We start from the raw sequence: 576716 nt of genomic DNA on the forward strand, positions 1-576716 counted from the left end.
CCGTTTAAGTTGAAGCAGTCACTGGAACATAAAGAAGACATACGCAAGCCAATAATAAAAAAAAGGCAGCTACCTTGACCGCATCACGGCAAACACAGGCAAGGTGTTAGTTATTAGTGCTCACAAGACTCCCTACCACCAGCTGTGTTTACTGAAATATTTGCATTACGATTTTTAATCAAAAGATTTTACTCCTTCATCTTAGTGGTCATTCGCAAATACGTACCTGATTCATTAGGCAAATTGGTACTAGCTTGTGGTTATCTGCAAATGAATATCCGCTATTCTTATTTTTTTATTGCTTAGGTGGGTGGACGAGCTCACAGCCCACCTGGTGCTAAGTGGCTACCGGAGCCCATAGACATCTACGACGTAAATGCGCCACCCATCTTGAGATATAAGTTCTAAGGTCTCAAGTATAGTTACAACGGCTACCCCACCCTTCAAACCGAAACGCATTACTGCTTCACGGCAGAAATAGGCAGGGTGGTGGTACCTACCACCCTAGGTCCTACCACCAGTAATGACGCAAATTATAATTGGTTTGATTTTTATTACACGATGTGGTATAACACGGTGATTTTACTACACAGTGATGTATGTATATTCCAAGTGCGGTATCCTCTTTAACTACCACTGGTGGTCCAGAGAAGGTTCCGTCTTCGTCACCAAAGCTCCCGGCCTGATTACTCTCTCGAGAGACCTCCTCGTCCCGAAATTAGGAGTGCATCGATCATTACCGACGACTGTGTCGGCGCCGCGGCGTACTGCCGTCTTTAGTTCGCAAAAAAACACCAAACGACACTACAATTATTGTGAATTGCGAGGTCATGAAAATTCGTTTAATGCGTTTCAAAGAATAAATATTTGAGACGAGACGGGAGACGCAGAACTCGTATCGAGGGCCCGAGGAGGGAGAGGGAGAAAGAACAAAAACACTAATTATAAATACATTCGTCGGCTGCGTTTGACTGGCGAGCAATACGGAAAATTGTTTATGAGAATGCCTAGTGACAATGTATGTATTGTGAAGGGTAGCCATCATACAAACGCAAGAAAATTAGGAAGTAAGTTTATTTATATTATATACCGAGCGGGTAACATTGCTCGGTAGACTGACGGTCCGAATGATGTTGTTTGGAACTTGTATATATGTACGCTTATCTTGAAAATGTCGTAAGCGAGATTCAGGCATCTGTCAAATATCTTGAGTTCTACGATGGCTGTCAGACAAGTCTTACACGAAATAAGAGAGCTATTATCGCCACTCCACCACGACCGACGGCTGCGTCGAAAAAACGACTGCGAGTCAAATGAACTCCTCTCAAATAACTAGTATAACTATACTGAGACCTTAGAATTAATATCTTAAAGTGTTTGTCGGTATCTACGTTGTAGATGTCATAGGCTCCGGTAACCACTTGACACCAGGTGGGCCGTGAGCTCGTCCATCCATCAATAAAAAATAAAAAAATAAATCACCATAAAAATGGATAGCCACATGTGACGTCATCATTGTCATTGGTGTTTGTCTAGTAAGGATTTAAACGTGATTGAAATTGAATATGAACGATTGCATCTTCTTATTTCTTACTTCCTAATATAATTACTGGTGGTAGGTTCATTCCCGATCCTGCGGACAGAATGGAAAGCAGTCGACGTCGCCCAAAACACGTCATCTCGGATCCTCCCGATCCACTAACGGTGCTTCTAGGTACTTCAAGCACCGGTCACCGTTCTCGTCGAACCCGTCGCTTGCGACGAAGGGCTCGACGAGTAAATTAACTCTCAGACACAGCCCACTGAGTTTGTCGCCGGATTTTCTCAGTGGGTCGCGATTCCGATCCGGTGGTAGATTCTGCGAAGCACGACTCTTGCTAGGGTTCGTGTTAGCATCGTCGTCAGTTTTGAGCCCCGTGAGCTCGCCTACTAGTACCGGTTACGCTGGAATAGCCGCTCCAGGCTACAAGCTTAGGTAGGGAAAAAAAAAAGGTGGTAGGACCTGTTGTTTACTGGTGGTAGGACCTCTGGTCTAGTGGTGATAGGACCTCTTGTGAGTCCGCACGAGTAGGTACCACCACTCCGCCTATTTCTGCCGTGAAGCAGTAATGCATTTTGGTTTGAAGTGTGGAGCAGCCGTTGTAAGTAAACTTGAGACCTTAGAACTCATATCTCAAGGTGGGTGGCGCATTTACGTTGTAGATGTCTATGGCCTCCAGTACCCACTTAACACCAGGTGGGCTGTGAGCTCGTCTACTCATCTAAGCAATTAATAAAATATATTCTAAAATCAGATATGCGAAACTCGATGAACCATAAATAATTTGCTTTTAACACTTCTGATATATTAAAAAACGAATTATAAGCTCCTATAAGTTAATGTGCTAAAATAAACGCAAAAGTCCGCGAAGCTCGCCCGCTCAAGCTTATTATTATGTGAAGCACAATTCCGAAGTTTTTGTCAGCGCAATTTGCGAAGAGCAAAGATATTATTAACTAAACGATATTGACAGCTTTTAAGCTCGCTCGTATGTTCACGCTGCGAACTTTTTTCGGCAGACAGAGCGGGTAATTGTTGTCAGTTAATTTTGAACATTGTGTAGCTGGTGGCTTGTATGATTCTAAGGGGCTCAACCGCAATACCAATACTGCTATCCGCTTTGAGGCGCGGGGTCAAGTCTCAAACAGGTTATACAGTGACGGTCCTGACCTTCGAACCACCACCACCACCCGTCACCACGGGTTCCAGGTGGCAAACAAACGCAGTCCTCCATCACTCCACTGCAATTTGACACAAAAAATAAGAAGTATAAAATAAAAACGATTTAAGCCTATTAAAATGTTCCCAGAATTCAGTCTACGACACATGACCCGTTTCGTATTGAGAAAAACTATAAACTTGTATTAGTGATGTGCGAAGCGAGTGGCCTTCTTGTCGATAAATGATTTAGTGTCGGGACAAGGAAGAAGTAGCGTATTCATTAGCAATGCGAGGGGAACAAAGAGGCGTGATGCGTTTTGTAAGTCAGTATCGCACCAACCTTCAACGGTAGACAGCAGCCTGACTGGCATTGCTGATGTCCATGGGCGACGGTAACCACTCTACATCAGGTGGGCCGTATGCTCGTCTGCCTACAAGGGCAAAAAACTTTGGTTTCTCTCACGTTACATTATTAAATTACCATTTATTCCCCTATCTATTGGCTGGTAGCCCATTTTTTTCTGGCATGGGGCCGAACCTCGTATGAGGCTTCCACGCCTAGGAGGCGCGCGGAGTATGTAGGACTTGACTGTCTACAGACGTTCAGAACAGACTGCCGGTTCAAGGATGTTTAAGGGCCCTAGCCACCAAACGACTCCCCTTGCATTCTCTTACCCGACGTCCGATCTCCACCTGGGGTCAGAACCCAGTTAGAGAAAGGGGTTCCCGTGGTCAACACTACAACCAGAATCGCGGCGCCACTCTATGGCAGACAACTCTATGTCGGCCGTCTCGGGATGACGGGCCGCCCCGGGCGATGCCGCTGGTGTCTCGGAATACCCCACTGGTAGACTAAGTGGTGTTTCAGCTACGCGCAGACGGCTCAACTTAAGAGAATTTGCTAATACTAGCTATAGCAAGAGTAGTGCTTCGCAGAATCTACCACCGGATCGGAATCGCGACCCACTGAGCAGATCCGAAACTCCGTAGGTTAAATTACAATTAAAATTACACGTCACACCACAAAACACAAACTAAATTATCGATGTTTTCACATAAAATCTTTCCAATCACTAATTGAGCTCCGTAACTAAGCCGCTTGCAAAACATTTATAACGTTCGCCCGGAGTTCAACTCATTATATTACCAAACGAAAGTTCTTTAAAATCCGACACAGAGGCTTGGCACCTCGAAATACCACCTCAGCTTTTAAAAGCTGCTACAGGTTTCGTGCGAAGCTCCAAGATGAAGGGCAGAGAATCGGGACTCACATGAGATCACATTTGTCGAAGTGTCGACTGAGAAATGCAATCCCTTGAAATTTTTTGTTAGCAGAGTACGATGCATGGAGGTTTTTTTATTGCTTCTATGTGTGGACGAGATCCCAGCCCACCTGGTGTTAAGTGGTTACTGTAGCCCAAAAGCATCTACAACGTAAATGCGCCACCCACTTTGAGATATAAGTTCTAAGGTCTCAGTATAGTTACAGCGACTACCCCACCCTACGAACCGAAACGCATAACTGCTTCACAGCAGAAATAGGCAGGGTGGTGGTACCTACCCGTGCGGACTCACATGAGGTCCTACCTTCAGTAATTACGCAAATTATAATTTTGCGGGTTTGATTTTTATTATACGATGTTATTCCTTCACTGTGGAAGTCAATCGTGAACATTTGTTAAGTATGTCCAAAGTGTGGATTGCGGACTCACAGGAGGTCCTAGCACCAGTCGACTACACCATTAAACTTAATTGAAGATCAATTAAAAACATCGAACTGTTAATGCTAATACCAAATAAAACGCGCCTTTAATTACAAAGATAAATGTTGCGTAATAAGCGAAATGTCGCTTAAGCCAAATAACTTTTCACCCCTCGATATATACAAAAGCACAACTGTACAAACAAACAATCTAACAAAACTGACTGATCCCTAATAGTACGGCTCCCATTCTTCCCCGCCCTGACGTGACACGTGTCAACTGACATTGCTATTGTCCGTTTGTGTTCCGGCGGAATTTACCTGTTGTATTTAAATAATGAGTTCTGTAGATTTTTAATGGCTTGACTTAATAAGGCATATAATGGCACACGGAAGGGTATCGTTTGACCTATCCCCTCCAAGCATTGCGGTTCTATTTCGAAAGATGGATGAGAAGATTCCTATTAATTTATTTATTTTTTATTACTTAAGTGGGTGGATGAGCTCACGGCCCACCTGGTGTTAAGTTTTGATCGGATTCCATAGACATCTACGTAATGCTCTCGTACGCAGTACCTTAGAATATTGCTGCATTGTGTGGAATCCTTACTATGAAATATACAAGAAACGATTGGAAAGTGTCCAGAAACGGTTTCTATGGTATTTGTCTTACAACTACAATCTGGGTAGGAAGTTACCCAGCTATGAAGATAGACTTTGCCACTTTAATTTAGACTCTCTTCTAAACCGGAGAAAACTAATGGGGGGTATATTTCTGTACAAATTAATTCATGGAATAACCGACACACCTAATTTATTAACCCAGATAAAAATATCAGCCCCTAAGTACCTACCAAGAACGAAGAAATATAAACCGTTTATAAGAAAGCCCGCTCGTTCGAATTTAGGTGCTTACTCTCCCTTAAACAGAATCCTTTGGGACTACAATAATGTCCACGGTAGCGCTGTCTCCGTCAATGTTCCTTCGGAGTTGTCCGATTGCGCTGAACTTATTTTAAGTGAAATAGATGTTTTTTCAAATTGTCTCACTACTTACAGGAAAAATCTGTCGCGGATCATCTCCCAATTAAATTAATCTTAAGCAATGAATGAAATGTATCCAAATCTTAGCTGTATATTTTATTTTTATTTGTGATGTTAATGAACTGTCGATTGCACCTATAATTGAGCTGACATCTGCCATGAACTTTTGTCAATTTGTCAATGTTTTGTATTGATGATCACTTTGTTGGTGCAACTTATTAAATAAATAAATAAATCTACAACGTATAAGCCATCTACCTTCCGATATGAGTTCTAAGGTCTCAGTATAGTTACAACGGCTGCCGAACTAAACCTCGAGACAGTTTGGATCTTCTCTTCCATTCCACTACGTCAACAAAGATAATGACGTTAGTATCGATGACGTCACCGTATATTAAAAACGGAACCCTACGAGTTCCCTCTGAGAAATAATACACGGTACGCTGTTTCGACTTACGTTCTCTGACAAAAGCTTCTGCCGTTTCCTGTGCTTTGAATACGGCTTTTTGGCTATTCGCGCTACGTCCTTGTTCGTGGAAAAATGTTGATATTTATTGCTTTCTGATGAAACTTGGTCGCAATTCTCGGCAGCTATCTCTAGTTGCCTCTCAAAAACCGATCTCTCCATTATTAAACAGAGTACATAAATATATTGCAGAAGGCCAATCGTTTCACCGCATTCTTGATTCTATACCGAAAGTCTGAAGATGCATTTCGTGATACACATTTGAGACACGACTGAGCCAAGACAGGGGATATGTGTTTGAAATCGCATTATTTGTTGGATAGCGCACGACATCCTTGCAGCAGGAGGCTTTTTTTTCCTACCGTAATTGCGTAATTACTGGTGGCAGGACCTCTTGTGAGTCCGCACGGGTAGGTACCACCGCCTATTTCTCCCGTGAAGCAGTAATGCGTTTCGGTTTGAAGGGTGAAGCAGCCGTTGTAACTATACTGAGACCTCAGAACTCATATGTCAAGGTAGATGGCGGCATTTACGTTGTAGATGTCTATGGGCTCCAGTAACCACTTAACACCAAGTGGACTGTGAGCTCGTCTACACATCTAAGCAATAAATAAATAAAAATACCTAATCTGATGGTCTTGACAGACCATTTCAGCGTAACCGGGCTAGTAGGTGAGCTCACGGGGTTCAAGCCTGACGTTGTTGCTAACACGAACCCTAGCAAGAGCTGTGCTTCGCAGAATCTACCACCGGTTCGGAAACGCGACCCACTGAGAAAATCCGGCGAGAAACTCAGTGGGCTGTGTCTGTGGGTTAATTTACTCGCCGAGCCCTTCGTGCAAGCGACGGGTTCGACGAGAACGATGACCGGCAGCAGGAAGCGACAGAATGGCTGCAGACTCCCGCGTGTACCTATAATACACCCTATGATCTAGGTACTATCTAGGATCTAGGTAGGATCTATTTAGGTACACAGAACAATCAGAATCTTTGAAAGTCATTGTCACCAACTTCAAGATGTCTGATTAACTTGGAAATTCGCACGTGCATCAGGGATCAATAACAATACATTTATTTCTACCACTACGCTCTATATGCGGACCAGGGTCAATGTAATAAAATAAATAATAGTTTAAAAAAACTAACAAAATATTCTATAAAAGCGCATTGTGTTAGTTTTTTTAAACTATTATTTATTTTTCATTTTTTAATTGAATTTCAATTTTTTCAATTTTTTTTAAATATTGATTTTTCATCGGTCCTTAATAAGTATACTAAATTTCCAGTTAATACGTCTGAAGTTAATAATAAAAGCGTATTAAAAAGGAATGAAATCAATTGCTATTTAAGCGTGGTTTTTTTAAACTAGATAATATTGTCTAGAATGGAAATATCGCGACTGGTGGTAGGTACCTTATAGCGTTAGGTAAAGCGTTGTGGTTAGGTAAAGCGTAGTTCAGAGAGGCGGGGAAGCTTTGCCAACAAAATAGAGCGTCGCTTCTCACTAGCCTGTTATAAAACTTTGAGATAAGTCGGCACCAGACCAAGCTTAGCGCTGTTTGCCAACAAAACAAGCTAAGGCCATCGGTATTTTGTCTATATGGTAATAAAGAGAGCTAAAAAAAACATTATCCCTTGTTTATGATCGTGGTAAAATAGTCCAGGACCACCCGTCACATACGTGAGACCTTGTATAGGCTGGTTGGTGTTCATTAAAATTTTACGTTGACTTCAAATGATAATAATGATTTAGTTAGTACGCTGTATCATCTGCTAAATTAGCGGAATTAGCAGTTCGGTGTGAATTCAGCCCGTCACTTTTCCCGGGATAAAAAGTTGCATAAGTCGCTCTACATTCCATAATTTAACAGTCGAGATGTAGATACTTTGAGTAGTACATATATTTATTTATTACACCCCATGTAAAAATTATATTGGCAGACTTAATGCCTAAGGCATTCTCTACCAGTCGACCAAAGGTAGAACAGAGAAAATAATGGTAGGCGCAACGAAATTTATATTAGATTACAAATACTTAAAAGCGTAATATTATACATATTGTTACGCTGGTATGAGTAACGTCATCTATCGCCGAATAGCCGAAACGGATATCAAAGGATCTAGTAACATCTAGAACGCTCGAGAAGTACAACACCATCTATTGTCAGATAGCGGAAACACACATCGAAAATACGCGACTTGTGAGGAATGTTCTCGATAAATCTAGAGATCTATCGAGATTATAAAAGCGTTGCAGAGATGGCACGAAAGCAGTTAGTAATCGGAACTACTCGAAGCGAAACAGCGAACGGATTACCTGAAACGAAGCGGAAGAAGTGAATTAATAATTTTAAAGTGTTCTAAGTGCTAATATAGTTTTAACTTGTACTTTGGTGGAACTTTTATTTATCCCGAACCTCGAAAGCAGTATCGCCTTTTGAGCGTAGGCTTTCGTCAATAATTCTGACGGCGAGTCATGAGGTACTGCTATTGTCAATCCCAGCGACGGATACCTTCAAGGCTGGGGACGTGGGCAGAATCCAAAAAAAAGTAACATGACCAGTTCTGAAGTTGTGACCCTTGGTCGCGGATCACAAAACAACACTCTGTACGTCGTAAGGCAGTGTTTACACGAGCGAAGGCGGGACGTGTGACATTTGTCGACAAATAATCAATGTGTGCTCGCCGTAGTCTCGCGCTAACGCTTCGTTCAAATAAAACTTGACAAAACTTAGGTGCTCATGATACGATTGCAACTAGGTGAACAGAATATTTAAGGACAGAGTGTGTAATGTTGAAATCCGTATCTATAAATTCTTTTTTTTTTATTGCTTAGATGTGTGGACGAGCTCACAGCCCACCTGGTGTTAAGTGGTTACTGGAGCCCATAGACATCTACAGCGTAAATGCGCCACACACTTTGAGATATAAGTTCTAAGATCTCAGTATAGTTCCAACGGCTGCCCTACCCTTCAAACCGAAACGCATTATTGCTTCACGGCAGAAATAGGTGGGGCGGTGGTACCTACCCGTGCGGACTCACAAGAGATCCTACCACCAGTAAAGAGATCCTACCACCAGTAAAGAGGTCCTACCACCAGTACAGAGGTCCTACCACCAGTAAAGAGGTCCTACCACCAGTAAAGAGGTCCTACCACCAGTAAAGAGGTCCTACCACCAGTAATTCGATGTGTGTTTGTTTCCTTTATTTCCCCTACCTATTCGCTGGTAGCCTAAGAGGCTATTCTCGCGGACGGGTAGGTAAGCTCACGGGCTCAATCTGTGAGATTTGTTAAATATTGACCCCGAAATAGCTTGGAGTGATTTCGATAAATTTTCAGGAGTTCTCCAGACTGGCCTAACGGGTGATCCGTTTAAGCCAAATCAAGGATCATACAGTAGGCGGGCAGGGTTTGATCAGCATTAAATAATGACCAAACCCTGCTGACGAAGAGAACGGGTCTTATAAAATTACTAGCTGTACCCGTCCGCTTTGCTGAGCATTTAAAATTAACATTATTATTTCTCACCCCCACAAAGATTCTCAGCATAAACGCCTCCGCAACTGGTGTAGGGAGTTCAACAGTCATATAAATATTAGCTTATTCGTTAAGTACATGTATTTTCTACATGGATACCAAGTTTCAAGTCAATCGGATGCATGGTTCAGTAGTTATAACGGAACATCCGTAAAAACCCATCGATATATTACCACTAAAAACCACTGTAGATTTATATATTAGTATAGATTTACTGGTGGTAGGACCTCTTGCGAGTTCGCGCAGGTAGGTACTACCGCACTGCCTATTTCTGCCGTGAAGCAGTAATGCGTTTCGGTTTGAAGGGTGGGACAGCCGTTGTAACTATACTGAGATCTTAGAACTTATATCTCAAGGTGGGTAGCGCATTTACGTTGTAGATGTCCATGGGCTCCAGTAACCACTTAACACCAGGTGGGCTGTAATGTCGTCCACCTATCTAAGCAAAAAAAAAAGATAATCTGGTCCAGTCACAAATCTACCTGAATAGAGCAGAAAGGGAACTACCACCATGCTACCTGTAACTGCTGTACAATCCACCCCTTTAAAGAGAGACATGCGGTCGACGATTAGCACATTTTCGTTAAGTTTACAAGCTTCATTATTCGCTTAACACGAGTTACACTGTCAACCCTAATTGGGTGGAAGAAACCCAATAACCCGTGTGTAAATAAAAGACTGGCTTGTAAAATGAGTATTCGCCTTTATTCTAATTTTAATATAATTTATTTACAATTTGCTATGCACGGGGCTAAAAGGCTAGAAGGGAACCTTCCCTATGGCAACCCTGCCATGAACAAATCTTAAAATAAAAGCACCCCACGCTTTTTTTACAATAAAATAATTTTTTCTTAGACTATTTTAATTCAAATTTATTAAAATTTATATTATATAATTACAGGTTTATTTTCATCTTTTTAAAAAAAGAAAATATACAACTTATTTGTATATCGAACTACATTGTTTCATTAAATTGAAAGTTCATTGGTAGATCGCAGTGTTTCGTCAGTAGACAGTAGATCTTTGTTCTAATCAAGCTAGCCACCTCTGAGAACTATCTGCAACACCTTCGAAGGTTGTCAAGATACCTTCAAACACATGAAAGCGATTACCTTTTGGGAATCACAAAGCTTCATTCACGGTTTTATCTATAGAAATTCGAGTCTCCTTTGTTCGAGATTCCAAAACTGTCCCATGCCGGGTAAGGATCTTATTGTTATCATTCGCTTTATTGAATTTCCGTAAGTCGTATTGTTTGGGACACAATCCGGTCCACGCCGAGTATTCAGTATTAATATCCAAATAATATAAATTTATCATGTGTGAAAACGAATTATATACGTGCTCAACAAATGTTCACGATTGACTTCCACGGAGAAGGAATAACATCGTGTAATAAAAATCAAACCCGCAAAATTATAATTTGCATAATTACGGGTAGTGAGGCCCCTTGTGAGTCCGTACGGGTAGGTACCACCACCCTGCCTATTTCTGCCGTGAAGCAGTAATGCGTTTCGGTTTGAAGGGTGAGCCAACCGTTGTAACTATACTGAGACCTTAGAACTTATATCTCAGGGTGGGTGGCGCATTTACGTTGTGGATGTCTATGGGCTCCAGAAACCACTCAACACCAGGTGGGCTGTGAACTCGTTCCCCATCTATGCAATAAAAAATTACTCACAACACCCAAGAGTGACTCGATTGAGAAGAAGAAGATACTATTATTACTTATACTAGTGGTCCCGCAGTAGTCGAAATTCGACTATAATTAATTGATATTATAAGTTTCAACATTATTATGGTCCTATTGTTACAGATTTCGCCAAGACTACACTATAGACAAATACTCGTAATATTAAAGATTAACAATACTAACCTGTTCTCAATTTGACTACAGACTTTAAGCAATAACATTTGACAATAAACAAAGAGTATACGTGTGTGTGTCAAATACATGGTAGTGTGTGTAATGTTTTCTTTATTGATTTAATGTATCTTTTATGCATTATTTAAAAAATATATTAGCATTGTGCACTTCTTCTCTATATCCTCTATAAGAGTGGAAAATTTCATAACTCCTCCGTCCGCGCAATTTTCGTAAAAAGGGATACAAAGTTTTTGCTTCACGTATATATAGATCAGATACTTCGGCGTACAAACAGCCGAACTGGCGAGGAGTTACGCACCGCATAAAACATTGTTATTGCAATGCCTTAGTTCTTTTAATATCCGCTATAAGTCTTACAAAAACTGCACCATAATATGACCCACATAATGTGCTGTAAGCTCGTTTTATCTAAACGTCCCTTTGGCTACAAAAAAAGAAACTATGATATTAGCTTTGTTTTCGCACAAAAGACTGGTTTTTGCTAAATTTAAGCCGTCAAAATCCTTGAAAAGGTACATTGTATTCACACACCTTTGATGGCTACATCCTTTGCCTATAAACTTTTGTTGGTAATCCGCTTCGCTGTCTGTATGTCCGACATGCGAAGAACATTTATCTGTATTGTACGGAATTAATATTATATTATTTGATTGCTCAGATTGGTGGACGGTGGTGGACGAGCTCACAGCCCACCTGGTGTTAGGTGGCAACCGGAGCATATAGACATCTACAACGGAAATGCCACCGCCTACCTTGAGATATGAGTTCTGAGGTCTCAGTATAGTTACAACGGCTGCCCCACCTTTCAAGCCGAAACGCATTACTGCTTCACGGCTGAAATAGGCAGGGTGGTGGTACCTACCCGTGCGGAGTTACAAGAGGTCCTACCACCAGTAATTACCCAAATTATAATTTGGCGGGTTTGATTTTTATTACACGGTGTTATTCTTTCACAGTAGAAGTCAATCGTGAACATTTGTTAAGTACGTATTTCATTAGGAATATTGGTACCCGCCTGCGGGACTCGAACACCGTTGCATCGCTAGATACGAATACACCGGACGTCTTATCCTTTAGGCCACGACGACTTTTAACTATTTGTTCAAGTTTATCAGCGTACTGAGAAAGTTCCAGCCCATTTCTTCTCTTGGATGCTTTCAAAGATTAAGAGGTTCACTGGTGAATGGACAGCAGCGATCTCTGAGCATTATACCACCATACCATCCGACTGACTAGTGGTAGGACGTATTGTAGGCCTGCTAAGTAACATACCACCACACTCTCTATTTTTACCACGGAACAGTCTTGCAATTTACACATTCCTCAATTTAGATGTCCATGGTCCTCGCTCGATTAAAATCCGTTAACCAATCTAGTGCATTAAAAGAAGGATAATACGTATAATTATCTCTAACAAGCTCCGATCAGGAGTAGCAAACCAAAGCTCTACCTAAACAAATTATACGCATGCTTTGTCACACGTGAATGTGTATCAGACATGTCGCTTCATCTCGCTTCCTCTCATATAAAGCACAACAGGTCCGATAGTGATAGCAAAGGCAGGATCTGGACTTTTGTGAAGAAGTTTCCTAATTTTTAAAGACGTGCGTAAACTAGCCGACGTTGATGATAACTTAAAGGTAGCCGCATACTTTCAGTTCATTATATTCAATGAACTTCGAGTCGAACTGAAACTTTATTGAGTCAATGATTTGAGCTTTTTTTTCTCCTATCCTATCATCGGTTGCCTAAGCAACTGTATCGACTACAACTGGTTTGGTATGTGAGCTTAATCGATCTTACACATCGTCGTAGTTACACGTATTATTTAATGTATCTACGTCATCATCATTCTCCTGCAATCCTCCCAGTCACCAGGGGGCCGGCGCAATATGTTTTCTCCTTCCATATCATACACCATGTCTTCGCTCACTCCCCTCTTACACATATCATCTATCACGCAATCCATCCATTTCTTCTTAGGTCTACCTCTTCCTCTAAAGCCTTTCACATTCATAGTTAAAAGACTCTCTTACCAACCTCATTGTCATTTCGTCCCAAACCTTCAGTCCTTCAGTCTGAATCAAGTTTTTATTGAAGTCAGCACAGAAATACCGTCCGCGTCCTATTAATGCATTTACAAACATTAACGTATTTTTTTTTATCAATGAAACCGAAACTTCACGCGCTACAACCAATTTAATATAACTCAGTCGATAATTGTGTAAGACGTCATAATTTTAAAAGGCATATTTTAGCTCAACACAACCACCAATAAAAGCTGACATGAGAACTGAACGTGTAATTAGCAATAAAATCCGATTACGACCGATAACATGACATTAAAACTGTCAAACAGCGCTGACCGTGTGCGGAATTCGTTAAAACGTTCGTATTTAAAACGAACGGAAACCGTATTTCGGGTTTGTGTCATTCTTGAATCGGAGATGTTGGGACGCGCTCTATCGAAAGCCGGGATTTTGTATTGAAATTCCGGGGTTGCCATTTTTCTTATCTCTGTCTAATTGAACTTGTTACGAATTGTGAGAGTGTCGGCTTTTAAATTAAATATCAATATTCGTTAGATGAAGTGGTTGGTTCACAGGGGAAATTCTATCCCAACCTCAGTCCACTACCACGACAAGTCTAGGAGTGTGGGACGGACATATCAGGGATGCGAGTTAAGGATGTGTGGCACCGTAATTATGATTACCATTTTGCTTAGATGGGTGGACAAGCTCACAGCCCACCTGATGTTAAGTGGTTACTGGAGCCCATAGACATCTACAACGTAAATGCCGCCACCCACCTCGAGATATGTGTTCGAAGGTCTCAGTATAGTTACAACGGCTGCCCCACCCTTCAAACCGAAACGCATTACTGCTTCACGGCAGAAATAGGCGGGGCGGTGGTACCTACCAACGGCGGACTCACAAGAGGTCCTACCACCAGTAATTACGCAAATTATAATTTTGTGGGTTTTTGGTTTTTACTACATGATGTTATTAATTCACCGTGGAAGTCAATCAATTGTGAACATTTGTTAAGTACGTTTTTCATTAGAAAAGTAGGTACACATGAGCTTCTCGGCTTGTGTTGGCCTGTAGAATATGATAAACGCGCAGGATTCCGACCCCAATCGTGCGAGCTTGAAGCACCACCCGTACTTCAAATGGGCAGGGGAAGTTAACACAGTCCGTGTTTCTGAGTAGAAATTGCTGATGCATCCAATTACGTTTCAACGACAGTCGGTATTTTAGGGGTTGCCTATGCGCACAGTGCTACCAACAAAACAACATGCGGTCGAGCAGCATTACCTGCCACCGCACATACCTCAATCGTTACAACCTTACGCATACACAGTGCACCTTTGCATCGTCACAGCCGTTATCTATAAGTATAAAAATGGATTGCTGTTCGTTAGTCTCGCTAAAACTCGAGAACGGCTGGACCGATTTGGCTAATTTTGGTCTTGAGTTATTTGTGGAAGTCCAGAGAAGGCTTAAAAGGTAGTGAGGTATGAAAATGCTCGGAATTAAAAAAAATAACAATTTTGTTTTTCCTTTGATGTGTCCCCCGTCGAACGGATTCCTTTTGTTTATTTTAAGTTTATTTTATACATAAGCTTAGGTCTTTTATTTCTCGATTGAGGCACTACGAAGTCTGCCGGGTCAACTAGTTTTAAAATATAAATGGGAAGGAAACAATAAAACAATCATTTCTTTCGTACACCACTGCTTGCCTCCTCTTCCTAGCCAACACGGTTTTAGGTAAATTAAGAATGTTGTAACATAAATAAATATAAGTACATACATAACTAACTGTTTTCAAAGCTCACTCATACATACATTAAGCATACTCTGTCTATAACGTTTCCAAAAACATCACGTGGACGTGCAATACGCGATTACTTTTTATAATACAGTGAAGGATTTCTTTATTTTTACTTATCCGTTATTTAGTAAGCGAAAAGTGGTTTTTTGTTTGTAATAACACTAATAACGGAATCTTTGAAGGTATGTATTTAAAAAAATTATAACTTCGTTTTAATATCCCGACCGAAATCAATAGACTAAAAAAAAGGTTTACTATATTTTTTTTTGTTTTCCTACTACATATTTTGTTTTGTGTTGTCCCGGGATCTTATAAGATCCCGGAGTACGTTCAATCACTATAACAAACGTCGGTTGTTTTTTTTTTGGTTCGCAACACAATAGTTTGAATTCGGTTAGTTAAGGCTAGTCATAGACAATTTTTTTTTATTTATTTTTTATTTACACAAAACGTTAGAATATGTGCAGTCACATTTGGAGCGTTTTTTTTTAACTTTAATTTTTCGAATAACACCATCAGTTTGAGCTTTTAATATGATTACTGTTTATTTTTTACTGTTAAGTGAGTCGAGCTCACGGTCCGTCAGGTGTGTTGAGCAGTTATCGGAATCCATAGACATCTACGACGTAAATGCCGCCACCCTACCTTGAGATATAAGTTCTAAGTTCTCAGTATAGTTACAGCATTTATTTATTCCGTGGTTACAGCGGCTGCCCCGTTCTTCAAACCGAAACGCATTACTGCTTCATGGCAGAAATAGGCAGGTACCTACCCGTGCGGACTCACAAGACGTCCTACCACCAGTAATTACGCAAATTATAATTTTGCGAGTTTGATTTTTACTACACGATGTTATTCCTTCACCGTGGAAGTCAATCGTGAACATTTGTTAAGTACGTGTATTTCATTAGAAAAATTGGTACCCGCCTGCGGGATTCGAACACCGGTGCATCGCTACATACGAATGTACCGGAACCTTTAGGCCACGACGATTTTTTTAATTATTTAATTAAATCTTGTTAAAAACAATAGCTCGTGCACATTTTTTAAGCTGATGTGGTGTATAGAATGAATGGGAAAGATAGAGAAGCAGTAACTTGAAGACAAATATCTCGATCAGTTGTCACATAGTTTTTTTTTTATAGGTGCACAAAACAAATCACAATCATAATCGTAGGTACATTATATAATTAACTAAATCGTACAAATATTATTTAAATCTGATTTGGATTGCTCGGGTATTTAACAAAAAAGTCAAAATTAAAAATTATAATACAAACACATGAACCCTTCTATTTGCGTCAGGTTACTAAAAAAAAAAGTTATTTTGATGTTCTTTAATTTTTTATTTTAATGATTTTTTATTTCTTTTTTTTTTTTTTTTAATTATTTTTTTCTAATTTTCGTTAAAAGATCATACATACAAAACAAAAGTTTAAAGGTTTATTGAGTCAGAGCTTCCCTGTAAACTATAAATATTTGAAGTTTTATTTTTTTAAATAAAAGAACACTTATTGCGGCATAACTACAATAGTTAGGCATATGCTGTCCTGATACATTTTGTAAATAATAATGTGTTCTGCAAAGTCATAGTACATTATTTTGTTCTATCATCAACTTAGAATAAGATCATCAATAGTTTTCACAGCGCACGTGATGTATAGAATATTTCGGGGTATTTTTTTCATAAATTGGCTTAAATTATTGGAGTTTAATTATTTATTTTTCCTTCGTTCACTCTCTACTTACAGATCATTTTGATGATGGAAACATGATTGGTTATTGTTTTAGCTATTTTTTTTTCAATAATATATGTTTGTATTTTACTGTGGGTTTCCCAAACAAATAAATAAAAAATATTATATAGCCTATGTCACCCGGTGACAACTTAGCTATTCAACTCAGTTAAGTGGTTTCGGGGCCTATTCAACACAAACAAACAAACAATCATATTTTACCTCTACATAATATTAGTATAAATAGTATAAATGAACACGTACATTAATAAATTTACAAATAAACATAACGTGTAAGCAATCCCATTAATTCTAAATGATTATGTGTAAGCGACAATAATGTTAGTCGGACGCGTGTGAATAATCATTATGGAAACATCACAATGATCATGAATTTCTCATATTTTTTGGACAGCCCACGTTATATGCAGATTCAATTTTGGTTATGTTGCAGATGTGTTACAATAATGTACTTTTTCTTCTTCGGGCGAGAGAAGAAGAGGAGTGTGCTTAGTGACGTGCAATTATAGAGGTCAGTCAAGCCCGGGTTTGCCCAGCAGATTGCTATATCGTCGTTGTCAAACCAAAATCTGCTGTGTGCAAAAACTCTATTTTGTATTAACGAGTAAAAATATTTTCGAATAAAATTTTGTATCAAGGTGAATTTTTAAGAACTATAACAAAATATGAAAACTATAGATAAATATTAAAGCTATAGACACATAACAGTTTTTTTTATACGATAGATAGGGCTGTGAACTATACGAAAAGGTCGAAAAGTAAAAATCTCTAAAAGTGCACATAGCAGATTTTGGTTTGACAACGACGATATGCTGATGCTTCCGTTTTGGTTCGGAAGTAAGGGCGCGTCATGCTGGCATACCCGATCCTGTAGACATAATGGTAAACAGTCGACGTCGCCCTAAGCAGTAACCGATCCAGTAACGGTGCTTTTAGGCACCACAAGCATCGGTCACCGTCCTCGTCGAACCCGTGGCTTGCGAAGGGCTCGACGACTAAATTAACCCATAGACACAGCCCGCTGAGTGTCTCGCCGGATCTTCTCAGTGGGTCGCGTTTCCGATCCGGTGGTAGATTCTGTGAAGCACTGCTCTTGCTAGGGCCAGTGTTAGCCACAACGTCAGGTTTGAGCCCCATGAGCTCACCTACTCGCCCGGTTACGCTGAAATGGTCTCTCAAGACCATCAGATTAGGTATTTTTATTTATTTATTGCTTAGATGTGTAGATGAGCTCACAGTCCACCTGGTGTTGAGTGGTTACTGGAGCCCATAGACATCTACAACGTAAATGCCACCACCCACCTTCAGATATGAGCCCCGTGAGCTCACCTACACGTCAAGCTGATATAGCCTCTTAAGGCTATCAGCATAGGTAGGAGAAAAAAATATCCAATTATTCCCTTTTAGATCAAAAGATGTTATCAATGCATTGCATTGCATTGTCATTTGGCCCTATGGTTGAAGTGGCGAATTCACTTACCTTCTTAACAATTTGTGTTTTGAATTTATGTTATCAGTTATGGACCGATCAAATTAAAACGATATTCGACTCCAGCATCAATGTCGCCAAACATAGAGAACAGAAAAGAATGGAGGAACTTTTACTGGTGGTAGGACGTCTTGTGAGTCCGCACGGGTAGGTACCACCACCCTGTCTGCTTCTGCCGAGAAGCACTTATGCGTTTTGGTCTGAAGGGTTGGGCAGACGTTATACTGTAAAAATTGAGACCTTAGAACTTATATGTCAAGGTGGGTAGCAGCATTAACGTTGTAGCTGTCTATGGGCTCCGGTTCAAACAATGTGGGCCGTGAGCTTGTCCACCCACCTAAGGAATAAAAAATAAAAAAACACAGTCCGAAAAAAATGCTTCGTAAAGGTCACGACCCTCAGCACTGAGGAAGACAATGCGAGGAGGAGAAAAATAGTGATCCGGTAACTTAACACCAGGTGGGCCGTGAGCTCGCCGCACACTTTAAATATTAATTTTCTTATGAAGTTTTGTCTCCGACATTTCTCACCGTACATAGACGAATATTAAGAGATTGAATTGTAATATTGACTCTTTCGAAAAAGAAAGGAAACAGTAAAACCTTTATAGCAGTGAGCTATACGCATTCAAAATATTGACCCTATAGGATTTAGTCTAAATTGGAAACTGGACGGCGACGCAGACCCACCGTATCGATTTAGTCAATAAAATTATCAGCCAAATGTTATAGCGAAAAATACGTAATTTATTGAAATCGTGGATGGTTTAATGTAATATCTGTCAATCGAAATGAAAAATACAAAAACTTGCTTAATCGTGCTGATGACGAGTCGTATTTATATATTAATACGTGAAGCAAAAACTTTGGACCCCCTTTTTACGAAAATGGCGCGGACGGAGGAGCATGAAATTTCCCTCACTTATACAGAATATAAAGGAGTGCAGAATATATTTTTTTAAATTATGCGTAAAAGATACATAAAATCAATAAAAAAAACATTACACATTCTACCATATATTTGACACTCACACGCATGCATACTATTCGTTTATTGTCAAACTTTTCTTATTGCTTAAAGTCTGTCGTCAAATTGAGAATAGATTAAATATTGTGTGACTTTATTAATATTTGTCTAAAGTGTAGCCTTAGCGAAATCTGTGAATATAGAAGTATAATAATCTTTGACAATAGAATCATAATAGTGTACAAACTTATAATTTCAATTAATTATAGTCGAATTTCGACTACCGGGGGACTACTGGTATATATAGGCTCAGACCGTAAATGGTTCCGGTTCGAGGGGCAAAACAAATTGAGACTTTCGACCTCACGACTCAAGACAGGGGATGGTTTTCACGTTGTGAAATGTCTATGAGCTTCGATAACCGTAGACGTTAATTTGCCAATCTGTTCATTCTATTCAGTTTTTTTTTTCCGATAAGAGATCACATAGGTCCTTGGAACATTCTCTGGTTAATTTGGCTTTATCTTGCGCGACCACAGATCTGTTTACGAACTGTAACTTTGAAATGGCGAAAGATACGTAGTCATTTAAAAAAACAAAAACAAACTTATTGCATATTGAAACTAAATGTATAACAATAATAACTGGGAACAAATCACGCACGGTTATCTGACCCGAAATTAGGATTCCCTGTGTTATGGCTACCAATGACCGACAAAAATACTTATATAGTTTAAATATACACATAATATATAGAAAACAAATACCCAGACAAAGATCATACAAACCTGTTCATCAAACAATGTTTGCCCGATGTGGGAAGCTGGGCCATACCGGGCCACACACTGGTCCTAGTAAGAGCAGTGCTTCGCAGAATCTACCATCAGAGTCGTGACCCACTGAGTAATTCAGTATATATCGTCTCCTATACGATAATCACCTAACATTAAACTGAATCAAATCGCATCCAATAAACAAAATTAAACCATCTCACATGAGACCGTCCCTATAAAACAAACAAATCGACAGGTTTATAGAATTAAATTATAGTTATGGTATATTTATTACATATATATTAAAATGTAGGTATTTTTTTTTTATAAAAACATTCGCATAATTTTTACATTACTTCAACCAGATGCTAATGTATCAACGAATTTAAGTTTTATTTAATGTTCCCGGGCCATGTTAAGTGTATTGCCGTCACAAGTCAAATGGGTTTGATGATATACAGTCTCCGAGGTGAGCCTGTGAAGCATCCAGCCTGCAAGGGTTACGTCCGTTAAGTAGACAACACAACGTGAACACCAGCAGTCGCCTTGGCGTATGAGGTCGATATCTCAATATTAATTATCTAATTATCTATCTCAGCTTTTTTATGTTTGAAGGATTTCTGGTGGCCTTGAGGCCTTTCCAGTTTCACCAGGACAGGTGGGCGAGCAAGTGCTCAGCCAGGAGGGGTGGGATTTTCGAACAGCTACTCGAGCGCCTCCGAGACCTAACAACTCAAGAGTAGCTGCTTCGCGAATGAATCTGCTGCCGGATCGGAATCGCGATCCGCTGAGAAGATTTGGCGAGAAACTCAGTGGGCTGATGTTTAGGTTAGGTTGCACGTCGAACTCTTTGCCGAGTTTGACGAGTACGGCTACTGGGGTCCTTACTCCTAGTGTTAGAGCTAAAGGCGTCTAATGCAAGGGTTAGTCGCAAACTATCAAACGCAACACAAGACAAGACGATGAATGTTGCTTAGATACGTGCTCACATATAAATACTGCCATATTTGTAGTGAAACTCTGCATCAATTAAACATCCACGGAAGCCGGAGTCTTCTATCCCCATTCTAAATCTTCTGAAAGCAAAATTTTCATTCAAGTCTTCTCTATGAGATCACGTACGATTTAGCGCTTAAAAAAATTTCCATTTGTTTTTATTCGGGCATGCCTTTAAAGGTTATGTCGAAAAATCATGATATCACCACCGATTTTGAATGTAATTTCTTCATTGAGAAGACACGTGAAGGAGCTGACACTTTTCTATTCATTATCTGCTTGTACGTAGCCTGACAAGTTTGCTCAGTGCGAGTTGTTTAACGTTCTCGATAGCGTAAAAGTTAGCTCATATTTTTGTATGGAATGGGATCGTTTGCCTACGTTTGCCGTTAGGGGCGCTGTTCCAACTGCATACAAAATTGAGTTAACTTTTACGCTATCGAGAACGTTAAAAAACTCGCACTAAGCACAAAGCATAACCTATCTTCTTCACGTTTAACACAATGAAACTTTAAACTTTAATACAATTGTCAGAAATAATGTTATAATATAAAAATCAAAATATGATAAGCAACAAGCGTTTTTATGTAATGTTCTTTTATATGTATTTATACAGTGAATAAATATTAGCCGTACATTTGTCAAGATGGCGACTGGCGGCCATTTTGAGTGAATTATAGGCAAGTCGCCAGTTTTGACATACGAATTGATTATAATAAATGATTGAGAGAGGTTTAATCGTGGTTCCAATGCAAGCGGGAAATAAAATAATTAATGCAGTGTCTATCGTTTTGTTAAACAAAAAGGCATGTTACACCTGGTGTTAAATGGTTACTGGAGCCCGTAGACATCTATAACGTAAATGTGGCACCCACCTTGAGATATAAGTGCTAAGGTCTCAAGTATAGTTACAAGGGCTGCCCCACCCTTCAAACCTTAACGCATTACTGCTTCACGGCAGAAATAGACAAGGCGGTGGTACCTACCCTGTGCGGACTCACATGTAGAATTGTAATATTGCGGGTCTGATTTTTATTACGCGATGTTATTCCATCACCGTGGAAGTAAATTACAAACATTTGTCGAGTACGTATTTCATTAGAAAAATTGGTACCTGCCTGTAGAATTCGAACACCGGTACATCGCTAGATACGAATGCATCAGACGTCTTATCCTTTAGGCCACGACGACCTGAAATTCGTCATTGTGATTAGCTTTCAACGATTTCAATTCTTATTCTGAGATAGAGGAGCCATTACTGAAGATACTCCTACTTCAGCTGCAAGGCAATCATTAATAAGAAGATTGGGTATGGCCAGCCTTTTCCAGTAATTGAAATTTTTATCACCAAATGAACGGTAGCCTTGTAGAGCCCATGGTCTCCTATAGCCACTTAACTTATTCCGTTATAATTGATTCCCTTATGATGATTCCCTTCCTTATGATTTTATTGCAATAAAATCAAAACCCACAAGCGTAACATAATATTTTGAATCGCTCACAGCAGAACCGCTTCTCGAAATCAAATAACAATCAATTACAAACTTTATCTCTCGAAGCTTAGAACTTAGAGTCGATATGTCAATCCTATACGGACGTCTCCGGCCGACGTGGCGATCAAATTAACATATTTTTAACTTTTTCAAAATTCTTCGACGCTTACGTACAGAATTTATTAATGTAATAACATGAAATACCTAGTGTGTACTTAAGACGGGTGTTCATGAAAATGATAAAGTAATGTTCATAGCGTAGTGTAGGTCGGATCTGTTTTGGATACAGAGCTGGAGAGAGCTGTGTCTGTAGTAGTGTAATATAGGACTAAAGGCTAGATGTAGGTCGGATCTGTGTCTGTTTGTGTACAAGAAGAGCTCGGGATCAGTACAGAGCTGCAGAGGACTGTGTCTGTAGTAGTGTAGTATAGGACTAGAGGCTAGATGTAGGTCGGATCTGTGTCTGTTTGTGCACGAGAAAAGCTCGAAATCAGTACAGAGCTGCAAAGGACTGTGTCTGTAGTAGTGTAGTATAGGACTAGAGCCTAGATGTAGGTAGGATCTGTGTCTGTTTGTGCACGAGAAAAGCTCGGGATCAGTACAGAGCTGCAAAGGACTGTGTCTGTAGTAGTGTAGTATAGGACTAGAGCCTAGATGTAGGTCGGATCTGTGTCTGTTTGTGCACGAGAAAAGCTCGAGATCAGTACAGAGCTGCAGAGGACTGTGTCTGTAGTAGTGTAGTATAGGACTAGAGCCTAGATGTAGGTAGGATCTGTGTCTGTTTGTGCACGAGAAAAGCTCGGGATCAGTACAGAGCTGCAAAGGACTGTGTCTTTAGTAGTGTAGTATAGGACTAGAGCCTAGATGTAGGTCGGATCTGTGTCTGTTTGTGCACGAGAAAAAATCGAGATCAGTACAGAGCTGCAAAGGACTGTGTCTGTAGTAGTGTAGTATAGGACTAGAGCCTAGATGTAGGTAGGATCTGTGTCTGTTTGTGCACGAGAAAAGCTCGGGATCAGTACAGAGCTGCAAAGGACTGTGTCTGTAGTAGTGTAGTATAGGACTAGAGCCTAGATGTAGGTCGGATCTGTGTCTTTTTGTGTACGAGAAGAGCTCGGGATCAGTACAGAGCTGCAGAGGACTGTGTCTGTAGTAGTGCAGTATAGGACTAGAGGCTGTGTCTGTTTGTGTACGAGAAGAATATTAAATTGCTAACAACTAATAAAACAATGCGAAGTATTTCAAAAAAGCAAAAAGCAATTTCAACATACATTATTTTAATGTTATAATTTATTGTGTGCACGAGCGTAGCTTACGTGAAAAGCTCACTTAAAGCTTTGAGGGTCGGTGGCCGATTAAATGTAAAATGCGGTCAGATTTGTCGCCGCAAATGAAGTGGGGTTCCGTGTGTGGTTAATTCATCGTATAATTTCTACAAAAGCTTAATTACTTAGCCGAAGTTTCCAACGTAATAAAACGCAAGCTGTACTCGGATCAAACATCTCTGTTATAACGACGTGACGCTATATACCTTCCCCATAGACACAGCGCGCTGAGTTTCTCGCCGGATCTTCTCAGCGGGTCGCGATTCCGACCCAGTAGTAGATTCAGCGAAGCACTGCTCTTGTTAGGGTCAATGTTAGCAAATTCTCTCAGGTTGAGCCCGTGAGCTCTCCTACCGTAACTGGAATAGCCTTTCATGCTATTCACTTTGACCCGTGAAGTCTCAATCGTATAAGCGCCGTCTCATTCTGAAACCACAGGACATTTAACACAAATCTAACTCTCTATCGATAGTCTTGCTTATGAAGTCGTAGGGTGGCCGTGATGTACCGTGTTGATAAATCTATACTAATATTATAAAGAGGAAAGATTTGTTTGTTTGTTTGTATTGAATAGGCTCCGAAACTACTGAACTGATTTTAAAAAATCTTTCACTGTTTGAAAGCTACACTATTTCCGGGTAACATAGGCTATAATATTTTTTGAAAAAAATTAGGGATCCTTAATAAAACTCCAATAATGTAGCCCGAGGTGTAAAAAAATTTCCTAAAATATTCTTTACATCGCGTGCCCTGCGAAAACTATTGATGATAGAATAAAATAATGTACCTACTACGACTTTGTAGAACACGTTATTATTTACAAAAAGTGTGGTTATATTTATGCCGTAATAAGTTTTATTTTATTTAAAAAATAAAACAACGTCAAATATCGTTGAATTTTTTATTACAGACCCGAGCGGAGCCGGAGCGGGCTGCTTGTTTAAGAGTAAAAAGATATCTCAGTGTGACTTATTTAATGGCGGATACACAGACCAGCAGTGTTGCCAATATAAATACATTTTTTACCTAACATTGCTATCCGTGAGCTCTGTTAGTTACCTTTGTCGTCTTATCTGCAAGAAGATAGCTCCCAAATATACCCTGTAGCGTTGTGGTGGTAGTTGAGCGTGGACTGCATTTATTGTCTTGAGATTTTTATTTTATCCTTATATGACATTTATTTTATCCTATTATAGATATTTATTTTATCAATTCAATATCAACAAATTTAAAGGCTGAATATAAGAGAAATATAAAACTGATGCGTTGCTCTTGGTGACTGGATTTGAAGGAGAGTTAGCGTCGTGACTGATGTCGCTCGCTGACACTTCGACGTTCAGAAATTGACGTTTTTATTTATTTATTGCATAGATATGTGGACGAGCTCACAGCCCACCTGGTGTTAAGTGGTTACCATAGCCCATAGACATCTACAACGTGAATGCGCCACCCACCTTGAGATATAAGTTCTAAGGTCTCAAGTATAGTTACAACGGTTGCCGCCCTTCAAACCGGAACGCATTACTGCTTCACGGCTAAAATAGGCAGGGTTGTGGTACCTACCCGCGCAGACTCACAAGACGTCCTACCACCAGTACGTTTCGGATACTTTACATTAATATTACATATTTACATTGGAATACTGTGCGAAATGTTAATGTTCTTTTTTTTTTAAAGACAATAAATATATTCGTAATATCAACGTACGGACCCCCAAAAGTTCGTGTCTCCATGATCCCTAGGACGCTTTTAATGGTTGTTCCATTAACAAAAAAAAAGCTTTATGAGTCATGCGCACTATCGCGAGCTTAGCCTTCCGATAAATGGGCTCGGCGGGACAAAGATTAAAAACCAGATAGAACTGTGGGCTTTGAGATGGAACCTTAGGTTATTGGCAAAATTTGAAGTGAAACTTCTTCAGGCGCGTTGAGAGTAAAATTTGTCGCGAGTTAAATTATTATCGCCACTCCACCACGAGTGACGATTGCTTCGAATAGGCGATTGCGAGTCAAATGAACTCCTCTCAAATAGCTAGTATAATTATACTGAGACCTTAGAACTCATATCTTAAGGTGAGTCGCGGCATTTACGTTGTAGATGTCTATGGGCTCCGGTAACCACGTGACACCAGGTGGGCCGTGAGCTCGTCCACCAAGCGTTTTTTTTTAAATCTCCATAAAAAATGATTAGCCACATGTGACGTCATCTATTGTGATTGGTGTTTGTCTAGTAAGGATTTAAACGTGATTGAATTTAAAAATGTACCATTGCATCTTCTTAGTTCTTACTTCTTAGTCCTGTTAGCAAATCCCACCCCTCCTGGCTGAGCCTTTGCTCGCCCACCTGTCCTGATGAAACTGAAAAGGCTAACTGAAAGGAATCCTTTAATCATAAAAAAATAAAAACTTCCTAGTCGGATACTCTTTGCGGAGTAGTCGTGGCTGTCAATGGACAGCTTTGCGTCTCTTCGTCACCGCTCGCTTCCAAGGCAGCCGCACGTCCAGCGACCTTCCTCCTTTGGAGACGGCTTTTGTCATTGCAAGCATATTATACTGCTCGGCTTTCGTAATACAAGAGCTTACTCTTAGTCACGCGTATTGGAGGTATCTATTAAGACTGCCTCTACTGCCAGGCCTTTTCGTAGGCATCTTCTCATCCAATCCACTCCGCTCTGTATTTGCTTATTCTATGTCCCGATCCCACATTACAGGGAGGTCTGAAGTTTGACAAGTTGCGATATAAAACAAACGTTTGTCAATGAGCTTAACTGCGAGCGAGGTTTGCGATTATGACAAGAATGTAGCACGTAAACTTCGGAAGACTATTTTATTTCGATTAGACCGTGTACTGCCTATGCCGTGTACTATGTTTAAAATTACGCACGAATGATTTCGACGGTTTTTTTCAAATTGTTTAGATGGGTAGACGAACTCACAGCCCACCTGTGTTAAGTAGTTACTGAAGCCCATAGACATCTACGACCTAAATGCGCCACCAACCTTGAGATATCAGTTCTAAGGTCTCAAGTATAATTACAGTGGCTACCCTACCCTTCAAACCGAAACGCATTACTGTGGTACCTACCCACGCGGACTCACAAGAGGTCCTACCACCAGTAAATCACAAGAGGTCTTACCACCAGTAAACGGTAAAGGAATAACGTCGTTTAACAAAAATCAGAGCCGCAAAAAATAATGTGCGCATTTACTAGGGGTAATTATTTGGAGTCATGAGACATGAAATCGGAATATCGGAGTGCTCTGAGGAATTGTTGGACATGATTCCACACATGAGTAGACTCATCACCGGAGTAGAGTTCATCCATACTACCTAGAGCCACTGCGTTCATCAACAGTGCGCTTCCAAAGATATTTTGTGCCACGTAACATCCGACTTAGGAATGAGCTCCCCTCTACGATGTTTCCCCAACGCTATGACATGCCCTTCTTCAAACGAGGCTTGTGGAGAGTATTAAACGGTAGGCAACGGCTTGGCTCTGCCCCTGACATTGCTGATATCTACGAGTGACGTTAACCACTCACCATCAGATGGGCCATATGCTCGTCCACCTATAAGGGCAATAAAAAATCTATATAGCGTGAAACAAAACCCAATATGATATTTGACGCTTACGAACTATTTTTACATTTTATCTGTGCATTTCTTCACTCGACCAATCAATATGGGGCCTTTTATGATTTTCTAGAATTTCTACGAAGTTATTACCAAGTATCGGACTAAAAATTAAATATTTTTTTATATTGTTTTTGTAGGCAGACGAGCATATGGCTCACCTAATGGTGAGTGGTTACCGTCGTCCATGGACTTCAGTAATGCCAGCGGTAGAACACGCAAGCCTCGTTTGAAGAAGGACATATCATAGTGCTCGGGAAACACCGTGGAGGGGAATTCATTCCATAGCCGGATGGTACGTGGCAAGAAAGATCTCTGGAAGCGCACTGTGGATGACCGCAGTGGCTCCAGGTAGTATGGATGAACTCTACTCCGGTGACGTATATATGAGCGAGGACATCTGTATTTTATAGCAAGACTGTTACATCCTTTAAATGCAAGAGTATTTTGAGACAGAAATAGGCAGTCCGATAACTCCTTATCAACAAATCATTTTCTCATAGAGACATGAAGAATAAATAAATAAATGAGAACAATTCACACGTGATCATCCGGTCCAAATTCCCTGTGTTATGGGTACCAGAAACCGACATAAATACTTATATACTTTTAATTATATATAAAGAGATAATAAACACCCAGACAAAGAGCAGACAAACCTATTCATCGCACGAATGTTTGCCCGATGCGGAAATCAAACCCACGACCATCGTCGCAACAGCTAGGAGCGCTAACAACTGCACCATGGAGTCAGCCGAATGATAGTGTATTTAAGCCTACTGAGTTTCTCGGCGGATCTTCTTAGTGGGTCGCGTTTCCGATTTGGTGGTAAATTCTGCGAAGCACTGCTCTTGCTAGGGCCAGTATTAGTCTGTGTTAGCAACACCTCCGGTTTGAGCGCCGTGAGCTCACCTACATGTTATGAAGCTGAAACAGCATCTCAAGGCTATCAGCATATGTAGGGAAAAAAGAAAAAGAAAAAAAGTATATTTAGGGATAAGCGATTTATTTTGAACTTTGACAGCTGCTGTCTTGTCGCAAATCGCACTTTGACTCTTGTCTTTTAAATAAGATTCGCTAAAATTAAAAGGCTACATCTCCCAAATTCATTTATTTCGTCTTAATTGCATTTTAACATTAGTCTATTTTACTATTGCAGTCGAAAATTTTAACTCTTTAAATTTTATGTAGGTAAAATTAAAAAATACTGTTTTTATGACGAATGATGATATTAAAGTGACAATATTGTTTTTTTATTTAACAGAACAACGTAAAATGAATTTTATTTCCAGAGAAATACTTATATAAGGATTAAGATATAGTGTTTTCTTGTTTTAAATTAGTTTACAGTATGGTTTGTAAGTCAATTAATTAAAGAAATAATATCGAGGAGTGATAGGCATTTCGCTTAAAACGTGACATTTATCTTTGTAACTAAATATCCGTTTTATTTGGTATTAGCATCAACAATTTGATGTTTTTAATTGAACTTAATTCAAGTTTACCCCATTCAAATGGCTGAAAAAGTGTTTTTGTTATGATATTTTACTGGTGGTAGGACCTCTTGTGAGTCCGCACGGGTAGGTACCACCGCCCCGCCTATTTCTGCCGTGAAGCAGTAATGCGTTTCAGTTTGAAGGGTGGGGCAGCCGTTGTAACTATACTGAGACCTTAGAACTTATATCTCAAGGTGTGTGGCGCATATACGTTGTGGATGTCTATGGGTTCCAGTAACCACTTAACACCAGGTGGGCTGTGAGCTCGTCCACACATCGAGGCCATAAAAAAAAAATAGTTTCCTAATTTTAAACTTTTTAATGGCTCTTCGTTAAAGTTGCGAAAATGTCGCTTAAACAAAATAACCTTTCACACCTCGATAATATCATAAAATTATACATGATTTGATATGATTTATAGAATCTATATGATTCTCTATGATTTATGTCATAAATCTTAAAAGAGCTTATAATATGATATACAGGTGACAAAAATGGTAATTTGAATATTGAAACATTAGAAGAAGAAACATTAGAAATATTAAAACATTTTTGAATATTGAAATATAAAAAACATAAAAACTGGTGAAGCAATAGCTTTTTAAGTTGTTTTTCTTTATAGAGCAACTCAGTTCGTGCTATAGTTTTACTGGGCTAAACTTTATTTTAATGTGAATAAAATAATACATTATATACAGTTTAAAATGTACAACATACTACAGCTATGATTATTGCATTCAATATTTATGTACAAAAGCTATAATTGTCGACATTACAAACTCATAATTCGAGAATACACAATGTCAGATAAACAAAGATGGCGTGATTTTTATTAATTAAATAAAATTACTTATTTTGTTCTCAAGCTTTATTGAAGAGCTGATAAAACTGAAAATCTTTTGGCGATTGGCTTCGATAATATACACACATGTTATCTACAGTTTTAAACTTCATGTCGAGATCGCCAATGCAACTTAACCTTTAAGAAACAACCCGCTGAGATTCTCGCCGGATCTACACAGTGGGTCGCTATTCCGATCCGGTGGTAGATTCAGCGAAGCACTGCTCTTACTAGGTCTAGTGTTAGCAAATACCCTCAGGTTGAGTCCGTTAGGTCACTTACCCGTCAGGGTGAAGCCAGAATAGTCCCTTAACCCAGAAGTTTTAAAGAGGTAATTTTTGGTTTAAATACTTTTTGAGCGATGTAATAAAAAAAACTCAAGCAATAGCTTTGTTCCCCAAATTTTATCTTCCATTAATAAGTTCTGATAGATCTGTGTGGACTTATAACAATAATCAATTACGCGAAAACTGCTTTGGCGGGTTATATTCGTAGCTTTTGACAATTGTTGCCCTGACAAAAGCTCGCGCCACTTTTGATATATATTAATACATTATTTACAGTACTATATTAAAAAAACTAAAACTATTGGTCACTTGTTATTGCGGAGTACGGAAATATAATATTTAAAAACACAAACACACACAGACACTCACAGCCACTGTCAACATTGTTAATTATTGTGTTTTTATTAATATATTAACTAATTAGTATCTGTGAAAATATACAAGTGTGGGAAAACCTCGGGCTCTTCCAAAAGGAATGCACGGAATTCTCAACTTCCTAACTTTTTAAAGAACGGCCATTTCTTTTTATTCTCTTTTAATCAACTTTTCGTCTAACAAACGATCTCACAATAACAAAAGACTTGGCTGTATTAAAAATTTCCTTGTGCCTCTTCGATTTGACAAAAGGTTTTTTTTTATCTTAACAATTGACATTAATTAACAGAAAAGGCGGGAACTGAGATATTTGAGAATATGTGTCTTAATTGAGATTCTATTGAGGTGGTGGCTTTTCTGCTAGAATTTTACCGGCGCCCATAGACGCATGTTAGATGGTTTCATCCACCGAAATAATATCAAGATCTTGATTTATTTCTGTGGTTTCATCCATTTCATCATATTATTATATTTATTTAAGTTACTATAATAATATCTCTATTAGATAATTTTTCCAATGTTCTTCGGTACATTAATTGTAAATGCCCCTTTTTTATTCAAATTTCTATTTCATAGATAACAATTAGTTTATATTTGTATTTTTTGTTTGAATATTTCTCGTATAAAATTGCTTCTCAGAGATATTTCGTAAGACTTTCAATTGTCATACACATAGTTCTTAACTTATTGTCATAACGCACCTGTAGGATTGAAGTGTCTTAACTTTTTTTTAAGAAAACGAATTTTATACCTTTAACGATATTTAAAACATTATAAATTTTCAAAGCAAAACCGGCCTATCCCTATTTTGACCCCTAAATAACAGATGGCTTTATGAACATTATTTTGCGGGTATTGTTTTTGCCTACGAAACAGTGTAAAAGTAAATTCGGTCCTCATTATCTCCATACTATGGTAAGATGACGTCACTTTGGCGCTGACGGCCTCAATTCTTCAATTATATTTTTGGCGCTTACTCAATTCTCATCATCCTCCTGTCCTTCTCCCAGTCACCCGTTGTTGGCGCAGCTTTCTCCTTCCATACTCCTCTATCATATACCATTACTTCGCTCACTCCCCTCTTACACATATCGTCTTTCACGCAATCCATCCATTTCTTTTAGGTCTACCTCTTCTTCTAAAGTCTTTATACATAAAGCTCTGTTAATAACTAACCACACATTTCATTCCACTTCACATGTCATAAGCCACTGCAACTAAAAAATTATTCTATTTTGAATATAGTATTCAGTGATGTAGTAAATATTTTGTTTTTTTTTAAGCAATATTATCGTTTAGCGCATAACACACACATGATAATCTTAGATTGTGGCTACTGTTACATAAAATCCTCAAATTAACCTCACGCAATATATTAACTAAACTGGCACTTAAATTACACACTTAAATTATATACAATTGTATTCGTTAAAGAAAATAAATAAACAAACTATTTGGTATCAAAAAAAATTATACGATATCACTTTTAAAATTAATTATTTAACTTATTATATACGGACACGATATGTAATGATAATCGAATATTACATTAAATACATTTTGTTACATCAAATATATAATATTGTAGTTTGTCGCCATTAAGCAGTAGTATTGCTTTCCAGATTGTAGGGTAGGGCGACCGCTGCATTATATATTAAATTTTATTATAGTAAAAAATTGAAAGAAGTGAAACTTATTTTGCGGTGTGTAGTATTGTGGTCTTCTTCATTTTTCATCCTTGAATCTCTTGTTATAGGGAATGCTGTGTATAAGAGAAACGACCTAGCTCGCTTTGTCCTTTCCCTCTCCACGGTCGAGTGTTTCGCGAGACGCTCTGTCTATTTTCTCACTCTCGCTCGTCCTAAATTGTATCTTTTCTCTCTAGCCGTAACGAATCTGTCACGAGTTAAATTTTACTCTCAACCAGCCTAAAGAAGTTCCACTTCAAAAACAACATTTAAAAAAAACGTGAAGTAACTTCAGCAAGAACTTCTCGAGCTAACAGTTCCAGCATCGAACATTCTTGTCAAAGATTAAATCCATTTATTTCTCATACGTGGCCTTCGTCATAATCATACAATATTAACCCTTTTAGTGCTAAGCTTATTTTCACATAATTTGTAGAGGATTTTTGAAAAAAAAAAACGTACCTTAAAAACAATAAATATGAAAATCAATACTAAATTCACAGAAACACAATTTTAAATGGTTATTTATAATTGTTCTTAATACCTACAATCGAACTGCGCAACAGTCGCTATATCGACGCTCGGCACTTTATACGCATCATCTATCGACGGCGCGCGCTATAAGGGTTAATATGCAACAAATTAGAACCGCATTACGCTATTACCAGCTTCGAATAATTTTGCATTTAATGTGAATGACATCTGTTGATTCTGAGATCTCCCCACCCTTCAGGCTGGAACAGACGGTGGCACAAACCGATGAGGAATCACAGGCGTTACCACTACCATATGATGGATCCCTTCCTTCTTCTTCCCATACAACGTATCAAATACCTCCTTGCTTCACGTCATTACGAATTCTCCCGATCCGTTAACGGTGCTTTTAGGCACCACAAGCACCGGTCACCGTCCTCGCCGAACCCGTCGCTTGAGATGAAGGGCTTGACGCATAAATTAACCCAAAGACACAGCCCACTGAGTTTCTCGCCGGATCTTCTCAGTGGGTCGCGTTTCTGGTCCGGTGGTAGTTTCTGCGAAGCACTGCTCTTGCTAGGGCCAGTGTTAGGAACACTCCGGTTTGAGCCCCGTGAGCTCACCTATACGTTAGGGTGAAGCTGAAATAGGCTCTCAAGGCTATCAGCATAGGTAGGAAATAATAATAAAAAATCCTTCTTTACACGGGAATGATTACGCACAAAAGGCATTGTCTAAATCTTTCGGCGCTAGCCCACATACACATCCGCACCGAGAATTACGCTATCTTAATGCCTCCTCACATTTCTGCACTTGACTTAATACCCTGCCTATTCTCTCGTGTAGAACCTTCGAGTTCTTCTCCGGCAACGCGGGCAGTACATCCCTGACTACAGCGCTATTTCGCAAATGGAACATATCACTCAATTTCGCGCCAACATCCTGTTTATAATGTAGTCGCTTTAAAGCGTCTATGGTACTTTTGCGGAACACACACAAACTGTCCAACAGCAGGCTGTGGTATACGTTGTATTTCTTCAGGAGCCTATAACCGTGCAGAAGACCAGACTCGTTGTCGAGGAACACCAAAAGACCGCTGTCCATCTTCTTGGCCAAATTATGGGCCGGCCCGTTCATAATGTTCTCGTTCCATTGATAATTAAACAAGTTATTGACTATCCTGTCCAAATTGGCGGTTAAATAATCAAACACAATCAAGTCCGACCACTGAGCTAGCTCCAAGAACGACTTAACTGTTTTGTCGTTCAGTCTCATATCGATTCTGCTAAACTTTTCGATGTTTTTCGCTTTACTTCTCACGTCTTTAATCCTCATTTTCTCTATTAATAGCTCTTTCGTGATGTCGCTAGTTTCGTTCTCTTCGTTCGACATATTGTAAACGTCGATTTTGTTCAAGTGGCGCGTCGAGGACTTGAAAACGTCCGGTATGTGAGCTGGTTCCAAGCTAGGCACGTACTGTGTCAGTACTATCGCGCGGTTCCTGCTCCATTTAGCGGCCGCTATGTCGTTGACCACGTTCCTCCACAGTTTGTCTTTCAGATCGACGATCTTGACCACCGAAGGGGCGAGATTAGTCAGGTTCAGCAACCTGCCGACGTAGAAGCTGAATATTTCGCCTTGAATTTGATCGGTGTTTTGTCTGTAGCGAACGCAGGCTCTGGTGCCGTCCCGGAATGTTACCAGTCGATTTTGCATCCTGCCGCAGCCGATTTCCATCTTAACTACCTCGCTGCTGCCGACGTATCTCTCCCAGAGCTCCGCGCTGTTCTCTCCATAGCCCTGCGGCATGGAGTTCTCGATTTCGGGACCCCAATAAACGTTATCATACAAAACGGTGTTCTCGTTTGGCGTCCGTGGAAAATTCACATTTGTTCCTTTGTTATCTTTCAATATGTCCCGCAGATCGTCGTTCAAATGTTTCGGGTATATTTGTCTATTGAAATCAGAGCGTTGGTTGTTTACGAATGCGACTCCTGTATACGAGACGTTTGCTGTATCCAAACGCCTTCCTTGTCTAGCTTTAGTAATCCTGTCCGTCTGTCTTTTAGGGTCCGGCCTCGTGATGAGGACTCCAATGGAGAGACCAAGCACAAAACTGATCAGCACGCTCAATAAACAGTAAGAGTATATGGAGTAAGCCCTGTACTTTTCTTTGATGTCCGAATCATCGAGGACCTTCACCGCTAATTCTTCTACTGCGGCCAATCTCGCATGCTTTCGGTCATTCGTTTGTAGATTCTCCATTACGATAGCAGGTTGCAGGATTTTCTATTTCGGTATCTGTAACAAAGATATATAATAATCAGTTTTGAAAGCCAAATTAATGGATAGTCAATATTTTAAGGTGGTAGGACCTCTTGTGAGTCCACATGGGTAGGTACCACCACCACCACCACCCTGCCCATTTTTGCCGCGAAGCAGTAATGCGTATCGGTTTGAAGGGTGGGGCAGCTGTTGTAACTATACTGAGACCTTAGAACTTATATCTCAAGGTGTGTGGCGGCATTTACGTTGTAGATGTCAATAAGCTCCAGTGTAGTTACTGGTGTGGCTAACAACAGGTGGACTCTGAGCTCGTCCATCCATCTGAGCAATAAATAAAAATAAAAATTTACACGGCGTTATGCATGTAATAATATCGTTCATACACCAATATTGAGTAGGTACCAAGCGATTTATATTAAAACTAATGCGAGAATAATTTGATAATATTGGTGCGATGTGTTTGAAAAGAAAGACGGCTATCACTCAAGGATCATTGTCTATTGAGAGCGATGTCTTAGGATTCATATTGTAATCAGATACGAAATAAAACCTCGTTCAAAAACAATTTTGTTCGACCTTTTGTCGGGAGAAAGTCGTCGAGTCCCACTGGTAACATCAAAAATTGGACTAAAACGAAGGCAGATTGATCTGCTCCTGACATCCTACCAGCAGTCTTCAGTCTGCGGTGACCAGTACGGAAGGCAGCGGCTTGGCTCTGCCCCTGGCACTGCTGAAGTCCATGGGCGACGGTAACCACTCACTATCAGATGGGCCGTATGCTCGTCTGCCTACAAGGGCAATAAAAAAAAACCATAACACTTGAGACACGCCAAAACATAATTACATTGTAAAAGCCGTGTGGTAATTGTGTTTACAATGCGACAGTCGATTTTTGTCAAAAATCCTATACAAAAAGGAAATTCGTATTAATGTTACACAGAGAAATGATGATCATATTTAAACGAACGCATAACCAAAGAATGTTTTAGTGTTTATTAACGCGTCACTCACACTGGACTCCTGAACAGCTTCTTTTAATTAGGCAGTCTTTTCCCCTTTTTTTTTCACAGGAGAAAATCGCCGGATCCCCACCCGCACGGCAGGTGGGGTATGTGGGAGTCGAACCTCACCAAAAACTCCTGCCGCTCACAGCTGGCGCCCTACCCCGGACCGGGCGGGAACCCAGTCGGAGCTATTGAGACGGCGGGACAGGGTTTACGCAGAGCATATTACATCCATCCAGTCTTTTCCCCTACCTAATTATTGGTAGTCTAAAGGACTATTTCAACTTCGCGCGGAACGATAGGTTAGCTCACGGAGGTCAACCAGAGAAAATTGCTAACACTAGCCCTAGCAATGCTTCGCTGAATCTACAACCGAAACGGAATCGCGACCCATTGAGAAGATCCGGCTTGAAACTAAATGGATTACACACAGGCAGATTAGACGCACCCATTTACATGATCTGTGTTGAAACGTAAAGATTATTGGGTTTATATATAAATATTACGTTATACTAACGCGATATTACTGGTGGTAGGACCTCTTGGAGTCAGCACGGGTAGAAACCACCACCCCGCCTATTTCTGCCGTGAAGCAGTAATCGGTTTGAATGGTGGGGCAGCCGTTGTAACTATACTTGAGATCTTAGAACTTATATCTCAAGGTGGGTGGCGCATTTACGTTGTAGATGTCTACTACTTCACACCAGATGGGCTGTGAGCTCGTCCGCTCATCTAGCCAATAAAAAAAAAGGAAGTACCATTGTAAAGTTAAAAAGTGTTTGATAAAACGGTTTTTGCCTAATAATTAAAAGTGTATTTTTACTAATTATGGTAGGGCATCTTGTGAGCTTGCGCGGATTGGTAGCATTACCCTAATTTTTTTCTGCCGCGAAATTGTAGTGACTCGTGATATTTACGCCGTTAACAACACTTAACACCAAGTGAGTCATAAACTCGTTCACGTAATAGTTACTATAATAAAACTTATAGCATTTACTAGTGGTAGGACGTCTTGTGAGTCCGCACGGGTAGATACCACCGCCCTGCCTATTTCTGCCGTGAAGAAGAGATGCGTTTCGGTTTGAAGGGTGGGGAAGCTGTTGTAACTATACTGAGGCCTTATAAGTCAAACCTCAAAGTGAGTGGCGAAATTTACGTTGTAGATGTCTATGGGCTCCTGTAACCACTAAAAATCAGGTGGGTCGTGAGATCGTCCACCGCCCTATGCAATAAAAAAAAAACAGAAATTACGTGTCATTTTAGTTGTATTGTCATTGGCATTTGTACACAGATGTTTGTTTTTAGTTTTGTTGATAGTCGAAATATGAATAAATACGATATCTTTCTCTTTCTTTCTGACAACCAAATACCCCACTCTGCTTACGTTAATATCTTCTAAGGATTCGTATAAGTGATACTGAAATACTTCCTGGTGTTGTAGAGAAACAGTTTCCGTGTATATAGGTGCCCATTTAAATTTGAACAAAAAAAGCTATATTAAAATGCAGCGTCTTCGAACGCCAGTGCGTAACGCTAACAAGGTCGAACTCAACTAGAAAGAGAAAAAAGATAACGCAGTACGACAAAAAAAGCACACTCAAATTCTTCAATAATAAAAATAAGTATTTCTAAAGAGCTGCTACAAGCAAACACTTTTATTTTTATTCGGTTATACAAGTTTTCGTTTAAAATATATTTTTGCCAGAGTGGATAAGCAATTTTACTCTACACTAACTAGAGATTTCTTGCCGTTGCCCACGGACATCGTTCGCAGCTAAGAACTATTTGAAGGGACGCGAACTGTTGGAGTACTAGCACGAGAGAAAATTGATCTCTGAGAATGCGTCATAAAGCACAATGGATATTCGAATCATGGATATACTTCGATAGCGACACAATGTATCATAGTTTTGGTAGTCGTGGCTTACTAATGCAAACTCAAAAGTAATCGAAGCTTAGGGAACTATGTAATGAAACTAAAACAAAGGCGAATATAAAACTGGTTTCATTTATATAAAGAGGCTAATGATGATGCACCTTGATAAAAAAACGCGTATATTTTCTCTCTCGCTCTTCCTAAATTTTATCTTTTCGTTCTAGCCGTAACGGATCTGTCGCGAGTTAAATTTTACCCTCAACGCTGTTAAAGAAGTTTCAGTGAAGGCTTCAGAGAAGACCCGACAGAAGTGATAACTTAAACTAATCTATGTTTAACTATTGATTATTGAAATTGTTTAAATTGAGAAAACTTAGATTATTACTTAAATTTTATGTACATTAATATGATAATGTAAAGAAAATCGTAACAAAATTCAAAAATATATGTAGGTATATAAGTAGAAGTCACATACGTTCTCAGTGCTGCTGTCGCATGCGTGACAGAGAAAAAGAAGCCAGACAGACTGGCACCGGAACGCAAAACGTAACGAAGCGTGTTACCCTTGGTAGAGGGCCGAACCTCCTACGAGGTCCCCGCGCAAAAAGGGCGCGCGGGGTATGTGAGACTCAACGATCTGCATGGTGTTGTGAGCAGACCGCGGGCCCAAGGATTTTAGGACCCATCCACTAAACGACTCCCCTGCACTCTTACACTCGACGTCCGATCCCCTCCGAGGTCAGAACCCGGATGAGGTAGGGGGGCTACCGCGGTCAACACTACAACCAGACGGCGCGGCTCACCCCAAGGACGCCCAGCCGACGGAGCCTTCGAGGCGAATCGAAGGCTCTGAAACGTCGGCCGTCTCGGTACGGCAGCCCGTCGGGCCGCCCAGACGGTGCCGCTGGTGTCCCGGAATACCCCGCTGGACCAGAACCAGCCTGCCGGGTCGGGACGCGATACACCGTCGACCGGTCGCTCTATTCACTCCACGGCAGCGCGCTAGAGTGCTGGTAGCGCGCCGCGCGGCCTCTCCCCCTCAGGTCGCCCCTTGACCTTCACCGGGGAAGCGTGTTACCCTGCCATAAGAAGTTATCATTTCAAAATTAATGAAATGAAACGACCGTGCGTGATTTATTTCCATCTATTTTGATATACTAGATTAAGTAAACATTACATGTTAGATTAACAATATAATTATTACTACCAAAAAAAAAATCATGCAACTTTTTAAGTATTATTTATAAACAAAAAACTTGGTTGTATCACCTCTGTGGATACCGCAAGATCGTGTGGGCGGAGCGGAGCAACGTTAACATCTAAACTGAGGTATCCCTAATTGATATATTAGTTAAACTAACCACATAATTGTTGGTTTGTTTAACAAATTGATGTACCATAAAAGCCCCGTACTGAAGTGCGCCGAGGAGTTACAGGTGTAGCTCAATTATTGATTGCCACAAGACGAGTTTGAGTTCCAGTTGATGGTATGCGGGCATTTTTGAGTGCCAATTAATAAGCGGGAAACAAGCCAGCCACGGAAACGGATTTGGCAGCTGTTTTTTTTTATTTTTTATTGCTTAGATGGCTGGACGAGCTTACAGCCCACCTGGTGTTAAATGGTTACTGGAGCCCATAGACATTTACAACGTAAATGCGCCACCCACCTTGAGGTATAAGTTCTAAGGTCTCAGTATAGTTACAACGGCTGCCCCACCCTTCAAACTGAAACGCATTACTGCTTCACGGCAGAAATAGACAGGGCGGTGGTACCTACCAGCGCGGACTCACAAGAGGTCCTACCACCAGTGATTACGCAAATTATAATTTTGCGGGTTTGATATTTATTACACGATGTTATTCCTTCACCGTGGAAATCAATCGTGAACATTTGTTAAGTACGTATTTCATCAGAAAAATTGGTACCCGCCTGCGGGATTCGAACACCGGTGCATCGCTACATACGAATGCACCGGACGTCTTATCCTTTAGGCCACGACGACTTTAAACTATTGTTATATTGTGTGTATATTGTCGGAACATAGTGCTTATTTGGATTCGTTGAGCTTCGCAGTGCGTTCCCAACGATCGTTCAAACCAAGCACGACTTGGCTCCATGACTAAACACCTTCTAGTTCTAAGCATACTTCCATAAACGAGGCCTGAATATCCCTTAGCTATGAGCAGAAGATTGGCTGTCCTGGGATTGCTGTTGTCCATGAGCAATCCTTTGTGATATGCAAAGAAGGTCCTGAACGTAGCTAATGTGGAATTGGGTGCGGAATGTTAGGCATTCAGCTCCAAGCTGCAGGCCTATCTCATGAAACCGGAAGAACCAGCCATAGTGGCCACAGGCCGAGTCTCAATTCTACAACTTTTGTGGCTACAGACGCGGAACATAAACTTATTTTTCTTCCACTTGCTCTTATCCCACATTATGTGGGGTTGGAGCAGCGTATCTGCTTATCAAGCTGTTAGGGATTTTCCGGGAAGAACGACAACTCACCTTGGGCTATGACTCCAGTAGAATACCCATTGTAAACTGTCAAAGGGACTTTATCTCTTTCTTCTTCTGATATTTCTTTTGGTATTTCCATTGGTATTTCCCATTTCGCGCATCATATATTTTGCGATTTCGATTTTTAGATTCGTCTGCTATGTATGTACCTAGGTTCAGCAGGGTATAACTCGTACATCTTTACGACTGCTCCGTGGGCGGACAGAGACATTGCTTAAGGACACCCACATTTATTTATCGGCATTGCTCTTAGTCCCCAGCCCACCTGAAGCTGATATGAAACACCGGAGGATGAATAAGTTTTCCAAGATCCTATTACTAAAATAACTATGTAGACTTTTGTGTGGTCACCTCAATCGAGAGCAGGCGAGATTTTGTTAACCCGAGCCCTGAATGATCAAGGGTAGCAGCTCCAATTTGGCCATGTTTATGCCTTTCTCATTTGATTTTGCTTATAAAATATGTTTTATATATGTACATCCTGTAACATAACTAAGCTCTTAGCATCTTTTTTGTATTGCTTAGATGAGCGGATGAGCTCACAGCCCACCTGGTGTTAAATGGTTACTGGAGCCCATAGACATCTACAACGTAAATGCGCCACCCACCTTGAGATATGAGTTTTTTTTATGATTGAAGGATTACTGGTGGCCCGGAGGCAAGATATAAGTTCTAAAGTCTCAGTATAGTTACAACGGCTGCCCCACCCTCCAAACCGAAAGACACTACTGCTTCACGGCAAAAATACGCAGGGCGGTGGTACCTACCCGTGCGGACTCACAGGAGGTCCTACCAACGGAAAAGATATAACAAGCAACGTCTTGTTTAGGGGGACAAGATGAAGAAGTGTCCGTCCGAATTGGAAATGATATGATTAAAGCAGCTTTAAACAGAGTAAAGTGTGCCGGGTTGAAGTGAAGTGTAGCAGTTTATGGCGCTAATTTTAAAATCCTTCCACTTGCTACTGTGGCGCCATCCTAATTGGCTAATTTTCAGCGGACACTTTTTAATACCCTTAGCTGGAGCTCCTTACTTCTACTCTCCATACTCTAAGAGCTACATATATTCCCTTTGAAGCAAAGATATCTCAAGAATTCCACGGCACTCTTCGCGACATTCATAAACAGCCTCGTCAAGCGAAAACCTTCAAAATGACAGCTGACATAATGACACATCGTTTTTGAAACTGTCAAAACTGACGTAAGTCCGCCGAGATCCTTTGCCGATTAAAAAACGTAAACTGATCCATCAATATCGAGGTAAACCGCTGGAGACGGATGGCTGTAAAAAAAAAACCTTCTTAACTTTAAAGCAACAAGAACTAATATCAGGTAATTTAGGTTTCAGATCATAGCCTAAACGCTTTAAGGATGACAATCGTATAATCTACATATTAATACGTGAAGCAAAAACTTTGTACCCTTTTTTACGATCGCGCGCTCGGAGGAGTATGAAATTTCCCACACTTATAGAGAATATAGAGAAGGAGTGCATAATGCTAATATTTTTTTTATAATTATGCATAAAAAATTCATGATATCAATAAAAAAAACATTCACACACTACCATGTATTTGACACTCACACGCATTATTTTGTTTATTGTTTAATATCTGTGATCAAATTGAAAATTGATTTTGATGTCGTTTAAATGTCGCGTGTTAAGCGAAATGTCCCTTAAACCAAATAAAACCTTTCAACCCTCAATCCTAAGCACATTATTATATCGATGCAATTCCTTAACAAATTCATTTTTTCGCCCAAAATTAATTTCGTTTATAAAAAAAAACCTTTTTTGCTTCATGATTACGTACGAAAAATGTAATTAAAAATAAACTAAAAACATCGGTAGCGATAATTCGATAAATGTACATAATTTTTTTGTTGTTTCTTTCCGGCGACTGACTTGCGACGAACGAAGCGTGATTGTAAAACGCGCTATATTATTATTATTATTATTTATCCTACCTATGCTGATAGCCTTGAGAGGATATATCAGCGTTACCCTAGCGTGTAGGTGTACTCACGGGGTTCAAACCGGAGGTGTTGCTAACACTGGCCCTAGCAAGACCAGTGCTTTGCTGAATCTATCATCGGAAACGCGACCCCCTAAAAAGATCCGACGAGAAACTCAGTGGGGTGCCATATTGTTGTTATTTGAGTGGAGTTACACCGGACACCGTCTTCGTCGAACCCGTCGCTTGCGATGAAGGACTCGACAAGCGACTTAACCCACAGACACAGCCCACTGAGTTTCTCGCCGGATCTTCTCAGTGAGTCACGTTTCCGATCCGGTGGGACATTCTGCGAAGCACTGCTCTTGCTAGGGCCAGTGTTAGTAACACTCCGGTTTGAGCCCCGTGAGCTCACCTACATCATGTTAGGGCGAAGCTAAAATAGCCTCTCAAGGCTATCAGTATAGGTAGGAAATCCAATCACTGAATTTATACGACGCTCGTAATCATCTAAAGATAGATTTTAGTTGGATGTTTAAGCCGGATTTGTAAATTTTAGATGCGGATAGATTGTCACCGGCTATAAAAGACAGCGAGAGCATGCTTTTGCTTTTTGTCACCGTACTTACTGATCGTGACGAGTGGCTCATATCATCTGCTCGAAGTCTCTCGGTGGGTCGCGATTGGCAAAATAAGGGCTCTTAGGTAAGGGGGTATTTTTGCCCCAGAATGGGCTGATATCTTCATGTGAGAGGATGTGAGAGCTATTCGTCAAACATCGGCTCACTAGTGGTAGGACCTCTTGTGAATCCGCGCTGGTAGGTACCACCACCCCGCTTATTTCTGCCGTGAAGCAGTAATGCGTTTCGGTTTTAAGGGTGGGGCAGCCGTTGTAACTATACTTGAGACCTTAGAACTCAAATCTCAAGGTGGGTAGGGCATTTTACGCTGTAGATGTCTATGGACTCCAGTAACCACTTAACACCAGGTGGGCTGTGGGCTCGACCACCCATCTACGCAATAAAAAATAAATAAAAAATATATATAAATCGAGATTGTTCTAGATGTTCGTCGCAAGTCAGTCGTTTTAAACAAAATACATACACGCATTAGCGCACGGCGTTGCTCGCGGCATAAAAAGCGCAGGTATACCGGAGCGACCGATACGATATAGACTTTTAGTACGGTTCGCAGAATAAATACTTTTTATTTTATTTTAATTGCACAAATATGAGCTGTATTACCAATGCCAAATTATAAAATGCGTAATTACTGGTGGTAGGACATCTTCTGAGTCCGCACGGGTAGGTACCACCACCCTGCCTATTTCAGCCGTGAAGCAGTTATTGTTTGAAGGGCGGGGCAAGGCATTTACGTTGTCTATGTCTATGGGCTCCACCAGGTAGGCCATGAGCTCGTCCACCCAACTAAGCAATAAATAAATAAAAGGACATCATTTTGTCCCACGCTCGTCTTGAATCATGAGTTCGAAGACTCAATTTTATTCCTAACACAAACACGTGACTGCTTCTTGGCAGAAATAGGCGGGGCGGTGGTACCGACCCGTGCGAATTCAGAAGACGTCCTACCACCAGTGAAAATGTGATTTTAAATGGTTAAGTACGGCCTATGAATCGACCATATGAATGTGGATTTGAATGCATAGTATTTCCGATAGTCAGCGGCTTGGATGGGTACTGGACGTCTATGGATCATGGACATCATGGGTCTATCATATACACTATTAGAAAAAAAAATATTTTTATTGTTTCTCCTGCTGACCGTACCCGATATCTGAGTAAAGAATTTTTCGAATGCCCAACTCGGTCCGATGTTATCAGTCTCCGGGTTCGATTCCCGGCAACCGGTTCTGTGTAGGACGTCTCTATTTCCTCGGAAAGAGACGAGAACTAGAATCAGGCGGGACAATCGCCCGGGCGACTCAATTATATATCCGTGTCTTAACGCTATGATTTGAATATATAAGGTCACCCAAACGGAATATGAGACACGAAGAGAAAGCTCTTAGGCCGCTTTCAGACTACATTATAATATAATACCACATAGTATACCCGATCCATTAACGGTGATATTAGGTACAAAAGGCACCGGTCACCGTCCTCGCCGAACCCGTCACCTGCGACGAAGGGCTCGGCGAGTAAATTAACCCACAGACACTGCCCACTGAGTTTCTCGCCGGATTTTCTCAGTGGGTCACGTTTCCGATCCGTTGGTAGATTCTGCGAAGCACTGCTCTTGCTAGGGCCAGTATTAGCAACACATGCGGTTTGAGCCCCGTGAGCTTACCTACACGTCAAGGAGAAGCTGAAATAGCCTCTCAAGGCTATCAGCATAGGAAGGAAAAAAACAACGTCGAAGTTGTTACACTAGAGTTTGTATGACAAAATTCGCCCAGTCTCTCCGAGTAAAAGCAGTATAAAATATTAATCCTAAACGAATGAGCTGCGTAATCCGAAACTGCCGGCGTCTTGTTATTCTTGACATTACGGCTCGAACGTACTCGTATTGTGTGTCGTGTCGTGAACTATTAACTAGGGGCACGTTGGCCCTTGCAAGGACTCTTTGGATCGTTTTCAATTTTGTGACCGTAAAAAGTAACGATTTCATGAATTTAAACTCTCCCTAATTTTCCATTCTTTTGTATTGTCGTAAGCGAGATTCAGGCATTTGTCAAATATCTTGTGTTGTACTACCGTGGCTACCACCACAGAGATATCAGCGTCACTCATAAGCCACAGCAAGGGCAGTCCTCAAAATTTCCATTGATTGATTGTGCCTATCAGGAAACGCCGTAGAGGTTTTTATGTGGTCAAAACCCCGATGGCACGCGACCGGATCTCCGGGTCCAAAATTATTATCAAATAATTACGGTAAGCAGTGGCTTGACTCTGGCCCTGGCATTGCTGAAGTCCATGGGCGATGGTAACCACTCACCATCAGGTGGCTCGTATGCTCGTCTGCCCACAAGGGCAATAAAAAAAAATAAGGCATATAACTGTCAGCTGCCTTCCGATGCTATAATATGTTGCTATGGATTGAGGCCCTAAACAACTCATTACGGATCCTCCCGATCCATTAATGGTGCTTTAAGAACCTCAAACACCGGTCACCGTCCTCGCCAAGCCCGCCGCTTGCGCCGAAGGGCTTGACAAGTACTTAAATTAACCCACTGAGTTTCTCGCCGGATCTTCTCAGTGGGTCGCGTTCCCATCCGGTGGTAGATTCTGCGAAGCATTGCTCTTACTAGGGCCAGTGCTAGCAACACCTGCGATTTGAGCCCCGTGAGCTCACCTACACGCTAGGGCAACGCTGAAATAGCCTCTCAAGGCTATCAGCATAGTTAGGGAAAAAAATGGATTGAGTTGAGTAATCTGTTATTATGGATTAAGACTGACGGAGTGCTGGCTAAGATTAGATCGTAGAGGAGTCGTAAGACCTATGGCCCAGTGGACTGGATAGTCAAGACGGCTGGACGTGGATGAGAATAGCAGGCGAACTAACGTTATAGTATAAAAATAGGAGACCAATGCCCAGCAGTGGGTATCAACGGACAAAAGATATATATGGATTAAGAAGGGTGGACGAGCTCACGGCCCACCGGGTGTTAAATAGTTACCGGAGCCCATAGACATCTACAATGTAAATGCCGCCACCCAGCTTGAGATATAAGTTGTAAGGTCTCAGTATAGCTGCCCCACCCTTCAAACCGAAACTGCTTCACGGCAGAAATAGGCACGGCGGTGGTACCTACCCGCGCGGACTCACAAGACGTCCTACCATCAGTAATAACGCAAATTATAATTATGCAATTTTAATTTTTACTACACGATGTTATTCCTTCACCGTAGAAGTCAATCGTGAGCATTTGTTAAGTACGTATTTCATTAGAAAAATTGGTACCCGCCTGCAGGATTCGAACACCGTTGCATCGACAGATACGAATGCACCAGACGTCTTATCCTTTAGGCCACTGTAATTATCAAAGTATACTGGTGTTTTCAGGACACAAAGCTCGCGTCGGCCGTGCTCGGAGGCTCCGAAGAATCTTTGCGATGTCGGAAAGACGAAAAATCACATAAGACGTGCTTAATGAAATTGTCGGATGTACAAAAACATATGAACAATTAAGTTCGGAGCAAAACGGAGTAATTGTAGAACGTCGCCAGTTCTAAGAACGAATACCTGCGGAACAAAAGCATTCCTCAGTCATTAGTTGAGCCATGGGTTTTTGTGAGGCTCCTCGAGGAATTAGGGGCGAAATTTTGAATCTCACAGAGCTGCCATCTTAGGTATTCTTCATCAAACGACAGCGGCTCGCTCCAGTTGTCAAACTTCTTGATGCAAACAGCCTCTTTTTATAGTTGCAGACCGGAGAACGGGTCATAGGACGCAGAGCCATAACTTATGTCTCGAGTTTATCTTATCTTTATAATCAATATCAATATATCAATACGTGAAGCAAAAATTTTGGTATCTCTTTTTAAGAAAATTGCGTGCATGAAATTTCCCACACTTATAGAGTATACCTAGTCAGGTCATAAGTATTGTCACACAGTAAAAACTTTTCTTTTAGAATGCTGGCCACAAAAAAGTTTATTGAACCCGAATTTCGAATTGTTCATGAAAATAAAAATAGTATACGTTTAGAATTTTACTCATTTTTAAATATGGAGTGGACGCTTAAAGAAGACCGTGTTGCAGTTATTGCGTTGCATCGTTGCGGTTACGCGCCAATTCAAATTTTTAACATACTGAAAAATTTGAATATAACCAAAAGATTCGTTTATCGTACCATCAAACGATACAATGAAGACTCTAGTGTAGATGACAGGTCAAGAAGTGGTCGCCCTCGGTCTGTTAGGACTCCAGCAGTGATAAAAGCTGTGAAGGCGCGAATTCAAAGAAATCCCAAACGTAAGCAGAAACTGTTGGCCCTTCAGATGGGGTTAAGCAGAATCACGGTGAAAAGGGTGTTAAATGAAGACTTAGAGCTTCGGGCATATCGAAGAAAAACAGGACATCGTTTAAATGCTCGTCTAATGGACCTGAGACTGAAGAGATGCCGCGCTTTGTTGAAGCGGTACGCGGGAAAAAAATATCGGGAAATTCTTTTTTCGGATGAAAAAATTTTTACCGTAGAAGAGAGCTACAACAAACAAAATGATAAGGTGTACGTACACAGTAGTGAAGAAGCGAGCAACCGTATTCCGCGTGTCCAACGAGGTCATTTTCCATCCTCGCTCATGGTATGGTTGGGAGTTTCTTATTGGGGCTTAACAGAGGTATATTTTTGTGAGAAAGGTGTAAAAACGAATGCAGTTGTGTATCAAAATACAGTCCTGACGAACCTTGTAGTACCTGTTTCTCATACCATGTTCAATAACAGGCACTGGGTATTCCAACAAGATTCGTCGCCAGTTCATAGAGCGAAGAGCACACAAGACTGGCTGGCGGCGCGTGAAATCGACTTCATCCGGCACGAAGACTGGCCCTCCTCCAGTCCAGATTTGAATCCGTTAGATTACAAGATATGGCAACACTTGGAGGAAAAGGCGTGCTCAAAGCCTCATCCCAATTTGGAGTCACTCAAGACATCCTTGATTAAGGCAGCCGCCGATATTGACATGGACCTCGTTCGTGCTGCGATAGACGACTGGCCGCGCAGATTGAAGGCCTGTATTCAAAATCACGGAGGTCATTTTGAATAAACTTTAGTGTCATAAGAATCTATGTTTTATTAAGTTCATTTTGGTATGAATGGTTACATAATGAATAAACTTGTTTCAATTATTTTACATTAAACATGTGACAGAATTTATGACCTGACTATGTATAGAGATGGAAGATGGAGTGCAGAATGTTAATATTATTTTTAATTATGCATAAAAAAGATGTACATTAAATCAATAAAGACAACATTACACACACTACCATATATTTGACACACACACATATTTATATACTCTTTGTTTATTGTCAAACTTTTGTTATTGTTTAAAGTCTGTGGTCAAATAGAGAATAGATTAATATTATTTGTCTATAGTGTAGTCTTGGTCAAACAGAATAGATTAATATTGTTTGTCTATACTTCTATATAGGCGAAATCTGTGATTAAAGAAGTATTTGACTATAGAAACTTAATAATGTTTAAACTTATAATTTCAAAGAATTTTAGTCGAATTTCGACTAATGGGGCTTTATAAACTGGTAATCTTAACTTATCTCAGCGGGGCGAGCCGATATTCATTTTATGATGACCATGGGCTCCCGAAATCACCGCTACATGGGCCGTCACAAATCAAGTACTCATAACAATAAAGGTACAAGCTTAGATAATAAAAAAACAACCGTGAGAAGCTGTCAATTGGATGAAGCTTCGCTTGGTTGTCTCTACAAAAGCTCTTTTTTCGTATCGTCGTGACTCCTGACCCGTTTAGGCGGTGTCACGCTTCCAATTCAGCGGGGCAGGCCGCGATTTGTTCCCGAAAACCATACCCATTGTTTAGTGGTCCGATCACACGACTTCATATACCCATTGTTTATATTATGTGCGTGCACGAGGGATCTGAAGGCGGCTGAGTCTGCGCTGGTACCTTAAGACTAACTCACTTCCTAACCCTTGCATCAGCCCGCTGAGTTTCTCGCCGGATCTTCTCAGCGGGTCGCGATTCCGATCCGGTAGTAGATTCATTCGCAAAGCAATTGCTCTTGAGAGTTTAGGTCTCCTTCGCAAGCGCTCGGGCAGCTGTTAGCAAATCCCACCCCTCCTGGTTGAGCCTTTGCTCGCCCACCTGTCCTGGTGAAACTGGAAAGGCCTCCGGGCCACCAGTAATCTTTCAATGATATACTTAAAAAAAACACCACTTCTGAAGCGAAGCAACATCTGGAATCGTCTCTAAGTTGTCATCACGAGAATCGAAAGTGTAGTATCCGTAAATAGCCATAATTCATCCTACTTATATTAAAAACGCGAAAGTTTGTAAGAATGTATGTTTGTTACTATTTCACGCAAAATCTACTGAATGAATTCTGATGAAACATTACAATAATATAGCTTACACATCAGAATAACTCATAGGCTATAAAGTGTGAATTACCCAAAATATAACGATATGTGTCAAGTAAGTAGGTAAAACATCTGTCATCGTATTTTCATGATCAATAATAAATTACAGTTCTCGAAGCGAAGCGAGGGAGGGTTGCTAGCTTCTAATTTTATTTTTTATTTTAATACCAAACGAAAAAGTGTAAACTTCGCTTTTTTTATTGCTTACCTGGGTGGACGAGCTCACAGCCCACCTGGTTACCGGGGCCCATAGACATCTACAACGTAAATGCGCCACCCTCCTTGAGATATAAGTTTTAAGGTCTCAGTATAGTTACAACGGCTGCTCCACCCTTCAAATCGAAACGCATTACTGCTTCACGGCAGAAATAGGCGAGCTGGTGGTGCCTACTGATCACTAATTTTATGGTCTACCCTAAATTCTTGAATATATCGTGTAAATATCGAAGCGATTTATTTAAAATTCACATCCGTACGTAATAAATACAAGAGACAAATTTGTTTCTCGACAATAAATACATATTTATTGGTTTCTAATGATATGAAACTGGTTTTTGGCGACAAATTTATACGTTAATATTATCAATAATGCCTTGTAAGAATGTGTGATCCGTGTTCGCTGTGAATATAGTTTTTTTTGGAACCTAGATAGATTGAGATATACACGACTTGTGTGGCTGGTTCGGGGGAGGAAAATCTCACAGAATCTACACCTACGCGACTTAATACGGACTTTTTTCAAAAACTTTCAGACCAAACTACAGTTGTGTCATGCTCTAGTAATATTTGAAGACTGAATATATTACGGGTTAAAGTATGAAATTGCCGATTTGTACTGATAAATTGAAATTCGTTTTTTTTTTCATTTATTTTTATTTTATTTTTATATCCTTTGCAAATAGACTACCTTACTACTTACCGCCCACCTGATGGTAAGTGGTCACCGTCACTCATGGACGTCAGCAATGTCAGGGGCAGAGCCAAACCGCTGCCTACCATTTAACATATTTCGTCTTCTCGCATTAAAACTGTATAATCTCAAAACTTACTAATTTTACAGGAGTGTTTTAAAGGTTTAACATGTGATATTTTTAATATTAATCATCTTTGCAACATTTATTTTTTATTTTTTACCAGTTATATTATCTGTCTTTTAAAGTAAGACAAAATTATGTATTAATTTTGTTAATAGTAGTCAAAACATAGGTAAACAAAAAATAAAATAAAACTATACTACGCTCTTTTGACAGTATTTATGAGAAAAATACTGGTAATAGCAAATGATTCCGCATATTAACTCAATTTCGAATATTTTAGGAAATTGTACACTTTTAATGCAAAAAGACCATTTATTTAATCAAAATATCTACCATTACTATCTATACATTGCTGCCATCTAATAGGAAAGTCATTTATGCCTTTTCGATAGAACTCTGGTGATCTAGATTCTACAAATTGTATGAAAGCATTTTGTACTGTCTCCTGGGAAGAAAAGTTTTTATCACGTAGAAAATTGTCCAAATCACGAAAAAAATTGTAGTCCGTTGCAGCAAGGTCTGGCGAATATGGCGGGAGGGTGACGAATGGTTTTGAATTGCACTTCCTGTACAGTTAAAATTATTTCTCGTGCTGCATGAGGTCTCGCGTTATCATAGAGCAATAATGGTGAAGATCGATTTATGAGTCGGGGCTGTTTCACTGCAAATTTTGCTATCATTCGGAGTTCGGCACAGTAGACATCTGACGTTATTGTTTGATCAGATCAGAGAAAGTTATAGTGAATAACACCATGCTGAGACCACCAAACAGCTACTATTACCTTTTTATTGGTAGGCTTTGCTTTAAGACACTGTTGCGGCATTTGACCTGGGGTCAGCCATTGCATTTTTCGCTTACGGTTATCGTAAAGAATCCACTTTTCATCACATGTCACAATTCGATCCAATATTTCTTCATTTCTGTATCGATTCAAAAAGGCAACACAAGTTTCAACACGCATTTCTTTCTGTGGATCAGTCAAATCATGAGGCACCAATTTTTCATACTTTTTTTTATTCTTTGACTGGTAGGACGTCTTGTGAGTCCACGCGGGTAAGTACCACCACCCGCCTATTTCTGCCGTGAAGCAGTAATGCGTTTCGGTTTGAAGGGTGGGGCAGCCGTTGTAACTATACTGAGACCTTAGAACTTATATCTCAAGGTGTGTGGCGCATTTACGTTGTAGATGTCTATGGGCTCCAGTAACCACTTAACACCAGGTGGGCTGTGAGCTCGTCCACCAATCTAAGCAATAAAAAAAATATTAAAAAAATTTAGCTTCCATGAATTAATTACACACCGGTTACGCGGAAGTTGGCAAATACCAGTGTATAGTAGAAACACAATTCGCTGTTTGACTCTTTGAGGCAGTGATAGATTCACGCCTGGACCCTTGAGGCCCGGACCTAGGCAGCATGATTTGAGGCAGCCAATTTTTTGAATGCCAAAATTAAAAAAGTAACACAGTCGCCTTTAAAAATGGTTTCAGATAATTTTGTATAAAAAAATATATACTGATATATAAATCTACAGTGGTTTTTACAGATGTTCCCTTATTACTACTTAACTACTGAATTATGCATCCGATTGACTTGAAACTTGGTATCCATGTAGAGAATACATGTACTTAATGGATAGGCCAATATTTATTTGAGTGTTTGACTCCCTAATTATAATGACAATAAATAATAATGTTAATTTTAAATGCCTAGCGAAGCAGGCGAGTACGGCTAGTCTACTTAATATTATAATTATAAAGAGGAAAGGTTTGTTTGTTTGTATTGAATAGGCTCCGAAACTACTGAACCGATTTGAAAAATTATTTCACTGTTTATATACAGTCGAATTGAGAACCTCCTCCTTTTTGAAGTGGGTTAAAAAGAGAAGGACTTGTACAAATATGAGTTACAACCATAAAAATCGTGTAATATTTACGTAGCACACAAGTTTCATTCAAAATGCCTTTACCCTTTGACTTTGCCTGTGTAATATTTTACGTTTATCGATTCATCAGATAACTTGGCTGGCCCAATAAGGAAAACCGATATAACACGAGATTGTTGTAGCCGAAATATGATTCTAATCATATCCAAGAGCGATGATGATCTACCGAAATAAAACGTTCAAGTTCTATTTACAAATCGAATTACGCAAAAATCTTAAATCAATTTAAAATTTCTAACCTCAATAAAAAATATTGGCAAAAATCGATTTATGATATCGGAATTAAAAGTACTTGAAAAACATTAAAAAGAATAAAATACACAAATAAAATACTAACCTTATAATGGATACATTCCAATGTTCAAACGAAAATGAAGTAAAAATATAAATATTTTCAAACACTTCACAAAACACGTTGCTTTACGAATAAAATAAATCACAAATCAAACATTTACTATTGATTCAACGAAAATTACACTTGAGAATTGAAACTTCGTACGCATCCGCACCCCTAAAAGCTTCGAACGATACTGAAGCAAGAGCTTTACTTGCGGGTCACAATATGATTTGTCGTCTGTCCTTTTCTCGCGCGACTAATTACGTGAGAACGAAGGAGACAAACATAATGGTATGCGTCATGAGAAGGTGACTTTTTGTGATTCCTTTGAAAGACCCCAAAGATGTTTATGATCTATAGACGTTTGAGGCTACGTGAATTATGACCGGCCGAGTCGAATCAATGGGAACGACTATGTTTGTTAAAAATATTCAACGAAATAATACTAGCTAGTGTCTCGAATATGTTTGCGTGTTCATCTAAGCGCTCCCAGAGATGATGAAAATTGATGATGTAGGTAGCTTGGTAAAACTGCCGGCACTCTTAGGAAATTTTCCGTCATAGCGGCATCGAAATACCAATAAGTTTGATAAATACATAACAATAAACAGCTAAAATGTAAGTTTAAGACTATCCCGAGATATCATTAAAAGTATTTTTACCGAATTTCAATGCTCTGTCTTCCGTGACCACAACGAACACTGCGTAATCGAATTAGTGTAAAACAAAATTTAAAAAATGTAAGACGAAATTGTAAAATTGTTTTTAATTGTAAATTACTCAATATTCGCCGGACCTTCTCAGTGGGTCGCTTTCCGATTCGGTGGTAGATTCTACGAAGCACGGCTCTTGCTAGCAAGTGAGCTCACCTAAGCACCCGTGAGCTCACCTGCTAGTTAAGGTTACGCTGAAATAGCCTCTCAAGGCTCTCAAGCAAGATTAGGTAGGAAAAAAAAACTTTATATGAAAATCGACTTGATTGTTTACTGGCTTACATTGGTCTGTGGCAAGATTCCTACACTCAAACGATTAGACCATGTACCCTAGAAACAGAACGATGAGTGACCAGTTCGACTGACCAGTTGTATTACTGATATCTATGAACACCTTTGAATTAAAGGTTCAAATGTTCACGATTGACTTCCACGGTGAAGGAATAACGTCGATAACTGATGGTCTAGAGAAACCATATCAGCGTCACCGGGCTAGTAGGTGAGCTCACGGGGCTCAAACCTGACGATGTGGCTAACACAAACCCTAGCAGGAGCCGCGCTTCGTAGAATCTACCACCGCATCGGAAACGCGACTCACTGAGAAGATCCGGCAAGAAACTCAGTGAGCTGTGTCTGTGGGTTAATTTAGCCACTTGCATACCAGATGCTCAACGATAACCACTCACTAAAAACATAATTAACCAACCAAGAATAGGCGAATGAAGAAAAACAAAACTAACGCTAAAATAACAGTTACGAATGGCACACATGACATTTAAATAAAAACCCGACTGTACAGCAGTCGCAGCCTTATTTAGTAAAAACTGCACAAATTAGCTATCGGTAGTCAAGTCTACAAAGTACCTAAGGCTGTTTAAAAGCTCGGGAAAGCGGTGAAGATCGTAGCCGTAAGAATTAGCGCACAACATTCTCATTGGAGCTCATCGACAGACGATCTCACAGTCCAAATGGTATTCGATGGCTAACGAAACTCGTGGAAATCACGTCTTAATTGTTTAGCGACTGTCACGCCTACAACTTCACCGTAAGAATTGAGAGGATGATATTAGCTGCTCACGCGGACTCACCGGAAGATTTAAAAAAAAAAACCACACCAATTTTCGCAAGACATGACGCGTTTAATACTAGTTTTACGTTCGGTTTCGTTTATTGTTTTTTATTATTTTTATTGTATTTTTTTTTTCGAAATTTCATATACTTTACGGTTTCCGTGGTAACGGATGACTAAGTCTTCGTCGTCGAAAATAATAAAAACGCTAAATGAAACCGTAAAACAAGTTTTAATTGTTAAAATCATTTTTACAGTTTAAATATGCTTAATAATATTTAATAGGGTCTTTTTTTATTTTACAGTTCGTGGCGCTTCTAAAACTTTACTTTTTTCGCGGTCACTGGATGACTTTTCATGTGTATATCTGAATGTAGATTGTGAATTACAAAAAAGTGAAGCGTTAGACAAATTTATGCATTGTCAAACGCATCCAGTAACAAGAACCAGGTAAATAGCACGCGCTGGTTATAATACGTAATCTTCATGGTATGGTCTCCTGAGACCACCTCGCCCCCCCCGCGCAGGCTCACACCGTGACAGCTCATCCAATAATAAGTGTTGTTTGAATAAGAAATATTTTTTCAATATAACGAGATGATGCCCTCTATGCCTACGCGTTTATTTGTGCGTGAGACTATGGTACAGACACGAGCAAAAGTCATAAAAAGATTTTTTTTTACTGCTTTTCGACTACCGAATTTTAATAAAGTAACAATGACAATCGACTGTGATCCGTCTTCATTGTGTCCGGGAATATTTCGGTCGTGTAGTTCGCAGACACCCTGATAACCTGACAAGGTTCATAGTTACAATTTTTCTAATGAAATACGTACATAAAAAATGTTCACGATTGACTTCCACGGTAAAGGAATAACATCGTGTAATAAAAATCAAACCCGCTAAATTATAATTTGTGTAATTACTGGTGGTAGGACCTCTTGTGAGTCCGCACGGGTAGGTACCACCACCCCGCCTATTTCTGACGTGAATCAGTAATGCGTTTCGGCTTGAAGAGTGAGGCAGCCGTTGTAACTATACAGAGACCTTAGAACTTATGTCTCAAGATGGGTGGCGCATTGCCGTTGTAGATGTCTATGAGCTCCAGTAATCACTTAACACCAGGTGGGCTGTGAGCTCGTCCACACATCTAGGCAACAAAAAAAAATACCGGCATGATAGAAAGCAAAAGGGCTAAGCGGCTGGCCAAAGCAACGGTCCGAGCATGTGAGGTGGCTGATGGAAACACCGGCAACGTGTGGCAACTCTCCATCAGGCAAAAAATTGGTGTAGAGAATCAGTGAGAAAACTACAGATAAGTCACGATAAGGGAATCTTTTGACATAGTGACATAACTGTAACGTTTTTATTATCTGGTTTGCTATAACCAACGCGTCATCAAAAAAGATGGGTACTCAAATTTCGCCATTATGCTATTAGAATGCCATGACGGAATGTTAGCGCTGTAAAAAAATTAAATTGATAACGTTAAAGATTGCAAGATGTCAACATTCCTCCTCGCGTCGTTTCCTCACTGCTGAGGGTCGTGACCATTATATGTCGACAGGATTTTGCTCCTTGTGATGTCCCGCCAGCGCCTCCGATCATTGGCCGCATGAAGAGCGTCGTGGAATGGGATCTCCGTGGAATGGGATGTCAACATTAAAGTTTATTAAATTCATCATTCTTCATTCATCAACAGCCCACAGTCGTCCACTGCTGGACATAGGCCTCTCCCAATCCACACCACTGAGCCCGGTCTACGGCTCTCTTCATCCACTTCTTGCCGACCACCGTTCGGAAGTCATCGCACCACCTAGCCAGGGGGCGTTCCGCGTTACGTCTTCCGCTGCACGGTCTCCACTCGAGAACCCGTCTGCTACAGCGATCGTCAGTTTATTCATCAAAGTTCAGTCATCATCGATCAAAGTTTATTAGCCCACTCCGGCTCCGCTCGGGTCTTTAACAAAAATTTCAACGATTTAAGACATTGTTTTTTTTTTTTTTTAAAAAAGAACACTTATTGCGGCATAACTATAGTAGTTTTTGTAAATAATAGTGTGTTCTACGAAAACGTAGTACATTATTTTATTCTATCATCAATAGTTTTCGCAGGGCACGCGATGTAAATAATATTTTAGGTAATTTTTTTACACCTTGGGTTCCATTATTGGAGTTTTCAGGAGAGTTCAAAAAAGATTCTAGCCTATGTCAATCGGGTATAGTGTAGCTTCCAAACAGTGAAACAATTTCGGTTTCAAATCGATTCAGTAGTTTCGGAGCCTATTCAATACAAACAAACAAACAAATCTTTCCTCTTTATAATATTAATATAGATTAATACAAAACACTTTTGTGCGTTATTGTACTTTTCATACAAGTAGTTACTCGACTGGCAGTACAGTGTCAATAACATTTAGAGTGCCCAACTCATAACTGTTATAAGCTAGTGTGAGATCGCGGCCGTTCTTGTTTATTTTTACATTAACCATAAACATTCAATCGTGTTTGAGCTGACAGATCAGAAGAAAATACCAGATTCGTGAAGACACATAGCGTCACAAGCGTTTCTCAGAGCCTATACGGATTTTGGTAGCAATCGAAGACTGTTCTTAATGTATCAATAAACAAAAACAAATTTCATTACCGTTACTAAACATGGATGCTATTAAACAAATAATAAAAATAATTTAATTAGAAGAGCGTCGAACGATTTATTATTATTTATTATTTATATTTATTGCCCTTCGAGGCAGACGAGTATACAGCCCACCTGATGGTGAGTGGTTACCGTCGCCCATAGACTACAGCTGTGCCAGGGGCAGAGCCAGGCCGCTGCCTACCGCTTAATACTCTCCATAAGCCTCGTTTGAAGAAGTACATGTCATATCGCTCGAGAACACCGTGGAGGGGAGCTCATTCCAAAGCCGGATGATGAACATGATACAGTGGAGGAGTTACAATCCTCAATAATGACGAGAGCGACGCAAAAAGGAGGATCAGGACTGATATACTTTGCCTGCAGAGCAGAAGATATACCTATCGAAGATCATGTTTTCTTGCTCAGGACTCAGTGGCCATTTCTCGTGTCTGTCGCTAACTTGCCTGTCGTGTAGTATGCTTGCTTCACCACAACAATCGTCTCAGCCCTAGATGAAGCTAAAACTTGGATCCCTATGAAAATGTTAAACGCTAAAATGTATTTCTGAAGTCATTAATAAAGGTATCTCCGAACGCATAGAACGCATTCCAAACAATGGAATGTCTTAACATTGTTTGTTTAAGGCGAAGATTTTTTTAATTTTATTTTGATAAAATCGTCTGAGTGCTCTGATGAAGTGCTTGAGATGATCCCATCATCTCGTTTTTACCATCGCACCGCCCGCCACCGGAGTAGAGTTCATCCATACTACCTGGAGCCAATGCGTTCATCCACAGTTCGTTTCCAGAGATCTTTTTTGCCACGTACCATCCGGCTTTGGAATGAGCTCCCCTCCACAGTGTTTCCCGCGCGCTATGACATGTCCTTCTTCCAACGAGGCTTGTAAAGAGTACTTACAGTCTGCCTACAAGGACAATAAAAAAATTCCGTAAGCAAATACCTTGGTGTCCCGAAGTCGCTCCCAAAGCTGGGAACAACAATGGGAAACTTCTTGGAAAAGCATGACAACAGGACTAAAATGTCCATTTATACGCAAAAAAGACGCACGGTCTGAAGCATTCAGCCGAGAATGAGCAATTCCCTTCAAGTACTATAGTAGCATACAGTAGTTGCATTTAGTGGTGTAACATATTGCAAACCCACAGGGATAAGTACCTCCATCTTGCCTGTTTCTATCGCGAAATAGTAATGTGTATAGTATAGCATCCCAACGCTACGTAGCTTTGAAATATTGCCTCTAGATTGGTGATAACTTCAAATTGCGACATTTTCAAGCTCCGAAAACCATGCGTTGGACTTGGAGCTGCAACCATCTCCTTTATGTTTTCAGCATCCACTGCTGGACATACGTCTCCCCCAAGTCACAATTTTCTTTGAAAGGATTTCTTGGCATTTAAATTTCTTTTACTATCTAAGAAATCCGTGTACTATTCTATACGTATACACTATCATCCAAAACGTATTCGTAGGCAGCGGCTTGACACTGCCCCTGGCATTGCTGGAGTCCATGGGCGACGGTAACCACTCACCATCAGGTGGGCCGTATACTCGTCTGCCTACAAGGGTAATAAAAAACTATCACTTGACATTTAAATTTATTTTAATATAAGAAATCCCTGTATACGTATTATACTATCATCCAAATACTTCGTCCTCATCGGATACTCTTAGCAGAGTAGTCGTGGCTGTCGATGCACAGGGTTACGTCTCGTCGTCGCCGCTCGCTTCCAAGGAAGCCACACGTCGAGTGATGTTCCTCCATTGGAGGCGACTGTTAACATTGCGAGCACATTCCAAATACTACCATGACTCATTTTTCCTAAACCTCTTTAGTTGAAACTATTTTCTGTCGCCTCTGACTGCGCCTTAACTGCCAAAGTTTGAAGCCTAACTTTTGTTCGGTCGCCCTTTGAGTCGCTATCTTGCTGATTTATAGTCCGTCTCTGAACACGAAGCGGTTTCAGTGATGAGCGCTAGCGGGTTATGTAGCGATTCAGGAATTCGCTGATAAAAACTGTTGTAAGAAGGACTAATTTTCTGGTGGTAGAACGTCTTGTGAGCATGCACGGATACGTATCACTATCCTGTTAGTTTTAGCCGCGACTCAATGATACTTTCCTGTGGTACGTGGTAAAAAAAAAAAATGTGGGCACTCGGGGACTGCCGCGGTAACGCTATTGCATAGCATTTTTTATCAACTTATGCAATTGTAATTAGACAATAATAATTTAATATTAAAACAATAATTAAATAAGACCACGCTATATTTATAAACATTATTAAAAGCAAAACATTAACTGTCCCTTTCACACTCATAAGCTAGACCGCACGAGAGAGAGATGGGCAGACTTTACATGATGCGCATGCAGTGCGACGTCACGCTGCGTGCTTATTCACAAACACTACACAAGCGCAACGTGTGAATGTGCTGAACGCGAGCTACAATAACATCGTGTAATAAAAATTAATCCCGCAAAATTATAATTTGCGTAATTACTGTGGTAGGACCTCTTGTGAGTCCGCGCGGGTAGGTACCACCGCCCCGCCTATTTCCGCCGTAAAGCAGTAATGCGTTTCGGTTTGAAGGGTGGGGCAGCCGTTGTAACTATACTGAGACCTTAGAACTCACATCTCAAGGTGAGTGGCGCATTTACGTTGTAGATGCTATGGGCTCCAGTACCCCGTTAACACCAGGTGGGCTGTGAGATCGTCCACCCATCTAGGCAATAAATAAATAAAAATAAAAAACGTGGTAGGCAGAGTGGGGGGTGTTAGGTTATATTTTCGTTACAGAATTTGTTCATTCGTTCGATGGGCTCAAATCCGGCGATAAAAGCTATGCAATATCTTAACACTAATGCGTCCTTAAAAACTTTCTTTATTTAGAATCAAAGTCCTCTCAAATTCGTAAAGTTCCGAAGGTACCTTAGACTGTAGAAAGCGCGGGCTTCGTTCAAGCAAAGCCCTAATTCTTAAATCGTGGAATACTAAGCTCATCTAAAGTGGATCTGCTCCTGTAGCAGACGGTAGTAAAAATACAATACAAGTAGAAACGGTGCTCTCAAGCGATTGCTCGGAGAACCCATTGAACATACAGTCCAAAACACTGAGATAGTCTCCATCTAAAATCCGCCCATATACCCAAACCCTGATTTAGATTGATACGTATGCGTTAGACCGTCAAATCCCACATATCCCTCGTGCCCCCTTTTTTTTACCCACGTCCGAACCTCGCACGAGACTGGACGCTGGACCGGCGGTCGTCTAGCGTGCCCCCTAGGTGCAGACACCTAGGTGTTCCTGCCCAAAAAAAAATAAAAAAAAATACTCTATATCATTAATATGTCACATCGTACGAATATCGCGTGCTGTTTCTTCAGACATGAATAGCTACGATTCTGGCTTCATTGATACAAAGAAACGCTAATCTTAACTCAATGCGTCATAACCCTAACGTTTCCTCCAGTGACATTGTTTTTTTGTACCCGTTTGTCATAATAGGTGGTTATCTATTTAGGGACCAAGGTTCGATGCTGATTCACAGCGCTTAGGGTACAGCGCCAACCTATATTATGTTATTGGGGAACTTTTAAAACGATTAATTTTTTCTTTCAACAAAATGATTTGTTGTAACAAAATCACTATTACTGGTGGTAGGACCTCTTGTGAGTCCGCATGGGTAGGTACCACCACCCCGCCTATTTCTGCCGTGAAGTAGTAATGCGTTTCGGTTTGAAGGGTGGGGCAGCCGTTGTACCTATACTTGAGACCTTAGAATTTATATCTCAAGGTGGGTGGCACATTTACGTTGTAGATGTCTATGGACTCCAGTAACCACTTAACACCAGGTGGGCTGTCAGCTCGTCCACCCATCTAAGCAATAAAAATAAAAAATTGATGATAATCCCATTTCATTTTGTTGAAGTCTCAGCTAAATTTTTTGTACAGAGCAAGCAACAGTGTTATTGATAATCTTCTTTTTTTTTTACATTGTCCTCCAAAAATATATGGAGTACAGAACCACTTTGATATGAATCATTTTATTTTTGCTTCAATAGTTGAACTAGCAGCGATAGTTCGTGTGTACTTTCGTTTTTTTTCTTTTAATATTAAGTTCAAACTTCACAATTGAGGTGTAGGCAGGGATACAGTAATTCCAAACGTAAACATTCCTACTATTTATCGACTCATCACGGAAATTTTCTCGTATGTTAGTATGAGATTTAGTGGAAGGACCTCTTGAGAGTCCGTGCGCGTTGGTACCACCACCCTGCTTATTTCTGCCATGAAGCAGTAATGCGTTTCGGTTTGAAGGGTGGGGCAGCCGTTGTAACTATACCTGAGACCTTAGAACTTATGTCTCAAGGTGGGTGGCGCATGTTGTAGATGTCTATGGGCTCCAGTAACCACTTAACACCAGGTGAGCTGTGAGCTCGTCCACCCATCTAAGCAATAAAAAAAAAGATCAGACAACAAGATAGATGAGTTCTCTTTTTACCACCACCACAGGAGCAGAGCGCATCCTACCACCACATACCTACCGGCTCTGGAGTGAGCTTCTCGGCACGATGTCTCCGAGCGTTATGACATGATCCCCTTCAAACGAGGTTTGAGGAAATTTACCAAGCCAAGCTGTTGGCCCTGGCATTTCTAATACCTATGAGCGATTTTGCCATTCAACATCAGATGGACCACATCCGCATCTATCTGGCATTAAAGATTTCAATAAATTTTTTTTTTTTTTTTTTTTTTTTTTTCTATCCTGCAACTTAGCAATCTGTTTCTTAAAAAACAATAATCTAATCTGTTGTTAGATTTTCATCGGGAAAAGTTGAGTCAGCTGAGTTGTGTCCCCAGTGGTACCATTCTCATCTTATATCTGCAAATCTTTTTGCTAGGTCTGGTATACTACTCCTTTTCAGGCGAGAGTATCTTAGGCTGCCCTCCCCCTGCAGCTCTGCAGCTAGCTGATTAATGTGTTGGTCAAGTCGTGTTTGGTAATTCTTGCTGTATGTTTCGATTTCTTCCTTCACTGTTCTCAGATTCAAATCAAGATTTACATATTTGTTGCTTATGTATGGTGGAATGTTGAACATGGTTCTCATTGTTTTGCTCTGAAAACGCTCTAATATTTCTATATTACTGTGACTGGCAGTGCCCCATACTTGTATGCCATATGTCCATACAGGCTTCAGTATTGTTTTGTAAATTGTCATTTTACTGGCGTCTGAAAGCTGCGACTTGCGTCCAATAAGCCAGTACATGCCTCTGAGTCTGCAGTCCAGCTGTTTCCTTTTTGTCCATATATGTTTGCACCACGTGAGCCGTCGGTCGAGGTGCATACCTAGATATTTAGCATCATCTGATTGTGTGATTTCTACGTCACAGAGTTTTACAGGAGGACATGTTTTCCTTCTGAGAGTGAAGGTTACTTGAACCGACTTGTCTGTGTTGACCTTTATGCGCCACTGTCTGAGCCATTTCTCGATCAGATTTAAGTGATGTTGAAGCCTATCGGATGCTGAATCTTGATTTTCATGTGTTGAAAGAATCGCAGTGTCATCAGCATATGTCGCAGTAGTAGTGGAAGCGTGAGTGGGTAAATCCGCTGTGAATATCAAATAAAGAACCGGTCCCAGTATGCTACCCTGAGGCACTCCAGAATTAATTTCGTACATGTTAGATGTATCGGAATTGATCTTCACTTCAAAACACCTCTTTACAAGGTATGATTGAAGTAGTGGGAAAAATGAATGTGGCAACATTTTTTTAATTTTGTAAAGCAGCCCATTATGCCATACCTTGTCAAAAGCCTGGGAAATGTCTAGGAAGGCTGCGCAACAATATAATTTGTTTTCCAGCGCCCTCCCAATGACATCAACTAAACGATGTACTTGCTCGATAGTGCCGTGACCTTCTCTAAAGCCGAACTGGTGGGTTGGTATTATTTCTGCTAGGTGTTCTCGCATTCTGTTTAGCACAGTCCCTTCAAGTATTTTTCCAACCACAGGAAGAAGACTTATGGGTCTATATGATGTCACATCTTGAGCTGGTTTTCCTGGCTTCTGTATCATAATGACTTGGGCTATTTTCCACTGGCTTGGATAGAAGGATAATCTTAGACATGCGTTTAAGATAGCAAGTATGAGCAGAAGTCCCTTTTTTGGAAGATGTTTTAAGAGAGTAGCGTCAATGAGATCATAGCCGGGGCATTTACCTTGTTTAAGTTTTCGGATGTCCCGTCTTAGTTCATTAAGCGTGACATGTTTCAACGGTAGGCACATCTGATTTGGAGAACTTAAGTATTCGTCTATTTCATTGTCTAGGCTTTGGTCGTTGCTGGGAGGTGGCTCAAATACTTTTTGTAAATGCTCTGCAAATGTAGTAGCTTTCTCACCGTCGGAGCGGGCCCAGGTCCCTAGTTGTGTTTTTATAGGTGTAGCCTGTTGTTTTGGACGCTTCATGTTTTTTGTAGCTTTGTACAGAGAGTAATTTGTGTCACTAGTAGGTGTCAGCTTTGTGAGGTAACTTTGTAAGTTCTCATTTGCCCATTGTTTCGTTAGCGCCTTTAGTTGCTGCGATGCTTTATTAAAAGCAGTTTTGTCTCTTTTATAGTGGTTGTTTTGCCATTCTCTGCGGAGTCGACGTCTTTCAGTTACTCTGTCCCTAATGAACGCAGGGTATACATGCTCTTTAGCACTACTAGCTTTACCTTGGGGTGTGGACCTATTAGCTGCGCTATGGATCAATCCATTTAGGTTTTCAATGGCTTGTTCAACTTCTTCTACTGTTTTCAGTGGCACCATGAGCTGTGCTTCTGCTGTGATAATATTTTTGTATTCTTCCCAGTTTGTTTTTTTATTGTAGATTCTGGGTGGTGCATCATTTAATATTATCTTATTATTCAGGTTTAGAATAACTGCAGAATGGTCTGATGTGAGATCTAAGTCAGATTCCACACTGGTGTTATTGATTATAATATTTTTTGTTATGAAGAAGTCCAGTAGATCAGGAGTTTTTCGTGGATCAGTCGGCCAGTAGGTAGGTTCACCTGTTGATAAGCAGTCAAGGTTGAGATCTTTAACAGCTTGGTAGAGTTGTCTGCCTCTAGTTGTTACAAGCCTGGAACCCCAGAACGTATGTTTAGCGTTCCAGTCGCCTCCGCTTATATAACGGTGTCCGAGTTTAGAGAAGAAATTATTATAGTCTTCCCGTGATATCTGAGGTTTGGGCGGGCAGTAGACTGCAGCAATTGTAATGTCCGAACTTTTGTCACTGACTTTGATGAGTGTAGCTTGTATCTTGTCTGTCGCGAATGGTTCGAGCGGGTGATGTTTTATGTTAGATTTTATAAGTACTGCCGTTCCTCCATGTGCACTTCCTGATGGATGATTAGTGTTGTAGATAGTATAGCCCCTTATTGAGAAAAAACTTTTACTTGTAAATCTGGCTTCGGAAATTAATGCAATGTCAATTTTGTTCATGTTCAGGAACATTTCTAGCTCTAATCTGCGTGCGACTAGTCCGTTAGCGTTCCAAGTTATTATTCTGAGATTGGAACTAAATTTTTTTTAGGCTGCTCATTAGCTGGACAAACCTGTCCATCATGTTGTCTACCATGTTGATCATCATGGTTTGAATTCTGTTGAACATCTTATCCAGGATGTCACCCAGTTGTTGCACTTGAAGCGGTTCGTTTGAGTTAATTATGTTGTCTGTTTTAGATTTTATTGCTTCAGCATAAGTTAGTCTATTTTTATTACTGGTACTAAATTTCTTAGGTTGTGGAATATCTACATCTGGGAGTCTGGTTTGTCTGTTTATTATATTTGTGTGCGTGTTTTTCGGTTGTATTTTCAGTATATGCTCCTTGTATTGTTTATATTTAACACATCCTCTATAACTAGCAGGGTGCTTTTGTTGACAGTTCGCACATGTAGCTTCTGTGTCTTTAGTTTTTTTACAGGTGCTGGTGGGGTGGTCTTCTCCGCACTTGACGCATCTGAAAGGTCGGTAGCACTGATTTTTAGAGTGACCAAATCTTTGACACCTCTTACACTGGATAATTTCTTTTTTCTTGTAGGGCGGTTCGAACGATACCTTCATGTGATTTAGGAATTTTAAATTAAATATATCTTTATTGCTTGGCTTGGGTTCCAGGTCTACATAGAACAAAGGTAGAGGTTCTTTTGAGGTTCGGTGGCGTACATTTACAATTTGCCTTACTTCGTGCCCGTGTTCTTTGAGTTTTTCCTTTATTTCAGTAGTATCCTCTGAGCTGTGGAGGCCTCTCAGTACAACTCTGTATGGTCTTTCGCTCTTTAACATGTATGTGTAATGGCTAATATTGTCTGAGATAAAATTTTCTCGTATTGATTTATATATTTCTATACTTGCTGGCATTATTTTCACAATGTGTCCTGACTTGAGTGTTGTCATAGTGTAGTCGTCTGCTGATGCAATTTCTTTCAATTTATTTCGGAGGGCGCTGATATCCAGGACACCAGTAACAAATATTGGTTCTGGTTTTGGTGGTTTATCTATTTCTATATTGTCTGTTGTAGATTCCTCACTGTCTAAAATATCGAATTGATTCTTTGTAGTAATAGCATAAGTAGTTGTGTTAGGCTTTTTCTTTACCTTTTCAGTCTGTGGGGAGTCGGTTTCCACTCTCTTTCTTTTGGCTGGCGGAATTCTGTCCTGCTGCCAGTCGTGCTTGATTTGATCTTTCGTACTAAATATTATTTCAGGGACGTTGATATCTTGCGGTATAGTACCGAGTGAGTTGCTGCGTGCTTTTGTAAACATGCTCTTGTGCAAGGTTGATTGAATCATAGTAGGGTTTGTTTTATTTTTCTGTTTTTCATTCATTTTGTTCCCACGAGTATTGGACGAAGTACAAGGTCACTTAGGGGTGACGCCATTCCCTAAGAAGGCAGAGTACAACTACGTTTGCCATGTCCGTAGAGGTCGATCGCTATCGACTGATCTCCCATCAGCCATGCAGTCCCTTGGCGCGAGGTCTCACCGTGAACTTGGGGTGATTTTTATAGAAGTTTTCTTCTTCCTGGCCCAGACAATGAAGCCAAGGCCGCCGATCCTGTCGTTACAGGGTTGCGGCTAGTGGGGGTCATTTCCTACTCCCACAGATAGGCCAAGCTTGCGCTGGTTTGGTCGAGTTAGTTTACCGCCGCTCGAGACCCGGCGTTGTTATTCATTTAGCACCACCCAGGGGACACGTGTAGGGTTATGGTTAGGTAATTCCTACGGACGCGAATAACACTATCCCCCATTTTTTCATTTCAATAAATAAATATTAAAACGTCTTTTAGATAATTAAAAAACAGTATTTAGTTAATTATAACTTCTGCGTTTTAATATCGGGTTCATTATATCCATTGTACTATATCGTATGATCACGAAAACTGTAATACAGTAATCAAAATATTAGGAAATAATAAAGTGAAGGTTATGTATAAATGTTAAGGGAAGATAATGTATATCAATGTTAAGAGTAGACCAGAAGGTACCGTGATTAGAAGATATCATTTATCATGTCTTTCTAATCTATCTGTCTTACTAAGTTACTGTCCAACTAAGTTTCTCTTCCCCTGCTTCCTAGCATGATAATCAGTGGTCGGGTCCAAAAAGAAGTCGCTTGTTTCTATCTGAACGGCGGGACTGTCAATCTGATATATTCACAAGAGGCGATAACTGTTTAACATCAGGTGTGCCATGAACTCGCCTGCTTAGCGACATTAATAATCAAAGTATGTATCAACCGCAAACCACAATAGGAGGGAAATACATTAAAAACTTAGTTATGAGGGACCCGCATGTCTTTTTATAGGTATAATAAATAAGGCTTCCCGCGTTTTCTCAGGAGCTCGGGATCAGTACAGAGCTGCAGAGGACCGTGTCTGTAGTAATGTAGTTATAGGACTAGAGGCTAGATGTAGGTCGGATTTGTGTCTGTTTGTGTACGAGAAGAGCTCGGGATCAGTACAGAGCTGCAGAGGACTGTGTCTGTAGTAGTGTAGTATAGGACTAGAGGCTAGATGTAGGTCGTGTCTCTAAATGGCTTCGCAAGTCGAACAACATTTAAAAACCTTTTTATTATTACTAAATTCTTGGAACTTTGTTTCGTTATCATCTTTTAAAACATTAAGCGCTTGTTATAAATCTGTCCTTTTTATCTGGGACCTTAAATAATTGATAATGCGAACGAAATACAGTGATTGCGTCGAATATTTGTTATGACACGCGTGCTCAATGTAAATTGGGGTTTGGACAAAACCAATTTTGTGGACGTCTCATCGTGTTTATTAAGGTTAATGGCAGATGCTTATAGGTTGATAGTAGCATGTTCTTGAATATAGAAACTGGCCGGTTTCTGGTACCTCACAATACGTCACTGGTAGCTTAATGGCCCTACGATGGGTAAATACGAAAATTTGAAATGACAGAAATGTATCAGTTCACCGTGAAGTCATTTGTGAACGCGAATTGCCTTTGAATATCCCTGTGTGATTTTTTTTTATTGCTTAGATGGGTGAACGAGCTCACAGCCCACCTGATGTTAAGTGGTTACTGGAGCCCATAGATATTTACAGCGTAAATGCGCCACCCACCTTGAGATATAAGTTCTAAGGTCTCAAGTATAGTTAAAACGACTGCCCCACCCTTTAAACTGAAGCGCATTACTGCTTCAAGGCAGAAACCGGCGGGGTGGTGGTACCTACCCGCGCGGACTCCCGAGAGGTCCTACCACTAGTTTGCTTGCTGCAGCGCTTGTTATAATTATACCGTCTTTATCCTTAAGGCCACGACGGTCATAGAATCCCTTTCTCTGGTACGGGTAGTGGAACAATTAGAAGCATTTTTTTAGCATTGTAGTATTACTGGTGGCCCGGAGGCCTTTCCAGTTTCACCAGGACAGGTGGGCGAGCAAAGGCTCAGCCAGGAGGGGTGGTATTTGCTAACAGCTGCCCGAGCGCCTCCGAAAGAGACCTAACAACTCAGGAGCAGCTGCTTCGCGAATGAATCTACCACCGGAGCGGAATCGCGACCCGCTGAGAAAATCCGGCAAAAAAACTCAGCGAGCTGATGCATGGGTTAGTTAATTAGAAGCTCTCGAGTGATCTAATTTAATCCAGAATATAAGATCTCAAGGTAACATTCATATTCTTATATTCGACTGTTTCAAGATTTCCAACGAAACTTGGAAACACATGATTCGTAATAAAAACCGCCAATAAAAATAGCAATACGCGAAGTATCCCACGTGAAAACCCTGAATAATTTAACCACCCGCTAATTTAAAACAGTTCAATACAAACCTCGATTTAATTCAATGAATATTAATTCGTTAAATAAATAACTTATTATTGACATGACAACGTAAATTAACTGTCGTTTTGTGTGCTTATCTTTTTTTAAATACCTTCGGAAGCTGCCTCGATTGAGTTGAGGACGAGGAAGCGTGGAGGTATCTCTGTGAATGGCCGAATTTGATTTTATGACGTGCCGAAGTGTAGTCGTGTGAATTATTCGATTTTACTAACGGGCGGATTTTGTCTGTAAGCTGTCATGAATAGGAGAAAGTGAAACAAAATCGCTGAAGGGTTCCGGGTATAAGTTTTTTTTTAATGCTCTTCCAGGATGATGAGCATACTGATTGTGATCACATCGCATCGCCACTCACGGACCTCACTGACGTACTCTCCGCCGCGCCAACTCGATACAATCTCGAAAAATTCAACTCCGAATTACTATTACTGGTGGTAGGACCTCTTGTGAGTCCGCACGGATAGGTACCACCATAACGCCTATTTCTGTCGTGAAGCAGTAATGCGTTTCGGTTTGAAGGGTGGGGCAGCCGTTGTAACTGTACTGAGACCTTAGAACTTATATCTCAAGGTGAGTGGCGCGTTTACGTTGTAGATGCCTGTGGACTCCAGTAACCAATTAACAGCAGGTGAGCTGTGAGCTCGTCCACCCATCTAAGCAATAAAAAGTAGTTAGTATTCCAGTAGAGAATATCCGACGAGAAACTCAGCGGGCTGATGCGTGATAAATACCGATATATACCCTGGATCTTGTCGTGTACTAAAATTTAATACGTGCCTAAAAACTTTGAGAACCAACTGCCGATACTTCGTATAAAGCATTTTGCATTCGGAAAGCTCTTAAAGAAATTTTAAAACAACTGGCGTTCCGATAATAATTTAACTAAATCTTTAGTAGACATTAAAACGATCACCCGAATCGGTGAAGTCGACGTTATAACATACAACCAGTTCTTAAATGAATACTTTTTATTTACGTTCACCAACATAAAGATATACCCCCTGCTCGCCCGACACGGAATCCCAATAAAATAATAATCAAAAATAATCCTTACCGTGCTTCGTCCTTTTGTGTTTATTTTGATAAAATTTTATTGTTATTTGTCAAAATAATTTGTCTTGTTACTTATTTACATATCACGAACGATTCCGAGATGTTCCTTCGTTAAATAAAAAAGAAACATTTGTGAACGCCATTTTCTTTGTTTACGAGACGCCATTTTGAAATAACATTTTTATTGATTGTTATTGTTCGATGTTTTCCAAAGCGATTCCCGATATAAGTTTATGAATATGCCAAATGGCTTATGTTTTTATGCTTGTGATAAGCTTGCAGCCTTCGAGTCGAGGTCAGGGTTGTGGATTAATATAATGGCGCACTAAATCCGTCGCATTACGCGCAACTAGAGTCTAATTATCCGTGGCTTCTTTAATTAAATATTTTATGAGAATAGATATGAAACGAAATGAGATGAAGTTGATTAATTTGAGACTTTAATCAATTGGTATGATTAGATACAGTCTTATTAATATAGTGATTGTTTATTTGAATTTTTTATCGTTTATTTATTTTAGAAGAGCCATGCTTGGCGACTTTTTTTGCATTTCCCCACAATCTTGCACTTGCACGGACGCTAAATTGTTAATAAACTACTGTTATCATACGTTTAAAACTGAAATAGCACTGAAATGTACAAATAAAACCAGTACATACAAATTCGCGTTCCCGCTAAAAAACGCTAAGAATTCATAGGAAACTTTTTTTTTATTGCTTTTGTAGGCAGACGAACATACGGCCCACCTGATGGTAAGTGGTTACCGTCGCCCATGGACTTCACCAATGCCAGGGGCAGAGCCAAGCTGCTGCCTACCGCTTAATACTCATAGGAAACTTGGAAAACTCTGAGTGGCGTGAGAGATTGGAAGACAAGTATCTAATATGTGTGTGTTATAATCTTATCTATCAAACTGATGACTTCGATTGAGTAGCACAGCATTGTGTTCTGCGTCGACCTATCTAGAGTATTCATATAATAATATTATAATTTAACATTTTTGTGATATACTCTTCTGAGACCTTAGAACTTATATCTCAAGGTGGGTGGCGCATTTACGTTGTGGATGTCCATGGGCTCCAGTAACCACTTAACACCAGGTGGGCTGTGAGCTCGTCCACTCATCTAAGCAATAAAAAAATAAAAACTTTTAATTGTAAGTTACTAATTTATTTTTTCAGAACTAAGGATACAAATTATGTTCACTGAATTAAACTTAAAACACAACTTATTTTATCAAAGTTTTTTTTTTTTTTTTTAAATCAATTCATGCAGTAAAACAAATCTTCCAATGCGCTTGAAGTTTCTCGCCGGATCTTCTCAGTGGGTCGCGTTTCCAATCCTGTAGTAGATTCTGCGAAGCAAGGCTCTTGCTAGGGTTCGTGCTAGCAACGTCGTCAGGTTTGAGCCCCGTGAGCTCACCTACTAATTAAGGTTATGCTGAAATAGCTTCTCAAGGCTATCAGCTTAGATAGGAAGAAAAAGCGCTTGAAGGAGGCACAGTCCCCAAGATACTAGTTGCGTAACCTCGTTGGACAGTCAGACTCACTCTCTGTGCAAAATACCAGCCAGCCTTAGCATCACGTGTAGCTTCCTTCAAGCGTTTGGAGATTTCTGATAAAACTGATTTCTGATGTATTATTATAATTATTTTAAGCTAAAATAGCAAGCTGAAGTAACAATTAATTTCACGTTTTTTTTTTTCTGTCAGTACTGCAGATTTTGGGAGCAGAGCCCAAGAATATTCTTAAAGTCCTACCCACCAAACAACTGTTCTTGCACTCTCTCACCCGAGGACCGACCTCCGCCCGGTATCGCTAATACTGTCAACGTTATTACAGCGCAGCTATAAAATTATTATATCGTCATAGATGATCGATGCGCGTGCAAATTTTCAAGTTAATCAGACTTCTAGAAGTCGGTGAAAATTAAGTTCGAAAATTCCGTTACGCACAAACAAACATACTAAGCTGCCAATGAATGCGTGTTAAGACCGGCTGTTCGTCGTCATGTGCACAGCATAATAAAAAAAATTAAAAATAAAAAAAGAACGAAGATAATCTGTATCAGAATGTTTTCCTGTCAAAAATATGACGCGTATTATTTAAATATAGAAGAATGTCTTTAATTTTTTTGTTTTTATTTTCGTTTTTTTTTAGTTGTTTAACAAAAATGATTTTATCAGAACACCCGCGTTTTTTGAAAGAACATTCTATATCTTTGAGGGATTAACTCTCGTACTAATACTGAGTTGTACATTTAGATTGGGTTCCGTACTATATATATTTTATTTATTTGGGAAACCAACAGTACAAAAACAACATATAATATTTTAAAAAATAACTAAAACAATAACCAAACAAGTTTCCACCATCAAAATCACATATACTTAATATAAGTAGAAAGTGAACAAAGGAAAAAAAGAGAAATTTAGAAATTTAAGTTTACCTACACAAAGGAACAGACACAAAATCAACACAATAAGCACATACGCGCATCAACTTACACTTTAAAACTTAATAATAATCATCGGACTAAGTCACCTCATAAAAAATCCACAATAGCATTTCTATATGCTACAAGTGACAAACAAAATATGTCAGCTCATTCGCGAATCAGCTACTCTTGAGTTGTTAGGTTAGTTAGCTCGGGTAGCTGTTAGCAAATCCCGCCCCTTCTGGCTGAGCCCTTGCTCCCCTGTCCTGATGAAACTGGAAAGGCCTCCGGGCCACCAGTAAGCCCTCAATCATAAAAAAAAATGTCAGCATTAGAGAACTTTTGAAAACCACTAAGTTAGTGTTTTGTATAAGTGACGCGCTATATAAAACTCCTTAGAACACAAGTTAATTACGTCAAAACTCTTTCAAAGTCGAAGTGTCTTGCAGTTCGTTCGCCTCATGTCCCAAACCAATACACTAACTAAGTCTGGCCACAAATTACGTCATACCTCAATATGGCAAGCATTAATTCAAGTCCACGAACGAAACCCGCGTTCTTTACTTGTGTATTATGGTACCCGGTGGTATTGTGACCCGCACGGATAGGTATCACCATTCTACCTACTGCTACCGGACATCCCTCTATGTCTCAAGGGCGGGTGAGAGTGATGCTTACGGCGCATCCAGCTAGCGAAGTCAATAAAAAATAAGCACGTAACTTGAAACTAACCTTTTTCCCTACTTATGCTGATAGCCTAGCGTTAGCCTAAAGCGACTCACTGAGGAGATCCAATAAGAAACCCAGTGGGCTGTGTCTGTGGGTTAATTTACTCGTCGAGCCCTTCATCACAAGCGACGGATTCGGCGAGGACGGTGAGCGGTGCTTGAGGTACCTAAAAGCACCGTTAATGAACCGGAAGGATCCGTAATGACGTGTTTAGGGCGACGTCGACTGCTTACCATTCAGTCTACAGGATCTGAAATGAATACTCAGCAATCAGCGATCGATTAGAGAGATGACTGAAACTTCATAGGTTAGTTTTCCATGATGACCTGTACTTACTATTCTGTACCTGTGTACCTTACTATTCTGACCAAAATACTGGAGCACCTTATATAGGCATATGGTGGACAGCCTCTGGTCAACTTAGAACGTTGAAGATGGAAGCATTCGTCATCTCACATCACAACTCAATCATCTCAATCTGAAGTTTCGTATGCCACAAAACCTTAGAATGCGGAACCCTAAATATTCAGAACGTGGAATCGTTTTTGAAAACGTACATTTTTATGATCGAATGTGGATTGACAAAAAAAAATCAGATCTGCTTCACTCTCGCGCTTATATGTGTTGCCGCGTGCGAGAAAAAGACGAAAGACGCGTGGCCGTGCGAGTGAAACAGAAACAAAACGATTAAGGCGGCCATAATTTTGTTTGTTTTTTGAATTTTAAGGGCTAGACACATGTTATTTAAATTTTATTTTTATGTAAAGATAAACCTTTATCATTTAACCTTTAAGTCTTTAGTTTATAAAAAAGATTTTCTTAGACAGAATCTTTCACCTCTCTGTCGTTGAGTAAAAAGAGAGTTCAGTTTTCTATAGTTTATTAATACTGCTTATAATATTAATTTTAAAAAAGATTAAGGGCTTTAAATGTGTTCTTATCACGGAAAGCGCAATTAAGCCTTTTTTTATTGCTTGAATGGATGGATGAGCTCTCAGCCCACCTGGTATTAAGTGGTTACTGGAGCCCATAGATATCTATGACGTAAATGCGCCACCCACCTTGAGATATAAATTTTACGGTCTCAGTATAGTTACAACGGCTGCCCCACCCTTCAAACCGAAACACAGTACTGCTTCACGCAGAAATAGGCAGGGTGATGGTACCTAGCCGTGCGGACTCACAAGACGTCCTACCAGCAGTAATTACGCAAATTATAATTTTGCGGGTTTGATTTTTATTACACGGTGTTATTGCTTCACCGTGGAAATCAATCGTGAACATTTGTTAAGTATACGTATTTCATTACAAAAATTGGTACCCGCCAGTGGGATTCAAACATTGGTGCATCCCAAGATACGAATGCACCGCACGGTAATTAACAGCTATTATATACCTAATAGACATATAAAATAAGCAATAAAATATCGATTATTACAATATGTCGTGTTCATAGTGCATAATGTAATTTTCTAAAAAATTTCAAACAAAAATCTCGTAATCTTGTTGTAGAAGTACCGTGTTATAAGTCTGCTTTAGGGATATTTTCTTTCCGTGTTATAGTGGAACCGTATTGTAAGATACCGTGTTATAGAAAAGATAACTGAGCTGCATATGGTCAGTCCTTAACAGAGTCGCACGCGGCGAGACAAATGTGTCCTTTAAGTTTGTGTACTCGTATTTAGATGTTCGAAATATTGAGGATTACTACTTTGTTTTTTTTTATCAATAAAAGACAATGCGCTCCGAAAAATACAGCCATCGTTTTTATAATAAATAAGTAAATGTTACGATATTAAAGGAGTTTGTTAAGCAAAATTGAAAATGCGTTTTTTTTTTTTCAATAAACCCTTCGCCCATGATATCACAAGGCGTTGAATTCTCGGATGACGCCCGCCGCACCCTTCACAACAGAGCCTAAACGAAAAGAAAGAAGAGAAGAAAAAAAGAAGAATTCATTACAAAATGTTGGTTATTTCTTCACCGTGGAAGTCATTCGTGAAAACATTTGAAATATGTTCACCTAAATCCCTTTTTAAAGGTTTAGAAAAATTCACGAATTTGAAGTATTTATAAAAAAATATATATTATTCTACTATATTTCTTACTATAGCTCACGGGGCTCAAACCTGACGTCGTTGCCAACACTGGCCCTAGAAGGAACAGTGCTTCGCAAAATCTACCACCGGATCGGAAACGCGACCCACTGAGAAGATCCGGCGAGAAACTCAGTGGGCTGTGTCTGTGGATTCATTTACTCGTCGAGCCCTTCGTCGGAAGCGACGGGTTCGACGAGAACGATGACCTGGGCCGCTGATGGCGGGGTCTACAACACAAGCCACCAGTGGTTACGACTCCAGTGCGCTTAGTGCGAGTTTGTAAGGAATTAGAACAGCTTCTCATCGCTAAGGAGGTTCGACCACAAGCACGAAAAAAAAAGAAGCCTCTTCTCGTTTGCCGCTGGGGCGCTGTTCCAACTCCATACAAGTTTGAGTTAACTTTTACGCTATCGAGAACGTTAAAAAACTCGCTCTAAAGCACACGAGAAACCTCCTCAGAATACGCGCCGTATTAAGTTTTCCTTATGGTGTTGATCGAAACTTTTCGCCTTCAAGCCGTGTACACACCATTCTTATTTTTTATTCAATTAGCCAGGACTGATTAAGTAAGCAGATCTCTTAAAACTATAGCAAAACTGATAGTAATAACGCAGGACTCTCTCTCCCGTATTTGTCAAATAAAATACGCATTTAAGGACATCAATCGAGGGGCTAAAGGCTATTTGTTTTAAGCGACATTTTTGCAACTTTACAGGACATTTAAAGAGGACATTAAAATTTGGAAAAAATATATAATTTTTTTGAAAAACATTGAGAAAAAATTTAAACGAAGTTATGATAATATGTTTGGAAAGAAAAATTGAAATATTGGATCATTTACAAAATGAAGAAAGATTAATTAATGTTGCTAAGTTGTTTTCAATGAACAAAACCATATTATTACAAAGCAAGAGAGGGAGAGAGAGAGAGAGAAAATATACATTATTGCACAACAAAACACAATTAACATTATGAAAAACAGTCAAAAATCAGATTTGTACAATAGGCGGTCTTATCGCTAAAAGCGATCTCTTCCAGACAACCGTTTTATTTACGGAAATTCTGTAAATTATAAAGACACAGCCGGTATATTTCGGTGTACTATTAACAATACATTATTAAACAACAATACATACTAAAAATATATTATTATATAAGCATGCTGTCAAATACTACACGCGGCGAGGAACACCTGTTTATGCCTGCTTTCTTGATCTGTCCAAGGCGTTTGATTTGGTTTCCTATGACCTCTTGTGGAAAAAGTTGGAAAATATTAAACTACCCACGGAAATAAATAACATTCTAAAGTTTTGGTATGGGAACCAGATCAACAATGTGCGATGGGCTGGGGCTTTGTCTCTTCCGTATAGGTTGGAGTGCGGGGTGAGACAAGGCGGGTTGAGTTCGCCTACGCTCTTCAACCTGTATATGAACGAGCTGATCGGCGAGCTCAGTAGGACCAGAATTGGTTGTTTCATAGACGGGGTGTGCGTAAACAACATCAGCTACGCAGACGATATGGTGCTGCTGAGCGCGTCTACTGTGGCCTAAGGCAACTTGTTTCTTTGTGTGAGGGATACGCCAAATCACACGGTTTGGTGTACAACTGTAAAAAGTCGGAGATCATGGTCTTTGAGACCAGGGGTGGGACGCATGATAAAATACCTCCCGTAGTACTCAACGGAACGCCATTGACAAGAGTTTATAAATTTAAATATCTCGGCCATGTGTTGACCCCTGATCTCAAAGATGATGAAGATATTGAACGAGAGCGGAGAGCGTTGTCGGTTAGAGCAAACATGATAGCTCGCAGGTTTGCACGGTGTTCACTTAAAGTCAAGGTCACCCTCTTTAGGGCCTACTGTACTAACTTTTACACGTGCAGCTTGTGGGCTGGATATACTCAAAGATCGTACAATGCTCTCCGTGTTCAATACAATAACGCGTTTAGGGTGCTGGTGGTGCTGCCCCGCTTTTGTAGCGCATCAGGGATGTTTGCAGACGCGCACATAGATTGTTTTTACGCTACCATGCGTAAGAGGTGTGCATCTCTGGTAAACAGAGTGAGGGCCAGCTCCAACAGTATCCTGAGCATGATCGCAAGCAGGCTGGACTGTATATACATGGGTCGCTGTGGTGCCATCTCCCATGGGATGTTACCACAGTAATTCATTGTGATGTAAATATAACTACTAACATAAGTCTAAGTCTTATTAACAATTTATATGAGTCATGGATACTTGAAATAAAAACATTATTATTATTATTATTATTATTATAGCGTTTACATCTTTATAATAGGTTGGGCAAAAAGTTTCTTCGATTTTTTAAGAAAATTCACAACATTTTTTAATATACTTTATTCGCATTTAACTAAAGTATGTAGGTACGATTTTGTTTGATAACTTTTGCCATCTTGTAGGAAAGGACATGATCCCATTGCTATAGAAATTTTGGGGCTTCTGATCAAAATACCGCGACAATTGGTTTTGGTAGTCCTCTCATGATGTTAACATGACACTGCCTAAAGAATACGGAAGAGACCGAAACAGGCGGAAATCTAAAGGTGCAAAGTCAGAACTACACGGCGGATGCATTAACACCTCCCAGCCAAGCTCTTTTAATTTTTGCTGAAAGGCTAAAGATGTGTGAGGTCTAGAGTTACCATGATGAAAACCACACCCCTTCTGTTGAATAATTTCGGCCGCTTTCTCTCAACTTCTTTAATCTCATCAGTTGTTCGCAGTAGAATTCAGAATCGATGGTCCTGCCTGGTGGTAACAGCTCATAATGAGTAATGCCCTTCGAATCCCACCACACACACAGCATAACTTTGTTGCGAGTTAATCCAGGTTTCGCCACAGTCTGTGAATCCTGACCGGTCTTTAACCAAGACCTTTTTCGTACGTTCTGGTCGTACGTGATCCACTTTTCATCACCAGTTATCAGCTTCTTCAAATATGGTTCGGTTTCATTACGTCGTAATAAAGAATCACAAATGAGTAGACGGTTCATTAGTTTCTTTCAGTGAGCTCGTGAGGTACCCAAATATCGAGCTTTTTGTGTAGGTGTCCAGTTTTTTTCAAATGCGCCACAACTGTTTTGTGGTCAATTCCCAGTTCTTCAGCTACGTCGTAACTACTGATATGCCGACCTTGCTCCACTTTTTCCTAAGTGGCATCCATTTTATCCGTAATCGGGCGAGTAGAGCGACGTGCATCCTTAACATCAAAATTTCCGGATTGAAAAAGCTTAAACCAAATTTGTGCTACTCTCACAGACACTGCATTAGGTCCATAAACATCGCAAATTGTTTCCGGGGCTTGCGTTGCATTTTTACCTTTTTTGTAGTAAAATTTTAAAATTTATCGAATTTCTTCATTAGATTCACTCACCTTGACAGTACGAAAAATAAATAAAAAAATTCCTAATTTGAATTTGGTATTATCTTCTTTAAAATTTAAACTTTTAATGATACCAAAACCAGCCAGATACAAATAGTGTAGCCAAAGAGAATTTATTACAAGTTCATACCTACATACCTACTATAATGCGTAAAGACTTTTTCCCCAACCTATTATTATGATTACACGTTTGAACTTAAAGTTGAAGTTACCACAGGCCGCGTCAGTTTTGACGTTCCCGCCAAAATTCCCGCTCTCATTAAACTGTCAATTGTCCTATTTAATTTTATCAACACAGATGATTTTGTATACAAATTTCTGCGTAGACGCCTGTTTGTTTTTTCTATAAACATGTACCTACTTGAACGTTGCCGGGGCGTGGCCCCAGATCCGCCCGCCCCGCTCGGCACTCGCCAAGGTATTCTTTCTCAGAACTGAACACCAGTTATTACGCAGTTGGATTTTGCGAACAAAAAAAAACATTCGGGCGAGTAATTTTTTAATTGCACCGAAATTAAACGAAACTACGTCGCTTTAAGGCAACGAATTCTGTTCACGACAATGTAGTATCGGCTGCTTTTTTTTTTAATCCTACCTATGCTGATAGCCTTGAGAGGCTATTTCAGCTTCACTCTAACGCGTAGGTGAGCTCACGGGGCTCAAACCGGAGTGTTGCTAGCACTGGCCCTAGCAAGAGCAGTAACAAAATAACAAAATACGCTTTAATAGAAAATTCAACTAAAAAATAAAAATAAAAAATTAATAAATTTGTATTAAAAATAGTATAAACAAAATGATTTTATTGTAAAAAAAAGCGTAGGGTGCATGGTATCAGTAGTTATAAATATTTTATGAACAGATATGAGTAGAAGGGTTTTTTTGACAATATCCTGAAAAGCACCCCACGCTTTTTTTACAATAAAATCAGTTTTATAAAAGCGTATTTTGTTAGTTTTTTTAAACTATTATTTGTTTTAAATACTCAATCCTTAGCCCTCATAACAGCACGTAGATAGCATTTATTCCCTACCTATCCGCTGTTAGCTTAGGTACTATTCCTGTCACGCGTGGGCGGGTAGGTGAGTTTATGGGCTCGAACTGAGAGAATTTACTAACACCAGCCTTAGCAAGAGCAGTGCTCCTCTGAATCTGCCATCGGATCGGAATCGTGACCCGCTGATGAGATCCAATATTACAGGAGAACCATTTATAGTTTATAATTCGGAAAAAATATCATAACAAAAAAACTTCTTCAGCTATTTGAAGAGAGAGAAATCGTTTATTCGCTAAGCATAGTGAAAATGAGTTATTCCATAAATTAAAAGCAGCGTGTATTCTTTGTCATTATGTGACAGGCGAATTTTAGTGCAGTGCGAGATATTATGATATTACTAGCTTTTGCCCGCGACTTCTTCCGCGTGGAATAGTTCACAAATAATGCTTTATTTTAGAACAAATTTGGTTAGCATAAAAACGTTGTAGTGAGCCAACCTTAACATATAGACATAATATGCTGTCGCGGACTTTTTTTTAGATTATTTAAAGAGGGAACAATTCTGTCATATACCTATTATTATTTTAGCGAAACTTTAACCGTTTCCGCAGCGCACGCAACGGAAGCTCTCAAAAGGGAAAAAACCCCGATTTTGAAACATTCTTTATTGGTTCTCCGCTTGTATTGGTCTTACCGTGATGCCATATAGCCTATAGCCTTCCTCAATAAATGAGCTAGCTAACACTGAAAGAATTTTTCAAATGGGACCAGTAGTTCCTGAGATTAGCGCGTTCAAACAAACAAACTCTTCAGCTTTATAATATTAGTATAGATGCAATTTACCATTCATTAATCCATAATTCAACTAATAATTAAAAAATCCATTTATTTTCTATGTCGTCCCTAAGAAAATGATTTATGTAATGAAGTAAACTTAATTGAAGTTCAATTAAAAACATCGAACCGTTGATGCTGATACCAAATAAGACGGACCCTGCAATTACAAAGATAAATGTCGCGTGTTAAGCGAAATGTCGCTTAAACCAAGCTTTTCACCCGTCGATTTTATTGTTCCTACGGGCAGAGCTCACGCTCCAGCTCTAAATGGCCATTGGAGCTCATGGACATCACCTGACACCGTCCACTCTATCACACGAGTTTTAGCTTCATTGTATAAGGATAGTGAATAATAAAACTGCTTATATGAATGATTCTTTTTATTAAATTTTACAAAATAAACTTAGAACATTATGTATATATATATATTGTATTTTACTGTGTAATTTCCATCGCAAGGATACACGCATTTCTTTGTGTGTTTGAAAATTACATAGTTTTAGATTGAAAAGAAGTCATTTCTAGTACGCAGTAGACAAAGTTAGCGTCTAGACAAAGTTTTGTATACGACCCGACCTTGCTAAGGCAGTTCCAACCGTCGCCCCATAATCATACGATGCAGTATCGATCGACTTGCGTCGTTACCAATATTCTAATGATTCTACTTTCAGTTTTTGAGGAATTATCAACATAAATGCGAGATGCAATTAATTTTTTTCGAACGCTCATCCCAAGCCATCGGCGAAAATAAGAAATACCAATATCATCACATTTTTTTTTTGTTACAATTTTTATTTTTCTAATTTAGAAAACGTACATATATTTACAATTTACTCCCAAAAACAAACGACTAGACCTTAATAATGCATTAAAATAAAACTCTAAAACAAATAATAATAATTATTATTATTATTAAAATAATATAAAATAAAAAAAAACACGGTAACTTAAATATGAACGAACATATTAAAGACAACTTAAAAACGTTTGACGAATAGCGAAAATCTAAACCGTATGTAACTTATAAGCACCAAAATAAAAATTACATTAATAATGTAAAAAAAAAACATTACATTAGTTGTCATTTACATCGACTCGAACATCGACCGTGAACTTAAGACGAATCATACTTGAAGCGCGAACCGTCGATTCAATATTCAATAGTTCAACTTAGATTAGTTTAAGTTATCACTTCTGTCGGGCGTCCAGAGATGCACAATCTTTATTTTTCATTCTTGTATTGCATCCGCCTTTCCGAATACATTTCTCGTCGTGGTCACGGATGACAACAGTAAAGTGTAAAGTTTCATTTAATCACAACAGGGGACGCGATATTAAACCGTAAAAATCTTTTTATCACGTATGCCGAAGAAAGGAGCTTTAGTTAATTAGTTACCAATTTAAAAAAATACGAATGCAAAAAGTGAGTTATTGAAAATGAAAGCAAATCTCGAATTGTCTGTGATTATGATTGGATTAAAAACATCGAATTGTCGATGCTAATACCAAATAAAACGCACCTTTAATTACAATGATAAGTGTCGTGTATTAGATGAAATATCCTTCGCACCTCGATATGGTATTTGTGGGGTGTGTTTTTAAAATCGCATTGCCGGATGTGTGGCCCTACACGCATTCCCACCACCACTCCTCCGAATACCATTTCACAAACATAAGATTCTACGCTTAATTAGTTCGCATCTTGCTCATGCTAATCGAATAATTAATCGATGTAATTATATTGTCATTTTCCCTCCTACACGAATCGATATTATATCGATAATACGAGAAGTATTAATTTAAAAACATCGAGCCGTTAATGCTAATATCAAATAAAACGGACCTGTAATTACAAACACAGAATCTGGACTCACCCAATGGTCAGAGTCAAATAACATTTTAATCTATAAAAAAGTTAATCGATTTTATTGTATTGTCATTTTCATTCTTACACGAATCAATATTATATCGATAATACGAATGCATTAGTTTAGTGTATCATTATATCGATTTTGTTTCCCGAATGAATATATATTTTTTTTAAATCAATACAGCCTTGAATAGTGTTCTAAGATAGAGCGGGGATGACAGAATCGCCTTAAATCGAACTAAGCAAATGCCGTAATATCACAATAAAAGAGAATCTCGCAAATCCCCAGCATCAATTGTTTAGGTACGCGCGCCCAGAATCCAGTGTAAGCTCTTTCTAACGTACACGTATTACATTTTCAGTACGTAAATTAAAATTTATCGAAGGAATAATTCGAAAAAAAAAACCTTTTTTTAGACATAGATTCCATAAGTTTATGGTATATGGGACTAGTCATTGAGTGATTGCATGCGACCTTGTCAAGCCCGCCCCGTACGATAAAGCTTTGGCAAGAATATCCGATCTTGTTTTAGTAGTGATAACATCTTATAAATCGATGAACGCTGGCTGCACGCACGAAAAAGTGTCACGTTCCGCCCGAGGCTGAGCGTGCGAGCGAGAGCGCGGAACAAGCGATAGAGAGACACGATCGGCCCAAGCGTTGGCTTGTGACACGTTTGTCTCTTCTCGCGTGACGTCACAGCCAGCGAATTCGAATAGTTCCGCTACTGACGTTATCACGTAAAATTATCGTCCGTAAACCGACATTACAGACAACCAATAATTATTTTTTAAACATATATTTAGCCTTGTGACCAAAACTTTAATTTCTCACCTAAACTATTAATTTTAAATATAATACATACGCACTACTTTATACCGTAATCGCCAAATAAATTCGATTCGTTTATCACTTCGCGGTTTATGTGTCATGAAAATCTTTCTTAACCATCCAGCTCCCTGGATACCTTCAACCGAGCAACATACAGAAATTGGCAATATGAAAAAGAAAGTGGCAACACTAAAAACGATATCGAAGGATGAAAGATTATTTGGTTTAAACAACATTTTTGCAATTTTACAGGAGATCCATTTGAAAGCTAAAATTTAGAAAAAATACCGTAACAACAAAAAAAAACTGCAGCTATTTGAACGAAGTAAACTTAATTGAAGTTCAATTAAAAACCGAACTGTTGATGCTGATACCAAATAAAAGGCGCCTTTAATTACAAAGATAAATGTCGCGTGTTAAACGAAATGTCGCTTAAACGTCTTTCACTCTTCGATATTGTCTTTTCACGGTAAATGCTTGCAGTTTTCCCTGAACGATTAATGTGCATATGGCGAGGAATTTCCATCAGCCAACATTAAAAGTAGAACGACTAGTCGATCTGATATTACCCCATCAAGAAGTCATGATTTGCTTGAGGCAGTTTGTTTGTGCACAAATGTGGGAAAATCAAATAAAGCCGCTGGTCGTAACTTTTCGGGATCCTCTAAAAAGTCCACTGAAAGTCTCGGTAAATGACCACCATTTTACTGAGATTGTATTTCATCACATACCATCTCATTTTTAAATTTAATTCGTTTTTAATCATTTATGTTATATCGCGATTAGTTTCCTTCGTTTTTTACTGTGTTATTATTTGACGCTGGCTAATGCACAAACCCTGCCGGAGCCAAAACATAAAAATGAATAAGAAGAAATCGTAAATCACGTATAAAACATTATTGATTAATTTCAAATGGACGCTGCGTAATTTTTTAACTGCGTTATCAAACATCGCTAGCTCCTCGTCTATATTTCGCTAAATCGAGCAATCACGTAGCTAATTTTTGTATCTAAATCGTTATAATACATGAACACGACTGATGAACTTTGAAAAGATAAACAAAAGTTAAAATGTAAAATCGCGTTGAATCGATTAAAAATATTTTTACATAATTTATGTCACGCGTGACCACGAGAATCGTAAAGTACTCGAAGTTTCATTAACGGTTATATTAAGTCGAAAGCGTACTAAGTAATATATATAGAGATGGGAAAGGCTATTTCAATTAAGCGACATTTTTGCAAATTTACAAGAGAGCCCTTTAAAGTTTAAAGTTTGGAAAAAATATCATAACAAAAATACTTCTTCAGCTATTCGAATGGAGTAAACATAATTGAAGTTCAATTAAAAACATTAAACTGTTCATGCTAATACCAAATAAAATGGAAATTTAATTACAAAGATAAATGTCGCGTGTTAAGCGAAATGTCGCTTAAGACAAAATTTAATAGCCTTTCACCCCTCGACACACATATATATGTACTGTGGTGATTTGTGTATATTCTGTATACTATTAAGCGCTGCTCGGGGGTAGATGTAAAATATTTCAAGCACTTCACTCCGCGGTCACGAATGACTATTGTTTCGTCATTAAAGCCGTAAAATTATTTTTACGATTTTTAAAATTGATTTTATAAAATGCTTTTTAAGATTTCGGTCAAAATTTTACAAGTTTCATCGTAAAAAGAATTTCGGATTTGATTTGAGTTCTTCCATTTAAAAAATTACATTGCACACTTATCCTATAACTTGTCAAGTACGTAGCTGAACCAAATCGAATCGCCGAAATACGAACCGAACACTTCGTTTACCATTTATTTTATATACATAAATGTTTTCTATAAACAACAATTGACTCGCAGCCCAATCCCTGAGAAGATAAATAAAAGTAACAAAGTAAATAAATAAAAATATAACAAAAAAGGAAAACCTTTTTTCTTTTCTTCCAAATAATATAAAATATAATGATATATTATTTTCCGAGGGCGCATTTGTACTTCTTATTTCATATATCCATATTTTTTCTTTTCACTTTCTTTACAAAATATAACCATAAAAAGAGATTTTTCGTCATCATAGAGAACTTCTTTTAAACACATTTCTTTTTCTTTTCATTTTTTTTTTCAAATTTTTTATTTATTTAATAATAAACTTTGGAATGTCTTTCATCACTGTAAAATCCTCGTGAGATCCTGAAAAATAATGAAAAAAGGCAATTAATTTTTTTTGTTTTTTTTTTTCCATTTCAGCATTCACCGCTTGAGCGGAGTACAGTAGGGTTTTATTTAATTATATATTTATGGTGTAGACAAGTGAAGAGGTTAATGGCACACTAGTTGAGGTTAACTGTTGAGGTTAAGTCTGAAAGTGACAGAGAAGTTGAGAAGTGCGCGTTCGGAATGCATGGATTGCGTGAAAGACGATATGTGTAAGAGGAGAGTGAGCGAAGAAATAGTTTATGATAGAGGAGTATGGAAGGAGAAAACATGTTGCGCCGACCCCAGGTGACTGGAAGAAGGGCAGGAGAATGATGAGTTGAGGTTAAGTGTTTACCGGAGAGCCCGTAAACAATAAGAATGCCACCATCTATCTTGAGATACGGGGTCTCAATCGACCAGTACCGCAGCTGCTCCATTCTTCAAACCAGGCTGGAGCCATTCACCATATAAACCAAATAAACCAGACCACCAAATAAATACGCAAATAAGAATTTTCAGGAGATTCCTTTTTAGTTATTATACTTTTTTTATTGCCCTTGTAGTTAGACGAGCATATTATGGCCCACCTGACGGTGACTGGTTACCGTCGCCCGTGGACGTCAGCAATGACAGCGGCAGAGCCAAGCCATTGTCTACCTATTACTATTCATAAGGGTCATTTGTGATCGTGTCTCAGATACGTATTGGTTCCAATAGTGGCACTAGTAGCGTAGATACGAGCGCACGGGGCGACTTATAGGCCGCGACAACTTCCAATCGTCGGAGACGTTATCGCAAGAACGATTTTAAAAAACACGAAGTCTTGATTTCTTTTATATTCCAGAGCTAATATTGACAGGATGTTAATAACAATACGAGTTATTACGCACCTCGTATCTATGTAGCAGCTGGGATCCGGTGTAATGCGAATTTTCACTGTAAAAAAAAGGTCTTTTCACCGTGTTCTGCCCTGAAATAAAATAATCCACATATAAACACATTTACTGATGGTAGGACCTCTTGTGAGTCCGCACGGGTAGGTACCACAACCCTGCCTATTTCTGTCGTTAATGAAGTAATTCATTTCGGTTTGAAGAGCGGGGCAGCCGTTGTAACTATACTGAGACCTTAGGACTTATATCTCAAGGTGGGTGGTGCATTTACGTTGTAGATGTCTATGGGCTCCAGTAATCACTTAACACCCGGTGAGCTGTGAGCTCGTCTTCACATCAAAGCAATAAATAAATAAAATAATAATAGCTTGATCTGTATCTATATATCTATATCTATCTTTTGGAAATCAAACTTCGAATACTTTACACATTTACCGTTCACGGATGACTATGTAAAAACGCATTTAATCGACTCAAATATTAAATTGCTCAACATTATCGGATGATTTAAAATATTTCAACTGATATATTAAGTTCTAAAAGCGGAATTTACTTGTTGTTTACGTCTGCCGAGTCCGCACGGGTCGACGCCACCACTTTTTTTGCGTCCCTTACTTATCGAAATTTCGATCTCACGTCTCAGTCGTGCCATCCTTGGGCCCGCGGTCTGCTCCCAACATCTACAAACCGTCAAGTCTCACATACACCGCGTGACCATTAGGCGCGGACACCTAAGAGGTTCGGCTTCCGGCCCAAAAGCATCAGACGAGCTCTTCTACTCGTCTAAATAACTAGAAACATGTTTGAATAAACTTACAGAGTTGCGTGTGCGCCGCCAGGGCGTTCTGTTTCGCTATCAGGAGCTCGGGTCCGGGACGTGACACCTGATCGTAGTACACGACTGTCGAACGATCACAAAACGTATTTTAAAACGTGTCCTAGTAGTAGTAGTAGTAGTAGTATTAGTAGTAGTAGTAGTAGGAGGAGGAGGAGTAGTAGTAGTAGTAGAAGTAGTAGTAGTAGCAGTAGTATTAGTAGGAGGAGGAGGAGGAGGAGTAGTAGCAGTAGTAGTAGTAGGAGTAGTAGTAGGAGCAGTAGTAATAGTAGTAGAAGTGGTAGACGTCGTAGTAGAAGTAGTAGTGGTAGTAGAACTAGTAGTAGTAGTAGTTAGTTATCCGGTCGATATAATGATTAGCTTAAAACAATAGCTTCAGAATATATTTGCCCCCTTTTAGTAACCTAGCTCCTATAGTCCTATAGAGATAGAGGGAGCATAATTCATCGTACACCAAAATAAACAAAAATGCCAAACATTAATTACGACAAAATTATACTGTCTTATCGCTAAGAGCGATCCTTTCAACCTCAAGCCGAGACTCTACTGGGTTGATCGTGGTCAGGTCCGACGGTGACCAATATTCAAGATCTTCTCGATTATTCTTCATTTTTACTAGACGACCTTAGGATTCACCTGGTGTTGTCACCGGTAGCCATGGCCGTGGCAATCCAGGGAGAGGTTACTAACTACTGCCTCTTCAAACCGGAGTACGTGACAGTGGCGCTGCCGAAATACGATGATGGTAGCTATGGACCTACAATATCTTCTACTACCAGTCATGAAATCGAATAGCCGTCATCGAAACTTACTGTTGACATCGTTATGACCGTTCTGATAGTATGGACTGCTCTGAGGCTGAAGACACACGTTTTCACAGCCTAAAAGATAACAATGGACGTATTATTGTCATAGACGATTATAGTTATTTTTAATTGTTCAAGGATGGACTAGCTCAGGGTAGAACTAGTTTTATGTGGTTACCGGAGCCCATAGCCAGATACAACGTAAATGCCCACATTGAGACAGGAGTTCTTAGTCAGTTTCCCACACTTCAAACTAAAACTCATAACTGCTTCGTGATAGAAACAGGCGGTACCTACCAGTAGGGACTCCCAATGCCCCCACCACCAGCCTTGAGTGTCCATCACCTTATACGTGGAGATAATGAAGGATCAACATCTTCTGGTTAATTCAAAAAGAAATTTGGTGATAGAACGTGGTTATTTATTATAGTTTCAAATGGCTTATCTTGTTTCTATACATCTATGTAAGACTTTAAGACATCTCATTGACATGACAATTAGCACGAGCATCAAGGACCGATAATGATATAATAAGTTTACGTTGATTTAAAAAAGCGATAAGGATCGCTTGATCAAAATAAAACACAGTTCTTCTATTTTAAGTTCTTCAACTACAAAGACCCGTCCCGGGTGCAATTACCCAAAGCCAGGATGAAGCGTGAGACAAGTGTAGGCTCAGTCGGCCTGTACAACGGTCACTGATCACACAAAGGCGACTATTGCTCCGTGTCTATTGCTTTAGTCGGCGGCCGAGCTTACGACTCACCATGTACCTAAACCCGGGAACATCAATTAGAAGATATGGTTGTTTTGCATTAGATATAGAAATAGTATCAGTGAGTGCTAGCAGGGACCGCTGCTGTCCATTCTCCAAGGCCGCCGTCACCGACAAGAGACAGACACCCGTGAGCGTTCGTCAGCTGGAATTATCAATCCAATGAGCATGCTCACCGTTGCTCAAGTCCGGCTCCTGTTTCACTTGGTTCTGTATGTGTTCGATTATTATTTGTCTCTGGCTGTCGCTGTAGACCGCTTCCGCTTCTGTGTGGAACAAAATTAAACCGTGCAAGCGAACCGCCATTATCGAGATTTAAAACGATTTTACATTTTTTTTAAAGCGATTTTACCATATTTTTTTAAATTGCATTTTACATGTTTTGCGGTCACGGTCTGACAAGAGCGTAAATTTTAAAAATTATTTTAATCGTGCAAGCTTCGAAAATAAATATTTGACTTCATAAGATCTAACCACTTCGAATACTGAGAACACAGGAGAGCTACCCCATTTCTTCCGTGAGTAGGGTGAGGCGTCTAAGGAAGGCACCGGAGAATGAGGAGCAACCTTTTCCAAGTGTTATACTAGCGTACTGCGTTCGGATTGACTGGTGACACTGCATATGGTGAGTCCAGTCAGGAAGTTATCGCTGCCCTGACTTTTCTGCCGCGAAGTGATCGTGTGTGCCAGTTTTAATGGTAGGGCAATCGTTATAGAATACAAATTAATACTAATAGCTTCCACCTGGTGACTGAAGGTGGCGTCACAGACCCAGTGAATAAATTATCAGGTAAATCCCTTAATCGACTCATCCCCCCAACGGGGAGACATGGGGTAGTGCTAGTCAATACACGCGCGCTGTTGGCTCCGGTAACTCACCCATGTCTTTCCGCTCGTACAAATACTTTTCATCGTCGACCGGTATGTCTATTTCCTGTTTGATCTCGGCCTCGTTGAAGAAACCCTGGTTCCCGTTCATCCTGCGCTCGTCCTGCAGCAGCTGCAGGTTCTGCTGCTGATTCTTGAGCATCTCGACCGAGTCCGGGTAGTACAGGTCGCTCCGGTACTTCTCGAGGAACTCTGTCTTCTCATAGTGACTCTTCCTCTCCAGCGCGTACTTCTCCGCCTCTGTGTTGTACTCTTCGTTCGTCTGCGGTATGTAATCGTCTTTGTACGGCAGGCAGTCCGCGTAGCTGTCCCTGGGCTCCTCGTCCGACGGCACGGGGTCGGTCTGCATGATCGCGTCCTGCTTCTTGGGGCGCGCGGGGGGCGGCTGCGTCCGTAGCTGGGGGGGCGAAGGTTCGCTCGCTAGGGACGTTACGTACTGCATTTTGCACGAAAGCTGCAAGTTAATTTACTGTACAAATTAGTTTAACGTAACAAACGTAGCTTCTATCAATCTCGATTTGTTTGAAGACGTCATGGCGTAAAATGCATTTGTATCGACTGTGCCGGTGTTAAAATCCCGCAAGCGGGTACCGATTTTGCTAATGAAATACACGTACTTAACAAATGACTGCACGATGAATGAACAACATTGTGTAATAACAATCAAACCCTCAATAAGATACGTAATCCCGCACGGCTACGCGGGTACCACCACCACGTCTTCCGGGAAGCAGTAAGGCGTTCCAGTTTTAAGGGTGGGGCGATCGTCGTGTTATAGTCATTACTACCACCATAGTTATACTAGACACATGAGTGGTTGCACGATTTTTTGTTGTTTGACTGTCGTGTAGATCACCGGTGTCCTACGCGGCGCACTGAAGTTATTATGTCGATTTCTGTTACTAAGCGCCTGGATTGCCTAACTTTGCCTTCTTTTGTACGCTTTAGTCTTTTAGGTCTCTTAGAAATAGATTCCTTTTTTTTGTTGCTTTTAGATGGGTGGACGAGCTCACGGTCCACCTGGCGTTAAGTAATTACTGGAGCCCATAGACATCTACAACGTAAATGCGACACGCACCTTGAGATATAAGTTCTAAGGTCTCCGTATAGTTACAACGGCTGTCCCGCCCTTCAAGCCGAAACGCATTACTGCTTCATGGCAGAAATAGGCAGGGTGGTGGTACCCAGCCGTGCGGACTCACAAGACGACCTACCACCAGTCCTTCTCAGTATCTTCAGATTCGTCTTTCCTAGAGTCTACTCGTTCCGGCACCTCAGTAACAGAAATCGACATAATTGCTTCAGTGCGCTGCGTAGGGCACCGGTGAGCTACACGGCAGTGGAAAGTTTCAATAATAATTAATTAAAACTTACATTAATATCTTGTTCCGTGCACGGCAGCGGCAAATCTGGATTCATATTCGTCTGGCCGTGATTCTGTGGTGTGATCCCCCATATTCTCTCAGATTTTTCGCTAGAATTTAGATAAACCAAATCTTTAGCTGCATATTAAGACTTGGTTTTCATATTTTTGGATGTTCAGTTTCAATTTTTTTTCCTACCTAAGCTGATGGCCTAGAGACCGTATCAGCGTCACCGTGCTAGTAGGTGAGCTCACGAGGCTCAAACCTGACGATGTTGCTAACACAAACCCTAGCAAGAGCAAAACTTCGCAGAATCTACAACCGGATCAAAAACGCGACCCACTGAGAAGATCCGGTTAGAAACTCAGTGGGCTGTGTCTGTGGGTTAATTTACTCTCAGAGCGTTTCGTCGCAAGCGACGGGTTCGACGAGAACGATGACCGGGGCTTGGGCTACCTAAAAGCACCGTTAGTGGATCAGGAGAATCCGTAATTACGTGTTTTGGGCTGTTTCAAATTGGGCGCTCTGCGTGTTTAGCGCGAACAGCGCCCCTAGCGGCAAACCTAGGAATGCTGTTCCAACTCCATACATTTTTTGAGTTAACTTTTACGCGATCGAGAACGTTACAAAACTCGCTAAGCACACTTTATGCTCATAGTATTAAAGGCGTCTCCGGAGAGCAGTGACCGCTTTGAATCAGGTGGACAGTCGCTCGAGTACTTGCATACGCCACTTAAAGAAATACAAGACTTTTCTTTGTAATTGCTTAGATGGGTGGACGAGCTCACCCACCTGGTGTTAACTGGTTACCGGAGTCCATAGACATCTACAACGTAAATGCCGCCACCCACCTTGAGATATAAGTTCTAAGGTCTCAGTATAGTTACAACGACTGCCCCACCCTTCAAACCGAAACGCATTACTGCTTCACGGCAGAAACAGGCGGGGTTGTGGTACCTACCCGTGCGGACTCACAAGAGGTCCTACCATCAATAAATTTTATACGTATTGTATATGTTATGCAAAAAAACGTAAAGGTATATTAGCAACTGTGTGTCGGTCGGTTTGTATGTCTGTATGGTAATAGCGCTACAAAGACCAAAACGAAAACAGCCTCCAACCCCATCCTGCGGCTCCCTTCCCAATCTACTGAGGGTCTCGATACATATTGTTAGAAAGAGAGAGAAGATTTTTTTTTTTACTGCGCGCCATAACATAATTAGCATTGAAAAGCTACTTAATATAATTTATACAATAACCGATCTCTTCTAAATGACGAATGTCATCTAGGTAAATTCTGAAAAATATTCGACACTGATAAGATGATGTTACAGATTCTCTACCCCAGTTTTACGTCCTGATTGTTATTCAAGGGCGCTCTCTATGCAACGTATCCAGTAACGACCTTCTTATACTCTTCGAATGCCGAGGCTTGGCTTGAAGGGCGTAATGGAGGAACCACTAAAGTGGGAGGGCGCGAATCCTATCTAACTACCCGACCTTAGATCTTGAAGTTCCGCGATGAAGGCTTTTACAAGAACCTACGACTATATGTAGCTGTGGGCGGCTAATGATTATGATGCGAGAAAATGTTTGAGATGGTGCCGTCATGTTCTATTTACTTCCACACCTCCCCTCATGTGAGCAGAGTTCGTCGCGATCACCTTATCCGATCGCGACGGAGTAACGCAATGAAGACGTCGCCCGAAACATGTCTTGTCGGATCCCCCGGATTCACTCTCGGTGCTATTAGGCCACTCAAGCACCGATCCGAAGCCCCTGCCTGAGCACCAGTAGAGAATCGTGTCCCGGGCGAGTTTATTGTTGGCAAGAATTTTTGGCTCTTGCGACTCAAAAGCGTGCCGACCTCTGACTCTAGGGGACCGTTTATAGTATCGTCAATATGCGACAGATGGCGTGCGAGTTACCTCAACACGCATCCGATGCGTATCGATTATAGAGGGTAGAAGTAAGGAGAACCTTCTCTTATGGTAGAAACTTGAAAAAGTGTCCCACTTTCAGCACTAAGTAACAGTTCGAAAATCCTCCAAAATGGCGCTAGCATGTATGATATGAATTGAGCACTTGTTAACTGATTGAAGTATGCTGAGTTAGGAAATTTAATATATTTAATGACTAGAGTAGTTAGTGACCTCACATGTTTACGTAGTCCAAACTAATTTCGTCAATATAACCTAAAATTATTGCAGTGGGTAAAACGTGGAGACATCGATTGCATTATTCTTATCGGCTTTAAATAAAATACATACTTTTTGTGATTTTGTAGTGCTTACAGTTCTTTCGTTCTTTTTCATTTCTCTATCTTATTCTAATAGCTTTCAGCGCCTTTTTTTTAAATTTACCCGGTTGCTACTGTAGCGCCACCATTATTTAGCAGATTTTAACGGACACTTTTTCATACGCAGAGACGGTTCTCCTTACCTCTACCCTCCATAGTATCGACGAACCTCACACCGAAACAAAGCACTCATCTAACTATTTATCGATTTTCGAATGATTCTGACTTAACAGAACCGAATTATGCATTAACAGATCGAAAAGGAGAAAAGGAGAAAAATATGCGAGAGGGTGGGTAGAAGAAAAAAAATGTATTTACATTAATATTTTATTCAACAATATTATTCGTATCATTTACACACTAAATTGTTGTTACACGGCCATCGGAGAACCGAAGTGATTCAAGTGACATTTCGTGACGTCATTTGAGGGTAAATCGTATGACGAACGATTGAGCATTTACTACACCAAATCTTTGCTTTTTTTATATGATTTAAAAATGACTCAATAGTCCTTGATAAATTCATTATACACATATCGACGGGTGAAACGGCTATTTAGTTTAAGCGTCATTTCGCTTAACACGCGACATTTATCTTTGTAATTAAAGCTCCGTTTTATTTGGTATCAGCATCAACAAGTCGACATTTTTAATTAAACTTCAACTAATTTTACCACATAGAAATAGCTGAAAAAGTGTTTTTTTGCTATGGTATTTTTTTCAAAATTTAAACCTTTGAATGACTCTCCTGTAGTTGCAAAAAATGTCGCTTAAACCAAATAGCCTTTCACTCCTCGATATTATTATGTACTTTTTACATTCCGTTAATAGTGGAGGAAATTTATCAAAAAAAAACATAAAAACAGATAACGTGTCGTGACGTCACACGTTTGAGTTGCAGGCGTGCGAGTGAGACGGCGAGACATTCCCTTCTCGCGACGCATCCCCTCTCTAACTTTTACTCCCCATTCGTAAATACGTAACTACATAATTGGCAATTTCAAATTAATTTCGATGTCGTTTCCGTTATAATGAAAAGTTTCAATTTCAAAAGAATGTACAAATAACACAGAAAAAGGCTCACAATGTTACAGCCAATGTAAGGTCAGTGCGTGAAAAACAGAACAGGCAGATTTTAATGTATCATACGAATCTTGGTACACTTCTGCTTCTGACAATATCTATGTATATATATAACGTATATAAACTTAACATTAAAGAGATGTAGGCAACGGCTTGGCTCTGTCCCGGGCATTGCTGACGTCCATGGGCGACGGTGACCACTCACCATCAGGTGGACCGTACGCTCGTCTCCCTAAAGGAGAAATAAAAAAAATATTACTAAAGAATCACTAAATACGTACTTAACAAATGTTCACGATTGACTTCCACGGTGAAGGAATAACATCGTGTAGTAAAAATCAAACCCGCAAAATTTTAATTTTCGTAATTACTGGCGGTAGGACTTCTTGTGAGTCCGCACGGGTAGGTACCACCACCCCGCCTATTTCTGCCGTGAAGCAGTAAAGCAATAATGCGTTTCGGTTTGGAGGGTGGGGCAGCCATTGTAACTATACTGGGATCTTAGAAATCATATCTCAAGGTGGATGGCGCATATACGTTGTAGACGCCTATGGGCTCCAGTAACCACTTAACACCAGGCTGTGAGCTCGTCCACCCATCTAACACATAAAAAAAGACCAGTGTCACTTTTATCACGGCCCATTCACTCCTTCAGTTCCTTGTTCATAGCTGAGGGGGGTGGAAGATTCTCGGCCTTGAGGTACCTCAAGGAACTCCAGCATTCATCTAGCGGCCTTCTAGTATACGGGATCTTTGCCAAGTTTCCACTACGAGCCCCAACTGTCCGAAAGCTTTTGGCATCGGGAATCACTATTTTACCACCCCACGAAATATTCACTCTGCATGCGGGTAGCAGCCGTTTTTGATATCCAAATCACCGATCTGTTTGGTGAGCACTCGCGGCCAAATGTTTTCGATAAAGCAATAAAAATCCATTGCTGATCCACCGAATCACCTTTGCGGGTTCCGTGTTTTCAAAAGGATCGAAGTGACGTGAACCGATTCGTGAATCGATATTAAATCGAAATGAGATTGGCTTACACAGCACTGTATATACCATTTGTGTTTTCATCGTTCAGGTAATCCTAGGTCATTGCCAGAAGAACTGTTCAACGCTTTATCACTGAGTCGACGATAAAGATATCCGAAAAGTCACAGGCTCTTGGCCATTTCGCGGTTATTATTCGACAATAAGGATGTATACATCTGATGGCGAAACGCGCGGCGCTAGGTTGCTTCTATCGCTGCTCTGATAAGGGGACCTAAGGAAAACAACAATCATTACCTACCTATTTCATTACAGATTCAAATATAATGGATATGGGGTATTTCAGAATGAATAAACAATAAAAGACTTCATTTTGTTTTCTGTGATATAATAAGAAAACAACTTTTAAAGCCCATAATCTCTTTTAAAAATAATATTAAAAATTATTAATAAGCTATACAAAACTGAACTCTTTTTTTACTGAATGCCAGACTTCACTCAATAACACTGAAGAAAAATCCTTTTTAAAAACTCAACACTCAAATTTTAAATAATAAAGGTTTTTCTTTACATATATTTAAAAGAGTTCTTTTGTTGGGAGGTCATTTTCTAACGTCAAAATAAACCGCGCCATTACAGCCGCGGAAATCGAGACTGTGGGTAACGAATTTGACTTAATATAAATATAAATAGCATGCTTTTTGTTTCGTTTAAAAATAGCGTGCTTTTTGTTGTGCGCTTTAATAAATCGTTTTTTTTTTATTGACTGTCCTTGTAGGCCAACGACCATACGGCCTACATGATGGTGAGTGGTTACCGTCGCCCATGGACTTCAGCAATGCCAGGGGCAGGGCCAAGCCGCTGCCTACCGCAAAATATGCTTATGCGTCTATGGTCAAAATGCAGACATTTTTTTGTTTGAACGGTGGCAGTGTGTCCAGACACCTTACCACTTAGTCGTGACTGATGAAGAAAGATGAGGATTTGCGGTAGGCAGCGGCTTGGCTTTACGCCTGGCGTTGCTGAAGTCCTTGGGCGACGGTAACCACTCAACATCAGGTGGGTCGTATGCTCGTCTGCCTACAAGGACAATAAAAAATAAAGCCAGGAGTGATAACTCAATGATATTTTTAGTGCTTTAAAGACACAAAGCTCGGTCATCATCTAGTAATATTAAAACGACATGGACGTGTCGAAGCGAAATGAATCAATTTTAGTATCATAGTCAAGTATTTGTTAAGGTACGTTCACATCGCAGGCAGACTATGCGATTAAGGGTCAGACAGACGCTATAATGAACCAGGTAGTAAAGGCCTAGAGGCCCTAACGACATCTACTATCTCGCCCTTTGCGCCTACCTAATAGCCAGAAATGTCTATATTTCTTCGGCACAAATTCGCTGAACTCTCCTCCTCGTTTCCTCACTGCTGAAGGTCGTGGCCATCACGTTTAGACAGGACTTTATTAATATGTCTTTCCAGGGTTTGTCTCTTGTGGGCGGTCTCTTTCCCTCGATCTTCCCTGTCACGGATAGTCTCTGTGGCGGTAGCCATCATACAACACAAGATATTTGACAAATGCCTGAATCTCGCTTACATTTTCAAGATGAGCTTGCAATACAAGTTCCGAATAACAAGATTGGGACCGTCGGTCTACCGAGCAATGTCACCCGCTCAGTGGAAGAACTTCCCTCCGTCGTTAAGCATCCTACAGTCTCTCTAAGCTTCAGGTGTTTTCCGAGCAATATGACCAAAGTACTCGACCTGAATTGTTTGATTAATACCGAGAAGCACGTGGAACTGTTTTCACGAATGGTTACTTATAATATTGTTACGCGCTGGGGGTTCGGGATACATGGAAAAATCAACCGAAGTACAAATTAAAACCGTATTAGCACTTAAGAACACTTAAAACACTCAACAAACACTTCGATTACTGACTAACTGCGTGCCATCTCTGCAACGCTTTTATAGTCGTGACGAAATCCCTAGAATCGTCGAGAACATTCCACAAAATTCTAGTATTGTGTGTTTCCGCTATCTGACAACAGATGGCGTTGTACTTCTCGCGCGTTCTAGCTACTACTAGATCGTTCGATATTCGTTCGACTATTGGGCGATAGATGGCGTTGCTCTTACCAGCGTAACAATATGTTGTCATCTTATTGGTTTAGTTCCCAGATATCCAGATCAGTATCCAGATATCCGTGGTTAAAATCTTTAATCCCCATTAAAGATCCCTTGGATAGAAGCACTTGTCAAAAACGTTATATAAATTCCTGCGAATCATATTTCTAATACTTTTACAAACTACATATTCGTTATAATATTTGATTAAATTCACGGTGAGGGTACTTTTCATCGACACCTTAATAATCTCTCATCGCTTGGCATTTTTTTAATGCTATAAAATTGAGAGAGGAACCTATAGACAGCGTATATATCGTGGAGGAAGCGAGGGTCGATGTTAAGCCCTGGAGTAGAATCAACGCCTACGTATCTAGGCAAGATGGGATGTTATGATAGCAGACTTCATAAATTTGAGTTAACTTTTACGCGATCGAGAACGTTAAAAAACTGGCACTAGGCACACTGAACGCTTAGCTAGCGTAAGTAGTATCGAGATAGTTTGTGAATATATTTGATGATGAATATATTTGATGATGAATATATTTAGTTTTGTTTTAACTTTATTAACTTCAAGCTGGGTTAAGTCCGATGTGTATTATAAAGTTTTAAGATATAATAGCTGGCCCGGCAAACATTGTTTTGCCATATAAACTATTTCTAGGAAAGATAAATAACCAAGATACCGACTGCAGCGCCATCTTGCGGTCTGATTTTTGAATCTAAAGCATCCAGGGAGCCACCCAAACGCATACAAAAAAATCATTAAAATCGGTCCAGCCATTTAGGAGTTGAGCGACAAACACACGCACAGAAGAAATATTTAAATAAAGATAATAATTTAAACATGTACACACATAAAATAGAGATGGATATATTTATATGAGCGCATTGTGTTGTGTTTTTTGTAAACTTAAATTTATAAATTTCTTTCTTTTTTGTTTTGAGTAGAGGACTCATGTTTAATGTTGACAGTGGAAACTGGTTTGGTGTTTGTTTATCTATTTTTAATATATTATATGTTTTTGTACTTTTGAATTCCCAAATAAATTAATTAATTAATTTAATGTAATTTGCGTTTCATTGGTGAGGATCTTTAAATTGTTTTTATTATTATAATTTTTTTATTATTTCTGATTTTAGGCAGACCAGCATACGGCCCACCTGAGCAATGCCAAGAGCAGAGCCAAGCCACTGCCTACAGTGAAGAACTTTCTGTTTTCGATTTGTTTCTGTCAGTCTAGTCTTCCTTGAAGTAAATTAATATTTATTTAATTAATGTCTTTAAATTAATACGTGAAGCAAAAACTTTGTACCCCTTTTTACGAAAATAGCGCGGACGGAGGAGTATCGAATTTCAAACACTTATAGAGAATATTGAGAAGGAGTGTAGAATGTTAATATTTTTTTAAATTGTCCATAAAACACATTAAATCGATAAATATAACATTATACACACACTACCATGTATTTGACACAGCACATATTAATATACTCTTTGTTTATTGTCAAACTTTTGTTATTGTTTAAAGTCTGTGGTCAAATTTAGATTAACTTAATATTGTTTGTCTTTAATATTATTTGTCTATAGTGTAATCTTGGCGAAATCTGTGATTATAGAAGTAGTCGTTGACAATAGAATCATAATAATGTTCAAACTTACAATTTCAATTAATTATGGCCGAATTTACACTACTGGGAGACTAGTTTATTTAATTTTATAACAAATAGAAATCAATTGAAGGTCCTAACTAATGAAAACAAATTAAATAAATATTTAGATAATTGAATGAAAATTTTTTTCTCTTTTTTTATTTTTCTAGTCCCCAAATTTAAGGAGTAAAACCTGTCCATAGCTGAAAGCTTACGATGGACCATGTATTTTAATAGATACTAGCTGACCCGCCAGACTTCGTAGTGCCTCAATCGATAAATAAAAGACCTAAACTTTTGTATAAAATAAACTTAAAACAAACAAAAGGAATCCATCCGACGGGGGACACATCAAAGGAAAAACAAAATTGTTATTTTTATTTAACTCTGAGCATTTTCATATTTATCTACCTTTTAAACCTTCTCTGGTCTTCCACAAATAATTCAAGACCAAAATTAGTCAAATCGGTCCAGCCGTTCTCGAGTTTTAGCGAGACTAACGAACAGCAATTAATCTATACTAATATTATAAAGCGGAAGAGTTTGTTTGTTTGAACGCGCTAATCTCAGGAACTACTGGTCCGATTTGAAAATTATTTCAGTGTTAGATAGCCTATTTATTGAGGAAGACTATAGGCTATATAGCATCACAGTAAGACCAATACAAGTGGAGCACCAATACAAGTGGGGCACCAATAAAGAATGTTTCAAAATAGAGGTTTAAATAGCTTCCTTAACATTCTATAATTCAAAAATATTTTCACTTTCTACGTAAATGAAGTGGGAGGTAAAATTTAGCGTTATGCCAAAGTAACTAATCCACGCGGACGGAGTCGCGGGCAATAGCTTGTTTTTATATATATAGATTTCTCTAATCTTACCCGTTCATCTCGTGTTTCTTGGTCTCCTTGTATTTAACTGTACGACTCTTCCTTATAACCATGACGGAGCCATCAGGGTTCAGTTTCGGCAAGTTCTGCGAAGGCACAGCGTCCTTGTTAAGCGTCTTCCACTGTCCTGAGAGAAGAGATATTGAATAAATCGAAAACTGTCTACACTGCTCCAGACCACCACCCCCTCCATCTTGCCCCCAGCACTGCTGATGAATATGAGCATCGGAGACCACTCAGCATCAGGCTGGTTTCTTAAATAATAACACAAAACTGGAATATTGTGGGGAGCACAGGTTGCAAATTGCTCAAAAGCTCCACTTTTAGCGCTAGAATAGACTCAAGTTGTCTATGGGCAGTAATTTAACACAGAGCCCTTGTTTCTCCTACAAAAACAAAAAGCCTCTAAAGCTGGTTAGAGGGGGATGGCCATAGGTATATCAAGAAAGCGTATCTTGGAATTCGTATTGGTTAGATTGAAGACTTTGATATTGTTACGTCGGTAAGAGCAACGCCATCTGTGGTCGAATTGCGGAAGCGAATATCAAAGAAACTAGTAAAACCGAGAACGCTCGAGAAGTACCACGCCATCTATTGTCAGATAGCGGAAACACATATCGAAGCTACTCGACCTATCAAGAATGTTCTCGATAATTGTGGAGATGTCGTATCAACTACAAAAGCGTTGCAGAGATGACACGAAGGCAGTTACGAGTAGTAATCAGATCTACTCGAAGCGAAGCAGAATAATGCGATTTGTCAAGTGTTCTGTTAGTGTTTTAAGTGTTAAATAGTTTTGGGTGGACGAGCTCACAGCCCATCTGGTGTTAAATAGTTACTGGAGCCCCCATGTCTTTCTGGTCAACCCACGCCACGTCTTTCGGTACGCGATCGCCACTCGAGAATTCCCCAGCCGCTCATTCAAAATGAAAACGTGATCTTTGATATATCTTCAAACTTGTTTTAAGCCTGAATTATACGTGAGATAATTAAAAGGCAATTTTATGTAGGTACCTTAGCCCTTTTTAGCATCGCCTACCATATGTACATAGCGCTTAAAATACGTATGATCTCTTAATTATATAAATAGCATATATTATTCAAAAATCCTATGGAATACATACAATCTAACATTCATGTATGACATTCGACATTCCGCTATCAAAATATCGCGTTTTATACATTGAATATATGTTATTTTTCAACTGCAGGAATCCCCCCAGAGAGCACAGCGCACGAGTGCAGTTGATAATGATGTTATTGTTTGCAATTAATGAAAAACCCGGGCAAATGAGTTTGTCGGTTTTGTTCCACGCGGCGTGTTCGCACCGGACTTAGCATCCACTTCTATAAAGCGGAACGACACGAGAACCCTCTCATCGTGGCCGCCGGTAACTACATTCCCGATCCTGCGGACAGAATGGAAAGTACTCGACGTCCCCCAAAACACGTCATTTCGGATCCTCCCGATCCGCTAACGGAGATTTTAGGTACCTCAAGCACCGGTCATCGTTCTCGTCGAACCCGTCGCTTGCGACGAAGGGCTCGACGAATAAATTAACCCTCAGACACAGCCCACTGAGTTTCTCTCCTGATCTTCTCAGTGGGTCGCGTTCCGATCCGGTGGTATATTCTGGGAAGCACGACTCTTGCTAGGGTTCGTGTTAGCAACGTCATCAAGTTTGCCCCGTGAGCTCACCTACTATTTAAAGTTACACTGAAATAGCCTCTCAAGGCTATCAGGTTAGGTAGGAAAAATAAAAAGGACTTAGCGAACGAAGAATTTAAAAGAATTGAGTAATTGCTGACTCGGTGGCGCGGTAGTTAGCGCTCCTGACTGTCGCGCCAAGGGTCGTGAGTTCGATTCCCGCATCGGACAAACATTCGTGAACGTTCGAATGAGTCTTTAATAGGTTTATTTGCTCTTTGTCTGGATGTTTATCTATATATGCGCACTCGCATCCAATCACCCGACCCTGCGGACCGAATGATAAACAGTCGACGTTGCCCTAAACACGTCATTGCGGATCCTCCCGATTCACTATCGGTGCTTTTGGGTACCACAAGCACCGGTCTCTGTTCTCATTGAGCCTGTCAAATGAGTTTGATGAGTAAATTGACCCACAGACACAGCCCACTGAGTTTCTGGCTGGATCTTCTCAGTGGGTCACGTTTCTGATCCTGTGGTAAATTCTGCAAATTCTCTCAGACTCAAGCCATGTGTTTTCCCAATAATTTTTGTGTATCATTAAAATTAGTTTTACAGTTTAATCTCCAATCCTTCACTATTATTGTGGTGCTGTGTGATGTGTATTGCTTGCCATTGCTTTTCAGCAATCATTCCCGAATGAAGGTAGCCACTCATAATCCTTTCACCTGTTAAATGCTAAAATAAGTAAAATGACAATCGGTCCCTTCGGAAACCAGATGCTCAACAGACGAGGATCTATTTGATTGATGATAATAATAAATGATTTCTACATTTGTGGTATTGCCAAGTGTTCTTCGGCACATCTGAGATCACAAATGCTCATTCGTTCTGAATTTTAAAACAACACTTTCCTATGATTTAACATATTCCAACATGTAGCAAAAATGAAATCTGCAAAAAAATTAACTTTGCATATTTACCATACAATTTAGGTATAGACTTCAAAGATCACAGTGAGTGTCACATTGTGATAACTATGGGCTCCGGTAACCACTTGCCACCAAGGGAGCGGTGACCTGAGGAAAGAGATCACAATTTTATACAATACTTAAATTAAAAACAATTTTTTTTCCTACCTATGCTGATAGCCTTGAGAGGCTATATCAGTTTCACCCTAACATATAGGTGAGCTCACGGGGTTCAAACCGGAGTAGTGCTAACATGGACCCTAGCAAGAGCAGTGCTTCACAGAATCTACGGCCGGATCAGAAACGCGACCCACTGAGAAAACCCAGTGAGAAACTCAGTCAGTTAAAAACAATGATTACCAAAAACCAATGCTTTAAGTAAAATGAAGTAAAGAGGGTACGATGATTCAAATATTTACTAGCAATAACATATATTGTGATTCTCTTTAGATCACCATTACAAGCGTAGCAGTTTACAATTGGTATTTGTGAAGAGTGTGCACTAGTAAATTTACACCTTTATCTAACTTTACACCAAGTAGATAGGGCAATGGTAGCCTTGTTGACGAGAACGTTATTGCTAGCTATGCTAGCAATATTTTCTACTTAGGGTCTTCATGAACTGATAATGGTGATTGGCAGAAACTCCAACACATTGAGCTCAGCTGACTTTCAATTGTTCAGGGTATATGTTATTGTGAATCTAAACTATGGCAACAGTTTTGAGAAACAATTTCTGTATTTACATCCTTTGTTTGATAACAATTCTATTTCTTTGTTTCGCACTCCTTAAAATCATACTGAATGCATTCATCAAACTGTCATGGTCTATATTATGGATAAATATGTACTAAGAGTTTTTCGCATCCCCTAATACATTTTACGAACTATAGTTTCAATTTCTTTGGGTAGAGGTTAGCAGCATTACGACAAAAAAAAAATACACAAACATTCACAATGACTCACGTTCGAGTGTTAAAATGTTAAAAAAATAAATTCGTGTAAACGGAAAAACCCTATACGTATCTTACCCATTGTCGTAATATTGTAGTCCGCCTGCGTAAAATGTAGACTGCAAACTTTTGAATATATCGTGACAGGTTTCCCGCGCTTCAGTATTTCATTCCATCTTTTCTCCATCGTCTTATCTTTAGGAAACTTATGAAATTTCACGTTTTTCGTCTTGCCGGCTAAAGATGTACATTGTGGTACCGTACAATAATAACCCATGGCTTTTTAGAAGTTCGTTATTAGCTATTGGCACTGATATAACACGGACACAGCACATTAAGACACTAACAATTATGTAAAAAGTTACATATGTATGTATTTCTTTATTTTTTTACAGGCCTTATCACGTTGTTGAAAAAAATGGAATCATCATATTAGCCTTGAAACGTTTGACATGTATCACCTTTTCCCTTCCATGTATTTTTTTTTTCGAATTTGCGACTTTTGTATGGATGTAATGGAAATTTGAGATCGATTCATCGAGGAATCGATTATTGTTCTCAAGATTTTGAAGCTATACTTTTCTAGGCGTGTTATGAAAAATTGATGAGAGTGAAATTTTACGATGCGTGCGCACCGTGACACAAAATTAACAGAATGAAGTTGCCCACTAAATCGCTCATTACAATACGACCGACGTAACTTGGCGAGTCTGAATATAGCCGCAGGTGAACTTTCGTGCATGTACACTCGTAAAAAAAGTATTTTTAGCATTCATTTTTTAGTAATATAAATGACAAAATTATTATTTAATATAATTCATACTAAATCTTATTAAATTATTAACGTTAAATATTTATTATTAATTATTTAATATTTAAAAAAAAAGAAATAAATTTAATAAAAATAAAGTCTAGTATAACTTCTTACGCGCGTACATAAGTACACGCACCCTATTTTTTTAAGAATCACTGTGCAGCGATTCCATATAACAATATCAAATATTTAAATCGAGATCTACTTTTTGTTTTAGAAAGAATTTCATCGTTGTTTACAAAATAGTTGCAATGAGCTGACTGCACTCAAACACATTTTTGTTTAAAGTCGTAATATTTCGATTGAAAATTTAACAATGACTTTTAAATATTCCATACAAACGAAATGCTATAAAATTTAAAATGTTCGGTAGAAAATCTTACCCCCTTAAAATCTCCAAAATAATTAACAAGCGGTATGTGAACTTAATAAATTGGGTTGTAGGAAATGTTTTGATGGATTGGTTTAAAAATGATGGAAAGGGATTGTTTATATTTTAATTATTTAAAGTCTCCCATGTACATGATTATAAACTCTAATTAAAAGTTTTAAATTATTACATTACATAATAGATACTTATTACAATATAAATATATCGAATTTAAAATAAGGAAATAGCTTTACATGTAATAAACTTATTTTTTTGGCGTAATTTAGTTTTCACTGCTAAAAAAGTTGTGAAAGTCTGGTTTAATTGTGTACTACTATATCTTTCAAAAATTGAAACATAATTTAGATATTTTAACGTAAATTTTCTTGAAATATCTCGATCTTTCATTTTAGAGCTAAGGCACTTTGTCAGCCTGGACTCCGGACGGGTATGCCCAGCACTCTTTATTTCTGCCAGTAGTCAGCAATGCAGCTTGAAGAGTTGAACACCTGTGGGACGTTCTACTAGCCGTGGCATTCACGTCTGCGAGTTCCGTTATTCACTTAACCCGTCAGCCATGAACACATGCACCCGACCACGCATTAAAGAATTTATAATTTCTGGTGTATATCTTAATGGATGGCGAATGCTGCAGAATTAAGTGATATTTCGTTGATAACCTTAACATTGATACAAATTTATAACATCAACCCCTATTTGGATTTAAATCGACGGTCGATAAGTTGATCAATCTATTTTCCATGCGTCGCGTCGTGCCGTAAAACTTGGGTAAATTTTAATGACATTTTTTTATAATTAGTCAACTCCCTTCAAAGTTTGAAGTCATACTGAATAAACACAACAAGCAAATCGAGTAAAGAAGTCGAGTGATGGAGTAGCATATGTTAGTTCACTAAACAGTATGATGGAGGGGTAACATCACTAAACTAAATGTCGGTCGCTTGCTCAACAAACCCAAGTATGTTTGTTTTCATCGAAATACATTAATTTTGTAACTGAAACCTTTATTGTAATGTCCTGCCGTACATGAACACAAAGATGCCTTACTACTGTACGGTACCCCGCTGCACATCGATGGCGGGAAAAGCCAAAAACGTATCTTTTCACCAGTTCCCTAGAGACGAAGAGTTAGCAAAACTCTGGAATAACATATTAAAGAGAGGCAAACCATATACAAAATATTCTAAAGTTTGCAGTTTGCACTTCAAACCGGAAGACTATACTTTGACCAGCGTCGGAAAAAACAAAGGTAATCAAGTAATAATAATTATGGACGTTAGATTTTTACAACTGCTTTTCATATTCTGATAATAATAGTAGATAAAAGTTATCGTTTCGTACACTCTAACACAATATCTAACTTACAGTACGAATATTATAATTATTAATTATTAGAGAAAATTCACACATTCTGATTCACTATTATTCAAATGAAATATCCCGTAATATTGTTAAACTCTACAAAGACGCTGTGTGGTAACGTTAATCTTCACAAAGTATAGTCTCAGGAAGTCACACTTTTTGTAGATTCATATACATGGAATTAACAAGGATTTTTATTCAGTGTCATTTAATGTCATTGAGTGAAGTCTGGCAGACTTGATGTATCTCTCATAAACATATTTATAAACAGTAAAATATCCAGACAACATGCAAATAAACCTGATAGTCACATGAATCCATGCCTGATCTGTGAATCAAACCCAGCACTTCCTACCCAGCAGTCAGAGCTAATAACTATACTAACAAGTGAGTGTACTTTAAGCCTAGAAATAATGTGGTCTTATTTGTAGGCCAATGGAGAACATTGCGTAAGGATGCAATACCATCAAGAAATTTACCGTCAGATTCTCCACTTCCTTACCAGAGAAGGCAGTCGGATAGCTGGTTGCCAGTCACCAACAGTCCTTTGGACCCTCAGGTATATAATAAACTTGTGTTTAATTTTTTGTTTTTTTAATAAACTGTCGCAATAGATATTTTTTGAAGATAGGTCAGATTTCAGTTACAAAGTTTTTTGAACTTTGTTTATTCTAGTTTGAAGGTAAGAACAGTATTTGCTACTCTAAAATTGAGACATTAATCACATTATCATGGTAGGTGGCTGCAACCTATCGCGATAAAAAAAGTAAAGATATGGTAGTGCTTTCACAAAATTTGAGTTGATTTGTACATGATAACAGACAGTTTTGGGAAGTTATGACTAAAGCCATATGAGTGCAAGATATCTTACAAGCATCAACTTTTCTTATTCGGGAAGAACCTTCAGAGTGTTTATATGAGTAATCTTAGTCTGAAGCTTGGTAATTGACCACTTCCATGCAAGTGAGTACTGTTTTAGCAACAGACTTGTCTATCTTAATGTTAAATTTCCTTGGTATTGTTTGGGAAACTGTATCCAAAATGCAAAGTATATTACTTATAATCATATCATAGTTGGTATCTAGTTATACACAATTCAGGCATAAACACTTTGGCTTTATCTAACTACCCTCCTTTTTTCTAGGTTCAACAGCAAATGGCGCAAGCTATTTACATACAGACCATGCTAGCTATGCAAGCAGTCACAAATGATGCCCCAAGTCCAAATAATGGTGAGTCATTTTGCCTATTAGCACTGGTACTTTCTTATTGTATAGATAGATGAACAAGCTCAGGGCCCACCTGGTGTTAAGTGGTTGTTATAACCCATAGGCAATAGAATGTGATTGCAAGACCAATATTGAGACACAAAGTCTCATACGTGTTTCATAATGGCTCTTCAAACTAGACGCAGCATTGCATCTCAGCAGATACCTGCCAATTCAGACTGATATTATGCTCTAACCCTTATAAGATTTCAATCAAAATTGGAGTATGCCTCCTCAAGTTTTCTACAGAGACAATTATTTATCATTTTGAAGGCCATGAATGTGCAACTGTATGAAATTCCTTAATTGTGGCCTATACATATTGATGGAAGCTGCATTAAATTAATCTTAATAATATGACCTTCAAAAATATTAACACCTGCCTTTAAGCAGTTTTCAGAGCCCATAGGCAAGTAAATTCCTTCCATCAAGAGACCAAATGAAGTAAAGATTATATTGGAACTATTTTTCTTAATTTCCAATGGAATCTCAAGTTACATACCTAATTTAAACATGGGTAATCATTTATGTGGGCTAGAAACATCATACCATTATCTTGAATCTCAGAGCTGAACAAACAATTGAATTTGATAAGTAATTAAATTTTTTTTTTTTTGTTGCCTAGATGTATGGACAAGCTCACAGCCCACCTGGTGTTAAGTGGTTACTGGAACCCATAGACATCTACAACGTAAATGCGCCACACACCTTGAGATATAAGTTATATGGTCTCAGTATAGTTACAACGGCTGCCCCACCCTTCAAACCGAAACGCATTACTGCTTCACGGCAGAAATAGGCGGGGCGGTGATACCTACCCATGCGGACTCACAAGAGATCCTACCACCAGTAATAATTTCTCTAATTACTCCACAGAAGAAACAACGAGTTCAGAAGATTCATATCAACAGGAGAAAAATGATTCTGCAATGCCGACCTTTGTTAATGATGAAACAAAAACGTCATACAAATGCAAAGTGTGCACTAAATGCTTCAAGGACCCCGATGTAATGCTATTGCACCAGCGGACGCACAATAACTCTATTAATGAACCTAATTCGATGACCATGCAAGCCAATCCTATTTTAGCCGGTCTCCTGAGGAATAACAGCGAGACGGCCAATGGTAATCTCTTTGCAGCCCTAGCTCTCAATTTGGTGGTCCAAAATCTGTTCGAAGGTAAGAAAACTTGTGAGGAATTAAAAGGGATATCCGCTAAATACGTTGTAGACGAAACGTAAGGGTTTTATTGTATCCTTAATTACTTGCAGGGTAGTCCTATAAGTTTGTGAAAATTGAGATTTGTAGATTTTATTTTGTAATGTAATGAGATATATCTAGCAACGATTGACAATTAGAGTAAGCTGAACGAACAAATCGATGGAAGAAAGCGGAGTTGTAGTAATTAGAAAAATCTAACCTTACACCGGAGCCATAACATTATGTATTTCAAAATTGATTTGAAATTTTGTGAAAAAATAAGAGTTGGATAATTGAATCGTAGGAAAACGAGACATTCGAAGTGGTATTTTATTTTTTTATACAAGATTAAAAGGTAAGTGATTTAACCCGAAATCCACGGTACTACATGTCCGCTTTTTCCCGTCGAAATGATATTCCTTCACGAGACGTAATGGCAAAGTTGCATCAGGGTCGTTGGGTAGGCCTAAGTATGCGCTGATTAATCTAATTTAAAAAATGATACGTTCATTTTCATTGTCAACGAATCGGAGGAGTTCAAACTTTTTGTGTAACTACCCACCTTTTTAGTTTTAGTGAAATTCGTGACTAAGACTGATTTTATTTGTAGATTTAACTGAAAATCACGTACGAGCTAGTGATGTCGTTTCAGAATTAATTATGTAATTTATTGGAATCGAAATGATTCGTTGAAGCGAAATTCACTCAGTACTTACATGGGGCTATGATATTTCGTGTTAAACATTTAAAGATCGATAGGATTAAAGTATTTCGCGTTCAAGCCACTAGCGGCAAGAGGCTGGTTGTCGATTGAGACCTGGAAACCTGCATGGAGATAGATGAGACGACCTCATGTGCCATTGTTTGCAAAGGTCATCTACTCAACTGCAAAGTTCTCGAAGCGACCTACTTCATTGAGGAAACAGCACAAAATCGCTTTTTTAAATGATAATGGCCTTCGGAGCCTGTTTACAGTACATCGCGTGTCCGGTTATTGACCGCAAGTTTGGAGTAATTACATTGCGAGTTTTCGAAGTACGCCTTATTATCTGTCTCGCCATTGGAAGCGATGGTCTGACAACGATTGTTAAGAAGTAGAACCTCAATTCGGAGGTCTGTATTCCATGAGAAGTACTTAGCGATTCTTTGAGATATCCTTCTTTGTCTGCTTCGTTCCATTTTGCTCTCGAGTGGACTACCCTCTTAAGCATCCCTGAGCGCGATGACCAGCCTTTTAAGCGAAGCTTAAGGAGAGCTGCCTGAAGCACCGGCAAAGACCTGGACTCGTCTAAATTGAGTTACATCGTATGATAATTAAAGACTATTTTTCCACCGTCATTTATTTTTTTATCTGTTAGGTATAGTCAATCGCGCGAATAGAAGGCGATGCTAGACTAAGTTTTATTTGACGTCAGAAAGGTAATGTAGCGAACACGGTAAGTTATTTCCTACTTCTGCGGCCAATTCGTCCTTTCTGGATCAAGTCTAAGGGACTATTCCAGGTACGCGCGGGTAGGTGAGCTCACGGGCTCAACTTGAGGGATATTGCTAACACTAGGCCTAGCAAGAGCAGTGCCGAATTTACCACCGGATCGAGCCCACTGAGTTTCTCGCCGGATTTTCTCAGTGGGTCGCGATTCCGATCCGGTAGCAGATTCATTCGCGAAGCAGTTACTCTTGGGTTGTTAGGTCTCCTTCGCAGGCGCTCGGGCAGATGTTAGCAAATCCCACCCCTCCTGGCTGAGCCTTTGCTCGCCCACTTGCCCTGGAAAGGCGTCCAAGCCACCAGTAATTTCTCAAACATAAAAAAAGCCACCGGATCGGAATCGCGACCCACCGAGAAGCTCCGGCGAGAAACTCAGCGGGCACATTTTTCGTGTTCTCGATTATAAGTTCCGAGTTACGAGAGAACGTGACGATTCATTGCGATACGAAAGTATTCATTCGTGCTACTGAAATTAATTCTTTTTACGGCCGGTAGGGGGCGCTGCTTAAACCCTATAAATATTTTTTTTTTCTCGATAGCGATTTGAATAATTTTTCGATAGTCATTCGTGCTCACCAAACGGCAAAACGAATAATATCGATATTTGTCTCTAAACGTTTTTTAAAATTTTAGTCTTAAAACATAGTGCCTTAGAACTTAAATTGTATTGATGGACTCGTAATGAATAAGTTAGTTTATGGAAGCGTTTTTTTTTTTCGGTTACGTGTAGAGGGATAGGTAGATTGCTCAGTGATGGATTTAGGTTTGACGCTGCCATAAGGATTGTTTATTGCGCCGCCCTTAATGTTAGAATACATTTTATTAATTTTAATCTAATATTTATATTTTAAACCAGCAACCCGCTCTCGCTTCGCTTCGGAAACATTAAATTTTATTATTAACTAGCGACCCGCCCTCGCTTCGCTTCGGAAATATTAAATTTTATTATTGATAGCTGAGTCCCGCGATGTTACCCGCGGTTATTGTCGTACCGCGGGGGACGCCGCGGGGCGAAGCCACTCTAAAAAAAAGTAGCCTAAGTTACTCCTTATATCATCAGCTACCTATCAGTGAAAGTCTGGTCAAAATCGGTCCAGCCGGTCCAGAGATTAGCCGGAACAAACAGACAGACAAAAATTGTAAAAAATGTTATTTTGGTTTATCTACCGTATATATTATATTCATATGCATTTAGTAAAAAGCGGGTATTTCAATATTATAAACAGACACTCCAATTTTATTTATATGTATAGATTTAAAAAAACTTATTTTTTTATCTAAAGTAAACAATCTGAACTCATTTACAAAGGAAACTGTCTTGACTTTATCATCGTCTCTGAACGTTAGGCGTTTTAAAAGTTTTCCCGCTCAAATCATGTCCGCGGGCCTCAAGGGTCTATGCGTAAATCCATCACTGAGTCCGCTATGGGTTTGAAATGATGTTTGATATTTTTATTGTTCCACAATAGTAGGAAGCTTCGGTTTTCGCGATACGTCAACGCAATTAAAAACATTTTTACGGTTTAAATTCGAGTTTGATTGTTTAAACATTTATTCGAAATATCGCGAGGAGGAAAGTTTTTCCTTACCGAGGGGTGAAAGCTTTTTTTTTCGGTAAAAACAATGCATTATGTTAGTATTACAATCTATATTAGTAACTTAAAAATAACATTAATATCTGACGCTATTTATTACTATACAAGCGGTCCGCTCCGGCTACGCTCGGGTCTTTAACAAAAAATTCAACGATAGTGACGTTGTTTTATTTTTTTAAATAAAAGAACACTTAATGCGGCATAACTATAATTGTTAGATATATGCTGTCGCGACACTTTTTGTAATAATAATGTGTTCTACAAAGTCGTAGTACATTATTTTATTCTATCGTCAATAGTTTTCGCTGGGCACGCGATGTAAAGAATATTTTAGGTAATTTTTTTACACCTTGGGTTACGTTATTGGAGTTTTAGTAAAGATTCCAAATTCAATTCAAATCGATTTAAAAAAAGATTCTAGCCTATGTCACTCGGGAATAGTGTAGCTTCCAAACAGTGAAAGAATTTTTCAAATCGGTTCAGTAGTTTCAGAGACTATTCAATACAAACAAAAAAATATTTCCTCTTTATAATATTAGTATAGATTTTTGAGTCTTTGCTGCAGACTATTTGAGGTTTGACGACGTCTGACGCTGACGCGCAAAAGTGGCCTAAGCTTACCGTAGTTATTATGGAGCAATGAGGTTTAAGTTTTCATGGATTTAATTTGAGTAGGCAAAAAACCAACCTTACAAACTTAAAAACCACACGTTACCCAACAAAACTTAAACCAAATAAATAGCCTTTCACCCCTCGATTTGAATATTGCGAAAAACAAATATATTTACAGACCTCACCAACATCATCATGACGTCCGGCTGTAATAGACGCGTGACCTTTAGTGTTTTTAATTAAAAACCTTAATTATAATAGACCAATAAACAAATAAATAAACACGTGAAAATAATATGATTAATGTTGATATTGTCTCGAATTTTCTATTGAAGTTTCCAACCACACTGCGTTCGAGAAATTAATACTGTAAGATATTATATTTTATTAAAACACCATCTTCTGTGTGTTCTCAATAGATGTATATAACAAGAGGGGGAAAAGCGAGTGTCCTAGTTGAACTCTTTGAGGTTAGGCGGATTACAAACTGTTCCATGTATTGCTTAGTTTTCTGAAGTCCTTGCACTGATTGATCTTGGTAAAATGAATTTTATGTTTTATCGTATTTTCAGTAAGGGTTTATTCAAAATGCAGTTAATGTGTTTTCTTTTCCTGAAAAATCGTGGGCCCCAAAGAGTTGAGCGGGAACTCGTTGTGATTAATATAAGAATATTCAATCTTTATTTAGGATCGTTTATTAATTATACATCACGAATATTGTATTTGTAATATTAAACAAATTTGATAGATACTTTTGTATTGTATACAGTATTTCGATAAGACTGCCTTTAATTATTGTTCTTTTCAATTTTTGATCTCCTTTTAAAAAAAAAACAATTGTAATAAATAAAATGTAACCAAAATTATTTCTTGTTTTTGTTTGGTTTATACAACTTGTGTTCCTTTACTATCGCCACGTCAGTTGGGGAGGGGGAGGGGAGAATTCGTCCAAGCAATAAAAAAATAAAAATAAATAAAAAATTGACGACAAAAGGAAGATCTTCCACCGAGGGAGTGAAATGCTGAAGTGGTGTACCCACCCGCTCGGTCTCACAAGAGGTCCTACCACCAGTAAATGTATGTAAAAAACTGAAATGTATGAATAAAACTTTAAATATATCCACCAAGAAGCGAAGTCGAACGTATATTAAATATTAATATAATAATATGTACGGTATAATAAGAAAACGTATCGTTTACGTTTGTGGTGTATAATCTATGTTGTCATTGTTTACAACCATAGATAGCTCTACGTTTCAGCGTGAAGAACTCGTGACTTTTTGGCGGGAACGCAAGGAGCGAAGTTGTGTGAATTGTTTTATTTTGTCTATTTAGTGTTTCTACAGGTTTAAATATGTAATAACGGTGCTTTATTAATTTTTTCGTAACTGTGAAAGTACACAAATGTGGGAAACTGAAACAAAGCCGCTGGATGTAGCATCTCGGGATCTTCCAAAAAGTCCACTGAAAAAGTCTCAGTAAATAACCACAATTTTACTGAGATTATATTTCACCTCATATCATCTCATCTCATTTAATTTCATGCCAATTGATAAATGTTTCAAATTAATCAACTCCATTTCATTTCACTGTATATCATTTTTCATACAAAATAATTTAAAGGATTAGGCTGTATGGTATGATACCTTTGCCTTTCAAGGTGGAAAAATAGAACTACTCGTGAAGAACTTGTCATATAATTTTTTTTTTTTTTATTTATAAAATTAGCCGGATACAAGTCCATTGGCCGTCTACATATTATAATACAATAATAAAGTTAATATTTACGAAATGTCATACAGTATACAAAATTATTAAATTCCCGGTTTTTTCTCAGGTTTTCATGTTATTTTTTCAGGTCAGATTTTTTCTACAGTCGCTGTAATAAATTTATATAAGCTCGGGAAAAGTCTTTCATTGCTCAAAAGTTCTTGAACGCGGCGGGTTAAGTCCTCTGACACTGACACATAAGTGTCTGACACTGAGAATGACATTCGTAAGTCATCATCTTCAAGGGCTGTTCTTGTTTTCGTTATTTCAAAATGTTCTTCCAGTTTTTCTGTTATTTCTGTTACTAGGGTCAGTCTTTGTGTGGAAAAGTTGGAGCATTTCAATATTATGTGCGTCAGGTCTGCATTTTCATCATTACAGAATTGGCAGTGGCTGCTATTTGTTATTTTCATTCGGTGCAAATGGGCAGGTGTCAGGCAATGACCAAATCTCATTCTGTTTATGATTGTTATGAATTTTCTTTCCTTAAATAATTTGATTTTGCAATACCACGGCTTGCATGGGATCTTCTTTTGAATTTCCTTATACCATATGCCTTTATTCTCTGAACATAATTGCCAGTAACTCTCCCATAGCTGTCTTTTCTCTACTTTAAGTAAAGTTACATAGTCCGTGAATGGGACCTTGAATACTTGCGAGTGGTCCTCATCATGTTCAGCATTTGCCGCCCTATCTACTGTCTCATTCCCACAAATACCGCTATGAGATGGAACCCATTTAAATGTTACAGTTTTACCACTATCAAATATAATTTTTCTTATTAAATATATTAGATAATTGAGCTTATAACTTAACTTATAATTATCTAAAGAGAGAAGAACACTCATGGAATCTGAAATAATAAGTACATTCTTTTTCTCCTTTTCCATATCACATACATACAATAAACATTGATAAATAGCATATGTCTCTGCTGTAAAAATAGTACAATGATTATCTAATTTAAAACATTTAGTTAATTTCTTTTGCGGGTCATAATAAGCTGACTTAGTATTATTACCACTTTTGGATCCATCAGTATACAACACATAAAAATCATCTTTTTTAGATAGAAACTCATAAAATTCAAATTTACTGCCAACATGGCTAACATCTATTTCCATTTTAGCAAATAAAGAATCATATGAAACCACATATAAAGGCCATAGATCATTTTTGTAAATATTCTTTGTTTTCTTAAAAACTAAATTAAAAACACCTAACAGTTCTGGAAATTGTCCTGTAACCACATTATTTACAGTTATAAGTACATTGGATTGCTGAGAAATAGACAGAGTGTCAGGCAGTTTATTTAAGATAATAGGGCTATTGCATGCTAGTAACTTGGTAGAGAATTTTTCAGCAAATAGTATTCTTCTAATAGGTAGGGGCTCAATACAAGTCTCTACTTCCATTGAAATAATGGGAGTAGTGCGCATGGCACCACTTATTATGCGTAATGCCATGTTTTGAATTACGTCTATTTTTTTTAGAAAGGTTGGTCTAGCATTCATATAAACTATGCCACTGTAGTCAAAATGGCTACGTATTAAGCTCTTATAGATTGTTGATAAAATATTAGGGTCAGATCCCCAGAATGTACCTGCCAAAGATCTCATAATATTAATACCTTTCATGGCATTGTGACATATGTAATCTATGTGGCTTTTAAATGTTAATTTATTATCAAAAATAACCCCTAAAAATTTTTTCTCATTTACTAGAGGTATCTGTTTATTATTATAAAGAACTTTAACTGATGTGATGTCATTTCCTAAAACCATAACTGAACTCTTTTCACTGTTAATTTTAAGTTTTAAATTTAAGGAATAAAATAGATTTAATTGTTGTAGTGCTAAGTTTATATTTGTTTCAGCTGATTTTATATTTCTGTTTATAGTATATATCAGGACATCATCAGCAAACTGTAGAATTGAAGTATTATGAGGAATAAAATTAATAATTTGTGAAGTATATAAATTAAATAATAGTGGTGACATGCAAGCTCCTTGCATTAGGCCTTTCCATGTTTTTTTTGGTCCATGTAATTGATTGTTATATTTGACATATAGAGTTCGATCAGATGAAAAATTAAAAATCCATTTTAACAACTTTCCGGGTAAACCAAGATCATGTAAAATTTTAATCAGCTGTATAAGATCAACATTGTCGTAGGCTCCTTGGACATCCAAAAAGACACACACTGCAGTGGATTTAGATAGCTGGCAACTCTTCATATCATTAAGGAATGTTATCAAACTTTCAGCTGTACTCCTACCTTTACGGAAACCAAACTGACAAGGGGGTAATAGTTTATTTGTCTCTACAAAAAAATCTAATCTTACTTTGATCATGTGTTCTAGTAATTTACCAATGCATGATGTTAGAGAAATTGGCCTATAAGACTTATAATCATCTGGTGGTTTATCAGGTTTCAAAATAGGTACTACACACTGAGTTTTCCATGATTCAGGTATTTGTTGACTAAGCCAGAGAGAATTGAGAATATCAAGTAATTTGTTTTTCACTGAAATATGCAATTTCTGTAACATGATATATGGGATGTCATCTAAACCAGGCGCTGTGGATTTTCTTGATGTCAGAGCTATATCTAGTTCATGTAACATAAATGGTTTCAATAAAAAATTATTGTTTAGGTTATTATTGTTGTCAAAATACAGCTGAATATTGTCTAGTTCGGGTATGTCAGTCTGGGATAGTTTATTAATAAAATCATTTATCCATTCGTCATTTCGATATACGTTTCTATTTACATATATTCTTTTAAATTTTCTGATATCGTTCCAAATTTTAGTCAATGGAGTGTGTCTATTAAATGAATGACAGAGATTTTTCCAGCCATTCAATTTTGCCTGTTTGATAATTATTTTTTTATGTGCATCAGCTTTTTTGTATTCAATATAGTTTTCTAAGGACATGCAGTTTCTATATTTTAATAAAGCTTCTCTAGATTTCCTTACAGATATAGCGCAGTCCTGACTCCACCATGGTGCAGGGGCATTAGAGACACGAATATTATTTTTATGAACAGGAATACAATTAACTTTAAGATTGTTTAAAATTGAACAAAATTCTTTATAACTTTTTAGAGGATCATGACAAGTAGTTGTTAAAAAGCTATCAAACATTACTTTAGATGTTTCCATATATACATCCCAATTTGTTCTTTTGAATAAATACTTTTGTGAGCTATCCTTAATTTGATACTTTTTAGGGGAGGTAATCAGATCAATAAATGTTGGATAATGGTAGCTACCATGAGGGTCATCCCCGACTTTCCACTCACATAGTGGAGCGAGGACTGGGCTGACACAAGTAACATCTATGGCTGAAGAATTGAAGCCTGGTCTCTGTATAGTAGTGGCTGATCCTGTATTCAAGATGCATAAATCCAATTCATCAAAAATATCTATTAATTCTCTACCTCTTGAATTCGTAGTGCTACAGCCAAAAGCAATATGGTGAGCGTTAAAATCGCCAGAAACTATACATGGCTTCGGTATTTTACTAATAATATTTTTTAATTTATTCAGTCTAATCGAATTACGACTATTATTGTTTTTAGGTGGACAATATACACAAAGAATGGACACTGGTCCTGATACTGTCGACACTACAATAGCGATACTTTGAATATCCTGATAAAATGCTGTTTTGATAGTTTTGTATTGAAGAGTATTTCTTATCAATATACCTACACCGCCATGCTCGTTTTGTGCATTTTTTCCAATGTAATTGTATCCGGTTATATTAACAGAAGGACTAGATTTTTTAAGCCAAGTTTCATTGAGTAGACACAAATCTATGGAATTATCTTTAAGTATAGTTTTAAGTAACCATTTTTTACTGTTTATGCTTTGAATGTTAAATTGCATTAATTTAAGTGGATCCATTAGAGGGTTAAATTTTGTTTAAGTATATCTTTAATGTGTGTCATAGTTTTTGCAGAATTTGAATTGGCTATCATTACTATAGTTTTAACAATTATTTCCAGGAACTGATTATCATTTAATAAATTTTCATAAGATACATTATTAGTTGAGTTTAATTTAGTAGGTTGTTTTTTAACAGAATTAGGATTATCTATTAAGGCCTGTGATTTAATTTGATTCTTTTGTGTTGAATGATCTGGTCTGTTCTGAAGTCTTTGCAAAGGTGGAAATTCTTTAGATACAACTGTAGCATATTGTTTTGCTAAATAAACATTTTTATGTTTTTCATAAAGGGCTTGTTTCACTGGACAAAATCTTGAGATAGCTAAATGATCGCCTTGGCAATTACAACATTTCAGAATTTCACTTGAACAATCTTTGTATGAATGATTGCCTGAACATTTAGAACAGACCTGTTCATTCCGACACACTTTGGCACTATGTCTAAATTTAAGGCATCTGAAACACTGCATCAAAGGTGGTACATATTGGAATACCTTATATCTCCAATTATCTAAATATACAAAATCGGGAAGAACAGTACTCGAAAAGGTCACACTTATTATGGACATTGGGACTATATTTCCGCCTACTTTTTTTTGTGAAACGTCTAACAGCAATGATTTCTGAATCTGATATTAATTTGTCGAAGAGTTCAGTGTTACTCGTTTCTGTAGGAATGAATCTTATTTTCCCCACACGCTCCACTGAAGATGCCGGAATGTAAGCTTTCATGTTATTTTCTTTAAGGCAATTATGGTTTATAAAATCATTGGCAGCCACTGCCTGTTTAAATATAAGCATTATTTTATTAGCATTAATGCGCCTGTTCTCTTTGATGCCCTTCACCGACTTAAATATTTTTGATAAAAGTAAAGGATTTTTGTTACCAATTTTATCTTCTCTACTGATACCTTCGATGTAGACAGGAAACTCGTCATTAAGAGAGTTATCAGGATAACTACGACGGTACCCAGGTTTGAGAAAAGGTTTATAAATGTAGTCCGAATCTGATAGTCCGTCGTCCCCTTGATATCTGCGTTTTTTCGCCTCGTTTCTTTTTCCCTCATCATCGCCGTCACTTTCTGACGACATTTTATAAACTTTTAATATTTACAACTATTAAATATAATTTTTTTGTAAAAAAATTTTCAATTTGCCGCCTTCCTATTTCCCGCCAAAAAAGGAAGTCCTTGTCATATAAAATTTAATAAAATTGCCAGAATACTGATTTGTTCTATTTTATTGGAAATTATCGAGGTGTAGATGTATGTTGGTTAATTAAAAAAATCTTTATTAAGTTTGATTAATTTAATGTTTACTTAAAAAAAATAGTAGACGTAATAAATTTACGCACCACACTATTAATATTAGTTGCAAGTATAAAACCAATTAAAATTGAATACTATCAACTAAGAAGATTATGCACTTCTTTTATTTAAAGTAATCATTGGTAAATTAATTTAATTGCTTGCAAGCAATTCCTCGTTCCAGTTTGAAAGTAATTGGTATTTCCCCCGAATCAGAGACAACATCAATATTGCTTAAATTTAATAGCGTTTATTAAAGTTAAACTAAAAAGGCTGGATGGCAAGATTGCTTCGAAAAATCTTGTACCTTTCTAAAATTCGAGAAAGGTGTATACTAGTAGCTTACCTGATGTTGTGACTGATTATGTTTTGTTGTATTTTGATTAGGTTATTTTTCACTGGTGGTCCGCACGGGTAGGTATCACCACCCCGCCTATTTCTGCCGTGAAGCAGTAATGCGTTTCGGTTCGAAGGGTGGGGTAGCCGTTGTAACTATACTGAGACCTTAGAACTTATATTTCAAGGTGAGTAGCGCATTTACGTAGTAGATGTCTATGGGCTCCAGTAACCACTTAACATCAGGTGGGCTGTGAGCTCGTCCATCCATCTAAGCAATAAAAAATAAATAAAAAAGATTGATGCTATCTCGCCGGTTACTATAGCGAGCTAGACGTGCTTCCTTGTTTAACTACTGGGATCATTGCAGTTGACACGTCCAGTTACGTTGTTTTTAAATACATCAAAGGAAGAATTAGATTACGGCTTATCTGGTGCTAGGAGAAACCACAACGCGAACGTTGCCCATTTTGATACATGAGGCCTAAGGCTTAAACGTATAACAACTGTACCACATTCTAATCCGGAAGTCAATCCTGTTTCGCAGTGTGGCAGTACCTAGCCATGCGGAAGAACTAGGCGCCTTAAAATTTCTCTAAATAGCTTGTTGTGGTCACTGTATGTTTATTAGTCCGCAAACATTACATCCTTTACTTATAGCCTGCTCGCAGCTTAACGACCAAAACAAGTATTGTGACTGCCCACACAACTTTAAGTAAATAATAGTTTAGAACTCACAACATTCGAAACTATATAACTGTGTTTTAAAACACTTGTGTGCTTAGTGTGAGTTTTTTAACGTTCTCGATAGCGTGAGAGTTAACTCAAATTTGTATGGGGTTGGAACATTTGCCTACGTTTGCTGCTATGGGCGCTATTCCAACTGCATACAAATTTGAGTTTAAAGACTCGCACTAAGAACATTGGTGCTAGTCAATAGCACGGCAAGTCGTCGTGGCCTAAGGGATAAGACGTCCGGTGCATTTGTGTTGAGCGATGCACCCGGTGTTCGAATCTCAGGCGGGTACCAATTTTTCTAATGAAATACGTACTCAACAAATGTTCACGATTGATTTCTACGGTGAAGGAATAACATCGTGTAATAAAAATCAAACCCGCAAAAATTATAATTTGCGTAATTACTGGTGGTAGGACCTCTTGTGAGTCCGCGCGGGTGGGTACCACCACCCTGCCTATTTCTGCCGTGAAGCAGTAATGCGTTTCGGTTTGAAGGGTGGGGCAGCCGTTGTAACTTACATGAGACCTTAGAACTTATATCTCAAGGTGGGTGGCGCATTTACGTTGTGGATGTCTATTGGCTCCAGTAACCACTTAACACCAGGTGGGCTGTGAGCTCGTCCACCCATCTACGCAATAAAAAAAAAATATGCATTCGATTTTTTTTTCATGTTATATTGTACTGCAGCTTAAACGGCTGTGTGGACGGTAAGTATTTATATTAAAGTAAAAGCACTTTATTGAAGGGGAACTACTGTTAATTTTGAGCTTAGTCAGATTCTCAATACAAATTTAAACTATGTATATTATGACAGTAAGGATTTAAATTGCAAACCTTCCTCACTGTAGTTTAGTTACTTTAGTCTATTTCTCTCGTTTATGAAAGGAATAATGAACACAATTTTAAAATTTCTCTCGAATTAGCATCTAGGAGGCATAAAGATGAAAATAGTTTTTACCAAATTAGTTAAATTTATGCTATAAGTTTTTTTTAAATTTTATACAGAACGATTATAGTTGAAAACAATTATTTTTATCAAGGCAGGCAAGTATATGTCTGAGTCAGTAGGTAGTTACTGTCGCTCTTAATTTTTGTTAATGCTGGGTTAAAGCAAGCCACGTTCTAAATACTGATAAGCATTATATTCGAACGTCGTTTGAATAAAATCACGTCATAGTGCTGTAGATACAACTCCATTCCTAGGAGAAACAGTAACATTTTCTTTTGATAAAGGCACTGTATATGAATGCTATTTCTTCGCAGCGAACGCAAACCTGTTCATTTCAATTTCACCTGAATATATATAACGATCGCAAGTTAAAGCTATAATAATATAATATAAATAATATAACTAAAAATATATATATTATAAAAAACAATAAGTCAATAAATAATTAATCATTCACATACTATGTATTGCAATTAATGAAGTATTGAGTGAGGATATCATTTTAAGTCTGGTATCAATGTAAACGTGATTGTGGGGAATAGTGTAGTTTATACTGTTTGTTCCAAGGGTAATCTATACTCATCGACTCTGGCAACGCATTAATCTGCGACCGTTGTGGGAATTCCCTTATTTCTGTGTAATTTAATGAACTTTGCTTTCATAACTTTTTCATAAATGCATCCAAATGTTTTATTTATATAGTGCAAACTAACCTATAAACTCAACAGAACAACAACAAATAAATGATTAATTTACCCAGTTGCGCACTCACATACAGAAAAGTAAAACGAGTTATTTGAAAGAGGAGGCCCCAAAAATAATTTAGTCGTGTTTACGTAGGTATTCTATGGAAATTAAATTAAAATGTCATCTAAAGTTAAAAACGTTCGTCCCGTGGTGATACTAAGGACCGGATTAATTAAAAACCATAAACACTTAAAGGTAATAAACAATAAGCAGTTTTTTAAATCCGATCTTATCTACGAATCGAAGGATGGTGATTTTTTACGGGCGGCAGGACGTAAAGTCGCCGTGATCAACACGTTGAATCGTATTACGAACGCCAGTCGCACGATCGCGACGTTCACGGGCAGTGATGGAGTCAAAGCCGCGAACTCTGACGGCCTAGTGAAGCTGATCGGGCAGTCGAACTACGAAACTGTGCTCTCAGCTCTATGCTCGGTCATATCCCAGGAGCTTAGAGTCCGCGGCATACTAGCACTCCTGACCACTCCCAAGAAAAGTAAAGATGCCTCAACGCAAACTGAAAAACCGGATTTAAACGAAACTTCATCTCAAACGAAGGAAACATTTTTTAATATATTTTCAAAACCAAAACCGAAGAGAGCACGGAGACCGATAGAGCCCTACGTTGTTAAAGAGCCCCAAATCAAGAAGCTTGTAATACATCCGGAGGACTTCTATAAGAAAAACATTGAACTTAGTAATGATAATTCAAGCGATGTGACAGGGTCTTGGTCATCATTCGCGACGCGGAGCACACTGCTGAAAGATCCCTTGGCCCTGCTAAACGATGTAGATAAATACATCAAGACGCCGGGAAACGATTCATTGAGCAAATGCAACTCTTTAGAAAATTTTCTGGACGTGTCCGACTTGTATGATTTTAAAACGATGAAATCTGAACGGCCGATTATTATGAATGATGAGCATAAAAGAAAGATTGCATCATCTCTGTCTTACGTTGAGTGGACAACTTGCTTGGTACGAGACGAAGATGGAAACTTGTAAGTAATTCATTTTTAATTAACATTCAATATGGATTTTATTCTGACTTCTTCTAAAGCTTTCGAAGTAGCATAAATTGAGCAGTAAAGAAAAATTGTACTAAGAGTAGAACCAGATATGCCCGGTGCCGTGCTATGATCAAAACTCGTGGAATATCAATGGAGCTGTAATAAAATGCTTTAAAATTGTGGCATTATTATTTGCAATTCAAAACTTGGATGTACTTTGTGTGAAGCAGAAATTTTGTGATAGGCCTTTGACAGAGAGGCCTTTGATTGGCCTTCGGCTGATCGGTAGTTGCTTAGCATAGTTGCGACATATATCTTATTGAAGGTTCTTTGGAAGTGTTTAAAATGGACAAAAAATCACATACCCCTGTTATCAATGTATCTCACAAAGCCACATTTTCCAGACCTATCCACAATGCAGTCCTTAATGACAACATCAAAATGTTAAAAAGACAGTGTCAAGTATTAAAAAAGAAGAACCACTCAGTAGATATACCAGGGAATGGCAATTGGGTGAGTTTAAATCTTATCATCTTTACTGTAGAGTGGTTATTAGGTACACATGTCTGTAGGTTAATTTACTTGCCGAACCCTTCATCGAAAGCGACGGGTTCGACGTCAGCGGTAACTGCTGCTCAGTCGCTAAATACTCTGGTGATTTGCTTCTACATCCTGATAGTCTTAATTGAAAATTTTTGCCTCCTCCCAAAACAGTTGATGCCTATCACACTGAAGCACAAGTCAGCGATACAAAATAACTCAGTTTTTTTTTTGTTACTGCATAGAGGGGTGGACGAGCTCACAGCCCACCTGGTGTTAATTAGTTACAGGAGCCCATAGACATCTATAAGGTAAATAAATGCTGCCACCCACCCTAAGATATGAGTTCTAAGGTCTCAGTATAGTTACAACTTCTACCCCGCCCTTCAAACCGAAAGGCATTACTGGTTCATGGCAGAAATAGGCGGGGTCATGGTACCTACCCGAGCGGACTAACAAGAGGCCCTGCCACCAGTAAAACAGATGTATAGATGGTAGACTCCCAAAGTACGGTCAACAGAAAAACTTATTAACACGTTTTTATTAGTTTGGTTTAAAGTATGTCTGTTTGTTACGGAATCTTTGAACATCGTATTAACAAGCTTCAAAACGTCCGTATTAATTTGGAGATTTATACACACATCGAGGACCTGTGATAATAATTTTATGACTTTGCTCTTGTATCTTGACCAGTATCAGCAGAATAAACGAAAAAATGAGATTAATATTTGTTAGTTCTCTTTGCTATTTAAGTATATAATATCGAGGGGTGAAAGGGTGTTTGGTTTAAGTGATATTTCGCTTAACACGCGACATTTATCTTTGTAATTAAAGGTGCGTTTTATTTGGTATCAGCAGCAACAGTTCGATCTTTTTAAATGAACTTCAATTAAGTTTACTTCATTCGAATAACCAAAGAAGTTTTATGTTAAGATAATTTTTGCAAATTTTAAACTTCAAATGGCTCTCCTGTAAGTAAACCGGTAGGCAGCGGCTTGGCTCTGCCCCTGACATTGCTGAAGTCCATGGGCGACGGTAACCACTCACCATCAGGTGGGCCGTGTGGTCGTCTGCCTACAAGGGCAATAAAAAAAAAACAAAAAAAACCCGATATATTTTTTAGTTTTTAAACCACACCCGTTATTTTCCTAGTCGCATCCGATGTCGGGCGCGTCGCAAATGCGCTTCTATGGACGCGACCTCGATTGGTTACGTTTGCGGTAAACACTAGTGCATCGCATTTGTGCGTGCTGACGTCACCGGTTGACGGTAACGTCCCCGGGGGGAATTACTTTTAACAGAACATAAATCGATAAATCAGAAACGTGAATTGGCGTTGATTACAATTAATTTCTGCGCCTCCTGCTGATTCATAAAGAATTTTAAGTGGCGTTGGAATTTGCCCGCCGAGATTCTCGTTGAATGTTCTCGGCGTGTCGTGATTCCGATCCGGCGGTATACTCTGCGAAGCACTGCTCTTGCTAGGGCTAGTGTTAGTCGTTCAGGTTGAGCACGTGAGCTCACCTACACGTCGGGTCGCCCGAGAACTTGCCGATTCTACAACTTAAAGTAAACGAATCACGGGCTGACCATTCGTCTTCGAAGAACCATGGCCGAATAATTATCCATTATAGCTCCCAGTGGATTGTGGTTACTGAAACGCTACTGGTTGTTACGCAAATTGCTTGCTAAATGCAAAAGCCGAGCTTGAGGGGCTGAAAGGCTGTGCTTTTCGTGGGGTTGATGTCGACGCGGCACTTTCGGAACCACTATCCTAAATTGGTGGCCGCGATCTGGAGCATACTATGTGAGAGAGTCCGTATAGAGTGCCTTCTTTATTTCGCCGTAAAATCGTGTTTGATGTAAATAACACCACAGTTGCAACAATATTAGTTTTATTGTTGTAATGGTATAAATAGTTCTAAGATATTATATTAGTTATTATACACATTATATTTTATTTTTTACGTTTTTAAATTTTTGGCGGTGAAAAAAGGTCTGGTGTCACAGACTATCTTCTTTTTCCCACTTCTCGTGCGTTCCAGCTTACGCATCATAAAAAGGTGCGTTCTTAAACGCCACATATGCATGAACGACATCTACCTAATCGAATAGCAAAATAGCCGTATCATCCGCGAAAAGGCTGATATGTCTGATGATTTAAGGAAATCAAAATTCTAACTTTAGCGTCCCAATACATTTTTGAAAATTTATTGTACGTGCGTAAAAACATTGAAGAATTCCCCAGAGTCTGCGATTTGCACAATGTGAACACTAGGAGCAAACATAGGCTTGCGTTGCCGGCGGCTCGAATTAAGGAAATAAGCAACTCTTTTAGGGGGCTGGGTGTACAGCTTTTCAACAAGATCCCACTAAACGTTCAATTACTACCTGTTCATAGATTTAAGAAAACTGTTAAGGAACGTTTGTGCAACAAGGCATATTATAAAGTTAAGGATTATTTACTAGATGGCACTACGTGGGAATGAGGCGCTCGCTCCTGGCCTTTTCATTTTTCATTATTATTATTATTTTTTTAATTGTATTTTTTGACTTGTTTTTTCTTTTATTGTAAATATTTTTATTTATTTAAAAAAAAGAAAATATATGAGAAAAAACAAAAAAAAAAGCCCGCTGAGTTTGTTTCGCCGGTTCTTCTCAGGACTGTGGCTTTTTTTGGAACCGGTGGTAGAGTTAACATTGTTATTTGTATTTTGACATTCAACAAATGTGTCATACTGACATCTAAGTTGAAATAAATGATTTTGAATTATGAATTTTGACTTGAATATTGTGGATATTTGACACGCCTAGACAGACGTATTTGAGATAAGATTTGTTCAGACACATGTTTTCCAAATGCATCGAATGTCAGAAACATTAAATGATAAGAGTGACATTTTACTTGCTGTGTAGGTAGGAAAAGTGGAATCGAGTTTTTAATGTGCCCACTATATAATATACAAAGACCTATTCGAACAAGGAGCCCCGGAGGTGCTGTCAAAATTGTCCCACTGACATGTCTATGAACCCTGTTTGTGATCGGTTTACGGTGCCGTCATCATGTTCAAAGCTTAAAACCAAAGCGACATGCGTTTATATAATAAAAAATCATAGTTAGTAATGCTAGTTGGAGTCCACTAGAGTTTTCTTCTAAAAAGCGGCGTAATACGAATACCTCCTTATTGTAGTCGCTTCTGATTGTATATCTAACCAAGGGGAAGAGGCATAGCACAGCCGCCGTTGTCCTAAACAAGTCCTATCGGATCTTCACTGATCCACACTCAGTGCTTTTAAGCTCTTCAAGAATTGAGCACTGTTACTTAAAACCTAACCCATAGACACAACCCGCTGAGTTTCTCGCCGAATCTTCTTAGTGGGTCTCGATTCCGATCCTTTGGTAGTTTCAGCGAAGCACTGCTCTTGCTTTAGGTGTTAGGAAATTCTTCCAAGTTGATCCCCGTGGCTCACCTACCGAATCGCTCGTAGCTAGAATAGCTCAAGGCTACCAGTGATTAGGCAATTCAAAAAAGCCTTAGGGTCTGATCACTTGCGTTTTCTGAGCAGACGGCTTTGAAATTAGCGATACTGAAGGACCAGCCGAAGTGCACGGAGGTGCTGCTAAGCTTCGACGCTGATGTGCTGCTCGCGGACGAAAGCGACAGGCTGCCGCTGCACCACGCGGCCGAGGTCTCAAGCCAGCACCTGGAGTTGATCCTCGAGCATTGCAAGCAGAACGCCAGGTGAGAAAGCAGCGCGCGACTGGCTGCACTGCCCTAGTACGGAAGACTATTTTACTGGTGGTAACACCTCTTGTGAGTCCGCACGGGTAGGTACCACCGCCCCGTCTATTTCTGCCGTAAAGCAATAACGTGGTTTGAAGGGTAGGGCAGCCGTTGTAACTATACTGAGATCTTAGAACTTATATCTCAAGGTGGGTGGCGCATTTACGTCGTAGATGTCTATGGGCTCCAGTAACCACTCAACACCAGGTGGGCTGTGAGCTCGTCCAACCATTTAAGCCATAAAAAAAAGCTATATCTGGCTTATTTATTGTTACTGTATCATTTCTGACGCGTCGGATACTTTATAGTTTCAATGGTCGCGGGCAAAATGAGGTATCGTTTTGGTAATGATAGATAGATGATAGACAACAGAATTTCGTTTTACAGGAAAATCTATCTGGAGGAGGAGTCCTTGTGGAAGGAGAACATCGCTGAATATTCGGATGACATTATATTGGATTACCTATTAAGCTACATGTGCAACGCGTGCGACAGCGAAGGTGAGTCGCGGTTTTGCAGTGCAAAGGTTTCGCCATGCTCATCAAACCACGACAGGAAATGGCAGGGCAGTGGTGTCTATGCGAGCGGGTCATAAGCCACCCCGCCTCCAACTTAAAAGTTCGACTGAGATCTCACAGTGTGTTTCCGGTCCATAAGAACCGGGATATAGCGACTGCGTTTGCCCTTATTATTGGTGACGTCAATGAGGGGGTAAAGACTTGGATGGATTGGGTGAATTATGTGCGACTTGACGGTCTGCAGATGTTGGGACCAGACCTCGAGTCTAAGGATGTTTTAGGACTCTACCCACTAAACGACTCCCCTTACACTCTCACTCGGGGTCCGATCTCCACCCGGGGTCAGAACCCGTCAGACGTACGATAGGCCTGGAGGTATAAACAGGACATGCAGCGCCGACTACAAGTTTTATTGCTTCACCCACTTGAGGTTAAGTGGTTACTGGAACCCATAGCACCTTAAGATATGAGTTCTAAGGTCTCAGTTTTAACAGTACAACAATTGCCCCGCCCTTAAAACCGAAACGCATTACTGCTTCATGACAGAAATAGGCAGGGCGATGGTACCTACCCGTGCGTGCGAACTCACAAGACGTCCTACCACCGGTAATTACGCAAATTATAATTTTTCGGGTTTGTTTTTTATCACACGATGTTATTCCTTCACCGTGGAAGTCAATCGTCAACATTTGTTAAGTACGCATTTCGTACTCGCCTGCGGGATTCGAACACCGGTGCATCGCTAGATACGAATGCACCGGACGTCTTATCTTTAAGGCCACGAAGACTGCTAAGTAGTGGGATAAAGGCATGAAGAGTGCCCAAAACACGTCATTTCGGATCCTCCCGATCCATTAACGGTGCTTTTAGGTACCTCAAGCACCGGTCATCGTCCTCGCCGAACCCGTCGCATGCGACGAAGGGCTCGGTGAGTAAATTAAATTAACCCACAGACACAGCCCACTGAGTTTCTCGCCGGATCTTCTCAGTGGGTCGCGATTCCGATCCGGTGGTAGATTCTGAAGCACGGTGCTTGCTAGGGTTTGTGTTAGCAACGTCGTCAGGCTTGAGCCCCATGAGCTAACCTACTAGTTAAGGTTACGCTGAAATAGCCTCTAAGGTTCAGTATCAAGTATGGAGGAGGAGGAGCTTGGGAAGGAAAAAAAAAGTGAGTGTGTGTGCAAGTCACACACGGTAGAAGTGAAACTTATAAATAAGATATAGATATACTGACTATCCCGCTACACAGGAGCATACACATGGACAATGTTTAGTAGACGATAGTGGGGATGCTACGAAGAGTCGCACAAAGAGGAGACCGAGAACGTCTAATGTGTTCTATCTCATTCTCTCGCCGGCTGAATCCTATACATTTATGTGTTTGTGTCTCTATGGACTTATTTTTTCATCGAGTTTGAAATCACAACGATTCTAAAGAAGTTTCATTTAAAAAAGCATGAAGATTTTATTAACCCTATCTCTCTTCCTAGATTAAAACAGCTGCGTGTTTTATATTAACATTACAGGTAACACGGCCCTCAGCATCGCCTGCAAGAGGGGCCGCCACGAGAACGCGCGGCTGCTACTGCGCGCCGAGCCGGGCAGCGCCAACCGCAGCGCGCCCACCGGCGGGGACACGGCGCTGCACTCCGCCGTCGCGGCCGCCGTCGCCGTCTTCAGAGGTGACCTACCCTGATCCTCCCCCTAGTTTCACCCTTTTTTAGTTTGGCCAAAACCCGCAAAATTATAATTTGCGTAATTACTGGTGGTAGGAGCTCTTGTGAGTCCGCGCGGGTACTCACAAGCGGGCGGTACCACCGCCCTGTCTATTTCTGCCGTGAAGCAGTAATCCGTTTCGGTTTGAAGGGTGGGGCAGCCGTTGTAGATGTCTATGGGCTCCAGTAACCACTTAACACCAGATGGGCCGTGAGCTCATCCACCCATTTAAGCAATTAAAAAAAAAACACGCTCCACAGAAAGCGGCGATAGGATCGCGATCGAGAACTACAAGAAGACCATAGAGGTGCTGGTGGACGGCGACGCGAGCCCCTCCGTGCCCAACTGCGCCGGCCTCACCGTCACCGACATGCTCGCCGACGCAGACGCGCCCGACCTCTCCGCGCTGCTCGCCGCCGCGCTCTCCAGCAGGAGGCTGGGGGCCGCGCGCCGCCCGCCCGGACCCTACATGCTGCTGCGCGGGCAGGACGGACGCCTCGACGTGGCGCACGTCGCCAGCAGGCAGCCCGCCCGCGCCCCCGCCGCAAGGGACCGGGGCCTCCCTACTGAGCCGAAAACTAAAATCATCGAGAACGTTCTAGTGAATTTAGGTTCGAGTATTGGTAACGTTAAAGTTCGGAACGTCTGCAGGGGAAGCGACGCTAGGAATATCAGGATTACGGCGAAACGAAGCGGCAGCGCGCGCGGCGAGGCGGCGGGGAAGAAAACGAAACTTTGATATATGGGGACGAGAGGAACTATTATGCTAAACTGACGGTAGTTCTCAGTAAAAAATCACGAATCACCGGGTGAACCGCGTCCCGTAACAAAGACAGAAGATCGCGCACACAGCGAGCTAGAAAGAGACGACAGGTGTTCTCGATTTTCCGTCTCTAAGAACATTCCAATTAAATACAGGGTGGGTTTTGTTTGTCAATGACCCGGAGTCTGCACAAGGATGGCCTTACATAGGAGTCGCAGCACACGACAAATAGAAATTATTCACCGAAATACTAATTATGATCCAATTTAACCCTTTGACTGGCGTGTAGGTCACCGGTGCCCTACGCGGCGCACTCCAGTAATTATTTTGTCGTCTTTTGTTTGTTAATGTATGACTTTTAGAAATTGATTCACTCGCATTATCTTAGGATTCGTCTCTCCTAAAGTCTACTGGATATTCCGGCGCTTTAGTAAGAAGATTGAAGTGAAAAATCGAGATAATAACTTGAGTGCGCCGCGTAGGGCACCGGTGACCTACACCGCAGTGAGAGTTAATTGAAGACATGAGTGGATGAAGGGATATGATACAATTTGTTAATTTTGAGAAAACGGGCAGCGAACTTTTGTTACTTGTACTTCTTCTTCATATATAACTCCTTCTACACATGCAATTTCTAAAAATAGCCTTTAAACACGGAGTTATAAGTTCTAATATGGCTCATAGGCGCATAACACCTTCATTCAATCTTTAAAACTCAAAAAAACTTAAAAATTGTACTAAAACCCTTCATCCACTCATGTTTTTATTTATTTATTTAGACACACCAACAGCTATACACACAAAACATTCAAGCTTAAAATTAACAAGTATAAAATTAAGTACTGGTTTGTAAGCCAGTTACAGGCATGTACAGCAATCTCTTATAGCACACTATGACATGTTACAGAAATTTTACAAACGGAAAAATAGGTTAAATTTAAATATTGTTAACAGAACGAAAAACAAAAATTGAAAATGAACACGAAGGTTTGGTAGGCAGCGGCTTAGCTCTGCCCCTGGCATTGCTGACGTCCATGAGCGACGGTGACCACTTACCATCAGGTGGGCCGTATGCTCGTCTGCCTACAAAGGCAATAAAAAAAAAAAAAAAAAAAAAAAAACGAAACCAAGAGTCAACTACTTAACATTCTCTCATCAATTATAAAAATAGAAACTTGGATACCAGTTTGTTTTTGAAACCCAGGCCACGTGTCGTAAAAAATGTCGATGCCATCAATTAATGCCATCAAGGTAGTCACTCTATCACAATTCGCTTCTTAGTTATCACCGAATGACTGCCTCCAAATCGCCAATCTCATGTTTCGAGTGTATCTACAAAGTTCCAGAACATTATCCATTGAACTAGTTGTTTCGATATCCTATCTGACGACAGATGGCGTTATTCATACCGACATATACAAAAAAACGTGTGGCACTCGGGGACTGCCGCGGTAAAGCTATTGCATAGCATTTTGTATCCATTTATGCAATTATAATTAGACAATAATTTAATATATAAACAGTAATAAAATAAGACCACGCGGTAGGCAGCGGCTTGGCTCTGCCCCTGGCATTGCTGAGGTCCATGGACGACGGTAACCACTCACCATCAGGTGGGCCGTATGCTCGCCTGCCTACAAGGGCAATAAAAAAAGGTGGGTAGGCAAATAAAAGACGTTCGTAACTTGAGTGCCGTTACCTGAACTGAACCGATAGGCTAAAGATGAAACCTTCAATAGGGATTTGAAAATAAAACAGATTTATTAATTTATTTATTTATTCCATTCAATACAAAGTCTGGCTTACAGTTTTCACCAAAACGCCTGACTCGTTAACACACAAAAAATTGTTGAAATTATTACGTACTGTTATAATATTATACTAAAAATAAAATTATTTTGGAATAAAGTATTCCCCAACTATCGGCAAATACGTCAGCTTCCTGGATTTCGGAGAGAAATTCGTTTAACAGCGCAATTGCCCTAGCCAATGGACAGTTCCTAGCTCTACGGGTCCTCAGCCCCGCCAACGCCGCAGATGACGTCACATGTGTGTAAATTCAGTACAAAAGTGTCGGAAGTTGAACAGGCGCTTGTCAGAAGCGAATAAGCTGTGCTAGCGGTTGTTTTTTTGTAGCTATAAAGATTTAAAGCGTTGCCCCAACCTGAGAATGCATAATATCGATATTATTACGCGGGAAAATGCAAAGAAGTTTAACTTCTGTTAAGCGCACGCAGGTGTAATTGCAATTGAAACGCTACTTATTTCGTAATAACGACGATACCGGAGATTAAATTGTAATGCAATATTTTGTCGGGAGCGTAGACGCAAAGGACTTCAAATCTTCGCCCACAGAAGTATCACTTCTGTTCTATTTTTGTTTTCATTGTCTTCTATAATTTATTAGATCTTTAAGTAGTATGAATATCTTTGCGTTTTATATTGTAAATATTCATGCCTTATTTTTTATTTATTTTACTTTTACATGAAGTATGTATGAATAAGTATGTATTATTTGCTATCAGTACTTATAGTGAGACATATATTGTATGAATTTGTATTATCGGCGCTCGTAGTTCTGGGATGTAATGTGTTGCCAATCACAAAATTACAGAATCGAGTTTTTATGTATTTATTTTTGTTTGTTTTCTTCTTCTTTTTTTTTGTCTCAAAATTGGTTCTTTGCGATGCCATTGTTGCCAATAAACACCTTCTATCGATATATATGTTGAATTGGTAAGAACGTATGAAATATTGTCGAACGGAGTGTTAAGATGTGAGTGTGAGTGTAAGATTTCCTCTCGAAACAGTAAGAAAGGGAAAAAAGAATGAGAGACAGAATGAGAGAGAAAAAGAAGATGGCGTAGAGATTTAAATGAGCAAGGAGTAAAAAAAATGTGAATAAATTTTTAATAACTATATTATCATCATCATCACTGTCTTGCCCTTCTTCCAGTCACCTGGGGTCGGCGCAACATGTTTTCTCCTTCGATACTCTTCTATCTTATACCATTTCTTAGCCCACTCCCCTCTTACACATATCGTCTTTCACGCAATCCATCCATTTCTTCTTAGTTTACTTCTTCCTCTAATTAATTCTTTCAAAAAGAGTAAAAGTGCAACAGTGGAATAATTTTATTTTATGAGCCACGATCCCAATTCTAAATATATGTATATATACGCATAAAATGAAATGAAATGATGTTCATTCAAATAAAGAATAAAGAATTGAGACGGAATTGTGTATTTAGTTCATCGGTGTCCCGAATGCAAGTTTGGCAGTGTCGCCAATGTACTGATATGTCGGGGATTTTTTATTAACGCTATGGAGGGTAGAAGTAAGGAGTCTCCAGCTCAGTGTATTAAAAAGTGTCCGCTGAAATGGGGCCAATTAAGGTGGCGCCACAGTAGCAAGTGGAAGGATTTTAAAAACAGCACCATAAACCACTACACTTCACTTCAACCCGGCACACTTCACTCTGTTCAAAACTGCTATATTCATATAATTTCCACTTCGCTACACTAGCGGTATTGCGGTGAGTCTTCCAACAATAACTTGCTGTTTACAGGCAGACTTCACTTCAACTTGTACCTTATAACAGATGGCGCTCCTTACCTCTACGTCGGTCATCGTTCTCGCCGAACCCGACGAAGGGCTCGACGAGCCAATTAACCCATAGACACAGCCCACGGAGTTTCTCGCCGGATCTTTTCAGTGGGTCGCGTTTCTGATCCGGCGGTAGATTTTGCGAAGCATTGCTCTTGCTAGAATCAGTGTTAGCAACACACCCGGTTTGAGCCCCGTGAGCTCACCTACACACGTTAGCCTCTCAAGGCTATCAGCATAGGTAGGAAAAAAAAGGTCTGTGTGTGTCGAGTTCCAGCAGTAACACCCGATGGACTAAAGAGAGGGTAGAAGGGTCTGTCTGCTCCTAACAAGCCCCAGTAGCCAGTTTGCCGGCGACCACGGCGCTTGGAACACCTCGAAATCAGACGACCCTTGAAACATCAGCGTAATGTCGCTATTGGTCAGGATATTAGAGCCAAGTTATAAAATTATTGCCATATACATACAAAGCATAATGAAGGCATGTTACCAAACCTATAATGCAAAGGCTTGCCCATTGAGTTTCTCGCCGGATCTTCTCAGTGGGTTGTGTTTCCGATCCGGTGGTACTAGGCTGCACTAAAAGTATCGGGAATGGAATATTTCCACTGTTCCTGTCATATTAAAATCTTTTTAATTGAAAACTCCTTGGTTTTAAAAATCGAATACCATTTATTTATTTAAAAAAACATTCTCGGTCTTGTCACGAGGTTTTGTCAAACTTGTTTAGTCGTTGAGAAAATGGAATTGACTCGAGAAAATTCAAGAGCGATGATTTATTATGACTTTCGAAGTGGTTTAAGACAAAAACAGTGTGTTGACCGGATGATTTCTGCATTTGGTGATGAAGTCCCATCCAAAACCACAATTTATCGCTGGTTTGCTGAGTTTCAACGTGGACGTGTCAAGCTCAGTGATGATCCCCGTCAAGGTCGTCCAAAAACTGCAGTCACCCAAGAAAACGTTGATGCTGTGCGTAAGCTGATTGAGGAAGATCGACATGTGACATACCGCGAAATTCAGGCAACTTTAGACATTGGCATGAGTCAAATACAAATAATCTTGCATGAACAATTAGGTGTAAAAAGTTGTTTTCCCGATGGATACCGCATTCGCTCTGTGAAGAGCAAAAAGCGGCTCGCGTTACTTGGTGCGTCAGAACTCTCGAAAGATTCCACGCAGGATCTTCAAGTGCTGTATACAACATTGTATCAGGTGACGAATCCTGGATATACGCGTACGAACCCGAAACAAAAAACCAGTCACGGGTTTGGGTGTTCGAAAATGAGTTAAAGCCAACAAAAATTGTTCGTTCACGGAGTGTTGCAAAAAAAATGGTGGCCACGTTTGTCTCCAAAACCGGCCATGTTACGACTATTCCTCTTGAGGGACAAAGAACGGTTAATGCAGAATGGTATGCTAGCATTTGTTTGCCACAGGTCGTTTCTGAACTCCGTAAAGAGAACTGCAACCGCCGCATCAGCCTCCATCACGACAATGCGAGTTCTCACACCGCGTACAGAACAAATGAGTTTTTAGAGCAAGAAAACATAGAATTATTAGACCCCTAATCCCTAATGATTTTTATACTTTCCCTGAAATAAAGAATAAATTGCGTGGACAGAGATTTTCATCACCTGAAGAAGCTGTGGACGCCTACAAAACGGCCATTTTGGAGACCCCAACTTCCGAATGGAATGGTTGCTTCAATGATTGGTTCCATTATATGGAAAAATGTGTCAAATTTCGCGGAGAATACTTCGAAAAGCAATAAATATATTTTTAAATAGTAATGTTGTGTCACTTCGTTAATTCCCGAAACTTTCAGTGCCGCCCTCGTAGATTCCGCGAAGCACTGCTCTTGCTAGGATCAGTGTTAGCGACTTCACCAGATTCGAGCCCCGTGAGCTCGCCTACTCTTTCTGTAAATCTAGTTTGAACCCTCAAGGTCACTGCAATAGGTAGGAAATAAAAGCGCTCTGTGAGGGTAAATCCGGATGGAACACAACAAACATGATTCTTTTAAAGTCACTGTCGATTATCGTGACCTAAGTGGCGCGGGAGTGGAAACCTTTAAACGATACCACGCCCTACGCGACAAGGGGACCGGATTACGAGCACGCGCTGATTACGGACGCCAAAAGCCTTCAACAAAAAATTACACTCCAGATTCGATGGGCAACCGAACTTTGAAGCGATCCAAATCAGCGCAGCGGTTCTGGATGGTAGAAATAGACTCTGCTCCGACAACGGGTGATGCAATGATAAAAACAAGGAACACGTAATTCTCTTGCGTTCTTTGTGTATGTCATGAATTGCAAAGGGCCAGCGAATTGATTAGCTTATATTGAGAATAATAAAGCAAGAAATACATTATCATATGAGAAGAACTAGACGATCGCGTAAGCGGCTTCGGTGAGTTCGTTGGCTATGTTGTGTTAAAAAACTGTTATGACCAACCGTGAGTCAAGTATAAGTATCATTACGTGGTAATGCATTAGTAAGTACATGTTAGAAAAACAACATTTAATTCAGCTTTGGACAAGAAAAGTTATTTTAGTGATCGTTGTAATATAAATGTTGCAAAATTATATTTGAATACGAGTAAATTGTGAAAATTATGGCGGGTACTTTTTACATAACATCAACAAACATGACATCTCAGTCCTAATTAAGACTCCAAACGAAAATAGTGTTTATCTGCATCGGTTAAAACCTAAATTCAAAATCTCAATGAAGCTGACTTGAGACATTCCACAAATTTAAAGGTGCGTTTATGTTTTTTTATTTTAAGCTTTATGTTAAAGGGATATAGAGTCACCATGGATTTTTTTTATTAAACCAACTTATTTTGTAGGTTGTGTTGAGATTCGAAAGTAGTCAGTTAGTTTAGCTTAGCTCAGTTCGGCATGCAGCGTGGATTGAGTCGCGTGTGTGTCGTTTAAAAAAATTTACATAGAAACTCGAACGAACTGGCCGAAAACGGAACTGTCAAAATTGGCGGGAACTCATCAAAATTTTGTGTTTGTAAACATTTTCAGTGAATTCACATTGTGATATTTCGATAAATATTTCTCTCACTACGGTGCAATATTCATTGAAAGTTTTTTCTTTCGATAATTGTTGGCAGCCAACGGTCATTTGCATCAGGTAAGATATTTATTATTATAACATAAAACTAAAGGAATTTAACTGTGCAGCCTTGTAAAAACGGGTTCTTTTATATTTCTACAAACAGGAAATATTTTGTTCGTTAAAAGCCGCCAAGAGGTTTTCTAAATTGCCTAATTTCGGCCATAAGAACACAATATATTATATTAGCACTAAGAACTGGAAGTATAAACGCACTTTTAAACAACTATTATATAAAAAAAAAATTGTGAGCACGCATTAATTTCCTGTTGTCATAAGATCCTTAGCAGTACGCCTAGCGTGCAAACAATAATAGCCCACTGAGTTTCTCGCCAGATCTTCTCAGTGGATCAATCAGTTACCAAATACTCTCAAGTTGAGTCCGTGAGGTCACCTACCCCTCTGCGCTTAGCTAGGACACTCCCTTAAGCACCAGCGAATATGTACGGGAATAAATTAATCAAACAATCTCATACGATCTATGATCTAAATTACAAACTGAACGAAACCTATTGTACACTTAATTAAAATGCATTTTCGCAATAAACTATCAAGCGATGACTTACAAAATCAAATCTGACTAACAGACAATGAATAATAAAATTTGCGTAATTACCGGTGGTAGGACCTCTTGTGAGTCCGCGCGGGTGGGTACCACCACCCTGCTTATTTCTACCGTGAAGCAGTAATGCGTTTACATAGAACTTATATCTCAAGGAGGGTGGTGCATTTACGTTGTAGATGGCTATGGGCTCCAGTAACAACTTAACACCAGGTGGACTGTGAGCTCGTCCACCCATCAAAAGCAATAAAAAAATTAAACAAATTATCTAAATGTACGCGGTATCTTGATGTGATTATTAAGACCCACTGAGTTTCTCGCCGGATCATCTCAATGGGTCGCGATTCCGATCCGGTGGTAGATTCAGCGAAGCACTGCTCCTGCTAGGGCCAGTGTTAACAAGTCTCTCAGGTTGAACCCGTGAGCTCAATTACCGGTCAGCATGTTGGAATAGTTCCTTAAGTTATAAAGGATTAGGTAGGGAAAAAAATAAGCGACGGCCCGACAATAATTGTATGGTTTATCAGTTCTTGGGAACAGAAGACAGTGCGTTTTCCCGTGTACCTACTTCGGCAATACTAAAAACTCCGAAAAAAGTCCCCGCGCGCGATTTGAATTAAAACAACAGTTATGTTTTATGTGTTTATTAACAAATATCTGTTATGTATTAATTTTAATAAGCAAGTTTATCAACTATTTTCACTTTACTATATCAACTGATGCATCCTTTACGTCGTTTTATGCACTACCCTGGGTCGACTGGTAGAGAATGCCTTAGGCGTTAAATCCACCAACGAATATTTATTACCAGAGAAGACCGCAATCGCCAATCGAAGCTACTCATGGTGGGAAGTAGTGTACGAGTAGATACCATACCCATTACGGCAGGGGTATATCATTCCAATTCTAAGGCACGCAAAAAGAAACATCGCTGTTACCGCACCGAGAAAAGCGGTTCTAGGTAAAACCGATGAATTTTGGTCCGGTAATGGGTGATTTTTAATTCTCTTGTCCGATTAACGCGAAATATAACATAATTTTACTGGTGGTAGGTCGTTTTGTAAGTTCAACCAGCTAGGTACCGCAAAAATGGCTAAATCTGTCGCGAAGCAATCATGGAGTCCTCGAACTCGCATCTTGAGATGTAATATTTCTTTTTTTTTAGTGGTTACCAGAGCCCATAGACATCTACAACGTAAATCCCGCTTACCACCTTGAGACATGAGTTCTGAAATCTCACTTTTTTAACAGTACAACGGCTGCCCCACCCTTCAAACTGAAACGCGTTACTGCTTCACGGCAGAAATAGGCAAGGTGGTGGTACCTATCCGTGCGGACTCACGATATGTCCTACCGCCAGTAAAATTTTCAGTGGTTTCATAGCAGATTCGCTGTGAGCTTTATCTGCTCATCAGAAGGAATAAATTATCGGTTTTAAAACCTGCTAACCCAGGAGTATCTTGTGGCTAAGCTGTGTGATCGCATAAGGTACTGGATGAAAGAACTGTGGAAAATGGCTCGTAGTAAACATGTTTTAAGGTCTCCACAGTATTTGAGACCTTAAAATATAATCATGTACTTTTCGAGGTTGTTTAAGTATTATAATGCCGAAGACACAATAAGTACTTTTGAATTGTCTGTAATTGTCTAATGAGTGGGTATTTTCCTTATATTTCTAACATCGCGTGAGGGTAATTTGTTCTATAACCCTTCTGTAGTTGGAGTTACAAAGTTCTCGAACTGACACAGATCCGACCTACATCTAGCCTCCAGTCCTATACTACACTACTACAGACACAGTCCTCTGCAGCTCTGTACTGATCCCGAGCTCTCCTCGTACACAAACAGACAGATCCGACTTACATCTAGCCTCTAGTCCTATACTACACCACTATAGATGCTGCTACCTAAAATTCTCGTATATTCTTACTTACTAGTCAAAAGTTTTGCTCCGACTTTCGAAGTGCTCTCTAAGCCGTGCCTGACGCGATATTCACTAGGCCTTTAATTAAGATGCGATTCACGTCGGAGGCTGTTCTATCGCAACAATGACCTCTGCGGCCCTCCGAAGTCACTCGCGCGTTGTTACGACATCGTCCAAGGCTGCCCGAAGTAAATTATGAAGACGATTCATACAAAGGTGAAACCTCTAAGGAAAATCGGTTCTGTTCATGTCGAAATACCGATTGTTTAGTAGATTTTTGTGTTAAAGATGACAACAATTCGTTCAGCTATGTACCGAACCCTCAGACAGACAATTATATGCAAAATTTTAAAATTAAATAAAACCAATTTTTTTAAAGTACCTAAATCGGAAATATCATAAATATAGTCAAAGTCAATTAAATGTTCATTAATTAATGATAAATCATAAACTAGTCAGGTCTTGTTAAGATTTAAACTCAAAAAGGACCAGATTGCAATTGGATATACCTAGATAGTTGCTTAAAAACCGATGCTGCGAATGACTTTTGGCGCCAGAAAAGATCTCTGGCAGGCAGTAATGAACGCGGCAGTCCGGGTCGAACCTTACCCCGGTGACGCGTGGTTCGATGACCAAGGATAACTTCGCAAGGATATTGGCATCGCATTGACGCTTGTAGAAATGTAATGTTAACGTTCACAATCATTTAATCGCACCATTGTGTTAATTTGTATGCCGCTGGCGTTGCGACCACCATCTCATGACTCACACACACACACCGTTCGTGTTTCCTGCATTTAATATTCACTACTTTCATGTCCTGGGTCTCGTAGTTTTTGCGTTTGGAGGCAGTTGTGCTTACCATTCATCTTCACTTACATACACCTATAACAGAAGCAAACTGGAGCCACCGTTTCAGGCTCAGGACTCTTGGTTATGCTCATTTATCTCGGTCAGTATACCCTGTCGTTAGATACATGGCATGGTCTGCTTCGGACAGGGAATTAAACATTTCTATTTTCTCCATTTTACTATTTTAAACCACCGAATTTTTCATTAAAACATTTGTCTCAAGATAGTCGTCGATATTCTTCTCACTGTCTCGATGTTGCTTAACCATTTTTTTGCCCTCGAAATCTAACAATTTAATAAGATTCTCTGATTATTCTAATAAGGATTTTCAGGTAGTGTCTTGTGCCACGCACTAAGGCATCTATGTACCTACGCGCCATTGTCTTCCTGTGTGCTTAGTGCCAGTTTTTTAACTTCGGCAACTAACGGCAAACGTAGAGAAGCTGTTCCAACTCCATACAAATTTGAGTTAACTTTAACGCGATCGAGAAGTTAGAAAACTCGCTCTATGCACTTTGTTTGTTTATGATAGCCGTTTCTCAGGCTTGTTCTCCGGAATCGAATCCAAATTCGGTAAATAGATGATCGTGCTTCCGCCCCTACTCTTGTTAGTGGCTACCAAAGCCCACTACTATATCAAATAAAGACTTCTGGACTAAATGTGACCAACCCCCATCGCGCAAGACATTGCCCGTCGGAAATGGCGTTGGACAGGACACACTACGGCGCAGCGGAGTCAACGCAACATCAATCGCGTTTGAGTGGCAACCGCTTGGCAGGAGAAGACCTGATCACCCTGTACATATTTGCTGACGCACCGTGGAGCGCGAGACCAGAACTGCCGACGTGACCTGGAGTGATATCAAGGAGCAAGCGCAAGACAGGGTCAAGTGGAACAACTTGTGAGGGCCCTATGTGCCAGCGTGATGCTCTAGGACTACAACAACGACCGAAGCCTATAGATAGAACTACGCCGCCATCAATCTCGAGACACATGTGGCCGTAGTCTCAATATACAACTCTGTAACATTCCGGTGAATCATTTGGTCGCATTTTACGAAATACTGCCGGAAATACGGTCCTGGCGGTTGACAGCGCCGCCAATAAGCTGTAAACCCATTACATAAACACGAATATGTATTACAAGTGATTTATGACTGTGAAAAACAGAAATCACAATGATAAAGCTAACTTAACCCACAAAAGTCATCGGGTCTGGTGAAAGTCAGGTGGCGACTTGTATTTCGGTTGGCTTAAGTTATGAACTTGTAAGTTTTGAATGGTTTGTTGTATTTTTTGGTAGCTTAGGTGATCAGGGTATTTCTGCCGCGAAGCAGTAATGCGTTTCGGTTTGAAGGGTGCGGCAGTCGTTGTAATTATACTGAGACCTGGGTGGCGGCATTTACGTTGTAGATGTCTATGGGCTCCAGTAACCTCTTAACACCAGTTTGGCTGTGAGCTCGTAAACCATCTAAGCAATCAAAAAAGTGTGATCATCTACTTGACGTGCCATTGGTTGTCAAGTGATCTCTGGATCTGATGAACGTTACAGCATCTCGGTTTCATTGGTGTAAAAGTGTGCTTTGTGGCAGTTATAGACGGGACGATGGTACGAATCCGTTCCAGCAAGCAACACGTTTTCCCATCAGTAACTCAGATAAATTCGCTAAGTTCAAGAATAAGTTATTTTCGTTGGAAATTGTTCAGCGTTACGCTAAATCCTTAACACGATTTTTTATTAACTTGAACTGTATCTATAAGTGACGGAATCTGATCCTCCCGATCCATTAATGAACCCGTCGCTTGCGACGATGGGCTTGACGCCTCCTTGGCGTTGGATGGGCGTCCTTTTTCGCCGAATCTTCCAGGTGGGTCGCGTTTCCGATCCGGTGGTAGATTCTGCCAAGCACTGCTCTTGCTAGGGCCAGTGCTAGCAACACTTCCGGTTTGCGCCTTGAGAACTCACTTACATGCTAGGATAAAGTTGAAGTTGCCTTTCAAGGCTATTAGCATAGGTAGGGAAAAAAACGGAATCATTTATAGTATTGTTCATTTTTGACCCTATCTATTCGCTGAGATGACAAGCGGGTTAATGCTGTGGACTGAGTTTCACAAGTACGGCGTTCTGTGCTTAGGCCGTTGCTCAAACTAGTGGCCAATGGCGCCCCGAGTGGATCAAGTTGTCTGCTGCTGTAAAGCGGGTCACGGAGGAATGTGCAGCGTGAGGAATAATCGTGACGCATCTCTGTCGTGTAATTTTTTAACGGTGTCTTTATTTATTTACGGATGACGTTAAATTAAGAAACGAATCGCTCTAGTCTGATAACTTAGATCGACGGTCAGTTCCGTGTTTTTTCATAATTATGTGTGCTGTCCGCGTATCCGACAGCACTGTTACTACTGGGTCAAAGCTATTGGTATTCAGTTAATGATAATAAGACATTAGGGAGAAACGTCTTTTTGTGTACGAGAAGAGCTCGGGATCAGTACAGAGCTGCAGAGGACTGTGTCTGTAGTAGTGTAGTATAGGACTAGAGGCTAGATGTAGGTCGGATCTGTGTCAGTTTGTGTACGAGAAGAGCTTGGGATCAGTACAGAGCTGCAGAGGACTGTGTCTGTAGTAGTGTAGTATAGGACTAGAGGCTAGATGTAGGTCGGATCTGTGTCAGTTTGTGTACGAGAAGAGCTTGGGATCAGTACAGAGCTGCAGAGGACTGTGTCTGTAGTAGTGTAGTATAGGACTAGAGGCTAGATGTAGGTCGGATCTGTGTCAGTTTGTGTACGAGAAGAGCTCGGGATCAGTACAGAGCTGCAGAGGACTGTGTCTGTAGTAGTGTAGTATAGGATTAAAGGCTAGATGTAGGGCGGATCTGTGTCTGTTTGTATACGAGAAGAGCTCGAGATCAGTACAGAGCTACAGAGGACTGTGTCTGTAGTAGTGTAGTATAGGAGTTCTAAATGTATGTCAGATATGCAACATTTCAGATATAATCCGTTCTAATCATCTACTTCCAAATCTCAAGGTCTCGCCGACATAGTGTCATAACAATTAAGTAAGTTTATTGGTCAAACTAGAATTGTCCAACTGGAAATGGTCATTTCTTAATACATGTATATATTTTTTCAATGCTGTTCTCCATAATGATATTGTACATTCACTTGTGGACTATGCCATTAGTTGAATGTGCGGAGTTCTTTGTAATTTAAGGAATTCTTCTATTTTATGCGATCTATCTAATTTTGCTAAATTCTCTAATTTACTATGAATGTGGAAGGATATAGAGGAAGAGGTAGACCTAAGAAGAAATGGTTTAAGATAGAGGAGTATGGAAGGAGAAAACATGTTGCACCGACCCCAGGTGACTGGGAGAAGGGCAGGAGAATCATGATATCTAATTGTGATAAAAATTAAATATAATAGTTTAAAAAAAACTAAAAAATACGCTTTTATAGAAAATCCAACTAAAAAATAGAAAATAAATTTTAATAAATTTGAATTAAAAATAGTGTAAGAAAAAATGACTTTGTTGTAAAAAAGCGTGGGGTGCTTTTCAGAATATTATCAAAATAACCCTTCTATTTATAGCTACCGATACCATATCAATAGTTTTATGAACAGATATGAGTAGAAGGGCTATTTTGATAATTACCTGACCCACCCACCACCCACCACCGGAGTAGGGCTTATCCTCACTACTGTTATACCATCGTACCATCCGGTTTTAGAATGAGCTCCCCTCCACGGTGTTTCCCGAGTGTTAAGACATGTCCTTCTTCAAACGAGGCTTGTGGAAAGTACTTGACGTTAGGCAGCGGCTTGGCTCTGCCCCTGGCATTTCTGAAGTCCACGAGCGATGGTGACCACTCACCATCAGGTGGGACGTATGTTCGTCTGCCTACAAGGGCAATAGAAAAAACACCCCAGGATCAAAACAAAGCAGTATCTGACTCACACCTCATAACTGTTTACTTATAAAATGCTCAAGCCATTGTTGGGAGTTGTTAATTATTATTGAATACATATTTTCTTCCTCGTTTTTGTATTCACGTACAGTTTCTTTGTCGCCGTCTCGTCATTTAAAGGTCGTAGGTTCGGCCAGGGCGTTGATCCACGGGCAAATAAAATATTATCGTATTTCTTTTTTTTTTTAATAACTTCGGCGGACGTGCGAGCTTTTGTGATTTAGCCGTCTTGTCATTAATTGTCATTGGCAATGTCGAAATGGAAAAAAATGTCTGACTAAAACATGACTCGCGTTGGTGGCGTTATAATATCAAGATATCTTGTATGTTAAATTGGTTTTCAAATGGTGTCGATTTTTTTAATGTCCTCAAGTCTGCATTGGGCATGGGCACAGGTTGAAGAGAGAAACTGGTATCCGTCGATTGGATTCGAACGCTGACCGCATAGATAATACACATAAATTAGTAATAGATAAGCAACCCAAGCACTCAACAAAATGCTAACGGGTGTCAGCCACTAGATGGCTTCGATTACTTTCTCATTGCTCCTGTAGATGGCAGTAGCATACTCGTATTTCCTATCCTATATTTTAAGGATTTTGATAATTTTCAGAATCCGCAAATAGATCAAATTTGATAAATTTGTCTATAACAAATAAGAATTGTATGATTTATTACTTTTTTATTTTCTGTGTTTAGTTATACAATAATTAGATGCTTTGACAATTAGATGCTTTGACAATATATAAATTTAGGGGCATCCGCTACAAGTTGTCGCTAGTTTATTTTTATTTTTTATTGCTTAGATGGGTGGACGAACTCACAGCCCACCTGGTGTTAGGTGGTTACTGAAGCCCATACACATCTGCAACGTAAATGCGCCACCCACCTTGAGATATAAGTTCTAAGGTCTCAGTATAGCTACAGCGGCTACCCCACACTTCAAACTGAAACGCATTACTGCTTCACGGCCGAAATAGGCGGGGTGGTGGTACCTACTCGCGCGGACTCACAAGAGTACCTACCACCAGTAATTACGCAAATTATAATATTGCGGGTTTTGATTTTTATTACACGATGTTATTCCTTCACCGTGAAAGTCGATCGTGAAAAATTTGTTAAGTACGCATTTCATTAGAAAAATTGGTACATGCCTGTGGGATTCGAACACCGGTGCATCGCTAGATACGAATGGACCGGACGTCTTATCCTTTGGGTCACGACGATTCCATACAGAAAAATATTCGTCTTAAAGTATCGCAGCTTCAGAGCCCTGGCTCTCTGATAACTCAGGCCGCGACGAATTTGAAGTGAGATGTTTTGGTTATGTGATCCGCCGCGCTCGCTAGATTGGATGGGCGAGTTGAAAGCTGCGTTGCGCAAGACGCCGGCTCCGTTACATCACGACCGCCTCGTTCACCTACTGCTCCACTTCAATGGCGCGTTACAGATACATTACAGCCACGTTTTTCTATAAGGCAGTTCATACGTTGCCTTCGTATGTCGGTTAATATCGGTCGCATCCTCTGTGCTACTTGTACCTATACGCTAGTAGTTTAAGGGCCTTTTGCTTAGACAGGTGGACGAGCTCACAGCCGACCTGATGTTAAATTACTGGTGGTAGGACCTCTTGAGTCCGCACGGGTGGGTACCACCGCCCGGCCTATTTCTGCCGTGAAGCAGTAATGCGTTTCGGTTTGAAGGATGGGGCAGACGTTGTACCTTAAAACTTATATCTCATAGTTGGTGGCGCATTTACGTTGTAGATGTCTATGGGCTCCAGTAACCACTTAACATCAGGTGGGCTATGAGCTCGTCCATACATGTATGAAATAAAAAATGGTTACTGGAGCCTATAGACACCTCGACATATGAGTTCTAAGGTCTCAGTTTTAACAGTGTAACGGCTGCCCCACCCTTCAAGCCGAAACGCATTAATGCTTCACGGCTGAAATAGGTAGGGCGGTGGCACCTACCCGTGCGGACCCACAAAAGACATCCCACAACCAGGGGTATTCCAGCTAGGCTGTGACGGATAAGTGAGCTCACGGGCTCAACCTGAGGGAGCTTGCTAATACTAGCCCTAGCAAGAGCAGTGCTTCGCTGAATCTACCACCGGATCCGGCAAAAAACTCAGTGGGCTCTGTGTCTGTGGGTTAGTTCGCTCGTAGACTCTTTGTCTTAATCGTGGAGTTCGACGACATGCTTCGGGCGACCACGGTTATTATCAAACGAAGTGGATGTTTATATAGAAATAGGGTTGTGGTTAATATAGGGAGAGGAGTTCATGGAATCTACCACCAGCCAAAGTTGCCATAAACAACGTTGGCTGTAACTGTACAATGGAATTATGAATTACCGGCCTATTTATGAACCTGTGATTTGAAAGCACTTGTTAATTCTTTGTGCGATTAACAGATGGCGTGACTTGTTCGATTTGACATTTTTTCAAAATACGTGAATGGCGGGAGTTATCTATTTTTTTTTCTCGGGTACTTTCTGTTATAAAATAGTTTTAAGATTAATTATCGCGATTATTTTAATGGTATTTTTTTCACATGACCTAGGAGATTCATGGCGTAAAATGTGGTCAGCTAAATTGTTGTCTCATGGATATCTCTGTAATAACATTTTTTTCTTACCTAAGTTGATAGCCTTGAGATGCTATTTCAGCGTAACCTTAACTAGTAGGTAGGCTCGCGGGGCTCAAACCTGATGACATTGCTAACACGAATCCTAGCAAGAGCCGTGCTTCACAAAATCTACCACCGGTTCGGAAACGCGACCCAATCAGAAGATCCGGTGAGAGACTCAGTGGGCTGTGTCTGTGGGTTAATTTGCTCGTCGAGCCCTTCGTCGCAAGCGACGGCTTCGACGAGGACGGTGACTGGTGCATGTGGTACCTAAAAGCACGGTTAATGGATCGGGAGGATCCGTAATGACATGTTTAGGGCGACGTCGAATGTTTACCATTCGGTCTACAGGACCGGGTAGGAATTAGGTTGTTAAATTTGGTAAATAATAATTTTTGTTATCATGTTCATTTCGTGGTTTAAAAGGGTGGTGCAGCCGAATTAATTGTAACTTAGGTACATTCAGTATTTGTTGCAAATAAGTACGGTAGTTTCAATTACTTTCTCCAGTCTCATTTTTCAAACTAATTCAATGAAAAAAGAGAACACAAAACATGGCGTCGGGGCCGCCAAGTTTAAAATTGTCAGTAATTAATATTGGATGCCGTATTTCCTGTTTGTCACATTAAAAACTAGTTTTTTAGGAATGTTTCCTTGGATTTTCGTCACTAAACCTGTTCAAAACGCTGCTGTAATTTAATTAGGTTTCTTTATCTTTACATCATCTTACAATTTCGTCAAAATAATATTTTAATTGTCAAAACTCTGTGACAATATTTTTTTTCCGATTCTTGTTAACATTACAGTGGCGAGGGAACAGGTTTGTCCAAAAAAGATTTTAATACAAATTTTTAACGTAAATAACATAAATTTAGTCAAAGTCAAATAAATATGACTTGTTCAAGGATAACGCTGGCCACATGAGAAGCACCGGCCTACAGATAAAATAGAATCAACAAATAGGTTCATTTACAAATCAGTACCTATTGAGCCAGGCCGCATTTTGGTAGGCAGCGGTTTTTTTTTATTGCTTAGATGGTTGGACGAGGTGGCTGCCCCACCCGTCAACGAAACGCATTACTGTTTCACGGCAGAAATAGGCAGGGCGGTGGTACCTACTCGTGCGGACTCTTAAGAGGTCCTACCACCAGTAATTACGCAAGGCTCTGCCCCTACGATTGCTGACGTCCATGGGCGATGGTAACCACTCACCATATAGATAGGCCGTACGTTCGTCTCCCTACAAGGGCAATAAGAAAATAATAAACAGTCAAATTGCGAACGTCTTGTGTTTGGAATCGGCTAAAACAGTTAAATGTGAAACAGTACAACACTTTTGTTTTCGATAAATGTAGCCGTGAGTTCACACGCTCCGTTCCTCTCACTTACATCATTGCAAGGTTATATACAGACGGTTAAAAACACAGACATATTCTCCATGTTCTCTGTGCCCGGGCGAGCTGGAAACGAACGCACAAGTTTGCTAGAGTTGGGGAGACAATTGCTCGACACTTCTGCCCTGGGGATCTTTAGTCGTTGACTTGCCCCTTGCCCCTTGTCTGCAAACTCAGGCATAAATTCTGCTAGAGTTGGGAAGACAGTCGCTCGACACCTCCTGGAGATCTCTAATTAGTTCAGCCTTACCCTCTGCCCCTGCCTTTCAAGCATTCATAGTAAAAACTCTCTTAATAGCCTTAAATAAGTTTCATCTGTAGATCAGACTAACTGTACCCGTCCGCTTTGCTGGACATTTAAAATTAACATTATTACTTCTCACCCATCTTCATCATTAACGTCCCCGCAACTGTTGTAGGGAGTCCAACACTTATATAAATATTAGCCTATCCATTAAGCACATGTATTTTCTACATGGAAACCAAGTTTCAAGTCAATCGGATGCACGGTTCAGTAGTTTTAACGGAACATCTGTAAAACCACTGTAGATTTATATATTAGTATAGATTAAAAAGTTGCTGATTGGTGTAAGAGAATTTTCGCTCAGCCGCCGCCATCCAAAACGATGCACTGGCGACCAGCTTTTCAGTAGCATTCAGCTTTGAAACATGCACAGAACAATCCAAGTCTATTCAGTCTGGGCCACATCACATGCGTCTGTCATAGCCAGTCGACGCGTGTTTTTTAAACTGTTTATTGCCTAGATGGGTGGACGAGCTCACATGCTACCTGGTTTTTAGTGGTTACCGGAGATTACAAAAACGTAAATGCCCTCACTCGTCCTGCCCTTCGAACGGAAACGCATTACTGATTCACGGCAGAAATGGGCAGACCGGCGGTACCTACACGTGCGGACTCTCAAGACATCCTACCACCAGTTTAGAGTCGAGTTGTTTGTGACGATTTTTTTTTTTTGATAAATCTAAATATAACGTTAATTAATTAATTAATTATGACAAATTAAAATTGCATTATTACCGTATCAAGTTTTCCAGTAAAAAATCTTCCTGTATTTTATTAGTGTTTACGGCATGTTATCGTCGTGGGAATGCGCAGATATTAGATTTAACAATGAATAAGTAATACATCAAGCGATTCTTGCTTAATTCGGTAACAAACAGATCTTGAAGTTTTACTAAATAGTTTTTGGTTTTTCGCGTTTTATAATACTGGCGGAAAAATGGATTTAGTTTGGCGGAATTCGTTATTAAATCATAAATTACCTGTATATATTGAACCCGGGTCATTGGTAAAATAATTCAATTGTATACAAGTCTATCCTTTCTATCAGTGATACAGTAAGCAATTTGGAAATCTTAATTTGATAAAAACCTTTCATGGAACGCACAGATAATTCTTCTTCTTCTCAGTCGTGTCACTCTTGATAGAGTGGTCGTGATCGTCATGTAGTGTTGGAAGGGGCAGACTTGATGCGTCTCACGATGTCGCGCCATCTCTCCCTGCTCGAGGCGATTCTACTGCACTCATTTAAGATAATAGGAACCTCTTTATAAATAAAAGAACGATAAAAGAATTAAGTACAAGAAGAAAAGAATCTGGCTAACCAAGATGTTTTCATCAGCTGGATCTTTGAGATGGTTATGAAATTTTCTTCCAACCGCTACTAAGCATGCGCTGGCATACTCTCTCCTTCATCTCCCTCTTCCAATCCTAGTTTACGATACCCAGTGTGCTTAGTGAGAGTTCTTTAACTTTCTCGATAGCGTAAAAGTTATCTTTTTGTATAGAGTTGGAACGACTTCCAACGTTTTCGACTTCCACGGTGAAGGAATAAATAACATCGTGTAATAAAAATCAAAACCCGCAAAATTATAATTTGCGTAACTACTGGTGGTAGGACCTCTTGTGAGTCCGCGCGGGTAGGTACCACCACCCTGCCTATTTCTGCCGTGAAGCAGTAATGTAGCAGTAGGGCAGCCGTTGTAACACTTGTAACTTTACTTGAAACCTTAAAACTTATAACTCAAGGTGGGTGGCGGCATTTACGTCGTAGATGTCTATGGGCTCCGGTAACCACTTAACACCAGGTGGGCCATGAGCTCGTCCACCCACATTAGCAATAAAAAAAAATTACATGACATTTAGACAAATTGAGCTTCCGTCATCCGTGACTACGAAAAGTGAAAAGTAGAACTTTACGTGGACATAGGTATCATTATTGCGTCGCGGCATTTGAGACGACCCGGGTCAAAAACGAATTGGACTTTAGTAATAGTGAGCCAAACGTTTGTTCATTCAAAATTTGAATAAATTCAAAAAACATTCTCTTCACGAATTCGAGACTTTCACAATATTGAGTCAGATTACGTAATTTAAATTATAATGAACACACAATTAAGTAACGTTTAATGTATTTAGCATAATAATTAGTGGCGGCGCTGCTTTTGTTGGTTAATTTTTATTGGCGGGACATATATACAATTCAAACGCTGGCCTTCGTCTGAAGTGGGTGACGTGACGTGAAGAACAACCTTCCTAAGATTAGGGGATCCAGCAGCTAATGAGCACGAGACGAGTCGTGACTCTTGCGCAAGTTTTAAGCGTGGTCATTATTTTTTTTTTATTGCCTAGATGAGTGGACCAGCTCACATTCTACCTGGCGTTAAGTGGTTACTGGAGCCCATAGACATCTATAACTTAAATGCGCCACCCACCTTGAGACATAAGTTCTAAGGTCTCAGTATAGTTACAACGGCTGCCCCACCCTTCAAACCGAAACGCGTTACTGCTTCACGGCAGAAATCGGTGGGGTGGTGGTACCTACCCGTGCGGACTCACAAGAGGTCCTACCACCAGTGAGACAGTATTTATGTGAATGCTTGAGATGACCTCCTCGTTAATACACACAGCATACATCAACGTTCGCATCAGTCCGGCTCTAGGAAGAAATCCCCTGCAAGACAGAGGCCCGTATACTCGAAGGCGATACATGCAAAGTGCCTAACAGTACATGTGCCATAACAATAATTGAACGGTCAATTTGTTCCTTAACGTCTGGTTCGTGTCCGTCTTTTTAACCGACTTCAAAAAAGGAGGATGTTCTCAATGCGACTGTATTTTTTTTATGTCTATTACCTCATAACTTTTGACTGGGTGAATCGATTTTGATGATTCTTTTTTTATTCAATTTCCCATTGGTCCCATTTCAATTTAGTCTAGCTCTGATAATGGTATCCATGAGAAAGCCATATAAGTCTTGAATTTGCATTAAGTACGTGCGCGACAAATATGTAGATGAATAACTCAATAACTCGGTATCACGCCAACCGATTTCGATGATTATTGTTTTTAGTGTATATTAATTTGTTTTGTAATATCTTTTTTTTTCTATTTGAAATCGGTTATTGTTAAAGCATGTCTATTTACAATAATTATAGGAAGACATTAAAAGCACTGCCAGCCGCTAGTCACGTCTGCCCTCGTTCCATTTTTCTCTTTATCCCTTTTCAAAGTATTTCAAGTCTCTGTCTTAGTCTATGCCTAGTCGTTGTAGGTCTTATGTCCTGTCAGAGGTTGCACGCCATGACAATGATCTTTATTAGGAATATTCCAAATTGCTATTTTATTTATGGAGCATATTTAATCTATATCTATACTAATATTTTAATTCTAATATTAAAATTCGGGCCTACTAAATTTATGTCACATTAATGCGCAAAGTGTGCCCAGTCATTATAGTGAAATTCTGGAAAGTTTTGATAATACTGACGTTCATGCTGTGCTGATATCCGAGAGCTGGCTAAAGCCTCATCTTCTTTCCACTAGTTATCCTCTTCCTGGTTTCGATTTGATTCGGAATGATCGTGTTGATAGGAGAGGCGGCGGCGTTGCTATCTACCTTCGCAGTGTTTTTTCTTATAAAATCCTCGACTGTTCTCCACCAAACTGTTCAACCTCTGCTGAGTTTCTTTTTTTGGAAGTTTCCGTTAAGGGAGTTAAATTAGTGCTGGGTGTTGTTTATTGTCCTCCCACTGTAGATTACTTCTCCAGTCTCGAACCAATTCTGGAATCCTTAGGCTCAAAATATTCACATCACGTCATTATGGGAGATTTCAACACCGACCTTGCAGTTCATTCACCTCGATCCTGTAAACTCTTGGCTATCGTCGAATCTGCTAATCTTCAAGTCCTGCCTCTACAAGCCACTCATTGGAACAGTGATGGGAAAGATACCTGGCTTGATCTAATTCTTACTTCCTCTCCCACCCTTGTATCATCTCATGGTCAATATCCCGCACCTGGCTTCTCTCATCATGACCTCATTTTCCTCTCTTACTCCTTAAGTCCTCCGAAGTCCCAACCTAGGCTTATGAGCATACGTAGTTTCAAACGCTTAAATTTAGATCAGTTGCAAAAGGATGCGTCAGAATTAAAATGGGATGATTTCATGGCTACACCTTCTATAGATGATAAAGTGCGTATTTTTAATGAAACTATCCTTAACTTGTATGATATCCATGCGCCTGTTAGGAAGGTGAAGATGAAGCGTCCTCCAGCTCCATGGATAACGAGAGGTGTGCGTATGTATATGCGGCGTAGAGATAGAGCTTTTCGTGAATTCCGGAGGGACCGATGCGATGACAATTGGGCTTCTTATAAAATTGCGAGAAACCGGTGTAACCAGGTGATACGAAATGCTAAACGCCGCTACTTTCTACATAATATATCGTCTTCTTCAGTTGCTAATATCTGGAAGTTCCTCGGAACTCTAGGTATTGGCAAACAACGTCAATACAGCTTTCAGTCGGCAATTGGACTGGATGATATCAATGCGCACTTTACTACAAGTATCCCGTTGGATTACCAGTCTACGCGCCGTACTGTGGAGTTTCTGGAAGGACTATCCCCTCCAAATATCGACCCCTTTAAATTTTCCACGGTATCTATGGGTGAGATCAAAAAGATAATCCTCTCTATAAGATCCAATGCTGTGGGTCACGACGGAGTGAGCCGCCAGATGATAGTTCTGATTCTCGATTGTCTTCTTCCATCGTTACAACATTTAATCAATTCATCTTTGTCCTCTGGTACTTTTCCTGTACAGTGGCGCAAAGCATTTGTGATTCCCTTACCCAAAGTCTCTAATCCGACTCTTCCTACTCATTTCCGTCCCATATCGATTCTCCCTTTTCTGTCCAAGGTGTTGGAGGCCTGTGTACATAACCAACTGTCCCAGTTTGTTCATAAGAATGGTTTAATAAACTCCCTACAGTCTGGCTTCAGACCGGGCCACAGCACCGTCTCCGCTCTCCTCAAAGTGACAGGCGATATTAGGGCTGGAATGGAGGATACTAAAGTCACATTGTTGGCTTTGGTCGACTTCTCTAATGCCTTTAATACCGTCAGTCACGAAATCCTTTTATCTATCCTGTCCTATCTTATGATTTCGCCTGAGGTGCTGAAATGGTTTACATCATATCTTCGAGGGCGCCAGCAATCGGTCCGCATTGATGAGTCTTCGTCTTCATGGCGTGATCTAGATACTGGTGTCCCTCAAGGCGGAATTCTTTCCCCTTTGCTTTTCTCTCTCTTTATCAATCTCATAACTCAGTCCCTTCAGTGTTCGTATCACTTGTACGCTGACGACCTACAGCTGTACTCGCAGGCTACTGTGGACTGTGTGTCTGAAGCGGTTCGCAGAGTGAATGGGGATCTAGAGGCTATATGCGATTGGTCTGGTAGGTTTGGTTTGACGGTCAATCCAACCAAATGTCAGGCGATTATTATTGGTAGTCCCCGTTTGTTGGGACGATTAGATTTTAGCTCACTCCCACCCGTAACTTATAATGGAGCAATTATACCTCTGAGCCCATCAGTCAAAAACCTTGGACTGTATATGGATTCTAGACTTGACTGGGCGGTACAGGTGTTGAATGTTAGTCGAAAGGTTACTGGATCTCTGCGTGCCCTTTATCACTTCAAGAACTTTCTCCCTTTCAAGATAAAGTTGATGCTTGTTCAAGCTTTAATCCTGCCCATAATTGACTATGGCGATGTATGCTATCTTGACCTGAATGCAGACCTTTTGAACAAACTCGACCGCCTTCTCAACAACTGCATTCGTTTCATTTTTAATCTTCGCAAGTATGACCACGTGTCTACTTACCGCTCCGAAATAAATTTACTTCCTATACGCGAGCGCCGCAATCTACATGCTCTTACTGCGCTTCATTCTATACTAACATGCCCAACTCCTCCCTCCTATCTGACTCAGTACTTTAAATATTTACATTCTTCGCACGATAAGGACTTGCGTTCCTCTAATAATTTACTCCTTCACTGTCCCACGCACCACTCTAGTTTGGTCCGTTCGTCTTTCGTAGTTCAATCTGTTCAACTTTGGAATTCACTTCCTCTTAATGTTAGGATGATCACTGATCGCCTAACTTTCAAAATAAAGGTACGCCAACTTTTTCTGGAGAAACTTAAAAACTTAAAAACTTAACAATTTGACCTGCAATTTGTGTTCTGTGCAATATACTATTTTCTTGTACGATATATGTATGTATGTGTGGTTCTATTTCTTTGTTATATTTTTGTTTAAGTGTGTATATGAATATGTATGTGAGTATATGATAGAGATTATATATAGATATATGTGTAAATTTTATATTATTATCATGATATAAAATTGTGTACGTTGTTTGTGTGATTATATATATATATATATATATATATATATCCTGTATGTGTTTGTATATTGTATAATGTAGTTTGGTTGTTTCACATTAAGTTATGCACCTACCACAGGATACTCTACACCACCCTTGGTTGACTGGTAGAGAATGCCTCAGGCATTAAGTCCGCCATTGTACTTATGTGCATTAAGTTGAATAAATAAATGAATAAATAAATAAATATTATAAAGAGGAAAGATTTGTTTGTTTGTTTGTTTCGAATAGGCTCCTAAACTACTGGACCGATTTGAAAAATTCTTTGGCCATTAGAAGCCGACATTGTCCCTGATGAACATAGGCTACTTTTTTGAATTTCTTTTTAAATTTTTTTTTTTTTGTTTCATGTGTGTTTTAATGTTTCCGAAGCGAAGCGAGGGCGGGTCGCTAGTATTTAATAAAGATGTAATTCAAAATTTTCGGCACAAATTTTTATTATTAATGCCTATTTAACTTTACATTCTCTGTACGGAGTTTTTCAGCATCCATCATAGTTTTTGATGACGTTAAATATTTTTTGAGTGCCATTATAGGAATACGATCGTATGGCCCACCGGAGAGTGAGTGGTTACCGTCGCCCGTGGACGTCAGCAAGGCCGATGGCACAGTCGAGACGTCGCCTGCGCTGAAGACTCTTTCTCATACCTCGTTTATTGATTTTGATAAGATGTTAGACCAGAATGAAAATTACAAATTACAAAAAAGATCAGACACATCTACTCAGCAAGCTTATTTTTATTGCCCTTGTAGGCAGATGAGCATACGGTCCACCTGATGGTGAGTGGTTACCGTCGCCCATGGACTTCAGCAATGCCAGGGCCAGCGTCAAACCGCTGCCTACCGTCCTAACTCTGTAAGACCTCGCAAGATACCTTTAGACCAAGTGCGCACATTCGTCTAAATATCTTTCGAATCCTAGCAGAAGTGGACATATGTATGTATGATAACCATAATTTTCCAATTATTTAGTGTGAGGGTCATAAAAACTGACGTTGTGACTGACAAATTCACAAGTTCCGGTTGATCTTTGACTGGTTTTAAGGAAGTGGCCGCGCGAGGCATTCTGACGTGTCTTAAAGTATACGGTAGTAAAATGTAGAAGGTGTTCTTGAAGGTTTTCACGAACTGTAGACATAATTATGCACAATTATGGTTTAATAGCGCTAATATTTGTTTTTTACAATTTATGATTTGTCTATCGCTTTACAGTTTTCGTGGTCACGGAGGACTGAAATTTTAAAATCGCTTTAGACCGGTTGTTTCTGATCTGATATTTCTTGAGCGCATACACATCCTTCACACACGAATATGAAGTCTCAGTTTCAATGTATAATCACTGCCCTACTCTTCAAATTGGAACTCATGTCTGTATTGCGCAGAAATAGTGGTACTTACTTCGGTAGGCCACATAATTACTGGAGTAGAGACCTCACTAGACGTTGTAACGTTGTAACCAATGAGGTGGACGGATGACCTGTTTAAATTAGCTAGTAGAGACTGAATGCGAAAAGCAAGATACAGAAGGGAATGGAATGCACGCAAAGAGAACTTCAGTCAGCATTATTTGAACACGGGTTGAAGAAGAGAGCGGTAGTCATGCGTATTACAATTACAGTTTGCCGATGGTAAAATTGCTGACATTAAAATTTCGTGACACCATGTTGCTGACTAGCTACTAGAGACTAGAAAGGCATTTTTGATTGCGATCTTGGGCTGATGATATCACGACCATAATTTGATTATAATAGCTTAATTGACCGCGACGGGGTAACGCAAAGCTGCCTTCACCCGAAACATGTCTTGTCGGATCCCCCGGATTCACTCTCGGTGCTTTTAGGCCTCTCAAGCACCGGTCACCGTCCTGGTCGAACTCGTCGATAACGACGAAAAGCTCGACGAATTAACCCATAGACACAGCCCACTGAGTTTCTCGCCGGATCTTCTCTTTGGATCGCGATTCCGATCCGGTGGTAGACTCTGCGAAGCACCGCTCTTGCTAGGGCTAGTGTTAGCAAATTCTCTCAGGTTGAGCCCGTGAGCTCACGTACCCGCGCATAGCTGGAATAACTTCTTAGGCTACCAACGAATAGGTAGGGAAGACAAAAATTGTAATAGTGCCTATCTTCCCCTCGGGTCGGAATGGATGAGACCTTCACGCTACATCTAGACTATTACTACCCGAGCAAGCTTACGAAATGTTCTAGTTTGTGCGTCTTAATATCCATAAGTCCGACAATCCCGCAGCATTTAGATTTATAAAAACTTAAAGCTCAATTTGGTTAAATCGAATACCGAACGATGAAACTTTATAATTTTTATAATGTAATTTATTATTTTTTACGTGTTTTGTACAAAAAAAGGGTAACTCGTGTTTTCGTTTTGATGTTATTAAATTTTAAGTATTTAACGTTAAAAGAAAAAAACTTGTTTGTCTTGGTACCTATCACGAGACCGCGACGAGGAAGACACAGCGGAACACGCATTGGCGCGTTGCTCTGGATTTGACGAGCAACGCGCCGCCCTCGTCGCGGTCATTGGAGAGGACCTCTCGCTGCCGCGCGTCGTGGCTACGATGCTCGGCAGCGAGGCGTCCTGGAAGGCGATGCTCGACTTCTGCGAGTCCACCATATCGCAGAAGGAGGCGGCGGAGCGAGAGAGGGAGAGCTCTTCCCTTTCCGCACCGATCCGTCGCCGTCGAGCCGGGGGCCGGAGGCGGGAATACGCCCGTACGTCCCGGCCCCTGTAGGTGGCGGCCTCCCCCCGGTGAAGGTCAAGGGGCGACCTGAGGGGGTGAGGCCGCGCGGCGCGCTACCAGCACTCTAGCGCGCCGCCGTGGAGTGATTAGAGCGACCGGTCGACGGTGTATCGCGTCCCGACCCGGCAGGCTGGTTTTGGTCCAGCGGGGTATTCCGGGACACCAGCGGCACCGTCTGGGCGGCCCGACGGGCTGCCGTACCGAGACGGCCGACGTTTCAGAGCCTTCGATTCGCCTCGAAGGCTCCGTCGGCTGGGCGTCCTTGGGGTGAGCCGCGCCGTCTGGTTGTAGTGTTGACCGCGGTAGCCCCCCTACCTCATCCGGGTTCTGACCTCGGAGGGGATCGGACGTCGGGTGTAAGAGTGCAGGGGAGTCGTTTAGTGGGTGGGTCCTAAAATCCTTGGGCCCGCGGTCTGCTCACAACACCATGCAGATCGTTGAGTCTCACATACCCCGCGCGCCCCTTTTGCGCGGGGACCTCGTAGGAGGTTCGGCCCTCTACCCGAAAAAAAAAAAAAAAAAAAAAAATGGTACCTATCACGAGAGGTTTTGTGCGACTGGCATGATTGAATGTTGGCGGTTTAAAAAAAATGTATATTTTTATTAATATGTACATATTTTAAAACTGAGTCTCACAATTCATTTTATTTATTTATTGGACGAACTCACAGCTTACCTGGTGTTAAGTGGTTACTGGAGCCCATAGACATCTACAACATAAATGCGCCACCCACCTTGAGATATAAGTTCTAAGGTCTCAAGTATAGTTACAACGGCTGCCCCACCCTTCAAACCGAAACGCATTACTGCTTCACGGCAGAAATCGGTGGGGTGGTGGTACCTGCGCGGACTCACAAGAGGTCCTACCATCAGTAAAAGAGTTCATGTCTCAAGATGTCTATGGGCTCCGTTAACTGAACACCAGGTAGGCTGTGAGCTCGTCCGCACGTATAAGCAAAAAAAAGGTTTCTATTAATCACTGGTAGCATGATGAAAGAATCATCCAGGATACCATGAGCTTTTTGTTGTGGAATTATTCACGGAGATCGTTACATATTATTAACGCCAGATTATCGATGTAGCTATGTCGTTTCTACGCATTCCTACGCTCTTTGGTGTAAGCTATAACATTAACTTAAAAGCCCCAATTAAGTTTCAATACAAAAGATCAGAGGCCTAGCCGTGAACTTTCAAGTAGGAAGCTGATTCCAACGGTAGGTCGAATTATTTAAATGATTTACTTCTGTAATTATTATATTAACGCTTTCGTATAGAACATTCTGTAGATCAATTTTTGTCAACATTTCAACTTGGACGAAATTATTGTGCCTCAATTGTGATACTACTTTAATTCTCATTTTGTGAACGATCGCGATATACAATATACATAAATGTGGCATCCTCTATTCGATTTTGAGGTAATAAAACAGTTGATTGGCTCACACAAACTTGATTTTGATTCTTTATTATAGCAAAGTAAATAAATGATACAGGTTTTCCGATAGCCCAATGAGTTTCTCACCGGATCTTCTCAGTGGCTCGCGATTACGATCCGGTGATAGATTCTCGCCAGGGCTAGTGTTAGCAAATTCTCTCAGGTTGAGCCCGTGATCTCACCTACCCGTCCACAGGTAGCTAGAATAGCTCTTGAGGCTACCTGTGCATAGGTAAAAAAAGAACGTTTTGTCTGTTTACCGTTGCTTTCCGTAACTACCCTCATTTTTCCTCAAAACTATATGTCAAACATTTATTCGCCATCTCTCTTACCTTCTCACACGACATCTCCTATCTCTCTCACTTACTCATGCACCGTGTGTGTCATTCATCTATACATTCCGTTCCTACTTAAAATCTATACTAATATATAAATCTACAGTGGTTTTTACGGATGATCCGTTATAACTACTGAACCGTGCATCCGATTGACTCGAAACTTGGTACCCGTGTAGAAAATACATGTACTTAATGGATAGGCTAATATTTATATGAGTGTTAGACTCCCTACACCAGTCGCGGGGGCGTTATTGATGAGAATCTTTGTGGGGGTGAGAAATAATAATGCTAATTTTAAATGCCAGCGAAACGGACGCATACAGCTAGTAATTAATAATTTTTCGAAGGAACTCCAAAAGAAGATACGGTTGAATCGCTTCTCCAATAATAATGTGGTCTTAAAGATCAATAAGGTCGACCCGTTCGTATCTAACTTGAATAATGGTGAGCCAAGAAACCAGTTCATTGACGAAATTATGATTAGCGAAGAAAAAAAACTCACGAATGCCATAGTTCAAGGTGTTTTTTTTTTGTTGTTTACAGAAAAACGGCAATAAAACGATTTAATTGTACCTGCTTGAGTAATGTTTTTATACGTTGTCCTTCTTCATTGGTTTCAGTATTTTATTCTAATCACTAGCGACCCGCCCTCGCTTCGCTTCGGAAACATTAAAACACACATGAAACCAAAAAAAAAAAAAAATTTAAAAAAAGTAGCCTATGTTCATCAGGGACAGTGTCGGCTTCTAATGGAAAAAGAATTTTTCAAATCGGTCCAGTAGTTTCGGAGCCTTTTTTTTTTTTTTTTTTTTTTTGGTATCGATGGGGAATCCTAGTCTTTACGGATACCCTGCCGACGGGGGTCGGACCGGGTTATGTCGGACTCCGCGCCTCCGGTGGAAGAAAGAGGAAGAAGTCGCGAACCGAGGTCCTCGCCCTCAACCAATTGGTCCACGGAGACTACGCCTTTAGAAAGGCGCGCTGGGCTAAGTTCAGCTCTCGCCAAACCCGCCCAGCTTAACGACTACCGACTAAACCCCAACGAGCTCCTCCACTCCGGCTGAGCGGAGACCCAGGTACCGCCATGTGCGCGCCATAGGCCCGAAACTATTCGAAACAAACAAACAAATAAATCTTTCCTCTTTATAATATTAGTATAGATAACAATCTAAATAACCGAGCTAATCTACAACTAAAGCGTACAAGACAGATCGCAATCGAGAAATACTACTAAAGCGCTCTGCCGTAATTGGGGAACTTATTTTGGGTGTCAGACATATAAATTAATTAGTCACGTGACTTTAAAAGCAGTCAATTGAGCAACTAATAAACAATATTTTAATTGTTTGCAATATAAGCCTCATATTTAATAATAATTCTTAATATGTACAGGACTCTTAATCATATTAATATAAATAATCATAAACTTAGGACCTTAGGACCTTAAACAAACAATGTAAACTCTGATACATTGGCGTCGATTAAAACTACTTTTACGGATTTAAATAGCTGGTCACGAATGACCGATTAAATTATTTAAAAATGTTTTATAAATACGGGGTGCTAACGGTGAGTGACGTGAAATTGCTCGATAGACTGAATGACCGAATGTTATTATCCGAAACTTGTGTATATGCAAACTTATCTTTAAAATGTCATTGGTACGATTTAGGCATCTGTCAAACATGTTTTATGCCGGCTACCCGGTAGACCTCACAACCCACCTGGTCTTAAGTGGTTACTGGAGCCCATAGACATCTACAACGTAAATGCGCAACCCACCTTGAGATATAAGTTCTAAGGTCTCAAGTATAGTTATAACGGCTGCCCCGCCCTTCAAACAGAAACGCATTACTGCTTCACGGCAAAAATAGGCTGGGTGGTGGTACCTACCCGTGCGGACTCACAAGAGTTCCTACCACCAGTAATTACGCAAATCATAATTTTGCGGGTTTGATTTTTATTACACGATGTTATTCCGTTACCGTGGAAGTCAATCGTGAACATTTGTTGAGTACGTATTTCATTAGAGAAATTGGTACCCGCCTGCGGGATTCGAACACCGGTGCATCGCTCAACACGAATGCACCGGACGTCTTATCCTTTAGGCCACGACGACTTCAAAAGTATCAAGCATACTGTTGTCTTTATCTCGCCATCTATCAGCAGTACATCTTTCAACATTTCATTTGAGAGAACATTATTGAAGGTAGATCGAATTGGAAAAGAAGGTCGTTCCCACATCTGGCGCGATAAAAATAAAAGGTCGTATCGACATGTGAGAATTTAGAGAATTCCTTCCATTTTTATTGTAAGACGTCTTGGGAGCCCGCACGGGTCGTTACCACTGCCTATTTCTGCTGTAATGTCGTGATTCGTTCTATTTTGAAGACAGCCGGAGTATTCAATTGATTCCTAGACCCATATCTTGATGAGTGTCGGTGTTTACCTTGTAGTGACCGTAGTCTCTAGTAACCATTTAATACCAGGTAATATCTCGTTCATCCATTTAAGCAATAGACAAAACAAACTCCATGCCCCGACGGAACTGAAAAGGCCTTCGGGTTACCAGTAATTCTTCCATATTAAAAAACAAAAGTACTTCTTTGTACAACGCTCGGAGATCTCCATGTTTGAACGTGATAAGTGTCCTACGGTAACAAGAGACCTTGGACTATGACATCTAAGAATCATTTCAATCTAAACAGATGTAATATAATGTTATTTGCTTTGTTTTGTTTGTGTGTTTCTGTTGTATTATTTGTTCTTTAAGACGCGAAACAGTGAGCTACTTAAGATGTAATTTAAGTTTTAAGTTTTTCAGGGTACGTAAGCTTTTAGGAAAAACGTTTCTAAGGTTAGAAGTCTCAGGTGAGGGTTTGTACATTTCCTAAAAGTCAAGGGGTATAGCAGTTATATTAAGTCTGTTAACTTTATCACCTAATAGAAATTTAAGATCTTAACCTTTTTTTCTAACCTATGCGCGGTAGCCTAAGGGGCAAGAAGAAGGGAAACCCCACATTTTTCCCCTACGTATGCGTTAGTAGACTAAGGGGCTATTCCAGCTACGCGCGGGTAGGTGACCTCACGGGCTCAACCTGAGAGAGTTTTCTAACACTAGCCCTAGCAAGAGCAGTGCTTCGCAGAGTCTACCACCGGATCGGAACCACGACCATTTAGAAAATCTGTATATTCTGACCATTCAACAACTTAGAAAAAATCTCAAAGTCAAATTACTTCTTTCTTTTAAGCGAGCTTTCGTAAATGTTAGATGAAGAAACGACATCAGTTCACTTGTGCAACTCCGTTTTGTCATATTGTCGATGTGTGTTGTGTGTTTAGTTTCTCATTGCTCCTGTAGATGGCAGTAACAAATTAAGTACCTATCCTATATTTTATTTTTAATGAAGGATTTTGTAAATTTTCAGAAACCACTAATTGATAAAATTTGTCTATAATATAATATTTTTCTAACAAATAAAGACTTGTGACACAATAATTGAATGTCTTAACTTTAACAACGTATAAGTTTACGGGCATCTCCAGGTTATCTACAAGATGTCGATATTATTATTTTTTATTGCTTTTATGGGTGGACGAACTTACAGCCCGCCTGGTGTTCATTGGTTACTGAAGCCCATAGACATCTACAACGTAAATGCGCCAAGTATAGTTACAACGGCAGCCCCGCCCTTCAAACCGAAACGCGTAACTGCATCACGGCAGAAATAGGAACGGTGGTGGTACCTACCCGTGAGGACTCACAAGAGGTCCTACCACCAGTAGATAGATAATTTCGATACAAAAAATATATTTGTCTTTAAAGTATCGCAGTTTCGGTCGTAAACTTTTCTATTTGAACCGACGACCGCGCCAAGGAATCCGCCGAGCCAGCGCCGTGCCGATAGCTCGTGTAACTCGAAGTAGTGTGTGATAAAAACCGGTGCGTGTGACTTTTTTAAATCCCCGTTTTGTTGCAGCTCGAGCATCATTGGCTGAAGAGTGGTCAGTCGTGCGCGATAGCTTGCAACGCGCAGACGACCGGAGTCACTGGACAAGAAGAGGAGACAGAAAAAAGAGAGAATTGTGATTTAGTGCGGTGTCCGTGAAATGCTCAAAGTGTTGTGCTAGTTTTTCTTTTGAATATATATTTTATATATTTTTTTATTATAATTATTCACAATGCAAGGAAGAGATAAACTCTGTGCAAAGCTTACCAGCGCTTTCCTGAGGAAGTGGTGTAAGTATTTATTTTGTGAATTTTAAGTCAACACTTCAAGAGATTTTATTCAATGTTTTTTTATTTATTGCTTATATGGACGAGTTCACAGCCCACCTGGTGTTAAGCGGTTACCGGTAGATGTCTATATCTACAAGGTAAATGCCACCACCCACCTTGAGATATAAGTTCTAAGGTCTAAGTATAGTTACAGTCGTATGTATATGAATGTATTAGGTTTGATAAGATCCGTTCGGAAGTCGCTGTCACGTAAGTACGGACGTATCGCCGCATGCTGGGAACTTACTTTGTCGATTGTTATGGTTGATGTTAATATTGCTGTCAACGTAAATTAAAAAAAAAACAGTCCTCTGAGAAAATCTAAGCGGCGCCATGAAACTACATCGAACGAATATGACAAATATTTTAATCGAGATATTATTATCGATTGGAGTTTAACGTCCCTAATGAATTTGACACGTCAAAGCATTATCGTAACTAATAATCATTTTTCTTCAATTTTATCATTTAAAATTCAATTATTAAAAGCAATTTTACAAGTTCGGAGTTTTACGTACACTTTACAATTTTCGAGGTCACTCATGACAATTTGTTGATTCGTAAAGAATAAAAAAACGTGTGAATTTCTCGTAAACATAAAGATTGATTGCGGAAGTCAACGTTGTTTAATTTGACGCAAAATTTATCCGCCTTATATACTCTGACTGTATTAATGACATACAAATTTAAAAACCAATATCGGATTAGGTTTTTATAGACTTTCAAAATTTATAGCAATTTAAGCCTTAAAATCGCTCTAAGCATTCAAATTCATATACTGTATCGAATACACACAAGACAAACAATAAAGTTGTTTCGTGTTCACTTAAATTTCTTATCATTGCGACCGTGAATACATTTACCGTAACATCTAGGCAGAACATGGATATTTATTTGCTAAATACGAAGCTAATAACTGGGAACAATCTTAATCGCATTCGTTACATTGAGCATTACGTTAATAATCGACTGAGATGTCACACTATATCAGGACTCTCACGGCGAATGTAATGTCTATATATTAATACGTGAAGCTAAAACTTTGTATATCTTTTTCCGAAAATTGCGCGGACGGTGGAGTATGAAATTTTCCACACTTATAGAGAATATAGAGAAGTGCACAATGCTAATATTTTTTTAAAATAATGCATAAAAGATACATTAAATCAATAAAGAAAACATTACACACACTACCATGTATTTGACACAACACATACATATAAATATACTCTTTGTTTATTGTCAATTGTCAAACTTTTCTTATTATTTAAAGTATGTGGTCAAATTGAGAATAGATTAATATTGTTTGTCTTGAATACTATTTTTCTATAGTGTAGTTTTGGCGAAATCTGTGATTATATTATAGAAGTATAATAGTGTTTGACAGTAGAACCATAATATGTAATGTTTGAACATAAAATTTCAATTAATTATAGGCGATTTTCAACTACTGTGGGACCACTAGTTCATTGTTAAAACATGAGCAGTAGGTTAAAAGCTGTGAGGGAGTAGATCAACTTGAACAATCCTTGTTTTATTACATATTAACTGTTAGAACAACATACACAATACACATCAGACGGTCCGATGCTAAATAATCAAACGGTCTAAATCATAATGTAAGCAGTTTGAAGAATCGCTGTTTTATTTTGCTGATTGCGACATAAGAACTTGCGTCCGATCTGACTGGTCGAGCCTAGTCAATTCCATCCACGCTTCTGCAATGTCACCGTGGTTCGTGAGGAACGTCAACTTACAACTACGACCTGGGCCTTGATTCGATCCGGAAACACTCGAAGTCAGCGTCAGAACGGTACTTCAACAAGCCCCTATGAGTCATGATAATCGCCTTGTTGCTGTATACTCCCCGATTTCTGCTCACGGAGGAGCCAGTCACCGTTGACGCACTTGAATCGTCCTTATGGATCCATCAGATTCATTAACTCTTCCATTAGACGCCTTCGGCTCTAACACTAGGAGCAGGCTTAGGGACCCTGGTCAGCAGGTCATGATTCCGATCCGGTAGTAGATTCATTCGCGAAGCAGCTGCTCTTGAGTTGTTAGGTCACCTTTGGAAATGCTCGATCAGCGATTAGCAAATCTCTTCTCTCCTGGCTGAGCCTTTGCTCGCCCACCAGTCCTGGTAAAATTAAAACGGCCTCCGGGCACCCATTATTCCGGAAAAAAAAGTAATATCGAGCGCAAAAACATATCGCCAAGTCAAAATTATTTTAAACCTTCTTAGACGTAACATCTCATGCTGGAGGATCTTCATATTTCATATTAGTGTATGCATTGCTTCATTGTATTTAAGGCCATATCCAGATTTTTAAATTTATCTTATTTATATGAATGAGATAACGAGGACAAAATTAAAACAAATTATACGGTTTTTTTTTGCATTTTTGTTGTCAGTTGTCTATGTCAATTAACACAATATTTAAAATAGACGTATAGCACCTTAGTAGTCCGTGGTGACCACACAACCTATAAACTGTTATATTTGAAATCGTAAAATTAGTTTTAAAAATTCACACGACTCATAAAAGTCGAAGGATGCTACTCAAACCTGGACAATTATATCGCATGACTACTCAAATCAAATATGAAACCGCATTAGCGAAGTAATAAGTTAATGTCGAAAATCAATTGCCAAAGTGAGTAACTTAATTAAACAAGATTTTAATGACACTTTACCAAATTTACGGTGTTAAGAAATTTTAAACGATAGCAAATATCAGTGTTTTGACTGTGCTTAGGTCTTAATTGCATTCTTTAAATTGAACCACGTACCTACTAGCAGTAAATAATTCGCTTTTATTCACAAAATCGACTCAAATCGAAGGCAGTTTTTTTTTTGCCCTTATAATAATAATAATATAGCCTTTTATTCAGATCCATATTACAATTATATGACTAAAATTAAATATAATATATAAAACTTAAATTTTATTTAAACCTTAATCTAGGCTATTATTTGAATTTTTCTTATTTTCTGCAGATCTGTTTGCCAATCGACAAAGGCCTCCTCCAACCTTTTCCACTCATGTCTTTCTTGAGCCACTCTGTTCCATGTGACGCCTGCCACTTGTCGTATGTCGTCATCCCATCTTTTTTGCGGTCTACCTTTTTTCCTTTTACTTTCTCTAGGATACCATTGTGTCACAACTTTGCTCCATTTATCTTTACCTCTAACCATATGCCCTGCCCAACGCCATTTAAGCCTTCTAATTTTGCACCCTATATCTATTACCTTTGTTTTGCTTCTTATTATACGGTTACTCAGTCGGTCTGACTTTTTCACGTTCATCATGCTCCTCTCCATTGCGCGTTGGCATGATGCAAGCTTGCTAATCGTGTTTTGTGATAAAGCCCATGTTTGACTGCCGTACATGAGAACTGGTAGTACGCAAGTATTAAATAGTTTGCTTTTAATGTTCATATGAAGATTTTTGTCCTTCATAATTTCTTTCAAGCCCCAGTACCTTCTCCAGCCATTAGTTATTCTTCGTTCAACTTCTTTGAGCACCGGATTATCATCTGTTATTAGCTGTCCCAAGTAAATATATTCATTGGTGTAATCAATTTGGTTGTTTCCTAAGTTTATGGGAATTCTCTCTCCGTTTGTCATTATTTTTGTTTTTTCCAGGTTCAGTTTTAACCCTACCTTCTCGCTCTCCGTTGATAATTCGTTTATCATTCTTGTGATGTCTTCCGACGATTTTGCAAATAACACAATATCATCTGCGAATCTCAAGTGAGTCAATGAGACACCGTCTACATTGATACCGAGATTTTCCCAATTTAGAGCTCTGAATATGGATTCTAGTACCGCCGAGAATATTTTTGGTGACAGGGGATCTCCTTGTCGTACGCCTTTGCCTACTCTGAAAGGTTCACCTTTCTTTTCTAATTGTATTCTCGCAGTATTCTGGCTGTAAACATTTTTTATTAACCGGATGTATTTGTGTTCAATTCCTTGTTCTTTTAATGACTCCCATACCTTTTCATGAAACAAAGAATCGAATGCTTTGCTATAATCAATAAATGCGATATAGTAGGTGCATTGGTGTTCTTTATACTTCTCCATTACTTGGCGTACTACATGAATGTGGTCGATCGTTGAATAGCCTTTACGAAATCCCGCCTGCTCGATGGGTTGGTGTTCGTCTAATATTTTTTCAATCCGATTAAGTATGACCTTGGCGAATACCTTGTATATGTTGGACATAAGGCTAATAGGGCGGTAGTTCCCAATGTCATATTTGTCTCCTTTCTTATATAGAAGTAAAATATTTGATTCTGTCCATTGCCGTGGGATAATTTCGGTTTTTAATATCTCATTAAACATGTCGGTGAGAACTGGTGTTATAATTTCATTACTTTCTTTTAGAATTTCGTTACTTATGCCATCGGGTCCTGGTGCTTTGTCTCTGTGTTGACTATCTATAGCTTTTGTTACTTCAGTTTGAATGATGTTAGGGATACTTGAGGTTTCTGCTAGGTAGATATTGTCCTGAGCGGTGTTGTGTTCGTAGATTTTTTTGTAGTAGGACGTAGCGATTCCTAATATATTTCTTCTATTATGGTGCCATTCTCCGCTGTTGTTTTTAATCTTTGCGATCCAGTCATTTGAAATTGTTAATTCTCTATGAGCTTTTTTAATGCCTCCCGTTTTGGCTATATGCTTTTCAATAATTTCCATTCTACTCTTTTTCCTGTCCGTCCTTATACTTTCTTTGATGTCTTTACTAATTTTCGCTAAATACCTTCTTCTGTCTTTTCCTTCTTTTGCGCTGATTAGCTGGTTTCTTTGCTCTAGTAATTTCATGGTATTAGATGTTAGCCATTTTCTCGGTTCAGATCTAATCTTGTCAATGTGTTGTACTTGATCGTTAATAATATTCTCTATCCAGTTGTATTTTTCTTGGGTTCCCTTGGTATTTGTGTTCTTTTTGAAGTCTGTGAGTTTATCTCTTAGGTTGGCCACGAGTTGTGCCATTTGGTGCTTGCTGAGCTTACCGATTGTTAGTTCCTGTCTTGGTCTAGGTTTCTTTGGTTGTACTGATTTTATTTCAGCTCTAATTAGTTTATGATTTGTATTGAAGTTAAATTTATTAATGACGTCGAAATTTGTAAAGCAGTTCTTTGTATTGGTCATTATAAAATCTATTTCGTTTTTGGTTTTTCCATCTGGTGAAATCCATGTCCACATTTTCGTTGTGTTTTTTTTATATACTGAGTTTAAAATGGTTAAGTTATTTTCTAGTGTAAAATTTATAAGTTTTTCTCCATTTCTACTTCTAATTTTATTACTGTAAGTGAATGGTCCCAGTACTGTCTCTTCTCCTGGACGTTTAGCTCCAATTTGGCCATTGAAATCTCCCATGACGATTATGTTATTGTGGGCACGTTCTTGGATAGTGTTATTTAAGTCAAGGTAGAATTCCTCAATTGTTTCCAGGTCCGATTGTTCTGTTGGTGAATATATTTGTACTATAGACCATGAATCTTTATATCCCGGTAACTTTAAATTCATCATTGCTATGCGCTCCGAGATTCCTATAAATTCTTCTACAGATTTTTCAAGATATTTTTTGACGATGAAACCAACGCCATGGTGTCCTGGCGTCGTTCCAATGTGGTATAGGAGGAAGTCTGGCTGAGAAATAATTCTTTCACCCATTCTTCTTACTTCGCTGAGGCCGACGATATCCCATTTAATTTTATTTAAGGCATTTGTTAATTCTATAAGATTTTCTTCATTCTTCAACGTGAGTACGTTAAGGGCTGCGACGTATATTTTTGTATCTTTGTAGTTGTTTTTTTTGTATTGTTGGAGGGTTGTGGTCTTTATCCCCCACGAGGACCAGTCGGCTTGGGGGAAGAGGTATTTCTTCTGTTTGTTTGTTTTCATAGTTTGTTTGGATTTTCCGTTTACCGGTTAATTGCTATTTTTTATTGAGTGTAGGTTTGTTGGTAAAGGAGTTCGATCTAGGTCGCATTGCATCGAAGGCATTTATCCTGCTAACTTTCGCAGAGCATAGTGTTTGCTGTTTTCTGGGTTGCCTTTTGGAAGGTGACGGTGAGATAGTTGGTTCCCTTTTCCTTTTTTCAGTGTTGGATTCTTTTACTACTAATTTGTCGTAAATCAGAAAAGCTATATTTCCCTTTTCTCTCTCTTCCTTCAACCGTGGTAGCAGTGCTTTTCTTTTCTCCAAAATTTCCTTCGAGTAATCCTCCGATACATAAATGTTTTTTAAGTTCTTTCTATTCTTCATAATTTCATCTTTTCTCCATGCATTTGTAAAGGAACACAGCACCGGCCTTGATTTATTCTGAACTATATTTTTTCCCAAGCGGTATATTTTGTTTATTTCGGATTGCTCTATATTTATGTTAAGAGCTTCTTTGAAGGTCATCTTAACATTATTAAATAGCTCCAATGTTGAATTTTCCCTCTCTTCTAGCCCGAAAATAATTATGTTGTTACTTTTCTTTTCTCTTTTCAAATATTCCATCTCTTTCTCTAGATCGCTAACTTTTTGTTTTAATTGTTCGTTTTCTTCAATGATAGGAGTAAGTTTCTCATCCATCCTATCCATTAAGTTTTTGGTAAGTGATTCAGTTAGTTCAGCTGTTTGTTTCTGCATTTCCATCTTCATATTATCAAATAACAGTTGGAACTGTTCTTCCATATTTTTGTGAAGTAACGTGGAATGGAACGCAGTATAGTAGGTGACACTACTTTTCATGCACCGGCAACACTAGAACCAATGCCAACCCAACAAACTGACATTAAGTATTTTTTTAGTTGTAGGGTAGAATCGTATTCTACTTGGCAGGTTTTGTGAAAGTTGTTGTGGATTTTCTTCTGCAGTTTTCTGAACAGATCCTGTTAATATTCCAAAGATTTATTTCTTCTGCGTCCCTCGCAGCACCAATTAAGTGGTTTTTAACAGTGTTGACGACTAAACCAACCTTTTACTATTTTTTAAATACGATTTGTTACAAATAGAATCACAGTGATGTTTACACTTCAACGGCCGGAAACGGAAAAAACCTTTTTTTCCCTTAATTGTAGTAAATTGGCAGACGACTTCGTGTCTTGCGAAATTAACACGGATGCCGTGACCCATCTTGAGATATAAGATGTAAGGTTCTCAATTTTAACAGTACAACGGCTGCCCCGCCCTTCGCATCGAAATGCATTACTGTTTCACGGCAGAAATAGGCAGGGTGGTGGTACCTACACGTGCGGACTCACAAGAGGTCCTACCACCAGTAATTACGTTCTTCATCGCTTTCTTTTACGTTATTATTAAAATACACTATACAACAAGTTTCAAAATTATTTGTTTTCAACGCTCATATCCGAAACTCGCTATTTAATGGTGAAATCGTCAGCACACGCGTGTTTACAGAGTTGATTCTCAAAAATTTTAATCTGCTAGTGATTTTTATCCAGACTAATTTCATATGTACGTATTACTCTGTCGTGGTCTAAACGCCGGCCAAGCTACTATCGAACCGTTAATAAATTATGATCTTGTATTATTAAACAAATTCAGTTTCATTAGTGTAGCAGTTAGATGTTTTAAGTCGTTTTAACGAAAAAATTCTCAAGACTACGCGGCCAAACACGTTTTACTGCGACCGGTTTTTTTTTAAAAAGACGAGATGTCATGAATATTTGCTGATTAGAGACCAAAGTACAAGCGAATGGTTCTGTTATTAAAGACACAACAACTTCGGAATTGTAAATAACGGACAATCATAGTGAGTTCTCGAAGCATTGTCGAGAATCCCATTCTTACGGATCGCTTGGAACATCTAGGTCTACGAAGGGACTTCGGTTCTCTCTGTATTTTGTATTGTATAATCAATGGGGAGTGCTCTGAGGAATTGCTTGAGATGATTTCTTTTTTAACATCGCATCTCGTCCTTCGTCCGCATCGTGTCCTTCTTCAAACGAGGCTTGTGGGGAGTATTAAGTGGTAGGCAGTGGCTTGGCTCTGCCCCTGGCATTGCTAAAGTCTACGAGCGACGGTAATCACTCACCATCAGATGGGTCGTGTGCTCGTCTGCCTACAAGGGCAATAAAAAAGTCACAAAAACATTGCGCGTTCAACAGGCTTAAAGTATATTTCTCAGTCAGGCCTGTGGTCTGTGTCTGTGGGTTAATTCGCTCGTCGAGCCCTTCGTCGCAAGCGACGGGTTCGACGAGGACGGTGACCGGTGCTTGAGGTACCTAAAACCACAGTTAGTGGATCGGGAAGATCCATAATGACGCGTTTAGGGCGACGTCGACTATTTACCATTCGGTCTACAGGATCGGGTATGAGTCCCGCAGGCAGCTACCAATTATTTCAACAAAATAATTATTTAAGACATGTACACGAATGACTTCCACGATCAAAGAATGGTATCGTGTAGTAAAAATAAAACTTGTATATTGAGTAATCACTATATCATTTTCAACATAGACCTAAAAATATTGAGTAATCACTTGGTATGCCATTTGCATCATAGACCTAAAAGTATTGAGTAATCACTAGGTATACCATTTGCGACACAGACCTCAAGTGTGAGGTCCTTCGCCCATCTAACTAGATTCTTCCTCAAAACATGAACACCTAAGATTTTTCTTTACAATTATCAGAATCGATATTCAATTAAAATTCAACCTTCGCATTCGACTTGCGTCATTACATTAAACATAATTACTATATCGATTTATATGCAATTTGATATGAATGCGATCGACGTATCGACTGATGGAACTACAATGTGAAACAGGTAAAAAATTAAGATAGAATCTTCTTTAAATGCTGTAACGTGAATTGCTCTGTATGATGTAGACGGATAAACATCTGCCTAGTTTCTGTTTCCACCTGTCCCCACCATTTGTGACTACATCACGAATAGCTCTAGGGATATTTACGGACAAATTTAAGTCCCGTCTATGAGCTTAGCATCGGGAAAAGGGGTTAAAAAACAGTACCCTATGTTGTTCCCGGGATTCAAACTATTCGCATACATTATTTTGGAGTGATCGTTGGATATCCGCCATCAATCTGAAGTCGGTGAGTGAGTTATGCTGGGGTGGAACTTTATCTTTTTTTTTAATGCCTGTGTAGACAGACGAGCATACGGCCCACCTGATGGTGAGTCGTTACCGTCACCCGTGGACGTCAGCAATGCCAGGGGCAGAGCCAAACCGGCTGTCTACCGTTTAATACTCCCCACAAGCCTCACGTGCTATTAAGTGGCCATCGGGACCCATAGACATCAACCAAGTTAACACCGTACGGACTCACACTCCCTACCACCAGTTAACTATTACCCAACAAACAGCGTCTGAGTCTCGCCAGAGATGAAACTTGGTCGACGTCACTAAAATTGCAGCAAAGCACTTAATCCAGTTGACACTGAGCCCACTGAGTTTCTCGCCGGATCTTCTCAGTGGGTCTCGTTTCCGATCCGCTGGTAGATTCTGCGAAGCACTGCTCTTGCTAGGGCCAGTGTTAGCAAACTCTCTTAGGTCGAGCCCGTGAGCTCACCTACCCGTCAAGAAGAAGCTGAAATAGCCTCTCAAGGCTATCAGCATAGTTAAAAAAATAAACTATATAGTTCTTACTTCAGACAATTGTTTTATTAAACAATTAAACTTTACTACCGCATGTCTCGAAGTGGGTGGTGGCATTTACGTTGTAGATGTTTTTGGGCTCCGGTTACCACTTAACACCAGTTGGGCCGTGAGCTCGTCTCGTATCTAAGCAATAAAAAAATTGAACTCTCTTTTTACTGAATGACAGACTCTATGACACTGAATTACACTAAGGCAAAATCGTTTTTAAAATTTAAAGAGTTTTAAGTAATGAAGGTTTTTCTTTACTCAATATATGTATGCAAAAAACTCTTTAGATCCTCAAGTAAACAGAATCCTTCGATTGTAATGTCATAGAGAGATAATGAGAGACGTTCAACGCGAACAAAGACATGTGGATATCACTTGGAACTCGTATGTCTAGACTCGCAGGAACAAGTCACCGTCGTCACCCTAGACACGTCTTTACGGATCCATCAGATTCAATAAATTTTGCATTAGATACCTTCAGCAATAACACTGGAAGCAGGCTTAGGAATCTCGGTAACCGTACTCATCGAACTCGGCAAAGAGTTCGACGTGCATCAGCCCGCTGAGTTTCTCCCGGATCTTCTCAGCGGGTCGCGATTCTGATTAGGTAGTAGATTCATTCGCGAAGCAGCTACTCTTGAGAGGTCTTCTTCGGAGGCACTCGGGCAGCTGTTAGCAAATCCCACCCCTTCTGGTTGAGCCTTTGCTCGCCCACCTGTACTGGTGAAACTGGAAAGGCCTCCGGGCCACCAGTAATACTTCAGTCATAAAAAAAATGTCTAGCCTTCTCCGTAAACCGGAACGCGCAAATGCCTCGTGATAAAAATAGACAGAACGCCTGAAACAGGAATGCGGCTCCGCTGGTTAAAATACCAAACGAACACATTAAAAAATACATTTTATTGTACTTTCCATGATGACTTACGTGGTCGCAAAAACCAACGCTACTGACGTATGTATGTAAGTACGTGTTTATTTTGTTAACATGGCGCTAATGAATCAAGCGATTCTCTCGTTGACAAAGGATCTTAAAACGTTTAGTATGTAGATTTGAGAGTTTTATAACGGGTTGAAAATCTGAGTCTAGTTTCAGTCGTAAATAACATTTTACAATTTTTCGATTTAAAGCGCATTTTACAATTTTCGCGGCAACGGATGACTGAGAGTCTAGTTTCAATCGTAAATAACATTTTACAGTTTTCCGATTTAAAGCGTATTTTACAACATTCGTGGTAACGGATGACTGATCCGTAAGAAGTGTTTTAATACGGATCCGCCGTCAAGTAAGTCAACGGATTTTTTTCGAATTATTAACAAACGAACGCAGTAATTATGATTGCAATTATTATTTACTTCCTGCTTTAACTAAGTTAATGTGATAAAATGTTCATAAACTATTTCACAATTTTTCTCGTCGGTATGTTTTATTTGAATATTTGTGAATTTTCTACTCGAATTATTATCGAACATTGATTGATTTTTTTACATCCAAATATCTACAAAAAATGTACTACTTTCTTTCTATGTTTTTTTATTTTATTTCAATTTAATATTTAATAAAAGTTCATCACAATCGTCAGCTAACTCCGTGCGAGCGCTCGCTTTCGTCGTCAAAATGACAGTAATTGCATTATTGCTGTTAGCACAAATAGTTTTCGTTAAAAAAAAAACAACAACAATAAAAAAAAAAATAACACAGAATTAAGTAATTCAAGCAAACCTTTCGTTTCAGCGCTCGCCGGTCAGTCACGATCGGGCGGCCGCCGTAACGGAATGTCTTGTTAAAAACCGAAATTTTATTTAATATTTAATTAATTCGGCCATTTTTTTTTTCTCGACCTGTCAAGTGTAAAACTTTCCCCCCGAAATGGCGTCCCGTTCCGTTACGCGTATGATCGAATACATAAAATCGAATCGGAGGATAAGTGAGTTTGATTTTATTTGTTTACGTGTCGCAATATGTCTGTGCCTGTGTGTGTGTGTGTTGGATTGTGCGATTTTTTTTTAGTATCGTTTTATGGTTAACAACAGCTGTTTCACTCTATAACCGTGGTTGTGTGAAAAGAAATGCAGTTTTTTTTATATATTTATTTTTTAACTCTAACCTATTTAAAGTAAATTATTTTGTGAGACAATATTATGAATACGCTGTGCCAATGAAAATATCTGTGAACATTAGCTGATTATTGCGCGATTGTGATATGAATTAGAGAAAGCTAATGTTAACGAAATTAATGTTAAAATTATTTCGAAAAACGTTCCGTCACGCTCGTGAGCATTCTGGTCGCTGGAAGCTCGTGCTATGTGGACTGTGGTTTGTGAGTTCCCAAGATCTCTCAGAGACTGGGCTCTCTCCAGGCTGCAAGACCACTCCGTACCTGATTATCCTCCGCATTGTGTGCGTTTGTAGCGGAGGCTCTGTGAGTCCTCCTGTCCACTGCGATACAAGCTCTCCACTTGACAATCCACAGGCTTATCCCGCACTCAACCAATGTGCTTAGTGCGAGTTTTTTAACGTTATCGATACCGTAAAAGTTAACTGAAATTTGTATGGAGTCGGAACGTCTCCCTCCGTTTGCCGCTAGGGGCGCTGTTCCAACTGCATACAAATTTGAGTTAACTTTTACGCTATCGAGAACGTTAAAAAACTCGCATTTAGCACAACGGGCACATGCAGCGTATGTTTGTAGTGACTCTTTGAACCGAGTGTTTGACAGAGCAAGTACATGTCTGCGGTGACGCAATCAGATTCTTTACGTAACCACTAGATTGCATGCAAAAAAATATGTTGTGAAAACTATGTTGAGTTAGTAGTGTTCACGCGAGACTCTTAGTTTCGAGGTCGCGAGTTCGACGCCAAGAGCGTGGTTTTTACGATAATTCGTTTGTTCCGAAAATAATTATCTTTCATTTATCTTTGTAATTAAATTCGTCATTACGGATCCTCCCGATCCATTAACAGTGCAAGCACCGGTCACCGTCCTCGTCAAACCAAAGGGTTCGACGAGTAAATGAACCCACTGACACAGCCCACTGAGTTTCTCGCCGAATCTTCTCAGTAAAAGGAAAAACAAAGTAATTAAAGGTGCGTTTTATTTGGTATCAGCATCAACAATCCGATGTTTTTAATTGAACTACAATTAAGTTTACCCCATTCGTATACCTGAAGAAGTTTTTTTCGTTACGAAATTTTTTCCAAATTTTAAACTTTAAATGGCTCTCCTGTATATTTGCAAAAATGTCGCTCAAACCACCACGCCTTTCGTCCCTCGTTATTATTAATATCATTTTATCACGAATGCGAACTGCAGGTAGGTATTGTTGTTGTTGATTGTAAAGTTTATGACTAGCGACAATCATCAGCATTTAGTACCTCTACCGGCGTGTTCTCGGAAACATTTGCGGATAATATCGTCAGCGCGGCGACCGCAAATGTTATTGACGTGCCGTATTAACATTGTCCACTCGACGGACGCGCACTTACGAGGCAGACACGATCTTGTATCATGAGCGGTGCCTGGTAATTTGCTATACGATACAAACGATACCATAGATAATACACATAAATTAGTTATAGATAAGCAACTCAAGCACTACAACAAAAATATTTACGGGCGTCGGCCACTAGATGGCTTCGCTTCGATTAGTTTCTCATTGCTCCTGTAGATGGCAGTAGCATATTACCTATCCTATATTTTATTTTTAATGAAGGATCTGGTAAATTTTTAGTAACCTCTAATTGATAAAATTTAATCATTTTGTCTATAACAAATAAACTTGAAGATATTTTTTTCTGTGCTTAGTCATACAATAATTAAATGCCTTATAACATATAAGCTTCGGGGCATCCGTTACAAGATGTCGCTAGTTTCCATACAAAAAATATTTTTCTCAAAGTATCGTTTCAGGGCCCTGAAACGATACTTTAACTCTTCGACTGTCGTGTAGGTCACCGGTGCCCTACGCGGCGCACTCAAGTAATTATGTCGACTTTTGTTACTATGTAAATATGTTACTGTGTAATATTTGTAAAGGATATCTCATTTTTATTTAGTTATTTTTTTTCAGTTAGGTTTTCCGCAAGCAATGTCATTTTATTTCTCAATAAATAAATAAAAAAATAAAGTCGGTTTACGGACGATAGTCTTACGTGATAACGTCAGTAGCAGAACTATTGGAACTGCTAGCTGTGACGTCACGCGAGAAGAGAGATAAACGTGTCACAAGCCAACGCTTGGGCCGATCGTGTCTCTCTATCGCTTGTTCCGCACTCTCGCTCGCACGCTCAGGCTCGGGCAGAACGTGACACTTTTTCTTGCGTGCGGCCGGCGTCATAAGACGTTATAACATTGATAAATAGATAGGTCTCCGTGGGTGGACATTAAAAACATTTTTACGGTTCAATTCGAGATGTCCGCGACCACGTAAAGTGTAAATAATAATAAAGTATAAATAAAGTAATCGTTGTAATACAAACATTTTAATTTGAAACTTGCGTTTTCGTTTTGCTAACATTCTACTGTGTGAAGGTTGTGCGTTCGTCATTGTAATTTAAGCAACAAAGACTATTAACTTCACTTGTGTCTTGCATCATGCGCAGGGCTTACCTACGAGCAGCTTCATCTGTAGTTAGGACTTCGTTTAGAAAGACAATAATCTATTCCCAATTCGGCAGTTTTAACTACCATAGCAAGAGTTTGTGGGATGATGTGAATATTAATGCGATGTAAGCTACTGTTTAGTACTTTACAGTTTTTGGGGGCGATATTTGAGTGAATCGTTCAAACATATGTGATATCTTTTAGGATAGGTATTATTTTTGTGATATGTTTGTGTAAAATTAATATCTTTGTGAAAGTCATAATAATATTTTTTTTTTTTTTTTTTTTTTTTTTTTATTGCTTAGGTAGGTGGACGAGCTCACAGCCCACCTGATGTTAAGTGGTTACTGGAACCCATAGACATCCACGACGTAAATGCGCCACCCACCTTGAGATATAAGTTCTAAGGTCTCAAGTATAGTTACAACGGCTGCCCCACCCTTCAAACCGAAACGCATTACTGCTTCACGGCAGAAATAGGCAGGGCGGTGGTACCTACCCGCGCGGACTCACAAGAGGTCCTACCACCAGTAATTACGCAAATTATAATTTTGCGGGTTTGATTTTTATTACACGATGTTATTCCTTCACCGTGGAAGTCAATCGTGAACATTTGTTGAGTACGTATTTCATTAGAAAAATTGGTACCCGCCTGCGGGATTCGAACATGCGGGTGCATCGCTCAACACGAATGCACCGGACGTCTTATCCCTTAGGCCACGATGACTTCATGTTGTCATTCGACTGTATTGTTATCGCTGTATTGTATAATATGGTATTCGACTGTATTGTTATCTCGTAACTGCTGAATTTTAAATATCAAATAAAAATTAAAAAACGCGATGTGGTAGAAATGATGATAAATAAACAATAAATTAACAGAATTAAGTGATTGACTTTATAGCTCGCCTTCCCGCCAAAAAATCGAGACCATAGATTATACATTTTTATTTTTACTGGTGGTAGGACCTCTTGTGAGTCCGCACGGATAGGTACCACCACCCTGCCTATTTCAGCCGTGAAGCAGTAATGCTTTTCGGCTTGAAGGGTGGGTAGGTAGTCGTTGTAACTATACTGAGACCTTAAAACTTATATCTCAAGGTGCGTGGCGCATTTACATTGTAGATGTCCATGGGCTCCGGTAACCACTTAACACCAGGTGAGCTGTGAGCTCGTCCACTCATATAAGCTAAAAAAAAGTACATTTGTAGTAAATTAAAACTTATTGCAGTATTCCAAAGATTTGTTAATAATTTTTTTTCACTTCAATTTCATTCCTGCTGTTAGATTAATTTAATTGATAGCTAAATTTCGTTTCGATGTAAAATGCATCGCCAACGGAGCTGACTGTAAATCATAGCTGCTTATTTACATGCACCCGCTGTTGTGTATAGTTTGGTAGTTTTTGGAACGAAGTTCCTTATGGGACGATGCGGAGGGGTGGGTACCCTAACCGGGAAAAAACGTCCGTAACGTAAGATTTTTATTAGTAATGCACACAGTGTACGACTTAACTTTGTAATAACATACAAATTAGTAATGCACACAGCGTGCGACTTAACTTTGTAATAACGTACAAAAAATAACATATTTATTTATCATTTATTGACCACGGTCTCAGAGCGTTCCTTTGCGCAATACACTAACTCTTATGCAAACGACCGTGAATGAAGTGTACCACAATAAGTTCGCACGTTACCGAATGACCGTGGATTCTTGTGAAACCTCCAATTTTATTTTCTTTATACCTAGAATAGAACTTAAAATTAATATTTTTATAATAAGAAACTTCGTTCCTATCCGGTGTCCCACGACACCACACATCTTTTTTTTTCTTTACGATAAATTTCCAGTACTATTTTCCATAGTCATAAATTTGAAGTACACCACTATGGATTTCGTAGTTATTCCCTTTACTAGATCTCAGTAAAAGGAGGTCACAGAACGCAGACTCGATCTAGCGAAGCGGAAAACGCAAAAACATGAAATACAAGTTTTTTTATATGAAATTTATATTTATTTACGGTACGAAATCGGGACTAGGTTATGGTGATTTATCGGTTTGCTTACCATAAGCCATCGAGGCCTTGGTATCAAGCTGCTGACCGCGTGGACTGACATCAAGCATCGCTTGAACGAGAAAGTTGCATTTATAATAAGCAGTTAATAATTACAGAATCCAGAGGTCAGAATACCTTGGATCATGATAGACTATTAGGGGTCATTTAGCAGATCAGTGCGCAGTTTCTCTCTCTCCCTGGTGGATAGCTTTTTCCAATAGTCATTTAATGTCTCAAAAGATTTTCAGTAACTTTTAGAGACAAAATTTATTTTCTTATATGACAGATGTATTGAATGTAATTGGGAGTAGATCATATTGATTAGAAGTAAAGGGTCAAATGGGATGGTCTTATTGTAGTATCTTACTGGCTCTGAAATATTATGAGGATTGACGAGGCATTAGCACATACGGCTCGTCACCGTCGCCTAGTCGATTTCTATCGCCAAATAATTTTACTGGTGGTAGGACCTCTTGTGAGTCCGCGCGGGTAGGTACCTACCACCACCCTGACTATTTCTGCCGTGAAGCAGTTATGCGTTTCAGTTTGAAGGGTGGGGCAGCCGTTGTAACTATACTGAGATCTTAGAACTTATATCTCAAGATGGGTGGCGCATTTACGTTGTAGATGTCTATGGGCTCCAGTAACCACTTAACACCAGGTGGGCTGTGAGCTCGTCCACCCATCGAAAAAAATTTGAATGTTTGCCTCCATTTTAAAGATGGTGGTAGGTGGTAGGATATACTGGATAAGACCTCTTGTGAGTCCACACGGATAGGTACCACCACCCTGCCTATTTCTGCCGTGAAGCAGTAATGCGTTTAGGCTTGAAGGGTGAGTAGGTAGTCGTTGTAACTATACTGAGACCTTAGAATTTATCTCTCAAAGTGAGCGGCGGCATTTACATTTGTAGTTGTCTATGGGCTCCGGTAACCACTTAACACCAGGTGGGCTGTGAAAAACATAAAGTCGTCGTCGAAGATCGTCAGCCAAATACAAGGCGAACTTTTTAAGGCAAACCTGTGATATTCTTCACCTACACAGTTCCCAGCTATGTCTGGAGGTGACGTGTCTCCAATTTGAACAAATTGAGAACTGGTGGAAGTAATTGATTTTGACGAGTTAATTGAAAATCGTTTTAAAATTGGGCTCGATTAATTTGCCAATTGGTAAGGTAGGTAACAAATAACTAAAGATATCGCCATGTTACCAATATCTGTCGCAAAGTCTGGCGTGATAGTTTGAAGTGTCAGTTTTTTTTCTATATATGCTGATAGCGTTGAGAGGCTATTTCAGCTTCTCCTTGACATGTAGGTGAGCTCACGGGGCTCAAACCAGAGTGCTGCTAACACTGGCCCTAGCAAGAGCAGTGCTTCGCAGAATCTACTACCGGATCGGAAACGTAACCCACTGAGAAGATCCAGCCAGAAACTCAGTGGGCTGTAACTTGAAGTGTTGTATAGTCATGTTTGGGTTTTATTCACAAACACATGCTAGGCGAGTGTTTTATTAGAGGAATCGGTAGCGATCCCCGGCGTGCCCGCGTGTGTGAAGTACGCCGAACCTTACCCATTAGGCCCCAAATAAGGGAAAGTTTTTTATTTTGTGGATGGTGGATCATTTCAGTGGAGTTGATAAAATTGCGCGCTTATCGCGTAGTTTTAGTATTGTACAAGGACTTGTCCAGTTAGCTTCCCGGATGAAATGGCTTCCGAGGTTAGGCTGCTTTATGGAATGTTAAACCCTGGTGTTATACTAGAAACCAGGAGATATGGTCGTTTACCGGGCTCATCTCACTATTTCATCATGACTATTTATTGTATTAATTAAACATGTAAGAAGGAGGGTAAAAATAATTTATTACTCGAATTCAATCATCAAATCAACTGTTTTATTAATCGAAATAAAGTAGTTATTATAATTAATGGTTCACTTGGTAATCTCTAACTGACACTCCACCGAATATGTGATGCACAGGCGTGATGCTTAATCGATTATTCTCCATCGAGAATAATCGATTAAGCATCACGCCTGCGAATTTGAATGCGAAATAGAGGGGAGTTGAGAATTACAATAATGACGGTTGTGTCAGCTGTCATCTGTCACAGCTCGAATTGCTGCCACTTTTAAAAAGTCAAAGGGCCTTCGTATTTTTTTAATGGGTTTTGCTAGATATTTATTATGGCAAAGTGAAGGGTCATAAACGTCTCGAGATCTGCGCTTGAAAATTATCTTTGTCCGGCCACAATCTTAATAGATAATAAATAATAATAAATAAATAAATATTTACTAACAATCACGCTACGTTAACTGGTCCCGTGATAAGTTCGTAAAGAACTTGTGTTACAGGTACCAGATAACGGATATAAATGTAAGATTATTATTATACACATACATATATTTAATATACATCCACAATCCTGGAAAAGACATTTATATTTATCATACAAATATCTTCCCTTGGCGGGATTCGAACCCGCGACCCCCTTGTGTAGTGACCATGTCACTTACCACTACACCAGACGGCCGTTAAAGGACAATATCTTATCCATATAAACTAAAATACGTTTCCGAAGTTTCTTTGATGTTCAACCAAAGGGCTATCTGTATGCATTAGTAATGACGCATTGAGCATCTAAGTTCACAAACAAAGTGACTCAACTCTTATAAAAACATTGTTTAACCATGATTCAGAAGAAATAATAAGTTAATAGTTCTTTATGTTAAATTTCTTCAATGACGCTACGTTAGAATAGACTCCTCACAAAATAGCCTCGAATAAAAACGTTTGTACGGTGTGCTGGTATCTTAATGTAACTCCAACAAGGATCAAGGATCAAGTGTTGTTGAGGAAGTTCCACATCGCGATATGTCTTACTATAGCAGCATCCTATGAATAAATGCGACTAAGAGATTCTTCGGTTAATGGGGAGCATCACAAATCAGCATTTGTTAGTAGTACAGCGTATTATGTGTGTTTTTTATTTGCAAGCCGTTGCTTCTCACTTCCTTCCATTAAAATTTTATCAAGATCTGACCACTTGTTTTTGGGTTATCCTTAATATAAATGTTTAATTGACTACATTGATGATAATCTCGTTTTTTTTAGTCGAATTTGAGTTTCTTCTTTATGATTCTTTTTTTTATAATGACGAATTTCATCTCAATTTTAAGTCACGGACAACCGACCTTGTTCCTTCAATATCAAGATATCCTTTCTTAGAAATGAGGAGGCATTGAAACAAAAAATCTTTCCAAAGTTAAAGTTTTATTTTATTCTATCTGTTTCTAGCAGATGTATGATTTTATGATAACGACAAAAGCGGATTGCGTATACAGTAGGTACCTGCCGAGATGTGACGAAATCATTCCCAACGATTGCTTCAAGTTATTCGTCATTGAGCACACGACAGCGACAGGGAGAACCAAAGTCTCTTCGTGGCGTAAAACATTTTACAATGTAAATTTTGTACACAGTTTTATGGCAAATTGTTTTAATCTTTAATTGGGACTAAAGTTTAACTTGCGCAAGTGTTTTAATGTCGTAATTTTATACTGCGCTGCTGGAAAACGAACTGTATTCATTGTTCATCATTCATCATTTCAGCCTATCGCCGTCCACTGCTGAACATAGGCCTCTCCAATAGATTTCCAGTGTGACCGGTCCATTGCCACCTGCATCCAACGAGACCCAGCGCTTTTTACTAGGTCGTCGGTCCATCTAGTAGGTGGCCGTCCCACACTGCGCTTGCCAGTACGTGGTCGCCACTCCAGGATCTTTCTGCCCCATCGACCGTCCTCTCTTCGTGCTATGTGGCCGGCCCATTGCCACTTCAGTTCACTAATTCTACGGGCTATGTCAGCAACCTTCGTTCTTCTACGGATCTCCTCATTTCGGATTCGATCACGTAGAGAAATGCCGAGCATAGCCCTCTCCATAGCTCGCTGCGCGACTTTGAGCCTTCTAAAAAGATCCCTAGTGAAGCACCACGTCTCCGAGCCGTAAGTCATCACTGGTAACACACATCGGTTGTACGCCTTTGTCTTAAGGCACTGAGGTATTTTGGACGAGAAGACGTTGTGCAGTTTACCGAACGCTGCCCAGCCGAGTTGGATCCGTCTACTGACCTCTCTCTCAAAGTTGGACCTACCTAATCGGACTGCCTGTCCTAGGTATATATATTCGTCAACAACTTCAAGAGTAGAGCTCCCAACAGTAACTATGGTGGGTGCAACATGGACATTGTACATGATTTTGGTTTTGTCCATGTTCATTTTAAGACCCACTTGTTGAGAAACCCTACTGAGGTCACCGAGCATACGCCTTAAATCTTTCAGCGACTCTGCCATGACCACGATGTCATCGGCAAACCGAAGATGAGTGATGTATTCGCCGTTAATATTGATGCCAAGTCCTTGCCATTCCAGAAGCTTGAAGGAATCCTCCAGAGCAGTGATAAACAGTTTCGGAGATATCACATCTCCCTGTCTCACTCCTCTCTTTACAGGGATTTCCTTCGTGCAATGCTCCTGTACTCGGACTGACATGGTGGCGTTATTATACAAACACTTCAATACTTCGATGTACCGGTGGTCAATACGGCACCGCTGGAGAGATCTAAGGACCGCCCATGTTTCGACGGAATCAAAGGCTTTCTCATAGTCCACAAACGCTAAGCATAATGGCCGATTGTACTCTTCGGTCTTCTGTACAATCTGCCGCAGCGTATGTATGTGGTCTATGGTACTGTAGCCTTTTCGGAAACCGGCTTGTTCGGTAGGCTGGAAGTCATCAAACCTGCGTTCGAGACGCTTCGTGATGACTCTCGAGAACAGCTTGTAGACATGGCTCAGCAGTGCTATGGGCCTATAGTTCTTCAATAAGGTTTTGTCACCTTTTTTGAAGAACAGGATCACAACACCCCTGTTCCATGCCTGTGGCGGTTTTCCATCGAGCAAAGAGGAATTGAAGAGCTTCTGAAGGACTTTCAGTACCGGCGTCCCGCCCGCTTTCAGAAGCTCCGTAGTAATTCCATCCTCGCCCGGTGCCTTGTTATTCTTAAGCTGTTTGAGAGCCATCCTAATCTCGTACAGGCTGATGTCCGGGATGTCTTCTGTGAAGTGTCGGGTTAGCTTGGCTCTAGGGTCTGCAGCTAAACCTTGCGGTTCAGCTGAGACCGAGGTAAACAGCTGCCCGTAGAACCTCTCTATCTCCCGCAGGACCTCTGACTTATTCGACGTTACACGTCCATCTTCGGTCTTCAGCTTCGTCAGCTGGCTTTGCCCAATAGAAGCGTCTCTTGCGAACACTTTAGAGCCTTGGTTTCGCTCAATCGTCTCTTTGATACGCTGAGTATTAAAGGAGCGTAGGTCGTGTCGCAAGGACTTCATGATATGTCTATTGAGTTGCCTATATGACTCAGCGTCCTCCGAAGTTTGGAGCGTCATCAAACGTCGACTAGCCATGAGGTTTCGGGTGCGGTCGGATAGTTTCTGAGGTCTATTCTTACGGTGGGTTTTGAAAAATTTGGACCCTACCGTACGGACAGTCTCTACCAGCCTGCTGTTTACATCGTCCACTGATGCGCAGCTGTTTAGCCATTCGAAGCGATTAGCCAATTCGAGTTGAAAGCTCTCGGGGTTTTGGATTTGTGCATTCGACGGTCGAAGCGTTGACTTCATCAGACGCGATCTTTCCAGTCTGACATTGATATTCAACATGCCTCTGACGATTCGGTGATCACTTCCTGTTTTAACACTGTTGATCACAGAGACATCGTTGAATATCTGTTTGTTGGTGCTCATGATGAAGTCAATTTCATTTCTTGTTACACCGTCGGGACTCAACCAGGTCCATTTCCGCTGTGGCGGCTTCTTGAAGAAAGAATTCATCATAAAGAGTCCTTCCTTCTCCATAAAGTTCGCCAGCATCTGTCCTCTGGGATTCCGCTGCCCAAATCCAAATGGCCCCACTTTCAACTCATCATCGCCTCTACGGCCCAGTTTTGCATTGAAATCTCCCATAACAACGGTAAAATGTGATTGGGAGTTACGTATGGCCCTACTAATGTCCTCATACGTAGCCTCCACTTCATCGTCTGGATGTGACGTCGATGGGGCGTATACCTGTACAATCTTCAGCGAATACCGCTTTGAGATTTTGAGGACAAGGTATACTACCCTACTCGACACACTTTCGATGGCCACAATGTTGTTTATGAGAGATTTGTGGACGATAAACCCAACACCACCTTGGGACTTCTGTTCTCCCTCCCGGTAGTAGAACAAGTGGCCGGACTGTAAGGTTTTCGTATCCTCCCCCTCTCTTCGGATCTCCGATAAACCAATAACGTCCCAGCGCAACTTGTTCATTTCTTCTTCCAGCTCTATTAGCTTCTCGTCCAACCTCAAAGTGCGCACGTTGTATGTCACCAGGGCCAGTTGTCGTTGTGAAGGGGGGTGGTAGCCGGATCTCTGCCGGGGATTCTTAGCACCCCTTGCCCCGCCGTTACCATGGCCGCTACCGTAACCAGGAATAGCGGGGCCGCCGGGGACTAGGGGCCTGGTTCTGCGGTGTACAATCATTTTGGAGGTTTATTAGCCTACTGGTACCACGCTGGCTAGACGGGTTGGTACAGGGTTTAATTTCGAGTTTTCCTTCTCTCACACTAGTAAATATTGTGTGTTATGCTTTCCCTTTTGTCGCCTCTTACGACTCCCCTGGGATGGTAATGGGGGTGGTGACAAAAGTATTCTAATGCCGTCACCACACGGCCATTGTTGGTGTTAGGATTTATTCCGTACCTGCGCGGGTAGGCACAAAGAAATTTGTTTTTACCGCTAAGCAATCCTGAAGGTACATTTATCTCGTCTTGTATTCTGGCATGGATTAAGTGAGATATTATCATCCTAGAATTATCAGTTTATAACAGTTATTTCATCTAAAACAATCCTCTTATTGTGGCCGCAGCTATTATATGTAATAGATCCAGGCGATAGGGTAATGCAAAGCCGCCCTCGCCCGAAACCTGTCTTGTCAGGCCCCTCGGATCTGCTTTCGGTGCTTTTAGGCCCATAAATCATAGGTCACCGTACGAACTAACCCATAGACACGGGCCACTGAATTTCTCGACGGAGCTTCTTAGTGGGTCGCCATTTCAAACCGGTGGTAGATTGTGCAAAGCGCTCTTCTTTCTTGGGACTACTTTTAGCAAATTCTCTCAAATTGACCCCGTCAGCTCACCTCCCCGTTTCCACGAAGCTAGAATAGGTAGGCTACCAGCGAATAGATAGGAGAAAATATATATATGTACTTTTTCGAAATGCACGGTATACTCGCAATCAAATTCTGAGTATTTTCACTTGTAACACAAATATTATGTTACCGAAACATGAATTGATCGATATTTGGATAACATTTCCACGTATGGTACGTTATACGTTATACATATATGTATGTATGTGTGTATGTGTGTTTAAAGACGCGATTCCCGCTTAAACAACATGGCCGACGGATGCTCGTGTTTTCATAATATTGTCTGTGGAAGTTTGGTCGTATGAATCACAACTTAATTTGTTTTGTACTACCAACATGCCAACATAATATTATGTACCCATAAAATAAATTTGTCCAGGCTACAAATGCTTACTAGACAAAATAAATTGATATTTTCATACAAACATTTTGTAATTTTTATGTATAACAATATTTTTTTGGCATCATAATCATCATAGTTCTCCCGCCCTTCTCCCAGTGGGGTCGGCGCAACATGCTTTCTCCTCTATTCCATCCATACTCCTATTCCATACTCCTCTATCATATACCATTTCTTGGCCCACTCCCCTCTTACACATATCGTTTTTCACGCAATTCATCCATTTCTTCTTAGGTCTACCTCTTCCTGTATATCCTTCCACATTCATAGTTAACACTCTCTTACCAACCTCATTGTCATTTCGTCTCATCACATGTCCATACCATCCCAAACGCGCACTTCTCAGCTTCTCTGTCACAGGTGCCACTTTCAGACTTCCTCTAACATATTCATTCCGTATTCGAATATTCTCGTTACTCCACACATCCATCGCAACATTCGCATCTCTGCTGCATGCAATCGCCTTTCATCCGCCATTTTAGTGGTCCGTTTTTTTGTGCTACCGGAATTTAATTTTTTTTAATAGCACATTTAACATTTAGCAATGCGTTCACAAAAGTGAAATCTGATTTTATTCGGCCCTAATAGAAAATATTCATTCGTTACGTTGGCACAATGCATTTCAAATATGTACGTTATGTTGGTATTCACTTGCAATGACTATGTATGTCTAAAACATCCGTTTGAATATTAATGTTTTTCATAGATTCTCCGGTTCGCATTTATTGCTTGCTTTGAGCGCGAATTGAATCAAATAATGGTTTATTGTCAGATAATGATATTTTCAGTTTAATTTAACCATTTTTTTAATAAAAAACGAAATATGAAACTTCCCGCGCAAAGCACGATGTGTTATTAGCAGTTTTTAATAGTCGCAGTAGACAATAAATAAGCCAATCCATATTCAACCTGTTGTTACTTCGATACTATTGATCAACGTAGAATATTAATACATGAGAATATCACACATGAACTTGCTAGTTGCAATAATAAATTCGCAATTACACGTACAAATTACAAAACAACCGAACCTGACGTTTGGCGCTATTTTTGACGTAAGCTCTAAGATGGCGGAATTATTTTTTAAATTCTGTCACGTAGAATTTTCCTATCGTGACGACACACACGACTACATGTTTAAATAGTTTATTTGCATAACCAGTAATGTTGCATTCGATTAAATATTTATTTGGTTTTCGTAATAGTTGGACCGTTTGCCGGAGACATTTTTGTTTTGACATTAAGCAGCCATTGCTCTAAGCACATGTGCCCCGAAACAACATTTATCTACAATTTGCCGCCGGACTTAGCATGAAGTCCGTCATATTTTTAATCCTTACCAAATCTCTATGAAAATAAAAAAAATGTGAGCCGTCACGGGACGCCTGGCAGATGTGAAACATCGACATTATTTTGTAAAAGTAATATGCAGAAAAGAACAGATTGTGATAGGAACTAAATATGTCATAATGATAAAATATAATATTACGAAAAAATAATTTGTTTTCAAGTAAAACACAGGTTATGTGTACTGTAGAAAACAACACTGTATACACTACGGTGTATACTACTGTAGCGAGAGAGATGGCTTGACGCCGGATCGAGTGGGAAAGAATAGCACAGTCGATTGCGCATGACGACGCGTCGCCACGGCATGCGTCGCCACGCCAGAAATCGGTTTTACGTGCGGTTATAGATGTTTCACATCAATAATAATAATAATAATTTATTTCTTTTTCCCTAAAAGGTATAATACAAATACAAATAGAAATTAACCCTATAATTTATTTTGTAAACCTTTGAAAGAACTGAAGTCTGTACTAGGTTCAAAGACCTGCATTACTGATCTCCAGGCTCCCTCCTTCTTAAGATAGATTAGGTTAGGTTAAATCGTTAATAAATACCACTATGTAAAAACGATTGTCTCGAAGAAATAGCTATTAGCGGTAATACTGTCCATTGCACAAATTATACCAGCCTATTGATTAATATCCAATGAAAATTATGTTTTAGTGGGCAATAAAGTAAGTGTATTCTTCCCCAAAGACGCAATCCACTGAGCTTCTCGCCGGATCGCCTCAGAATAATGAGTTTTGACTGTACCGTATATTGCGGGGAATCGTGACCCTTTCCAATTTCAACACAAATTTTCAATAATTTTTCTTAGGGTAAACCAATAAAATTGAGATTAAAATGGTTCCGGAGGTTTAAATTTTTATATACAATGTGTTATTATTACACATAATTTATTACAAAATATACACAAAAACAAAAAAAAACTAGCTTGACCCGATTCACTTTGGCTTTTGGGTGAATCAGGTTACGTATGGGGACATTATAGTTTTTTTATAGGACTGGCACTATTTAGTTGTTAGGTTAGTACCTAACTTTAGGTAATTAAATTTTTAATATCTTTAATGAGTTACAAAACTTTGATGACTAAATTTAACTATTTAATAATCTTAAACACTAAATAAAAGTCAATTTCAGTTCAACAAAGTTAAATCTAACAACTCAATAAGAGTATTGTGACATCCCAGATTTGTCCCTATTCTACTCTAATCTCTATTCCCCCCAATCTACTATATCTTTAATTAATCCGTGCACGAGTCAAACGTCAATTTTGTTATGTTTTTATTGATACCCTCAAAATACTTTTCTAACGTTACTGTTTTGAGAAGATGTAGGTCGACATTTGAATACTATGCCAACTACGATATATATGCGTTATTTTTATTGTAATGCTAGTTAATTAATCAGTTATTAACTTAATTAGTGGTGATTACAAAAAAAATAACAACATTATAACAAGCTTATGCTTGAAATAAATATTTTATTTTATTTTTTGTTATTGCCCTTGCAGGCAAGCGAGCATACGGCCCACCTGATGGTGTGAGTAGTTACCGTCGCCCATGGACTTCAGCAATGCCAGGGGTAGAGCCAATCCGCTGCCTACCTATTTATAATGACCAATATTTCAATACGACTTCGTCCATATTTTTCTTATGAAAATATTTTTAGACTTGCGTTTCATTTCACGCAGAACGAACTAATCGTAATTGATGTATAGATTTGATTACCGTGAAGTGCTTTTGTATTTTTGTACACTAACATTCGCGTGGAACTTTGCTCGTGGACTACACACACATTACAAGCGGAGGCTCATCTTGAGTAGTACGGAGAATACTGATGTCTAGTGGCTTGGCGCTGATCCTGGCATTGGTGAAGTCCATAGGCGACGGTAATCATCAGGCGAACCGTATGCTCGCCTGCCTTCGAGGGCAGTTAAAAAGTTCCGCTCTTATACTAAAGTATAAGAGCGGAACTAAAGTATAAGAGCGTGGTTCACTTACGGTTAGCGCTTAGCGTGGTATGGACATGTGATGCGTAGGGAGAAGATGCATGTGACTAGGAGATGTATGGAAATGGTAGTGCAAGGTAGAGTGGGATGAGGTCGACCGAACAAGACATGGGTGGAGTGTGTGAATGACGATATGAGAGAGAGAGAAGAGTGAGTATTGAGATGACAGCAGATAGAAAAGATTCGAAATTGGAAGAGAAATATTAGCTGTGCCGACCCCACCTAGTGGGATAAGGTGGAGAAATAGAAGAAGAGAATCATTTGAGACTTGAGAATCGTTTCAGTGGGTTGGACTGATCAGAGAGCTAATAACGTATTTATCTTGTCTGCTGTATCCGCTCTTAAATTAAGAAGAATTACATTTTTATATCAAACCATGACATATGACGATAGCGCGATAAAGAAAACTAGTAATGCCCTCTATCGTGCCCTACGCGTAAACGCGGTTATTAACTCAAATTGAACTTATTAAAAAAAAAATTAACATACTATATCCAGTAGCTTTTGCGTGATGCGCTCAAAGCAGGGAAAACTTGTTCATTTTACTAAGTACTATATGGATTATTATCGGTTTATGTTATCGAAAACTACGGAGGTATCGCTATTATACTTATAAAACTTTTGTTAAATTGTGGTATAGGAACTTTTGTGATTCCTCACGGGTATTCCTCATCCTGCCTATTTCTGCCGTGAAGCAGTAATGCGTTTCGGTTTGAAGGGTGGGGCAGTCGTTATAGCAATACTGACACCTTAGAAATCGTATATCAAGATGGTTTGCAGCATTTACGTTATATATGTCTATGGGCCCCGGTAACCACTTTACATCAGATGGACCGTAAGCTCGTCCACTCATCTATGCAATAAAATAAAATAAATTAGCACAGTACTGATGGTAGAATGTCTTGTGAGCCTGCACCACTGCCCTGCCTATTTCTGCCGCGAAACTAACTGTAACGACTTCGGGTTTGAAGGGAGGAGCAGCTGTTATACTACAGAACTAAGATATAGAACTTGTGATGGGTACGGGGTCCGGTAAACACAACATCAGATGAGCTGTGACCTCGTCCCCTTATCTAGGGAATAGAAAACAAAAATAAAAACTCGTGTTCAATTTCCAGGGTTCGTGCTCGCATCAGCAGTCATCCTACTCCTCCTAGGCATAGTCATTGCCATATTCCTCGGGACTTGGATTCGACTCTTCATAGACCATGTGAGTATTTTTTTTTTCAACAATCAACCTCAAGGGACCATACATTTCTTTTTTATGTTTGAGACGTTACTGGTGGCCCGGAGGCCTTTCCAGTTTTACCAGGGCAGGTGGGCGAGCAAGGGCTCAGCCAGGAGGGGTGGGATTTGCTAACAGCTGCACGAGTGCCTCCAAGGGAGACCTAACAAGTCAAGAGTAGCTGTTTCGCGAATGAATCTACTACCGGATCGGAATCGCGACACGCTGAGAAGATCCGGCGAAAAACTCAGCGGGCTGTTGTTTAGGTTAGGTTGGGTTAGGTTAGGTTTCCGGTACACACATAGAGATTGCCTCTCGTGTTGTTTTCATCAGAGTACTGGAGTAGGAAAGAAGTTTCCAGAGTAGAGTTCATCCATACTACCTGGAGCTACTGCGGTCATTCACAGTGGTTTTTTTTTTTTTTTTTTTTTTTTTTTTTTTTTTTTTTATTGCCCTTGTAGGCAGACGAGCATACGGCCCACCTGATGGTGAGTGGTTACCGTCGCCCATGGACTTCAGCAATGCCAGGGGCAGAGCCAAGCCGCTGCCTACCGTTTAATACTCTCCACAAGCCTCGTTTGAAGAAGGACATGTCATAGCGCTCGGGAAACACCGTGGAGGGGAGCTCATTCCATAGCCGGATGGTACGTGGCAAAAAAGACCTCTGGAAACGCACTGTGGATGACCACAGTGGCTCCAGGTAGTATGGATGAACTCTACTCCGGTGGCGGGCGGTGCGATGGTAAAAACGAGATGCCGGTATCATCTCGAACAATTCCTCAGAGCACTCCCCATGGAACATACGGTACAAAATACAGAGGGAACCGAAGTCCCTCCGCAGACCCAGAGGCTCCAAACGATCCGTGAGAATGGGATTTCCAGAGATCATTTTTGCCACGTATCACCCTGCTTTGGAATGACCTCCCCTCCAAGGTGTTTCCCGACCGCTATGACATGTCCTTCCTCAAACGAGGCTTGTGGAGAGTATTAAGCGGTAGGCAGCGGCTTGGCTCTACATCTGGCATTGATGACGTCCATGAGCGACGGTAACCACTTACCATCCGGTGGGCCCACACGGAAGATTCAATCAGCAGCAAAACCTTATAGATGGGGCGGTCTTGATGAAGTACATAGGATCACCCTCATTCTTTCTTCTTTTATTGCATAAATGTGTGGACGAGCTCACTGCCCACCTGGTGTTAAGTGGTTACCGGAGCCCATAGACATCTACAACGCAAATGCACCACCCATCTTGAGATATAAGTTTTAAGGTATCAAGTATAGTTACAACGACTGCTCCACCCTTCAAACCGAACCGCATTACTGCTTCACAGTAGAAATAGGCCGGGCGGTGGTACCTACCCGGCTATTGGTCATACTAATAACGCACGGTAACCAAGAGTCACGTTGGAAAGCGAGTCGATGCTCGATTGAGCGTATCGAACCTTGGCCTGGGGCAATGAGGACGATTAATATGCAACTGAGTTGATGGGTAACGGGAAACTGTGTTATAAGCTCACGAACACGACGACTCTAAATGATTTTTACGGTTTTAAAGAGGTACACATTTTTTTTTTTTTTGTTATTGCTTGGATTGGTGGACGATCTCATCACAGCCCACCTGGCGGTAATCCCATAGACATCTACAACTTAAATGCGCCACCCACCTTGGTGAAACTGGAAAGGCCTCAGGGCAACCAGTAATCCTTAAATCTTAAAGAAAAACATTAAGCTCTTGGCACATAATGCCAATTTTTTTTTCTTGCGTAAATGGCTGGACGAACTCATAGTCCACCTGGTGTTAAGTGGTTACTAGAGCCCATAGACAGCTACAACGTAAATGCGCCAACCACCTTGAGATATAAGTTCTAAGGTCTCAGTATAGTTACAACGGCTGCCCCACCCGTCAAACCGAAACGCACTACTGCTTCACGGCAGAAATAGGTAAGGTCTTGGTACCTACCCGTGCAGACTCACAAGACGTCCTACCACCAGTAAAATTCAGCTTAATGTACCCCATTCAAATAGCTGAAGATTTGTTGTTATTTCCAAATTTTAAGTTTTAAATGGCTCTTCCTGTAAAATTGCAAAAATTTCGCTTTAACCAAATATCCTTTCACCCTTCGATATAAACATTACTATACACGTTCGGTATGCTTAGTGCGAGTTTTTTAACGTTCTCGATCGCGTAAAAGTTAACTCAAATTTGTATGGAGTTAAAACGTTTGCCTACGTTAGCCGCTAGGGGCGCTGTTCTAACTGCATACAAATGGGAGTTAACTTTTACGCTGTCGAGAGCGTAAAAAACAATTCGCACTAAGCATACCGAATAAGAACATTCGGAACGTCGGTCTACCGAGCAATATCACCAGTTCGGTGGAAGATATCCGCTTTATTGTTACACATTCCAAAGCTTAAAATCCATTGACGGTCAACTTCGAACCGCTTCGCGGAAGTTTCCAGCCAACTACCTACCTCCACATTGCATTGATGCTTCATAAAATATGAAATTAATGACGAAAGACACGTTTTTAGTTTAATTAAAATGAAACTCGATTTTCTGGTTTATATTCCGAGTGGTCTGCATTCCGATTCTGATTGTATTACTGCAATATGTGCATCGGTTTTAATGTTTTGAAGATCACTCCATTTTGTTATTTCTCTCATGTTTGCCACTAAACGCTCACCATGGAATATCCTCCTACACAAGGAAGGTTCGAAAGGTGGGGCAGCCGTAGTAACTATACTGAGATATTAGAACTTATATCTCAAGGTGGGTGGCGCATTTACGTTGTAGATGTCTATGGGCTCCAGTAATCACTTAACACTACCTGGGATGTGAGCTCGTCCACCCCTTTAAGCAATAAAAAAAAAACAAGTCAAGATCGACTGCAAAACGAAATCAACTCTAACATTAGATGGATACGTTTGAATTTCATCAAACGCCTTCAATGTATCAAAGATACTAAGAGTTTCTTTAGTCCACGGTGAGTTTCTTGCGAAACCTTCCATCGACAAAACCACCTTGACCCCGTTCGGTCGTCATAGAGACAACAGACCGCGCTCAAACAGACACTATTACTAATTGTTAAAACGTGTTATTTGTCTCTAGAATTTTCTACGGATAACCGTTGAAATGACCTTAGAATAAAACTAGCTGTACCCGTCCGCTTCACTGGGCATTTAAAATTAACATTATTATTTCTCACCTACCCACAAAGATTCTCATCATTAACGACCCCGCAACTGGTGTAGGGAGCCCAACACTCATATAAATATTAGCCTATCCATTAAGTACATGTATTTTCTACATGGATACCAAGTTTCAAGTCAATCGGATGCATGGTTCAGTAGTTATAACGGAACATCCGTAAAAACTACTGTAGATTTATATATATATTAGTATATATATATGTCGCAGGCAATTTGTATGATTTCGCCGTTTACAAACGGCGTTGTCATTATAAAAACGCTCGCCGTTATGTAAAATGCCGAAGGCAAAATGATAACTCGTTCAATAGTTATAATTTTGACATTGGTTGTAGTTTTAGGGTGACCATAATAAAATGCAGTTTATAATAATCAGACTTTATTTCCGTAATCAGGTACTAATGAAAATTTCAAGTAAGACTAAATTATGTGCTTTGGTTTTCTTAAAGTACTTAGTTAAAATATTTAAGTAACAAAACAACATTTAAAATACACACTTTATATACTCATGACAATAATAAAACTTCTAAGGATAATATGACACTTTCAAATAAAACAAACAGGTCGTAAGTAAAACCATATTATTTTGAAGTTTGAAGTATTCATGGTCTTGACTCTGCTCTAAATCTATCCTTCGTTTGATACTGAATTTTGTCTCGATCACTATGTCCGCAACCTCTATGAATCTCTAACAACACATCGGAATATTCGTTCAACGGTATTACTCGAACGGTTGGATCAGGGCTATCCTTTTTAAAATAAGGTAGTCCAATTCACTGATGCTCATGACCTCGTATTGTCTTGACCAGTAGTAATCTGCAGGAGTCCTCCGCGAACCAGATTCTGTGGCCACCTTAGAATTTTTTAGGTGCCGAATAACCTCAAAAATCTTACTATTTGTCCAAGGCTTTTTTATAGCTTCCATTTGAGAATTGTATATATTTTTTAATTCACTATAATATATACCTTTAAAATCAGAATTCTTTCCTAAAATGTCTTCTCCACACGATATATTTGCACTGTTTTCAGTTATTTTTTGACGTGGTTGTTATTATTTTGATCAACAGTGGCGCGCGTGGTAAAAAATTGAACTAAGCATTTCAATTTGCCGCGGCATTATGAAAACGGCGTTTGAATTGTCGATGCTATGTTGTGGCATATTATAAAGTGACACGGCAGTTTACATTTTGCCTTCGGCATTTTACATAACGGCGAGCGTTTTTATAATGACAACGCCGTTTGTAAACGGCGGAATCATACAAATTGCCTGCGACATATATATATATATATATATATATATATATATATATATATATGTCGCAGGCAATTTCTTTTGTCGTACGCCGTCTTAAAAATTCCCGTTCACGCTATCTATATATATATATATATATATATATATAGATTCTATATATATATATAGATAGCGTGAACGGGAATTTTTAAGACGGCGTACGACAAAAGAAAAATACTATATCATACAACCTAATGAGTTTCTCGCCGGATCTTCTCAGTGGGTCGCGTTTCCGATCCGGTAGTAGATTCTGCGAAGCACTGCTCTTGCTAGGGCCAGTGTTAGATCCACTAGGCTGACCCCGTGAGTTCGTTTACATGTAGAACTTAGTATAACTCTTTGAGGTTACTAGGATAGAAATAATGAAAAAGCCACTATTTCAGAGGTAGAGTGGTAAAAAAAACCACAATTTCACTGAAGCATTAAATCCCTTCAAACGACTGGTCAAGGAGAATTATTGAAACGATTAGTTGTCAATGTATTTAAGGTACTTATTGTGAGTCCGCACGGGTAGGTAGGGTCCACCACCCTGCCTATTTCTGCCGTGAAGCAGTAATGCCGATTTGATGAGTCAGCCAGGAGTTGTACTCTAAAACTGAGACTTAAAACTCGCGTCTCAAGCTGGATGGCTACATTTACGTTGTTGATGTCCATGGGCTTCCGTAATCGCTTGTAAGGTGGGCTGTGACCTCGTCCACCCATATAGGCAAATAAAAAAACTTTTTAATCTATATCATTAGTATGTCCATAATGTTGCATTTATCATAGGTATTCTTTGTGTAAAATGTAATATTTATCCACAAATTGTTTAGTTATTTTATGTGAAATATAGTTATGCTGTCATTGAGAAGTGTACGTTTGGGATGGTGTGGACATGTTATGAGACGAAATGACAATGGGGTTGGTAAGAGAGTGTTAACTATGAATGTGGAAGGATATAGAGGAAGAGGTAGACCTAAGAAGAAATGGATGGATTGCGTGAAAGACGATATGTGTAAGAGGGGAGTGAGCGAAGAAATGGTATATGATATATTAGTATGGAAGAAGAAAGCATGTTGCGCCGACCCCGGGTGACTGGGAGAAGGGCAGGAGGATGATGATGATAATATCACCATAATACTATCACCATACTGTTGATATTTATTTATATACTAGCTGGCCCGGCGAACGTTGTTTTGCCATATAAATTATTTCTAGGAAAGGTAAATAACCTAGATACTGACTGCAGTGCCATTTGTCGCGCTGATTTGTAAATCTAAACCATTCTCCAACCAAATTTCATTCAAATCGGTCCAGCCGTTTAGGAGGAGTTCAGTGACAAACACACGCACTGAAGAAATATACATATATATATAAAGATTACTTTTTCAATCGCTAAATACACCTTGGTAAATTTCTTTCCTTAGGCAAATCTAGTTCATCTGATGGTTGTGTGGTAAAGATCACTCCTAGTGTTAAGAACTGTCATATTTAATGTTTTGCATTTGTATTAATTTTATATTGGCGTGTAATGAAACGAAGTCACTGTAATTTGTGTGAATGTGCCCAGTTATTTGATTGATGCAATTAAAATTGAAGAACGCAATGAATTACGTAGCTTCAGATATGCATAACAATATAATTAAATTAAATAGCATTAAAATTAATTCATAGTTATGCATTGTTCTAGTTATATATAATTGAGGCGCTAAATTAGAATAGAGTTTTGTTAAATATTTTTGAATAGTTCCCTATCATACGCACAAAAGGTACAGTCCTTGTTGATGTTCGTTATTATGTCTCTAGATATAAGTTTCTAACGGCTTACCACTTTTGAAATTGTCAAATTTTTTACATCGAGACAGTGTTAAGTTTATAAATTAAAAAAAGATGCGCGAGGAAAAATGATAGTTTTAATTTTGAAGAAGTCAATTTACTGTTACTTTTCCCTGAATGTGAAAATTTTTATCGGAATACATGACGTTTGGGTTGTGGAAGTAATTCAGCCGACTTATTGTCAAATTGGTTTCTTAACAGCCTCTCAAGGCTATCAGCTTAGGTAGGAAAAAAAAATGCTCATTACATTCTGGCTCGATCAGTCGAACGGAGCGGAGCTCTCTATTGTTATCGCTGTACACTTGAAAAGCAATAAATGGAATTTATTGGAAAAGTGAGTCTTCATTACGGCCAATACAAAAGTCAATAACAATAACGAACAGAATCATCATTTGTAATAACAACGCGGTGTCGGTCGCGCCGTCATCAGGCACCGACGTCATCAACAATGGTGACGTCATTATTTTTAAAACACCACGGAACAAGTCACTCCGTCATACACAATAAATGATGTCCATTGCTGGTTTTAGCGGCATCTGGTCCGCGCTTCCTCTGCAGATCTTGACAAACAATTACTTTATAGCCGAGCCATGACGAAATCATGACGATTGCAGGCTGCAACCTGCAACTATTTGGTCATATTACGTTGCTAAATCTAAGCTTAAATTATGCGCATACGTTTCCATGGCAAGTATTGCGATAACTTCTTTAGGCGAACGCCGGAGCCGGCCCGGATTTGACCGCTCGGGCGATTAGAATTTCATTTTTCGACGCGACGGTAACCTTGAAATACCTAAATCGGTTAAAACGTCAAATATATCTTCGTGCTTTCCGCGGTCACGGATATCAGTGACGTATGATCGAAGTTGATCGTATGAAGTTTTGTCAATAAACCAAATTGGGGTTAAATAGGAAGAACCAAAATATCTTGCTGTTGTATTCTATGTTACCTTCCAACCCTCTAGTTCGATTGACAATGCCATTTACATCGTCAGCTTAAGCGGTGGTGCTTGTGGTCATAACGATGTGGATGAGGTCTCCGCGTTGAGACATCGAAGTCTCAATTTCGCAGTAAAAGAGCAATGTTTTAAACCATCATGTCTATCAAAGCGTTGCAGAGATGGTCCGAAGTCAGTCAGTAATCGGAACTACTCGAAGCGAAACAGCGAACGGATCACCTGAAGCGAAGCGGAATAATTGAACTACGATTTGTAAAGTGTTCTGTGAGTGTTCTAAGTGTTAAATACAGTTATAAGTTGTACTTTAGTACGAAACCCAGCGCGTAACAGATTAAAGGTTCACGGTTTGTTTATTTACGTATGAAATGTTTATTGTTCGCAGGAGCTGGTGCTTCGCCCAGGTTCGATGACGTTCGAGTGGTGGGCGCGGCCTCCGGTGCGGCCCTTCGTCAAGGTCTACGTGTACAACGTGACCAACGCCGATGAGTTCCTCAACAACGGCTCCAAGCCGATACTGGACGAGCTCGGACCATATGTTTACTCGTAAGCAAATTTATACATTTTTTTCCTACCTAAGCTGAGAGCCTTGAGAGGCTATTTCAAACTAATAGGTGAGCTCACGCGGCTCAAACCTGACGTTGCTAACACGAACCCTAGCAAGAGCCGTGCTTCACAGAATCTACCACCGGATCAGAAACGCGACCCACTGACAAGATCCGGCGAGAAACTCAGTGTGCTGTGTCTGAGGGTGGTTTTTACGGATGTTCCGTTATAACTACTGAACCATGCATCCGATTGACTTGAAACTTGGTACCTACCCATGTAGAAAATACATGTACTTAATGGATAGGTCAATATTTATATGAGTGTTGGACTCCCTAGACCAGTTAGTGGGGGCGTTAATGATGAGAATCTTTGTGGGGGTGAGAAATAATAATGTTAATTATAATGCCCAGCGAAACGGACGGGTACAGCTGGTCTCTTTTAAAAATAACATTAAAAATTAAACAGTAAACAGTATTAATAAACTGTGCAAAACCGAACTCTCTGTTTTACTGAATGACATACCTACTTCACTTTGTGACACTGAAGAGAAATTGTTTTTAAAAACTAAAGAGTTTTGAACAAAGGTTTTTTCATATTCATATATTTCAATACATTTTCCTTTGCATACAATCCGTATAGGATTGTCTGGCACGTGCGTGTTCAATAATGTGCCGTGCTCCACCGTAACCTAGTAATTATATTATCAATAAAAATAATTAGCCGTCTTATCGTTTACACGATCTCTCTCGGGCAACCTCACCAGGTTTTTTTTTTCTTTCTTTTTTATGGCTTACATGAATGGACGAGCTCACAGCCCACCTGGTGTTAAGTGATTACCGGGGCACGTAGACATCTACAACGTAAATTCGTTACCCACCTTGAGATATGAGTTCCAAGGTCTCAATATAGTTACAACGGCTGCCCACCAAATCAAAACGCATTACTGCTTCACGACTGAAATAGGTAGGGTGGTGCTACCTACCCGCGCGGACTCACAAGAGGTCCTACCATCAGTAATTACGCAAACTATAAATTTGCGGGTTTGATTTTTGTGACAAGATGTTATTCCTTCACCGTGGAAGTCAATCGTGAACATTTGTTAAGTACGCGTATTTCATTAGAAAAATTGGTACCCGCCTGCAAGATTCGAACACCTGTGCATCTCGCTCGACACGAATGTAACAGACGTTTTATCTTTTGGGCCACGACGACTTGACGTATTAAAGGTACTTATGAAAGATAGCTGGTCACGAATGGCCACGTTAACCGTAAAGTTTACGGAATGATCTCATTTGTAAAACAAATTAGAATAACTTAAGATTTAACAGTTACTTTTCAAATTAATTAATTTCGAAAGATTGACGTCGCGGATCTGTAGAATAGGTATTTCTTTGAATAATTCATTCGTTAGCGATAATTATTTGAGGAAGTCGACTGCGGTGGATGCGACCACAAATCTCTGTTGATCGAATTCTAGATGATTCATTACGTCCAGCGTTAACAATGTCAATTAATAAACAATTAATAACATATTTCGTGTCGATTATTCGTTGAGTGTTGATCGTTTCTTAAAACACATAATCGATTGTTATTATCATTCGAATTAAACGAATCTATGTCAGATTTAATTACCAGTTGTAATGTACGTGAGGAGAACTGTTTAAGCTAGATTAACTTAACTGGGAAAGGGCCATATTTTATTAATAGAGTACCGTAAGGTGGCTTATGAAGCGACGTATCCACTGCCACTGAGTGTTTTTCCGTAAACATGTGCAGTAAAATTTCGGTTATTCCCATATTTGCGTAATTACTGGTGGTAGGACCTCTCGTGAGTCCGCACGGGTAGGTACCACCGCGCTGCCTATTTCTGCCGTGAATTAGTAATGCGTTGTAACTATACTGAGAGCCTAGAGCTCATATCTCAAGGTGAGAGGCGGCATTTACGTTGTAAATGTAACCAGTAACCACTTAACATCAGGTGGACTGTGAGCTCGTTAACTACTATCTCTTAGTGCCTAGCTTCGTTTTCTCCGTTTCTTGTTAATATTATTATATTGTGAAATAGTATGATTGACTCATTTAATTCTGAGTGTAAATTTCCCACTAATGTGGTTTTTAATAACAAACCACACATCAACGATCACAAACTTTCGTATTTATAACGTTTTTAAGACAAATACTAACTGACAGCATCTTCGAATTCAAAATGCGCGTGCGTTACTAATGCATCTCTTTTACCGCCAACAGTGAGGAGTGGGAGAAGATCAACATAACAGACAACGAGAATGGCACGCTGTCCTTCCACTACAAGAGGACGTACACCTTCCAGCCGGAGATGAGCAACGGGATGGACGACGATGCGGTCGTCGTGCCCAACATACCGATGCTGGTGAGTGTACTCCTCCACATTTGGACGGGGACTGGATATAATGGCATCTGGATGCGAGAGACAACCAAGCCGGTGGCTAACTCTTGGAACGTCGTGAGAAGAAGCGTATGTGGCGGCATTTGTTCATTCGGTTTAACGGTAAGCAGCGGCTTGAGTCTGCCCCAGGCATTGCTGAAGTCCATGGGCGACGGTAACCACTCAACATCAGATGGGCCGTATGCTCGTCTGCCTACAAAAGCAATAAAAAAAATCACAAATTAACTTTTAATTAGTTGTTGAGGGTACTGGTTCCAGGTGAAAATTTGGTTTGAAAGTTTGGTTTAGAAGGCGACGAGGATAGGTCCCATCTGAAGGTATGTGGTTACCGTTGGTCATGAACGTCAGCAGTGCCAGCGACACAGCCAAGCTGCTACCTGCTGCTGAGTAATATCTGAAAACCTCGTTTGGAAAAAAACGTAGTGGGTAGTAAAAAGTAGTATGGATGAACTCTACTCCGGAGTAGAGTTGTTTACCATCCATGTTTACCGTGCGATAGTAAAAACAAGATGATGTTGTCATCTCAAAATAAAAACTCTTAGAGTATTCCCCGTGGAACTAACACGGAGAAAACCGAAGTTTCTTCGTAGATCAAGAGGTTCCAAGCAAGCTGTCTCAGTAACTTATAGGGAGCGGCTCAACTCCACTCCCATCTTTAGATTGCCGATAACCAGCCACCAGCAGAACTACTGTATACTGGTCTACCTTTAAAGACACTAACAAAACCTCCCCCTGGTTACGTCCACTGGATGAGAAGAAGATCGTCGTAGTACGCAAACCTCCAAGAGTATATATCGTTGTTTTCTGCTCTACGTTATGTCCAGAGACACCGACATCAAGAAGCCAGTACAAAACTCTTAAGAGCGGCGTCAAAAAGCATTAGTTTCGGAGAAATTGCCTGTGGACGCGCTCTGTTTGGCGCGATGCGTTCTTTCGCAATTTTTACATCAAAGATACTTTACGCTCCGTCGTCTCCGTGCGCGACTCTAATACGTAATTTACACAGCTTATAAACGAATTAGACGGGATAATTATTTATCTGTTTAATTGCTTAATTATTGACACTACGTTTTTTTTCCTACCTATGCTAATAGCCTTGAGAGGCTATTTCAGCTTCGCCCTAACATGTAGGTGAGCTCACGGGGCTCAAACCGGAGCGTTGCTAACACTGGCCCTAGCATGAGCAGTGCTTCGCAGAATCTACCACCGGATCGGAAACGCGACCCACTGAGAAGATCCGGCGAGAAACTCAGTGGGCTGTGTCTATGGGTTAATTCACTCGTCGAGCCTTTTTTTGCTTAGTGCGAGTTTTTTAACTCAAAGTTGTATGGAGTTGGAACAGCTTCCCTTCGTTTGCCGCTAGGAACGCTGTTCTAACTCCATACAAATTTGAGTTAAGTTTTACGCTATCGAGAACGTAATAAACTCAAACTAAGCACACTGAAGATTAGGGCAGGTATTCGAAATGTATACAAGCACATTCAGGATGTTTCGTCTACTGTTTGTCTAAGGAATCATTTAGGAATGTTCTGAGGAATTGTTTCTGATGATACCATCATCTAGTTTTTACCATCGCACCGCCCGCCATCGGAGCTCATCCATACTACCTGGAGCCACTGCGTTCATCCACAGTCCGTTTCTAAAGATATTTTTTGCCACGTACCATTCGGGTTTAGTACGAGCTATCCTCCACGGTCTTTCTCGAGCGCTATGACATGTCCTTCTTCAAGCGAGGCTTGTGGAGAGTACTTAACGGTTGGCAGCGGCTTGGCTCTGCATTTCATATGGTCGTCTGCATACAAGGGCAATTAAAAAAAAAAGGTTTCCTCTACACATGCACGTCTACACACACTCTAGATGTTATGGTACGCGAACGTCCACAACAATGGTCCGTCGCACACGTCACTCCGGGTGAAAGTCGACCCACATACGATCGTCTCGCTTACACACCGACCGCCCGGCGCAAGAATTATAAATATGAGGACCTAAATAACGTCCGCGAACTAATATTACCCGGAACGAATCGTTTGGTTGTTTGTTATCCACAACGGGGACATGGCAAACGACCAGACTTAAAATATGTGATTTTATAAAGCCACTGCGCTGAAGCAGTAATGCGTTTCGGTTTGAAGGGTAAGGCCACCATTGTAACTATAGTAACCTTAGAACTTATATCTTTTTTTATGTTAGAGAGTTTATGGGTGGCCCGGAGGTCTTTCCAGTTTTACCAGGGTAGGTGGGCGAGCAAGGGCGCAGCCAAGAAAACTCATATCTCAAGGTGGGTGGCATTTACGTTGTAGATGTCTATGAACTCCCGTAGCCACTTAAAGCCAGGTGGTTACCAAAACCAACCCATCTAAGCAATAAATAAAAACGATGTTTATATAAAGCATTATCTTCGGTATTCCCGGGACCTAATGAATACTACATTTACAGGTAGCCCTACTTTAACACGGTTCCCCTCTAACACGAAAAATTCCCCAACGCCCTCTTATAACACGGTAATTCTACAACACGATAACGAGATTTTTGTTTAAAATTATTTCGAAAATTACTTTGTGCAATATGAACACACAATATATGGGAATAATTGAAATTTTTACTGCTTATTTTTATGTATAATAGCTAAAGAAATACTTACAGGCATAGTTGAGATGTTTCGTTTAGAAAAATTACTCTCCTCTTTGTAGTGGCTTCTAATCTCATATAACGCGGTTTCGCACAGCGCGCGTCTTTGTAGGACCGTATCTACCGTGTTATAGGAGAGTTAATTGTGCATTAGAAATTTTGCGTATATAATTATCATTTTCTTTTTTCTTTATCGCAAACGGAATGTATATTTCGTGCATTAATTAATGTCGCCGCGGCCTATAACGATAACACGCCCGGTGCGTAGTGACGAGTCTGAACTTCGGATCTCACAGCCATACACCAAAATTTTCCAGAGAGATACGTACTCATAAGCATCTTAGCTGTCAAATAATATAGATGTCAGTAAATGCCAGTTAGTCACCGCCGTTTTCCCTATTTATGTCTGTGCGAAGTGGTCATCCGTTCCAATTTGAAGGGTGGGGCAGCCATTATACAATACAATAATGATGATAACTTCGACCTGGTGTCTAAAGGTCTCACCTTACCACTGAATACCAGACGAAATCGTCTACGCTATAAACAAATCTCCTCTGAAAGCAACGATTTTCCGAGGGTTTCGATAACTCAATACCGGATGGAGTAAGACTAAAAATTTGGAAAAGTTCACTTTTTTCTTTTTTCCTACCTGTGCTAAGTTAGGATAAGATAGGTTAGGATAGCCTTGAGAAGCTATATCAGCGTTACCCTGGCATGTAGGTGAGCTCACGGGGCTCAAGCCGGAGTGTTGCTAACACTGGCCCTAGCAAGAGCAGTGCTTCGCGGAATCTACCACCAGATCGGAAACGCGACCCACTGAGAAGATCCGGCGAGAAGCTCAGTGGGCACTTCACATTAAAAAGCATTAAAAAACTTGGCTTTGATGGTCACACTTTGAATGACATTTCATGTCTGTACTTCTGACCATTGAGGAATTAAGACAGATAGGGTCCTGTTCCAGTTCAAAAGCAGCAGCCAACGACTATAATAGTATACTGCGTACGCAAAATCGCGTATCTGCGCCATTGATCCTTAACAAGTTCCTTCATTTGGACCCAAATAAGATTCGTCAATCAAACGGTGCGGCCGTAAGAGACAGTACATAACCAAGCGACCTTCGGACTCGTCGTGTCGATCATAGGTGCGCACTGACGACTGGCACCGCGACCCGTAATTTCACACGCAGACGGACAGCAATCGGACGCCCATTCGAAACGGTGATCAGGCGTGGTGGTGACTGCAAAGTGAAATCACATTACCTTACGCATTTACCCGTTTACGAGACACGTGCTATTAAAAGGAAATCATAATCATAGAAGTTGTTTTGTAAGCGTATTCACGTGCAAAGTCATTTTTTATCACTTCAGAAGGCTTAGGAATGAATTCCCCTCCGCGGCCTTTCCCAAGCGCTACAACATGCTCTTCTTCAAATGAGGATTAGCGGAGAGCCCTACTAAGGCCCTCCCTGGCATTGTTAACGTCCATCAACGACAATAACCACCCTCCATCGGCTATACTCGTCTGCTTCCGAAGACAATAGAAATGCTGTGAGAATTAATCACGATGATCCAAACCATCTTTACGGAGCTCGACTTTCCTACCTTTCAAGACAGTTTCATTTCCTTTCTTCCACCTTTGTAGTTGACAGTCTCCCAATGTGTCTCCTAACCCTAAGTTCTTAAGTATTGAGCGGTGGTCAACTTGGACATCCAATATTAAGCGGACCCTTTTACGCGCCCAGAATAACTATAATCTGGTCTGAGCTGTAGAATGCCAGCTCGATTATCGATCGGAGAGATTAATGAGTGTTATTTAAGCTATTTAGCATTTACAATCTTCATGTCTCCGAAGCCCAAAACACCTGGTAACATGGAATAGTTGTGGACTTAGACAAGTTCAATGTATTGAGGTGTGAATATGTAAAACAAATTGCCGAATCGGTTCCTTGACAAGCCAGCCGCAGTCCGAGTTAGCCTCGGACTAACGGTGAATAAAACTGGATTTCAATAATTCAAGCCGCTAATTTCTGTTCTTGGATATAATCTTTACGTAAAGAAAAACTTTTATTTAGTTAAGATAAGATTTTTCTTAGACGGAATCCCTCAGATGTCTGTCATTCAGTGAAAAGAGAGTTTTGTACAGTTTATTAATACTGTTTAAAATATTAATTTTAAAAGAGATGAAGGCTTTAATTGTTGCTTTCTTAATAGATCACAGAAAAAGCAATTTAGTATTTTATTGTTTATTCATTCTGATGTATATTGTGTCGGCTGAAGTTAGCTTAACATGCATGTGTAGTAAGGTTTCAATGTATCGAGCCAGTATGAAGTAAGCCAGTCGCACATTAAATCGTCAACCAATACAGTCGAATTGTATAATATTGTTACGCCAGTAAGAGTAACGCCATTTATCGCTGAATAGTCGAACGAATATCGAAGGATCTAGTACCACCTAGAACGCTCGAGAAGTACAACGCCATCTATGGTGGTGGGAGGGTGGTAGGACATCTTGTGAGTTCGCACTGATAGGTATCACCACCCCGCCTATTACTGCCGTGAAGCAGTAATGCGTTCCAGTTTGAAGGCCCGGGCAGCCGTTGTAACTATACTTGAGACCTTAGAACTTATTTCACAAGGTGGGAGGCGCATTTACGTTGTAGATGTCTATGGGCTCCAGTAACCACTTAACACCAGGTGGGCCGTGAGCTCGTCCACCCATCTAAGCAATAAAAAAACCTATCCATATGTAGTTTTTTGCTAAGAAACACAGTCTATTTATAGTCTCGCGTGTGTGCGTTCGTAGCTCGGTCGTTGAACCGATAGCGAATCCAGACCGGATAAGCTAAAACCCATCTTAAATCGTCACAAGCAAAGCGGTTTATCGTATACCCACACAGTTTTACATAATACGTTTTGTGAATGCGTAATGCTTAAGAAATAACTGCATATGCTCACGCTTCTCGTACGAGTTCACGGCTCGATCGTTTTTAAGTTGTCATCATAGTCGATACCAATTTTATTGTATCCCAAACAAAACATATATAGCGGTTTTGTACCAGAAATAAGCCGTGCCGTGAAGCAATAATGCGGTTTGAAGGGTGGGGCAGCCGTTGTAACTATACTGAGACCTTAGAACTCATATCTCATAGTGGGTGGCGCATTTACATTGTAGATGTCTAATCTCCGGTAACCATTTAACACCAGGTGGGCTTTGAGTTCGTTCATTATCTATGCAATTAAAATAAAAAGTAAAATGTGCAGCGGACAATAGTGGCGTACAATGTGCGGCCACGCGTGAGCCGGTCGCTCGGGTCGGAGCCGCTAATGAAGGAAATTGTTTTAGCAAACTGACCAGCCTTAACGTGTCGGCTCCGGGCGTGGGCGGCACGCCGCAACGGACACTGAACTGACGGCATAAATTATAATAACATACAGTTATATGTACTAGTTCTTTTATTGCTTAGATGGGTGGACGAACTCACGCCGACCTGGTGTTAAATGGTTATCGAAGCCCATAGACAGTTCGACACCAGAATCCTCTCTTTGTGGCCGCCGGGAACTACAGAGTATTAAGCGGTAGGCAGCGGCTTGGCTCTGTCCCTGGCATTGCTGAAGTCCATGGGCGACGGTAACCACTCACTATCAGGTCGGCCGTATGCCCGTCTGCCTACAAAGGCAATAAAAAAAAACAGCCGATCCTGCGGACCAAATGGTAAACAGTCGACGTCGCCCAAAACACGTCATTTCAGATCCTCCCGATCCACTAATGGTGCTTTTAGGTGTCTCAAGCACCGGTCACCGTGCTCGCCGAACCCGTCACTCGCGACGAAAGCGCTCGGCGAGTAAATTAACCCTCCGACACAGCCCACTGAGTTTCTCGCCGGATCTTCTCAGTGGGTCGCGTTTCCGATCCGGTGGTAGATTCTGCAAAGCACGTGTTAGCTACGTCGTTCGTGTTAGCTACGTCGTCAGGTTCGAGCCCCGTGAGCTCACCTACTAACTCGGTGAATCTAGAATAGCCCCTCGAGGTTACTAGAATAGGTAGGAAAATAATAATTGACATCTACAACGTAAATGCCACCCACCTTGAGATATGAGTTCTAAGGTTTCAGTATAGTTACAACAGCTGCCCCGACCTTCAAACCGAAACGCACTGCTTCACGGCAGAAATAGGCAGAGTGGTGGTACCCACCCGTGCGGACTCACACACGTCTTACCACTCGTAAAAAAACCAGTGTGGATACCGTAACAGAAGCGCGTCAGAGATTGTTAAGAATTTTCCATATCTTTGATGCAACAGTCGATTACATTTTGCAATTCAAAATGGGAGCAATTGAAACATGATTCAATGAAAAAATTATAAAATCCTTATTAACACAATTTCACAATAGCTGATAAAACTCTAAAGTACGTACACGATGAAGTAATAACATCGTGTAATGAAAAATCAGACCCGCATTCAGATATAATCTCCTTAATAACTATAACTAGAGGTCCCGCAGTAGTCGAAATTAGACTATAATTAATAGGAATTGTAAGTTTGTACACTATTATGATTGTATTTTATACTTCTATAATCACATATTTCGCCAAGGCTACACTATAAAAAATATTAACAAAGACAAACAATATTTAATCTATTGTCAATTTGACCACAGACGTCAAGAACAAAGGTTTGACAATAAATAGTATGCATGCGTGTGTGCGTCAAATACATGGTATGTAGTGTGTGTAATGTTTTCTTTATTGATTTAATGTATGTTTTCTGCATTATTTAAAAAAAATATTAGCATTGTGCACTTCTTCTCTATATTCTCTATAAGCGTGGAAAATTTCATACTCCGCCGTCCGAGCAATTTTCGTAAAAAGGGATACAAAGTTTTTGCTTCACGTATTAATATATAGATAATATTTTAGTCACTAGACAGTCAAAAATGTATATCTAATATAACACATAAATTTGCAGCGGATAGCTAGCATAGAATAGAAGACATAACGTGACTGATGCGTTAAGCTCACTAAAGACATTTTCAAAGTATGTTTGCATATATACAAGTTCCGAACAATAACATTTGGACTTGATTCGCGAAGCAGTTGCCCTTGAGTTGTTAGGTCTTCTGAGCGCTGAGGTAGCTGTTAACAAATCCCATCCCTCCTACCTGAGCTTATGCTCGTCCACCTGTACTGGTAACACTAGAAAGGGCCACAATATTTCGGCTGCCGGTCTACCAAATATCACCCGTTCGGTGGAAGATTTCCCCTTTGTCGTTACATTTATTTATTTATCGCTTAGATGGGTGGACGAGCTCACAGCCCACCTGGTGTTAAGTGATTACTGGAGCCCATAGACATGTACGACGTAAATGCGCCACCCTCTTTGAGATATAAGTTCCTTACTCAAGTATACTTACAACGGCTGCCCCACCCTTCAAACCGAAACGCGTTACTGCTTCACGGCAGAAATAGGCAGAGTGGTGGTACCTACCCACGCGGACTCACAAGAGACTTTACCACCAGTAAACATCCCAAACCGGTGCCCTACGTTGGACCAACAGCCTTCGCACTGCATTGTCAGCGCGTCAAGAACTTCAACCACCACAGACCCCGCAGTCTCGCAGTTAACAAGTGATCAACTTCAGCTTCATCGCAGCCGAATCACTGCGGTTCTCGGTCCTTCTTCTTCTTCTCCATCGCTCCCTCATTGCTGAGGATCGTGACTCCGTTTTAGCTTGTCGACTGTCAGCCTCCATCGGTTCCGGTCAGTCCTATATAATACCTAATTAATTCTGATCAAAGTTGCTTTGGTAACCAGTCTGACGTCACGTTCGCGCGAGACCTTCAGCGGCCGGGTCGTGTCTAATCGAGGAAGAACATGTTGCTAACCTTTCCAAATTGCCCAATTCACATCATTAATTTGTAATAAGTGCGCAATATAAAAAATGTTAATTCGTTTGTGGTGCGGCCTTGTCGCAACCTCGCTTGCTTGTCAAATTCCGCTTAGTTCTGGCCCTTGTGAGAAGGACTGTGTTTTTTTTCCCTACCTAAGCTGGTAGCCTTGAGAGGCTATTCCAGCGTAACCTTAACTAGTAGGTGAGCTCACGGGGCTCAAACCTGACGACGTTGCTAACACAAACCCTAGCAAGAGCCGTGCTTCGCAGAATCTACCACCGGATCGGAAACGCGACCCACTGAGAAGATCCGGCGAGAAACTCAGTGGGCTGTGTCTGAGGGTTAATTTACTCGTCGAGCCCCTCGTCGCAAGCGACGGGTTCGACGAGAACGGTGACTAGTGCTTGAAGTACCTAAAAGCACCGTTAGTGGATCGGGAGGATCCGAAATGACGTAAGGACTGTGTGGCTGTGTGGTGTGGACATGGAAATGTTGTAAACGCGCTTGAGAGGATCACTAGAGAATCGACAACTACGTTCTCAGAGTATAATTCAGGGTATTCAGTCCCGTCTGGGCGTAATTCAAATAGCTCTTAAGGCTACCAGCGAATGTTTAGGGAAAAAAGACATTAGGATCGTCAACTGCTGTTTTCTGGCGGTAGGATGCAGCGAATGGGTAGGGAAAGATAGGCATTAGGATCGTCAACTCTCGTTTTTTGGTGCTAGTACTAATAGGTCTATACCACAACTGCCGCAATCACGCGTTCTGGCTTAAATGGTAGGAAATCACACAACGCAGCTGAAATTTAGTTTTCTTTGTGATGTCAATAGTCTTTAGTAAACATTCAACACCGGCTCAGCTTTGAGGTCGCTTATTTACTAGTAGAGACCTCAAAGCCCCCTAATGCAGCATCCGATTTGTCACGTTTATGGACTGATCAAGTTGAAGCCTTTGTGAAGTTCGTATTGTCGCCGATTGTGGCGCGTTTTAGACACAATTAAAACTCTATACTTTTACAGCTTAATTTCGGGTGGTGGTACCTACCCGTGCGGACTCACAAGACGTTCTATCACCAGTACTTAATTACGCAAATTATAATTTTCTAGGTTTGATTTCTATTACACGGTGTTATTCCTTCACCGTGGAAGTCATTCGTGAACTATTTGTTAAGTACGTATTTCATTACAAAAATTAGTACCCGCCTGCGGGATTCAATGTTCGGTGGATCGCTACTTATGAATGCACCGAACGTCTTATCATTTAGGTCACGACGACTTCTGAACTCAAATAAGCACATACATAGCTCTTGATACTGCTTCGCTTTGAATGTGACTGTATAATATTTGGTTTCGTTTGTTCCCAGAGCGCGACATCTCAATCGAAGCACGCCGCTAGGTTCCTGCGTCTCGCCATGGCTTCCATCATGGACATATTGAAGATCAAGCCTTTTGTCGAGGTGTCCGTCGGTCAGCTGCTCTGGGGCTATGAAGATCCGCTCCTGAAGTTGGCCAAGGACGTCGTGCCCAAGGAGCAGAAGTTGCCTTACGAGGAATTCGGACTTTTTTATGGCGTAAGTACTCTTTCTTTACTCTGGTATAGGATGGAGACGATCGGAAGCAGAATTAGATATTACATGTACCTTTAATATGTCTATAATTCAATGAATACTTTAAAAGATGTTCGCAAACATATCAGGTCATTTCATTTATAGACATTATTGATGGATTGACGTTCAAACTTCGCTAACACAGGATACGGTTTAGATTCACAACAGAAATATATTATCCGGAATCCGAACCTGCGTGGCGTGTTTATCATTGTTTTTTTTATTGCCTTTGTATGCAGACGAGCATACGGCCTCACATGTTGGTGAGTGGCTACCGTCGCCCATGGACGTCAGCAATGCCAGGGGCAGAGCCAATCCGCTGCCTGCTGTTTAAAAATGTTGATTATAAATGATGGTTCTGTTTAAAACGAGCACAGAAGAACGGCACCTCTCCGGACGTGGTGACGATGTTCACTGGTGCTACGGACATGACCCGCTACGGCATCGTGGACCGCTACAACATGAGGGACCGGCTGCCCCACTGGACCACGGACCAGTGCAACAGCGTCGCCGGCTCCGACGGGTCCATCTTCCCGCCGCACATCACCGCGAACGACACGCTCCGGGTCTACGACAAGGACCTCTGCCGATTGCTTCCGCTGAGGTACGTTTATGTGAGACTTCTCCCCTCTTTTTAATACGCTTTTATTAGCTTCAGACGTATGTATGTTAGTATGTAACGGAATCTTTGATGAATCGAAGATGATCTTGACCGCCTTCAAAACGTCGGATTAACTCTAAATTTGGTATACTTATTAAGGACCGATGAAAAATCAATATTAAAAAAAAATGAAAAAAAATATTGAAAAAATTGAAATTCAACTAAAAAATTGAAAATAAATTTAGATAAATTTGAATTAAAAATAGTGTAAGAAAAAATTATTTTATATAAAAAAGCGTGGGGTGCATGTAAGTAGTAAGTGGTGCAAGTAGAAGGGTTGTTTTGATAATATCCTGAAAAGCACCCCACGCTTTTTTACAATAAAATCATTTTTTCTTACGCGAGTTTTAATTCAAATTTATTTAAAAAATATATATTTTTAGTTGGATTTTCTATAAAAGTGTATTTTGTTAGTTTTTTTAAACTATTATTAATTTGTAGTGAAACTTCTTTAGGCGCGTTGAGAGGAAAATTTAACTCGCGACAGATCCGTTACGGCTAGAGAGAAAAGATACAATTTAGGACGTGCGAGAGTGAGAAAATAGACAGAGCGTCTCGCGAACCATCGACCGTGGAGAGGGAAAGGACAAAGCGAGCTAGGTCGTTTCTCTTATACACAGCATTCGCTATTACAAGAGAAATTTGACTTAAGGATGAAAAATAAAAAATACCACTATACTACACACCGCGAAAGAAGTTTCACTTCTTTAACGTGCACCAAGTTGCAAGCGCATAATTTTTTTTATGATTGAGGGATCACTGGGAGCCCGGAGGCCTTTCCAGTTTCACCAGGACAGGTGGGCGAGCAAGGGCTCAGCCAGAAGGGATGAAAACTTTTCCACCCACCCATGTGTCGTGTTAACAATCGAAGCTTTTTAGGTTAATTTCTAATATTTCGATGTATTGTACTGTTAATTTTCGCTCAATACTCGTGCGGACAGATGCGATTGTGGCCTTCAAACCTAGTTATTTACTAATAGTTCTTAAGGAATACGTACAAAGTATAATTGAGCGTAAAACACCATTATTGGCAATAATGAATCATGATTTATAGCTTAGTTTATTCTACATTGATACCCATTTGTTAAATTAGTAACATGAAACCGTTATTCTACCATATTTGATATTTAGTAGACACTGTTTTGATGGGAAAAAATGTTGTGTTTAATTTATTGCTTAAAAACACAAATTACCGTTAAAATACTCAAATATTAATAAGCTAAAAAATTTTAAGTAAATTCTGTTACAATTAACATTATTAATACTTTGAATAATTATCGTAATTGGAAATGCAAATCATTTTGTTGGCGCCGTCTTTTCATCCGCCTGGATAATGATAATGTTTGTTTATATCAGTTTAAAGTAGGTAATTTATGTAAAATAATTTACTCGGGAGTCATGTGAAACTGACTAAAATATTTATTCTGAATATTCAAGCTACATTTCATGAATTGTTTCGCGTTAAATTCATTTGTTTATATAAAAGAAGTTGTAGTTGCTAGAACCATTACAAAAATGCTAATTGTGTAAAAATTAAGATAGCGCTTTTTGTAGTATTCACGCAATATTAACGTTTCATAGAATTGTGTTGTATTTTCGTTGTAATGACTTTTACGTGTGAAAATCCTCTAGTATCGCCAAAATAAATACATATATATATAGTCGTCTTGGCCTAAAGGATAAGACCTCCGGTGCATTCGTGTCGAGCGAGATACATCGGTGTTCGAATCCCGCAGGCGGGTACCAATTTTTTTAATGAAATACGCGTACTTAACAAATGTTCACGATTGACTTCCAAGGTGAAGGAATAACATCGTGTAATAAAAACCAAACCCGCAAAATTATAATTTGCGTAATCACTGGTGGTAGGACCTCTTGTGAGTCCGCACGGGTAGGTACCACCACCCCGTCTATTTCCGCCGTGAAGCAGTAATGCGTTTCGGTTAGAAGGCTGGGCTAGCCGTTGTAGATGTCTATGGACTCTGGTAAACACTTAACACCAGCTGGACCGTGAGGTCATTCACCCATCTAAGAAATAAATATATACCATTGAATTCAGACATTGACCAGCGCTAATCACTGACATGAGATGCATCACGACGCAGCTTATTAAAATGTTGTGGAACTTATAATTTCCGTGGTGTAACATAACGTTTCGAGTACCTACGTATGTTGAATTTGCTTTGTAGTTCATATTGCGCAATCGTTCGCGACGGTGTGAACAATCGTTATTACTAAAAGAAAATCTTTTGATTGTTTGCGCAGCGTCCGTATGTTACACCGTGTTGTAAATCATAATGAACGAACATAAATTTTATTTTGAAGTTCGGAAGTATTTCGGATTCACGGAACGTTCGCGATTCGATCTGGTATTAAACATAAAAAAAATTACTACTTCTAACATTGTATGTGGTAGTCTGTGGTCCTTAATAATACGGACATCAAAATTACATTTACAATTAAATCCCGCATTTATTATTGTCATTGCTTACGACGTATCGAATATTTAACTAAAAAATAAATTAAAAAAAACTCGCGAAAATCGAAGAAAACACTGTGACAATTCTGTGCTTTCAACGAGACAGTAAATATCACAGAACACAAGATATTTGACAGATGCCTGAATCTCGCTTACGACATTATCAAGATAAGCTTGCATATATACAAGTTCCGAACAACAACATTCGGACCGTCGGTCTACCGAGCAACATCACCCGCTCGGTGGAAGATCTTCCCTTTGTCGTATACCTACAAACTGTTGACTCCGTCGTGATTTGAACACGCAACGCTAAAGTAAACGCAAAATTATGAGTAGCTATGAGTAGCTATGAGTAGTTATTAGTAGTAGTAATATATTATGAGTATAGAAATTCTACTGAAGTACAAATTAACACACCTTTTCTCACAAGTCGAGTGTTTTCGATATGCGCTTCCCCCATTTGCTATTCGACGATAGATGGCGTTGCTCTTACCGGCGTAACAATATATTGCGAGTCTCTTTTGAAAATTGCTTACATCATTTCGGATCTTCCCGATTTATTGTCGGTCCTTTTGGGCGATCTAAGCACCGGTCCAAGCCTCGTCGAAGTCATTGATTATGACGAGCGAACTAACTAACCCATAGACAGAGCTCACTGAGTTTCTCGCCGGAACTTCTCAGTGGTTCGCGATTGTAGATTTAGCGAAGCACTGCTACACATTTAGTAAAGCTATACCATAGGCCCACAATGAGAAGATAGGCAAAAAAAGGTCATTTTTTGGTCCATTATTTTGTTTTCATTGGGAAAGGATTCGTTATCGGTGGAAGTCCAACATTAGGCTTCATAGTACTACATAAAACAACAATTATTTTAATGGTTCGCTGCGATTTTTATTCGAACTTGCCCCTTAAATAGGATTACTTTACGGTGTGAATGTAAATCGTGTGGATAACTCAAATGACTAAGTGTCTTTATTGTTTCGCTTGGCAATTGTTTGTTCACACGTTCACTTTTCAATTCGCCATCTATCTTGGCGCTAATGCCGATCAGAATTTTTCTAATGGCAAGGGGTCTGATGAGCCAGCATGGGCCCATGATCTGTTTAAGCTAGATTAACTTATAAGGAGCTGGGAAAGGGTCATATTTTATTTATAGAGTGCCGTAAAGTGGCTTATGAAGCGACGTATCCACTGCCATTGAGTGTTTTTCCGTAAACGTGTAAATTTCGGTTATTCCCATATTTGCGTAATTAATGGCGGTAGGACCTCTTGTGAGTCCGCACTGGTAGATGCCACCACCCTGCCTATTTCTGCCTTGAAGCAGTAATGCGTTTCGGTTGGAAGGATCGGACAGCCGTCGTACTGTAAAACTGAGGCTTATGTCTCGAGGTACCTTGTTCACATTCTAAGCAATGACACAATTAAAGCTAGTGGCGCCAGAAAACTGAATTTATTTTTACCAGTCTTATAGTTGGGACCGGTGACCAGCGGTGAAGGAACTTACACCTCAATATAAGAACGATTATTCAATTCCAGGTATCTCGAAACGGTGGAATCTTCAGCCGGAGTCGAAGGCTATAGGTTCACTCCCCCTGAGGATGTCTTCGCTAACGACGAGCACAATAAGTGCTTCTGTCCTGCCGGTCCCCCCTGCGCCCCCGACGGACTCTTCAACGTCTCCCTCTGCCAATACGGTGAGCAGATTCTTTCAGCTTTGTGCTGATGACGAGCTCTACAAACAGTCCTACGCAACTATAGGCGACTCCTTTCAGATTCTCCCATAATGCTATCGTTCCCTCACTTCTACTTGGCGGACCCGAGCCTGCGGGAGGCAGTCGAGGGCATCTCACCACCAGTACCAGAGAAGCACAGACTGTACATCGACGTGCAGCCCGTAAGCTTGAATTTGGTTTTTGTAAAAGCTTCATTAATGTAATTCATAATTGAGGCAGTCAGTGCAAAAGTGTCCTAAGCTTATCATAGTTACTATGGAAATAATGAGGTTGTAATTTACTTTTACACTGCTTCATAGGCATAAACAATACTCGCAAAAACAATGTTTACAAATCCATCTGTTCCCTATGGGTGAGACTCGGATAGGCCGGTTTTGCATCAAAATTTATTATGTTTTAAATAAATTGCAATTATATGAGCGCGAATATGAAAAATTGTGGGTTAGGCCACTTTTGCACTGACGGTCTCAATTTAGCGTAATGCAAACTGTTATGGGTTCAAACGGGTCGGTCGATTGGTCCGCCAATTTATACCGCAACGCGAATCCAAATGGTTTTATAGCAAATGGTTTTTTTTATTGCTTAGTTGGGTGGACGACCTCACAGCCCACCTGGTATTAAGTGGTTACTGGAGCCCATAGAGATCTACAACGTAAATGCGCCACCCATCTTGAGGTATAAGTTTTAGGTCTCAGTATAGTTACAACGGCTGCCCCGCCCTTCAAACCGAAACGCATTACTGCTTCATGGCAGAAATAGGCAGGGTGGTGGTACCTAGCCGTGCGAACTCATAAGACGTCCTACCACCAGTAAGAGTCCAGTGTGTGCTGCGTTATTCACACGACGTGCTTGCTAAGCACGAGGTCTAGATAGCATCTAACCTGTCAAAGTTACGCTTACGTGGGCCAGACTGGTCAAGATCCGAGGGATTCTCATTCGGAGGAATACCACTGTAAGCGCACTCGCGAAATTTGAGCTTCTGATAACTTCTCCCAGAATGTCCACTGTGCACTACCACATCCTAAATATATTGCATTGATATGTACCATAATCTGTTCTCGGAAAGAAAGACAGACGCTGAATCCTAATATGTCTTAACCAGAAACTAGTCTCCTATTATCATACGTGTTCTGTTTCCAGGAGATGGGTATAGCAATGCGCGCTCGAGCTAGGATCCAGATTAACCTGGCCGTCTCCCAGGTCTTGGACATCAAGCAGGTGGCCAACTTCCCAGATATCGTCTTCCCCATATTGTGGTTCGAAGAGGTACGATTTGACGTCAATAAGGATCTGTGATTCGGTAGAGCATGATTTAAGGCGGCGCTGGTAGATTTTTTATTAACGCCGAAATTGATGAACACAGAATCTACCTGGTCATCGAAACCTATAGATATCACAAAGGTAAAAATGCCCAGAGCCGCTGTCCTACCCTTCAAATCAGAAATGGTGATGCTCTGAGGAATTGTTTGAGCTGATCCCATCATCTCGTTTTTACCCTGGCACCGCCCGCCACCGGAGTAGAGTTCATCCATACTACCTGGTGCCACTGCGGTCATCCACAGTGCGTTTCCAGAGACCTTTTTTGCCACGTCCCATCCGGCTATGGAATGAACTCCTCTCCACGGTGTTTCCCGAGCGCTATGACATGTCCTTCTTCAAACGAGGCTTGTGGAGAGTATTATCTAAATCTAATTGCTTCAGGTTTCTATAATCCTTTCTATATATGTTTTGTACAATTCAAACAGACCTCAAGTCTCAAGACGCGTGACGACATTCACATCTAATCTCTATGTTTATAAATGAACATCGTTTCTGCAAAGATATACGAACTGGTTGGCGTTGTTGTTAGATCTGAAAGCGTTCCGGCGCCGCACCGCCAGGATTTCAACGTACCGGCGGGCACATGACCGTTCTGACCGCTCTTGTGCCCGCCGGTACGTTCTGAATGTCGCTGCTTGTGTCGGGTGTCGCAGTGGGTGAGGTCGCGCGTTGTCGTGTCGCAGGGTATAGACGAGCTGCCGGAGCGGGTGTCGTCGCTGCTGCGGCTGGCGACGCGCGTGCCGGGCGTGGCGCGGGCGGCGCTGGCGGGCGGGCTGTGCGCGCTGGGCGCCGCGCTCGTGCTGCTCGCCGTCACCTGCCTCATCAGGTACGCACACCGCCCCAACATTACATAGAAAGCTAATAAAGAATATATGTGCAATAAAGCTTACTATAAAGTCAATGATTATCTAGAAGATTGCACAAAGTGGGAATGAGTTGCTCGCTCCGGGAATTTGAGACCACCTTGAGATATAAGTTCTAAGGTCTCAGTATAGTTACAACGGCTGTCCCACTCTTCAAACCGAAAAGCATTACAGCTTCACAGCAGAAATAGGTAGGGTGGTGGTACCTACCCGCGCGGACTCACAAGAGGTCCTACCACCAGTAATTACGCAAATTATAATTTGCGGATTTGGTTTTTATTAGACGATGTTATTCCTTCACTGCGGAAGTCAATCGTGCACATTTGTTGAGTACCTACGTGTATTTCATTAGAAAAATTGGTACCCGCCTAAGATTCGAACACCGGTGCATCGCTACACACAAATGCACCGGACGTCTTATCCGTTAGGCCACGACGACTTAAATTTAGATTTATTTCGTTAAATGTTCAGTAATTTAGCCGTGTTGTTTTTGATTTTCACAGATCGTCTCACAGACAAAGCACTCTCAGGCTGGAGGCTCACGTTGTCGCGAAGCCGCCTCCACCCAAAACACCGAGCAAAGAAAGCGCCTACGAACTGAACAGCCGGAGATAATATAGATAAACAAAATGTTATTAACATATTATATAGATAATATAGATAAGGATTTTCTTTTCAAACTCACAAGAAACAAATCGGAAAATTCTGTTCTTCAAGGATTATTATATAAAGGAGGGTAGTCTTTAAATGTTCGAATTCAATTTTTTTTACCAAAAAATTAAAAAAAAGCGTTAAAGTTGTCTACTACCAAATTTAATTTGTCATCAACAAGATTTCCAGCTTAAGTTCGTTTAACCAGGGAATATTTTATTATTCAAGGACATTTTGTAAAATTTCACAGGTAAAATTTTATTTTCATATATCTACCTGGTATTAGCAGTTCCAGAGAATTTAGTTAAACAGCACATAGTAAGGATTAATAAATAATAAATGGGAATTGGTGCGTCCCTAGTTTTTTGATTTCCTCTTCGAATATTTATTTCGATCCTCTGTAAAATGAATACAACTTGTGCAGAGAAAAAAGCCCGTTGGGCTAAATTTAAATAAATAGTGAGTAGCGGAATAGAATTTGAAACTTTTCCATCAGCGATAGGTTTTCATTAAATTACGGTAACGGGGTCTGCCATTACGACGAATCGATTTTTAAGGGCACAAAAAGTATCGAATACTATTTTATGATTATTTTTAGTCGATTTTTTACCGATAGTTACTAGTCTTCACTACGCGGTCCGTCCATAAAGATGTTTATAGGTTTTTATTTTTATATTACGATGTAATTTTTCAAAGTTTTTATTGGTTGCGTTATTACTTTACATGTATAGTAATGGGAATTACAAGTATTTTTACAATTGATTACAAAAATAATGGGCGATTATTTGAAAAGGTTTGAACTTAAAGTAAAGATGACGAGGGCGATGAGTTGACTAAGTTTTTGCGTCTATAATTTAAACAAAGTGATTGGGTCAGTTTTATAGTTTGTGTGACAGATTGAAAGCTCACAGAAAAATATTTTGAGGCCTTCTTTTTTTTTTATATGTTTGTCACTTTCAATTCAGTTGTTTAATTTTTAAATCAAATTTCCATTATTCCCGTTAATGTACAATGTAATAAGAACTTTGAATACTATGACTGATAAATAAAATCTGTCGATAATTTTTAAAGATATAAAAATGTCAAAGAAAACTGTCAATATTGTCTGTTTCTTAAAATCCTGAAGTATATTTTTTGAGGATTCTACTTTAAATATAGGCAATCATAGCATACCCTTAACTTTACGGGATTGCGCGAGATACATTTTATTTAGGTAGGTAAATCAATACATTCCCATAACTTCTTAATCCCACTTAAATAGGGCGGGTTTTTATTTAATTTAAAGTATTTTCAGGGTTAAAATGCCGCATATTAATACATTTTTTAAATGCATATGTGTTCGAAATGCGATATTTCATTGATTTCATTAGAAGCACGAGTCAAATTTGACTTAATTCCTTTCGTGTAGCACAGATCAGGATCACGAGGTGACAGGACGATTTTGTATTCTTCAGTGCTGCCAATTTATTGTTTGTTCAACTACAGATGTATTAATAATTATTATAACGATTATTAAGCTTTTAACATTTGAGAGAATGCACAATAACAATTTGTTATCCCATTGCTTCATGCTTAAAATGAAGTACCTATTAAATTACTTAATTTTCAAAAACTCGATAGATTCCCGCCATTTATTTATCAAGATTATTATAATTACCATGCGCTAAAAGATCGGGTATTCAATAGCCGTAAACGAATTAAAAAAATAGTGAAATATTAGTGCTCTATTAATAGCCACCTTAAATTGAAATATTTTGCGAATTGTCGTACCCGACTGCTGAAGGATGGGTGATTTTATTGTCATATGTACTGAAATAATAATATAATATAACTAAAAACTAAAAACAGATTCACAAAATCTTGTAATTTTAACAATAAAATTTACGATTTAATGATGCTCTGAATTTTTAAACAAAAATACTTTTTTTTCATCTAGATTCACATAATTTTTTTAGAATTTATACCTTTTTTTAAACTATTTGCTAGATAATATATTCTCTATGCATGATATTTAAAAGCATAGATTTTTACCTAAGGGAATTTAATAAAAAATATATTTTTGCAAAATATTGTATGTTTTTTCACAAATACGTATATGTTTAAAGATTGTTTTGGTGGTAGGGCATTCAATTCTTAAAAAAAGGGTTGACAATTCCGTCCTTTCATATCACAACGTGTAGGTACGTCGGTCACAATGTTATATTTTTTTTACATATATGAGAATTAAGAATTTATATAATGAATTTTGCTCAAAAAATACTTGTATGATTGCTGAATGACAGGTTTAATATATACAAATATATATATTTAGTAATGGCCTTATACATAATTAGTTGGAGTCCGATAACTCATTATGTACAAGACCGTCTTAATGGCCGCACAGCGCCGCGGCGTAGGTAAAGTTATGTTTTAATATGGCAACTGGAATTTTTGTAGGAAAACACATGGACGTTTCGAAGGAAGCATATTAATGATTTCGCTGGAATTTGTCACGCATTTAAAATTTTCTGTTAGTCCTTATATTGCATTCTTTAACATAACATCCTGTATACGTTAGGACACGTTTCGCGAACCTTCCGGCGTTGGTGTGTAATGTGCACACTCCGGTTTCAAATTTGTTTTGATTTATCGGAATTATTAGACGCTAAACATTTTGTTCGCGCCTTTTTTATTACATTTGACGTCCATGTTGTTTTCTGGTGATGTCGTAACGTAAAATTGAACTAGGGTTACTTTATAATGTAAAATATTAATAATACAATATGACTTGTAAATAAAGGTGTATGTTATAGTTGAATGTTGTTTTTTTACGTATGACCTAACGAATGCGGTGACAGATTCCCTCTCCCGTCATTTTCTGACTTGAGGGATGGAAAAGTTGTAGAATCGTCGTGGCCTAAAGGATAAGACTTCCGGTGCATTTGTATGTAGCGATGCAACGGTGTTCGAATCCCGCAGGCGGGTATCAATTTTTCTAATGAAATACGTACTTATCAAATGTTCACGATTGACTTCTACGGTGAAGAAAAAATGTCGTCTAATAAAAATCAAACCCTATGGGCTCCAGTAACCACTTAACACCAGGTGGACCGTGAGCTCGTCCACACATCTAAGCTATAAAAAAATAAAAAAAAGTTAACGGCCAAAGCAAAATACACCACGTCCTTACGGATTCACCTGAGAAACTGACACTGTTAGACGCTTACAGCTCTAAAGTTGGGAGTAGGCGCAAAACCTCTGGTAACCGTACCTATGGAACTCTACGAGATACTTAACTTATAACATTAGCCCGCTGACGGTGAGTTTCTCGCCGAACCTTCTCAGCGAGTCGAGATTTCGATCCGGTAATAGATGCATTAGTAAAGCAACTGCCCTTGAGATATTAGGTCTCATTCGGAGTACGTATTTTCCAAAGTTACCAATTTCGGGTCTGGTATCACTATATCACGTCAGTTAGGAATATTAAAGTGCCTTATTCACCATCCATCTTGCTGTACGTCCCGCCAAGGCCATGCACGATGCACGATGCATTTAGCGCTTTATTCACGATCCATCACGGCTGTACGTCAGCTCAAGGCCGCAATTAATAATAATTATCGACGTACGTCAAGCCTATTCATGATCCTTTTGCATCGTGCATCGTGCATGGCCTTGGCGGGACGTACAGCAAGATGGATGGTGAATAAGGCACTTAAAGCTAAAATTTCAGTTCTTAAGCGCCTTATTCACGATCCATCTTGCTGTACGTCCCGCCAAGGCCATGCACGATGCACGATGCATTTAGCGCTTTATTCACGATCCATCACGGCTGTACGTCAGCTCAAGGCCGCAAGCGCGAACAGTATAAATCGAACGAATTAAATGAGAGGGTTTTAATTTATTTAAAATGCCAGCTGTTTTATCAAAACGTCAAAAATGGGAGACCTGCTGATGTTGTCAGCTGCAGCAGCAGAAGAGAGGCAAAAAATAGCAAGAAGTTTTGGATGATTTTTTTAAACGTGCAGAGTATACTCAAATAATTAATATCATTTTTTACGCACGCTATCAATCCTTGCAGCTTCCCCTAAAATGGACCTAAAAAATTGTAATACGTTTATTATTTTTTGTTTATTCATATAGTCTGCGCTTGAGACATTCCACAAACATGTGGAACTTATATCTTTCAATAAATCTTGAAAGTGTTTCACGATCCATTTTGACGTGCAGTCTCCTCTCGAAGCAACCTCTAAATGTTAAATTTGCTGTACAGCAATTCTACACACGATCAAGCACGCACGACGCAGGACCGCTCTGACGTACGTCAGCGTTATTCGCTGTCTATCTGCACGACGTTCGCGGTGGTGGGGGCACTCGCTGGACGCAAAATCGGTCGTGCAAATCCAGCAAACAATTAATAATAATTATCGACGTACGTCAAGCCTATTCATGATCGTTTTGCATCGTGCATCGTGCATGGCCTTGGCGGGACGTACAGCAAGATGGATCGTGAATAAGGCGCTTTAATCAACTATCGCAAACACTGTCTCCTAAAATTGTCAAAAAGAATCTTTTAAAATTGTAACATGAAACAGCTTTTTAAATTTAATTTAATTGACTCACCACATATATCAATGTTTAATTTAACTTAGGTAATTATTATGCGTTGCGTTTAAATTGAATGAGCAATCTCATATACCTATACATATTTTTTTTCAATTATATTATTGAGTGCAAATTTTACTTGTTTCACTTTTGGCGGGCTTTCTATCTCTACCACAGACTATAACACTGTATCCTGGGAATACTGGTCGTGGCTGTACGCCTACGATCTCTCATATTTAATAGTTTTTTTCTCTATTACGGATCCATCAGATCCAATAAGCTTTGCATTAGACGCCTTCAGCTCTAACACTAGGAGCAGGCTTAGGGACCTCGGTAACCGTACTCGTCGAACTCGACAAATAGGTCGACGTACAACCTAACCCAGACATCAGCCCGCTGGTATTCTCGCCGGATCTCAGCGGATCGCGATTCCGATCCGGTAGTAGATTCATTCGCGAAGCAATTGCTCTTGAGTTGTTATTAGGTCTCCTTCGGAGCAGCTCGGGCAGTTGTTAGAAAATCCCACCCCCGCTGGCTGAGCCTTTGCTCCTGTCCTGGTGACACTGGAAAAGCCTCCGGGCCACCAGTAATCGTTCAATCATAAAATAAAAAAATTACAGATTCCAGGCGCCCCCGAACCGGGAACCAGCGCTACACTATAAACACGAGCCCTCACTAGCATAGATTATACACTTAATATATTTGAGACTCACTAGGCCTCCTCTCTTTGTGCGTGGTGGTTCTTGTTGAAACTTGTTGCGTGGATTGAAATCATTTTGTTAGATTTTTTGCATTATTTAGTAAAGTATATTTAGGCTAGCTCTGTGTAATTTCTTCTTTTTTTAAACCATCTTACTTCTGTTCGATAAAAATACCTTATTTGCATTAAGCTGCGATGTAAAAACAAAATTCAGTTAGATAAATTGTTAAATAAATACAACAAATATTATTCCTAATAATTTAATTACTTCCTGTTTTAGTTAAACATAACGATTACTTTTTAATAAATTAAACCTTAATTAGTGTATTCGTACAATTACATAAAAAAATATTTTTCAATGCCTTAAGCAAATATTATTCAGATTGTTTCTTAAGCTTTAAACGAATTTCGTCACGAGATTTTCGAGAGAAGCATCAATTGCACATTAGAGTCGCGGCTACATAGCCCGGAGCGCGAGGTGACTCCGCGACAGTATCCCCGTGCCAGCTCGCGGCACGCTCACTTTTCAAAATGACGTCTAGACCTGTCAAACGTCACTTTTGTGCGCACAGCGGTGTCTTTTGAGTCCGCTGCTTTGTGTGAAGTGACTGTGACATAGCTCGCAGCTATATGGCCTGAGCCCTGTGTGCGTCCGCATGTGCAACTTCAAGTTGCCGTTCACGGAAAACTCTTTATTGCATATCGTGCACGAAAACGGCTTAACGTCGGAGTGGACGCGCATGTGCTTGGACAGGTTCCCGATCTGCTTGTTGCATATCCGGCACGTGTACGCCTTGACCCCGGAGTGGATGCGCAGGTGCCGCTTGAGCTGGCCCGTCTCGCGGAAACAGCGCTTGCAGATCTCGCAGGAGTACGGCTTCTCCTCCGTGTGGATCCTCAAGTGGATTTTCAAGTAACCGTTATCGGCGAACGGTTTCTTGCAAACATTACACGTGTACGGCTTCTCGCCGGTGTGCGTGCGCTGGTGCAGCTTGAAGCTGGTCATCTGCGCGAACTGGCGGCCGCAGAAGTCGCAGGAGTAGGGCTTGAGGCCGGTGTGCACGCGCATGTGCACCTTGAGGGTCGTGTATGCGGCGAAGCTGCGCTGGCAGAGGTCGCAGGAGTAGGGGCGCGCGCCGCTGTGCTGGCGCTCGTGGACGCGCAGGTAGCTCTTGCTGGAGAAGTGCTTGTGGCAGACGGCGCAGGCGTGCGGGCGCAGCTGGTGGTGCAGCACGCGGATGTGGCGGCGCAGGTGCGTGCGCTGCGGGAAGCCGCGCCCGCACACGTCGCACACGTGCGGCCGCTCGCCCGTGTGCGTGTACACGTGCGACTTGAGCGTCTGGTTGTGGCCGAACGACTTGCTGCAGATGTCGCACGTGAACTTCTTCTCGCCGGTGTGCGTCTTCAGGTGCTCCTTGAGGCCCTTCTTGCGGCGGAACACCTTGGAGCAGACGTCGCAGGAGAAGTCCCGCTCGTAGTGCGCGTGCAGGTGCTGCTTGAGCAGGCGCGGTTTGTCGAACACCTCGGGGCAGGCGTTGCAGGGGAAGCCGCCGTCCACGGCGTGCGTGTCGGCGATGTGGCGCGTGAGCTCCTTGTGGCCGGGCAGCTTGGTGCCGCACAGGTGGCAGGCCAGCGTGCCCTCGCCGCGGTGCAGCCTCGTGTGCACCTCCAGGGACCCCTTGTACGTGAACCTCTTCTCGCATATCTCGCACGAATACTTTTTCGGTTTCACCTTTCCGCAGTTTCGTTTTAGATCTGTAATAATAAAATATAAAGTGGGCAACGTTAGTTTGCGAGATTAACAACGCTCTCGATCACGAATAAACATTAAACTCGTACGAAGCGGATGGCGGAAGCGAGAAATAGGCGGGGTGGTAGTACCTACCCGTGCGGAATCACAAGACGTCCTACGACCAGTAATGTGATGGTAGGACGTCGAGGTAAAACTGTTCAGGACTGACTTCCACGGTGAAGGAATAGCATCGTGTAGTAAAAATCAAACCCGCAAAATTATAATTTGCGTAATTACTGGCGGTAGGACGTGGCTAGTCATAGTTGCGAGTGGTAGCCCGTGGGGACTCCACCGGCATGTCCATGAGTATCAACTAGAAGGGAAGGGAGGGAATATATACATGAGGCCTCAAACGTCACAAGCGTTTGTACTCTCCGGGATCCAGTTAATTACAAGGCAATGCACGATACAACAATCAAACTTACCTTCTATTTTAGCAGGTTCTTTGTCTTCCGAATCAGCGGGGTCGGTCTGTCTGTTCGTTTTAATGCTCTGCAACACCGATAGGGGAGTGTCTTCAAAATCAGAAGAGTGATCTTGGGCTGCATCAAATTGTTTTTCATCGTCTACAAATTAATGAGATATTTTATTGTATTAAGCGTTTGTTACTGGCGAATGGACGAGCGCCCCGCGCCTCCTCCACGCCGTGGGGATTCCAAATAATTCAAAATGAAGCAGATACAAAAATTCGGCACGCGTTTGTTTTCTCGAGGACTCATTCAGAGAGTATCAGTGAAATAATGTCATGAAGGAGTATTTGAGACGTTCCATTCTAAAATTGTTTTTCATCCATAATATCTAGTCTCACCTTCAAATTTGGAGTCTGAGTGGTCATTGTGAGTTTTTTCATTTGCTAAACACTCCGATTTGAACACTAGAAAAAAATAATGTTTTTTGTTTAAAATTATTATATAGTCTGTATATTTAATTACACAATAAATTAGAGAATCTAAGCATTATATAAATATAACAGTATGTTGAAGGCAGGCTTCATTCAAAAACTTCATTTCTTTCATCAAAGCATAAATTCTTAGTAAAAAAATATATAAGGATTTATTCTTCTTCTTTGTCTCCACCTTATCCCATTAGGTGGGGTCAGCACAGCGAATTTTTTTGTTCCATTCTCCTCTATTAGCCGTCATCTCAACACTCACTTCTCTTTCTCTCATATCGTCATTCAAAAACTCTAACCATGTCTTTCTTCAGTCAACCTCTTCCCCCTCTACCTTGCTAGTGCAAGGTGCATCTCCTCCAAAGTGTGTGAATCAAAAAATAAATATAAATAATAATGATAATAATAAATCGAAGTCTATAAATACATCTATTATATACATACCTAAAGGAATTTAAATATATGCAAATAATTTTTTTTAAATAAAAAATCCAGTACATGACTAGTGGTAGTTATCTAATTCAATCATATGAACACCTCTGTGCTACAGAATAACAAGTGTGATTGATATTCAATGAAATTAAGATCCAATTTCCACCAGAATTTTTTCTATCTATAAACCAACTTAATTACATATACAATTTTTATTATAAAATATTTCTGTTTAAAACAATTATTTAAAAATCCAAATATGAAAAGGCCAAACACCGTAGAATAACTTTTTTACTTCATTATGCCATTTTTCCGAAGCCATTCATAACAGGTCTGCTAAAATTATTAAATGTTTATTTTATTAAATTACAATAATTTACCTTCACATTCTGTACTTTCGTTTTCTTTTTTTATCAATTCATCAAAATTTTGGAGATCTGTAAGACAGAAGAAGATCTTTGTTATTTGAAACCCATATATTATAACCTGAATGTTTCTGTTTTTTACACTGCTGCATGTCCAAAACAGTAAAACAAATGGTCAACTTCTATAATTTTAGATGCTTAATAACCTTTACTCCAATGAGAAAACAGGAGGCGTATAATCAAACACCTATACACAATTTCTTTCGTAACATCAAATAATATAGTGCAAAAAAAACATACTTCTCTAATCTTATATATAATATAGTCATGAAATGCAGATACTCTATTATACATACCTTTATAATCCAGAATGCGGTAAAAATTAAGCTCACACTCCTGCACTTGTCTTTTGAACTGTGCAGCATCTAAGAGTCTAGTTTCGCATCTTCTACAAATGCAATATGCATCTAGGCTGTCGGAATTTTTAGTCACCTGTAACGTTAAATGAGTCTCCATTGAGATGCCATTAAAATTAGAACTATTCTAGCCTTCAAACCTCAACTTTTCAGTGCTCTATGACAGAAATATGTAGGTCCTGCCTGAGAGCAGCTGGAATAGCCCATTAAGCTGCCGGTGAATAGATAGGGAAAAAAATTAAATAGGGTGGTGGCGGATGCCTATGTCTGGAAGAATAAGCAATCAAAACTCTTAGGCAGCACCGCTCACTGAGTATTAAACTAGCATATTGCAATCACTAATTCACATTTAAAGGTGGTAGAATGTAATGTACAAATACTTGGATAAGTATCACCTTGCCTTTTTTTTATTGCCCTTGTAGGCAGACGAGCATACGGCGCACCTGATGGTGAGTGGTTACCGTCGCCCATGGACTTCAGCAATGCCAGGGGCAGAGCCAAGCCACTGCCTACCGCTTAATACCTTGCCTGTCCCTATAGGAATACTTCCTAAGGCATTTTTGTTGTGATATCATGGGCTGAGGTAACTGCCTAATACTAACTATATGGGCCGTGAACTCGTGAACCCATCTAAGAAATAAAATTAAGAAATTTTAATACAAGTATTTTAGATATTTAGTATGAGAACTAGATTTGAAATTAAAGTTCAATCTATCTTGCTGCCGAAGCAGCTAGCTGTGGTCAATAAACAGGAAAAACTTTCGAAACCATTATTACTTTTATAATTGCGTGAAAATATTAAAAATAGAAAGATTATGTAGTGTTCTGTTTACTAATTATTCTTTCATATCGCTGCCTTAAATATGATGAGTGAATACTTACGTTTAATTCAAAAGTATTGAGCAATATCTCTGAATACATTTCAGTTTTCCCTTCATATGTGTGCGGTGCAGTGAGGGTTTTGAAATTACCTTTCGAATGACAACAACGACAAAGGCCAAACCCGTTCCAACTACTAGACATATTGCAAATGAATTTTCAGTTCATGTCAATGTAAATTTATATCATTTTAATTTATTTTTCCTTGAAAATTAGATTAATAAGTTTGGCGAATTTATGTTTACGAAATCAGACTTTTTTAATTTTCACGGTCTGATAATCAAATGAAATATATTTTAAGCATAAAGATATCTCTATATCTATCTCGTTCAAACATTCTATGCTTCGAAAGAGTAAAAATACTTACAACAAATAGGTAAAGTGCCTTATTCACGTTCCATCTTGCTGTACGTCCCGCCAAGGTCATGCACGATGCACGATGCATTTAGCGCTTTATTCACGATCCATCACGGCTGTACGTCAGCTCAAGGCCGCGGTGCTGGATGTATCAAGCGCGAACAGAATAAATCGAACGAATTAAATGAGAGGGTTTTAATTTATTTAAAATGCCAGCTGTTTTATCAAAACGCCAAAAATGGGAGTCCTTCTGATGTTGTCAGCTGCAGCACCAGAAGAGAGGCAAAAAATAGCAAGAGGTTTTGGATGATTTTTTTAAACGTGCAGAGTATACTCAAATAATTAATATCATTTTTTACGCACGCTATCAATCCTTGCAGCTTCCCCTAAAATGGACCTAAAAAATTGTAATACGTTTATCATTTTTTGTTTATTCATATAGTCTGCGCTTGAGACATTCCACAAACATGTGGAACTTATATCTTTTAATAAATCTTGAAAGTGTTTCACGATCCATTTTGACGTGCAGTCTCCTCTCGAAGCAAGCTCTAAATGTTAAATTTGCTGTACAGCAAGTCTACACACGATCAAGCACGCACGACGCAGGACCGCTCTGACGTACGTCAGCGTTATTCACTGTCTATCTGCACGACGTTTGCGGTGGTGGGCGCACTCGCTGGACGCAAAATCGGTCGTGCAAATCCAGCAAACAATTAATAATAATTATCGACGTACCTACGTCAAGCCTATTCATGATCCTTTTGCATCGTGCATCGTGCATGGCCTTGGCGGGACGTACAGCAAGATGGAACGTGAATAAGTCGCTTAAGACTTTGGAGTGAGCTCCCCTTCACAGTGTTTCCCAAGCGCTATGATATGTTCTTCTAACGAGGCTTTTGGAGAGTATTAATAATTCAACGGTAGGCAGCGACTTGGCTCTGCCCCTTACATTGCTGACATCCATGAGCGATAGTAACCACTCATCATCATGTGGGTCGTATGCTGGTCTGCCTACACGAGCATTTAAAAAAATAGAGGACATAAAACTGAACAATAAAGAAACATTAGGTACTCTTATTTAATGTTTTTAATAACTTAAAGTTAAAGTTTTACAATTTTTTTAAATTTACTTTTCATGTAATTACAAAAGGAGCAATAATAATTAGGAGGTAAGCCACCTTATTATTTTTTAAGAGACCTATTTTACTTTACCAAAATGACCAATTTTTTTCTTTCCAATTTTTTTTTGTATTTTCCAGTAGCTTCGAAGCTATCCGAGTCCTGGGCTTTTACTAAATTAAAAAAGTAAAAATAAACTTCAATTAAGTGACACTGACATTACCAGCTCTTGTTTGACAAGTAAAGTTGAAAAATGGCGATCGTCAAAAATAAGAGGATCTTAAGCAAAAATCGATTTTTAATATTTACACGTTTTTTATAGTTTTTGTCTTGAAAAATGCCTGAAACCATAATCGAAAGTGTCCTAAGAGGAAATTTAGACGTAGGCTTATTAGTTAAATGGCTCAACGACGAGTCAATCGAGGTGAAAACAAAATAACCTGCAATTTTTCAAAAGTTATTCAAACAAAATTAATAAAATTTAAAAAATTTCAGGAAACTGAAGATTGTGTATTAAATTGCTGTGATAAAAATGAGTTTGTGTCCTATTTCTTGGCTTATTTGAGGAACCAAACGGACAGGTACTTTGCAGTTTTATCATTATTTAATTTAGAAAACAAACTGTTCTTTCAGTGGTAATTTAATTGATAATTATTTCAGTTAGCTTATTAATTTCAATTTTACAACCGGTATTAAATTTGTTTCATTTTATGACAATGTGTTTAATTTTATTCATAGAATTTATTTCTTATTAAACAAATTCAAACTCCTTTACAAACACACTGTACTTCGTTTGTCAGGATATGTAATTCAAGTTCAATGAGTTAAAACATAATTCTGTCTTACATATTTAATAGAAACTTGTATTACCTTGTTTTTCATGTTCAAAATTGGAATATATTGTGTGTGCATGTGGTGTCTACAGTAGAGCAATTTATATCAAACTTCATAACTAAGATAATGTAACTCCATCCATCCATAAAAAAAAATCAAATAACTACCCATGTCATGGGTTAAAATGAAGAAAGCAGATAAAAGTATTAAATTATGTTTTTGTTTATATAATTTTTTACTAAATTGCTCCATCAAACCTACTTTTTAAGTAATGAAAGAGTATCAAATGAACAATTATACTAGTGTTAGTTTAAAAATTGGGCAATAAAGAAAAAAAATTAGGCTGAATATTTCCGTGAGTGATGGCAACCACTTAAGATTAGGTGGGATCTCTGCTAGTCAGTTAAAATATGTTTTTTTTTTCATTTTTACAATTATACAACCAAGTGTAGGTTCCACGTGTTTGAATGGACTTGAATTGCTTAAATATAGCTTAAGTCCATGAATAGAATAGTCAACAGATCAATCTTGGCAGCACCTGACTCATGGTCGGAATATTACAATGAGAATGCTGTTACATACAGTACCAAAGCCTGGATCATTTTGATAACAACTTGGAAACTGTTTACTGGACTTTAATCAGAAATCCTAATTAAGCTTTGGAAAAAGCCACTAACATTAAATGCCTTCAAGATTAGACCAAATAAGTTTTTATCAAGTGAAACACTGAAATCTTAACTTTATTTCATCAAACTGGAATTCATAAATTCTATTCAGAAAAAATATGTGATACTTCAGAAGTACGCAAGATAAGTGGTTCCTATGTGTACAGGCTCCACAATAACTTAATTTTTTTTTGTGAGTTTTATCTTAAAATACAAAGTAAGATAGAATTATAAGAAATACAAAATCAAAGTGATATGTATTTCTTATCTATATAATAATATCTTTGTATGTACAGTCAAACCTGGGTAAGTGAGAACTGGATAAGTGAGAGTAATAGCCGTCATTTTAAGCTCCCAAAACCTCTATTAGAGAGAAACAGAAACCTCTGTAAGAGAGAGTCGTTTTTCCCTCTTGGACCTCTGTAAGTGAGACTGCTACTTATCTATACCTCTATAAGCGACAGTCGAGCTTTATTTATTTATATTATTTAGGAGGAACAAATGAAAAAACAAATTACAAATTTAACATCTGCTATTTTATGACTCATTCTTAACTTTTGTGGAACTTCCTACCATTGTTTTTGAATTGTTTTCTCGTCAATATTGAACCTATTCTATTTCGTGGAACTAAGTAACGTTGTTATTTTATCGCATTCTTTTCGAATGGACACGTGTGCCTGTGTACCGTCCTGTTTGTCGGACTTACTCAGTTTATCGTTAATCAATTGCGAAGAAAAGTTCTGTTCTGCATCATGTCAAAACGGAAAATTAAAGTACTGTCATTAAGTGATAAACTTAAATAGTGAATGCGTTTGAATCCGGAAAATCGCGAAATGAAATTCAGAGGGAGCATTAGCGAGAAACTCGGGTTAGTGAGAAACCTCTATAAGCGAGAGTGAGATTGTGCTCCCTTGAACTCTCTCTTATCCAGGTTTGACTGAATTTGTATGTATGTATCTATGTATTTGTTTTGGCAATGTAATTTATTACCTGGTATTCATTTTACTGATGTCTACTGTAATTCTTTAAATTATCACCATGTATTAACTTCATCACAGCTACGCACTTCTTGAATCTTTCACTTTCTTCAACGAGGGTTAACTGGAAGAGAATACCTGCATGGCGTTAAATTCGCCCCTGTACAATATTTTGTGCAATAAAGAATTTTCATTTCATTTCATTTCAAAGTGTGCTATCGAGTGAGTGACATACGTTGGATATTTCAATTTATTTCAGTATCACACAAACGAACAGCACTGCAGCACAATTACTACAGCACAGCACACCAGAACAGCTCTTCAGCTCGCAAAGGAAGCACCATCGTTCAATCAGCGATCCGACTAGTGAGGATCGATCAAAGGATAGCCTGTCAGTAAAGTCCGAGAAACACAGTAGCCATGAATCACCTAACAGAGACAGAAAAAGAGGAAAAAAAGTCAAGACGAAACTCTTCCCTGAAGATCGAAACCTATCAATATCTTCAGATGAATCTAAGCTTTGCATCGGTGTTGAGAGGCTCGTCTTGTCGAGTACACCCTTAAAGAATGGTCCGAATCATATGGAAAACTCAAATCTACTTAGTCCGGTAACACCTAGGTGCGATACGCCCAGAATCAACTACAAATCTAGGTCGCACGAGAAATGTCTAGGCGATTTCATGATAAACATCAAAAGTGCAAAGAAAAAAAAACCTAAAGAGCCTGAACCGAAAATAGAATTAGATCTGAGTAGTTCTGAGTTCCCAGAAATAGGTGCCAGAAAAGCCAGCTCATTAAGATCTGAGAAACGTAGGATTAAGCCAACGAATATAGATAAGAATTCCCAGAAAAGTTGCTCATTCAACAGCTTCACCGAATTCCAAAGACCATCACCAATGGCTCTAGAGGACAACGCTTTGTTCCAACCTCAAAAGTTGCAGCCAAAAGAGGCTTCGAGCACCTTTGATGCTGAAAGAAACATACTGAAGCAAGAGAGACATAAGCTAATGGAGAAATTCAATATTTTAAACACAAATTCAACTTCTACACAAAGAATTACGCCACAAATCAAAGTAACGCAAAAAGAATTTGAAAAGAGCAAAACAATTACTATGACCGATGTCTCTAATGTTTTATTCAAAGAGAAAATTGACGAAATAGTTCTTATTTATGAGGTTATAATGAAAAACAATTTAATATTAAGCATTAACAAAGAAATTTATTTTTTAATAACTATATTGATATCTAAGCAGTACGACGAAGAGTGTACCTATGCCGAAAGCAAATTGAGAGACAATGATTTTGAATATTTACTCCAAAGTGTTCATAATGCAACATATTTTGCTGTAAAATCATTGTGGCTTAATCGTTTTGTGCTAGAAGTTATTTTGGATAAAAATTCATTAAAAACATTGGGTGAGTTATTTCATTATTGTAACTTCAGTTGTAATTTGAATATCTGGTCATTAGCAGACACAGGAATAAACCGGTACATTAACTTTAATGTTATGTGTGATATATAGTGAACTGGTTTAATGAAGAAGTTACAGATTCCTCAAGGCTGTATATCCCATGTCATGTGTTATCGGTAGCTCTTACAGAACTATATATGTCAGGATTCTTATTCACTTTGCATTCTATAAATTATTTGTATCGGTTTGATTAATAAGTTTTAAGGACTGTTGGCACAGTTGCGACTTCTTGTCATGTATCAATGGGGACAGCAACATTGACATCATCATTATACTTCTCACTGATTAATTGATAAATTGAATCTGCAGGTCCACCTCTAACTGCTTTTGTCCATGTTTTTATTGCTATATCAGCTTTGTTGATCGTATTATACAACGTAGTCATAAACAAAAATCCTATTCCATTGGCGATTTCAGGGGAAAACAAGAATGTGAGAAATTTTTATCCAGATCTAGCTAAGTTTCTACTGAATTGCTACGGACTGAGGTGCGAAGCGGAGGCCAATCAGGTAAACTGGTGCATTTTTTTAAATTAAATGTGGTCCTGGGGCCCGTGGGCATCACAACGTGAGTACAGCGCTCGTCGGGTTTAGTGGGACTCTCAGTTGCACCATATATCCACATAAAACTAAATCGCATCACCAGCTCTCGAGATATAGATGCAATAAAGAATTAGTTTATATTTACATTTAACTGGGGAAATACAATATTTCTGTTCAATTAAATAAATTATCAATTACATCTAAATATGAATTCGATTTATTCACTTCAAAAGCTTTGTCACTATTGACTGCTGTCAAATTTGACATGTGTCAATGTCACTCGAGTAATGCGTCGTGTTGCAGGAGCGACCGCGGACGCAGGACGCGCGTCCGTCGAATGGCGTCATATGTTTCAATTCAGAGACGGACAACGCCGACAACTTCCCGAGCGCGCTGAGCTTTCAGAATTTCAAAAAGCAGAGGGACATGTTCTACGAGGCCTTGAGGTCAGTCCGCGGCTTCTTTGTCTCCACTTTATCCCACTAGGTGGGGTCGGCACAGCGAATTTTTCTGTTCCATTCTCTTCTATCAGCCGTCATCTCAACACTCCTCTCTCTCTCATATCGTCATTCGCACACTCCATCCATGTCTTCTTTGGTCGACCTCTTCTCCCTTCACCTTGCACTACCATTTCCATACAAGGTCAGTCCGCGGTTGTTGAATATTTATGTATAAACTACAGTATCAGTTTATTTTATTACCGTGAAGTGGATATCCAGGCCTTAGAGTTGCACTGCCGACTATTAAAAGTAAATGTTAAGATATAAATATATTTTATTTAAAAAAATTGAGGGCAGTTAGCACAAGATCCAAATTTCGACGCATCCGTAAAGGATACTGGATGAGTATTGCGTCGACAGAGACGTATGTCAGTAGTCGTGTGGCGGCGCCGTTCGAGGGACCGCGGGCATCAACAGAGTTTGTACTCGTGTGCAGGTGGTACGGACAGGAGGGGGCGGTGCGGGCGCGCGCCCGGGGCTGCGTGGCGGGCGGGGGCGGCGCGCCGGACAACTGCAAGCACCTGGCCGCGCTGCTGCTGCGGCACATGCTGGCCTCCTGTCTGCCCGGCGGCGACGGACTCTCACAGGTGGGCGGTTGCGATCGTGCTGTTATCAGACGGCCCTGCGTCCTTTACTGCTGACACACCCCTATTTTCCTGCTCAGTCAGTAGTTTCAGTGGCAAGCAGTAAACCATAGTTCCTAATAGCTTCAGTCCATTTTCGATCTCCGTCGTGACAACAAGTTTGTTGCTTTAACTCGAAAATTGTATCCTTCTATAAACCGACAATTAATTACGTGGTAGGACACTGGTGGTAGGACCTCTTGCGAGTCCGCACGGCTGTACCACCACCCTGTCTATTTCTGCCGTGAAGCAGTAATGCGTTTCAGTTTGAAGGGTGGTGTAGCCGTTGTAATTATAATGAGACCTTAGAACTTATATCTCAAGGTGGGTGGCGCATTTACATTGTAGATGTCTATGGGCTCCAGTAACCATTTAACACCAGGTGGGCTATGAGCTCGTCCACCCATCTAAGCAATAAAAAAAATTACAAAGTCAATAAATCCTATTTTATGGAATCTTCTTTTTTTAAAAAGGGAAAATCCCGAATCCGTATAAGAGTGGAAGGTAGCTGTGGTATGAACGAGTGAGTCGAGTGTTTGTTTGCGCAGGAGTCGAAGCTGAGCAAGCTGCAGAGGCGGCTGACGTGCCCCAACGCGCCGGACCCGCACCGCCTGCCGCACTTCACGCCCGCAGAGATGTTCTACAAGTGAGTGCCGCCGCCCCCAGCAAGGTCCCCACTGATCCCCCTACTCACAATGGCAGCCGGCTTGCCAGACCACCACGTGCGCCATACTGTGGGTAGCAGCCGGTAGGACGTGAGCCAACGCAACGACTGTTTGGGCATGAAGCAGTCCTGTGCTTCCATCTGAAGGATGGGGCCACCGCTGCACTCTAAAGTGCTTAATGCGAGTTTTTTTAATCGCGTAAAAGTTAACTCAAATTTGTATGGAATTGGAACAGCTGCCCTTCGTTTGCCGCTAGGAGCGTTGTTCCAACTCCATACAAACTCACACCAAACACACAGACCCCGGTGCCAGTTTTCGACTTCTATAGTGGCAGCGGCATTCGTGTAGATTTAAATTGTTTTTTTTTTGTTTATACAACTTTACATTTTCCGCCTGGTCACGGATGACCGTAAAGTCAGCTTTAATTCGTTGTCCCTCGTCCTGACTGCGTCCCCGTTGTTCCAGAGAGTTCATAGCGCACGCGGACGGCGACTCGTTCCGCGCGCACCTGCGGGACGCGCTCGCCACCGAGCTGCGGGCGCTCGACGCCGCGCACTTCAGCCTCGACGACAACCGTGAGTGTGCAGCCGTACACTATGTTGTAGGAGCTGTCCATGGACATCATGGGCCGCAACCGTACACTATATCGGTACATTATATTGGAGAAGCTGTCCATGGACATCATGACGGGTGTCGGTGATAGCTTTACATCAGTAATGCACAGACTGATGTGTATTCGCTCACCGCGAATGTTGTGTGGGACCACGTCATTATGTCTCGCTGATAACTCGACATGAACACAACAGGCTTCTTGCACATTAGCCCACGGACTTTCTATTCAAACACGCTTTATTCAAATGGTCTTCAATTAACCATGCATGCGTTGACAGTCTGTCAGCTGTGCAGTGACATTGTCAGTGGCATTCAAGGAGATCGCATTAATTTTGATCCGCAGCGAACAACGAGATATCGAAGGAGTTTTTGAAGATCTCAAAGAAGCTGTTCCTGCTGGCCAAGTTCCTGGGCTACGTGACGTCACTTCCGTACACCCAGTCGCCGGAAGCGACCAAATCCAATATGATCGTTAAGGAGACGAAGGACTATCGGTACTCGGTGCCCAAAGAGAAGGTCCTGGAGAACGATCTGTATTTGAGAAATTATGTGAGTAAAATTCTCTAGCTGTATATATTACTAGCTGTATCCGCCCGCTTCGCTGGGCATTTAAAATTAACATTATTATTTCTCACTCCCGCAAAGATTCTCATCATTAACGCCCCCGCAACTGGTGTAGGGAGTCCAACACTCATATAAGTATTAGCCTATGCATTAAGTACATGGATTTTATACATGGATACCAAGTTTCAAGTTAATCGGATGCACGGTTCAGTAGTTATAAAGAAACATCCGTAAAACCACTGTAGATTTATATATTAGTATAGTTTTTTTTTTTTTTTTTTTTATTGCTTAGATGTGTGGACGAGCTCACAGCCCACCTGGTGTTAAGTGGTTACTGGAGCCCATAGACATCTACAACGTAAATGCGCCACCCACCTCGAGATATAAGTTCTAAGGTCTCAGTATAGTTACAACGGCTGCCCCACCCTTCGAACCGAAACGCATTACGGCTTCACGGCAGAAATAGGCGGGGCCAAGAGGTCCTACCACCAGTGATTACGCAAATTATAATTTTGTGGGTTTGATTTTTATTACACGATGATATTCCTTCACCGTGGAAGTCAATCGTGAACATTAAAATTTGTTGAGTACGTATTTCATTAGAAAAATTGGTACCCGCCTGCGGTATTACGGTATAGTCATGATTAAAAACAATTTTACGGTTCGAAGCTGAGTATTAAAATTGACTCGTGGTTCTCCGGTAGTTGAAGTTCGACTATAATTAATTGAAATTATAAGTTTGAACATTATTATGATTCTATTGTCAAAGACTATCATCATTTCTATAATAATCACAGATTTCGCCAAGACTACACTATAGACAAATAATACTAAAGATAAACAATATTAATCTATTCTCAATTTGACCACAGACTAAGCAATAAGAAAGTTTGACAGTAAACAAATAGCATGCATGCATGTGTGTGTCAAATACATGGTAATGTGTGTAATTTGTTTATTTATCGATTTAATGTATTTTTTATGCATAATTAAAAAAAACCGCGCCCACCGCCGCGACGCGCTACTAGGACCGCGACCTCGTGTCTGAAGGTAGCTTCTGAAGCTACTTGACCCCAAGTTGGCCTCCGCCACACGATGATGATCTTCGGCTGAACCCCCCCCCCCACCCCCGCTTCCAGAGCCAACCGTCACTGGACCTGAAGGGCATGCTGACGAGGTCGTACGAGAGCGGGCGCCTGGCGCTGACGCTGCCCTGGGTCGTGCACTTCCTGTCGATGCTGGACTACGCCAGCCTCAGGACCAGATACTACCAAGAACTACTCAAATTAATTGAAGAGATAAATAAAAATAAGTTGAACATGAAAAAGAACACGGCGGTGTACGTGAGGTCGCTGCTGGGCTGGCTGTCCGAGCTGCCGCAGTACCCGGGGGGCCGCTGCGGGGGCCCGGCGGGGGGACTGCGCGCGCCGCCCGCCGGCCCCACGCTGGACTCGTGCGACCTGGTGGACCACTCCAGCATCCAGGAGCTATGCCCGGCGCTGCGGAGCCTGGGCGCGCTGCTGGCCACCTGCCGGGCGGAATACGAGCAGCGGGACAACAGCTTCCGGCACATCACCCCCGTCAGCCTCAGCCTCAACCACGAGGAACGACTGCGCAACAAGGAAAAGGAGCTGCAGGTGAGCCCGCCGGGCGTTGACACTGTCAGTGGCCGGCCCGTGAGGGAGACGTTTGCTAACATTAAAAATACATATAAGCTGTTATGTTTAAAGTCTATTTTGATAATAATGTTACGCGCTGGGGTTCGGGATAAATAAAATTTAACAACAACACACTAACTTTACAACAACTAAAAAATGTATTCAACACTTAAACACTTCACAAACACTTTACAACTCTCAATTCGCTTCTCCCGCTTCGCTTCAGGTGATCCGTTCGCTGTTTCGCTTCGAATAGTTCCGATTATTGACTGACTGCGTGCCATCTCTACAACGCTTTTATAGTCGATACCTCATCCCTAGAATTATCGAGAATATTCCACACATCTCTAGTAGTAGTTTCCGCTATCTGACAATAGATGGTGTTGTACTTCTCGAGCGTTCTAGGTGCTACTAGATTCTTCGATATTCGTTCGACTATTCGGCGATAGATGGCGTTAATCTTACCGGCGTAACAATAATTTAATTCACAAATTGTAAACGGAAATTAAATTGATAACCTCATATTAGTTACCTGTGATCGCTGCTCTGTTGCCCCTCCGCATCAGTTGGAACTGTCCCAGCGCGCAGCATGGCGGCCGCACGACACAGACTAACGTTATTTTTAATGAAGGTGCACAGATAATGAACTATTTGCATAGTACACATTGTTACAGTTAGGTGGCCGGAGTAGTTATTAAATATATTTTGACACGAATTGTCTTTCAAACATAAGCGCGGCGATGTTCCTCCTACCCATTGCTGGTAACCTCAGTGGGTGATGCTGGCTTCACTGAATTTATTGGCGAGCTCACGGGGCTCAGCCCTGAGGGCTGCGTCACAAGTCCCAGTCGAAGGAAGTCCGGTACGCTCCTACCTCCTTAACGTTGACCGCAGCTCCGCCTCGAGGAGGAGTTCCTCAAGAGCCAGCCGTCGTCCACCCGGCGCGTGCTGGAGCTGGTCATCGAGCGCGTGACGTCGGCGTGCGTGCGCGAGCTCTCCGCCACCGTGCTGCTGCAGGCGCGCGAGCGGGCGCGGGACGACGCCAGGGCACTCCTCGGCGCCAGCCAGGGGGACGACGAGGTACGCGCCAGCGTCACGTGGCGAGTCTAAACCTGTGTCTGCTCTCATAGCACTCTTATTTGGCTCATGAACTTCTGAAAATAGGCTATTGTGTTGCTCACAATAGCCTAGCTTTTGGAGTTTTTCATGAGCGCTAGGGAATGTAACTGAAGCCAGTCAATTTCATTATGACCGCACGATGTGCTAACCAGAAATCTTGTACTAGCTAATGTATAAATTAGCCACATATGACGTCACGCATTATGAGCAGCATCTAGATTGAACTGAAATAAAATTTGGTTTGCTATAGTAATTTAAATCCTTTATATTTTACAAAAATAGTTTAATATATAAATCGTTTCTGTATTAGTATGGTTGTAAGGTTGCGTTGCTAATGGCGGCTGGTGGGTCCGCAGACGCGGCTGGTGCAGGCGGTGCGCGCGCAGTACGCGGAGCAGGCCCGGCGAGCGCGCCCCGCCGCCCTGCAGTGCGCCCGCCGCACCGCCGCCGCCCGCTGCCGCGCCGCACTCGCCGCGCTGCTGGGCGCGCCCGCACCCCCCGCGCCCCTCGCCGCGCTCGCCGCCGCGCGCGTCGCCCGCCGCCTCGCGCAGTGCCTGCCGCCCGGACCCGACCCCGCCAGTACGTGCCCTCCCCCAACCCCCCCTCCCGCCCCCCAGTCGACCTCGTATAACGCGCGTCTCTAAGGGCGAATTTACATTACGAAATTAGTGTCATGCAACTAATTTCATAGTATAGACGCGTCGGGAATTAGTGTCGCGAAAGCGTCTGCGCTTTCATATCAGCGACAAGAGTGTCTCTGGGACCCGAAACACCTACAGTAAAAATTAAAATTATCTTCAATCATTCGAAAAAAGTTTTTATAGCTCTCAGGATCTTCATCTGCTAATTCAGAGACTAACTTCATTGCACCTAAATGCCTTCTTGTTAACCATCTTCGAATCTAGCAATGTCTTTTTTTTGGAGTTTACTCCTTTAGAATCGATTTACATATATAGGCCCGGGGTATGAAAATTATGGGGACCAAAATCGTACTAGCATGTCACACGAAATGCGTTATGCGCCTGATTGCGCATGTCACACGAAATGCGTTATCGCAGGTGACGCCGGGCTGCTGCGCCGGCAGTCCGCCACAAAGCCTCGTACTGATCGCGCGTTTCTCTCATTATTGTATTTTCATATATTTGTTAGTCGTTTGTTTTGTGTCTCGTTAATTTGTTAATAATCTGTAGTGTATCGTGTTGTCGTAATATAGAACTATTTCTCGTATTGTTTCGTTTAATTTTTTATATCCAGTAAACTCCAGTCGTGCGTCGGAGCGGACACACACACATTTTTCTTGATAGTTTTTTTTAAGTTTATATATAAGCATTTCTTTAGCTACATTGAATATAGTAAAATATAGCTTTGATGTTGATGGCGCCATGGTTACTGCGATACTGTAGATTTCATGACACAATTTTTTTACGAAATTACTTTCGCATATATCGAAATATCTTACTTACTAACTACTACAGAATACTTTAGTGAAACTGAGTTGAACATGCATGACACTAATTTCGTAATGTAAATTCCGCATAACGACAGATATCCTCTGCAAAGACATCAAGGCGGAGATGAAGCTCCTGACGGCGCCGAGCGAGGCGGCGGGGAGCCCCGGGCCGCGCCCCGCCGCCGCCGCCGCCATGACGGCCGCCGACTTCGACGCCGTCAACGTCAGCCCCTCCACCTGCATCATCACACTGAAGGTGGGAGCTGTGCCGAGTGCACGCTGTGTGATTGTTGTGTTCCTAAGAATAAATAATCCCGTCCGTAGCTGGAATAGCCTCCTAGGCTACCAATGAATAGATAGGAAAAAAAAACCCCACTCCAATCTGATCTGGTGGTTTACATAGTGTCCCCGCAGTTCCCGATGGGTGCTATGTTTAATGAAGGCTGTTCATTTTGCACCGGAGATGACTTCACTGGCGAACAGCTCCAAGTCAAATGGACAAACAAACTTTCATTATTGTTAACAAGAGATCAATAGAGTGCGAGCTATCAACACACAGTGTTCCACCAGGAAGCGGTGTGCCAGCTGCTGGACGGGGGCTCCCCGGGGGGGCTGGGGGGGCTGCTGTCCGCGTGCGCGCTGGCGTGCTCGCCGCGCAACGTGTTCTGTCGCCCGCCGACACAGCGCGCCATACTGCAGCTGTCCGTGGACCTTTGCGTCATATACGGTATGTTGTCCCAGAGTTAATGTAGTTGAGGCTGCAACGTCACCAGTGTTTGGTTTACTATAGACATAGCGGGTAGGTACCACCACCCCGCCTATTTCTACCGGCTTGAAAAGTGGGGCAGCCGTTGTACTGATAAACTAAAAAATGAGAACTCTTATTTCAAGGTTGGTGATGGCATTCACGTTGTTGATGTCCATGAGTTTCAGTAACCATTATGATCAAGTTGGGCGTGAGCTCATCCAACCTTGCAATAGAAAATTAAAAACTAAATTATTTTTAAATGATGTACACTTGGGTCACACTAATTATAATTAATTAATAACTTCAGTTCACGGATGACTAGTTTTTTAAATATCTCTTTTATTCTTAAAATAAGTGTGTGCTTAGATATATTATAATGATATGGAATATTCTAAAAGTGGTTATAAAAACAATAATAAAATACTTAATTGCGTTTTCTGTACAATATTAAGAAAACAACATTTAAAGCCTTTATTCTCCACAAAATATTTTACACAGTATTCTTGAATTAATTAAAACTGAACTCGCTTTTTCCCTCAATGACAGAGAGCTCAGTCAATATCTATATATGTAATTTGTGAAGCAAAAAACTTTGTACCTTTTTTACGAAAATTGTGTAGACGGAGGTATTTTATTTAAATTATGCATTAATAATACATTAAATCAATAAAACACACATTACACATACTACCATGTGTTTAACACATACACATATATATTTTTTGTTTATTGTCAAACTTTTGTTATTATTTAATGTGGTCAAATTGAGAATAGACTAATATTGTTTATCTTTAATATTATTTATTTATAGTGTAATTTTGGGGAAATCTGTGATTATAGAAGCTTAATAGCCCTTGACAACAGAACCATAATAACGTTCAAACTTTTAATTTCAATTTCGACTACTGCGGGACCAATAAATAGTATATAAGAAAATTCCTTTTAACTAAAATGGTTATAAAATTGTGTATGTATGTATGTACATAAAAAATTTTTTTCTTTACACATATATTTTTATTTCAGTGAGCAGAAAGCCAAACGAACTAACGGACGAGTTCCTGAACGCTCTGCACGGCGTGTGGGACACGTGCTGCCCGGACCGCCCCCGGCCCCCGCCCCCCGACCTCGCCCCGCCCCCGCGCGCCCCCGACTCGCCGCCCGACGAGGACAGAGCGGGGGCGGCGGGGGGTGCGGGGCCCGGGGGGGCGGCGGACGAGTGCCGCGGGCTGCTGGAGCTGTTCGATCACATCCTATGTCCGCGGAACATCGTCATCCTGAGCGCGTCCCCCGGCGCCAAGCCCGACGTGTGGGGGCGCCTCGCCGCCGTGCTCGTGTACCTGCTGAGGAACTACTTCCTGAGCGAGGACTCCCTCACGGAGCAGTGCCTGGCCGTGTACCGGCAGGACTGGCCGCAGGTACGTACACGCAAGCTGTGGTCCCGGGACCTCAACCGGAGCCTGGGCGTTTGTGGCTCTGGCTATTTCAAAGATACGCCACGGATTCTCACAGCAGAAATCTTCAGAACACATCCGCAGCGTGTGACGTATTTGTGGTTAAAATATTTACAGAATTTTTTGACATTTTCGCATATCGTAAATTTAAAATGCTTTTACATTGATCGTGGTCACGGAGGACAATGAGCCCCCACTAACTGCGGGTTCCGTTTCCAGTCGACCCTCAAGAGCCTGTCGTCCTGCATGAAGTCGGTGTCGTCGAGCTGGTGCCAGTCCTCGACGGGGAAGTTCACGCTGTTCCTGGAGTTCCTGGCGGAGTACTGCGGGGACATGGACTACGAGCCCGCCGACTGACGCACAGCTCCACGGGCCCAACAGTCGCCGAGGGCGGTGTACGAATGTAGTACTCGAGTGCTGACGTCACGACGACTAAAAAGTACATTACAGAAAAGTTATATATATATATATATCGATTTAATTTATATAATAATATGTATATAAATAAATACCTGGTCCTGGACCTCGCCGAGATGAGCGGGTTAGACAGAAAAAAATCATAGTTTATTGAAGTGAAACTTCTTTATCGGCGTTGGAAAAAAAATTACCGTCACATTTTTCGGTTACGCGTCACATTTTTCCGTTACGCGCCATCTTTTTCTTCACCATTCATTGTTGCCGTACACAAGTGAAGGTGCCTCTTTACTCGGTAACAATAATTATAAAATACCGATGATTTTAAGTGGAGATTTTAATGTAAATTTTGCATCGGAAAATTCTTTGAAGCTAGTTGAATTTCTGAAAGATAAATTGAATTTATCCATGAAAAACAGTCCTCAAACGTCAACAACAAGATCTGGCACTACAATTGATGGAGTTTTTACTCGGTCACTAAATTTCGTGGAATGTAAACCATATATTTCCATAAGCCATTAATTACAAAAATATATAATGACAATGACAATGATAGTAATAATTCTATTACAATTAATGAAATGCTGTAATAATCTTAGTAGCAAAAAGGTAAAGTGAAATAATTGTATTATTTGTATTCATGTCTATGATAATAAAATCCTTTTGTTTAAACTTTATCTAATTTAACTTTATTTAACCAATTTCTAGAAAGTTGCATGTAGATCATTTTTCGAAAAATAAGGCCATAAACAAGTTTCACTTCTTACGTGTGTACACTAGTACACGCACACATTTTTTTTATTAAAGCATGTTTTGTTGTAAGTAACATTACGTCGAAACACCCCAACAAAATATATTAAAAGTAGCGCGTTATCTACGAATTCAAATTAATTATTTAATAAGTAAGGATATGATATTGGTGATGCCCGTGGACAGATGCACGAGTCGTCAGCTGGCGGCGTTGTGGCCATGCGAATTTCAAGTGCCAACTGTTTTAATTTTGGTAACCCTTTTAGCGCTGAGCTTATTTTCAATTATTTTGCAAGTTGTTTATGGATGTTTGAAAGAAAATACCTGATAATAAAGTTTTAACTTAAAAAAATACACAAATCAATACGAAAATTCGCAGCAAAATAATTTTATACGGTTATTTGTAAATGTTATTAATATATGTTATAGTCGATATTCCGACGCTCCGCACTTGATCGCGTCGATATATCGACGGTTCGCGCTCAAAGGGGTGTTTCTGCAGGTTTGAATGGCAGACTGTTTAGCGTCTGCGCGAGCGGGGGGGAATCAAACCCACTGAAAGTAACTTGGCGAAATCCTCCAAAGACTCCACTGAAGTCTTTAGTAAACAACTGCCACTGTACAGATAATGAATTAACTTCAACTCATTGATTTTATATAATTTTTCATAAAACAGAATGTAAAAAAAAAAACTTGGCTTAAAGGTCTCATTACCGGGACAAGAAATCTTCAAAATAAAAAAGCTGGACCTCTAATGGTGTCTTAAAGGACTTGGAACTAATTAACTGAACGTGCATTTAATTACATTAATGTTTTTTTTTTATTAATGACATCCCATATCAGTTTAATTCCATTAAATAATAAAGTCCAATCAATTATATTTGTTTTGCACTATGCATTTTTATAACCAGGAGTTGCGATGAAGTTTTTAAGCTTAAACGAGTCTCGTCCAGACTCATCTATACAGAACTAGTCGGTGGGGGGCAGAGCCGGACTCAAGCATGGGGGCTCTTCAACCGAAGGGGGGGGTGGAATTTGGTACATTATTGAAAATTAAATGCATACGATTTACGTGCTTTATTTCGTTAACTCGGTGTGCCTTCGAGCTTAAGCTTTTGATAATGAAGGCTTTTTGGTCGCTTAATAGGGGTCCCGAGATGGGGGACCAAATCCGCTGATGTGTCCCTCGTCTCATGAGGTCTCTGGTGCGACAGGTACACACCGCTTGAAGGCTTCTGGTCACGGAATATTTGTGTGTACACATGTCGTCCGCGTCATAATATTATGATATGGAGCTGACAGGTGTGAAGATGTTAACCAAAAACTAGTGGGGCGTGTGTTTCGCTTCGAGTAGATTCGGTTACTAACTGCCTCTGTGTTATCCCTGTAACGTTTTTATAGTCGATACGACATCCCTAGGATTATCGAGAACATTCCTGACAGGTCGAGTAATTTCGATATGTGTTTCCGCTATTTTATAATAGATGGCGTTGTACTTTTCGAGCGTTCTCGATTTTACAGGTTCTTTCGTTTCGCTATTCGACGGTAGATGGCGTTACTCTTACCTGCGTAACAATATTTTAAAATGCTTTCACAGGTTTGAGGAAAGATTAAAAAACAGCTTTTATTGATTTATTTCGGTTTTTTCAACTAATATAATTGAGGTCCTCCGTGACTCACGGAAACGGTAAAGTTTTCGCGATGCATGTATAAGTTTTTTTTACTTTTTTTACCAAAAGTCCCGACTGTGTAAATGTTGACAAAGCTTACGACTGTCGAACTTAAAGCTGCCGTTCGTTCCGTCCAAATGAACTGCTTATCCCCAGAAGTCATTTCCTCCAGGTAACCAACGAATAATAATATATAATATGCGGTATACTCAATTTTAATTAGCATTTTAGATTCAAGGATGTTTATAAATAAATAAAAATGTACTTTAAGAGTAATCTGACAAATAAATTAATGGAAATGGCAACACCACGTAATGTATTAATGTGAACATGTAACACCACGTACATAGGTGTCTTATTGGAATAAAAATAAGAAAGTACAGTATTTTATTAGAAAAAAAATGTATGTAATATAAATAATTAATAACATCATTGACTTTTATTTACTAAAAAAAGTTGTTTGTGTTGGTTCGTTCCTACCGTAAGCTGCGGGTGCCAGACCCCTGGCTGGTCATCAGACCGTCACGTTAGGACAGTGTCAATGTCAGGTCAATTATCTAACTGTATAGTGGGGTCTGGTTTCAGCAAGAGTCTAGAGTGTCTTGACTTTATCATGAATATATTATATTATGGGTGTGTATGTTTTTATATGTATGTTTTTTTTATTTCTTTAATTTTTTATTGCTTAGATGGGTGGACGAGTTCGTAGCCCACCTGTTGTTAAGTGGTTACCGGAGCCCGTAGACATCTACAACATAAATGCGCCACCCACCTTGAGATATAAGTTCAAAGGTCTCAGTTTATAACAGTATACAACGGCTGCCCCGCCCTTCGAACTGAAACGCATTACTGCTTCACGGCTGAAATAGGCAGTAATGACACAAATTGCATTTTTTGCGGGTTTGAATTTTATTACACGATGTTATTCCTTTATCGTGAAAGTCGCTTGTGAACATGGGCTAAGTAAATTGATTAGAAAAATGGTTACCCGCCTTCGTATAGTAAACGGTCGACGTCGCCCAAAACACGTCATTACGGATCCTCTCGATCCACTAACGGCGCTTTTAGGTACCTCAAGCACCGGTCACCGTCCTCGCCGAATCCGTCGCTTGCGACGAAGGGCTCGACGAGTGTATTAACCCGCAGACACAGCCCACTGAGTTTCTCAGTGGGTCGCGTATCCGATCCGGTGGTAGATTCTGCGAAGCACTGCTCTTGCCAGTGTTAGCCATGTCCATACGTTGAAGCCCCGTGAGCTCACTTACTCGTTCTGAGAATCTATCATGACCCCTCGAGGTCACTACAATAAGTAGGAAAAAAAAGTTACCCGCATACGTATCGATAGGAATGCACCAGGCGTCTTAACGTTTAGGCCGCGACGAATTGATCTATAGAATTTGCTTATTGCCGCAATTGCCACGTATCGGCTTTTTTAATAATAGTATTAGGTCAGGGGATTGCATTGAGCGCATTTTATTTCGAGAAAAAATCTACTGTGTTAATATCTTTAGAAAAAGCAATTGAAACTATACATTGACCACCCAGACGAAGCAGCGGCTATTACGCCCTGGCCATATTTAATTCGAGAACTAAAAAGATTACATCATTTCGGTCCTTTGCTCTTTTTAGATTTAGTCTGTTTGCGCGTTGGACGTCTAGACATCGTGGTCGTAGTTAGCTCGAACTCAAATGGCGCCCACGTGGACTTCCGTTCTAAGATCAATTTGGAATCAGCAGGAAATAATTTGAACGTCGTCATTTCGACGCAGCCTGTACCCCGGTGCAAGGGATACCACACTGAAAGAAACAATAAATCAAAGTTTTAATATGCGTAATTCAGTTCTACCGACCCAGCGAATTGATGTGTAGAATGAAGCAGTAAGGCGAGGTGAGCTGTCTTAAATGGGGGCAGGGAGTTTCACTTTAGTCCAGTTGTGGGCAACATTTTGAAACTCAAGAACCCACTTGCACTAGCCAGTGGTGCGATATGAATGCAGCTGTAGAAGGAGTAAAGTGTGATTTTGGCGCCATTTCTGAAGAGACACCCTTAGCTACAGTGGCGTCGCCCAGATTGGTCGCGTTTCGACGGATACTTTTTGTTATACAGGAGTGTGCTCCTCACCTCTACCCTCCTGCCAAACGATGAGCTAATAAAGCCACCTATAAAGTACGCTGTGTAGTGGCGAATTTACACATTTGCCACGAGTCCTCCTCCTCCTTGAATCGATCGCTCATTGCTGAGCATCGTGACGCGCCCGCCTGTGAAACTTTGTGATTTGTAGCCACTTATATCGGTCAGTAGCTAAGTGAAGTGCGCGGTCAGTTTCGTGTCCAGTTACTGGGATACTTGGTCACTTCATTTTTTTTGGCTCCGCCCTCTGGATCGTCTTCCATCCGCTTTGGAGAGACTTATAGGGTAAACCCCATAAGTCTCTCCAGGTTGTCAGCGAGTTTTCTTGCTATATTACGAAAATAATGGAGCACTTTATATGGGCATATTATTATGGTGGATAGCCTCTGGTCAACTTCCGTATCCAACGTATTCGTGGTCAACTTCCGACATCTGAGTATAAATCCTTTAATTTTTGAAAAACAAAAAGAAATGCGTCCCTAAAATTCGCTGCGTTTGAGTCCGAACGACTCAACCTTGTGCTAAATTCGCCACTGCTGTGTAGAAAATAAATATACAATTAACCATTTAAATATTATCTCTGATCAGTTTGTAGCAGAAGCATCTAAAAAATAAATAGCGACAAATCAAAGTTCTCACATCTTTTGATCTACACTCAAATTCAACTTTAAGCCTTTGCGGTTTCGTTATTTTAATTAACCCCTTTGGCTAATATCAAACAAAGGTTTACTCACTTGGCCCTGAAATATTGAAAAGTGTTGCATAAGTTATTAAGACAAATTTCGTTTGGGGTTTAATAATAAATAGTATTCTTTATTAATTATGCAGCAGAATCCATTCGGACTATCTGGATCTGCCACATTCATTATCAGTACGTTCTCAGAGATCTCTGTACCAGGCACCTTGTGGCTTTGGAACGAACTCTCTTCCACGGTAATTCCCGAGCATTGTGACAAATCTTTCCTCAAACGAGCTTTGCGGAGAGTACTTAGCGTTAAGCTTGGCTAAGCCCCAAGCATTGCTGTCGTCCATGAGCGACGGTAACCACTTACCATGAGGAGGGGGGATACATGGATGAAGTTCACGTCCCACTTGATGTTAAGTGATAACTGGAGTTCATAGACATGAACAACCTTTTGACATGAGTTCTGAATCTCAGATAGTATTACGGCGCCCCACGCAAGCTGAAACGCATTACTGCTTCACGGCAGAAATAGGCGGGGTACCTACCCGTGCGGACTCACATGAGGCCCTACCACCAATAATTACGCAAATTATAATTTTGCGGGTTTCATTTTTATTACACGATGTTATTCCTTCACCATGGATGCCGATCGTGACCATTTGTTAAGTACGTATTTCATTAGAAAAATTGGTACCCGCCTGCGGGATTCGAACACCGGTGCATCGCTCAACACGAATGCACCGGATATCTTATCCTTTAGGCCACTACGACTTCAGTCATTTCCAGTAAAATGTGCCACTAATCAAATTAAGACTTGATTTGGTCAAATCTCGTTTAATTGGCAGAGTCTCCACGTCGGTAGCACAGCTATGTTAGAACGAACGTACTTTTGGACGGGGTTTTGCAGTTCTCTCGCTCCAGGTCGCACATGCTGGGGAACCATTTATGTTCGTACTGCCACTTCCCCGTATTCGTGTTGAAACGTTGTCCGCAGACTGGACCGAACCTGGACGATATACTTCGCGTCACCAAACCGGTTTTAGAGTAATGAAAAAACGTGACACTAAACAGTTAAATTAGTTTGAAGTCATTAGTGAGGTTATTTAAGGCTGATGTGTATTGTCATCCGGGAACCTCGTCGGAGCGATCAATAAAACAATACATATGACGGATAGACTGGTTCCATGGTGTTTTTAAAATGATGACGTCAACTTTGTTTACGCCATTTTCTTCATCGTTATCGTTGCCTTCCATAGTGAAAATAATTAAGACTCACTTTTCTAATTAATCCATTTTTTACATTTCAAGTGTACAGCGACAACAACAGAGAGCTCCGCTCCGTTCGACTGTTCGAGCTTGAATGCTTTGTGCGACAATAGTCACTCGTACTTACAGTAGAAGAAGGTGGGGGTAGCCAAGTCATGAATTATCTTGAATACAGTCTTAAGCAGTTGATGACATGGGTAACATTAAGGAAACAGTTAACTTTAACTATTTTTAGTTAACTAAATAGTGAAATTACGCCGATAATTACATGCTTATTCGTGTCAGCGACCGCGGTGGATCGCTACAACTAACTGCACTGACTAACATATTGTCAGTTGTTGACATATATTGACTAAAGCCGCTTTGAGACTACGCTATAATATACATAATATCATATAGTATATAGATCATAGCACAACAATATCGCACACCATACATTGTTATGGACACGTTCACATTGTACTGTAATATATATTATTGGCTAAGTATAGGCTGCTATACTATATGGCACTATAGTAGAGCGTGGTCTAAAAGCAGCTTAACATATACTCCCCTACATTAGTTTTAACTGTGTCTATAACTTGCTGAAACAGAGGGTAATAATAAATAGGATGTACATTAAGGTAATAATGAATGTAGGTCTTATTTTGGAATTTTTGTGCGTTGTTTTTTTTTTTTATTGCTTAGATGGGTGGACAAGCTCACAGTCCACCTGGTGTTAAGTGGTTACCGAAGCCCATAGACACCTACACCGTAAATACGCCACCCACCTTGAGATATAAGTTCTAAGGTCTCAAGTATAGTTACAACGGCCCCACCCTTCAAACCGAAACGCATTACAGCTTCACGACAGAAATAGGCAGAGTGGTGGTACCTACCCGCGCGGACTCACAAGAGGTCCTACCGCCAGTAATTAAATTATAATTTTGCGGGTTTGACATTTATTACACGATGTTATTCCTTCACTGTGGAAGTCAGTCGTGAACATTTGTTGAGTACGTATTTCATTAGAAAAATTGGTACCCGCCTGTGATTCTTACACCGGTGCATCGCTCAACACGAATGCACCGCACATCTTATCCTTCAGGCCAAGACGACTGACCAGCTATACGTATCTATAGTAGAATTATTTTCTCCGTGCAGTTTGGGTCATAAAAAATCGGAGCGGTGAAGCGAGTATTTCGCTCTCTCTTCCACGCACGAGCCTTATGGACGGGCATAGTGATGCGCATTATTGTTGTCGATAAGCGTTATCGATAGTGTATTTAGTGTTGTCATTTTGTAGGTTACTGATAGAAATAAAAGAAAAAATCACTAATCGAACACTTACACCACATATCGCCGCAGCAAGTTAACGAGAACGGCAGAAATTAACACTTTGTAACTTTTCGGGATCTATTCTTATTTCAGTGAAAATTTTTAACACATTGTTGATACCAACACGTGCAAATATTATTTTGAATAAATTCTGCCGTTGTGATACAAAACAAAGGGGTAGCCAGCCATTGTGGTGCCCTGGGGGAACGACTCTTGAGGCTTTACAACTCCTGCCTCGAGTCGGGACGGTTTCCTTCATCGTGGAGGACGGGCAGACTCGTGCTGTTGAGAAAGGAAGGGCGCCCGGCGGATACTGCCGCCGGGTACCGTCCCATCGTGTTGCTGGATGAGGTGGGCAAGCTGCTGGAACGCATTCTGGCGGCCCGCATCATTCAGCATCTGGTCGGGGTGGGACCCGATCTGTCGGCGGAGCAGTATGGCTTTCGAGAGGGCCGCTCAACGGTGGACGCGATCCTTCGCGTACGGGCTCTCTCGGAAGAAGCCGTCTCCAGGGGTGGGGTGGCCTTGGCGGTGTCGCTCGACATCGCCAATGCGTTTAACACCCTGCCCTGGTCCGTGATAGGGGGGGCACTGGAAAGACACGGAGTGCCTCTCTACCTTCGCCGACTGGTGGGTTCCTACTTGGAGGACAGATCGGTCATGTGTACCGGACACGGTGGGATCGTGCACAGGTTCCCGGTCGTGCGCGGTGTTCCACAGGGGTCGGTGCTCGGCCCCGTTTTGTGGAATATCGGGTATGACTGGGTACTGAGGGGTGCCCTCCTCCCGGGCCTAAGCGTAATCTGTTACGCAGACGACACGCTGGTCGTGGCCCGGGGGGGAGTTTTGCTGAGTCTGCTCGTTTTGCCACCGCTGGGGTGGCGCATGTCGTCGGCAAAATCAGGAGATTGGGCCTCGACGTGGCGCTCAGTAAATCCGAGGCCATGTGGTTCCACAGGCCCCGGAGAGTGCCACCTGTCGATGCCCATATCATGGTTGGAGGCGTCCGTATCGAGGTCGGGGTGCAGTTGAAGTACCTCGGCCTCATTCTGGCCTCCTCGTTTGTTGGGTGTGGCCGGCGCGTTAAGCCGGCTTCTGCCCAACGTGGGGGGGCCTGACCAGGTGACGCGCCGTCTCTATACGGGGGTGGTGCGATCAATGGCCTTATACGGGGCGCCCGTGTGGGGCCAGTCCCTGGCCGTGGGGGTAGCGAAGCTGCTGCAACGGCCGCAACGCACCATCGCGGTCAGGGTCATCCGTGGCTATCGCACCATCTCCTTCGAGGCGGCGTGTGTACTGGCTGGGACGCCGCCTTGGGTCCTGGAGGCGGAGGCGCTCGCCGCTGACTATCAGTGGCGGGCTGACCTTCGTGCCCGGGGCGTGGCACGTCCCAGCCTCAGTGTGGTCAGAGCGCGGAGGGCCCAATCTCGGCGGTCCATGCTGGAGTCATGGTCCAGACGGCTGGCCGATCCTTCGGCTGGTCGTAGGACCGTCGAGGCGATTCGCCCGGTTCTTGTGAACTGGGTGAATCGTGACAGAGGACGCCTCACTTTCCGGCTCACGCAGGTGCTCACTGGGCATGGTTGCTTCGGTGAGTTCCTGCACCGGATCGGAGCCGAGCCGACGGCAGAGTGCCACCATTGTGGTTGCGACTTGGACACGGCGGAGCACACGCTCGTCGCCTGCCCCGCATGGGAGGGGTGGCGCCGTGTCCTCGTCGCAAAAATAGGAAACGACTTGTCGTTGCCGGGTGTTGTGGCATCGATGCTCGGTGACGACGAGTCGTGGAAGGCGATGCTCGACTTCTGCGAGTGCACCATCTCGCAGAAGGAGGCGGCGGGGCGCGTGAGAGACGCACCCCGCCGCCTCCTTCTTCGCCCAAGCCCTGGCCCTCTAAGTGTTTCGGGTCTCCCTCACATGTCGGCCTGGGGACCGGCGAAGGGGGCCTAAGAAGACGACGTGCAAGCTGCTCTGCACGCGTTTTATGCATGAGCATCCGGGTGATGGAAGGCCGGCTATCCTCAACCCACGCTGGTTCTGACCCAGCGGGGTATTCCGTAGGATAGACCATTCTAACCGGCGCCATCTAGGCGGGCTTCGGATAGCCTGCCGACCGAGAGGGCTGGTGGTAGTGGCGCCGACGACCGCCAGTCCGGCGTCCCGAAGGGGAGGGTGATGGGAGAGATGTGCTCCGCACTAAACGCTTCACTTTCCCCCCCTTGCCTTTTCATGAGTTTTGTCTCATGCGAGGTTTGGACGTTGGTTGTTGAGAGACAGGAGGTTTTAGTCGGTTCGACTCCGACATGCCCCGCCCTCCATCCCCAGTGAAGGGCGGAAGTCCGGCGATTTCCTCCTGACAAAAAAAAAAAAAAAAAAGCCAGCCATTGTGTCACTAAAGAAATTCAGAGAACGAATGCATAAAAACACCTTTCTCTTCGACATAATGTACTATAATTTGCAGGTAAGTACAAATGACTCATAACATAACAATGTCTCACCACCCTTCGTATACCACCCACCGTCGTGTACCTGCCTTCGATGACTCATTTGTTTTTATCGCCGTCATCTCAACACTCACTCCTCTTTCTCTCTCATATCGTCATTCACACGCTCCATCCATTTCTTCTTCGGTCGACCTCTTCCCCTCTACCTTGCACTACCGTTTCCATATTTCCATAGTATGTAAAGAGAAAATTCGATTGGCAATGTAATAAAAATCAAAAGAAATCAAATGCGAAGCCATTTTGAAGTTCGTACTCACACGTCTCTGTAAATGGTCATACACATTACATTGCAGTCTCTGTACAGCGACATTGAGCCGTTGATCACGTGCTTCTTCGGCGGACGGACTCCAGGAGGTGCGCCGGGTTTCAAGCGAGGTCCTATCGAAAAGAATAATCCTTGAGCCCTCTACGGATTCATCTCGGCTGTGATAAGACCATTCGGAAACGTTCGCGAAATTATAACGATTTGAAAGGACCTTTGAATGCCTTGTTTTATCAAAAGAATCTACTGCCTTTTTCAGTTCTGCATTAGAGCTCCTAATTTACTACACGAGTTAAGAAATACAAGTGAACATCAATATGAATCGGGCAGATCTTTTTTTATGAATAAGGCTTTACTGGTGGCCCGGAGGCATCTCCAGTTTTACTAGGACATGTGGGCAAGCAAGGCTCAGCCAGGAGGGGTGGGATTTGTTAACTGCTGCCCGAGCGCCTCCAAAGGAGACCTAACAGCTCAAGAGGCAGATCTCTATCAGCATTGCGAAAAGGATTCGCGACACGGAGGGTGTTTCAAAAAGTTACTTTTACTAGAGGTAATACCGAATTATTTTGGTTCAAGATACCTGTGACTGTATATGTCGAGGGGCGAAAGGCTATTTATGTTTAAGCGACATTTCACTTAATAATATATCTTTTTTAAATAAAGGTCAGTTTATTTGGTATTAATATTAAGAATTCGATGTTTTTAATTGAACTTCAATTAAGTTTACTCCATTCAAATAGCCGAATAAGTTATTTTATTAAAATTGCAAAAATGGCGGTTGAATGGTAGGTACATAATAATATGTATATGCCAATAAGGTATATTTTGAACCTTCTAGTACTATTATATATCAGACAGGGAAACCGAAAAGCCCATAGACATCTACAACGTAAATGCGCCACCCACCTTGAGATATAAGTTCCAAGGTCTCAGTATAGTTACAACGGCTGTCCCACCCTTCAAACCGAAACGCATTACTGCTTCACGGCAGAAATAGGCAGTATCTGTTTTCCCAACACAGTCGAGACTTTAGGCCCTGTGGAGCGCGCGATTTATTGTAAAAGTCCTTTTGATATTAGGCGCTACAGCGCTCATCTCAAAACGGGTCAACCTCTAAAACAAGGATCAAACTTTAATCTCACGTTTGCTCATTCTACTTTTAGGAAGTCCTGTTGTTGTTAATCTGAAACAGTAATCATTAGACGTGAGTAAAAATCGACATCGCGTCCTTGAGTAGTGCGATGACCAATCGCGTCAAATCAATCAAATGTGTATCTATTAATAATAAAACATGCTTATGAATGTGATTTGTTTGTTGTCCATGCCAGTTACGCAGCCCAGCATAGACTGAGCAGGATAATCCAAGAGACAGTTATTCGGAGAATGGCTTCTCCGAATAACTGACTTTCAGAATTAAAGTATTATCAACCCCAAGGGGAGAGATTTGTTGTTGGAGATTCCAGATCCGCATCAGTCTATACGCTACTGAAAAACCACTTACAATTTACCGACGGTGTGATGATGTTGATGATGATGATGATGATGAGTATTTGAGGTCGGCAGCACGCAGCCCGGCTCCTGCTTACCTCAGAAACACCCATTGTCCGTTCTGCCAGTACGGCTCATAGTAAGTTTCCTCGCGTCCATCATGGTTGTCTTCGTTCAAAAAGTCTTCCAGCTCGTTGAAGCCTTCAGGTACGTTCTCGTAGTTACGGAACGCTATGTTGCTGGCGCTGTGGAAAGCTGATGATTAATTGGACTCAGCCATGCTCCCTTATTGGACCCTAACGGCCGAGAACACATGCCTGTTAACTCTTTGACTGCCGTGTAGGTCACTGCATAAATAATACACACAAAATAGTCATTATGATGAATTAGTGATGTCAGTAACAAATTACCTATCCTATATTTTGTTTTTTAATGAAGGATTTTGTAAATTTTCAGAAACCACTAATTGATAAAATTTAATCAATTTGTCTTTATCAAATAAAGACTTGTATGATTTTTTTTTTCTGTGTTTAGTTACACTCTGTTACACAATAGTTAGGTAAATGTCTTAACTTTAACAACATATACGTTTAGGGACATGCGCTACAAGATGTCGATAGTTTCCATACAAAAAAATTATGTCTTAAAGTATCGCAGTTTCAGGATCCTGGGTCACCAGTGCCCTACGCGGCGCACTGAAGTTACCGAAGGGTTTTGGGATATAATGATTAAAAATATTTATAATATCTATCTACTTACTATTTTTGATCTTTAAATTTTGCCGTTTCATTTCCAACAATGCACGTATTTACTGTTAAATTAAATATAAACATTGAGATTATATCGAAACAAATTTATATTGATTTCAAGAATTACAAAACTTACGAATACACGAAACGAAAATTAAAAAACAATAAAACATTATTATGTTTATGTTGTGCCCATGTTTTATCCAACACTATTAATTATTTACTGCTTCGTGAAACTACTGAATACAATACAAAAGTTAATCACACGGTTGACTAAGAAAGACATTTAGAACGAAAAACATTACGTCGGCAAGTTTAGTGGTGGTAGGACGGTAGCAACTCACGGATCCTGCCTATTTTTGCTGTGATTCTGTTAAGATGTATTGTGAGTCCGCACGGATAGGTACCATCGCCCTGCCTATTTCTGCCGTGAAGTAGTAATGTGTTTCGGTTTGAAGGGCGGGGCAACCATTGTACTCTACAAACTGAGACCTTAGAACTCGAGGTGGGTGACGGCATTTACGTTGTAGATGTCTACGGGCTCCGGTAATCACAGCAGGTGGGCCGTAAATTCGTCCACCCATCCGAATAATAAAAAATAATAATTTCGTAGAGTATTTTTTGTTCGTAAATTCACAAGTTTACATGCCATAATAATTATTATACGTCTGACAGAAATAAAATGCCACATAAACTTGAAGGCAAAAATTAATTGTTAACTTAGTTTGAGAACTAAAAAATATTTGTAGTTCGTGACAAAGGGTACAACACGGAAATAAAACAGAGTATCATTATAAATGTATTAAGATATATAAAATGAATAATCACAATACAAAACTTATATAATAGATTTGTTGTTTTGCTTAAACATCAACAGATGTTGTAAAAATGTCGTGTTCTCAAAGGCGTTGAATTATTTATTTTTAGGTAATAACAAAAATTTGGAAATTATAATTTTAAATAACAATAATAATGGGTAAGGGTTTTTAGCAAATGAATGAATTTGATTTGAATTTTTATTTGACGGCTGGTACTTCTAACAGCGTCCCCTTTAAATGTATTCAAGATATGTTGAATGGTTTTTGAGTTATTTTTATTAACTTCGACAACAATCATGAACTCAGTTTATTTTGTTGAAGTCTTAACGCTGTTTCTCTCAGCTTGGCAAAGCGGGGGCGCTGACCCGGCGGCGGCGCTTCGTTGAATTTCCATTGCGCGGTAAATAAAAACATTACGGAACACATTTTTTCTTAAGGGTTTTCATGACTATCGTGGTTTCTATGATCTGTGCGTGTTACGGTATTACCGGCCGTCTTCGATTAATGGTTCCGTTTTATAAGCAGCTTTCTTTTGACATTTGAATATTTGCGTCTTATTTATGTGTTTAACTTATTATTGTGAATAACTTAAATTAACTTAGGTGCTTCTTATGCTATATTCCCGCGCCGTTTCTGCGAATAAGAATGCGACAGGAACCAAGCGAAGATGATCGAGATGAACTGGAATCAGACAATTTTAGGTTAGTGCAATGTTGATAAGTGTTTCGACTATATGGCGGGAACGCGAGATGTGAAGCTGTGTGATTTGTTTTATTTTGTCTTTTTAGTGTTTCTTGAGGTTTAAATGTGTAATAACGGTGGTTTATTAACCGTTTAATATCGGTGAAAGTGCACAAATGTGGGAAAATGAAACAAAGACGCTGGACGTTAATTCCTGGGGATCCTCCAAAAAGTCCACTGAAAAAATCTCAGTAAATGACAACCATTTTACTGAGATTATATTTCATCCCATATCATATCATATCATATCATCTCATCTCATCGCATCTCATCTCATCTCATCTCGTTTCATTTCATTTCACTCCATATTATCATTTTTCATAAAAATAAGAATGTGGATTGAAAAAAGATGTGACTTAGGGGTCTTAGTTACTAGGTCATAAAATATCTTTAAAAAAAATAGGTTTTTTAGTTGTCGAAGCTCGTAGGCTACGTGAGATCGATCAATTAGGCTGTATAACGATTGTCCCGCCCTTAGGACCAATAAGTTAACTGCTTCGTGACAGAAATGATTTTTTATCATTATTACTCGCTTGGTACCTATATTGGCTCCTTACCCCTTGGCCACAGCCGAGAGCGGTGCGAATTGCGGTGCGTCGTGAGGCGCGGCAAGCGGGAGCGGCGAAAACAAATGGTAGACAACCTATGAAGTATGCCACAGCTACTGGCGGTGCGTTTTGCGGTGCATTGCGAGGCGCGGTGAGAGGCGCGTGACATCTGGCGGCGACGAGCTGCACGATGTGCGAGTGAAACAAATGTACTAGACAATATGGAGGTGGCCACAGCTCAGAGCGGCGCGCGCGGCGGTGTCGGTGGACGCATCGAGGCATCGCGCGACCGAAACAAATCATTTTGTTTTTACCGCGCGTTGAGCTAATAAAATATAATGGATGTGGAACAATTCATTAGTGAAATACTGAGTAGACCAGAAATATGGATGTCAAAACATCCACATCATAAATATAGGCATGTTATAAAAAAAATGTGGGACGAAATAAAACAACAATTTTCTGGTACTAATGGTTTCCTAGATACTCTTGGATAGGATTATTGAAATAAAATTTGAAATTTGAATTGATTTCGTATTCTAGATGCTTGAACCGTTGCTCGATTATTCCGTCTTGATCTGCGTACGCTATTGTGAATATTGGAGTCTCCAAACTGGGAAACAAACTGCTGAAAATCTGCATCTCTGTCTCCATCACTTTCTGTTAAGGCACGAAACCTTTATAATCATGTCGCGTGCTTTTTGTTTGCCTGTACACTTTTCGTAAAAATACGAAATTTATTAGTTAGAATACCAAACGCGTACTGAATTGTGACACTTGCCCGGGATAATGTTTTGTCGAAAATTATTTGTTCCGCATTTAAACCACCCGGAGGATATGGGCGCATCAAATAATTTTTAAGAGGATAGGCTTTATCAGCAATTAACACGTATGGTAAATTTAGATTTGAACCTGGTAATATCTGTGAAGGTTGAATCTATTAATAATCTATTTATCGGGATAGTTCTTATATTCCTAATATAATACCTAATAAATAGGTTGAAATTCGCCAAGTTCTCTCTTTTTCTAACTGGGTGCGCTCCTATTCTTGATTGAATAATATCTTCAGCTAAGAACGCACTTATTTCAAGGTAATATCGTGCCACTTTTGAAAGGGAAATTTGATAGGGCTTTCTAAATACGTCCACCTCTGACGCCGCACACTGTATTATTATCGAGATCTAGCAGAACTTAATTAAAAATAATACTCCTCTAAATATTCTTAAAACTCCCTTTGTTACACAGGTGTATAACTAAATAACCGATATTGAAAAAAAAAAAAAAGTGTGTAACACCATACAACACAGGGGAAGTCTCGAAACATAGGTTATGGCGTACTAGCACGAGTGTATTGTTTAGTTTTGCTTTATTGCTGAATGCGAACAGGTCTGTTCTTGTCGTTTAAAGTGCTATAATTGGTCATTTTTATCGTTTGTTATATCATCGAGGATACGTTAAGGTAAGTTTGAACCTTATAATATTGAAATGTTATTAATTAATAACGTTTTTGCTGTAGTCCTTGAAAAAAAAATTCTTTTTGTATTAGTGTTGACTTTTAAAAATGTATGCAAGTGTATACACCGGGAAATCACTGTTATAGCATTCTACGGTTAATGTTCTTTGAAATTTAGTTGGAATCCCTTGCTCCTATTTGCCCCGCTCATACATTTTTTTTTGTTTTCAGCGCAATGAAAAGGCGACATATTTTTAATATATGGTTTCCAAGTAATAAAAAAAAGCTCAAAATAACCTTTTAATTGAACAAATACTACAATATTATGACATAGAGGACTGTAGAAACCCTCCACGATCACTTCAAATGTTAATAAGTAGTCTTACAGCAAAAATACAATCTAAATGGGAGAAATGTAAGCGAACATAACAGGGATCAATCTGGATTTAGTCAAACATTTCTGTTATCTTGGAGGCACAAGACATATGCCGAAGAGACAAGAAAACTTTATTTAGTACATTGTTCCTGGTACTACATGCCTTCTAGTAGGTATACACAAAATCCTCTCACACTCAATAGAAGTAATTGAAACATGCGTTTTACCTTTGGATCAATTAGCAGAAGAAGCTCAAGAAGCGAACAATAAGGAATATAGGAGGAATCGCGAGTATTTCAGCAGGAAAATAAGCAGAATTAACACCAATCGAGACGTACTTAACCGATTTCTGATAGGTTCAGATCCACTTCTATCTTCCAAATCAACAGTGCAAAATAGAACATGGGAGAAGAAACTTACTCGACGGAGGAAGATGGGTAGAAGGTTATGCGAATTTTTTTTAGTCTTTTGAATATATTTAGGGGTGTAAAATATATTTCTTGTGTATTTAGAACAAAGTTGCAGTATTAAAATATTTTTAAAGAAAATAAAGATTAAATGATTTTTATTAATAATTAATGTTATTTATTTATTTAGAAATACGAAATAACATCTAATATTAACATTTTATGACACGTAAAATTAAAAAAAGATAAATTCACGCAAGATTGAATTAAGTTCTGCTAGATCTCGATAATAATACAGTGTGCGCCGCCGCCGTCGCCACTAGTCTAGCTGTGGCATACCCCCGCAAATCACGCCGCCCGCCGCGCCTCGCAACGCACCGCAAAACGCACCGCCAGTAGCTGTGGCCAGGCCCTTACGGGCGTCTTAAAAAGACTTGAATGGACTGTTTTAAAGAGGATAGGCGATAGAAGGATGTGAGTGCTGAGATGATATATGGTAGGTAGGTCGGAATGGAAACGCAAGATATGCTATGTCAACACCACACAGTGGAGGACAAGGGCACGAAGGGACAGAGGAATTTCTTGATGGCTCGTCTGACTGTCGCGGTTTCGATTGCCATCTCTTGAACCCTCGTCCTCTTAAGTAATTAGTAAATATTATTTACTTAGAAAACATTGAATAGATAGCGGCTTGGCTGTGCACCCATGAGCGATGGTGGCTCACCTTAAAGTGAGCGGTATGCCTCCAACGACTATGAAAAAAAAACCAGCACCCCCGTCGCGGCGTCGAGTCGAACCGGGGTAAAATCGCATTGCCTTAACTCGGGCCTCTTATCCTTTAGGCCACGGTTCCAAATATGTTGCGATTAGTGCTTAGGGCTTAAGCGAATCTAATTACCTCAAGAAATATGATAATGATCAGAACGCTGCCGATGGCCCTACCGAAGGTATCGAAGTAATCAATCAGTCGAGTGGTGCAGCCGGGGAACGCGTTGGGGGCATAGAAGGTGTTGTCAACGGGGCTGGCGCAGCACGAGGGCGGCAGCTGTGACAAGATACCGTCGTACGAAGAGGGGCCGGTTGTTCCACAGCAATTGAACTGAAATTCAAAGAAGTTAAAATGATAGCCAGAAGAAGGAATCTTGAAGAATGCGGGCAGGATGACGGAGTAAATAGAATCCGGTATTCGTTTTTTTTTATTGTTTAGATGAGTGGACGAGCTCACAGCCCACCCGGTGTTAAGTGGTTACTGGAGCCCATAAACATCTACAACGTTAATGCGTCACCCACCTTGAGATATAAGTTTTAAGGTCTCAAGTATAGTTACAGTCAAGTATAGTTATAGTCAGTATAGTATAGTTCTAGTCTCAAGTATAGTTATAGTCAAGTATAGTTTGCTAAATATTGCCGATACTGCGAGTGTGTACGGTCAGGTCAACTTGTCGAAATCCAGTGGTAACACTCGATGGACTAGAGAGAAGGTAGACACGAATTTGTCTGCTCCTAACAACCCGCATACTTGTGAAGAAGTTAATTAGACTGCGATCAATAGAGATGAAGTGAGATAAAGTCTTTGTAACATTCCGATTATAAAGAAAGTTCTTACTAGAGCTTCCATGACGTGATATACGTCTCTTAAGCTGCTCGTGTTGAACGCTGTGGTCACCCAGCTGGTTATTGTGCTGGTGACGTCGGACAGAAAACCGAATACCACGATAGCCAGGTAGATCTTCACGGCCACCAGTATCACCATGAATATGGAGTACTGAAATAAATAAAAACCCAAGTAATGTTGTGTAGATCTCTCAACTAGATCTAGGTCGGATCTGTGTCTGTTTGTGTACGAGAAGAGCTCGGGATCAGTACAGAGCTGCAGAGAACTGTGTCTGTAGTAGTGTAGTATAGGACTAGAGGCTAGATGTAGGTCGGATCTGTGTCTGTTTGTGCACGAGAAGAGCTCGGGATCAGTACAGAGCTGCAGAGGACTGTGTCTGTAGTAGTGTAGTATAGGACTAGAGGCTAGATGTAGGCCGGATCTGTGTCTGTTTGTGCACGAGAAGAGCTTGGAGTCAGTACAGAGCTGTACTTACGGTTATCAGCATACATCTTGATTCCTTTATCGCTCCACAGCACGCTAGGAATGCAATGATGAATATGATGCATCCGAGGACGATTATCCCTATTGGCAAAGCGTTGACTGGTAGAATATCTTGAAGATCCCGTAGATTTCTTAAGACGGCCACTCCAAGACGTATAATAGCTAGACCTGCCAACTGTGAAAGGGGAGAGGTTATTACTCGACCGCTTTGAGAACTCATGTTTGCGAGTTTATTTGTTTTTTTTTATAGATGGGTGGACGAGCTCACAGCCAACCTGGTGTTAAGTGGTTACCGGAGCCCATAGAGATCTATAACGTAAATGCCACCACCCACATTGAGATGTGAGTTCAAAGATCTCGGTATAATTACAACGGCTGCCCCACCCTTCAAACCGAAACGCACTGCTGCTTCACGGCACAAATAGGCAGGGTGGTGGTACCTCCTGCCGACCGAGAGGGCTGGTGGCCGTGGCGCCGACGACCGCCAGTCCGGCGTCCCGAGGGGGAGGGTGATGGGAGAGATGTGCTCCGCACTAAACATTTCACTTTCCCCCCTGCCTTTTCATGAGTTCTGTCTCATGTGAGGTTTGGACGTTGGTTGTTGAGCGACAGGAGGTTTTTGCACGGTTCGACTCCGACATGCTTCGCCCGCCGTCCCCAGTGGAAGGCGGAAGTCCGGCGATTTCCTCGTGACCAAAAAAGAAAAAGGGTAATGGTACCTACCCGTACAGGCCCACAAGAGGTCCTACCACTAGTAATTACGCAAATTATAATTTTGCGGGTTTGAGTTGTATTACACAATATTATTATTATTCCTTCACCGTGGAAGTTAATCGTGAACCTTTGTTAAGTACGTGTATTTCGTTACGAAAATTGGTACCCGCCTGCGGGATTCGAACACCGTTGCATCGCTAGATACGAATGCACCGGACGCCTTATCCGTTAGGCCACGACTTCTATCTTATTCCACCATAACTTTAAATGCCTAGACAAATTTGGATTTGTGTAACGTTATTATCTATAATTAAATCCCGCGTGACATTGGCTCGATCTTTTTTTTCTCTCTTAACTTATTTTATATTTGGTTTATTCTTTAATTCACTATCAAAACTATTTAGTCTTTAATTTATTTTAAAATCTTCTTCTTCTCAGTCGTGTCACTCTTGACAGAGTGGTCGTGATCGTCATGTAGTGTTGGAAGGGGCAGACTTGATGCGTCTCACGATGTCGCGCCATCTCTCCCTGCTCGAGGCCATTCTACTGCACTCATTTAGGGGACCTCCCACTGCAGTTTTAATTTGGTCGGTCCACCGCATTGGTGGCCTCCCGCGCGGTCTTGTACCATCAACGCTTCCCTGTACAACGAGGCGTTCTATGGACCGGCCATCTCGTCGCGAAACGTGTCCGAAGAAATTCACCATTCGAGACTGTACTATACCAAATAGACGCTGCTTGATGCCGAGTTCCTGAAGTATCGAGACATTTGTACGAAAGTCGGTCCACGAAACTCCAAGCATTCTTCTCCAGCACCACATTTCCAGAGCGTCTATTTTCTTCCTTTCCACGTCTCGCACGGTCCACGTCTCAGCAGCGTATAGAAATATAGAGAATATTAGTGTTCTAACGAGCCTGATCTTTGTGGTTTTGGTTATGTTTCTATTTCTCCATACTTTCCTCAGCCCGTCCATCGCCGACCTCGTGATAGCCATGCGCCTTCTGATTTCGTCCATGCATCCGCCATTATTTGAGATTAACGCCCCAAGGTATATGTAGGACTGGACCACGTCGCAACCCGCTATTTGAGTCACGTCCGGCGAGTTATTCATAGCGCGATCGACAATCATCACCTTGGTCTTACTGCGGTTAATCTTTAATCCAAACTCAAGGCTCACACGTTCCATCCTCGACAGTAACTCCCCCAAGCATTGCGCATCAGTTGCAAACAAAGTGGTATCATCCGCGTATCGCAAGTTTGCAATCCTATACCCCCCAATTGCTACACCATCTGTCCAGTTCTCCAAAGTGATGCGCATTATGATTTCTGTGTACGCATTGAATAAGAGCGGCGATACAATGCAACCTTGGCGAACCCCAGCACTTGGATGGAAGTTATCAGAGAGAACGTCATCCGCGCGCACCGAGGCCGTACCATTCTCATATAAGCGTCTCAGTAGGTGCACAAGATGTTTCGGTGTCCCCAGATCCAGTAAGGTCCTCCACAAAACAGGCCATTTCACCGAGTCAAATGCTTTGGAGAAGTCAACAAAACAAATGTATGTCGGCCTGTTGAATTCTCTTGCTTTCTCAATTATCTGACGTACGATGAAAATTTGTTCCCGAGTGCCTTTCCCCCTCACGAAACCGGCCTGTTCCGGAGCAATCTCTTTGGACAGATAGGTTTTTAATCGCTCATTCAGAATATGTAACATAATTTTGCTAGAATGTGATGTAAGAGCAATTAGACGATAGTTGTTACATTTCTTCGTAGAGCCCTTTTTATGCAGGGGAGTAAACACGGTATGTGTCCATTCCGACGGCCAAACTCCCGTCTGCCATACCCTGTTGCATATCTTATGAAATATGTGGTCACCGCGTTCTCCTAAGGCTTTTATTGTTTCAATAGGAATTGCATCTCTACCAGTCGCTTTCCTGTTTTTGAGGTGTTTTATAGCAGCCCTAACCTCAGACAGGAGAATGCTTGGCTCCAAGTCCTCATCGTTTGGGTCTGTACTTGTAAATTGCCGTGACTGTGGATCCTGGAATAACGATTGACAGTAACTCTTCCATGTTTCAGTTAAAATCTTCAATTGCAATTATTTCTAATAATTATTGTATCGTAATCATAAGTGACTCATTTTTATGTATTTTATATTGAACTAAAAGATCGGCTTATTAAAAATTAAAACCGCAAAACTATAATTTGCGTTATTACTGGTGGTATGACGTTTTGAGTCCGCGCGGGTAGGTACCATCGCCCTGCTTATTTCTGCCGTGAAGCAGTAATGCGTTTCGGTTTGAAAGGTAGTGCAGCCGTTGTAACTATACTGATAGAACTTATGTCTCGAGGTAGGCGGTAGGGGCCGTGAACTCGCCCACTCACCTCAGCAATAAAATTAAAAAAATATTTCCACACATCAACAACCGGACCGTCGGTCTACCGAGCAATTTCGCACGTTCGGTGGATCCTCCACAACTCTTTTTAGAAAAAAGTCAGTAATCATTAATTACTTACCGAAAAAACAAGGTTGGCGATGAAGAGTACATATTTAGCTATAAACTCGGGGCAACACATTGTTCTTAGATGTTTTCTAAATTGACTTTTATCGTTGAACCACTTTTATCGAATGTTTGTACTGAAATGGCACAAACGGATAACGCTTAATTGTAGATAAGATAACTTTATATCTGATGGACTCAATCGCGGGCCTGGTTTCGGCTGTTATTCAGTCCCCGCGGGTCGGAGGTGCTCGGGTAGCTGTTAGCAAATCCCACCCCTCCTGGCTGAGCCTTTGCTCGCCTGTCCTGGTGAAATTGGAAAGGCCTCAGGGTAACCAGTAATCCTTCAATCATAAAGAAAAACATTAAACTCTTAGCACTTAATGCCAATTTTTTATTTATTTATTTATTGCGTACATGGCTGGACGAACTCACAATCCACCTGGTGTTAAGTGGTTACTGGAGCCCATAGAGATCTACAACGTAAATGCGCCACCCACCTTGAGATATAAGTTCTAAGGTCTCAGTATAGTTACAACGACTGCCCCACCCTTCAAACCGAAACGCATTACTGCTTCACGGCAGAAATAGGCAGGGTGGTGGTACTTACCTGCGCGGACTCACAAGAGGTCCTACCACCAGTTTAAATGGAAATCTGGATGTGGGTTCGTATGCGCCTAACACTGCATTATTGAATTATAGAAACCTAAATTACTTCGTGCGAATGCTGGAACTCATAGTACTTAGTGGATTCAGTGGCTCCTAGGCTTTACCAGCGCAGCACCGGAGCAACGGACATCTGTGTTATTTAAAACCTTTGCTGTCATAAACAGTGCCTTACGAGAGATCGGCTTTCTCACGAGAGCGACTGATATCGATGTGAACATACAGCTTAGAAGCATACCTACAGCTTATCTGCCATCGAAGTTAAGGCAGCGCATTGCATTGAAGTTCTCGGCTATGATCCGTTGCCATGGAGGCTAGTGTCGTCTACAAACGTGACATACGGAAACACGTGCAGCTTATTTTGCGATGTGTTCAAATAATCAGATTTCCTTATATTTGATCTTTGTTTTTTTAATCGTTCCTATTGTTTTACGATTACTGATAAGTGATAAGTCGATGACACGCCCATCACAGGCACTCGCTTCACGAGTGAGCGATGAGTCATTGAAAAATATCTCATTTTTATCGATTCCCCCAGAGTCTCCGCTACGGCTACACACAACATGTGGCCCGGAGCCTGCCACATGCAGCGCAACTGGTCACAAGGAGCCCTCGGGCAGTAGCTTGGCTGTATCCCCCTAGTTTTGCTAGTTCCAAGCGCGACAGCTACTCTTACGATCAGACCGACTGCTGCTCTAACAAAAAAGAAATTCACTTATCTTTTTGATAGGGTACTAATGGAGAAATTGTAACGATTGTCTAGAATGTGTTTAATTCATGATTTAGGTGGGAGTGTCGGGCATAGTCTGTCTGAGAAACCATGATGATTCAAAGGTCATTAGGGGACCGCTATCATCGCTCTTCTTAGTTTTATGAGTCAGCTATAAAACCTGTTGCATTGGATGGACATGGATGCTGGACCACGAAAGCGGTGCTTCAATGAAAAGCGCACGCAAAAATGCGAATGTTGAGCTGGATGCTTGCAGTAACAATAATGTGGAAGTGGAAGATTATCCTGGTGCGGGAATTTCAGGCGAAGAGAGGATGATCGTCTGTCCAAGAAACGTGGCTAGAAACTAGATGGTAATGTGAGGGCTGTCTTAAAAAGATCTGGAGGATCTTCAAGAAAAGGGTATAAGGAGGATAAGGGTATATGAAGAAGACGCTTCAAACCAGCAATCCGTAGGCATCACATACGATGTTCGTAGAGCGTCCTGTAGATATAGTATAATAACGCCCACCGATCGCTGCTAGGGTTGCTTCGTATCTGCACTGCATCAAGAATGATTGCAGAACGCAACGTAGGTTTTATGCCCTTCACAAGCAATGTGTGACCTTGCTCGGGGCAACCCTGGCGTAGATCTAATGATGACAGCTGACTCGATCAACTCGCCGCACTGACTCGAGTGCCGTCTCGGGTGGGATCGGACGTCGGTCCGAGTGTCGGCGTACGCTTGTGATGTCAGTTGGATGGAAGTGAGAGTATTGTCGTCTGGTCAACAAACAAGACATCGTTACCATAAATCACACAGCTCTATAAACTGCCTCGTTTGTTAATCCTACCCTACCCTTAAATAATAATTGTCTATAGAGACACGGTCCGCTGTTCCTTGCTGGATTTCAACGGGTCGTGACTCCGATCCGGTGGTAGATTCAGCGAAATACTGCTCTTGCTAGGGCTGGTGTTAGCTCATTCAAGCTAAGCTGGCCAGAATAGCCCTTCAACTCCACCACACGCTCCAATATATTTCATGTCATAATTAATAGAACAGTCAGATAACGTAATCAGTACGATCCCCAGAAAACCGATATAATGTTTACTGATAATCATAATTATACGCTTACGCATCGAATTTCCAACAATTTATAGACGGCATATGTTTGTGATAGATACGGCTAATTAGCTCCTGCCTCATTCTAACTGAACTGGTTTGCTTTTATAGAACAAATTAAACTTAAAAGTATTCCAGACATTGGTGTATAGTGAAATGTATTTTTTTAATCAACGGCGACTAAGAGATTTTTTATTGCCCTAGTAGGCAGACGAGCATAAGGCCCACCTGATGGTGAGTGGCTACCGTCGCCCGTGAACTTCAGCAATGCCAAGGGCAGAGCCAAGCCGCTGCCTACCGCAAAATATTTTTCATGAGTGTCGTTTGAAGAAGTACATGTCGTAGCATGGGAAACACCATGGAGAAGGAGCTCAATCCAAAGCCGGATGGTACGTGGCATAAAAGCCTACATACTGCATCAAGCCATATCAAACGCTCGATGGTCGGCCGGAGCTCATTCTGATTGGCTCATTGGCGCCAAGAATAGACGGATGCACATTCTTTTTTTTTTTTTTTTTTTATGATTGAAAGTTTACTGGTGGCCCGAAGGCCTTTCCAGTTTCACCAGGACAGGTGGGCGAGCAAAGGCTCAGCCAAGAGGGGTGGGATTTGCTAACAACTGCCCGAGCGCCTCCGAAGGAGACCTAACAACTCAAGAGCAATTGTTTCGCGAATGAATCTACTACCGGATCGGAATCGCGACCCGCTGAGAAGATCCGGCGAGAAACTCAGCGGGCTGATGCATGGGTTAGGTTGCACGTCGACCTCTTTGTCGAGTTCGACGAGTACGGTTACCGGGGTCCCTAAGCCTGCTCCTAGTATTAGAGCTGAAGGCATCTAATGCAAAGGTTATTGGATCTGATGGATTCGTAAGGACGTGTCTAGGGCGTCGACGGTGACTGGCTCCTGCATGATCAGGATTCGGGGAGTAGTCAGCGGCGGCAACGATAAGGCGATTATCATGACGCATAGCCTTATCGAAGTATCGTTCCGACGCTGACTTCATGTATTTCCGAATTGGTTCGAGGCCCAGGTCGTCGTGTAGGTCAACGTTCCTCACGAACCACGGAGCCCCGACAGCTAACCTGCAAAAGCGGGATTGTAGGGATTGGAGGGTGTCTATGCGTGTGCGGGCCGCGTGAGCGAACACCACACTCGCGTAAGTCATGACGGGCCTTATGCAAGTTTTGTAAAGTGTCACCTTGTTCCGAAGGGACATTTTACTCCGCTTACAGATCATGGGGTAGAGTCTACCGAGAATAAACGCGGCACGGTCACGGACTGATTTTATATGCGGGCGGAATGTCATCGATGCATCCAGGGTAACGCCCAGGTACTTGACCTTCCTGGCCCAGGGTATGGGTTGTCTAAAGAGAGTAATCGGGGGTGTGAGATTCCTCCTCCTAATCCGGGAGGAAATCCTTGTGGAGCTTCCCCTCTGAAATAGCACCGCAGTACTTTTCGCTGGGTTGATGTCTATGCGCCATTTTCGGAACCACTGTAAATAGGAGGGGTGAGAGGACAGAGCCTTGCGGGACTCCAGCTGTGAGAGGTCGTGGGGAGGAGCGGGTTCCCTCGACTCGATATCGAAAAGAGCGGTTCGACAAGAAGTCCCGTATGATGAGCACGAGACTATCCGGCACGCCCATGTTGAATAGTTTGAAAATCAAACCATTGTGCCAGACTTTGTCGAACGCTTTTGCGACGTCGAAGAAGAGAGCTCCCGTGTATAACGGTTTTGGTCGATTAAGCCCCACAAGAATGTGCTCCGTGAGGCGGTGCACCTGTTGAACGCATGAGTGATTTGTACGGAATCCGAATTGTTCATCGATGAGAATGCCCTTGGATGAGACGAAGTCTCTGAGGCGTTTGTAGAGCAGACGCTCATACAGTTTGCCTAGAGACATGAGGAGGCTAATCGGGCGGTAGCTCGTCGGATGATTTTTTGGTTTACCGGGTTTATGTATGCCGATAACGTCCGCTTCTTTCCACACCGCGGGAAAGATACAGTTCGCCATAGCGGCATTGAAAATAGATGCCAACATCACGATGAGTTGGACGGGTAGAAGTTTAATAACGCGGTTAGATATACCGTCGGAACCGGGAGCCTTGCGAGGACGTAGGTCTTTGATCAAGTCTTTAACTTCTATCGGGGTGACGGGTGGTAACGCATCCGATGGTGGCAAGGAGGCTCTGCGTTCTACCTCACTGTCTACTAATTCTACATGAACAGGGTCCACGGATTGAGTGCTGGGCGTGCACTGGGTTTGCAATGTATCGGCCAGCAGCTCTGCTTTTTCGTCATCATCGAACGCCGCGAGTCGGCCTGAGGGGCCTACGAGGGGGGGCATAGTTACTACCGTATCCGATTTGAGAGTACGAGCTAAGCGGTAGTAAGACCTTTGGGAGGGCGCGAGTCCTTCTAAGAAATCAGACCATCTGGCATCTCGGACTTCGGCGATGCGAGACTTTACGTCGCGTTGTAGGACACGCATTCGAATACGATTTTCCGCGGTATGATACCTGTCGTATGCGCGTATCGAGGCGTTCTTAGCTCTAAGGAGTTCCCTAATATCGTCGGACAATTTGAAGCGGTGAAGGAAGTCCTCCGCTACAACTTGTTTCGATGACCTATCTAATGTCGAGGTGATGTGTGACGTTAAGATGTCTATGGCTTCAGCGGTATCCTGAGGAGACGGGATAGAGTTAAACGGGAGCGATGGTGGATCAGATTCAGCCAGGCTGATGCCCAGCGTGTGCCAATCCACCACAGTCCTTGTGACGGGAACGGAATCGGGAGCGCGACCGAGCTTCATAACGACGGGACGGTGGTCTGAATCTAACTCTGAAACGGCGGCTGATCGAGCGGGACGCAATGCAGGGCTCTTCTATAGTAAATGACGGTACCACCACCACGGGCAGAGAGCCTGTCGTTCCTGACCATGTTATAGTTCGCGATTTTAGGGTCACGGCGCGCGGGCTTAAGTAGGGTCTCCTGCACTAAAAAGATATCAATTTGATGGTCACGCAAAAAGTCAGAAACCTGATCACGTTGATTTGCGAGACCGTAAGCGTTAAAAAATCCTATCGTTACGGATAGGGGCTTTATTCTACTTATATACGCCATTGATTACCGGCGGAGTGAGGGGAGGACGTACGTATTTAATGACGCGTATACGTCGGCGTATTCCTGCACAACGGCGATAAAGTGTTGTGCAGTGGAGGCAGCGCGAATGGCGTCGCCCAAAGCGTTAACGCGTTCAAAGTTGATCGACTGAAAGAAGTCGATCGCTAAAGCGAGATTTTCGGACGCGGTCGGAGGGCAAGTCGCGGGAGAAGGACGAGTCGCGGGGGCGGGACGAATCGCGGAGGAGGGAGTTGTAGCCGTGTTCGTGTACGGCAGCGGTTTTGCCCAGGCCGAGACACTGGGCACCGCCGCCGGAACGAACGCTGGCTTAGCCTGCGACGCAGAGGGTGCCGAGGCTTTAATGTCTGGGCCGGAAGCTCGGAGGCGGTTTTGGCGGGCGACGCGGCGATTTATTTTAGGGGCTCGGGGGCAACCACGGTAATTCGCGGGGTGACCCTGTGTTCGACACAGGACGCAGCTAGGCGGTTCCGTCGCGGTTTTTTGGTCGCGAGCGCAGAGGGCCGTGGCGTGATCGCCCAAACACTTAACACATCGGGGGCGCGCGTGACAGTTACGGGAAGAGTGCCCGTACAATTGACAGTTATGGCACTGGCTAGGTGTGCCTTTTTTATGGGGGGCTTCGATGGCGATACCGGAGAGCCTACAGACGGTCTGTGTGTTGAAGACTTTCTTACCCTCGGGGGTAGGCTGGAGGGTGACTAGAACCATATTATATGGCTCCCTACCGCGACCGGTGTGCATACGGTGCACAGAATTCACTGGAAAGCCCTGTTCTAACAGATCGGCCTTGACGAGCTCTACATCTAACTCTTTAGGGATTCCGCGTATTACAACGCGGAGTTCGCGCTCCTCCTGGAGCGTATAAGTATGGAAACTTATACGTTCCTTACGGAGGTAAGAAGAGAGGGCCCTATGGTCGTCGGGTGTTTGAACCTTAATTTGAATGCCGTTCGCGAGGTTACGGGCATTCGTGAAATTTATATTTTTTGCCTTAAGGGCCAGGCAAACTCGATCCCAAGCTGCCTTCTCCTGAAGGATAACCGGGGGAGGGGTCTGGGTTTTATTTTGTGCCACCGGACGCGGCGACGGAGTGGCACGGGCTGGGGGCGCAACGGGAGTCTGAGGGCGGGGGCGCGACGCGTTCACGGCTTTGCTAATTTTAGCGGCCGCGGGAGCTCGAGACTCCGCGGCACGCTTCTTACCCTTCTGTATCCATCCGTCGATGAGGCGGGGGCGAGGTCGACCTCCATGTCCGAGTCAGAGTCGGAGCACGAGGAGGCGGGTGCAGGCGACCTACGAGCAAGTGTAGGTGTTTTAGAGGGCGCGACGGAGGCCGCGGATGATCGCTCAGCTGAAACGATGGTCACGGCGGACGACGCAGCAGCTTTTCTCGCCAGTATAGGCGACACGGGAGCGGCAGGCACGACAGAGGCTGCGGTGCTCAATGCAGAAGCTCTGCACGCAGGTACAGGCGACGCAGGAGCAGCGAGCGCGGCGGAGTCCTCGAGAGGGCTCGCAGTGTGATTGGCCTTGAAGGCCAGAAACTCTGAGGCGAGCTGTGGGTGGCGAAGTCGGAGGAATTCCGCGAATACAGCGTCCATGATCGCTGAGTACCCAGGTGGGGCGGCCCCGGGTCTTGAAAACACTCGCCTTGCGGCGAGGCCCCAACTTCTCGGACCTGAGCGGTTCTATTGAACACAGGTGGCAATGCGGCGCGATTACTACAGGACAAAGAAAAAGCACAACAAAACAGAAATTACAAAAAGAAACAAAACAAATAAATACTTGCAGGAAAACACTTTGTCGGCAAATGTTCCACGAACACAAAAATAACTAAAACAAAACAAATAAAAGCTTCCAGGAAACACACTTGGTCGGCAGATGTATCACGAACACATGCCGCGCGAACAATGGCCGGGCTAACAAAAGCCGGGCGAACAAAGACCGGGCGATCGAGTGGACGATGAGCACGTCCGCACGTGACGGGTGCCTCTATCGGAATGAATGGATGCACATTCGCGTGTTAACTTAACTACCCAACTTTTGTGATTTCTATTTAAAATCATTCATTATTGAGAATTGGATTTTGGATCGCTTTACTCATATTTTTTTTATGTTTTGAGTCATCATTTCTAAATCCATATTATTTTTATTAAATATTCACGTTATCTATTCATTTCGTTGTAAGCGCACTAAAATTAATCATAATATCGGTACTTTATGATCATGAACGTAACTTGTATCTGATTAGATTATATCAGGCGACGGATAACATGGTGCTCCGACGCAATGGCCAGGACTTTAATGAAAAAGGTATTTTTGAAGTGAAACTTCTTTAGGCGCATGAGGGTAAATTTTTTACAGATGTAACGTCACGCAGGTATGCAACGGAAGTGTCGAGCTCTAGACACGTCCTTACGGATCCATCAGATCCAATAACCTTTGCATTAGACGCCTTCAGCTCTAACACTAGGAGCAGGCTTAGGGACCTCGGTAACCGTACTCGTCGAACTCGACAAAGAGTTCGCCGTGCAACCTAACCCATGAATCAGCTCGCTGAGTTTCTCGCCGGATCTTCTCAGCGGGTCGCGATTCCGATCCGGTAGTAGATTCATTCGCGAAGCAGCTGCTCTTGAGCTGTTAGGTCAATACTGTTAGCAAATCCCACCCCTCCTGGCTGAGCCTTTCCTCGCCCACCTGTCCTGGTGAAACTGGAAAGGCCTCCGGGCCACCAGTAATCCTTCAATCATAAAAAAAAGGAAGTGTCAAAAAAGAGATAGAGAGCGATCGAGACCGATTGAGAGAGAGTAAGACAGGGCGAACGTAGCATGAAGCAACTAGCCATGGAGTAAGAGTACGGAGCAAGCAAGTGAGAAAGATCGAGAGAAAAAGTGAGACAGAATGCTCAGTTCCTACATACTTTAAAACATACGTATAAAGTATTTTATTTTTAATACAGCGCCATCTGTGAGATTCGAACACCGGTGCATCGCTAGATACGAATGCACCGGGGGTCCTTATCCATTAGGCCACGATGACTTATCTACTATATCACCGATAAATCGCGAATTAATATCCGGAACTCGTTAAAAGTTAAAGTCATGATAAGAACCCGTTAAATAATAATGCTTACAATGTGTATATATCTAGTATATATTTGATATTCCACCGGAGCAGATTTCATCCATACTATAAAACTGCTGGGCTTATCGACAGTGCGTCTCCAGAAATCTTTTCTGCCACGTACCAACCGGCTATAGAATGAGCTCCCCTCCACGGTGTTTCCCGAGCGCTATAACATGTACTTCTTCAAACGAGGCTTGTGGAGGGTACCTAACGGTAGGCAGCGGCTTGGCTCTGCCCCTAACATTGCTGATGTCCACGAGTTACGGCAATCACTCACCATCAGGTGGGTCGTATAATCTTCTGCCTACAAAGGCAATGCATAGGTACCTGTCTACGAAAGTTTGTGACATCAATCTGTTGTTGATTGGGGTATAAAAAAAAATGCGCGTTTTAAAAATTGCATCGTCAAATCTTATATCTTTAAACGAGCAATTCTTGTATATACTTATATATAATCTGAATCTCGGAAACGGCCCCAACGGTTTTCATAAAATTTAGTAAACAGGGGATTTCGGGGGCGATAAATCGATCTAGCTACGATTTATTGTCAGAAAATGTTGTATTCTTGGTCTAAACTTAAACCAAACACTCATTGGCTTCGGGTTGCTGAACAACGCCATCTGCTGAAGTAGCTTTAGTGCTATTGTGTCTTTAAAGCAGTTAGTTGCTAGTTGCTCTCAATTAAGAAAATAGTATTATTATTCGCCAGCAGATGTCGGGAAGAGTCATATTTTTCTGTTTAAGCGGCAATATTGGGCAACGCAAACGCCACATTCTTGTTATTTTCTTTCAATAAAAAAAATATTAGTTTATGTATAAGTTGACTATCGATAAAGTTGATTATTGAAAACACGAATAAGATAAGATTTCTAAAAAACACAATTTATCATCCAGGTACTTGTTATTATAATAAACCATGTCTTCATTGAAACCGCGATTAATTATACATTTAAAAACTTGTTATATATTTAAAGAAGTTTATTTATATCATTCATTTATTGACTCCGATGCGTCATCAATGCCTTTATCTGAAATTCGTATGAAACTTATTTCAGGTGGACTCTAGCGACGACTCAAAGTCGTGCGGGCGCCCCTCCAGCAACCACAACAGTCTCTCCGGTGATGTAGCTGGCGTCATCCGAAGCCAAAAACGCTACGGCACCAGCAATTTCTTCTGGTCTCCCGAATCTTTTCAATGGGACATTCGATAGGCTCTTCTCCGCCCCAGCCTCGGAGTTTGTTATCTGAAACAGTCAAGATAACTTCACTTCATTTTAGAAATCTCCACCACCCGACCACTCCTGCTTCAGGAGTTTTCTCGTATGTTATTTAACGTCATTTTTTACTGGTGGTAGGACGTCTTGTGGGTCCGCACGGGTAGGTACCACCACCCTGCCTATTTCTGCCGTGAAGCAGTAATGCGTTTCGGTTTGAAGGGTGGGGCAGCCGTTGTAACTATACTTGGTACCTTGGAACTTATATCTCAAGGTGGGTGGTACATTTGCGTTGTAGATGTCTATGGGCTCCAGTAACCACTTAACACCAGGTGGGCTGTGAGCTCGTACACATCTAAGCAATAAAAAAAAATGGCTACCAATGATAGGGTAGGAGGGCAAAGAAAAGTTTTAATTACACAAATCTTTTTCTATCATTTTTAGTTGCTCTAGAATCTATGTGGTTGATCGGGGTCACGGTTCATCTGATCTAAGCAATAAAATAAAAATAAATGCGGAACGGGTACCGGAGCTCATGGCCAACACAACGTGAATGCCGCCACCCACATTGCGATATCAGATCGAAACGTCGATTGTGTAGGTCAAAATTTCGACATTTCTGCGACCCGCAGTATATTTAAGACCATATCACGACATAAACAGAATAATAAATCCATAATACACCAATCAAGTCCGGACGGCTTGGCTGGCCGATGTTTGATTTTACTTTGAACCGATCTGTAGCAAACAGAATTATACGCTGGGCCAATCTGAAGGTTTCCTGAATGTATCATCGAAATCGGACTAGCTGTTTCAGAGTCTTTAGGAAACATGCACACATCCACTTTTTTAAAAAGCTTTAGATGTATCCAGCAGTTTTTTCTCCATCGAAGACGTGCTTACTTCAAGCTAATGATGTTTTGGAAAGTATACGTATATGAAGCTACTTACCGCGGATGCAAACTTTGTGACGACGATCCCGGGAGCGACGCAGTTCACTCTGATGTTCTCGTGTACTGTTTCGTTGGCTATCGCCTTCGTAAGTCCAAGGAGCGTCGTTTTACTAACACCATAGGCACCTAGAGGCTGAATGCACCAGACTATTACCATAAACAGTGTTGCTAAATGGATATGAGGTGACGTTCAGTCTTTTCATCTGGATCCCGGCTGCACAGGAGTACAGCGGTAGGAGTGAATGACTCGCAAATACCGGATAGTTATGGGCAACGGATGATTTGAGTCCATCGCAACCACTATTCCGTATGAATCACTCCGCCAAGCCCTCGGAGCAGAAATCATTCATACTATTTGGAACGGGGGTAAGTTTACAGATACTTTTTTCGCTGCCGAGAATCCAGTTTTGAAATGAAATCGCCTCATTTGTGTTCCCCGAGCGTTGTAACATGGCCTTCTGCAAACGATATTTGCAGCGGTAGGCAGCGACTTGGCTTACGATCTTTTTTTTCCACCTACTCACGCTTAGGGGGCGTGTGGGATATATGACACTCGGCGGGAGGCGGTACTATGCCATGTTCTCATCAACAATCCATACGATTGCCAAGTTTGATGATGATCCAAGAATTAAAAGAGAGAAAAATGGAATTGAGAGATTCAGCGAATTCTACCTTTTTTGCGTGGATGAATACTTACAGCGCATCTGGTGGAAGAACGTATTGAAGCCCGCACAAGTCGTTACCCTCATCCTGCCTATTTCTGCGCGAGACATTTCATACGTTTCGGTTTGATCAAGGGGAGAGCTGTCTTATAATTGAAACTCTGCCTCATTGCTCAAGATGACGACGGCACACGCTGCTCCAGGTATCCTTCTAGTGAATTAGAAGTGTAAATACCTCCGTTGGTTGATACGCTGCAATCGAAGATATGAATACGATACTGCCCCCTCCTCTCTTGACCAGCTCCGGATACGCCTCCTTGGCCAACAGCCAGGAGCTTTTCACGTTAACGTCAAATATTTTGTCCCAGACTTGTTCGTCGGTCTATAAATAATTATTATCAAATTATAACGGAAAAGGTAACGCTCCCTGACTAGGTGCGATGACCTGCGATCGGTGGCCAGGATGTGGATGAGGACAGCCGAATACCGGGCTCAATGGCGTGAATTGGGAGGGACCTATATCCAGCAGTAGACGACTATGGACTGATGATGATGACCCAATCATTTATTTCGGGAAACTAACTAACCATACAGTCATATAAATTAAACAGAGGTTAATAAAAATCAAACAAATATCCATTACTAACACAAAGCATGAGTAGATGGTGACCGAAAATAATTGAAATTAATGACTTAAGCCTTCGTCAAACAGATGCTATGACGCCGAGATGTGATGTACTACTACGGTATTATACTGTCAAACAGAGCGCCAGCGCTATGAGCGCTATAGCGCTGGCGGTGGCGCTGTTTGACGGTATGTTACCATATTAGTACAACACATCTCGGAGTCATAGCGCGGCGTTAGTTTAGCGCTCTGACGCGCGCTAAGTACGCGTTCTATCTGACGAAGCCTTTAAAGTTTACAGAAAGCTAATGATATAAAACAATACGCATATATATGATTGTTAAAAACGGAACGTATAGAGTGTGGGACGGAGCGTTAAGATGTGAGTGAGAGAGAATGATAGGAAAGAGAATGACAGAGACAAGGAAGATGGCGAAGACGATTATTAAATGAGCAAGGCGTGAAAAAGGTGTCAATTAATTTTTAATTATTACAATAAAGAAGATTTGCAAAAGAAGAGTAAAAGTGCATAAAAGGAATACATTTTTTATGTGCCACGATCCAAATTCTACATATATTTGTAGTAGGTACACAAACCGCTCCGAAAACGCTTTTCTAAAAATTTCTTTTTTATAATTTGCTAAACTATGACGGGAGCCATTACGGAAGTGCCAACCACCTTTACGGATTACCGAGCGGTCTAATTAAGAACAAACAAAATCAATCATATGCATTAAGTTAGGTATTTCAAGACACGAAATCTGGTACATCTGGCGACGGTCAAATTCATGTTTATGATCAAGTGACCACTTTTTTTTATTGCTTAGTTGGGTGGACGAGCTCACAGCCCACCTGGTGTTAAGTGGTTACTGGAACCCATAGACATCTACGACGTAAATGCGCCACCCGCCTTGAGATATAAGTTCTAAAATCTCAAGCGAAGTTACAACGGCTGCCCCACCCTTCAAGCCAAAACGCATTACTGCTTCACGGCAGAAATAGACAGGGCGGTGGTAGCTACCCGCGCGGACTACGCAAATAATTACGCAAATTATAACTTTGCGGATTTGATTTTTATTACACGATGTTATTACTTCACCGTGGAAGTAAATCGTGAACATTTGATAAGTACGTATTTCATTAGAAAAATTGGTACCCTCGTCTGGGATTCGAATACCGGTGCTCAACACGAATGCACCGGACATCTTATCCGGTCACGGCGACTTTATAATAAAAACTAAACTTTATAAACTTAATAAAATTATTGTATCAGCATCGGTTCTTGCGTGTGCAAATTGTCAATTTGACCAGGGGTCTTGAGGCAGCGAGAATGACGTTCAAAGATATATGTAATTACATTCAAACAAACATACCGAGATAATAAAAGCGTGTTCAAACTAAAAGGCTTCTTACATCTAAGATCGAAGCCACCGCTGGATTGACCGCGGCGTTTGATACCAGGATATCCACTCCGCCAAACTTACTTGTGGCCTGTAATAATAACGTATCGTACATTGAATGACGCCTTGTGTATATTATAATACAGGTACCCTCCTATAACACTGTAGATACTGTTATGCGCTGGGGCTCAGGATAAATAAAAAAAATATACCAAAGTACAACTTAAAACTGTATTTATCGCTTAGAACACACACAGAACACTTTAAAATTCTCTATTCGCTGTTTCAGTTCGAGTAGTTCCGATTACTGACTGACTGCGAGCAATCTCTACAACGCTTTTATAATCGATACGTCATCCCTAGAATTATCGAGAATATTCCACACAAGTCGAGTATTTTGTTTCCGCTATCTGACAATAGATGGCGTTGTACTTCTCGAGCATTATAGATGCTTCGATATTCGTTCGTCTATTCGGCGATAGATGGCGTTACTCTTACAGGCGTAACAATACGTTCCTACAAGTCCCGTGTTGTGTGAAACAATGTTATATGTGACTAGAAGCCAATACACAAAGGAGATTAATATTTTTGAGTGTAACATCTGAACTATGCCTGTAAGTATTTTATTTACCTATTATACATAAAAATAAACAGTAAAATATCGGTTATTCCCATACATTGTGTGTTCAAGGTGAAAATGTAATTTTGAAAATCATTGTAAACAAAAATATCGTCATCGTGTTGTAGAAGTACGTGTTCTAAAAAGGTATTGGGGATTTTTTCTTTCCGTGTCAGAATCGAACCATGTTACGGTTACCGTTACCGTGTTATCAATAAACTTAACCAAATGTGAGGCAGTCGTGGAGCTCCTAACTATTAGACAAAGGGTCCTGGATTCGAATCCCTTTTAGAGCCACTGGAATAGAGCTCATCCCTACCACTCGAAACTGCTTCTTGAGACTTAATGAGACTGTAATCCGTTCTGTTTTGAGAGTACAGCCGCAAGCACAAGCTGTCTATGAGCTAAGTCCTCGAATACATCGGGTTTCTTTAGGACTTAGCAACGGATTTCTTGCACACTATTACATATCCTTTTAAAGCCTAGGTTTCACCAGAACGCTGTGTGGTAACTGGTAGGCAGCGGATGGTCTGTACCCGGACTTTATGACCAGGGCCCTGAAACTGCGATACTTTAAGACAAATATTTTTTGTACTGAAAATAGCGACATCTTGTAGCGGATGCCCCTAAACTTATATGTTGTTAAAGTTAAAGTATAACTAAACATAGAAAATAATTATTTTTATTAAATCATACAAGTCTTTATTTGTTATAGACAAAGTGATTAAATTTTATCAATTTGTGGTTCCTGAAAATTCACAAAATCCTTCATTAAAAATAAAATATAGGATAGGTAATATGCTACCGCCATCTACAGGAGCAATGAGAAACTAATCGTAATGAAGCCATCTAGTGGCCGACGCCCGCAAACATTTTTGTTGAGCGCTTGAGTTGCTTATCCATAACAAATTTTTGTGTATTATCTATAGTTATGACGGTCTGGTCGTTTGTCTTTGAATCATATTAAAAACCTTACCACTTCAAATAATCGTCTCCTATGTTCATGATTGGCGACGTGACAGACGACTCCTTCCACTGTAATGCCCTCGCTTCGGAGGCTCTGCACAGCTTTCCCAACGTTGCTCTCTTTCCGGCTGCAGATGACTACGGAAGCACCTTCACTTCCCAGCCTCTTAGCTATTGCGTACCCAATTCTAAAACAAGCTCTAGTTAATAGGGCTCGAGAATACGACATTCTGAAGAAACCGGTTAGTGTAAACTGAGCAATTCCGATCCGGTGGTAGGTTCAGCTCTTGCTAGGGCCAGTGTGAGCAAATCCTCCCAGGTCTGAGCCCCGTGAGCTTACCTACCAAACCACGTAGTTGGAATAACCCTCAAGGCTACCAGCGATTAGTGAGGATACAAATTTAATCTAAAACTTTTTTTTTTAGTTGTGCACTCTTTAACTAGTGAGAAGTGACCAATGCTCCGTTGTGAATAACGATAAACCTACATATGTATATAACATAATATATCGGGGAAGCCACAATTATTGACAACATCGTCGGACATCATAGGGACGAAAAGGGGTGATTTGATTTTGATTGAGCTAAGAGAAACACCAGTCACGTTTGTTGTCTTAGAAGAATTTAATTTAATTGTGTACAAATTTAGCACTGATGTGTACTGTGAGCCTATTGACAAAAAAAAAAACTCCTCTTTAAGCAAACGAAAACGAATGACAGTTATTAGGACGGAGGCACCGCTCTTCGCAACGTAACAACAAATGTTCGAGTAACAAGGTCGACTTATTCAGTGGAGCAATAGTTAGCGACCTTGACTGTGCGCCGAAGATTTGGTTTTGATTCCAGCATCGGGCAAAAAAACATTCCTGCGATGAATGGGTCTGTTTGCTTTTTGTCTGGGTGCTTATTATCGAAACATGTACCTATACATTTAAGCGTACCATCCGGCCTTGGTATCCCATCGCCCCACAGTGTTTCCCGAGCGCTATGACACGTCCTTCTTCAAACGAGGATTGTAGAGAATATTAAGCGGTAGGCAGCGGCTTGGCTCTGCCCCTGGCATTGCTGAAGTCCTTGGGCGACGGTAACCACTCACCATCAGGTGGGCCGTATGCTCGTCTGCCTACAAGGGCAATAAAAAAAAAACTATGTATGTCAGTCTCCAGTACCCATAACACAGGGAAACCTAATTTGGGGCTGGATAATCTGACGTGATTCTAGTTTTATTATAATATGTTTTTTTTAATGCTTAGTTGGGTGGACGAGCTCACAGCCCACCTGGTGTTAAGTGGTTACTGGAGCCCATAGACATCCACAACGTAAATGCACCACTCACCTTGAGATATGTTCTAAGGTCTCAAGTGCCTATAGTTACAACGGCTGCTCCGCCCTTCAAACCGAAACGCATTACTTTTTCACGGTAGAAATAGGCAAGGTGGTGGTACCCACCCGCGCGGACTCACAAGAGGTCCTACCACCAGTAATTACGCAAATTATAATTTTGCGGGTTTCATTTTTATTACACGATGTTATTCCTTCACCGTGGAAGTCAATCGTGAACATTTGTTGAGTAAACAAGTGTGTGTAAACAATTCACACGGTAAAATCCTAAAATGAGAATATCAATTCTACATCACAATCACGATTATTAACCGAAGACAAACCTATGAAAATTCAACTGAGAAATCAACAAATAAGTTCCATTCAATTGTCTGTTGTAAAAAAAAACGAAACGATTGACCTTTGAACCGAAGCAAGGCCGTTAGCTTCCCTCCTAATTGATAAATGACGTTTTGTCTATCGATTTTGAGACATCGGCATCCCCACTTACCCTTCAGTCGATGCTGTTACAATAGCCACCTTCCCACTGAACCGAGTGCTCTGAATTGCACGAACAGGGTTTGCTGAAGTTGACATGTTTAAACTCTTATTAATCAATAAAACAACGGACCTCTTAGTACCACTATAACAACAAAACAAAACTAGTTTGTTATTATTATTTTCGAATACCACATAGTTTGATTTACACGATGTTCCCTGCGTATCTCCTTATCACAGATAAACAGCATAGATTAGGGCACGTTCAAGATAGAATCTGTCAAATTAAATGATGTAATTTGTTTTTTATTAAGTCGCTGTTAAATAAATGTTTCACGATTTTTTATCGATTACTAGATACTAATAATCGATTTCATTTAAAACCCGCGCCATGATGATTTGATGAGATTTTTTTTTGTTGCATATATGGGTGGACGACCTTACAGCCTACCTGGTGTTAAGTGGTTACCGGAGCCCATAGATATTTACAACGTAAATGTCGCCACATACCTTGATGTATGAGTTCTAAGGTTTCAGTATTGTTACAACGGCTGCCCCACCCTTCAAACCGAAACGCATTACTGCTTCACGGCAGAAATACGCAGGGCGGTGGTACCTACACGTGCCGACTCACAAGAGGTCCTACCACCATTCCCTAGGCAAATTATAATTTTGTGGGTTTGATTTTTATTACACGATGTTATTCCTTCACCGTGGAAGTCAATCGTGAACATTTGTTGAGTACGTGTTTCATTAGAAAAATTGGTACGGCCTGCGGGATTCGAACACCGGTGCATCGCTAAATGAATAGTCTCATCGTTTGAAACAGTACAGGTGTTTGTAAAATAGTATGTCTATGCAAGTTCTCTGTGTAAGTATATCCCTACCTAATCGTTGATAGCCCAAGGAACTATTCCAACTAGCTCACGGTGTTAACCTGAGAGAGTTACTAACACTGATGCTAGAACAGTGCTTCGCTGAATCTTCCACCGGATCAGAACCGCGACCCACTGAGAAGATCCGGCGAAGAAGCTCAGTGGCTAAGTCTCTGTGTAATGCACTGGCTTTGGGAGCCAAATATAAGTGTAAAAGCGTGTGGGAGTAGTAACCGGCAGTGATCCGGGTCGCATGCCCGTATCGACTTCTCAATATCCGGTTGAACTTTGTAGGTTTTGTAGGCAGCGGCTTGGCTTTGCCCCTAGCATTGCTGGAATCCATGAGCGACGGTTACCACTCACCATCAGGTGGGCCTTATGCTCGTCTACCTACAAGGGCAATAAAAAAAAAGAACTATCCGCATATCATTGGGAAACAAATAAATGAAAATCGTCATCATCATCATCTTGGGCCTTACAGCCCGGGGTGGGCCTTAGCCTGGTCCAGTATGTCTCTCCAGACTGCTCTGTTCAGGGCTTTCTCCTTCCAGTTCCTGACACCGATAACTTTGGGACCGTGCTCTACGCCTTTTAAGCATTGGAGTTTGGGTATACCACGACTCCTGGTTTTCCATATACATAGTAATGAAATGAAAATGCCTCCCTCAAAATGACACATTAATTTATTTCAAACCTTAAATTACAATGCTTTAAGTACATACATGCAAGCAAACATCAAGAATAATGATTTATATAAATAGTTTTGTGAGTTCGTGCGTGCATTGCGGCACCGCAGTGGATACGCTTAGGTGCAAGCGACACAGTGCCCGGATATCTTGAGACAACAAAAGCTTGGATGTGTTTGGAATAAATAACATTCTGGGTTTGTTTCATTAAAATATACGTCGAAAAATGATAATTGGTGAGCTTGTTTTGTATCGCACGCAATGTACATCTATCTTTTATAAGACGCGCTGGGGTCGACGACCTCGGGGGAACGCAGCGGTTGAATTAGCACGTGTTACATTGCTGCGAGTTATCGACTTACTAAATCGATTATTGTTTGTTTGAACAATGTTTTCTGATTATGTTATGCTAGAACTTACACATGTATCGGCACAATCTTTCAGGAAACTGGTATAAACTCGGACGTCACTTAAGAAATATCAAGGATTATATTTATATTAAACGTTTAGAATTCATCAAAAAAAACTTACACAAATAAAAATTACAAAATACAAAATAATTTCTAAAACAGTAAAGTAAAAATAAAATATATCTTAAAACAATAAAACTAGGTATAATAAAAAAATGGTATATTCATTTGTAGAATCATTGAAAGATATACAAAAAAAAGCACCATTATTTTTTGTTTTTGTCTCCTAATAAATTAAAATACGTGGACGGATATGCAGAGATTCTGGTTAAAAACAATTTAAAATCACTTAACTTAAAAAACAATTATCATTTAATTAATACTTTGTACCTTTGAACGTAGACAAAGTGTAGGCGAGGGTTATAGCACAGTTCCCAGGCCCGGTGTACTGGTAAATTGACTGGTGGTAGGACCTCTTGTGAATCCGCGCGGGTAGTTACCACCGCCCTACCTATTTCTGCCGTGAAGCAGTAATGCGTTTCGGCTTGAAGAGTGGGGCAGCCGTTGTAACTATACTTGAGACCTTAGAACTTATATCTCAAGGCGGGTGGCGCATTTGCGTTGTAGATGTCTATGGGCTCCATCAACCACTTAACACCAGGTGGGTGGCGAGATCGTCCACCCATCCAAGCAATATAAAAAAAATACAACTCCCGGTTCGACAATGAACAAACTGACAAAGCACCGAAGCTATCCTAATCTTTGTCCTTTAAGCTCATAAGCTATCCTCAATCGATTGAGATGAAGCTCGTTGCAGTTTTAGTTAGCTTCGACCCTACCGAAGACTTCCAAGACCTTCGAAGACTCAATTGAGTACCAGCTGTCCTTCACGTGGTATGTATGGGAATGACACGACATCTATTCATCATCCTCCTGTCCAGTTATCCTGCTGAATAACGGACGAGGCTCTGGCAACTGGTTGATAGCGGTATAGCGCAGTCTGAACTTGACACAACTAAACCTGATCACTGACTGGCAACAGTGTCAGTAGTAAAAAGAGCTGCGTCTCTACGATCTCTAACAGGCCTGCCCAGTGTGGAGATTATGGGCATTTCCTCCATGAGAGACACACAAATACGACGGCCCCTAATTGCCGGTCGCTCTGCTATTCCTAGTCACGGTAGCGACGATGGTGGGGGTTCTAAGCATCCCCGGGTTGCGGTAGGAACAGACCTATGTCCAGCAGTGGACGACTGGACTGATGACGATGATGATCATGTCATTCACACCAGAATGCACGACTGGTTAGTGGCAGAAGTAAACAGGATGGCGGTGTCTACCCGCGCGGAATATTAGCAGCCACTACCGCGAATATTTCAACATTACTGTCTGCGGTAGTCCGTGTTTCAACCACAATTACAACAATATTTATGGTTTAATCTCGTATTTTTTCATTGTCATTATGTTACTACGATCGTTTTAAAGTTTTGCGGTCACCGATTGTTGTCGGTGTTGTCCATCGACAGCTCAATATCGCGTTGACTACCGTCATAATTGTCTATAAAAAATATTTCTAGATTATTATTTTTTTGCTCAAGACCGGAATACGTTCGTATTGTGGAGTTGAAGACACAAGTAGAGCAAACTGTCGGACCCAAAGATGCTGTTAGTCCGTACCGTGTGTAATTAATCGAAAAACTTCCCCCGCGAGATTAAGCCGTCAAAATTATTCATTCTAATTGTGTCCACGAGACGCCAGTCGAACGGTAACACTACATACTTTAGCCTCCGTGTTTACCCTGATTTGTATATTAATAACTAGCGACCCGCCTTCGCTTCGCTTCGGAAACATTAAAACACACATGAAACAAAAAAAATAAAATTAAAAAAAAAAATAAAAAAAGTAGCTTATGTTCATCAGGGACAATGTCGGCTTCTAATGGAATAAGAATTTTTCAAATCGGTCCAGTAGTTTCGGAGCCTATTCGAAACAAAGAAACAAACAAATCTTTCCTCTTTATAATATTAGTATAGATGAAACTCGTGTGTGTTGTTAACTTTAGTGGTATAAGAGTCCCGTGTTGACATGGTCGTCACTTGCAAAACGACCGCCCATTTGTCATAACTTTTTATCTCATCGTGTCGCATCGTCAAATGTAGACATTCTGCAAATGAATTCAACTCTAACGCTAATAATAATGAGATTACAACATTTTGAATACATCTGTAAATCAAGATTTAGAAATTGGTATATACAAGTTTTATTTAATTGTTTTTCTTTTGTTGTTTTTGTTTCAAACATAATCTAAGTTATTGTAATAAAATTTCATCCTTACTTATGTAAATTTATGGTATATATTATAATATTTAATTTGTCGCATCGGTGGATTCCCAAATATAATATAAAAATAATAATAATTCAAAGTTTGTGATGTGAAATTTCCTTGTCAACTTTCATATTATGAAATGTTTAATTTCAACACCAATATTTAGGACACACGTTTTTCGGAACACGTCACTGAACTTATACATCTTAAGAGTTTAATTACTAAATGAAGTGAATGTTAAAGTGAAAGTGAAAAAATGTGTTATTATATTTAATGATTTCTCCTGCTAGGGCTGGTCTTAACAATGTCCTCAGATTAGAGCCCTGTGAGCTCACCTACTGGTTCGGTGACGGTGGCATAGTCCTCAAAGACTACCAGTTGAGTAGGAAAAAAAGAGGGGTGAAAGATTCGATATTATTATATATTTGTAAATATCTATCGCCCGTCTCTCTCGCACCCTGATCGCACTGATGTTCGTCAATATACACAATATTTTCGATAAAAATTTCAATCGACATCCCTATTTGACAACGCTGTTACAATAGCGCACGCACAGCGAGACCTCAAGCGCAGACCTCAACAAAATAAACAGAATAAGCCGTCAGCGCGGATTCCCCGCTGCCGCAGCGCGAGTTTTATTATTAAAAGCTGACTGACACGTGCGTTTTGCAGTATTAGTATAAAAAAAAAATAAGTATATTTTTTTCAAGGTGTTCAGATTTGTCCGTGTTCCTCGAAGTAAATCTTCTGTGAATTCGAGAGCATAAATCCTAAATCAGTTGACAGTGTCTTTAGATTGCGAAGAAGTACGTAAGACCATTATCTCTCTCAATTGGCTGTCAAAGAAATTTCACTTGCATTACACGTGCGACCAGCATACGTCTTCTTCTATTCTTTAACTTCCTTCTGGCCGGGCTGGTCCGTGTAGACTATTTCAGCGTACTCCGTTGACGGTGGAGGGGGCTTATCTGCTGAAGTCTGATCTCCGAGAGCTAATTCAGCGTAAATGACGCCTTTCTTCTCTTCTGATTGTGACTGAAACACATAATTATGTTTGTTTGAGAGACGATTCGGAACCATCTGATACTAGACGGTTAAACTAGAGACTAGGAGTAGAATAGAAGTAGATAGAGAAGGAGCTCTGTCAGTCTCCTAGAGGCCACAGAATCGTTCGCCGCGAAGACCGCGAAGATGCCGTCGTCATTAAGGCTGTCAGAGTTTGTATCCGATCCCACAATACGGCCTATGCGCCACAAAAGATCTCAAGACCTCTCAACAATTAAGGCCCGGTCCTACACTAAGCTTACCTCAGCGTCATGAGCGTCGGTGGCCTGGACGCGATCCTTGGCGCGCGGTATGACGGCCCTCACCCGCGCCCCCAGCGCCGCCAGCCGCGACCTCCCGGCGCCGGCCGCGCTCTCCGTGTCGCTACTGACAAGTGCCCACTGCTTAGTGCTTACCGTAACTAAAGCACCAAAACCGAACCAAAGCAGTTTAGGTAGGTAGTGGCTTGGCTGTTTCTAGCATTGCTGACGTCCATGAGCAACAGTAACCACTCATCACCAGGTCATTTCCCTACATGGGTAACACACAAACCAGCCTTCAGATAAAACGTGGCTCTTCAAACCTTCATCTTGGTGTGCCGGTGATTAGCGTCGACTGTCTATGAATCAGTAAAACTAGCGGTGTTTAATACGTGAATCAACTCGTTACAAACACATGCTGGTACAGTGAGGGTACACATGCACATCAACAACCCACCTCCACCAGTCCACGTGGAAGTGTTCAGGGTGTATTGGGAACCATTCCGAAACTGAAGACAGACAATAAAACTAGCGACGTGCACTTTACAAGTTGCGAATGATTTTGTGTTGTTCTTTTTTCACAGCAAGCAATGTAACGCAATAAGAAACGTCTGACGCGTGAGACGCGCGCTCAAGCTTTAGACTGCGGGTAGTCAATGAAATGAAGAAAAAACTGTTTTTATTACTATTCGCATCTTTAGGGTAGGTTAGGGTTCTGAAGTTCACGTTTCTCAGCGGAATATACAGATCAATTAGATGCACACAAGTAAAGTTTAACTGTTACAGCTCAGTTAAAGCTCTTCGTGATGATTAGGAAAAAAATATCGCGAGGTTCTAAGTCGGATCCTTCAGGAAGACGGAGGTTGGAGAACTAGAAACAACTCGTCGATAGTTACAGTTCTCACTGAGCGAAATGGGATCAAGCTGAGATACTCTATGAGGTTCTGAGTGTCCACCGACCGGTATCGGTGGTACTCTCTATTGTCATCATCATTTCGTGTTCAAGAACAGTTCCCTTCACCGTGCATCAAGTTTACCAAACAGGTGTTAGTATTACCACTTACGAAGAAGGAACCACTTAGGATTTCATTGCTGGAGCCCAACAAGAAGCCTTAAGAGAATGTCGCTTTAGAACGACCTCTACACATGACTGCAGCAAGAGCACACGGTAGTGGCTTGTAGCCACAATAAATATAGCCATAACGAAAGGTCGCATTCGATCCCCCCTCTCAACAGGTTGTCTGAGGGTCCTTGTTTCTTAAGCATGTGCTACAGCGGATGCCTTCTAATAATAAAGTGCAAATGACAAAGCAGCACACGGTGCGGTAACCTGGACACAACGTACGTCGGAGACGACAAAGGCAGCCCCGACTCTATGAGGACGTCCCCCGCCGGCGTCCTTCAGAAATACGCAGTTTATTTACATTACAATAATATATACATATGCTTAAAGACATGCGCGAGGCTGACTAGAGCGAAAGGACTTTTCGGATAATACAGAATTTTAACAAAAGAAGTAAAGCCAAATGAAACGAGAATATCATCAATGTTGTCGAAGGTAATTAAAAAAGTACTGATTGGATCTTGAAATTTAAATGGGAACACGCGAAAAGCATCTCCTTTGAAATAAGAATCGCCAAATTCGATTCACTTAAAAGAGAGTTCTGATACATAAAAACAATACGAACCTAATGAAAACCTCCCCCCGAAATAATATTGGCATACTTTCGCCCGATTCATTGTCTATTGATGTCTAGTTTTAAATCAGGTTTATAAATAGGGCCATAAATTTACTAACTCAAGTATCCCCTACTAGAATCATGACTAAATCTTAACATTAAAACAAAAAAAAAAAATCAGGTCGGATTTTGGGTGAATATTGTCCGGCAAGTGGGCCACTCGTACCGAGAAAAACTCGGCGCGTAATTACACTAGTCTGACGGAAATATGGATCACCCATTCTCTCCTAAAGTTAACTTTAGAAACAAATTTGTCGTCACTACCCAGACGCACCCAGATGCACGGATGGGCAATATCCAACAAGGATTAGTCACGTTATTAATTGGGATATATATTGCGAATACTTCTATTGCTTCTGCACATAAAAGGTATTGCATGCTCAAATCTGATTGACGGCTTATGATGAAATACTCAAAGAAGTCACCGGTAGACAACCGCAGATGCGGTACCTACCCGAGCGGGCTCACAATGCGCCCTAATACCAGACCATGGTCACGTCATATCAAGCTCTTTCTGTCTGACCCTGGGTCAAGAGACGAACAAATTTGTTTGCCCTATATTTTTGAACATATGTAAATCAATCTGTTAGCATAAAGTCAGGGTTGAAGGTCACGACTATGAGGTGTGAGGCACATGTATGGAAGAGGAGGATATATGTCTCTGGTACCCATAATACAGCAGCAAATAATATTGCAGCTTGGAACCAAACGACTTTGTATAATGTGTGCCCACTGAATTTCTCGCCAGATCTTATCAGTGGGTCGCGATTCTGATACGGTGGTAGATTATTAGTTTGCTCTTACGAGGGCTGGTGTTAGCAAATTCTCTGAGGTTGAGCTCGTGAGCTCACCTTCCGGTCAAGGCGTAGCTGAAATAGCCTCTTAAGCTACCAGCGAATAGGTAGACAGGAAAGAAAATGTATAATGTGTGCCACATAATAAACTTCATTAAAATATTTTCTGGTATAAGCTGAATTTATACGTACGATTCTCCGGAGTTTTTGGCGAGCTCGCGACCGCGACCTGGGGACAGACAACAGTTGGTTCAGCCGATACGTGGTCAAGCCTGCGACAACGCACCGACGTACAATTCACACATCACGTTTATTATATATACAGATCTCTTTCTGTGTGAGACAAGGTTGCAATTATCGTTTATATCGACGGTTGAAAGGTTGTTTAGTTTTAGCGTCATTTCGCTTGACACGCGACTTTTATCTTTGTAATCAAAGGTCCGTTTTATTTGGTATCAACATCAACAATTTGATGTTTTTTAAGTGACACACATAAAAAATAAAGTCGAATTGATAACCTCCTCATTTTTTGGAGTCAAAGAGACCTTACCTTCCCTCCTCTTCTCAAGGCTGTGCCCTTCGTTGGAACCGCTAGAGATAACATTTAATATTTTGACATTCGACCCCTGAGTGGTTGTTATAATTCAATTCGTAAATCTAGGTATTGCTTTGATGATTTGTTTTATTATGTCTATCTTTGTATATGGCAACAGTGAAATGCAATTCGTGTCATGTAAATAAAAAAATGACATTTAATTTAACCTTAAAAAAGGTACATATAGGTATTCTTTTTTCTTTATGTAACAGTTTTCGAGATAACATACTCGCTACTATGTCGCAACATTTTAATAAATAAAAACGGGTTAGATCGTTTGAAAATAAAACAAAGTGATTCTTAATCAATAAATATTTTAATATATAAGTCGAAAGTGGTGGTTCAAGGGCAGTAAGTTGTCACATTAATTATAATTTATAAACATTCATAAGTAACAGTATCACACGCTTAAACGAGTTTCACTTGATTTTAGTAAAAAAAATCCGAGATAGAAAGCACACAAAGAGCTTTCTTATTGTCAAAAGCTTAATTGCATAATTACCACAGTCTGAGAATGAAAGAGCAAGAAATTAAAAGATTGCCAGCCTGTGAACAAAATTTTCCTATTTTTTTCGGCACATTGTGATTGATTACTTTGGTGATATCACAAATAATATCTCATGAGTTAATAGTGAAAATTTTATTATAAACATTTAATAATCAACAAATTTACTATAAAATTCTATTATATATTTTTTTTTAATTTTGTTTCAAATTTCTAATCTGCCAAATCTACTGAATTTATACGAATATATTTAAGAACATTGATTAAGCGTGTGAACAGATATGTAAATATAAAATTCTAATTATTATTATTTTTTATTAATATAAAAATGGCAATGTTTCGATCTTACTATTAAAGCGAAATACATACACAATAATTATATGACAGTTCTGTTTGTGAATTTTTACGGCATATTGGATCAATATTTGTCAAATGACAGTAACATAAGACGCTAACAGTGTAATGTTACATATTTTTCGGCATAACATAATCTAGTATATAAAAAAAATTCTCCTCATGATAATGTTTACATTACATATCTAAAATAACAAGAAATGATAAATACATTCAGAAAAAGACTAATGTAATTATGATTTGACAGAAAACGCTTAAGTACAGCGATTTTATAACATTATAGGAGCCGTGCGAGAGAGATAGAAATACGCCTTCTCTCTCGATCGATTAATCATTATGGAGGAAGGAATTTCACAAAAAAGAGTTCGTTTTAAAACAGAACTATCACCGCCACTAAAAAATAATCCGACGTAAAATTTAACTTAAAATTAAACTACAATAATATAATTAATTACAATAAAAAAAATACAAAAAAATCACAATATCGGTGAATCGAGACTTAAGCTTTAGAATACAACTAAATTTGATTTTTACATCTAAAATCGGCAGTTAATAAGCCGTGTCATGATTATTTAAGTAGTTTAAAATTCTATGTCATTTTATGAATTTCACTTATCTGTGAATTCATTGCTAGCTTTAGGAAAAATACACATAACCTAAACTGTAAAACAATGTCTAAATTACTTAGAAATACGAATCATAAATGTCGGTTCATTCCTTAACGATATAGACGAGAAAGATCCAAAATACCTCGTCAGTAAATAAGTTTAGTAATAACTTTAAAAATCAATACGCAAATGACGTATTAAAATTTATAAATGCAAAAGAAATCAAGCATTTTACCGCCATTTTGGATATTTTAGATTTTTTTTCTTAAACAACACTGATCTTCTCTATATTTGTATCGAATCATTGAAAAATCCATTTTATTGACGCGAATCGACATTTATGATTGAAAATTTGTATGTAATTAGTTAATTAAAACGTTGGAAATAATAAAATAATAATTTTAAGCGCTAACGCTAACAGTAGCTTTAATTGCGCGTAATAAAACTAATTTCAATATTAACGTTACATACATTATCTGTACCTTTTTATGCATTAAACTAAACATTTATTTACACAACTTGGTGGTATGTATGCTATATAAAAATAAAGATGCCGTCTCGGTGAGTTTTATCATAGCTTCAACGTTCAGTCGCGGCGCATATTAAACCAAAGTTTAGCATTTCGATGTTACTCTTAGATTAGCGTCAATTTCCGACAGTATGCGAGGTTGGCACGGAAGTGTAATATGCGCCGGACCTTAATTGCCATCGCGTTTACGTCAAGAGCAGAGCAATTCATAATTATTCATATATTATCATCAATATATTTTGTTAGGTGCTTGTTCACGTCGAATCGTGGGAATATCGCGCAAAAATACCAAGTGATCGTAATGAAAATGCAGTGAGGTGTAATGGCGGGCAGCGTTGTCGCCGGAGACGTGGCAGACACCCGGCGGACACTTCCAGCACGGGCCCGCGAGTGTCTCCGCGTCCACGAATCAAACGTGAACAAACACTAACAGAGTAAACGTGACGTAAACATAAAATTTAAACTAATTCGAGACTATTTCATTCGAAATCTTCCTTTTTGTGTCCTTGATGATTATTATACTAAAACTTATGATGTTACTATAAAACCCTTGCGATTTAAATTATTAAGACGATGGGTATTCGTTGTAATATAAGTATTACAAACATTCTAAGAGATTCCTATCAACAATAAAAAAATTTCACGAAAAAATCATGCAAGTTTTTTAGCAGCTGACATTAAGCTGGGCGCATATTGTACGACCGTTTCGATCTGATAAGTTCATAACGGCTTGTAATGCGAGAATTCAAGAAGAATGATCAAGATTCTGGCGTCAAGATTCGCAGTACAAATTGCATGTGAGTACTCAGTGGCCGTGAGTAATACCAGAGACACAGCCAACCGCTGCCCACCGCTGGGAAATATTTACTTTAAATAATTAATCTAAATATTATAGTCTAAGAGGTTGTCACGCTGAGACATAACAGTCTAATGCACAGGAGATCCCGCAGAAACAGCTTCTGCAAATTTATATTTGAATTTTATCTGTTGCTGGCGAAGTTTGTTGATCGTTTTTGTAAAATTAAATAGTTGATTGCGTGATTTTTTCGTTTTATCGCCTTGAGGTTCTTTGAGACGATCAAAAATTGTAAATCTAATTTAATCTTAACATAAATACAAGTTTGAATGTATTTCAATTAGATAGAATATGAATCGTTATAAAAGATAGAACTGTCATCATTCCAACAGCGCTATTCTAAGTTGATTTATGAAAGCGACATTTTAATACGAATGTACATTCATTTAGATATAAAATATTTTTGTTACAAAAATTTATTCAAAAAAGTCATTAAGTTATATATTTGTTATTAATATATTTGTGCCGTATATAAATATATAGATCTATTTTCTTTTTAAAATTAAATTAATTAATTAAGTAGAAATATGTTTTATCGATTGTTAGCATTGTTCCTGAGCTTTAAACGAATTTCAATTTCATTTACTGAAACGGAAACATAGCCGAGAGTCAATTATTAAAATTTAACTGTAACTGTGTAAGTATGTAATGAATTTCTATTTCGTTCTTGGCTCAAAAACTACACAAGACTTAATCAAATTTAAACGTCACTATGACATTTAACTGTCAATGTCATTTTGAGTTTGGCGGTAATCGATTTTAAACCAAGACAGCGGCGAACGAATACGGTATATCGATTATTTTCGTTATCAAAGCTCAACTTAAAACTGTAGCTCTGAATTAAGCAAGACCCAGGCTCCCAAGAGCCCCCAACATGATTATATTCATTCGCTGCTATTAAATTATATTTAAACATAGTTTTATTACAGACATTATCAACGCAAATCGATTCACAAGTTCCACGGGCATTATTAAAACCACTTTAACGGTTTTCAGGTCTATGTCGACCGTGAGGATGAAACATTTAACCCTTTGAGAGTGAGCCGTCGATAAATCGACTCTTTATTAATGCATATAAGGTGGAAAAAAGGTTAAGATTTTTTTTGAATGTCAGAAATTGTATAACAAATATGTGCATGATTCAAATCGTGAAAGCAGTTTTAATAATACTCCTCGGGGAACAGGAGACGGTAATGTTCCACCGGCCATCGGGTAACATGGTTGTGGGCAGGGCGACTAAATTACCGTGACTTACTCATTACTCAAACGGCCGTGTCCGGTTTTTTTTCTGGTAGCTTAGAGTTCCCGTTCGTAATGTACTCGGCGTGGTCGTGGGTGGGATTCTCGGAGCCCTTGATGTCATCGTGGGATGGCAACGGCGCTTCCGAGTCCGCCCCGTCCGGCATATCGATCCGATGGGATCGTCCTGCCACATGTCAACATTTGTAGCGATCAAGAACTCGTTCGTGTGACGATAGCCAGGGCCGGATATTTTTTGTTTGTGATTTGTCATTTCAAAATTTATATCACAAATTTACTGACAGCTGAATCTACATAGTTAATATTTTAAAGGCCTTTAGGGATATAATTATTCGTAAATTGAAGGGTGAGTAAATGGTGCGATCAATCCTCTCCCGGGTGATATTAAAAACACAAATAGTTGAGTACCGTCACCGTAATAATACACATAAAACAAATTAACTTTTCATTAAAAAAATTAATGAGCTGTTTTAATATTAAATTAAACATTTTCTCATTAAAAAAGGAATTGATTTTCAGTTTTTTTTTCTACTTTTTAATCAATAAACTCAAGAAAATTGATAAAACGCATGCGAATTATTTTAGACTTGTTATTGTTATGAAAGTTCATGCAAAATTTAAACAAAATATATGTTTATGACTGCTAATTTTCAAATTATTTATGAACCGGCACACAGAGGGGCGATCTGAGCCAACCGGCACCATTGACGATGTCAATACATTGTCAATAGACCGCTAGTGTACTACTAGTGTCACTTATCTTTACTTAAAATAGGAATTATTTTAAAATACTCAATGTAACAGTCAAAAAACATAACAAAAACACAATATTAGTTTCAAAACACTAGAAGGCATGCGCGTTCTGTTATAAGTTAGTTTCAATGCATGCAAATTATCAAATAAGATATTTATTTATATTAAAAAAAACGTTCTTGATCGCAATAAACATTGATACGGGGCTTACATACGTATAATCAACACATACAAAAACCGTAAGGTCTAAACGTCCATATTTGCACAGGAGAAGAACTTTTCAATGCCAATAAGCATGTTAATTATTAAATGTACAGAAATTCTGACCTTTCGATTTTGCTATATAACCACTAAAATAACTAGAAGGCTTTAGGTTTCAGCGCTTTGAAACAAGCCACTGGTTAATTAGTTTAAAGTAAATGAAAAATTTTACGAATTCTTTTTAAATAACCTTTAAAAATATAGGATCACCAAAAATGGCGCCAAATTGTTTTCAAAATTATAGTTTTTTTACGACTACGCCTTTTGACATTATTTAAAGAAATATCGCGCCTGAGCAAACTTTTGGCTTTTTTACGCGCTCAAATTATTTCTTCGTTCTGAAATTGTTTCAAATTTATATTACGTAAGGAAATAATTGATATCGGCTTCAAAATGTTATAAGTGAAATTTGTTTTAATCTTATTTTTTTATACAGGAACTAGCTAGTATTTCGAATGACGATTGATTAACCATAGCATTGTCTACGAAACTAATAATATTCACCCAAAGCCTCCTTATAAATTGCCATTTTTATATAACTACGCAAGCAGAAATCATTGCATTTCCAAGATGCCTTAACTACATATAAATTTTCTACTACAATATTTTGATATTATTTCAATATTTGTGTTGTTGGGCCGTGTTAAAGCTATACTCATTATAATTTGCGGGCATTTTTTTGATAGCTTATTTGAAGCGAAAACAATAAATTATAAATTAATATTAATCTAACACTTAGGTTAAGTTTGAATTTAATAAAATGAATATTTAACAGGTTTTTGTTAAAATAATTATGCAAAGATTAACTCTATCAGTCAAAGTGTTTACAATTTGATCGGCTTTTTGCACAGATCGCTCGAGATGGTGGTTCTCAAGTCGTGCCAACAATTGGACGTGCCAAACTAATATTGGCGGTTGGCTTTCGTCTCGGTCATACTTGACCAGTTCATTAGTGCCGCTTTGTATCGCCATAGCATTGATTTTGTTAAATAAAAAAATATGCCGCAAATTTATAATGAGACACATTAAAACAGTGATTTCGGTGATATTATTTCTACATTTATTTACCTATCGACCGACAGCCCTCGAGCCTAAAAAGGTATTTTGTTCGTTAATTTTGATAAAAATGATTAAGTATTTCAATTGAAAAAAAGATATATTTTATTATTTAAAAAAACATGCGATGATTAAAAAAATATGGTAATAATATAATTGGAATAATTTGATGGCAAAACCATTTAGGTTTTTAGATTTGCCGATATAATGTTATTAAAGTCAGTTTAATTTTGTATTCGTTAAAAAGGTTTATTAAAATGTGGGAGTCAGATGACGAAATATTAAATGTTTTTTGTCATAAATGCTTGAAAAAAAACTATGGAATGCACTAAACTTGAAATTAACGTTTCAATTTTCACAATCCAAATTCGACAACATCGTCGAAACTCCTTCAGTTTAAAAAAAATAAAAAACTAGAGACTAGAACGACTGACATCATCTGTCCGAAAATTGAAACATCAACTGTCAAAACTATTGTAAATGAAACGTCACTCACCAGCGAAGCACCATCTGTCGGTCGCGAACGCGAACACACCCAGGAACACCGCGATCAAGAGGACGAGTACGGCCACCACTATGCCGACTATGGCTCCGGTGTCTAATTCAACGCCTAGAAAAAAAAAAAACTAACAGTCTAAGACTTATTTGGGCACGCTATTTTTTTTTTATTTCCCTTGTAGGCAGACGAGAATACGGACTACCTAATAGTTACCGTCGCCCATGGACGTCAGCAATGCCAGGGGCAAAGTCAACCTCCTGCCTACCGTTAATTCTCTGCAGGTCTCATTTGAAGAAGGCCTACACGTTAGCACGTGAATACTCTACCCACATAACAAACCACAAAGTCCCCTTATCCATTAATGCCTCCAGTTGTTGTCTCAACATCATGCGGCCAAGTGATTCCGTACAGACCGGGCACCATCAGGCTATTGACACTTCATTTGAAGCTCCTTATTTATTATAGCCTCTACGTTGACACTGTACGAAAGATTTCAGGTGTAACCTTTTATATTAGTGTCTTAAATGACGAGCTGGAGAGTCGTAATAGTCTCCGGAGACATGAAATCCAAGTCTAAATCAGCCGCCTCAGCCTTCAAGCTGTAACTGTAGCTTTACCAAGCAATTTATAACGCTATCTCGCCTCACACGTCAACGAACACCTGCATTGTCCGTCCATTCTTCTATAACTACCACACACTAACTCATTTATAATATATTCCTTTAAATAATTTCTACGCTGATAGAGACATGCGCGTTCCACATGCGCATAGGTTTACATGCAGTTTTGTTACCATGCATCTTTTACTAGTAATCATTTTTAAGGATCTTATATTACTTTTTAGAATAATGAATATCCTGCCTAGTGACATACTGGTCAAACCTTTCTACCTCAATTATCCACAAAATAAGACCAAAATTGGTTATTATGTCTGATTGATTGGCCAAAAGGATGTGGTCTGTACAGTACCCGGCGATAAATGTTGCACCTCGACGACCTTTTCAAAGAGCCAATCGCCTAATTTTGGCTTCGTAAAACATTATTTGTGTCGCAAGAACCACGAACAGTCCTGTATCTATAGGACCACAAGCTATTGCACTTAAACAAACTGACAAACAGGGATAACGCTCGAAGAAAGCCGAAAATAGCCGATTGTGTTTGCAAAGACGATGTGCAATATTTATTGTCGGGTACTGTACAATCAATGCTTTTACAATATTGTATTTTAGACACAAATGTTACTCAAAAATTTAATTTTTAACTAAGGCACCATTATTACAAGTTAGAAATGCTGAATTGACGAAACAACAGTTCACATAACTTCATTTTTGTGGCTCCCATAAAAAATATAGGACCCAATAAAATAGCTTTCTCATTAGGGAAAAACAACAAATTCTGTCCACTTAAATAAAAATATTTCTTCGAAAATTCAAATGAATTTAAATAAATCATTCTTGCAACACCAAGCTCCTAAACTACCATTCAGTGACTTCAATTTCTTACCATATAATTGTAACAATAAAGCCGAGTTCACAGTAGACGCTGTCGACAATAAACCCCTTATGGGCATAATTTGGCATAGTCAAGTTTTATTTCAGTAAAATTCTGCTGAGATGCGAGTTTGATAATCAGACGTATAGTGCTGCCTCGCTCATTGTGACTGCTTTGCGGCAGAAATAGGCAGGACGGTGCTACCTACCCAAGTAGGCATTCAAACCCTCTATCAGAAAATTACCGCATACCACTATAATACTCAGAGAACGCTGCTGTTCATTCTTAGTCATCTTCCGACATCCACGGAGAGAGGAAGACGTAGTGGACTGTATATCTTTATCCGGATGTGAATGTTCGTGTATATAAAGACCATTGCTTAGCCATGACTACCTTTTATAGCCGTAATTTCCTCGCTTTTCACTTAAACCCCCTCTCCCCCTCTAATTGTTGGTAATTGCTAATTCAATACTATCTACTGGACAGTAACGTTAGCAAAGTGATCAATATGAGCCAAATCATATTAACGTGGAAGCATAGTAAAAAATTCAAGATATGCAGCGGAGACTTAGATCCCCTCGACGTGGGGAGGTAGACATTCAGTCCAGATGGGCTCTGAGTGTGGCAGCAAGACGTGATGCACTTACCAGCAGGCTCGTCCATAGTGCTCATTCGGAGTGTGAACTCCTCCCTCCCAAGGTCGTTGAAGACTTGAAGGTAATACGTTCTCTCAACGTCCTCTTTGGTGATGCGAGCGAGATGGAGGCTCACATTGTAGTGTCCATTGCCCTGGTTAAGGAGAATTTTTGTAAGCCTTTATTATTCCACTTCGTTCTTTACTCTTGAAGCTTTCGTTTCTTAGCTTCAAAGCTTTGAACCGATTTCATTTAAATTTGGTATAGAAATAGTTTGAGCTCTACGAGAGAATAAGGTTATCAGTTCATCCTATTTCTGGGTATCCGTCCACGCCAGTAAAACTGCAGGCGGAAAGCTAGCCTCGATTAGTTTACCTTTCTTAAATCATGAAACGGAATCTTCATACCGTTAAACTCCTAGTTGTCCTCACTCCACTTCACGGTCACCTCAATCAGTGTTAAACAGTCACTGAACCAACGTCAAGATGTGGATGCTGCCACCCACCTTGAGCTATGAAGTCAAAGCTTCAAAGTCTAACGATTAAAGTAGAGTTTGCAAGTGTTTGTTTTAATAAACTTTGTGGCTTTGCTTTCATTCTGGGCGAGGGAGGACGTTATAGCGGTCCAGGATCTGACCACTAAGCACCAGGAGGAAGACTTGGGACACTTTTACTAACAGAACAATACGCACCAAATGAAGAGGCTCCAAGGCCGTGATGGCTCCGTTGTCAGTGGAATGTGGGGCGGTTATCCTGATGTCGCCCACCATCCACACCGCAGTGGGAGGGGGGTTGGAGCGGACGGTCACGTTCAGCTTCCCTTCAGCTCCGAGCTTCAGTCCGAAGACGGTGATAGGACCGGATTCAAGGCGCTTGGGTGGATCTGCGGGGGTACACCAACGCTTTATTAAAACCAAAAATTATCAAGAGGTTTTTAATAGCACAGACAGATAAACAATAAGCTCACCTGTTTGTGGTTACCGTAGCCTACGGACATCAGGTTGAAAGTTTCAATAGTACACTAGCAAAGATTTCCCGATCTTTAAAACCGAAGATATCATTGCTTCGTTGCAGAAATAGAGAAGTTGGCGATACCCACCCTTGCGGGCCCATAAAACTCTCTAACAACAGTCTTCGAAGTCGATGCAGGATTATACTAATTATCATCTAGTATCCTAGCTCCTCCTAGATCTCGTGGACGATCTCCAACACGATGGACCGACCTCATAAAATCTGTGACTCACTCCAACATAAACGATTGCTCTCACTCTGCGAAACACCGTGCCACATGGCGTCGCATCGCGAGAGCATCGGTATCGCAGGATTCGACTGATAGATGACCACGACCACTTTGTCAAGAGTGTACGACTAGGAAGAAGAATCCTAGCTCCCAAGAATCCAATACACTTACAATGCACAATAAGTTGTCTCTTCGCTTCTCTGGGCTGGTCCAAGGCCTCGTGTTCCGCCCGGCAGGCCAGCATTCGGTTGTTGTCGTCAGCCCTGATGGTCCTCGTGATGTTCTGGCTGACGGTCTGCAGGTCGGAGCCTGGCTCGTCGGTGACAACTGGCTGATGGACCCCTTCAAGCAGTTGCTCGTCATCTGGAAGTTAAACGATAAAACGACTTCAAATCCGTGAAAAATACATCAAGATTTCGAATATCAAATATCTTTAACAAAGATATTGACGTCGGCTGACATCAAATCCAGTGCTCGTGCCTCCAAACTCTGTTAACTACTTACCGTAGTCCATAGACATCTACAACGTAAATGCCGCCACCTACCTTGAGACCTGACTTATACCGTGTCGGCTTAACAGTACAGTGGCTGCCCCGCCCTTCAAGCCGAAACGCATTACTGCTTCACAGCAGAAATAGGCAGGGTGGTGGTACCTACTCTCGCGGACTCACAAAACGTCCTACCACCAAATTACAATTTTGTGAGTTTGATTTTCATTACACGATTCCTTCCTTCCTTTATTCCTTCATTGTGGAATCAAACGTGAACATTTATTAAGTACGTGTATTTCAGTAGAAAAACTGGTACCCGCCTGCGGGATTCGAACACCGTTGCATCGCTCAACACGAATGCACCGGACGTCTTATCCTTTAGGCCACGACGAGTTAAGTCGAAGGATTAAGTGTTTTATTTAGATATCCTACTGGTCGATTCTTGTATAAACAATTTTCTGCATATTGTCTGTCACTGTTGGTTACGTAAATCAAAGAAACTATTATTTTATATACATATACGGAGTGTTTTCCGTTTGTCCTATTATTAATTTCGACGACGAGCATACGGCCCATCGGATGGTGAGTGGTTACCGTCGCCCATGCACTTCAGCAATGCCAGGGGCAGAGCCAAGCCGCTGCCTACCGTAACTGCACGTATATTGGCAAAAGCAAATTTCCAGTTACACGTTTGTCGTTTTCAATCTTACCTAAGAACCACAGGATCTTGGCGGCCGGTCTGCCGTTCGGTACAACGCACTGCGCCGAGAATATGTCCTCGTCTTTGAACTGAGGCTGGGGGGGAGAGATCAGGTGCGGGTCTCCGGGGGCCCCTGTAATGCAATCGTCACATATTCCAGAACGTCCGCAAATGATTATTATAACTCTTATAACTAAAACTTAATCTTACATTACTCGTCTTTTTAGATGTTAAATTATGCCATTTTGAAAATCGGTGCGAATGATTACTGTCCTGTAGAAATAGGCAAAACAGTGATGCCTGATCGTGAGGTTTTAAAATACGTTGTATCAACAGCAATTGCCGGCAATCGCATTACGCTGGAGTAATTTTTGTTTTTTATGTATTGCATTGATGGGTGGACGAGCTCACGGCTTGCCTTATGTTAAGTAGTTACCGGCGCCCATAGACATCTACAACGTAAATACCGCCACCCACCTTGTGATATGAGTTGTACAGTTATGCGTTGCCCCACCCTTCAGACCGAAACGCATTACTGCTTCACGGCAGAAATAGGCAGGGTGGTGGTACCTACCCGCGCGGACTCACAAGAGGTCCTACCACCGGTAATTACGCAAATTATAATTTTGCGAGTTAAATTGTTATTACACGATGTTATTCCTTCACCGTGGAAGTCAATCGAGAAGATTTCCTAAGTACGTATTTCATTAGAAAAATTGGTACCCGCCTGCGAGATTCGAACACCGGTGCATCGCTAGATACGAATGCACCGGACGCCTTATTATGACGAAAAATCATGATACATAAGGATTATTTGTAAAGCGTGTTTAGTAATCTCAAACTGACTGGCGACAAGCAGCCTCATGGTGCCGGTGACCTCGATGTTGCTGGACTGTGGCGGCAGGACGCAGGTGACATTGCCGTTCCAGTCTTCCCTGATGTTCTTGATGTGCGCGCCACATTCTCCGGTCTGCGGACGACAGACATGTGTATTATCAATAGGGCATGAGTCTCCGCATCACCGGATTTTCTCCGTGGGTCGCGATCCGGTGGTAGATTCAGCGAAGCACTGCTCTTGCTAGGGCTAGTGTTAACAAACTCTTTCAGTTCGAGCCCGTGAGCCCACCTATGGGCGTAGCTGGAATAGCCTCTTAGGCTACCAGCGTATAGGTAGAGAAAAAAAAGGCTCCGCAGATAGATGTTGCTTAGGCCGGTGGTAATAAGGTCGTAAGACATGAGGTCATAGGTCCAATCAGGTATACAAAGAAACGCATGCTAGACATGATGCCATCCCGCCCCCTCCGTCGTATTCTTCAATTCTGACGGTCGTGACCTCTCTTCTGAATCACTTTCTCGCACACGATTTATGAAGCATATGAAACAAAATTTAGATTGAGGCGTCAGCAATTATGGCCGTAATCCTATCGTTGGTTGAAAAATTGGTTGATCGAGGAAAATTTCACTATTAAACTTTGGTTTGGTTTCCTTTACTACACACACACACACAAACACTTACTGTGAGTCCTTGTCCGGAGTACACGACGTCGCCTTCCTGGTTACCAGGTATCAGCCTGTACGAAGTGGTGCCGACGATCATTCTGTAACCACAAGATACATAGGGTCATCGCATATCCCGTGTCACTATAGAAGATTCTGAGAGCTGCAGGAGTGGATGAGATCCGAGACAAGTTTCGGTCTAAGAACAATATGGCGCTAATGTCGCCTCAATAGAACACTTACCGACAGGAGTCTATCTGATACGGCACTTTGCAGAGAACGATGAGTTCGTCGCCGATCCGACGGACAGCTTTGATGGGGGTGATCTCCACATTTTGACCTGGAACAGAGAGGAAACAATTAAGAATCATTACGCAGACTTCCGGAAAAGCCGTCGTACGCTAGAGCGAACGATATTAACACGGTTTCTTTAGTCGTCATCCAGATACAGAACTCGAATTGGCTGGTTTAGGGCATATTGTGAGTGAGGTATAGTCCTGCCTGATTCTGGAAGTAGCATCCTTCATCGTTTCAAGGATGAGACGAATTGTTCGGCAGCTGGTACTTTAACATTAGGCATCACAAATATTTAATTTTAAGCCCCGGCGACTTATCACCGGATCGCTAACCAACCTGTGCAATAAAGAGAAACAAGTGTTTAGTGCCCGTGAAACCCGGGATCTGCTTCACGCAGTTGAGTCGTCATTACGTCTATGTGAAACTATTGATATAATGCTTTTAATCCACTAATTTTGCCTAGCACGAACTGGCTGGAACTGGATCCCGCCGGTTCACAGCGGTCCCTTACTCCGGGGACTCATTGAAAGCTTTGTTCTGTTCCCTAAATTAGTTCGAGAAGCTTCTAAGTAACGAGATAACTACAAAAGCTAATGCGTCTGTCGCTGTCCGAAGACCGTTTTCGCCAAAAATACTAGTAGCATACATAACATATATTTTTTAAGATGATACAGATCCGTATTTTAGTTTCAGTGTATTATTTTTTGTATCATTGTTTTACCTATTTGTAAATTTCATTTATTCTTCTTGACTATCTTACTCACGCGTTGTGTTAGCAATGGAAACTTATTTGGTTTTTGTCAACCTATCTTTAGTTTCCGTGTATACATTGTGTTAGTTTCTCATATAAATAAACAATGGCTGAGAAAGTTAAATATAATTACAATTGTAAAATAATAATAACATGACACCCGACAAAGAAAGGGAAAAGCGATTTGTTAAAAACGTCTCCGAATGCAACACAAGAGGATGCAAGAGGATTGGGGTCTCGTCTGAGGAAAGTATTTTAAATAATTGACTGTTGTTAAGAGAAGCCAAACAAAATTGATTGAATAAGCGGGCGTTACACTGAGTGATCAATGTTATCTTTAGAATAAAGAAATACATTGAGCGAACTGTTCTAGAAAGTTTAACTATTACATTTTAAGTTTAAAGTTCTTCACTCAAAATTGAACTGTCGGAAATCAATAGAGATAAATAAAATAAAATCGTCCGTTTGTAATTTCGATATAATACCTTTTCTTGAGACGGATCATTTTCAAATTTGGGGTCAAAAACGAGTTATTTGATTTAATTCTCATAACCTTAATGTTACCGTAATTGACATGACAACAGACCCGTGGTCCTATAACTATATATTCCTAAACACCATTAAATTAGGAGTTCTACATTAAAAACTACCCCAAATCTCATACGTATCACTGGTTCGTAATTAAAAATCTAACTTGTTTGCTATTTTTCCAGTAAAGCGTGTTGAAATTCGGCAATATTATTTAATCAGTATATAATACAATAATAAAGGAAAACTAACCAGTTATTAGAAGCTTATCAAAAACAAATAAGTTCGATTTCTAAGCTTTAAAAAAAGTTCCTATTTAAATTGTCATCCGTGTTGGCGTTATCAAATGCGTAAAAGGAAAAATATAAATGATTAATATATAATATTATCAATAAATGAGTGATTGACTTCATTATGATGAAGCACTTTTAATTTTGAACATGCCTGATTACAAAAAAATGGAAAATTAGAGAAAATTTAAATTAATGAAATCGTTACTTTTTTGGCCGCAAAATTGAAAACGACCCAGACGCGTTGAACACTTTTTGGTAGAGGAAAATCTTATGGGTTCGCGTCATCGACACACTAATGTTACGTATACATGTATAACACACCATATATAACCGACCATGTATTGTGCGCGTTACACTTTTTAACTCACAATATTTCGTTATGACAAAAACTAAACAATTTTTTTGTCAGTTTTTATCAGCCCGTACAAAGATAAAATTAATTCCCAAAATATTTTCAGTGATATCGTCGGCCGTCTGTGCTTCTGTATTACAAATATTAAAGATCCAACTAGCTTGACGACTATTTACTACATCATAGGTCACGGGCTATCCATTTATAGCGTTATTTATGGAGCGTAAGAAGTGAGAGTTGACGTGTGGAAATAAATTGAACATTTAGGATGTTTATGAACCTTACCGTGTATTGTTCATAGACCTATATAGTAGTATTGTTTGTTGACTGACAGTGACATCTAGTGACAGCTGCGTGTTCTGTTATTCCGATCGCACCCGAAAACTCCCGATGATTCCCGAGTGCGACTTGGTGTGCTAATGTTGCACGCTACAACATCTAATGCAATAAAAAAAGACTCCAGTCAAATATCTAATCAAGTAATGCGCTTATCAACTCCCCCGAGCATCGAAACGATCTTGCAAAGCTATGAACCGTTCGTTATTATTTTCTGTCTACCCCAATTTGTAGGGTCGTAATGGTATGTCATGTAAATGACAAGGATTCTAATAATTTTACTAAGCAGCCGGTGTTGATACGCTGAGTCAACTGTGGAAGACATTTACATCGAAACATGAGTTCCAAGACTCAACATCAGCATAATTCTCTTGCCTCTTCTAATTTACTTAGGAGTTTTCGGCTTTCCCCGATCATTTCTTGCGGATCTTCGCATCCCTCCACCTGGCCGGGGGTGTCTCACATTACGAAGACTCAATTACCATTAAATAATCAGTCTTTTATCTAGAACGCATAATTTCTGGGCAGCTAATTGAAGCTAATAAAGGATTTTTTACTCTAAATCTTACACATTAACCATTCGTCTATTAGAGAGACCGGGATACGACCGCAATCGCTGACAAATTGCTCAACCGCCTCAGGGGTGTGCTATCCTAAACTGATTTTATTGAGTGCTCAATAACGCGGGGCTCTACCAAACAATTACGAGCCCCTGTATTGAGGGATGATTTTGTAATAGTGTTATGTTGGTGCGTGCCGCGCCCGTACGGACTGGTACCATGAAACAAGTATAATCTGGTAGCTTACAGAAAACTGAGAACTGTTATTTCAGACTAAGCATAAAAGTCTCGGTGTAGTAGTAGAGAAGTATATCCATATCAGATTACAGAGAGAGAGAGAGAGAGAATAAACTTTATCTAGCTCTGACGTCACGTGAGAAGAGAGAGAGATGTGTCACAAGCCAACGCTTGGGCCGATCGTGTCTCTCTATCGCTTGTTCCGCACTCTCGCTCGCACGCTCAAGCTAGGGCGGAACGTGACAATTTTTCATGCGTGCAGCCTCGTCGATTTATAAGACAAAAAAGCAATCAATATGCAGATATATTTGTACAATAGGCGGTCTTGTCGCTAAAAGCGATCTCTTTCAGACAACTGTTTTATTTACGGAAATTCTGAAAATGATAAAGATACAGCAGGTATGTTGCGGTGTACATATTAATAATACATTATTAAACAAAATACATAAATATACAATAAATAGATATATACCGTTTACATATGATATGAAATCACTACTATATGATTTATAGTATACGAAATATAGCATAGATTACCGTTTTTTAAATATTATTTTAGAAATTTTATGACCTGGTAACTAAGACCTTTAAGTCATGTCTTATTTTAATTTATATTCTTATTTTTATGGATAATGATAATATGGTCTGAAATTAAATGCAATGAAGATGATTAATTTGAGACATTAATCGACTGGGATGAAATTAAATGAAATGATATGGGATGAAATATAATCTCAGTACAAATGGTGGTCAATTACTGAGATTTTTTCAGTGGATTTTTTGGTAGATCCCGAGAAGTTACGTCCAGCGGCTTTGTTTAATTTTCCCACATTTGTGCACTTTCACAGATGTTCAACAGTTAATAAACCACCGTCATACCACACATATAAACATGAAGAAACACTAAATAGGCAAAATAAAACAAATCACACAACTTCACTCCGCGCGTTCCCGCCAAAAAATCTATATTACGTTTTTTAAATCTTTATTTTTATACACAGAACCACTCATTGGGTTTAAACTTATGTTAACAAATTCGAGTCAAAAAGTTATTTTACGTAAAAACGGACATAGAGAATTTTCAGATTTATATAAACAATTTTCATTAGTATCTACGGGTAGGTACCACCACCCTGCCTATTTCTGCCGTGAAGCAGTAATGCGTTTCGATTTGAAAGGTGGGGCAGTCGTTATTACTATGCTGAGACCTTAGAACTTATATCTCAAGGTGGGTGGTGGTGTTTACGTTGTAGAGGTCTAAAGGCTACGGTAACAACTCAACACCAGGTGGGCTGTGAGCTCGTCCACCCATTTATGCAATAAGAAAACAATAAAAAATATATTTCGTAGGGTATTCAAAAAAATCACAAAAAAAAGATTTTGTTTTTTGTATATTAAAAAAAAAGTAACAAGATATGCGAATAGGCCACTTGCAGTGTCGAGTGTCTATTGTGATAACGAGGGGGAATATCCCTTTATTTGGCGGTTTTATGGTCACCCTATTCATAACGTTTTTATACTATTTCGTTGAGTGCTATAATTTTGATGGAGTTATATATATTTTTTTTTAATTTTCAAACAGAGTCATTGTCTTTTTTTAGCCTACGATACAGATACAGCATGCTTCTTTAGTTATTGTCACTTTGCGTATCGATTCAAAATATTTAAAATGTTTTGGAAGTTCACGTACCTACTGCGCAATGTATTATAAATTATTTTATTTGTTAAATAGTAAGCTCTGAGCTTCTCGTCGCTACCTCGCAGTGGTGAAACTGCCATCTCTACCAAATACCAGTTACGTCCTCTACCATTTTTTTTTTTATTGCCCTTGTAGGCAGACGAGCATACGGCCCACCTGATGGTGAGTGGTTACCGTCGCCCATGGACTTCAGCAATGCCAGGGGCAGAGCCAAGCCGCTGCCTACCGCTTAATAGTCTCCTCAAGCCTCGTTTGAAGAAGGACATGTCATAGCGCTCGGGAAACACCGTGGAGGGGAGTTCATTCCAAAGCCGGATGGTACGTGGCAAAAAAGACCTCTGGAAACGCACTGTCGATGAACGCAGCGGTTCCAGATAATATGAATGAACTCTACTCCGATGGCGGGAGGTGCGATGATAAAAAGGAGATGAGGGGATCATCTCAAACTATTCCTCAGAGCACTCCCATGAAATATACAGTATAAAATAAAGAGGGAACAAATTAAAAACAGTATAACAGTTATTTATATAACGTTTATTAGTTGCTTAATAAAATTACAAATACAAAATATTCGGGAAACCAATTCGTGGACACTTATTGTAGTGTAGGCATTAACTAGCTCGTGGAACTGACTTTTTACTACTTTTTTCAAGGCGAGTGCACGTCTCATCTGATGGTGAATTGTCAGCATCGCTCATGGATGGCTTGTGGTTTTATTTGTAATCCCGCGGACGCAGCCAAAGCTGTTATCTATTGCTCTTTTCAAACCTAGATTAAATGCTCCTCAGATGCGATAGCACTCCAGAAACACCGTCATCATTCTTGAGACCTAATATTCGCGAATATACTCAAAGCTCACTGGTGCTAAGTGATTTCCCGAGCGCATAGTCGCCTCAACGTAAATGCTCCACTCAGATAGACATGAGTTCGACAGCTTCGTTTGTATAACGGCTTCACCACCTTTCAGACCATAAGGCATGACTTTGAAGATCGGGGCAGCCGTTGTAATTATACGGAGACCTTAGAACTCATATCTCAAGGTGGGTGGCGGCATTTACATTATAGATGTCTATGGGCTGCGGTAACCACTTAACTCCAGGTGTGCTGTGAGCTCGTCCACACATCTATGCAATAAAAAATAAAAATAAAAAATCCTTCAGCATAAAAGTCTGTCCGTATACCCTGTGAAGTATTGGTACCCGCCTGCGGAATTCGAATCTAGGTAAAGTAACTTGGCACCAGGCGTCTTTACGTCACGTTTTCAAAGCATCTGTTTCATTATTACAACTGGATCTGAGTTGCTGCCTTATCTATTTACTCATACGCATACACTCACTCATGCTCAGACTCATTACACACAGAGGGTACATTAATACACTCATCTCGATATTTTAAGCTCACTTAATGTCACTTTTATGCAATCCATGAATTTCAGTTAAATTTTTGTCTAATAATTTTCTATTTTTGTGTATCTGAAGCAAGTAAAGCTGTTGTATTCTTTGCACGAGGAGCACTGCTGCTTGAGATACAGGCTTTATTACCCAGTTTAAGCACAGATGCAAGTTGTGTTCCTCCTTCTAGGTTAACAATAAAAAAAGAAAAAAAATGCTGCAATTGATATCATGGCGTCTACCGAATGTATTCCTTGCCCAGTTATGACTCCATCTCCTGTTTCATTAGTTGCACCTTATTTCTAGCGAGGGTCACCAATTCGGCATGCGTCACAATTTCGCAGATTCTCAATCGAATTTTGGCTATTTCTTCCGGGGGCATTTGGCAAACCACATCAGCCATGCTACTGAAGAACGCGTGGACCGGACTGTTGCCCTTATCCCTTATCCGGCTCAAGATAACTTCGTTCTCCTCTTTATACGTGCTTAATTCTTCCGAAAGACTATGGTCTCTTCTTTTTTCTGGTCTTACGCTATGAGCTGCCGCCGGTTGCTGTGTCAAGAGATCTTCGAAGCATTGCGTTGAAGTAGACGATGCTGGACTTGAACAAACTATATGCACGGGCGTTTGCTCTTCTTCGTAAGTTTCTAGATTGCTGCTGGGGTTCGTGCAAGCATCGACAGCGTCGCTGGTTCTACAGGACTCGCCCTCGCCTTCGTCACAACTAGAATCAATGAACTTCAGTCTTTCGTCGTCATATTTCGAAAACGATGTGGCGCAGCCGGACTTCTTCTTGTTTTTGTTCTTTTTGTAGTTGTCGCGTATGTTACGCCATTTATTTTTACATTCCTCGGCTGTAACAAAGTTTGGATATGTTTATACTTTTAAGGCCCTTATGGGCAGACGAGAATTTAGCTCATCTCATGGTGAGTGGTTATACCAGGGGCATAGCCAAACCGCTGCCTACCGCTAGGGACTCTTTGCAAGCCTCGTTTGGAGAAAGGCATGTCATCGCGCTCAGGAGACACCGTGGACGGGAACTCATTTCAAAGCCGGATGGTACGTGGTAAAAAAGATCTCTGGAAACGCACTGTCGATGAACACAGTGGTCCCAGATAATTTGGATGAGCTGTGTTCTGATGCGAACGCTGGAAGTGCGATGGTAAAAGGGAGACGAAGGATCAAGTCGAACAATTTCTCAGACCTCTCAGGACGACTTTGGACGGTTCGATTCTCAGTTATAGAGACATGACACCTAAGTTTCGGGGAGGATGAATTATGCGGTAAGCAGACTTGGCTTCTTCACAATACGCCCGCCCTTCATAAATAATTACGCAAACTTATTATATTTTTCTTACATTTTATGAAGCGATCACTGAAGATGTATGCCTTTCCTCTGTTATAGTTAGATTAGACTCTTACTTTTATGTCATGAATTAGTGACGAGATAATGGATGCATTACGATACGGAGAATAAGATTAATTATTTTAATTGTTATTTTTGTTTCACAAGACAATGGCAGCAGTAATGTAGTGGCCTCATTAATTTGCCTAATTACTGCACTAATATCTCTTAAGTAAATACGTAACTGTATGTCAAATGTATTGACGCATTTCTACCATTAAGGAACAGCATCGAATTGCCGAAGTGTAAGCTGCAGGAGTTATAAATATGCGTAATTACTGGGCGTATTGTGGGCCTAAATGGGAAAGCATCACTGGCCTGCCCATTTTTTGCCTAGAAGCTGTCAGACAATCCGGTTTGATCCCGGACAGGGGTAGCAGTTATACAAATAAAAGGCAGACTTCTATCTTACGTTTCGAGGTAGCGGCATTTAGGTAGTGTCTTTATTGTGATACAATAAAGAATAAGAATATGTTGTGAAAGGTGTTGTCAAGACGAATGTAGTTGAAACAGTCTCGTGTTTGAAACGACACGTTTAAACCCCTCTCCCCGCCCCGCGCCGCCTCAGAAAAAATCCCAGTACGCGGCAAGCCGTGCACAAAATCCACAACAATTACTCACGTTTTTTATTTAAACTCTTCGCTATCTCCTTCCAACAATTCTCCTTTAAGATCAGACTTTTGTGTTTTTTATCTTTGTTTCTGTATAGTGTCGGATGAGAACGAATTAATTCCAATAGATTGTCTTCGAAGGAATTCATGGTGACGCGGTGACGCGCGACGCTGCGACCGAACGGACCGCGTGTGTGTGCGGTGGCGCGCCGCGTTGCGTGTGCGGAGTGCGGACCGCCCGCCGCGCACCTCTCCGCCGCGCCGCGCCGCCGCCGCGATAACGACGCGACAATGGAACTTTCTAGATAATATCTTTTTCCAATCCAATGTCCAACACGTGTTTATTTAAACTAGTGGTCGAAATTCGACCATAATTAATTTAAACTATAAGTTCGAACATTATTATAGTTCTATTTTCACATTTCCATAATCATCATTTTTATACTAATAATTATTGTTCTATAATCACAGATTTTGTCATGATTGCACTATAGACAAATAATAGTTAAAGACACACAATATTAATCAATTCTGAATTTGATCAAATATTGATAAACAATATACAAAAGAGTATAAATACGTGTATGTGTGTGTCAAACACATGGTAGTGTGTGTAATGTTTTTTTATTGATTCAATGTATTGTTTATGCATAATTTTAAAAAAATATTAGCATTCTGCACTACTTCTCTATAGTCTCTATAAGTGTGGAAAACATACTCCTCCGTCCGCGCAATTTTCGTAAAAAGGGGTAAATCATTTTTGCTTCACGTATTAATTTTAAAAATTCCATTTTTAGTGGGTTTTTTTCACCACAATATAAAGCTCTTGCGATGTAGTTACTTACCGAAATGTTGTTTTAAAATGTAGTCATTACGTAAATGTACATGTTAGAAATGTTAAATATTTAATGTACCTATTCTGTGGTTGTAACTAGCTGCGGTCGTGGATTCAGCTCATTTCGTTATCATTTTATTTCATATTATCATTTTTCATTTAAATAAAGTTTTCATCTATATACATATGTATATATAAAAATGAATTGCTGTTCGTTAGTCTCGCTAAAACTAGAGAACGGCTGGACCGATTGGGCTAATTTTGGTCTTGAATTATTTGTCGAAGCTAAAAGGTAGATAAATATGAAAATGGTCGGAATTAAATAAAAATAACTATTTTGTTTTTACCTTGATGTGTCCCTCGTCGGACGGATTCCTTTTGTTTGTTTTAAATTTATTTTATACAAAAGTTTAGGTATTTTATTTATCGATTAAGGCACTACGAAGTCTGCCGGGTCAGCTAGTTATAATTAAAATAACACTTGACCTAAAGGTCTTAGTTATCAGGTCATAAAAACACTTAAAAAAAAATCGCGGTCATGGAATTTGCACACGCACAAAAGACCCAAACATACAAAGAAACAATTTTCTAACTATACTGTAATAACCAATGACCAGTGCCAACATGCTCAAAAAATTCCTAATTTCAATAGGTTGTTTGTTTTTAATATTCAAACACGTTTTTTTAGTCTTTAACCTACATAAATATATTATTATTTAATTTAGCTAAAAAACCAATCAGGTAATTTTAGCGGAGGCCATTATATTATCTAAAACAGCTAAATGAAGACCTCAAGGCTAATGAGACTTATTGTGACCAGTCGCTGAAAGGTTACTTATAATTAATGCTTTTTGGTAGAGACTTGAAGAAGAATCATTTTTCAATAATTTGTTCACAGTACGAATGGCGGGAATTTTTCTGGAACTCACGACTTTTAGACAAAGGACTAGTGATTGTGACTTTCGCAGATACTAGGCGGGAAAAAAGGCCAATAGGTATTGTACGTTTAAATTAGGTACATAGATATTACGAGTATAACAAAACACAAAGCATACTTTCGCGCCAAAAAACCGAATGTCAATAATAATTATGTCAAAATAAGTCAGTTTCAAGAGATTTTATGACCTGTGTGTGCTTATTGCGAGTTTTATAAAGTTTTCGATAGCGTAAAAGTCAACCCAATTTTGTATGAAGTTGGAACAGCGCCCCTAACAGAAAACGTAGGCAAACGATCCTATTCCATACAAATATGAGCTAACTTTTACGCTATCGAGAACGTTAAAAAACTCGCATAATGCACACTGGTAACTAAGACCTTTAGGTCAAGTCTTATTTTAATTTTAATGAAAACTTTTTTTATATGAAAAATGATAATAATATTATGAAATGAAATGAAGTTCATTAATATTAAACATGGCATGAAATGAAATGAGATGAGAGCAGATGGTATGAGATGAAATATCTCAGTAAAATGGTGGTCATTTACTGAAACTTTTTCAGTGGACTTTTTGGTGGATCCCGAGAAGTTACGTTCAGCAGCTTTGTTTCATTTTCCCACATTTGTGCACTTTCACAGATACTAAACAGTTAATAAACCACCTTTATTACACATTTAAACCTGAATAAATACTATATAGACATAATAAACCAAATCACACAACTTCACTCCTCGCGTTCCCGCCAAAAAGTCTCAAAATAAGTCATAAACGCGGCAACGGGTTTAATTCTTTTGCAAGTAGGTACCTACCTAATAATAATTTTGCTAATGGTTCACGCGGAATTCGCGGTTTATTTTGGCGCGAAATGGTGTTAAATCGATACAATGTATTGCGCGGACAAATTTTGCCAGCCCAATTCTTAACATATCACAATAATATTATAAAACTTTTTCTTCTCTTCTCTTAAATATGTGGAGATTTTATTAACATCGACCATAATGTTGCAGTTTTCGAATTAATTCCTTGTTTTCATAGCGACAGCGATGAGTTTTATGTGTGCTGAGCAAACCTACACAAAATCGCGTTTGACATAGTCATTGTTGCCCAACATTGTATTCAGTTCTCGTGCGTAAATAAATATTTGAATAGGCACCGTTTTTGATTAGACACAGAGCTGTCATTTCAATAGCCCCGTGATTATCTCTGCGCAAATAAGCACAGTAATAGTGAATTATTACGCAAAAATAATTGATTTTTTTTATTTACGACCAGAAGCGATTTTTAGATACAAATAGACGTTTTGCAGCGGTTTAGGGTACAATAAATCCTTTAATTTGAAGTTTAGTCTGGAGTAAATAAAACTGGAGGTTTCGCAACAACCTACGGTCATTTGGTAACGTGCGAACTTATTGTGGTACACTTCATTCACGGTTGCTTGCATAAGAGTTAGTGTATTGCGCAAACGAAGGCTCTGAGATAGTGGTCAATGAATGATAAAAAAATATGTAATTTTTTGTACGTTATTACAAAGTTAAGTTGTACACCGTGTGGATTACTATTATAATAAAAATCTTACGTTACGGACGTTTTTTTTCGGTTAGGGTACCCCTCCGCATCCTCCCATAAGGAACTTCGTTCCAAAAAAACACTAAGTTCAATAAAATCATAGCATATCTTTGTTAGTAATTAAAATTTTATGAATCTCTGGACGAATGTAGAAGTGGAAAATGTATTATATGTCTGATGAGGGGCTGATAATTGGACGCGGGGTTCTCATTTCAATGGGGCAGCGATAATCTCGGTGCAAATAACCGCAGAGCTGCCGCTGGGGATGGATTAATTGTTCGTGTGACAATGAAGTTTAAAAAAAAAGTACTAATCTCAACTATTTAATATTGAAATGGTTTAACTTGAGCAAATATAAGGTTATTACTTAACTTTTATGTATATACAGTCAAACCTGGATAAGCGAGAGTTCAAGGGAGCACTATCTCATTCTTGCTTAAAGAGGTTTCTCACTAAACCGAGTTTCTCGCTAATGCTCCCTCTGAGTTTCATTTTGCGATTTTCCAGATTCAAACGCATTCACTATTTTAAGTTTATCACTTAATGACAGTACTTTAATTTTCCGTTTTGACATGATGCAGAACAGAACTTTCCTTCGCAATTAATTAACGATAAACTGAGTAAGTCCGACAAACAGGACGGTACACAGGCACACGTGTCCATTCGAAAAGAATGCGATAAAATAACAACGTTATCTAGTTCCACGAAATAGAACAGGTTCAATATTGACGAGAAAACAATACAAAAACAATGTTAAGAAGTTCCACGAAAGTTAAGAATGGGTCATAAAATAGCAGATTTTAAATTTGTAATTTATTTTGTCATTTGTTCCTCCTAAATAATATAAATAAATAAAGCTTGACTGTCGCTTATAGAGGTATAGAAAAGTAGCAGTCTCACTTACGGAGGTCCATGAGGGAAAAACGACTCTCTCTTAGAGGTTTCTGTTTCTCGCTAATAGAGGTTTTAGGAGCTTAAAATGACGGGTCCTGGTTATTACTCTCACTTATAAAGTTTTCTCACTTATCCAGTTCTCACTTACCCAGGTTTGACTGTATATATATTAACATGACATAACATAAATTGAAAAAGATATATGAATAGTTGAGTGCTACATACGTTCACAGTGCCGCTGCCGTGTGCGTGAGAGAGAAAGGGATGCAAGACGGACTGGCGCCGTAACGCGTTACGTTAAGAAACGGTTTACCTTCACATAAGAAGTTATCATTTCAAAAAACCTAAGAGTTTTGGGAAAACCGTTTTAACCCGTTTTAGGGCTGAGCTTATTTTCACATATTTTGCAGAAATTGTTATAGAATTTTTGAAACAAAAGTACCTTATAAAAAGGTTTAACTTAAAAAGAATACTAAGTTCATAGTAAAATAATTTTAAATGATTATTGATAAATGTTATTAAATTCCGTACGGGCCGATAATTGAACTGAGCAATAGTCGGTATTCCGACTTTCCGCATTTTATACGCGTTAATAGAGTCGATGTATCGACGTTTCCGCTCAAAGGGTAATTATAACAATGAGATATTTGCTGCCTATAACTAGTCTTTTAAACACAAATTCCGCGTTGAGACTTCTTCGAACTAAAAACTAAATTTTCATGAACGTCGAGAGCCCCATAATATGCCATGAAAGTTTTAACCTTACAAACATTAATTAAATATACATACAAGCCCCAGAAATGATAATAGCCGCTGGTTTAGCAAATTTCAGGTCACTAACTCTTTGTTTGTGTGTGTGTTTGTGTGTGTGTGTGTGTGTGTGTGTGTGTGTGTGTGCGTGTGTGTGTGTGTGTGTTTGTGTGCGTGCGTGTGTGTTTGTGTGTCTTCTTCCGCTGTTCTAGCGAGGATGTGGCATAGATAATATAGCTGATATCCATAGCAACCAAGTTATAAGCTTCTATGTGTATAAAGAAAAGATATAAAAATAATACATCGAAATCCTTGTCGCCCTATACATGAGTATGAACACTTAACTAACGAGGGGTGCATATATTATAACACTTTTTTGTGTATTTATCCTGATTTTTATTGGTCGTCATTGTGTTTTTTTTTTGTCGCACTGAATATCTGATTGTAAGTGGTCAAAGCGCGCATCTGCGATCGCATTTTATTTGCAACTGTTCGAAGATTTGTTTGTTGTCACACGCCGAAATACAGGATGTTTGTCTTTAATTATTCAAAAACCAGGATCACACGTATTGAAAGCGCCTTTAAAATAATACGTGAAGCAAAAACTTTGTCGGTACCCCTTTTCAAGAAAATTGCGCGAACAGAGAAATATGAAATTTTCCACACTTATAGATAATATAGAAAAGAAGTGCAGAATGCTACTATTTTTTTTAATTGTGCATAAAAATACATTAAAACAATGAAAAAACAAAACATTACACACAGAACCATGTATTTGACACACGCAAATACATACTCTTTTGTTTATTATTTAAAGGCTGTGGTCAAATTGCAAATAGATTAATATTGTTTGACTTCAATATCTATAGTGTAGCCTAGGCTTCGATCAATAATAGTACTAGATTAAGGATCAGGAACAAAAATAAGACGCTCCAGTGGCCACGTTTGCAGCCACGAAAACATCTTCATTTCTTAGAAAAAAGTTTAATAATGTTAACGACTTCAGTTTATTATAAACCTTAAATCTTAAACACAAAGTTTAATTACCATTGCAAAATATATGTATTTAGGTCCTTTCGTCAGAAAAAGAATATTATGGAATAAATTTAAAATGTCACTTGAACATAAAAAGTCATCAGTACAAAAATATTTATTCTAAAATGATACTTAAAGCCTAATTTATAAGGTTAAAAATATTTGTTTAAAATTTCGTGCTTATTGTATTGTGGAACTAGATGTAGTTCTTGGTATTACATTTCAATGCTCAGAACACAGTAAGTATTGAAAGACATAGAGTTGCAGAATATACATATTTGTTTTAGGTTTGTTTTGTATGGTCGCAACTATTTTTGACAGATTCAAAAAAGTAGTAGATAATATTTTACATTGCCGCTATTACAACAAATAGGTAATAAAAAATAAAATTGAATAAAGTAAAAAAAATATGAAAGGAAACACGAAACATGTTTTCCACGTATTCTTTATACAGAAGTAATTAAAACAATAATGTAGGTTTAATTACCTTTAAACAGATTCAGTTTGTTATAAAGCTGTCTTTTAGAAGTCATTTTTATATGAGCGGTTTCTTTTTTACAAATATAATGTAATCTTATATCAATGAATTTTTCTATAATCAGTTTAATTTAGGCTTATTTTATGGCTGTGTTCGTTTCCCCCAGAAAACAAATCCTTTTCAGCATATACGCTTAAAATATTTACACATACATATAAAGTTTTTTTAATACTTTTTGCATTGATTTGCCACCACCATTGAACAATTCTAGAATTTTTATAAGGGTTCTATATTTCTTCTCCTCTTTCTTTCGCGACAATATATATCCATTGTGCACAGCGACAAGGGGCTACTAGGAAATCTACAAACAAAAATAACATTATAAAATAACAAAACTACTCTATGCATTCCCTGTCCAAGAATAGGTGATGTTTGTTACAATAGTTGGTGCCTTGTTGCAAACATTGGCCAAACAATTACAATATTCGTAAATTGTGTTTTATTTACAATATAATTGTGTTTATTATTTTATGAAAAACACTTAATAATATAAATTTACCAAAAAAAGATATTCCTTCCAAAACCTTGGTGTTACGGTGGTTTTTTACTCAGTTTTTGAACGCGCATTGCAGCGTTTTGACGTCTTAGTGTTGGCTATGATTGGACCATACTAATTTGAAATAAGACCACAAATTTATTTGTGGTCTTATTTTTCGGGCCGTTTTTGAAGCGCTAATCGCGAATCTAGTAGTATTATTGATCGAAGAGCCTAGGAGAAATTTGTTATTATAGAGGTCTGCGATAGTCTTTGACGATAGACTTTTAATAATGATCAAACTTATAATTTACATGAATTATAGTCGAATTTCGACTATCGAACGACCACTAGTATAGATAATAACATAGCTATAAAAACAATAAGCAAATGAAGTCGTCGCGGTCTAAAAGATAGACGTCCGGTGCATTCGTGTTGAGCGATGCAACGGTGTGCATGGGATTCGACCCAAGCGGGTACCAATTTTTCTAATGAAATACGTACTCAACAAATGTTCACCGTCGCACCGAGCAATATCACCCGCTCGGTGGAAGATCTTCCCTTTCTCGATAACTACCAAAGGTACCAACTTACTCGGTTTATATTCTTATTTTTTTTTTTTTATTGCTTAGATTGGTTGGACGAGCTCACATCCCACCCGGTGTTAAGTGGGTAATGGAGCCCATAGACATCTGAAACGCAAATGCGCCACCCACCCTGAGACATGTTCTAAGGCCTCTATAGTATAGTAAGGTCGAATCCCCACTAACTGAATTGTTTTTTTTTTCCTTCCTAAGCTGATGGTCTAAACTAGTCTAAAGAGACCACATCAGCGTAACCTTAACTAGTAGATGAGCTCACGGGGCTCAAACCTGACGACGTTGCTAACACGAACCCTAGCAAGAGCCGTGCTTCGCAGAATCTACCACCGGATCGGAAACGCGACCCACTGAGAAAATCCAGCGAAAAACTCAGTGGGCTGTGGCTGTGGGTTAATTTACTCGTCGAGCCCTTCGTCACAAGCGACGGGTTCGACAAGAACGATAACCGGACTGACGCTAGTGTTGTTCGTAAAAAAATATCCAATAATTTGGAACGAAGGGTTGCGGTCAAACGAGGTCTTTGGAATAATAAAAATCGGCTTAAGTTCGGTCGTCTGAGGGGGCGAGCGAGAAGAGCCCAGGGGCTATAATCCATTTTGTCTCTTCGACGTGTACGTATGTATGTATGTACAGAGCGTATTACATATTTATTGGAACTAGTACCGAAACGAGGCTCCGGTCAAAAAAGCGTTCGCTTTTGACACCACAGCGGTAAACAAATCGGGAAATGTACGTTTGTTCCATTGCGAGCAATGTATGATAAATTATAAGTCAAATGTCTTATAATGCATTATCTCTGCACCACCCTACGGTCGACTGGAAGAGAATAAGTCCGCCTGTGTACAAGTTTTGTTTTGTGCATAAAGTATAAATAAATAAATAAATAAATGTCGCGTCAGGTTCAACGGCCTCGAGCGAACGAGAGCTAGCTTTGTGTTACATTGCAGGCTCGCAAAATACGTTATAACTAATACCATAAGTTGTCATATTCAGTTTAGTATGTGAATAACGCCTGTGTATTGTGGGACAGATAGAAATACATACACAAAATTGTATTAACTCCGGATTTCAGGACTTATTATTTATTCGTAGGATTAGTAGAATTGTTTGTTTTTTATTTCAAGTAGTTTGAGATGTGTAGACGAAATTTTGGATGTTAAGCCGCCGCCACTGACTGAGACGTTACACCGGAGTTTAAAACTATGTTCATTGGCATCAACCAAACTGCTCAAGGCACTTTGACCTCTCTCTCTCTCTCTCTCTCTCTCTCTTTCTCAGACCTCGTTTGAAGAAGGATTATAAGAGAAAAAAAAATCGACTATTTACTCGTTATTTTAGTACCTGCCGTAGGATGTGACCACCGGCATCAGTCGCGCTTGCATAACTCAACCCCACCCTTCAACTTCTAGTACATGTAGCGACGTGTACCTTCACGGCTGACTGGCAGGGGGGTAGACAGAAGGATTGAACGAGCCCGTGAAATTGTCAGAAGCTCATTTCGGAGTCGACATGTCGGAATGAATTAAATGAGACACCCTAAATATGTAGATTTGGTTTTCATGCCATTTGTAAACTATGCGAACTGAATTTAACTGATTCTAAAATATATTTGCCATGGAGTTATCACTCATCTTGAGAAATGGGAGCTTTGTGCTAGATTTGCCGCTAGGGGCGCTGTTCCAACTCCATGCAAATTTGAGTTAACTTATACGCGAGCGAGAACGTTAAAAAACTCGCACTAAGCACAATGAAGTCGCTGTTTCCTCTAGGACCTGTCTCACTGGAAGTGCTTGTTTAGTGCTAATAGTAGGCTTTCTAAGTCATCTTCTATTAGCTCTGTAGGACTGCATCGCAACCAATAAACTGGGTCTTCCGCTTTACTTTGCAGAGACCGAACATTTTACGAAGAAAATAGTCACACTTTGTAGCAATAGATATGACTCTGATTAAAAAAGTTCTCCAAACAACAGACGTGAGCTTTACTCTGAATTTTATCAACATTAACAGCATTAAAACTTGCAAAGAATATACGGGCATAAGCTCCCCTTTTTCCAAATCGGTTGACAAACGTACCTAAATCACCCATAGACAATATACGGACCGGAAATGAAGGCTATATACAAGTGCACAGACCATAAACAAGGGGAGTTATGTAGCGAATTCAATGACTTCCGGTGTGTGCTGAGATGCGAGGGTCCAACTCCAGGGTCGGGCGAATGCAAGCGACACTCATTTGCTTTGTGCGTTTTTTTTAGCCGATTTAGAAAAAAATATGTTTTTTTAGAATTATTAGAAGTCATGATCTTAGATTAGAGTTATTAGATTTTTTCTAATGAAATACGTACTCAACAAATTTTCACGATTGATTTCCACGGTGAAGGAATAACATCGTGTAATAATAATCAAACCCAAAATTATAATTTGCGTAATTACTGGTGGTAGGACGTCTTGTGAGTCCGCGGGGGTAGGTACCACCACCCTGCCTATTTCTGCCGTGAAGCAGTAATGCGTTTCGGTTTGAAGGGTGGGGCAGCCGTTGTGACTATACTGAGACCTTAGAACTGATATCTCAAGGTGGGTGGCGCCATTACGTCGTAGATGTCTATGGGCTTCAGTAACTACTTAACACCAGGTGGGCTAAAAAAAAAAAAAAAAAATTTCGCCAGCAAAGATCTGGTAACGAACCGCCCAAATTAGGAATAGGATCTGTGATTATTTACAGGAACAGAACCAGAATAGCACATATCTATCACGAAGATACTAACTCCGACTGAGCATCGGATCGTTAGCTTTTAACACACTTTTATTAGCTTCATATATGTCACTATCCACTGCGCAGAGGACAGAAGGGAATGGAGGAACATAGTCCAAACAAAAACGTTCCGTTAAGGTCACAACCTTCAGCACTGACGACGCAAGGAGAAGGATATGAGTATGTTTGTATGTAACAAAATCTTTGGACATCGCCACCGACTCCTACACTTGAAGATCCGCAGACTTATCCAGCACCGATGATGATACAATAATTTTATAACTTCGCTCTAATATCCTGACCAGTTTCAACAGGATAAACGAAAAGATGAAATCAAAATCGTTAGTTCGGTTTGCTATTTAAGTGTTTTCGGTTTTATTGAGTTTATAACTGCTTGTTTTAGAGTGGTAATGAAGCAGAAATAGGCAGGGTGGTGGTACCTACCCGTGCGGACGCACAAGAGGTCCTACCACCAGTTATTATGCAAATCATAATTTTGCGGGTTTAATTTTATTACACGATGTTATTCCTTCACCGTGAAAGTCAATTGTGAACATTTGTTAAGTACGTGTATTTCATCATTAGAAAAATTGGTACCCGCCAGCGGGATTCGAACACCGGTGCATCGCTACATACGAATGCACCGGACGTCTTATCCTTTAGGCCACGACGACACCTGTGGCAAGTGGTGGAGGAGCTAATCCCAGCCACCCCACAGCCAAGTGTAGGTACTATATCGGCGTGGTACACACTCGTACTGTTATGTGTCATTAATTCAACCGACGTAACAAAAATCATACAAATATTTACTCGCGCAAACGTTTCTCGGAACTAATATCGTTTAGTATTCAATCGCGAGTGTCCATTGTGCTCCGTGTTTGTTTCCAATGTCTACAGAGAACGTACGTACGTTTGCCATTCAATGTATTGACGTATTGAATGGCAAAAGGCATGACATGGCATTTATTGGCATGTGGTGAGTCCTGACGTGTAAAACTTTTAATTTCCTAACTATTCTCTTGTAGCCTAAAGGGGTATTCCAGTTACGCGCGGACGGGTAAGTAAGCTCACGGGCTCACCCTAAAAGATTTTGTCAACATTGGCCCTAGCAAGAGCAATGTTTCGTTGCATCTAGCACCGGATCGGAATCGCGACACACCCAGGAGATCTGGCGAGAAACTCAATCAAGTCAAGTCTTTATACAACCTAATTTTGGACTAACATCTCATTTACGGCAATAATAGTTGATTAATGCTGACCTATATACGGAAAGCTATAAAAATTGCATTCTCGTATCGTCCTCGACAACGGAACGAACCGTAACAGTACTGTGACCGTGTTATACATAATTTGCATGTGTGTGCGTGCGCCGTTATCTTCCCGCTGAACACGCAATGGACAGTAAATAGCAGATTGGAAGAGGTTATTAAGGGTCTGTCCAGTTCAGAGGAAACCTAGCTTCTCTGGCTCGTTCGAACCGATCCTGCTACTTCAACATTAACATTAATATATATCTATCTCACTCCCACCCTAATAGCATCTTCCTTCTCATTTCTACCCCATGTTAGTGTTACGTTTCCCGGTCACTGTCTTCGCCGAACCCGTCGCTTGCGACGAAGGGCTCGACGGGCGAATTAACCCACAGACAGCCCACTGAGTTTCTCGGCGGATCTTCTCAGTGGGTCGCGTTTCCAATGCGGTGGTAGATTCTGCGAAGCACTGGTCTTGCTAGGGCCAGTGTTAGAACCACTCCGGCTTGAGCCCCGTGAGCTCACCTACATGCTAGGGTGAAGCTGAAATAGCCTCTCAAGGCTATCAACGTAGAAAAAAAAAGTTACCTTACGTGTTTAATTTGCTTTGCTATAACAAAGAGGGAATTAAAATCAAGTTTGCGTGAAGAAACCAACTGTTTTATTGGCCCGAATCGAATAGAGGATCCCACATATACCTACCTATATAGTATTATTTATTTATTTATTACGCTAACAATACACATCACAAGCTAAAAAGATACATAAAACATACAAGTAACTCTCACAACAAATATATTTCCGTTTCAAATAAATAAAGTTTTGTTCTTTCAACTAGGACAATCGATAAGACGATATCGATTTTACTATCGTTACGGTCTGGTTAATCGATTTAACATCCGATATTTTTTTTATTACTTAGGTGGGTGGACGAGCTCACAACCCACATGGTGTTAAGTGGTTACTAGAGTATAGTTGCAATGGCTAACCCTTCAAAGCCGAAACGCATTACTGCTTCACAGCAGAAATAGGCGGCGTGGTGGTACCTACCCGCGCGGTCTCACAAGAGTTACAGTTTTTATTCTTCTACGCTTCTATTATAACAATCCCGCGCAAGAGACGAAGCAGACCCGGACTGCGAAATACCTATGATAAAGATGGTTCCTAACGGGCGAAGAAATTCCGTTGCACAGCGAACACGGTCTCTAAATATTATAAAGCATTCAATTTGAGCGTAAAAGAAAATAAAAATCACAATAATAACATATCGAGAGGTGAAAATGGCATTTGGTTAAGCGACATTTCGTTTAATACGCGACATTTATTATTGCATTCAAAAAAGGAGGAGGTTCTCAATTCGACGGTAAGTTTTTTTTTTATGTTTGTTACCTCACAACTTTTGACTGGGTGAATCGATTTTGATGATTCTTTTTTATTAGAAAGCTGACGCTTTCCGTGTAGTCCCATTTCAATTTAGTCTAGTTCTGATAATGGTATCTGTGAGAAAACCATATAAGTCTTAAATTTGCATTAAGTACGTGCGCGACAAATAGATGAATAACTCAATAGCTCAATATCACGCCAACCGATTTCGATGATTATTGTTTTAGTGTATATTAATTTGTTTTGGAAGACCTTTTTTCTATTTAAAGTTGTTTTTTGTTAAAGCATGTCTATTCACAATTATATTATTCAAGTAGGTTTTTCTATAAAGACGTGTTTTTTTGTTTTTTTTAATACTATTACTTATTTGTTTATATTAAGTAGCATTATGTATCAAATTATATTTGGTATTAGCATCAACAGTTCGATGTTTTTAACTGAACTTCAATAAAGGCTACTCCATTCAAATAGCAGAAGAATTTTCAATTTTATTGTGATATTTTTCGCAAATTTTAAACTTCAAAATCTTCAAATGGCTACCCTATAAAGTTGCAACAATGTCCCTTAAACCAAACACCCTTCACCTGTCGATATGAAAAATCGAAATGACTTACCGTCAAACACTAAAGAAACGTTCTTAGCACGAATTACAATAAAAAGTGATCGCGCTGTTATAGTTAATGATCGCACGTCGTAACGTATTGTAACGAGATATTTGGATTACGTGTTCTGCGCCTCAATTACACCAGACAGAGGGCAATTAACGAATTAGTGCGTGCTCTTGAGACGAGGAATTGATGACATAGGCTTTAGCGTTCCCACGGTATTAAATATCAACCCACATCTATCCGACCTACATCTAGCCTCTAGTCCTATACTACACTACTACAGACACAGTCCTCTGCAGCTCTGTACTGATCCCGAGCTCTTCTCGTACACAAACAGACGCAGATCCAACCTAGATCTAGCCTCTAGTCCTATACTACACTACTACAGACACAGTCCTCTGCAGCTCTGTACTGATCCCGAGCTCTTCTCGTACACAAACAGACACAGATCCGACCTACATCTAGCCTCTAGTCCTATACTACACTACTACAGACACAGTCCTCTGCAGCTCTGTACTGATCCCGAGCTCTTCTCGTACACAAACAGATACAGATCCGACCTACATCTAGCCTCTAGTCCTATACTACACTACTACAGACACAGTCCTCTGCAGCTCTGTACTGATCCCGAGCTCTTCTCGTACACAAACAGACGCAGATCCGACCTAGATCTAGCCTCTAGTCCTATACTACACTACTACAGACACAGTCCTCTGCAGCTCTGTACTGATCCCGAGCTCTTCTCGTACACAAACAGACGCAGATCCGACCTACATCTAGCCTCTAGTCCTATACTACACTACTACAGACACAGTCCTCTGCAGCTCTGTACTGATCCCGAGCTCTTCTCGTACACAAACAGATACAGATCCGACCTACATCTAGCCTCTAGTCCTATACTACACTACTACAGACACAGTCCTCTGCAGCTCTGTACTGATCCCGAGCTCTATAAGTACGTACCGTATCGCTGAGATTAGAAAGTCGTATTACCTGTAACAAAACCGGTTCATTTATTAAATTATAAAGCACAAATAGAGAAAGTACTGATGTTACAAACGTCGATAACATTATTTATGTCTATTGCATCGTATAATAACAACATGACCTTATTAACACGTCTACAGATCGTGTCTATTGGCCTGCGTGAACCGTTGATACAGAGCATTGCTAAAGTTATGTTCCGTTGCGTGCTATTTTTATTTATGACTTAATAATTAAAATACAGCAGAAGATTTTAGCTAAATCAGCAGAATAATGCTTCGTTCTATTTAGAGGATGTCTTACGTCTTACATGATATCCGACAATACGCATTAAGTGGAATAAATAAATAATTAAGTACACAAGTGTTATCGCTTACCGTCAAATACATAGTAGTCAATATAAAGGATTTTGTATGTGTAACGTAAGCATTGAGTATAAACAAATATCATTGTTAGCAATTGTTTATTAATTTTAAAGCATCATTGTTACATTTTTAACGAAATAACTCGTCCTACCTACTTAAATGTACAATCATAACAGTTCGTTGCTAAAAGTCATCGAAGTCTTTTTTATTGCTTAGATTGATGGACGAGCTCACAGCCCACCTGGTGTTAAGTGGTTATTGGAGCCCATAGACATCTACAAAGTAAATGCGCCACCCACCTTGAGATATGAGTTCTAAGGTCTCAATATAGTTACAACGGCTGTCTCACCCTTCAAATCGAAACGCATTACTGCTTCACGGCAGAAATAGGCGGGATAGTGGTACCTACCCGTGGTGACTCACAAGAGGTCCTACCAACAGTAAAAAGTAAGTAAGTCACCATTACAATAGCTCCAGTCATAAAAACCTTCAATGTAAAGCGAATCTTTTATGTGCAAGTACCCACACCGACCTGTTTAAATGGGCACGTGTCTTGCACGGCTCGCAGTTAGTGATCGGAAAGAAATAACATACGTTAGCGATAACACTGCACGCAATTTACGATCGGCTGGCCAGTCTATTTGACTTTGACTCCTGATCGGAATCGGTAGGTAAATAATTTCTGGTAGGTCTGAAGGATCTTTTTTGCCACGTGCCACCAATCTTTGGAATTAAATTCTCTGCTCTGTGTTTCCGGCGCGTCAAGACAAGAACTGCTGTCTTTTCTTGTCTTGGCTACTGCTGAGGACTTCAAAACTCATTTGAAGAATAACACGTCATAGCACTCTTGAAACATCTTGGAAGGGAGCACATTCCACAGTCTGATGGCAGACAAGGTCTTCGAAAACCTACTAAGCGCAGTGGGTTTCCTGGTAGTATAGATGAGCTTTGCTCCAGTAGGACGATGGTAAAAAGGAGACGAATGAATCATCTCGAACAGTTCTTCAGAGCACTGAGAAATTTTACTAGATTCCTTCTTTTAAACAGCAGTACAAAGCGCGGGTTTCTCGCTGCGACTGCGTGAGTTTACTTAGCGAAATCGCACTACGCGGTCCCTAACTAGAGAAAGCTTTTAGCCAGCTCGAGAGCTTAAAAGTATATAAATGTGATACGGATTCTTTTAATATTTACAAAGGTATGGACACTATACCAGAACAAAACTTAATGTTTTATAGTTAAAATAAATGATTGCTGGTGTCCTACGTGATAATGTATTCTTAGTTTTTAATAAATAGATAAACTTAACAGGTTAAGGACCGCGTTTTTTTGCAATTTTTGCCAAAAGTAATTAGATGCATATGGATAAAGATTTATTCAAATAAGCTATTCCTACTTTTAGTTTTTTCGTTATGTAATTATATTGTCAAATAGTCCTTCAACATGTTATAGCTACTAGCCTAGATGAGCCATGGCGGTACGCGTATCTTACATATTCAATAGAAAACTTGCGGTCAAGGTTATTCTAGGCAGGTGAGTTGCGGCGATCCCAAGGGACCGCTAATGTTGTTTTGGCAAAGTAACAGTATCCACCCACAGGGACCGCTCCGGTCCTTAACTTGTTAAATCAATTGACATTTACCAGTTACACAGAAAACAAAATGGCGCACTAAAGAAAACCAAGACTTTTTGGGCGGGAACGGAAGGTGTTCACTTGTGTCAAATGATTTTTTTTAAAGTTAATTTAGAGCTTCTTCAAGTTTAGAGAAGTAAAATTGGGCGTTCTCTAACTTTTTTCCCATCTGTAAAAGTGCAGAAGTGTTGGGGATAATGTAATGAAATGTGGAGTTAGCTTCTAGAATGTTTTGAACAAATTGAGTTTTCAATGAATTGCCACTGTTTTACTTAAGACGTTATTTCATTCCATATCATCCGACAACGGAGTTGTATTACACGTCATTACGGATCCTCCCGATCCATTAACAGTGCTTTTAGGTACCTCAAGCGCCGGTCACCGTCCGTAAATTAAATCACAGGAACAGCCCACTGAGTTTCTCGACGGATCTTCTCAGTGGGTCGCGTTTCCGATCCGGTGGTGGATTCTGCGAAGCACGGCTCTTGCTAGGGCCAGTGTTAGCGACACCTCCGATGTGAGCCCCGAAAGCTCACCTACACGCTAGAGTAGCACTGATATAGCCTCTCAAGGCTATCAGCATAGGTAGGAAAAAAAGGAGTTGCATCACCTCGTTAAATCGATTTCATTACATCACGTTCTGTGAATGTGAAATCACTTTTCGTACAACAGACATGACCTCCGCCTTTGTTGCAAAAGGTTTGGTTGTATGCGGCACGTTCCCTTTGTCTGACTAATCAAAAACATATTTACTTAAATTTGTATTAGTTTTTCTAGAGCTGCGTAACAAAAGAATTGCGCGAAACACTAGTCGAATTGCGACTCGATGTTCACACAATATCAAAAATACGGTCAAAATAGATGTGAATACGCGAGAAGCCACACCTTCACACCTAGCAGTGTGCTCTATATTTTAATGGCCGCGCTAATGGGTGTCGCCGGGGAGCGCCATTTCTCATAACAGAATTATGGGAAAAGGGTTTTCGTTACCCATATTACTCTGGCACTAAAACAGGTGAAACAAAAGAAAAATCCCTCCTTATGACACGTTGCAAGGGATACACTACAGGAGTTATAGTCCCCCAAGGAGGGTTGGTATCAGGCAACCGGCCGTACAGCTTACGCCAAATCTCTGTTCAGCATTATAAGAGGACATGCTACGCGAACGCCACATGACGTGGGATAAGGGCCAAACTTCTTTCAGACGCAAAACCAACCGTCCTCTTCGCTATACTAGTTCGTATGTACTCATATCTCCGTGATCTCTCCTCATTATTGAAACTCTTTACTGCTTTTACTATTTCGAACCGCGTTTTTTTTTAAATTATATTATATCCGATGTTTCGAGTACTTTAATCTTCGTCGTCACGGAGAACAGAAAATAAACTAGGTTAGTTATAATTGAAATACAACGTTCCCTCGTTGAGGAGTGCGACTCGCTGTTTCGCTCCTCCTATTCCTGTTTTTGACCTGGCAGGGAGCTCCTTTGGACTGCTGCCTCACCTGGTCAGACCGCCACTGTGGTCTTTAGCCATCAGGCCTTCTGTTATTGGTAGCGATCCTTTCGCTATTTCCAGTTCGTGTACTAATTTAATGACATAAAATTCACAGCCTAATTACCTGATTACCCAATTAATGTATAGTTCAATTATGTATCATAATAAGCGTGTTGTTAGCTCACCCGGGCGCCATGCTGTCTATTTTTAAGTGTCCCTTTATAGGATTCAACCTGCCTTAACATGGCTGCGTTTACATTGTGATGCCCACAGACCCACAGACCAGTGGCATGGTCCCGCGCGGATCCAACATGTGACGGGACAATGATGACCTCAGATTATTCAGGGAATTTAATTAGAACACAGCGTACCAGGGTGACCGCTATCCCCGAGTTATTAACCCAATTAATAAAATGATGGCATTTTGAATTCAGTAATGACGTGTGCCCGTTTTTTTTAGTTGATATATGAAAATTCATTAAGTGCCATTGTTATTTTTGGCGCGAACCAAGCCCTTTTGGAGGAATCGACAAATGGAAGATCTTTTATCGAGCGGGTGATGTTACTAGATAAGTCCATGGTCTGAATATTGTTCGGAACTTGTGTATATGCAAAATTATCTAGAAATTGTCATAAGAACGATTCAGGTATCTTCGAATACCTTATTTTCTTGACCGTCATGACGGTAGCCTGACATTCCGGTCTGAAAAGCGGTCCTTTTGCACAATTCAGATCAGATCACTCAATGTTCACTTAAATATGATTAAATGTGTAGTGGAAAATTCAACTTTTGTTGTCTCCGCGCTCTGTTCTGCGCCACTCGAAGCCGCGCCTTTATCTAAATAATCACGCTATTTGACAAATTAAATTTAACCCGCAAACAGGCGCAGCTAAGTGTCTCACACGCGAAATATGTGTAGTGCGTTAAGCTAATTACTGTTCACGGAACAGAATGTCATTTTTGACAGGCTCGCTGCCGGCCTGGTCACGGCATTCTGAGGCTGTGCCTGACCGGGTGATTTCGGAGTAGGCAGCGGTTTGGCTCTGTCCCTGGCATTGCTGAAGTCCATGGGCGACGGTAACCACTCACCATCAAGTGGGCCGTGTGCTTCGTCAGTTTACAAGGGCAATAAAAAAAATATATAGACCCAAACGCAGTATTAATTCATCAGTATGACAGTTACAATTACCAATTATACCAAAACAAAAGAAAAAAACTATAATTATTTATCATTTTTAATACGCTTTTATTAGCTTCAGACGTATGTATGTTAGTATGTAACGGAATCTTTGAACATGATTATGACCCCCTTCAAAACGTCGGATTAACTCGAAATTTGGCATACTTATTAAGGACCGATGACAATACAATATTTTAAACAGTATGATCCGTTATCCGTACTAGGATAATCAGGATTAACGATTTTTTTGTTTTCCTGAGACCCGGAGTGTCTGCGTCAGGAAGGGAAATTACCAGGCGCGCCGATCACCCATTTCTCGGATAAGTTACCGACTTAGAATAAATATCAATGATGGCTCAATTTTATTGAAAATCATTGATTTTAATAATAGTTTAATAAATTAAAATAGTTTAAAAAACGCTTTTTTTACAATAAAATATTTTTTTCTTACACTATTTTTAATTCAAATTTATTAATATTTATTACATCCTGTTGATGCTCTGGAGTCGGAGTCTGGAGTCGGTGAGAAAGACCTTTAAAAATATCGGTACATTTTTTTTGTATCTTTTTTATTGCATATATGGATGGACGAGCTCACAGTCCACCTGGTGTTAAGTGGTTACTGGAGCCCATAGACATTACAACGTAAATGCGCCACCCATCTTGAGATATAAGTTCTAAGGTCTCAAGTATAGTTACAACGGCTGCCCCACCCTTCAAACCGAAACGCATTACTGCTTCACGGCAGAAATAGGCGGGGTGGTGATACCTATCCGTCCGGACTCACAAGACGTCCTACCACCAGTAATTACGCAAATTATAATTTTGCGGGTTTGATTTTTAAGTCTATCGTGAACATTTGTTTAGTACGTATTCCATTAGAAAAATTGATACCCGCCTGCGGGATTCTAACACCGTTGCATCGCTAGACACGAATACACCGGACGTCTTATCCTTTAGGCCTTTCACATACCAACAAACATACATACTATATAACAAAAGCGTTGCGTCGTTATATTTAGTAAAAATGTTTTCCGAAATGCATATCCGACCTCGCGACACGGAATATTACATCATTAGACCGTTGACTAAGTAGTTCGTGGGAATGACCTCAAGCAGCTTGTTCGTTGTGAGCCAAAAGAGTCGATAAAAAAATTATCGATATTTTATGCCTGACACCTGTGTGGCACCAGTGACAGAGAAGTTGAGAAGCGCGCGTTTGGGAGGCTATGGACTTGCGATGAGTCGAAGTGACAATTAGGTTGTTCAGAGTTTTAATTGTGAATGTGGAAGGCTTTAGAGAAAAAGGTAGAAAAAAATATGGAGTGAGCGAAGAAATGGTATATGATAGAGGAGTATGAAAAGAAAAATATGTTACGCCGACCCCAGGTGACTGGGAGAAGGACAGGAGATTTTTTTTCCTCCTACCTATTCTAGTAACCTCGAAGGGTTAGTCTAGGTTCACCGAACTAGTAGGTGAGCTCACGGGGCTCAAACCTGACGACGTTGCTAGCACGAATCCTAGCAAGAGCAGCACTTCGCAGAATCTACCACCGGATTGGAAACGTGACCCACTGAGAAGATCCGGCGAGAAACTCAGTCGGCTTCAGGAGAATGATGACACGGCGAAGTAAGATAATTTCCAGTATTTTTGCGCCATGTTTATTTTGCCTTTGTCAGTCAACCGACTATCTACCGTATGAGAATCTTTTCACAGATCGTTTGAAGTTTTCATCTCCTCCTTGCCATAATCCTCAATGCTGAGGGTCATGGAGTACTCTAATAAATTTCTGCTGGATTATCCTGCGCCACCCCTGCCTATCCTCGGCTGTGTGCATAGCAACGTGGACTAAAGTATTGAGAGTAGAGTGGTCCGACCAGCGCATTGGACTTCTGCTTCTTCTCATAGAACTCAAGAAACAAGGGGCAAAAATTGTCACCACTGCAAGTGAAGTCGCAGGGACGAACTCTGCTCCAATGTGGGTGATGGAACACATTACTGCTTCACGGCAGAAATAGGCAGAGTGATGGTATCTACCCGTGCGGACTCAAGAGGTCCTACCACCAGTACGTTTTAGATTAATCGTGTTATCCAATCTTCATGACGGTTGTGACAAAGTGACTAACTAGGCCACGTACGTCGCACATCCTGTTATTTATAGAAGAAAAACACTTTCTCTGTATATGCCTTCGTTATAGAAATGAATAAATTAGGGGCAGCTAGTGCCTGACCAATACTATTGGACATAGGCCTCCTCGCTGACCAATCACAACGACCGGATTCCCGCTACCTACCTAGCGAGAGCGTACTCACGCTTTCTTTATCTCCAATAGAAAGTAAACTAAAATACAATCACATATAGCTGTGGCTCAACTACCCTTGTCATTGGGTAGCTCTATTCGCACTTCGTCAGATAAAGACAGTGTAAAAAGTACTGTAAAAACGGAGACCTTAGGACTCATGTCTCGAGGTGGGTGGCGGCATTTACACTGTAGGTGTCTACGGTAACTACTTAATACCTGGTGGGCCGTGAGCTCGTCCACTCATCTAAGCAATAAAAATACAGATTAAAACGAATACAATTTAGTCGATAAAATATATCGATAGTCGATAGTACGCGGATTGTACAACACTAAATTTAAAGCTGATTACGAAGAACGCTTTCACTTGAACAGTTACTGGAAACATTCGTCTGTCTACTGTCCGAAGATACCGTCGAGGCGTTTGACTCACATCACTACTTTTTTTCTTTTGTTTCGAAGGCAGTTGAGCTTATAGTCTGCCTGGTGTGTATCCTCTGAGGATGCTGGTTAAGTCAACGGTACACCCAAAAAGCCGTTATTTTTTTCCTCTTCCTATTCTAGTAGCCTCGAGGGGCTATGCTAGATTTGCAGAACGAGTAGGTGAGCTCTAACCTGAGGACGTTGCTAACACTGGCCCAAGCAAGGGCAGTGTTACGCAGAATCTACCACCAGATCGGAAACCTAATCCACCCACCTTGAGATAAGAGTTCTAAGGTCTCAGTATAATGACTGTGCATTCTCACACGCTCGTGTGCTAATGGCACAGTGGTTTCGGATAGGTTAGTGGTGCGTGACACGGGCTGACCGGAAACGCCGACCGTTAAAATAATTACAGCCCCGTCACATCCGGTGCGGTGCATGTAATAAGCCGTTTTAGATTTCGGGGAAATTATTGTTTAGTGATGTCGCGCCACTCGACCGTGGGGTTCACGGTTCGAGACCAGGTGTCCGACTGTTTATTCAATTTTTTGACAGTTTTTGTTTTTGTTTTTCCAATCAGAAGAGCGGATTATTCACGTGACGGTGAACGGTCACTGTCGTTCTTTGACATCTGCAATGCTAAGAGGAAGGCAAAGCCAGGGACTACCAGTGGTTAATCAAACCTCGTTTAAAAAAGCATATTTTTTTTGCCCTTCTAGGCAGACGAGCATAGCCCACCGGACGGTGAGTGGTTACCGTCGCCTATGCACTTCAGCAATGCCAGGGGCAGAGCCAAGCCGCTGCCTACCTGCCGACCTGCTATGGTGGTTAGTAAGCACCACGTTTCCAACTCAGTTTGTTAGTTCGCGACTTCTTTTGATATGAGTAAAATCCCAGGCCTGTGTCTTGTAGCAATTCCCTTCCCCACAGCCTTTGTCTTTCGTTCAAAATTCCCTCGATTAAAGCAAAAGTAAGAGTAGTAAAAGTGCTGCTACAAGCAGAAATAGCGAAATTTTAAGTGCAGAAACGAACACGGAGCGAATTTTAAAATAATCCGACCCGGAACTTCTATCTAAGATACTACTCTAAAGATTCTGAAGTCGTCGTGGCCTAAAGGAGACGCCCGGTGCATTCGTATTGAGCTATACCACTGTACCGGGATTCGAACTCCGCTAACAGATGATCCACATTATTTCAATATAATACGTACTTTACACATATTCAACACGTCATTAGGGATCCTCCCGATCCACTAACGGTGCTTTTAGGTACCTCAAGCACGGTCATCGTCACGGCTCGCGACGAAGGGCTCGACGAGTAAACCCACCAAACACAGCCCACTGAGTTTCTCGCCGGATCTTCTCAGTGGGTCGCGTTTTCGATCGTGGTAATTCTGCGAAGCACGGCTCTTGCTTGGGTTCGTGTTAGCAACGTCGTCAGGTTTGAGCCCCGTGAGCTCACCTACTAGTTAAGGTTACGCTGAAATAGCCTCTCATCTTAGGTAGGAAAAAAAAGAACATATTCTATAGCAACTTTTATTTACGCAATTACTGATAGTAGGTAGGACGTCATGCGAGTCCATACAGGTATGTACCACAGCTCTACCTATTTCTACCGCAAAGCAGTAAAGCATTTTTCAGATCTGATGTCTCAATGGGCGCTGTAATATCCATGAGCACCCACCACTAACATCAGATAGTCCGTGAGATAGATTACCGTCTATACAATAAAATTAAAATCTTAACAGCACAGAGACCACTCAAAAATCTTCCTTAAGGAGTTTCTGTGCGGTGTCCTTGTCTTGGCGTTTTGTAACAACAGGATACCACCTGTCGGGGCATATGGCAAACGTTTCTGCTCCTAAACAATTAAAAATCAACCTTAACACGCATCTCGTATGACTGACATTCAACTGAAGTCGCCCGAGCCGAGCTACTTAAAATTCAAGGTCACTGTCATTCTAATAAAGATAGTTTGGAATTTGCTAAATACGTGTGTTTATTGAATATGATAATTTATGTACAAATCCAACGTGGCAACTCCGACGGCAGCGCAACACACAAGGTTTTATAATAATAATAATAATAATCATTTATTTGAGACCATATTTTTGCCCATATATGAAAATACAATTTGGAGATTTTTATTTTATTCTATTTGGAAGACAAAGGGTGAACTTAAACTATATAAAATCTAACCTTACAACTAAACACCATTTAAATGTCTCCGCATTTAAATAACTACAAACGATTGGGGCGTCGCATCGACTTGAATTAAATAATTAAAGTAAAACAAAAACAAAAACAGAAAAATGTAGTAAATAGAAAATAATTAGTTAAATATTTGCATTCAACCATCGACTGACTAATGTTCTCCTAATACTCTTAGTAGAAGTGTTGAAAATGTCCAGTTCAGGGCAGTCAGCTAGAGCATTGAAACTGTTAGCAGCTCTTACAAAGTATGCACTACGTCTGTACTTTACATATACTTATCCCGCCACGTGTAGGCGAATTCCATGTTGAGAATGGACAATCCATCTCCATGCTGTTCGTAATGAATTGCAGGTAACCGTTGAAGCCGCCACGCATTCGCCGCATCAGGGATGTCGTATTGCGGCAAAGCCTCAACACCGGCGTCTGCAAACATCCCCGACGCGCTACAGAAACGCGGCAGCCCCATCAGTGCCCTGTACCCATTGTTATATTGGACGCGCAAGGCACTGCAAGCCAGTTGCGTATATTAACCCATAGGCCGCAGGTGTAAAAAGACTGACAGGCCTTAAATAATGTAATTAAAATTTGAAGTACTCAAACCAAGCTAGCTTTGCTGGCCGAGCTTCGATTGAACTTGGATCCTATAGCTACCAAACCGTACAAAATCACCCGTGAAGCCTGTCCGAACATTTCCTGATACACCACAATCGGTCCAAGGACATATAATGAGCACGCACGGGTATCTAACATTCACATTCACGGTATGGTCTGATTTCTAATAACCTCTTACAAGAAGATGAGCTCGTTCAGAGACCAATTTCACTTTTCTCTGCAGCTCCTCTCCTCCTTCAGTCGATCGCTCATTGCTGAGCACCGTGATGCACCCGCCTGTGACCCATTTTTGTAATCTGTAGCCACTTTTGTCGGTCAATGGCACAGTGAAGTGCGTGGCTCAGTCTCATGTCCAGACACTCGGACACTTGGTCACTCCATCTTTTTCGGCTCCGACCTCTGGATCGTCTTCCATCCACTTTACCTGTCACTATGAGTCTCTCTAGGTTGGTCAGAGGGTTTTCTTGCTATATGACCAAAGTATTGGAGCAGCTAAACGTCCGTAAATTAATAAAAAATTAAATAATTAAATATTTTATCATTAATATACTCAGTTCACACTACGATTGCAGGCGTGAATATATTCGCTTCAATTTAAGACAATGGGCAACCGTTTTCAGAAATGTCATTCTTATGCAAAGCTGTGAATGATGACAAACGCCAGTGGGCTGTGAAAACAGCGAGCTTATGAGCTGAGCGATTAGCGATCTTCAAATGTTATAGCGTTAAAGCACTGTGAGAACAACAGCGCCATCTATCCAAATTAACCATTCAAGGACCTTTTCTATTCCCGAATAAATAACTCGACTGATGTTTTTAAGGATCTAGTTGCATCTAGAACGCTCGAGAAGTACAACGCCATCTATTGTCAGATAGCGGAAACACACAATACTAGACTTCTGTGGAATATTCTCAACGATTCTAGGGATTTCGTCTCGACTATAAAAGCGTTGCAGAGACAGCAGTCAGTCAGTCAATAATCGAAACTACTCGAAGCTAAACAGCGAACGGATCACCTGAAGCGAAGCGGAAGAAGAGAATTGAGAGTTTTAAAGTGTTTGTTAAGTGTTCTACGTGTTGAATACAGTTTTAATTTGTACTTCGGTATAATTTTTCTTTATCCCGAAGCCCAGTGTGTAACAATACATAAGCCGTTATGTACTGGACCACGACTCGTTATTGTTCAGGGGTTGTGGCGAAACTATGTTTTCATGGCCACAATTATATGAACAATGCAAAAAGCAATAACTCCGTTGTAAGAATACGTATTAGGTTTGCTTCTGTGTATTACGCCGCATGTGTAGTTATGTATTATATTGTGTACTTTCGTCAATGAACAATTTTATTGGAATGTGAAGTTGAATGTCGGCGACCTTTCTGATAATATTTCTTTCATCCTTGTTTTTGGTTAGATAGGTGCACGAGTTCACGGCCCACGTAGTTTTAAGTGGTTACCAGAGCCACATCTACAACCTTGAGACATGAGTCCTAAGGTCTGACTTTTAACAGTACAACGGCTACCTCACCCTTTTTTTATTTTTATTGCTTAGATGGGTGGACGAGCTCACAGCCCACCTAGTGTTAAGTGGTTGCTGGAGCCCATAGACATCCACAACATAAATGCGCCACCCACCTTGAGATATAAGTTCTAAGGTCTCAAGTTTAGTTACAACGGCTGCCCCACCCTTCAAACCGAAACGCATTACTGCTTCACGGCAGAAATAGGTAGGGTGGTACCCACCCGCGCGGACTCATAAGAGGTCCTACCACCAGTAAACTAAAATCGAGGGGAACTAACCTCTCTTACCAAGTTACTTCTTCATCACGGAAATCTTTCGTGAACATAACTTAGTGGCCAGGAATTGTTTTTAATTTAACCTGCCTATTTCTGCCGTGAAGCAGTAATGCGTTCTCTTCTGTGTGGTGGGGCAGCCGTTGTACTGAGATACTTATCAACCCTCGATGCGTGTATAAATTGTTAAGTTAATGTGTTGAACTAGATGGAAATTACATCAAAAGATTGCTTACATAGACTTAGTACAAATACAAAGCTATTTTGTGTTTATTATATCTATTACTTGCTGACCCGGCAGACTTCGTAGTGCCTCAATCGATAAATAAAATAACTAAACTTTTGTATAAAATAATTTTAAAACAAACAAAAGAAATCTGTCCGGCGAGGGACACATCAAAGGAAAAACAAAATTGTTATTCTTATTTAACTCCGAGCATTATCATATTTATCTACCTTTTAAACCTTCTCTGGACTTCCACAAATAATTCAAGACCAAAATTAGCCAAATCGGTCTAGCTGTTCTCGAGTTTTAGCGAGACTAACGAATAACAATTCATTTTTATATATATATATAAAAGATAGAAGAAGATAGACAGATTGTAGGTGAGGGCAGCCATTGTACTATAGAACTGAGACTTGTAACTCATGTTTGGAGGTGTTTGGCGGTAATTAAGTTATTGATGTCTGTCTAAGATCATAAGTTTTAAAAGCAAAAAGCTTATTCGTATCAGGGTCGTGTGAGCTAAATGAACTTCCATGCAATGTAGCGTGTCAGTTCGAGATTTAAGGTTCACTGACTTTTTGATTTAATACTTAAAAGATGAGAACTTTAATTGAAGACTGAAGTTCGCCCTTGTATAGGACGAACGTGGGCGGCGATACACACAGACGCGAGGGATGAGCGACATGTTCGATGAATCAAATTATTTCTGGAGCTCAGTAACGATGGAAGTCGAGTTTCGTTCAATTAAGACTGACCGTCATGCACTAAGCAATCCATCGGGATGAGCTCCTCCCGATCATCACCCGTGCTCAGTTCCTCGTTGTCAGTCATTTGTCGGTTAGACTCGAAATAAGAATACAAATAATAGCAGACTATAAAAGCGGTGATCTCAGAGATGCGTGCGATCGCACCAACGTGTCGATCCTCCAAGGACTCCAGATAAAGACAAGGCTTTTTACCATCTGCCTGCGCGGAGTTCTGGAATACTTTGGCCACATTGCAACAAAGAATAACTGCAGCTTGAAGAAGCTACTGATGACTCACAAGGTGGACGGAAGAAGTCCACCAGGTAGAGGCCCGACACGTTGGACTGACCAGATCCGCACTACCCTCGACACCACAGCTCACGACACTCGGCGGCGGACAGGAGCAAATGGCGTGGAATGATCCGGAATAAGCTCTTGTTACGTGGAGGTGGCCACGACCCTCAGTATTGAGGAAACCGAAGCGAGAAGAAGAAGTATAATTGAATCGGCTTTGTGCTATTAACAAATAAATCTAACACCACCGAGACAATATGCACATAAACTTACTGAGTATACTGTACAATATAGAATATACTGAGTATATGTAATATGTCTATAATTTTATGATGAATTTTATGTTGGCAGTACAGTTGTCTGCTCCACCCGCCCGTGAGTCCCAACATTATTTTCACTGAGCACATCTAGATTACAGTCTGGGTGCAACGAACGTGCAACGACCTTCAATTCCAGACAGATTTTATAAATATCTAGCTGTTTTCAGAGTGAATTTCTGAAACACAATTTCCAAAGTATCGGATCGGTTGTGTCTTCTGACTCATGGCGCTGGCGTCGTTTTCGTATAAGACATTAAGCCACGTTCAGGATTTATTGGAATTGAAGCCGATACAAGGATACGATACTCCTTCACCACCTTGCATTGATAATCTTCAATTCATTCATTCATTCATTATCATCATCATCATCAGCCTAGAATCGTCCACTGCTGCCTCTCCCAATCCACACCAATCTGAGGGCCATGGCCTCCTTTAACCATTTTCTTCTGGGTTATCCTGGATGCGATACTAGCTTATAGTAAATATAGTGTAAGTACTAGCGTAGTTTATAAGAGATGGGTAGAGACACCAGAGCCACAGTCTTCAAGTACTGGTGGTAGGACCTCTTGTGAGTCCGCACGGGTAGGTACCACCACCCTGTCTATTTCAGCCGTGAAGCAGTAATGCATTTCGGCTTGAAGGGCGGGGCAGCCGCGGTAACTATACTTGAGACCTTAGAAATTGTATCTCAAGGTGGGTGGCACATTTACGTCGTATATGTCTATGGGCTCCAGTAACCACTTAACACCAGGTGGGCTGTGAGCTCGTCCACCTATCTAAGCACTAAAAAAGGTGATTTTTCAGTTTAAACAAAACTTGTTTACTGATAAGTTCGGTGCCCTGTCGAAGCATTGAACTCGCTGCCCTTCCGTCTATTGTCAATTCATCACCGCGGCTTCTCCGGGACAATGTCAATTTAACGATCAATGTCTCTCGCGTTTCGTAACTGGAATTAATGCGGCGCGGTTCCGAAGTAAGGAGAGAGAGAGACAGATAGCTTCGACTGTCTCTGTCACTCTAACTGTGCTCTAATAAAGAACTTGCGTCGGAAAAAAAAATGAAGTCTTCCTGGCCTAAAAGATAAGACGATATACTCGTATCGATGCGAGTGGGTCAGTGTTCAAATCCCGCGGGCAGCTACCAATTTTTCTATATAAACACGATCATCTTCCACGATGAAGGAGTAGCATCGTGTAATTAAAATGAAACATGCATTTTTTATGTTCATATTAGGAACCCGCGTAAACGGTGACCACTTATTTAGTTGATTAATTAATTAATTAAACTTTCTTCTTTCTTTTTTTACCTGTAATAACCTAAATCTGTGTGAAAGACAATAAGAGATTTATTATTACCATTATAATCATTATTATATCTAAACACAGCAGTTTTATTGGCAACCAATAAATAATTGAATAGAAAATTTGTGTCACGTATTGCTGAAATTCACGTAATCATAAAAAAACTGCGAATGGGAATCGAATTGCAGTCCCGTGGTACAACAGCCAAGTTCACTAACCTCCCGAACAATTAAACTATCTTTCACGTGTAATTTTAGTAAAGGCTTACGTAAACCAAAGCGAGTATTCAATAAGAAAATTTAAATTATTCGAGTAAATAGTGAAAGCTCACATTGCAGCTTTCTCTTGCCTTTTATATCAAGTTTTATATTGTGTGGCTGCGTGCGTGGCCCTAATGCGACCCGGCACGTGCCCCGTACGCTCGAGGTCTGGAAGTCATGTTTCCCGGACACAAAATATTTCCTTACAATTAAGTAATTCATTTTCGTAAGGCTTATTGTAGGATCATATGCTCCCGTGAGAAGACCGGAGCCTTCAAGGAGTGAGGTAGATGGAGTCTGGTAGCCGCTTCTGAGCTTCGCAACGTGAATCTCTCACACCATCACAGCATAACAGTAGATATCTTGTATTCGTGACATGCTAGGTGTCTTTGGAAGTTTCCATGAGATTTCGTTAAAATAACTTAAGCTAAATCAAAGTGAAGAATCAAAGAAACAGTCGTCTCTTTCTAACGCATCACGTATTTTTTGGCAATAAATATTAAGGTATTTAGTGAAGTGTGAACGAGGAAAGCGAAAAAGACGGTTTTATTGAAAACCAGGGCGCATATTGTCACGTACGGAGCTCGAGGCGATTGTGAAATGACGAGGCACATAGCGGAATAGTTGTTTTTTGTGATGATTTTTGCGAATCTTATTACCTTGATACAAAATGCTACTCGTTCTTCGTGGAAGTGTTTTTTTGTTTTTAATCAAACTGCGACTGCTCCATTTGTATGGGTGGATGACCGCACGCCCCACCTGGTGTTAAACGCGATGCTCATGGATATCTCCATTCCGCTACTCACCTTTAGACAAGAGCTCTAAGGTCTCCGTTTTACAGTACAACGGCTGCCCCGAATGTGGAAGGGTATAGAGGAAGAGGTAGACCTAAGAAGACATGGATGGATTGCGTGAAAGACGATATATGTGAGAGGGGAGTGAGCGAAGAAATGGTATATGATAGAGGAGTATGGAAGGAGCAAACATGTTGCGCCGACCCCAGGTGACTGGGAGAAGGGCTGGAGAATGATGGTGATGGTGAAAGCGTGCATTGGAAACGTACTCATTTCTGCTTTTTTTTTATTGCTTAGTTGGGTGGACGAGCTCACAGCCCTCCTGGTGTTGAGTGGTTACTGGAGCCCATAGACATCTACAACGTAAATGCGCCACCCACCTTGAGATATAAGTTCTAAGGTCTCAGTATGGTTACAACAGCTGCCCAGGCCTTAAAAACCGAAATGCATTACTAGTTCACGGTAAAATATAGGCAGGGTGGTGGTACCTACCCGTGCGGACTCTCAAGAGGTCCTACCACCAGTAAATATTCGCTGTATCGACGTTATCTTAACAACCGGTAACAACCACAACCATGGAAATTCGTTCCGCAAAAGCATTCGTCACAAGAACCCACCTAACGAAGTACTGCAGTGCAAAATAAAAACAACAATTAAAATGTGTTTTAACGGCAAACAGCAAATTGAACTAAAAAATAATTTCATATTTTTTTGTCCTTTTAATCCTGTAGGGTATTAAAACAGTTAGCGTGGTATGGACATGTGCTGCGTAGACAGAAGATGCATGTGACTAGAAGATGTATGGACATGGTAATGCAAGGTAGAGGGGGAAGACGTCGACCGAAGAAGACATGGATGGAGTGTGTGAATGACGATATGAGAGAGAGAGGACTGATGGAAGAGATTGGAAGAAAATAATTAGTTGTGCCAACCTCACCTAGTGGGATAAGGCGAAGAAAAGAGATGGTATTAAGACGATGTTATAAAATTATTGTATCGTTTCGGTTCTTAAAATCGGTGAAAATTACATTCAAAGATTTCCTTGTACCTAACCTAACGTACCTAATGAAAGCGCGCTAATATCGAATTCGTTATTTTTTATTAATGTGTTATATGCTTTCTTCAAAGGTATATATCGGCATTCCGTGTACTTCTGTGCTAGAAGCAGTTAATCATTTATATGATGGAACAGCCTTTATACGCTGGTTTGAATCTCGGAATGCTGCCATCTATTTGCCGTGAAGCAGTAATGCGTTTCGGTTTGAAGGGTGGGGCAGCCATTGTAACTATACTGAGGCCTTAGAACTCATATCTCAAGATGGGTGGCGCATTTACGTGGTAGATGTCTATGGGCTCCAGTAACCACTTAACACCAGGTGGGCCGTGAGCTCTTCCACCCATTTAAGCAATAAAAAATAATAATTTAAAAGCTAAATCAACTCAAACAGACCGAAGTAGCGGGCAGCCTTAACAATAATATTGCCTTAGTTTGCGACTTTTTATGTCAGGTATCTTTACGTGTCCTTCAATTAAGTTTCTCAACGCATAGTGAATCAGCAGTGAGGTGAGATTGCGCATAACGATTGGTCAATGTAACTTTGTTGCGCACTCCGCGTTTTAAATAACCGGTCCAGAGAAAGGCTTGCCTTTTAAGATCCATAATTCATTGTAGCAAATGAAACTCTAGTAAAGTGGTAAGCCCTAGTAAACCCTAAAGTGCCCTATTTTCACAAACGTGCTCGGCGTTCCTGGTCGTCTCAATCGGGGGCCGGCATCAGGACATGCGTCCTGCCATCCACCTTTGACCATCTGAGTTTGGCATCAACTGCAATACGAGCCTACGTGCAATACCTTTAGATAGCAAAAGGGCATCAGTGGGCAGTGGCTTGGCTGTGCCCCTGGTGTTCCTGACGACGGTAAGCGATGGTAACCACTCACCATCATGTCAGTTACATGCTCGTCTGCATACATAGCCTATAAAAACAAAATCTGCAATCTAGTTAACACATTAGTTAGGTCCAAAGATTGGAAAAGCATAATGGAAAACATTCCACTAATTTAGTGGCGTCTTTGTCGTCTGTGGTTGGCGTCGTATCAATTCTGGAAGTGCGCTGATAAAATGTCGCAGCGAAAATAATAAAATTGGAATTTAATATCTTTTCTGACTATTATTGTATTAAAGTGGAAGTCTCTCGAATTTCAAATTAAATGAAATGATTTAGTTTTTTAGCTCTTCCATCCTTAGGAGCGTTGAGTGATATCTTCGTAACTTAAGATACTAGAACACAGAATCTAGTGTCGGCAGTAGTTAGTAGTCATAACAATTAGGCCACGGACAGGTCGGGTCGTGATGCATCGCACTGAGAGCCCATGTCGGTACCGGCGATCTCTGACTAATGGCTAGCCGTTATAAAGCTACACACAAAACTGACCAGTATAGAAATCTGTCGCATTTGTGTCATTGACCGTTTGTGATGGTGACCACACACCGTGACCGTGCGGTGACCGTTCGACAATCACCGTTTCGCAGTTGAATTATTTTTTTGTGTAATCAATTAATCATTGTGCTCGTTATTTTACGAAGTAGATTAGCGGTATTTATTTCAACGACGCTTAGGAATAATTCTGTAGTTTCCTATTGTACTGCTGAATCTTCTGAATTCCCTCAGACAATCATTCAGACATCCTCATGTATTTTGGCATTTGTCTAATTCGTATTTCCCTCATTATCTTATCATTCCATATCCCTCATCAACCCTATCCTCCACTCTTGCTACCTGAAGCACCATTAAGATATTATAACTCAGGCCGCAAATTACCATCTTCTTCTCCTTCTTTCTAGCGTTTTCCCGGTCTAATACCAGGGTTCGCTTTCCTACCTAAGCTGTTCCACTTTGCCCGGTAGATTACCACCATTCAGCCGATTTCTGAAGTGAAACTATAAGGTGTTTCTAAGTTCTCCACAATAAGTACTCCAGCAAAGGACGTTTTCATATCAACGTTGGCCGATGTGTCACGACTCATTGACGTAACACACCAATTAAAATATCTGAGACATCGCTGACTCAGAGGCGTAGCTACTGTTCGTAAATGAGTCAGGTTTGACTCAAATAACAGTAAGGGCATTATGGCTTTTACAAGGACGTAAAAACGGTAACACTGAAAATGAAAACAAGTTGTATGTGGGCAGTTAGTTACTGGTGGTAGGACGTCTTGTGAGTCCGCGCGGAAAGGTACTACAACCATGCCTATTTCTGCCATGAAGCAGTACTGCGTTTTGGTTTGAAGGGTGCGGCAGCCGTTGTAAAAACGGAGGCATAAGAACTCAAATCTTTCGGTCTTTGGTGAAATATTCTCATTAAGCCTTGTTACAAATAATTTACATATGTCGCGGCAAAATACAGTAAGGAAAGGATTTCAAGGTACGACGCAGTGAGAAATATCGCAGAAGCCGCACTGACATTACTGGTTCTAGGTAAAACTGGTTTATATGCTTCGAATCCATTTGGCACGATTTTACTTCCCTTTCCCTTCCTCTATTCCCTTTTTTGGCTGCGAAGCGTGGATTCTGTTTCGAAGGGTGAGGACTTGGAACTCATGTCTCAAAGCGGTACTGTGCCTCCGATAGCCCCTGATAGACCACTCCATTACTGAAGATTTCGAATATCCGTTCCCTCATGTGTCAAACGGAATAATTCTGGCGACTCCAGCCCCCTCTAGCCTCCCCGTCTCCAATAACAAACAATAATACAAAGCTTTCGAAATGAAAAGCAACGAGGGAATCCATGAAGCTCGAAAGCTGTAAATAACGAATTATGTACGGCCAGAGCTTAAAATAGAATTAGTTTACTGAACTGGTTCAACCTTTGTTTACGTTCGGAAATAGCAGTCAGGGTCAATGAAGAATAGCAGACACCTTTTTACCGTATTTATACATGCGCCGCTCCTTTCGACCCTAATTACGGAGTTAAACATGGAAGCCATCTTGGATTGTTTATAAGTTTGCGTTCTTTTTTTTATTGCTTATATCGGTGGACGAGCTCACAGCCTACCTGATGTTAAGTGGTTACTGGAGCCCATAGACATCTACAACGTAAATGCGCCACCCATCTTGAGATATAAGTTCCAAGGTCTCAAGTATAGTTACAACGGCTGCCCTGCCCATCAAATCGAAACGCATTACTGCTTCACGCCAGAAATAGGCAGGGTGGTGGTACTAATCCGTGCGGACTCACAAGAGGTCCTGCCACCAGTAATTACGCAAATTATAAATTTTCGGGTTTGATTTTTATTACACGATGTAATAATACCTTCACCGTGGAAGTCAATCGTGAACATTTGTTAAGTACATATTTAATTAGAAAAATTGGCGCCTGCCTGCGAGATTCGAATACCGGTGCATCGCTAGATACGATTGCACTGGACGTCTTATTCTTTAGGCCACGACGACTTGCGCTTCAAGTAGTATTTGAAGTCATATGTAGATCCTTTGAGTGAAGGTCTTCCTGGTGTCAAGCGGTTGCAGGATCGTCAATGCCGTCATCTTGAGACTTGAGGTCGCAGTATCAATCATAACGGTTCTCCCTTGCGCTTATTAAGCACCATCGTCGTAGAAATACATAGGCTGGTGGTACCAACCCGTGCGGGCTTCGGAAATGACGTGAATTTATAATTTTTATTACACGATCTATCTTTACTGGTGGTAGGACCTCTTATGAGTCCGCGCGGGTGGGTACCATCACCCTGCCTATTTCTGCCGTGAAGCAGTAATGCGTTTCGGTTTGAAGGGTGGGGCAGCCGTCGTTACTATACTTGAGACCTTAGAACTTGTATCTCAAGGTGGGTGGCGCATTTACTTTGTGGATGTCTATGGGCTCCAGTAACCACTTAACACCAGGTGGGCTGTGAGCTCGTCCACCCATGTAAGCAATAAAAAAAAAAAAAAAAAAGAAAAACAAATTCTTTCATCCTAAAACTTATTCGTGAATATGACTTAGTACGTATTTTCTTAGTAAAAAGATAGTCTCCTGCGGGATTCGAACAACGGTACTGTCGCATCGCTTCATAAGAATACACCGGCCGTCCTATCGCTCAGGGCACAACGACTACCAAACATACATATGTATATGCTTCTATAAGATCCTTCATTTTTATTCAAAGAAATATCTGTCTTTTGGTCCATAAAAATGTCGTGTGAATGTTTTATGTACATAATTAAGTTTTCTTTATATACCTATATAACCATTTGATATGGCGAATCATTAACCGTTTTTTTTATTTGTTAAAATTCATGAGTGTGGGGCAACGCTACAAATTCACAGCATTGAGCTCTGTGTAAAGTCACACAATTTCACGCACAGTACTATCGTAAGCTATTAATTTAACTAAGATACAGCTAAAGGTCGCGTTGCCAATAGCCGTGAATAAAATGATAAAAAATTAAATACGTCGATGGCATTGACTCATTTATATCCTCAATACCACGCCTCATGCTGGAGATAACACTTTCTTAGCTTCACAAATAGAATGTTGGTTTATACAATTATATCGCTTCTGTTAAATATTTAGAAAGAAAAACTTTCTTATTTATATTACAGAAAACGCAATTAAGTATGTTATTGTTCATTCACTGTGGAATGTTTGATATCATTATAAAACGAACATTTAATGCCCTTAATCTCTTTTTAAATGAATACTTTAAACAGTATTATTATACAATGCAAAACTTAACTATTCTCTTCACTGAATGACAGGTGAGTGATTCTAAGAAAAATATATTTTATAACTAAAAGAGTTGGAAAGAGTTTTAAATACTAAAGATTTTTCATTACATATTTATCAAAAACTTTTGAGGTTTACGTTCCTTTTTACTGTGGCTCATCAGTCGCTACAAGATACAGTTTCATTAAAGCTCACGACAACAATATCCTACTGGTATGGCATAGAAAAGTCTTTAAAAAACGTCTAAAATACTGCACTTATACGACCACTATTTAGCCGGGTATCCACAAGAGGCAAACTCGGGACGGGCAGCCTCGACTTGAAGCAAACATCCCGAACTGCGGCTGTTTGCTCTGAGGCAAGCAAGTTGGCGTCCAAAATGCTGGGAGTCCTCAACAGAGCGAAGCGGTACTTGACGCCTGGACAAAGGCTTTTGCTTTACAAAGCACAGGTCCGGCCTCGCGTGGAGTACTGCTCCCACCTCTGGGCTGTGGCTCCCAAATACCAGCTAGTTCCATTTGACTCCATACAGAAAAGAGCCGTTCGGATTGTCCTGAGTTTGCCTCTAGTGGATACCCAGCTTTCGAGACACAGACCGAACGGTGAATCAAAGATATTCAATAACAATCTTTCTAATAACCTAATCGGACTTAAGCCGTTCAACAATCCGACATGTTGATATTAAAATAACACATTTATTTATTTAAGTGACTCGCTCTGTAAACTGTCTGTATACAGTTTAAGAAAGGCAAGTTGCGTTTATGGTTTTGATCTTTCATTGTGACATCATAGATCCCGAGCGGTAGTCATTACTGTGGACACATTTGTTGGAGTTAAAACGCCCGAGTATTTCTTGAATACCCCACCACTGAACTGAGCTGCTATTTAGACATGGTCCGCTGCGATGACCACAAGAAACTACAGAGAACTGAAGCTTTGGTCACCCGAGAAAAGGTATTCAGTTTTAGGTTCCACAACAAACTATCGAGGGTTGAAAGGATATTTGATTTAAGGGACATTTCGTTAATCCGCGTTAATTCTTTGTAATTAAAGGTCCGTTTTATTTAGCATTAGTAACAACTGTTCGACGTTTTTAATTGATTCAAATAGCCGAAGGATTTTTTTTCTTATGATATTTTAACCAAATTTTAAACACTAAATGGCTCTCCTGTAAAGTTTAAAAAATTCGCTTAAACCAAATAATAAATAGCTTTTCGCCCCTCGATATGAGTTGTAAGAATTTAGATTCCCGCTTCCCTCGCCACAAAGCGGAAATAAACAGCGGCGAGGTAGCCAGAAACCGACAGAAGATGACAGCCGAGGAAAAATATACTTAAATTAAAGACACGCATACTAACAGCGCCGGTTAAAATTGTGGTAATATTCATTTCTTACCTGACACAAAGGCGATCACGAGCAAACCGAAAAGGGCGGCAATAGCGGCCATTTTGTATAACCACGGACACTGTTACTGACTAACTACACGATCGGGCATCACTCAACGTGCCCACGGAACGAAACTGAACTGTCTCACGCACGGGTCGCTTCTGAAACAAAAAAAAACTTTCATTTAGAGAATATATCGGCTTTATTATAATTACATTAAGGACAACCTTCAAGTTAATGTTTTATCTGGCGTTAAATGGTTACCAGGTGACGGGCAACATTGATATCAGCGACCTTAAATATAGTGAAACTAAAGTTGAATTTCAAATTCAAACCTTTATGACTTTGTCATCGTGTCTGAAGCTAAGGTCTACAGGGTTGAGTTATTGTAATAAACAAAGTATAAATTAATCCTCCGACTTATTCAGTCGTGCTCCTCATGGCTTAGGGTCGTGACCACCTGAAGTATGATTTACGTCTTCAGGATGTTGTTATCTCGTCCTGTATTCGGCTACTCTAAGAGCATCTTAGACGGTCCTATCGGGGGTGTTACCAATCTGATTACACCTGTCAATTAAACCAAATTTGCAATACAATATATATTTCAGAACAATGTTAAGAATTATTCATTTCCCTAGAGGCCCAGTGCAGAACTATATATTTACAATAATTGCTTAATGTCAAAAGATATTTAAAAATGAGAACATTCTTAAATTTCGTTACACATAAATAACTGTTACGGTATTTTTTCAAATTGTCCGATGTACATACTTTCGCTGCAGCATAGTACCCCAAGGCGTTTCGGTAAAGATAATTGGCATTAATAAGACAATTGTAATACTTTTAGGTTAATCTCCGGTTAGTAAAGAATTTTATTGATTAAGCGACAGTCCTAACTTCCTAATTTCTGATCGCTAATTATTGTTAATTATTAAGTGATAATGATATTTCATTTTGTCTGCCTTGCGTGACGTTACGAATATATGCGAACTACGGTCGATTCCGGTCACCGTCCTAACCCATAGACACAGCCCACTGAGTTTCTCGCCGGATCTTCTCAGTGGGTCGCGTTTCCGATCCGGTGGTAGATTCTGCGAAGCACTGCTCTTGCTAGGGTCAGTGTTAACAACTCTCCGGTTTGAGTCCCGCGAACTCACCTACAAACGTTAGGGCGAAGCTGAAATAGACTCTCAAGGCTATCAGCATAGGCAGGGAACAAAAAACGGTCGATACGAAAATTACTAGTGTTTATTTATTATTATTATTATGAAATTCAGTTATTTCAGATAATATTTATCCATATTAATGTTAGATTTATTATTATTATGAAATTCAGTTATTTCAGATAATATTTATCCATATTAATGTTAGTAACAGTGATTTCTTAAAAATATTTTAGTAAGGACATAGTAACAAAAGAAAATAACAACACATATAAGGAACCTTATGACAATAAATGTCACTTATGAAATTTGGTAGAAAAAATATATCGCTCAGCTGACATACCTGCTTTTTTTTTTTTTTTTTTATTGCCCTTGTAGCCAGACGAGCATACGGCCCACCTGATGGTGAGTGGTTACCGTCGCCCATGGACTTCAGCAATGCCAGGGGCAGAGCCAAGCCGCTGCCTATCGCTTAATACTCTCCACAAGCCTCTTTTAAAGAAGGACATGTCATAGCGCTCGGGAAACACCGTGGAGGGGAGCTCATTCCATAGCCGGATGGTACGTGGCAGAAAAGACCTCTGGAAACGCACTGTCGATGACCGCAGTGGCTCCAGGTAGTATGGATGAACTCTACTCCGGTGGCGGGCGGTGCGATGGTAAAAACGAGATGCCGGTATCATCTCGAACAATTCCTCAGAGCACTCCCCATGGAACATTCGGTACAAAATACAGAGGGAACCGAAGTCCCTCCGCAGACCCAAAGGTTCCAAACGACCCGCGAGAATGGGATTATCGACGATTCGAACGGCCCTCCTCTGTATGGAGTCAAATGGAAGAAGCTGGTATTTGGGAGCCCCGGCCCAGAGATGGGAACAGTACTCCACGCGAGGCCGGACTTGTGCTTTATAAAGCAAAAGTCTTTGTCCAGGCGTGAAATACCGCTTCGCTCTGTTGAGGACTCCCAGCATTTTGGACGCCAACTTGGCTTTGCCTTCCAAATGACTCCGAAATTGGACATCACTCGAAATGTCGACCCCAAGTATCCCGATGCTCGCGGAAGGTTGCAGGGATACTCCTTGGAATTGCGGCGCCATGACAAAGGGATCCTTCTTCGCAGTGAACGCGCAAACTTGTGTCTTCAACGGGTTGAATTGAACTAAGTTCGATTCACCCCACTCGGAGACTCGCCCCAGAGAGTTCTCCACTTCAGACACAAGTTTTGATCGTCTCTCTTGCACCACGCTCCGAGAAAGACTCTGATGGCCGATATATCGCGCATCCCCCGTGCTGTCATCCGCATAGCAATGCATGCCATCAATAGACAGCATGTCATTGATATACAGGATGAAAAGCGTGGGGGAGAGCACCGAACCTTGTGGAACGCCAGCATTAATGGTCATGGTATCAGAACAATCACCGTCTACAACGACCGTGATGCTCCGCCCATCCAGAAAGCTAGCGATCCACTTGCAGAGACCCTTGGGGATTCCGTAAGATGGTAGCTTCGACAGAAGCGCCCTATGCCAGACCTTGTCGAAGGCCTTCGCGATATCAAGGCTCACAGCAAGAGCCTCGCCCTTGCTCTCCAAGGCTTCAGCCCACCTGTGAGTAAGGTATACAAGAAGATCGCCAGCTGAACGACCGTGACGGAAACCGTACTGTCGGTCACTGATCAGCTGGCGATCTTCAAGATACTTCAGGATTTGTGTGTTTATTATTCGCTCCATCACCTTGGAAAGCAAGGAAGTTATCGCGATAGGCCTATAGCTCGATGGGTCCGACCGGTCACCCTTCTTGGGGATAGGGTGGACGTGGGCGGTCTTCCATGAAGACGGAACCCTGTTAGTGCAATAAGAGAGGCGATACAAACGCGTTAGCGCAGGCGTCAGCTCAGGGGCGCACTTTTTCAGAACCACTGCGGGGATGCCGTCTGGCCCACTCGACTTATGGACGTCCAGGAGTCGGAGCTCCCGCCTGACTGCACACTGTGTGAAGCAGATATCCGGCAGGGAGCTATCACACCGGGGGATGTTCGGTGGTGTGGCACCCCCGTCGTCCACAGTCGAGTTCGAGGCGAAGAGTTTGACCAGAAGGTCAGCCTTCTCTTTCGCGCTGTGGGCCAGAGTGTCATCGGACTTGCGCAGTGGTGGGAGACTAGACCTGCAAAAGTTTCCTTCTGCAGCTTTGGCGAGCGACCAAAAAGCACGGCTCCCAGAGGGATAGCTCTTTAGTCGCTCGCCAACTCTAGCAACGTGCTCCGACTTCGCCTTGGCAATTACCTTCTTGTAGGACCTGGAGGCGGCGTTATATTTCCGCCTTTCCTCTGAGATGTTAGGATCCCGACGCCTCCTGGCATCATCCCATGCCACGTATGCGGACCGCTTGAGGTGTGCAGCATCCCTGCTGGCATTGTTATACCAGGGTCTGCTGCGACCCCCAACGGGCACTTCAGAAGAGGGAACAAACAATTCCATCCCCTGGAGCACCACGTCTTTAAGACGGTCCGCACAGACGTCAGGATCAGCAGAGGAAAAGCAGAACCGCCCCCATGGGTAGGATGCGTAAAATTCACGCAATCCATCCCAATCTGCTGATATATACCGCCAAACTCTTCGATACCCGGTCGTCGTTCGACGACCAGGACGAGAGAGTGGTACGGCAGCACGGATAAGGCAGTGATCGGACGATCCAAGCGGAGCGTCGACCACCACACTGTATCCGGCCGGATCCGTGGTCAGCAGAAGGTCCAACAGAGAAGGCTCGTGCCCCTCGATATCTGGGACACGGGTGGGCTGTGTCACCAGCTGGGAGAAGCCGTAGGCCAAGGCGAAATCGTAGGCAGTCCGACCCGGGAGGTCAGTGGTTCTGGACCCCAACCACTCTTGGTGGTGAGCGTTAAAGTCTCCAAGAACCACCACCTCCGCAGATGGGTACTGCTCAAGCACGCGGTTAGTCCTCTCTTGCACATGCTCTATCAGAGCTGCACCTGCATCACTGCAGCTGCACCTGTTGTAGGAAGCTTCCTACTTAACATATCGAGGGGTGAAAGGCGGTTTAAGCGACATTTCGCTTAAGACGCGACATTTATCTTTGTAATTAAAGGTCCGTTTTATTTGGTATTAGCATCAACAATTGATTGTTTTTAATTGAACTTCAACTAAGTTTACCTAATTTTAATAGCTGAAGAAGTTTTTTTGTTATGATATTTTTTGTTAATTTTTTTACTTTAAATAGCTCTCCTGTAAAGTTGCAAAAACATCGCTCAAACCAAATATCCTGCCACCTGTCGATATGTATGTATGTAGTAGCTTTCTACACGGAGAAGCTTAATGTTTGTAAGCTTATTAAAACATTTTTCGTTCTAATTTGTATAATTTGATAAAGGCAATGTGTTAGAGTTAAGAATATCTTGTTATGGTGAGTCCCGGGCTATTTATGGTTACGTCCAAGCGGATGCGTCTGTGCTCTGTACCGTCAGCACAAAAAGCAACGAGACATCAAATAAATATAACGTACTTTGAATGTACGTTATAAAATTAATTTATATCACGTTCACGATTGACTTCCACATTAAAGGAATAACATCGTGTAATAAAATCAAACCCGCAAAATTATAATTGTTTGTTAAGTACGTATTTCATTAGAAAAATTAGTACCGGCCTGCGCGATTCGAACACCGGTGCATCGCTAGATACGAACGGACGTCTTATCTGCATCGGACGTCTTATCCTTTAAGCTACGACGACTTTCACATAAAATTTTTTGTTTCCTTGTTCTCGCGAGGCATTTTAATATTTACCTATGCTAGTAGCATTGAGGGATTATGCCAACTTAGGCAAGCTCAAAGGGTTCAAGCCTGTCAAACTTCCCACACTAGCCTTAGCAAGAGCAGTGCCTCGCGGAATCAACCACCGGATCGGAATCGCGACCCACTGAGAAGCTCCGGCGAGAACAGCAAGGTGAAGATGTAAATCTACTGTTATGAATTTCACTCTTATTGTCATTACATTATTTGCGACGTTTTCATTACAATTTTCGTGGTCACAGCGGACTGAAGTGCAGTTGAGTTTACAACGTGCCATAAGAAGGGACTTTTCTGACTCAGCTACTCTTCTCGTACCTTAGTAAGTGGAGATACGTTCCGCGAAGGTTTTAATTGGTGCCATCGCATGCATACCACCAGACACTTTATGCTGCCTATCTCTCCGGCGGGAGTCATGAATTCTCAATAAATTGATTTTTTTAACTCAAGCCAGGATTCACATAAGCGACGATCTATCTGTGATGCCTAAATAATTCTACTAAATAAACCATCCCGAATATTCATACGACACGAAGATGTTGTTTTTATTACAAGATTATTGTGATTTCCTTTTCTGTCCGTACATCGCTTTAGGCGTGTGAACCCCGGTAGCACAGACACGCAAACAGACAAACAAAACGTCACACTATAAATAAACACACGCACGTCACTGTTTTTGTATGCTCACGCTGTGCGCCTTAGTTTTTAGGTGTAGACAGGATAATGTCTTTTTTTTAAACGCGGCGAGGCATGTCCGCGACCAGCAAAAAGTATTTGAAGCTGTAGGATCGTGGCGCTAGGGAATTCCTGGCATTCCGCAGACTGAATTCTGAGAAAATTCCTCCACTATCCAAGAACTAGACGTCAATTAGCGTCCATCCACGCGGTAGTTGGGCATTGACCTTTAAATACACAGGTTTCTTGGGAAATTTCTCGCCGGGTCTACTCCGTGGATCCCTACTCTGGTCAGCTGCTAGTCTCAGTACTGCTATTGCAAAGGGAGGCGATAGCAAGTTCTTTCAGACGGAGCCCTGCGAGCTAGCCCAACATTCAACATGATTCTATGGAACTACTCGTAAGCTAGCATAGCATATATTACTGGTAGAACATCTTGTGAGTCCGCACGGGTAGGTACCTACCACCGCCCTGCCTATTTCTGCCGTTAAGCAGTAATGCGTTTCGGTTTGAAGGCCGGGGCAGCCGTTGTACTGTTAAAACTGAGATCTTACTGCTCACGTCTCGAGGTGGGTGGCGGCTTTTACGTTGTAGATGCCTATGGGCTCCGGTTACCACTTAGCCCCCGGGTGGGCTGTGAGCTCGTCCACACATCTAAGCTACAAAAAATAATAGTTTTAAAAAACTAATAAAACACGCTTTTATAGAAAATCCAACAAAAAAATAGATAATAAATTTGAATTGCTTTTCAGGATATTATTAAAATAATCTTCTTCTGCTCATATCTGTATATAAAATATTTATAACTACTGATACCATGTACCCCACGCTTTTTTTTACCTTAAAATCATTTTTTCTTACACAATTTTGAATCCAAATTTATTTTCTATTTTTTAGTTGGATTTTCTATAAAAGGGTATTTTGTTAGTTTTTTTAAACTATTATTTATTTTTCAAATTTTAGTTGATTTAAAAATTTTTCAATATTTTTTTAATATTGTATTGTCATCGGTCCTTAATAAGTATACCAAATTTCCAATTAATCCGACGTTTTGACGGGGGTCAAAATCATGTTCAATGATTCCGTGACATACTATCATACATACGTCTGAAGCTAATAAAAGCGTATTAAAAAATGTTACATTTGGGATGAGGTGTCAAATCTTGTGTATTAGTTGAACCGGTTAAAATCCCTTCGTAGCTTCTCCACTTAAACGTCAGATGTCCAGACATGATTCGGATTACAGAACTGTCGATACGTCAGCCTCGTCCGATTTTTTCCAACAGACTCTCCAGATTCTGCCTAAGCGGTGTCATTAAATCAGAAAGTATGACTTTTATTTGTCCTTGTTTGTCCTATGCCGATTTTCGCTGATGGAAGAAGAAAAAGCAAAGAAGTTGAACAGTATACGGAATAACCAAACTTAAAACTGGTTTGAGTGCACGATTCGCCAATACCGAAAATCCTAAAGATTTTCATACTAATTTACTGGTGAATCCACATTTACGTTGTTGCTGCCAATGGGCTCCGATAACCACTTAACAATTAACGGACAGTAAGCTTGTCTGTCCGTGAGGACCAATAAAATATCTTTGAACAGGTCTCCTTAATGAAAAGGTTTATTTGAGCAGACATTTTTTTTAATGTCCCTCATTATAATGTCATTAGCTACATCGGAAGTGTGGTATGAACGCGCGGGGTGAACAAACCCTCAATCAATGGCTCCCTGGAAACGGGAGTACAACAATGACGTCACAACATGGCCGACAACCCTCGTAGCCACTGGGTTTTTACGAGCTACCATGACAATCCTTATTGTCCTTTTGTCTACTAATGATCACCTGACGTTCAATCGAAGCACTGACAGTAAGTCTGTGTGTTATCAGTTTTGGCCATAGACCAATCATGTATTAGCTAGTATGGTTAAAATAGCACTTGAGCAAGGTTCACATAGAAGTCGAAGTCCAAGATAAATCCTGTCTCAGCCTACAAAATGGAAAGCTTTACGACAGAAATCTAAAGCATGACGACTAATGGTTTGCTTGGAGGTATCAACATTTGCATGATACGTCAATGAGATCTTCCACAGCCCGAGAGGAATTGCTCGGTAGACCGACAGGCAAATTTTATTGTTCGGAATTTGTATATTGCAAACATATCTTAGGAATATTCTTATCGTGTTTCAGCCAAATACCTTCTGTTCTATGATAGCTAGAATAATTAGATAATAAAACTAGTTTAGCTATCTCATTCCTCCTAATAGAGGATAAAAGACGGTTTCTTGGACTGAAAATAGACATGACAAAAGTAGAAACCGAAGTTTCGCCTTATGAAACAGGACTCTTTATTTGGTTCAATATTATTGTCATATCTAATAGACTTTAGTTACACTTGTGTATTTTATATTCACCTTGTTTTAGTTAAAGCATTTGTTTGCTGCTTTTGGGTCTTTAAGTACTATAAGATTTGTTATTCTTTTAATAATCGCCATAAATAGGGACATGGCGGGATAGATGTAGGTGATATAATATTCTCTGTTCTAGTATCCATACCCAGCGACGGAACGTAATACTTGTTGGAATTGGTTGGTTGTGGAATTGTGTGGACTAAATGCAACATTAGCCCACATTTGTTCACTGATAGACATAGCCTTTCACCCAGACACAGCACACTGAGTTTCTCGCCGGATCTTCTCAGCGGGTCGCGTTTCCGATCCGGTGGTCGATTCTGCGAAGCACTGCTCTTGCGTAGGCTAGTGTCAGCAACTCATCAGGTTAGAGCCCCGTGAGCTCACCTACTCTCCCGGTGGAGCTGACATAGTTAACAGCATAGATAGCATAGATTCACGTATGGTGGCCATTAAAAATACCAATAACCTCTTAACATCACGCTCACTTAGAAACTGTGCATCTTGTAGGGACGAACATACAATACCATTTTATATGTTGTTCAATTTCTGAACGTCAAGTGTCAGCTAGCGACGCCATGACACCAGCTCTTTTTCAAATCCAGCCGGCAAGAGTAACGCATCAATTTTATATTTCTCTTGTATTAAGCCTTGAAATTATATTAAGAAAGCTCAAGAAGTATCTCAAAAAAATAAATAAATACAGTCCACGCTCAATTGCCACAACGCGACATATGAACACATTGTTTTTCACAGTGAATAACATTTTGTATTTTACTTTTCTATAATCTAATATCTAACGAATGCGAAATTTTAAATCCAGGTTAGTTCGATAAACATTTTATTAGAGTTAATGCCTGCGCAATTACTTCAATCCGAGCGTGAAGATATAACATAGCAAGTACAAGATTGAACACGTATTGTTGAGAAAGTGCAGTGCGTACAGTTCCGATATGCAGGTAAGGTCTCGGTTTCACAGTAGCGGTGTTAAGCCCTAAAATGATGACGCGGTTTCACTCGCGCTAATGAAGTGTTATTATTACGTTACGAAATCAAATCATCCGCACAATTTAAAACATCTATCAGTTTATTGTCAATGAACAGAAAACACGAATACAGAAGGAGAAGAAAGTGAAAATACGTGTAACATTCATATGATTTTTTTGTTAAGTGGTTACCGGAGCTCATAGCCATCTACAACGTAAATGCTGTCACCCTACACATCTACAACCTTGAGATATGAGTTATAAGGTCTCAGTATAGTTACGGCTGTCCCACCCTTCAAACCGAATCGTATTACTGCTTCACGGCAGAAATAGGCGGGGTGGTGGTACCTACCCGTGTGGACTCACAAGACGTCCTACCACCAGTAAAACGACAGAAACACTACTAGAAACTACTTTTAAACCGTAAGCCAAAGTTATCATAAAATTGTAAACGTCTCGCAGTAACTCGACCAGCTGGCTGGTTGGCGAAGGCCGGATACCATGTGTACCTAGATGTACATATCTATTTTATATTTCTATATTAAAAACCAATTTGCTCAGCCGCAATCAGTACATAAGTCGAATCGTTTGTCCGTTTAAAATACAATTAAGTATTATTTTATGAGATTATTAAAAACATGCTACATTAACTTTGGTAATTAAAAACATTAACTTAACATACATTAACTTTGTTAATTATAGTTATAATAAAATACTATCGCTTCCAAAAACGCTTAACGCTGCTACAGAGACCTTCGCTTTTAATTACAACGACCCATAAAGCTATTTACTAGTGCTCAATAAACATGTCGTATGTGTGTTTTAGCTGCGCTTGCGACCTTGGCTCATCAACAAATCGTATTCGTAGGAAATTAAAGGCTTCATAGAACCAAAGCTGACTTTGAGTAACTTCTCATGCTACGTGCTATTTGGTAAGCTTACCAAGAATAGGTCAACTTTGCACTTTTCCATTTAACCTTCCGAATGTCGACCGGCCGGGCGTGTTTTTGTCATATGTGAGGGAGTTCGTATAATCCCTTCTTTATTTCGCGTGAAAATCGTGTTTTTGGATCACTCGTAATTAACGCCACAATAGAAACAATAGGAGTTTTATTGTTGCAACGACTTCGCAGAGTTTTAAGTTAAACCTTTTTTTTGTCGCTGGGCAGTAATTTTTTTTTAAGGGATTTTATGACCTGATAACTAAGGCCTTTAGATCATGTTTTATTTTAATGTATATTCTTATTTTTATGAAAAATGATAATATGAAATGAAATGAAGATGATTAATTTGAGACATTAATGAGCTGGGATGAAATTAAATTAAATGAGATGATATGAGCTGAAATATAATCTCAGTAAAATGGTGGTGATTTACTGAGATTTTTTCACTGGACTTTTTGGGGGATCCCGAGAAGCTACGTCCAGCGGCTTTGTTTAATTTTCCCACATTTGTGCACTTTCACAGATATTAAACAGTTAATAAACCACCATTATTACACATTTAAACCTGAAGAAACACTAAATAGACAAAATAAAACAAATGACACAACTTCACTCCTCGCGTTCCCGCCAAAAAGTCACCTCGGCGGTAAAAGGTCTGGTGTCACAGACTATCTTCTTTTTTCCACCTCTCGTGCGTTCCGGCTTACGCATCATAAAAAGGTGTGTCCTTAAACGCCATATATGTGTCCACGAATAGTGTGGTTAATATTTAAACATTGTTCTCTAGCTTTTGGACTACGCAGCGACCAAAGCGCGCTACTTTCACTTCTCGAAGGGCGACTCAGGTTACCGATGCACCTCCTAAACCGCTAAAAACACGGTCCCTTATTGGTTGTGTCGTCTGTGATGGTTCAGAGTTCTTCTGCTACACAATTGAACCTACAGTTCGACACTGCACTACTATGAACAGGCTGTGTAATAGAATAGCACCACCGCATCTCTTCCTGTGGTTGTTGTAAAGGCGACTCCCTTCTCCTTGTATCGATAATCCTCAATGCTGAGGGTCGTGGCCTCATGAGGCTTTCTTGAGAGATTCTTTTCAGAAAAAATTTAGTTCTTCGAGGCCGCTGAAGTCTTGCTTAAGTCCGGCTAATTAACCGCCGCCAGACATTCTGCGCTGACTGTTTTACGGTGGAAAGGTTTGACTTCAGCTGAACCCTCTTTTCTCTTCATAAAGGCTACTAATTCCCCGAAAAATGGGCAGCGGTGTATTTTTCGGGGAATTTGAGTAGGGTGAATCTGGGATAGTTGCCACACTTTTTGAAACAGGCGAATAACTTATCGAAAATACGCAAAATCAAATCGTAACCTTTTGTGATTTATTGTGTATATATTAATGTAAAAACTAATGATGATTATTTTATTTAATGTGTTTTATTTATTTAGTAGTAAATAAAATAAAAAAGCTTTATAAAGTAGGATAGATGGCTATTGTGTAGGTTAGACACTGCAGTGATGTTTCTTCGGCTTATGGGATAGTTGCCCTATAGCATTATATGAATGATAAACAGATCTTACAACTTTACAACTCATGTGGCGGTATTTACGTTGTAGATGTCTATGGGCTCCAGTAACTTAACCCCAGGTGGGCTGTGACCTCTTCCATCCACATAAGCAATAAAAAAAAAGACGAGCAATAAATTCCTTTTTTTCCCTACCTATTCTAGTAACTTTGAGAGGTTGTACTAGGTTCACAGAATTAGTAGGTGCTCACGGGGCTCTAACCTGACTAAATTCCTTTAATAAGCAATAAAAAGTCTCTACACTGACGAATGTGAAATATACGTCCGCCCCGCCAGTAGGTCACGCCAGCTACAATAACCTCATTGCATGAACTAATGACCCGGTGTATACAGTATTACAATTTAGTAATTTTTCCGTGAGATTTAGGACAGCGATACGGTGTGCAATGGTTTTTGGACACACACACACACACACATGCTTTCATGCATTTTCATTTATGTGACGCGAAATCACAGATTGCAAAGGACGAACGCCCTGTTCACTAAATAAAGTAATGTTTGCGAGTCTTTTTGTGGTACGTGGTTACGTGGGTATGTGGTAGGTTTTGTACCACGTTATCACGTAAAACTATCGTCCGTAAACCGACTCTACAAACAACCGATTATTGTATTTAAATGAGTGCTATTAAAATCACTACATACTGTAAAAACAAACGTGATAATTCGGTTTGTATCGGTGGTACTTCTCTCGACTGTGTCTCTTTTTCGAGCCGGCCAGTTTAGTTTGACTTACAATAAGAATATTCAATGACATCCAAATTGAAATCAATTGTTTTGAATTTGAATTATGGATTGCGAATACTCGTAGGTGCGCTGACTTGTTCGTGGTGTGACGCGTCATAGTATCTACAGATTCACTGGTAGTTTATGGCAACATTCACACAAGCAAATCTGTATCCCGGGAAAATGTAACGTCTTAGTCTTTCTAAATATAAATAGTTTGAATTTAAGTAGCATCCCTAGTAGACATAATTAAAAGTACTTTTTGTTTTTATTATCATGACATTATTTCCGACGAGAGATCAAGCCGGAAAGTAGTTTTAAACATATCTACAACCTGCAAAAAAAATAGTACCCTAGGTAGATATTTTTATTATCAGTGTCCGATTGACAAATTAAGTCTATGTTTGCTCCGGTGCCGGTGCTCACTTTGTGTCAGATATAAATGTCACCACGTTTATTTATACATTCATTGCGTATTCTAATCGCGTGAATATAATCTTTATCAATATTCAAATAAGCCAAGGTCGTTTTTTGTGTTCATCTAAAATTTTATATGTATTGTTGACGTGTGAAATTTTTTGGTGGTTAAATATGTAGGTAGCGCTGTCAAATGCCGCGCTAATCGTGGCAAAGGGATCTTAACTGTATTTCCAGAGATAACAAGACACGTGAGAGAGAAGCGAGCAATTTCAAATCTCGAAGATTCTTCGACAGATATATTAGCTCCGAATGAGCCAAACTCTGATCTAGCCACCAGAGTCATTACCCACATGACTGTAATTGTATATATCAATGAACCTAAATAAATCTACAAAAAAATTCAACACATATGTCCGTACAATATAAAAAATTAGGTATCCAATTTACGTAAATTAATAAATAGTATATTCAAGGTAACTAAGAAATTACCATAATAACCGAATGCCAAAACCAAATCAATATATTTTTTTAAGTCAATTAAAGAAAAATTAAAGTTTACGTAATGCGAATAATTTTATAAACAAATATTCACAGAAGGATTTACGTTGCAAGACGCCATATTGAGAATTAACGGTTGCTCAGAGGTTAAAGACCTTTCTATATCGATCAAGCTTCTACAACTATCGGTCTTATCCTGTGTGCGATAAAGCTTATATTACTATGAAATGTTTCAACGAAAAATACTAATCTATTGTTTTTGCCTTTAGTACTTATGCCAATGCAATAAAGACTGTTTTGGTGGACAGATAAAAAAATCATACAATTTCTCCAATTGGATATTTAGCTCTTACTCTGACGAATTAAGATTTAATTTCGTGTAAACATTTTTGGGAAACATTCGTGACCTAATTTTTGCTGGTTTTAGGTTATCGTTTGTGTTAACCAAAAAATAATCACAGATTCCATCGTTTTTTGCATGGGTTCGCAATTCCAAATACTTGTTATTTTTGTTGAAACACGCAAGTATTTTCATCGAACGACGCGTGTGTGCGAAAATGTATTTACAGATTTTAGTTTTGTATGTTTTTTTTTCATTCAAGAGGGAAGCAAAGGAATCTTTGTTAATACGATACGAGTATTTTTAAATTCAATGTTTAGCTATCATTGAAATCTTCAAAATTGATACATGTACTTTGGTCAAGCGCCATGAATGCTTTCGATCCTAAGATAATATAAGACGGCAGTTCAATATCAGTATAGGTACCTAACTGCTATTATTTTCGTTATTAACTTTCTTATTTCAGAAAACAGTCTTGTTTAAAAAAAAATTTATTAACCTTTGTAGGTAAACGAGCCTCCGGCTCAACTTGTCGTGAGTGGTTACCGTCGGCCATGGACTTCAGCAATGCCAGGGGCAGAGCCAGAGAGGATTAAACACATTACTACATTTTTGAGAGCTCAGTTGCGTTTAAAGCGTACACGAGAATTTCACACGACAATCATGAGTGCCGTCATCTGTATGACGTGCTAAGGCAAAGGGCCTGAAGGAATTTAAAAAAAAACCGTTTCCCGCGTTTCATAACTGACAGATGTGAATAGATGTTTCAAAATGGACGAAACTTAAAACAAACAAAATAATTGGTGTTCATTACACTTGTTTACATTGTTCTACTGTACACGACGAATACATCCTTCGACATAGGCCACTGCACTTCGAACGGGCGTCGTCAAATGCCGCCACGAAATTCATCGGAGATTTTTTTTCTTACCTATTCGCTGGTAGCCTAAAAAGCTATCCCAGCTTCACCCGGACGGGAGGTGAGCTCACGGGCTCAACCTGAGAGAACTTGCTGACACTAGCCCTAGCAAGAGCAGTGCTTCGCTGAATCTAACATCGGATCGGAATAGCGGCCACTGAGAAGATCCAGCGAGAAACTCAGTGGGCTGTGTCTATGAGTTAGTTCGCGGTGACCGGTGTTTGACAGGCCTAAAAGCACCGAGAGTGAAGCCTGGGGATCCGACAATACAAACTTCGGGCAATGGCGGCCTTGCCTTGCCCCGCCACGGTCGGATAAGGCGCTGAAAAATGAGCAACAACGTATTCTGAGTATTAGACCAGAGCGCTGCCATCACCGACCGGCATTTCCTACTAGAGTTTTTATTTTATTTATATTTACCGCATATATGGGTGAACGAGCTCACAGCCCACCTAGTGTTAGGTGGTTATCGGAGTCCACAGACAAAGTAAATGCCGCCACCCACCTTTAGATATGAGTTCTAAGGTTTCAGTATAGTTACAACGGCTGCCCCACCCTTCAAACCGAAACGCATTACGGGTTCTCGACAGAAATAGGCACGACGGTGGTACCTACCCGTGCGGACGTCCTACCACCAGTAAATGTGCATTATAAACCCGTCCCACAGGGTATGGCAAACCTGCTTATTCTGCAATTTGTCATGCAATTGGTATCGACACACAATCAATCTAAATGATGCCGGAAAGCAATCATGATCTCCAGTCCGGTAGCACATTTATTTAAACGCCGAATACATTGATATCAAATAAGTTAAAGCATGAGTCATTTGTCATTTCCCAATTGATTCGTCTAAATACAACGGTGGCTCCAGTAATCTATGTCGTACGTTGTCAATGAAAAAACCTTCTGTTTTATCATGACGATGACGCATCAAACTCGTCTCAATTGAGGACGTTTTTAATTAGATCGTTTATATCGCCACCGCGGCTCTCTATACGGTCTATTGATACATATGTTTAACAAATTTTATTGTTCCGATAAGACGTTGCTTTCTGGTATTAAAGCGAACGTTCCGGCGTTTTGAGCCGGAGAACAGCGTACTTTGTATGGAGTTGGAACAACGCCCCTAGCGGCAAACGAAGGGAGGCTGTTCCAACTCCATACAAATTTGAGTTGACTTTTACACGATCGAGAAGTTAAAAAACTCGCTCTAAGCACACGGTTAAGTATCGATCCAAGATAATACGCACTTCGCACTATGAAGTGTAACTAAAGCCCACTGAGCTTCTCGCCGGATCTTCTCAGTGGGTCGTAATTCCGATTCGGTGATAGATTTTGCGAAGCATGGCTCTTGCTAGGGCCAGTGTTAGCATCACTCCCGGTTCGAGCCCCGTGAGCTCCCTGCACGTCAAGGAGAAGCTGATATAGGCTCTCAAGGCTATCAGCATAGGTAGGAATAAAAAAAAAAAAGGCGCCGCTGTCTGGCCTATTTCTACCGTGAGGCAGTCACGTGTAGCGGCAAAAAGAGTGGGAGAGCCCATACTTAATACAATCAAATTGGACGGTGGAACGTTTGAGGACTTGAGACCAGGAGCACAAAGTCCAATATCACGAAACAGTTTAAAAAAATCAAACTTTATCGTACATCGCTTGCGTTCATACGCAATTAATTAACAATCAACAGCACTAATTAGCTAAATAGTCAACAAAAAATTAAATTCAACTATTACGACACCGAATATTTGTGTCTGCCCTAGAATCGACGAAGCGTGAAGATAAACATCATTACACCAGTCTAATTACATAAAAAGTTGCCACATTGTCTATGTACAATAACGCGGATTCTTCACTTTCCAACTTCTTCGGTGCGGCTAAAAACTCAGAAAGGGACAGTTGCTATCTATTTCTGAAAGCTTAATGCGAGTTCTTTAACTTCTCAATAGCGTAAAAGTTAAGTCCAAGCTGTATGGAGTTGAAACAGCGCCCCTAGCGGCAAACGAAAGGAAGATGTTCCGACTCCATACAAATTTGAGTTAACTTTTACGCTATCGAAAACGTTAAAAAACTCGCACTAAGCACACTGATTTACAGTTTTTTGACAGGCGACTTGACACTAAATAGATGTGTAGCTCTCATCTCTCTGAGATGTCAGGAGGTGGGTTTTGGATATATTTGTACCGAGTGTTCCACGGGGGTGCGCTACACATACCTCTGGAATGAACACGATGCTCCCGGCTCCGACACCGGCCTGTATCCTTGAGCATTGCTGTCCAATGACCATCAGTTAAATTCTTCTGCCTTGAAAGACAATAAAACAGAAAAAAATGGTGCGCGTGCAACTTGGTGCACGTGAAGAAGTGAAACTTCTTTTACGGTGTGTAGTATTGTCGTTTTTCTCATTTTTCATCCTTAAACCATATTTCTCTTGTAATAGGGAATAATGTGTATAAGAGAAACGACCTAGCTCGCGTTGTCACTCTCCACAGTCGAGTGTTTCGCGAGACGCTCTGTCTACTTTCTCACTCTCGCACGTACTAGGTTGCATCTTTTCTCTCCAGCCGTAACGAATTTGTTATGAGTTAAATTTTACTCTCAACGCGCCTAAAGAAGTTTTACTGAAAAAAAAAACCTCAAAGATAAAGATAAAGAAGGCTTTATTAACAATCTTAATTCATATTATTAATGTAATTTTTATGTAAATTAGGTACATACTATTAATGTAATTTTTCTAAGCATTTGACATCGGCAAAGATTGTTTTGCTTTTGCATATGCCTTGGAATAAATCTTAACACATGTTTAATTCTGCTGATTCTGCAATTTGGATCGCGTTATCACGTCGCCATAGCTCTAGTCAGGGCAGCGGTACCAATTCGCGCAGACAGAATACTCTTGACTATGCATTTCAAGATATAAGGAGGAAGGAAGGCCCTTGAACTTTTTAAGGGTGCACGTGTTTAACGTCAAACTTGTCGAAATTATTGACGATTGACTTAAAGCAAACACGAAGCCAATACGCAAAAAATATAGTATTTAGAAGCTACAATGAATAAAATTCATATAACGAGGTTTGTTGTCTCGCAGTGTTGTTTGGAGTGACCTTGGACCCGGTATATCTGACGTACATAAATTATATAGCATTATAGTTATTATTAAGATAATAAAAAGGTGACTTTATCACTGAACTTTAATAACCAAGGAAGCTAAAAAAAAAACTATATTATGTAGCTTCTTATTTTAACCCTTTACGGTTCTAAGACTAATGTAATGTAAGACTATAATAATATGTCCAATACGTGTGAACACTGGACCTTAAAGGATTAAGTATTTCAACAACGCCTCTTTGAATAACAAAATTAAAGCCGTCTTTTTTCTTTTGAGATTAATTTTATCGGATTTAACGAAAACTCCCTCTACCGATCATCTCTGACATCCAGATTAGTGCAAGCGACAAATGAACGTTTGAAGTCGTGAGATCAACTACACATTTTTTCAGCTAAGAGAACTAACTACATTGATTCTACACAACAGTCACATACATTATTTTAAAAAAAAAAACTTTTTGCACAACCAGGACTCTCTGGGTTTCTTAGTTTTTTACTCACAAGCGGCTTTGAAGATTTATCTCAAACATAAGCCAGCTAGCTGGTCTGAATTGAAAAACAAAGTTACTTAATGATTAACCAACGTTCTCACTCGATGCAACATGACAGAGCTACCGGCTCCCAAATGAATCTATGCAATGCTAATATGTACTTAATTTTCCCAAGCCCAGAGAATATTATGTGTGCAAAGATATTTATGATCATATTTCCATATTTGTGTTTGTAACAAGTCAATCGTCACATCGATCCAAAGAGTAAATTTTTTTTAGTACACGGAAGCTGGCGGCAGATTAGCTATGTTTATCTGTCGAAAAAAATTTGGGATATGCTTATTTTAAACTTTTGTAGTTGATAAAGCCAAAATTATTTTTTGTAGATGTTGCATGTTTAGTGTTGTGTTTCGAAATGTTTTTTTTTTATTTACTTCTTAATAATACACAGCACACTACTATATCTATGTTCATATCTATGCGAATATTTCTGTCTATATTTTTAAAGCAAACTTGAATATTATTGTATCATATACCAAGGATATCTAGTTTTGTGTTAACTTTTAACTTAATTTTACTCAATTACCTTGCTTTACAATGAAACATTTATAGCCATGGCATTCCATTCACAATGATTATTTATAAAACGACGTCACATCCTCATTTCATCCGAAAAAGAAAAACAAGTGGGCCATCTTAAAACGTCAAATATAAAACTTGGATTCCTTGTAACGCGTAGGTACATAACGATCCTAGAAGGATTTAAAAATAAAAACGATCGACTACCTACGGGGAAACGAGTTTTTCGAAACTGGTACCGGCCGCTCTAGCTATGCATCCGTGGCATTACGTAACTAACAACCTTTGCCCGTTTCGTCAGTTTAAAAAGTTACATTGCATTTTGGCGGGAACTGAACGTGTTGTTTTTGGGACAATTTTGACTAAAATTGCTTTTAATTTTGTTCGCGTGCAGTGCAGTACTTTTAGTCAATTACAGGAAAATTTAAGTTAAAATGTGTACATAAATGTGTTTATCGTATATTCTTGCGTTAATTACACAAAATGACTTTGGCATTGTAATAGTTATAATAATATAAACCAATTAACAATTTTGTAAATGACAAAAAAAAACAACTTTAGAAGTGCATCTAGAAGTTAACAGGAATAATTTTTCAATCAGAGACCGAAAACAGTGCTAATTCTCCTCAAAATAATGCTGAATTCATAATCCGTTCTTTTGATACTTATAACGTATTGGGTATGAGTGTAAGCAATGTACGGCCAAGTTTGATTTTTTTAACTGTCTTTGTTGCTCATAGAAATCTCCGTAGTAGAAAAGTTGAGGAAACTACCAATATAAAACTAGTGGTAGTAAAGTGTTCGAAGAGTTATTGCAGTAACTTATGAAAATTGCACGCACGGTTATTCTGAATAGCTCATTAAAAAAGCAAAAACTTCACGTATGTACGTACCGTAATAATAAACTTTTAAAGCTGTGTAATATTGATACTATTGGAATTGGATGTCGCTTGCCATTAAGGCGGCGTAAGGTAATCATAAAAATTTCACAAACCATTTTTTTTTTCTACCTAAGCTTATGGCCCTGAGAGACCATTTCAGCGTAACCCTAACAAGTAGGTGAGCTCATGGGGCTCAAATTTGACGACGTTGCTAACACTAACCCTAGCAAGTAGCAAGAGCAGTGCTTCGCAGAATCTATCACCGGATCGGAAACGCGACCCACTGAGAAGACCCGGCGAGAAACTCAGCGGGCTGTGTCTGTGAGTTAATTTACTCGCCGAGCCCTTCGTCGAAAAACAGACGCGAATTTAATCTTGATAAATAAAACTTAAAAAAAAATTGCACATGCCCGGTTATGAATGCCATGACAGTGTACCAAAAGGGCGCGGTAGTTCGCCACGCCATCTACACGCGAATCTTTAATTTCCCCGGACACGCAAGTCCCCAGTTCAATTTCATTATGGTGAGTTAGAAAATGTAATATTAATCAAGTGAGTTTTTTTTTATCTATAGAAATATAGTTACGGGAACCGATAGTTATTTCTCTTTGTTGCCAGTGTGTTTAGGGCGAGTTTTTTTAACGTTCTCGATAGCGTAAAAGTTAACTCAAATTTGTATGCAGTTGGAACAGCGCCCCTAGCGGCTAACGTAGGCAAACGTTCCAATTCCATACAAATTTGAGTTAACTTTTACGCTATCGAGAACGTTAAAAAGCACGATGTAGAAATCAAAAAGTTTTTTACTGGCGTCGTTAAGTATTTTAGTATGTTTTATTTCAATAGAAACGAACACGAGCTCACCACCTCTTTGATGGTAAGTGGTCACCGAAGTCGATAGGTTATGAAACGCGAATTCAACCATCAACTTGAGATATGATTTCGTGGTCGTGGTAGGTTCCTATTTCTGTAGGTAGTAATGCGTTTCGGTTTGATGGGCGGGGCAGCCGTTGTACCGTAAAACCTGAGACCTAAGAACTCATATCTCAAGGCATCTCATATCTCGACATTTACGTTGTAGAGGTCTATGGGCTCCGGTAACCACTTAACACCAGGTGGGCCGTGAGCTCGACCAACCACATAAGCAAAAAAAAAGCATACGCTATCTATAAATAACACTGACATGACAAATAGTTTACCAATAATGCTAATTATTTAATGGCCCTTGAAAATAGACATGCATATTAGATATTCACCTTGACATATCAACATGAAGAATAGGGTTTTATGGTTGAGTGAAGATTTTGTGTTTTTTTTGGGTCCACGCGTTCGTTAAATGTCGTTGAATTGAAACCTTACAGCAATTTATTCGAAGAAAGATTCTGACATAGCAGCGCCCACGCACCAAGTACCTAATGTCGCTTTTATTAGCCAGATAAATCTTACGTGACTCGTCTCTATTAACTAATTATCTCTCTCTCAACCTATTTACGAAAACGAACATTAATCCCATCCAAACTTATTTGAATAAATACTTGTACATTTCATTTTAAATGCTATTGAAAACCTTCGTTTTCTTCGTGTCCAACTTATCAATAACTGAAAACTAAATTGAAATTGAGTGTTATTGAGAGCATTAAGGTGGACAACCACACAAGCGATAAGTCTATTTTCAATAAAAGATATTACCTATATGCTGTATTATACAGTTGAACAATGAACTCAAAATTTACTTTACATGATGTTAATTTTGATGTTTTCACATCTAAAGCGTTTCAAACAGTTAAAATTTCGAAGCTGTCATTCACGAAATTACCTTAAAGTTTAACAATCCTATCACAGACATCTTGAAAGACAAATTAATGAAAAAACTACCCTCCAAAAAAACACAGGTAGATAGACGGCCCGTTGACCACCTGTCTCCGAAATAAAACACGACCGCTTTGACTATTGACTGCACTGGCCTTTTATTTCCTTAATGGTGTTGCTTAAACAGCCATCGATATCAGAGCAGAAGCTTGATACGTGAGATCGACATGTCAATAGACCACAGTTATTTTAGCTTACAAATCCAAGGCATAATTTTAACAAACCAAAACAATTCAAGTATCAACGTAATGTTATATTTGACTCAAATCAACACAAAGAACTAATGACAGTGACTCATTAGACCTCACAGAGGCGCTCCGATTTAAAATAAAATTTCAATTCTCTATAATACTTTCATACTGATACCCAGACAAGATTTTCCATGTAAATTTTAATTATTAGGTAGTACAATATTTTGCCGTACACTGTACATCATCACGTCACGAATATCGCAGCCGACCCACTTTGAAACCATGTAAAGAGTCTTTATGCCAACATTAACGACAATCCTTCTATTTTGTACAAATAAACACTAAGATTGGTGGAGAATGCGTAATTTTATTACCTACACAAGTTGCTATTCGCATGCTTTAACTTTAAAATACAAAAGATAATAAATTTATCTGATAGATTACCTGCCTCGATTCTGATATCCAACGGCAATTCACTTTTACTCCTCAAATAGTTTTTGTTACACGAATGTCGGTAGTTTCATGTATTTTTTCTCTTTTTTTTTGGTTACGGTCGAACGCGGTACCACAATCGCCCACGCCACACCTCACTTTCAAACCGGTTTTCCCGAGGATCGCGTAAAAGTACGAACGCGCGCGAGTCAAATACAACCTATCACCATAAACGCTAGCGTCAAACTAGTTCGCGTTCAAAAAAAGTTACCCGGTGTTGCTGAGTTTTGATTATGAGATAGATAGTGTTTTTTCTTGGAAAATGTTGGGTTTTTGTGTTTTGTTCGATCGGACTGGTGAGTAAAGTTTTAGTGCGCGTCACAATATAGACATAATGAGGTTTCATATTTAATATTAGATCGTTATCAAACAACCCTTCAAATTATATTTTTAAATTCTAGATTTTAAAGAATTTTTTAACAGAAGCTAGCTTTCCAAGTCTTTATCTATAACGACGTAAGACCTAATCTAATGTGATGGTTTAATCCCAATTATTCTTTTATTTTTCCAACAAAACAACTTTGATCTCGATGCGGGCGGGCATACGTTTTTTTCCATCAAGACCAGAAAAAAGCTCTAGAAATGAACCGGGTTCTCCAATTTATTGAAAAATATGTTCGGTTTATTAAAAAAAGTCTTTTTTTCTGTCCGTTTTCAAATTTAATAGTTAATTAATAGTTCTTATGGTGTCATGTTTAATAGCCAGTAAAGTCGTTGTGCGCAATACCATTGGTAATGTCTGTGTAATATGTACACTGCTCACCATCAAGTGAGCTGTTTGATCATATGGCTGCAAAAAAATAAGCGGCTAACTATTCAATTAATGAGCTTAGACACTGAGTCGCTGGTGTATATCATCAGGCCACGATTAAACACAAGCGTCTCTATCATTCATTATGTTTTTAAAATATAAAACACAGTCCACTGTTGAAGAAAATCTCAAAGCAGTCCACGTTAAATAAAATCTACAAATTTCCAAAATTAAATATAAATGGCAACTCCAAAGCGCAACAGCTTTCATCGTCCGTTCGGTTTCCGTCGGCAAGACTCGGCCGTGCTCGTGTTGAACGACGTTTCGCTCGAAAGATTCAAAAAGTGTTCTATGACGCCGCAACTGGACAATACGTTATTTCACTATTTCTCATTTCTTTATTACATTCGTGAGTAACGCTAAGTCTAAGAGTGGGCAATGCTCATGACATCAACAGGCTCACGTGGGTCAGTAGATGTTACCGCCTTTCTATTTTTGCTATAAACAATGCGCGCTTGAAGGTTAAAACGGTGTTATTCTATTAACTTCCGACTGGATATTCTAATCTTAGAATAAATTGGACGTGACTTTTGAAGGATCAGGTAGACCTTAAACGTAAGGATCTCATATAAACTTTAAAGTATGTAATAGTTTTGTGAGACCACAGAATTAGGCACCGGGATAAATTAAAAACATAAAAGCTCATTTCTGTTTTGTAGGTGAAGAAAATCTGCTGCTACTATTGTCGATGTCCAGTTAGTCTGCGGGAAACTAAAATCCATTACTAATAGGTGTTCTTATAACGATTAGTATTGAAATAGTATGTTTTCTCCATTACTAGTAGGTGTTCATATAACGATTAGTATTTAATTGACATCTTATGTTTTGATCGAAAGCTCTTTAACACATTAAATGCCATGTAGGTCACTGGTGCCTTACGCGGCGCACTCAAGTAATTAATCGATTTCGGCTACTAAAGCGCCGAAATATCTAGTAGATACTGGGAAAGACGAATCCAAACATACTGAGTATGAATCTATTTCAAAGATACCTAAAATATTAAAACATAGGTACATACAGAAATCGACATAATTACTTCAGTGCGCCGTAGGGTACCGGTGACCTACATGGCAGTCGAAGGGTTAAAAGGACAGATTAAAGTAAAATTTTAACAAATTAACTCATTACCTAATTATCCATTAAATTTACTATAAACCCCCTTTTTATTGCTTGCATGGGTGGACGAGCTCACAGCCCCACCTGGTGTTAAGTGGTTACTGGAGTACACTTTGACTTACGAACAAGCGATTCCGTGGTCGAGTCGCGTGTGATACTTCCGACTCAGGTCACGGAGTAAGCTATAAATTGATTCGTAAGCTTTCGTGAAAGTAAACTTACTGTATCAACGCTAATTGTACAAATGGGAGCGCTCTGTTCACAGCACCGTCATAACTGGACGGTCTTATGCAATGAACGTCTAAGAATTTTCAAGAATCTTTTTCATAACAATCATATCGAGGAGAAAAAAGCTATTTAGTTTAAGCGACATTTTTGCAACTTTACAGGACTTTTGCAAATGCACAGATTACTGGTGGTAGGACCTCTGGTGAGTCCGCACGGGTAGGACCACCACCTCGTCTATTTCTGCCGTGAACCAGTAATGCGTTTCAGATTGAAGGGTTGCCGTTGTAACTATACTGAGACCTTAGAACTCATATCTCAAGCTGAATGACGGCATTTACGTTATTAATGTCAATGGGTTCCGGTAACCACTTAACACTAAGTGGACTGTGAGCTCGTCCACCCACCTATGCAATAAAAAATTAAAATAAAAAAGCCATTTAAAGTTTTAAATTTAGAAAAAATAGCTTATCTAATGCTTAGCTTAGCTAATGGGGTAAACTTAATTGAAGTTCAATTTAAAAAATTAGAATTGTTGATGCTAATACCAAATAAAATGGACCTTTAATTACAAAAATAAATGTCGCGTCTTAAGCGAAATGTCGCTTAAACCAAATAGCCTTTCACCCCTTGATATTTAGTTATATTCCTTAAGATTACATATTCGACGCCTACAAACGAAGGTTAGCTCCTTTATGAGTAGGTACCGGAAAGACACTATGAGACAGGCGGACAGTATAATAGATACTTCGACCTCATGTTACAAAGTGGGTCACGTTGTGACTTCTCTGGGCTCGGACGACCACATTAAACTAGGTGGGCCGCGCGTTGATTTACCCATCTACACAAATACGGGAGGTAATGCAGTAGAAGATGGAATCCGAAACCAATATCCATTATATATGAGGGTCATGCATCACCAGATTAAAGAGGTGATCAACTTTTTTTTTTATTGCTTAGATGGGTGGACGAACTCACAGCCCACCTGGTGTTAAGTGGTTACTGGAGCCCATAGACATCCACAACGTAATATAAATGAGATATAAGTTCTAAGGTCTCAAGTATAGTTACAACGGCTGCCTGCAAATTATAATTTTGCGGGTTTCATTTTTATTACACGATGTTATTCCTTCACCGTGGAAATCAATCGTGAACATTTGTTGAGTACGTATTTCATTAGAAATATTGGTACCGGTGCATCGCTCAACACGAATGCACCGGACGTCTTATCCGTTAGGCCACGACGACATTTTGATTCAGGCCTTGTCACCGGAAGATATAAAGGATTTTGGAACCGTTCTTGATAATGTAGAAGGCAGTATGACGATATTGAATACCATGACACTGAAAAAATCGCTAATGTTTACATCGCCACAACATCCATTAGTGGTCACCGTATCTCTCGGAAACTGTATTTGCGAAATCGGTTGGCTCCCTCCTGCATTGTTCGAGTTTCGAATCGTTGGAGAACAATAGTTCGTGGTAGCAAAGGCGCTGAAGTTCGCTGTTCACTGAACACAGGAATTTGAAATGTTCAGACAGGGACCGTAAATATCTCTCAAACTTTAAGTTAAATACGAGTCAATGGATCTCTATTCAGTAAAAATATATGATGTTAAAACCAATAAACTGATAATGCACAGTTTTAAGGAAAAATAGAGCCAACCTCAACGAAATAAAGTGAGAATATGATAATATAGTCAAAGTCAAATAAATATGTGTTATAATAACTCACTAACTTCAAAAGTACCAATCAGTTCTTGGTAAATTTTTAAATGGAACTACACGGGAAGAACCAGCTTTCAAATAAAAGATGATGATCAAAATCAGACAAACCACCGACGAATCTCCTCCTTTCTTTGAAATCTGTTAAAAAAACAACACCAGTTTTTAAGAGCAGTTCGAACAAAAAAATTGCTTATTGTGTTGATCGGCTTTTTAAGCTTTCCTCGGCAAGATGCGAAATACTCGGTCAATATATCTACTAGAATTGTTTGTTTAAAATTTGTGCTGTGTTTTTATGTACCACAAATACTAATAAAAAGAACGTGACCATTTTTTTGGATACCCTCATTTTAAACACGGATCGTCAAGAACCATTGCTAGCTAGTCTGTTTTTCAGATCTACCTTCAGAATTTCATTGAAATATTAAAAGCTTCCTCAATTCTGACCGAATGTACCTAAAACTTACTTTGCTATTAATCATTTTGAATAAAAAGGCTCAGTAATGACGAAGTTCTGGGCTGATAAACATTTAACAATAAAAGGAAATCCAAACCCCCCTTCTTTACTGGAAGTCCATTAAAATTACAAGAGCAGAAATCCTAATTCAACTGGATACATAACGATGAACCGAAATAACATTAGAACCGTTCATCAATAGTTTCAGCTACTTTTTAATTACAATTGCGTGTCGCGCTTCTCTTTAACCAATTAAAATACATCAATGAACTAGTTCAGACGACCGTTGCTTTCGAATAGACGCCAAACAAACTATCTGTATTCGGGGCCTTGATGAGTCCCTGCAACACGCAGCAACTTACACCGTTTTGACCACGGAATGGATAATTAAGGTACCTTAACTATCTATTCCGTGGTTTTGTCTCTACTTCAGGCCACGTCTCGTGACGAGAACATATTTGGGTAGTGTTTAAAAGGATTTGCTCCCGGACGAGTCGGGCGGTGGTACCGTTGGCGATTGACATAATCATAACACTAAAATAATGTCAATCTCTATATTCCATTATTGAATTTTAGCAACAAAAAAACCTAAAAAACGATTTAGTGGCCTTTGCGTGCTGCATGAAGGAATTGTTTTATTTATTTATTTAGAGTGATCGTTCTTGTCCCGTAGGCGTCCACAGTCTCACCAGGATGAGGTTGAGTTCAAGAACTCTGCTGGGAGGGGAAAGGTTTGCTAACTTGGTAGGATGAATGGCAGATGCTTAGCGAATGAATTAACTAACCGATCGGAATCGCAACCCCTTGATAATACCCGTCGATCTTATTCGACCGCGACGGGGTAACGCAAAGCTGTCGTTGCCCGAAGATATCTTGTCGGATCCCCCGGATTCACTCTCGATGCTATTAAGCCTTTGAAGCACCGGTCACCGTCCTCGTCGAACTCGTCGATTATGACGAAGAGTTCGACGAGCGAACTAACCCATAGACGCAGCACACTGAGCCGGATCTTCTCAGTAGTTCGCGATTCCGATCCGGTGGTAGACTGCGAAGCTGCTCTTGCTAGGGCTAGTGTTAGCAAATTCTCTCAGGTTGAGCCCGTGAGCTCACCTACCCGCGCGTTGCTTGAATAGCCCCTTAGGCTACCAGCGATTAGGTAGGAAAAAATACCCGTCGAGAAACTCAGCAGCGATCTCTGCTTTGACTGCTGCTAGCTTTTGTGCCAGTAGTATTCAACAGCATCAGGAGTAGATCAGGCGAACGATGAGGGCTTTTGGCTGCTGCGGAAGCCGGATCGGAGCTGTAGTCAGCCTCGGCTATGACCCCTATTATCGATATGATGTCGCGTTGATGTCATGAAGTAACGTTCCAACTTCGTATCTTCGTATACTCTGGTATGGTTCGGAGATCTAGATGCTCTTGAAGATATTCTTGAAGTACGTTCCCTCACGTATCTCGGTGTTTCGTAGGGTTTTTTCAGGTAGTTTACTGGGGTGCGGGCCACGTGACCAGAGTCACCTGAGTCATAACCTAGGAATAAACCGAATAAGAGAAACATGAAAACATGACCTAAAGTATAACGTAATTTTGTAACAATATGCAGTGGTCCAAAAGTGAAGCCAGTGTATGTTTCGCCACTTCTCCCGTACATGGTGATTGCTAATTCCCTAACAATATCCCCCATAATGATCAATAGAAACGCATATCAATGTTTTTCTAGTTTTTTTTACATGCATACCGTCACTCACTGAGATAAGTTCTTTGTATTATCGAAATTAAACCAATCCCTAGAGATTCGGCAACAAAAATTGGCAAGATTAATTCATAGATTCTAGTTTTCTCTAAGATAAATGTATGTATAGGCGAGGTTATGGCCCGAAATCAATGTTTCTATCTAACAAGGTCTGCCCATCCTTAAAACAGTAAAACAGTGCTTAGTAGTGGAAATCGGCACTCAACGACGAACGCGTTGAGTTTCGTTTAAATTATATTTTGTCATTTTGTTATTGGCTAACGGTAAACGTATGATTTCCAGCCAATTATCTGAACTTACACGGAAGGTTCACTTCGTCTTTTATACTTTCACTTTAGAGTGTGGCTTAATTTACAGACTTTTTTATTGTTCGTTCAATCCCGCTATTTCCTATTTCTTATTTTGTACTCACAAAGACAAATCATTATAATGTATATACCTAAGCTACAATTCATTTTATTTATTTATACTTTAGCACAGGACCGGTCTTTGTGGCGAGGCTTGGGGGAGGCCCAGCAGTGGACGTCCATGGGCTGAAAGGATAGGATTTATACTTTATTTAATACAAAAGATTAATTACAATTAAAAAAAATCAGTTTGAACGTAAAAAAGCAAACTTATCCCATCCATGAGCTTTCTTCCAGCCAATTACTATAAGAAGGAAATGGGTGTATATGGTGTACAATATTAAACATTAAGTGATTAGTAAGTTGTAGAAAACGGAACAAGTTATTTACTATAAATTTTACACTTTATTGCACCTTTCTTTCTTTCTTTTCCGTATCACTCTTGTCGGAGCGGTTGTGGTCATCATTCAGTATCATTGCTGTGGACAGATGTTATGCAACTCATGAGAAATCACCACTCCTCCCGATTTGTGGTGAGTATGATACACTCATGTAAACAGCCGCCAACTGCCGACTTGACTTGGTCGATCCATAGCATGGGCAAACTTCCATTATTACACTTAGGTACCTACACTAAAATACAATGCATAGAAAAAGTAAATGAGAAAAATAAACTTAAAACTAAAATACCATTGTACTTTGGCGAACTTATCGCTGAAGCGATTCTTCCAGCCGACAATGAGTTTAAGAACTAATGGGATGCTAGGACAAGAGTATTATATCTGGCTCCTTAATTGTTAGCAATTTATCCTAGTAAGATAGTTACGCCTGTAAGAGTAACACCATCTGTCGTCGAAACCGTAAGCCGAAACGAATATCAAAAGTAAAATCGAGAACGCTCGAGAAGTGCAACGCCATCTATTATCAAATAGCGGAAACGCATATCCAAACTACTGGTCTTGCCGGGAGTGTTCTCGATAACTGTAGAGATGTATAAACTATAAAAGCGTTGCAGAGATGACACGAAGGCAGTTAGTAATCGGAACTACTCGAAGCGAAACAGCGAACGGATCACCTGAAGCAAAGCGGAAGAAGTGAATTGAGAATTTTAAAGTGTTCTACCTGTTTAATAGAGTTTTAATTTGTACTTCAGTGAAAGTTTTATTTATCCCGAACCACAGCGCGTAAGAATATTACAATCGCTTTAGCCTCATAACATAGACCACACACATTTCATTGTATTCCAATCATTACATAGAAGATCGTATAGTTTGTACTCGCACCGTGGGAGAATGTACGTCCGATAATAGCAGACTTTAACAAAAGAGTGCTTCTAGATTTGTCTGTTTACGTAAGCCAAAGATTGTCGCTCAAAGAATATAATTGCTATCTGCTAAGGGGTACCGCTGTGGGATAGTACGTGTACCGTAACTACATACCACCAGTCGAAGCAGTCATGTGGTGGCACAGCGGATTTATAGAACAAAGACTTCAACCTCATGGCGTGATTGTCAAGAAAAGCCGTTGACCCGCGGTATCTATCGGAACGATAGCTCCTTTGTCTGCTGATACTGCTTTAACAATTTTACCATTTTGAAAAAAGATCACTAGTATTGAACTATGATTTTTGTAAATTGTTATATCATTTACATAATATGGATTGTGGAGGAATTATTTGAATGTCTCTAATAGATGGTGTTAGCGGTAACATTAAATTGCGCCATCGATATGTGTTCCAAATAAAATGCATGTTCAAATTAAATGCACTTATGTCGCCAAATAACCAATTGACCCTCACTCGGTGACGCTGATGAGATCTCTGAAGATCATCAGCATAGGTAGGCAAAAAAACAATTGAGTTTCTTTCATTTGAACCTACCGGGACTACAATGGGGAAGGATCTTCAAAGACGCATCATGCCGTGAGTTCTTAATTGTCCAAGGAGCCGGACCATCACACCGTGATTCACATTTCGCTCACGGTGTCACGATCCTTCGGAACTGGATCGTCCAGCACAGCAGAGAATTTCTTGTAATATAGACTGTGCTGTGGATCTGACGTTACATCCATCGATTATACACATAATATTTGAGAGTTATATCAATTTAATCCGACTCCTGCCAACAGTCTATTAAACTATTCAGTGATATTGACACTGAGCGCTGGTTAAGCGATGAACTCGTCTACTAATGTAGTGAAGTCCAACAAATCCAACAATTATTATTGAAACTTTAACTTATTCGATGCTGTTTTAATGTGTACCTGTTCTTTTCAAAGCTTAACACCAAGCATACCGTAAGCCCGTCAGCGAATCTACTCTAATAAAAGCTTTTACAGTTATAGAAAGCTCAGGGAAAGCTTCACTCTGTAAAGGTTTAAACTTACTTTCTACAGATGATTTGCTGATTTAAAAATAAAATAATTAATTTCAACGCTATGCCTACGGCCGGCGCGGCTTATTGTATAAACGAAACAACGTTACAATGCAGATTTCCATGTTGACGAGCGTGTTCATAATTTGATGAGCAGGCGAGTATGTAGTCATGACCCGAAGTTTTTCATCTCAAATTGAAACACAAAGTTCAAAACTTACCAACATAACCTCACGAATGGGGCACGTAGTAAAGAAGTAGAAAATACATCCGATTGTGTATTTTATAATAATAATATTACATGTAATATATCATTTTATTGCTTAAATGTGTGGACGAGCTCACGGCCCACCTGGTGTTAAGTGGTTAATAGAGCCCATAGACATCTACAACGTAAATGCGCCACCCACCTATAAGTTCTCAGTCAACAACGTCCCTAGCGGCACACATAGGAAAACGTTCCAACTCCATACAAATTTGAGTTAACTTTTACGCTATCGAGAACGTTACAAAACTCGCACTAAGCACACTGGACCTGGATTATCATCTCATCAATAGGTGGGCGTACGCCCGGGTGTCTTACTCAGAAAGCCCCGCCCGCTTTCTCTTTACATTCTTATAAAAACAGAAAACAACCGAGAAAGAATATTGACAGAAAAAATCCAACAAAACGCTTTAAAAAAAATTTATAACCGCACTAGCATAGCTAACGATATTGCAGTGACCCTGACGTTGCTGACGTACGCGAGCGACAGTAATCACACACCATCGTGTGGGCCAAAAGCTCATCTACAAAGAAAAAAAAATCCGACGCGTATGTGTTTTGAAATTTGGAGGACCAAGTCAGATCTCAAAACAGTTCAACGTTAGTCCTCATATAACGTCAGCCGGCTATTCCACTTTGTACTTGTACTTGTTGTACTTGTTGACCCTTATTGCGAGTAAAGAGATTCTCAATACCGGGAATTTTGTAGAACTGTAGTTGAGAGAAGACGAAATCGATGCTATGGTGCGGTCTGCGCGCTCGCCCGACTAAATCCCTCAAAGAGCGCATAAGCCATTTACCCGCTATATGCCGTTTTACGCATGTTTTAGAATTTTAAATTAACAAATGAGCCAAATTCAAACTAATCAACTTAATATCCATGATATTTTGTACCCTGGTTTTGAGTTTTAATAAATTATATCACAAGGGTACTTACATCTGATAAAGAACATTTTGTTGCCTACGAAGACGGACGAGTATACCATTTGATGACAGTCACTTAAGGACATCACCAATGAACAGACAAAGCAGTGGCTTCCGCTGAGGATTATTTAGTCAATTCGTTTGAAGTTCACGGCGTTTTTTTCCTACCTAAGCTGACGGCCTTGAGAAGCCATTTCAGCGTAATCCTAACAAGTAGATGAGCTCACGGGACTCAAATCTTTCTAACACTATCCCTAGCAAGAGCAGCGCTTCGCAGAATCTACCACCGGATCGGAAACGCGACCCACTGAGAAGATCCAGTGAGAAACTCGGTGGGCTGTGTCTGTGGGTTAATTTACTCGCCGAGCCCTTCATCGCAAGTGACGGGTTCGGAGTACAGCCTTAATGATACTTCGTAAAAAGAAATTGGTTATAAAGCCCGATCCTGTGCGGCAAAAACGATGCCTGAAACATACATAGGTACATTTAATTCCAGTTTGCTTTTTACCTTCTTTTTTATTGTAAATACGATAGATACCGCAAAAAACATATCGTTATTAAACTTTCTCGTGTAGCTCGAGAATATTTTCACATAATCGATTTTAACCTAGTTTAAACTAATTTCTTGTGAAATATAATAACAAAAAGAGTTACAATCGTCATAAAACATAATTGGCCGACTGTATTAACACCATTGGTTCTCGTGAAAGTAAATAAAAAAGAATATTAAAGTGTTGCAAAGTGTAAGTTAGTTGACGTTTATGGTCTAATAAATATAGATTGTGACAATGAAGTTATTTTGTTGTACAAAAAATGCATTGTACATTTAAATAAATGTGCCTATTACGTTATGCTAATGAGAGGATTTTAATGTAGAATATAAAAAAAAATCCATCCTTTACTAATAATATCATAAATGCGGAAGTGAGTTTGTTTAACATGCTTTCGCTTTCGTCTTACCTACTCAGTTATTGAGTAAGTGGTTTTTGAAGACCATAGATATTACTAAGAGAATGTTGACATCAATCTTGAAACTTGAGGTCTAAATCTCAATTGTATAGCATAAATGATATCCCACCCCACAAACCGTAACGTAATGTAGCATGAGTAGACAAAGTGGCTACCCGTGCAAAATTCCCTACCACCAGATAGAATGCAATAGTTATTTGTGCAACCAGAGAGCAAAGTTGTTTTTTTGTTTTGAGTGCTGATTTTGAGTCCCGAGCAAGTGGAGGATTCTATGATTGATTCACGAGGGTAGCGAGTGATTCAAAGTTAGAATCCTGAGCGTAGTCAGGGACTCAACAGCACGAGATGCAAAAAACTTTGCTCTCGTGTAGGTCACATAACTTTTCACCTCAGCAGTGAGAACACATATTACTTAGGAGACATAGAAATGAACAGGAATAGATTGAAATAACGTTCAATACATTACGCTATACGCTATCAGCATCAGTGAAATTTTTATTCTCGCTATTTTTTTAAATCGCGTTTTGATACCGCGTCCCTGATGTTTATTTTTCAAATGTATCAATGTTGAAATTCCAAATAAAAATGTTATAGGTTATATACAAATTTTATACTATTAATTAGACTTATTTTTATTAAAATCCAATAATAAACTAAACATATAAACAATAACATTTAAAAAAAAAGTAATTTCTTTATTACAAATATTTTTAATTTTAGGGTATTACGCGTTTCCAAACGTGTTTTCTTTGAGGTCGAATTCCAAAATCGAATTTCGAAGGGGTTTGTTTTTTTGACTCGCTTTTTAACATGCATTTAAAAGAGACAGAGCACAGTAAAATTCGAATGTTTCAAATTTATGGTTGAACTGTGTCAATTCGTGGCACTGAAGATTGAAAAATTAAAAAGGTTTTTTTTTTTATTGCCTTTGTAGGCAGACGAGCATACGGCCCACCTGATGGTAAGTGGTTACCGTCGCTCATGGACGTCAGCAATGCCGGGGGCAGAGCCAAGCCGCTGCCTACCATAAAGTACTCTCTGCAAGCCTCGTTTGAAGAAGGACATATCATAGCGCTCGGAAAACACCGAGGAGGGTTGGGTTAGGGGGGGGAAAGCTACTTTGACCCCACGCTCGAATCAAAATCGCGTTTTGTTCACTGGTGTCTCGCAGCAAAAGCGGCATGTTTGAGCTGCTGGGTTGAAAATACAATTATTGTGCGATTGATTTTTATTAAACGATATGATTCTCTTCCTGCATCGTGAATGTCCATTGTGAACTTAATAATATGTTAAGTATGTATCTCATTACAAAAATTAATACCTATGTACAGAATTTCAATACAGGTACAGCCGTATCGCTCGATACGAGTACACTGGGCGAGTCCTGTAGACCATGATGCACAATTGCACATACATATTTATAAAAAAAACCAGGTCAATAATCATAAGTTGGACTTTGAAACACACACATCATTTAGTTTATTAAGAAAGTTCACTGCGAAGAAGGACCCCTTTGTCATGGCGCCGCAATTCCAAGGAGTATCCCTGCAACCTTCCGAGAGTATCGGGATACTTGGGGTCGACATTTCGAGCGATGTCCAGTTTCGGAGTCATTTGGAAGGCAAAGCCAAGTTGGCGTCCAAAATGCTGGGAGTCCTCAACAGAGCGAAGCGGTACTTCACGCCTGGACAAAGACTTTTGATTTATAAAGCACAAGTCCGGCCTCGCGTGGAGTACTGCTCCCATCTCTGGGCCGGGGCTCCCAAATACCAGCTTCTTCCATTTGACTCCATACAGAGGAGGGCCGTTCGGATTGTCGATAATCCCATTCTCTCGGATCGTTTGGAGCCTCTGGGTCTGCGGAGGGACTTCGGTTCCCTCTGTATTTTGTACCGTATGTTCCATGGGGAGTGCTCTGAGGAATTGTTCGAGATGATACCAGCATCTCGTTTTTACCATCGCACCGCCCGCCACCGGAGTAGAGTTCATCCATACTACCTGGAGCCACTGCGGTCATCCACAGTGCGTTTCCAGAGATCTTTTTTGCCACGTACCATCCGGCTATGGAATGAGCTCCCCTCCACGGTGTTTCCCGAGCGCTATGACATGTCCTTCTTCAAACGAGGCTTATGGAGAGTATTAAGCGGTAGGCAGCGGCTTGGCTCTGCCCCTGGCATTGCTGAAGTCCATGGGCGACGGTAACCACTCACCATCAGGTGGGCCGTATGCCCGTCTGCCTACAAAGGCAATAAAAAAAAAAAAAAAAAAAAAAAAAACCTCTGGTCGTTACACACCACTTCTGTAATAGTTTCATTACTGACCCATTGCTTAATTATTAATTGAACGCATCTCGATATTATTCCATCCGGACTTTCAAACTTAGCAGCCCCACTGGAACTCTCGTCAAAAAATACATGGCCTAAAGGTCTAGATACCAGGCCATAAACTCAAAAAAAGAAATTGTCAAAAATTACCAGTAATAAAACCAACTGTCAAAGATAAACTTTTTGGCGGGAACGCCAGGAGTGAAGTTTTGTGGGTTTTGTTTTATTTTGTCTATTGATTGTTTCTCCAGGTTTAAATGCGTAATAACGCTGGCTTATTGACGGCTTAGTATCAGTGAAAGTGCACAAATGTGGTAAAATAAAACAAGCGCAGCTGGATGTAACTTCTCGGGATTCTCCAAAAAGTCCATTGAAAAAATCTCAATAAATGACCACCATTTTACTGAGATTATATTTTATCCCATATCATCTCATTTCATTTCACTTCCTATAATATAAAAAATAATAATTTTTAATATAATATAATATAAATATCCGGATTACAGCGGAGGTGCTTTATACTATGGGTGACTTGGGTGTTATGACTCTATATAAGATCTGCTCACATATATGGCAACACGGTGATTGGCCGCGGGATTGGTTGGAATCCATTATTCTTCCGCTACACAAGAAAGGATCAACCAAGAATTGCGACAATTATCGAACCTTGTCTCTCATCTCACATGCAAGTAAAATCTTGCTTCACATCCTCAACAACCGCATCCGTTACTACCTTGATTGGCAAATTCCGCAAGAGCAAGCGGGTTTCGTGAAGGGCAAGGGTACTCGTGCACAGATTCTCAACATCAGGCAGATTGTTGAGAAAGCATATGAGTTTGACACGCCAGTGATAATGTGTTTCGTCGACTATAGCAAGGCGTTCGACTGTGTCAACTGGAGTTGTTTATGGAAGGTTCTACAAGAACTTGGGGTACCAAATCATCTCATCGCCTTACTTCGCAACTTGTATGGCTCAAGTCAGGCAGTCGTAAGAGTCGATAGAACAACCTCGAAACCTTTTAAATTTCACAAAGGAGTACGCCAAGGTTGTATTTTATCGCCCATTCTTTTCAACGCCTATGGGGAGCACATAATGAGACGGACCTGCGAGAATTGGGATGGTGGCATTACAGTTGGTGGCGTGAAAATCACCAACCTTCGATACGCCGATGATACTACTCTTCTTGCAGCGAATGAGTCGGAAATGGTTGCGCTTCTGGACCGAATGGAGCGGATAAGCAAGGAGATGGGACTTTCCATAAACAGGTCCAAAACCAAAGTCATGGTGGTGGATAGGTCTGGAAAATTGGAACTCACTGGCGCATTAGACCTAGAAATAGTGGACAATTTTAACTACCTGGGTTCCAACATTAGTAACAATGGCTCGTGCGAGAAGGAAGTGCGCCGAAGAATTGGTATGGCTAAGAGTGCCATGACTCAGCTCGGAAAAATCTGGAGAGATCGCAACATATCCGTAAAGACCAAAACCAAACTGGTACGGACTCTAGTTTTCTCGATTTTTTCGTATGGCGCTGAGACCTGGTCACTGAAATCTGCAGACCGCAGACGCATTGACGCCTTTGAGATGTGGTGCTGGAGAAAGATGCTGCGTATTCCGTGGACAGCATTTCGGACCAACGTATCAATCTTGCAAGAACTCAAAATCTCCTCGCGGCTGTCATCCGAGTGTCTTCGTAGAGTCCTTGAATACTTTGGTCACATCGCACGGAAGGATGGTAGTAATCTCGAGAGGCTCATCGTGACTGGTAAGGTAGATGGGAAAAGACCTCGGGGGCGCAGCCCAATACGTTGGTCCGACCAGATCCGCACCGCTCTTGATTCCACATTTCACAACGCCCTCCACACCGCCAGAGACAAGAATGGATGGAGAAAAATCGTGCGTGCGAAGGTGATACAAAAGGGTGGTCACGACCCTCAGCAATGAGGAATACGACGCAAGGAGGAGGAATATAAATATATATACCAAACAACCTAATCTCTTAATATAAATTTTAATAATAGATTAGGTTGTTTGGTACGACACTTTTGCCTTTCTGCTGGAAAAATAAAACTACTACTACTGCTGTCAAAGATGACATTTACAAGATTTCGTTGTTATTGAGAGTGTGTACATAATGTTTTCATTATAAATTGGCCCATACAATTTAATTTAAAATCAAAAAATTATTCGAAACAACAGAGTTGCAATTCATACAATTATTTTGACGTAACGCAACCTATTTAAAACAACTGCAACGCTGGAATTTAATGAAAATCATCGGTATGTAACATAAAGCAAGAAATTAATAAATTATGCTAATTATTAACGTTACGATACGCGTACTCGCTTCTTGTTTATCTTAATCGATAGTTGTTGTATCCGCCCACGCTCGTAAATATGTTTAACGATATAAATATTGCATTTTTGTCCATAAATATTCCTGACCACTTAGTCTCAGCTGTGTACACAAAATACTTTATTATGGTGTTTTGTTTGATGAGCAATATTAGCCCTTAAAGCATATAATGTTTGAATACTGTAGTTGGTGTGACTTGGTATTATGTAGGGACTGGGTGATAAACTATAAATAAATACTGGTGATAAATATTACAATGTATAAAATGAATACTTGTAACAATTTAACACTATAGGCACTGTAGTGGCTGGTCCTAGTGATATCGGTGTTTATAGGCAACAGTAACTGCTTACCTTGAAAAGTAGATTGCATACCGAATAGTCATAGCACTTGAAATTAATACATTGGACAAAAAGTATCACATATTTTACAATGATACTTGATAGTTCTATATTCTTTCTTTCTTTGAAGTTTAAATTCCATTTTGCCAATTACTGGGATTATTATAATAGGTTAACACAGGGGTTTCCGTAGATATATTTTATGTTGAATTCAAATACACATCAAAATAAATAGCCCGTTTTCAATTTATTAAGCCAACTCTACTTCTGAAGACCATTCTTGATTTAGTAATATTTTTAAACAGAAAATTGTTGCTAACAATACTGTATTTGTTCTAGTATAAAATGGATATGAATAATAATACTGACTATCTAAGGAACCTTGCTCCTAAATGGAGCCTGGCAGGAGATGAGAAACTGCTAGAACTCCTTCAAAGCACACATCAGGTATTGAATACATTACACAAATATACATGTTAATTCACACAATAATTCTCATCACAACATCTGGAAAAAAATTAACATCAATACTGTATTCTACTTGCATTTTTGTGCATATTCAAACACCTTAATTTCCACAGAACATTGTATCAAAGAGTCAAAACGTTAACCAGATGCTAAGTGAGATGTCAGCTGGTCTGAATGATGCAAACATTAGCTTGCAAAATGTAAATAACAGGTGAGAAAAATTAAACAATACCCACACTTATACTGGTAGTAAGACTTCTCGTAAGTCCGCACGTGTAGTTACCACCACTCTGCCTATTCCTGTCGTGAAGCAGTAATGCATTTTGGTTTGAAGGGTGGGGCAGCTGTTGTATTGTAAAAACTGAGACCTCCTAAGGTCTAACTTATGTCTCAAGGTGGGTGGTGGAGTTTACGTTGTAGATGGCTATGGGCTCCGGTAACCACTTAACACCACGTGAACTCGTCCACCCATCCAAGCTATAAAAATAAAACATTAATATTCTGTACTCTATTGCATATTCTGCAGTAAGTTCATCTTATTTTCGGCATTAAAAAGTGCGACACAATTTTCTGTATGGCTTAGTTGAATGAAAGAGCTTGTGGCCCATCTTTTGTTAATTGCTTTTTGAAGCCGGAGCATAGAGATAACAACAGATCACATGATTGAAGTTCCTGTGTCTAAATAATAATAAAATTACACATAGTTCTCAGTTTTAGCTGCAGCTGCTATATTGTAGGATCAATTTAAGGGGCAGGACGTTATTGAGATTGAGACATCGACCTCACGTCTCAAGCTGAGCGGCGACTGTCGCGTTGTCATATTTCAGCCTCATTCTCGCTAATAGAAGAATGTTTTTTCTAGATTCATGAGTTTAAGTAACAGTCAATTTATAGAGAGCAGGGTGTATGAAGACGAGTCGGACACGGCGCCAGAAGCGGCTGAGATAAAGGTAAACAATCCACGGATCAGACTTAGTAGACTTCTTGTTTGACATACACTAAACCGCTAACAGTAACTGTATAGAATCGATTTTTGCCTAAAGTAGAAAGTCTTTAAGCTTCTGACCTGATAATTATTTGAATTCGACTACAAGTGTCAATGATATCGCCCTTTAACACACACGACTCCCCGCTCATAAAAAGTTCTGTTTATATTTGTCTATTTCAGGATCCGCCCAAACCCTCTGTAATACCTCCAGACATAGCCAAATTGAAACATAGCTTATCGATATTGGAGCGACTTCACGACCCCGTCACGATACTGTCAGACAGTGACACTGACAGCGACAGCGATGATGAAAGAATACCCACGTGAGTAGGATGCACTCAGTTTTACAGTACAATTTTCAGGATTTCAGTTACAAAAAAATGTCATTCAAAAGTCCTGAAATAATGTTTTTTTTTTATTGTCCTAGTAGGCAGACGAGCGTACGGTCCAGCTGATGGTGAGTAGTTACCGTCGCCCATGGACTTCAGCAATGCCAGAGGCAGAGCCGAGCCGCTGCCTACCGTTAAGTGCTATCTATGGTTTTAGCGAGTTGTAGATATTAGTTAAGTTTACTTTTACGGTTTAATCTCCGGTAATATATATGAAGGTAACCACACTGATTGGGAATGTAAACCTGGTTCTAGCTGTGGCAGTCATTAATAGTTCACTATAAACCCGAAGTGACGTTGACAGACAACCGGCTGTCAATTACGTCAATTATGCTTTCAAACGTCGGCTCACATCGGGTAGCGTGCTTGGGCAGAGTCGAGATGTCGTCGCTTACCGTACAATGGGGTAAATAGGGACAAAATCGACCTTCAGATTGAATTTTAAAATAGTTCCAATTAAATAGTCACTGCTCAACCAAAGAAATAAGTTGAGTCTTGAACGTACCTAGGTGATAAAAACCGTTACATTATTTTAATTATTCATTTTAAAGAAATAATCGGTAAAATAATGGCCATCCCAATTTACCCAGCGTCCGGGGTAAATTGACACGGTTAAGGGTTAAATTGGGATATTTGTTAGGGTTGTCAACTCGCAGTACTGCGATATATAGGTAGGTGCCAATTATATAGGTATATTTTTATAATTATATAGGTAGGTATAATTATTTATATGGACCGAAATGATGAATACAATCCATAATTTAAGCACAATACACAACATAGTGTAAATTAAGCTGGTTTCTATTCCGAAGCGATGTGACGTGAATGATAATCAACAATACAATGATCAAAAAAAGTATGTGCATGTTATATTTTAGAAAATTATTATTTAATTTCCTTAAAAATCACAACTCTGAAACAAGATCATAAAATAGAATAAAAAATAGAAAACAAAAGGACTGGAAATGCATTAATACAATTTTATTTAATCAACATTTTCAAAATGATCTTTGAGCAAGAGTAAGATATCAGGTGAATAAGATAAAAAAAACAGCTTTATCTGATTACTGCCAATAATAACAAAAATAAAAGAAATTCTTTCTAAGCTAAATATCTAAACTCAATTAATTCACCCACTCTTAATTGGATATCTCGGATTTTTAATTAATGTTACATTTAAAATCTGAGGCCTGTTTTTATTTGTGTGTTCGTTGTAAATGTTAACAAAATCATGATTCGACGCGTGAATAGATTCTGAAATAACAAAAGTTTTGATTCGTTTGAGTTCTTTTAACTTTTAATTTTTTTTATTACTATAAAGAACATACGACCGGGCAGATATTACAAGGTAAATGTCGCAAAAAAAAGTAATTATATATATACTTTTCTTTTACCTATAATACTTACATAAACTAACTGATAAACACATTAACCTTCTTTACATCACGCAATTAAGTGATAGTATAGGCTAAAAATCTATTATAAGATATCAGTGACAACCCTAACAAGCCATCCCTATTTTGTCTTTTGGCGTTCCAATTTTGTGTTTTTTCGTCCCTAATTTTTCCAGTCTCGTTCCAAATTACCCTACATACGTCCCAATTTTCCCCAAAAAGAAAGGAAAAAATATACATTTTTTATTTTGTCGAAATATTGTATTTAAAATAAGAATATTGCAACTTACCGTTTGTTGTGGTATTTCCAGGTGTATTAAAAACTTATATAAACTGTGATCTTATTGAAAAAACAACGATAATATTAGTTTTTTTAAGAGTTCTTTAAGCTGTTTTAAAACGCACTTTTCAACCACTATTTTAAATTTAATTTGACGAATTTTTGGGACTAACTAAACTCATGTTTAATACTTCCATAGTTAACTTGGTTTTTCTTCTATACATTGATAAATATTACCTTAAAGAAAATTAGGTAGATTCCGTGCTACAAGTACTTTGAGAATCTTCCGCAGGTTTGTCCCAATTTACCCCAGAATCCCAATTTACCCCATGTCATGGTATTTATTTTTTTAGTCTTCTTACAAATTAACTGTATAACCAAAACATTTGTAAAGTATTAATAATATTAGCTTAAGTAATTTTTAGCAACAGCTATAAACTGCTGCAAACCATCATGGAATATATCCGTATCCGGAGCATAGGCCAGCGAGCCATTGAGCAACGAGACAGCACGATGTGTCGGAGAGTTAGTGGTGTGGCTAATTCCACACTATGGAGGGTAGAGGCAACGAGACCCGTCTCATATGGGAGAAGCTTGAAAAAGTGTCCCACTTTCAGCACTAAGTAACAGTTCCAAAATCCTCCAGAATGGCGCTAGCATAGCCACAGGGTATGATATGAATTGAGCAGTTGTTAACTGATTGAAGTATGCTGTATGCGGAAGTATTGCGGTAGGCAGCGGCTTGACTCTGCCTCTGGCATTGCTGAAGTCGATGGGCGACGGTAACCACTCACCATCAGGTGGGCCGTATTCTCATCTGCCTACAAGGGCAATAAAAAAAAAGTTAGGAAATTTAATATATTTAATGACTGGAGTAGTTAGTGACGGTGTAATATACAACACATCACAAATGTTTACGTAATCCAAACTAATTTCGTCAATATAACCTAAAATTATTGCAGTGGGTAAAACGTGGAGACATCGATTGCATTTTCTTATCAGCTTTAAATAAAACATTTTTTGTAATTTTGTAGTGCTTACAGTTCTTTCGTCCTTTTTTATTTCTCTATCCTATTCTAATAACTTTCAGCTCCTTTTTTATATTTATCCGGTTGCTACTGTAGCGCCAACCTTATTTAGCTGATTTTAACGGACACTTTTCATACACAGAGACGGTTCTCCTTACCTCTACCCTCCATACTCCACATATACATCCACGCGTGTAGCCATCAGGCACATATGGCGACACTGAATTCAGTGGAGTGGAGTTATCAATGATGTGTGCACGTGTGTGTAATTCCAGGGTCGTGTTGAAACCTAAGGACGTGTACTCCTGCCGGCCGCTGCCGCACGTCATCGGCTCGCAGCCGTGGCAGGACAAGTGGCACGCAGGTCAGTGGGGGGCGGGGGGGCGGGGGGCACGGCACGCGGGTGACAACGTCAGCGCTTCCTACAAGCTATAGAAGTGAGCCGCGGGGCCCGTTAGCCTAAACGAACGGCGTGGTTTTCAAATCCAATAAACACTTGTAGTTTTTATCAAGCTTATAAAATATATCGTAAAAATTAGACGGTAAAAGTCGGTAATTTTTATAAATTTTAGATTTAAAATCTCAAGTCTATAAAAATTACTAATTCCCTGATTTTGGCTCGGCCCGAATGGTACAGTACGCGAAGTTACGCAGAGTTCAACGTGTTAAATCAGAATGTGTTCATTTTCCAATGGAAACTTTAACTGTGAATGTGGCAGGACCGGGCGGGGGGAGGGGTCGCGGCGCCGCACTAATGACGTCACTACCTGTCTACTTTGAATTTGAACACGAAAAGTATTTTAGTTTTAGGACACAAATATAGAAAATGTCTTCATTTTGGTTTGATGTGAACAGAGATATTGATTGCGCTCATCTGTGGCACTGAGCGTCGACGTGTTGACGTGAACGACGTTTGCAGGGCTGATAGTCGAGGACAGTGACAGTGACAGCGACAGCTCCGCGAGGGAGGGCGCGCGCTCCCCGGAGTACTCCGCGTCGGACTCCGGCGGCGCGGACCAACTCCCGGACCGACCCTGCGACGAGGTTAGTACCGACGCTCGACTGCAAGCCGGGATGAAAATAGTAATGTCCATGGGCTACGGTGATCAGCGGCGGAGACTCAACAGAGAGCTGTGTTGTAGGTCCCGGAGCTGCCCGCGGCGCCGGACCCCCCGCCCGCCGAGGTCGCGGCCGGGCTGGCCAGGAGGCTCGCGGGGACCGCGCCCCACGGACCCCAGGTAACGTTTTCGTGTGCGCAGGGAACAGTTAGCAAGAGATATAGAAGTGAAGACCATCCTGCGGTCCGCCTGACCAGAAATGACCGTCGGAGACACCAGCAAGCTTACAGGATAGATACCTTGTGGAGCACGTGACCGCGCCACAACACTCACAGTGCTTGTAGGTACCCCAAGCACTCCTACTTCTCCACTACCACTGGATCTCCTCAGTGGGTCGCGTTTCCGTCACCTACCCATCCGGGTCTTGCTAATAGTCTCTTTGGCTACTAGCGTATGGGTAGAAAAAAAAAGAGTTCTTTACATTTATTTACACACAGATACCGGAACCGGAACCGGACTACGTTCCGCCGCCGGGACCGATCGTGAAAACCGTGTACAAACCGGAAGTGCCTCAAGTCGGTGAGTCTGCTTTTTATTTAGTGTCGCCTCCACTCTACTCTACATCGATTATAATACATCTAATGAATTATTGGCTTAAAAGACTGAACTATAATTAAATATATAATTAATATGTTTAAAAAGTTTGTTTACATTCATTACCGAACTTTAAAAACCAAATTGTGAATGTGTGGTTGTGAAATTCATTTCGTTTTGTGAATGACGCGAACAATCTACAATCACAAGCAAACATGAACCATCAGTAATTACAAACAACAACAACAAATCATACACATCCGCAGCCTCACACCACAATTTCTTAACCATCACAATCGAACAATAAGCTGCTAACAATACAGTAACCGTACATCATAGATCCCAATCATCCCATTATCGTTCAAAACCACCTTAGACCTGTACTCGCAATAAACGAATGGGACCGATCGACCCAGGTGCGACGTTCCGCGACTCGCCCCCCCCGCTGGACTCCCCGCCCCGCCTGGACTCGCCCCCCCCGCCGGACTCGGACTCCAGCCACGAGAACATCTTCGCGGAACTACACAGGGGTGGGCCCGGCGGCCGCAGACCCCGCGCCGCCGCCGACGACCTGTTCGACTTCACGGACCCCGGCGCGGGACCGGTACGTCGGCGGACCCCCCGCGGGCCCTCCCATATAACACTTGCCATTTGTGTGCGAGGGACATGTGTCTTTAAACATAATAAATAGTGCGCGTGCGGCTTGGTTTTTTTCTTATTGCTTAGATAGGTGGACAAGCTCACAAACCGCCTGGTCTTAAGCGGTTACTGGAGCCCATAGACATCTACCACGTAAATGCGCCACCCACCTTGAGATATAAGTTCTAAGGTCTCAAGTATAGTTACTACGGCTACCCCACCCTTCAATCCGAAACGCATTACTGCTTCACGGCAGAAATAGGCAGAGTGGTGGTACCTACCCGCGCGGACTCACAAGAGTCCTACCGCCAGTAAACGTGAACCAGAATGCACCAGTTAGTGCACGTGAAAGAAGTGAAATTTCTTTTGCGGTGTGTAGCATTGTGGTTTTTCTCATTTTTCATTCTTTAAATCATATTTCTCTTGTGATAGGAAATGCTGTGTGTCTGTTTTCTCACTTTTGCTCGTCCTAAATTGCATCTTTCCTCTCTAGCCGTAACGAATCTGTCGCGAGTTGAATTTTACTTTCAAGAAATTCCACTTCAATAAATATAATTAGAATCGGTGGGAAGACGTCTTGTGAGCCCGCACGGGTACGTACCGCCACCCTGCCCGTGTCTGCCGCGGAGCAGTATCACCCGGACACGAGACTAAAAACTAATAATAAACAATCAAAAACAAGCGCTCGTCACTATTTGTATTTAAGTTAAATGACTCCCGCAGACAGCAGCGACCGCGTCCCACTGATGTCATTTTGTATGCGCAGGTACCGTCGCACTCCGGACCTGGTGCACGTCGCGTGGGGACCCCGGATACGACGCCCGTGTCCCCGGGGGAGCGGGGCGCACGGCCCGAGGGTGGAGCGCCCGCCGCCGCAGGGACCAGGGTGAGTTAGTCCGCTGTCGACGGTGACCACACACGGACGGGCGGGACACTAACAAAAGCATTTATGGAATCAAACCGGAACGTTGTTTATATTTTGGCGGGTTAGACTACACCGAAATTGCCCTCGCCAGTGACAATGTCAATACACAACTGACACCCATTGCGTCGCGTGCGTAAGACCGTCCCGAACAGAGCTCTGTTTAAAATGATATTAATTTTCAGAAGCCGATCGGCGGCGTGCCCGTGTTCGGTGTGGACGTAGGAGCCGCCGCCCCGGGGCGCGACCCGCGCGGGGCGCCGCCCCCCGGGGCCGGGCCCGGGGACCGACCAGGAAATGAGAACGTCGATCAAACGGATGCCAGCAGAACCCAAACAGAGATATTCGACGACTTGTTTAGTAAAAAGAAAGACAAAGTTAAACAAGAAAAAGTTGTCCCCAAAGTTGACCTGTTCGCTGACAGTCTGTTCGAGGACACGGACGACATATTCACTAGCGGCGTCCACACGGAACACAAGGAGAAGTCTATCTTTGAAGACGACGACGAGTTGTTTGCAGAAGTCGCCGCGCCCGCCCCCCGGGGGGCAGCGCCGGGATCGAGGGGGGGCGGGGGCGCGGCGGCGGGGGGTGGGGGCGCGGTGGCGGGGGGCGGCTTGTTCGACAGCGACGACGAACTGTTCGGCGACGGAGCGACCGACCCCGCCACTAGCGGCGCCGCGGGGGCGGGGGCCGGGGCGGGGCGCGCGGGGGCGGGGGCGGGGCGCGCGGGGGCGTCCACTAACACACTAAAGGGGACAACTAAGAGCATCTTCGACTCGGACAGCGACAGCGACATATTCGCCAGCGTGCACGCGGCGGCCCCCGCACCGCACGCGCCCGCCATGCGCCCGGCAGACAGCGCCCTCATTGTAAATAACGGAACAAACAGCTACCGGAGTCCCTCGCTGTTCGACGATGACGATTGTGACGACACCGCTCAGACATTACACACGAATGACGTCACATCTGCGCCAAATACACTAGATAAACCAGACGCGGCTCTGTGTACTTCTAGTTCAGAAGTCGAAACAACTGCGAAGCCTAACGCTGCACCAGAAACCGTGGCGGCGGAGTCTAGCATCATGACCAACGGTGCACATAGTACATTAGGAACCTCCAATATTGTTAGTCAAAACAATTCAAAATCCAAAGAAGTTAAACATTTTAATGCCGACACTACGACGGTGCTCGACCCGCGCCCCCCCGCGGACGCGCAGTCCCCGGGGGGCGGCCTCACTAGACGCGTCGCAAATGGAACTCTATGCGCAACCACGGAGAGGTCAGATCACGACGACGGATTAACGTTACCTGGTGCGCCCCCCCGTGCAGACAGCACAGTGGACGATAACATTCCCAATGAACCTCCGGCGGCTGTCGGCGGCGCTGCTGGCGAGGCGGCCGTGGCGGCTGCACTCAATGGCGCTTTCGCTAACATTCTGACGGAACCGCCGGCTTTTGAAAAGAAAGAGTTTAAAAATTCGAATGTCAACGCGCTTTTTGAAGACGATTCCGAAGATGAAGGGTTCTTCAGAAGAAGCGACGTCCCGGACGAGGCGCCGCGGGACCTCGCGCCCGGGGACCTGTTCTTGTTTATGGACGAGCCGCCGGAACTGGACGCCGGGGCGCGCGGGGGGGCGGCACCCCCGAGCGGCGCGGGGGGGCGCGGCGCGGCGAGCGGTACCGACGCGAACCTGACGCCTACTGAAGTGAACGAGGAGTACGAAAGTGAACGAACATCTGGCGGAGCAGTAAATATTGATGAAATCGATGAGTTGTTCAAGGCGTCACATTCTAGAAGTAACCTTAGCACTTCTAATTATCTAGATATAGATATAGACGCCGACATATTTGGTCCTAAAGTAGGGACAAGTGCCGGCAGCATCGCAAGTAAAAACACAACTTCTAAAATTCTTGATCCGGATATAATTAAGGAAGACCCTGATATATCACAAAAACCATCAACATTACAGTCTGCAGATGTGACCACGGACGACGCCAGGGAACAAGGTCCGTTCGCTACTAGTGGACGCGCAGACACCGAATCTAAAGATGTCAATGAAAAAGATAACAAGAAGTCAGTCAACAAGGTGCGATCCATGAACCTCCCGATAGACGTGGCGGCGCTGCTGCCCGGCGCCTCGCCCAAGAAGACAATTGAGGTCAAACCTCACGGACCCTCGGAGGGCGCCCGCCGGTCCCCCGCGGGCGACGACCCGGAACTTGTCAAATCGGTTTCTTTCGGCGGCGAACCCAATGCTGAAGTCCTTGACAGCACCTTGTCCAAGCAGCGCGCCAGGATACAAGTGAAGAGGCGCCCTTCGTCCCGCAGGGCCAGGAGGGAGGCCGTCAGGACATCGACTATAGACATCAACAATTCTGAATGTAGCCCCGACCCGGCTCCCTCCGCCGCCCCACACCGCGCCCCCCGACCCCAGGATGCAGCAGTAGAAGCGAACCAGCCTGATGTAACACACGATTATAAGTCAGATTTGGTGAAAGATCAGAAAATAACTAAAGTAGTTTACGTTTTGAACGATGAAGACATTTTTGAGACGGAGAATAAGAGAAGCAACGAGTCCGACGACGACTTGTTCAGAGGCAGCGCGCGGGCGGCGGGGAGCGGGGGGGCGAGCCGTCCCCCCAACACCCCGCCCGCACCCCCCGCGCCCCCCGGCGAGACCAGAGCGGCGTGGTTCGACAGCGACGAGGAGTTGTTCGGCGACACCGCCACGGACCGCGGGTTCGGCAAAACTAAACCACACAGAGTGGACGTGATGACGTCATTGTTCGACGGAGAGGACGACGATGAGCTGTTCCGCGGCGCGCCCCGCGACCCCGCACCCCGCGGCCCCGCACCCCGCAGCGAGCACTCCGGCGGTGAGTGCAGTCCACGGACTCATCAGCAAGACCGACATACTCTTTTCAAGCTTACTGAGTTTCTCGCCCGAATCTTCTCAGTAGATCATTTTTCCGATCCAATGGTAGATTCTGCGAAGCACTGCTCTTGCTAGGGCTAGTGTTAGCAAATTCTCTCAGGTTGGGACGTTGAACTAATTAACCCGTCCAGGCGTAGCTGAAATAGCTCCTTAAGCTACCAACGAATAGGTAGGGAGGGAAAAACTCTTATCTCACATTCAGGTTTTTTCACATTTCAATGACAGAAAAGTCCGTCCAATTTACTGGTATAAATCATTACTGGTGGTAGGACCTCTTGTGAGTCCGCGCGGGTCGGTACCACTACCCCGCCTATTTCTGCCGTGAAGCAGTAATGCGTTTCGGTTTGAAGGGTGGGGCAGCCGTTGTAACTATACTTGAGACCTTAGAACTTATATCTCAAGGCTCCAGTAACCACTTCACACCAAGTAGTCTGTGAGCTCATCCATCCATCTAAGCAATAAAAAAAAAAAAAAAATTTGCACGCCGGCTACCGGCTAGTCTGGGAACGCTCTGTGACCTGTCGCTATTCACAACACAGTAAAGATTTAATTAATTAAATTAATTTAATGCTGGAGCTAGGATACGTCAGTGCTAAACTAATTCAAAATCGAATTTAAGTTTTGCAAATAATTTCATTTTCATTAATATTTCTTTACAGAATATAAACCAGTAATAATTAAATCGTCTAAGGAGACCTCGCGGAGCACGCAGCCGGCGTACGAGGACCCCCTGTCCCTGTTGGGGGACGACGACTGAGGGAACCAGACCCTCCCACCCGGTACTATAAGGACGTCGAACTATAAGGTGACCGTCTCCATACAAGGGACGGTCACCGTCGGTGCCCGCGGGACGAGACGGCGCGTCCACCGTCGCTACACCGTCGCCTTAATTATATACGAGTTTATTGTTGAAATTATTATTATGTAGTCTATAACTGTACTTGTTAAAAAAAACAATATTTTCCGAGATTATTTTATAGGTAGATATTAATTTCATTTTAACGAATTTATATTTATGAAAACAAATTAAATACTGTTGAACTGTGATGTAATGCGTTTAATTGTAATGTAACACGTGAACTAATGTGAACTACCCAGTGTAAATATTTCAGTTTGTGTTTGGCGAAGCAGCGATGTAACGCAGACCCGTCCCAGTTCATTGACCCACATTACTCAATTGCGGATCAATGTGCGTTACATTGCGTGTAGTGCATAAAAATTATACTTCAACTAGCGGACCCGACATACGTTCTGCACACACAAAATGAATGAAATGATTGCATACATAAAAATTCATTCAAGTCTATCCAGCCCTTTAGTGCAGTATAGATAAATAGATACCGACTGCAGTGCCATCTGCCGGGCTGATTTGTGAATCTAAACCATCCAGGGCCCCACCCAAACGCATACAAAAAAATCATTCAAATCAGTCCAGCCATTCAGTGACACACACGTACAGAAAAATTATATTTATCATTTCGTTGCTCATTTTCTCCTATAATATTGCATTTTAAAATAAACATACCAAAAACGAAATAATACAACTCGGATCTTTTATAGAACAATGTTTATTTCTGGCTAATCAACATTTCGTTACTCGACGAACTCTTCCACGGCACAATAATCTTACAAGAATATTTACTAGACAAATAGGCCCGGGACAACATTAGTTAGAATACAGTTTTGGGGTTCAACGGGTGCTTCCCGGTCAGAACTGAACTGTACAGCTAGTGGTGTCTGTGTCGCAAAGGAGCAGTGTTTGTATGCCTTGTATGACTATTCTCGTGCACAGAAACATTGGACTACTCATTTTAAATTGATTTGAATTATTTATGATTTTTTTAATACACTTTTAGAGTTAAATCCATAAAAGTGATGTCAACAATCCAAGAAGCACTTAAAAGAAAATAACAATTCATTTTTGTATCGTTGCTTAATCAGTCTGAAACTGTTATTTGAGTCTGAGTTTCTTCTTGAAGAATGGGTTGATGGGTGACGGTGTGGAAGGTTTGAGATTAGTCCTGGCCGGTGTCTTGGAGCTGTCGAACGGTATGCTGGGGCTCTGTCGGACACTCTTATAGTAGTCCACGGGCTTCTGCATACAATTATTTTTCAAAACGAACTTAACCTTCTTGGGGCTGTGAATCGAATCATTCGTTTTATTAAATTTCTTTACTTTATTCACTAGCACTGTGGGCTTCGCTTCTACATTGTGATTTTTGCTGACCGGGGTCTGTGTCTTGACAGTTTTATTGTCAACAGTCAATAATTGTTTTATTTTATTCTTATTATTGTTATTTTTAACCTTGTCGAGTTTAATGAGTTTAAGGGGCTTTTGTTTGTCCGTTTGTTTGTGTGGTGTCGCGTTTATATTGTTCTGAACTGAAGTCAATATTTTAGTTTTAGCTTTTTGTTTGAGTTTAAGTTTCTTTGTTTTCTCAATGTCATTATTTTGTTTTCTATCGGGGGGGGAGGGGCGGGAGGGCGCGGCCGCCTCCCCTCCGCCGCGCTCGGCTGCCCGCTGCTCGTCGCTCGGGCTCGGTCCGGGTTTGGTTGCGTTCAATTTCATCTTTTTGGCAGCTTTTTGTGTTGAATCTGCTTTCCTCTTTTTATTCTGGAAATTATTTATTTATTAACTGTAAAGCATCTGTGATCAAAGTCATTTAGTGGAACAACATCTGAACTTAATGTTGTTATCTAAAACCTATGTCTCCTTTTAGTATCGACAGTATCGACGAGCTCGCAGCCCACCTGATGATGTGAGCACGGTTCTTCGACGTGCATCCCGTGTCTCAAGGCAGACGGTACCGGACGGTAGCTGGTCCCCAGCGGACCCTGCGCGAGGAGGACTGTGAGCTCATTTCACAAAACTTAAAAATCGACATGTTTTAAAAACTCACATTGTGTTTGTCAGTGTTATTGTCTCCTTTGAGGTTCTGCACGTCGTCTACGATACTAATGCCGGCGCGCGACTTCGCCAGGAGACGTTTCCGATGTTTACGACTCAAACCTGAATAAATAAACAAATATGTATATGTGAATATAAATAATTTTTTGTCGTAAACTGTTGATCTGGTGGTAAGACCTCTTGTGAATCTGCGCGGGTGGGTACCACCATCCTGCTTATTTCTGCCGTGAAGCAGTAATGGGTTTCGGTTTGAAGGGTGGGGCAGCCGTTATACTGTTAAAAGTGAAACCTTACAACTCACGTCTCAAGATGGGTGGTGGCATTTACGTTGTAGATGTCTATGAGCTCCGGTAAACACTTAACAATAGGTGGGCCGTGAGCAAGTTCACCCATCTAAGCAATAAAAAAAATCTGGTGTGTAGGGCTCCTCGGGGAGGGTACCTCGGAGGGCCAGATCATCGGAGGCCGCGACGCTCATCCTCTCGACCTTCTGCAGCTTGGCGACGGCGCGCGCGGTGGGGAGGCGCGGAGACAGCTTGGGGACGTCCGTGTCGCGGGCGGACATCTTAAGCGGGTACTGGCCCCGCGCGTACTTTTCAAACCTTTATTTTAATTCATAACAGTTACAGATACTTAACGTTATTTTTTTTGTTTAAGAGATTTTATGACCTGGTAACTAAGACTTTTAAGTCATGTCTTATTTTAATTTATATTCTTATTTTTATGAAAAATTATATTATGGAGTGAAATGAAATGAAGATGATTAATTTGAGACATTAATCAACTAGGATGAAATTTAATGAGATAAGATGAGATGATATGGGATGAAATATAATCTCAGTAAAATGGTGGTCTGTTATTGAGATTTTTTTAGTGGACTTTTTGGAGGGTTCCCAGAAGTTACGTCCGGCGGCTTTGTTTCATTTTCTCACATTTGTGCACTTTCACAGATATTCAACAGTTAATAAACCACCCTTATTACACATTTAAACCTGAAGAAACACCAAATAGAATAAATAAAACAAATCACACAACTGCACTCTCCGCGTTCCCGCCAAAAAGTCGAACGTTTTTAATTGTCGTATGTGCGGTGAGGTATAGAGGGGTCGTGTACTTGCGCATGCACACGCGCACGCGGCCCTGCGCCGCCACGCGCGTGCGGGCCAGCAGCGCGCGCAGCAGCCCCGCCAGCGCCGCGCCCGGCACCGCCAGCGTGCGCAGCCACACCGACACGCCGCCCGCGCGCGGGTCCAGCGCGCCCCTGCAACACCCCTGCACTGTACACACATGCTGCACCGGTGTTCGAGTCCCGCAGCCGGGTACCACCAATTTTTCTAATTAAATACGTACTCCACAAATGTTCATGATTGACTTCCACGGTGAAGGAATAACATCGTGTAATAAAAATCAAACCCGCGAAATTATAATTTGCGTAATTACTGGTGGTAGGTCCTCTTGTGAGTCCGCACGGATAGGTACCACCGCCCCTGCCTATTTCTGCCGTGAAGCAGTAATGCGTTTCGGTCTGAAGGGTAGGGCAGCCATTGTAACTGTACCGATAGAAGACCTTAGAACTTATGTTTCAAGGTGGGAGGCGCATTTACGTTGTAAATGTCTATGGGCTCCAGTAACCACTTAACACCAGGTGGGCTGTGAGCTCGTCCATCCATCTAAGTAATAAAAAAAAGAAAAAAGTCCATTTATTTATTGGAAAAGTGTGACTCACGTATCTTCATCTTCATCATCGCTGTCTTCATTGTTCATAGACTCATCTTCAACCACCAATTCCAAGGCGTCAGGACCTCCTTTAGGGCAACCCATCTATAGAGCAATTATCATTATCAGAAAATTTGTCCGAAGTTATTCATAACAAACTTCATATTAATTTGATGGAATATTCAACAAAATTATAAAAGCTTACTAGTATAATTTTAAAGTGCAAGGCAGATGCTATACGGCGCAATTAAGAGTTCGTCTCAAGTGTGACTTATGTCTCGAGGCTTGTTTAACATTTTGTTGATACGTTTGAGTAACTTCTCATAAGTAAAGTACTTTATAAAATTAAAATGAATTAACATAAGTACTTTGTAAAATTAAAATGAATTAAATAAATGTGTATTGTAGATATAAGATTTTGCTAAATTCTCAAATGAGCAGTATACCTGTTTCCATGCTCTAGTTGCTTCAGCGTACATGATGCCTTCCTTGCTCTGCCGCAGCAGCGCCATCAGGAGTCTCTGAGAAGCCTCGGTCAGCGCGGGGACTTCACCTTGCGCCGTGTACTCACAGAACGGACGAAGCAGTTCCACCATACTGTCTTCTGGTACCTTCCCTTTCGATACCTGAAACGGACATTTCTCAACTAATCATTTACAACTAGGTAGACACAAAACCTCCATATAATTTGATAAAACCAATCACCTGTGAACTATATTTATGCATAAATAGATAAACAAGCCACACACTGTCTATAGAGAACACAAAGTGTAGACACATATACTAGATACTGTTTCATTTGATGGTCACCATTGGGAAACAAACTAGCTACACTGTCTCAATAAAGTAGTTGTTCTGTTTCAAAATATGCTTGGATGATACTCAGCTTACCTTGGCCAATTCTTCTAGGAAACAATCAATGAAATGTAATATCAAAGAAATCGCATTCCTGGCATAATGCGGAGTCTTCATTGACAACAAACCTGAAATAAATAAACAGTTCACAGACTTAAATGAGTATCTAAACTCTTTGTAGCAACTATTTCCATACCATCCTTATAACTATCTCGGCTCACTACCTGTTCATTCTTTAATATTTTTAATAGTTTTTTAGCTCAGTAGAGACTGGCTACCTATTGAAAACCTTAAAATATTGAAAATTGTACCGCTGAATTAACGAGAACCATTATAACCAATGCCAAAACTAATAATGCTTCAAAACATATTGCCATATTTGGCAGAAATAGATTAAGAGTCAGGACACAATCTTACTGTTTATAATATTTATGTCTGCATGCTTACCGTCAGCATCAGTAAGCATCTCAGCATACTTCTTACAGCTGTCCACACTCCACTCACAACGTTGCAGACACCGGATACTCCCACGTAAATATCTACGGGCAAGCTGTGTAAAAAAATGTGTATAAAGACAACATAATAATATGTATATATGGACAACAATTGCCATGATGGTGCCTTCCTTGAGAATGGTGCGTTTGACGGTTGTGTGTGTGTGTGAAGATATGTTACCATAGAAATTTGTTTTCACCGAATGCTCATGTTAAAATTTTCAAAGAGCATTACCAGGTTTCCCTAATTATTAAAAAACATTTTTATCATTGGGATTGGATTAGCTCCTGAAGGCTGCATTACACAAACAGTTATCTTGACCAGCACAACCCTGCAACTTTGTGGTACAACAAGTAATTTCTAATTTTATGCTTTTCTCCTTTATTATCTCATCATGGCTTTGTTTCGACATGAAAAAGAAAGTCACATTTTTTAATCTAAAGATAATGAAACACGGTATCCTGTGGAAATGAGATTTAGTTTTTCAGGTTTAAAGGTAGCCTATGTCATTCTCCTCTCCTCTCCAAACAAAATATCATTCAGTAATTGGTATGTTAGTACACAAATAGGAACAAAATACACTAAATTTCTCTTGCTTCCCCTATTTTTTAAAACTCTCTAGTAACTCTGCCCTTTATGCCCATACCATAAGAAATTTATCAATTCTATGTTGATCGATTCCAAACCACTCCGTGGCCAACACCTTGAAGCCAGCCTTTGTCATAAGCATTGCATGATGAAGATGTTCTGGTGGAAAATGATCCAGGATGCCTGCTATATTCTCCGCTAGGTCTTCCTGAAATATAAACAGCATATAGTATTTACAGTTGCAGTATTTGGAATTAACCAGGAAACACACTTCAAAATAATATTCCTATTTTTTATGAGATATTATTAGTGGCTCTAAGGCCTTTCCAGTTTCAACAGGATATGTAGGCAAGGGCACTTGCTTAGCCAGGAGGAGTGGGATTTGCTAACAGCTGCTCAAGCACCTCCCAAAGCTGATAAGCGTAGTTGCTCTGAAAATTCATCTAGTACCAGACCAGAATGGCGACCTGCTGAGAAAATCAGGCAAGAAACTCAGCAAGTTGATGTATGGTTTATGTTTTGGTTTATGGTTATCAGGTTTCCTATGCATGTTGCTAATGTTAGAGGTGCAGGCATCATGGATTACAAGCTCTAGGGGTCAGAGACATGATAACCAATCATCACCATTATTTCATAATTCCCTTTTTACCTTTTTTTTGCACTTGTTTTTACTTTGTCTTTCAGTTTTTAGTCATCAAAACCAAAAAGAAACTAGCAAAACAGGGAAAGCATTTGGATAGATTTTGGATGACTAGTAAAGTTCGTGCCATTCTCCTGCCATCTTTGGATACCTTGGTTCTTTGCAAACAGATTGGAGTAGGCACCTAAACCATGACTCCGTGTAATGATGAAGATTCTCGATAAAAATATTTTGTATAGATAGGTACGGTACTTACTTGTACAAGTGGCTTATCCGACATCCACATCGCGTAAAATATACCCTTCCACACTCTCGTGAAATCATCTTCTTTGAATTCTGCCGAAATTAATGAATTTTATGAAAACTTGCCACCAAAACTAACCAATCAATTATATTGAGGTTATGTTTTTAATTTATAAACGCATTTTTTGAACAAGAATATTAATTTAAGTTGTAGAATGAGGTTAATTTCAGAAATCTAACCGTATCCCCTGTGAAAACAATTCTGGAGCCACTTTTTCAGTGTTTTAATCACACGTTCGCGTACTTTGTTTTCGTTTCCGGATAACAAACGCGCGAACTTTATCTCCTGGGCAACGACCGCAACTTGTTCCTTTTTAGTTTTAACTATTTTATCTTTGAGTTTTTGTTTTCTTTTTTTGTCTTTCTCGTTTAATTTCATTTTGATTTATTTTCAACAAAAATACATCCCACCATGTGTACGTTTTGATAGTAGTAGTTCTATTTTTCCAATTGGAAAGGCAATGGTATCACACCACACAGCCTATTTTTTTTAATTTGAAAAATTTAGAAGTGAAATAAAATGAAGTTGATTAATATATAACATGGCATGAAATGAAATGAGATGAGATGACATGGGATGAACTATATTCTCAGTAAAATGGTGGTCATTTACTGAGACTTTTTGGAGAATCTCGAGATGCGAGCGGACTTCCAGCGGATTTATTTCATTTTCCCAGATTTGTGGACTTTCACAGATACAAAACAGTTTATGTTCCACCTTCCCGACAAAATGTCCGAGTAATGCACACATTTTTCATAATTCTCTTGACATTCTACTGGTGGTAGGACCCCTTGTGAGTTCGCGCGGGTAGGTACCACCGCCCCTGCCTATTTCTGCCGTGAAGCAGTAATGCGTTTCGGTTTGAAGGGTGGGGCAGCCGTTGTAACTATACTTGAGACCTTAGAACTTATATCTCAAGGTGGGTGGCGCATTTACGTTGTGGATGTCTATGGGCTCCAGTAACCACTTAACACCAGGTGGGCTGTGAGCTCGTCCACCCATCAAAGCAATAAAAAAAATCTTTATAAAGTTTCTACGTCAAATCTTATGCTAATTCAAATCGTTCTAAAATAGATACCTCAACCTCTACGAACCAGGTCCAGGATCCCGCAGTAGGCCCAAGAAACGCTGGTTAGATGTGGTAAAGGTGGATAAGAAGGAGAATAAAGAATAACCTCACCCAGAAGGATGCCGAAGACCGGGCAAAGTGAAAGAGCTTAAGTAGGAAAGCGCATCCTGGCACTAGACCAGGAAAACACTAGGAAGAAGACTATACCCAGCAGTTTGCGTTTTATACCACATTGTTATCTTTTCTGAAAAAAAAATATCAGTTTGGCTCATTTAGTACTTACAACTAATTTGTAGTTAAAGTAAATTACCAACGCTACTTCAAGACAGCTACGTGACACAATAACCCCGTTCGCCTGATCCGGCCACGCAGTAGTCAGTTGCTGTCTCCGCCATTCTGTGTCATTGGCAGCTGCTCACTTCGATAAAGCGGCACGACACGAGAACCCTCTCATCGTGGCCGCCGGTAACTACATTCCCGATCCTGCGGACAGAATGGAAAGCAGTCGACGTCGCCCAAAACACGTCATCTCGGATCCTCCCGATCCACTAACGGTGCTTTTAGGTACTTCAAGCACCGGTCACCGTTCTCGTCGAACCCGTCGCTTGCGACGAAGGGCTCGACGAGTAAATTAACTCTCAGACACAGCCCACTGAGTTTCTCGCCGGATCTTCTCAGTGGGTCGCGTTTCCGATCCGGTGGTAGATTCTGCGAAGCACGACTCTTGCTAGGGTTCGTGTTAGCAACATCGTCAGGTTTGGGCCCCGTGAGCTCACCTACTAAAGTTAGGGTTACGCTGAAATAGCCGCTAGGGCTATCAGCTTACGTAGAAAAAAAAAAAAAAAAAAAAAAGGCAGCTGCTCTAACACAAACAGCAACCATGACACTGGTCTCTGTACTCGTCAGAGGTTAGTGACATGGCCCGTTGCACCAGCCTGTAGTTTCTCGCCGTATCTTACTCAGCGGGTCACGATTCTGAAGTAGCCTCCTAGGCTGCTAGCGACCACGCTTCGAGCATTCCGTCAGTACCGGCGCCGCTCCAACGCACACCCAGGTGCGTTTCAATTTGAAAGGTGGGGCAGCCATTGTACTGTAAAGCTGAGATTAGAACTCTTGCTTCAAGTGGGTGGGGACATTTACGTTGTTGATGTCTGTGGGCTCCGGGAACTAACGAATACCAAGTGGGCCGTGAACTCGTCCACGCAGCTAAATGCAACAATAAGAAATAAAACTCTTTTATATAACAGTATTTATTGATTGTGTTCGCATCCCGAACAATATTATCTCTCGACTCGTTTGTATTACAACAATTATATGAAAATATGCGACTTCATTTCATCACAAGTCTTCATATTATTTTAAAATGTGTACGATTACGTTCAAACCAGCTGTGCAATCAAATTATTATGAAGGCTTCGTCGACCTTCGACTTTGAAAGGTTTTTCAATTATATCCATGACATTACGCATATATAAAATTTTATGCAAATATTACTTTCGAAAGAAATCTTTGACGGCCTACGGATCATTCGAAAGCCTTGCCCGTAATTTGATCGCATTAGGTGTTGGCGCTCGATGCCACAACATTGCGGGTCTTGAATTTCTGATCTGCCGCGTATATAAGTTACAACGAAGTTCCCGCGCAGAAGTAGCCTTTGATAAAAGCGCGAAAAATTTTTTAGCCAATCGTGACGCCCCGTGTGAGCGAGCGGCTCGCTACCATTTGCTATTGGTAGATTCGTGCGCGCCATGTCTGGCACCCGCAACAGCTGAGCTAGACATCAATATCTGTTTTTGTTGACATTCAAATCATAATGTAACGAAATTATGTTTATGTAGCGACTATATTAGGGCGTTAATCTTAAATCAGTTTTTACTTGTCCACTTGTGTGTCGATGCTACTTTAAAAATGTGGAAGACCTGTGCGCCAGTTGCTCGCCTACAGTCGTATCGAGCCGAAACATTATAGTTGATAATACAGTAGAAATGCAACAGGTAACCCTCTTAAACAAGAGCGTGCCCACGGTAATTTCAAACGAGAAAGATGCCGGTATTTTTATTTACTAAATCCTACTGTTGGTATTCTTCTCAAATTCGTTCGCCTGTAATTTTTAGACCTAGTATTCATGCTATTTGATGAATAGACAATTTAAATTCAACTACCAGTTCACATGGCCTGCTCTTAGTGCATCGAAGATACGCATATCAATATAAGTATTTCCAAAATTGTAGAGATCGCGTTTATTTCAATAACATTTAATTTAAGCTCAATGTCCTAGCGCTGAGCTGCACAAACGATGAATGTTAGTAGGGTAAGTCAAACGACCCCACATCCATCTCGACCGTCTGATGACGACTGGCCAAAGCATCCTACGACCGGACAGTAAGAATGATCACAAAAATAGATTCGAAATGTCCGAAATTGTAAACTAATAAAACAAATGTGATCAATGTCTACGGGAAAGAATATCACCTGGGCACGCCCCTGTCGCCTGACCTACGGAGGAGACAATGAATCTATTTGTCTAGCATAGTTCTAAATCAACGACTGACATGTCAGTGAAGCGTGACAACTACAATAGCACGGGTACATTATGGTTAGAGATAGAAAGGGAATTCATTTTTAACTTTTATTTGTACATAATTCATCTCCCGCCAAAAATGTATGCCATTTTTTTTTTTTAAATCACTAAAGCAACAGTTGCCTGCATGAAACAGCCTGTTAAGATTTATGACCATGACATAGCTTCTTTCTTTTCTATTTGTTTTTTATTTTTAATAACAAACTTATTCTGATTTATGATGTTTATCATTGCTCACTTTAATAACAAAATAAGGAACAACATTCAGCGGATGAATATTATTTTAACATTATTATTATTAGTCATTTAATTCCAGTTTTGTACCCAGCTCCGAGATCATGTTTGCTCTCGCTCTAAAGACAGATGATGCGTGTAGAAGAGAGACGGCGACATCTTAATGATGAATGCGAGACAAGGACGCGAATCGAACGTAATTTAGCAGAACGGACTAATTCGTAACATTTATTTAATACAAATTTTCATAACATTTAACAACAAATCTCAAAATTTTAATTCTTCTCATACAGTTAGTGCCATACGTTGGTATGCTCATTCAACTTCAGGTTGGTATCAGACGAAAGGCTCACCCCGTCCAGGCGCCGGAAGTCAGTTCTGCTAAACTATTGTATCCGCGTGTGTCCGGCGCGTCGCTCCGACCAAGCGCCTTTTTGAAACACTTACATAAGTATCTATTTTTGTACAAACGACTACTTTTTTAAAATATATATATATACCTGTGGAATGTTTACACATTATCGTTTTGTTCACATTCCCTTCTGACGGTAAGCGAATCTCGAACTAATTGCTTAAGAATACTCGAAGTGATGCTATTTGATTATAAGCGTTCGTGTATATAATATACAATTATCGTATGAATACAATGTGCTTCACGAGATTGTCTGGTAGAGATCGCTTTAAGCGATAAGGCCGCTTTTTTATTTCTATACAAAACTTAAAATATTCATTTTAAATAATTTCATTTTTCTCTCTTTAATAAACAAACAGTCAACAACTTTATTAACATTATGACGTCACAATGCTGTAAACAAAACTTTCACATTCAGAGTCATTTACAAACTACAAGCATATTGTTCACAAGTTCCGTCGACGAGCGCCGCGCAGACCCACGAACAACATCTCCCTTACACATTTATTTATTTATATATATATACATTTAGCACCTTTTCATGTACAATGCACTAGCGACATGTCGCCACACGGCGGCGTGCTGCGTGTGCGCGGGCCGGGGTCCGGCTCTGGTCCCGTCCCCGGGGTCACACGCGTGAGCCAGGCGTGCGACCCTCGCCCTGACCACCCGGGGGACCGGGGTGAGAGGCGACACGGACAGAGAGCGCGGCATTCCCTAAGCAATACGTTTCGACATCTCACCCCGGCGCTTGGCTGCCCGGGGCGCGCCGCCGGGGGCCGGGGGCCGGGGGCAGGGGGGACCGAGACGGAATGTGGTCTGTACAAATGTCGTTCGGATGTCCTCTACTCAATATAATCAATTTATTCCATATAATATTATATGTATATATATTTACATTAATTAATACATCGTATTGTACTATGTTTCATTATTTATGTAATTTGTTTATCACGTTTTATTGCCGAGGGCGGCAGACGGTGGCGGGGGCCGCGGGGGTTAGGTGCGGGACAGCGCCGCCGGGGGGGGCTTGGGTGGCAGGCGGGGGGCCAGCGCTCTGCAAGCAAACACGATAGTCCGTCAGTCATTGATGGAGTTTATTGTCGAGCGGTGGAAGTGTGCCGCGTGTACGCACGTGTTGTTGTGTCTCCGCTGCAGGATGGTGGACAGCGCGGGGCGCAGCAGGGCGGGCGCGGGGCAGGGGGCCGGGCGCGGGGGCAGGGGGGGCGGCTCCGTGCTGCTCCACGTCTGTGCACACGAACACGTCACTCTTACGGTCGGACAATACTGCAGGTTGTGGAGTCACCGCGAAACCACTCGGGGATATTTTTTTAGTTTTCTTTTGGGACCTCCACGTCTCTAGTATAAGTTGATTGAATTCTGTATAGAGGTACTCACGTGCGGCAGCGGCGTGTGCGGCGCGGTGGAGTCGCGGCGGCGGCGCGGGGGCAGGGGGGGCGGCGTCACGGCCGCTGCGAACACGACTCCGCATCAGTACACACGGACCTACCTAGCACGTGTCCATGGACAGCTCCCGTACAAATTCGTTTGATCAATAATTACTTCCAGACCGAGGCTCTAGAACGTTCTGTGCCAGTATACCATATTTCGAATAATGGTTATCGGTACCCGGTCGTTATTAATGGGCTTTATACGCATGTGTGTGTGTGTGTTGACTGGTTGGCAGGTCACACACGCGTGTACCGTCGCGGCGCCGGTTGGGGGATCACCACCGAATCTCATTGCGGGACGCTATCCACAGACCACTCTGACAGTTGTCAACGATAGTAACGTAGCTGATACTCACCGGGGTGCGGGGTGAGTGGGGGCGCGGGGGGCGACGGGGTGGGGGGTCCGCAGGGGAAGCTGAACACGCCCCTGCAACACACAACGGTCAGCTGCAGTCACACTATATATACGGTTTAGTTGGTGTTGCGTCCGTTCTGTTCGGTACAGACGGCAGTTAGCACAATGTTCAAGTGTCGAAGCAAAACACCCGACCAGGGGCCTGGAATGTGCTCAGACGCCGGTAGTACTGTAATGACAAACACGCGAAATTAAGCCGTAAAAGTAATTCCAATTCCTGTAAAGTTGGTACAAAGATATTTCCACGGACCGTCCCCCACACACGGGCGACACGGGGGTTCGACTGCCGTACGTGCCCCCACAAGTCGCGTGAAGTAGAGGTGTTCAGGGTGGTGGTTACCTGTCGGGCGGCGCGGGCGGGCTCATCGGCGGCTGCGGCGCTGGAGATCTCTTCGGCGACAAGGCTGGCATTCTGCATTTCAACATTTGTATAATAACTAGCTGATCTGGCAAACATTGTTTTGCCACATATTAGATTTTTAGAGAATTTCTAGTGTAAAAAAAAAGGTAACTTATTGTAAATGTGTAAGGATGTGGTAAATGAGTGAAAGAGGCATGTAGCGCTGTGAACGATGAGGGAATATAAAAATATCAAAACCTCATTGAACCACATAATGCCTCGTTATAACAAAAAAATATATACATATATCCAAGAAATAAAAAAATAATGTTAGGGGTGGACAACCCTTATCACTTAAGTGTATGAAAAATAAATAGTAGCCAATTCTCAGACCATGCATATAAAATTTCATAAAAATCGGTCAAACCGTTTCAGAGGAGTATGGTAACTAACATTGTGACACGAGAATTTTATAAATAAGATATACATATTAACATACTAAACTCCTCGCTACATTAATTATATTCCGTGGCATGTCTAGTCGTGGGTAGATCTATGGTTCAACGTTTGTTCACCGAACTGTGACGTCATGGACCGAGCCACAAAGCCAGCTGGTGGCGCGTGAATAGATTTAACACAAGCACATATTTCGAAGCGAGACCGGGGGCTTCTCCAGCTTTGTACATGACACGGAGCTTTCGGAAGTTTATCTCTGAGACACTAGATTGATTATTTGCATTACACAAAACCAGCATAATTAAATCATATCGGTTACATAGACGACGTAAGGAATTGTGTGGCATTTACATCAATGAAATAAATACAATCTGACACAAACATGGCTCTACTGATTCGGGTGAAGTTTCGGACAAATACAGCTTACAGTTAAACCGCGACACGGTCCGGGCAACGCCGGGTATATACGGGTATAGGCAATTTCTCGTACAAACGTGAACAAATCAACTGGTCGTTTCATTCCGATAGAGGCACCCGTCACGCGCGGACGTGCTCATCGACCACTCGATCGCCCGGCCTTTGTTCGCCCGGCTTTTGTTAGCCCGGCCATTGTTCGCGCGGCCTGTGTTCGTGGTACATCTGCCGACTAAGTGCTCTTCCTGGAAGTTTTTATTTGTTTTGTTTCCTTTTGTTATTTCTGTGTTCGTGGTACATCTGCCGACAAACTGTCTTCCTGGAAGTGTTTAATTGTTTTGTTTCTTTTTGTTATTTCCGTTTTGTTGTGATTTTTCTTTGTCCTGCAGTAATCGTGCCGCATCGCCACCTGTGTTCAATAGAACCGCTCAGGTCCGAGAAGTTGGGGCCTCGCCGCAAGGCGAGTGTTTTCTAAGACCCAGGGTAGCCCCACCTGGGCACGTAGACATCATGGACGCTGTATTTGCGGAATTTCTCCGGCTTCGCTACCCAAAGCTCACTTCCGAGTTTCAGGCCTTCAAGGCCGATCACACTGCGAGCCCTCTCGTGAACTCCACCGAGCTCACTGCTCCTGCGTCGCCTGTACCTGCGTGCAAAGCTTCTGCATCGAGCACCGCAGCCTCCGTCGTGCCTGCCGTTCCCGCGTCGCCTATACTGGCGAGTAAAACTGCTGCGTCGTCCGCCGTGGTCACCGTTCCAGCAGCGCGATCATCCGCGGCCTCCGTCGCGCCGTCCAAAACACCTACTCGTAGGTCACCTGCGCCCGCCTCCTCGTCCTCCGACTCTGACTCGGAGATGGAGGTCGACCTCGCTCCCGCCTCATCGACGGATGGATTCACCCTGGTGCAAAAGGGTAAGAAGCGTGCCGCGGAGTCTCGAGCTCCCGCGGCCGCTAAAATTAGCAAAGCCGCGAACGCGTCGCGCCCCCGCCCTCAGACTCCCGTTGCGCCTCCAGCCCGTGCCACTCCGTCGCCGCGTCCGGTGGCACAAAATAAAGCCCAGACCCCTCCCCCGGTAATCCTTCAAGAGAAGGCAGCTTGGGAACGAGTTTCCCTGGCCCTTAAGGCCAAAAATATCAATTTTACGAATGCCCGTAACCTCGCGAACGGCATTCAAATTAAGGTTCGAACATCCGACGACCATAGGGCCCTCTCTTCTTACCTCCGTAAGGAGCGTATAAGTTTCCACACATATACGCTCCAGGAGGAGCGCGAACTCCGTGCCGTTATACGTGGCATCCCTAAAGAGTTGGATGCCGAGCTCGTCAAGGCCGACCTTCTCGAACAAGGCCTACCGGTTAACTCCGTACACCGCATGCACACAGGCCGCGGAAGGGAGCCATATAATATGGTTCTCGTCGCCCTCCAGCCTACCCCCGAGGGTAAGCAAATATTCAACATCCGAACGGTCTGTAGCCTTTCCGGAATCGCAGTCGAAACCCCACACAAGAAAGGCACACCTAGCCAGTGCCATAACTGCCAATTATACGGGCATTCTTCCCGTAACTGTCACGCGCGCCCCCGATGCGTCAAGTGCTTAGGCGATCACGCCACGGCCCTATGCACTCGCGATCAAAAAACCGCGACAGAACCGCCTAGCTGCGTCCTGTGTCGAACACAGGGTCACCCCGCAAATTACCGCGGATGCCCCCGAGCCCCGAAAATAAATCGCCGCGTCGCCCGCCAAAACCGCCTCCGAGCTTCCGGCCCAGACATCAAAGCCTCGGCACCCTCTGTGTCGCAGGCTAAGCCAGCGTTCGTTCCGGCGCCGGTGCCCAGTGTCTCGGCCTGGGCGAAACCGCTGCCGTACATGAACACGGCTACAACTCCCTCCTCCGCGATTCGTCCCGCCCCCGCGACTCGTCCCTCTCCCGCGACTTGCCCTCCGACCGCGTCCGACAATCTCGCTTTAGCGATCGACTTCTTTCAGTCGATCAACTTTGAGCGCGTTAACGCTTTGGGCGACGCCATTCGCTCTGCCTCCACTGCACAACACTTTATCGCCGTTGTGCAAGAATACGCCGACGTATACGCGTCATTAAATACGTACGTCCTCCCCTCACTCCGCCGGTAATCAATGGCGTATATTAGTAGAATAAAGCCCCTATCCGTAACGATAGGATTTTTTAACGCTTACGGTCTCGCAAATCAGCGTGATCAGGTTTCTGACTTTTTGCGTGACCATCAAATTGATATCTTTTTAGTGCAGGAGACCCTACTTAAGCCCGCGCGCCGTGACCCTAAAATCGCGAACTATAACATGGTCAGGAACGACAGGCTCTCTGCTCGTGGTGGTGGCACCGTCATTTACTATAGAAGAGCCCTGCATTGCGTCCCACTCGATCCTCCCGCGCTCGCTAATATCGAAGCATCAGTGTGCCGAATCTCACTGACGGGACACGCGCCGATCGTTATCGCGTCCGTTTATCTTCCACCGGATAAGATCGTTCTAAGCAGTGATATCGAGGCGCTGCTCGGCATGGGGAGCTCTGTCATTCTGGCGGGCGACCTAAATTGTAAACACATTAGGTGGAACTCACACACCACAACCCCGAATGGCAGGCGGCTTGACGCGTTAGTCGATAATCTCGCCTTCGATATCGTCGCTCCGCTAACCCCGACTCACTACCCGCTAAATATCGCGCATCGCCCGGATATACTCGACATAGCGTTATTAAAAAACGTAACTCTGCGCTTACACTCGATCGAAGTAGTTTCAGAGTTAGATTCAGACCACCGTCCCGTCGTTATGAAGCTCGGTCGCGCTTCCGATTCCGTTCCCGTCACGAGGACTGTGGTGGATTGGCACACGCTGGGCATCAGCCTGGCTGAATCTGATCCACCATCGCTACCGTTTAGCCCGGACTCTACCCCGTCTCCTCAGGATACCGCTGAAGCCATAGACATCTTAACGTCACACATCACCTCGACATTAGATAGGTCATCGAAACAAGTTGTAGCGGAGGACTTCCTTCACCGCTTCAAATTGTCCGACGATATTAGGGAACTCCTTAGAGCTAAGAACGCCTCGATACGCGCCTACGACAGGTATCCTACCGCGGAAAATCGTATTCGAATGCGTGCCCTACAACGCGACGTAAAGTCTCGCATCGCCGAAGTCCGAGATGCCAGATGGTCTGATTTCTTAGAAGGACTCGCGCCCTCCCAAAGGTCTTACTACCGCTTAGCTCGTACTCTCAAATCGGATACGGTACCAACTATGCCCCCCCTCGTAGGCCCCTCAGGCCGACTCACGGCGTTCGATGATGACGAAAAAGCAGAGCTGCTGGCCGATACATTGCAAACCCAGTGCACGCCCAGCACTCAATCCGTGAACCCTGTGCATGTAGAATTAGTAGACAGTGAGGTAGAACGCAGAGCCTCCTTGCCACCCTCTGATGTGTTACCACCCGTCACCCCGATGGAAGTTAAAGACTTGATCAAAGACCTACGTCCTCGCAAGGCTCCCGGTTCCGACGGTATATCCAACCGCGTTATTAAACTTCTACCCGTCCAACTCATCGTGATGTTGGCATCTATTTTCAATGCCGCTATGGCGAACTGTATCTTTCCCGCGGTGTGGAAAGAAGCGGACGTTATCGGCATACATAAACCCGGTAAACCAAAAAATCATCCGACGAGCTACCGCCCGATTAGCCTCCTCATGTCTCTAGGCAAACTGTATGAGCGTCTGCTCTACAAACGCCTCAGAGACTTCGTCTCATCCAAGGGCATTCTCATCGATGAACAATTCGGATTCCGTACAAATCACTCATGCGTTCAACAGGTGCACCGCCTCACGGAGCACATTCTTGTGGGGCTTAATCGACCAAAACCGTTATACACGGGAGCTCTCTTCTTCGACGTCGCAAAAGCGTTCGACAAAGTCTGGCACAACGGTTTGATTTTCAAACTATTCAACATGGGTGTGCCGGATAGTCTCGTGCTCATCATACGGGACTTCTTGTCGAACCGCTCTTTTCGATATCGAGTCGAGGGAACCCGCTCCTCCCCACGACCTCTCACAGCTGGAGTCCCGCAAGGCTCTGTCCTCTCACCCCTCCTATTTAGCTTATTCGTTAACGATATTCCCCGGTCGCCGCCGACCCATTTAGCTTTATTCGCCGACGACACGACTGTTTACTATTCCAGTAGAAACAAGTCCCTAATCGCGAAGAAGCTTCAGAGCGCAGCCCTAGCCCTAGGACAGTGGTTCCGAAAATGGCGCATAGACATCAACCCAGCGAAAAGTACTGCGGTGCTCTTTCAGAGGGGAAGCTCCGCACGGATTTCCTCCCGTATTAGGAGGAGGAATCTCACACCCCCGATTACTCTCTTTAGTCAATCCATACCCTGGGCCAGGAAGGTCAAGTACCTGGGCGTTACCCTGGATGCATCGATGACATTCCGCCCGCATATAAAATCAGTCCGTGACCGTGCCGCGTTTATTCTCGGTAGACTCTACCCCATGATTTGTAAGCGGAGTAAAATGTCCCTTCGGAACAAGGTGACACTTTACAAAACTTGCATAAGGCCCGTCATGACTTACGCGAGTGTGGTGTTCGCTCACGCGGCCCGCACGCACATAGACACCCTTCAATCTCTACAATCCCGCTTTTGCAGGTTAGCCGTCGGAGCTCCGTGGTTCGTGAGGAACGTTGACCTACACGACGACCTGGGCCTCGAATCTATACAGAAATACATGAAGTCAGCGTCGGAACGGTACTTCGATAAGGCTATGCGTCATGATAATCGCCTTATCGTAGCCGCCGCTGACTACTCCCCGAATCCTGATCATGCAGGAGCCAGTCACCGTCGACGCCCTAGACACGTCCTTACGGATCCATCAGATCCAATAACCTTCGCACTAGACGCCTTCAGCTCTAGGAGCAGGCTTAGGGACCTCGGTAACCGTACTCGTCGAACTCGACAAAGAGTTCGCCGTGCAACCTAACCCATGAATCAGCTCGCTGAGTTTCTCGCCGGATCTTCTCAGCGGGTCGCGATTCCGATCCGGTAGTAGATTCATTCGCGAAGCAGCTGCTCTTGAATTGTTAGGTCTCCTTCGGAGGCGCTCGGGTAGCTGTTAGCAAATCCCACCCCTCCTGGCTGAGCCTTTGCTCGCCCACCTGTCCTGGTGAAACTGGAAAGGCCTCCGGGCCACCAGTAATCCTTCAATCATAAAAAAAAAAAAAAAAAAAAAAACTGGTCGTTTATGGACGGGAGAGTGAGAAGCAACTCAATATACTATATATTACCCCAGAGAAAAGCAACAAGTTTCATTTTGAATTACAAATGAAGCGCGGGTGAAACCGTGAGACACATCTAGTCGTTTAATCGTTACGAGATCTTTGGTGCAAGAGTGAATGTGGTGAGAGATGGCGGCGAGTGCTGGAGCCACTGGTACACTCAACATCTTCGATGCAAATTAAGAACAATCATTGAAAATTAGAACATAATCGGTACTCTACACTGGTGGTGTGGTGCTGTGACCTCACTCGAGCAGATGCAACCGTCCTGCCTGTTTCCGTCGCCTACCTTCGACCTTACGTCTCAAGGTGCGGGCGGCGAACACGTAGTGATGTCTGTGGGCCGCAAGCTCCTTCCGTACCAACCAATCAGTAAAGCGTTCGCAATAAAATAATGAGTAGGCACGTTACCTCTCCGCGTCGCTGTGGGTCTGCGAAAGGTCGAGAGTAACTCTGCCGACACATCCCATTCGTTCGCAACTGTATTGTGTTACTTTGATAAAAACCTTATCGAATTGTATACTAATAAACGCACGCCGATTTGCTCGCTTATTATTTGGCGTGAACAATGCCCCGCCGCTAACACGAGGCTGCTTCACTGTGCAAATAGGCAGGACGGTTGTGCACATCCGCGTGGATTCAATACAACCTACCACCAGTAAACGGTGCAGGATCCTTGATACATATACACGGGGCACTTCAGTGAAGAGGCCTCGAGCACGTCACTAGGATATGACAATAATATGACAGAGGCTTTTTAAGGAATTCTCGCGGTAACTACATTTCGGGTAAATCATCTAGTCGCCTACGAAGGCCTATTGGAAGGAACTAGGTAAGTAATTGCTGACACGGTCACGATATCTCGTCAATCAGAGTCTGGTTTGTCATGCCATTATCGCTACTTATCGTGACAATTACGAAAATAGATTCGACGTTTTCACAGACCAGCCGAGTGTCGGGTTACGTTGTAACTGCGCCACGAGATTATCGGAGGGCTTTGAAAAGCCACCAGGCCTGGGAGAGCTCTGACGACGTTGAGAGCTGATACACGGGAGCGTGCCATGGTCGTGATGAACGAACACACGTCCACCATGTCATTTCAGATCATCCCGATCCACTAACGGTGCTCTTAAGTACCTCAAGGACTGATCATCTTTCTCGTCAAGCCCGTCGCTAGGGCTCGTAGGCTAAATCAGTGGGACACAGCCCACTGAGTTTCTCGCCGGATCTTCTTACCGGGTCGTGTTTCCGATCCGGTGGTAGATTCTGCGAAGCACTTGCTAGGGCCAGTTTTAGCAACGTCGTTAGATTTGAGGCCCGTGAGCTCACCTCAAGGCTACCAGCATAGGAAAAAATAAAATAAAAAAAACGCGTCCAGTTTGTCTTTTGGACTAGTTTGGTGAGGTCCATGGAGACGGTTAGTGAGGCTCGGATAGCTTAGCGCCACAGGCGGGGGTGTCAACTGAACCGGGCGGCTGCGGACACAGTGAGCCGAGGAATGAGTCTACGTTCAGCTGACGTCTCTACATGTATTTATTTTTGTTATTAGGCCTTTTTTTTCTCACAAATCTTATAAATTTATTCCCCTAAGGATAACAATATATGTATTCTACGAACCGACCTTTTTTTTTTATTGCTTAGATGGGTGACAATGTCGAAAGACTTCTCATCACCAGCAAAGTGGAAGGAAAGAGGCCTAGGGGGCGTAGTCCCATGCGCTGGTCCGATCAGATTAAGACGACTTTGGAATCCAACATCAATGTCGCTATCCACTGCGCGGAGGACAGAAGTGAATGGAGGAACATAGTCCTGTAGGGGAATGATACCCCGCCCCGCTTAGCTTACTATGCAGTTATTGTGCATATAGTAATGAGTAGCATACTTTAGTCAGTCAGTGGTTAACGTGCAGCGATCCACCGCGGTCGCTGACGCGAATAAACATACAATTATACTCAGTATTTTATTGATCACTCTGATGAGGTTTCCGGAGGAGAGCGCACAGTAAACCCTCAACATCACGAAACCTCACAGCCCTAACAAAAGTGCTCAGTAAAGGTCACGACCCTCAGAACTGAGGAATACGACGCACGGAGGGAGGAGATGGGTGGACGAGCTCACAGCCCACCTGGTTTTATGTGGTTACTGGAGCCCATTGACATCTACGACGTAAATGCGCCACCCACCTTGAGATATTCAAACCGAAACGCATTACTGCTTCACGGTAAAAATGGGCCGGCGGAGGTACCTACCCGCGCGGACTCACAACAGGTCCTACTACCAGTATGGACGCTGCATTGTCCTCGAGGCTAGATCGACTTAACGCAATAAGACCTGGTTTTATTGAAAAAGATGGTGGCTCATTAATCTAACGCTTGGGAACCACGTTTTCGTCTTTATTTAAGTATTGGCTTTCAACGCCATTGTTGCCAGTGTAGAGTTTATAAAAATCATTAACTATAAAATACATAAATGAGATGCAGTTCATTTATTGGAGTCTTTAATCGATTGGGATGAAATTGAGTGGAACGGGATGAGATGAAATGAAAACTCGCCCTTTGCCTCAAGTCGAACAGGGGTCCTGTGGAGGAGTCGCGCGCACTCACCTGAGGAGCTCGCAGTGCTGGGGGCTGGGCTGCGGCCGGTCCGGGGGCTCCGGCGGCTGCTCGCCCGGCGCCGCTGCACCGACAGTTGGGTTAGTGTCAACACGGGGGCGGGGGCGGGGGCGGGGGCGGGCATGGCTCATAATCAAATTGTATAATTAATAGCTCAGATTTTTCATATATATAAATTTTTAGAAGTTCGCTAATGACGTATATAGAGCGTTTCGAATAAGAATTTGCACGTCAGTGACCTTGATCTGTTGAAGTTCGATAAAAAAGTAAGGACAGCAAAAAAAAAAAAATCTATTTTTAGTGAATATTTTGTCTAATTATGAAAGCTATTAATATGTTTGTTTTAATGAAACATACACACCTCTATAATTTTCTTGATATCTTGAGTGCTGGTCGAGGTTAATTAAACATTAATTTAGATTATATAAAAAAAGGGTGCGTGTACTTATGTACGCGCGTAAGAAGTTATACTTTATTTTTATTAAATTTATTTCTTTTTTTTTAATATTAAATAATTAATAATAAATATTTAACGTTAATAATTTAATAATATTTAGTATGAATTATATTAAATAATAACTTTGTCATTTATATTACTAAATAATACATACGGATAGTTAACCTCAATTGTATTGGAGCACTTAGGAAGGTTGACGAGCACAGTTTTCTAATATTAATTACACACAAAATTACAAATATTTTCTAATATTAATTAGTATTGATTTAAATATTCAATTTAAATCACTTCTGATTATAATTCAGACGCACATATAAAATTCGCACTTGTATAATGAAAACAAAATGAAAACACGTGTTTTAAATGTAGAAACTCAGAGCAAGTGGATAAATATTATAAACATAAATACGCAGTGAACAGAGGCGGCGTGCGTGCCAACATGCGCCACTAACAGAGGTTCCATTTCTGTTTTGTTGGTAGCATTTTTTACGAGTGTACATGCGCGTAAGTTCACCTGCGGCTATATTCAGACTCGCCAAGTTACGTCGGTCGTATTGTAATGAGCGATTTAGTAGGCAACTTCATTCTGTTAATTTTGTGTCACGGTGCGCGCGTGTCGTAAAATTGCACTCTCATCAAATTTTTCATAACGCGCCTAAAGAAGTATAACTTCAAAAAAACACCACCTATTTAAAAATCAAGTCTATAACACTATCGGGCCATATAATCTATGGATGGGCGACGATGATGATGATTACTCAAGCAATGGGATGAGTGGAATCGGTGAACTCTAAGATTTGGATTATAAATTGATATTTAAAAATTTCTAACTTTTTTACTGACTTTACCTATTCTTTTCGATTTGACGGCTATGAAGTCACAATATGGCGCAGGTCCATGTGTATTCTTATTTGAAACGCATTATACACAACACCACGAATACTCATGAACGCTCACGACCGACTATCGGATAAAAACAGCGCAACTTACCATGGTGGGTGTCTATCCGGCGCGGCGGGGCTGGGGGTGGCTCGCTGTGTCGCGGCAGAAGGGGGGGCACGCTCTCCTCTTTACTCTGCGGGACACACGGTGCGGTTAGCGCGGGGCGGGGGCGGGGCGGGGCGTTGGGGGCGGGGGTTTGGGGGCGGGGCGACGCTCACCTCGTGCTTCCTGGCGCCGAGCTCGAGGCTGTGTCGGCTCGTGTAGAAGGAGTCGGCGTCGACGATGGGGTTCCGCGGCGATAAGTTCTGTGGTTTTCTCTCGACGGGCGCCGGCCTGCGGACAACGCGGGGACGGTTGCTAGTGTGTGCGTGTTGTCATTTTATGCGAGTCAATGTCTTCATTTTAATTCAAAATTAATTGATGCTCATGAACATTCATGAATGCTCACAGCTAAAAATACTCTAGTGAAACGCACAATGCGAGGTCCACTCACCGGTCGTGCCTGGGGGAGTGCTTGTCCCTGGGGGAGGGCGGCTCGCTGTTCCTGTGCAAACAATTCAGTTTCATTAGTCATGAGTAATCACTCGTGAGCCGCGGGGCAGGGGCGGGGGGGTTCTCACCTGTGGCTCCTGCCCTTGTCGAACAGACTGAGCTTCTTGTCGAAGAGGCTGAGCTGGCTGAGCGAGCGCGCGTCGGCCTTGGGGCTGCCGGCCTCCGCCCTGCCGCCTGCGACACGCGCCGCAAGGTTAGACTCAACGAAACGCAGAAACAATTATAATTAATAGTTCACTAAAACAAAGAAGTGTGCGACCCTCTCCCGGTCACATCTATCTATTCAGTCGACCGCGCCACTAGGGGGCTGCGGGGGCGACGCTTTAAAAACTATCTGTGAGCTCCAACCTAAGTCAGTGCTCATGAAGGCTCAACACTTAATATTATTTTGATATGAACGAGTGTTAACATTATAGTCTATTGTCCTTAATGAAATGTGCGTGGCACACTTACAAGTAATCACGAGTGCTCATAGGACAAGGCTAGTGTAAGACGTACAACGTGTGCGAGCACTAACCTCTGTGGTCGTCGTGGTGCATGGGCAGCGACGCCACCGACGCGCCGTCCCACGAGCTGCCCGTGGGGGACAGCTGCGACACGCCTGTAGGGGGGGATGGTCACGGTCAGTTTTATTGCTAGTACTCACGATCGCTCACGCAAGCCGCGGAGATAAGTAACACAATTGTTGTGTAAGTGATACAATTGTTGGACTCGGGGGTGCCGGCTGACATGTCAAAGTGACACTGACAGTCATGTCCAATCGACTTTTTGGCGGGAACGCGAGGAGTGAAGTTGTGTGATTTGTTTTATTTTATCTATTAGGTATTTCTTAAGGTTTAAATGTGTAATAACGGTGTTTAATATCTGTGAAAGTGCACAAATGTTGAAAAATGAAACAAAGCCGCTGGACGTAGATTTTCGGGATCCCCCAAAAAGTCCACAAAAAAAAATTCAGTAAATGACCACCATTTTACTGAGATTATATTTCATCCCATATCATCTCATTTCATTTAATTCCATCCCGGACATTAATGTCTCAAATTAATCATCTTAATTTCATTTCATTTCACTCTGTATTATCATTTTTCATAAAAATAAGAATATAAATTAAAATAAGACATTACTTAAAGGTCTTAGTTACCAGGTAATAAAATCCATAAAAAAAAATATTATGTCCAATTGTTTTCACTGGTGATGGAGGATCTTGTGGGCCCCCACCGGTGGTTTCACCCTATTCCTACCACGAAGCAATAATGCAATCTGGTTTGAAGGGTGGGGTACCCGTTGGACTGTTAGTTGAGGTTTACAAGTCTGGCGACGATATGACCACTCGGGTGGCAGCAGTACCGTTGAGATCGTCAGCGCAAAAGTGGTATAAGCTTACCACAGTTAGTATGAAGATAACGCGGTTCGAATTTACTTTTACACTGCTTCGCAGGTAAAAGCGATACGCGCCAAATAATGTGAACAGCGCCATCTGTTGTCTACGGGCGGAACCAGGGATAGAATAGGTTTCATCAATATGAAGAATTGTGGGTCAGGTCACTTGTACGCGGACTCACTGAGGTTGTCGTCGCAGGTGGAGTGGTCGTGCTGGTTCCTCCGGCTGGCCTTCACCTGCTTCAGCGACAGGTCCGGGTACTTCCTGGGCTGCAATCAGACCGAGTTACACGCCTCGCCTCGCGCTAACCAAACTCAATACTAATTACTGAACTGAGAGCATTGATCAGGTAGTAGTGACGTCACGGCGTGCGGGGGTGCTGCGCGGGGCGAGGGGGGCGGCACTTACATACTTCGGCATCTGTTTGACCGGCGGCCGGGGCTCTATTTCCAGACTTTTGTTGTACAGATAATTTGTGATCTCGATGTCGTCTTTCCCGGGAAACGGGTCCAGCGACTCCAGGAATGCCTGTGAAAAGAAAACCAGACTAGAATTTGTAATTTACTTATTACTTACTTCCTAATTTATGTAAGATACAATACACAAGTAACTAAGTAAATCTGGCCATGATTTTTTTATTAAAGTTAAATTCTGAAGAAAAAAAATCAATCTTTTATTCGTCTTCAAAGAAGTCTAGTTATTTCGAAAAAAAAATTGTTATTTCTTTAAAATTGTGTTTTTGAAGTGAAACTTCTAATGCGACTTCCTGTTGGAAGTCGCATTAGAAGGCTGCGTTAAACGTTCAACGCTCCTGGGGAGGGGGGGAATAGAAAGAGACGGAGCGAGAGTGAGTGCGCGCCTCGTGTATGCACCTGGTGCAGGCCAGCGCGCGCGTTAGCAACCAGTAGCGCCCAATATCTTAATGAACTATTTAAAAAAGTACATATATTTATTTTTCTGTCTATAAATTAAAATATATGTAATGTTAATGTTGAAGATGTCGCATCTCTTATACACCGCATTCCCTATTACAAGAGCAATCTGATTTAAGGATGAAAAATGAACAAAACCACAATAGTACACATCGCAAAAGAAGTTTCATTTATTCACGCGCACCGTTTTTTTATATTCTATGCTCCTCGATTATACATATTATATCAATTTTTTTTTTATTGCTTGATGGGTGGACAAGCTCACAGCCCACTTGATGTTAAGTGGTTACTGGTGCCCATAGACATCTACAACGTAAAATGTGCCACCCACCTTGAGATACAAGTTCTAAGATCTCAAGTATAGTTACAACGGCTGCCCCACCCTTCAAACCGAAACGCATTACTGCTTCACGGCAGAAATAGGCAAGATGATGGTACCTACCCGTGCGGACTCACAAGAGGTCCTACCACCAGTAATTACGAAAATTATAATTTTGTGGGTTTGATTTTTATTACACGATGTTATTCCTTCACCGTGGAAGTCAATCGTGAACATATGTTGAGTACGTATTTCATTAGAAAAATTGGTACCCGCCTGCGGGATTCGAACACTGTTGCATCACTCAACACGAATACATCGGACGTTTTATCCGTTAGACCACGACGACTTCAAATTTAATTCAATTTATTTAATTCAACAAATTATACTAGCGATCCGGGCCGGCACCCACCCTGGTCCTGGGCTCCACGGTGAGGCAGTAGGGCTGGTTCTGGTACTGCTGGATCTCGCCCGTGATCTCCGCCACTTTTCTTCGCTTCGAGAAATTTATTAATTCGGAATTTGGAAGGTAGTCTGAAACAATCACATTTGTTATTAACGTTTTGCTCCCTCCTCACCCCGCGCGATGCCAGACACGCGTCTACTCGCGAGGTGGCGGCCGGACCTGGTGTCAACTCACCCAGGTTCCCCTCCTCGATGTGCAGGATGTTGGTGAGGTACATGCCGAAGAAGGGGACGCACGGAGGGTTGATACTCCTCAGCCTCTCCTGGTATCTCCGGAAGTGATCTGTGTTCAGCTCCCGGAGCTCCTCGAGGTATTTTTGCAGGCGGAGAGGAATCAACTGCGGAGTTATTATTGACGTCACAATCTATCTCTTTCCAAACAAATAGTATGGTTTCGGTAGTTGCATGTTATGTGCATGGTGAGGACCTGGAAGGTGGCCCGGAGTCTGTGCACGGAGGCGCTGCCGGCGGCGGCTACGACGGCCAGCACGCCGTTGAAGTTGTTGAGGTGCAGCAGCGCCACGCCCAGCTCCAGCACGCGGCACACCACCGCCACGCGCTCCTCCAGGTTCTCGCTCTCCACTATCCACTTCTCCATCCAGCGCGTGAACTGCATCGCCAAGATGTCACAATCAATTCAATTACCGATAATTAATATGCACGACTTTAATATAGATATTGTCTCGTTTCTTGTTATTAATATCTAATTTGGCATTTGACATAGACTAAATGGCTACACATCGACAATATCCAGCTGACAGTAAGGCGACGCGACGGATTGTAACAACACATTCTGAGAGCAAGCCAAGCATCTAGTGTGAACGTTAACAAGTCCTCGAGCTCTGTGCTTATATTCTGGGAGGGATGGTTTGGACCACCATGAGACTTCACTCTTCACCACCCACCACCGGAACACAATACTCAGCGAGAAATCATTACTTAAGCCTTTTAAGTAGATAGAAGAGAGGAGAGAAGAGAGAGGAGGAAGATGTGCGTCCCACTCACGTTGGTCGTATGCTTTATAATCTTCAACAGGTTAGGGCTAGTCTTCTCCTTGTCTTTTTTCGTCCACACGGCGCCGACCAGCTCGGATGGTTTTACCTTGAAAATATAGATGTTTTTATATCGCGCAAGAGACAAGAGGAAACCTTTAGGTATTACTGTAAGGGGGCAGGCGATGTCCAACCGCGCACCACCTCCGAAACCTATCGGACCCTCCCGGTTCCCTCTCGGTGCTTTAGGCACTCCCAGCACTGATCCCCCCCGCTCGTCGAGCGACCTCACCCATACACATGTACCACATTCGACGTGCGACTATAAATATTGAATATAAGTGCCATTCGCTTGTGTACAATAAAGATTTAAATTGTACATACATATAATACATATCATAAGTTACGGTCATTTCACAATGAGAAATATTAAACGTTAGTTATCACAGCGTTGCCTGACATCATGGACACCCTGTGCCGCGGTCCCCGGGGGACGCTAGATGTTGGCCAAACACGTACTTTCTTGTGGGACACTTATCAGACAACGGGTTTGTTCGTTTCTTTAGCTCCGGATGTGTTTATTAGAGCCTCAAGTGAGACTGACGCGATCGCCCTGTGGACTTCGACAACATTCTAGACAGTTCCCACTCGCCCACTGCCGGACACAGAACCCTGGTCTACCCTTGAAGCTGATTCAGACTGACCGGTTATGAAGTTTGAATGAGCTTGGTTGTGTGAGTATGAGAGCAGCATACAGACCTGCCTGTAGAGATGGAAGTGCAGCAACGTGATCTGCCTGGCGAGCTCGAGCGGGTGCAGCGCCAGCGGGTGCCAGTCGCAGCGCTCTGGGTCCGACACGTGCCGCAGCACCGCGGGAGGCGCCCGGTCGAACACGTGCGACACCGCGCCCTCGCCCTCCGCCGGCTGGCTCTACCGTCACAACACACGCTCGCTCTACACTCTGCCCGCCCCGCGCGCAGCACGGCGGGGGGCGCCCGGTCCAACACGTGCGACACCACGCCCTCGCCCTCCGCCGGCTGGCTCTACCGTCACAACACACGCTCGCTCTACACTCTGCCCGCCCCGCGCGCAGCACGGCGGGGGGCGCCCGGTCCAACACGTGCGACACCGCGCCCTCGCCCTCCGCCGGCTGTCTCTACCGTCACAACACACGCTCGCTCTACACTCTGCCCGCCCCGCGCGCAGCACGGCGGGGGGCGCCCGGGCGAACACGTGCGACACCGCGCCCTCGCCCTCCGCCGGCTGGCTCTACCGTCACAACACACGCTCGCTCTACACTCTGCCCGCCCCGCGCGCAGCACGGCGGGGGGCGCCCGGGCGAACACGTGCGACACCGCGCCCTCGCCCTCCGCCGGCTGGCTCTACCGTCACAACACACGCTCGCTCTACACTCTGCCCGCCCCGCGCGCAGCACGGCGGGGGGCGCCCGGTCCAACACGTGCGACACCGCGCCCTCGCCCTCCGCCGGCTGTCTCTACCGTCACAACACACGCTCGCTCTACACTCTGCCCGCCCCGCGCGCAGCACGGCGGGGGGCGCCCGGGCGAACACGTGCGACACCGCGCCCTCGCCCTCCGCCGGCTGGCTCTACCGTCACAACACACGCTCGCTCTACACTCTGCCCGCTCCGCGCGCAGCACGGCGGGGGGCGCCCGGGCGAACACGTGCGACACCGCGCCCTCGCCCTCCGCCGGCTGGCTCTACCGTCACAACACACGCTCGCTCTACACTCTGCCCGCTCCGCGCGCAGCACGGCGGGGGGCGCCCGGGCGAACACGTGCGACACCGCGCCCTCGCCCTCCGCCGGCTGGCTCTACCGTCACAACACACGCTCGCTCTACACTCTGCCCGCCCCGCGCGCAGCACGGCGGGGGGCGCCCGGTCCAACACGTGCGACACCGCGCCCTCGCCCTCCGCCGGCTGGCTCTACCGTCACAACACACGCTCGCTCTACACTCTGCCCGCCCCGCGCGCAGCACGGCGGGGGGCGCCCGGTCCAACACGTGCGACACCACGCCCTCGCCCTCCGCCGGCTGGCTCTACCGTCACAACACACGCTCGCTCTACACTCTGCCCGCCCCGCGAGCAGCACGGCGGGGGGCGCCCGGTCCAACACGTGCGACACCGCGCCCTCGCCCTCCGCCGGCTGGCTCTACCGTCACAACACACGCTCGCTCTACACTCTGCCCGCTCCGCGCGCAGCACGGCGGGGGGCGCCCGGGCGAACACGTGCGACACCGCGCCCTCGCCCTCCGCCGGCTGGCTCTACCGTCACAACACACGCTCGCTCTACACTCTGCCCGCCCCGCGCGCAGCACGGCGGGGGGCGCCCGGTCCAACACGTGCGACACCGCGCCCTCGCCCTCCGCCGGCTGGCTCTACCGTCACAACACACGCTCGCTCTACACTCTGCCCGCCCCGCGCGCAGCACGGCGGGGGGCGCCCGGTCCAACACGTGCGACACCACGCCCTCGCCCTCCGCCGGCTGGCTCTACCGTCACAACACACGCTCGCTCTACACTCTGCCCGCCCCGCGCGCAGCACGGCGGGGGGCGCCCGGTCCAACACGTGCGACACCGCGCCCTCGCCCTCCGCCGGCTGTCTCTACCGTCACAACACACGCTCGCTCTACACTCTGCCCGCCCCGCGCGCAGCACGGCGGGGGGCGCCCGGGCGAACACTTGCGACACCGCGCCCTCGCCCTCCGCCGGCTGGCTCTACCGTCACAACACACGCTCGCTCTACACTCTGCCCGCCCCGCGCGCAGCACGGCGGGGGGCGCCCGGGCGAACACGTGCGACACCGCGCCCTCGCCCTCCGCCGGCTGGCTCTACCGTCACAACACACGCTCGCTCTACACTCTGCCCGCCCCGCGAGCAGCACGGCGGGGGGCGCCCGGTCCAACACGTGCGACACCGCGCCCTCGCCCTCCGCCGGCTGGCTCTACCGTCACAACACACGCTCGCTCTACACTCTGCCCGCCCCGCGCGCAGCACGGCGGGGGGCGCCCGGTCCAACACGTGCGACACCACGCCCTCGCCCTCCGCCGGCTGGCTCTACCGTCACAACACACGCTCGCTCTACACTCTGCCCGCCCCGCGCGCAGCACGGCGGGGGGCGCCCGGTCCAACACGTGCGACACCGCGCCCTCGCCCTCCGCCGGCTGTCTCTACCGTCACAACACACGCTCGCTCTACACTCTGCCCGCCCCGCGCGCAGCACGGCGGGGGGCGCCCGGGCGAACACGTGCGACACCGCGCCCTCGCCCTCCGCCGGCTGGCTCTACCGTCACAACACACGCTCGCTCTACACTCTGCCCGCCCCGCGCGCAGCACGGCGGGGGGCGCCCGGTCCAACACGTGCGACACCGCGCCCTCGCCCTCCGCCGGCTGACTCTACCGTCACAACACACGCTCGCTCTACACTCTGCCCGCCCCGCGCGCAGCACGGCGGGGGGCGCCCGGGCGAACACGTGCGACACCGCGCCCTCGCCCTCCGCCGGCTGGCTCTACCGTCACAACACACGCTCGCTCTACACTCTGCCCGCCCCGCGCGCAGCACGGCGGGGGGCGCCCGGGCGAACACGTGCGACACCGCGCCCTCGCCCTCCGCCGGCTGGCTCTACCGTCACAACACACGCTCGCTCTACACTCTGCCCGCCCCGCGCGCAGCACGGCGGGGGGCGCCCGGTCCAACACGTGCGACACCGCGCCCTCGCCCTCCGCCGGCTGGCTCTACCGTCACAACACACGCTCGCTCTACACTCTGCCCGCTCCGCGCGCAGCACGGCGGGGGGCGCCCGAGCGAACACGTGCGACACCGCGCCCTCGCCCTCCGCCGGCTGGCTCTACCGTCACAACACACGCTCGCTCTACACTCTGCCCGCCCCGCGCGCAGCACGGCGGGGGGCGCCCGGGCGAACACGTGCGACACCGCGCCCTCGCCCTCCGCCGGCTGGCTCTACCGTCACAACACACGCTCGCTCTACACTCTGCCCGCCCCGCGCGCAGCACGGCGGGGGGCGCCCGGGCGAACACGTGCGACACCGCGCCCTCGCCCTCCGCCGGCTGGCTCTACCGTCACAACACACGCTCGCTCTACACTCTGCCCGCCCCGCGCGCAGCACGGCGGGGGGCGCCCGGGCGAACACGTGCGACACCGCGCCCTCGCCCTCCGCCGGCTGGCTCTACCGTCACAACACACGCTCGCTCTACACTCTGCCCGCCCCGCGCGCAGCACGGCGGGGGGCGCCCGGGCGAACACGTGCGACACCGCGCCCTCGCCCTCCGCCGGATGGCTCTACCGTCACAACACACGCTCGCTCTACACTCTGCCCGCCCCGCGCGCAGCACGGCGGGGGGCGCCCGGGCGAACACGTGCGACACCGCGCCCTCGCCCTCCGCCGGCTGGCTCTACCGTCACAACACACGCTCGCTCTACACTCTGCCCGCCCCGCGCGCAGCACGGCGGGGGGCGCCCGGGCGAACACGTGCGACACCGCGCCCTCGCCCTCCGCCGGCTGGCTCTACCGTCACAACACACGCTCGCTCTACACTCTGCCCGCCCCGCGCGCAGCACGGCGGGGGGCGCCCGGGCGAACACGTGCGACACCGCGCCCTCGCCCTCCGCCGGCTGGCTCTACCGTCACAACACACGCTCGCTCTACACTCTGCCCGCCCCGCGCGCAGCACGGCGGGGGGCGCCCGGGCGAACACGTGCGACACCGCGCCCTCGCCCTCCGCCGGCTGGCTCTACCGTCACAACACACGCTCGCTCTACACTCTGCCCGCCCCGCGCGCAGCACGGCGGGGGGCGCCCGGGCGAACACGTGCGACACCGCGCCCTCGCCCTCCGCCGGCTGGCTCTACCGTCACAACACACGCTCGCTCTACACTCTGCCCGCCCCGCGCGCAGCACGGCGGGGGGCGCCCGGGCGAACACGTGCGACACCGCGCCCTCGCCCTCCGCCGGCTGGCTCTACCGTCACAACACACGCTCGCTCTACACTCTGCCCGCCCCGCGCGCAGCACGGCGGGGGGCGCCCGGGCGAACACGTGCGACACCGCGCCCTCGCCCTCCGCCGGATGGCTCTACCGTCACAACACACGCTCGCTCTACACTCTGCCCGCCCCGCGCGCAGCACGGCGGGGGGCGCCCGGGCGAACACGTGCGACACCGCGCCCTCGCCCTCCGCCGGCTGGCTCTACCGTCACAACACACGCTCGCTCTACACTCTGCCCGCCCCGCGCGCAGCACGGCGGGGGGCGCCCGGGCGAACACGTGCGACACCGCGCCCTCGCCCTCCGCCGGCTGGCTCTACCGTCACAACACACGCTCGCTCTACACTCTGCCCGCCCCGCGCGCAGCACGGCGGGGGGCGCCCGGGCGAACACGTGCGACACCGCGCCCTCGCCCTCCGCCGGCTGGCTCTACCGTCACAACACACGCTCGCTCTACACTCTGCCCGCCCCGCGCGCAGCACGGCGGGGGGCGCCCGGGCGAACACGTGCGACACCGCGCCCTCGCCCTCCGCCGGCTGGCTCTACCGTCACAACACACGCTCGCTCTACACTCTGCCCGCCCCGCGCGCAGCACGGCGGGGGGCGCCCGGGCGAACACGTGCGACACCGCGCCCTCGCCCTCCGCCGGCTGGCTCTACCGTCACAACACACGCTCGCTCTACACTCTGCCCGCCCCGCGCGCAGCACGGCGGGGGGCGCCCGGGCGAACACGTGCGACACCGCGCCCTCGCCCTCCGCCGGCTGGCTCTACCGTCACAACACACGCACGCTCTACACTCTCCTTACAACTAAGCTATCTATCATCATTTTAATAAATGAATATTTCGTAAGCACGCAGTGTAATCCAGACAGCTTGGGGCCATTGACCCTCGCGTTACATTGACTGCTGGTTCAAAGGACATTAGTAAAGTAAAACATATCGACTGCGAGTATTCCTAGAGGTTCAGACGTACCTTCCTCTGCAAGGTCTTGAGCACGCTCTGGACCCACTTCCTCATGGGTTTCCCGTCGACGGACTCCAGGAACTCTCGGAGCTCGTCCAAAAGCTCGGGATCTCTTTCGAAATCATAAAAGTGTTGATCCACCCAGTGTCTAATAACGTTAATAACCCTGCAACAAGAGTACACCGCTGGGGTCAGCGATCACCGAGCTGGTCTGCGGCCCCGGAGGACACGAGACAGCAAGAACTCACCTAAACTTGACGGGCTGCTGGAACTCCTTCCTGTACCTCTTCCAGTCTTCCCTCACGGTGTTCTTGCTGAGCTTCTCGGCGTCGCTGCTGGCCACGCTCTCTATGCTCTCCGCTGCGAATTGTGCAATCAACGTCATTATTCACTGCGTATTCTTTTCTGTCTACCCTCTAGTAAGTTTTTGTTTCAAATTTAGCAAACGAGCTCACAAACATCTCGGCGAGCAGATTTCCAGCATACAGCATACACTGACTTCGAAACAAAATATTTTTTATATAATTGAAAATACAGAATAGCACTAATAAATAATTACTTCAAAACATCATCCAGCTTGCAACGTACAGCACAATGGGTTTGGAGGGTAGGACATCATTAATACATTTAATACCCAACTACTTCTTTATGGATTTTAATGTTGAAAACGATATCACAATAATATATAAGAATAATTATATATATATAGATTATTGGTGTTAATGAAAGTAATCCAAAAGGTAAAAAAGTAGGTTTTGGACAAATGTTCCAACAGACAGTGCATAGAGATGGGACTATCTTTCTTTAAATTAGGACAATATCACACTACATCTACTACAACTTCATATACATTTATTCTTTCTCTCTGATTCTTGTTCCATTCTATTAAGATTTGTTTTAATACCACACTACGTTCTATCTATTGGAGCAATCATAAGTTTTACTGGATTTATTGTTTATAACCGTGAATGTTAGGGGAGAGTGTGGATGTATACGTTACCTATATCGAGGTCTAGCAGCGTCGCGCTAGGACTAACGTCCTTCTTCACTTTCGTCCTTGGCGCTTGCGTTAACAAAATATATGCTGTTAGTTATATATAGAGCATCCGCTGGACGCGGGCTTGGGTTCCCTGGCATCCTTGGTAAATGTACGACACGCCATTTGCCAAACCTACTGGCTCACCACAAATGTACCAATAACATGAAGCATGCGTGTTAGACATTGAGTGAAGTTTGTTGGCAAGTTTAAACTGAGGACAGTCAGATCGATGTGTTCAGTGTAGTGTAGTGGGTACCTGGGGGCGGCTTGTCGTAGACGTCGGCGGGCTCGGGGATGCGGAACCGCTCGATGAGCAGCGCCAGCAGCTCGCGGGGCTCGCAGAAGGAGCGGTAGGTGGTGAGGAAGGTGCGCACGAGCGCCAGGTCGGCGTACACGTGGTACGTGAGGCGCTCCACCAGCTTGAGCAGCGTGGCGCCCTTGACGAGCGGCACGAGCGCGGGGCGGCGCACGGGCGGCTGCTCCAGCAGGATGTTGTGCGGCGCGTCGGCCTCCGCGAACCGGTACAGGCGCGGCGGGGGCAGCCGCAGCGGGTGCCGCCGCTCCAGCTCCGACAGGATGCTCTCGAGGAACCGGTCCAGCATGGGCTTGGTGTTGAGCATGACGAGGTCGCACATCCAGTTCCGCTTGTCGGGCGCCGACGCGCACGCCAGCACCACGGGGCCGCCCACGCGCGGGGACAGCTCCAGCAGGTGTCGCGCCTCGTCCGTGTCGGGCCGGTCCACGATCTCCAGCTTCCGGATGTGCAGCTTCTCCTTGAGCTTGAGCTGCACGGCGCCCACCCCGCCGGCGCCGCCCCCGCTGTTCACCGTCACCTGCACGGTCAGGTCGCCCAGCGGTCAGTGGTACATAGCGAGGTGCGACAGAGAGCTACCGGATGCAGGATGGAGACTGACCAGGCTGGTGGCGGGCTTGCACAGCAGCAGCAGCCCGTCGAACAGGTAGGCCCTCCGCTCGGCCACCTTCTTGCCGGGCCCTATCTTCGACAGTATGTCTTCTGCAATACGATAAGCGGTGTAAGAGAAGAGTAACGGGGGCGTCCCTTGGGGACTCAGTAAACATCAGCCATTTTAAAGTGAATCATGTTGAATTTTGTCATAAAAACTAAAGAAAAGTTAAGCATAAGGAATATATTTTTTCTTGTGAGAACAGACGCTGCACTTTAAGTATGGTACAATGAAATTATATAGTATAGGTCAATATGTTTTCTATGTTGCAAGTGTTTCCAGTGGCAGTTTTGTAAAAGTGAATTCAATTCAATAAACTTTTTAGTTTAATTTCAAGAGTTAGTTATCCATAGTTATTACCAAATTAACAAAAAATATTATTTACTTCTTTATTCTGTAAAGAACGAATGTCGGTGGAAAGTGAATGAAAGAACGAAGGAATGATTAGTAGTGTCGATGCACGGACATCGACGATCGCGCGGCGCGGGCGCCGGGAGGAGGACAGCGGCGCGGGGTAGCGGATTGACACCGGCTTCGTCACTCCGTGCAGCAACGCCGCCCGCGACACTTACTTGTTTTTATCTTGTTTTACTCTTTTTATAAACTTACCAAATAATACAGTCCGCTCTTTTATTTTATATATCACCGGTCTACCCCAGAGCAGTTCGAAACAAGTAGTATGTTTCTCCGGTCCGCCAGGGCACTTACCCCGGATGAATTCGTTACAGCACTGTCCGATGTCCCGGTTGTCCCAGTTGTCCACGACCCGCGCCAGCTCGTTGCACTTCTCGATGGCTTGCTGTCGGCGCGACCTGCTCGCCATCCGCAGGGTACCGTCCCTGCACAGCGATCAATGTCTTGGATGACTAAGAAATAAAGAACTCGGTTTCCTTTGTATGCAAAAGGTTCTCAGGACCTTTCGAGGTGTTGGTAGTGGAAGAACCTCCATTAGAACGAGGAAACAATTGTAAGGACTCCTCCAGTCAACAAAGAGTGTCGGTGAACACCAGTAATAGTTGTAGTAAAACTATAACTTACATTTTCGGTCCGTTCCCCAATGCTTTATCTAGTAATTTCTTGATCGGATCTAAATTGCACTGAACCTGAAATTGCAATTAAATAACATTATAATACCTGTTGGATAAGCACACACTCCTCACTGAGGTATCTTTCAATGACCGATACCGGAGAGAAACGTTTGTTAATATTTAAACAGAACACCTGAAAAGACCAATCGTCTCCGGTGACAATTAAAAGATCTAACACTTCAGGACAACAGAGCCATATCCAAGAGAGGCTGGTCTGTGATTTCAACATTACAGATTATAATGGATCCAATACAAATGAAAGTTTATCTGTTTGGCTTTAGTCTTAGCAGTTGTTGTCCAGATGCGACAGGTGGCGCGCGTGTGGTTGCCATTCAGCGAACTGTCAAGTTACACTAGAAAATCATAGATATTCGTGAAACTATTTTAGCAGGTATCATTAAATAAAAGGATATAAAAATCTACACTCCAATCTTTGAGCAAATTTCGTACAAAGCAGATTGAACCTTAGGATTGAGAGGGCAAGGCTCAGACCACTCGACCACTTCAGAGCAAGTATTTCACATTCAACAGATCTAATAGGTTTCAGCTCAATTTCTAATAACCAAATAACTGTAACAAATTGTCTCCAAGAGATTAATTCTGATTCCGAGTGATTGATCTCCAGTAATTCTTTGAGAGTTTCTTTCCACGGACCTCTCCTCGTCTGTATCATCCGACTAAATTTCCGAGTGAGGGTACCTGTTTAAAGCTCTCCCGGTCGTCGACCGTGGGCGCGGCGTGCAGCAGGGCGAGCACGTATTTGTGGTACAGGAACACGTGTCCGACGGGGGCCAGCAGCAACCGGGGCAGGTAGTACTTCGTGGCCAGCAGGAAACCCTGCCCGGCTGTCTTGAGACCTTCCGATAACTGAAATTTACAAGAAGTCTCAGGTAAAATGGTTGCAGGCAGATTTCATTCTGCTGACATACAGCAGGTCGACAGTCCAACTGTCCACGGAGCCGCACTCCCCAGTGTGTACTCACGATCGGATCGTCCACGATGTTCTGCAAGGCCTCCCTGGACTCCTTCCTGGTGACGATGTTGGCGTATCGGACGTACGCACGAAACTCTTCCACTTCAGCTAATTCTGAAATGTCACATTATGTGTTATTTCTGTCGCTCGTTTACTAGAGGCTGCAGAACTGTTGTCGAAGGATAATTCAAATCAAATCAAATCAAATCAAATCAAAAAATTTTTATTCAACATAAATGAAAGTACATACTTGTTGAACGTCAAAAGAACTACCGCCAATTCACAAGAACTAGCCTCCGTCCTGAGAAGAATTGGCAAGAAACTCAGCGGGCATGTTTTTTTTTTTTTAATAAGAAATTATTATTTATTATTTTTTTAATATTACATTATTTTTTTTAATATGAGTTTTTTACAATGAGTATTATAACGTAACAATTACTACAATATTGAAATGCCCGGAGCGAGCAACTCATTCCCACTTTGTGCAATCTTCTAGATAATCATTGACTTTATACTAAGCTTTATTGCACAGATGTTCTTTAACAGTTTTCTTAAACCTATGTATATGTAGGTTCTGAACATCTTGTGGGATTTTGTTGTACAGGCGCACAGACAAACACCCGAATGAATATCGTATCTTATGTAACCTACTCATCGGCACAACAAGCTTGTGTTTGTTCCTAGTATTTCTATTATGTATGTCCGACTTTTTAGGAAACTCCTCAATATGTTTACGAACATACATCAAATTTTCAAAAATGTACTGGGATGGCATAGTGAGAACTTTAATTTCTTTAAATTTCTACCTCAGGGATTCCCTTGAGTGCATGTTATAAATAGCGCGTATAGCTCTTTTCTGCAGAATAAATATCGTTTCTACATCGGCCGCATTGCCCCATAGCAAAATGCCATAGGACATGACACTGTGGAAGTAACTAAAGTAAACTAAACGAGCCGTGTCCGCGTTTGTTAACATTCTAATTTTTTTTACTGCGTATGCTGCAGAGCTGAGCTTACTCGCCAATTTATGAATATGAGGTCCCCATTGCAGTTTGGAGTCCACTGTTATACCAAGAAATACGGTTGACTCAACAAGCTCCAATGATTCCTCAGAAACAATTACATCACTATCCACTTGTCTCACATTTAAAGATGGTTTAATACATTTTAAAGTAAATTTAATACATTTAGTTTTCTTACTATTCAATAATAGGTTATTGATACGGAACCAATGAACCACACACGAAATCGCATCATTCACTTCGTCATAGACTTGTAATTGTCGTTTAATTTTAAATAATAAAGATGTATCATCTGCGAATAATACGACCTCGTGTCGGGACTCAATAAAACTAGGTAAATCGTTTATATATATTAGAAATAAAAAAGGACCCAATTAAAAAGGCATTTCCGAAAACAAGACACAGGATGATGATAACCATCTGTGCAGACTCGGAGTATACCCTTCTACTCACTAGGGGGAATATTTGATTGAAACATGAATAAGTATGAACTAGAGTACTGAATGTCCACTAGGAGGCCAATCATATCTCAACAACCATATATTCATCACACATAATCCCATATTACCTTCAAAACAACTTCCAATATATGGTGAAGGAGAGTCCTCTGACATCTCCATGGCGTCCTCCAAATTTCCCAGTAAAGTGACAGTCAGTTCGTAGATGTCCACTATATTGCCAAAAATCAGGGACAGAGTCTGAAAAAAACATCCAAGAGAATAAACATACAAATCCAATATATTAGCTCCCCACCTGCACTCTCACACCTGACGTCCAATCTTCACCCGCGCTCAGAGCCCGGTAACATATTAGCTACTCTTATGTCAGCTTTGTACCTCAAGTCAAATCATCACATTATTAAGTTATACTTCTTTAGGCGCGTTATGAAAATTTGATGAGAGTGAAATTTTACGATGCGCGCGCACCGTGACACAAAATTAACAGAATGAAGTTGCCCACTAAATCGCTCATTACAATACGACCGACGTAACTTGGCGAGTCTGAATATAGCCGCAGGTGAACTTTCCGAACCGTACCGAGAATTACAGAATTTATACAATGTCAAGAAAAGGGATGTCCAATATGCGTGTTTGAGGATGTTGTTTAATCGATTTTTTTTTCAAATTCATTAAAATTTAAATAAAAAGAAAAAGAAATAAATTTTATAAAAATAAAGTATAACTTCTTACGCGCGTACATAAGTACACGCACACTTTTTTTTTGTTATAAAGAATTTTGGCTACAACACCTTCGGCATTGATTTTGCCAATGCCACAGTACGCACAAAAATGACAGGTGCTTAGAGAGAAAAAAATACTAAATACAAATAAAGGACAATGCCCATTTTCTTAGGGCCTTTGGGCCCCTAAAAAAGTTGTCGGGTCATGATGGTTTTAACTTAATTTGATAGACAAAGAAATATTGTTTCATATTCAGAAAACTTTTTTTATATTCTCACCCAGGTTTAAGAGAAATCTGTTTTTTTCTGCAGCTAAAATTAAGTTGTTAATTGTTTTCTTCGAAATCAATAATCGCTCTCATCATTATTTACAGTATTAAATAAGTTAATTGTGGTTAATGTTGCTAGAAATAAGCCCTTACGTACATTTTATTATTATTATATCCTCATAATAATAATAAAATGAAAATACGGAAGCCGGCAACGATATTGTTGTTGTTGTTTTTAAATTCGCCAATAAGCAGGCAAAGAGCGTAGCCTATACAGCTTAGTCTGTCGTAGTTATATTTTTTTTCAATAAAAAGCTGGTGTATCTCTTTTTATTGCTTTTTGGGAGTTTTGACGTCAACTCTATGAATAGCAAATTGAGTGAGCGTGAATTTCCGCAAACCTTTTATCTTGAAAAAAAAAAAAACAGTCACTGCTATGTTAGCCACAGTTTTATTCCAATGCCTCAATAATCGTGAACGATTATTGACGTTTAATACACAAAACAACACCCAAATTTATATATTATACATCACAATAAACTATTAAAAAAACATTAAAATAAAACTTCACTCGGGTTGCAGCCAAAACTCTCTGATCATATATAATAAGAATAGAGTAATGGTAGGCCATTGAGATTTTTACTAATGGAATCAATAATATCTAAAAATATTAAATAATTCATGGTTTTAAGTAATAGTTATTATTACAATATATGAATATTGAATTGAACAAAAATAAACAAAAAAATCTGTGAATTATAACCATTAGCTATTTTTTGTTGTTGTTCAAGTCACAGACAACTCTTTCGTTTGGCAGCTTAAAGGTTTACTATAAGGCTTTATGGGCTAAGCCCTTTGCCTGTTGGCGAATTTAAAAACGATGGCACTCAGTTTTGGGATGTTATCAAATAAGTAATTTATTTTTTTGTAAAACAATGCCAGGTTGAAAGAAATGTTGATACATAAACTAAACAACGTGAAAAAATAAGGCATAGTTTTTCAAGTACAAATAGTTTTGACATAAAGTTGGCCCACTTTTGGGCATTGTCCTTTGATTAGTTTTTCCATACGTGAATCTGTGATATTAAAAACAGCACCATCATTAATTAAATGGAGTGCCATTACTGCTCAATACTAGGTTTACTCATCTTCAAGCAGTTATTTTATAAATTTAATCAGAGATTTTTATGTAAAACCCACCCTCGTATCTCCATCCAGTATTTTATCTAGCTCTTCTTTGAAGACCCTTATTATGAGATGCAAGTCCCTTAGGAAGTGCTTCTCGTCAGTCATGAGGTCTCGGACCAGCTCTGCATAAGAGAGGGATCCCCTCCGGCCCCTCCTGTCTGTGCTAGTGGAATTCTCCACCACTGTCAATTCTGTCTCTTGATAAAACATATCCATTAAAACCTGTTGATTAAAAGATTATTAAATATGTTTGTAGATATAGATGTGCATATTTAAAATTAAATTTTACATTTTACAATCTATACTAGCTGTACTTAGCAGACAATAATATGAGCTCAGACTCTACCGAACGAGTTACCAGAAACCATAAATTATATAAAGTGAATGATGTCACCCACATTGTGACAGTATAATTTCGATTTATTGCAATTACTCTCTCCTCCGTGCATCATACTGGTGAAACTGTCTTATGTCTTACCTTATCAGCACACATGGCTGTCTTTATGTCCTGGCAGGTTATAGTATCATAACCAGACTTCTGTGACATTTTCTTAACAAAATTTCCGGCCAACTTTAGTATGTCGACACTAACATATTCTAATATGGCAGTCATGAACACTGACACTGAACTGTCAATTTTGTATTGGAACACTTCCTGTAAAGAAAATATATAATTAAAAGTCACAATTTCTAAACAAACAGGAGAACTTATGTTCTAAATTCAGACTAAGCAGTTTTATTACCACAGTAAAAAACAGAATTTGGATTGATTTTCTACAAAGCCAAAATATTTGTAGTTACATAATCAGTAATATTAATTTTGTTTTTATTTTCAACCAGTATTACTGTGATAATTCAACATATATACTATATATATGTCATAAATATGAATATACCTTATGCAACATGTTGTGTAATCTGTCATGTGGAAGCAATGGTCTCCGTCGCTTATTAGTGGCTGCATCCCGAGCGTCAGCTGGAGCCCATTTGTCCAAAGGTGTCGGGAATGTTCTAGCCACACGGTCTTCCACATCCTGGTGATTTTTCATTTGATTTACAACTCAATTGTATTATAAATCAAAACAATAAAATTTAAAGAATTTTTGAACTGTTTTAAATACATGGTATACATATATAGTAAGTAATCTTACTACCTTTTTTTTATATATGAGCCGGATGTGTAGAGTTTTCAAAATATTCCTTTCTTCCCAAAAGTCATGAGAGTGTTTATACAACTTATAACATTCAATTAATTTCTTGCATCAACCAATGAGACTCAAATGGACAGGTTTTTATTTCTTTTCATTTTAATAAAATCATTTCAATAAAATCAATAAATATTACAATATTATTCAAACAAGATTCAAAAAGAGTTCTTAATGATAGCATTTCAGTACAACTAGATTATGGTATCTTTGACTCACACAACCTAAATAGAATATATCTATCATTATGTCTCTTTATTTAATTACTGCCGTTGTAGGCAGACTAGCATACGACCCATCTGATGGTGAGTGGTTACTGTCACCCATGGACTTCAGCAATGCCAAAGGCAGAGCCAAGCTGCTGCCTACTGTTATGTACTCTCCACAAGCCTTCTAAAGGTCTGTAATGTCACAAAAGTTACCTGTACAGTTCTAGGTGTCGGTGCTGCACACAGCGTAGAGAGTAATCTCAGGCATAATGATTCCACATACTCTAGGGCACTCTCTTCAGCACTCAATGATGGATGCACTTGTTCTAAAACCTGAAAACACAAATTCAATGCTATACTTGTTGAATGACAACATTGTCTACAACACTAATTAATTCACACCAATCCTAAGAACTAGAAAAAGAAACTCAGCATCCTAATATTACTTTTTTTTTAATCCCCAATACCAAGGTAAATGATAAGACCTATTGCTTTCAGGTGAGGTGTAGGTGTTCACAAAGCTGACTGAGACAGAATTTGGTCCTGACCAGGTGTCATTGGAATTAACTTTTAGGTCCAAGTCAGTTTTTAATACAAAGCAGCCAGAAATTGCTTCTATACCTCAAATGTGGTTCACTAATATACATGTAATGATAAGCAATAAAAGTTTATTTTTTACTTGTGGTAGAGCATTTTATGAGACCTTTAAGTTATTATCATCATCTATCTTCCACTGGTGATGAGTAATCTTAGATTCCAGTCTAACTTCAAATGTAACATATCTCAAATTTCATTCAAGGATTCATATTTCTGTGAGAATACAGTACAGCTGCTTAACATAAGGATCTTCTCATCTGCTCATTATACATGGTCATTAAGCATTTTTAAGTCACGTATTAAAACTTAACCTTCTCACATGTTTTATTATTACAATATTGTTCTTAACATATTATATCAAAGGAGGCCTCTTCATAAGTAAACCTTTTTAAATGGAAACAGTCCTACAATTATGTTTCTACAAAAACAATTTGCATAAAATTTAGTTTATTCTTGTATATTCATAATATTTTAATTTTAATAATCAATAAACATTAGGTATATTTTTTAAATTATTTTTTTTACAAATTTTTACTAAAATACTTAAATAAATTACATTTAAAATTGTTTTTAGTATTTGTACTGATAGCGCATAATCTAATTTGACAGCACATTATGAAGTTTCAGTAACAAAAGCAAAACATTTTAATAAACAAAAAATGACGCAAAATAGTATATATTTTTTCTTTTACAGTAACTTAGTAATACTAGTCTGGAGAGTGCTTACGGGAGCTAAATTTGTTCACTTTTAATTATTATTTTGTTAATTTTTCAGAGGAATTCGTGTTAATTACAAAATAAAAATGCTAACCTTTTTAAGTGGGTTTACGAATATTCCTCTCCATTTATCTACATTTTCGGGGTCTAAAAAATCATAACCCCTTATCTCCTCCACTGTGGGCAGCATCTTACTAATGAAACTTGTTCAGGAATCATGTAAAACTCAATGTTATAAACTTTTAACAACACTAACCACATTACACTTTTAATACTAATAAAACAAAATATAGACGCGCTGCACACTTATAAATATGTTTTAAGCACACAAATTTTGTACTATTTCAGTTTTTTGTAAACATAAATAGTTTTTTTAGTAAGAAAACAATTAAAAAATATCTTTTTCACTCATTTGGTCGGATAAACGACGCCATTTTTAATTTACAAATCAACGCCACAGACAACACTATTTTTTTAAAAATGGATTTCACCACCTGGTTACTAGGACCTTTAAGTCATGTCTTATTTTTAATTTATATTCTTATTTTTATGAAAAATGATAATATGGAGTGAAATGAAATGCAATGAAGTTGATTAATTTGAGACATTAATTAACTGGGATGAAATTAAATGAAATGAGATGAGATGATATAGGATGAAATATCATCTTAATAAAATGGTGGTCGCTTATTGTGATTTTTTCAGTGGACTTTGGAAGATCCCGAGAAGTTACGTCCAGCGGCTTTGTTTTATTTTCCCACATTTGTGCACTTTCACAGATATTAAACAGTTAATAAACCACCGTTATTACACATTTAAACATGAAGAAACACTAAATAGACAAACTAAAACAAATCACACAACTTCATTCCTCGCGTTCCCGCTAAAAAGTCCACGGCGGTAAAAGGTCTGGTATCACAGACTATCTCCTTTTTTCCACCTCTCGTGCGTTCCGGCTTACGCATCATAAAAAGGTGTGTTCTTAAACGCCACATTGTATCCATGAATAGTGTGGTTAATATTTAATCATTGTTCTCTAGCTTTTGGATAAATGATGCACAGTCTCAAATTAGTGTTCGGACACATTGTACAGTTTAGGACACAGAACTGGTTCGGGACCGGATCGCACTATTCCCAATGCGAGCTGTTCCCTTTGTACGCACATTATTATTTTTTACTTTTTTACTGCCAGATACCCACCATTACCGTCGCCCATGAATGTCAGGAATGCCAGGGGCAGAGCCAACCTGTTGCCTACCTACTGTTAAGTACTCTCCACAAGCCTCGTTTTTCGAAACCTCGCAAAATAACCGATACTGTCATTACGGATCCTACCGATCCATTAACGGTGCTTTTAGGTACCACAAGCCCCGGTCACCGTCCTCGTCGAACCCGTCCAGAGCTGCCAGATGACCCTGTGAATTCCCACCCAACTTTTTTCGAAAACCTCCCGAAAATAAGAATTTTTGAAGAAAAAAAACCCCAAAACAGTTTTTACTTATTTCAAAGACGAAATAAAAACCAAAAGGATTCTTTTATTTTTTAATCAAGCTCTCCCATAACTTCAACCAGCTCTAAGCAATTATTACAATCATATTCATTTTCGTTATTATTAAACTTGTCTAAAACCCAACTCGATATTTTAGGCTTATAAACCAAAACTATAGGCTAGGTACATACATACATACATACATGTACGTATGTAAATGTGAACAAGTATTTGTCTGCATCCCTGACATGTATGCAAAATTTGGTAATGATCGATAGAGTAGTTGAAACTGAGAGCGTACATAACAATCAAACAAACTTATTTATAATTTAATTATTCATAAAACTAGTATGATTCGATAATAGTATTCGAGATGCTTCCTTCATATCCTTTTTACCATCACACCTCCCGCCACCGGAGCAGAGTTCATTCATATTATTTGGAACCGCTGCGTTCATCGACAGTGCGTTTCCAAAGATCTTTTCTGCCACGTACCATTCTGCCTTGGAATGAACTCCCCTTCACGGTGTTTCCCGAGCACTATAACATGTCCTTCTTCAAAGTAGGTTTGCAGAGTGTACTCTTTTTATTTCTTTTTTATTGCTTAGTTGGGTGGACGAACTCACAGCCCACCTGGCATTAAGTGGTTACCGGAGCCCATAGACATCTACAACGTAAATGCGCCACCCACCTTGAGACAAGTTCTAAGGTCTCAATGTAGTTACAACGGCTGCCCCGCCCTTCAAACCGGAACGCATTACTGCTTCATGGCAGAATTAGGCAGGGTGGTGGTACCTACCCGTGCGGACTCACAAGAGGTCCTACCACCAGTACTCAATGGTAGGTAGCCGCTTAGCTCTACCCTTGGCATCGCTGCGTCCATAAGCGACGGTAAACCCTTACTATCAGGTAGTCCGTGTGCTCGTCTGTCTACTAAGGTAACAAAAAAATGATACCTATGCGTTGAAAGTTGAAAAACTATGACCACAATTTTTACAGTACAGTTACATCATGGTATCCTTGGCAACGGTTACCATAACAATCATAGATTATACACTTAACGTTATCACGTAAACGGTTTTTTTGGTAGTTTTCCAATTACAGCACAAGAGCGCATTATGCGGCATAATGCTCAACTAAGCTTCAGCATAATTCGGCATTGTGCGTCACTGAGTCGCATTATGCTCTGTAATTGGAAAACTACCTTTGTTTTGTTTTTGTTATATGCGTATGCGTTGTTAATAAATATGATGATAAATAGAGAAAATCTATTCTGGATAGTATCTGTGCATAATATGCTCATAGTTTTTTTTCCCCTACCTATTCGCCGATAGCAAGGGGATATTTCAGCTACGCGCGGACGGGTAGGCGATCTCACGGACTCACCCTAACAGAACTTGCTAACGCTAGCCTTAGCAAGAGCAGTGCTTCGCAGAATCTACCATCGGATCAGAATCGCGACGTACTGAGAAGATTCAGCGAGAAATTCAGTGGGCTCTGTCTATAGGCTAGTTCGCTCAATTACGACGAAGAGTTCGACGAGGATTGTGGCCGGTGGTTCTTAATGAATGCCTACATCACTAAGATTTCCTACCACGATTCCGTTGGCCAAGTGTCCTTGTAACAGACCTCGTGTCAATTTGCAGGGTTGACCACTGTCATACGTTCCCTTTTGGCGCTGGTATCTAGTGAGGAATTTCGGCCCTAAGCCCAACATAAAGGGGCTCTGATAGAATACTTGGTAGTATCCTGGCACCTGGCATTACTGACGTCCATCAGCGATGGTAACGATTAAATAAATAAAAATGCATGATTATCACATGAAACATTACAAAAACTATACCCGGTTGCAAAGTAACGGAAACCTTAACCATTCAGAAATCAATTGAACGCGTGACTGCAATCGTATAGATATTATCTTTTATAGCAGTGTCTTAACGCTTATACAAATAAATGATAAGCCCAGTTTTTGGTAGTCGTTGTGAAAATCCTACGGTTTGGTTATTTATGTATTTTCCGAATAAATCATTATTTTATTTTACCAGTTCTCATCCGATATTAAGCTTGGTTAGAAAAAGGCTGATAGATGTCCAGTTTGTGGAATAAGTAAAACAAAGAAATGCTACTAACTGATTTAACGAATAATTTAGAAAATATCAGTCGCCACTTGGCCAAAACACTGTTCTTTTGTAGATTTTATGGCTTGGTTCAAAAGCATTCTAATAAATTTGGCTTCCTTCCTCTCAATGTAGTACAGTCCTATAATAATGAAGTCCACCTGAGATATCAAAAAGTAAGGATCAAATTACTATCTAGTTTATACCTTTTTTGGGACAATAGATTCTTGTTTTGAGTAAAGAGTAGAATCGTTTATTAAAATCTTAAATTGGAGGTATTGTTAAAGCTTTGGAAATAAATACTAGCATAGGAAATTGATACTCGTGACAAGAAACAAAAACTGTGACTCCCTTTATACAAATAATTAAAAGCCAATCCGTTTTATTAATTGATATATGTACTTTCATCCAAATTTGATGAATGCAAATTTTATACATAAGAATAAAGCGATATACGCGATAGCGCGTGGCCCAGTAAATTTCTTTTAGTGTTTCGAGTATCTTGTTGCCGCAACCAGGTCAGCGTACTTAGTAGCAAATACCTAGTGCATAATGAATCGCTTAAATTCAGGTGTAGCACTATTTACAGTTTACACTATTCAATCAACAACATAACCTATTAATGTGTTGTCCTCCAAATGAATCATTTTACTTATCTTTGAAGAATAGATAATTTCACAAGTGATATCTATAAATTTTATGGACCGATGACTATACAAATAAGTCGAAAAAAATATGTAACCAATAGATAGATACCCAATTCAAATAGTTCCTAAAATTAGCTAGTACAAATAATGAAATAACGTTGACGAACACGATTCGTTCTTAGTTAGTGTGAAATTATTAAAATAAGAACAATGATGGGATATCGAAAGATATTATTGTTAATGCTAATTAAAATATCATATTGTTTTAAAAACAGCGTTAACTTAGCTGTGAATAGAACATTTCAGTACAATATGTAAGTACAGAAGAATTCTTATATATAAATAAATAAATGATAAAAATCATGCTAGTTGCAGTCGAAAATTAAGAATAAAATAAAAATAATTAATTTGTTGTAGTGAGTATTTATTGAGAGTTTATGGACTAATTACATCTGTAGTGAGCATAGCTGTAAAATCTTACTTAAAAATTTTTTTTTTGATCAAATATCATGCATATCTGGTCCATGAATAGAGTAGAGACTGGAATCGAGCTAGTACCATCACTTCTGTTCAACTGTCTTAACTCTTCTTTTTTAACACTATTGATATTGGTGAGGCTGCTACACAGTAAGGAATGGCTTAGTCGTGAGCGTTCTTCATTGTAATTCATAAGATATAATGAACAGAGAGGTTAGTGATACAACTGCTAATAGAACAGAAAATGGTTGCTAGCTAGTTTCAACAGTTGAAAACTGATATATAAACTTTTGGTCAATAAAGTGTTGAGTACCTTGGTCATATCTGGTTAGAATAAATTGGACATCCAATTTCTACGGAGTGACAGCTTTGTATTTGAGACTTATCTTGTGTTTGAAAGAGGACAACATTCAATGTAAGCTTCAGTACTCATTTAACATCAAATGACCTGCTAGCTTGACACACTATAGGTAGTTGAGGAAACATGACTCTCTCAAAGTAGTTTATAACAAGCTTGAGACAGTGTCCTTATAGTATGGTAAGGATGGTAATACTAAATAGTGTTTACAAACAGTCATTATCAGCAGGTTTTTTTTATTTTATTTTTTTTATTTTAAATTTAATTTCAACATTCTTTATTTTAAAAAATGAATTAAAATTACCATTCAATTACAGATATAATTACGACACTTGGATTAATTTACAAGTAAACAACACCATTGAACAAATTTTAGACTTTACCGAGGTCAGTGGTGATTATATTTGTTTTTATTTATTATAATAAATGTGAGGCTACCTGAAATTTGATGGACTTTAGCACAACAATGAAATAAATGCAATAATAATAGGAATAATCAGGAAGACAAATTACCTTTGTGTTACCTCTTGTCACAAAGTGACTTGGAGACATGTTTCCGTTTAGTAAGGTAGCCCACCCAAAGGAGTCTCGAATTAAATTTGTAATTGACTAAATGAATTATTAAAACAATATTATTTTAATTATGTAAATATTATTTTAGGACTCTGATAAGCTCCTTGGTTTCCCTACAAGAGTTCACGTAACAACTAATAGTACACTCACAAGTGATCATCCTCTATTCATTACGGCCACACAACAGAAAGGTAAGTAAACACACAAGTTGAACATGAAGACTGAGAGGGCTGAATCATTGAGATAATAATAATTAAAAAATGCTAATGATATTTTAGTTATTTTACTCTTTTTTGAAGAAAGCCTGAGAAGCTCAAGCAATGCTCCTAATAAACAGTGTCAGTGAAAGAGTATGGCTTGTATCAACCTTCTTCCCTATGCATTAGTCACTTGCTGTGTTGCGGATTCAACATGATCAGCAGCTCATCACAGTTATCCAGTGTTGGATATAAAACTCTTCCAATTTAGACCACTAAGCCCAATTTTTGGCTCCTTTCATTAATCTCTTGCTGGCCACCCTACACCGATCCATTTGGCCAGGGGTGTTCCATAGTACGTTTGCCACTCAAGAACCTCACACTTCAGTGATTGTTGGTTGTACGGCACATATGTCCAGCCCACTGCCACTTCAATTTCATGAGCTATGTCAATGACTTTAGTTCTCTGCAAGTAACTGCATTTTTTTATTTATCCTTCAGAGAAGCCCTGCGTATGGCTCTGTCCATACCTCGCTGAGAGAACTTGGGCTGACAGACTAGTCATACTGTAAGTGTCCACATCTCGTGGATTCATCATCAATTGAACTGCTAGAACGATAATTATAAGTTTAGCCTACTACAAATATAGTTTGTGGAGAGAAGTGCCTGCATTTTGTTTCAGGCGTGTCCTCATGGGAACTCCCGTTGGTGCTACAGACAGACGATTACTTCTTGATGCTAAACGACATGGGCAGGACTTTGTGCCCTCACGATGCAGGTTCAGGTCAGTGTCTGTCTCATCTCTTTAACTTCCATCTGTGATCATACAGGATTGTTTACTGTGATGATGTGTGTTTTTTTTTTCTGCCAAATGCTTTTTCGTGTTGTGTAAGGATTTCAAAGTTCAGGGTTTTCTGGGTGAACCAATTTTGATGATTTTTTTTAGAAAATCTGACTTTTTCGTGGGGTCCCATTCAAAATCCATCAAGATTTGACCAGTAGTTTATGAGTTACGCTAAATATTGAATATGAAATTGATTTGGATTACATTGATAGTATTCATATTTTAATTTGTCTTTTTTTTGTGTTTTATTGCTTAGATGTGTTGGACGAGCTTACGGCCTACCTGATGTTAAGTGGTTACAGAAGCCCATAGACATTTACAACGTAAATGCCGCCACCCACCTTGAGATATGAGTTGTAAGGTCTCACTCTTAACAGTACAACGGCTACCCCATCCTTCACACTGAAACGCATTACTGCTTCACGGCAGAAATAGGCAGGGTGGTGGTACCTACCCGTGCGGATTCAAGACGTCCTACCACCAGTATAATTAGTCAAAACATTCCAGACATAAGAAGAGAGAGTCCTCCAACTGTACAGCTGACGACGTCCAGTAGCGCTAACGTATCCGTCGACATAAAACTGAAGAGGGTCGAAGATTTCTACATAGAACTGGGCAAGGTTCGTCCTTACGTCCGTCGCTCGACGCATACATAATACACATAAATTAGCTATAGATAAGCAACTCAAACACTCAACAAAAATGTTTACGGGCGTCGGCCACTAGATGGCTTCACTTCAATTAGTTTCTCATTGCTCCTGTAGATAGCAGTAACATATTACCTGTCCTATATTTTATCTTTAATGAACGATTTTGTAAATTTTGTACAACAAATAAGCACTTGTATGATTTATTATTTTTTTATTTTCTGTGTTTAGTTATACAGTAATTAAATGCCTTAACTTTAACAGCATATAAGTTTAGGGGAATCCGCTACAAGATGTCGCTAATTTCCATACAAAAAATATTTGTCTTAAAGTAACGCAGCTTCAGAGCCTTGGCTCGACGCGCCACGAGCCGTTCCGTGCAACTGTTGATAATTGTATCCACTTTTTGTTGCGCAGGTAAATGAGGTGATCGTAAACCCGAGCTCGCCAAGGTACTATTACTTTTCTTTCGATCAAAACCCTTGGAACGTGAGCCACGCCGCAGGCGGACCCCTCGACGGCACGCAACGGTATGTGGAGCACATCTTTCGTCTCTCTCTCACCTGTGGGGACGGTTGTGGGTCCTTTTCACGGAACTGCACGGGTACATGGTGCTGGTCCGTCAAGGAGGCTGAAGGGACCATTGTTTCGCGCCAGAAAGAGGCGGTCATGTTGTGTGGGGGCAGAGCGGTGCCTATAAGAGTCGATGTGTGTACGTTCCCTGTAGACTTCGAAACGGCTGGACTGATGTCGATGAACTATTCAGGGAATCTTTACACTGGCCTCGCGGGTGGACGTGGGCAATATGGTAGGGTCCGAGCCAAGTAGAATCAAAGCTCGGCTAGCAAAGCAGGTCGGGATTCACTCTTAACATATCCTCCTCGCGTCGCTTTCCTCATTACTGAAGGTTATGACTCCCCCGCTGCATCAGTTTCTCCCGTACGATTTCCCTCCATCTCCTTAGCTTCATGAAGGGCATTGTGGAAGTTGATGTTCAGAGAAGATCGTAACACACTAACACACGTAACATATCCTAGCACATAATTACGGAAATTTATAGATTTTATGGATTTGATTTTTATTACACAGCACACAGAAAAAGTGTGAAAGTAGCCCCGGTAATTAACAAATTAAAGAGCGGACGGATAGCGTGGCATGGACGTGTGATGCGTAGAGAGAAGATGCATGTGACTAGGAGATGTAATGTTAGTGCAAGGTAGAGGGGGATGAGGTCGACCGAAGAAGACATGGATGGAGTGTGTGAATGACGATATGAGAGAGAGAGAAGAGTGAGTGTTGAGCTGACGGCTGATAAAAGTGAACGGAAGAGAAAAATTAGCTGTGCCGACCCCACCTAGTGGGATACCTAGCGTCTGCGGGACTTGAATACCGGCAAAGTTGCGTCGCTAGAGTCGTCAGTAACGGATTCAGGAAGGACATTGAAATTATTGGACGCACCACTAAGGACACTACAGCGTGCTTAATGCGAGTTTAACGTTCTCGATAGCGTAAAAGTTAACTCAAGTTTGTATGAAGTCGAAACGTTTGCCTACGTTTGCCGTTAGGGGCAACTCGCACTAAGCACACAGTTGAGCCCAAGGGAATATCCCAGCAGTTAGGTCGAAGCAACGATCACTTAAACTGCGGGATTACGTGCCATCAAATACCAGCCGTAATATTTGTTTCAGATATAATTATAACATACCGAAAAGTGTGATACTAGTAATAGAATCGGACGACGAAATCTGCGCTACGGTGTCCATACAGAATAATTCGGTAAGTTCACCGCTCAACTGTCATTCGACCCCTAACCCGGGTCCAGGACACAGACGGGGCCCTCCGGCAATGGAAATCAGAAGCAACCTAAGTGCTGGAACTGCACTCGACGTGGAGTCAAAAGAAACGGACCGTCAGCCGATAGCAGTTCGATGACCCCCGTGAGATTACCGGCCGCGCCAGAGCCCTTGCGATACGTGCTGACCTAATTGTTTATCAGTAGTGGACTAATCCGCGAGACGTGCCGTGCCGGGCTCAAGTGGCCGGGCCGACCCCGATGCTCGAACGAGCTCACGGCCCACGTGGTCTTAAGTGGTTACCGGAGCCTATGGACGTCGTGACATGATGTATAATTGTATAGTAATTACGTAAATTATTATTTTTTTTAGTTTAATTTTTATTTTACGACTAGCTAACCCGGCAGACTTCGTAGTGCCTCAATCGATACATAATAAACCTAACCTAAGCTTTTATATAAAATAAACTTAAAACAAACAAAAGTAATCCGTCCGACGGGGGACACATCAAAGGAAAAACAAAATTGTTAATTTTATCTATTTCCAAGCATTTTCATATTTATCTACCTTTTAAACCTCCTCTAGACTTCTACAAGTAATTCAAGACCAAAATTAGCCAAATCGATACAACCGTTCTCAAATTTTAGCGAAACTTACGAACAGTAATTCATTTTTATTTTTATTTTACGATTTTATTTGTTGACCGCGGCCATTGCCGGCTGGACCTCCACGCCGCGACGACCTCAAGTCTTGTTACGTCGACCTCGTACCTCTCCTCATAAAACTGACGCATTTAAATGATGAAGCGAAAGGAAGACTTACAATGAATAAGTCACGTTGCGCTGTACCAGAAGGCACCATGTTACCTGATGATACAGCGAGCAGAACCCAATACAGCTGTCCCCCCCGCGGGGGTCCGGCGGTGGACCGGTAGTCGTGTGCCCCGCTACGTCGTTGCGTAGCTGCAACTCAGCCGTGTGCACAATTCCAGTGTCCCGTGTTCGACAACGAGAGAGAGGTCAAATACAAAGGATACCACCTGACGATGAGCAGCCAGGGGGGGATCACGCTCACCGTGAGTACATACGTCTGTTACTGCTGGTAGGACGTCTTGTGAACCCGCTCGGGTACATACCACGATCCTGCCGCTCTGCCGCGAAGTGTAGATTTAAAGTCTTAAGACTTCGGCCTCAGGTTTCATGGTGCGTGACATCATTCACATGTTGCCCATGGGCGCCGGTGACCATTTGACACTAAGTGTGCTCTAGCGCCGCTGGGGCGACGTCCCTCGTGCTGCACTTCATAAGTCTTTTTTTTTTCTTTAAAAATTTAATCCTTACATGTCTCGACCATTGCTTAAGTAAACCGCCAAATAAACCGGTCCTTAATATATATATATATAATTTTAACTGCAGCGATACTATTGTGTTGTGTTAATTTTGAACAAAACGTCAATCAGTGCGAGTAACTCTGTGGTTTGTTGGGTAACAGCAAGCAATGTTCCCGTCGGGATTTTACGTGGTGCTGATAGTGCGACAGAGCGATGCGGACTGCACGGGCGCGAGCGAGACGGAGGACGCTCCCAAATCCTTCCCCGCCAAGCGCAGCAAGACATTCAGGTGAGCGGCCCCTGGACCACACAGCAACCAGCCGCCGCTTCGAGGAGCTGTGGCCCCTGCGGGAATTATGTGTGATTGCGGGACACCAGGTGGCTTGTCATGTCATTGTCTTGCCCTGATACTATCACTAAGAAAAACCTCGTCAATTTGTTGCCTCGTTTCGTTGTGACATAATGACGAACAAACACACTTTCACGCTTACCATATTAGATGGATCAAACAATGTAGGCAGCGGTCCAATAAGGACGGTCTCCTACCAGATGCTCCCAGATGTGTGACAATGGGGGGTCACGTTGGATGCGGGTGGCAGCGGACCCGCCTCACTGGACATCACTTGGAGAGTCGTATGTTCAGCTGTGGACAGCTACAGGCTGACAGAGGGGGAGGTGTACCATTCCTGAATTGATCTTTACCCGGTACTTTCTTGACAGAGTAGTATTTTTATTTTATTTTAGTATTCTGTTTTTCTCTCTGCGGTTTGCTGGAAGAAAGCTCACGAATGCGACAAGCTCGCTATTTACAACCAATTATTTTTTTCAATTCCCCTACTTATCGCTGGTAGCCTAAGGGGCTATTCTAGCTCCGTGCACGGGCAGGTGAGCTCACGGGCCCAACTTGAGAGAATTTGCTAACACTGGCCCTAGCAAGAGCAGTGCCTAATTTGAATTTGGAATTATCTTCTTTAAAATTGAAACATTTAATGATACCAAAAGCAGCCAGACACAAATAGTATAGCCAAAGAGATTTTATTACAAGTTCATACATATACTATAATGCGAAAAGACTTTTTCCCCAACCTGTTATATCATTTGTGTATGTCTTGTGTACACTGGAGCAGGACGCGTGTGGTCGAGCCTCAGAGTGGAATCACGTTTGGTTTTGTTTTTAAGGTTGAAGATAATAGCGACGATATCCTACCAGGAGTACCTAGTGGGCGCGCTGGTGAGTGCGGCGCTGGTGCTGCTAGTGGCGCTCTTCGTGCTGGCGCTGCTGCTGCCCTGTCCCTGCAGGTGCACAGGTCAGAGCCCCCTTCCCTCGCCATACTCGAGCTCTGGACCCGCCGATGTGAACACCTTAACTAGAGCGGGCGACTGTGACGTCATCTGTGATGAAATTAATCTGCTATCTGCCAATAGACACAAGATCAGTGACGCGCTGCGTGTGCTGCTGCAGGGCCGTTAGAATTATTGGATCGTTGTTCAGTGGTCTACATATTCAAAATCAGTCATTATGTTAGCACAAGAGTGCTCTGAGGAATTGTTCGAGATGATTCTATTATCTCGTTTTTACCGTCGCACCGCCCGCCACCGGAGTAGAGTTTATCCATACTACCTGGAGCCACTGCGTTCATCCACAGTGCGTTTCCAGAGGTCTTTTCGCCACGTACCATTCGGTTTTGGAATGAGCTCCCCTCCACGGCGTTTCCCGAAATTTTTTTTTTTTTTGTTTTTTTTTATTGCCCTTGTAGGCAGACGAGCATACGGCCCACCTGATGGTGAGTGGTTACCGTCGCCCATGGACTTCAGCAATGCCAGGGGCAGAGCCAAGCCGCTGCCTACCGCTTAATACTCTCCATAAGCCTCGTTTGAAGAAGGACATGTCATAGCGCTCGGGAAACACCGTGGAGGGGAGCTCATTCCATAGCCGGATGGTACGTGGCAAAAAAGACCTCTGGAAACGCACTGTGGATGACCGCAGTGGCTCCAGGTAGTATGGATGAACTCTACTCCGGTGGCGGGCGGTGCGGTGGTAAAAACGAGATGCCGGTATCATCTCGAACAATTCCTCAGAGCACTCCCCATGGAACATACGGTACAAAATACAGAGGGAACCGAAGTCCCTCCGCAGACCCAGAGGTTCCAAACGATCCGTGAGACATGACATGTCCTTCTTCAAACGAAGATTGTGGAGAGTACTTAACGGTAGGCAGCGACTTTGCTTTGCCCCTGGCATTGCTGACGTCCATGGGCAACGGTAATCACTTACCATCAGGTGGGCCGTATGCTCGTTTGACTAAATGAAAAGAAAAAAAATATTTTATTCGTTTTAATGTTGGTTAAAGTTGTTGTGATCGTGTGCTGGTAGCGCTGGCACACTGGTCAGCTGGTGCTTATTTTTCTTGTTTTAATTCAAGGGCAGACATTTTCTATGTCTTTTATAGACATCACAAAAGACACGAGGTTGAAGTCTCAATGGTATTGTTTAACGGCCACCACTACCGGCCCCACTCCTGAAATCGGAGTGTATAGGCCGGACGGTGGTACTCACCCGGGCGCTACAGTAGTGCCGCTGTAGGGGACCGCCGACACCAGAGTGTTTACGCGGCGCTGTGCCACTTGCAGAGGAGGTGACCGTCGTGGTGGAGGAGAGCTCGCCGTCGACGTCACGGGAGGACAGCGCGGAGACGGACACGCAGCCCATACTGGAGGCGGGTGCCGCCGGTGAGTGCCGCCCCCTCAGCCCTCAACCTCTTGAGTTTCTAGTCCTCGCAGTGGATCGCGATTCCGATCCGGCGGTAGATCTTGCGAAGCACCGCTTTTGCTTAGGGCTAGTGTTAGCAAATTCTCTCAGGTTAAGCCCGTGATCTCAGTTGCCCGTCCAGGCACAGCTGGAATAGTCCCTTAGGCTACCAGTGAATAACTAGAGGAAACTAGAGTTGAAAAAAAAAAGAATTGTGTGCAAATAGCGAGCTTGTATCATTCGTGAGCTTCTCTCAACAAACCGCAGACAGAAGAACAGAAGTAATGTTTGAAATGTATTCCTCAAAACTAAATCTACCTGCGCACCTCAGTAGACATACACTTGGTCACGCGCCTTGAGACATGAGGTCCACGTCTGATTGTGTTGTAGTACAGCTCATAGATCACCTACCATCAGTAGACGAGGGTGCTTCCATCCGTCCACAGTTGGAGGCTTGTCAACATCCTCCCGACTCAATGTTTGATTATTTGAATGTCCAGATGAGTCTTGGTCGCGGGAGCACGCCCTGACAGTCGGCAAGCTGACGCGGGCCCCGCCCGACACGCTGGCCAGGAGATCAGACAGGTATAACACGTATAGCTTTAGTGCTAACAAACAAGCCAACAATTTAATAATAGTTTAGTTAATCCTGTTGTTATGGCGGTCCCCGGCCCAGAGACGCTGCACCATGGCTCGATTTTAATATCGATTCCAAATTTAAACACATAAATTGTGTTGTCTTACAACGGGTATACCAAACTAAAACGTGGTGGTGATATCAATAATATAGATCCCAAAAAAGAGACAAAATTCAACCTTAATACAAAGTACTACGGGTCATAAACTTCAAATTTCAACCTTATTAAGGCGAGTGTTGGTAAATTTCATCTTATTGTAAAGATAAAGGAAGCTGCACGAAATTGGGGCACAGTCGGCGCGGCTGGCGGCGGACAGTAGGGTGATCACTTTCAGTTAGTTGACATCGCGTGCACCTGCTCGAGTCCTGGGAGTCCGCTCTACAGGGCCGGCCGCACTGTCGCGCTGTCGTGTTCGCTGTATTTTCGTATAACTTCGAAAGAAATCCGAGGATGTTGGGATTTTGACAATATATTTTACTTTCGGCTACGGACATAAACTACATAACCTCGCCCTAGAAGATGCGAATTGTTCACGGCGGGCCCGGAGGGTTAACTAAGAGCGGTATCACAGGGACGGTGCATATTTGAACAATTTTTTTCGTTGAAACGATTATTCTGAGAGTACACTATCTACAGTTTATGGCTTGATGTACATTTTGTGGGAGAGCCGGTACACGGGACGGGGGCGGCGCCCTGAGCGTGCGGTCCCGTTGCAGGTACTTCTGGGGCGCCCTGACGCTGGCGGTGGTGTACGCGCTGCCCGTGGTGCAGCTGCTGCTCACGTACCAGCGCGTAAGTACACTTCACATAAGGTCTATGAACTTCTTATTGTGTTTGTTGTATAAGTAATAAATAAGTCTTCAATATGTTGCTCTGAAAAAAGCAAAGAAAGAAACGACATTCAAAGTCTATCTAATATATAAAATTCTCGTGTCACGGTGTGCGTGATTGAACTCCTCCGAAACGGCTCGACCGATTTTCGTGAATCTTAGCGTGCATATCGGCCAGGGTAGAGAATCGGACAACTTCTATTTTTCATCCCCCTAAATGTTAAGGGTGGTCCGATCCACCCCTAAATTTATTTATTTATTAGACTTTTTTTTGTTTTTTATTTATTTATGATATAGCATACAAAAATACATACAACCCTAAATTTTCACCCCTCTGCAATCAACCCTTATTTTTTATTTGTTAATTAAAAACTTTAATTTTTTTAGACAACATTTTTATGTTTGCCTACATTTCACACCGGATCGTAATTTGTTTAAAAAGAACGTATTTTAATATATATATTAATACTATCGTGGACAAAGTTAAAAACCCATTCGTAATCTAACGAAGAAAAAATAAATATGTGGTGTCGTGGGACACCAGGTAGGAACGAAGTTCCTTCGGCTAATGTAGAATCGACAAAAATTGCAAAAAAAATCGTGCTCAATTTTATGTTGGTTTTCTTGATTTTTCTCTTAAATTTTGCTGATTAGTTTTTATTTAAGTACAAGAAAGTATTTAGGAAATTCAGTATTTTAGGAAATAATAAATTACTTAAAATAAAAAAACATCGTAATTCAAATTATCAACTAAAATAACAAAATATATCTCTTTATTTTTGTTTGACAACATAAAATTACATAGAACTAGAAAAATAGAAATAATAATAGAAAGAGAATGGATGAAAGAGCGAAAAGAAAGAGGGAGAAAGAGAAGGGTATTATACACTACTCGCTTGTGTATACGACTGTCGCGCCTGCGCACGTCTCATTTAACGGTTTTATTCCACGCACTTTTTTCCACGGATTTTTTCTTACGGTTTTACATCACATTTTTTTCAGTTCGGTCGCGCAGCAAAATCCCTATCCCCTCCAAGCCTGCCGTAAGGAACTTCGTTCCAATAATATTTGATGATTTTATGTCACAAAAGGTTATCAGCAATTTTGGATACTAAGAATATATCGAATTTCCTATCTGTCTTGCTCGGTGGTCTGATCTTTTTTTTTTAATATGACAAAATGTTCGCGTCTTTTAATCTATTTTAATATATAAATCTATACTAATATATAAATCTATACTAATATATAAATCTATACTAATATATAAATCTACAGTGGTTTTTACGGATGTTCCTTTTATAACTACTGAACCGTGCATCCAATTAACTTGAAACTTGGTATCCACGTAGAAAATCCATGTACTTAATGGATAGACTAATACTTATATGAGTGTTGGACTCCCTACACCAGTTGCGGGGGCGTTAATGATGAGAATCTTTGTGGGGTTGAGAAATAATAATGTTAATTTTAAATGCCCAGCGAAGCGGGCGGATACAGCTAGTTATTGTATAGTATATTCGTTCACAGCTCTACATAGAAATTAATTTTGTAACTTGGTATTTCATTGACATTCCACATTAACTCGAACTGCTTTACAAACGGTGCAAGCGCGGAACTCATTGAACTTAAAGGATGTTCACTTTCTAAACGGGGCTTTTTCGGAGCTACCTCTAGAGGCAATTGCAGCCTTAACCATATCTCTGAATCGTGGAAGCGACATTCTTTAGATAAGTTGGCCCATCGAACGAGGACGTTTGAAAGAAAGAAAGAAAGAAAATCTTTATTCGCCAGAAATATAGTTTACAAGATATAGGACATAGCTTCATATATTTCGCCTGTTTAGGCATGCGAAAATTTAATTTATTTTTATATTAATTATAACACAAAATTTACTAAATCTATTTGATTGATGGAAATATCTTTATTGTTTGTTCTAGATGCGACCAGAAAAATTGTGTATTATATAAATCAAACTAATTATGATTTCCGGTCTTTGCCCCCGCGGCGCCGCGTGTACTGTGACGCGGGATGCTGTGCTTGCGCAGATGGTGTTCCAGACCGGCGACCAGGACCTGTGCTACTACAACTTCCTGTGCGCCCACCCGCTCGGCACGCTCTCGGACTTCAACCACGTGTTCTCCAACGTCGGCTACGTGCTGCTCGGCGCCGTGTTCGCGGGCCAGGTCCGCTTCAGGCAGGTCAAGAGCAGGCAGCGGCCCGAGGCAAGTCCCGTGCTCGTCCACCACACACATCCACCACACTATGAGAACATCCCCAAAATGAGTTGTGTGCTGGCTCTCGGACAGTCTAATTCAGAAAACTGGTGATCTGATGTCGCCTCGATGTTCCCCTGATGTTGCTCCCCCCTAAATAGTTGTCGAAGTTCACCGGCATCACAACCTGCAAGCGCTGCCAGCGCGCGCCGGGCCCGGGGGGAGATCGATAAGTTCCAATTAAACACATGAACACGCGTCCACCGCGGCTCTGCCCGTTTCTAACGAAAAACAATTTCATGATTCGATTTGAACTACAACACAAATAAATATATATAAACACAAACACATAAAAAAAACGTTTTGATAATATCGATATAGAAAGACCTCTCGTCCTCAGAACTTGGGCATCCCCCAGCACTACGGGCTGCTGTACTCGATGGGCCTGGCCCTCAGCATGGAGGGCCTCCTGTCGGCCTGCTACCACCTCTGCCCTAACAAAATGAACTTCCAATTTGGTGAGTTCTTTATTTTCTGTGCGTGAGTGTGGGCGACCTGGCTCGTGACCCGCGCGCGGCACGCGGTACTGCTTCGTTGCAGGAATAGTCAGGATGGTGGCACCTACCTGTGCGGACTCACAAGACGTCCTACCACTAGTATATTAGATTAAAGCAACAGAGTGTTTTATTTCACGCTTCCACTACATGGTACACGCAATGTAATCATTTAGCTAATATTTCGCCAAAACAATCCTTAAGAACCAGTCGTATGACGCATCTAACGACAGTAATGCGTTTCGGTTTGAAGGGCGGGGCAGCCATTGTACTGTTCAAAGTGAAACCTTACAACTCTTGTCTCAAGATGGGTGGTGGCTTTTACGTTGTAGATGTTTATGGGCTCCAGTAACCACTTAACACCCGGTGGGCTGTGAGCTCGTCCACCCATCTAAGCAATAAAAAAGGGATTGTGGGCGGGGGAGAACGAGTATGTCGCTGTCTCTCTCGCACTCAGGGGAGGGCACAGCGCGCGCCCCGCCCCCAACCCCCCCCGTGACGCGCGTGTCGTGTTCCAGACTCGTCGTTCATGTACGTGATAGCCGTGCTGGTCACACTCAAGCTGTACCAGAACAGGCACTCCGACATCATTCCGAGCGCGCACTCCACCTTCATGATCCTGGCCGTCATCATGACGATCGGTGAGTGCGGAACAACCTCGGGACCAATCTCGATCTCGAAAGCGTGTTCAAGGAGAATAATCTGGCCTGGACAAGGGCATTGACAGTGGGGGAGTCCCAACACAGCTCCACGGGTCGCGGCCCCCCGCGGACACTCAAACAAAACATCTATACTAATATTATAAAGCTGAAGAATTTGTTTGTTTGAACGCGCTAATCTCAGGAACTACGGGTCCGATTTGAAGAATTCTTTTAGTGTTGGATAGCCCATGTATTGAGGAAGGCTATATAACATCACACTAAGATAAAAACACCAATAAAGAATGTTTCAAAATCGGGTTTTTTATTTTGAGAGCTTCCGCGGCGTGCGCTGCGGAAACGGTTAAAGTTTCGCTAAAATAATGTATGACAGAATTGTTCTCCTTTAAAAATCTAAAAAAAGTCCGCGACAGCATATGTCTATAATATGTTAAGTGTTGTGTGTCGTGCAGACAATTGCATTCAGAACAGTCCGGTTATTCGACTAGAGAACAAAGCATGATGATAACCCTGCACTGCTGATGTCCCACCCCCTCAGGCTTGTTCGGGATCCTGCACCCCAGCGCGGGGTTCGCGGCCAGCTTCACGCTGCTGCACCTGGGGGCGTGTCTGGTGCTCACACTCAAGATATACTACGCCGGGAGGTTCAAAATGGGTGAGCGAGGACCCTCTGCTTCCGTAGCGCAGAGAGACATTTAGTTCCGGTCTAAAGAATAATACCGTCTTTAAGGCTATAGTATTGTAAGTTTTTTCTTTAATGCTTAGATGGGTGGACGAGCTCACAACACAGTGTTAAGTGGCAATCAGAACCCATAGACATCTTCGACGTAAATGCGCCACCCACCTTCAGATATAAGTTGAGAGGTTTCAGTATAATTACAACGGCTGCGCCACACTTCAAACCGAAACGCATTACTGCTTCACGTCGGAAATAAGCAGGGCGGTGGTACCTACCCGCGGACTCACAAGAGGTCCTACCACCAGTAATTACGCAAATTATAGTTTTGCGAGTTTGATTTTTATTACACGATGTTATTCCTTCACCGTGGAAGTCAATCGTGAACATTTGTCAAGTACGTATTTCATTAGAAAAATTGGTACCCGCCTGCGGGATTCGAATACCGGTGCATCGCTAGATACGAATGCACCGGATGTCTTATCCTTAGGCCACGACGACTTATAACCCACCAAACACACCAGACAGAATTGCAGTCAAGTGGAACTTCTAGAGCGAGTTAAAACAAGTGTTGTGTTGTTGCGTCCGGCGTAGACCGGCGCGTGCTCCTGCGCGCGTACGCGCACGTGGCGGCGCGCGGCTGGCGGTCGCTGCTGCCCGCGCACCCCTACCGCGCCGGCCTGCTGGGCCTCGCCAACCTGGCCAACTGGTCGCTGGCGGGATACAGGTACAGCCGCCCACAGGAACTGCACGGCACGATACTAGAGGCAATGCGATCGCACGTCAACATATTGTTACGTGCTGGGGTTCGGGATAAATAAAATTCCACCAAAGTACAACTAAAAACTGTATTCAACACTTATAATAGAACACTTCACAAACACTCGATAAACACTAAAATTCGTTATTCACTTCTTCCGCTTCGCTTCAGGTGATCCGTTCGCTGTTTCGCTTCGAGTAGTTACGATTACTGACTGACTGCGTGCCATCCCTGCAACGCTTTTATAGTCGAAACAACATTCCTAGAATTATCGAGAATATTCCACACATCTCTAGTATTGTGTTTCCGCTATCTGGAAATAGATGGCGTTGTATTTCTCGAGCGTTCTAGATGCTACTAGATCTTTAGATATTCGTTCGACTATTCGGCGATAGGTGGCGTTACTCTTACTGGCGTAACTATATCAAACGGACACTCATAAAAGAACGAAACCTATCCAACGGCGCTTTAAAATAAAACAGATTTCACGTCTGATATTAACTGGTTATTGGACCCCACCAACATCAATAACATTAATACGGTCACTCACTATGAGACACAATTCTCAGCTCTATAGTACAACAGCTGCCTCACTCTATAAACCGGAAGGCATTATGGCTTCGTTGCAGGAATAGTCAGGGCGGTGGTACCTGCCCGTGCGGACCCACAAGGCAATCTATTCTTAATAGACTTGGCTCCGATGTCTAGATCTAACTATCTAGATCTAGTTAAAACAATCGCATCTACTTTGTAATGTATCTGAAAACTAACACACGTTTGAAGAAAGACGAGGACAAGTATTATTTAACGAGTGGACGCCGTCGCTCAGGGACATCAGCAATGCCGAAGATACAAGCAAACCCTATCGCACAGGACTCTATTTAAAACTAATAGAAAATAACGCGGAAATAACATAGGGGTGGGGTGGGGAGGTTTCATTTTAAGACCAGGGGCTTCGCGGAGACAATGATTTCTGAGCGTGGGAGACTCCTGAAGACGGTGCGTTCCTACCGGTTTGACAATTAACGGCTAATGTCGTCTCTAACAATGATATTAATTACCAGACACAAGCCGCACCCAGCTATCCGGTCTCGAACTAGGCACATATAGCTATTAAACACAAAGACAAAAGGCAATCAAACCTGCTTATCATACGAATGTTCCCGACCGTCGACCCAGCGATCAGGAGCACTAACCACCAAACAAGTCATTAGGGATCCTCCCGATCTATTAACGGTGCTTTTAGGTATCTCAAGCACAGGTGACCGTTCTCGCCGAACCCGTCGCTTGTGACGAAGGGCTCGACGAGTATATTAACCCACAGACAGAGCCCACTGAGTTTCTCGCCCGATCTTCTCAGCGGGTCGCGTTTCCGATCCGGTGGTAGATTCTGCGAAGCACTGGTCTTGCTAGAGCCAGTGTTAGCAACACTCCCGGTTTGAGCCCCGTGAGCTGACCTACTCGCCCGGTTACGCTGACATAGCCTCTCAAGACTATCAGCTTAGGTGGAAAAGAAAAAAAAAAGAAAAACTAACCACTGCACCAGTAAGCCAGCTAGTTCTCTCTGCTGTATCTTTGTCTCCATTCTAACACTGAAACCCTTGTTCTTGAAGCGTCTACTCGCACCACAACACAGATTTGGCAAGACAGCTCCTCGCTATTCTCATGGGCAACGCCATTCTGTACACCATGTTTTATATGGTAATGAAACTGGTGAACCGAGAGAGGATCCTGGCCAGGACCTGGATGTACTGTATCCTGGCCCACGTGGCCTGGTTCTTGGCCCTGCGACTGTTCTTGGACTCGAAGACCAAGTGGTCGGTGAGTATCTCAAACGATATTTTTTATCTTTACGGCGCTGTGTGTGCCACTGGGCGCCACGTGGTCACCGGAGCTCACAGACATCACAAGTGTGCCATACACCTCGAGACTCTAGGCTCTGGGTCCATTCTTCAACCGTATCGCGCGACTGCTCCGCGGCATAAACAGGCAGGATGGTGCTACAGTAAACTGACCCGGGGTGACCGCGAGCTCGTGATGATAGTTGCGAGAGACGTGAGGACCAGTCCCGGTGCGTCGGCCCCCTCAGTCTGCGACAAGGGGGGCCGACGTGCAGCGCGCCCCCCGCTCTCGTCAGCACTCCGCGCGCTGCTGCAGGAAACTCCGGCGCAGTCCCGGCAGCACAACGCGCCGTGCTCCTCGCTGTCTTTCTACGACACGCACGACCTTTGGCACGGCGTCTCCGCGGCAGCCCTGTTCCTGTCCTTCAACATGCTGCTGACCATGGACGACGCGCTGCGGGATACCCCGAGGGACCAAATACCCACGTTTTGAGAGGCCAAGATGCGGTGGCAAGACTTGTGTTACATAGTATACACGGCGACCGCTTTTCACTACATTATTTTGAAACAGAAATGTATCTATAAATTGAAGGCGTTTGTTCTGTTTGTTTATGCGACACCATGCAAAGACTTAGTTACACAGTTCAGTTGGGATTTCGACCGCATGTCTCAAGCTGGACTCAAGGTTATGTCCTCGTGCGGTAGGTTACCTCCCAACAACAGGTGCGCCGAGAGTTCGTTCATCCTTCATGCTATAAATACTGAACTCATTTTAAATGTTTTCTATTATTATTTAAAAGCGTATGATTCGAATCACAATAAAGCATTGTGTGCACGTGTATCTCGAAAAAGCGATTTCTATTAGCGCGTATAATTTGTAATTTTTTCTCGACGATTGGTGACCATGTAAAACTCGATTAATTTAGAATTAATTAATTGTTATTAATATATTAAATTAAGTTTTCTGAAATGTATTATTAGTTGTAAGACTAATGTGTCCGTCACTGGGACTTTTTGGTGGGAACGCGACGAGAGGTTGTCATTTGTTTTTTTTTGTGTTTTTTATAATTGTTAATATGTCAAAATAGTACTAGTAATTGTAGTTTCTTTTTTCCAACTGGAAAGGCAAAGGTATCATTCCATACAGCCTGATTTTTTATATTTTTTTTATATGGTAAATGATGTTATAAAATGAAATAAAGTTAAATAATATGAAACGTGATATGAACTGAAATGAGATGAAATGAGATGAGATGATATAGGATGAAATATAATCTCAGTAAAATGGGGGTCATTTACTGAGATTTTTTCAGTGGACTTTTTGAAAAATTCCGAGAAGCTACGTTCAGCGGCTTTGTTTCATTTTCCTACATTTGTGTACTTTCACAGATACTAAATAGTTAATAAATCACCGCTATTACACATTTCAACCTGAAGAAATACTAAATAGACTAAATAAATAACAAATCGCACAACTTCACTTCTTGCGTTCCCGCCAAAAAGTCCAAAAAGCTGTCAAAATAGTGGCTGTCAACTGTCTAGCGTCTGTCAACGTGCACGAGTGTTGTGTGGAGATCACAGATACAGTGGCGTAGCGATCTAAACTCGTCCTGGCCACAATACCTTTTTAGCCGCCCCCCGACCCATACCTATTCGAAAACCATTTAATATGATATTTATATTTTACATATCATATTAAATGGTCGCAATCTATTCTAATCTATCGTCGCAAATTAATAAACAAATAAAGTAAAATAGATAAAGTCATAGGCTCAAGCTAGGCTTAAAAGTTGAGACGAAAAATGAAGTTGAGGAAACAAGACTACATTTCGAATTTTGAATTAATATGATCATCTAGAATTAGTTCAAAAAATACCTGTTATTTATTTTAAAAATATTTATAAAAGAATATTTAAAAAATACTCAGTTTTAAAACAGTAACAAGGTTAAGGTTAATTTAGATTATTAATATTCCTTTTTTTATTTACGAATTGACATTTATAATATTGCATCTACGAATAATAAAACTATGGAACAGTAACTCGCCTTCAATTGCACTTTAGATTATGGTTCCATTTACGCACACAAATGATGCCAATACAACGAACACTTACTCTTTCATAAACAAATGCTTGCGTTTGCGATTGGTCGCGCCAAGGTCACGGTTCGCAAGCGCCACCCAGCGCACCCTTATGACGGTGACGCGACGTTATGGAGTAGGAATAAATTCATGAAATATTTATTCATTTTTTTATTAAATGACTTTATTGCTGCAATAAAAATAAATGCAGCTTATAAGTTAGTACATGAGATAAAAATGTGAAAATTAAACTTAAAATCAATACTAATCCTGTATACAGGGTGTAAGGCACACGACTTCCACTTTCAAGTACGTACATATGGCCTCTTTTTGAAAGTGTATGCTGCATATTGTGCTATTTTTGCAATGCGTCCAATTTGTTTCATTTCTTTCCAAGCGTACTGCGGCTATCCATTTGTTACGTTGAATTTCATTTGTCGGAAATCTGCAGTAATAAAATCATTTGTTATCGCTGCATAATATCATACTTGTTACTTAAATAAAACATATGTTTTATCTGAGCAGTATAAAGAACTACTACTGCATAGAAAAAGTAATCATACATATTGCATAACACTATCCATAATCAATACGATGTTTGGATACTTTCTTATGAAAGCTAATTCCACTGTTTTTCATATCTGTATGGCTTTTACATCATTTCACGACACACGATTGCATACTTGCAAAATTAAAAAGCGCAAAATAATAATTATCTGGTCAACCGAAAACTGACGCAACACAACCGCACGATACGAGTGCCACAGCGAACTGGCGCGCCGTTCTGTAGCTATTTTAAGCCCCGCCCTCCGCGGTAGCTATTTACGTGGAACCATTTTTGAAGTGTAATTACTTTTCTATAGTTTTATTATTCGTGGTATTGCAAACATTGGCCCTAAATTTAAAAATAGATTTTCCAGAAATCAATTACAATAACAATTATTCAGTATTTTTTTGTTTTGCGGACCATTTGCTCCCTTGTGAGTAGAGCTCGGGACACAATATCCCCTTGACCCCCCCGCTACGTCCCTGCACACTGCACAGATAACACACTTACAAATCCCCAGACGTCGCTTACGTTGAATGAGTTGTATTGTAGTAACATGATATTATTTTAAGAAAATATGACGGTAATGAATGTAAAATATAATTTTGACAATAAACTAATTAAAGAAAACGTTATCTATCTTTTATTTTTGTCTCGGGTAGCGGTGCCGAAGATCTACTCAATCTTATTAACTGCCTTGTGAGTGGGAGGGTTTTTAAGAAAATGAATCACGTCAACACATAACGGAAATCAGTCAGAGGCTAAATTGCTTTTATTTTATCTTAATTCGTAGGCGTAGATGCAAGACTCACTTTGAGCGATGCGACTGAACCGATGTTTGAATCCGACCGGTCGGTGCCAACTGTTCTAATGAAATGCGTAGGTACCTAACAACATCGCACCTTTATAATTGAAGTGGCTTCACTAAAAAGTTTACGAAATTGAGTTACGCATACTCCGCCCGACTTATACAGTTTTTTTATTGCCCTTGTAGGTAGACGAGCATACAGCCCACCTGATGGTGAGTGGTTACCGTCGCCCATGGACCTCTGTAATGCCAGAGGCAGAGCCAAGCCGCTGCCTACAGCTGGAGAATCGAGGCAGCGTTATACTGCCTTTGCGAGTAATTAACCCACAGACTGCACGTGTATCTAAAGATGTACAAGCTGAAGCGCGTTCTTTGTTCTCTTTGTTTTCTTTCCACCTGATGTTAAGTGGTTACTGGAGCCCATAGACATCTACAACGTAAATGCGCCACCCATCTTAGATATAACTTCTAAGGTCTCAAGTATAGTTACAACGGCTGTCCCACCCTTCAAACCGAAACGCATTACAGCTTCACGAATGGCAGGGTGGTGGTACCTACCCGTGCGGACTTACAAGAGGTCCTACCACCAGTAAAAGCTCTTTCTATAGAGCTACGTGCAAACCGGCGGGCAATCATGTCAACGCCCTGCCTGCAGTCGTGCGCTATGTCAGCATCGTTTTAATTTAATTAAGTGACCTCAATTTTATAGGTGCGAAATGTCACGATTGACTTTCACTGTGAAGGAATAACATCGTCTAATAAAAATAAAATCCGCAAAAATTTTAATCTGCTTAATTACTATATAAACTCAAGTTTTAAACTGGGAGTGGCATTTATGTTTATCGGTTCCGGTAACCACTTAACGCTAGATTAGCTGTGAGATCGTTCACCAGTCTGAACAATTAATAAACAGAAACGTGCCCGCCGATTATCCGATGTTATGTGGCTAACTGAGTCCATGGACAACGCTACGCGCAAACAGCGAGGCGCATTGCGACGAGTCTGAATTATCAGTTGTAATCTTTTTGTAAAAAAAAAACAATTGTTATAACTTAAACTGATCTACGACAGAAATAGAATCTTGTGCATGCGGGTTCTGTCTTTTTGTCGTCTTTGTTGGCAGACGAGACGAAATTCATAGACGCGTTGGTAGCATGCGTGAAACTGCCCTAAGGTCTGTCACAAATGTCCAGATTTGCATCGTTTGTGTCTAGCGTATATCTGAGCACTCTCGAGCGGGTAGCGGGCCGATAGCGTCCCGTGGTCCGCCTGACCCACAAGCAATACATATCATGTTATTCAACAGAATACTATGAGACACTGCGATGTACAGTGACGCTCACACGAGCAGCTGGTTCGAGATAGGGCACACGCTATACCTTACATCACGCGTGCGTTACGTGAAGTTCGAGAGAACTCAAACGATAAGGCTGGCGGTCTAGCTATGGTAAGAATTCAACTGCTTGATTGGCTGCCGGAGCGTAGCCTAACGGTAGGAAGCGCGATACACTTGTATCGATAAGTGTGAATGCCCCAACAATTTGTGTATCATTAAGGGATCAACATACATAACTTATTTATCATGCTGCTTATGTTTAGAATTGCGAGAATAACTCATTGAGTGAATATTACTGTAATGACGGACCGCACATAGATGGTGTACTTGCTATTGTATTAAAGCAAGATAATAATATGGCACGACGCTATAATGACATTAAAATCTCTTTCGACGCGAGTTTTCGTATGTAGGTACTAAAATCATTTTAGAATGAGCCAGGCTTTCATTGAGTACTCATTCATTCAGTAGTGTGAAGGTTGGACGTAGGGAAATTCATTCACACATACGAGCCGTGGCTTCAATCTATTTACATTTTAATAATCTACAACTTATTAGATGTAAAAAAAATCGTAAAATATTATTATTTTATTTACTATTTAAGAGGAATACAATAATATATTAAGATAAAATATAATAGTAGTACATAAGTAATAGTTAGGTAAATTACGAGTATATATTTAACGTAAATTTAAGTGACTATATGTGTCACTGATATCAATAGGTATACAAGATAATAAATGGTATAGATTCGCGACCTAAATAGTAAACCGTAAGTATCTTGTGACCTAGGAGGTGGTTCCAGGGCGAGTCGATGGCCCAGTGCCCCAGAAAGAGTATATCGCGCATGTGCATTGGATGCCGTTCATAAAGCACTTTACAACCCTCGGTACTTGATTAACTCAGTTTTACCTAATAATAGGGAGTTTTTGGAAATGCAAACAAGTGAAACAAAATAAAAAAAAAAATCTGAAATTGTTTCTGTTTATGTTACCCACAATGTGTTTGACATTGTTGTTTTTAATTAGTTGTTATAAGTAGTTAGTTTTTCAAAAGTAGCAGTGATTTTTAAATTGAATAATGTAACTATATATAGTGTTTAATTTTAATAAAACAAAATGAAGGAAGAATTGAATAAGTAAGGAATATAAGTTGGTGATGTAGCAACATTTTATCTTTTGTTGTCGCCAGAAAAAAAATGGCCGATTCATCTCTTGTCAAAACTATCTTAGCGAGAAATTATTTCGAAAACGTGTTGAAATTCATGGAAAATCACGTAAAAGTGCTTAATCAGTGCTGGTGACGTGTTCTACATATACTGTTCAAGTGTCTAGTGATTAATTTTAGCGTAAAATATATGATTGTCAAGTCCTCTACGGTCGTTCTTCTACAGCCAAATAAATGCACGGTAAATACTTTTTTAGTCATTAATCAGTAACGAATACGCTGTACACGTACACAACGGTATATAAGAAGCAATACTTCCGATAGTTTGTATGAAATTAATTTCCGCCAAGGGGTACAAGTCACTGAAATTTTTTCTAAAAATTGGTTGTCAAAAACACAAAATTTGTTCTAAATTAATTCGTATCGTTGCACTGTGCCTTGATAGTACTTTTCATTCGAGGTCAGCCTCAATAACAACACGATATTTATTTAAATAGACGAATAAAATCGTATTAAACTGTATTTACTTTATTGGTTTATTTTCTTTACATTATAAATTTTATCAATGTTCCTCTTCATAGTTTTAATATTAGGTAATTGAGTATATATATCGTGTTTGTAAACATGATAACAGTGACTAAATGTTTTTATTATGCACTTTTTGTATATATGTATTTAGTACAGGAAATTTGTTTTGAAATATTAATTACATAAATGGAAAAAATATGTTCTAGTTTGGATTAAAAGTTGCCAGAATGAAAGTTTACACAAATATTTATGAAAAACACTATTTGAAGTGTTAAATATGCTGCAAATAGTATTTTCTAAGGAATTATCTATTACAAAATATCTTATCTTGTATACAATCTACTTGGTGATACATGACACATGCTTGCAGTAAAATATTCCCTGTTCATTAGATGTTAGCAAAGGTGATTTGAATATGATAAAAACCGTCTTATTTGTCAATTGTAATTTGAATGTAGAGCTAACTACATATTATCGAATTTAAATAAATAAAAACCACTATTTTTTCTTGTATGCCTTTGTGTGTGTGTGTGCTTCGAGCTCCAATTGTATGCTGGAAGATATTGTGTGGGTAGGCCACCTTAAGGTGGATCAATATCCTGTTGAAGGTTGCAGATAGTGCAGGACCACACATTGTGGTGATCTTTTGGGGAGGCACATGTCCAGTATTGGATGCAGTCTCTCCAGGACTCAAAGTCTTCATGGCTTAAAGGATAAGGCACCTGGTGCATTCATATCAAGTGATTTAATAGTGTTTGAATCATACAGGCGAGGTACCAATCTTTCTAATGAAATATGTACTTAACAAATGTTCACTATTGACTTCCACGGTGAAGAAATAACACATTGTAATAAAAATCAAACCTGTAAAATTATAATTTGTGTATTTACTGGCGGTAAAACATTTTGTGAGTCTGCACATAAAGGTACCACTACCTTGCCTATTTCTGCTGTGAAACAATAATGTGTTTTTGGTTGAAAGATGAGGCTGCCATTGTACTGTAGAAATTGAGATTTTACACCATGGGTGCTGTAAGCTCATCCACCCATCTAAGCGATAAGAAAAAGTAGCCTGATCTACTAATAATGATAGTTACATGAAGATGTAAGCAGGTGCTACTGATATCTTAAGTTTCTTTCTCGAACGTAGGCATCAAATAAGATGATAATAGTACACAACACAAATATCTTACTCAGTTAGTGATGTTATTATTATTATGGTTTAATATACGAATTTTTATAAGGATGAAAATTCTTCCTAGATAAATAGTAGTAACAATAAATAGCTGAGAATAAAAAATAAAAAAAATAAAATTTTGAAGTTCAATAATTATGATTGAAAAAACTTTAAAACATTATCATATTGATCTGAAACCATTCAGGAACTGTAAGGTCAGGTCAGTTACTGTGTTTTTAACTTGCTTTTGGGGCCGGTTAGCATTTTTGTGAGCATGGGATTGACTTAGCTCAATCTAAAAATTTCCTGAAGATTTCATTGACATTGATCTAGGCTTTTTGGACTCAATGACTCAATGAATTGGAATGACATTGGAATCCAGTATCAATGTCGCTTTCCACTGCATAGAGGACAGGAAAGAAAGGAGGAACATAGTCCAAACCAAAGTGCTCCGTAAAGGTACACAACACAAGAAAAAGCAGGAGGGGAAATGCACACATTGACTCATATATATGAATATAAATATTACATTATTTTCATCATTCATAGATGCTAATTTTATACATTCGTGTACTTATTATTATTGTGAGACTGCACTAGTGACCACCACTACTTGGATTATTTATTCCACAAAAGAATTAGTCGTTTTGGTTTGAATGGTGGAGTAATACGCTACAATAATATTATTGAGCCTAATGCAAGATCAACATTTGATGGCAGCTGAAAGTTGTTGTTTTTCTGTTGTACAGATGTGAGGGCGGCGCGATGTGGGTGGGCGGGGCCGGCTGGTGCTGCGGCTTGCTGGCCGCCGCCGCCGTCCTGCTGCTCGTGCTGGCGCGCTGCCGGAGACGACACAACAAGCCCACGCAACAGCTCGCGGTAACGCACAGATGACGTACCACTCATATATCACTGGTGGTAGGACCTCTTGTGAGTCCTCACGGAAAGGTACCACCACCCCGCCTATTTCGTAATGCGTTTCGGTTTGAAGGACGGGGCAGCCGTTGTAACTATACTGAGACCTCAGAACTCATATCTCAAGGTGGGTGGCGCATTTACGTTGTAGATGTCTATGAGCTCCAGCAACCACTTAACACCAGGTGGGCTGTGAGCTCGTCCACCCATCTAAGCAATAAAAGAAAACATACTGACTCTCACAAAAGCTTATTAATTTAAACGAAAAAATATATATTTAAATACTGCTGTACCAGCATCCGGGTTCAATGTCTAGCCGTAGTCAATATCTTCATTAAAGATATCCGGTAATTAATTCGGTTTTGAGGTGACACTCGTAATGTTTGATTGCAGCAAGAATATTATATTGTTGGTTGTACAATGCAAAAATGGAGACGTGGAACTAAATTTAACAATGAAAAATATTTTTAAGCTTTCTAATTGCTAGTATGGCAATAAACTATTTTTGTAGTAGAACCTCTGGTTTTGTACTACTAGGTACACCATTCTCTTCAAAACAAAAACGTTATACACAATTTAAAAACGATGTTTCTTAGGTACATTATTGTAAAGTAATCAAAAACTGATAAGGGTATTTATGTTTCCAGGTACACGTAGTCCGCGACTCGCTGCCACCCCGCCCCCCGCAGCCCCCTCGAGTGACACATCCCTCTCTTCCCTATCCAACACCCCCACTCCCTGCGAAACGTACCCTGGCGTCGCTCGCTGGAGCTCCCGCAGACGACCCCTCGCCTCCACAGATTATTATCGTACAGAACTCCACACAAACGACAATAGCTCAATCTAGTCAGAGTCCACAACCTCCAGGCTCCCAAATCCCCGGCACGTCGAACGAACTGAGAGGTATACCGAAGTTGCCTCTGCCCGAACAGTGGATCCACAAACGGCCCGTCGATTACAAGTTTGCAAATTCGATTCCCAGGCAATTTGCTCAGATCGTTAACGCCGATCTAGGGAGTGATTTGTCCCAGGAATCCAGAGCCAAGAAATTCAGTGCAACCCGATCTCCTTCGTTGGAGAAGGACGAGAAGTCTCCGTTCGTAACGAGCGCTAAATCTCAAAAAGTTTTCGGTTTCGATCCTGATACCCTACAAAAGTTAACAGACACAGCCGATATGAGTGATGCAATGTCTCCGAAGGACACCAGTGGCAGCCAGGAAACGTCACCCAACAACTTGAGGAGATTTAAGTCGGTTAGCACCAGATTAAACATGTGTAGCGTTAACGAAGGTCTGGAGAGTCAGCAGGAGAGAGTGGAGCTTCAGAATTCTCCCCGTGTCCTCGAATGTAGTTCGGCGAAAGAGAAATCGTCTGCTCCTAAATTTGATTTCTCTCCGAGGGTTTTCGTGGATGCCATTAGTTCTCCAAGATTCTTTACGCCTCCAGAAACTGTATCTCCTATGTTCTTCGCGGAACCGTCACCGAAATCAGTATATTACGACAGTGTCAGATCACCGAAATTCTTTCCGGAGACTCCTCGTGAACCAGAAGTGCCACAGTCTCCCAGGACGCTCGGAGACCATATTAATAGGAACGGCCTAGCCGACAAGCCTAGTTCACCAAAGATTCTGAGTTCGAGGCCAAGTCCCAAAGTGCTAATGTACAATAAAGAAAACTATTTTACCTTCGATCAGTCGGGTGGGGCAGAAGAAGGATCTAGAATGTCACCCAGACCCAAGAAATATGGAGGAAGAAATTCTATAGAACGCGAAAGATTCACTCCTCCCGCTGACAAGGACGCGAGAAAGTACAGACGGCATAATAGCTGCGATACAAACTACAAAATGATTGAATTGAACGTAAAGGAAGAAAACAATGAGACCAAAGAGAAGGACGTGGTAGATTGCTGCATGAAGCTAGAATCTGTAAAGCTTGATAGTAAAATCGACGAGAAACCGAACGAATTAACGCCCAGCCCTTCGAACTCTGCGCATGCGAGAAGACAGAGGCTAAAGTCTATATCTTTAGACTCTGAAAACGCTAAGATCATAGAACAGAACCTTGGGCTTCCGATAGCGAAACAGATAAAGGATCAAATGAACGAAGCATACAAGAACCATGACATCAGCACTTCCTATGAGAGTATGGAACGCCACCAAAAAACTCCAAGCTCTGAACGTCCCGTCTTTAAGTTTGAAGATGAACAGGAGAAACAGGAACCCAAATCTCCAGTTAAGCAAAAAAAGAGCTTGAGACAGAGTTCTGATACCCAATCTTTTATTGACATGCCGAGGTTCTCGCCCAAGGAGTTCGAGATTACTGTAACCTCCGAGGAAGGAGCGACCACATCAGCTGACACCCAGATGAAACCTAAAAGCAAGAATCTAAGAAATCTAACAATCGATTTGACAAAGCGCGACACAGAACTTGAAAAGGAATTATTAGAATTCGAAAAGTTATACACTAATGCCGAAGAGAAGAAAGTGAAAACGCCCACATTAAAAGTTAAAGCCACTTCTCTGGACTCCTCGGAGACCGTCAATTTGTCTTTACCCCAGAAGAAGTCTTTGGACGTTCCCCAAAATTCGATTTCGGTACCGAATACCCCGAAGAGACAGTTGAAAAGGATACTAGCACAGAAATCGTTAAAACACGATTTTTCTGGTGGAAAATTAGGGTATAGTTCCATTCAGCCAAACGCAGACCAACGGCGTTTGCTTATGAAGGCTCAAGACAGCGGGATTTACTTGAGGGAAAACCACGCTAGTTTAATGTTATACCAGCCGAGCACATCCCGAGCCGGGTCTCGTACCATGGGCTCGTTTGACGAAAACATGTCCGACTTCGCTGAAAATGCACCAGAAATTAACATATGCGGAACCGACAATAGATTCCAACTCGACACCGGACCGAGTTTGGGCTCAAATCTGTTAAATTACAAACAGAATTTAAGCGTTTCGAGCACTAACTTGAAGACTCTTCCCGAAGGAGTTCCGTCCGACGATTTCGAACCTAGCGCGGACGACGAAAAACTTGTAAAGAAATTACACAGAAGGAATTCAAACCAAAGTTTAATGTTAAGCACTCACAGTCTCCAGGGCTCAAACTGCTCTCTCAGCAGCGCGGGCGCGTCTTGTCACAACCTGGCCACAGTGCGGACCAGCGTTTCGAACTTCAGCCTAAATTCGGATAGACAAAAGAAGTTTTCTCTAGAACGACGAGATTCTAACGTTTCTTTAATGAACACGGAACACTTGACGCCCACAACGCGGGTGATATGTTCTTCGAACACCAATTTATCCGGTGAGAGCTCGAAAAATTGTTTGCTCCAGCGCCGCGGCTCCAACAATAGCTTGACTTTAAACATTAATTCGAGTGTGCCGCTAAGTAGGCATTCTAGCAACACGTCTCTAAACAAAGAAGCTAAAGCGGGACAGAAGAAGGGTTTATTAGAGAGACGAAGCTCCAATACGTCCTTGACTTTAAACATTAATAATTCGAACCCTCAGTTGACTGTTGGGAATCGAGGATTGAGCATCTCAAATTACAACCTAAACGGTTCTAGTTGCAATTTGAGTAGGTACAATAGTAACCACAGCATCGATGCCGAACCTAGGAAGGGTATTTTAGAACGACGCAATTCCAACACCTCTCTTACCTTGAACATTCAGCCTCAAGAACCAAGAGATATTGAGATTGACGAAACCCTGCTGGAGCCGAGCCTCAAAGACCTACCGCACAGAGACAAACATCGGAAATCTTTGAGCACTGAGAACTTAATACCAAAGTCTTATAAGAATAGAACACGATTGAGATCGAACGAGAAAGGACTTGGTTTTGGATCTCACGATAATCTCTGGTCCTCTTCGTACGTGGAGTCGTCGGACTATCCTCAGAACTTGACTTACATCTGCGGGGATCAAGATAACGAAATCATATATGCCTTTGGACGTCAAGATGACCAGTTCCAACCTGGCTTTGTGAGGAATATCACAACGAAACCTTTGAGTCCTCAGAGCACTTCAGAAGACTTTAGAATGTACTTAGCGAATATGCAGCATCTTCAAAATGCGTCCAGTGTTTTGACCAGAAAACAGCTGAAAGATTTGAATGAAGTTTTCCAAAATGGCTATTCTAAAGTAAAATGCCACAACAGTTCAGAAGGTCAAAATTGCTGTTCCGGTCGAGTGGAGGAAGTCGGCCTGGAAAACCCACAAACAGTCATACCAGAGTTGGTATCGTCCCAGCCGTGCTCCGAGTATCAAAAGTCACTCCTGAGGAACTTGCACAAGGAATTTTGGGACATGCCGACGAATTTTCAGGAGAAGCCCATAGTTTCCGGGTCTCATACCAAGAACAGATACAAGACGATCCTCCCTAACGAACATTCCCGATTCATCTTGAGGAATGAGAGCGGAACTACTGAGGGTTACATCAATGCCAACTTTATAAAGGTAGGGTTTTGTCTTTGCTCTTATTAAGGGACTGGTAAGCAGCTCCCAGTCCGCCGCGGCATATTATTAGACGGCCAGGGCGCTGCCTTCCACCACGTAATTTGTTCCAGTCTCGAGTGTTACCGTACGGGTTTTACAGGACTAAAGAATCATTGAAGTATGTGGTTGGTAGCTTTTTGTTTGCGGAGATTAGAATTATTAGATCAATTATTCAACTAAATCTTCTTCCAAAACGGTCGAACTATATATTAGGATCAAATTAGAAATGCTAGTTAATAGTTAACCCGTAAAACTTTATATGTTTCAAACATGAGTATCTGTTATTCTCAATCAATTGAGAATGCATTAAGAATCCATTGCATTTTGCTCGATTTTCACGAACGCCTTAGTTGGCGTTTAAATATCTACTTCGAAGTGGAACACATTAATGCTTTGTAGCGTAATTCTATGATGGGCAATACCAATTAGTGCATGACAAATTCAATAATCTAATCAATATAAATATGTAATTACATTTGTCTTTTAGGGGCATGAATACACCAAAAATACATACATAGCAACCCAGGGTCCTCTACAGAACACTATGTACGACTTCTGGTCCATGGTCTACCAGAACACCCTGGACTTCCGCAGCCGTCTCCGAGACCCTGACCCGGAACAAAACGTCCAGAAAGTAGTGATGCTCACGAATTTTATAGAGAACAACCGACAGAAATGTGAAAAATACTTTCCTTTAGAACTTAACGATGAACTTTTAGTGGACAGTGGCGAGGACAACTCTACATTTAGCGTCAAGAACTGTGGAATAGTAAAAAAATCAGGATATACAATTAGGAAATTAAGCGTAAAGTATATTCATAGTGATTGTGATAAAACACTAGACAGTGAAAGTTTAAGTGCCGTTCGCTCAGCGCAGAGCGATGTGATCGTTTACCACTATTGGTTCCACAACTGGGCGGATCATAAATGCCCTAAGGACGTTAACGCCCTGCTGAATTTAAGTCTGGACGTTCTCAAAGAGACCGCGCACAACTTCAGCTGTGAGGCCGACGGCCCTAGTGAACCCTGCAGGCGCGACAGCCCCAAGCAGAGCTCGAAATTCGTTTTTCCTCCAATAGACAACCCAGTACCCTGCGAAATGGTCGTTGATGCCTCTACCCCTTTAGACTTGAAAGGGGAGTGCCTATCGCCTCCCACTATAATACACTGTTCTGCCGGTATTGGCAGAACGGGCTGCTTAATTGCCATCTTGAATGGTATAAAACAGCTGACGACGGAGCAGAAAGTTGACGTTTTGGGCATAGTTTGTAACATGCGGTTGAACAGAGGTGGAATGGTGCAAAATTCTGAACAGTATGAGTTGATTCATAAAGTGCTGTGTCTTTACGAAAAGGCTTGTTTGCCAGATTTATAGGCGGGTTTTTAGTGGGGTAGGCAGAGTCGTTGAAGGAAAGTCACACGGTTGGGTCGCCTGCTTCAGCGCTTAGAGCCAGCGGTAGTTGCGTGTTCAGCACACGAACCGCTACCAGCTGTGGACGCTGTGGCCCGCGCACGGTCTGTTCACACGGGACGATTCTAGTCGATCAATGTTAGCGGTCGGACGACTAGAATCGAATCGTGTGAACGATACACAACTGCCCAAATATTATTTGACTCGATATCAATAATTTGACTCTGCACATATTGTTTGAATAAGTAATATGTCTATTTTTATAGTCGGACCTCCCTTTTGTAGGGAGTGATTTTAATTTTTATTTATTTCTTTAATGGTCGAGCTGATGGACCATCCGGTGTTAAGTGGTTACCAGCGCCCACAGTTATCCCAGCGTGGTGTGGGTAGCCGTTATACTAATGCAATCGCGACTTCGAGTAGTCTCCAGGAGACTAGGCTAATTAACAAATTTAAGAGAAATATTATAAAATATATTATGTGTACTTTGCTACTCTCTGCCTACCCTCGTATCGTTGCGTGCCGTAATGATAGAGTTCTAGCCATTCGTCGCACAAATTTAAAAATAAAGTTATAATGATTGTTGTATCACATGAAATATGCTGTCTTTGTACCCGGGACCGAGGACGAAGATTCGGCATCAGGGGAATTCTCTCTTCCCTTTATTGGATTCTCTTTACAATCATCTTCTTGATTGCACGAGTTTAAAGAATTTGAAAGAAAAAACTCTAATTACAATTGTGTGCTCTTCCACGATACCTAAGTTAGAGCTAAGTAAAGTTGTTGAAAGTCTAGCTGGTGATGACTGGAACCCATTGTAAACTTTCATTCTAGAGTCTTAGGGGTGATTTTTCAATAATATTGCCAATTTAGATCATAGCTAAGATTAGTATTCATTGAGGTACATTTAAAATAAGTGAAGACTTCGTCCTCGCCCAGCGTCCAGATCCCCGACGAGTCCACTCGCATTACGTCTCATCACAAGGACTTCACTACCGACTTCCTGAATCCATCAAGCCCGTTATGTTATAGTTCGCTTCGGTTCTGAGACGAACACGCGAAACTTGGTGATGACCCAATGGTGTATCAAAAACAGCATATTACATCTGATAAAAATGTATGTTTTATTTTATTTTTCAAAAATATAACTATATAGTTTGTAAGTTGTTAATTTATTTATTTCGCGTGTAATTAGTGTTTTCGTTTTGTAAATTTAATCGACGGACGAAGCTCCTGTCGGTTTAAGCGCTATTTTGTTGACTTTACAGCCGAGATGTTTATGTATTATCTTCGTTATCGACTGCGTTCAAATTTACTGAAATTCCTGCACGGGTCCCCGAGAAACCTTCCTGAAATCGAAAAGGGTATAGCGTAATGAATAGCTTCGTAAAAGCGAAGAGCAAAGTTAATAAATGAGTACATACTTTGTGAAGGTAGTTGACAGCCGCCCTGCCCCGCCTCGCCGCGTTGTCTCAGGTCGTTGATCCCTCGAGTGAGCTGATTTTTATTTGTGGTACATTGCGTGCACTGCAAGGGACAATAAGAAATGAATTCGGACGCCAATGTAATTCCTTCCAGGACTGCCTTTGTCGGAAACGTTTCTTTCATCTAGTTTGTTATCACAAAGGACGAGCAAACGTATGCTTTAAAACATAATCACGAAAGTTAGCAAAAAAAGGTTGAAGAAGATTCTGTTTCTGGAAAATAAATAGAAGACGGACCAGTATTGCACATCCGTCATGAGAGTAGACGTTCAGTTCTTGGCGTCACAAGGTCTCTTAGCAAGCAGTTCAGGGTCCGCACGTAGCTAGAGCCATTTCTGTTTTTCTACTTATACTAGTGCGCTCTACCGTGACCTATCTGCGTGTTTAGCCGTGTGCGATTCACCACATGCCGCGTACATTTTACTCACGTGGAACTAGCATCGTGTTCATTGCTAGTTTTTAATAATCACGTAATCTAGATGAGTTGACGCACTGCAGACCCGCTACGCAATGTGTGGCGAAATCACGACGACAAGTTATTAAGTTTTCAGACATCTTGTGTAAAATCATGGACATTGGTAATGAAAGTGGGAAAGCCCTGTTTCGTACTATGAGAGCTCTGGAATACGACAATCATTAAGTAAATAAGGCGGTGTGAATTGACAAGCCATTTATTTTACCTATAGAGAGTTTTATTTTATGTCTTTAATTTACCCGTTTTCAAAATAAAGAATCCAATAACAGTATTTTAATTACAATTTAAAGTCCAAAAAACTTTACTTTAACAAATAAGCCATAATTATAAAAAGAAGTGGCAGAACAAATGTGCCTACCTTTTTTTTCTATATACCTATCGTATATTTCTTAGTCACCTAAGTAAAAAAAAAGCATAAACACAAAAGAGAAGTTATTTTCCGTAACTGTGTTGGAAATAAAATATGTAAGCTCGTAACGCTAATGCCAGATTACATTGTAATTTCACAAACATTCTCTGGCCGAACTGAGAAACATGAGTTGTTTCAACTTCACCGCATCCTACGCGCTCTCTTCGAACTACCCGCTCATTCCCTTTGGAATTGAAATTGCATTTGGCACTGCAAGTAAGGTTTTAGGTACCGTCAATGTAATGATAGTGCTATTATACATTTAACAACTGGACAGTGGGCCAGGTTTCAGTGATTCATAATAATATGATTGTGCTTTATTACTATGATTATAAAGATCTAAACTTTAAATAACTTTGTCATCGTGAAGTCATAATGGAATCTGGCTACACGCTTTTTTTTGTAATTTTTTAATTTTTTTATTGCTTTGATGGGTGGACGAGCTCTCAGCCCACCTGGTGTTAAGTGGTTACGGGAGCCCATAGACATCTACAACGTAAATGCGCCACCCACCTTGAGATATAAGTTCTTAAGTCTCAAATATAGTTACAACGGCTGCCCCACCCTTCAAACCGAAACGCATTACTGCTTTAGGGCAGAAATAGGTAGGGTGGTTGACGCGCGGACTCAAGAGGTCCTACCACCAGTAAACTGCCCGCGACTGATAAGAAATTTCAAGCTTAGTTCATTAAAGTGCCCAGGAAATGTCTTCGTCGACTTTATTCCAGACCTGTGGAATTTAAAGATAAATGTCCATGAATGTCTTTATTCGTAAGGAAGTTATTTTCCGAGAGATAAGGAAAACGAGAAGGTGGGATTTCAAATAATTTGTTAGACTGAAGTTATTGATTTATCTGATTTTGGTTCATTGGTCGTCCGATCCAATGCAAGCACTGGTTTCTTAATCGAAGGAGGACGGCGCCTGCAGTTTCCTAAAATTTTATAGTTATTCAGGTCATTCTCTGAGGTCATTAAACTGTTATTCGTTTGAAAACGTTCTTTGTTTTTGTATTTATTATCGCGAGAGAATGCCATCTATATGTAAAAATATAATAATAATATTTACATTTCTTTATAAATCTATAAGATGTGATTTTGATGGATTTAAAAATTAAAAAGTATGTACAATAATGTGTGTATAATAATAGATACGTGTATGTAATTGTGTAATTTTATTATATTCCTCGACAAATATAAATTATTTCTATTGTTGTTTTATTTTGTAACGACGAATCAGTTCTCCATTGATGTTACGACTTGAAAAAAAAGCGACCGAAGGATGTAGTGAAAAGGGTTTTTAATATTTATGAAACTCCTGAGTTAATGAAGTCGTGATTTTAAAGAGTAGGAGATGTGTCTGATGTGCCCGTATCGACAGTTTGTAAATCGCGGCGGCCGCCGTAGTGTTTTTGAGCGCTATGACATGTTCTTCTTCAAACGAGATTTGCAGAGTCGTAAGCGACATGGCAGTGCTGACATATTATATGAGCCGCGGTAATCACTCATCATCAGGTGGGCCGTGTGCTTCGTCTATCTACAGTGTGTGACGCTTTATTTTAAAACTAAGGGCCGAGTCACACCGGAATGGCAGCGGCCGGCAGCGTCGCGGCGAGCACTTTCAGTGTGAAATAATTTTAAACTTTATCTATATACTTAAAAGATCAGTATCGCTTGAAAAGCTAGAAAAGGTCGCGACACAGCCGCCGCCTGCCCGCGGTGAAGCGGGCTGCCGCGCGCCTCGTGCGTCTTGTCGGTGGTCCTGCCAGCGGCGACAAGAGGCCGCCCGCGGCGCGGCGGCGCCGCGGTCATAATATATATATAATAACCAATTCAATTATGTTCACTCCAAACATACTTTTTTTTTTTATAGCTTAGATGGTTGGACGAGTTCACAGCCCACCTGGTGTTAAGTGGTTACTGGAGCCCATAGACAAAAAAAAAAAAATAGACATGCACAACGTAAATGCTCATCTCAAGGTGGGTGGCCCCACCTTGAGATATAAGTTCTAAGGTCTCAAGTATAGTTACAACGGCTGCCCCACCCTTCAAACCGAAACGCATTACTGCTTCACGGCATAAATAGGCAGGGCGGTGCTACCTACCCGCGTCGACTCACAAGAGGTCCTACCACCAGTAATTACACAAATTATAATTTTGCGGGTTTCATTTTTATTACACGATTATTGCCGAATGACGAAACTAAACTAGTCAAGAGGAGACTAGGCGCGTGCAGTGTGGAGGCCGCGCGAGGCTGCCAGCGGCGACGCCGGGGGCCGCTGGCATCGCCGCCGGCCGCTGCCGGACGCTGCCGGCCACTGCCATTCCGGTGTGACTCGGCCCAGAGCCGTCGTGAAATTGAACTATTAAAGGAGCTTATTCAATGATTACTGGATGGGGCGTTTTTTTTATTGCTTAGATGGTTGGACGAGTTTACGGCCTACCTGTTGTTAAGTGGTTACCGGAGCCCATAGACATCTACAACGTAAATGCCACCACCCACCTTGAGACATGAGTTGTTATGTCTCACATTTAACAGTACAAGGGCTGCCCCGCTCTTCAAACGGAAACGCATTACTGCTTCACGGCAGAAATAGGCAGCGCCGTGGTACCTACCCGCGCGGACTCTCAAGACGTCCTACCACCAGTAATATAATGTTATGTTATAATGTAATTTTACATTTATATGGCTTGATTGGATTTATATGGACAGATTGAACGTTAACGCTAGATTACGTGAAACTCATATTGAATTCAAATTGTTAATCAACGTGTTGAACATCTCAAAAAAAGACGCGTATGATCCGGGGCTTGCGTCTAGAACCCTCCGATACTTCTCAAAACGCATTTTTTTTGTCAATATTGTTTTCGTTAAAATCTTCTGCACAATGACGTGCTTGAAAACAAAAAATACAAAATGTTCTTAAAATATTATCAACAGCACTTTTCATTATCCATCTATGAAAAATTTGCAGTGGCAGTTTGTTTATATTGTTAGAAAAGAGATGAATTTCCTAGTAAAATAAATATAATTTAGAAATCCGCTAATGTCGAATAGAATTTGAATAGAAAATAAATGTGACCTAAAAAAGTAATGATTATTTTTTATATCTATTATTATTTTTGGGGTTCATGCTTACCTACCCGCTTTTGTAGCTTTAACCGTCTATACTCTACAAGTGACCTCTGGTTAGTCCTAAACAGGAGCTAGAAATCCAATTGACCACCTTCCAACTAGAGACCGCCGTCAAATAGCCCTACCGTGTTCCAGCGTGTGGGTGGAGAGCTGGTTGTTTTGCTTCTCTTTCCTCTTCCTTGTTTGAGGTGAGTCTTTGTGATGCTTGGAATTTGCGGAGTGTGTGCGAGTCCGCGAGTCGTAATTTGTTGACGGGTGTCTAGGGAGACTCGGTGAATCGGTCTTCGCCACCGCCCGCTGGTCAGTGGGGGTTCTGAACCCGGGTCAGTGTCACTACTAAACTCCGCCACGAGAAGCTATCGCACCAACTGGTGTGAAATCCTGTCGTGCGGAGTGGATCCTAGCGACCGTACACAGGCTGGACCGGGGGCCTTACTATGCCCTGCGTCAGCCTCTCACGCAACCCATGGTCGAACACCCACTGTCTTCCATGCTTTATTCAGGTACTGCCTCCATCTCATCACGAACATTCTACTTCACTTAGTCCTAACTCTCGACAAGAAGCAAACAATGAAACGTAGAAAAGAGAAAGGAATATTATGACTACGGATCGTTTGGAATCTCTGGGTCTGCGGAGGGACTTCGGTTCCCTCTGTATTTTGTACCGTATGTTCCATGGGAAGTGCTCTGAGGAATTGTTTGAGATGATCCCCTCATCTCCTTTTTATAATCGCACCTCCCGCCATCGGAGCAGAGTTCATCCATATTATCTGGAACCGTTACGTTCGTCGACAGTGCGTTTCCAGAGGTCTTTTTTGCCACGTACCATCCTGCTTTGGTATGAGGTCCCCTCCAAGATGTTTGCCGAGCGCTATGACATGTCCTACTTCAAACGAGGCTTGTGGAGAGTATTAAGCGGCAGGCAGCGGCTTGGCTCTGCTCCTGGCATTGCTGAAGACCATAGGCGACGGTAACTACTCACCATCAAGTGGGCCGTATGGTCGTCAGCCTACAAGGTCAATAAAAAAAATGATGGATTCCCAATCTGCATTTAATGTTGATTTCAGTCTACCTAGTTAGAGGCTTACACAGCAACTTAAATACATACATTACCAGTATGAGACGCCGCGGCGTAGCGCTTTACTTTTCTTGACGGAGACGCCAGATTTTTACTTCGGATGACACCTCGAACCACGAATACCCCGGCTTCCGGTACTTCATGCCTAACTAACTAACTTGCTGTCGCCGCCTTCAGCCTTGAGCAACAGGACCTTACGCGCTTGTGGTTGCTCAAAGACTATGAAGGATGTATTCGAGTCTGTACCTACCTGGATGACGGGTCAACTCTGTTTGATCATGGGGACCGACCGCGCGCATGAGCGGTACCCTGCGGAGGTAGAGGTCCTTGGAAATTTTAACGCTAACCATCTAGTGTGGTAGTAGCTCCCGTGTAGGGCTGCCTACGATTTTGTCTTGTCCTATCCACTTTCCCAACCGGTGACACTGCTCATCCGTGTCCCGGATATCGAGGTTGAACGTCGTCTGATGTTGAAGAGTTTGGCGGTATAAGTCAGCAGGTTGGAATGCTACGCATGCTATCCATGGGGGCGGATACAGAGCCCCTGTGCCCGTGGCGTAGCTGACGTCCATAAGCGGCGGTAACCACTCGCCATCAGGTGGGACGTACGCGCATCTGCCTACAAGGGCAATTTGTTTTTTTTATCACATTCACGTCACGATGACTCATAGTGCCAAGCCTTTAAAATAAATTACAAAATGAGTGATGTCACAACATTATAAATTATTTCCACTAAACGTCGTTTGAATTAATCATTTATATCTATTTGAGCGTCAACAAGAGCGGCATCAGGACTCATGTAGCCGGATCCGCCGAGCAGTGACAAACATTTTGAGGGTACAGGACAACTGAGAGTAATTAAATGAGAACTACACAGGTGAGCTCACGGGGCTCTAACCTAGAGATGTTGCTAACACTGGCTCTAACAAGAGCAGTGCTTCGCAGAATCTACCACCGGATCGGAACCGCGACCCACTGAGAAGATCCGGCGAGAAACTCAGTGGCTGTGTCTGTGGATTAACTAGCTTGTTAGCCGCCGTTCGTTACGTTCAGAAACTAGTTTCAAATTCTGCTCAACTTTACGTTTAGTTTCACATAAAAATGTCGTTGTCACCTGAGATGTCACTGCTTTTATCTAAAATGACTGAACAATTGAACTTGCAAACTGCTACAATTACGGAAAATATAACTGCAGCCATATCACACCAAGTCGACGAAAAAATAAAACCGATCATAGAGGAGAACGAAAAACTGAAGCAGGAAGTTGAGACATTAAACAAAAAGATTCTCACCCTCGCGTCTATTACCAGGAAAAACAATATATTAATTCATGGCTTACCTGAAGAGAATGATGAAAAATACGAAGACCTAAGTAACCTTGTAAAATCAACATTGCGCGGAATCGAAGTGGAAATTAAAACAGAAGATATTAACATACTTCAGAGACTAGGGAAAAAAGGATCCAGAAATGGCAAAACTAGACCAGTTTTGCTTACTACTACGAGCCTACAGAAGAAAATCCAGATTTTGAAAAATAAAAAGAAACCGAAAGCTGACATATACATCACGCACGATCTACCAAAGGAAGTACTTCTAGCCAAGAAAGAAAATAAAAACAAAAATTCCGGCGACAGTAAAAAAGACACCGAAAAAAGGAAAAGATCTGAAACTCCAAGTCCTGGCAACCCAATTGCAACAAATACGAAGATGCACAAGATAGATGCTTTTCAATACTTACGACAGAGATCACACTCCTTTTCAGAAAAAAATACAAACAAAAACTAATACTCCATCAAGAACCGGAGGATTACAACCGACAACAACAAACAATCCAAGTCAACATTTATTTGAACTACAACTAAAAATGTCACAGTTAAAACAACAAAATCAAATACTCCCAAGACAGCTGGTCACCGAGGGAGGATTAGACCATCACCCTCTAACAGTAAAACAAAAATTAGATACTGCAACCCCACATATTAGATCTACCCCAATCCGATTGGTGGAGGATAGGAACCACAACCCCCCAACAACACAGGAAAACAATTGCGAAAACAGCTACACGAAATCAATAATTTATATTGCAGCCCTCAATGTACTTACACTGAAAAACGATGAAAGCCTTACAGAACTAGTATATGCGTTGAAACAGATTAAATGGGACATTGTCGGCCTGCGTGAGGTAAGGCGAATGGGAGAAAGAATTATTTGAAGATAGGAGACTTCAATGGCCAAATTGGAGAACGACAACTAGAAGACGACACAGTCTTGGGACCATTTGTGTGTGAAAAAAGGCCAGAAGCAGAAACGGAGAAAGACTTGTAAACTTTGCACAGGAGAATGGCTTCAGAATCCTAAACACAGTGTTCAAGAAGAAAGAAAGTAAGATGTGGACCTGGTCATCACCAGACGGGAAAACAAAAAACCAAATAGATTTTATAATGTCTAATAAAAGTAGATACTTCTCTAACATGAAAGTTATAAGCAATTTCAACTTCAATACAAACCATCGAATTATTCGAGCAGAACTAACGACAACCCCGCCAAAAAACTCAAATATCCCAAATAGCCAACTCTGTAATGACAAAACTTATAGATTACAAAAAAGAGACAACAAACATGGAGGTGCAAGAAAAATACGACTGGTTAGAAGGAGCAATCAAAGCAGCTATTCAACAAGGGACTAATAACAAAGACCTATCTAACAAGTGGATGACTACCAAAACAATCAACCTTCTCAAACAAAGAGCTAACTTAATTAATGGAAAAAATAGTAACGATAATCGAAAGCAAATAGCAAAACTCAGCAAAGAAATTAAAGAAAGTATTAGAAAAGATAGAACTCAAAAAAGAATGGAAACAATAGAGAGACACATTTTACAAACAGGAGGTATAAAAAGGCACATAAGGAATTATCAAACAAAAAGGACTGGATCGTACAGATGAAAGATAGTAATAGCTTGAAGGAAAATCGAAGGCAAGGAATATTAGGAATTGCTAGATCTTACTACAAGAAATTATATGAAAACAACATAGAGGAAAAGGAAATAGAGTTGTTGGAAATCTCATCCGTGCCCAGCATCATACAGGATGAAATAGAATTCGCTATAGAAACCCAAAGAGACAATAAAGCTCCAGGACCCGACAGAATAAGTAACGAAGTACTAAAACAAGCGAAACAAACAATAACACCTATTCTCAAAGAAATCTTCAACGATATCATCAACACAGAAACGATTCCCCAGCAATGGACTAAATCCAACATAATCCTTCTGTACAAAAAAGGTGATCAGTACGATATTGGAAACTACCGACCCATAAGTTTAATGTCCAACCTGTACAAAATATTTGCAAAGATCTTGCTCAAGCGAATGGAGGGCAAACTCGACGAGCAACAGCCAATAGAACAAGCAGGTTTTAGAAGAAACTACTCAGTACTTGATCATATCCATGCTGTTAGGCAAATTATTGAAAAATATGCAGAATATCAACTCATATACTATCTAGCATTTGTCGATTACACCAAAGCATTTGACTCATTAATACATGCAAACATCTGGGAGGCGTTAAGAGAACAAGGGATAGAACAAAAATATATACGATTGATTAGAAATGTTTACAAAAACAGCTCGGCGTGCATTCAGCTAGAAAAGAAAGGAGATTCGTTTAAGATACAAAAAGGAGTAAGACAAGGAGATCCTCTCTCTCCAAAACTTTTCTCCTCTGTTTTGGAAATGATCTTCAGGAGCCTTGATTGGGAGAATCTGGGTTTAAATATAGACAGCCGCACACTAACACACTTAAGATTTGCCGATGACATTGTGTTATTCGCAAAAACACCGGGAGACCTAAATAGAATGTTAAACGAACTAGCCTCGGAGAGTGAAAAAGTAGGACTAAAATTAAATCCCGAAAAAACAAAAGTAATGACCAACGGAACCAAAAGCAGCATAAATGTAGGCAAGTCAGAAATTACCTATGTCGAAGAATATATATACCCCGGACAGCTGATAAGTATCACCTAAAGATAATATAAACAAAGAGATCGAAAGACGAATTGCAAACAGTTGGAAGAGGTATTGGAGTCTAAGAGAAATAATGAAAGATAAAAATCTTCATATAGGAACAAAAGGCAAACTATTCAATGTTTGCATTCTACCAATTTTAATGTATGGAAGTCAAATATGGGCCTTAACAAAAAACATAACCAATAGAATTGCTATTTGCCAACGAGCAATGGAAAGAAGCATGATAGGAGTGAAAAGGGAGGATAAAATAAGAAACACTAACATTAGGAAAAAGACTAAGACACAAGACGTAACTCTAAAAATAAAAAGGCTAAAATGGAAGTGGGCGGGACACATGGTCAGAGGAAAAGAAAAATGGAGCAAAATAACTACACATTGGTACCCAAGGGAAGGCAAGAGGAAAAGAGGCAGGCAACAAAAAAGATGGGACGATGATATCAGGCAGGTTGCGGGCATAACATGGAGTAGAGTAGCCAGAGAGAGATCAGAATGGAGTAGGTTAGAGGAGGCCTTTGCCAACTGGCAAACGAACATACAGAGAGTAAACAAGCACCAAATACACCAATTTTAATTTTCTAAAATACTTATATATAAATACATATATCAGTATAAGTGCAGTAATATAAGAAACTTAATTTGTATATCTGTTATCCGAATAAAGGGCTCTATTATTATTATTATTATATGAGGGCGGTGTCGACGCTGGCAGCCGCGGGCAGAACCACCGACAAGACGCACGTGGCGCGCGGCTGCTCGCTTCACCGCGGGCAGGCGGCGGCAGTGTCGCGACCTTTTCTAGCTTTTCAAGCCATACTGATCTTTTAAGTATATCTAAGATAAAGTTTAAAATTATTTCACACTGAAAGTGCTCGCCGCGACGCTGCCGGCCGCTGCCATTCCGGTGTGACTCGGCCCTAACACTAACAAATTCTCTCAGGTTGAGCTCATGAGCTCACTCGTCCAGGCATCGCTGGAATATCCTCTTAGTCTACAGCGAACAGATAGGGAAAAAAGTAATCTCATTGCGAATGGACAATATATTTCGGTTGCAAGTCATTGGATAGAGGCGTCCTAGTATGAACAGTCGCGGTCAACATTCAACAATGGCCACGTTCGCCACTAAAGCCCAGGCGAGCAACCCTATAACTTACATACACTATACACTTATAGTTACCCATGTAGATGTTTTAGGTTTCTTATTCTAATTCTAAAAATACTATTGTAAAAACAAATTCCATGTTGGTGTAAATTAAAACAAAAACACAATAGACAATAACCTATGACAGTAGGTATTTACGTCCTCTTACGCAATATATTTTTAATTTTAACTTATTAATATTTTTAATGTTACGACTTTGTTTTTATTATTATCCAACTATTTTGCTGTTTTTTCTTGCATCGTGTACCGATCGTTTCGTACAGGTAGGTTTTATTTTTATTTTTATTGCTTAGATGGGTGGACTAGCTCACAACCCATCTGGTCTTAAGTGGTTACTGGAGCCCATAGACATCTACGACGTAAATGCGCCACCCACCTTGAGATATAAGTTCTAAGGTCTTAGTATAGTTACGACGGCTGCCCCACCCTTCAAACCGAAACGCATTACTGCTTCACGGCAGAAATAGGCAGGGTGGTGGCACCTACCCGTGCGGACTCACAAGAGGTCCTACTACCAGTAAAAAGTACCACTTTTTCACATATGTCTTGCGAAGCCATCCTCCATTCTGGCGTGAGCCGAGCTTATTTCAATCGATTGGTGTGTGTGTGAGCTGGGCGCTGTCCCCTCGTCTCTAAATGACTGACGCTGACAAATAAATGTTAAACGAACAAAAGATAATTTCGTTGCTGATGGTCATTTCAAAAACTATCATAGACATAAGTCAAAGGTAAAGCAAGTTAAAGTTTGAAGAGCAGCTGTAGATGTACTACATTGTGCTAGAGTTTGAAGATTAGTGCGGCAACCGCTCGTTATGGACGCAGGATTTATGATTCCCAGAATTCGCCAGAGGTCTCCATATGCTGGCGACCCAGACAGACCTCGTGCTGTACACACGACGTATAAGTGAAAACTTTTTTGAATGATTTGTAGCAATTTGGACCCTTTTGAAGATTTTTTAAATATATTTTTTAATTACAATATCGAGTTTTGAATCTAAAATAAGTATTATCGGATTCACTGGAACGTACACAAAAAAAATCATCAAGATTGGTCCAGCCGTCCAGGAGCTCATTAAACATACACACGGACAGAAGAATTATTTATTTATTTATTTATCAAGTTGCACCAACAAAGTGATCATCAATACAAAACATTGACAATATATACATATACTTCAACAAAGGAGCTATTAAGGATATAAAACTTAGACTCTAATAACAATAAGATTTTATGGTCTCCCTGATGTGATGACCAGTGCATTCATATCGAGTTGCATTCATACGATCAGGGTTCAAATGCCATAGACTGGTTTATATATCACTAACTTTTATCATACATACCTGACTTGTGTTCACAAATCCCCTTTTCCTTTGTGGGCAGTTAGCGTTTCACCTGATGGTGAGTGGTTACCGTCGCTCATGGATGTCAGCAATGCCAGGGGCAGAGCCGAGCCGCTGCCTACCGCATAATACTCTCCACAAGCCTCGTTTGAAGAAGGACATGTCATAGCACTCAGGAAACAACACGGAGGCGAGATTATTCCAAAGCCGGATGGTAGAAAGCGCACTGGACAAACGCAGTGGTTCTAGGTAGTATGGATGGACAATATCTAGAACATTCGAGAGAGCAGCTAGCCTTGTGTTCGACCTATAGGATGACCGATACCTTTGCACTGTAAAGGTAAACAGGTCAATCATTGTCAAGGTCCAAGCAACGATATTCGGTATTAAACTTTCTACTTTGTAAATAAACTTAAGTTATTATTTCAATAATGACGAAAACAAATCTAAAGTAGCTGATGGAACAGAATGATATATGATATATTCGATGTGCAAGCCCGGGTGTGATCTACCCATCAGCCCATGCGTGTCCACCGCTGGACGTGGCCAGTGTGACCAGTGCTGCTGTCCAGGGGCGGTCTCCTTCTGTTCTTACGTTAATAATAGGACAGATGTTGCTTTGCGAGTGGCGCTTTATAAGACTTAATAAAACTGCCACGGATACTGTTTAAACGCCATTACAAAAACAACGAAGAAATACTTAATGTCTGTTTAGTGGAGAATGTGGTGCGGGAATGAGATGAACCATTCAGGTTATTCAATAGACTTCAAAAAAGATGGAAGCTTTCAATTCGCCTCTATTTTTATGTGTTTTAACGTCAGAACTTTTTTATAGGTGTACTCATTTAAAAAAATGAAAGCTTCTCGTTAATCAAGTTCTGATCGGCAGCTTTTGAGTTTATCTTTAATAATGCGTATCGAGTTTCAGATAAAACTGAGTTTAATTTAATTAATTAATAAATATTACATAATTCAATTAATCATTTAATTTTTTATTAAAATTTTAGTTTACTCTTTCATTTCATTAAAACGTAAGCATTGACTTATGAAGACTGATCGATGTGTTATGTTGTGTTCATTTTTGAAGTGAAAACTTCTTTAGAATCGTTGTGATTTGAAACCGGATGCAACGGAAAAAACGACAGGTAAGAGACACAAATACAAAAATGTGTAGGATGAAGCCAGCAAAGAATGAGACAGAAATATACATACTATTTAATACAGCGCCATCTGTGAGATTTTTTAATACTAACGTGTGTATGAAAGCTCTTGTAGTGAATTTTAATTTGGGATTATACGTGAAATTAAAATATCAATTCACAGAGGGCGCTACCTTACAATTATTTACTAATGACAAAATTTTACATATACTTAAGACGTTTAGGATAATTGTATTTTAATTTTGGAAGGTTTCACTTCTACCACGTGTGAATTGCACACATGTAATTTTTTTTTGATATTGATTATTATTTATATAATACCTATAAAACCTTAAAACGAGTAGCTAACTGTAAGAAAGAATTGCTTGTATGAATTCTTGTGAAACCTATAATGCACAATTAAAGATAAATCATTTGTATTCCTATTTGTAGGTATTTGATATTTACTTTCTTAAAAAAATATATATCCGTAACCGAAACTATCGGATAATCCGAAATAATTTAATTTGCATAACCGTAATCGTTATAATATAATATTTCATATATCCGTATCCACTCCGAAATTATATATCCATCCATCCCTGGTTTAAGCGACATTTTTGCAACTATACCGGAGAGCCATTTAAAACTTAAAATTTTGACAAAAATAACATAACAAAAAAACTTCTTCAGCTATTTGAATGCAGTAAACTTAATTAAACTTCAATTAAAAACATCGAACTGTTGATGCTAATACCAAATAAACATCTTCATCTTCACCAAATAAACATCACAAAGATCTTGTATTAAGATCTGTCTTGTATTAAGCGAAATGACGCTAAACCTTAAGCTTTTCAACCCCCGATATTGACTTTATCAATTACACTGATAAAATTCTTACGGATATGATGTGTTGTTTACACAATCACTCGCACATTGGTTTTTTATAGCATTATTAACTCAACAATGATTTTTTTCTGAGTTCGGTTTTCTTTTTTGTTGATATTTTTTACGTCTATATTTGTTTTAAAAAAATTAAAATTTCTCTTCGCAAATAGGATGTGAAATGGACTATTGAAAATACTAATTTTTATACACAGGTTTGTCGTTATTTTTGGTAGTTTTTTGTTTTATCGATGTTAGTATTCACACTGACGTAGAAGGAGTCAATTGTACGTAATTATTTCTTTATTTCTATTACGGCCTAAAGGCATCAATCACACCACAAAACGTGACATCTTTAGATGTGTGAGGTGCCTTATGTCAGCGCGTCACAACAATAAAGCAAACTGAGCTAATAACTAGACCGCGGTGCTCCGCGCTCAGTCAGAGTCGCGGCGCGGTGCAGTCCACACTGGAAATTGTGTTTCGATATCATTTTATTTCTTTATACATTTTTTGGGAATCCAAAACGGTGAGTGGTGCTCTTATTTATTTACACAGGGTGTTGGGTTTTGTTTCTGAAACAGATGGAAATGGTATTTCACCATTTCATTGCTGAGCTATACATAGAGACTTGTCGACGAGCTGACGGAACACTTGGTAATAAGTAACTTCAAGCTCCAAGCTTAAAACTCGAGATCAAAGTTTAAAGACTGTCTTAGTACAGCTTGTCCCGGGTCCACTTAGGATGGTGCGTGGTGCAACTGCCCACCTCAAAACACCCTACCACCAGCCATTACGCCACTGGATGATGGACGAGCTAACGGTCCACCCTGTTTTAAATGGTTAGCGATTCCCTTAGACATAATATGTAAATTCCATCTTAGGACTTATATGGTTTATCCCAATCGTATAGTAATTACGCTAATTATAATTTTTGCGGGTTTGATTTTTGCAACACGCACTCCCTTCAAACTCCCGTAAAAATTCATATACCAAAATGAACTTAACAAAACATAGATTCTTATGACACTAAAGTTTATTCAAAATGACCTCCGTGATTTTGAATACAGGCCTTCAATCTGCGCGGCCAGTCGTCTATCGCTATCGAACGAGCTCCATGTCAATATCGGCGGCTGCCTTAATCAAGGATGTCTTGAGTGACTCCAAATTGGGATGAGGCTTTGAGCACGCCTTTTCCTCCAAATGTTGCCATATCTTGTAATCTAACGGATTCAAATCTGGACTGGAAGAGGGCCAGTCTTCGTGCCGGATGAAGTCGATTTCACGCGCCGCCAGCCAGTCTTGTGTGCTCTTCGCTCTATGAGCTGGCGCCGAATCTTGTTGGAATACCCAGTGCCTGTTATTGAACATGGTATGAGAAACAGGTTCCACAAGGTTGGTCAGGACTGTATTTTGATACACAACTGCATTCGTTTTTACACCTTTCTTACAAAAATGTACCTCTGTTAAGCCCCAATAAGAAACTCCCAACCATACCATGAGCGAGGATGGAAAATGACCTCGTTGGACACGCGGAATACGGTTGCTCGCTTCTTCACTACTGTGTGCGTACACCTTATCATTTTGTTTGTTGTAGCTCTCTTCTACGGTAAAAAATTTTTCATCCGAAAAAAGAATTTCCCGATATTTTTTTCCCGCGTACCGCTTCAACAAAGCGCGGCATCTCTTCAGTCTCAGGTCCATTAGACGAGCATTCAAACGATGTCCTGTTTTTCTTCGATATGCCCGAAGCCCTAAGTCTTCATTTAACACCCTTTTCACTGTGGTTCTGCTTAACCCCATCTGAAGGGCCAACAGCTTCTGCTTACGTTTGGGATTTCTTTGAATTCGCGCTTTCACAGCTTTTATCACTGCTGGAGTCCTAACAGACCGAGGGCGACCACTTCTTGACCTATCATCTACACTAGAGTCTTCATTGTATCGTTTGATGGTACGATAAACGAATCTTTTGGTTATATTCAAATTTTTCAGTATGTTAAAAAATTGAATTGGCGCGTAACCGCAACGATGCAACGCAATAACTGCAACACGAATTTCTTTAAGCGTCCACTCCATATTTAAAAATGAGTAAAATTCTAAAAGTATACATTTTTATTTTCATGAACAATTCGAAATTCGAATTCAATAAACTTTTTTGTGGCCAGCATTCTAAAAGAAAAGTTTTTACTGTGTGACAATACTTATGACCTGACTAGTGATAATATATAAAGACTAGCTGACCCGGCAAACGTTATTTTGCCATATATAAGATTGCTAGGGAATTTCTAGTGTAGAAAAAGAAAACTTAACTAATTGTAAGTGTGTAAGAATATGATAAATGAGTGAAAGATGGCATGTAGCGCTGTGAATGATGAGGGAATATAAAAATAACAAACCTCATTCAATCACATAATGCCTTATTACGAGTATAACAAAAAAAAAATGTCCAAAAAATAAAAAATAAATGTTAGGGGTGGACAACCCTTATCACTTAGGGGTATGAAAAATAGATACCTAGTAGCCGATTCTCAGGCTTACTGAACATGCATATAAAATTTCATAAAAATCGGTCAAACCGTTTCAGAGGAGTATGGTAACTAACATTGTGACACGATAGTTTTATATATAAGATATATACACTGATGATACCTGTTCATTACTACCGCGACTATATTACTCACGATCACTCGTGTTAGTTCGTAGGAGCTGGGCAGATGCAGCTGTAGCTACTGTGCTACAAGATTGGCAGTCTCATGTCTCATGATGGGTGGCAACATCCACGTCGTTGGTATCCATGAGCTCTGGTAAACCACTTAGCACCAGGTAGCCGTTGCACCACAGATATTATCAATTTTATGTAAAAAACTTTGGATCCGTCGTTCTGTATAGCGTGTGACATTGACACTGGCAATGTCAGAGACGCAACCGGGCCTCTGCCTTCCGCTAGCCACTATTTGAACTTAAAATACACTTGGAGACGTGTCGCGCATTGAGGTCGCTACAGTTAGAACATAATAATATTATTATTTAATGGGCGGCAACTCATCTTTTTCGTGTTCTGGATGGACAGACGACTCATCTAATGTTAAGTCCTAATATGGCCTGAAGTAGATTACGTTTTATCGTATATTGAAACAATAATATATTAGAAACATGACTCCAGTCGAAATTTTGTAATTTAAATGCTTTTTGAGAGGTCTGTGTAGCTATCCAGCTAGTATTTTTTATTGCTAAGTTGGGTGGACAAGCTCACGGCCCACCAGGTATTAAATGATTACTTGAGCCCATAGACATCTACAACATAAATGCCGCCACCCAACTTGAGACAAGAGTTCTAAGGAGTCAGTATAGTAACAATGCCTACCCCGTCCTTTGACCCGAAAAGAATTACTGCTTCACGGCAGAAATAGGCGGGGCGGTGGTACCCACCCGTGCGGACTCACAAGACGTCGTACCACCAGTAGGACACAATGTGCGGGTAATTATTTAGCTACGTCATTTTAAATCTAGAAACAGATGAAGTAGTGATGTTGAAAGTTGAAGTTATCAATATCTGCGGTTGCTATGAACTTAATGCTTACCTGTTATTGTTAAGAGAGTTTTAACTATGAATGTGGAAGGCTTTTGAGGAAGAGGTAGATCTAAGAATAAATGGATGGATTTCGTGAAAGACGATTTGTGGTAGAGGGGAGTGAGCGAAGAAATGGTGTATGATAGAGGAGTATGGACCCCAGGTGAGTGGGAGAAGGGCAGGAGAATGATGATGATGAGTGTACCTGTCACCCGGAGCACGTAGAGCAACAAACCGACGCATTAAATTACGCATTGTCTCGTTTTAATTAACACTTCATAAACGTGAGCGAATGTTTCCGCCATCTCGTACAAACAACCATTTTACACCTATTCAACATGCCGTCACTACTCAATTATGAATAGGATATTGTGTTGTTTGTGATTAATGCTGTGACATAAAACAGTTCCTTGTGCGACTCGTCAATAGGGAAGAGCCTACACCTCTGTCTTGCGAAAGAGCACCCAGGTGAGTGATGACCGCACTTCCCGACCGGCGCTGGTTCTCACGTAGCGAGGTACCAAGTAAGCTTCGTCTAATTCGACGACTATAAGCCCGGCGGGGATGCTGACGCTCAGCAAGAAAAGCTTCAGCTTCCTCCGGACGCCACTGACGAGACGGCGAGCTTTATGCTTAAGCGCCTACCATTCCCAAAGCGGAGACGAAAGTCAGGCGAATTCCTCTTGACTTACCAAGAAAAGCGTGGGCGTCACAACCCTGTCTCTTTCGGCTGAGAAGCTGTGTCTAAGTCAAGAGGGTGTGAGATCAGCTCTAACACCGAGAGTACGGCCTCGTGCTCCAAGGTACCGGGGACGCCGGTTGCCCCGTGAGTTCGCTTTCCCATTACTAATAATAAGTAGCTTTTCGATCACCGTTATTGTGTTCTTATATCAGTGTGCTTAGGGCGACTTTTTTTAACGGTAAGCGTCCCCTATGTTCCAACTGCTACTCCGCTCTTCCAATTCCAAACAAATTTGAGTTAACTTTTACGCAGTTAATAAAAAACTTGCCTGAGCACATTGTAACCGGAATGAATATGTGTCAGTACTCACAGAGTGTGTACAGTGTGCTGGTACTAACATGAACAATGCTGCCATCATGGTATTGGGTTTACCGTCGGTTTTTTTTGTTGGCAAATTTGTCGAACATTGTTTAAGAGAATATTGGTTTATTTGTGTCCTTGCGTTTTGGATCTGATTTACATAGTAATTTTTGACCTTAGCAGCGATGGTAACTCAATGTTAGTTTGTTCCGCTGTTCTCAGAATAAGACCGTAGGTATTAGTATTTCTCATAACGCGAGCCTTCGACTGGAGTTGTTTATTTGGTCTAGTGACGCAGCTCTGCGCGCCGGCGGACGCTCCGAGACAGTGTTTTGCGGTCGTTTTTGATATTATTATGTTAATGTATTAGTCTCCTCAAGGTGCCGTCCAATCACATAAAGAACGAATCTCAGAGTAACGAAAACTAGTTTTAAGGATTAATCTCGCGTTAATAGTAAACAGCTTAAAATTTTCGCGGTCACGGACGACAAATTTAATTTAAATAAAAATGACTGAATACTTAATTTCCATCTGGTGGGCAATAAGCTCGACCGTCTGTAAAGATAATAGAAAAAGGAAATGAGACGCGCGTAAGAAGTTATACTTTATTTTTATTTTTTTTAAATTTTTTTTGAATATTAAATAATTATTTAACGTTAATAATTTAATAATATTTAGTATGAATTATATTAAATAATAATTTTGTCATTTATATTACTAAAAAATGAATGTTAATAACACTTTTTTTACGAGTGTATACATGCGCGAAAGTTCACCTGCGGCTATATTCAGAATCGTCAGATAAATAGTTTAAGAGATATATCGTAAAAACCGTTTCAACCCCTATTTTCAAGATGGCGGCCGTGGGACAAGGGTGGCGACCCCACAAACTTGATTTTAGCTTTACACTTACCCCCCATACACATCAAAAAAATAAAATTGCGTCCTCTAAGAAACGCAACCCCAAATGTAACTTTTCAATGGACTAAAGTTACGTCGATCGTATTGTAATGCGCGATTTAGTGGGCAACTTCATTCTGTTAATATTGTGTCACGGTGCGCGCGCATCGTAAAATTTCACTCTCATAAATTTTTTATAACTCGCCTAAAGAAATATAACTTCAAAAAACACACCGATTTTTTGGTTGTTCTTCCTCCTAACTCCTGTTACTACAATTGACATATAACAACACATAATAACATATTGGGTGCAGTTCTGGTGGTAGTGTGCCGCCACGACGGTCAACGTGCTAGTCAGGATACACGGACGGCCCTCACGCCCTGAATCCTTCCGTAGAGGCTGCATCAGCTCCAATGCGCACAAACATGTCTAGGCCCAAATCGACCGATGTGCAACTGCTCTAGACGTTTCCTCACCGCGGCCTCGGCGCCCGCCGCGCCGGCCACGGACGGCCCCCGATTCGGACCGAGCCCACGTGCGCGGCCTACTGATCATCCATTATGAAATTATTTTAATCGATTTAATTTGTCATAATGACAGAGCGCGTGGAAATAATAATTAATTTTAGTTTTGAAAATAAATTCGAATACATATTTGCATGTTGTTAAGATTACTTTTATGTAATACAAGATTATTTTTAAATAAAACAAACATACCGAAATCGGAATGTAGAGTTGACAATTCACATCTGTAGGAATTTAGTGGCAATTCAGCTGTCTCCGAATCCGAAGTCAAGCAATTCTTTAGCTCGTGGCGGTAGCCATCATACAATACAAGATATTTGATAGATGCCTGAATCTCGCTTACGACATTTTCAAAATAAGCTTGCGCATATAGAAGTTCCGAACAACAACATGCGGACCGACGCCGCGACGCGACGGTCTACCGAGCAACATCACCCGCTCGAGAGAAGATCTCCCTTTCGTCGTTTAAGCCACTCACAAGCTTGAGCTTAAACTAAACATTGACTACCCTGCTGACCAGGCTTATGGGATGTCTGCACAAGTCTTCCACCGAGCGGACGTCTGCTGGTAAAAGATGAAATGGCCAAGCACCGCCGGTATCCCCGGGAAATACTCTGCTTAATCCTCATTCGTATGAAGATATTAAGTAGCTCTCCAGAAATAGGGAGTAGGGAGAAATTCTAAAGTTGGTGGAAAAAAAGAGTTAAAAGGGAGGAAGTAGTAAAACTGGTGAAATCTGCATCGAGGAGCCACCACAGGTTGATGTGTGTTATATGTTCAGGCTTAAAACGACAGGTTTAAAACAGACCATAATTACGACACTTTAAGGTTTAAAGTTTTGCTTCTTAAATATTAACGTAGGTATATTATAATAATATACGCGCATTAATAATAAATAAATCATAATTACAAACCCGTTTGCCACAAATAGTGATTGAAGGCGAAGGTGAATGCGACACCGCCGCCCACGTAAGTTCAATGTGAAATTATAACCTTGTTTAGATATTTTTTTGGCGTAAAAAGAGTAGGCCCACATTATCAATTTTGTATTAGAATGTTCCGAAGGTTAATTATCGCCGGTGCAAATATATTTTTTTACCATAACATTTGTTATCACACTCTTTTTGGTAAGTAAGTTTTCTGACTGTGCCGACTGTTTCACGCGCGGGATTTATTCCCAGCCGGAGTCAGCATCTTTGTTGGTGATATTTTGATGACTTGTTGTGAACTTCTCTTGTAAGTTGTACTTACCGTCAAAAACTCCTAAAAATTGGTACCAAACTGATGCCTAATTACCTTAGTGCACTTTGAGTCCTGCTGATTCACCACTAACGCTTCGAACGTCTTCATTAGTTCCTTTACGTAAGGAAAACTCCAAGAGAAATAACTAAGTTCTTTGATTAATATGAATTTATGAATAATAATGAATTAGTATGAATGAAAATCTTCCAAATCAATTTCCACCCGGTTCTAATTAATTGTCGCGTCGTCATGAAACTTGCCAATACGATGATACGGTAATCGATATGAGCCACCGACGGAACAAAGACATTCTACATTCAGTGGCTATTCACTCGGATCTCGCAACGACCCCTCGATACCTCCCGGACATCATTGGTACTCTCTCAAATACATATTAAGAGCATGCGTATTTGAGAGAGCGAACATGTTTTTTTTATGATTGAGGGATTATTGGTGGCCCGGAGGGCTTTCCAGTTTCACCAGGATAGGTGGGCGAGCAAAGGCTCAGCCAGGAGGGGCGGGATTTGCTAACAGTTCAAGCTCAAGCGCCTAACAACTCAAGGGCAGCTGCTTCGCGAATGAATCTATTACCGAATCGGAATCGCGATTCGCTGAGAAGATCCGGCGAGAAACTCGGCGGGCTGATGCTTAGGTTAGGGAAATTGTTCGCGAACGATCTCCACGATCTAGGAATAACATCAATACATACATACTATTGTGTGTATGTATGTAAAGAAAAACCTTCATTGTCGAAAACTCTTTAATTTTCTAAAAAAAAAATTTCTTGAATGACTTCACTTGACTTCACTTATTATCATGTAATTATTCAACAACACATACCTATTATTATGTTAAGTTATTATTATCTAAATGGTCTGTTTTTACATTGTTTCATTAAAATGCAATGGAACAAAAAAGTTATTTTCATTCAAATATTATTTAAATTTACTTTTATACTGTTTGATCTTAAAAGATAAATAGAAAATGATATTTGTATCAATACGAACGTGAGTCTGTTTGTTACATTTTCACGCACTGAACTGATTATGACGAAGTATTTTGAAACCCTGCAAATTACATAAGCGTAAATATTGGTGGTAGGACCTCTTGTGAGTCCGCACGGGTAGGTACCACCGCACTGCTTATTTCTGCCGTGACGCAGTAATGCGTTTCGGATTGAAGGGTGGGGCAGCCGTTGTAACTATATTGAGTCCTTAGAACTTATATCTCAAGGTGGGTGGCGCATTTACGTTGTAGATGTTTATGGGCTCCAGTAACCACTTAACGCTAGCTAACGTGGGCTGTGAGCTCGTCAACTCATCTAAGCAATAAAAAAAGGTGCCATGTACCTTGCGTTGTATTATGAACACGCTGCCGACATACATTACCGGAAATTGTATAGATTTACGATGAACGAGGTGAACGCCATCTCTGCTGAATCCCCTGCCCGCGCCGTCGGACTCCCCTCCCGAGAGCAGTGGCCATGTCACGGCGCTTGTAGAATAGGATCTCATCATTCAATACGCATGCAAAATGTCATGTCTGTGCTGTAAACTGATGAAGAGTTCCTTTGTCTGGTCCAACCTTGGATATGGATTCAGTTCATGCGTCCCATAGATGTGCAATAAGCAAAAAATAATCGTAGAATAGAAGGAAGTGGTTCTAATACAGCTTGTAATGTGTCACCCGTCCAAACATTGCAAGTTGACTAGAAGATTCCAAACATCGGTGCCTGGCCGCGTCGCTCCGTGCGGGCACGCCGGGCTCCTTGCCCATTACGCCACGGACGTACCGGAAACTCTGAAATCAATTATATTACACATTACACATTATTGGTGTCTTGTATTTATTTATGTTTCGATCACGTATCTGGATGCGCGGTCAGCACTCCAACGAGCCAGACTCCGCAGCGTAAATACCGCGGTCGAGCTGCTTTCTGTTACAATAATCAAATCGGACAAGTGTGTCGCGTAAAGCACGCCTCTGGGTTCCGTAGATGAACAGTTTTTAAAGTCACCTAAGATATCACCTCGGACTTAATTTTGTTGTAGTTTGTGATACGGTTCGAACGTGCAATAGAGAAAACAAGCTGCTTATTTATAAATACATAATGTTCCTAGAACTAAGTTATTATTGTAGTTTTTGAGTTGGTATTCATTAAATCAAAATCACAACGAGCTAGCAACTAGCGGACACCTTGTATGAATGCACTCGGTTGCGTGGTGCAATTATACTCTCAATGTTTGAATTGTGACTGATTGCGTTTAGACTGTGAATGCGGGAATGTTCCACTCGACTGTGAGGATATTGAAGGAGTTTCACTTGATCTGTGTCCCGCTATTAACTGATTGGAATACTATTGTAACGCTCTAACCGAGAGACTAATCCAATATTCCCATTTTCCCGGAGCAGGCAACGGCCGTCTTTATTAACGTTTTATGTTTTTATTACGGAACCCTGAACCATATTAGAGGTCATGGCTAAAATCGGATGGAGCCTCCAGGGCAGAGCCCTGCCCGACGTGAGCTGCGACCGCGCGACAGCTTAGTGCCGATGACGTTGAGCTCGCGATGATCTCTGTATGTGTGGCGTCGTTAAAAACCACCAAGGGGTACAGCCGGGGAGGGGTTGCAGAGTTCTCTTCCATTTTGAGGCTTGAGGTTAAAAATCCAATTGTAGGTACTACATACCAGTGCAAAGTGGATGGTACATACATTGTTTGGTATACCATTACCAGTCGCAGAATCAGGGATAGAGAGCAGAGGGCGGCAGCTCGGAATGTTAGCTCATAATATTGTCAAAATGTTGATTCCCCCTACGGGGAGTACCCGGTGTGATTTTGTTTATTGTTGAACAAATATTTTTGACCAAGTGAAATATGTCATTTTTCGCACATCGCACGAAGATCAATCTAAGAATCACTCCAAGCAATTATTAATTACTTGTTGTTTTTTATGTCTCTTTTTTTAGCTTGTAATGTGTACTTTGTACCTCATAAATAAATAAATAGATCTAAGGCTCGATACGTAGAGAGCGTAGGTAGGTAATCTTCTAGAACATGGTACGTCAGTTGCTAAATATATATTTTTTATTTATTGCTTAGATGGGTGGACGAGCTCACAGCCCACCTGGTGTTAAGTGGTTACTGGAGCCCATGGACATCTACAACGTAAATGCGCCACCCACCTTGAGATATAAATTCTAAGATCTCAGTATAGTTACGACGGCTGCCCCACCCTTCAAACCAAAACGCATTACTGCTTCACGGCAGAAATAGGCAGGGTGGTGGTACCTACCCGCGCGGACTCACAAGAGGTCCTATCACCAGATAAATTACTTTGTCGTGGCTAACTCGTCGGCGACCTCAGCGCCTGCCTCGTGTTAAGGGTTTGTCAAGTCCATGGACATAATTACAGCAATAATAGCAACTGCCCACACTGAGGTGAACACACTCGAAGATCGGTTGGAGTAGACAGAACACAATATTCCGATAATCTAAGGACCCATCTTAGGAACTGTTACTCCAATGCACGCGAGACTCCGACACACCAAAGATTTAAAAGATGATGAAGGACACTTCATGTTATGTTGAATTGTTAAAAGATAAATCATATTATTAGATGTTTGTTGACAGTTAATAATAACACGACAGAGGATCACGTGTGTCACGCGGAGCGATCTATACATCATCGTGAACTTGTGAATTCTCGGCTCAAACAAAAGCTACGTATGATGTTTGCGGTTCTCATTTGTTTCGTGTGATCTCAGTGTCGCAGAGTGCGGTGGGGACCCACAGCTAGCTATTGCCGAGCTGCTGGCGGGGGCGGGAAGATATGCTTTAGGTTTCTATACATTTCATAATTGGGCATATAAACCATTTTGTACATAGCACAGAACACCACTGAGTAAATTGAACAAAATTGTGCAAGATTCCTCGCGTTTACACCTATTATAAGACTTCCACGAAATCCATTAGAGAATAAGCCAGTGTTGGTGCTTATTACTAAGTAAAAAAAACTCTAAGATGTTAGCTTAATGTTAGCAGCCTTAGGAGGATTCGGAACCGCCGAAGGAAGCTCGGGGAAATCATGTGTAGGGGTCCGTGGGTGCTCCCTCGACTCCGTTGGACCACTGAACAAAAATAATGTGTGGATTACGTTCTAATTGGCGGCCGAGGACGCGGGCTGTTCGCTTCGTTTCCGTCACATCGCTCTATTGTTGACACACCGGTCTGTCAATAGCAGAGCGTCGCGTCCAAGCTCGGTGCTAATGGACGTCAACAAACCCGCACACGTAGACCGATGGGAATTTCCTTATAAGGCTATTGAATACTATGCATATTGCGTCGAGAGTGGAACATGTACGGACGGTCTCGGGGGCAACTAGATCGCTGTCATCAAAAGGATCGCTAATAATTACCTGAAATTTCATTTTAGAAATACGGTTAGCAAGCAATGTACTTACAATCTTGCTGGTTTACTGGTATAAATGGGTGGATGAGCTGCCGTACTATCTGGTAGATGGTAACGGATCTTCACAGTCACTGCGCCGAGAAGGGCACCACGCTTTGATTCATCACGTCAAACTCTCGTTTGTAATATATACGGAGACCACCGCGTGTGCTCGGTCCCTAAGCGTGGGTTGCAGTCAAAAGAAAAGACGCAGGAAAGAGTATTTATTATTCTTCTCGTTTTGGATCCAGGGTCAGGGATCTGGCCCAAATTCTAATCTCCTCAAATTTTTTTATTATTTTTATTGCTCTTGTAGGTAGCCGAGTATACGGTCCGCCTGATGGTGAGCGGTTACCGTCGCTCATGGACGTCAATAATGCCAGGGGCAGAGCTAAGCCGCTGCCTACCGTTAAAAAAGTTTCGAGTCCCTTCCTAAGCCGGCTATAACCAAGAAAATGGCGCGTGAACTGCTTGCTCTACACGCTTCCTGCATATCACAGCCAGGAGACGGATCACTGCATTCCCCGGCCCACGCTGGGTCTGACCCTGCGTAGTGTCCCAGTATACGAATTGACGGCGCCGCCCAAGGGCTCCGGATGGCGCATCCACCGAGAGTCCTGTCCGTCGCGGCGCTAAAGTCTACCGGCCTAACCCGATAACTACCAGCGTCTCGTGGTGGAGAAGGATGCTTTCCGCACGAAACGGTACAGCGCGCTCCTCGCAGCGGATTCGAATCCTGGACATCGGGGCTACTATATTCTGATCAGTTCCGATATTTCCATTTACCATATATTTTTTTATGTTTAAAATGTTTAATTCTTAAAATCATGAGTATGATGAGTATATGAAACAAAATGGCAGCACAAACAATATTATTCTATTTAGTAAAAAAAATCTCGAATATGACTATCCGGGAAGGAAGCGAGACAATATATACACGTAGGTGTGAATAGCCGCGTCGCTAGCGTTTCCTCTTACAGGATTGAAAACTAATATAATATATCACAGCAGGAGACATTGGCGGAGTTCACAAACAAACTACCAATGAAGTAACACTGTCTGTGTTCTTTCTGTTTTCGTTCGTATCAAGTTTAACTCTTTAGTGTCCTAAGAAGCTTTTACTAACGACCACGTTTGAAGGAGTGAGTGGTATCACGTACTGTTTGTTTACAATGGCACTATACTAGTACTAGTAGGTAGGTATACTAAATACACATCTTAATGAAAACATGAACATTTGATTGTTGGATCTCTGACCGATTAGCGACATTTAATAATTGCCCCTGTCATCTATATCTATACTAATCTATACTTAATATTATAAAGAGGAAATATTTGTTTGTTTGTTTGTATTGAATAGGCTCTAAACTACTGAACCGATTTGAAAAATTCTTTGACTGTTTAGAAGCTACACTATCTCCAAGTGACATAGGCTATATTCTTTTTTAACAAAAATTAGGGATCCTTACTAAAACTCCAATTATGTAACCCAAGGTGTAAAAAACTTCCTAAAATATTATTTACATCGCGTGTGCGCAAAACTATTGATAATAGATTAAAATATTGTACTATAACTTTGTAGAACACATTATTATTTACAGAAAGTGTCGCGACAGCATATATCTAACTATTATAGTTATGCCACAATAGGTGATCTTTTATTTAAAATAAAACAACGTCAAATATCATTTACAGGGAAGCTCTAACTTAGTATACTCAATGGTTTTTGTATTTATGACCTCTTTACGAAAATTAAAAAAAAAAAAACATAAAAATAATAATAAAATATCATTTAAAAAAAATAAAAAATCATTAAAATAATAATATTCAAACTATGTTTATAATTTTCTGTGTATTTTTTATTTTGGAATTTTTGTTAAAGAACCGAGCGAAGCCTGAGCGGGCCGCTGGTTTTCTATAAGGTGATATTGATTATTTCATATTTTGTACTAAATTGTTTCTTTTAGGTTATTGAACATGGTACCCCGTCCAGTGTCTCCGTATGCACGGGAGCCTCTCATTCCGCAGTTTTACGCTGGGAAAAGCATATTCATAACAGGAGCAACCGGTTTTATGGGAAAGGTAAGTTGCATTTGTTGTAGCGCCATCTACCGGGGAATAGATGATGTGTTCTTCAGTCGATTCTTCTGTTCAATTATTATGTTAAAATGAGTTCTGAACAACCTTAAACTAGAATTAATTGTATTGAACGATAAAACTATCAGCGAATAATTGTCACATGGCTAAAAAAAGCGGAGCTCGTCCAACCATCTAAGCAACAAAAAAAAAAAATGATTCTCACCATCTATCGCTGTAAAGTTTAAAAATGCTTATGATGAATAAATTGTGTATTAATAATAATTACTTTAAGGTACTGGTGGAGAGATTACTATGGACGTGTCCAGAGATCGAGCGCATCTTCCTCCTGATGAGAGAGAAGAAGGAAGTATCGCCAGAGAAGCGGCTCGCGCAGCTCAAGCAGTCACAGGTAGACCCGGGGGGGCGGGGTTGGGGGATGGGGAGAGACACGTTCGTCTACCCGTTTACCTGTACTGTAATTATGATCTCTAAACAAACATACTTAAATACTGCTTTCTTTCCCTACCTGTTCGTTGGTAGCTAGCGGGCTATTCCAGCTAAGCCCGGATAAGTAGGGCTCATACATCAGCAAATTTGCTAATACTAGCCCTCGTAAGAGCAGTGCTTCGCTGAATCTGCCATCGTATCGGAATCGCGACCCACTGAGAAGATCCGGCAAGAAACTCAGTGGGCTTGGGTTAGTTCACACAGGTCGATTACGACGAAGAGCTCGACGAGGACGGTGCCCGGTGCTTGAGGGTCCTAAAAGTACCGAGAGAGGATCTGGGGGTCCGGCAAGATGTTAAATACTGTGTACTGTAGCTTCCAACGCCTACATCCAGACTGAGTCTTACATCATACATATTATATAATTAAATATTAATAATTTCAGAACATCAATAAAGCATATCAAATAATTGATCAACGTGTGGAATGACGATGTCGCGGACACAATATTCTTTGCCGTTTCCGAACTACTCGCTGTTCATGGTCACAATATGTAATTTTGGCGACCAGCTTAAATTCTATAAGTCAAATCTTATAATGATAGATTAAATTCAAAAGAATAATCCTATCAAAATGTTAATATCACGAAATAAAACGTATCGCGGATTTAAATATATTTATTTTCAAATGTAGTGTCGGCTTCGCGTTGTGATTTTTTTTTCTTACCTATGCTGGTAGCCTTGAGAGGTTATTTCAGCTTCACCCTAACGTGTGTACGCGCGTTTGTGTGTACTTTTACGCTATCGAGAACGTTAAAAACTCGCACTAAGCACACAGGAGGCTATAGACATTAGAACGCAATGTTACGTTTCTGCGAGGAATAGTTCGGCAGGTGACGTCACAAGACGGTGCAGCTAGCGGCTGCGGTGTCCGGGGCCGGCAGTCTGACGACATTTACGATCAGACTGTCGGCCACCGGACACCCCCGCCCCACTCGTCTGTGTTGTCGTCATTGCGCGAGGGCGCCTCTACAAGCGGGTCGTCAACTCGTCAACTTCGATAACAATATAAAAGAGACTTTAATTACAGGTATTTGACGTGATCAGAGAGTATTGTCCGGGTCAGCTGGAGAAGCTGTACCTGATCCCGGGCGACACCACCGCCCCCAACCTCGGTCTCAGCGTGGAATCCATTGGTCTACTGAAAGAGGTTACTGAGTATTTGTGTACTTTCTTTTTGTGTTACTAATACACTTAAGTACATTAATAAGTCTTGTGATGTCCGGTACTTTCATATCGAGCGATGTGACGGTGTTTGGATCCCGCTGGCGGATACCAATTTTTCTAATGAAATAATAGGGGTTAAAGTATGAAATTGCCGCTTTATTGTAACAAGTACTTCGAATTGAAATAGAACCAACATGATTTGAGATTTTCTGAACAATGACAGCAAAACTTGCAGTGAAACAGCCCTGACTCATGAATCGATCTTCACCATTATTGCTCCATGATAACGTGAGACCTCATTTATGAGGGCATGAACAGAACGTTATGACTATCAAACAATTGTGTAGAATGTGATGTCAAATGTCAAACAATTATTTTTAACAAATGTATCTTTTTTATTTGAATGGTTTTGGTAATATTAAGTATGTATCAATGATACTATGTACACATATGGACTTGTTGTTGTCTGAAATAAAATAAATCATTCATCATTCATTCATTCATACAGTACGAGAAACCGTTTTAACTCTACAGGAATTGCAATTAGAAACCATGCGTCACCCTCCGTATTCGCCAGACCTTACTCCAACGGACTACCATTTGTTTCGTGATTTCGACAATGTTCTACGCGATAAAAAGTTTTCTTCCCAGGAGGCAGTACAAAATGCTTTCACACAGTTTGTAGAATCTAGATCACAAAGGCACAAATGACCTTCCTATTAGATGGCAGAAATGTATAGATAAAAATGGAAGACATTTTGATTAATAGTGAAGGGTCACCCGGAAATAAACTGCCTATTCTATTACGGACTCATTACGCCCGGCACTGATGACCCTACAGTCATCAACGACTACTCCCAAAAAAGTTACGCTGTTGCTGTCTATGGGCTCTGGAAACCATTTAATATTAGGTGTTAAAATCCAAGTGGAAAAATATCGTTATTTTTCATTAATCTTTCAACCTTTTCGAGTAAAACCAATTTGAATGAATCCTCCGTGCTTAGATTATTGGTGTATGAAGGGTATGAGTGAAGGTTCGGTGTTGTCCTCAACAGGTGTCGGTGGTGTTCCACAGCGCGGCGACGCTCAAGTTCGACGAGGCCCTCAATAAGGCGGTGGACCAGAACGTGCGCTCCGTCTTGAGCCTCATGGACATATGCGACGGGATGCCCAACATCGAGGTGAGGAACGCACTGGCTATGTCGCAGTTTGTAGCGGCGGTGCCAGCCGATGTACTGTATAAACTACCTCTTTTTTTTTCTTTTCTATTACGCTCTACTGGGTGACCGGTAAAATAACGGGGAAAAGGTCCCAAACGATGGTCGGACAAAATAGCGGAGGAACTGAGGTTCCTGTCAGCGACGCACTCCACCAAGCTACAAAACGGAATCGATGGAGACAGCTGGTTGACGGAATCGGACGGAGTCACGACCCTCAGCAGTGAGGGACCGATCGAAGAGAGAGAGAGGGGTGTAGGGCTTAAATCAAATTCTTCCATTTGCATCGGTCTTGGGCAATCTGTTCTAGCTCCTAAGTCACCCAGTTCGTGCTCTACTGAGCGACGCCAAGTTGTTCTGGGATGGCCTCTCTTCCTTTTGCCAGACACTTTCCAGATCAGTGCTCTCTTCAATAGGTACCGAGCTTTCTTAATGTGTGACCAATCGATTACCACTTCCGTGTGAGGGTCTCCCTCTCTATTGGTCCTTAATCATTATTGATACATTGAGCTTACAAATTAAATGTAAATTCAAAGAGCTCTCTCTACTACCCTGCTCTCTGTCCCTCGTGCCAGCCTGGCCATGGAACACTCCACAAACAATGTTTCAGTGGTTAACTACCTGTGGCCAAACAACGCTTGTAAATTCCATCGATTATATTATTTATGTAAGATACACATGAAACCTGTCCCAAAAACTAAAAATGTTTCGTTAGCGCCATCTACCATCGATTTTAAGGATACAAAAATGTCGTGTTCCTTTTGACGCTAGAGAGCGCTGGTCAAATCAAATTCAAATAACTCCTACTCAAAACCGTACTTTCTATAACTATAATATAAATATTCCCAGAAACGAAGGGACCACAATACTGCCCGTATTGCTGGCTACTAATACATTTCAACGCTGATTCCTAAAACAAACAAAATCATTGAGCTCGCTGTCGGGCCGTTTCCACTTTGCGAGGAGCTTCACTACACTGCTGTGCATATTTGCGGACCGCAATGCTTCTCGTCGTCAGATCTAGCATCACGATCGATTCTCCAGATTGGTGTTTACACATAAACCCGGTTAATCCATATGTCATCCTTTCAGTCGGCGCGTGGAACACTGAAGTACATGGGTGGACGAGCTCACAGCCCACCTAGTGTTAAGTGGTTACTGGAGCCCATATACATCTATAACGTAAATGCGCTACCCACCTTGAGATATAAGTTCTAAGGTCTCAGAGTAGTTACAACGGCTGCCCCGCCCTTCAAACCGAAACGCATTGCTGCTTCACGGCAGAAATAGGCGGAGTGGTGGTACCTACCCGTACGGACTTACAAGAGCTCCTACCACCAGTGTTCGAACACAGAGTCCGTTGCGCAGGCGCTGGTGCACGTGTCCACTGCGTACAGCAACGCGGAGCTGTCGACAGTGGAGGAGCGCGTGTACGCGGCGCCGGTGCCGCTGCAGCAGCTGCTGGCGCTGGCCGACGCGCTGCCGGACCAGCTCGCCGCCGACCTCACGCCCAGGTACAGCGCCAGTCTCATATTCAACTAACTCAGGGAACGTGCCTCTTTCCAGCACACCTTCATTGTCAAACCAAAACCTGATATCACTAATTGGAAATTAGTTTGGATTGAATTTGAATAGCAAAAACTCAACGCCACATACATTCATTTTCTACAATCTTCAGCACATCTTTTTGTATGTACCGTTTTTATAAAATACCCAGTATTATTCTTTGCAAATAGCTGACATAGTGATGTGAAGGGCGACTAAGCGATTCACTCACAATAACGGATACCAGCGTTCTCTGAGTACTAGATGAGCTCACCGCGACCGCTGACTGGTATGTGGTACGTGGCAGCTGGTGATAAAGCAGATTGCGAGTCTGGACAATATACGTACCGTTCTGCCTATTTCTGCCATATTGAAAGTATGCGTTGTGGTCCACAATGGGCACAGCCGCCGTGCCAATACAACTGAGAGCGGCGGCGGCGCGGCGGCGGCGGTCACGTTGTGATCTCCAGGGGCTTCGGGAACGACTCCAGGGGCAGGTAATAAAACCATACACTAAACCGTCTATAGTCTATAACTATAAAACATGTATATCAAAGAACCACATAAAACTACCCACGTAGGTATGCATAGTTTTCGAGGTATATAAACAGATAAGAAGAAATTCAGCCGACGTGATGATGACGCTCCAATGATTGTTCTTCCGTTAAAGGTTGATAAGTCCGAAACCCAACACGTACACGTTCACGAAGGCGCTCGCGGAGAACGCAGTGGCTGAGCGGACCAACAGGAAATACCCCGTGGCCATCTTCAGACCCACGATTGGTAAGATTATCAGCTAATATATTGACTGATGCGGGGTTGATTATGGTTATAATTGTCTTATGAAAGACTCGTGTTCATTCCCAATATGTACCGAAGTGTATGTGAAAAGCGATATAACTCTGTTAACTTAGAGCTGTAAGTTGATAAGTTTCAGTGAGAGCGACACCGGACTTTTGTCCATTAAATGTGTTTGCACGGAAACAGAATGTGAGCGGAGCGTGTCCGAGGCTGGAATGATAACTGCTAATTCAAGACAATACCAATAGCCCTCCTCGATGGTCCCTTACAACCGAGGATCGCGACCTCCTCCATGCGGTTGGTTCTCCTGTCTCTCGAACTACGTACCCTGGGCCGATACCACGCCGAGGTGTTCCAAAACTCAAGGACGTTGTCAGTTACAATCAAACGCCCAAAGATGTCTTGACGATTTGGGTACTTACTTCTAAAATGAACCCTTACTTCTAGTAATATCTGCTCTTCGTCATCCCTTCCCTGGTTGGATCGAGAACCTAAATGGCCCCAGCGGCGTGCTGGTGGCAGCCGGGAAGGGCTTACTGCATTTCTTCTGCTGCAAGAGGTCAGCTAAGGCGGACATGATTCCAGTGGACATAGCTATTGACACGCTGATAGCGGCCGCCTGGGAGACCGCCGTGGATAAGTATGTATGAAGCCCTATTTGTTTGAATCACAAGTGCGCGCAACCAATAACAAAGACAAATAATGTCATAAAATTCATTCAATGTTAAGTTGATCAAACACAGAAGTCACACAATCGAATCATTGTTTTCGTAAACCTGTTTATTTATTTATTTTACTGGTGGTATTAGACTTCTTGTGAGTCCGCACGGGTAGGTACCACCACCCTGCCTATTTCTGCCGTGAAGCAGTAATGCGTTTCGGTTTGAAGGGCGGTGCAGCCGTTGTGACTATACTGAGAACCTTAGAACTCATATCTTAAGGTGGGTGGCGGCATTTACGTTGTAGATGTCTATGGGCTCCAGTAACCACTCAACACCAGGTAGGCTGTGAGCTCGTCCATCCATCTATGCAACAAAAAAAATTTTCCTGTATCTTTTCTTCATGTATAAATTTGATATAGTAAATGTAAAACTACAGATGATTAGTGGTTTTGGTTCCCAGACTGGACGAGATTCGCGTGTACAACTGCAGCAGCGGGAGGAACTCGACCACGTGGGCGCAGTTTGAGATGGCGATCAAAAAGTTGCTGATTGAACATCCCCTGGACAAAACATATTGGTACCCGAGCGGAGCTGCCGTGGAGAACGAGTATGTCAACACACGTAGACCCCGGACTGTAGATGGCGCTGCTAGCACGTACTAGAACTTAGTACCACTTATTTACAACACGAGCGAATTAGCCCACGGACACAGTCCACTGAGTTTCTCGCCGGATCTTCTTAGTGGGTCGCGTTTCTGATCCGGGGGTAGATTCTGCGAAGCACTGCTCTTACTAGGGCCAGTGTTAGCACCACTCCGGTTTGAGCCCGTGAGCTCACCTACACACGTTAGGGCGAAGCTGAAATAGCCTCGCAAGGCTATCAGCATAGTAGAAAAAAAAAATGAGTTGTTTATGTCATTGGTGATGTTGAAGGACATCTTTAACCACTTTTCATCGGGTGCGCCGCATGATCAGGTGTAGATATCTGATGTTCAGATTTCCCGTCACAGCCACAGATGTAAATAGTCATGAAACTTAGTGCTGTTCTGTTAACGATACCCGTTTTTAAATATTGATATTTCATCTAAATTAACTCGTACTGCTTTTCTTTACAGATATCTTCTTAATATATTGCAGTTAATAACACAGACGATCCCGTTACATATGGCGGAGTATTGTTCTCGAATGATCGGAATTAAATCAAGGTATGTTTAAAATGTTCTATTGCTCAATAGGCGCGCGGGGAGGGCGCGGGGCGGGCGCGGGGCGGGCGTGGGGCGGGCGTGGGGCGGGCGCGGGGCGGGCGTGGGGCGGGCGCGGGGCGGGCGCGGGGTGGTAGTTCGTTGTTCTATTATTTTGTCGTGTTGATAAGTTAAATAGTTTAATTTCCCTTTCAGATTAAGTTTAATTACCATTAGCGAACGTCTCCAGGGAATGTGTAAGGTGCTAACGTTCTTTTCGATGCGCGAGTGGGATTTCAAGTCCGACAATGTCCGGAAATTGCAAGCCAGACTATCTCCACAGGACGCACTGATCTACAATCTGGACCCGAATACAATAGAGTGAGTAACGTCCGGCAATAAGTTCCTGATATCCGTGGCTTTCGTAACCATTTATATAATCAGGTGGACCCGTCTCAGAAATAACACATAAATCTAAACATGTAGTTAAATGAGTAGTTTGGATTTAATTAATTAATCTATACTAATATTATAAAGAGGAAAGATTTGTTTGTTTGTTTGTATTGAATAGGCTCCGAAACTAATGAACCGATTTGAAAAATCCTTTCACTCTTTGGAAGCTACACTATTCCCGAATGACATAGGCTTCTTCCCCATCCCTAAACTTTTTTGAAAAAAATTAGGGATACTTACTAAAAGTCTAATAATGTAACCCAAGGTGTAAAAAAATTACTTAAAATATTATTTACATTGCGTGCCCTGCGAAAACTATTCATGATAGAACAAAATAATGTACTACGACTTTGTAGAACACATTATTTACAAAAAGTATCGCGACAGCATATGTCTATTATAGTTCGCAATAAGAGTTCTTTTACTATTATAGTTATACCGCAATAAGTGTTCTTTTATTTAATAAAATAAAACAACGTCAAATATCGTTGAAATTTTTGTTAAAGACCCGAGCGGAGCCCGAGCGGGCCGCTTGTTAAATTTAAATAGATGACTATACACTGGGCTCGAAAACAAGAGCAATCGAGAATTTACGTGTTTACGACGCAGCTAATAAAATACTTAGATTAAAATTAACAAAACACAAAAATGTTCTCTTTATTTACGATTGATGGACGAGCTGGCAGCCCCCGGATGGGGGGTGACGCGGGATACACTTACTTAAATAAAACTATCAAATATTAAAATAACGCACGCAAATTTGACGATTTATTATTACATTTTTTTTATTTGATTAAAAAATGTATCTCGAAGCTTAATCTTCAGCTCTCTAAAACTTAAGCTAGAGTAGCATCACAAAACCCGAGTGAAACTGGAGGTCACGACTAGTGCCAAAAAGAAACTGATAAATCTGGATAGATTACAGCTTGGAGAAGGCCGGTGAAATAAACATAGCCACTCCTTTTCTCGCCATTTTATCTATCTGCAATAGTCAACTTAAGTACGGACCGAACCACATAAAATATCAAAGGGTGATATTTCGGCCCTAGTGTTAGGTCCCCTGAGGCGATACAGGGAGGATGCGACAGGATGTGGGAGGGTGTGGGAGGGTGCGGGAGGGTGCTGGTCTCCGGTCGGACTACATTTATTGTTTTTGTTACAGCTGGGACGCTCTGTACGTAGACTTCGTGAAAGGAACAAGGAAATATCTGCTGAAAGAAAAAGACCAGGACATTGACGAGGCCAAGCGACATTTGCGCAAGTAAATATCTGTTAGATGGATCTGAATGCACGATCTTAGAATGCAACTCCACGCGTGTGGCCACTGTGCCAGCGGGGGGCGCTCTGGATAGATGTTCGCAACATCATTGTACTGTGGAATAAGGAGACATTTTAAAAAGTGAAGGAGGAAATGATAACTAAATTTCAACGGGTTTTGTGATACTCATGTTCCTTTTTATTTGTTATCGTATACACGGGTGAACGAGGTCACGGCCCGTCTGCTCTTAAGTGCCTACCGTGTAGCTATCGCCAGCTCTCCCGAGACATGAGATTTAAGACTCTATTTTATAGTACATAATTTTATAATAGGTGCTGCAGCTCGGTGGTACTTACAAGACGCTCTACATCCAGTAGCAATGGATATTGCGCGTTTATTGTTGTCACACAACGTTATATGTTTACCAGTAGGGTGGAAGTCTTTCGCGAACAGGTGTTAAATTCGTAGTTCTCGGACCGCGGCGAGGCAACACAAAGCCGCCATCGCCCGAAAGAAGTCTTGTCGTAATCCGCGGATTCACTCTCGATGCTTTTAGGCCTCTCAAGCACCGGTCACCGTCCTCGTCGAACTCGTCGATTACGATGAAGAGTTCGACAAGCGAAATAACCCATAGAGTTTATTGCCGAATCTTCTCAGTGGGTCGCGATTCCGATCCGGTGGTAGATTCCGCGAAGCACTGCTAGTGCTAGCAAATTCTCTCAGGTTGAGCCCGTGAGCTGGCTTACCCGCGCGTAGCTGGAATAGCCTCTTAGGCTACCAGCGAACAGGTAGGGGAAAAAGTTCGTACTTCACTAGAGCAGTCGGTACCTGGCCGCGGGACTCCAACACCGGCACAGTAACAGCTTATATTGATACACATAGTTGTTGTAGCATTATAACATTACTGCATCAGTGGCTGGTCTAGTTGTAAGATCCCGTGGGTCTGCTCCACCACAGAGCCATCAGGCGGGTCATGGAGGGGCGGCAGCAGCGCGCAGTCTAGTGACTGTCACAATAAAGTAATTGGTTCGACAGGATGTTCTACGTCCACAACGGCTTCCTGGTGTTCGTGACGGCGCTGCTGCTGCGGCTATCGCTGCACGCGCCCCTGGTCCGCAGCCTCGTGCTGGGCACTCTCCGGCTGCTGTTCACGATCGTCAGCTCCACGTACTCGCGCGTCTCCTCGTAGTTGGCCAAGACAACCTTTTTAACTGTTATTTATTAAATAAAAATTTTAGATAAACTGTGATGGAGCGCGTCTGGAACTATAATGGATGACAACGATGAGTCCAACTTAATAGAGCCATGTGTGGCCCTTCATAAACTGATAAATCTGTTTCTACTTCATAGATAGACTAATGTTTAAGAGTTGTCGCGACGTGTGCGGCTAGTTCGAGTATCTGGCGGTAATGTACGCGTCATCATCTCATCTTACTAATCTGGAGATTGTATTGTGTCAAGTACGAGCTGTGTGACACAACTCCATGTACATTATGGTACGCTATTTCTTGTACTTAGGTGAGAATTAAAAAAAAATAAGACGTCAGAACTTGGAAAGGTTTAATGGCGCGAAAATTACTTTTTAAGGTTATGTTTTTATTATGCTCAAGTTTGTATATCAATATGTTAATGGTTGCAAAAAACAATTTGACGCCTTTATGTTTAAAACATCTTTAAAATTGAAAACAAATTATTTTTCATTGTTGCAAAGTTTTTGTTTTCTTGTAACCGTTTTTCTAAGAACAATAAAATTGTCTTAAGTTGTTACTTTTAATACATGGTATTTAATTCATAATTATTGTGAAATTAATATTAAGTCTAACATGTGAGTTGATGTATGTAATTGCAAAGTCAATTACTCTGTATGTTTTTGTGTTGGGAACTGCTCAAATTTAAACTCGCGTCACAATATAAAAATTACCATTACTTTAATGAGTAGGTACGGCTAAGTACACAACAATGTGATAGTAGTAAATAATTTTACATGAGTCCCTTTAATAAAATTATCATTACCTATTTATTTGTTGAATATTAAAAAAAAACGTAGGTAAATAATAAAAAAAGTGCGTGCGTACAAAGTACACATGTCAGAAGTGAAACTTTTTTGGCGAACTAATTTATAAATCTTGCTTATAATTATACAAATCTAAAACTTTAGATTTCCGAGACTTAGAGGAAGGGAAAAAGGAAGATATGTTCCCGCCAAAAGTCTGTCAAATGTCAATCTCAAACCTCAGTGTTGACAGTCACATTAAGTTTAGATTTCTAAATTGTAAATGACTAATATTTTGCCAATTGAATTGACTCATTTAATTTTATGCTATTTGATTAATGTTCCAAATTCTTTTCATTTCATTTCAATTCCTATTAACATTTTTCACAAAAAGATTATAAAATATTAGGCTGTATGGTATGATACATTTGCCTTTCCAGTTGGAAAAATACAACAACTGCTACTACTGACATTTCACAAGTACTTAATTTCAATAGTAGTTTGATGTCACTTCCGTTGCATACCTGCGTGACGTTCTGTAAAAATTTTACCCTCATGCGCCTAAAGAAGTTTCACTTCAATAATAGTAATATTACTATTACTATTTTCACTCTGGAGCCGTAACCACTGGTGCCTTGTGTCGTAGACACCGCCATCGGATGCAATCGTAATCTATTTTTTATATTGTATTTTTATTTAAAAAAAACAACTTATATATGTATGTATTGTTTAAACTTAGGTACCGGATGTGATAAGATTTCAATAAATTTAGTATAATGTTAATAATACGAATGTTGCCAGTAACAAAGTATTCCTTTGCTCAATTTGTTTTTACTAATTGTGGGTTATGGATCCTGCTTAGAAAAATAAAATAATAAATTTAAGGTTTAAGAATAATTTGTATGTTGGTATTAAATACTTTTAAAAAAATGGTGATGTATTGATTTAAGATAAACTACTTTTACTTATAACGGTTTTTTTATTTTCCAACAAAAATCATAATTATTGTAGAGTGGAAAGGCTATAGACGACCAGTCTCTGATGCTAACCAGACTGACACCCCACACGGTTCGAAACCACAAACCACTTCACCTTATGGTTTTTCAGGAGATATCGCTATTGTCGATCAAACAAATACACACTACATAGCTGTGACAAGGCACCTAGAGACACTCATGCACGTGGGATGCCAGCTTTCGGATTGATGAAGCGGCACAAGCTATGGATTCCAAATCGCATGGCAAGAAGGACTTTTTTGTCATGGTGCCAAAATTCCAAGAAGTACCTCAGCAACTTTCCGAGCGTGCTTGTATTCTTGGGGTCGATGTCTATTTCTCAGTAGTTGACTGTCACTTGGCTGTGTCGTATCGACACTGATGTCCTTAAGCGACAGTATGTAACTAACCATCAGGAGGGATGTATTCTCGTCTGCCTACAAAGACAAATAAAAAAAATTAGAAAAGAAATACCGGAGCGATAAAAGAATGTTGATGCTCTTAAATTTAAGAAATTAAGACTAATTTAGCTCAATCAAGCTAATGTTAAAACAAATACATATTTATAATATACAAAATGTAGAACAGTTATTAACACTTTTTAACGGATATGCGAGGAGCGAATCTACTTAAAGTGTTCCCTTTTATATATATGTATAAGCGCTTAGTTTGGCACATGAGAAAGTGTAATAAAAGGCTTTTAATTAGTTACGAAATTTAATATTGAGCTGTATGATATGATACCTTCGCCTTTCTTGTTTTAAATAATGGAACTACTAACCAGTGGTGCCATGTGCACTGTAATTGCAGTAGATTCACTGTAATTTTAATGTCTACTATTTTGCAGAAATACAATGTATGTAAAACACTATGATGAATTTCAAGTTAAAAACGGCGTTAAACAAAATGCACTGTGCGACTAAAGCACGTGAGCATAAGCAATGATAGGGAAAGTCTCACAAAACTTTCTTTCAGTTGTATGGATGGTATCTCTGAGACTTTACTGGGTAATAGACTAAACTTTATAGATAATTATTTCTCGACAAGACTTATATTTAAGTGTTTTGTATTCTCTTTGTGTACTTTAGATTTGATTCGGAATATTGCGGTTAATAGTACTGTGTGATTCTAGTCTATTAGTAGTTTAGTTCCTTAAGCATTTCAGTCATGTCATGTTATATTATATTGTTAAGTTAATCAAAATATCTGAAAGAAGCTCGAGAAAATGAAGATGAAAGACCCTCTACGCTTAAAAGAAAAAAATATATATAAGCAACAATTTCGCAATGAGTAGTTACGACATGAGAATTTCAAAAAGTTGTTGCGACGTGATTCTAAATAATACTAAATATCCATGTCATGCTGCATCTCGTATGATATACCAACGATTGCTGATATTGGAGTATTGAAACATCTATTTTTTTTCTTATCCCTACCTATTTGCTGGTAGCCCAGAGGGCTATTCCAGCAACGCGCCGATGAGTAGGCGATTTCACGAGCTCAATCTGAGAGAATAGTTTGCCCTAGCAAGAGCAGTGCTTAGCAGAATCTGCTACCAGATCGGAATCGCGACCCAGTGAGAAGATCCGGCGAGAAATTTAGTGGGTCAGTCGTGACATTCGTCGAGCTCGGAGGACGGTATCCGGCATTTGAGGACTTAAAAGCACCGAGAGTGGATCCGGGGGATCTGACAAGATATGCTTCGGGCGACGGCGGCTTAGCGTTGCCCCATCGCCTTCGAATACGTAATTAGCGGCGGCCACGATAACAGGATTACCGTGTCACGCCGCTAAACGCCTATTTCTAAATCTCAATCTTATATTGCCAGTGTATTTAAAAAGACGTCAATATCATTAGAAAGTACACAACATTGCGGAAATGAAGTTATCAACTTTTGTGATTGAGCACAATATCTCATAGGGTCATGGATCATCTAGATGAGTTATTGCTGACGATATTCACAGATTCTGAGACTTAAAACAAAACTTTTATTTGCGTTTGGAAAGCAGAAATTATCTATAGACTAGCTGACCCGGCAGACTTCGTAGTGCCTAAATCGATAAATAAAAGACCTAAACTTTTGTCTGACGTCACCCAGTATGCAACTCGTCTACGTGCATGCATGGCGAATTTGACACCCAGACCGACATCCCGGCATAGCAATTCATCATTTTATATACCTCGCGATTTACATACAACCTCCCATGTCTTCATCCGACAAGATCATGTGCGTGGTCCTCTGGTACCACCATATGCTGGTCCGTTCAAGGTTGTCAAAAGGCAGCCAAAATTCTTCACTGTCGAAGTTCGAGGGAAGCTTGTAAATGTCTCCATAGATCGTCTGAAGCCGGCCTACATGACGAGAGTTCCAGAAGGTGTCTCCAACCACGCCTGTTGAAAAGACCACAAGAAGCGGCCGAAAGATGCTTGATTACTATTGACCGTAGTCACGGTCTCGCCGGGGGAGTGATGTGGCGACTCACTTACCCGCCACTACTTGGGCAACCACCTTACAATTTGACAAAATCACTGTCGCCTATGAATTCAGGCAATCATCTATTATTGTCGTTCAACACTTCGGCAATCTTGAAAACTGAGGGCAGTACATATCGATATTCGCTGTGCTACCCATCGTTCGTGTCAGTGCTTTACTACTCCTATATGTACGTTTTTTATAGTACCACTCTTCACTCTTGTTATAGTTTGTTTGTGTACATACTTATCTTCAATAAAGTATTCAAAGCAGTACATATTTATACTCACTGTGTAAAACATCCTACGTGTCAGCGCCTACCTAATACAGTTAGAAACAGCACTAATACAACTCCATCTACAACCATTATAAATGTGATTTTTAGAATACATTAAAGTATTTTCATTCCCTGTAAAATCACAGTATTTTTCTAAAAGGTTTACTGTATATATATTTTAAAAACACTGTAAATTTACAAATCTGATCTGGCAGCACTGCTACTAACTGTCAAATTAAGCAATTATTGTGCATTACATGATTACAATCAAAGAGTAAAGTGATTTATGATTACAATGGAGTTTATCTGTTAGTATCTACAAAAATGTTCAACAAAGTTTTCCAACGCGCACTAAAATTTCGATTGAAAAAGACTTATCCTACGAACATCTATGATCTGTCTCGGGGTTCTGCTGTGGCTGTGAAGCGGCCGTACAGCGACGAAGTCCGCAGAGCACACGAAACGACCACTACGATCGGGCCCACAATATTCGACAAGATCATATCTAAGGAGATCAGAGCCGATATCATATACGAAGATGATTTATGTCTTGCTTTTAACGACATAGCACCGCAGGCGCCAGTACATTTTCTTGTTATTCCAAAGCGTAGAATAGCAAGGTTGCAGGATGCGGAGAACAACGACAACGAGGTACATATTATTATATTCACCCTATTCATGTTAGCCGACCTGTGCGTATATCGATATGAATCATTGTAGCCAAACATTTAGTTTCCACTCGCCTGTGGACTTAAAACTAATTTGAGATGCAAGCTATACTCAATTGTAAACTAAAAGACATCAATAAATGTATGTATGATGCGAGCTGAACTCGTACAGAGTTTGTTCAATTATAAATTTTGTTCTTACAAACTAATACATTGTGCACACACACATATTCAGTGTTAGTTGTATGAAGTTAACCTTCCAAACTTTATTTAATTAACTGTTATATTGAAACATAAATGTTAAAGATTACATTCAAAACTCTTAAAATATTCTTTTAAAGATGAGGAATAAAAATTTGATCAAATTTGATCACACAATGTTATTTCTTAATCTTAAAGTTCATAGCATAATTACAGTGGTACGACATGAGTAATCAGTATGGAACTCGTATGTGTAAACTTTCTTATCAAAGTCTTGTTTAACTGATAAGATGAATGCTTATTAAATGCATAATGTTTCTTCATGATTAAATTTCTTTATCATCTTGGTTTTTAATTCAGCTCAGAGATATTTTGCTTTTGAATATGAGTTATTAAAATTAATCTTTTATGTTTCTGGCTGACTATGTTATGCTTTTTACTATGGTGCCTTATTGATATTTTAAAGATTGTTGTAAAGGTTTGAATTCAGAAATGTATGGATTTTGTCCATACATATTTTATAATGACTAGGGCTAATGATGAAATGATCCAGATTATTATTATCTCCCCCGGACAATAGACTTCTGAAACATCATTAATATTTATAGAATTATACCAAATCAATGCAGCTAAAAATAAATGATGATAAGAAAATTTCCACAATCATCAGCTTTCAATACTCACTCAGGGTCCATATTATTGTTTTAAAAGTTTTACATTTGGCTTCTGTTTCACCTTTTTCTTGTCTCTTTGTGTCCAATACTAAATTAATTCTTTCAATTGTGCTTCTTGCACATTGGCTGTATAAGCATTAGTTCGAAAGGTTGTCAATAGATAGCACTCCTATGCAAGTTACCTCACGGTGACTAGAATGCACCGTTTTACGGAGATAGATCAACGTTCATAGTCGTCGTGGCCTAAAGGATAAGACGTCCGGTGCATTTGTGTTGAACGATATGCACCGGTGTTCGAATCCCGCAGGCGAGTACCAATTTTTCTAATGAAATACGTACTTAGCAAATGTTCACGATTGACTTCCACGATGAAGGAATAACATCGTGTAATAAAAAAATCAAACCCGCAAAATTATAATTTGCGTAAATACTGGTGGTAGGACCTCTGGTGAGTCCGCACGAGTAGGTACCACCTCCCTGCCTATTTCAGCCGTGAAGCAGTAATGCGTTTCGGTTTGAAGGGTGGGGCAGCCGTTGTAACTATACTGAGACCTTAGAACTTATATCTCAAGGTGGGTGGCGCATTTACGTTGTAGATGTCTATGGGCTCCAGTAACCACTTAACATCAGGTGGGCTGTGAGCTCGTCCACTCATCTAAGCAATAAAAAAAAATAAAAAAAAAACGTTAATGAATAATGACTGGGTTTACTTACACCTTTTTTATAATTTTTTATTGCATTGATGCAATAAAAAAATAAAGTCAGTAGTACAATGATAAACAGTACTGTAAAATTTTAGCTGTACATTGTGGAATACTTTACATTTGATTGTTAGCTCTAGGTTGTTGTGTTCATAAATAATTATTTGTAATAATTTAAGAAGTGTAAACGGTATATTATCATTAATAATATTTATTTACTTAGCAAATAAAAATATATATTTTGTTGTAAATTGCATAATATTCTTAATTTGTTCTGTAGTTATCTGAAAGAAATTGTTTTGAGCAAAAAAACTGCTTATTAAATCATTAATACATAAATGGAATATTCTAGGTCATTAAAACAATAAAAAAAAACAAAATGTGTGCAATTCACACGTGGTAGAAGTGAAACCTTCCAAAATTAAAATACAATTATCCTAAACGTCTTAAGTATATGTAAAATTTTGTCATTAGTAAATAATTGTAAGGTAGCGCCCTCTGTGAATTGATATTTTAATTTCACATATAATCCTAAATTAAAATTCACTAAAAGAGCTTTCATACACACGTTAGTATTAAAAAATCTCACAGATGGCGCTGTATTAAATAGTATGTATATTTCTGTCTCATTCTTTGCTGGCTTCATCCTACACATTTTTGTATTTGTGTCTCTTACCTGTCGTTTTTTCCGTTGCATCCGGTTTGAAATCACAACGATTCTAAAGAAGTTTTCACTTCAATAAAATAATTAATTGCGTTTTCTGTACAATATTAAGAAAACAACATTTAAAGCCTTTATTTTCCACAAAGTATTCTTAAATTAAATAAAACTGAACTCGTATTTTTTCTCAATGACAGAGTTCAGTCAATCTATATAAGAAAAAAAATATTTTTTTTAAACTACAAAGGTTTTACAAGTATATTAAAGTTTCATAAAAATGTTTTTTTTTTTACTTAGATATTTTATTATTTGCTACTTTAACTTGATTTCTTATCATTTAACTCCACAGCTGCTAGGTCACTTGATGCTGGTAGCCCGGTCACTCGGTGCCCAAAGAGCTCCTTCAGGATGGCGTCTTGTGGTTAACAATGGCAAAGACGGAGCTCAAAGTGTTTATCATCTACACCTTCATGTTCTGGGTGGAAGACAGATGGGCTGGCCACCTGGGTAAGCTATATTAATTGCTGTAAACTCTGGCTGAAAAAGATGCATAAAATTGGGTGTTTTCTATTATTTAACCCCTTTTTAATATAAAATTATAATTCACTGTTTTCAAGATGAAACCAGTCCCTCTCAGTCTACATTAAACATGATTACTGTGCAACATATTATCATGTTGTTTGTTGTTCTAATGCTGAGTGAAAGAAAGACAAACAACATACACAATGACAGCTATAAATATATTGTATACGTCACTGATGTGTGTCAATATTCAATATGATACCTGTTATACTAATGAGACTTATGAATTATATAATTCTCATACTAGGTACTAAATAACAAGGTGTAATTTGGTAAACTTTGATTTGTTCCTTTTGTTTTGCAAAAAGATTTAAATTAATAATTTGATTTTCACATGAAATCAAATCCCAAATTTTTTCTCATACTTTTTGAGCATTTGTTCTGCATTTTGGTATCAATTTTTCAGATGAACATTTTCTGAAAACAATATATATATATATGTTTGTTATTCTTAACTTACTTCCTTGTTTCACTGATTTGTTTATTTTAGAAACAAACACTGCAATTGAATGCAAATAATGGGTTAGACCTAGTCATTAAGAGAAAAAAGTTTTTTATAAACTATAATAACATAACAAGCAGAAGATCAAGTGTATATAAGCTCAAAATAACATTTGTAATGAAATGAAACAAATGTATCACAGATAAAGAAATGAGAATATATTAATTTCTGTATTAGAATGTCATGTTTTTTTCCTTTGAAATATTAGAATTTCTGGTTCTAAAGAACTAGATTCACAATAGTTTGCATTAAACAATCTGTAAAAATCTGTAATTATTTTTTCAGTCAGAGTTTTGTTATTTTTGTGTCATATGAATACCAATGTCTATTTTGTTATTATTACTGAAATAACATAAAGTGCAATTGTTATTGGCCAAATTAATTATTTAGAATAGAATTTTTTTTTATTTTCTAATGTAAACTTAATTAGGGCTTGCATTATATTTTTAAAAACGTGAGCGTTTTTTTTTGTGATTAATTAATGAATAAAGGACATGAGTCATGCTTGTTGTTGTCCATGCCACCATTGCGTTCATCCACAATGCACATCCAGATTTATTTTTTCAAATAATGTATAAGGAAGGGTCTGGAGTGAGTTGCGCATTGGAAATTCAGGCGAACCCGAATGACATTGTTGTTGGTAATGCCTTGAAATGAAAAATAAATAAAAAAGCGCTTGCAGTTCTCATGTCTAATGATCATGATGGTCACGAAATGTGTATTGAAACGTAATACCGTGGTTTGTAGTAGTGCGTTCTGTCGTTTTATTGACAATACATATATCCAAAACGTTTCAAAACAGCTAAAAGCATTAAAAACTGACAAGAAATCAAATTGCACCTTACAGTCATTTTTTTATTTTTACAAAAATAAAAATAAAATCCTTCCTCCTTAATTATACAAAATTTCTAGTCACTTTATCAATAGGTGTCACGGTCCGCTGTGACAAACAAACAATCTCACACGTTTCATTGCGCTCGTTGCACCTCGCGCGCGTCAACCGATGTAAGCGGCTGGCTCTGTGTCAGAGAACGAGTCAAGATCTTGTAACTACAACTGCTCAGTTTCAACTCGATTGATTAATAGATGCGCGACCAGACTGTCTCTCTGTTACACTTAAAATGACATAAATACGTCCACAGAAACGGATCTTTTGAAATCTGAAAATAGAAAGTCTATTTTCTCAATGTAAGTTAAATTAATAAAGTCTTCCATGATCTGAAATTGGATCTAATTAAATAAAGACTAGCTATAAAGTAGATGTCATAAGGTAGAACATTTTTAAATTGTCAAAAGAGGCGGCTAAGTTCCGCCAACTTTCTTGCTTCGATGCATTCATCCGTTCCGGCTTGAGGAACCGGGAGCGAGGAGTACAGATAATGAAATACAATTCGTTTTGTGTTGTAAGTTTTACATTTCTTTCTTAGCAACCAACGCGTTTGTTGCCGACAGTCCGGTCCGAGCACCCATGTCCGTATCTAAATAGTAAATGTATTAAATAGTATTAATTAAGCTATGGAATGAACTTTGGTTGCCGTAGTTAGAATTCCACCATAGATAATAAATACACTTAAAATTCCACGCCGTTCCTACAGATTATACACGATATAAAAAACATACAGCCGTGTAGAGTAGCATTATTTACACTCTGGAAAAAAATACGACCGTTCATAAAAATAACATTAAATAGTGTTAAAATATCTAGTCATCATTAATATTCAAATGAATAGAACAATTAGAATTATTTAAAATAAAATAAGAGATTACTGGCCGGCCCAGACAAGTTTGCTACAAATATTTTTTAATATCTGAATAACGATAGAACACACTTCAAACTGTGGTATTAGTTTTAATAAACTTGAATCAATTGTTTTATGTTATGTGATTCGATAATAATATGAAAACATATTATCGGTTAATATTACGTTACGATCCATGTTTATGTATCGGTTGAGGGTAAGATCGCGTTATTGTTCTCTCGGTTTTTGAAATGAAAATACAAGTAGGAAGTCTGACGCGACTCTAGTACATGTTAAGAGTTTAAGTTATTTTAAATTCTGTAAACGAAATATTTTTGGAAATATACTACCTATTGAAATTTATAGGAGTGTTTTTATTGTACCAATGTCATTAATATCGTGTGGTAATCCAAGGCCTCGAGTTATAGCGAGCGGAGACGTCACGACTATACCTACATGTCTTCACACACGGATCGCTAAGATCAAATTTGAGCCATAAAATAGTTTTATGTATTATTACCTAGACCACTTAGTGAACTTATGTAACTTGGTGAGAAAATATATTGCGGTTATGAAAGTTGTTTTCAAAAAGGTTCTCGATAAAATCTCATTCAAGGTAGAAATTTCATAATGATTACCAGTAGCACGTCCCGTGTGGGTGTTGGCGTAGGTACTGCCGGCCGCGGGGGCCCGGTGTGAGGCGCCTTGTCTATCTCAATGTCTACAGAACGTACACAAATGTTCCTAAAATAAATCCGGCAGGAATTAGGCGATCAACTCGAACACTAATAAATAAAACTTCCAGTACAGTACAAAAATATACTTTTATTTAATAACAATATGGCGAAGCATAGAGCATTGGGGAGGCGCACGGGGCTGCGTACATGGGCGGGGGCGACAGCAGCAGCGGGGCACTCGCGTACGAGCACGGGGACGCACAAGAGCACGGGGACGCACAGCACAGCGGCACGGAGCACGGCACGGCCGCCTCCAGCAGCGGCCCGGCCGCCGTCAGCACCGACGTCAGGACCGTGGGCAGCGCCGCCTCGAGCAGCGGCGGTAAGCTCGCTACGATCGAAGCGGAGATGGTGTTAGCCAGGGTGGGAGCCAAGGCGGGCAGAACGGGAGCTAGGGCCGCCAGCGCGGCGCAGGGGGGAGGAGGCGTGCAGGTCGCGGGGGCTGGCAGAACTAGCGGGGCGGAGGGGCAACAACAGGCGCGGGGGTAAGCGGTCGCATGCTGTGAACATAATTATTAGTGTTTAAAAAAAAACACATACATACAATACCAACATCGCGAGATGTTCCCAACAAGAACTACAGGCAATAGTCACTACCAGAACTCTTTCATGGAACCAAATTGGATGGATTTAATATTGTACTATCATCGGAAGTACCCTACCGTTGCGTTTCATAACGATAAAGCAGATTCTGATTGGATCCCATGAGCACTCCGCGGACAGTCCCCGCGGGGGGATCGCATTATCACTGTACATAATTTATACACACACATTTGTACATATTTTTTAAAGCTATATTTAATGAAGCGTTTTCAAAAAGTAATTGCAGTTTCCGTCGACTGCAGCAGTCGTAGCACGTTTTTTTTTTAATTTTTTTAATTTTTTTTATTATGATTGAAGGATTACTGGTGGCCCGGAGGCCTTTCCAGTTTCACCAGGACAGGTGGGCGAGCAAAGGCTCAGCCAGGAGGGGTGGGATTTGCTAACAGCTACTCGAGCGCCTCCGAAGGAGACCTAACAGCTCAAGAGCAGCTGCTTCGCGAATGAATCTACTACCGGATCGGAATCGCGACCCGCTGAGAAGATCCGGCGAGAAACTCAGCGAGCTGATTCATGGGTTAGGTTGCACGGCGAACTCTTTGTCGAGTTCGACGAGTACGGTTACCGGGGTCCCTAAGCCTACTCCTAGTGTTAGAGCTGAAGGCGTCTAATGCAAAGGTTATTGGATCTGATGGATCCGTTAGGACGTGTCTAGGGCGTCGACGGTGACTGGCTCCTGCGTGATCAGGATTCGGGGAGTAGTCAGCGGCGGCAACGATAAGGCGATTATCATGACGCATAGCCTTATCGAAGTACCGTTCCGACGCTGACTTCATGTATTGCTGGATAGATTCGAGGCCTAAGTCGTCGTGTAGGTCAACGTTCCTCACGAACCACGGAGCTCCGACGGCTAACCTGCAAAAGCGGGATTGTAGGGATTGGAGGGTGTCTATGTGTGTGCGGGCCGCGTGAGCGAACACCACACTCGCGTAAGTCATGACGGGCCTTATGCAAGTTTTGTAAAGTGTCACCTTGTTCCGAAGGGACATTTTACTCCGCTTACAGATCATGGGGTAGAGTCTACCGAGAATAAACGCGGCACGGTCACGGACTGATTTTATATGCGGGCGGAATATCATCGATGCATCCAGGGTAACGCCCAGGTACTTGACCTTCCTGGCCCAGGGTATGGGTTGTCTAAAGAGAGTAATCGGGGGTATGAGATTCCTCCTCCTAATCCGGGAGGAAATCCGTGTGGAGCTTCCCCTCTGAAATAGCACCGCAGTACTTTTCACTGGGTTGATGTCTATGCGCCATTTTCGGAACCACTGTCCTAGGGCTAGGGCTGCGCTCTGAAGCTTCTTCGCGATTAGGGACTTGTTTCTACTGGAATAGTAAACAGTCGTGTCGTCGGCAAATAAAGCTAAATGGGTCGGCGGCGACCGGGGAATAACGTTAACAAATAAGCTAAATAGGAGGGGTGAGAGGACAGAGCCTTGCGGGACTCCAGCTGTGAGAGGTCGTGGGGAGGAGCGGGTTCCCTCGACTCGATATCGAAAAGAGCGGTTCGACAAGAAGTCCCGTATGATGAGCACGAGATTATCCGGCACGCCCATGTTGAATAGTTTGAAAATCAAACCGTTGTGCCAGACTTTGTTGAACGCTTTTGCGACATCGAAGAAGAGAGCTCCCGTGTATAACGGTTTTGGTCGATTAAGCCCCACAAGAATGTGCTCCGTGAGGCGGTGCACCTGTTGAACGCATGAGTGATTTGTACGGAATCCGAATTGTTCATCGATGAGAATGCCCTTGGATGAGACGAAGTCTCTGAGGCGTTTGTAGAGCAGACGCTCATACAGTTTGCCTAGAGACATGAGGAGGCTAATCGGGCGGTAGCTCGTCGGATGATTTTTTGGTTTACCGGTTTTATGTATGCCGATAACGTCCGCTTCTTTCCACACCGCGGGAAAGATACAGTTCGCCATAGCGGCATTGAAAATAGATGCCAACATCACGATGAGTTGGAAGGGTAGAAGTTTAATAACGCGGTTGGATATACCGTCGGAACCGGGAGCCTTGCGAGGACGTAGGTCCAAGTCTTTAACTTCCATCGGGGTGACGGGTGGTAACGCATGCGAGGGTGGCAAGGAGGCTCTGCGTTCTACCTCACTGTCTACTAATTCTACATGAACAGGGTCCACGGATAGAGTGCTGGGCGTGCACTGGGTTTGCAATGTATCGGCAAGTAGCTCTGCTTTTTCGTCATCATCGAACGCCGCGAGTCGGCCTGAGGGGCCTACGAGGGGGGGCATAGTTACTACCGTATCCGATTTGAGAGTACGAGCTAAGCGGTAGTAAGACCTTTGGGAGGGCGCGAGTCCTTCTAAGAAATCAGACCATCTGGCATCTCGGACTTCGGCGATGCGAGACTTTACGTCGCGTTGTAGGGCACGCATTCGAATACGATTTTCCGCGGTAGGATACCTGTCGTAAGCGCGTATCGAGGCGTTCTTAGCTCTAAGGAGTTCCCTAATATCGTCGGACAATTTAAAGCGGTAAAGGAAGTCCTCCGCTACAACTTGTTTCGATGACCTATCTAATGTCGAGGTGATGTGTGACGTTAAGATGTCTATGGCTTCGGCGGTATCCTGAGGAGACGGGGTAGAGTCCGGGCTAAACGGGAGCGATGGTGGATCAGATTCAGCCAGGTTGATGCCCAGTGTGTGCCAATCCACCACAGTCCTCGCGACAGGAACGGAATCGGGAGCGCGACCGAGCTTCATAACGACGAGACGGTGGTCTGAATCTAACTCTGAAACTACTTCGATCGAGTGTAAGCGCAGAGTTACGTTTTTTAATAACGCTATGTCGAGTATATCCGGGCGATGCGCGATATTTAGCGGGAAGTGAGTCGGGGTTAGCGGAACGACGATATCGAAGACGAGATCATCGACTAACGCGTCAAGCGGCCTGCCATTCGGGGTTGTGGTGTGTGAGTTCCACCTCATGTGTTTGCAATTAAGGTCGCCCGCCAGAATGACAGAGCTCCCCATGCCGAGCAGCGCACACTGTATTATTATCGAGATCTAGCAGAACTTAATTCAATCTTGCGTGAATTTATCTTTTTTTAATTTTACGTGTCATAAAATGTTAATATTAGATGTTATTTCGTATTTCTAAATAAATAAATAACATTAATTATTAATAAAAATCATTTAATCTTTATTTTCTTTAAAAATATTATTTTTAATACTGCAACTTTGTTCTAAATACACAAGAAATATATTTTACACCCCTAAATATATTCAAAAGACAAAAAAAAATTCGCATAACCTTCTACCCATCTTCCTCCGTCGAGTAAGTTTCTTCTCCCATGTTCTATTTTGCACTGTTGATTTTTAAGATAGAAGTTGATCTGAACCTATCAGAAATCGGTTAAGTACGTCTCGATTGGTGTTAATTCTGCTTGTTTTCCTGCTGAAATACTCGCGATTCCTCCTATATTCCTTATTGTTCGCTTCTTGAGCTTCTTCTGCTAATTGGTCCAAAGGTAAAACGCATGTTTCAATTACTTCTATTGAGTGTGAGAGGATTTTGTGTATACCTACTAGAAGGCATGTAGTACCAGGAACAATGTACTAAATAAAGTTTTCTTGTCTCTTCGGCATATGTCTTGTGCCTCCAAGATAACAGAAATGTTTGACTAAATCCAGATTGATCCCTGTTATTTTCGCTTGCATTTCTCCCATTTAGATTGTATTTTTGCTGTAAGACTACTTATTAACATTTGAAGTGATCGTGGAGGGTTTCTACAGTCCTCTATGTCATAATATTGTAGTATTTTTTCAATTATAAGGTTATTTTGACCTTTTTTTATTACTTGGAAACCATATATTAAAAATATGACGCCTTTTCATTGCGCTGAAAACAAAAAAAAAAATATGAGCGGGGCAAATAGGAGCAAGGGATTTCAACTAAATTTCAAAGAACATTAACTGTAGAATGCTATAACAGTGATTTCCCGGTGTATACACTTGCATACATTTTTAAAAGTCAACACTAATAAAAAAAGAAATTTTTTTTCAAGGACTACAGCAAAAACGTTATTAATTAATAACATTTCAATATTATAAGGTTCAAACTTACCTTAACGTATCCTCGATGATATAACAAACGATAAAAATGACCAATTATAGCACTTTAAACGACAAGAACAGACCTGTTCGCATTCTGCAATAAAGCAAAACTAAACAATACACTCGTGCTAGTACGCATAACCTATGTTTCGAGACTTCCCCTGTGTTGTATGGTGTTACACACTTATTTTTTTTTTTCAATATCGGTTATTTAGTTATACACCTGTGTAATAAAGGGAGTTTTAAGAATATTTAGAGGAGTATTATTTTTAATTAAGTTCTGCTAGATCTCGATAATAATACACTGTGCAGCGCCTCGATATCACTGCTTAGAACGATCTTATCCGGTGGAAGATAAACGGACGCGAGTCGTAGCACGTGTAGAATGTGTAGATGTATGGCATGTGTAGACATGTACATATGGGCGCAAACGCCACTGTTGGCAATAATTAACATAACAATATATAGTTTAGTTTATTCTATGTTAATATTTATTTATTATTAGCAACAAAACTGTTATTCTACTATATTTAATAATTAGCCTTCGATCAACAATAGTAACTAGATTTCGGGTCGGTGCATAAAATCCGTCTCGTCAAATAACAGCGCACTTGAAATGTGAGCTCTTATTTTGTTTAGTTCACTTCAAACACAGCCAATGTCAACCCGTCTCACAATACCGCAGTGTGTATTAAAAAGTTGCAAAATAAGGCCCGAAAAAGCAATTTAACGGCCGGAATATCTTACTTTCGGTAAGTACATGAAGTATAAACTATATTGTAAGCTTTAAACTTATAAATAATATTAAAATTTGAACAAAATTACCGATTTTTAACCACCGCTACAAATGTTGGCCAAGGCTCGGCCAACATATGGACAAACTTTTGCTTAACAGAACAGTAAATGCATGGAGTAGATTTGTGTTTTTTTTTTTTTACGGCTTAGATGGTTGGACGAGCTCACAGCCCACCTGGTATTAAGTGGTTACTGGAGCCCATGGACATCTACAACGTAAATGCGCCACCCACCTTGAGATATAAGTTCTAAGATCTCAGTATAGTTACAACGGCTGCCCCACCCTTCAAACCGAAACGCTGTTGTAATAATTTTTTAAAATTTGTTAGCCGCACTTCAAAATTAGTTGGTTAAAATTGGTTAATGCTGCTTTTGTGTTTGTTTGTTGGACTCTCATTAGATACTTAGCTTTCCATTTTTATTTTAGCTTTCCTAGCAATCACGTGTGCAGAATGGATCTCGATTGTCGCCAGAGAAACAAGAGATGACTTTTATAAGCCAGCTAAGATCTCCACTTATTGACACTGGACATCTTTGCCTTTCGTGCTCACGGCTACTGAAACGTGGCCGAAACATTGTAATAAAAATACCACGCTTGAAACCGTTTAAACGTTGTTTTATTATGTGCACTGGTCGCGAAAACTTAAAAATATATATTACACAAAAACGTAACGCTAATAAAATAATAAGTAATGTATAGATAATAACAAACATACATTTCCAAAACATAAAAAGTAAACAACTAAACTTTTACTTTAATTCATTAATAAATTATTTTAGTGTTAAGCGCGACTCCCTTACCTCCTGTAGTAAATAGAAATCGGCATTTCAAGAAGCAAAAATAAATAAAGCAAAACGATGTTAGTTCTCAGAACAATTAAGGGAAAAGTTACTTTATTTGTTGCAACTTAAGATTGATTTAACATTAAAAGTTGTTTAAAATATGTCTTTTTATTGGTAAGTGACAGGAGTAATTTATTGCTTTGCTCGTTTTATGTGACGAATGATCGCAAGTATTAGATAATGTTTTGGAGATTTGTAACTTTATTACTAGGTGCCATAGTTGTTATTAGTTTGAACGTAAAAGTGTTTCAAAACTTTTTTCTCCGTTTGTTAGTAAACGAATGTAGCTATATAAGAATATATTCACGCGGACAGTTTTTGCTTAAATTTTGTACGTATCCCTTGATCTAGTTACTATTTTTGATCGAAGTAATTAGCAGACACTGTTTTGATGTGAAAATGTTCAGAATATGTTTAATGTTTATATTATTGTTTAAAAACACAAATGACTTTATAAATGATTAAATATGAATAATGCATAAATATTAATAATAATTTATATTATAATTAACAGTACTAATAATTTAATTAAGTATTGTAATTGTTATGCAATGATGTTGTTGGCGCCATCTATTATTAGGCTGGATAATAACAATGTTAGTTAATATTACTTAAAAGTAATTCATGTAAAATAAATTAAATGTGAGTCATGTAAAATCACTAAAATATGTATTTTGAATATTAAGCTATGTTTTGTGAATTGTTTCGCAGTAATTACATTTGTTTGTATAAAAGAAGTTGTAGTTGCTATAACCAACACAAAATGGCTAATTGTGTAAAAACCACTGAATAACTCAGGCGTGGCTTTTTGTTGTAAACAAGTAATGTTAAAGTTTTATAGAATTGTATTGTATTTTCATTGTAAAAGAACTTATGTGTGTAAATCCTGGCTTAACGCCGACATACACGTGTGTGGTTATTGTACGTACCTGGATCAGAACGACGCTACAGAACAGCAGGATACACTTGTGCATTTTCGAACAATATATGACAATATGAACTTTCAAAATAATACTGCCCTATTTAAAACATTTCATTATCAAACAATAACGTAATTTTGTGTGAAATTTTCTAAAACAATCTTTTACGTGCCGATAAGTACAAGCGGTGGTTTGTGAAATTTGTTACATCAAAACGCCTTCTTTATTTCGAGGGGGTCGGTGTCTGTTTGTTGTGTGGTACCCAATGATCCCCTTAAGTGGCACCACGGTAGTCCTCTTAGTGGGATGTAGCTGAGCTGCGGGGTATCAAATAGAATTGACAATTAGACCTCATGTCTCAAGATGGCATCCACTACGTGTGTTACGGTAGCCAGTGCCCTGTCTTCCTCTACACATCAATACTTCAGTGTAAGTTTTAGTGCCCTGTCCTCCGTGTCCAGGTTGAATGGGTCGGCGGGCGGCGCGCGGCTGCTCGGCGCAATGTTTGCTTCATGTTCACGACATCACGCATTACAACACAACAATAATCAGCTTCGTAATCTGTTGGTTGCTGTGTGTCAACGTTCGCTCGCGGCTTGCTAATTCGAAATAGCCGGATCGTATACTTTACTGGTGGATTGGTGCACTGAGTCTGCGCACAGCACTCGGTCCCCAGCCGGGGATGGACATGGAACTTGCCCAGCGAGATGTGGTGTAATAATAATTTTATGGGGTATTCGGGATTCCTTTCATATTGATAAGTATCAAAAACTGTGTCATAGTAAATTAAGAGACATTGACTTCCCTATTGTTTTTCGGGAGTGCTGTGATAAGATGTGTGAGAACGTAGAACATAGACTTCATATTGATAAATTATATAAATCTGTGATACGTATTTTAAGTGAGTAAGCTGTGGCGACCTGCTGTCGCGGGACTAGTGGGTAGCGCAGTTATGTCACGGGATGGAATAAGTTCGTAAAGGAAGCTCACGCGGAGGCTCGATATAGGTTTCTGCTGTGGGTACAAAATGGTAAGCCCAGTTCTGGCATGACTTACACGCAAATGTGTGAATCTCGGAAAGCTTTCAAAGCAAAGTTAAAGTGGTGTCAAAACAACGAGCGTAAGATTAAGATGGACACAATCGCGTCCCATCATGTAAATGGTAGCTTCGGAAGCTTTTGGAGGGAAGTAAATAGGTTGAGTCCTAGATCGAGTCTTCCATCGAATGTTGAAGGGAAAAAAGAGCCGGTAGATATTGCCAATCAGTTTTTAGAACATTTTAAAATCTCATCACCGTTAGATCCATCTACTCGAGCGCATTGTTATGACGTCAGTGGCCCTGAGGTGCGTTTCTCAGCCCGTGACATCGCTGCGGTAGTCAAAAATATGGCTAGGGGTAAGTCTCCAGGACATGACAGCCTTAGTATTGAACATGTACAAAACGCGAGTGTTCACCTACCTAGAATTTTGGCTTTATTGTTTAACTTATGTTTAGGTCATTCTTATCTCCCGGCGGAAATGATGAAGACTATAGTCACGCCCATTCCCAAGAACAAAACAGGTGTTCTGTTAAACATCAATAACTACAGGCCGATTTCTTTGGCCACAATTGCAGCTAAAATTTTGGATAGCTTACTAAATAGTTGCCTAAATAAACAAGTGCATCTTAATGATAGGCAGTTTGGTTTTGGGAATGGGTTATCGACTGATACTGCGATAATGACACTTAAAGAGTACTGTGCAGTATTATACTGGGAGGAAGACACCTGTGTACGCATGTTTCCTGGATCTGTCCAGGGCTTTTGATCTTGTTCGATATGATTTACTATGGAATAAGTTAGCTAGGGAAGTAAAGCTGCCACCTGAATTAATTAAAATTTTTCAGTATTGGTATGGCAATCAAAATAATAGTGTGAGATGGGCCGGTGCGCACTCTGATGCGTACCGTTTAGAATGTGGTGTGAGGCAGGGGGGTCTAACCTCACCTTTGCTATTTAGCATAGGTATATATGAATAAGCTCATCGATGAGCTCAGTAGTGCGGGTGTCGGCTGCATGATCGATGGAGTTTCTTTTAACAATATTAGTTATGCAGACGATATGGTATTGCTGAGCCCATCTATGAGTGCACTCAGGAAACTTTTAAAAATTTGTGAGAACTATGCTGAGTCCCACGGGCTGAAGTACAATGCCAAGAAGAGTGAACGGCTAGTGTTCAAAGCGCAGAACAAAACTTACAAGAACGTACCTCCAATCTGGCTAGCGGGCGCAACGCTTACACAAGTCAAGCGCTTCAAGTACCTCGGTCACTGGGTAACAGAGGATGGTACGGATGATTGTGATATAGATAGGGAGCGTAGAGCGTTGATAGTGAGATGCAATATGCTGGGCCGCAGATTTACTGGTTGCGATAGCTATGTCAAACTTACAATTTTTAAAGCTAATTGCCAGAATTTTTACGCCAGTAGTCTGTGGACCACATACACGCGGAGAGCTTACAATGTCCTACGCGTTCAATATAATAATGCGTTTAGGATGATGTTGTCACTGCCGCGCTTTTGTAGTGCATCCACAATGTTTGCGACATCTCACACTGATGACTTCTTTGCAATAATGCGGAAGAGAAGTGCATCGTTATTGCGTCGAGTTCGTGACAGTGGCAACAGTCTTTTGAGAATCATATCGAGCAAGATCGAGGGACTGCTGATCAATAGCCTTTGCAGTAAGCACTTATAAGAAGAAAAAAAAAAGTAATGGTATAAAATGTATATAATGATAGTTATGTGTTAGATTTTTTAAGTTACTAACATAGATTGTAAGTAATTACTACTAACAAAATGATATGGTTTAAAAAAAAAAAAACTGAAATAAAGTATTAATAATAATAATAATATATAAGACAGTAATAAATAAGTATTTGTTATGACTTAACAAATAAGATATTGTAAAGACGTGTTTCATATTCGCTGCGGCGTCAATCCTTTATATGGCGACCCTGCCAGGATTATATATCCTAGGTCCCCGATGCGCGTCTAGTGCTCAACAATTGAATACAAGCCCGCAGGGAGCCGCTGGACGCGCGCATTGTTCTCTGGCTACTCCCTTTTTTTTTTTTTCGTCAATTGGAAATCGCCGGACTTCCGCCCTCCACTGGGGATGGGGGGCGGGGCATGTCAGAGTCGAACTGACTAAAACCTCCTGTCGCGGTTCCAACGTCGAAACCTCGCATGAGACAGAACTCATGAAGAGGCAGAGGGGGGAAAGTGAAGCGTTTAGTGCGGAGCACATCTCTCCCATCACCCTGCCCCTCGGGACGCCGGACCGGCGGTCGTCTGCGCCACGTCCACCAGCCATCTCGGTCGGCAGGCTATCCGAAGCCCGCCTAGATGGCGCCGGTTAGAGTGAACCTGGCTAATCACTAAGCCCGTATTTTGTTTCATTTTGCGTACTGTTTTTTCCCTACCTGGTACCTAAGAGGCTACTCCAGTTACACCTAGACTCTAGACGGATAGGTGAACTCACGGGCTCAACCTCAGAGACTTTGTCAACACTAGCCTTGGCAAGAACAGTACTTCGTATAATCTACTACTGGATCGGAATCGCATTTTTTTTTTGTTACTTAAGTGCATGGACGAGTTCACGGTTCACCTGATGTTAAGTGGTTACCGGAGATCATAGACATCTACAACGTTAATGCGCCACCCACCTTGAGATATAAGTTCTATGGTCTGAGTATAGTTACAAGGGCTGCCCCACCCTTAATGCGTTACCGCTTCATGGCAGCAATAGGCAGGGCGGTGGTACCTACCCGTGCGGACTCACAAAAGGTCCTACCACCAGTAACTACGCAAATTATAATTTTACGGGTTTGATTTTTATTACACGATGTTATTCCTTCACCGTGTAAGTCAATCGTGAACATTTGCTAAGTACGTGTATTTCATTAGAAAAATTGGTACCGCTTCGAGCGCCGGGCGTTGTATCCTTTAGGCCACGACGCCTTTTTTTTTATTTTTTTATTGAAAGTTTACTGGTGGCCCGTAGGCCTTTCCAGTTTCACCAGGACAGGTGGGCGAGCAAAGGCTCAGCCAAGAGGGCCGGGATTTGCTAACAACTGCCCGAGCGCCTCCGAAGGAGACCTAACAACTCAAGAGCAATTGTTTCGCGAATGAATCTACTACCGGATCGGAATCGCGACCCGCTGAGAAGATCCGGCGAGAAACTCAGCGGGCTGATGCATGGGCTAGGTTGCACGTCGACCTCTTTGTCGAGTTCGACGAGTAAGGTTACCGGGGTCCCTAAGCCTGCTCCTAGTATTAGAGCTGAAGGCATCTAATGCAAAGGTTATTGGATCTGATGGATCCGTAAGGACGTGTCTAGGGCGTCGACAGTCACTGGCTCCTGCATGATCACAATTCGGGGAGTAGTCAGCGGCGGCAACGATAAGGCGATTATCATGACGCATAGCCTTATCGAAGTATCGTTCCGACGCTGACTTCATGTATTTCCGAATTGATTCGAGGCCCAGGTCGTCGTGTAGGTCAACGTTCCTCACGAACCACGGAGCCCCGACAGCTAACCTGCAAAAGCGGGATTGTAGGGATTGGAGGGTGTCTATGTGTGTGCGGGCCGCGTGAGCGAACACCACACTCGCGTAAGTCATGACGGGCCTTATGCAAGTTTTATAAAGTGTCACCTTGTTCCGAAGGGACATTTTACTCCGCTTACAGATCATGGGGTAGAGTCTACCGAGAATAAACGCGGCACGGTCACGGACTGATTTTATATGCGGGCGGAACGTCATCGATGCATCCAGGGTAATGCCCAGGTACTTGACCTTCCTAGCCCAGGGTATGGGTTGTCTAAAGAGAGTAATCGGGGGTGTGAGATTCCTCCTCCTAATCCGGGAGGAAATCCGTGTGGAGCTTCCCCTCTGAAATAACACCGCAGTACTTTTCGCTGGGTTGATGTCTATGCGCCATTTTCGGAACCACTGTCCTAGGGCTAGGGCTGCGCTCTGAAGCTTCTTCGCGATTAGGGACTTATTTCTACTAGAATAGTAAACAGTCGTGTCGTCGGCGAATAAAGCTAAATGGGTCGGCGGCGACCGGGGAATATCCTTGACGAATAAGCTAAATAGGAGGGGTGCGAGGACAGAGCCTTGCGGGACTCCAGCTGTGAGAGGTCGTGGGGAGGAGCGGGTTCCCTCGACTCGATATCGAAAAAAGCGGTTCGACAAGAAGTCCCGTATGATGAGTACGAGACTATCCGGCACGCCCATGTTAAATAGTTTGAAAATCAAACCATTGTGCCAGACTTTGTCGAACGCTTTTGCGACGTCGAAGAAGAGAGCTCCCGTGTATAACGGTTTTGGTCGATTAAGCCCCACAAGAATGTGCTCCGTGAGGCGGTGCACCTGTTGAACGCATGAGTGATTTGTACGGAATCCGAATTGTTCATCGATGAGAATGCCCTTGGATGAGACGAAGTCTCTGAGGCGTTTGTAGAGCAGACGTTCATACAGTTTGCCTAGAGACATGAGGAGGCTAATCGGGCGGTAGCTCGTCGGTTGATTTTTTGGTTTACCGGGTTTATGTATGCCGATAACGTCCGCTTCTTTCCACACCGCGGGAAAGATACAGTTCGCCATAGCGGCATTGAAAATAGATGCCAACATCACGATGAGTTGGACGGGTAGAAGTTTAATAACGTGGTTAGATATACCGTCGGAACCGGGAGCCTTGCGAGGATGTAGGTCTTTGATCAAGTCTTTGACTTCCATCGGGGTGACGGGTGGTAACGCATCCGAGGGTGGCAAGGAGGCTCTGCGTTCTACCTCACTGTCTACTAATTCTACATGAACAGGGTCCACGGATTGAGTGCTGGGCGTGCACTGGGTTTGCAATGTATCGGCCAGCAGCTCTGCTTTTTCATCATCATCGAACGCCGCGAGTCGGCCTGAGGGGCCTACGAGGGGGGGCATAGTTACTACCGTATCCGATTTGAGAGTACGAGCTAACAGGTAGTAAGACCTTTGGGAGGGCGCGAGTCCTTCTAAGAAATCAGACCATCTAGCATCTCGGACTTCGGCGATGCGAGACTTTACGTCGTGTTGTAGAGCACGCATTCGAATACGATTATCCATGGTAGGATACCTATCGTAGGCGCGGATCGAGGCGTTCTTAGCTCTAAGGAGTTCCCTAATATCGTCAGGCAATTTGAAGCGGTGAAGGAAGTCCTCCGCTACAACTTGCTTCGATGACCTATCTAATGTCGAGGTGATGTGTGACGTTAAGATGTCTATGGCTTCAGCGGTATCCTGAGGAGACGGGGTAGAGTCCGGGCTTAACGGGAGCGATGGTGGATCAGATTCAGCCAGGCTGATGCCCAGCGTGTGCCAATCCACCACAGTCCTCGTGACGGGAACGGAATCGGGAGCGCGACCGAGCTTCATAACGACGGGACGGTGGTCTGAATCTAACTCTGAAAATACTTCGATCGAGTGTAAGCGCAGAGTTACGTTTTTTAATAACGCTATGTCGAGTATATCCGGGCGATGCGCGATATTTAGCGGGTAGTGAGTCGGGGTTAGCGGAGCGACGATATCGAAGGAGAGATCATCGACTAACGCGTCAAGCCGCCTGCCATTCGGGGTTGTGGTGTGTGAGTTCCACCTGACGTGTTTACAATTTAGTTCGCCCGCCAGAATGACAGAGCTTCCCATGCCGAGCAGCCACGACGAGTCCGGCGAGAAACTCAGTGGCTTGAATTTGCGCACAATATAATTGTGTGTGTGTCGGTCGCAGTGTCGCGCCCGGCTGTAACCGATCTGTGTCACTGGGAGGCTGCCGAGCGGAAGCGGTCTACGATGTATGAGCCGTCTGAGCGTATTACTTAATTGTGCTCAGATTACTAAACTACCATCGGTTCGAGAGAGATTCTCATCTATAATCCTTTTGATTCCAAAACTCGAGTACTGATGATGGTGCACGCGAACCGGCACCACCGTCCCGCGTGTTGGGGAGGTAAAGTGATAAGGATGAAACGTCGCCTCACCTCGCGCCGCGTTCTGTGTACAGCTGTAGGTATTTATTTATTACAATAGAAGTAGTATGTACAATAGAAGTAGTATTGTAACACCGTATTGCTAATTAGCATATTCGTTATAAGTCAATCTGGCAATTGCTCCCTCTATCGGTTCATCTTTTGTTCCGATTTCGCCTAAAAAGGCATGCATGCGCTCAGTGGCGTAGCTAGGTAACCAAGGGCCCCGGGGCACTGCCACGCCTAGCCCCTGGGTAGCTACGCCACTGCATGCGCTAGGGACGACTCATTCCGAAGCCGCGCCAAACAGTTAAGAGGAAAAGTCAAGACAGTACATATATTTAGCAAACTGTATACCTATGAATGTTTCACATTCAAGTTTTTAAATTGTGCCCGATTTAATTAATCGGTAAGTGTTTAATTATGCATATGTTTGATCTGTAACGTGTCATGAATTTACTGTGCATAATTAGGTAATACTTTATAGGGTTCCAATAATCCCGTAATTCGTGACTTTTATATATTGGAATACGCTCCGTGGAACGTGACGTCCCGGAATAGTCTCGAGATCTGAGTACTTTACTGACTGACGCGAGGGAACTGGTATAACATCAATCCAGGATCCTATCTTCCGAATCACCGTATAACATTGTACGCCACAAAAGATACGTATGACATTGTAACTTATTGTTTCATCGCAGAACTTGTTAATTACCCTCCATTCATTTTATAACCCTAATAATTGTACAATCTAGTTTAAGTAATTTTAGTTTGCTCTTTTAATTTCTTTTATTGTATACGTGTGTGTGTTTATTTAATATATGTCTTTGTGTGTGACTGCATTTCATCTTTTATTTTATAAGGCGCCTTGAGCATATTTTTATTAAGATCTCATTATCTCCACTGCGGCTGCCGGTGGGTGTAACAAATACTGTTACAGTATGTACAATAGAAGCTGTTTAGTACAAACCTGCATCACGATCTGCTTTAAGAACAGTTTAGATTAGGTACCACTAGGCGGGGAGTGCTGTGTGCCCGCGCGGGTCGGTCCTACGATCTTGTCGCGCAGCAGTCGGACCCTTCTGAATGATAGGACTATAAATTTATACAATACAATTAAGACTGCGGTAGGCAGCGGCTTGGCTCTGCCCCTGGCATTGCCGAAGTCCATGGGCGACGGTAACCACTCACCATCAAGTGGGCCGTATGCTCGTCTGCCTACAAGAGCAATAAAAAAAAACTTCATTCTTGTCTCGAGGTGGAGTCGACGTAGATGTCCGCGGGCTCCGGTAACAGCTTCATGGCGGGCGGGTCGTGAGAACGTCTAGCGCACCACGTACTCACATGATCCCAACAAGCTCTAGGAAACATGAACGTCCATATTTCCCGGTAAATTATCTAAGGTTTGGACCCCACGGCGCAGCTGTCCCATCCGGCAGGGGCTGCCCCCGCCACTAACGATGGAGACGCGACGTGATCAGACAGCGGGTGGGGCGACCGTGTCTCACGCCCCGCCCACTAGTGCACAGTACATTGCGGGTTCAGTATGTGACTGTCTCGTGCCGGCGGCGAGCGGGGACCCAATAAAACACTCCCGGTGTGTATTTGTACACTGTTTATTAATAAACCATTATTTATTCTAATTTACATTATCTAAGTATTGTTAGCACGTTCGGGAAGTGGTCACGCGCGGCCGCACTGCGCACTGCACCGCGGGCACCGCGTGACCCATCAATAAACCAACAATTTTCAACAATATTTTGCGAATAAACCGCTCGTCTGATGATAAGTGCACCGTTTCGTACGTTCGGAAGCGTTACGTAAAATTATATTTTCGCCCACATCATCCTCCGCGTGACACACAGACAAGTAATAATAAAACTTAAATATCTAAAATAATCTTTAATTACAAAATAACAAGTTTTTTATGTGTTTTTTGAATCAATTTGTTACCAAAACTATTAATATATATTTAAATACACTAATTTATAAAACATAGCTGACGCCACGTGGGTTCGCGCCGGCCGTCTCTGTCCGTGGGCTACATACACTCTACACTTTGTGTTCAAACAACTAACGTTCATCGATCGGTTTCACGAGTCTGCGCGTCGTCTGCACGGCGCTACAACTTTTCCTATTAAATACGGTGCAGGCCGGGCCGGGGCGCGCAATGTACTGCGCCGTGACGTCACGTGTCAACGAACCCTGGACTGAACGCGACGAGCGAGCCGCGTGCGGTCCAGGGGCCGCGCCGGGGACGGTGCTCCTTACCAAATATGTACCCGGTAGTGTTTTAGCAAAAATATTTATTTATTGGTAAAATGATATCATATTATACAATCGAGACCGCGCGTCCGCCGCACGCACACCACACTCGTTCAATAGAGAGACAGAGAGAGAGAGGGAGAGAGGGAGACGGTCGCACGGGGGAGGCGTAACGCTTTTCGTTACGTGATGATCTCTACTTGTCTGCTGGTGCAAGCCGCGCCCGAGGAGACCGTGGGCAACAACTGAATCCGACCATACTTTGTCCGATATCCGTATTTATTTCTTATTTATCAAGATTTTTATTAGAATCGATAACAATCGGGACGTCCTCCCGCGGAGTCGCCGCCCGACACGTCCACAGTCCGGCGGCGCGGAGAGTGCACTGTGCAGAGCAACGAGGGCCCGCGACTGAACACGAGAAACTACACGGCCCAGGAGGATACAGGCTTGTGAGCACGTGTGTGTGTGTGTGTGTGTGAGTGCGTGTGTGTGCCTGCATGTGTACGTGTGCAAGTGTGTGTGTGTGTGTGTGTGCCTGCATGTTTGCGTGTGTGTGCGTGCATGTGTGCGTGCATGTGTACGTGTGTAAGTGTGTGTGTGTGTGTGTGTGTGTGTGTGCCTGCGTGTGTAAGTGTGTGTGTGTGTGTGTGTGTGCCTGCATGTGTACGTGTGCAAGGTGTGTGTGCCTGCATGTGTGTGTGTGTGTGCGTGCATGTGTACGTGTGTGAGTGTGTACGTGTGCATGCATATGTGTGTGTGTGTGTGTGCCTGCATGTGTACGTGTGCAAGGTGTGTGTGCCTGCATGTGTGTGTGTGTGTGCGTGCATGTGTACGTGTGTGAGTGTGTACGTGTGCATGCATATGTGTGGGTGAGTGTGTGCGCGCGTGCACGTGTGTGTGATTGTTCATGTGTGCGTGTGTGTGGTTGTGCATGTGTGCGTGTTTGTGCAAGTGCGTGGGTGTGTGTGCGTGCATGTGTACGTGTGAGTGTGTGTGTACCGGGTGGATATTTACGGCGACTCATTTACTCGATACAAAACTAGACTCGTGACGACGTCTCGGCTCCCTCCGCGGGACTGCGAGGGGACGAGCTCAGACGAGACGTTCTACAGTTTTTACAAACCTCCGAGACCGATAAATAAAAATAAAAACAAAAATATTTCGCCGCGCCTAGGTATGAAACGTCGGCGGCGCCCTCAGGCCAGGTAGGAGTAGGTGTCCAGGGCCCCCGGCGCGCGCTCCAGGTACTGCTTGTCGATGAGCGCCTCGATGCACTTCTTGATGATGGCGACGGAGGGCGCGAAGGAGCCCCGCGCCTGCTGCACCACCTCCTGGATGAGCTCCGTGTGGCGCAGCACCTTGCGCTGCTTCATGATGCGCACGATGGCGGCCTGCAGGTACATCTTGCGGTCGTCGTCGCGGTGCTGCGGCGGGTCGGGGGGCGAGGCGGCGGCGCCGTGGCCCGGGGACGCGCACAGCCGCAGCTTGGAGCGCTTGCACGAGAAGGACAGGTTGAGCAGCAGCTCGTCGGGGTCGGCGCCCGGCAGCAGCAGGCCGATGTCCAGCAGCGGGCGCACGTGGCGCTCCCAGGAGTCCTCGGGCAGCACGGCGGCGGCGCGCGCCTCGGACAGCGTGGTGGCGTCGCGGCGCTCCAGCGACAGCAGCAGCGCGCACTGCGGCGTGCTGGCCGTGAGGTGGTACACGCGCGGGGTGTAGCGCACGCGCAGCTCGCCCGTGCACAGGTGGTGCAGCCAGGCCAGCCGCCGCCCGCTGAAGGCGCTGCGGTAGAACTGCTCGAACAGCCCCGCCGGGCGCTCCAGCGCGGCGGGCGGCGCCAGCGGAGCCGTGGGGCCCCCCAGCGGCCACGCGCCCGCCTGCAGCACCTGCACACAGCACTGCGGATGTATCGGGGCGGCGCGGCCCGCGGGCGCTCGGCCCCCCCCGCACTCACCTGGATGAAGAAGCCCGTGTTGAGCGTGAGGTCGTTGTCCCGCAGGTACTGCTGGAATTTGGCGTTGAGGTCGGCGGACACGGCCACGTCGGTGAACATGCGGTGCAGCTTGTTGGTGAACTCGTAGCCGCACGCCGCCTTCAGACGGTTGATCATCGACTCCTCCTGCAACACGCCGGGTCAAGGACCCACAGACGCGTGGATGAGTCTTCCCACGGCTAGAGCGGTAGATGCGCTTATGTGCGTGGGTATCATTAAGTATCATTAATGAACATCCGTGAACACATTCAGAATGTTTAAAATCAGTTTAATAAGATGCACTTGTTGCACTTTGCTGACCAAGGTGCTGACCAAGCCCGGGAGTGCTCAAACGAATGTTGGTTTGAGCATTCCCGAGCTGGTGCACCTGGGACATCTCAGGAACTAATGTGAGTTGCATCTATTAAAATATCTAAGATGCCGGCAAGTATCCATGATCACTTATGAGGAAATGAAATAAATGTATGTTTAAAATGTCTAAATAGTGTTTTGGGCATGTCTACATGTGGAAGTGACGTCACGACGCACGATCTCGTGCGTGTGAGTATGCGTGCGGGGGCACGTACCTGCTCCATGGAGTAGGAGAGCTGGTGGATGAGCCTGCGGGCCAGCGCGCGGGCGTAGTGCTTCTGGAAGATGTCCTGCAACAACGAGCCGCGCACTCGGTCAGTCGCCGCCGGGGGGCGGGGGCGGGCGAGGTGTTTGTGGGATTTCATTTAAAAATGGATAAGAGATGTAAATTCTATTGGAAGACTTAATTGTGGATAAGCACTGAAGATGGAGGTGTCCGGAGCGGCCCCCTCGCCCGACCCCCCCTTACATACGTCTGGTCGGTTCGGCCGCGCAGTACCTTGTCGTCGATGTACTTGAAGACGACGATGGCGGCGGTGAGCTTGTCGTCGACGTCGGTGAGGGGCGCGGCGGCGGGGCGGCGGCGGAGCACCCAGTCGCAGTACCGCGCCACCAGCTCCGGCGCGCGGCACGCCTCCTCGCCGCTGCGGCTGTTCACCACGGCGCTGCAGGCCTGCACCACACACGCGAGCGTCACCGGGGCCCATCGCAACACGACCCCCCCTCCCCCCACGTGCAGGTAGGTACCTTGTCCAGCGCGCCCATGAACGCCTGAGCTCCCCCGAAGACCTCGTTGAACAGCTTGCTGTACTTGCCGTGCAGCGTCAGTATGGCCTCCACGAAGTGTATGTGTACCTTCAACACAAACTGTTATGCAAAGGGGCCGAGCGGACTGTTAGACTGAGCCCTGCACGGGTCCGGCCGCGGCGCCCACTGACCTCGTCCTTGTGGTGCTGCAGCGCGCTGGAGAGCAGCGCGTGTCCGTGGGCCTGCGCGTGCGCCAGCGCGGCGTCCACCAGCGGCCGCAGCGCCGCCGGGCCCAGGGGCCGCACCAGCTGGTACATGCGGGACAAGTCCTCGCGGCGCTGCTCGTCACCACAGATTTGTTATTCTAAGTGCGCTCCGCCCAGCCCCAGCGCTGAACGTGTTGCTGGGCAATTTCTAACCACTAGTTATGTATCTGTTACTAATTATGTTCAATTGGTAAAGTGTAACTCTTTTAGTTGCGAAAGTTTCTTGTGAACGTTTTCAAATGGAAATGAAGCGTCTGCAAGAGCATATTTATATGAAAGTTGAATTATGTACTCTTCCAAGAGATCAATTATTCTGCAAATCGGAGGTAAAATTACTGTTGCTGGGTCTGCGTAAAGCAATGAATTTGATTTCTAACCAAAGACATATTTATGAAACGTTTTTCCCGTGAACATTTATGAACATAACATGTAGGTACATGTACACGGGCACACGTACCTGGGGCGCGTCGTCGTCGTCGGCGCTCGCCTCGGCCAGCAGGCGGTCCACGTCGGCGTGCAGCGCGGGCAGGTGCGCGGCCACCGCGGCGCGCTCGTAGCACGCGCGGACCGCCTCGCGGGACGACGCCGGCAGGTAGCGCTGCGCCAGCGACACCTCGCGCTCCAGCCCTGCACACGACACGACCTGCTGTACTCTATACTGCACGCCCACTGTACTGTACTGCACACCCACTGTACTGTACTGTACTGCACAGCCACTGTGCTGTACTGCACACCCACTGTACTGTACTGTACTGTACTGTACTGCACACCCACTGTACTGTACTGCACACCCACTGTACTCTACTGCACACCCACTGTACTGTACTGTACTGTACTGCACACCCACTGTACTGTACTGCACACCCACTGTACTCTACTGCACACCCACTGTACTGTACTGTACTGTACTGCACACCCACTGTACTGTACTGCACACCCACTGTACTCTACTGCACTGTACTGCCACTGTGTGGTACTGCACAACCATTGTACTGTACTGTGCTGCCTGCAGGATGATTGGTGACGTGGTGGAAGTTGCGGTTTCTAATTATAATATTTTTGAAGTAACGAATAAAAGGATTAAGATAGATTTATATTTACATATACAAGTAACAAGGAACAGAATTAGAGGATCGCCCCGGAATCAGGGGCGCAGAAAATTAACAATTTAATATTGTAAAGTCGTACTTCACTTCTTACCTGTAATTACTACACACCTATTGTCTGCAATTACACTACTACGCTAAATTAACTTATATATGTATGTACTTCTAAATAATAATATTACTCTAAAGAATTACTATTCATTATTAAAACTTGCAGAGGTCAGTGACTCGGCGTCGTCGCTCGCGCGGTAGAGTCAGTACATAGAGCAGAGATGTGAGTACATTTTGTATGTACCTGCGAGAACGTGCTTCATGTAATGTGCGACGTCCCCCTCCTGCAGTAAGTGGGCCGCCGTCCTGGCGTGCTGCTCGCCGGCCGCCTGGAGGAACGGCTCCAGCACGAGCTGCTCGTACAGCGCGAGTGGAGACCGGACGCGAAAACTGCGGACCTGCATTCATTCAAGTTTTTTTTTAAACTATTTTATAATAATTTGTTGTTTAATTTTTCAGCTACATATTTTATCAACTGCACTGCACGCGACTGTACCGAGGCGGAGTGCTGGTGGAGTGCTGGTGGGGTGGCGGTGTACATACGTGCACGGTGCTCTGTATGGCTTGTCGGATGATGTCGGCGTGGCGCGGGTCGGGCGGCGCGTCCCGGGCGGCGTGCAGCGCGCTGACGATGCGCGCCGTGAGGGCGGCGGACAGCGGCCGCACCAGCACGCGCTCCCAGATGTCCAGGCCCAGCTCGCCCACCTGCAACAGGCGAGTCCGTCTCTGTACCCGGCGCGTCCCGGCGCGGTCCCGGCGCGTCCCGGCGCGGACCCGGCGCGGCCCCGGCGAGTCCCGGCGCGGCCCCACTCACCTCCAGTTGTCGCGCGTCTTGCTCGGGACAGCTCACCGTGGCCGACGTGCCGTATATGATCTCCGCGTCGGAGACCTGCGCACACAAACGTTACGATGCGAGTGCGTCCCCAGCGGGAGGCACGGAGCCTCGCGGCCGCGTCCACGTACCTTCTGTCGCTTGACGTGCTGCAGGTTGAGGTAGGAGTAGAGGCTGTTGAGGTAGGCCACGCCCTGGCTGTACTCGCGCCACGCCGACACGTACCTGCGCACAACCGCACACATTACAATATATACAACCAGTGAGACTATGAACGCGAACGTTAACGTCGTGATGTCCGCGGGCTCCGGTAACTACTCCGCACCGGGTGGACGGGAAGCGTTAACCCGTCTATATTCAACGGTTACAATGAAAGCAAACAATGCAGTTGAGTTTTCGAAGTGAGAGAGCAGTCAAGAAATCATGTGTCCCTGAGACTGTTGATTTAAAGTGAATGTATGCGCTATACATGCATGTCCGTCTGCGTGTGGCCCCTTACCTGTCCAGTAGTCCATCGTTGTGGTCGGACTGCTCGAGGGTGGTGGAGCCTCGAACTCTCTCCAGCAGACTTGCCACGTGCTCCTCTAAGAAGTTCCTACAAACGTAACAAGCGAGCACAACATTAGATCGACCAGACGCAGTCCTCGTTGGTTAGGACGAGCACACAGCGACACAGCGAGTAGCGGGTAGGTACCTGGTCTCGTCGTAGAGCCGGTCCGCCAGGGGCTCGGGGTGAGCGACGCACAGCGCGTACACGTCAGAGAAGCGGGTGTTCCACACGATGCGGTCCACGGCCTTCAGCCCCACCACCCCCGCAACCTGGCGCACACAAACACATGTAGAGCGGGCGGCACGGTAGTGGGGCGTCGCGTCTCTCGGCGGAATGGCGCGACTATCTGAATGCTATTGTATGCGCGAGTCAGTTTTCTGTGACTTGTTCTATTCGGGTATCAGAAAGAAATATGACTCTGAGCTCGCATCACACACGGGGTGCAAGAGAACCATTCCTCAACTCGAAGACGGACAGCAACGTGACTGCGGTCTCTCCCGAGTGCGGCCTTAGGGCGTCACCTGGGTACGGTTATCGACCCCAAGTTTAATACGCTCTGTAAGGGGATCCCTTGTACCTCGTATGTTGTGAATGAACAGGTTGCGTTGACGACTCACGGTCTCTTTGAGGTTGGCCCATGTCTCCTGGAAGTCCACGTGCCTCGGCTTTAGCGACATCATCACGAACTATTTACACATACCTGGAAAACACGTAACCATACAATTATTTAAGGCCAGTAAACGAGTAGGTGGAGTGGAGGTCACAGGTGATGGGGGTGTGCCTCGTGAATATCTTACCCTACAAATATGAACACTTAATTGTATAGTAAGTGGTTCCCAGCGACTACCCCACCCCTTCGAAAACCACATAATATTATATGTAAAATATACTCGCAAATTAACCAATAAATAAAGTTAAATAGATAAAGTCATAGGCTCAAGCTAAGCTTTAAATTTGAGACAAAAATGTAGTTGAGGAAACAAGACTAGATTTTGAAATGTATGTATATGATGATCTATAATTAGTTTAAAGATACCTGTTAATTATTTTATATATTTATAAAGTAATATTTGAAAAACACAGAGTTATAAAACAATAAAAAGTTTGCTTTAGAATATCAATGTTCCTTTTTTTTTCCTTTTCTTGTTTTAGGAATTAACATTTGTGATATTTCATTGGTACTATACTATACTATACTATTTCAAATATATTTTCCAGAAATCAATTATAATAAAAATAAACATTACACAGCATTTATTGGTTTTGCAGACAATTCGATGCCCCTTTGTGTGTAGCGCCCGGGGCATGATATCCTGGTATTGACATTCCTCAGTCGGTTGTGAGTCAGGTGGTCATGTAGCAGTATGACCATGATATTTACTGATTAAATGTTTGTTTGCTAATATTAACTAGGTTTTTCAACAATTCCAAACCAAATTCAATTAAAATTCTTCTTATTATTGTATGAATTCAAAATGAGTTTTTGTATTGAGTTCATGGAGACAAATATTTTAATACTAAATGAATATAGCATTTTTATTCTAACTAATCTTTGTTTCTGCTTCAACATCATTATCCTAGAACAATTGAGACCTCAATCACAAAGGTCAAGTTGTAACGATTGCAACATGCTTTCTTCAACTTTCAATCAGGTTTCCGATCGGGACACAGCACGGTGTCTGCGTTGCTGAAAGTGACAGATGACATTCGATGGGCAATTGAAAACCAATCCCTAACCATTCTTGTACTACTTGACTTCAGTAACGCATTCAACTGCGTGGATCTCGATATCCTGCTCGGTATTCTTCGATCCCATAACATTACTACTTCTTTTTTTTTTTTTTTTTTTCCGGGCCGAGGGCCGAACCTCCTACGAGGTCCCCGCGCCTAGGGGGCGCGCGGGGTATGTGAGACTCAACGATCTGCAGGTGTTGAGAGCAGACCGCGGGCCCAAGGAATTTAAGGCCCACCCACTAAACGACTCCCCTGCACTCTTACACCCGGCGTCCGATCTCCGTCCGGGGTCAAAACCCGGTCAGAGTAGGGGGGTTCCCGCGGTCAACACTACAACCAGACACGCGGCGCCACCCCGAGGACGCCCGACCGACGGGTCGTCGAGGCGATAGTCGACGACCAACGACGTCAGTCTCCGCGGTACGGCGGCCCTTCAGGCCGCCCGGGCGATGCCGCTGGTGTTCCGGGATACCCCGCTGGGCCAGAACCAGCCTGCCGGGTCGGAACGCGATACACCGCCGACCGGGTTGCTCTTCCACAGTATGTTCGGCGACGACAGCGACGACGAAAATGCGGACCGCATCGCAGTCCGCAGCCGCCGACGCATCGTCCCGTCCTCCTGGTGCCAGCGCGCTAGAGTGACGGTAGCGTGCGGCGCAGTCTCAGCCCCCTTAGGTCGCCCCGTGACCATCACCGGGAGGAGACTGCCTCCTCATAGGGGCCGGAGCTGGACAAACGCCCTCCTCCGACCCCCGGCTCGACGGCGGCGGCACGGCGCCGAGAGGGAGGAAGAGTTCTCCCTCTCCCGTTCCGCCGCCTCCTTCTGCGAGATGGTGGACTCGCAGAAGTCGAGCATCGCCTGCCAGGACTCATCGCTGCCGAGCATCGCAGCCACGACGGTCGGAAGCGACAAGTCCGGTCCTATTTTTGCAACGAGGACGCGGCGCTGCTCCGCGAAAACATTACTACTTCTGCCCTAAGGTGGTTTGATTCATATCTTCGGGGCCGTTCACAACGCACACGTCAAAATGAATCCTTCTCAGACTGGGTTGCTGTTGATGCTGGCGTGCCTCAGGGTGGTGTTCTCTCTCCGCTTCTTTTCTCAGTGTTTATTAACACAGTCACTACTTTGATATCCTCAAATTTTCATCTTTATGCAGATGATTTGCAAATTTACCATCACTGCGCACCTAGTGAAATTGATGGAGCAATCAAGGATGTTAATTGTGATTTGGAAAACATTCATGAATGGGCAACGTCTCATGGACTCTTACTCAATGCCAACAAAACACAGGCCATCATAATTGGTAGTAGATATGCTATTCGTGCATTAAATCATTCTGCAATTGGATCTCTCATATTGAATGGCCAACCAATTGTCTTTAGTGAAACTGTTAAAAACCTTGGCGTTACCTTTAACTCTTTCTTAAGCTGGAATGAGCAGGTTAACAATGTTAGCAGTAAAGTTAACTTTACATTCCATTCACTCAAATGTCTCCAATATTTTTTGCCTTTGGAAACTAAAATTTCTCTTGTCCAAAGTCTCATTTTACCCATTTTGGACTACGCTGATGCTTGCTACTTGGATGTCACTGAGGAGCTTCTCAATAAGCTTGAGCGTTTGCAAAATTTGTGCATCCGTTTTATTTTTGGTCTCAAAAAATTCTGAATTCTATTTCTGAATTTCGCAAAAAGCTCAAGTGGCTCCCAGTCCGTTTCCGCAGAAATACTAGAATGTTGTGCTTCCTATTTAATATCCTACATAATCCTAACTACCCACAATATTTACGTGATCGCTTTACCTATGCCCGTCCCTCCATTGCTCCTTGTAGAACCCACATTAAAACTCTCCTCAATTGCCCTGTTCATAAAACACATGCTTACGCAAAATCGTTTTCTGTACAAGCAGTTATACTTTGGAATTCCCTCCCTCCAAGCATACGAGCGTGCAAAACCATAGCAGCGTTCAAGAAATCTGTTAAGGAACATTATTTATCCTTACCATCTTAAATAAATTATATATATTTGTATAATGTATTATAATATAAAGTAAGTATATGTGTGTATGTTATATATATGCATGTGTGTGTGTGTGTGTGTATTTGTATGCATATATATTGTTTTGTATCTTGTAATATGTATATATTATTATATGTAATGTTTACTGTATGCACTAGGTTTGTGTTCCTAATTCTTCTTTCCTTTTGCGGGCCTACTGGAAGAGATTTCAGCATGAAATAAGTAGTGCCCTTGTACTCTGTATCCTTATTGACGTGTCTTTTCTAACAGCTGTGTGTACAAAATATATTAAATAAATAATAAATAAAAAAAAAATGCTTGTGGAGGATTATTTAAAAAAGCAGTTAGGTTAGACTTAGGTAGCAGAGGTATCCATTTTGTTGTGTCTGTGGGATCTAGTAGCTTCTACACACTAGAGCAACCACATTTGCTATACCCATCTATCCCATAAAACATACATATTATGTGAATCAAATCGCAATTACAATTATCAAAATATTCAGTTTATTTTTAAGTTATATCAGTTTGATACTAGAAATTTTAAAAAGGAAGATCTTTTACACAGCAAGTATTTTTGTTGGAATATTGTGTCTATGTGTCTAACAGTGAAGAGAAGAGTTGAGAACTTTTTCAGGTTATTACCCAAATTATTCTATTTACTTTGTTCGGCCAGATTCATTATGACTAATCTCAAAATCTATTTTGCAGTGGGTTGACCGTTGCTATAAATTAGGTGGTGTAAAGGACCAGTTCCGTTATGATGGATGGAGCTACGCTTGAGCATAAACACTAAGTACATTCATATTTTATTTAGCTTGTGATCTAAAGCAAGGGAAGGTCTTATTAGTCACAAGGGGATATTTATAATACATGTCCAATTATTCTTTATTATTTTTGGCAAATCATGATCCGAATATGGAGGATTAGGTATTTGTCACCTCATTATGTTTTCCTAAGTGTAAATATTAAGCAATTCTCATTTTATGTATTCTATTGGGCTGTATACCTGAATTGTATGCGTGGTTTAATACCGTTTGCTGTTTTGATCTACTTAACACGAAATGGACTACAATAAGCTGTGTTATGTGCCAAGTCCTTATGTTCTATGTTTACAAAATCTGCAAGTCTTCTTCAATAATATAGAACTGATTCTTGATAGACGAATGTTGCTGTCTAATTATGCAAATTATTCGTATAGATTCAAAAGAATAGATGGCAAATGGGGTTAACTTATTTAAATGGGTTGAAACAATTTTGATTTCTTTTAAATACGTAAAATGCGTACTTTGCACGATCATATATTTGTTTGGCAATGTGACAAAGGTGTCTGTATGCCAATGCCCGGCTCCCGACGTAGAATTACTCAGCATTAAAAACCAAAATAATCAATCTCGATGTATGTACTTATTGCAATGACAGATGTGCAAATCAAAGTTAATATTTATAATCCAAAGGAAAGGTACTTACAATATACTTTTCGTGAATTAATTTCCTATGCGAAGTTTTAATGGCCTGTTGAATATTTTGTTTATATTTTATGTACAAATTATATTATTTCGTCCGTAATTCTTTGTCAGGCTTATTTTTGACATTGACGTCTCTGGCGCAAATGCAATGTTTTTTTTTTTTTTTTTTTCTCCCATTTCTTGGCCTGCACGGTTTGTGCGTCAGCCACGCAAAAAGGTTAGGAAGTGTGTTAATGGATTTATTTTTTGGATTTGAAATTGGAACGGAATTTGGAAAAAGGATCAGGTATATATATTATATAAACTAAGTACATAAATGGTTACAATTTTATATTATTATGAAAAATGAAACTAGCTAATATTCTATATACATCAATATTGATATTAGATAAAAGGATAGAAATTGAAGTAGGAAAAGGAATTTTAATGGACAAAAGTGAGGAAATAAAAGCGGAACGGTCATTTCGAGGACAGGCAAAGAATATATGATTAAAATCCCCAACGTCATTGCCACACTCACATATATCACTAGGCAAAAGGTGCATTCCCTTGCCAAATGCAAGGGAATGCATGCATGGCCCAGCTTCATGCGAATAAGGGTCGATGTGATAGCTTTACCAAACGTCAGATTTGAAAACCACGGTTTAGGAGGTATATCCACCTGGATCGTGCTGTAATTTAGTCTGTCTTGAAGAACGCCAAATGTGAGTCCAAGAATTCAATAACTGGAATTTAGGAAGCAGAGCTAAATCACAACAAAAGTTTTTGTACGGAACCAAATCTCCATCATTGACCGCAGCTTTGGCAAGGCTATCGGCCTTGGCATTGCCAAAGATACCCGAATGCCCCGGAATCCAAGCAAAGGAAACTGTGTAATTTTTGATGCAACATTGATACAATAAATCACGACATGCAATAATCACAGGATGATTATTTCGGTTACTGTTAAAAGGAAAACGTTCCGAGGCTTGGAGGGCACTTTTAGCGTCAGTTAAAATTATTGACTTTTTAAGCTTCATCATTAAAATGTACTCCAGAGACTTCAGAAGACCAAAACATTCTCCAGTAAATACTGAAGTCTCTGGAGGCAATTTTATTTTCTGAACAATGCCAAACTGTTGATGGAAAATGCCGACCCCCACACACTCCTCGGGACCGGGTTTGGAGGAATCGCTAAAAATTAAATGACAATTTTTCCATCGGCTGTCACTGTCAATAATATCAACAAATTTGGCATTGATAGAAAGATCTTGTTTACTTAGGCCGAAATCAAACATAATAGATGGATTTAAAGTTAGGGCATCATAGTTAACACAAAATATTGGAAGGAATTGTGATCTATGTGTAGGAGCTTGAAGAGCTAAGTACTTTTGGAGACTAACAATAAGGCATGGCGGCGATTTATGAGCCCAGTACGGATAATCCATACATTCCAGCAGAGACCGTAACTTAGTGTAAAGAGGATGATTATAAACTTGGAATGCTCTAAATAGAAACCGGTCACAAAGAAATTGTCGTCTGAGGTGCAGGGGGGCTTCAGAACATTCGACCTGCAAAGCGTTAATAGGGCTCGAACGCATAGCCCCAGCAATTATTCTCAGAGCCTTAGACTGGATAATGTCTAACTTATGGAGAGCTACTGCATTACAGGATTCAAGTATAAATGTTCCATAGTCCAAAATACTCCTTATTAGGGCATTATACAAAAGCTTTAGAGAGAAAGGGTGGGCTCCCCACCAAACTCCAGAGAGGCAACGCAATATATTTAGAATCTTCTCACATTTATCACTTATATAGTAGCAATGAGGGCTTCCTGTAAGTCTTGAGTCTAAAATTACCCCAAGAAATGTTGCTTCACTTTTAACAGGAACTCTAATGTTATTATAAAATACAGACACTGATGGAGGAAGCCTCATACGTGAAAATAAGACTATAATACTTTTAGGAACTGAAAGGCTTAGAGAGTTATTGTCAAGCCAAACTTTTAGCAACTTAAGAGAATATGTGACAGTATCAGACATGTTGTCAATAGAATCACCAGAGACATAGAGGAGTAAATCATCTGCATATTGGAGTGTGTTAACTTTACCCCTAAGGGAGGCTTCCAGATCATGAGAATATATATTGTAAAGTAAGGGACTTAAAACGGAGCCCTGGGGTAAACCTTTCCAGACAATACGGGATTGATAAGAGTCTTCTGATATTACTTTAAGCATTCTACCAGAGAGAAGATTGATTATGAAACTTATGAAAATTTGTGGGATATTCAAATTAATCATTTTTTGTTTCAGAACCGAAAGGTTGACATTATCATAGGCTGCAGACACATCTAAGAATGCTGCTAACACAGACTTATTGTATGAAAATGCCAATCTTATGTCTGTCATAAAAATGCTGAGACTATCCATCGTACTCCTACCTTTCCTAAATCCAAACTGGTTAGGAGATAGTAACCCTTTACTCTCAATAAACCATTCTAGTCTATTTTTAACTAGATGCTCGCAAATTTTGGAAATCACTGAAGCTAATGCAATTGGTCTGTATGATGATGGATCATTAATGGGTTTGTTGGGCTTATGTATTGGGATAACTTCATGGATTTTCCATGATGGAGGAATATTACCTGATGTTAAGATTGAATTAATTAAACTGAGAAAATAAGAAAGGCAGGAGTCGTTCAGGTTTTGAAGAAAAGAATATGGAATTCCATCACAACCCGGGGCTGAGTCCCTAAGCCTTGAAAGAACCCCTTTGAGTTCTGAAAGGCTAAAGGAAATGAATGAATCGCTACTATCATGCTGGGAGAGGAGAGAAGGCTGTGAGTCAGAAGAAATATTATCTATAGATGGGACAAATGGTGGAGCTAATTTGTCAAGAAACAAATCAACTGTACTACTATCCATGAAAGGAGACCTTGGAGGTTTGAAAGCGGATCTGAATCTACGAATATTTTGCCAAACTTGAGATGGAGAAATTTCTGGTGAAATTGAGGCACAAAAAGATTTCCAGCTATTGAATCTTTTTTGTTTTAATAATTTACGAGTTTTAGTTATAAGATTACTAAGAATATTAAAATTTTGTGTTGTAGAATTTTCTCTGTAATTTTCTTCAGCTATCTTTCTCTCAGCTATCGCAGCAGAACACTCACTGTCCCACCAAGGAGGTGATGGAATATACCCATTTCCACTATTGTTTTTTATAGGAAAAACTTCCTCAGCAGCTTGTAGTAGGGCCCGTGTAAAAGCTTCAGCACAAAGATGATTACTGCTGTCATTTAGTGGAGGTATGGTTGATAAATTTTGTTGAACTTTATCTCCAAATAATGACCAGTTGGCATCCTTAAGTCTATATTTTAGCCGGGGAGGGGCCTTTGATGTCTTTTCACCAATTTTTTGAGGAAATGATACCATTAGTGGAAAGTGATCGCTTCCATATGAAGACGATAGAGGCCACCAGTTTAATGTAGGAGCAAGTGAGGGACTACAAAGGGTAAGATCTGGTGCACTAATACCTTCATGGGGCTGTGTTCTTCTAGTAGGACAACCAGAGTTTAAAAGACATAAATTATTATCATCTAAGATGTCTAAGATTCTAGCCCCATAATGATCAGACTTAGAACTTCCCCACATAGAATGTTGTGCATTGAAATCTCCCATAACCAAAATAGGGCGCGGGAGGGAAGATAGGATGCTACGAATATCGTCAAAGACTTCATTGGAAGGGTGAGGTATATACATATTTACAAAACAGATATTATTTACACTAGCAGCAATAATAGAAAATTTATCACTGTGATTAGGGATGGGTAAGTGGACAAAGGGCACACCTCCCCTAAGAATTAGTGCCACTCCACCATACCCATCTGTTCTGTCTTCTCTAAGACAGACATGTCCTGGAATTCTAAAATTGAATCCAGGACGAAGCCAAGTCTCTTGAAGAGAGACTGCAAATGGTTTGTAACTATTCAATAAAAAAATTAAGTCACTTTTTTTGCTATTAATACTCCGGCAATTCCATTGAATCACCAGAGACTGGTTTCGTGGATGGTCCTGACTGTCCATTAGTTAAAAAAGTTTTTGAAGAAACGGCATCGTTGGACGGTATTTTAATTATGTTCGATTGTGAAAGGTACTGAATTATAGAAATGATGAGATCCTTTGTTATTATTTCTGACAAATCATTGTAATTTTTGAGACAACCTGTAGAAAAGGAAGGAATGTTGCTGTAATCTTGGATAAGCTCTGCATGCGCTTTTTGATCATATCCCTTACTAGAATTTCTGGGACGAGCTTTGGGTTTCAAGAATACTGTTTTCTTATATGATTGAGTCGGACTCTTAAAAGGGCTTGTTAAATTATAGGGGCTTGAATAAGTCATAGTTGGACCCGAAGGGGCTGATGAAGCAGAAGCAACAATGTCAGCATAAGATTTTGAAACTGGTGGATAGACTTTACTTGCTTCTGAATAGGATATAGAGTTTCTAGCCATTGTTTCTTTTATAGCTTTCTGCCTAGCATACTCCGGGCATTTTTTGTCTGTTGCGAAATGGGAACCAGAACATAAAATACACACAGCATCATCTCTTTCCGTCTCGCAACTTATACCTGAATGATTGTCACCACATTTGTAACACCTTGGAGTGCCTCTGCATTGCATTTTGGTGTGACCAAAACGGCAGCAATTAAAGCATTGCAGCGTGGGGTAAATATAAAGCTCTACAGGTAGGGAGTTAAAACACATAAAGACCCTGGGAGGTAACACCTTCCCATCAAAGGTCAAAACTACGGTCTCAGTTGGAACAAACTTGGGTGTCTCGCCGTCATAAACCTTTCTGTTTAGTCTCCTAACTTTCAGAATGCTTCCACAGTTCTGCGGAAGCTCTATATTTTCTATAACATCTTTCTCGTCCCAGTCACATGGAACACCTCTCACTATTCCCATGCGGGTGATAGTGAAGGCCGGAATAAAAGCTTTATATTTATTATCATCAAGAGATTTGTGATTTAGAAATGAGTTAGCCTCCTGAAATGTTTTAAATTGAAATGACAACCTATTCCTTCCAATTTTTTTTATGCTTCCCTCTACAATGCTTTTTATTGAATTTTTTTTTAGAAAGAATCCAAATTGTACTGGATGAATAGATCCAGTTTGATTAGGTTGTAAAATTTTTTGAATATGTACATCATAAGGCGCAGGGTCTGACGCCTGGTAAAGCAGCCTAGCAGTGCGAGGGTTACTCGTAATGTTTTTAGAGTTAGCAACCTCATTATGATGGATTTCAGTGATTTTATCATCTGACTCAAGTACTTTAGGTATAACATTATCCTTTATATCATTAGGGGAAAGTTGGCAATCTGGTAGATCTGTATGTTTGTGATTCCTTCTCTTTTTTTGGTTTCTAGTTGATATTCTCTTTCTTTTAACGGATTTAATGTTTTCCGAACAGTCTGTATCTATAATGGAACCTTCCGTTTCCATTCCCGAAGCATCTATTGTAACTACATGAGACACCTGGAGGGATGTCCCTCCAGGGTCTTCGGGCTCCAACATGGAGGCCAAGAAAAAAATACTATTTACATATAATACAATAAGATGACTTACCAGGCGAAGAAAACAAACTAAAACTATAAATAATCAATACTACTAATATATATACACTTTACAACTTAACTGATCCTGTAATATTAAATTAATTTAATTTTCAAAAGTTTAGCCGAAAAAAAGACGCCCGCTTAATTCAACACTTCCCGCGCTTTTTCAAATGCAATGTTGTCATGGTGAAATTTCAAAAATGGGTTTCGTTTAACGCATCACTTCTATTTGTTTCTTTTATTTCAGCATGTGATTTTCATTGCCAATAATAATTACAGCAGCTTGTTTTATATTCAATTAATATTTTAAAACGTCTTACTGTAAAATTAATCGAAATAAATAGATAATAGGAATAGTCATAGAAAATGAAAAAACGCTGATAAATATCTCCAAAACTTTAATTGCAACATCCGCTTTACAGTGGCGAGTCAATGTGTGCTAGCTCACTATCACAGGATTTCATTGGATAATATTTATCACACCATATCACCTTTTACTAGTGGTAGGACATCTTGAGTCCGCACGAGTAGGTACCGCCACCCTGTCTATTTCTACCGTGAAGCAGTAGGTAATGTGTTTCGGTTTGAAGGGTAGGGCAGCCGTTGTACTGTTAAAACTGAGACTTAGAACTTATGTCTTGAGGTAGGTGGCGACATTTTCATCGCAGATGTGTATGGGCTCCGGTAACCACGTAACACAGGTGGGTCGAGAGCTTTCCCACCAACTTAAGCAAAAATAAATAAAATCACTCATCTTTAACCAGTCTCATATTTCATGTTTTAGCTTAAACACTGGATATTTAGTTGTTCATAAACAAATTTAGGAAAAACTTAATTAGTTTGTAGGATAGTAAGACGAGGAACACGATGGTGGTGTAGTGGACGAGACGCAATCTGAAACAACAAATATAATCTTTGAAATTTAATCGCTAGCTGTAACAAAATAAGTTCCGTTTTACGAAGAATGCAAACTACACAATAAAGTTGAGAAATTATAACTGGGTTACTGTTTACGCAGTACCTAGTTCATTCGCTTTTATTGAATTAAAGTCAATTAAAAATATCAATTCAGTTTGATAGTTTACTAAAATATTGTAGGAATTTTAGTTATTCATTACTCCGTATCAATTTATAGGATTACCTAATGACTCTATTATAAACATATTAAAATGATACCATTAATATTCTGTACCAAAATTATTTCTGTGTTCTTTGAATAAACCACTGTTTGTTGGCGTAAATATTCTAATAAAGGCCAGTGGTGTTTTGTTGATTACGACATTCACGAATAATTATTGAAAAGAGGAACGAACATGTAAGTAGACATTTTTTTTAATTTTAATTAGAACATATTTTATGTCCTGGACAAACCTCTTCATTCTTTTTTGCGCTTCTTTCAAATCTTCTTCCTTTTCCTGAAGTAAATATTTTCTTGTTCCTTTCACGAAGTTTAAATATAATTCGTCCCAACTGTGAATGAAATGACGATATAACTCATTGTCGATTAAGTGCTCACCTTAGAACTTACGTTACGTGTACTGTGTTACAGGCGCCATCTATGATCAAGGAGCAAATTAAGCAGAGAACACGTCATACTGGAGTAGGTTAATTTTCGTATGCGATTGAATATGATGATGTGATTGTTACGTATGGTAGTCAGCCCCGGGGCGGGCGTGGTCGAGGTCAACTCACTGGACCTCCGCGACGTCCAGGTGGTAGATGCGGCGGTCGCGCGCCGTGAGCCGCCGCCGCAGCCGCCGGATGTTGTCGCACGGGAACGTCCACTCGCGCAGCACGAAGAAGTGCAGCACCTCCGTCATCGCTCGTATGCGCCGCCCTGCCGTTGTGAAACTCAACCTGCCGACACGCGACGATGTGTGTGTGTGTGTATGTGCAGTGGACGGCGACCACAGAGCGGTCACACATAGCACAAACTGAACCCTCCACAAGATGAGGTCGCAGTTCTAATTGCACAGTGTGAGCGACTGTTGGTTCGCAACATAATATGTCGCTGTTCATTTTGAAGCATGAAGCCGATACTTTGATTGTTTGGATCAGACCTGGCTGTGCGTGTGTCTTCCTCCGCGTGGACTCGTGGAACACAAGTGGCACACGTGAGACAACCAGTGCCGCCATCTATCGAGCGCGGTGATTAACTTCAATAACTTTGTATTCAACGAGAACATCGTGATAGCTTTTGTTACATAAAGACGAAGTGTCCGAGGTGAGTTGAGTCCACGACGGACCTGTGTCACATGCAGCGCTCAGACGAGATCATGTACCGGATGACGGAGGACTGGGCTCCCGGAATCACGCTACTCCTAACCCAGCGGAGGGTCTATCGCTGAGGAGTGACACGTTCATTCCCCTCCTGTCCTCCACCTGCCTCGGTTGCGTTGTTGGACGACAAGCACTTTTAGTTGAACGCAAGGAACATTGTGGTACCTCGCCTTCTGCCCGTCGGTCTGCCGCAAGCACTCGGCCACGTGCAGCGGCGCCGTCTGCAGCACGAACTCCAGCAGCCGGTACACGAACCTGCGGATGTAGGCACACCGTGAGCCGTGTGCAGAGAGATAGATACAAACGTTCATCTCCCGAGGACCCTCGAGTCGCATGTGTCGGAGTCACGCGGTACAAACACAAGTACTATCGGTGATCTCGAGCGAGGCACTCAGCAGACTCACCACCGGACGAGCACATCAAACTAAGTCAACTGACTAAATTAACGAAAATCAAGAATACGTGTCATGAAATTTTCATCCAATGACTTAACCTCAAACAATATTTTAATATTAAACGTATTACACATATTAGCATCTGTCCGCCCCCCCCCCCCTCCCCCCCCCCGCATACATATGGAGCTAATGGAAGCTTAAATGAAGCTTAAGCGTGTATTAAATTACAGATGTAGGGTAGATAGGATATATTATGTATCACGAGCAAGGATGAATTGATCACTTATAAGTGACAGCACCGTCGCGTCGGTTGTGACTGATGACTGTTAACTCGCTAATACATAAATAAGATCCACGTTATAATGAAGTTTTATACTTCATTTATTTCATAGTTGCCGAACACTGGAACCCATGGAGTTATTAGATAAAGAACATAGCTTTACTTCCTTTAGTTCAAGCTCATTTGAAGAGACGCATTTGACACATCTAAATCAGCTTAGGAAACACTATTTACCTGCTTGTCGTAGAGGCGACTTCGATTTGCGAAAACAAATAGAGTACTTATGTACTTTAGTGGACTTTATGAATGTGTAAATGCTAGAGTAGGTACCTCCACGTAACAAAGCCAAGTGCCGCCCACCACTCGCCGCGCGGGACACGACCGTGGCAAGCAAATGTACATCATACGTACGCTACGTTTTGGTAGGCAGCGACTTGGCTCTACCCCTGACAATGCTGACGTCCATGGACGACGGTAACCACTCACCATCAGGTGGGCCGTATGCTTGTCGGCCTACAAGGGCAATAATAAAAAAATCACTTGCCCACTGTGCAAGAGATCTACAGATAACTTGATCGCGTAGCGTCCTGCTAGTGCAATCAGCACAGAGTGGTCCGCGTCACCATTACCTGTTCTGCACCACGATCAGAAAGGGATAGGAGAGTCCTGAGTCCAGCGGGAGGCTCCGGAGCACGCGGACTGCGGTGGCTCTGAAGTCCGATAAGCGCGTCGCGTGCTCGCCCGACGCGCAGTTGTACACGCGCAAGGAGCCGCACCTGCGCGACACACACCGCCCTGTGAGGCGAGCCGACAACGCGACGCAACCCCTCCCACCACCACACACAACCCACACAACATCCATTAGACTATTATTACTGGTGGAAGGACCTCTTGTGAGTCCGCGCGGGTAGTTACCACCACCCTGCCTATTTCTGCCGTGAAGCAGTAATGTGTTTCGGTCTGAAGGGTAGGGCAGCCGTTATAACTATACTGAGATCTTAGAACTTATATCTCAAGGTGGGTGGCGCATTTACGTTGTAGATGTCTATGGGCTCCAGTAACTACTTAACACCAGGTGTGCTGTGAGCTCGTCCACCCATCTAAGCAATAAAAAAAAAACGTCGTTGTACATCTTCCCTTACTTTGGTTCCACTCTCACTACGAGTATCACCTATGTAGAGGACTGGTAGTATAGCGTATTGAATCCGCACGAGTAGATACTGCTGTCAGCTAAGGTAAACACTTAGAATCACGTTGGCCGTGAGCTCGTCTAGCTAGCGAGGCGCGAGGTATCAGTGTGACGTTACGGTTCTGAGGCCGTCTCCCAGGCAACGGCGATCATGTTGTCCACGACGACGTCGACCGGGATGAAGTCGGCCCGCAGCGCGAGCTTCGCTCTGAACACGTGCATCAGCCCCTTGCCGACCCCCACGACGACGCCGCTCGGCCCGTTCAAGTTCTCTATCCACCCCGGGACCGGGTGCCGGTCTGCTGATATCACTGGAACAACACACAACGTACCTTAGTTATGTTACCGTTTACTGCCCCGGCTCCCTTGCCCTCCCTTTTCTTCCCTTAGGATGGGGTAAGCTTTGATTTCGCGACCCATTCCTACGGAGCATTCTATTAGTCAAAACACAACTGGACATGTAGTCCTATATAAGACCTCGAATGGCGTTTCCATACTATTAAGTAGGCACGTGTGTGGGACCCCGCCCACTTGTCTGGTTGCGTTTGACAGGACAAGGTTTGCGCGACCGAGCCGTGCTCTTACTCTAAAGTCTTTATCCCTCTGCAAGCGACGTAAATAGTCCCTCGGCAATGACAAACTACAAAACTTCCGTACGTCCCGTTTTAACGCAAGTGTAGTGTTCGCTTACGCGGCCCGCGTTCACATAAACACCTTTCAAGACTTTAAGCCCCCTTTTCTGTAGGATATCCTACGGAGTACCGTGGTACGTGAGGAATATAGATCTTCATAACGAACTAAAATTAGTATCCATCTGTATGTTACATCTAAAGATAGTCAGTGCGCCGCGACATCGCGACTAGTCGTGTGTCGGCGCGTCGCGTCGGTTCTTCCCCCGCGGATCGTTTAGCTTATTGTTAGTTTAATATTGCACATTAGATGTGAGCAGTACACAGACATTACGTAAAGTGAGCGAGTGCAAGTCGAGTGCAAGGCGGGCAGGTAGCCGAGCGAGCAGCGACATTCCGTCACGGCGTTCGATAGTTATGTAGTTCAATAACAAGTTACCTATGGTCGGTCGGAAGATGGCGACCGGGTAGCGGCGGCTGGTCCTCTCCTGCAGCACGCACTCCGCCATCGCCTTCGTGAACGTGTAAGTGTTCGGCTTCGGGTGGATGTACCTGCGGCAAACATTCATACACATGTTGTTTGTGTCCGGCGCATCGCCGCTCGAGACGGCACGCACTGTCACGTGTCCCGGCTACCTGGGCGTGAGGTCGGCGGCGAGCTGGTCCGGCAGCGCGTCGGCCAGCGCCAGCAGCTGCTGCAGCGGCACCGGCGCCGCGTACACGCGCTCCTCCACCCTCGACAGCTCCGCGTTGCTGTACGCAGTGGACACGTGCACCAGCGCCTGCGCAACGCACTCACACTCAGCGCACTAAGCACCACGCCGGCGACACGGATACAGGGCACACACGTGGGTCGACTGACCTCGAGGTTCGGCAGGGCGTCGCACACGTCGACGAGGGACAGGAGGCCCCGCACGTTCTGGTCGACCGCCTTGCGTAGAGCCTCGTCGAACTTGAGGGTCGCAGCGTTGTGGAACACCACCGACACCTGCGGGCACCGGACGCGCTCTGTAGGCTGTATGCGCGGGGGAGCACCCGACCAATGTACACACCAATATCTCCATTAAGTTTTGCTGGCTAACATTCCCGCTTATCTAGGTCATACCCCCCTCATTCCAATACAACTTATTATGTCTCCAGATATGTGGTGGCTTTCATGTAAACATCTCATAAACATACCTGGTGTAGTCGAGCGATAGTCACCGGTTCGAGTCCCAGCAGGGGTCGCTCCAGGTTCCCGGGGAGCACGCGCAGCTTGTCGAGCTGCCACGGACACCGCTCCCGAACCTTCTCGAATATCTGCACACACAAGCCAACTGATCGTCCGGAGCACAGCGGGCCTGGGAGGGGGCGGGGAGGAACGGAGCGAGCGGTTTCATTACAAGTCTTCAGCGAAGGCTTACTCACTACACATATTACCCTCGTGTACTGATCAGTGCGACGTCATTATGGAAGTACTGTTCGAACACGGACGTCTTTATGCGAGAGTAAGACAGCTAACCCTTGACGTCGCGGGCCACCTGACTCTTGTGTGTAGGTCACGGAATCTAGTCACGCGGGCACGTGCTGGTCGAGTCCGCAATCACGATAATTTGTATAAAACGTGGATAGAGTGCACGTGTCTGGAAGTATGTAAGACGACTGATGTTATTGTTGTACTTGCTAAAATCAATGTTTAATGAGCACACAGTGCGCCGGCGCGGGGTCCGGACCACTCAGCCAATATTTGATGTACAAAACGGAAATTTGTTTAAAAATTCGCGCATTCTTACAATACACACTTAAGAACCACATTCGTATCGTTAACGAGGCTAGCTGTGCGGGGGTGGAGTCAACAAATGTAGCCTCCGATCTCGCGGTCCCGGGTGGACCTGCGGCGCGCCTAGCTGCCCTTTGATCCGCGTTGTAGTCAGCTGAGTGCTCAATATAATTGTAAATACGACACAGTACGTCCCGTGCGCTGCAGCACGGCGCTGCTGGTGTCGGACCTGACACTGCTTGAACTGAGCGAGCCTCTTCTCTGGCGGCACGTCCTTCTTCTCCCGCACGAGGAGGAACACCTCCTGGATATCATCGCACGTGGACAGTAGACGCTCCACCAACACCTGCACAGTACACATCACTTGTATTTTGTATATTCGTTTTAAGGACTGGAATTGGTAACAACTGGATGTGCAAAGCAAGATACCACAAAGAATGGGAAGTGCATATGAAGAGACATACATTTAGCGCATTGGATGGACATAGGTTGAAGGAGAAAGATCTAGATATAATATATGAAATGTTATCTTGAAAATATCATAGGTGAGATTCAGGCATCTGTTAAATACATCGTATTCTATGATGGCGCCGGGTGTGACATGACTATTACCTTTCCCATAAAGCCGGTGCCTCCCGTAATGAAGACCGATCTCCCCGCGTAGAACCTTGGAAGGATCGGAGCCTCTTCTGACATATCAGCCATTGTCCCTCCTCGCTCCTGCAACACACAGCCCTCATGTAACGTGCTGGTGTCGGTCACAAACATGTCCCTTTACGACAGCTTCGACTTGAGCTTCGACTTGAGCTTCGAGCAAGTGTGACGAGCTGAGTCGATATTTTTTTAATATTAAATTTTCATCACATATATGTATTTTGAGAAACGTGTACTTACTGATTAAATGGAATCCCGGATTAAGGCCGAGGTGAGAGACAGCGCAATGTGACAGGAGCCGCGACACACGGATACTACAGCCGCCTCAACCCTGCGGAGCGTGGAGCAAGCGGCACTGCAGAGAGCGCGAGCTCGCCTCCTGTTATATAGCGTGTGCCGTGACGCGCGGCTTCCACAACTGAAGGTCGCTGTCTTGTCAGACCTACATCTGCTCGAAGCGCAGGGCAACCGCGGCACCGATGGGATCTAGCTTCAGTCTCAGCTCTGAGAGCGTGCGCCGCCATCACGTCCGGACACCTACTGCCTGCCGACAGGTAGCCCGAGAGATCGTCGGCATATTGTAGCGAAAGCACCCTTACTTTATTCTTTTTTTTTTTTTTTTTTATTGCCTTTGTAGGCAGACGGGCATACGGCCCACCTGATGGTGAGTGGTTACCGTCGCCCATGGACTTCAGCAATGCCAGGGGCAGAGCCAAGCCACTGCCTACCAAAAGCAATTTAGTGTATTGCGAGTGCAGTGTGTTGCAGGTCAGGGGGCGCCTCTCTCTCTGCACCAACCAGTCGCCGCCGAGCTAGTGGAGGAAAGTGGGAAGAGTGGGATGAAGTCGTCGTGGCCTAGAGGATAAGACGTCCGGTGCATTCATATCTAGCGATGCAAAGGTGTTCTTAGCTTAGCCCAGCTTGCTTAGTTGAGCTTTGGCATAGCTTAGTTTTCGGTCTGCAACCGGCTTAATTAGATCTAATATATAAAATTCTCGTGTCACGGGGTGCGTGATTGAACTCCTCCGAAACGGCTCGACCGATTTTCGTGAATCTTAGCGTGCATATCGGTCAGGGTTGAGAATCAAACAACATATATTTTTCATCCTCCTAAACGTTAAGGGTGGTCCACCCTTAAATATTTTATTTTTATTTTTTAGACTAAAACTTTTGTTTTTATATTTTTATGATACAGCATACAAAAATACATACAACCCAAAATTTTCATCCCTCTACGATCAACCCCTATTTTTTATTTGTTAATTATAAACTTTAATTTTTTTGGCAACATTTTTTCATGACTTAAAATAAATAAATAAATATTACTCTCAATTTTCACTCTTATACGACCAACCCCAATTTTTCCATCCTGATTTTTGATTTTTTTTATTCTATGCACAGAGCCGTAATAAGGTTGCAAGATGGCAATCAAATATTATAATTGTAGTACGATAATTCTTATTCAGAGTTTATAATTTCAAGTTCCTTTAATTATGAGTTTTTTGATGTCACAACGTCTTATAATTCGATGGAGCCGGCTGTTCGACATCTGATTCTGTCTCTCTCCTACTTGAGTGAGCGATGCATCCGCGTGGACAGCTGCTATACAATAATCCATTTACATGTTTTCGTCGAGTATGAAGTTCAGTGAAAAGTGAATGTGGTGTCAATTGTTTATAGCAACGATAATTGTGATAATTGAGAAATGAAACCATTCCATCAGTATTTTCTTATGACATTATCATATGACTTTACAGACAACCGATTTTTTGAAAAATTCAATTTGATCTCCCGCCCTCGCCGGTCGACTACTGATCAACTATCAATCGATCAGTTATCCCTGCCAGGTGTCACCACTCATCCAGCAAACATCACGTAGTAGGGATGAGGACGAAGCCGGTCTCTTGTCTTACTCACTATACATTTTTCAGCCATGTTTTTTTGGTTTTATTTGTGTATCAATAGTATGTTCAGTAGGTCTGAGAATCGGCTACTATCTATTTTTCATACCCCGAAGTGATAAGGGTTGTCCACCCCAAACATTTATTTTATTTTTATTTTTTGGATAATTTTTTTTTGTTATATTGAGGTATTATGTGATTGAATGAGGTTTTATTTTTCTACACTAGAATTTCCCTAAAAATCTTATTTAAAGCAACACAACGTTTGCCGGGTCAGCTAGTATTATATACTAATATTATAAAGTAGAAGAGTTTGTTTGTTTGTTTAGTTGAATGCGCTAATCTTAGAAACTGCCAGTCCGATTTGAAAAATTCTTTCAGTATTAGATAGGTCATTTATTGAGGAAGGCTACAGGCTTTATAACATCACGCTATGACCAATACGAGCGGAGCATTAATAAAGAATGGTTCAAAATCGAGCCTTTTTTTTCCTTTGGAGAGCTTCCGCAGCGCAAGCAGCGGAAACAGTTAATTTCGCTAAATTAATGTATGACAGAATTGTTCCCATTTAAAACTTCTAACAAAAAAAGTCCGCGACAGCATATGTCTATGTTTTAAGGTTGGCTCACTATAACCTTTTTTATGCAAATCAAATGTGTTCTAAATAAAATAAGGCATCATTTGTTAGGTGTTTTTATAAAGATGATATTAATCCTTATAATAATAATAAAGAAAGCAAAAACTTTGTACGCCTTTTTACGAAAATTGCGCGGACGGAGGAGTATGAAATTTCTCACACTTAAAGAGAATATAGAGACGGAGTGCACAATGCTGAAATTTTTAAAAAAAATTGCATAAAAGATACTTTATATCAATAAAGAAAACGTTACACACACTACCATGTATTTGACACAACACATACCTACATAAAAATATACTCTTTGTTTACTGTCAATTGGGAAACTTTTGTTATTGTTTAAAATCTGTGGTCGAATTGAAAATAGATTGATATTGTTTGTCTTTAATATTATTGATCTACGAGTATAGTGCAGTTTTGGCGAATACTGTGATTATATTATCGAAATATACCTAGTAGTGTTTGACAATATAACCATAATAATTTTTAAACTTATAATTTAAATTAATTATAGTCGAATCTCGGCTACTGCAGGGCCACTAGTCCAAATAAATACGTTGTTCATTACAAGTATTTAATTTAAAACAAATTTGCCCTTTACATCATTTGATTTTATAAGTATCTTAGAAGATATCGCAGTTTTACGAGTAAAATGATATTGCA

The 576716-nt window shown here is 41.3% G+C and overlaps 20 protein-coding genes across 73 annotated transcripts; 9 read left to right on the plus strand and 11 right to left on the minus strand.

The window, feature by feature from the left end:
* Positions 1-28702: 28702 nt before the first annotated feature.
* LOC101736045 (extracellular serine/threonine protein kinase four-jointed) lies at positions 28703-53006 on the minus strand. The gene is made up of 2 exons (XM_012690205.4): positions 52812-53006; positions 28703-35068 (listed from the first exon to the last, which is right to left on the minus strand). The coding sequence occupies exon 2, from the start codon at positions 35030-35032 to the stop codon at positions 33551-33553; it is 1482 nt and encodes a 493-aa protein (XP_012545659.2). The 5' UTR covers positions 35033-35068; positions 52812-53006; the 3' UTR covers positions 28703-33550.
* Positions 53007-80516: 27510 nt separating this feature from the next.
* On the minus strand, positions 80517-103915 carry LOC101744553 (uncharacterized). The gene is made up of 9 exons (XM_004925938.5): positions 103309-103915; positions 99650-99785; positions 90630-90729; positions 89247-89709; positions 88544-88633; positions 87599-87667; positions 86769-86852; positions 85949-86028; positions 80517-85052 (listed from the first exon to the last, which is right to left on the minus strand). Exons 1-9 carry the CDS (start codon positions 103505-103507, stop codon positions 85029-85031), a joined length of 1245 nt encoding a protein of 414 aa, XP_004925995.1. The 5' UTR covers positions 103508-103915; the 3' UTR covers positions 80517-85028.
* Positions 103916-105326: 1411 nt separating this feature from the next.
* Positions 105327-112824, plus strand: LOC105841611 (uncharacterized). The gene is made up of 4 exons (XM_038019430.2): positions 105327-105684; positions 106229-106356; positions 106942-107029; positions 107942-112824. Exons 1-4 carry the CDS (start codon positions 105462-105464, stop codon positions 108304-108306), a joined length of 804 nt encoding a protein of 267 aa, XP_037875358.1. The 5' UTR covers positions 105327-105461; the 3' UTR covers positions 108307-112824.
* Positions 112825-121525: 8701 nt separating this feature from the next.
* LOC101736183 (uncharacterized) lies at positions 121526-133333 on the plus strand. Its single transcript, XM_004925962.5, has 6 exons — positions 121526-122763; positions 123177-123285; positions 126880-127055; positions 127485-127597; positions 129142-129297; positions 129592-133333. Exons 1-6 carry the CDS (start codon positions 121880-121882, stop codon positions 130068-130070), a joined length of 1917 nt encoding a protein of 638 aa, XP_004926019.1. The 5' UTR covers positions 121526-121879; the 3' UTR covers positions 130071-133333.
* Positions 133334-136598: 3265 nt separating this feature from the next.
* On the plus strand, positions 136599-223138 carry LOC101744837 (scavenger receptor class B member 1). 3 transcript variants are annotated; one of them, XM_004925939.5, is made up of 12 exons: positions 136599-136851; positions 163426-163685; positions 192160-192251; positions 199924-200084; positions 202335-202476; positions 212392-212598; positions 213012-213238; positions 217311-217468; positions 217547-217668; positions 218648-218773; positions 219511-219653; positions 220194-223138. In XM_004925939.5, exons 2-12 carry the CDS (start codon positions 163628-163630, stop codon positions 220303-220305), a joined length of 1548 nt encoding a protein of 515 aa, XP_004925996.1. In that variant the 5' UTR covers positions 136599-136851; positions 163426-163627; the 3' UTR covers positions 220306-223138. The 3 variants fall into 3 exon arrangements, with proteins under 3 accessions (XP_004925996.1, XP_062531455.1, XP_012545678.1); XM_062675471.1 differs by lacking the exons at positions 136599-136851; positions 163426-163685 and adding an exon at positions 174437-174647; XM_012690224.4 differs by lacking the exons at positions 136599-136851; positions 163426-163685 and adding an exon at positions 175103-175289.
* A 2730-nt stretch (positions 223139-225868) lies between these two features.
* LOC101744984 (zinc finger protein OZF) lies at positions 225869-231393 on the minus strand. 3 transcript variants are annotated; one of them, XM_012690234.4, is made up of 6 exons: positions 230766-231393; positions 229460-229595; positions 229119-229175; positions 228223-228288; positions 227840-227980; positions 225869-227377 (listed from the first exon to the last, which is right to left on the minus strand). In XM_012690234.4, exons 1-6 carry the CDS (start codon positions 230841-230843, stop codon positions 226170-226172), a joined length of 1686 nt encoding a protein of 561 aa, XP_012545688.1. In that variant the 5' UTR covers positions 230844-231393; the 3' UTR covers positions 225869-226169. The 3 variants fall into 3 exon arrangements, with proteins under 3 accessions (XP_012545688.1, XP_004925997.1, XP_021203532.1); XM_004925940.5 differs by having other exon boundaries at positions 230402-230785; XM_021347857.3 differs by lacking the exon at positions 228223-228288 and having other exon boundaries at positions 230402-230785.
* A 713-nt stretch (positions 231394-232106) lies between these two features.
* On the plus strand, positions 232107-249017 carry LOC101736321 (codanin-1). Its single transcript, XM_038019356.2, has 16 exons — positions 232107-232298; positions 232370-232455; positions 234610-235766; positions 236240-236331; positions 236668-236810; positions 237301-237451; positions 238036-238133; positions 238618-238727; positions 239108-239313; positions 240468-240965; positions 241881-242066; positions 242462-242684; positions 243651-243811; positions 244126-244282; positions 245327-245718; positions 245974-249017. Exons 1-16 carry the CDS (start codon positions 232212-232214, stop codon positions 246109-246111), a joined length of 3885 nt encoding a protein of 1294 aa, XP_037875284.1. The 5' UTR covers positions 232107-232211; the 3' UTR covers positions 246112-249017.
* A 10759-nt stretch (positions 249018-259776) lies between these two features.
* LOC101745131 (probable RNA-directed DNA polymerase from transposon BS) lies at positions 259777-276393 on the minus strand. Of its 29 annotated transcripts, none has more exons than XM_062675444.1 (8): positions 276083-276318; positions 275496-275586; positions 268664-268991; positions 265424-265606; positions 264940-265098; positions 264232-264432; positions 261107-261280; positions 259777-260489 (listed from the first exon to the last, which is right to left on the minus strand). In XM_062675444.1, the coding sequence occupies exons 3-8, from the start codon at positions 268721-268723 to the stop codon at positions 260418-260420; spliced, it is 849 nt and encodes a 282-aa protein (XP_062531428.1). In that variant the 5' UTR covers positions 268724-268991; positions 275496-275586; positions 276083-276318; the 3' UTR covers positions 259777-260417. The 29 variants fall into 29 exon arrangements, with proteins under 29 accessions (XP_062531428.1, XP_062531432.1, XP_062531426.1 ...); XM_062675448.1 differs by having other exon boundaries at positions 276079-276318; XM_062675442.1 differs by lacking the exon at positions 275496-275586 and having other exon boundaries at positions 276083-276327.
* Positions 276394-278382: 1989 nt separating this feature from the next.
* Positions 278383-285992, minus strand: LOC101745761 (dehydrogenase/reductase SDR family member 4). The gene is made up of 6 exons (XM_004925947.3): positions 285689-285992; positions 283869-284046; positions 282287-282364; positions 280484-280630; positions 279585-279719; positions 278383-278663 (listed from the first exon to the last, which is right to left on the minus strand). Exons 1-6 carry the CDS (start codon positions 285772-285774, stop codon positions 278493-278495), a joined length of 795 nt encoding a protein of 264 aa, XP_004926004.1. The 5' UTR covers positions 285775-285992; the 3' UTR covers positions 278383-278492.
* A 1223-nt stretch (positions 285993-287215) lies between these two features.
* On the minus strand, positions 287216-375542 carry LOC101746048 (fasciclin-3). Of its 20 annotated transcripts, none has more exons than XM_062675461.1 (14): positions 375289-375525; positions 353281-353432; positions 307383-307479; positions 307159-307240; positions 306489-306612; positions 305653-305775; positions 304623-304814; positions 303904-304094; positions 303225-303366; positions 302590-302628; positions 301084-301197; positions 294003-294039; positions 291281-291404; positions 287216-291008 (listed from the first exon to the last, which is right to left on the minus strand). In XM_062675461.1, exons 2-14 carry the CDS (start codon positions 353330-353332, stop codon positions 290862-290864), a joined length of 1464 nt encoding a protein of 487 aa, XP_062531445.1. In that variant the 5' UTR covers positions 353333-353432; positions 375289-375525; the 3' UTR covers positions 287216-290861. The 20 variants fall into 20 exon arrangements, with proteins under 20 accessions (XP_062531445.1, XP_062531444.1, XP_062531449.1 ...); XM_062675460.1 differs by having other exon boundaries at positions 375293-375524; XM_062675465.1 differs by lacking the exon at positions 302590-302628 and having other exon boundaries at positions 291281-291401.
* A 15181-nt stretch (positions 375543-390723) lies between these two features.
* On the plus strand, positions 390724-403065 carry LOC110384725 (WASH complex subunit 2). The gene is made up of 13 exons (XM_038019468.2): positions 390724-390905; positions 391662-391769; positions 391904-392001; positions 392653-392740; positions 392959-393101; positions 396145-396233; positions 396789-396913; positions 397012-397107; positions 397425-397506; positions 397938-398125; positions 398927-399046; positions 399268-401959; positions 402678-403065. The coding sequence occupies exons 2-13, from the start codon at positions 391668-391670 to the stop codon at positions 402773-402775; spliced, it is 3921 nt and encodes a 1306-aa protein (XP_037875396.1). The 5' UTR covers positions 390724-390905; positions 391662-391667; the 3' UTR covers positions 402776-403065.
* A 503-nt stretch (positions 403066-403568) lies between these two features.
* Positions 403569-411512, minus strand: LOC101746190 (ribosomal RNA processing protein 1 homolog). Its single transcript, XM_004925950.5, has 11 exons — positions 409704-411512; positions 409477-409556; positions 408639-408788; positions 407945-408047; positions 407534-407625; positions 407089-407268; positions 406653-406747; positions 406041-406187; positions 405368-405528; positions 404919-405028; positions 403569-404632 (listed from the first exon to the last, which is right to left on the minus strand). Exons 1-11 carry the CDS (start codon positions 409900-409902, stop codon positions 403970-403972), a joined length of 1980 nt encoding a protein of 659 aa, XP_004926007.1. The 5' UTR covers positions 409903-411512; the 3' UTR covers positions 403569-403969.
* Positions 411513-411827: 315 nt separating this feature from the next.
* LOC101736570 (protein son of sevenless) lies at positions 411828-447757 on the minus strand. The gene is made up of 32 exons (XM_038019470.2): positions 447389-447757; positions 446194-446313; positions 445463-445600; positions 445045-445221; positions 444579-444788; positions 442498-442627; positions 440918-441021; positions 440634-440801; positions 439885-439949; positions 439555-439685; positions 438796-438896; positions 438138-438714; positions 437091-437202; positions 436852-437008; positions 431616-431786; positions 430870-430965; positions 430292-430474; positions 430040-430202; positions 429812-429933; positions 428557-428676; positions 428330-428417; positions 427285-427368; positions 426836-426941; positions 426709-426759; positions 426434-426548; positions 426264-426348; positions 424808-424880; positions 416027-416098; positions 415628-415698; positions 415219-415292; positions 414956-415068; positions 411828-414877 (listed from the first exon to the last, which is right to left on the minus strand). Exons 1-32 carry the CDS (start codon positions 447482-447484, stop codon positions 414820-414822), a joined length of 4131 nt encoding a protein of 1376 aa, XP_037875398.1. The 5' UTR covers positions 447485-447757; the 3' UTR covers positions 411828-414819.
* A 3740-nt stretch (positions 447758-451497) lies between these two features.
* Sir-1 (sid-1-related gene1) lies at positions 451498-470727 on the plus strand (the record flags this gene model as incomplete). Its single annotated transcript, NM_001113264.1, is given in 20 exon segments — positions 451498-451861; positions 452700-452769; positions 453044-453146; positions 453835-453936; positions 454504-454616; positions 455061-455173; positions 456332-456419; positions 457428-457511; positions 457928-458055; positions 458946-459073; positions 460398-460496; positions 461016-461100; positions 461870-461945; positions 464029-464205; positions 464597-464714; positions 465269-465391; positions 465948-466064; positions 466680-466812; positions 468459-468666; positions 469003-470727. Coding segments are annotated over 20 exon segments (2346 nt in total). The 3' UTR covers positions 469180-470727.
* Positions 470728-474095: 3368 nt separating this feature from the next.
* LOC101736712 (uncharacterized) lies at positions 474096-486717 on the plus strand. The gene is made up of 4 exons (XM_004925966.5): positions 474096-474865; positions 477079-477208; positions 477892-481698; positions 482225-486717. The coding sequence occupies exons 2-4, from the start codon at positions 477095-477097 to the stop codon at positions 483110-483112; spliced, it is 4809 nt and encodes a 1602-aa protein (XP_004926023.1). The 5' UTR covers positions 474096-474865; positions 477079-477094; the 3' UTR covers positions 483113-486717.
* An 11968-nt stretch (positions 486718-498685) lies between these two features.
* LOC105841608 (putative fatty acyl-CoA reductase CG5065) lies at positions 498686-523839 on the plus strand. Of its 2 annotated transcripts, none has more exons than XM_038019206.2 (13): positions 498686-498808; positions 511978-512092; positions 512382-512498; positions 513626-513745; positions 514818-514943; positions 516348-516493; positions 517195-517307; positions 517773-517965; positions 518448-518642; positions 519102-519191; positions 519384-519548; positions 520783-520881; positions 521914-523839. In XM_038019206.2, the coding sequence occupies exons 2-13, from the start codon at positions 511988-511990 to the stop codon at positions 522065-522067; spliced, it is 1623 nt and encodes a 540-aa protein (XP_037875134.1). In that variant the 5' UTR covers positions 498686-498808; positions 511978-511987; the 3' UTR covers positions 522068-523839. The 2 variants fall into 2 exon arrangements, with proteins under 2 accessions (XP_037875134.1, XP_012545674.1); XM_012690220.4 differs by having other exon boundaries at positions 518448-518594.
* A 3042-nt stretch (positions 523840-526881) lies between these two features.
* LOC692899 (protein kinase C inhibitor) lies at positions 526882-530304 on the plus strand (the record flags this gene model as incomplete). The annotated part of the gene is given in 2 exon segments (NM_001046742.1): positions 526882-527267; positions 529871-530304. Coding segments are annotated over 2 exon segments (489 nt in total). The 3' UTR covers positions 530033-530304.
* A 2845-nt stretch (positions 530305-533149) lies between these two features.
* Positions 533150-540387, minus strand: LOC101746337 (calphotin). Its single transcript, XM_004925951.5, has 2 exons — positions 540325-540387; positions 533150-533581 (listed from the first exon to the last, which is right to left on the minus strand). The coding sequence occupies exons 1-2, from the start codon at positions 540367-540369 to the stop codon at positions 533174-533176; spliced, it is 453 nt and encodes a 150-aa protein (XP_004926008.1). The 5' UTR covers positions 540370-540387; the 3' UTR covers positions 533150-533173.
* Positions 540388-548958: 8571 nt separating this feature from the next.
* LOC101739865 (cullin-2) lies at positions 548959-560893 on the minus strand. Of its 2 annotated transcripts, XM_021346849.3 has the most exons (15): positions 560740-560892; positions 556137-556219; positions 555664-555788; positions 555469-555564; positions 555101-555194; positions 554952-555026; positions 554681-554842; positions 554382-554535; positions 553438-553607; positions 552906-553052; positions 552715-552822; positions 552467-552640; positions 552183-552257; positions 551578-551742; positions 548959-551509 (listed from the first exon to the last, which is right to left on the minus strand). In XM_021346849.3, the coding sequence occupies exons 2-15, from the start codon at positions 556197-556199 to the stop codon at positions 550823-550825; spliced, it is 2295 nt and encodes a 764-aa protein (XP_021202524.1). In that variant the 5' UTR covers positions 556200-556219; positions 560740-560892; the 3' UTR covers positions 548959-550822. The 2 variants fall into 2 exon arrangements, with proteins under 2 accessions (XP_021202524.1, XP_021202525.1); XM_021346850.3 differs by lacking the exon at positions 554952-555026 and having other exon boundaries at positions 560740-560893.
* A 5817-nt stretch (positions 560894-566710) lies between these two features.
* LOC101739999 (putative fatty acyl-CoA reductase CG5065) lies at positions 566711-574746 on the minus strand. Its single transcript, XM_012688922.4, has 13 exons — positions 573756-574746; positions 573474-573581; positions 573091-573207; positions 572282-572401; positions 571965-572090; positions 571739-571884; positions 571542-571654; positions 570592-570784; positions 569914-570060; positions 568775-568864; positions 568022-568186; positions 567701-567799; positions 566711-567223 (listed from the first exon to the last, which is right to left on the minus strand). The coding sequence occupies exons 2-13, from the start codon at positions 573564-573566 to the stop codon at positions 567130-567132; spliced, it is 1503 nt and encodes a 500-aa protein (XP_012544376.2). The 5' UTR covers positions 573567-573581; positions 573756-574746; the 3' UTR covers positions 566711-567129.
* Between the last annotated feature and the right edge of the window lie 1970 nt (positions 574747-576716).

The sequence above is a fragment of the Bombyx mori genome, chromosome 23, assembly GCF_030269925.1.
Source record: "Bombyx mori chromosome 23, ASM3026992v2".
NCBI classification, from domain to species: domain Eukaryota; kingdom Metazoa; phylum Arthropoda; class Insecta; order Lepidoptera; family Bombycidae; genus Bombyx; species Bombyx mori.

What these genes read in the sequence shown, in the direction of transcription:
- LOC101736045 (XM_012690205.4), bottom strand. Translation starts at nt 35,032, where the DNA reads ATGGAGAATCTACAAACGAATGACCGAAAGCATGCGAGATTGGCCGCA.
- LOC101744553 (XM_004925938.5), bottom strand. Translation starts at nt 103,507, where the DNA reads ATGGGTTATTATTGTACGGTACCACAATGTACATCTTTAGCCGGCAAG. An exon ending in CTACAATATTACGACAATGG is followed by an intron (nt 99,786 to 103,308) that starts GTAAGATACGTA and finishes CTCTTCTCTCAG; the next exon opens with GACAGTGGAAGACGCTTAAC. An exon ending in AAGAAACACGAGATGAACGG is followed by an intron (nt 90,730 to 99,649) that starts GTAAGATTAGAG and finishes TCTAAATTCTAG; the next exon opens with CGAAAAATCTGAGAGAATAT.
- LOC105841611 (XM_038019430.2), top strand. Translation starts at nt 105,462, where the DNA reads ATGAACACAAAGATGCCTTACTACTGTACGGTACCCCGCTGCACATCG. An exon ending in ACAGTCCTTTGGACCCTCAG is followed by an intron (nt 106,357 to 106,941) that starts GTATATAATAAA and finishes CCTTTTTTCTAG; the next exon opens with GTTCAACAGCAAATGGCGCA. An exon ending in TGCCCCAAGTCCAAATAATG is followed by an intron (nt 107,030 to 107,941) that starts GTGAGTCATTTT and finishes ATTACTCCACAG; the next exon opens with AAGAAACAACGAGTTCAGAA.
- LOC101736183 (XM_004925962.5), top strand. Translation starts at nt 121,880, where the DNA reads ATGTCATCTAAAGTTAAAAACGTTCGTCCCGTGGTGATACTAAGGACC. An exon ending in TACCAGGGAATGGCAATTGG is followed by an intron (nt 123,286 to 126,879) that starts GTGAGTTTAAAT and finishes TTTTCTGAGCAG; the next exon opens with ACGGCTTTGAAATTAGCGAT. An exon ending in CAACGCGTGCGACAGCGAAG is followed by an intron (nt 127,598 to 129,141) that starts GTGAGTCGCGGT and finishes TTAACATTACAG; the next exon opens with GTAACACGGCCCTCAGCATC.
- LOC101744837 (XM_004925939.5), top strand. Translation starts at nt 163,628, where the DNA reads ATGCAAGGAAGAGATAAACTCTGTGCAAAGCTTACCAGCGCTTTCCTG. An exon ending in TTCGACTCTTCATAGACCAT is followed by an intron (nt 192,252 to 199,923) that starts GTGAGTATTTTT and finishes TATTGTTCGCAG; the next exon opens with GAGCTGGTGCTTCGCCCAGG. An exon ending in CCATATTGTGGTTCGAAGAG is followed by an intron (nt 218,774 to 219,510) that starts GTACGATTTGAC and finishes GTCGTGTCGCAG; the next exon opens with GGTATAGACGAGCTGCCGGA.
- LOC101744984 (XM_004925940.5), bottom strand. Translation starts at nt 230,542, where the DNA reads ATGTCTAGTAGTTGGAACGGGTTTGGCCTTTGTCGTTGTTGTCATTCG. An exon ending in CCGCATTCTGGATTATAAAG is followed by an intron (nt 229,176 to 229,459) that starts GTATGTATAATA and finishes TCTGTCTTACAG; the next exon opens with ATCTCCAAAATTTTGATGAA. An exon ending in AGAACCTGCTAAAATAGAAG is followed by an intron (nt 227,378 to 227,839) that starts GTAAGTTTGATT and finishes TTATTATTACAG; the next exon opens with ATCTAAAACGAAACTGCGGA.
- LOC101736321 (XM_038019356.2), top strand. Translation starts at nt 232,212, where the DNA reads ATGCCTGAAACCATAATCGAAAGTGTCCTAAGAGGAAATTTAGACGTA. An exon ending in CTTCAGCCTCGACGACAACC is followed by an intron (nt 238,728 to 239,107) that starts GTGAGTGTGCAG and finishes TTTGATCCGCAG; the next exon opens with CGAACAACGAGATATCGAAG. An exon ending in CCTGCATCATCACACTGAAG is followed by an intron (nt 243,812 to 244,125) that starts GTGGGAGCTGTG and finishes GTGTTCCACCAG; the next exon opens with GAAGCGGTGTGCCAGCTGCT.
- LOC101745131 (XM_062675435.1), bottom strand. Translation starts at nt 268,723, where the DNA reads ATGTGTTGCCCCGAGTTTATAGCTAAATATGTACTCTTCATCGCCAAC. An exon ending in TCGCCAACCTTGTTTTTTCG is followed by an intron (nt 268,188 to 268,663) that starts GTAAGTAATTAA and finishes TCGTTATTCCAG; the next exon opens with GATCCACAGTCACGGCAATT.
- LOC101745761 (XM_004925947.3), bottom strand. Translation starts at nt 285,774, where the DNA reads ATGTCAACTTCAGCAAACCCTGTTCGTGCAATTCAGAGCACTCGGTTC. An exon ending in GTAACAGCATCGACTGAAGG is followed by an intron (nt 284,047 to 285,688) that starts GTAAGTGGGGAT and finishes AGCTTGTTTTAG; the next exon opens with AATTGGGTACGCAATAGCTA. An exon ending in GGAGACGATTATTTGAAGTG is followed by an intron (nt 282,365 to 283,868) that starts GTAAGGTTTTTA and finishes TTATTATTACAG; the next exon opens with GCCACAAGTAAGTTTGGCGG.
- LOC101746048 (XM_021347850.3), bottom strand. Translation starts at nt 315,749, where the DNA reads ATGAATTCCTTCGAAGACAATCTATTGGAATTAATTCGTTCTCATCCG. An exon ending in TATCAGATAGACTCCTGTCG is followed by an intron (nt 307,241 to 307,382) that starts GTAAGTGTTCTA and finishes TTGTGGTTACAG; the next exon opens with AATGATCGTCGGCACCACTT. An exon ending in GAGACAACTTATTGTGCATT is followed by an intron (nt 304,095 to 304,622) that starts GTAAGTGTATTG and finishes GTACCCCCGCAG; the next exon opens with ATCCACCCAAGCGCCTTGAA.
- LOC110384725 (XM_038019468.2), top strand. Translation starts at nt 391,668, where the DNA reads ATGGATATGAATAATAATACTGACTATCTAAGGAACCTTGCTCCTAAA. An exon ending in CAGAAGCGGCTGAGATAAAG is followed by an intron (nt 392,741 to 392,958) that starts GTAAACAATCCA and finishes TGTCTATTTCAG; the next exon opens with GATCCGCCCAAACCCTCTGT. An exon ending in CCGCCGCCGCAGGGACCAGG is followed by an intron (nt 399,047 to 399,267) that starts GTGAGTTAGTCC and finishes ATTAATTTTCAG; the next exon opens with AAGCCGATCGGCGGCGTGCC.
- LOC101746190 (XM_004925950.5), bottom strand. Translation starts at nt 409,902, where the DNA reads ATGAAATTAAACGAGAAAGACAAAAAAAGAAAACAAAAACTCAAAGAT. An exon ending in CAACTAGAGCATGGAAACAG is followed by an intron (nt 406,748 to 407,088) that starts GTATACTGCTCA and finishes ATTGCTCTATAG; the next exon opens with ATGGGTTGCCCTAAAGGAGG. An exon ending in GTGCGCGTGTGCATGCGCAA is followed by an intron (nt 405,529 to 406,040) that starts GTACACGACCCC and finishes ATTAAAATAAAG; the next exon opens with GTTTGAAAAGTACGCGCGGG.
- LOC101736570 (XM_038019470.2), bottom strand. Translation starts at nt 447,484, where the DNA reads ATGCTGCCCACAGTGGAGGAGATAAGGGGTTATGATTTTTTAGACCCC. An exon ending in ACCGGGAGAGCTTTAAACAG is followed by an intron (nt 439,950 to 440,633) that starts GTACCCTCACTC and finishes TTGCAATTTCAG; the next exon opens with GTTCAGTGCAATTTAGATCC. An exon ending in CCGCCCGCGCCGCCCGACAG is followed by an intron (nt 415,699 to 416,026) that starts GTAACCACCACC and finishes TGTGTGTTGCAG; the next exon opens with GGGCGTGTTCAGCTTCCCCT.
- LOC101736712 (XM_004925966.5), top strand. Translation starts at nt 477,095, where the DNA reads ATGTGGGTGGGCGGGGCCGGCTGGTGCTGCGGCTTGCTGGCCGCCGCC. An exon ending in AGCCCACGCAACAGCTCGCG is followed by an intron (nt 477,209 to 477,891) that starts GTAACGCACAGA and finishes TTATGTTTCCAG; the next exon opens with GTACACGTAGTCCGCGACTC. An exon ending in TCAATGCCAACTTTATAAAG is followed by an intron (nt 481,699 to 482,224) that starts GTAGGGTTTTGT and finishes TTTGTCTTTTAG; the next exon opens with GGGCATGAATACACCAAAAA.
- LOC105841608 (XM_038019206.2), top strand. Translation starts at nt 511,988, where the DNA reads ATGGTACCCCGTCCAGTGTCTCCGTATGCACGGGAGCCTCTCATTCCG. An exon ending in GTAGATGGCGCTGCTAGCAC is followed by an intron (nt 518,643 to 519,101) that starts GTACTAGAACTT and finishes TTTTCTTTACAG; the next exon opens with ATATCTTCTTAATATATTGC. An exon ending in ATGATCGGAATTAAATCAAG is followed by an intron (nt 519,192 to 519,383) that starts GTATGTTTAAAA and finishes TTTCCCTTTCAG; the next exon opens with ATTAAGTTTAATTACCATTA.
- LOC101746337 (XM_004925951.5), bottom strand. Translation starts at nt 540,369, where the DNA reads ATGCACAAGTGTATCCTGCTGTTCTGTAGCGTCGTTCTGATCCAG. An exon ending in GTAGCGTCGTTCTGATCCAG is followed by an intron (nt 533,582 to 540,324) that starts GTACGTACAATA and finishes TTATGTTCACAG; the next exon opens with CATGCGACCGCTTACCCCCG.
- LOC101739865 (XM_021346849.3), bottom strand. Translation starts at nt 556,199, where the DNA reads ATGATGTCGCTAAAGCCGAGGCACGTGGACTTCCAGGAGACATGGGCC. An exon ending in AACGATGGACTACTGGACAG is followed by an intron (nt 555,195 to 555,468) that starts GTAAGGGGCCAC and finishes GGTTGTGCGCAG; the next exon opens with GTACGTGTCGGCGTGGCGCG. An exon ending in CATGAAGCACGTTCTCGCAG is followed by an intron (nt 553,608 to 554,381) that starts GTACATACAAAA and finishes TGTCGTGTGCAG; the next exon opens with GGCTGGAGCGCGAGGTGTCG.
- LOC101739999 (XM_012688922.4), bottom strand. Translation starts at nt 573,566, where the DNA reads ATGGCTGATATGTCAGAAGAGGCTCCGATCCTTCCAAGGTTCTACGCG. An exon ending in GCACCGGCTTTATGGGAAAG is followed by an intron (nt 573,208 to 573,473) that starts GTAATAGTCATG and finishes TGTACTGTGCAG; the next exon opens with GTGTTGGTGGAGCGTCTACT. An exon ending in ACCGACGGGCAGAAGGCGAG is followed by an intron (nt 568,187 to 568,774) that starts GTACCACAATGT and finishes GCGTGTCGGCAG; the next exon opens with GTTGAGTTTCACAACGGCAG.